The following is a 457,086-nucleotide window of genomic DNA, read 5'->3' on the forward strand; positions in this document are numbered from 1 at the left end:
CGGGGTAAAAAGACGCCGCGAGGGGTAGCTGGAAACACCAAGGAGCTAAACCCACTCCTCCAGGCGTGTATCAAATACGCCGATTTGAGACATGCACCATCAGCGCTCCCTGCTCCTACTGACTAGAGGCGCTAGCTAACCGCATTGACCACCTTTTGGATTGGACCCCCATTCGCATAGCAAATTACGACGTAAACGAAACCTACCCCTCTAACTTTACCCTCAATTTCTCGACAGCCACATACAGAATAATGGCTAAATCCGAGTCCGACCAAGACAATTATGAGCAGCGAATCTCGCGCGCTATTTCTTTTATCCAAAAAGGGTACTCGCAGACCGCTGCCGCTAACCGATACGGCGTACAGCAGTCAACCCTCTCCAGACGACTCCAGACTACTCAATCGCATAAGAACGGCGCCGCCTATTTACAGAGGCTATTGCCAGAGCAAGAGGAGCTTATTGTGAACTGGATCCTACACGCACGAAGAACTATGTGGACGCGCTCCTTCAAAGCGTTATGTGGCCGAATTCGCTAACGAAATAATATACGCCCAAGGAGAGGTTGCGCCAATCGGTACTTCTTGGATTAGAGGGTTTATATCCCGTCATCCCGATATCCAAACCAAGGTTGGCCGCCGTACTGAGGCCTCAAGAGTACGAGCGACGAATTCGACTAAGATTCGCGACTTCTATGACCTCCTCCAGCATATACGTCGCAAATACAATATCGTCCCTAAGAACGAATACAATATGGATGAGACTAGCGTCCAGGAAGGCGAAGATTGTCAAGGCACGGTCATAGGCTCATCGGCTACACGTAGGGCACGCGTAGCTAAGTCTGATACCAACAGTTGGGTCACTGTCCTCGAATACGTCGGCTTGGTCTCTGGCCGCGGCACCCCTGTATGTATATACAATGGTAAGAAGCCCCAGGCGCAGTGGTTTCCCAAGGACAACGTGCCAGAGTGGGAGTATACGGCGGCAGCGAAGGGGTGGTCGAACCGCGTTATCGCAAATCGCTGGTTAGATTAGATATTTACTCCAGAAACCAAGCCTAGGGCCAATCAATGGCGATTATTGATCTTGGATGGCCATACTACGCATATACACGCCGAATTTATGTGGAAGGCATACACTCATAAGGTCGCTATTCTATACTTGCCATCGCATTGTAGTGACGACCTCCAGCCGCTCGATGTCGGCGTCTTCTCGGTCCTAAAGACCTACTACCGACAGGAGCTCCGGGCGTACGCATCATATAAGGCCACAGCACCAATATATAAGCAATGTATGTTGGAAGCCTACCTTTGGGCCTCTGAGAAGGCCTTTACGGACAAGAATATCAAGGGTGGCTGGCGGAGAGCCGGTCTATACCCCTTGAATAGAGAGATAGTTATTGGCAAGGCAGATGGCACTCCAGACCGCATACCAGAGCCCTATATGCCAGACACACCTCCATACAAGCCACCGCCTACGGCTATCGTCACCCCTAAGAAGGCTCAAGACCTTATAGGCCAGTTACATCAGCTTGACAAAGCCTCTTACGGCATTTCTCAAGATATTCATACACTGGTATCTAAAGCAGGTAAAACCATCGCCCAGTACTCGGCCGAAGTCGCCTTTCTCCGTACAGAAAATAACCAATTAAAGACTGAACTCGAGAGGGTAGCCCCTGACGTACGCCAGGCAGTTGAACCAGATCCAAACAAGGTTTTCGCGAACCTTACATCCGTACGTACGGCACAGGAGAAGAGAGAGAAGCGAATACGGCCAATGCGGCCAGATGCGCAATTGGAAATCGAGTCATTTCTTGAAAACCAATCCGAGCCTAATAAGAGAGCTAAGAAAAATGTATCTACAGCTTAAAATATCGAATTTTAGTGTGTTTTGCTATGTAAATTGATACTTGAATACATAGTGTTTTCGGAGTTGACTCTATGCATATGGGGGTCCAATCCAAAAGGTGGTCAATGCGGTTAGTAGCTCGGACAAGAAGCAAGATGACCGCTTTGCCGTTGCGGCCCCACCCGCATGAACGCCAACATTACCGCTGATATGGGACTTCATTTTCTTGCTTTTCTTTCCTTTGGGTGTGACGATACTCCCTGGCTTCCAACCAGGTCCTTCGTCGGATGCTGGAGAACGACACCAACGACCCACGTGCTGCCGCTATTCCAAGACTCGACATTTTTCATCTCAGAGCCCAACCCTCCAATGACCGCTGCTGGCCCCGGCCCTCCCTGTTGCTGCCCAAGGGGGATCGTCCCAGGGCAAAAACAAGCGGGCAAGCACCACGCCCAAAATTTTGTCGTCGCTGCTGCTCCACTGCTCATTTCGCGAGTTTTGTCTTCCGATTCGCTTGAGGGCAGGCGGTCGGAGCTGCCGTTCAGACAGGGAGGATCAGGAAGGGTTGAGCAAATTGTTGAGTTTTGATAGCCATAGTTAAGGGCGGTGAAACGAAGCACGGTCGTCCAGGTTGCCGACGGGAAAGAAAAACAGACTGACTGGCTTGCCTATCTGGGGAACCCGGCTCCGGCGTGGACGGCCGGAGTCCAGTCCGGACACGGACCTGAAGCAGCTCCGGTAGCCGCCCGGAGGGGATTAGGTCAAATTTAGGAGGTACGAGACTATTTTCTTTCTAACCGGCACTGACACCTCATATTCGTACGAATACACACGAGATGTAATAATTATTCACGCTGCCATTTCCTGGGGCTCGAATTCTCATCGCTTCCCTGCTTATTTAGCCGTGCGCACACATGGTAGTTATCACCGCCACCGACAAGTGCATATCGCGTACTGTGGATAATGGACGGAATGTGCCCCAACTGCCAAAAATATTACAATGCCATCCCCCTTTCTTGGATTATGGCAGTTCCTGTAGCCTAGACACCGTGTTTTCGTTGTTGAGTATTCAGACGCATATGCATTTGTCTTCGATCGTGTCGTATTCCGTTACATATCGACGTGAAGACAATAAAGACAAGCAACCCCTCCACCAAAAAGAGAAAAAAAAGAAAAAAAAACTCGGCGACCTGCTCGTGCTTCGGCGAAAGGCGCGGTTGGCAGCTTGACTTCGCCCCCCTTCATTGATGGATACTTAGAAACTGGCCTCCGTTCCCCCTTTCTTACCCAGCGTGCCCTCAAGGTCACGGACAAAGTCCAATATTCCCTCATTATTAGTGACATGGGACATGAGGAACGAGCACTCCGACGCCGATCGCATTTTTCCATCTGTTCGGGCTCGAAACGTATACGCACAGAGCGAAATATCCAAACTACCAAACGCCTTGACAACGCGCACAGGCCATCAGCTTCGTATACATCCTCCTCACCAGCACCGGACCAGCCGAGGTGCCCGATCGTGTCGCAGTCCATCTGTCTCGCCCCATCCAACCACGAGTAACGCGCCGGCTCTCTGGAATTTGTCAACGTCACGATCACTCACGTCAGCTTCGACCGACCCAGTGACCATCCGGTGTCCCCTTGGGTTTATACGAGCGTTGCCGATCTGCAAACGCCGTGTAATCGTCCACGCCGGCCTGCGCCTCCTTCGGAAATCTAGAGTCCTAATCCTGACGCGTATGTCCTCTCACACAGGAACCCACATGGTCCGTCATCGCTAACACCTTCGCTGAATCATGATGATGGCAGAGGCGGCTGAGCTTATCGACCCCTCGCAGACAGATCTCCCTGCCACAAACGTCTCCGTGCGGCGCTCCTTGTGCGACTTGCTCCTGGCATGGCGGGGACTTCGTATACAGATTTCGTCAGTGTACCTTCATTGGCCCCAGAGGCTGCCATTCCATTATGAGCCATAGCACCCAGCGTTTCGCGCATTGGTAGCCCACTGACGTTGTGTACTTATGATCGCGAGTTGCGGATCATGCTCTAAGAAGGGATTCCCAGCCAGCTTGGAGTTGGCATCACCAGAAAACGCAATCAAAGCAACCAGCCACGCCATTTACACCGGGTTACAGACACAGTCGTGGATGCGTAGCCCGGTTCTCAGGATAAGCGAAGTAGTCTCGTTTCGGTCTGCTCACTAGACCGCAGAGTTGGTGTAACACAGGGTGCCATTGATTCGTAGAGTCGACAGGATGATGTTGTATGTATGAGTATAATCTGTGTGTAAGTCTCAGCATCAAGTAACGATATACATGGCTCAGATGGTTCCAACCCGTAAGGAAATGTCTTCTCAAGTTAGGGTCATTATAAATGCGCATTCCACTGTCTAATAAGCTATACCTGACATATTATGTGTGTGTGGGGGGGGGGGGGGTAAATTCGGGTCTGATGCCTTTATAGATGATACTCAGATAGGTGAAAAAGCTTGTACACATCTTCCCCGTGGGCTATCCATGAATGCCGCAATCGCATCGGGTGTGGCCCGCCGGGTATGCAAGGAGAAGCCTGCTGCCATGACCACAATAAAATCTGGCAAAATTTGCTCGAGCCGATACTTGCTTAACTGGAGCAATTAGTGAACGACTGACAGCAATGCGCTAACGTATGTGCCATGGAGCAAAGGTGTAAGGCGCATCAAATGCCTCGAGAAATAACCGAGACCATGGAACCCGTAACTGCCGATCAATAACGCTATATCACCTGCATAATGCGTTCGCGGACATGTGCAGACTCACAGATCTAACCAACCACTGAGATACGAAGCTCAAGAAAGCTTGATGCATATCGGCAGGGGAAAACAAAAGCTTAGTGTGTATATGTACCCCATCTTCGGGATTAAACGGTTGAGATCAATAAGTAGGGTTCCTCCGATATCACATATCATACACATTACGCAATCACGACGCGGGAAATTTTTTTTTTGGGGGGGGGAGGATGTTTAATAACCAGCCGGGCCGGTTGCCTATGGCCGGAACATGTAGCTTAAACCGACCTCTTGAAATATCAGTCTCATGCTTGCTTCATCAATCATGATAGCCGCCTTGACTCCAAGTCCAGTATTCTCGAGAAAATCATCACAACCAACTTTTCAGAACTTTTCGCCAGCACTGCAAGCCACTTTGAAGCGTACTCGGCAGCTCCATCCTGAACAAACCAAACGCGTGCTACAATCTCTTGACCAAGCACTTAGGTAACCGTGTAACCACCGTCGACGCGTAGGTCTGCGCCAGTGACGTACTGCGACGCATCTGAGAGCAAGAAGGTCACGGGACCCATGAGATCCACCGGTTGGCCCATCTTGCCCTGGGGAATGAGGGAAGTCCATTGCTTTTTCAGCTCCGGGTTATCATCGAGGATCTTCTCCGTGCTGTTAATTCAAATGTTAGTGATAGCTACTAATAAGTACATAGACCATGACTTACAGGGCGGTCAACATGTAGCCAGGAGAGATGCAGTTGACTCGGATACCAGCATGGGCCCACTCGACAGCCAGCGAAGCAGCCATGTGGCGAACAGCTGCCTTGGCAGCATTGTAGGGACTGTTGACAATATTGTTAGCCACTGTCGCCGAGTCCGGTTAGGAGCCAAAAAAAAACCAAGTCTGCCCCGACAATAGATGCCGAGGCAGACCATTCTGGAATAGTTTCTGGGAGGGGGAACTTACGCCTGGGGTTGCGGGATGTTGACAATGCTTCCGCTCATGCTTCCAATGAAGACCATACTGCCGGGCGCCTTACGTTCCATGAGATGCTTTGCAACAGTGATAGCAAACAAGTAAGTTCCATCGACGTTGACATTCCACAATTTTCGCATACGGTCAATCGGATAGTTAATAGCATCGAAATTCTCCGTGAACCCAGCGCTGGTGACGAGCGAGTCGATCTTGCCGTGCTCGGCGATAATGCTGCTGATGCAACCTTGGACACTGTCTGCATCACTAACATCGGCATAGTGCGCCGTAACTTTGGGCACACGAGCAGACCCGGGGTTCTCCTTGCGGAAGACCTCAACTAATTCGGCAGCTTGCTTTTCGGCCTCTTCTTCTGTTTAGTGACGGACAGGTGTTAGCTTCCATCCATTATGTGTTGTCGCAGGAGTGTGAAGGGTAGGAGAGAAACGGGGGAGGAGAGGGAAGGGGCCAAGGCAGAAAGGGGCAACGCGGGAGGCGAGGAATGAGACGCTTCATGAAGTGTCTTTTTGAAACGCCCTCGCTCAACTTCTTGGCCAACTGCCCAACCATGCTAACACCAGTACCAGCAGCACCTCAAAGGGAAAAGAAGAAAACACGTACTGTTCATATCGACAATGGCGAGATTAGCACCCGAGATGACCATACCTTGGCCCATGACCAGACCGAGACCGCGTGCACCTCCAGTGACCACACCAACCTTTCCCTCGAGGGAGAATGAGGCCAGCGTGCGCTTCATGTGAAGACCGCCCCGGCCTTGGACCGGTACACTAGACGGCAGCTCATGATCTTCAGGGTACTCAACGGTGATGGAGTCATCCGTACGTGCGAAGGAGCCGGCGGCCAAGGGCGTCTTCTTGTCGTGAGCGTTGGAGAGAATGCGCGTGGTGTGGAGGGCCGATGCAGGTGCCATGCGGGCGGCTTGCGGTCGCAAAAGCACCCTCGACGATGCACGGACAGAGTTGCGGAACAACATTGTGATGTTTGTGGTGATGCAAACGAAACAACAAGGCTGGAGAAAAGAACGTGAATGTGCAAGAATCGCCCAGAGCTCCCGGAGGCTCTTCAGGTAAACGGAAGTCAGGCAAACGGAAGAGTGGAGAAGGGAGATCGTCAACCTGGGATGACGTAGGTGTGTTGTCTTTTCTACAAATTACAGTGAATAAGCTTGCTGGTCGCCAATGAACAACGAACGACGATGGACAATGGACAATGGAAGGAAGAGGTCAGCTGCCAGCGATTGTGGTTGTTGGAGGGGTCATCAGTGGTGCACCAAAGCCAATTAATCAAGGTGAATTTAGGACTAAGGTCAGATCATGGAATATGGAAGAGAGAAAGGGAATTCAAGCCCAGCTCGCAAACATTAAAACGGAAATCTGGTCAAAGAAAACTCACGATGCTCAGCAGGGTCACACATTGAGCAAGCACCTTGAGAAAGAGCACGGTTGCCCCTCCTGCCTTGTTTCTTGGCATAATGCTTGGAGCTTCCCAGTCGGGTAGCTTGCTATGGTGGGGGCACCTGACATCTGGGGCCCCCCAATCTTTGGACCCTCAGGCCTGGTCAGGGGCCAATACCCCTCCCCAGAGCCCAACATGTGGACCTCTCAGTGGCTTCCGGTCCAGCCGTGGCCCACAGTTACAGGCCTTTATAGTGGGATGGCCGCCGTGTGATGGCTGCCGTGGGATGAGGGAGCTAGCCATGTGATGGACACCGCCACGTCCATTGCCGCTGGGCCCTTGAATATGCAGAGGGAAATCGTGGAAATCTAGAAGGTGGGCGGTCTGGCCTGTTGCAACGCCTATTCGCGCAAGAGCCAAGAAAGCTCGAGAGGTCACGATGGTTTCAAAATTTCCTCGTATACCAAGTGCCGATGTCGGGGTGTGCCAGAACAATGGCAAAAATGGTCTGGCCCAGGGACAAGCCTTCGTATTCTGCCCGAGCTGGCCAGCCTGCCACAGACTTGAAAACCCCGGTTGTCGGGGCAAGACCCTGCAACCCCCAATGTTTGGGGTTCGTTGACGAACTTGACTAAGACCGTCACATTCTTGTCACAGTCGAGTATGCACTTTTCTAGCGTTCGCGGAACCTGGGTTCGAGTGCTTAAATCTACTCTATGTGAGTGCCAAACCGAGTAGTACTAGCCGCCACTGGAGTCGATTGGCCCCGTTTCACAACTCGAGCCGGAGTAAGCAAGAAGGCACGCTAGAAGTGTCCTGCTTGAACCTACCTAGTATGCTATTTTGCAGGTTGCCACTAGACTCATAGGGCAGGATGTTGCGATGGTGATGTATCACCTGCGTATATTTATTTTATCTACCTGCTTGCCCATGTTTCTGGGGAGAGTACAGAGCCCCTGTCGCGGCCAGAGTGGCCATTATCAGAAAATCCGACTCCAAAAGGTCCATACCGACAGTATTTTGGTCGCCACTTCGTGTTGTGTACCGTGAGGACTCCATACTCGTGTTGCGCCTGTTAACGAAATTCGTGTCCATGTCCAGATTTGGAGTGCTTTTGGATTCTCCTCTACTAGTTCCCCTAGTCATCTTCGTAGCTTTACGTCCACTATAGCATTACCACCGCCATATTTCTCAACTTATCTAACTGCTGTGATAACTCCTTTCGACCAAAGAAGTCGACCATCAAACACTGCATGAAGAAGGGCTGGGGACCGGGAGTATCTAAGAAGAAAAGAAAATCAGGGAAATAAAAGACAATATATTACCTTCCTCACTCTCGTTTGTGTCGGGTAGTCAAACACGAAGCTCAGCCTAGCACCAAGAAATCTACTGCAATCGTGATTCCTCCGTCCGAATCGTCCAATCGATATACTACAGGCATCATGTTATCAACTTTGCTTCCTGAAACACCCAAACACCAACTCCACGGCTGCTTTTGCTTTTGTACCCCACAGTCAAAAGCTTCTCCAGAACCACACGTATGTGCTGGTAGTATCAATCATAACGCAACGCAAGGCAACGCAATGCAACGCCGTGCCATGCGATGCGCCTCCGTATTTATGCAAGCAACTGAGCCTCGGCTCATAATCATTCAGCATGTACATGTCCTGTCCTATCCTGTAGTCCAACATAAAAAACATTTCGTGCCTGCATCTCGAGTAGAGAAAAAGAGCACAACCCTCTCTCGATGCCACGTGTGTGTGCCATCATAACCATTCATGTCCCATAGCTTTTCTCAGGACATACATAATCTTAACTTTCCAGTTTGAACCTCACGACGGATACCATCGCCACCCCTCTTGCGGGCTCAAATAAAGACGGCCTGCGGTGCTGGATTCGACAAGCCTCGACTCGTTCAAATTGCGTTTGACGAGGATCCGTCCTTTCGGTCGCTGCCCCGTCCGAATTCCTTGAAGACCAACGCCAGAAGAATGGACGTGTGTTTTCCGGTCTGAAGCAGGGATGGGCGCACTCTAATCGTCCAGTCTGAACATTTTTCTCAAGCGCATGAACTTCTTCTTCTTAGGCACTCCCGCATCGCTTTCCCCGGTGTCGGTGGCATCTAGGCCCGTGGTAGCAGGCACATTGAGACTCGTGTTCCTCTGGCTACTGAAGGTCGGCCGTGTGGCATCGACACCGCCATTCGCGAACCCACCAGCCGTGCTAGGTCGTTCTTGATCGGGCTCCGGCAGCGGCCAGCTGCTCCCTCGCGCCATGGGTTTTCGCTTCCGCAACTTGGGGCTGCTAGACTGTGAGTCTCGTCGAATACTACGCAGCTGGCTGTCGTTACGCTCGAGCTTGGTGTCTTGTCGCGCAGCACTCTCCATCAACTCGGACCGCTGAATCTTAGCGTCGTGGTCAGCTTTCTTGTTGCGTCGCAGGATGCTTCCCATGAGTGAGTTTCGGGTTTTACCAGCCGTGATGGCGGGCGTGATAGGCGCCCTCACAAGTGATTCTCGTTCAGACTGCCTTCGCTGAAGTGTCGACGTGCCGATGCCTGAGCTCAACCGCGTAGTAGGACGAAACACTCTCTGAGGACTATGGAGTGGGCTTGGCATCTCATCATCGGAGTCGGGTAATTCAGGTGAGTCTTCTTCCTCTTCAGGCACAGTCGCTGATTTCTTGAAAAAGTTAGCCGCTGCAGTCGAGCTTCTCATGGTGCTCTTCGGAGGCGGAGCAATCGGCATGACACCAATCTCCATGTCTGCATCATCACTACTGGAGTCCTCATAGCGGCTGCGAAATGCTGATGCAGCAGGCTCGTCGTCCTCGCTAGAGTCGCCGAGACGGCTTCCATGATTTGATTGTCTGGAGTCTGATATCTTACTGGAGCGACCAAACGACGAGAACATAGAGGTTCGCCTTCCTTCGGTCCCCCGTTCTCGGCTCGACTCACTGCCGGAGCGGAGAGTACGGCGCATTGACGTCGGAATCGGGGTACTAACCGGAGGTCCACTCTTGACGGTACGCGAAGGGCGGCGGAAAGGAGAACCGCCGGGAGACAAGGAGCGTAAACTAAACCGACGGGTTTCTTGGGTCGCGTCGGGAGATGTCTGGCGCATTGTGCTGCGAAAACCAGAACCCTCGGAGGGACCGGTACGTTTGCGTTTGAAGCTGCTGTCGCTAAGATCAGAACCTCGCAAATCCAGAGCAGGATTCGGGTTGTGAGAAAAGGCATTTCCCGCCGCCAGGGCCACATCAAAATCCGCGTCTCTTCTATGAATTTGCGCATTTTGAAGTCTCGTGTTAGGCTTCGGCGGAGGCGCTGGTTGAGTAGCCAGCGAAGTTACAGGCTGCTTATGTTGATCAACAGCATCGGTTGCTGCATTGGGTCTCATAGACTTGCGCAGATGTACTTCGCCAGGTGCAGCCTTGGCTACTCGTGCAGATTGGCCGGGCTGTTCTTCACGCATCGACGTACGCATGCGTCCACTGGTGGTCGGGCCGACAGGCTCGTGGTTCGCCTTTGCACCAGGCTGGATCATGTAGACTCTATCCTGATTGACTGGCTGCACTGGCTTCGGTATACGCTCAGCACGGGCCTTAGCCGCAACTGCCGTTGCCTGCCTTTCTTCTGCTGTCTTCTTTCGGCTGCTCAATCTTCGCACAGGCACTAGATCCTCGTCTCTATCACCCTCGGTGCCACCCTCATCGAATGCTTCGCGTTCAAGCTGGCGTCTCTTCTCCTGTGAAAGACTGCGCCAGAAGGACTTGATGGTCTCCCATTCTTTCTGTTCAGATGACTCAGACGGCGGAAATTGAGAGTTGTGAGAGGCTTCGGAGGCTTGAGCTTGAGTCTGCAGCGGAGGTTTTGCTTCCGACTCCAACCGTCCAGCCTCTTGCGGTTGGTTCGGAGGCAGTTCAGCAGGCGGTGTTGGGGGTGTTGGCTGTGCTTTATCAGCTGGACTCTCGACCACGGCATTCAACGACATAAAATCATCGCGTTCGGCCTCAACCAGGTCTTCGTAGGCATCGCTGTAAATGCTAGTATTCGAGTCTGTGTCATTTCCTGCCATTTCGCCCACGATCGCCAAGCTGGGAGTCGTAGCCAACGTCGTCTGCGGCAGCGAACTAGCCTGCGAAGGTAAAATCTTGCCCTCTGGCTCAAAAATTGTATTGTCGGTAGGTGGTGCACCACTATCGCCAGTTGTAACCCCCTTTTGCGCCCCACCTGCAGGTGACGGGCTGGCTTCGGACTCGTCCTCTGGAAACCCACCAGGAAGTTCAAAGTACTGGGGCTTCGAGTGTTTGTTTGGTTCCCTAGCATAGTCGTTGACACCGGGACTGGGTTGTACAACCGAAATGGTAGGTACTTCTGTAGGAACCTCATTGGCTGGCAGCTCAATTGCCTTGGGCGGTTGTTCCTTTGTAGGCTTCTCTTCTAGCATCATGGACCCGCTCTGAGAGTTGTCAAGGGTTTCCGGCGGGGTGGATTGAGTGTTGTGCGTACTGAGCATGGCCTCGACGTCACTATCGCCAAGGACACTATCGTAACGCTCCTCATCACTATCGACCGAGCTGAAGGTGTTGTCTGAGACGTAGCCATTACCCTCGAGGGAAGTAACGACAGGTGGCAGTGGTTCTCTAAACCTGGAGATATTAGCCTCGTTGCGCGAAGCCTGATCCTGCGCCAAAACGGACCCTAATACTTGGTCGCTGGATTTCCCCATGGCTGAAATGTCTGTTCGGCTAGGAACGGTAGCCTTGTTAGGGCTGTACGGGGGAGCATTGGGGGAGGGTGCTGCTTGCGGGTGCGAAGGATCATGAGGGCGGACAAGTGGCCTTTCTTCTAGACCTGATTCACGTTTCTTTTCCCGCACACTACCAAAACTAGGCAAAGCCGGGCGAGGCTTCATCACCTCATCATCTTCAAGGGCGAAGTCCTTCTTCTTGTTCCTCCCAATGTTGCTGTACCAAGGGCGTTTGGTGTGCTGTTGAGGACTTGGCGCAGCGGGTGACTCGACGTCCTCACTTTGCGCCGCTTCACCCACAACTACAGTGCTCCGGTCGTCGAAACTAACGCGAACTGACTTTTTGCGTGAAATTGGAGGTTCGACTTCAGAAGATACTTCTCGAAGTTTAGTGTTGTCCGAGCCGTTGTCAGGAGAGGCGGTTCGCGGAGACGGACTGCTCTGCTTCAGCGCCGATTTGATGGGCGAGGCTGACCTTGGAGGAGGCGTATGCCTGACAGCAAGCTTCTCCGATGTCGTTAAGGCGAATCGAGCCGTATGGGCGGGACTGCTAGAAGTCGAACGATAAACACTGCTGTCCTCGTCTCGTGACAATCCAGTCACTGGCTTGTTATCCGCCAGAGCCGGTTTCGTTTCCGGTGAACCCTCTGCCACAGGCTCAGAATGGGCATGGTGCGCATGCCACGCTGGCAGCGGCTGCTTTCGGTGTTGTGCGACGGGGCTTCCGTCTTCGTCGCGTCGCTCTGGAGATTGATTGTATAGATTCTGCCTAGTGGGCACAGCATCAAGAGCATCAAGAATCTCTCTCGAGGGCACGAAAGGTGGCGGAACTTCCTCATCGTCATCATCTTCGGGGTCTTCCCGCACTACGGACGGGCGCTTCCCCAGGGTACTCCTAAATAGAGGGCTGGTATTGCGCTCATTGGCGTCTTGAGCAGCATGCGACGGTGTCCGAACGCTAGTATCCTTGAATCCTTGCGGTAGCTCTTGAGCTGTCATAATATTTCGCTGGTCCTTGGCAGGTGGCGACGCGATCAAAGTCTTGACTGCAGGCTCATCCTTCAAGACTTGCGATTCTTGCTTCGCATGCAGTTGCGTAGTAACAGGTGACTCTCGTCGCGACAATTGTCGCTCTTGCGCCATACCTTCAACGATGGTGCCACTCGATCTTGCGACTGTCCCTCTAGCCAGATCGCTGCCAGATCGCTGCATCCCACCGTGGCTCCTTTTCTTCTTGCTGGGCTGCTTATTGGCAGCCTCTCTGGCCTGGTGTTCAACGATCATTAGATCTGCGCTAGGGACCATCCTCCGCGAGTTTGGATCATATACCATGGCCGCATCTGGTTTCCCCATGATAGATAAAGTCGCTGAGGCTCTGCTCGATCTTAGCGGCGACGCAGGAGTGCGCGGGGGTGGACTGCTCCATTGAGGGTCGTGTCTAGTGGACGGAGAGGCAGGTGGCGATTGGGAGCGCATGCGACTCGGATATGAAAAGTTGACAGATGAGCTTGTGCTTTCAGGTCTCGGAGGGATGGAATTAATGCTTTCAGGTCTCGGCTTCTGAGTGTAGAGTGAATTCATAGGTGCGTCAGATTTTCGAATATTTCTGAGGTCTCCAGTTGGATGGGTGTACCAGGAAGGCAGCCTCTCATCCATTTTTTGAGATGCCGTGCGGAACTTCTGCATGCCCACCGCAGCAGACCCGGTACTGGGTGATTTGCGATGCCCGGCGGGAATGGTCGGAACGGGCGGGTGCTGTTGCGGCTCTTGCCCTGGCTGGCCTCGATGCGGTGACGGACTTCGAAATGTCCTTTCCGTCATGCTACCTGAGCTTCCTCGTCGTTCCAGTCTCAGACCAGTTCTGCCACGACCAGCGGCACTTCCAGTGGACGATACTGATGGACTACGGCGCATCGTGCGTTTTGTCTGGACTTCGGCGACATTGGTGGGCGTCTGGGGACGGGCTCGTAACGCAGCAGCGGCTGCCGCTGAGGACAGGGTCCTGTTCGGATTCTGACTGGAAGCCATGAATGCCGCCGTGGCCGCAGTTGATGCGTGGGGGTTTGCGTTGGCTGAGTTCACAGGCTAAGGGGAAAGTGTCAGTCAATCACTTAGTATCGCAATGCATATGAGACAAGATGCGGCGGGATGGGCCATCGTTATAATGTGTTGGGACGGCTAATCATCGATGTGACAGGCGCTGCTAGTCGCATATGCGACTAGGTAGTAGCCACCCACATGCCGTCAATGTGAATCCTTAACCAGCTGTCATCAAGTTGCACACTCGACAGACACCCATCAAGACAAAGAAGAGCGCAACGTGTCATGCTTGGAGAGTGACAAGACATGACTTGACATACCGCATTGGGCACCCGACGCCTCCGTGAGCCAAACATGCTGGCCGTCTATTCCCTCAGTCTCTCAAGTTTTACTTCACTCATGCAGGCTCGAGCCCCTGCGGGATGGCTATAAACTGATCATGTGGAGGTAAATTTATCAGCAATTGATGTTGAAAGAGGTCGTATGTAAGTGAGGTTTAGTAGAGTACAGAGAGCGCTGAGGCGAAGTAAGTAAACATATCAACCAGGCGAAAAGTCATCGTTGGGCAGCGCAGAGACGAGAGAAGAAAGTCCTAAGCAGTAGAAGTTCAACGTCCACGGGGGTGATGACGCCTGTGGAGACCTCTTCAGAGAATGAGTGGAGGGAAGCCACACCATGCGAAATGCACCTGGGCAATTGCCGCGCACTACGTAAGGTACCTTCGTAGGTACTCAACCTAATCGCTCTAGTCTGGACCCACCAGAGCTTCTTCTGGATGGTCCGTCGGCGATTCTTCGACACTACATAAATTTGGACGGCCTCCATCTCCGTATGTCGTTTCACTGTGTTCCAGTGTATCCTGAGAAACTTTTCTGAAATCCGCTTTCCAAACTGTGTATGTGCAAGTCCTTGCTGAGATCTAGAGTTTGATACAGGCTGGGTCTTTGTCTCGGTTTTACCCGAAGACAAGTCGAAGATGTACACCCTTGTAGCTCCTTGATCCCCAGCCGGGCCTAGCCCCGTAGTCTATTACCACCCATGAAGTACCAAGATTACGAAACACTCAGTTGAGACTTATGAAGTAATCCCATCGACGATTCTCAACCCACGCAGCTAGCACGTCCCAAGCATCCCGTTTGAGTTTGCAATATCTGAAAATCTTCTGCGCCGCTCAGCGTGGCCTGGGTGCGGGAATGCAGTCTCAAAGAACTCAAAATTGGGAATTGATGATGTCACCCATCTGAGCATTGATGTGGTTGAACTGAGAAGTCAGCAGTCAATACGATGTTGTATTCTTATTATTAGGTGGGGTTTCACGGGTAATGAGGGTTGCTTGGAAGAGCTGAAAGCACTAAACAGACAAATCATGATAACCCAATCCAAGCAAAAGCTCCATCTAGATTCTGCTGTCCAGCTTGAGGTATTGTTAATACATTTAATTAACTGGCTTGCGGCTCTGCTGCAGCATGGCCCGTTCCTTGCTGCCACTGGCGTTCCTTTGGACTGGGTTCGTAAAGCGCCAACACAGCTTGGTGGAGTCAATGCTTGCAGAAATCCACCTTGCCGGATACTTTTTTCTTAAGCATGAGGGTACTTAACAACGTTGGCTACTGGTATGAGGTACAGCAACGGTCCTTCCCACCCCTGAATGTGGCTCTTCACTCCCTCCTGAGGCTTTTTGGCTACCACAACATATATATACTAAGCGTGTAGTGATGGATTGTGTGTATTGTTCTATATGATATGGACCCGTGCAGCGTGACGTACATTCATAGAGTTGACGTTGCTCATGCCGCTGCCAAGTATTTTGGACAGTACATGTTTTGTGAGTTCTACTCTACGGGTCGAGTCCATTTTCAGCCATACCATTGTTTTTCTGTAATGATTGAGGTCCAGTTCTGTACCGTTTGCAGTCGATGCGGAGTGAGATCAATCGTCTTGTAAAGAAGCTTCGTAGGAGTCAACTACCAAAAGTAGGGGCGGACAAATTAGGAGCCCAGAGAACCCGATGTTCCCACCAACAGGAGATCTCTGGTGTATTCCATTGTTTATGCAAGCACGACGCCGAATTAGCAGATGAGCGGAGAACAGACGGCAAACGCATGCGACCTAAATGCAGTCAAATTGACCCGTTGTTTAAACCGAAAGGGCGAGAGAGGCTTGGTATCAGCAAGAAACGGCCGAAAACCTAGGACACGGGAATGTAATTGCCCCCGCCGCCTGCTTCTTCCATCCCACTGGCGCCGGTATTTCCACATGTAGTTGTGTGCCTCATGGAATTCTGGACCACCAGGGCTGGGCAGTTCTCTTCATGGACGTCATCTCCATAGCAGTCGTCCTCATCAAACTCTTCACTTTGGGTCTCTTGATTGGGAGCCTGGTGTACAGATGCAGGGGCGGTATTGCGATCTTGAACCGGAGCACTGTTCTTCGCTGGCAGCTTGCTCGCCTTCTTGCCCTTTCTTGATTTCTGTTTTGCCTTCTCCAAAAGTCTGCGGCGTTGCGCATCCTCTCGGCGGCGTTTGCGATCCTTGATCTCGTACTGCCGAATCAGAGCCTCGGGAGGATGGCCAAAGATACGCTCATACTCGCAGAATTCGCAGATCCAGACATCTCCAGGTGCTGGGGGGTGATGGTAGTTCTGTAGCTCTGCCACTTCGCGTCGTTGCTTGGCCTGGCGTAGTAGGCCATTGCCTCGACGCCTTGATTTCTTCGGCGGGGCGTTTATTGCATGGCCCTGCTTTCCTCCAGTTGGCGGGGCTCCAGAAATGGTAGCAGCTGAGCCACCGAGGGATGCTTGACCTGCCTGGTTGCCTTGGGTGTTGCTGTGTGGAGAGCGGAAGTCACTCTGGGCGACAGTTTGCTGATTGTGATTTCCAGTCATCATGTGCGAAGGAGCAGGGTCGGATCCTGGCCAAGATACGGTTCCAGGGACCTGGGAATCAAAGGTGAATGTGAACTGTGCTGAAGTTGTATTGGCCTTAGTCGAAGTTTGCTTGGGCAAAATACTGTTCTCTTGACCCTCGGGCATAAAGTTTTTTCCTGCGCTGGCAATAGCATGCGAAATAATCCCAGTTTCGCCTGAGACAAGTGTTAGATGATTGTTCTTGTACGAATGCGTGGGGCTGCCGACGAATAAGCTAAGCTTACCCACCGTCTGCCATATCAGAAAGCACAAAGGAGCACGTCTGCATCAACCACGACTTACCTGTAGGAGAAGACGGATAGTGGCCACCAGGTCTCAGCTTGCCGTTCCTGCCAGCCCAGCCAGTGTTAAGATCTGGCAATGCTCGTAGAGGACTTCTGCCATTTCGAGCTCGACCATATCTGCCTCTGCCCGGCCCCGAAATGCCCTGACCAACAGTCTGAGTGCCTCCCGATTGGTAGTAGGGTGTTGTCGCCAGATCCCCAGGACCCTCATCGCTTGTCGAAGGAGGAGAGGGGATGCCGAGGATACTCGCATCGGTGAGCACGTGAGCCCCATTGAGGGCTGTCTCTCCTGCCGTCGGGATCTTCCGCTTTTTCTTGTTGTTAGTGTTCTCGAAGGAATCATAGCCATCCGCGGACGACGCTGTAGAAGGGGGCGCTTGTGGGTTGGGATGCCGGCCTGAACCTTGCCTCTGCGAAGTGCGCATGGAGTGGCTGTCGTGGAAAGGCCGTGACAATGCAACTCGCCTGGCTGGGTACATCAGTCCGTCATCGCCAAGCTCGCCACCTAAGTTTCTGCGCAGTCCACCATCCTGAACCATGGCAGGCATGCCCTCGCGATTTCCCACGTTTGAATGGTCGCCTCCAGCTCTTGCTTCGTCCTTCAAGTTGTACGGATAGTAGAACAGGGGAGCTGTGTTGTGGGGTGCCGGAGGGTATTTAATGGCTTCGGCAACATCTGGTGATAGTCGCTCCCGGAGCCGGCGCTTGGGGAGAGGGCGAATCGGCCGCTCAGGAAACAGGGACGCGGATTCTGGAGACATGTTGTCGGTAGAGTCTGCTATGCAGCCGCAATAAAAGCGTGTTAGCCATGATGCTGATCTGCAGAAAGAACTACACCCATGGTGATCAAAATATTTCCCGAGCGGCAACAAGACCAACAAATCCAACAAGTTAGGGCCATTAAGCTCAAGTTAGCAAAGTCTGGGGGGACCAGCATCGTTGGTTACCCGCAACATACGGGGGTTTGAAGATGCCGAGACTTGGACACTGCAATGGTTGTGCGGGCGTGACGAGAGGGCGACTTCGCCGCTGACTTTGCCAATGATTGTCTGTGACGGCAGCTGGGTATTCGAACTGCTGACTGGGGGACTGGGGAACAACATACCCATTACATGTCTAAGCCAACTCTTCCGTCAGACAGCTCACCTGCCCAGGGATTATCCTCTGTTTGTGACGCCTTGTTCCCAGCAAATAATGGTGACCGGCACGGGGGCATAAGAACAACAATGACGATAGGTAGTGATGGAAACTCAGGCCCGGGGAGTCGATTCGATGCGATGGTATTTCTCGATGTCCTAGAGGACCTCCCCTTTTCTAGACGGTGACGAAGGCATTAACAAGTATTCTATGACGAGGGGAGCAGGTGGTCAAGAGCTGGGTATGACCGACAATGACCAGTTCAATGCAAGCAAGCTATTGGCGATGCAGAAAGTACTACTGAGTCTTTGCAGCCGTGGGAGTATTGCTGTCCAGAACTGATGGTGGAAGAAGAAGGGACGTGGTTCACACGTACAAATGACGGGTATTCCAACGCCGAGGAGCTTCGCCGAGGGGCAAGAGACGGAGTCCCTGCCACTTGTTCTTTCAATGTCGAGTTGTCCGGGGCTACTGCGCGAGCATAATATGGGCTTTGTGGAAGGGTCAATCGTCAACAAGCACTTGCTGCAAGTCGGGATATCGATGCAAGTCGCAGCAAGAGCAAATGTCTTGTGTATTCATGCGGGCAGTTCAATCATCAGTCATCAATCAGCAGCGTCGGGGGGGGGATTTGACATAAACTGGGCTGGAGATAATGATGTGTAGCGGGTCCCGAAGGGGGGTATGCCACAGTGCAAGGGCCTCTTTGGCTTGTCAGCGCGCGCGAATATTACGGCAATTACCTTATTAATAACCTGTGGTCTTTTTGGCCAGTGCATGTGCGCTTTTCAATGAGCTTGTTGGCTTGCTGGCTGGTGCCCTTTCTACTCCACATCTCAAGACTGATTCCCCGTCATCGGGCTAACTTACTTATGTGCACTTTATCTACGACGTCCATTCAACCCACAAGTCATTCATTCATTCAGGTCTTGGTATTCTTCTACAGTTGCTACCGCTTCCCTCCTAATGATCCGGTGCAAGACTCTGTCGCGGCGAAAAAAGAATGGACGACGGCTTCGTCCTGCATCATCGAAATGGCGCCCGCGTGCCAAAACCGAGAACGAGCACTGTGCGTTTGCGCAAGCGTTCCGGGGCCGCGATTTGAGGTCCTGGAAGTCACTTGCACTTTAGCAGAGGTCCACAGGTCAGTGGGCGGCCAGCTGGTACCAACTGTCGAACTCTTGGGGTACGGTGCATGCCGCAAAGTGGGAAGCCGTCGGAAAGTCGAGCTCTCCTCTCGGCAAAAAGTCATAGTGGTGTCCTTCGGTGGTTCAGAGTCTGTGGGACCGATCGAGACGAGGGTCTGTCTCCCAAAAACCATCTGGAGTCAGTCCCGTCAGTCGCCTTCACATTGTGCCATTGTCCAGTCTCCCCCTCATCCCACATTTCTGTTCGCCCAACGCAATCCGCCCCAAGCATTGGTTTCAGTCATAGTCATGATAGACTTCAAGATCTCTAGGACCGCTCTGTATCGCCGCTTTCCATCTCACACCTCTTAGCTAGAGAGCTTGTTGCAGGCGCTCCCCTCCAAGCTCCCGTCGCGAGCGCTCACGACCTTTTTCCATCCTGTCGCTCCAACTACCACCTTAACTGGACCACTTTACAATCAAAATCCACGATATTTTAGCCTCCGTCTTCTTTGAAACGCCCTTCAAGCACTCGAGCATTCGACTTCGTACCTCAATCGATCCGAGTCCATCCTTCCGCCTCGTCCACGCTCGCTTTCGCGAGTATGGCCGGCACGTCTCCCACCAGACGGTCTTCCCGGGCGCGAACAACCCAATCACAATCACACCATTCTTCTGCGAATTCTAGCTCATCAGGGCGGGCTGAGCGAACCACCAGAGGCTTTGTAAAGACTGGGTCGCCTCACAAGTCCTCGGGCACTGGTTCGCTCTCGTCTGAACCGCCCGAGGATTCTACCCCAACTACTGCGAGTACTGACGATACTGCCCTCCTCCGCCGACGAAGCACACGCGGCAAAGACGAAGACAGAGATAAACAGCCCAAGATGGAGCAGCTTGACATTGCTATCACGAGCGACGATAACGAGATCCAGGAAGAGGACGAAGCGGTGCGCTGTGTCTGCGGCTTCGACGACTGGCCAGGACCACCACAATTCGATGATGAGCTCAAGGATTTTGCGCTCAAAGACGCAATTGACCTTGAACCTATATACTCAGTTGTCGAAATCACTTCTGACAATGACATGGCCGGCTTCTTCGTCCAGTGCGATATTTGCAAAGTCTGGGAGCACGGCTTATGCGTGGGCATTGTCACCGAGGAGTCCTCGCCGGACGAATACTATTGCGAACTCTGTCGAAAAGACCTACATAAAGTTTTCACAGCAAGCAACGGGTAATTATCACCACTTTTCGCATCGTCGCCATATTTAGCACAGGTGCGACCGCATTGGCTTCATTGGCTGTGCCTCTCAGCCGTGGCGGAGCGCTGACACTGACGGTCGACGCATCGTCGATCGCACGTCTCAAGCGCCAACGTCTACCCTCACAAACCCCCTGCCCCCAACCTTGTAGAGCTTGTTTTCTTCATTGTTTATCTATTATCTTTATATTCAAGAATGCTGATGAGATGGCCCCTCGCAGACAAAAGTATTCCGTTTACCTACCCATCCATCGACCATCACGGAGTACCTCCCGAGCGACGTCGACAGCCAAAGATGGTACACGGTCGCCGAAGAGCACCGATCGCAAGTCGTCGCGCGCATCTGCGGCGGCACAGTCGTCTTCTGCGAAACGACGTTCGACAATGAATAGTCGGGACGCTGCCTATGATGAAGAGGAGCAGCTCCGTCGCGCCATTGAGGCGAGCAAGGAAGACACCATCGTCGAAGAACCAGAGCTACTGACCCGTCGTGCGAAGCGAATCCGGGACGAGGACGAAGAGTGTGTTTTTCATGATTCCTGCAACCGGGCTCGCATTCCGAGTACAACCGCTGACTATAGGCCTTGTAGGCAACTTGTGAACATCAAGCGCCAGCGGACGAATTCCAAATCCCCGTCGCCTCTGGGTGCCCAGGCTCTTCTGGCCAGCCGAGAAGATTCCGACGAGGAGGACGGCGTCCGGAACGGAGCTTTGAAGAAAGCAACCCGCAACGTCGCGCGCACTCACCGAGAAAGAACCGAGCGTGACGAGCGCCGCGAGGAACAGGAACGCAAACGGGCTGAGGCGGCTAGCAAGCGCAAAGGCCGGGCTGAGCGTCGACGAGCTGATGGTATTACCGCAACAACAACAATCGTGGTCAAGGTGTCTGAAGCTGATATGGATGTGGATATAGACTCAGATCCATCAGAAGAAATACCCCTGGCAGCTCGCGTGGCCGCGAACCGGACTACCGAATCGGTACAACCTCCAGATCCCCCGGCCTCGTCACAACCGGTCCCAGACACGCCACCCGCGGAGAAGGTACCAACGAGCTCTCATAAAAGGAAGGCCGCGTCGCAGCACAAGAAGGGCAAGGGTCGAAATCAGTACACCAAGGATCGTGATATGCAGGAGAATGAGGATACGCCCGCGAGATCCATGTCTCGCGAGATCGCGCGCAATGCCGATGAAAACGTCGCAACTCATACGAAGTCTTCACTACATGAAGGGCCCGGTAAACACAGCAGCAGAGCCAAAGGAGGCATGAACTCCAAGATCACCATGAGTGACTTGAAACGACGCGCGAACAACATCTTGGAATTTATTACGAGAACACAAGTTGAACTGGCAAACGAGCCACTATCGGAAAAGAACAGTCCTCGCCACGGTAACACGGATGACGGAAGTACGGGCAAAGTACGAGCGATGCAACCCAATGGTGGAGATGCCAGCAAAGAAAACACACCAGTCGAGAGTGGCACTGCGAATTTAGCATCAACCACCCCTGCCGTGCCCATGAAGGACTTCAAGGAATTGGACTGCGTCGAGATGATGGACGCGCTTACGAGGGACCTGGTGAAATGGCAGCAAGAATTTGTGTCGTGAGCGCAGTCACCGCGCACCTGAGTTTTATAATGACCATTTCTATTTAGTGTGTCCACCACTTGACATTTTGTTACGGCGTAACATGGATGGGCATTGAGTCTCGGTATCAAGCCGGAGCGAATGTGGGGGGCGGATAATCATTTGCATTGCTTGGCGTTTTCTGTTAACATGGCCTGGGGACCACTCCACATGATGCCGCAAACAGGTATTTATAGGCACATCGTTTTCCTTTCTTTTTCAAGGTTGCCGGGAATCGGAAAAGGACACCTCTGGAGTTTTTCAAAATACCACTGAGTTTGAAAATGCCCACTATATTGGGGTCTGGAATCCTGGCTCTGGGAGCGAACAGTACACCTCCTACCCTATTTTGTGGGTCGATGTTTTCGAGAACAATGAAAACTCAGCAGCGGGAGTGACAGTGGTGACTGATGTCGGTTCATTCATGGGACGCGGACGTCATGTTGCATAAGTATATCGTATACCCCCAAGGTGTGAGGTTGGCTGTGATTCGGGTTGTATAATGTACAATGTCTACATGACGCCTCGCGCTCGGTGATTTGATTAGTATTGATTGTGAACTTATCTATGTGCTGGCAATAGAAGTAGAGTGACTCGATTTGTGAGAGCAAGAGGGAGGTGCGCGTGTACAGGATGAGGGTAATTTCATTACTGAATCAAATTGGATGTGGCTGTTGGAAACAACCCACTCTACCGCACTTGGCCGTGGACGAAATCGCTAGCGCAAATTCCAATACATACTTGATTGTGGCTTGGTTGTGGAATATGTATCAGACGCTCTTGGTATAGTTCGTCAGGGAAGGCAAGACGGAAGCAAGAAGGTGAGTGGAACGCTTCAATAGTCATGGCGACATAATGCTTCTCATAAGCTGGGACTATCAGCGATGAAAGTCGAGATGAATAGTTTCTGTACATGTAACGGGGGAAAAGCAGATTCCGAGGAACGATGTATTGAAGTGGGTGTCGACGCTGTCCTTCGTAGGCTAACGGTCAGCCTAAGAGGGCAGATGTTCTTTTCGGGCGCCTTAGCGCCGTATAATCATATGTACATATTGTTTACATTGTACAAGTACAGTACACCTGCGGCCTCTGCCGCGGAATTTGATCGATGTTCCAACGTACGCCGAAGCAATATCGGAGATAAAACGGATGCAACACCTGTCGTGCTGTATCAATACATGAACACGCCGGACGCCCCAAGAGAGATATAAACCCTATGAGGCGATCCTGGTCCAGCTGGGCTTTTCCTGCAAAACCCTTTCATCAATCAAGCTCCCGAGGCTTCCCTTTTCGCTAAATTCCTAGCCTTCCGTACCTCCTTCTCCTTCTTGCGCGCCTGACTCAAACTGGTCTGTTGCTCTCCAACGCCGGCGGCCTGGCCCATCTTGGCCCAGTTCTGTAAGGTTTCTTCGGTAACTTCATCCAGGCTAAAGCGACCCAGGTTTCCCTTGCGCCACTGTTGTATTACCCAATTAGCAGCGAGCTCTTGCGCCGGTGCGCCTCCCTTTTGAAGCTTCCCCGTACGTATGGCGACAGCATCCAAGAACTCGAAGATATTGTTGGTGGGAGGGCAGAACTCCTTGTATAGAGATGGGTCCCGAAGGTTCATGTGGAATAGGAGATAATCCGCAATCGTCTCCGTGCTTACTACGCCGTCCTTAACGCAGCCGACCAAGCTCAGCTTAAGCATGGAATCTAGGTCCCCGACGTAGGGTACAAAGACTCCCGGTGTATCAGTGACGAAGACACCCGAATCGATGCCCGCCGCCGTGTCTTCGGGTATGACTCGGACGGGCGTGGACAATTTTCTCGTCACACCCGGCTCCGCGCCCGTCTTGGCTGCCTTGCCCATCCTCATACCGACCCGGCGCATGGCATTGAGCAGCGTCGATTTCCCCGCGTTGGGCATTCCAACTACGAGAGCGCGCATGCCTGTCAGTGAATCTATGGCGCAGGCGCGATCCTTCATGGCGTCCAGTAGCCGCTGGATCGTCTTGGGCTGGCGTTCATCGGTGAAGACCACTTCGGTAGTGCCGATGCCGCTGGCATCGCCCACCACTCCCACACCCATACCACGACGCTCCATGTGCCATTTCCGCAGCAGCTCCTCTTGTTTCTGCTTGTGTCTTGACCCCGAGGGCGGGAAGCTCAGGTCGGCCTTGGAGTAGACGATGATGCGGTCGCGACCGGCGAGAGCGGATTCGAGGAGAGGGTTCGTTGAGGTCAGAGGGACGCGGCTGTCCCGACACTCGATGATGAGACTGATGTTCGACAGCTTCTGGCGCATCGACGCCAATGCACCTGCGTGATGGCCCAGGAAGTATGATCGTACTATAGAAGATGAGACTTCGAAGGTCGGCCGGGCGACGAAGGAGCTCGAAGCCGAGGTGGCAGCTTGCCTAAACGAAGCGGCCATTATAAGTGAGAGTTATGGAGGTTGGATGGACTGTTTAGATGAGTGAGCGGATGTCATCGTGGATTTGGCTTCATCCTGTCCATACAAAGCCCATGATCAGTCACCCAAGTTACCTATGAAAGGTGTTTGTTATATTCTCGGAAAGATTTCGAGATTCCTTGCGCCGAGGCACTAATGAGGCTCGTCGATAAGATAAGATAAGATTAGAAGATAAGATAAAAATAATTTGGGGCTTGCATACCTTATGACGTATGCGTGCCAAGCTTCCCGCGCTCGAAAGCCAACCAATCATATCTACAGTGTCTTGTGACCTGAGACCTCACAAAGCTTGAGCAAACCCATCATCAAGTCCATCAACGAAATAATTCCCGATGCGTCTTTTTTTCTTGCTATCGAAACGCTCTAACCTCATGAATTAAGTTCTCGGTCTGGCTCTACAATGGTAGTAAGGTTGGTCCTTAGTTCTTTCATATTCACTTACTAGACTGTATCCAGGTCAGGTCAGCGCCGTCTCATCGTCATGTTTTATATTTCCATCTATCTATATTTGGCAGACCTGGTCTGTAGAGACCGTCAAGTCATCTGGATTCTGAAGATGTTCAGTCAGCAGGAGCATTAAAAATGACTCGCCATGCTATACCTTGAAAGAAGCTCTAATGTGTTCCCGGGCTTTTCTCAAGCAAGCAGTCTGTTGCCATTCCTCCAGCTGTAAGGGACGTCATAATGAACCACGTATAGATAAATAATTATTCCTCGTAAGCTCTATCTGGCATCTTCTTCATTCACAGCGCATTACAATGACCGCTTGGGCTTCGCTTACTGCAATTATATACCTCTCTAGGGATCGATACCTTTAGCGTGAGAATTGGCTTGTGTAGAGTTCTGATTTACACATTCAAATTGAATGACAGATCAGGTATCTCAACGCAGCCATTTTCTCTGCGAACAAGGGCCTGCTACCTGGAGAACACCAAAATCAGTAAGACGACCAAGTATTTCAGGGAAAGTAGCACGCTAACGTTATCGATTCCTGGAGAGGTGTACACCTACTTCTGGCGGAGCTGTTCAACTTGGAAAGGCTCGCAAGCTTTGTTAGTGAACCTCAACCTAGCATGGATATAATATCTGATGGAGGAGACGAGAAGCCAGTGAATACACTATGGAGATGAGAACAAGGTACTTAAGGATGAAACCTAAGAGGCAATCCATGCAGCGAGATTCTCGATCCGGTAAAAGTACAAAGGAAAACTGAGCTTCAGCACTTGCCCCAATATAGTATTGGCCTCCAAAGGTCCTGACCTCTATCCTAGTGCTTGCCGCATGCTCGCATGATGGCATACCCCACAATCCGCTGCTGCGGAGGAGCTTTCCCCTCATGGACCCCAAATCATTGACCCCTCGCTACTACCCCTAGTAGCGGAAAGGTACAAGGATTGATTGAAGAATACTACTGAGCCAGATCTACAAGAATATGATACTCCAAATGCACCTTTCTGCATGGATGACCCGGTTACACGAGGTTCAGGTCCTACCGGAACATCCCAGCGTGTCGATCTTGTCTCACATAAACTTGTGTATAATATCTTCCATTTTGCCATCGAGTCGGATCGTTGCTCATGTCCAACTTTCCTGGGCTGTGGGGGCAAGAAACAGGAAGCTTGGACAGGTGTTGAGGTCGATAGTATGAGTATGACTTGACGCCTGCGTCCCAAATAGCCTCTTTTACAGTAGCCGATAAATACGACGTCACAGCTGGAGGCTCAAATAAGCCAGTCATCTATTAAATCACACAGCGCCCACCGTCGTAGCCCCTGCTCAAGCACAGACGCAGACCAGGAATCAACTTCGCCTTCACCCGCCTCCTACTCTCCCACGGCTGCTCAGTCCTCAGTGGTATCGTCTCCCTCCGCCCTGAAGCACAGCAGCTCCTGCAGCTCCTTTCTAGATTTCCACCAAAGACCGAATGTAGCCACACTTAAAAGCGCCCACCTCCTCAAAGTTCTGCCACACGGACAGCTACAAACCCGGACTCTCCCTTATGCGTTGATACAGACGGCGAGCCGGAACGTACAGGGTCCTTGGTGTGAATCTCACTCGTCCGATTCGGTTGAGTCAGTTGGGCATTGGACACTGGACGAGAATAAAGATGTCCGAGTGTCTGGTGTATGTGAGTAGTCTTGCGTACCATGTCGCCGGTTTCGGCACGCCCATGTATCTTGCGAATGAACATCGACTGCAGGGTGGAGTGGGGGTAAGAATTGGGGCTGCGGCGCGGCGCGGTGGGCGGTGAAGGTGAGCCTTACAACTAACCGCATTGACCACCTTTTTGCATACACTCCTATTTTGCAGGGTCTAACTGAATCAGCCTAAATACTTCATCCGTATTTATTATATATAGAATATGTGGGATTGGTGGCCTACGGTCACGTGGGATACGGGCAAGATACTTAAGTGCCTTTGTGCGGCTTGGACCCCCCCACCTGTCCTTCCCTTCTTCACCTTCGTATGTAGCTGGAATACTAGTACTAGTGCGATCCCACAAGTTCTTTATACAGTTGCTTGTTTTCGATACGTAATTTAGTATTCTCGGCGGCCTAGAGTATAAAGGCTTTACCCGCCTTACTTACTAGGGTACGAATTTTACGAGATACCCCGCCCTCGGCTTTCTCTATCGACTATAGTTAGCTAGATAGTTATTACGCTTTCTAAGGAGTAAAAGTAACTAGAGGTAGTAATATATAAGGCGGAGGATCTAGTATATAAGGCTCCGGAGGATTATAAGATACGTCGACTATGTAAGGAAAGAGCCGTCCTGACGGGCCGGTCTCAGCTGACCAGTGTGAAGGTTAACCCTTGTAGGAGCCCCGCCAAGCGTGGACGACTTAGTCGCGCTCCCTCAAACCTAAGTTGTGATCTTCTTTCCTTCGCTCCTTAGAGTAGAAACTTCGTCGATAGCACCTAATCGAGGTCTCTACCAATGCGATGCAACCCAGGTCGTGACAACCAGCTGAGTCGGGAGGGTTTCGCCCCCGATCCGGTAGAACTCCGGAACCGCCCAGCTTAAGAGGAGACCTCGAGACGCTCCCACCTAACTTAGATTCCCTCAAGAATCAGTCTTAACAATATACGTACCTATATACTAGCCTATCCTAGTTGCTCTTTGTACTACCTGACTATTATATCGTGAGACGTGTGGTATCCCCGTTACACTATTAAGAGCTTAGGGCTTTGATGCGAGTGCATATGGGGTGTGAGTTGTTGTATTGGGAAAGGATGGCGCAGGTCAGCTATTCTGGCCTGGCAGAGCTCTTTTATAGCTCTTATCTTATCTTATCTATATTATCTATAGCTACAGGGTAACCCCCATGGGGTCACGTATCACTATCTTATCTATATTATACTCGTTATCGGGTTTAATACGGTACTTCGTACGTAAGCGTTCGAGGGGGTTGTCACGACCTGGGTTGCATCGCATTGGTAAAGACCTCGATTAGGTGCTATCGACGAAGATTCTACTCTAAGGAGCGAAGGAAAGAAGATCACAAACTTAGGTTTGAGGGAGCGCGACTAAGTCGTCCACGCTTGGCGGGGCTCCTGCAGGGGTTATGATTGGCTTCCCATCTGGCACTGCCATGGCAGGTGTTCCAGCTGTAAGTCACCTGGTTGTAGTGAGTCTGCGAGGGTTGACCTTCACAGGGGTGTAGAAGTCTCGGATCTTATTCGAATCGGACGCTCTAACTCGGCTAGTATCTACGACGCGCCTAATTTTAGTACGTATCTATAGATAACGGCTAACGAAGTAATCTACCTAGTATTAGCCGAGTATATTATTATCCCCTTAAGTAAGGATGATTTCGGTAGTAAAGTCGGCCATATAACGCTTACTAGGAGCCCGTCCGCACAGTTCTTCGTGTAGGATCCATTTCACGATAACTGTCGAATATCACGTGTGTCCAATCGAGTAGTCAGAAGTGCATAAGATTGTATATGAATGAGGTGTGTTCTTGTCTGTGTTCTATTCTCGCGAACTCCCGTTGCTCTGCCCTTTATAGATTCTTTCGGAAATGTCGGAGGTGCATTGTTCAGGTGTCTGACCCCGAACTTCGGAGTTACTTTCGGGAAGAGGGGTTCATTTCGCCGTCTGAACTTCAAGTGACACTAGTCTTCTCTAGTGCCATATTATTTCTGAACCTAGGAACCAGGTGTCCTATCTGACAATAACCTCCTCTTGCTCTAGAGTCAACTTTATTACCCGGAGGTCGCGTCGCGACACGAATTACCGTGACGAATGCGGTAGGACAATATAGTCCCCTTAATACCGTACCGATGAGCTGCTGCGGCCTAGGAAGAGCCCTGACGGACAAGCTCTTTAGCGCCTTCGATTCGCTGCTCAAAATTGCCCGGACTATCCTCCACTGGATCAGCCATTTTGTACGTAGTTAGGGAGTGTAAGGAAAGAGCCGTTGTGGCGGGCCGGTCTCAGCTGACAAGCTGAGTCGGGAGGGATTCGCCCCGATCCGGTAAAACCCCGGAACCGCCCAGCTTAAGAGGAGAACTCGAGACGCTCGCACCTAGTTTAGATTCTTCAAGAATCAGTCTTGCAATATACGCACCCATACACTGGCCTACTTCTAGCTACCCTTTGCACTACCTGACTATTATATTGTGAGACGTGTGGTATCCTCGTTACAGGGAGCAATTGCGAGGTAAATTGAGAGACGTCGTGTTGTTGAGGCGTCGTGTGAAGCATGTTCACCAAAGGAGCTAGCATTAAAGAGACTCCGTCCTGGACAGAAGACCCGGGAAAGGCGGCCATGATTCATGACGGAAATAACCCCTTGCTAACGGCTAAAGAGGTGGCCGAGGGCGTGTCAGAGCTACGTGAGAATCCCGAGTTCAAGAATGATATCATCTTGGAGATCGCTATGGGGAAGAATCGAGATTTACCAGTGTACGATGCAGATAAGCCTAGTGCCGAGGGCATGCTCGCGCAGGGATACGTGGATGCCGAAAGGTTGAGTATTTGAACTGCAACATATCAACTAATCCACTGATTAATGACCTTACAACTCTCATCCGTCAGAATGCCCAGTGATCTTCCTAATCACATCCAACACGACCTGCGGCTGACTCAGATACGGCGAGTGCCCAGACGAGCAGTACTATCTCGGAAACTGAACACCCTTTTTCTCGGACACCTTGTCGACAACCATCTTCTGGGCCTGCACTGGGATCGCCTGGTCGTTCTCGGTAAATAGGTATGTCGCCGGATGGTACAGGTAACCCGCGTGCGTGATCGGCACCGAGCCGTTGACGGAATGGCCTTTCATCTCGGCTACCCAGTGGTCTTGCTCATCCTTGGGCAGATCGTTGAAGAGCAGGCGCTCGGGTTCCGACATGTGTGTCCTACCTTGTTCCTACAAGGAAGTTAGATATATAAGCAAGGCATCTTTGGACCCGACCCGATACCAGTCATTGAAACCCAGGCTTCTCTATTTAGTCGATCGACCCACTTACATCAATACTAAGAAACCACGGCAATTTCCCCCCTGACGACGATTGCAATGACTCCCCCGGGGCCATCAAAAAAGTCGCTAAATACAACAATTCTACTACACCACCCCGCTGCCCCTTTTCCTCCCGTCTAGCTTTCGCGAGCTCGACTCTAGCGGCTTCCGTCATCACGTTGCCGCCATAGGAATGCCCCACGATGAGGACATCCCGCGTTTCCTCCTCGACGAACTTCCTGAGCAATTCCCGGATCATTTGGGCGTCTTCTACCATCCCCACGGGCGGCAGGGCGTCAATGCTGGGCAGTAAGGGGCACTCGGTGGGGAAGCCGTGGGATTCGCAGAGGTCGCGCATGCGCTGGAATAAGGACGGGGTGTGCCAGCCGCCGTGGATGAATCGAATGGTAGGTTTGGGTTTGGGTTAGATAGTCATAGTGAAGTGTGTTTTGAACACAGGATTAGTCGAGGAACGACAGCGGGGAAAGGGGGAAAAGGGGTCAGATCGTTCAACGGTATTCAGTTGGCTGGTTGAATGATCGTTATTTGATAGAGACAGTCGTCAATTTTACGAGACCATGATATTGCTTAATAGCTTGATATGAGTGACATCCCGGATCCCACATGGCGACGGCGTTGCGCGATCGGCATGGGCAAGACGACGGCAGACGTAGCGGTACGCTTCGGTATGATGCATGCTTTATCCACGGATGGGTCTCATTAGCAAGGCTGATTTTTCATGTCAGACCTACAATGCGGCACAAGCGTGAATCGTAAGATCCCCTTTAAGCGTTACGTGGGTTGTAGTCTACCGATCTGATGCAGATGTCGATTGAAGTGGCGAAGCGAGATCCCTCAGGTTATCTAAACTGAGGTCCAATCAGGATCCATCAAGCGCGCATGATTGTCAGCCGCTGACCACTGCTGGCCGATGAGTCAATCGGCGGATTTGGGAGGATGAGTTGATTTATCCTAAAACGGCAATGGGGAGTGCAGAATATAGTAGTTGGCGGTGATTGGAGGTAATTTTGTTGATACTTACGTACACTTCGAGCTCGCTACGCGGAGATCAACAAGCTTCATTGCAGGTATTGGGCTGCCAGCACATCAAGTCGACGATACGACCACGTGTGTGACGGTAAGGATAGGTTGGCATCGACCCTAAATCGACCCTAAATACAAGCAAAAAACATGTTGGATATTTCAGTCCTACGCACAAGCAGGAGAATCCAAACTCTGAAGAGTTGCCCATGACAAAAGCAGTAACTTGAACAGCATTTTCAAAACAAAATCAATATACTTCTTAATTGATACATCAGCTGCCCCTAAATCGCTTGAGAAGCGTCTGGAAGTTGCACAGCGGGCTCTCTGGTTGTACGCGCACACACAACAAACCCAAATGATGCGAATACAAGAAGACCAAGTAGTAATTGGAGCGCAACAAAGTCACGGTCCTGTATCGGCTCAAAGATTCCCTCGACCTGCGGCAACGTTAGCATATCTCTCTAGACAATATGTAGAAAGGCACAAAAACTCACAATACGTCCAGCGCCCCTATCCAGCACCTTTGACAACCCCAAGGCCTCGCCATTGGAGCCCAGTGCTACGACCCGCAGAAAATTCCCTACGATGTCTTCAGGAAGGAACTTGGTCTCAAACCCGTTCTTCTTGATGATTTCCACATCGCTAAAGTCACCATCCTGCGCGTCCGCATGCCCAGCGCTCTGCAACTTCCAAGCATCGACCTCCGTAGCGCCGTTCCAGCTTACGTAAACCCCATCATCTCGGCGGGCAATATCAGGCTTCGTGTTGGGCGTCCCGACCCAGTGTCCCCTGAACGCGCGGTACGACTTGATATACCCTGTGTTGAAGTACGCCGAGGCGCCAAAGTGGATATCGCAAAGGACCTTGCCGTCGCGGGAGAACTCGGTGTAGGCGGCGTTGTAACCCCAGCCGACGAAAACATTGCCGTTGTCGAGGAACTGGACGCTACCCTGGGACCCGGACAGGATGTGCATGGGGTTCACATAGGCGACCAGGAGCGTGGTCGTCATGTGGTCGAGGTCGAGCTGGACGTGCAGGCCGCGCGAGTAGTCGGCGGTCCGTTCGTATTTGGAATAGGCGCCGTTGTCGAAGATGGTCAGCGTGTTGTTCTCGTGCCAGCGGACGTGGTGCTGCCACGAGAAATTGGACGCCGCGCCGTCGGACAGGTCAGTGAAGTCACTGTGCTGACCCCCAAGTTTCCAGAGAATCTTGCCTTCAGGGCTGAGGCAAGTGACGGTGTGCATGTACCGCGACGAGATGTAGTAGTTTCCGTCGGCGTCCTTGTCGATACTGTTGATGTGGAAGAAGTCCCAGGCGTGGTCTTGGCTTTTGCCCTTTCCGTTGGGCCGGTCGAATGACTCGTCGACGCGGTAGTACTGGGATGCGCGCCATTCGAAGATCAGCTCGCCCGTCTCGATGTCCATCTCCTGGAAGATTGAGTCATGGATCCACCCTTCTGGGGGACCGCCTACGGTGCTCAGATTGGCGGGTGTGATCTCGTATATCGTCATGAGGGCGGTTCCATCTGCGGTGATGGTAAATTCGTGCAGGTCGCCCTCCAGCCCATTGGCGGGGTTGATGATATACTTGACCTCGTACGAGGAATCAAGCATGTAATAGGACCCGTGACCGTGAGTGCCATCATCTGTTCCCGACCAAAAGGTGAGGTAGGTCTCGCCCTTGTAAACTTGGGGTCTGAAATCCATGGCCTCTCCGAACTTGGCCTCCATGTAAATGAGATCCCCATTGGCTTCGAGAATCATCGGGCCCGGGTCGGACACCGAGTTGCCACGGGGTTCGATAAAGACGTAACTCTGATCGCAGTGGTCACTCGCCTCCAGCACGTGCAACCGCGGTGAAGGGAGGTGGAAGGAGTGATACTCGCGCGATGGATAGGCGCCCAACAGCCCTTGATCATACCAGGATGGGTTTGTCTGGTGGGAAGGAGCGACGGCCCCCAGAAGAAGTGCGAAGGCGCAAGAATACGTCCTCATGCTGACAATGGGCGGCTGTGGCAGGTCAAGCGTGCAGCAACATGGCGAAGGCAGTTGAGAACCGGCCCCAATGCGACTGTGATCGAAATCTTCCAAGTTTCAAAGGTGACGACGCCGGTGTGGGCCGTAGTGGTCCGGTATCGTTGGCATTCCACATAACGGAGACGGGAAAGCCTGGGCCGGTGACTCGCTTGAAGTCACCGGATGGAGGTCCGTGACCACGGAATTTGCATACGTCGTACTTTGCATCTTGGCGGCCAACTGCTTTGTATAAAAAAGCTGGTCTCCATCTGCGATACGAGATCAGCAAGTATCAGACCTACATGTCTCCAAAACTTCATGCCGCAACATCACGGCCGACAAGCACACCTCGGCATCTAGAGGGAGTCTTGGCAGGGGCATAAAGATTGCATTGCTTGTTACGATGGGTTCATCTGAACGGGCTCACTCGCTATTGAGCAAGCATACTCCAAGTTAAATGGCTGATGCGAGGAAGCTCTTGTGCTTGAGAAGATCCACACACAAATTTCAAATGATGCCAAGCGGCAGGCTTTCCACACAGGAGATTTGGGACCATCTTCTCAGACCATTATGAACAGACATACGGCATGTTGGACAACAGTCTCGGTGCATCCATTCCAGGGTTGAAAGTAGCAAGCTGGGAAGCGAAGATGGAACGGCGGCAAAGACGCGGCACAGTGGGTCGACCATTGATGTTAGTGGGGCAGTATTACTATAAACGGTCTGCCGCGGCACGTGGAAGTCCAGGATCTTTCCATCCCTGCCTGCCTGTCTGCTTTGTCTGCTTAAGTGATGAGGAGTCTCGGATACTTCCCGTGGTATTGACCAGGTACGCGTCGTTCTCTGGACGTTCAACCATCGCGTGAACACTCCAAGAGTGATATCCATACCAACTCTGTCCGACGAACGAGAAAATTAACCATTTAGATTCGAGTCAGTCTGTACCCGCAATGACGTCTTTACCACAAGTGACACATCTCGAAAAGGGATCCTGCTATCCACCAAGGCTCCGCTCATGTTGGCAGTCGTTCCCTGCCTCCCGTCTTGGCAACGACCCGAACTCACGATGTGACGAGTTTCTGGCCAGGGGTTGGGCGAGTCGTGGTTTCAGAGCTGCTGCCTTCCCGAAACCAGCCACACACAGCTGAATGAATGTGTATTGCCATTAGACATTGTGATCAAAAATTGTGACCAGGCGCCAGTCCGCTCCCAACGTAATGGCTAACAAGATATAGAAGTCTGTCGGCAGTACGTCGTAGACGAGGGAGAGCGCCCGATGCTCGAGAATACAAGCTACTCCACAAGCAATGATGCCCCCCAATACCCGCGTACATCGCCAGCAACAACACTAGAAACGCAGATCAGAGTGCTGTGAAGATAGCATACCGGCTCATCAATGGCTGGCAATACAGCACCATAAGCCAACCCGCCCAGCAAACAAAAGTGACACGGTCTGCTTGAACCGTTCTTAACACCAGCCCTCGGATCGCAACCACACTTCCCAGTAGCAGAGACATGGCGAACCCCACGGGCCCAAGTCCCCGATAGACCGGACAAGCCACCGACCAGAACCCAACGAAGTATACAGTGATCCAGCGGCCAGGCCCATCTCGAATAATGAGCGGCATTATTCCTCTCCCTCTCAGCGCGTCCCTTCTTGACCCGGCATATCCTGGACCTGTACAGTCGTCATGATAATAGTTACCACGATGGCGCACCAAGTCACCATGCCCGTGACATGATTTCGCACATCTAGTCCCAAGAACTTCAACTTTCCCCTCCCGCCAATAACTCACGACAAGCCCATCCCCCTTTATCATTATGCACCAAGGTAAGCAACAGAAAGTTTACAGCTTCCACCATGCCGGGCAGCCAGACGGAACTGAGCAGCAGCAAAATCGTGATTGCGATGACGATCTAATGTCAGGCCGACTCAGGGGTAAGTCTCCCCGACGGGATCGCCCGCCAGGGCTTGTTGGCTGCGTCCTTGAGGATGGATTTTCCCGAGCGCTGGTTGGTAAAGCCGAATATGAAGACGAGGATCCAGACGTAGGAGAACGTTGCGGGTACGTCTTTAAGACTTCCGCTGTGTTTATTAGGTAGTCAACGTTGTGGCCAGTGGAGGTAGTAGCGATAAGGATGAATGCGAGCCCCGACAGGACACTCAGGAGGGCGAGGGTGACTATGGGGAAGATGAAGATCTTAAGCTCGCTTTTGGTGTCGATGTACATGGTCGTAACTATGTTTAGAAATTGATGGGTGTAGTTCTATGGGTTCTGGCGCAGCTGGTTAGTAGGTAGATTCAGCTCCCAGAGCTTGAATTTTAAGACCGTACGTAGTTTCCCGAGGGATGGGCTGATTTGGCAAGGAGTACTTGAAGTGTGAAAAGCAACGAGATTGTGCCATTGTGGAAGAAGGCATGATGAATGCAGGCGATCCAAAGTTGACCTGACTTGCTTTTATAGACGGTATTATTGTCGTATTTGAGATGGAACGACTGTAATATCAAGTGTTCTTCAGCCGCGTCTTGATATGTAAGGTGATTAAGAGACCCTTTTGGGGAACCCATGTTTTTTATCTTACCTATTGAGGTCCCTCTTTATATATATCATTTCCATCACGACAGCGGCGCACATGTATCATGGTCTATGTGGCAGTCAGACTCCTGAATCATGCACTGAAGCAAGCATGGGTGCAACTGACATAATTCTGGAGAAAACCTCAGCTGAAAACTCATTATTGGTTTATTAAAGTAAAAGCTGAGTATGCCGGCTACATCGATGGACACATCCTCAAACGGCGCATCCTAACGCATTCGGCTAGTGAGTCGTTGCCTCCCTTCCGGACCTTGGACCATTGACTTTGGGAGGAGTGAACTTCATCCGTATAATCCAGCTCATAATTCAAGTAACACAAGCAGCTTCATGTCTACAGGTGGCTAAATGGGTCGGGCCTAGTGATTAAAGCTAGATTTCCATCGCCACGTCAACCATAACCCCCTCAGCCCCTTATGGCAGGAAAGAGCGTTTTACTAGATCTTCATCGATGTAACTCGTGCCATACATCGGCATAGTTCCTCAGACGAGAACGCGCATGCCAAGCAGGGTCTTCCAAGCGCCATTGCCACTTACGCAACAAGATGCAATAATTGTTTTTATGTTTTTAATATCTAAGCCCCGAGATGAGCATACTCCTTGTTAAATGCCCTGCCGATGACCATTTTACGAATTTCCGTTGTCCCTGCACCAATTTCATACAATTTGGCACTGCAGTCATAATTAGTATGGTTCGCAGGAAAATATTGGGGTTGTTGACTTACTCTCTCAGTAACCTCGAAGCAGGCATCTCTTCCACATACCCCATTCCTCCGAGGAGTTGAATGCAGTCTAAGGAGCACTCTGTCGCGCGCTCCGCCGCATACAGGATAGCTCCAGCGCAATCTTGTGTCTTGATCAGACCATCTTCGTCTACTGCTCTAGCTGTGCTGTAGGTGTATGCCTTCGAGGCTTGTAGCTTCGTGTACATGTCAGCAAGTTTGCCTTGTACAAACTGATTATGCGCAATAGGCGTGCCGAATTGCTTCCTCTGGTGCGCAAAGGGCAAGGCAACATCAAGCGCAGCCTGCATGATCCCCAGCGGCCCAGCACTGAGAACAAGCCGCTCAAGGTCTAGTCCTTCCATCAGAACCTTTACGCCTCCGTTGATTTTGCCGAGGACGTTCTCATTAGGTACAAATACGCTCTCAAATACAAGCTCACCGGTGTTGCTACCACGCATGCCCATCTTGTCGAGCTTGCGCGCACAGCTGAACCCCTCAAACTGCTTCTCAACGAGGAAAGCAGTAATCCCCTTGGACGCCTTGTCGGGCTCCGTCTTGGCATACACGACAATGACATCAGCATCCGGCCCATTTGTGATCCACATCTTGGTCCCATTGAGCACATACCCGCCGTCGACCGCCTTGGCCGTGGTCCGCATGCTCACGACATCGCTCCCGGCGCCAGACTCAGACATGGCCAATGCCCCAACCTTGGTCCCCGCGATCAAGTCCGGCAGGAACTTCTGCTTCTGGTCCTCGGACCCGTTGAGCTGGATCTGATTGACGCACAGCTGGGAGTGGGCGGCGTAGCTAAGGCCAATGGAACCGCTCGCGCGCGAGAGTTCTTCGAGCACAACGCAGTGCGCCTGATACCCCATGGCCAGGCCGCCGTAGTCTTCGTCGGCCGTCATGCCCAGGAACCCGGCCTCGCCAAGCTTGGGCCACATCTCGTTGGGAAATGCATTGCTCTTGTCGGTTCGGGACGCGACTTGCTCGCTGATTTCGCGGCGGGTGAATTCCTGCGCCCGCTCGCGCAGCTCGGCTAGGTCGTCTGAAGATGGCGGCTCGAAGCCCTTGGGGTGTTTGGAGTGTTTGGAGTGTTTGGAGGAGGCGTGGCGGACTTGCAGGGCAGGGAGTAGTAATCGGGATGTGCTTGGGAAGGATGATGTTATCTGGCGCGCTGGACGCACTACTGATCTTATTGCCTTCATTTTAAGGAATTGGCTATGTGAATGTGAATAAAGGAGGAAAACGGCTCTGATTCAAGCTGACGTCTGTCACATGAAGTTGAGTTACATGGGAATGTATCATCTAAGTACGAGGTAGTTAAGCCGCGTTGAACCGGGCGGCAATCCTCGGTTCCTCACGAGCTACAGTCAGGCTCCAAAAGTCTGGGGACACTCCACTTTTACTACAGCGCTCTTTAGGGGACTGGGATTTTAATATGGCTATGTCTCTATGAATATATAGGCTACAGGTATTAAAATAGAGTCATTTCGAAGCTTATAACCCGTAGATTAATATTTTGTATACCAGCCGCGGGATTTAATAATAGCGCGGAGCCTATGCTCTAGAGTGTCGTATAGCTTCTTAATCAGCGCTGCCGGTACTGCCTTCCACGCTAACTGCAGCGCAGCTTTAAATTTCTCAATATCCAGCTAGTTTTTTTAGGATAAAGAGTTTAGGGCATTCCCTAGATAGATACCTCTTTAACCAGGCCCATACGTGCTTTATAGGGTTGAGATCTGGGGAATGCGCTGGCCAGTCTATTAGAGAAATAGCGTGCCGGCCGAACCACTCCATAGCTTGCGCCGAGAGGTGTATCTTCGCATTATCTTGCTGAAAATGCTGCCAATCCTTATAAAATGGGAGTAAGCCCTCCCTCAAGGCCTCAAGATAACTCCAGGTATTATAGCCCTTCTGTCTCTTACCCTCCTCCTGGGGGGGGGTCGCTCTATCACGATCAGGTCGCTCTTCTTCCCTACTCCTCCCTCGACGTAGATCCCACCCCAGACCATAACCGAAATATTCGCTTTTACGTGTGCCTTAAGATTCACGAAGTCCTTATTGTACTTCTCGCTCGGAAATCGGAAGACCCAGGCGGTCGGGGATGACGTAGAATTCTGTATAGAGGACTCGTCGGAGAAGATTACCTGTGGACTAGATTAGCGGGGGAACCCTCGATACGCCGGAGGCTATACCGTCATCAATTCCTCCAGATTTTCGAGCTAATAAGTTGCAAATGCAAGGCGATCGGCTGCTAATTCTTTGGTGAGTGGTATGCGCTTAAGCGCACGCCATTTCTTCATATTAACGGCGCATAGGTACCTCCGAAGGGTACTCTTCGAAACCTTGCCACTCATAGATTGCATAAGCTCCTTATAAGTCCAATTTCGATTACGCTTGCATAATTGAACGAGGAAACGCTTACCCCGACGTGAAAATCTAGGGCGACAACCGCTTCGAGCTAGCGAATCGAAGTTATAGCGAGATTTCCAGGACACCAGGGATTTCGTGACGGTCGATCGGTGTACGTTAAAGAGGCTAGCCACGGTAGTCTGCGGGATACCGCACATAACTGCCGTTACCATGGCCGCCCGTTGGACTTGAGTATACTCACAGCCAGGCCGATGATCAGCCATTACTTGCTGCGCAAATTCGGTGAGATTCGGCCTCATTTTGATATAATTGTGGTGGTTAAAATGTTAGAGGGTGTAGGTGCGAAGTGCGCGAATTTTCGCGTTGGCGTAAAGTGTCCCCAGAGTTGTGGAGCCTGACTGTACGTAGCTAGGGGACATTCCGTTTTGTCAGCTTCTAACTTGAGTTAGTCCCCAAGGTCCTCGACAAGCTCAAGTGCTCTACTTATGTAGGCTTCGTCTGAAGAACAAGCTGCTGTAGCAGTGGCAGTCGAACCCAAACATTCACAATGTCGATATCCAGGTCCTCGGGAGAGGTGCTAGGCCTGTCGCGCCAATTGACCCGATCCTGCTATGCCCCGCGCAAGGCATTATCTCGATTCCGCCGCATTCCCACGCGAGCCATCGCATCGTACACGGCCCCCTACCAGGCAAACGCCATATCAGTCATCCAAAGCAATGTGGACTCGACGTCCGACGAGTTCAAAGACAATGAGCGGCTCATGGCGGAGGCCATGGCACGGTTGGACAAGTTGACGCAGACTGCTCAGCAGGGAGGTTCGGCCAAGGCCAGGGAGAAGCACCTTGCAAGGAAGAAGATGTTGCCCAGGGACCGGGTTACAGCGTTGATAGACACGGGGACCACCTTCATGGAGCTGTCTCCTCTAGCTGGCCATGAGCTGTACCCAGAAGCCGAAGTTCCTTCGGCCGGTATTGTTACGGGCGTAGGAGTCGTTGAGGGCGTCACATGCATCATTGTCGCCAACGACAGCACAGTAAAGGGCGGGACGTACTATCCTATTACCGTCAAGAAACACCTTAGGGCCCAGACTGTTGCCCAAGAAAACAAGTTGCCGTAGGTGGTCCGGTATACAACACTGTCTTGAGAAAGCACTAACGACGGGGATAGCTGCATATACCTGGTAGATTCTGGTGGTGCAAACCTCCCCCACCAGTCTGACGTATTTCCAGATCGTGACCACTTTGGTCGTATATTCTACAACCAGGCACGTATGAGCGCCGAGGGCATTCCGCAGATCTCGGTGGTCATGGGTCTTTGTACAGCAGGGGGCGCGTACGTGCCAGCCATGAGTGACGAGAACATAATTGTACAAGAGCAAGGTAACATCTTCCTGGCTGGCCCACCGCTCGTCAAGGCTGCCACTGGCGAGGTAGTATCTGCTGAGGAACTCGGTGGTGGCGCCATGCACACATCCGTGTCTGGCGTGTCCGACTACCTTGCCGTCGATGATGCGCATGCTATTGTGCTGGCCCGAAGGTGTATTAGCAACCTCAACTGGCCCGAGAAGCCGGTGTCGCCTTCAACAGCGTATTCTGAACCCCTGTACCCGGCATCGGAGTTGCTCGGTATCGCCTCCACCAACTTGCGGAAGCCACTTCCGATCCACGAAGTGATTGCTCGGATCGTAGACGGTTCTCACTTCTCCGAGTTCAAACGCGACTACGGTACGACACTAGTCACAGGATTTGGCAGTATATACGGGCACCGCGTAGGCATCGTTGCCAACAACGGCATCCTTTTCGGCACCTCGGCCCAAAAGGGCTCCCACTTCATCGAGCTCTGCTCCCAGCGCGGCATCCCGCTCGTCTTCTTGCAGAATATCAGCGGCTTCATGGTCGGCAAGGAGGCAGAGCACGACGGCATCGCCAAGCACGGTGCCAAACTCGTGACGGCCGTGGCGTGCGCCGACGTGCCCAAGTTCACCGTCGTGGTCGGCGGAAGCTACGGGGCGGGTAATTATGGCATGTGTGGGCGTGCCTACAGTCCTAGGTTTCTCTGGATGTGGCCCAATGCCCGGATAGGCGTCATGGGTGGTGAGCAGCTCGCGAATGTCATGGAGGCCGTGGGACAGAAGGCGGATCCTAAGTTGAAGGAAAGAATTGAGAGCGAGAGCGATGCTGTGTACTCTTCTGCGAGGCTTTGGGTAAGTTGGTCTTGTTTGGAACATTGAGGATACTTGAATGCTAATCAGTTCTAGGATGATGGTGTTATAACGCCACAACACACAAGACAGTACTTGGGATTGGGGCTGCGGGCCGCACTCTCGGGTAAGAATGAGGTCAAGCCTGGGGATACCAAGTTTGGGGTCTTCAGGATGTGAGTCCTGTGCAATCTTGTTATGCTTGCTGCGACCTGTACTGTGAGATATTACCAAGGTAAAAATAGAGAATGCCATTCGGAGCTATGGGGACGAGGTCTGCAAATGCAATGTAGTAGTCCCATCCTGGACTTACACGGAGGTCATCTCCTGCTTATGCCGACGTAGTGAGTGTACTTGGATGTCCAAGTATCGACGTTTCGATTGACAGGGAATTAACCTAGATGGTCCGACACGTCTTCAATTTTGGCACCTGCAGGATCGAAAATACCGCGTGTGTGGGAAATTTGATAGAGCCGGTGGCGGTTGGAGAAATACATCTGGGCCTCAAAGGGTCTTCGATCATACATCTGGTTGCCGGTTCTGATCATGATCAGGCATGATGATGGGATATCGCGCCCAGCCTTCAGGACATTGAGAGACGAAGAAGCACCGTCAAGACCCTGTTCCGTTGCTTCGCCATCATTACTGACGACTAGCTTGCCGATTCCTTCAGCAACGCTATCCGCCGTGCTGGTTTGACCTGGAGAGGGCTTGTGGCACTCGCAGAAATAGGCTTCACTTTCGGCCCGAACAACCAGATGAAGTCCACCTAGCCGGTAGCTCAGTACGCGGTGGTGACTGATGTGGTCCTGTAGCTCCCCTGAGAAACTACAAGTTGCTCTCTCGAACCCGGACTCATACCCCGCACTGGTTTGTCGGCTGGGATCGTCAGCCCAGCGGGTGATGAACAGGGTGCCGGAATGCCACTGCATGTCCAGTCTGTCCGAGTCCAGGTCCTCTGAATCTTCCAGGTATCTGTAGATACGGTGAAGACTTCCTGTGCTACAGATCAAGTTTGCACTCGAAATATCGAACGTGGGCTTCATGACTTCGATGGAAGTGATGAGAGGTTCGAAGGCGGAATTGTGTTTGACATATTCTTTAGGCCTGTTCTGTTCATCATTCTTGACTTCTAGAGGCATTGTGGGAAGTGTAAAGTAGGCAGGCTCGCCTTCGTGCGTCAGTGCCGTGGATTCACAGGGCTTAGAATCGACATACCTGGAATGGCGATTTCGCTTGGATTGACAACACTATAGGTCGAGACTTCAGCGACGTCCTCAATTGAGATGTGCTCCTCAGCAATTGGGTCCATAGGCATGGGCAAATCAATGGTCGACGGTGATCGCAAGGCCGTCTGCATAAGCTGTCGACGCTTTTCCTTGAACTTCATCTCATTTGGGGCGTGGAAATAGAGACACCTATCTTTCTCAAAGGACCAGCATGGCGACGGGCGGTTGCACGGGATCTTTGTCTTTCTTTTAGCAATCCAGGCTCGGATGACAGACTCGCCATGATTTCTCATCAGCTGACACTTATCGTCGTGGCAGTCGTTACCATTGACAAGGTATGGACAGACGAGCTTGGCATTCATGATGGGTCAATGGCTCCTGTGGGTACTTGGGAAAGTTCAAGACGACAGCAAATTTCTGAGCAGATGCGCATGTGGGTGACAGGTTGGCGTGGGAGGCTCAGAAAGACGTCTTTCCACTCGCGGACGAAGGGTTCATATAGCCCTGCATCTGAAAGAGAGTGTATCAAGGCTCGCGACCAGCAAGGCAATGGAGAGCCTCCTGCAGAAGTTGGAGCAGGCCACGACTCAAGCGGCGCGGGCATCAAGCAGGTTGCTTTCCCCAGAGCCAATGAGCTTGGAACACAAAACGTAGACGGGTGGACAGCAAACAGGCTGTCTTTTTGATTTCGAAAGTGGGCAAGAAGACCATTGGGTACTACAACTTTCAACTTGAAATTTCCTCGACACAGCCTTATTCGAGCTTCGTTGATTGTCAGCCGTAACTCAGTAAGGCTGTGTCGAGGAAATTTCAAGTTGAAAGTTATACCGGGCCCATGCAGATTAATTCCGTCACCAAACAAGCGGCCCAGGACAAGCGGTAAGTCCGTAGGATTCAGAAATAGCAGTCAATATGTGTATCAGAACACTATCCCTTGGTGAGAAAGTCTCACCGCATCCACAGGGACCTTATTGCTGAGAGCCCTTGGTCGCCGTACAGTGGGTGAGCCCCATCATAGGGGTTCAGGGGGTTCCAAGAGGTCAATCCGGAGAAGCAACCGAGCTCTTTTCCAGATGGAGGGGTATTCAGGAAAGTAACGAAGGATTTAGAGGGAATGATGAGTTAGCCCCGAGGAACTCAAGCGTTGCCTCTGTCGTTCCGGTTTGCGAAGCGTGTGTGGCGGTGCAGATGCAGGTGATGTAATCGGAGCGTGGACTCAAGGTAACAAGGGCGAGGCTACTGGGTGAGCCTGATGCGCAGGAGCGGACATCATCTTTGCCGGATCGGGTGTCTCACGGCCGACTTGAGGGCGCTGCGGTATACCCCAGTGGAATCAGTGCACTCGAGCCGGGCGCCTTTTTGGACAAGTGCCTTGACACTCATGGGACGCTCGTTCACAAAAGCGTCTACGAGCGGCGTGCCCAGACCCGCCGACTTTGTGACGGCTGGTTGCAGTTTCCCCCACGATGTTCTTTTTGTCCAGTTTGTCGCTCTCGGATTGGACAGGAACGGCCACACACAGATCATTAATGGTGAACTGGCGACCGCGATGGCATATCTGATGGAGGACCTTTTGTGCTGTACTCTTGATTCCGATACCATGACTCTGGCTTAGAACTTAGTTGATCACTCTGTTATAGGTGCCATGAAGCGTAAGTGGCAGTGTGTTCAAGACGCTCCGATGTTCTCAATCGGATAGTTGTTCGCAAAGATATTCCCGATGGCAAGCCACCCAAAACTATACCGGGAGTCAGATGTTGTATAAGCAACTTGGCAAACGGTAGATGAAATACAAGGGCAAAGATGTTGCGGGATAGTGGGAAAAGAGGAAGAGGAAGAGGAAAGGGAAAGGGGAAAACCTTACATTCTATGGGATGTCCTAATGAGAGTCTCGCGGTTATATTTGGTCGAGCGTCGGTTTCATAGTTGCAACTCTGGCTAGATCCGGTCCTCTTGCCATCTCAGTTCCAACGTAAACTTCCAGGTTGTCGATAGAGGCTACAATCTCAATGGATATAAGGACATCAACCAGTACCTTGGATATGGCTTCCTCATCCTACTGAACAAGGCGAGACTAAGCGATTCGGGCTTCTCTGCAACACCGAGTAGTCCGCGTGTTACTTCGTAGCATTCTAGCGGCACGCCACGAGAGTGTCGACGACCATGTACACCTGTTCTTAGCATCCGAAAAACTCGGACAGCAGATTAAACAGTCGGGCCGCATCTGGTTCTTTGGTCAAACCGTGGCTCGGCTGCAGTTCTTGGCATAGCGACCCGTAATAAGTCTGCGTATAATATTATCTTATTCAAGTATATCGACGAGCAATCGTCAGCCTATCAACAAGTTGATCTATCCATGTCAGCAATCACCACCAAACTATTATTGAACAACAGCATATCTCTCTTTCAACAGACTATCATTAATTAAAATTTATAATCAAGCCACTTAATGATTAATGAACCCCATGCCTTCCTTCTCTAAAATGCACTCTCTTTGGAGCTGTATCCTTCGTTGACCTCTCACCCGCAGAACCCGGCCTGATATACTCATACATATCACTGAACCTTCTCCTGGAGAGATTGCTCTGCTGGGATTGCTTTTCAGCACGCGCAAGGTAGCCTCTATGCTCAATATCGTACTGTCCCCAACCATGGCGATTCTCCACGTGCCTCCACAAAGCCCGACTTACGGGAGCCACTGGCTCTGGCTGCCACTGGATAATGCACGTCAGTGTTGTTCTTCCTCTTTGATTTACTTGAGTCCCCAACTATTGATTCTGGGGAAGAATTGTTTCTGTAAGCACATACCGGATCCGCACCCTTCCCTTTTGGACTTTTCACTTTTCGTCGTCTCGACGTGGGGGCCTTACCACTTTCTCAGTGTTCAGTTCACATCTACATTTGGTGCACAGTTCGGGGACTGCTCACTTTGCCCCTATCGGATCGCGAGAGAATACTCGGAGAATGCGGCGGCGTAGGCGAGTATTCAGACGCGATACCATGGATGCTACTTCCTTGAACCCCTCCGTCGGAGACGTAGGGGCTTACGTATGGAGTTCGTGGGCTTGTACGCGCTCGTGGGCGGCGTAGAGCTCCGAAAAGGAGGTTTCTGGGTATCTTGGGCTTCTTCGAAGTGTTTTTCTTCCAAAATTCTTCCTTTTTGTCTTGGAACTTGACATATCGATGGCCTGGCTTCGTGAACCAAGCTGTCGCGAGGTGTCGGCTGGGCTCCAGGAGGTGGCTTCGAACATCTCTCATCCTTTCAGACCAGGGTATATTGATATCCTTCTTCGGTGCCGGTTTGTGACTCTTGGACGGTTTCTTCGCGCTTGCTGGCGGCAACTCCACGACCTCGACTCTCCTAGGTGGACGGCTACCGGATGCGGTTTTCTTGGGTAAAGGATTATCCATCCGCCTAACTTTAGTTGGTTTATTGCCAATGTAGGCCGATGGTATCTGAATATCGGCCTTGGGACGGTATGTGTACGACGAATGATCATGATCCCACTATGACCGTGATATAGTAAGTAGTGGGCATCGGCAATTCGAGGAGACAAATGTACTCACAACATCGTTTGGTGGCACGTACCCCTTAACTTTCCCGTCCCATCCGCCGTCGTAACGAGGTCTCTGCCACCAGCTGCTGGAGTTGCCCAAGTAATTCTTATCGTAGGCCTCGTGGCCTCCGTATCGGCGACCACACTCATGACAGCGATGGGCAATGTGCTCATATTTGGAAGGTTGCGGCGAATAGCTCGTGTAGTACTTGCCCCAGACCCCCGAAATCATTTCGTTCTCCTTTGGTACTCTGTAAAAAGGCATCGGTTTGTGAGATACACAGTGCTCGCTTAGAAGATGATATTGATAACAGTCGGATTCCACAAACGGATTAGAGAGTTCGAAAAGCCATAACTCGAAGAACAACGAGAAAATGAAGACTGCCGACATGTCCTCAAGTTTTTATACGCGCAGTTACGAGGCAATCCTGCCTCATAGCGAGGGAGTGTTTGCCTCATATGAAGACATCAGACGGATTGACATTCCCTAACACACACGTTCAGCACCCATATTGAAAATCATAGCTTGGCACCATGCAAACCTGGACCGTTGCACAACCACCAGTTCTTTCTTTCTCGAACATATTCGGGATGTGGGATGTATCTGGGTGCTCAATGCTAGCTTCCCACCAGGACAACTGATCAGCAGTCAAGAGACTTCAGTCTATCAGTACATCCCATGACTAGTCAGTCAAGGGTAATTTTGCAGCACTGATGAAGTCGAGGACTCTCACATAACGTTGGCGACAGCCCATTTGAAGCCCTGGAAAGCCCCGCCGATATTGATTTTCTTCTGTCGTCCGTCGACTGCGTCTCGATATCGACATCGACATTAAATACCCTTTTCCCAAGTGCTTACTTCTCGTGTCATGCAAACATCCAACATCGCCCTACATAGAGATCCGCAGGAGCTGGAATTTCATCGAAGTATTCATGCCTTCAATTACCACATGTTAAAATACATTATCTACCATGCTGCGACTGATGCATTCAAGAACAAAAACAAGAAGAATCGTATTCAACGCACCACGCATGCCGCCATCGCCCCCATCCCCCGGCTCAGAGAGCGAAGTCTCAACTTCCGGTCCCAGTATCCATGCGCTCCAGTTGCCAATCCAGCGTCCAGTAACTGTTACACTGTAGCCCCAATCCCATTATAAAAGTACAAACGCCGTAATGCTTGTCGTGACACGTCCCCAGACTCGTCCGCCTCACCTCACAAGAAACCCTTTGTGAGGCTCGGAGTTCGCCCGATACTGCTCTTTCGTTTAGGCACCTCAATGCCTGTGCCACCAAAACTGCTGCTTGCGTCATCCCCGTCGGCGCCATTTCTCCATGGGGTGCCAAATCGGTTGCCCATACTTCCGCCGTTGACGCTCCCCTTCTCTATGCGCAGATTCTTCCAGCCTTCCAGCTCCCTCTCCAGCTTCAGGCTCTTCTCCTTTTCCTCTCTCAGCTCCCTTTCGGCCCGGCGTGCGCTCAGTTGATTATTGCTCTCGCTCGCTTGTAGCTCGTCGATTGTCTTAAGGAGGTTGTCAACCTTGTCACGCAGCCGGCTGGCGTCGTCGCTCAGTTGGGCAGCCTGCTTGGCTTTGCGGTCAATTTGAGACTGCAGGTCTTTGACAATGCGATCAACGTTGCGGACCGAGCGCTGCTCCTTCGAACGTTCTGTCTCTTGCGTCTCAACTTGAGATTCGAGCTATATGGAGAGAGTATTGTTAGCAGGAGTACGCTTGGTGAGTTTGCGCAGCAGCGTAGACAAGGGGCGGCTCGAAGATCTTGGGGGCGGCTTTTTGGTAGGACTTGATTCTTGCGAATCTTCGTCGGGCTCATGAGGTGGTGGGGGTGTACTAACCTCCTGAATACGCTTATGCAGAAACTTGATGTCGTTGCTGGCGCTTGAGTAGCCTTTTGTTTCGAGATCGACAAGCCTGAGTTGCACTTCGTTGAGACTCTTTTCTAGTGCAGCTTTTTGTTTAGAAAGTTCAACCCCGATCTCCCGCTCCACAGCCATCTCCTTCTGTATTTCGTTTGCCAAAGCTTCAGCGCGGCGCATCTTTTCCACAGCCGCGGCAGCAATATCTTCCTGTTGTGCTAGGCCAGACTTGAGCTCTAGAATCTCTTTGTCGGTATTGGCTGCTTTCCGCAAGGCAGGGCTCTCGCTCTTGGCCAGATCATCTAATCCGGCCTTGGCTTCCTCGAGTCGAGCTTCAACGCTACGTTTCTCGCGGACCAGAGCATCACGTTCCGCTGTGATGTCATCTACCGAGGTGCGTAGCGTGCGAACCTGGGAAAGCAGCGATACAACCTTGCCCTGAGCTTCGTTATGTGCATTGACCGCCTCATCACGGGATGAGACAACATCCGAGAGGGTAGCCTCGAGGCGCGCTTTCTCCTTTGACCAGGTTGAGCTGTTAAGAACCTCGTCATCCCACTTGGAGCGAAGATCATCGAGTTCCTCTCGCAGACGAGTAATCTCGGATTGCTTGTATAGTTTCTCCTCACGCGCGAGGTCGAGTTCCTTAGTGAGTGTGGCAAACTCAGCCTGGTACTTCTTTCGTGTCTGTTCCAAACTCGATTCCTTGTCCTCGATGTCAATAGCTCTCTGATTCCTGTAGTCCTCAAGCTCGTGCTGAAGCCGCTTCTTTGCTTGCGTGGCCGCTTCAAGATCTGTCGAGAGATCTTCAAGTTTCTCCTCGAAATGCTGGTTTTGCCGTTGCAAGTCTTCCATGCGTCCGTCTGTCTTCTTGCGCTCAGCCATAATCTCAGCACATTGTTCCTCTGCCTCTCTGGCTTGCGTCTTGGCAAACTGCTCAGCCCGAGCAGCTTTGAGCACAGCGATTTCGGCCTGCTCCAGTTTGCTGAAATACTCATCCGCACGGCTCTTGTAAAGGTTCAAGCTCGAGGTGACATCGGCCAACTTGGACGCCTCGGCATCCAGTCGGATCTGGAGATCGGCGAATTCTTGAAGTATTTGACTGCGACTAGCAGCCTCTTGCTCCCTGGAAAGGGTCATCTCCTGGAGGTCAGATTTTGCATCGCGAAGCTCTACTTCCAGCGTGGCGCGATCTCGTCGCATCTTCTCGAAATGCTCCTTGACATCAGTCAACTCAGTCACGGCATCATTATGGCTATGTAGCAGCGATCGTCGAGAGTGCTCCTGGCTATTGAGCAAGTCCAGAATCTCTTCGTGTGACTTGGTCTGAATGTCCCTCAGAGAAAGCTCGCCGCTTCTTATTGACTTCTCCAAGTGAGAAACTTTTTTGGCCGAATCATCCAGCATATCATGCAGACGACTGTTGACTTTCTCCAGTTTCTGCATCCGACGGACAGATGGGCTTTCATCAAATGGAGACATTTCGCCGGTAGGAGTTGATCGCTCGATCTGGCCTTGGAGATGTCGATTTTGCAACTGAGCTAGCTGAAGTTGATTCTGTAACTCCTCGACCTCGGTCTTTAGATCCTGGCGATTGTTGAAGCTCAGAAGGTCCTCGGTCTTGTCTGATTTACCGGAGTCTTGCACAGTATCAGGGTCATGACCCAAGCGGCGGGTAGGAGTTGAAGCATTCGAGTAATGCCGCCCATTAAGCTTAGACCGTTTCTGTGTTGGGGAGCCGTTGAAAGGAGCCTCGTTAGGGTTGATTTCTTCCAACCTCGGCCGCCTAGGTGAATCATCTCTTGAGGCGCGGATTTCGAGTAGTTGAGCTTCTGCGTCAGCACGACCCGCAGTCTGTATCCGCAGGTTTTGTTGCAGCTCTTCAATCTTTCTGATCATCTCAAAGTTCTTGCTCATCAACTTATCATGGCCCCCTTCTGCTGCAGTAAGAATAGAGACCTCAGGGTCGACAGCCTTGAGGACACGCATCATCTGGGCCCGAAGTTCTTCCAATTCCTGGCCACGCGAGTCCAGTGTTGTCTGCATTGTACGGACCGTTGCTTGGGCTTGGTTCCGCAGCTGGCGCTCTGACTCGAGGTTGCGGTTCGCTTCGGCAAGTTGAATACCAGACTGTGAGCTCACCTTCTCTGCATTCCTACTGGATTTGACCTCTCGAGCCACCTCATGATTGAGGTCCTCCAGGTTCAGCTGCAGCTTCTCAAGCTTCTTCTCGAGTCCCGCAATAGTCAGCTGCGAGTCCCCGAGTTGTTTGTTGAGTTTGGTGTTATGCTCCTCAAGCCTTGTCTTCTCACGCTGAAGAGTCATTAACTGCCCCCGAGAAGCTTCACTAACCCTTGAACTGGAGCGCGCAATCTCGAGGCCCTTCTGCTGTAGCTTGTTGAGTAGCGAGCGGTTGTCATTTTCAGAAGCAGTGAGACGACCCTTCACGGTGACTAGTTCTCGCTCAAGTCGTTCTTTGGCTTGATCGTTCTTTAGGCCATATTCCCCGGATGAGATCATGAACTTGTTGAGATCTTCGATCTGATGATTGAGCTTATCGCATTCAATCTCGAACCACTTCAATCGCTCGTGACTTGCGTCCAAATCTCTTTGAAGACTGGCCTCTCGCTCACGGGCAGCACGTGTCGCATTTCGCTCACCGGCCTCTTCGGCAAGCAATCTGGCTTCCTCAGCCTGACTTTTGGCGATCCTTAGTTTTCGGATCTCCTCCCTTGCCTCGTCGCGTTCCTTTTCTGCCGTGGCTCGAGATTCCATGGTTCGTCTCAACGTGTCTTGTTGCAGATAGAGCTCCTTCTCAATCGTAATCTTAAGCTCCTTGAGCTGTTCATGTTCCTCCTGCAAAGTCTGGAACTTGTGTTCGGCAAGCAAGGCAACGTCATCTCGCGATTGGCGTTCTCGGCTGAGATCCATCTGGATCTTGTAGAGCTCATCCTTCAGGTCCTTGATCTGAGATTCAAGCAGCTGACGATTCTGGTTGGCCTGAGAGTCCTCCGTGAGTCTGGCCTCGAGCAGCTGCTTGGCATCTTCGGCTTCACGTTGCAGCTGGAATTGCTGGGATTTCATTGCAACCATTTCAGCCTGAACTTCGCGGAGCCTGTCGGCGGTCTTCTCCTTCTCGGTCGTCAGCGCCCGTCGCTGCTCATCGAAACTTCGCTGCTCCATCTGGAACTTCTTATTGTCTCCTCGAAGGATGGCGAGCTCGCTCTCCTTCTTCCGCACGAGATCTTCATAGTCAGTCGACGTCTTTGATAGTTGAGACAGCTGCTGTTGAACTTCACGATTCTCGCGGGCGAGATGTTGTTCCCGAGACTTCAAGGACTGAAGCTCCTTTTGTGTAGAGGCCAACTTGATGTCGGCATCCTGGTCGATCTTGAGCAGCTTGCCCTCGAGGTCTCGAACTTTTCGGTCTTTGAGGGACAGCTGGCTCTGCAGCATCTTGAGCTCGTCTTCTAGCACGGCCTCCTGTGCACTACGATCTGCGTGCTTTTGAGATATTTCCTGCATTTCAGCCTCAAGGCTCAATATTCGCTCATCAAGATCCTTCTTCTCTTGTTCGAGTCGAGCGATCAACCCTGCACCTTGATCCAGTTGGCTTCGGTATGCCTCAACTTCGTGCTCTGCCCGTTTTTTGGCATCAAGTAGATCGTCAAGCTGATCCTCGAGCCTCTCTTGGTCCTCAATGGCTCCTGCGAGTTTGTCTTCCAGCTCAGCTTCGCGTTGCTGAAGTCTCTTGAAGATCTCGTCTTTATCTAAGGCCAAAGCTCTCTCGCTCTCGAGAGTTTGTTGAATGCGCACTAGCTCAGCGTGACAGTTGCGTCGCTCTTCTTCTAGACGAGAACGGTTCTCGGCTTCTTGCTGCATCTGCTCGTTAAGCTCGCGGATCTTTTCATCTCGCCTCTTGACCTCCGTCGCTGTGCGAGTAGTTCCCAAAAGAGGCTTCATCTTCATAAGAAGTTGCCACCACGGATTCTCACACAAGTCAAGGTATACGTTGAAGTTCCTCTGGATGACCCGAGTCGCCTCGGCACGGTAAAGTCGTTTGAATGCACTGCGTCGCAGGATGTATCCTCGCGCAACCGATTGGAACCGAGCCATTATCTCGCTAATCAGAGCATCGCGCTTCTCTTCCAGCTCTGCGAGCACACCGGCTCGGAAAAAGACTTTGGTAAGGCCGACCCGATACAAGGTCTTGTCGAGTCCGAGTTGATCCAACATCATTGCTGCTGTGGCTTGTCCTTCCACGTATCCTTTGGGCAGATTACTGCAAAGAACCTCGTAACGTTGGCGGAATTCGCTGAAGGGAATGCGATTGGGAAAACCTGTTCGAGCTATGCGGATACCCTCGAGTACACCATTGCATCTTAACTGGTCCAGTACAAGTAGTGCGTTGAACTGCTTTGGCCGTTTCTTGTGGTTAGGAAGTATACAGCGAACGAAGTGCGGATGGGTAGAATGAAGCTGTGCCATCAGACTAGAGAGTTGTTCCTTGTGTCTTTGAGCAACAGTGCGGAATAGTCCTTTTTTGACCCGGCTTCGAGTGGCGACATTATCGTCATCTGCATCAGCACAGTCCGTGAACAAATTCGCGATGTGTTTGTCGGTAGATGCCGCCAGCAAGCGAGTGATATTGTCGTTCAAGGGGTCTTTGTTCTTCTCCAACCAGCCATCTGTTGAGTACTCGACTTCAGCAGCATAATGCGTCAGGATGAAGCCGTGCTTAGGACCCGGACGCGATGGTCGATACTTGTTGGACTTCTTGTCCCATAGGGAATTCAGCTTCTCGGTGAATGATTTGTCAGTGGCTTTGGGCATGACGCTATCCTCATCCAGACAGGAGAAGATACCGATGGGGTTCGACAGTTCGATGAGATCGATAGTGGGTTGCAGATCACGACCGAAGTCAATAAACTTCCATTCGATCTGTTCCCGGGCGTACTCTTCCTGCTCCAAAACGAACATGTGGTGGTTGAAGAACTGCTGGAGCTTTTCATTGGTATAGTTGATGCACAGCTGTTCAAAGCTGTTTCCCTCGAAGATTTCGAAGCCCGCAATATCAAGCACGCCAATGAAATGTGAGTCGTCCATTCCCATGCCCGTCCGATCCAACTGGCGGTTGATCCGTGTTACTAAATCGCCGAATCCTCGTTCATAGATACCCTTGGACAGAGCATCAAGGCCGAGTCGCACTTGATCAGGCGTTTGCTCCTTTGTGACCCATTCACGTCCAGCCTTGACTTTGGGGTGGAGAAGTCCCTGTAGGAAGGGCTCCAGAGGGATGCCAAGCAATTGACACACTCTCGCCGCAACAGCTTTCGCATCAGGTGACAGTCTTGCCTGGTCTGCCATCCGGCTCTCCTTCATAACACTAATGTTGCCAAGGTGCAAAACTGCGGCTACCGTCCGTAAAATTGAAGCTTGCTCCTTGTCGGAAAAGCCCATGACTGCGAAGGCCTCTAGCAGGGAATTCCACTCATCACGATCAGAGACGCCAGTAATTGTGTCATGGCCATCCCGGGTGTAAGCAAAATCCTCCACTTCCATGCCGTCGAGCAGATAGTCCTGCTTCATTCGTCGGTCAGAGCCTTTCAAAAGCTGGTAGAAAATATGGTAATTTCGCTCCTGAGAATTGATATGTACTACTCGAGATTTCTCAAGCAAATACCAATCAATAAAAGCACCAGCGATGGATCCTGTCCGAGTGAACTCGATCCGGATGAATTTACCGAATCGAGACGAATTGTTGTTCCGGACAGTCTGGGCGTTTCCGAAGGCCTCAAGTATAGGGTTGGCTCGCAGGATCTGCTGGGACAGATTGGAATGCTGTCCTCTGCTCTTCACTGGAGATTCCGCATGCGCGACTGCAGCGAGGTATTGGATAACCTTCTTCGTGTTTTCCGTCTTTCCAGCGCCAGATTCGCCGGTGACCAATATGCTCTGATTCTCTCCTTCATCCACGAGATTTCGGAAGGCTTCGTCGGCCATGGCAAAGATGTGAGGCTTCGTGTCTTCTCGATTCCGACCCTTATACATGTTGATATACTCGTTGGTGTATATGGGCAGGGGACAGTACGGGTTGACAGTCACCAAGAACAATCCGGAATACGTGTATATAAGGTCGGCCTGGTACCTCATGTGGAGATTGTGGACGACAGACGGCTCGTTGAGGTGAGTTAGCTCGGCCATGTCGTTGGCCTTGTCGAATTTGGCAGGGTTGACTTTATCCACGCTCTCGATATCGACCTCTCGTTGCTAGAGATGCATTGTCAGCGTTTTCCTAACGCCCTTATATTGCCGAGACGAAAACATACGTTCCCATCGTCACACTGGATTATCATCTTCCCTCCATGTTCCTCGACAATCCAACCCTTGACAAAGGCAGCTTGCGGATCCTTAAGCCACACATATCTCTTGCCGGAGAAGTCGTTCTCTCCTTCAATTCCTCTTGCAACATCTATACTCCGTCTCAGATCCTCGGTCTTGATGAACGATGGGGCGAAGGTAGAGGAATTGGGCGTGCCGCTTTTTGAATCAGCTCGCTGGTGCCGGGGGCCATGACTGGTCACTGGAGCCAGATTGCTCGCTATTGATGCCACAGACTGATTGCGGTTGTGCATCGGAGGTGAAGCCATGCCTGACAGCGGCGATGACGGCGACGAGAAGATTGCGGATTTGGGTCTCCCAGTAAAACCAACAGCACTTGCCCCGGGCGAAGTTGAGCCCGTTCTAGAGAACGGATTGTTACGCCGCTGCGACATGATGTACAAGTAGTTCGTCGAATGGCTGGGGCGTTGCGCAAAGTTCAACGAACGGATGCCAACCACCTTGGCCTGGAATTCTTCATATGTTGTTGCAAACGCGTTCGTGATGCCGTCTCGCGAATCCCAAAATCATGTGCCACAATGTCATTAAACAAACAGAAACGCCAACTTTTCCTTCAGAACACAAGGGTATCAGAAGCCAGAAGCCATGATCGTAAGTAGGTCGTAATAGTCGTTTGCAAGTGCAAGTGTATGTAGAAAGTAGAGTTCAATTCCACCTTCGTGTGGTGCAGCGACTTTCGGTAGGTTTGATGTCACAGCAAGTGCAAGCTGATGTTCCCACACAAAATGTTTGGAGAAGTTGCCGTAGCGACGCGCTCGAGCTGCCCGCCTGCCCCAAGCTGTTCCAAGGTGGCCCCTGCATGTTGAGCGGACGTTCTGGCGAGCAGCACTAATCTTAGCTTGGGTTAGCGTTAGGCACTCGGAAATACCCAACTTCCGGGTCGCTGTTTCCCAACCTGGTGTCGAAATAGAAGTTTGCTAGATTGTCGATCGCTTCAGAAGTCCACCTGATTTCAAGCTTCCCATGCTACCACCATCATCTGCCACAAGTTTGAAGAACGAGTTCAATCTATCACCCTGAATGACAATATTGTTGTCACATTCCCAACTCTTGAATTCGAGGACCGAGTTCGCGTCGTATTGTCGCGTTTTGTCGCACTCCGTCTGCGCTTGCTAGCCGCCAGCCCGCAGCCACGTTCTGACGACGCGATATCTCCCTTACATTTCGCGTATTCGGAGGAGTCAGCAATGCTTGTTCTCCTCAAACCGCAGCTGGAATACTTGCGACTCTGCTTCGAGTTCTATTGATCATTGTAGAAACAAAGGAATCTCCCATCAAATTTGCGACTGCCGCTATGTTGGTAGCGTTGTCGAGATAAGTTTGCTCCATACCGTCCGTCATACGAAGAACTCGCCAGCTTTCGCAACAATTCACGTTGCACCAACAGCCCTGAACATGTCTCAATACAATTATATGTATAGCCCGTATCCGGGCCAGCAGTCCCAACAATCCTTCCAATATGCCTCGGCATCCGTCCAAGCCCCAGGACTCCAAGAGTCTTCCTCCGTCGCCGCGCCTAACAACTTGGCCATGACCAATGCCTCATTTGAGTACAACGGGAATAGGATACCTGGCTTGGGCATGAGTGTTGGTAGCGGTACATCGGCGTTTCCATCTTCCTCGTACGGAGGGGACAATGGAGTCTCGTGGCGCCCACCAATGTCTGGGGGAACCCCAAGCATGGTGCTTTCTACGCTAGACCAAGACCTAGGTAAACGGGGCGGGCACTCACATCAAGAGCCACATGCCTCTCCGCGTTCCTCAAACTTTGGGATTCAGGCTCAAGCCAGCCAAGCAGACGAGGATGCCTTGGAAGGAGAGCTGAGCGAAGGCGGGTTTGAGGATCTCTACGAGCCTAGGGGCCCAGACGAGGTTGAAACCACGGGGAACAAGACGCATCAGGCGTTCCAGCCTTCAACTGCTGCAGAGGACCAATCAGGAAGCACTGGTGATGCGGATGGTTCTTCCATCTATGATACTGGGTCGACGCGCGAGGAAGTTCTTGTCGGTAGTACGTCTGGCTCGTTACCTGCAGTTGAAGAAGAAGAATACTCGCCTGGTGAGTACTACGAGCCCGCATACCAAGGACGGGAACGCTCTGGTTCGTATTCTCCTTATCTTTCCCCTAGGGAGATTCACAAGGAGGCTTCTGTATTAAGGATAAGTCCTCGTGAGGCGAAGAGTAAGTGGTGACCAAGCTCGTAAATATTCATTAAGGCTTTTTCTCTAACTGCAGACAGAATTTGCACCGCTCCCTGAGTCCTCGCATTCGTTTGCAGACCCTGCTACGCTTATTAGGCAGCGGCCCGATAGTGCAGCTCTTCCAAACGGTGGTGGCTCGTTAGGTCACAACACTACCCAGGCCATGAACCCCAATAATATTCAAGCTGCCTCTGATGCTGCTTCACCGTACAAATCGGTGTGGGAGGCGAGGAAAAAGGCACAAGAAGCTATTCTTGGACTTTGGCCATTCAAGGTTCGATATCAGGATTACATCGAAGAAGGTTTCGATGCGAGCCTGGTGAAGCCTCTGTTCACGGGTCTTGGCCTAGATACTTCTTCGTCCAAGGCAAATTCTTCCTCGCTGCCGCAGCGTACAAGTGACATTGACGTCCCTTCTGCTCCTGTTTCCCACATAAGCAGCCCGGCCAAATCAATCCAACCTGCTCCTAAAAGCACTCCTCCGCCAAAATCACAGCAACACCCCGCGAAATCCCCGGCTCCTTCCCAGTTACCACAAGCTAGTGCCCCGCGACCAGACAGCAAAAGCAACGCCAAAATGGCGGACAAAACAGGTACTGAAGATCGCAAAACCAAGATTGCGCGTTTGCTTGCAGAGAAGGAGAAGAAACAGAAGACCACGACTGCTGCTGTCGTGCCCCCAGTGTCTGATGCTACCGCTGCATTGCCTCAGTCTGTCCCTTCAACAAAAGCACCTGAGCCCGCGCAACCTTTGCTTAATCAGGCCAAGGCCAAGACTAGAGCTGAAAAGAATCTGATGCTACAGCAGAAAATTGCTGCGCTGAGGAAGGCGCAGGAAGCAGAGGCAAAGAAGAAGCTAGAGCTAATCAAGCAGACCGAAGTCACTGCCGTTTCAGCTGTCCCTCAGCATCCCGCAAAGACTGCAACTGCTACGCCTCCTGTACAACAGTCCGACATGAATGCACCTCCTGAACAGCGTGATGCGGTTTTTAAAGCAGCGGGTATTCCAGGGCTATTCCTCTCATCTACGCCTCAGCCATTATCTGCAAATCGCATTCCGAAGAGACCGGTGGCTTCCGACTTCGACGCCTATCCTTCTCATAGCGGCTCTCTGAAACGTAGTCGCACTCAGGATAGCTTGATCATAGAGGTCAGTGATGAGGAAGACGTCGAAATGGATATGGGATCTCCGACCGATGTTCCCGAGAGCGCTATCCACAATGGTACCTCGTCGACACGACCAGATTCGAACTCGCTCGGTGCGTTCCCGCCACTGACAAACACAAACACTTGGGTTCAACGTTCGAGTCCCATGTCTTCGGCTGTCCATACTCCTCCCGACCATGCAAACAAGCTTGACTTTCTGCACAAACAGATTGAAGAGCATAAAAGAAAAATTGCCGAGGCCGAAGCCAAGAAGGCTGGGAAGAAATCAAATGGAGCCACAACACCTCTGCCTCAGACACCTTCGGAATCTGGCTCTACGCGGCTACCCAAAGTCTCTGACATGGCTGCTAGAATCGCCAAACACGAGAGACGCGATAGAATCGCAAGCTACGAACTGCCAAATGTTGAAACTGCTCTTAGGGAGAAGCAGGAGAAGCTGAGGCGTCTGCAGTCAGAGGCCGCTCAACTCGAACTTGAGGTCAAAGCGGAAATGGCTGAGCGCGAGAGACTAGCAGCTGAGATGGAGGATATCGGAGACAACATCCAGGCTGAATCGAATGATTCAGACGGCCAGACACACTCGAACTCCGGTAAGTCCTCAGAACCAGCAACGCGCATTGCTAGAACCATCTGCGGGGGACGCTAAAGTCAACCAAAGCCCGACAGTTGACTCATCCCAAGAACCAGCACGCGTAGCCAAAGTACCAGAGTCTACCGCCAACCGCCAGGCTGAGGCGGGATTCGTTACCGAGTTGATAAATAATGTTCAGGAGATATCGGCAGTCGCTGAATGCGACAACCCCGAAATTCAACAAGAAACGGGTTCGGTAGGAGATAAGTCCGAGATGGACATCGACACGCCAAGTTCATCTGGAGCTATTGATGATGTCCATACTATGAGAACTGAAGTCGCCGACCCCAAGTGTCACCGAAGCTCCTCTCAGACTGAACTTGCAGTACAGGTCAAGGCTTCCACGGTAGAAACAAGTTCCAGTTTCAGTAATGGTACCGCATCTGGCGGGGATGCCATCGTGGACTCTGCCCTACCCACGAACGACACTCATGAAACACATCAGACTTCACCTAATATTACAGTCGATACCCCTGCAGATGATGCTGGGGATCAGTCAGGTGATGGAGGAATCGTTGACGCGGGCACGCCTCCTCATACCTCTGGTCTCGAGCTGGACCTCAGCGATGAAGATGCTTACAAACCAATTCCTGCCCAAATTTCCACCACGGACAAGTTCCAAGTCTCAGATGGAGAAGAGGGAGAGGTAATGTTCAACCAACAGTCCACTCATACTTGTCTTACCGGAATGCAGATTGCCGATGAGGATCCGTACGAGCCGAGTCCAGCTCAAGCCCCTGTGTCCACGGCCAACCCGGCTTCGGAGGTAGTGACAGGCGAAGTACATATCCGCTCGCCTGTAGAGCATCCCTTACTGACCGCTGTACAGGCCGAGCCCAAACCGACAATCTCCGCTCAAGACCTGCTGTCTTACAAAAGCCCTCTGCGATACTTCCATGCTTACAGATTCCATCCAAAGTATTTCGATGATGTGCCTGGTGGCCTCAAATCAATGACGTATAGCTCTAGAATTGATGCCAATCGCCCGTTATGCCCTTACAATCTGGTGGGGGATGAATGTCCCGGCGGGTCCCACTGTGAATTTCAGCATCTGGAGAAGATGGTGATATCCGGTGAGTCAACAAGTTTTTAGCCAACGACCGCGCCTGCCTACATGATACTTCTGCGAGCTTAAACCCCCTCTTGGATAGCTGACTTGTTTTGTTTTGGGACTCAGACACGGAGATCATTGCACAACTTGGTTCAACCGATATGTACACTGGAGAGGAAAAGAAGGCTTTTGTGGAAGGTCTCAAAAAGGTACTGAACGATCTGAAGGCCAAAAAAGTCAAAGACTTCGATAGGATCACTCGAGCCATCATCAAGTATCGGGCAGACTTCCTCAAAGACCCTTGCAAAGTCCTGCCACTTCACGGTGTCAAGATTTGACAGCGCCTTCATTCTAACTCAACAGCACACCCATTGTCACCTCCTCCCCTCCTTGTAGAACATTCCTACACGCTGTCTAAGTTCATTTCGTCATGAATGCGCCCTTCAGCAAAATGACGAGTAATACCCCACCTGCCACTTGGCGTACAGCATCATTATGGAAATACGCAGTCCCAACGTTTTGACAGCCTCTCTCTGGACGAATGGAAGTCGTCGGTAGATCTTGGTTATATCGATACCCCTATTATGCTATTGAAGTTTGTGTACGTCAGCTACACTGAGGCTTGGCTCAGGAATATGATACGGCAGTGTCAAGAGGGGAAAGCAGAAACAAAGAAAGATGCCGGCTGGCACACCAAAACAAATGAAGAGGAACAAAAGAAGGCGATGAGAGATGAGGCGTAAAGGAGCGGGATTGCCTTGCAACCACCGGCCAGGACTTAGGCGGCACTACATAAGACATGGGCCTTCCGTGAGCAATGCCCATGAGCGCCATAGTGGCTTTTGAATGCTGGGCTCGATATCTGACAGCAGCCAAGCTGCGGGATAGTAGCCATCCTGGGAAGAGCAGGATGGGTTTCCAGAGGAGGTAGTTAAGTGAATTCGCAATTGCATATGGTATTTTTCTTCGACTGCACATCCATTGACATTAAATCTTTTTATTGGGCTTGTCTATCGAGATTGAGCGGTATCAACCTTGATGACCCACAAATGATTTGCATGCACCTGTCCGTGTCAACCTAACATATCATCGTCTCCTCGTGGTCCTACATGATTTTCCATGCCTCTGGGTTCTCTAATCTTCCATGCAGTCTACTCTTCCGTCCATTATGTCAGAAGTTGTATCAGAAGTAAAAGCTGCTAATCAGTCCGGGAATCAACCTGAGCCGCGAGGCCATGGTGATGCTCTTTTCAGCATACACACCTATGTCACTACTTTTGAGCCTCCCACCAATCATATCCTTGAACCCCAAACTGGGGTGGAAAACGCAAAGTACCAGGCACGCCACCACGATCATAAGCCCCTCCATACCATAGAACATATCCTGCTTGTGCATTAAGGGACCAGTCTAGCCGCCGCTCAGCTCGGCGACACGGAACACGCTCCGCCAGAGGATCAGCAGCGTTGCTAGGGCTAGGGCGGCTAGGCTCCATTTGAATAGGGTGGATTGGCGCAGCTGGATCAGGTAGTGGGTTTGGGACTGCTGCGCGGGGAAGCGCTTGGTGCGTAGGAAGAAGTCGGTGGTCGCGGCGATGAAGCCAAGGGTTATGACGACTTGGAAGGTTAGGCCCGCGATCATGATGTTGTTGCCGGTTGTGGTGGATTTTCTCTCGTTAGACCATGCCACCACCGGTGGCTTGGAGGATGAGGGAGATGAGGTCGCAGGGGATGAACTGGGGACGTGGGTGTTGGTCAGCTGATTATGAATAGGGGCTTAAGCTGAGGACGTACAATACGTGGGTACATCTGCGGTGTGATTCTCAAATTTTCAGGTCCATAGATGAGCACAATCCTCGACAAACAGAAATAGATATCCGCCATCATGAAGGCAGGGCCTATGGTCAGGCAGATGATCTGCATGAGGAATCCGCCTTCGGCCCATTGGTCGTGCCAGCTCATGATACGGCCGGCATAGCCCAGGATCTCTCAGATAATACCGAGTGATAGGGCAATGGCGAAGGAGAGGGCTCGGCGAGTAAAGATGAAGACGGCCAGGTTGCCCAACAGGCTGAGGGAGAATAGGACGAGGTACAAGGCGTTGGGCCACAGATCGAGCCGGTATATGTAATAGCTATGGTCATATGGACATATTGAGGGGTTGCAGTCTTTGAAGTTGGCAATAGTTAGATGTGATGGCACTGTTGGGCTAGATGTGAGTCCTGGAGACCCTGTATCAAGGGAAAAACGAGTAGCTACGTGTCTCGTATGTATGAAAAGATGGAGGAGGGGAAACGAAGAAGCAGTGTGCTCTAGTAGAAGTAAGAGCTGGAACCGGGGAGATGTTCGAGATTATAGACCAGTGCTTACGAGGTAGTGGCAATGCACGAGAGATAGATGGATCTCTTGAGACAAATATAATAAGGGCAAGCCCACGCAATGCCTGGCTCCATGTTCACTGTGTATCTATCATCTCACTTCTCTCTCGGCAGCCATGGATGGATCCTTTGCCGCGCCAGAACATGGCCGAGTGTCCAGTTTGCTATACCTGCACAGCTTGCGGGCTACAAGCTACTGGCTACCATTGGCTGCTTCTAGCCAGATCAGGCCCTTATGCTACGGAGCAATAGCAAGGCCTGCCGGAGAATATAGCACCGACGCCGCCGGCACTCTTGACGTTTACGCGACTCCTCGAAGGGGAAAGTCTACGATGATAAGATGGCTTTCCGTCGTTCTAGCCCCGACTAGAATCCGACATCTCATACCACCCGGCACTCCGACGGCTTGTCCACGGTTCGAGTTGGTGATCACCACTTGCAATGTGACTTGACGATCCCTGAATTGCGGTTGGTTCTGGTGCCTGACCATCATTCCATCCACATGAAATTTGAAATCGTGGTAGCCGTCACAGCCTCCTACTATGTTTGTACTGAGAAATAGGCAGGGATGGCCGGTTGATTCCGCGCGCAAATCTAATTGCTCAAGACGCAAACTTGGATGGATAGAAGCTGGCCGACAGGTTCGCTGTGTGGTCGACAACCGAAACTTTGAAACCGACACTTGGGTGAGTCGTAGTCGTAGTCGCAAGTTGGTGGGGGCTTACATGCTGTTGTAGAGGTACCCGCTGGCCGCGATTGAGACGCTACTTAGTCGTCACGGCTCTTACCTTCTAAGCTGCAGATCTATTTGACCTTAATATATTGCAGCCTGTACCCTTTTCAGATGTGACGAACTGCGGACTTTTTTGCAACATCTCGACGTCGTTGTTATCAGCAGAAGGCTCTGGTAGAAGGCTATGTTCGGGTTCTTTCCTCCATTTCGCGCCAGCCTCTTTGCGGTACCAAAACCGACGTGTCACGAAGCGAAGAACAACAGCGCAGCCCTGCTCGCTGCAACTTCGACTCAGCGTTTTTGACTGAGCCGGACTTGGATTTCTTTTTTGCTGGGGTCATAGAGATGAAGGAGTATTATAAAACCTGTTGAATATCTTGACGGTCAGGAGAAGCTTGTTCAATAGAGAGGAGAATGTATAGTAGATGAGGTACCACAAACATCTGATTTCTAAAGCATTACCGTACCCATCAGCAAACTTTGGAACCGGACCTTCATCGACCACGACAATAAGCGGGTAGACAATGTAGAAGAGCATCGGAGGAGCAAGGGAGAGCAACATTGAATTAGCAACACTAGCTTGTTGTGTGGAAGGTAGCTCAGTTGGCACTCAAAGACATGGGACAGCTATGTTCACAACACGCTATCATAACAGAGACAAGGGCAGAAGATATTATTTCCCTTGTCGGTCGAATAAATTTTCTTCGTCATAACACTGCTCGAGGCAGTGCGTATAGCGAAAAGAAGGGAAAATCAAAAATTCCACCGCTCACGGCCCCTAAGGACAGTGACACATAGATAACTCCACGATGTGCAATGCAGGTTTTCCATGCTACCTCCCCGGGTTTTTGATCTTGGGAAGGCGCCGCAAGGTAAGTATACAGAATCAACTCCTACCAAACGACGGTATGGAGGGTTGAGAAGGAAATATTTATAACTCCGGGAGAGGCGGAGTGCGGCGGCAATTCGGTGCTGAGTTTACAATAGTCCGAGCTGGCAGAACTTACTGTCACCACCAGCTGGCCGTAGCTCAAAGTGAATTTGGCCCACCAAAATTCTGGGCAACAACATTTACCTGAGGGTGCTCATCATGCACCTTCCTAATTATATTGCCATTCAAGTGAGTAATACCTGGATGGGACGGCACAGCCAAGGGCGGCAACTTGCAAGCTAGCCCGGTATTCCTGTGTAGGAAACCGACATAAAACAATGATTTCACCTGGGTGCGCCATTCGACATGCCATCAGGTTGGTACCATTTCAATCAAGATACATTCTGATCTATTCCAAGGCCTCGCAGTCCTCTAGATCTGGATTGTATCCCTTCTAGTTTCTAATTCCAGACGCTGGCTCATCATGTATGTACTGTTGTCAGCAATGGTTTGAGTTTGTTAGGTACTGCATTTGCTATTGCTGGTATCCTGACCTATTCTAGCTACTCTCGGCCCCTGGAACGCGGGGAAGAACTCTATATCAACTGTCCTTATTTATTTATCCACAGGATTGGCAACAACGTCAATCGCAGCATCCGTCCAATTGAACTGCGCTGGTAATTAGAGTCTCACAACTGTTGATGCCGATGGAAAGTATTCGTACACGGAAGATGTGAGATATGTGCCAGACCACATCGCTTATCCCACCAATAGCTCGCCAATCAAACAACCTTTCAACAATGGCGTTCACGACCCAGGCTAGCGCAGGAGCTTGACGGCCTAAGGTCTCATTACAACGTCATCGTCGATGTCCGAGCTTCTCAAAGAGATGCGCACGTAATGTTTGCCTCGACAACAAAACCATCGACATGAATCTTCACCCAATTGTCTCATATTTGGTAGGTATCGAAGATGACGAGCGTATTTTCGTCCTGCTTTGGATGGGCCAAGAACGGCACCGAGGCCGAACACGAACCACTCTTGCCCCAGTATGAGCAAGACACCCACCTACAGCGGCAGCTGTACCGGAAGCTCCACAGCTATCAGATGATCCGCGCTTTCACTAAAGGATATATGCCCAGCACCGAGCAAATCATCGTCAACCTCCGCACACTGCTGGCCAGCGATGTCCTCAACCCGGACAATCCAGATCTGTCGGACAGTGGCTGCCGGTTGGTGCGACTCACCAAGCTATGGCTTCACCAGTTCATCACCCTACTTCAGCACAAGAACGACAAGGACCAGATTCAGGATCTTATTTGGTTCTTGACCAAAAGCAGGATTTCAGTCGATGTTGCCGATCTCCAGGTCCGCGCCCAGAAGTCCAAGGCCAAGGCTGACACCGCTGCTGCATACAAGAGCCTGCAAACTGTGGGGTCGCTGCTGTTCACCAACTCGGATTTCCGCATCTTCCTCAATGATCTCAAAGTAGTAGGCCGCGAGATATTCAAGGACTCTGCTTTTGCCTTGAGTTCCGCTGCTGAGCAAGTCGGCAAGCAGATTGAACCATCTCAGGAGGAGCAGAACAGTGTTGCCAATGGCAAAGCAGACGCCAATGGCAAAGCAGACACCAACGGCAAAGCACCATCTGGGGAGGAGCTGACACAGGAAGTCCAGGATATCAGCAAAATCGTCGCAGAGGGCGGCAGTGAAGTGGCAAGCGCAGCCATAGAGAGTGTACAGGACAAACTCACTGGTGATGAAGGCTCGACATTGCTCAAACGCCTTCAGCAGGTTGTGTTAAACCTCCGCAAGCGCAAGGACTATTCCGACTCCGTCTCTACACTTTCGTTACTTGTCAAGCGATACGCCAAGGTTTATTCACGTGCAGCTGAAGAGATCATCGACGTGGCCCAGGATGATGTGAATGAGAACCCCGAAGCAGATGAAGCTGTTAAAAATCTATGGGCGTTCGTCACTAGTTTCGGCGACCAGAAGTCATGGGACAAATGCGAGGAGCTCTTCAAAAAGGTGATGAGCCATAAGGACAGTGATCCTGAGTTCGAAAATCTCATGTTGGATGTTGGCAATAGTTTCCAGAGCCTGTTGACGGACCCCGAGTTTTTCCACAACGCCGAGGAAAAGCTACGAGAACTTCGAAAGAAGAGCAAGGAGGTCGGCACAGAGAGCAGTCTGCGACACGACGTCGACGAACTCCTTCAGCAACTCTCGGTCACGTTCCAGAGTGTACTGCGGGATGAAGACATACACAACCTCACAACAACCACTTTGCGAGTCTTCGGGGTCCTGTCTCCTACCAGTTCCGCACTCAACACCGACCTCGTCCATGATGCTCTCAACGTATTCGTTCCCCTCGTCATATCCGCCATTCAGTACTTTCCCATTCCCCGCCTCGAAGTTAGCACGCCCGCCATTGATCTACTTCTAGAGAATGTCATCATCGAACCAGGCGTAACGGTCAACCACAGCTCCTTCCTGCCGTACAGACTGAAGGTGGAGATGTACAACGATATTGAAATTCGTAAAGCTCGCTTTGGAACCTCCACAACAAGCAAGAACCTGGCCCTTATCAAGATCGACGGCCTTTCCCTCCGTGCAGAGGAGCTTGGCTTCTGGTTCCGTGCCCACAGCGGCTTGTTCCGCTTAGCCGACGAAGGCATTGCAAGTTTTGCTCTGGACGAGCGTGGAATCGACATCCATCTCGAGGTGGAGATCTGCCGCGAGCGACTGGAGCAGATTTTGACACTTCGCGCCGTCAGGGTACGAGTCCACAGGCTCGACTACCAGCTTCGCAAGAGCAAATTCTCCTGGCTCGGCTGGCTTTTCAAGCCCCTCCTACGCCCCCTTTTCAAGACCACCATGGAGATTCAGCTGGCGACGGCGATTGGCGACATGTTGCGCGCCGCAAACCGTGAATTGCTGTATGCGAGAGAGCGTCTGCGCGCTACGCGGATCGCGGATCCGAATGACTTATTAACATTCATCAAGGCTGTGGCGGCACGGCTGGTGCCGGCGGAGGACCCAGACTTGTATACGAGAGTTGGCGTGGCGCAGCCAGGCGAGGGCGTCTTCAAGGGTGTGTATACGCCGAGCAGCATTGTCAAGATCTGGAATGAAGAGGCTTCTAGAGCAGGCGATCGCGTCGAGGAGTTTGAGGTTGGTGGATGGAGAAACGAAGTTTTCGACACCCATGCGCGAACCTTTATGTGATGTTGTACTTGACGGGGATTTCATTGTATCACAGATTGTAATTTTGGCAACAAAGGATAGGGACAGCGAAAATAAGTAGTTTGGTGTTTATGGTTTGGTCGATTTACAAAATCGGGTATGTCACTCACTGCAGTAATTTTCTTTGCTGGACTCCCAGAATTAGCAGTACTGGGCCTGTATCATATACGACAAAGGCATAGGCAGTGTTTAAACTTTGAGAAAAGTTGGGTGCAGCAGAATTGGGGGTCACATGCCCTGCGGACGATTCAGTACGAAATCTCTTCTCCATGGGACTCGGTGACATACTCGAGAGTGTCTGGATCTGAAAAGTCTACACTTGGTTCTGATAACGATATCGAGCAAACAGAATCTGGTGTTTTACAAAACGTTGTATCAAGAGGGAACATTATCATTACTCACCGTTCGGCAGAGTCAGTCAGACACAAACAGAACCGCCAGGTTCAATTACTAGCAGGCAGATGTCTAATGCAGGCTTCATCCCACCAAGAGTCAAACGCATTGCAATCATTACTGTGCAAGCTTGGGCAATGTACGGTGGTTAGCACACCGTCCTTGCACGATGCATAAGAACAACCCAATCCCTTCCCCAAATTATTTTGCTTTTTTGAAATGCGCGTGTAATCCCGTTAGATTCTTACCTAGATATGTTGTCGAATGTGCCTCGCTGCGAATGAATTTAGCAAACAAACACCGTCAGGGGTGTCCACAAGAGGTACACCAGGTTGAAATCTCCACAAGAAACTCTTTTCACTCTTTGGCCCTCTTCATTTTTGCAGTACGACTGGATCTAGTCATTCGTGTTGTCTCTTCACCGTCATCTGGGTTAAAGCGCGAGAGATATCAATGCCAGCTTCGTTTGTAATGAGGCCCTAGTAAACAGGCGCAGACGACTAAACCTTGGTGAGCGGGTGGGCCAAGGGGCTTTATCAGATATATAGGGTGTTTTGACAATATCCATCCCAACAAATGTGACAGATAGCCTGGTTAACTCAGTGGTAGAGTAGTTGACCTTAAACCCAACAGAATAAGTGATATAGAGTGGTACGTAAGTCTCGGGCTCAATTCCGGGACCGCATACTTCATTCTTTATGTTCTTCCCTTGTCATAACTTAGGAAAGAAGGCAATGGTAGCGCTCACTAGGGGTACATGTACGGAAATGATGAGATAGAACAGTCTCCAAGCTCGTAGGCTGATTCGGTCTGAAACTACAATCCATATGAAGACGACCCTCGCACTTCTAGAAACCGTGGAGCTTGCTTGGTAGCTATGGGTGGCAGGTGTGTGTGGTGTTGGTGGGACGCACGATAGAAACTGGGTAATGGACTTGGACCTCGACTAGGTACGGATCAGTGATCTTCACTGGTTGCCACACCACACTACAAAGATATAAGCACATCAGCGCATCCATCGCTGAACTGAATTAGACAGGTGAGTTGCCAAAAGGGCAGGGTCTATGCTTTGAAATGGACGAGTTTAATCGATCAGATTCATCAACGTTGGTACAGAAGCTATATTGCGTATGAGCGTCGCGAACGAGTCAAATTTGAGCAATCAATCTCCTGGGGTTCATTACCTAACTGAACCCTGTTCATCCCGCCATATACTCAGCTTCGCGACTGGTTTGATAATCAACTTTTCTGCTTTAAGCGGCGCAGGCGTGCTGCCCACAGCAGTCAAAGCCGGACATACAGGTAGACGGTCGTCGTGTGACCATACTACGCAGAGCCTCCGTGGCGCCTCGACCACCAGCAACTCATTTCCAACAATAATACAAATGCTTTCGAAGCATGTGGCTGCGTTGTACACTGGCATTTCCCGACCTTGGAATTCATTTTCCCCTTCATGAAAACAACTCTGCTCAAAGACCTTGCTCTTTTTCCTTTGCGAACCGTTGATGGATTCTCGCAATCTGTTCATCCACATTTACACTCTGCAGGTGATTGACGTGTGCTTGGCTGCGTCCCTCCAAGTTGCCATCGAAGCTGTTCAAGGCGGCTCTCTTCCGGCGTGACGCTTCTTCTTCGTTAATGGGTTGTCCGGTGACACCGTCAAATAGGTCTCCACGTTGGCTGGCAAACCGCTTCAGGTTATTAGCCATGTCGGCATGACTCAGGTTCGTTGTGGCGTATCGAGACTCGGACTTGGCCTTTTGCTCCTTCCACTGAGGATCAAGGAGCTCGATCCGCATGTGCTCCTCCAGCTCGTTCATGGGAATTTGCTCCTTGCAGTTGGGGCAAAGCGCCGTCTGAGTTCCTTGCCTATTCGCTGCGCGCGCGGCGGCTCGCGGGACGTAGTTCTCCTTGATCTTCATCGGCGCAGCCCTTCCCTTGGCTTCGGCCTGGGCTTGCTGCATTCGGGCGCGAGCCTCTTCTCTCTCGCGAATCCGCTGTGATTCCTCATCCTCCTGCATGCCATTTGATCTTGGCGGTGGCGCCATATGATATGCCAGTTGGGGCGGTGGCATTTGTTGGGGCTGATAGGTCGGTTGTACACCTACCATGGGCTGTGGAGGATATGAAGGATGTTGTGGAAGGTTGTAGTTGGCTTGCGCTGCATATCCATTGAAGTTGCTGTCTTCTTCCGAAGGGAAGCCTTCTTCGATGCGGAGGTTGGCACTGACAGAGGACCTGGCTTTCTGCTCGAGAGACGCGTATTGCAGGTCATTTAGAGAAGTCGGTGGTGGGAGATTTGCTTGATCGTCTGCATCGGTAAAGAGCACCGTCTCGACAACGACAAAGTCGTGCCAGTCGATCTGCTGATACGACATCTTCTCCTTCTCGGCTTCCTCTTCCTTTTTCTGTTTCTCGGTCTCTTGATGCTTCAGCCATTCGGCTCGTTGCTTCGCGCGCGCCAGGACGTGAAACTTGTCGTCAATATTTCGCTGTAATTCGGCAACACGCTCCTGCTGTACCTTGCCCCCCTCACCATCGATGCCACCAGCTCGTAATAACATGGAATATTGGTCGATCAGATGCTGGAAGAAATTATGCAAACTATGATTTGGTCGCAGAAAATCAAATTGGTAGTTTCCGGTCTCTCGTTGCGAAAGCGTCGTCATGAACTGCCGGCCATTCTTCGCGACAAAAAGTGCAGTCAGCTTCACCACCTCGAGATCCTGGGCGCTGATGTTGGGCATACGAGCTGAGAATTGGAAGTCGGGAGGTTTGGGAGGACCAGCGGGTTTCGCCTCCACAGGCGCAGCAGCTTCATCTGCGCGGCCAGCTGCGACAGCGGTGCCTCGACCCTCCTTGATCTCGCTGAGTCGCCATAGGTAGAAGGGGTTGTAGGGGTCGGCGTTGCTCAAGAAGCTAAACTTGGGATTGTGTTTCTCTCGCTCGCGAATGCGATCTTCGAAGGTAATACCATTTCGGGCAACAAATCCTGCTGTCTTTTCGAGGATAGCTAGACGCAAGGTTAGCCTCGGTGGTCTCAAGTACACACGGCTGAGAGAGATGGAAAGCTCACTTCTGAATTCTTTTGGGGGGAGGACGACACCCTGAGGTGGTTTAATGTCATCAAGTACGGCAGCTGCATCCCCGTTAGTCGTCGCGGCCATCTTGACGTTGGTAATGCAACCCTCCTTCAAGTGATGTTGATTGTCGCAAATAAGTTGGCTGGGGATGGCGTGGATCGCGACTTCGACGTGCTGTCAGTAGCTCTCGGCGCGATTGAATTTTCCGGGGTTTGACAAGCGCGGAAGAACGATAATCCTCTACTTAAGTGCCCAAAATCCGACGCCAGGGTAAAGGTACATCGATAAAGTCCTCCCGGGTACTCAGACCCAGAAATCGGATAACTCAATCTTGTACTATTGTACTGCCCAATGGCTTAAGAGAAATAGTTTATTTGCATTGTTTAGTTGTAAAGTGTGCTTGCCTACACAGTACGTCTTCAAGTAGAGCAGGTCTACGAACTCACCATAACGAGAGCGAACTTTGATGCAGGGTTCCCCAGGCCAATTGTCCTCTGAAGCCCTCAAGGTGCTGGGTCAGTGACGTACCTTGTCTTGGATTGGAATCATCATGCGTTGAGGCTGGAGCAAAGGACGGGGCCTCTAGGTACAGCTATACAGACCAAGACAGACGAACAAATTCAATCAGAGAAAGATCAAAGGCACAGTCTCTATTGATAATTGCAAATATTTGAAAGATAGGTCCGTTGGGGGAATCAATTTTTACATGTTTAAAAGAAGCATAGGCCAATAAGTGCAAGGCGCTGGCAGCTGAATGATCCCTGCTCATGCATACGCGCCTAGCCTTTTTGGCCCGTCCCAAAATCGGATGAGGCCACTGTTGCTTTCTATCCCGGGCGGAATTTTGAGCTCCAAGGCATTCGCGGTCGTGAATTTATGATTTCCAGGACCCCTTAACCCCTTCGTTCGGACCCCATCGCCGACTTGCGACCCAGGGGCTATTTGTCCAACTCCCTTGAGAAGCTTCGTGTTCTCGGGATTTTACTTCTATGATCTGTTTGTAATGATCTATTCTCCTTCTTGACCCTCGTTAAAACACCCAATTTCTTTCCTCTCCTCACAGAGAATCTGAGGTTGCGCAAAGCTCCTTTTTGACCCGTAGCCTCGTCGGGATCAATTAAGAGGCCACGCACACCTCTTTCACCCTTACACCTCGAAATTCCCATCCATAAACCACCACGGTAGCGCTCGAGAGACACAACCCACCATGGCCAAAGCCGCAGCCATGAAGCCGCCGGCTTCAAAAGGCTCTTTCAACGCGCCCCAGCCCGTCAAGAACCAGATCAAGAAGCACGACGACTACACATCGGACGGTGTCGAAGACAACGATGTCTTCTTACTACCCATTTCCGACTACCAGGTCATGGCCGTGCTGACCGTTCTGGGAGCCATTGTGCGGCTGTTCCGCATCTACCAGCCCACCAGCGTTGTCTTCGATGAGGTGCAGTAAGTACTTTGGACACGGCTTCGTATACATCTTGTGACAAGACAGCTAACGTCACCTTCCTGGCAGCTTCGGTGGATTCGCTTCCAAGTACATCAAGGGCCGCTTTTTTATGGACGTACACCCGCCGTTGGCAAAGATGCTCATCGCCTTGTTCGGATGGCTTGCTGGGTTTAATGGAGACTTTGACTTCAAGGACATCGGCAAGGACTACCTGGAGCCAGGTGTCCCATACGTCGCCATGAGACTCTTTCCTGCAGTCTGTGGTATTCTTCTGGTTCCGGCTATGTTCCTGACGCTGAAGGCGGTCGGATGCCGCACCGCTACGGCCGCTCTGGGTGCTTCCTTGATCATCTTTGGTAGGTCCTAACCGTAACCGCACATCCGTAGGACATAACAATTGCTAATGCTCTCTACAGAGAACGGTCTACTAACCCAAGCCCGATTGATCCTTCTCGACTCGCCCCTTGTTCTTGCAACTGGCTTCACTGCCCTCGCCTTCAGCTCCTTCACGAACCAGCATGAGCTAGGACCTGACAAGGCCTTCTCAGCGAGTTGGTGGTTCTGGCTGGTCATGACTGGCCTGGGATTGGGTATCACTGTCAGCATCAAGTGGGTTGGTTTCTTCACGATTGCTTGGGTCGGACTCCTAACCCTTGTTCAACTCTGGGTCTTGCTCGGCGACACCAAGACTGTCACGATCCGAATATTTGCCAAGCATTTCATGGCGCGTACATTCTGCTTGATCATCATCCCCACTACTTTCTACATGGCCATGTTTGCAATCCATTTTCTGTGCCTTGTCAACCCAGGCGACGGTGACGGATTCATGAGCTCCGAGTTTCAGGCCACACTAAACAACAAGGGCATGCGAGATGTCCCTGTTGATGTTGCCTTTGGGAGCAGAGTCACCATCAGACACGTCAACACCCAAGGTGGTTATCTGCATTCCCATCCTCTGATGTACCCCGGCGGTAGCCAGCAGCAGCAAATCACTCTTTACCCCCACAAGGACGACAACAACATCTGGTTGCTCGAGAATCAGACGCAGCCCCTGGACCATTCTGGCGTGGAGATCAACGGAACGGAAGCCTGGGACAACCTCCCAGAACCTGTTTACATCAAGAATGGCGATGTTATCCGTCTATACCACCAACCCACCGACCGCCGCCTCCACTCTCACGATGTCCGACCCCCCGTGACCGAGGCCGATTGGCAAAACGAGGTCTCGGCCTATGGCTACGAGGGATTCCCTGGCGACGCGAATGATCTGTTCCGCATCGAAATTATCAAAAAGCAATCGATTGGTTCTCTGGGCAAGGAGAGACTCCGGACTATCCAGACCAAGTTCAAGCTCGTCCACATCATGACTGGTTGTGTTCTCTTCTCTCACAAGGTCAAACTTCCTGAGTGGGCTTCGGAGCAACAAGAGGTCACCTGCGCAAAAGGAGGCACCCTCCCGAACAGCGTGTGGTACGTCGAATACAACGAACATCCTCAGCTGGGAGACAATGCCGAGAAGGTCAACTATGTACACCCTGGGTTCTTGGGCAAGTTCTGGGAGTTGCAGAAAGTCATGTGGAGAACTAATGCCGGCTTGGTCGAATCTCACGCTTGGGATTCTCGCCCTGACTCGTGGCCCATTCTTCGACGTGGTATCAACTTTTGGGGCAAGAATCACCGCCAGATCTATCTGATCGGCAACCCTGTGGTCTGGTGGTCCTCGAGTTTGGCAGTCATCGTCTACGTGCTCTTCAAGGGTATTGCTGTTCTTCGGTGGCAGCGCAGCTGCAACGACTACGCCAACCCCACCTTCAAACGATTCGACTACGAGATTGGGTCTTCGGTGCTTGGATGGGCTCTGCACTACTTCCCTTTCTACCTTATGCAACGTCAGCTCTTCCTACATCATTATTTCCCAGCCCTGTTCTTTGCGGTTATGGCATTCTCCCAGATCTACGACTTTGCCACTGCCCGCCTACCTGTCCGAAGCGTTCGCGAGAACCCCATCATCAACAAGTCCGGTGCCGTTGCGATTTTGGCGTTATCAGCCATTGTTTTCGCCCTTTTGTCGCCGCTTTCTTACGGGAACGCCTGGACCAAGGCAGAATGTAATCGTGTTAAGCTGTTCGAAACCTGGGATTGGGATTGCAACAACTTCCTCGAGAGCGTAAGTATTCCTTCCCAGGGCTTGCCTTCCAGAGGGACTTGAAAAAAGGGGTTTTGATCGGCCGGGGATAATACAATATGTTTTCTCAAAGTTTGGATACACATCACATGAGGAAGCTGGCTTGTCACATAGACGGTAGACTAATTTATATGTTGTCTGTAGTACGATGCATACGATAAATTGGGCCAAGGTGCCGCCGCCAAAGTTGCCCAAACCTCACAGCCCGTCGTAAAGAGCAACGCCGCACCACCGCCACCGCCGCCAGCCCAGCAGCAGCAGCAGCAGCAGCCCGTCGGCGAAAACAAGAACCTCCCAAACGGGGACGGGGGCGCCGCGGGAATCTCCGGGGCGCCCAAGTTCGAGCCGCAAGGCCAGAAGGTGCTAGCACGCGAGGAGCGCATCGAATACCGAGATCAAGACGGCAATCTGCTCAACGAGGAGCAGGTCAAGGAACTCGAGGGCAAGGTCGAGTTCCGAACCAAGTACGAAACCCGAACTCGCGTCGTCGACGCAGCCGGCAATAATGTCCCCATGCCCGATGGTGGCTGGGCTGGCCAAGCCGTAGCGCCGCCCCATCCTGATGTCGAGGGTGCTGAGAGCAAGACGGACAGGAAGGAAGCAGTTCAGGCGGAAGAACCCGATCAAGCGCAAGAGAAGGTCGTCAAGTCCCGCGATGGCGAGAAGGAAGCCCAGAAGGACAAGCCCAAGCCCGCGAGTGAGGGCAATGAGGCGACTGCTCAAAAGGTATAGCCAGTACCCGACGCCGAGTCGGAGTTGAGTCTCGTGTGTACACTACCAATTAGTCACGTAATGAGGATCATAGGAAAACTCACGAATGGGGCGATGAGGAGAAAGAGGCGCATCCTCGGGGTGAAAAAGGGCTCATTGCTTACTGCTGAACGCATATTCCGATCAGCTGCATTACTACTATCGGGATTTTTCCTAATCTAAGACTCTACTTTCTAATCCTTCATTCCGCAAAATGTATGCAAGTTGACGGAAGGCGAGGTTCGTGTTAGTAGGCTGAAACTGCTGAGTTGTCAAATTATCTCTTCTCAGTCTACACATGAATATCCGGATTTGAATCCATGTCCGCAGATTGTGTCAACTCAATTGGAGGCTTCTTGACAGTTTAAAGCGACGACTACTTCATAAAATAGACTGAACCTTCAGTTCGAAATATTAGGCCTTTGCTATGAACCGGCCTAGAGCTCTCCGTGATGGCTATTAAACGCAAGGAATTCAGTGCATTATGCTTAGCAACAAGATGCAGTAAACCAATTGAGAACTAGTGATGGGGTTTTCCCTAGTATCTTTAAAACTTATATTCAGGTAGCCAACGGAAACGCAATGAGTGTAGTGGATCGAACCAAACACTTAAACCTCAAGGCCTTTTTTCTGTTCAGGCAATTCAAAGCACTGAGCCTTGCTATTATTTTATCAATGTCCAAAGCCATGTCACGGTCGTAAACTGGGGTTATAGTGATCAGTTTATCTTCGGTGATACCTCTGAAGAAGCCAACGATCCCCTGACGTTCCTTATTCATCCAGCCACTGCAGTTGATAAAGCATCCTTTTAATGTCTCGAAATTGATAACAAGGATCGTTCGGCCTTCGACATGAGCAGCTCTCCCCGATTTGGCTCTCGAATTCTATAGCACCTGGACCATCTCGGCCAGTCCTTATGTCATCTTCGAATCTTTGGACCGCTGTCTGTTTTATGGAGTTGATCTCTTGGAAATCTGGAAATCGGCTTATAGTTATACCCACGACTGTGAATTGCAACATATCACATCAAACATAGACGAGGTTCATGTTAACTGCAGTGCTTTAAATCAGACAAATAAATCGCATCAGGTAATCCAATTCACAAGGCCGCAATTCCTTGTTGCCATAGCATGTGATGATCTGGCATGCAGAGTTTGTTCCTGACAGAAATTCAAAGTGATACCTGCTTGTAGCACGAGACAAAGGAAATTGATCGTAGCCCAAAGTCCCAAGTATATGTACAAGCGTGTTCAAAAGCAAAGTAGCTCGCTGGTTCATTACAACAATGTTGGTGCACCAGTTTTATCATCACCTTAAGGGCGACATGATGCCCAAATCCGGTTCTCATCAACAAGCCAAGACCCAGTTCGCAACTCGACTGGATGCATTTATGTCATGTTTTAAATCCCACAATCTCGCACCTGCCATTTACAAATATACCATCCCCCGAGACAAAAACATCGCCTCTAGATCGTGAGGATATGCTTTGCTAAAATTATTGGATACTTGGATTTTCACTGTGCCAGTTTCCCACAATATATTCCCCCTCGGACCATCTGCCATTGATTGCGCTTCCCCGCTTCCGTAAACAGTGGACTTTGGCCGTCTTACCTAACTTTACTGGCTTCTCCAACTGGAGCTTCATCTTCGCCCACAATACCATCTTCGACCATCGTCAATAATCCCCAAATCGTGCGGTGGCACACTCATTTGGCTTGTGATATCTACTTGATTGTGGGCCAGGACATTGAGCGTAAGTATATAATCCGACTTGAAGTACCATGGTAGTTGACTGTCCGCCAAATAGGAAAGCTTTCGGTCTCACAAGTTCATGAGACTTTCGGCGCTGGCTCGTGGTATCACTAGACGGGACCATCGTTTCCTTGAATACAGATGAGAAAAAAAGAAAAAAGCTGACAATATCTCATTGGATTCTTGGTTTGTTGCCAGCATCTGTTTAGCGGTATTGTGACATTGCCGTCGCTATTCGCTGACTGTCCCAACGCATAAACCTTGGTCATCAAGTCATCTCTTGTAAGGAACAGTCATTTTCTCCTGGAAATGCGATGCTGTTTAAAGCCGTCGCTATCGCTGTATTATCCACAGATACAGCCTATCTGTATCGCCAACCTTAACTGACCGCATCTCATCGTTAGAAGTCAACGAGCCAAACCATGGCCTTGTACTCCATCACATGTCACTGCGGCAACGCCTCCCAGGCTGTGACCATCACACACCTGGGCGACGAGATTGCGCTGTGCCACAAGACGGAAGAGCGCCACATCACGGGCGTTCTCTGCACTTCTTATGAGACCATTGACAAGCCCGAGAAGTACGATCAACTGCGTCAGTTTACTGGCTCCGACGGAACTCGCTACTGGTGTGGAACCTGTGGTTGCCACGTCTTCCTTCACGAGGACAAGGGCGGCGAGAGCGTTTGGCTTGTTCCCACCGGCACCCTGATTGGCTTGGACACTCATGATGAAAAGCGAACTGTTGAGAGGATGGCCAACACATATGCTTGTCACAACGCTGTCAAGTCCACCGTTGATGGAGGGCTGTCTTCTGTGAGTATTGTCCAGAGTAGTCTGTCTCTTTGCCTGACTTATTCGAAGAACAATAAATGCTGCTCTTTCTCTTGATCGCCTGACCCCTGAGAACAACGAAACTAACCCGGATGCTGCAGTGAATTGTGGTTGTGGATGGACGAGAGCTCGAGGTCAGCGATTACACCAACATTCCCAAGGATGTTCTGATACGTGATTACAAGCTTCAGAAACATCTGTTGGACGCGGATCACAACATTCTCGCAACTCTCGTTGAGGGACTTGCGAAGTCCAACGACAAAGGCGCTTTTCGCGCGCAGTTTTGGTCCGAGAGAACCGACGTCCTCAAAGAGTTTGCTTTCAATCCCGGCCTATGGGAGCAAGCTGAGACAGACGGAGCCGGCATCGAGCATCAAGCGCATGGAAGCACCAGCAAGGGAGCCCAAGGTGACGTCTTGCACCTCTCATGTGGTTGCAAGAAGGTCCAGATGCGCATTACGCGACCCAACAATGTCAGCTCTTCGTGCCGAGCCAAATTCCCCGATCTTCTGATGCCTTACCACTCCTCCGATCCACTGGCGGTTCAGAATCAGGGGCACAAGGCGTGGTGGCTCCGCCCCGCAGACAGCAGCAAGCCCAATAAATACCTCGCCGGCACTTGCGCCTGCCTAACATGCCGCCTGACCTCCGGATTTGAGATCCAGAACTGGGCCTTCGTTCCCCGAACCAACACCACTCTCTATTTCGACGGCTCCAAGAAGCCCATCCCCCTGGACTTCAACTCACTCTCGGTCAAGACCTCGCTGGGCACATACCAGAGCTCCAAGGGTGACATCAATGCCTTCCGCCACTTCTGCTTGCAATGTGGTGCTACCCTCTTCTGGCGCGATGCCTACAGAACCGATGTCATCGACGTCAGCGTCGGCCTCATGGATGCCCCCGAGGGCGCCAGAGCCGAGAGGTGGCTCGATTGGTGTACCTACCGTGTTAGCTTCTCCAAGGACGCTGCTCTGGGTCGAACTGGCAAGATTGCGGTCCCAGCTAAATCTCTCATCCAGGGTCTTGAGGAGGGCATAAAGGCTTATCACAAGAATGATGGCGAGGATGATGCGGGTGTTCCGGAGGCTGCAGAGGATGGTGCTTTTGATGATGCACCCAATGAATCTGACGAAATTTCATCGTCTGGTTCTCTCGATAAGTAAACTCCCGAGACTCATCGTATAGTCTGATCTGGTTACTTTGCCTCATACGTCATCGGATGCTCGCACTTCAGTCGTCATTGACGCCGTAAATGCTGCAATTCAACAACTCAAGGGACTCATTAGGTCCATGAAACGCACTGTAAGTACAATCTGACCTTATGGAATCATGGAACTAATGAAGAGCAAACTCCACAATGCTGTATGGCTGGTGTGATGGCGAACTCCCCATAATCACTCACAAAGCCGACTACCTGAATGTGGTCCACTCAACCAACTCCTTTCATTTTGGCAACTTCAAGAAACCAAAAACAAGAAATCCCCCTCTGCAACCACCACAACAACCCCCGTCCTCCTTCCAAAAGAAAAAGGCGCAAATATGGCTGGAGGGCAATACGAAGTTTTCAGAAGCCTGCATGACTTCCTCCAGCGAGATCAAGGCTGCGTACGAAAATGGTTTAACCCTTCATAGGTACCAGGAGTATATTGACACTCCACCAGTGCCCTAAGGTAGATATTAGGTAGTACAGAGGATTTTCTTGGATGATATAGACTGCGCACAGAGGTCTTTAGTTTGGGGCGCAAACACTATTGGCATGCAACGCAGAACTCTATTATGTTCCAGACAATGGCTCTGTTAAACGTATCTAGGCACATTATCTTAGTTAATTAGGACTACCTTTACGAATAATCGATAGTGGAAGCCGCCGGTCCCTAGCGCCTTCTGCTATCGATTCCAAAGCCAGCAAGTTGGTAAAGTATGCCTTCTGTTGGTTCGTTCGCTTGAGGCGATCCCAGCTATGCCTTCCTATGGAACCAATGATTCGATTATGTGTTGCTCGCTCCTTGCATATATAGTTACCAAGAGCCAATGTTGGCTTCTGCTATCATCATCCGACTAACGACTGTCGACCGCAACTAGGGGCACCCTGTTGAAAACCATGCCTTCACCAGCGGGTTCTTTTCTTTGATCAAATTCATGAGGCGTATGACCAGTTTCCGAGCCCATTCCATTACTAGGTGTCTAAAGTGACATTGTCACCTGGACGAGGCGGAAGTTGGATGACCAAAACCCGTTTTTCATCCTCTCGATGCTTCGCTCCCGTGGAAATGTTGGGAAAGTACGGCCAATAGCGACACCTTTGCCTAACTCCCTTAACCGGAGGACTATTTTGAACCAACATATCTGCCGCCTTCTATCCCGCATTAACGGGAGTTATCACTTGATTAAGTGCTTTTCTTCCTCTCGCGGAAAATACCATGGACGTCAGACATATTGCCTTTGGCTTCATTAGTTTCAGAGACATCACTGGCACCTCGGTCGGATCCTGGGTTCATCTGCACTATGTTACGACTAAGAGCGAGGGTGCAATGGCCCTGGGTCGTTCTCCGCCTTACTTCGGTTCCATTAGCTTTAATTGGGATTCAATCTGGGCGCGGGAGGTTAATATACAGCATAATCTCTCGTACGAACTTCTGAGTAGCCACTAGTACCTATTTACAAATAGTGGATTTAGGGTGACAGCGCAGCATGCCATCGTAGAAACATACCAAGATCTGACAGACTCCTCTCAAGCCCTACCCCTCTTGAGAGAAATCTGTAATTAGTTTGATCCGGTGCGCAACTTCTCCTAGGGATCCCATTTTTACCGGGGTAGAGAGATGCAGGCTACGTGTGCTGTCTACTATCAACACTGCTCACAACGGAACTTTGTCTTGCATAGGACAGACAGCTTCAGTCCCCTATTCTGCTCAACATATCGAGATTAACAGTCCAGATTCTGGGAAATTACCCGAGCTGAAGATGTTGAGGGAGAGACAGTGATTCTAGACACGGATAATTGATTAACTGCATAAGGGGTTGTAGTGAAACGGAAAAGAACTTCAAGACAAGATGCTCAAGCGTTCCAAACATTCACCTGCCTTCATCTCCTGCGGAAAATAGGCTACTGAGAAGAAAATGAGATAGCCTGTCTTTAATAGCCACCTACATAACTATCATACTAGCAATTCACTTGTTGACAGAGCCAACGATAGTTTAAGCCGACAACGACCAAAAGGCTTGATCAGAATCCAAGAATAAACAAACCATTGTGAACTTGACTTGACAGATGCCAGCCTCAAGCCACAACATATGTTCCTTGGTCGCTTTCAAGAAGCATGAAGTCGAACTCGAACTGACCAGTCACGCAATCATAAAAAACACATGTTTAGATGAATGGCTGTCGGCCCCCCAGACTAACCATCGTGAACCATCTTTGCTGCGCGACTCCTTTCCCCTCCGCACACGCCTGCCCAGCGAAAATATTGCCGACAAACACCAGGAGCGAGCGGGAGCAGCGAGGCAATTTGGTCGCATGATGATTTTCCTACGCAGGTAATGCAGTGTAACGCCTTGTGTATATCACGCATTTCTACAAGACACCAAGTCTCTCGTTTGTAGACTGAACTCGCAAGCGACTTGTACGAAAACCACGGGCGCGGGATATCCAAACCGGGGGAGGGGGGATGCAGTCATGATAGGATCTACGCAAAACGCCCTCCCTCCCCATGGCATTTCCCCGTTTGGGGCCTACAACTTGGGCAGCAGGCGTGGTAGTACGTAGGGTGAGAGCTGCGGCTCTGCAGTGTGTATCCCACTTCCCTTGTCTCCTTGCTTTACCTTGCCACTCGTTACAACAGGATTGGCGATACGTCCAGACCGACCCCGAAAATGTCGTGTCAAGTGAAAAAGGGATAATTGACACAAAGTGCTGCCTGCTTACCTGCCGCCGGGGCTTACGCTGTGTGCGCAGAACATGACCACGAACACTGCAATAGTTTTCCTCCACGCCCGCGCTCCTTTGATTCCGTTACAGTGCGTAGAACCAGCCCCGAAGGCATTACCACTTCCAAGGCCGAGGGACATATAGTGAAGTCGTTTTGCCCCCCCCCCGGCCATCTCCACGTCACAACAAGCCACTGCTGCGCACTGCTGCGCAGGTTGGTAGATCAGTCGGGGGACGAGGTGAGTTCTAGGTAGTCACCACATGTCTTTGATGGCGATCCCCGTGACGGTAATCCGAATTCCACAACGTCTCGTCAGTCAGCCAAACAGGGCACCGGGGAACCGCAGTTGCATGTTGCGGTATAAAAGAACAGTAAGCGGGCACGAATCAATGGGCTTGGCTCCTGTCATTCCGCATCTAGCACATTACGCAAGGGGTAGGCAATCCCCGATGTCTATCCCCGCTCCCAATCCCATCCAATCTCGATCCTTTCCCCAGGTAATCAGGATCCAAAAGGTGGGGGAAAATAGCCAGGGTAAGCTAAAGTGAAGTTGTCCAACATAATAAGGTAAGATGCATTCGGTGGGTGCATATGCTGGTAAACGAGAACAGCAATATAGGCACACAATAGGGAGAGGGGATTCAGGAAGGGGCCAATTAATGTCCAACCAAATTAAGCAGACGACGGCGGACAGACAGTTCAACAGAACACCCAAGTGGCCGCAAAAGACGGTGAGCACCATGTCGGATACGGTTTGGTCTTGTTGGTACCTCCTGCTACCATTCCCATTTTCAGCGCTGCCCTACCCTCCCTGCCTACTCGGGGAATGCCCAAGCGGCTCGTAAGCAGTCATCTTACCATATCACTGCATGGACCGCCGGCTCGACCTTTGGGACTTGTTTCCGTTGGACGCTGACAAGATGCATCATGCACCTGCGACTGGGCAAAGGCTTATTTTCCATGTGCCGCGTGAGCCATCATTCCTACATGATTCCCGCTAGTCTTTCTACAGTGCCGATCAAAAGAAGGAATTCGTTGAGATCAGTAGAGCAGGTACAAAATTAGTTTAATTATCAATCAAAATAGTCCGACCACAACTTCTGCTCTGGCCTCGGCTCGGCGAATTAATTTACGGAGGGTCCCAAATATCCGGGAATAAATTTCGGCCTCGTCTGTCGTATTAGAAATCAAACCCTGCGACGCAACGCAACGCAACGCATGTCCACTTTCCTTCCAGATGGAAACGAGCGGCGATGAGATGTCATCATCCTGTAGTGGAGAACCAGGCTGTTGGGTGGATGCGTGGGTTTGACCAGCCAAACTGCCGACTTCGCGAGCTGCAAGCGGCGGCGACTCTGTCGGCAACCTGAAATGGCGACATTTGACGCCGATCTTCGGCTCCGGTGCGGTCATCGTATGGGTAATGATCAAAGGTGACAATACGCCGCTGCATCTGCACAGACAACTGAGGTGGTCAGTCATGAGGGTGAAACGTATGTTGTCATTTCGGAGCGTCGGAACCTGTATTGCTCTAGTCTTGGGACCTGACCTCGCTAGCTTTATCGTCACTTTACTCGCTGTGCCGGCATGTTCATTTGAAATGTTTAGTGACCACCAACGAAAGCGAAGTAGATTGCTGAAGCGATCATGAGTCTGGCAGGAGACACGATGGTAGGTATCATCTGTGTTACTGGCGGCAAAGGTGCCAAAAATAAAACTGGTATATCTCCGGATGGGCTACATAATCTACCCAGGTACAACGTCTCATGACTTGTCTTGTTTCTCAACTTCATCTATGAGGCAGGGTTCGAGTGACCGCTGCGCGCTAACCCGAAGTTCTCAACTTTTTTTTTGTTGTTCAACTGAATGCCACGTAAACAAGCCATCTGATGGCCGAGAAACCGCCGGGGTCTTGTTCTTTAGATACAGTCTCGTTGCAATATGCATCTGAGAGATATTATTGGGTATGTGCCATACCAAATGGAACTTTATACGACCCAACCGGCTTCCTCACGGTAGGGTTAGTTTAGGGGGTGGGGAGTGCAAGGAAACAATTCATAATGCTCGCTCGCCGTTCGCCCCGTGGCCACGTTTATCCATGCTGTGCATCCCGTCCTGAACGCCGATGTATGAACAGTCCGCCAAAATATTATAAACGAAACATAGGCGGGTGCCGATGCTGACTTAATTGCAAGTCCTCTGATATCCGAAGCGCTTCAGTAGCCATGCTTGCCAGGCATTGGCGGTAGCCCGTGACCACTGCTCTGAAGCGGTAGATGATTATGGCAGTAAATCTTGCCAGCAGTGGACTTGAGGCAGTTCTTTTTCGACACGTCGATGAATTTGACCGGGTCGTCGTAACTTTCCAGTTGACAACACTCGACATTCTTCATCCACCGGTTGTTGACCACGTCCTTGATGGTAACTCGCTTTGCAGGGTCCGGGTTCAGCATGTTCAACAAAAGGCGGCGCAGCGGGACCGGGTTGACGAAGAAGTTGAAGGCGTCGATATTGGGATATCCATCCTTGTAAGTCTCTGGGTCCTGTACCCTTAATTCGTTGACCTTCTGCCACCCTCGTACCAGCTTATTGTAGGTCTCTGGGCCTTTGGTGGTCACTTCCGCCTTGTCCCAGAGATTCGCACCGAACGTGAGATAAATCATGACAATGGCACAGCTCCACACATCCAAAGGCCGAGGGTCGTACTCGCCGTGCTTGCTGATGACCTCTGGTGCAATGTACGGCATACTCCCGCAAATGCCAGGCTTGCAGAGTCGGATCTCGTCACTCATCCCCTGACCACATTGGCCACCGGCTTCCCGCAGGCCTGGGTGAATGCCGGAGAAGACTTCCGAGACGCCGAAGTCAGTGATCTTGAGTTTGCTGTCCTTCGTGATGAGAAGGTTTTCCAACTTGATATCGCGATGTGCAATGCCGTTCGAATGCAAGTAGTTTACACCTTGAACCAGTTGCTTGAACAGGCAGCACCGGTCGAGCTGGCGCGACTCGTCTTGGAGGTACTTCTTGGACACGAGGCTGTACAAGTCACCCTCGGAACAGAATTCCATCACATGATTCCAGCGACCTTTCTCGGTAGCTAATCGAAATGTCTCAACAATGTTGGGGTGGTGCAAACTCTTGGCGATGCTGTACTCCGACTTGATCTTCTTTTCGTATTCTGCCGTGGTCTCTGAGCTGCCTTTGCTGCGGAACGTCTTTACGGCGTACAACTCGGTTGGTATGCCTTTGCGGTGCATCAAGGCGACATTGGAAGTAGCACCCTTGCCGAAATGCTTGTGGCGACCCAGCAGTTTGCTTTGATACTCAAACTCTTTCGTGAGCTCAGCGATATCAACCGTGAAGTCATCTGGCAGACTCAAACTGAGTCGCCGCGCTTTCATGCCAGTACCTGCATCCGGGGTGAATATCAAGGGATGCTTCGTCAAGTTCTCCGTCAAAGGGTTACCCGACTTCTTCTCCTCGGCGTTGGCGCGGCGTCCACGTTCCAAGCTCCGCGTACGGACCTTTTTGGCTGAATTGGCAAAATTGACTTTGCTTCTGCCTCGCAAATGTAACGAAAAACCAGTCGACGCTCGATTCTTCTGCCTGTCGAAGAAATCGCCAGGTGCAGGTATCGTCGGACGCGTCGTGGTTTCTTTGGAAATGCGCGCCATCTCGAGCGACGATCCTGGCGAAGGTGGGGTGTTGGACCGTGTCGTAACCGAAGATCTGTGGAAGGAGAAGTGCCGACTGCTGTTGGGGGTCACCTTGATAGATGTGGTTTCGTTACTATCGAAGCCGCCGTTGTAGTTGGGCTGTCTAAACTCCAGGGTCGAGTTCTCGGTGACGTTCGAGCTGGTGCGCTTGAAAAGGGACGTCATCTTTCCCCGTATACTCAAGGCGGACGATTTACGTCGCTCGAGAGGAAATGAGGTGTCTGTTATATCCAGTTGACGTGACGACTCAGTGTGGGTTGTGAAGGACTTAGTTAATGGTTCCTGGGGCGTTCCGGGCGTAGGAGGAGTGGCTGCTGTATGGACTAGCAGCGGTGGCCTCGACTCGGTTTTACTAATCGGCGTAATGGAAATATCAGGGTGCCCGGGGATCTCAGAGAAAGCAATGAGTTGAGAATTATTGGCCGTGTCGTGGTGATCAATAGCATGGAAATCCCGCGACTGTCGCCCACTTACTGGTGTGGTCGGCTCATTTGGTGTGTCGCTTTCCGTCTCGTCGCATTCTTCAGGAATTGAGTCTTGCAACTCTGTAGGGTAGCGACGGGGCGAAGACGAAAGGGAACTTTGGGATGAGGCTCTTCGTTGTTGTTGCTGCAAATTGGGGTTGGGGATGGAGATAGGAGCGGGAGCGGGACTATGAGTGTAGGGTAGTTGCGACTGCGACTGCAACTGTGATTGAGGCGTCGAGTTTAATGGAGAAGGTGGTGGTGTCTGCGAGAGCAAAGTGTCGTCTGTCGGTCGAATTATTAGATTTATTGCGAAATCAAGAGGGAGAGGACGTTGAAGAAGACCCAAAATACCTGCTTGCTCAGCCGAGGATGACGATTTGGACGTGTTAGTGGTACGAGGGGTTGCGGCAGCTGTGCTTAAGAGCGAGGTGGATTGGTGAGCATCACTTGCGCAGTGAGATGACAATGCTGGGGCAGCAGCCGATGGAGCAGCTGCGGCGGACACCATCCTGGTTGGAGGGGTGGGAAATTCGTGCCGGTCTTGCGTGCTGAGGCGGTGCGAGTCGTAGTAGCGCCGTAATGTAAAGTACCTGCCTGGCCCTTGTCCCAGTCGCTAGTTCTAGCTAGCTAGGCCAACCCAGCCTGGAGGTTGGAGCGGCGACAGTGGCAGAGCGCTTGAAAAAAATCAGGATTTCATGCAAGTCGGTGTTTCCGGCGGCCGACTCAAAAGAGCGAAGGGCGATGCACCAATCCTGACGGAAATAGCAATCAGTTCTTTCCAGAGGTTGTTATCCACCCCTCCTTTAGAGAGCAGGTAACACAACGTTTTGTGATTATTCCCGGATGAGACTGCCTGGGCAAGCTGGGCGCGGTTGCTTATTATAAGAGGCAGAGTCAGGGAGAAAGGAGGACCCAACCACAATGGCGATGCTGACAGCAACCCACTTCTTGGCCCCTTCTTCGAATGTTCGGTGCAGCGAGCTCGAAGGATGGTTGCGTTTTTGATGTTGTGTAGCCCTGCTTACAGCCTCCAGATCGACGTGCCAAGGCAACAGGAGAAAACGAGAACTAAGGCCGACATCTTGGGGGGGGAGACGCGGTTATAAGGTCGAGAGAGTACCCGGCATGGTGCTTGCAGCAGTAGCTTGTCTAATTTGGGGGATGTTGATCTTGGTCGGCCGTCGTAATGTAGTGCAGGATAGAGGTGCATATACTATTATGTATGTAGTAAGGGATGGCTGTTTGGGGATCGACCCTAGATCGAGGGAACCATGTAAGTCCAGGTGTAGTAGAGTCGAAGTGGACGGGTGGGTTTATCAGGTGGGTTTATCACTGTACAGTTGTCGTCACTCGACTGCGAGTGCGGAGAGGAATCAACGAATCCTATGGATCGAACTGCTGAGATTCATGACAACGTGGAGAAGATGGAGATTTCGGGAAAGAATACTAGGGGGTAAATGGATATGGAGGGAGACGAATTACGGTTGATGGTGGGCGGTGGTCGTCTTCCATAATGATCGTTTGGTTCTCCAGAAAGTTGAAGGTACACCCTCTTGTATTGTGTACTTTGACTAGACCATTTCACAAAGGCGCCATGTGTATTCATGGAATTGTGTAACGAATTACCATGCAACCATTTAGGGACGCCGAGTTGGTGAATACTTGGTACAATTGTAAGTTTGACCGCAGTGGACGGCCATAGCAGATAGAGATGCTCAATATGTATCGATCGACTAAACTATTTGGAACTTAGATCATGACGGCCCAGGTTGTGTTAGTCGGAAAGCCGAGAGGCCGCGAGACAAGCATTTCTGCACCAAATTCAGTCAGTATGCCCAGAACTGCCACTGATTCAACAAATCTTCTTGGAAGGGTGGACACTTTTTTCTCTTGTCTTGAATAAGCTTCTTAATCCCCATTGCGTAACTTTCCCAATGAACAAATGTTGAAGCTTTGACACAATAGGAACTGCAAGTCAAGGTGCTCATTTATCAGAAAAGGTGAAGTATGTACAATACCTAGGTATTACTTCAGGAGTGACCGTGAGAGCTACCAACCCGCCGCTCTGCACTATTTAATCTAAAAGAATCTATTGTTTGGCCGTTGGCTTGGTGCTTGACCGCAGATGTCTATCTATCGACCTCTGATTCTGGTGAGGGATTTTACTGCAACTTCCGCTCTCAGCTGCAGGGCAACCGGACAAGCACGAAGAAATCTCTTACATTGCATTGATGGATCGCAAAAGTCCCGGGTGGTGTGTGGGGTTCGTCTTGTGCAAGTTGTAATTGCAGTGCCCCTCTTTCTTTGACTCTCGGCCTCTCTCAACCAAACATCATGATAACAATACCCAATCCCGTGCACCGATCAAGAACGAGGCAGTACGTCAAGGGGGCTGTCACGATTTGGAAATCAAGGCCAAGTCTTTCTGCATAATTCACTTCGTTCTAGAAGTATTAGCGGTTAATGAGGTATCGCTGGCGTGAACATCCAAGTCTAAAGTTCCCAGTACATCGTGAGGACCCAAAGTTGACTAGAACAACCAGGAATGGACTAATTGGGCCCGTCTTGGCCAATGGTTGATTGATGGTATTCCTAAAAAAAAAAGCATGCCAGCTGAGAGATCATCACGACAATCGTCGTTGCTGAATCGCCGTTCTGGTTTCATCTAGTAATTTCAAGCGCTCATATTACAATCGCCAGTCGAACCGCCGTGGATAAAACAGTGGCAATACCAAGAATCAGACGAGCGCTTGCCAAGCGCTTTGCCTTGGCGTTGCCGCGTCTCGGAATGTACAATATCCAACGTTTAACCTCTGCATTACTCTGTGTTGTTGCGCTTGGCAGGTTTGGTGATTCACACCACTATGTACGTGCCGGTCAATAAAACAAACACGGGATCGGCCGGCTCAAGAACGAATGTCATGTGTCTGCTGTGTGCTATGAGACCGACCTTGGGGTTTCATCTCACAACAAAAGTATCAGCTTCCTCGAGGCGCCTGCAGCGGCCATGGGTGGGCCATCCTCCAGGTCCATCTGCCGGCTCGCGAATAAGAGCATTGAAGATCGACTTCCTCTACGATTTGGAGCTTTGGTTCTATGGCCCGCCTTGGCTGGTTGCCAATCAGGGGCAACCTGGGTCTAGTGCCACCGCGTCATTTGGGGTCATGCATGTAGGCCATCATCTGATGTCTTCACGAACTTCTTACTTGAGATGTTATGTTTGGACGTCCGTCTTATGATACTTGTGCGAAACATCATGCCGAATCTTTCATGTGCTCATACGACTAGGTTGCCTGTAAGTGATCGGTAGCACTTAAATCTCCACCTAAGGTTAGAGTAATCAAGGCCGGCCACCGCGGACAAGCTAAGGAACAGCTCTATTTCGAGGATATTGCATCATTAATGCTATTCATCTTGGCGGATTTCTGTTTTCAAGACAACTTCCATGACTGGTTTTCTTGACTTGCCTTGACTCGCCTTGACTTCTAAGAATAAACAATAGCCGTCATTCAGAGATTTCCCCGAGGGCCGAATTCCTCGCCAGTACTGTCCTGTTTGCTGATGCCTGAGCAATGGAGTTGGATAAAGTAGCTCGAGATACACTTTGGCCATATCCACTGATATGCACGTAGCGCTCGCGTGACAAATGTCAAAATGGAGATTACATCTGGAAATGACAGCCTATCATTCAGTCCACGCCTTGAAGCCTGAGCACGTCAATATGACACTTCTCTGTTGTCGTCAAACACGTTGGTCGCTCGAGGACAGTGCGTCCGTCGATGTTGGTTGCGTATTGCGTATTTGTGGTCCTTGGCGACAGACTGACAGTTGTGGCTTCCAGAGACTTATGCTCTTGGCCTGAAAAACATTTTCTGATGCAAGGATACGGGATCGCACCTTCTCATTGGCAACTTCTAATCCGATAAGTCGCTATAATCTATATTTCTTCGGTTTCGGTTGATCAATGCTTGGCTTTGGAATGTTTCCTTCAATGGAGGGACAAACCGCCGAAAGTTTTTTCACAAGCTCGAAATGCTTTCAATGCTTTATGTCAGAAACCTCGTTTTCCACGATTTTTAGGTTTTTTCAAGAGCACGTTCGCTGACTGTTGCCAAGGGAGCTCACTCAGCCAAGGCCAGAGAGTCAAATACGGATGGCCGGACTGTCCGTTCGACTGCATTTCTTGGCTGAACAACACTGCCATATACACTGCCGCCATTGTGTGCCTTGCGTGCGCAACTCATGACGACTTGCCCGCCTTGGTGTTGTGCAGTATCTTGGGCCCTCTTCAGTCACTTTCGTTATAGGCTGTTTCAAGCTGGTCGGTGAAGCGGGGAGACGTTAACCATGCGGACGCCTCGTCTTTGAAATACGACTATACGAGAACATTACTACGTGCCCTGAACCACCAGCTCGGGTATGTCAGAAAAGGTAACCCGTACGTTAGCATCGCAATGTCTAAATGGAATTGTCCTGTCATTGTCCAGCTGGGGTTACACATGCCCACCATGACCATGACAGCCATCCACGCTTGCCCTTTGCAGCACCGAGACTGGCTCGCCTTCCCACAAATTGCTGCAGCTGTCCCAAAGCATCAAGAGGCCTGCGAGTGGCCACCTGCACCTCGAGTGCAGCAAATCACGCAGCAACCTGTCTCTCGTGACCTGCATTAATTGTTGTCAGAAACTTCTCTGCATCAAGTAATTTCGCCCAGCCAGCCCGCCCGTCTTGGCTTCCATGAGACAAGCTGCTTTCAGTCAGAAAGGATAATCAAAACAGATGGCACAAAAAAGAGCACAGCAATTTAGGGCAGCAGTAACATCTTGGCGAAGCAGTCAGCCTTTTGAGGCTCTTGGCTGAGCACAGGGGTATCGGCAACCATTCTCCTGTGGCTGGCGATCATTCTCAATTGGCTTCATTCCAAGTTGCGCTCAACGTCCAAAGGCGCCACGATGGACGAGGGATTTATCCCGCTCACCCCATACGACAGGTACTGGAGTACTTGAATGAGGTGGACTATATATACCCTGCCACATTTTATTGCAACCCACGGCCAATGGCAAAATCGCGCTTCCAGAAATGAAACAAGTTGTCCACACGCCCGAACCGAGGCCAGGTCTGTTACATAGCGGGCCGTTGTCTCTGTTGAGAACCTGTAGTATGCTATAATTGTGGTGCCATTAACCCACTACCCCAGGATCAAGGAACCTCAGGCAATGAGGACGAGTGGCGGTGAATAGGCCAACAGGAATGGGACGACTGTGGCATAACAGCGGCGAGCAGCAAGCAGCAAGCAGCAAGATGAGATATTTGACGTGAATAATTTTTCCCATCGGTACTGCAGAATCGCTGCATGTCCCCTTCGTCGGGCGGCCGCAGTTCACAAACTTGGCCAATGCACTCGCTTCTCCAGGTTTTCCCCATGCTGCTGCTGACGACCCACCTCTCACCGTCTCTGTTGTCTCGTGCATCTTTACCCCGTTTGATACCCCTATTCAGTTACGCACCAACTATTGCTCATCAGTGTCAAAGTGTCTATCTTTCTTCATGTAGCAACCGACCTCCCCATAGCAATCAGACTTATTACCCATTATAATGAAGTCAATACTCAAGAAACCCCAGAGCGTCAAGCACCCATTCATCCCTAGCGCTACTACACTTCAAGCTTCGAGGCCTGGGGAAAGAATGCTGGACTTCCCCCGTCATCTACCGATTTACTGATGCCATCGATGGCTTTTTGCAGGAGCATTCCGAGGGGGGGTTGGGAGAGCCGTTGAGCATCAGGCGGGAAAGATGCGATGTGTGCCATCCCAAATATATCGGGTACTTGTAGATCATTCGTGGTGATATACTGACGCACCTGCACGTCTTTAACCTCAGGGTGCTGTTGGTCCAATGGCACTTGGCATTCTTGAGATCAAAGACATATATTAGGAGCAACATCTTGGCGACGTAGGTAGGATGTTGAGGAGGCAAATGTCTCCATGTCTTCCTACCCTTCAATTTGCCCAATGGACGCACAATTTCACTGCCATGGCCCTCATCATGATTGATTGGGGCCACGTATCAAGTTTGTCTTGTCTACTGCGAGTTTATTCTGGCAACTGCCGTGGTTCTGTAACTCAGACACTCACTGCCAAGCACGCACAAGGCAGCATCTTTTTGGGCGTTGATGTAACGTGCTCTGGCGATTTGAGTAATACTCCATTGTGGCTGCGGTTTGAGCCATGTCTATCAACTTCTCCTTTGATCGGCAAAAATGTGTACTGGTGACTTACTGTTGATCCTGCTTGCTACGTTGGATCGTCTCGATTACAAATGTTTGATCTTGAATGTGAGTTGCTGCAGTCTGATCATAGGGTGGCTAGTTTTCCGAGAAGGGAATCAAGGGGCACATACATAGGGTAGAGGCACTCGGGTAACATGACCTTGATGGGTTTTGTGAACTGCGCTCGCTAGCCGCTCAGGTTTACTGGTTTATTCTCTTGCCATATTTTCGACGGTTCTGCAAGCTGACGAGGATCATGTCATATCTATTGATCTGTCAGAGATGAGCTTCAAGGGGTACAGCAATCTTTTGGATTCGTTCGCACCAGTATCTGGTGTTAGTTTACTTCAGTGTCGTCGCTTTGGGAGTATCCGTTCGTTAGTATTCACTCAGAATCTGTCGGTAGCTTTGGCAATGTTTGCATGGTTTATGACCAAAATGAAACGTCGGGTATCACTCGGGGGACGGAGACTTGTTGCTGTCACATCTATGCAGATATCCTCGGAGTCAAGACTACGAGTATTTGTTCTTCATTGCCTTGAATCCATATAGTTCTGAGGTGAGCGCAGGCCAGGGGCATTGCCAATCCCTGATCAGCCGTGTCTGCAAAGAGTGACATCATGTCAGAAAGCTCTGCCTCACAGCCTGCCTACTGAGGTGTCCCAAGGCATCCTACTCTACTTGCTCTTTCAGATAATAGAGAAGCCCCTAATCTCCATTTCCTCCAGGACCTCAGCTACGCCCTCCTTTCATTTTGTGAAGCCACAATATCTGCACTTGGGTGAATGTTTGCAGATAATCATTGCTCGGGGCGAGTTTGAGCAACTGGGTATTTGACACTCGAGTAATAGCCTATAATAAATATAATATTAAATACGCCGTAGGTGTTAACCCTCGGTACCTCTACAAGTACTCCCTTAAGGGGCTATAGATGATATAGCGGGCCCTTAAGCCGCGTCGGGCGGTTATACAGGTAAACTTGTAGCCAAACGACTACTAAACCTCCTGTCCCTCCCTAAGTCTGTGCTACAACCCCTGCCTGAACTACCGATAAGTGTGGTAATGTGGCACTTAAATTCGTCCTCAGGGGTGGGATGCTGCTGATGTGCAGAAGATGCTCGACTATTTTTTGTCGCGGCAAGTCGTAGTATCTGCTAATTGGGGTTCTCGTCGAGCGTATACATCTCAACCATACGCTCAAGTGGATAGACCGTAACGTGGTCTAGACGCTCGCAAGAATCGCGGCGAGAGGGGTCCGATAAGGGGTCGGATTAACGATTCGAATTCTGGACCGGCTGTCGAGTTATATTCCGCCGACGTAGTGCTTGACGGTCGACTGGCTAGGATGCTCGTAATCCTAAACTGCACCAATCTCCCTATTATCGCTAGGTAGGCGAAGTCAACAAGGTGGGCAGCGCGCCGTAAGGGTTGACTAAACCCCCTTGTGTGTCAGCTGCGGGATTCGAACCCGCGACTCGTACCCAAGTGGGTGGGGCTCAAATCGGGACTTATCTACCAGCGAAGTGACCAACTACACCAGCCGACAGCCTATAATAAAATTGCTTCTTTGCGTACTAGTCGTTAGGTTCCTGTCGAAAATTCTTTATTTCCTGACTATGCTAACATCGAGAATCTTTAGCAGAGCGCCTATATGATCGACCTGATAGAATACTAGTTTCTTGGGAGACTTTCTTGATTGGAAATATTGTTCTAGTATTTAACAACCTTGTTTAAGCATCCTCCTTTCTCAGTATCATCTAATATAGTTGTTGCCTGACTCTGCTCAATTAACGAAAGTTAGTTAAGACCTACAGTGTTATGATGAACATATGAGTTGGATTCACTTGTTTCTTTCACAAACTTTTAATATGTACGACAGTTCATACCTAGAGCTAAGCCCTTGCTATGATAATACCGAGCTGGTCTCAAAGATAGAGCCTTTATGTAGCAAGTCCTTTGTGGCGATATAAGACTGAAAGAAAGTGACAAACGCGACACATATCGGCCTTCCATTACTTGTCTGTCTCTCATCTGGGAAGAATATGAGCGAGGTTCTGGCCAGTCGCTGCGTTGCACCTTCCTAGGCTCTCAAGAAATCTATTTACTTCAAACTCCCTGATGATCTTCTTCGTCGCCTGAGACGTCCGACGCAGTTTCCCCAACCACGTGAAGACATCAGTCCCTCCCTATACTTTCTATATTCCACAATTATGTAAGGGACGACCACAATAACAAGTGGAATTTGAAACTGTTTCAAGCAACTTAACACAGAAAGAAAGTGGCTACAAACAGTCCATACTCAGTATAAAAACGTTAAGTGACTAGTTATGATATCAAAGGTCTACTGCAGCATGGGAGATTGACCCACGGCGAAGACATCATTCTGAGAATATGAGCAGGACTTGATTACTGTGAAAGAAACTGCGATCATGTTGTATTATAGTAACAGGCAAAGTCTTTGGTTGAAGACAAAGGGCTACAAAGCTCAAGTACTACACAACCGGTGCAGCCCTACCACGCTAGGGTTCGCTTTGAGGATAACTGTATTATAAACTTCAGTTTGAGTAGCTTGTGGATCAGCCTTTATAATGAGAAGTACCCATTGATCGCTGCGCATGCTTCGCCTAATATTCAGACAATTGATATCCATCTTAGCCATACTACTACTCAGCAGGTTCTCCCCGTAGTCCACGCACCAAGCGACTAGACTACTGCTTCATAACCACTGACAGTAGCTTTGATACATCATCTACCTGAGAAGCGATGCAGCGAAAGCAATTTCTTATTGCAGAGATTGACCACCCAGCTTATGGAACTACGATGTTGCATGATGTGATACTGTCACGGCGAGTCGAGATAGCTGATATTTGACGCTGGATGAACAAATCTCCAACGATTTCCGTACAAACTATAGCGGCAACAGAGAAGGCATACTGCCGTACCCAGAGCCAAAAAAACATGAAGATTGTAAATCATCATGCCAAGGTATGCCCAAAACCGGCTTGGTTGTCAATCCAGTAACCAGTCCAGCCCAGTCAGAGTGTCTTCTTGGTGCCTCGAGAGAGATCTTGTCTTCTCCATATTCCGCAACACATGCCGCAATGCATATATGGATGTTGAACTCTAGACTCCTACCAGCTGACAATGCCTGACATGCCTCCAACCAATACGCGACCAGGTTCTTCGCACAAGGTCCCGCATTATGTCAGCGAGTTGGCCTTACTACGGGAGGTGGCAGGCAGTCAAGTCGGCGAAATTACCAGTTACCTATCATGTAACGGATGCGGCAGTTTACAATACTGCTATTTTTGCCCGATTGTCTCGCCTGCCGCTCCGACGGAATTGCCAAGCATTGAGGCCTGATGGCCAGATACATTATTCAGTCTTGCGATGAGCACAACGGATATGTTGGGCTGGGATCTCAGAAGCAATCCGGCATCCCTGGAACGTTGAAGGGCAGGCTTATCAGACTTGGATACTTCGCAGACACATTGTGTAGAGCCAAGGTTGCTTCGGCTTCGCAAAACCCAAACTCGCGATGTGAGTTGGAATGGCATCCATGTGGGGATATTGCAAGTGAACGGGTGACTCCGTAGATCGATGACTGCTCATTCATAATAGTCCGTCCGTCCATTACCAGCCCCCCTACAGCAACAGGAAAACGAGGCCTAACCGCTGCCATCTTTCGGCAGTCTCCCGGTAAGACTTTGAAAAATTGACGTCTGCGGAGCTTTGCCGCCGATAGTCTTCCCATCTAATGACGACTAACGAAAGCGGTGAGAGCACACACCTGGGAATTTCATGATGCGTCAAAGCCTCGATGGCGGGAAACTGTTTTCCCCACTCTATGCAGTTGAAGTGGACTCCACTTTCCAGCCAGGAAAATGGCAATGAAGAGTCACGAAGAGACGGGCCTTTGCACGTTGCTTCGCTGGCTGAGGCGGCAAAGTGATACACCTCACACTCTTAGTTGAGGAACGCGCTGGAGCATTCCAGGGTCTTTGATCTCGACGTGTCGTCGCTGACCGCTCTGGATGCATCGTCTGCACCGCCATGTGGCACGTAGTGGAGATTCCCATTTGGTGTTCCTCCACAGTCCACGCCGGGCAGTTGTCCTTAACAGACGACGAGGTTTCGCCGTCGCTCGACTTCGGTGTGCGACTCGGCATTGTAGCGGCCAAATGCGGGTCAGCCGGGCCTAGATGCAAGAGCAGAGACCATTCAGGTTGTAAGTGAGCGAGGTAGCACCGATAGTCCCGTCCGTAAAGGTGAGAAGCGAAGCCCAGAGATGGCGACCCGTTGGTTTCGGAATGATTTATGAAGTCTTCGCAAAAAGATTTAGACGAGGAACTCGCGCCGATTCAGGGTTTATCCATCCAACAGCTAGAACCATCAGCCCTAGACGCCCATACATCTTTTCAGCGCTTCGGATGAGAATGGAGCGAAAGATAGAAACAAAAAGGTGAAAAAAAGGATGAAAAATGGGGCCATGTGACTCGAAGCGCATGCCCTCTGGATGTCAAGTTTTGCCTTGGAAGGCGTGAATGGACTGCAACGGAGATTCTACTGTGGCTCTCCGATGAGCAGGATAAAGACCCCAAATCACATCGCAATCGGAAACCCCTGTAAATCTGGCTAGGCCTCAAGCCGTTCACACGGAGGACAGAACAAACCAAGCACCCAGGTGGAAGAACTAAGCTATTCCTGGTATGCGGATATTGTTACCTGTGCTTAGCTAGTGAGATTGGGCAACCGCTCCACTGTGGTTGTGAAGAGAATCTAAAATGCATCTTGAATTGCATGTGTCCTGCCTGTCCTAGCAAACGAACGTCTACGGATTTGTGTTGCTTGAGAATTGGAGAAACACCACAGAGTTCGGGAGGGAAAATGCCCCATGGTGGGGGATGTCGAGATAAGCTCACTGAAGACCCTGATTGACGTTCTAGTCCAGCTTCGGCATAGCCGGCAACCACACCGCATCAAAATGGAGGGCTGAGATGCGACTGTGGTTGACAGAAAGGGAAATGCTCACATGTACAGCATGCCAGCTCATCCGGTTGGGAGGCCTGGCAACTGCAAGTTGACAGGACAGAAGCCACCAGGAACAAAGGAGATCGGCTTGGAAGCGGAAAGAGTGAAAAGGTGGCATCAAGGGCGTTCGAAGTTGGAGTAAGAGGGCTTCTGATTGGTGGACTGGGGTTGCTTCAAACTGAGTTCCGCGGCCCGCCCCCTGCATCTCCAGCTTTGTCCTTGCTAGAACTCGTCAACTTGGGTTTTTGGCCACGCTGGCATACTATCATTGGGCAACCGCACAGCTGATGACGGTGAGCGAGCAGCCTGACAGTTGGGCTGGGTTGGGTTGGGTTGGGCTTCTTGGTGTTTGTTCTGTCCTGGTTGGGAGGAAGACGGCTTCGTTCAGTTAAATTAGGGGCTGTTTGGAAAGCGTTGTCCTCAACACATCGCATCTCTATTAGAGACAAACAGTCGCTATAATACATAGTGTGTGTCAATAGTGGCAAGTGAGGCAGGCAGAGCGCACGCGGTTGTTTGACGGCCAGTTGCAAAAAGGTGGATTCCCAGAATGGAACATTTCTAGCCCTCGGGTATTTGGGGTATTTTGCCGTCGATGAAAACCGATGAGGCCCCCATAAATTGTGCCTGGCATGGCGAGAAACGGCAGGGGTCCGTTAACGTAGTGCCGAGTTTGGAGTAGTGAACCAGCTTCAATGGGCAACGACCAACGAAGACGCCCGGTTGTATGGGCCGGGATAATGGACCTTTTCACATTCGAGTGTTCCTACCCACGACCCATGATCCAGGGCGAGGACGACACCGTGAGGGTCCCATCTCAACCCAAGCTTCCCAACCTGGACCAATCCATCATTTGAGTTTCCCATCACTCGTTCTTTCTTTTCCCTCCGTCTCTCTCACGAAAATGTTTCTTGCACAATACACATCCAACTGCCAAACATCCAAAACAGTCTGTCTCGTGGACATGACCTGAATTACTCGATCGAAATAAGTGGATCTGGTACTTTGTGCTTGACTACCGAGAAGCTCCCGCATTCACTTGCATCACGATCACGAGTCTTCAACAAGACAACCAACCTCTCTTATCTGGCGGTTCTTGAGCGCTGCCCAAGCTTCCTGCAGGCTGGAGCATTATCTACCCTTAGATCTGCCAGGTGGTCGCTCACCACAGGTTGATAGCAACGAACCAGGCACTCATACAAGATTCAAGTATTAGCGACTTCCGTCACTGGTGCTTGTCGATAAATCGGAACATTCGCACATGCTCTCTCACACGAATACTTTAAGTTGAAGTAAACAGTCCCTCGTTGCGTCTCTGTTTTGCCCGTGGGAATCACATGAAACCGCCTGGCCATCCCATCGCAACGGATCCAAACTTCTTGCTCTGGTACCTTGAACCTTGAACAACTGCCCCAAACTTTAACCTTGAACGCCTTGGGATCGCACCTTCCTCGCGGCTTGCATCTACTTACTCTCTCATCCTCAACTCTACTTTTCGTCGAAGTTTTTCTTACTCTGAGTAGCCAGCGACCCAGTGTCACAACTGCCCAAATGACGCTCATCATGTCGAGGCCGAACGACTCTTTCTTGCCGTCCGGCGCCATGCTCGACCCACACGAGTGTGGCCTCTCCTTCACATCGGATCTTGTCAACGGCCACCCGAGCTCTTTTATATCTCCATTAGCACTGCCTGTCGCCAACCAAACGCCATACTTTGACGAGTCCCAGCTTAGTTCATTACCGCCTGGAAACCATATGCACCCTTCAAACGTCAAAAACAAAGCACAACGAACACTGCCTCAGTCCCAGCAACACCATCTTGCGCCTCGTCGCAACCCTCCAAACGTCCGCGAACAGCGTGCTGCTAGCCTTTCGCCCTCGCGTTACCAAGAACAGACTCGAACAGCGGGATCTCGTGTGACATCACCCTCACTGCTCCCTGTGAACGGCAACTCCCTCCTCTCGTCGCCGGAGCAGATAAGCAGCCAAGTTATCGCTCTCCAACTCCGTCGTGTCACACTGCAGAATCGGAGGCTGTTGGAGAACTGGGAGGCCGAGCGCGCCCACCTTGAAGCAAATCGAGCCAGAGCCGAGGAGATATACAAGGAGGAGCGGGCCATGATGGATGACGATAGGTTGATTTGGGCCCGCGAGGAGGATCAACTACTAGCGAGGATCAGGCAACTCGAACAGGAGAACACGGAGCTACGGACGAAAGTCGATCAGCTGACACGGGGGTCAGGCGGTGCTGCTCCCTTGGGACGCGGCACCGACGGGGCGTTGGATCCTGCCACTCATGCCGGCGGCGTGGGGTTTGCAGGAAATGCGGCTAGTACGGCGAATGTCCATGTTCCCACAGTTATGTTTCGAAGCCCTCCTGATGGAGTGTCTCCTGGGCCTGGGATGACTGCCCCAGAGTCGCACCCCTTCGTTCCTTTGGATCCGCGCATGCAGTCCGCATCACCTGGCGCCGGGTCTGCAGAAAGCTGTTCACCAGTTCAGGAACGAATCCCCTCAATTGATGTACACGAGCTCATTCCGGAGCTTGAAGGTATTCGAATAAAGGGATCCGCTGTCCAGAAGGTGACCTTCACAGACGGCGCATCGTCGGTTTCGCCTCTGGCGGGATCAAAGAAACCTTCGCCTGTGGGCTCCAACAACGACTCGCCTAGCAGTCGGTCGAAGTCTTCTCCAGCAGAGCTGACCAAAGAGGCCCTCCAAGCACCAGCAAACGATCGGCTCACGATGCACGCTGGGCACACACCCAACCATAGCCTTTCTTGTTTCCCAACTGTAGTCTCTACCGAGGCAAACAACACGGCCGGTAGCTCCGGTACGTCGACGCCTATCCGACAACCGACTAGCAAGGGACTCCAAGTGGGCGATGATGGGGCATCTGCTGCCAACGCTGATGTGAATGGACAGCATGATGGTGGCTCCGAGGATGCGCTACCACCGCTTCGACCCAGTGATGGGGATGCAGAACTGAAGGGTCCGCTCATGATTCGCAACATGCCCCAACACGACGAAATATTCCTTCACAAGCTTGATGAACAACTTCAGACATCCCTGAAGGAGGACAACGCCACACCAACGGTCCTTAAAAACGGCATTGACGAGACACATACCAGACCTTTGGTTCCTCAGCAGTCACTAGTCTCTGGAGCAGACGGCACTGTTGAGAAGGAGTTGAACCAGGAGGAGAACGACATGGCTGAGATTCCTCTTAGGTTCAAATCCAGTAACAATTTCGGTCGGCCCTTGGGAAGTTCGGGAAGTCACCCCCCTAACTAGGAAACCTGAGTCTCTCCAGTCTCCGCAAGTCCGGATCGTATTGGCCAATTGGCAACTGATAGTTGCTCGGACCAGCATGCTCTCATTTCGGCATCACTTGCTATTCGTGTAAATGGCAACCCACCACATTACACTGCGCCGGTTTCTTCTACTGCACATGAAATATTTCCTTTGTATCTTGCTACTTTATCGCTGGATCGGATAAACGTTGGAGGCTGGCTGGTTCACGACACGCAGGATTTTGACGTGGTCTCAACGGCGGATGGACTGCTCAACTTATAACACAGCACTACTTGGAAATACCCCCTTTTGATACCTTTTGCCCCTTTTTCTTCTGTCCTGGGAAGAACTTGATTGTCTCACCATGTTTTGGATGGCCTGTTGTGGTGTTTGGAGGTTATGAAATGAGATAAAAATGGCATGGTACTGGCGCGCACTAGAAAAACATACTTTCATCGCACAAAACGCGACAGCGGAGGCAGCATTGGAGGGGGTTTCTGGTTTGTTTCTTTTTTTTCTTTTTTTTATATTCATCAGAGATTACGTGCAGAACCGGCACATGCTGCATGGCGACACAGCTACCAGGAGTGCGAAATTGCGCTGAGGAATGGTTGCTTTGCACATAAGGAAACAACAACAAAATATATATCCACCGTGAGGAGATGGATCAGGGCTCGGTCTGTATCGTTCGGGCGTTCAGTCAGTTGATGGATGGACGAATGTTGAGAGGTTCCCTCGGAGGCGTTTGGGTTCCCGGTGCGTGGAGGTTATTTATACTAAGAGACTGAGACTGTCCCATTATGTCAATACAGACATCACTCCTTCCCCCCATACTGTTTGCTTGCCTTTGTATTGAAGTGGAATGATGTAGAATCTCCCCGACATGCCTTTCGTCCAACTATCCATGAGAAAGACACGGTCACATGTTAACAATTTTATTGTGTTGGCTGTCGCCAATTCAACCTCAAACCCCGTAACCTGATACATCAAGGGGTGCTCTTCATGTGACATACTCTTAATATTGAATGCAGAGCATAACCCACAAATCATCCCAGTAAAGCCTCAAGATTCTAGCGCTTCCCAGAGAGGAAGTATCCATTCAACCGCTCAAACCTCTCCGCCAACGCCGCCAACTCCTCCGCCGACTGGCCCTCGGTTGCATCACCCTTCACATGCACCCGAAGCACCGCCACCACATCCGCGTACCGCGCATTCGCAACCCCCAAATCTAGTTTCACCTCCCTTATCCCCTCGCTATCATTCCCACTCTCCTCGGCCCCCTGATCAACCTCCTCGACCAAACTGGCCAGCCTCCGCCAAACCATGACCGGATCGCGGCCCTTGCAGGAGAATTTGCTAACCACTATCGGCCCCGACGAACTCTGAGCGTCCTCACCGCTACTGCTCAAGACACTTATCTTGATTTGCAGGTTTCTCCTGATGCCGGCGAGTTCATCGCGGAAACACGGGAGAGAGCAGTACGAACGCTGCGTGTAGATGGCGTCGGGGGAGAAGATGAAGCGCGGGACAGAATTGCAGATCGGCACCGGGGAGCAGGTAGGCACAGGTTGTATACTCGCAGGAATCGGAGTGGATGTAGCGACCGTGGGAAAATTGGGGGCAAGGCGGGGTTAGGCAGGTGGGTTGGCACATTTTTGGGGCAAGCGAAGAGGAGGAGGGATGTCGATTGCTTGGTTGGGCTTGGGGAAGGTATGGGGTTCGGTTCTGGGGGTATGGAGTCAAGACTGTGATGCGTGTGGGGATTGGGGAATCAGTACGCGGGCATACTTTGCGTCCCAGCATATTGGTTAAACACGAAGAAGAATAGTGGAACAACATTGGAACCAGACCAACAATGGTATTAGTGTCGGGAGAAAGCCAGCTTTGTTGTTTGGGCTGGTGATGTTTCGAGAGGCTTCACCGAACAACAAAAAGGGTTGAAGAAGCTACTACCTAGCCTCGTAACCAAGGGATTCGGCTCCTGCGTCATTGAAAGGAACACACAAACAGCAGCCTCGAATGTAAACTAGGTCCTTTTAATCAATTGCAGAAGGGATTTGTTTGTCCGAGTTATCAGACACATGGGACAAATAGGAGATGGTAGGATTGAAAGACTCGAATCATCTAAGGGGTGAATTGATATACACCATGGATGCAATCTAACTTGTCTCTCAAGACCAATCATAACCAACCAACCTAAACCCGAGTGACTCCAGCACGCCTTTCATAGGAATCTCAAGTAGCAGTAGCAAGCAATCAACTCAACTTCTTCTCCATCAAGTCCGCCAACTCATCCAACAACTCCACGGTCTCGGCCGGACTCGCAATCCACGCCGTAGTTCCCACACTCCTAGCCTTGAAGTCATTCGACCCGGCGCTCAAGAATTGATCCCCCACATGCAACGTATTCTCCCCAGGGATCAACTTGCCCTCCCCGCCGCCAAACCACTTCTGACACACGTTGACGCCCCAGCTCTTGTCGCCAATGTCGACGAAGACATCGCGGCCGCCGTTGAAGGCGCAGAATGGCACCACCTTGTTGTCATAGTCACGGCCGCCGACGCTGATCTCGAGCGTCTTCTGGACCACCAGCACCGTTTCCTCGAGAGATTCACGCGGGATCCGGATTTTTGGCGACGTGGGGATGATGCCGACGGCGCGGTCTTTGCGCATCAGCGTCGCGGGCAGGTCGAGCGTTTTAATGCAGTCTCTTAGGGTGTCCTCGGCGATGTCGAGGAGGGCAGTGATGTCTTTGCTTGACCAGGCCGCCATGTCGGGCGTAAGCCATTTTTCTCTTGGGACGGGCGAGAGCAGGTGAGGTGATGACGCGTCGAATTCAAACATGTAGTTTGCCTCGCCGCCCATGATGACAATGTTTTGTCTTTGCTGGGGAGTCAAGATGGTCGATGTGGAGATGGCATCCAGCAGACCGTGGAGTCGGTCATAGTATCTGTCTGCCGTCGTGTAGCCTGCTGCTGTGACGATGCCGATTTTGACATTCTTCCGCATCAGATCCAGCATTCTGGAAATTACGGGACTGGCTGGTTCCAGGCTCTCCCCGTCATCATAAAGCGTCACATCTCCATCAAAGGTGGCCAACTGCAGCGTACCATATGTGGTCACCGCCATGATCTGGGCCGAGTTCAAGATCAACCGTACATCGTTGAACGAGGGAGACACGAAGCGTCTCGACGAGATGAATCGTTTATGGTCCTGGTACTTAAATGCTGCCTCGAGCGGCAGTCTAGTGAAAAAGACCCCTACAGTTGGGACCAGGGTCTTGAGCTTCGAAGGGAACGTGCTGCCATTCACCTGAAGCGAAACTGGGTTCTGGTTAGCCATTGAAGTTGGGCGACATGGCCGATACTCACTGTGATCGTCAAGCATCCCCTCAACATCTCTCATGATCTCTGCATACCGACGGTGTGCTTCTTCTGACATCTGGGTGAAACTCACTCCATGAGACTTGAAGACTCCCGTTGGTTGGGAGTAAAGCACAAACGGGACGGCTAGAAGGCCCTTGATCCATTCTGTACCGAATTAGTAACCTTGTTGAGTCTCATGCTTCTCAGACGTCATGGATTGCAGCGATTTTCCGCCCGGTGGTGGGAGAGGGAGAGGGGGAGAATGCCTCGCAAGAGCCTACTACATCTTTCACGCAGTGGCGCTGTCGTTCAACAATGCCTCCATACACCGAACGCAGTGCAACATCGAAAAGAGCTTTCTATCTTGGAGACAAGCAGTTGAGGATGATGATGTAAAGAATGTCGATAATGATCAGTAAGAAGCTATACCTATGAACTGATCTCTTCTGTGTGTTTTTAGAGCATCTTGATATGACGGGTCAGCTTCCTGATCTTACTTGGGATCGGACGACAGGGGAACTCACATTCGACCCTGTATCGAGTAGTCATCGTGGACGATTTGAGCTTGGAACTCTAGGATGAAGTCAATTGCACTTGGTACTATTCAACAGAGGTATCAACGGCAGTTTGTTTATGAATCTGGCGTTCCACGATACTTTAATTCCCCAAGGTCGGTGTAGCATTCCAACGGGTTCTGTGAGGTCGGCAACCGCCGACTGCCACTGCCATTGTTTTGGGGCTTCGTCATAGCGCCTGCTCTAAAATAGGGTCACGCGGGGAACGACAATGTTTTATCACACTTGGCCCAAGCACAAAAAGAGGTCTAGATTAGAACACTGTGTTTTCTAGAACAGATGCCATCTGACACTATAACACTTCTTAATTTTCGTTCAGCTTACAGTGACTTGCAAAGTCGGTTTCCTTTTTCCGATGGAATGAAGTGTACAGACCAGACCAACCATCTACGACACTTACGCAGTGCGTTTTGAAGCCCTCCATGTACTCTGATGTTCTGAATGCCCAGTCAATGTCAGCAATGTCATGCCTATACCAATAGTTGGGTTATTTTACTGATTATATACGCACTACGGGATTGCATCGGTACTGGCATTCCGGCTACATACAACGGTGAAGAAGGGAAGTACAGGTGGGGGAGGGGGCTTGGGCCAAGCCTCCCAAGGGCCTCAAGTAGCTGCACCTCACTATGAGCTCAGGCCGGCAATTCCGCTGGCACATCACGTGTAATTATAATATTATTGGTAACTATCACCCTATCTCTAGTGAACAGAATAATCCGCTGTTGCTGTCTCGAAGAACTGCAGGCAATTGTGGGGCATACATGCAAGGGCCGTCCTGCAACCCTAGAGCTGCAAAGGTACCGCCGGCCGGCATACAAAAGCCTGCACCTGACCCGATTGAGCAGACAAGACCCAAAGAGATAAGAAACAAACAAATACAGCATCCTTTTTGCTTGAGCTTATCAATCTCCAGCTGCCGCCCTTTGGGCTGAATCCAGGCCACGTGATACCTTGGAAAGAACCGCAAAGTTCTTAATCGATCACTCGCCGGATGGAACTCTCCACACCAGCGGCCGCAAGTTGCTCCTGGCAGACACGTCATAGCGCCAAATCTTGCACTTTGGGTACATTACAGATTCGAAACCGGGTAATCGCAAGTACTATCCGTTGCAGCAGGTAATCCGTCCGAAACATACGGTCAAACCTCGAATGCTTTGGAACCCCACGAGCACCTCCAAACACCGTTGGTCGACGGGGAATCATCATAGCTCCTATGATAAGCGCATTGCTCGAGCATCTCCTTGAGAAACCCGACTTCTGTTCAGATGAGATGGCTATTTTCCTGTATGATAAATTTGACATACTAGTGTCGTGGGCTATGGCCAGAGTATATTCAAGGCCTGCAGCACCACATTATAAGATGCTGGGATCCTCATACCACCTTTCGTACCATTCTCTTTCCCCCTTATCATAGCAATAATACACTCGCTTCAGTATAGAACCCGGATGAGCCATGTCTAGAGTTTCTAGGGTAGTAGCAGATTATGATAACTTGAGTATATTGAGTCGAGTCTTCTATATCGAGTTCTAAAGTAATCTAATCGCCTAGGCCTTTCGATTTATAACCGAGAAGTTTAATAAGAACTGTAGGATAAAGCGCTACAGCTACGTGAAATCCTATATTAAAGCGAATATTGACGTGGGGTTAGGGTTTTTGGGTGCTCGTTTTCGTTTTTTTCGGTTTCAGACGAGTTATGTAAGCGCGTTCTTGAAGGGTATTTAAGACCTTATGTACATAGTCACTCTCTTGAAAAAAAGATAGGAATTCAAGCGGCCTTTTCCACAGTAATCTGAACCAATTTCTCTTTACTTGGACAGGCATTCAATGTCTGACGTACCTGTTGAGGTACTTTTGTTGCCCCTATAGATCTGATTGTGCCTGCTGAGGCCATTGTTCCCACCTTTCCCCTGTTGAGGTGATTGTTCAAGGACCTGTTGAGGTTCCTTTTCTTCCCCAGCCTGCTGAGGCTACAGTTGTTAGTACCTGTTGAGGTACTTGTCGTTCCGATCAGGGCAAGGAGCTCTTGATCATGTCATTTCTTTCCACCTCCCGGATAGTAAGGTCTTGTTGAGGATCTTGTTATTCGTTGCCATAATCTTCACACCTTAAACCTGCGGGTGGTTTCACTGCCCGTCGTCAATATATTTATTATAATATACGCAATAATCTGGTAGAAGCTAGAGATACCAAAAGTCTCCGTATAACGTATATTATATAACTAAGCTAGCGGTTAAATAACTATAACACCTAGAATTATAAAAAGAGATAGAAGAAGGTAGGCCAATATATATTTAAAATTAGATACATTTTGAAAGGATAATATAAAGATATATCTCTCGGCGTGAGCGATAGAGTAGTTTAGTTATGAAGCTGTTTCTATAACTGAATAGCTAGCTTGTAGTGAGCTCAAGCCCGCATTCGAGTACTAGGACCTGGGCATCTGGATACTGATTCCTTACTTTCCAGCTTACGCAGCTAGCGTGTGGCATAGATACAGCACCTGAACAAACGGGTAAGAGCTTTATGTTATCATAATCCTCATTCCGAGTGGATGAGTGAGGAAAAGGAAGTCCCGGCTGCCCTCCTCGGCCACTGGAGGAAGAGATGGCTCACCGGAGCAGAGCATCACAATCGCCAGCGACGCGCTATCGCTGAGGAACCGGAGGGCCCTTCGATGCAGATACCGAAAGGGGGCAAGTATTTCGGCCTGAACCGACTGGAGGCGTCTACGCTGTGCCAGATCAGGACGGAAAAAATAGGACTAGCAGCCTTCTTATTCAAGACAGGGGCTTTTGGCGTGTACTCGCCGCTATGCCGCTGTGGCGACGCCCCTGAGACGGCAGAGCACGTAATCCTCTTTTGCGGGCTGTTGGAAGGACCGAGGGAACGATTACGGGCCGCCATCGCACCACGGCCACTATACTCTCGCAGAGACCTCGCAACGGCAACAGGAGAACCAGTAGTTAGTGGGACTATTGCAAGGTGGCTGCTAGGGACGGGTCGGACAGCTTCAAGGCCCAGATAGCATCGATCTTCTCAGGGGGGACTTTGTTGGTAGGTTGAGAACCAACGTAGTATGGTAGTGAACGCAACGCAGTCGCCAATAGGGCGAACCGACGACGCAGCGTATGTATTTAGTCTAGCCATTAGGGCACGGTTTGACATACGGGAGTACTAGTAGAGGTACCGGGGGCTTCGAGCCTACGGCGTATTTAATAATAATAACATAATCCTCACCTTCGAGGGACTGCGTGGAGGACAAGCTGGTATTCGCTGTGTACTGTAGAATGTATGAATCTGCCGGTACTGTATCTTAGATATGGAAATCCTTTCGAGTATAGCTTGCCCCGTGGAGTAAGCATAGAGGGCATGCTTAAAAACGTATCCTATACTGTGCTAGTAATTGTGGCTACTACACGGCATGTACCGAGAAATCCTGTGCGAATATACACAACAAAGGCCTGTGTTCATAAGGATATTAAATAACCTACGAATGGATCGAGATGCTAGGGACTCGTTGATATTGCGCCTTGTACTACAACTACATCAAGCTCACAGGTGGAAAAGCTAGCAAGATCGGGCGAAAGACCTCGATTGAGAGGACAGCGTAGACATCTCCGTACTATATAGTCATGCAGGGCATTCTACAACGGCAAATTAATAAAGTCTGTGAGGCAATGGTCAACATTGTTATTAGGGTGGGTGATGCGCCTATGTAATCGATGAGATAACCTAACCACTGGTATAACCATGGCATCGCGGGGCACTTCGTAGTCAGAATGTACATTGGAGTACACAGGGAGTGATAACGCACACGGTGTAAGCGCCGTAATGGCTTGCATGGTATGTGCTTTGATACTGGATTCCATCTGAAATGGGAAGCTGATTTTGCAAGTCGCAATATCAGCTAAAGTAAGTTGGCAGTTGCAAACCGACGAATACAGATGGAGTCCTTGCTCTAGCAGCAAACCCCTGCATCCTAGCTCCATCCCCGTCCCATGTCCGCTTATTGAATTAAGCCGTTGTCGTTGTGCAAACTTCAGTGACGGTGGTCGTCCGGGTCATACATCCCGTCGGACAAGCAGTCGGGCAGCCCTGGACGAAGAGCACCGTGCTGGGACCCGCACAGCCGCACGGCACGTCAATCTTCTCCTGCAAAGCGCAAGTAGGAACGGGGCAGCGGATCGGACTGCAGTCGGCGGGCATAGTCGTCTTAGTCACCGTCGGGCATGGCGTCGTCGTTGATGTCGTCTTGGTGGGCTTGGGAAGAGTGACGATGATGGTGGTCACCACGGTTGTGGTGGAGCTCGTGCTGGTTGTTCGGGTCCTCGTCCGAGTCCAATGGGTCGACGACGTCGTGGTTGGACATTTCTCGCTGGTGGACCGGAAGATTGCGCTGCAGCCGGCATAGGGACATTCTCCTCCGCATGGGGCGAGGAGTGTCGCTGTGGGGATTGCTGATGGGCATCCACACGGATTTGACACCGTCGTGACGAACTGACAGTTTTTGTTGCATGCTTGGTTGCACACTGGGTTGACGACAGACTTGATGATGGTCGGGCATCCGACAGCCGTATCGGCGGCTGCGGCGATACTGCCCTTCGTTAGTCATGGTCACTAGCAAGCCGATGGCTGCGTATTGACCCAGCTAGAACAAACTTCACTTCGACTACTGTCAGAAGCCTCGTACCAAGTAACAAGAGGAAAAGAGGCTGCGCTCAAGACAGAAAGAGGATCAACGCTTGGTTATACAGATTGGGCATCCAAGGGCCAGAGCTGTGGTCTCGTTTGCAGACTACAGGTGGGTATATGCACTCAGCTCTTACACCGGTTGTCATTCATCCCACGTTGGAGGCATGTAAGGACTGGACTAGACTCCCTCTCCAGAGGTCCCAGGTTCAGAGTAGAAATTCTCTGTATTCCCGATCCCCCCAATGTTCGGCTCGTCAACGAGAAGCTTACCCGCTCTGGGTTTCGGAAGGTGAGCCTACTCCCCGCTCACCGGAATATCAACAAACACCATCAATATAAGACGTCAAGGGGTCTCTACCCTTCATCTCGGAACATACAAGCTATTTTTGGAATAACCTTACCTTTCAGCCGGGCCTACTTTATTCGGAACCCCTATCCACTGCCTGAGCCAAGTCCCTTTCTTGAATCCAATGGAACGGTGATGGTCCGCTGCTTCCTCGGCTAAGCATACGCTTATCCGAGTTTCTTTGGGGTTTCTCAGAGTTAGCATCAATAGATGCTGGCCTTGTGTCGCACCTCTTTGCCTTCAGTTGGCCCAGTTCAGCTAACCCAACGCATTGCTGGCTACCTTCATGTAGGTGATTCAGTCATTTGCAAAAGCAAGCTCATTTCCAGGTCGAGGCTCCATTGCGAGTGAGAATTCTGGATTGCGGTCTGGGAGATACCTCTTTCTCAGCATTCAAATATATCGATTCCAGACGAGCCAATAGCAACTTGGCTAAGCTGCGAATCAGGATAAACCCAAGGTCGAGACTTGAATCTCTTCATGACATGTGACTCAAAACAGAACAGATCCCACAGCTCAGGTATATATATTCAGCCTCTTTATTAGCCTAAGCATATATCACAAACGAGGTTCATATATACCCATCACAACAGGCCAAGAATAGCTGTTTCCCGCGCCATATACGCGAAATGAGCTCTCAAGAATTGATGAACCAAAGTCAAGCGAAAGGTGACGGTGATGCGACACACGGGCTGCTGGTATTGCTAGATCACGGTGACGAGACGTTGGGGCGGAACCAAGCCGATCGCCAAATTCGTTTACATTTCATAAGGTGCTTCTCTACACCGTCAAGGGAATGACACGGCCACGCACTCGTCTACTAACTCCCAGACGACCAGTTCGACAGCCGCCTGCTCACTTCGGTTATCAGTGTGCATCAAGAGACGAGGATAGTCTGGTACCCTAGCCGCGTTCCTACTCCCTCGCCAAAGCACTGGATTTCCTCCCCTGTCTCCAACTTGATCTCCTCACCATCTATAGCCGCCACGGAATGGGCAACTGCTTCACGCTGACGCAGCTCCTGGAACGCGCTCAGGGATGGAAGGTATTGTGTTTTCGGTGCCCCGACTCGAGAATCTTCATGGAAAACGTCATACGTCTGGCTCCGCCGCCCCAGGGTAATCTCGTCCTTGTCGCGGAGCCGATCAGCGAGGCGAGCCTGGAGCGAATTTTGAGAGGCCGCGATGGTGCCGCCTCCTTGCCCGAGGTGCACACGTGCCAGATTTCCCATGATGTCGTGGATGGGCAGCGAGTTTCGATGCGCCATGATTCCTTGCATCCCTTCGAGAACGGGCGTACGGATGGGTATGGGGAGTCGGTTGCGATTGATATGGAGGGTGTTAAGGAGAAGGGGGCGGATATCACGGCCATAAGAGGAGATAATGTCAACCATAGCGTTGAGCGGGCGACAACGCTGGCAAATGACTTGGTTGCTGGTTGGAACTGGCCTGAGTTCCGGGACCAGTGCTTCGTGTTGGCTGATGATGCGATGGATGGGCCCGTGGAGGTGGATAAGTATAAAGATGGAGAGGAGGAGCACCTGTTCTGGGGATGAAGTCTCATACAAGTGGCCTGTTCTGTTCTGGAGATGGAATTGGGAGTTAATGAGGCGTAGTAAGCAGTAGTTGGTTCAATTGCTGGCTTTCAAGGGCCCATCCAAGAAGACAGTGTACTCAGGTACACATCAAGTACAATACACGATATTGTTGTTTCATCGTCCTGGAATTCGCTTTCACCGTCTTATCAGTGCTTCATCTCCTTATGGCACTGCATCTTTGCGAACCAAGTAAGCACCACCGAACTATTATATCATTACTATGTTTACTATATTTTCCGCCAACGTTCATCTCAAGCGCTCCAAGCCCCCAAAATGAACTCGCTCGCTCTCTCCGCTGCGATCATAATCCCCATCTGCGGATTGACCGTCAGTGGCGGCACAATACTCCCATCGACAACATACAAATTGTCCATGCCCACCACCTTGGCCTCCCCATCCACACAACTCTCCAACCTGCAGCTACTACTCCAATGGTTCACACTGCCCTTCGCATAATCACTCATCGTTGTAACGTAGGCACTAATCTCCTCCACCGTCGCATTTTGGGCGATATTCAACGGGGTCAGCCCCGCTCCTTCCGACCCTTCGGAAGGCAGAGCGTCGAAGAGCTCCCGGATGAAAGCCGCGATGTCGGCCGCGTCTTGCGGGTCGCTGTAATACACATTGTCAGTGGGCTTAGCGATGAAGTTCTCGTCTAGCACCACTCGACCAACGCTTTTCAGGCCGGACGTGCCATAAATGTTCAGAGTGATGGTGTGCTCGTCCGTGAAGTCACTGTAACCCGAACTGTCGATAGTGCCCTGCAGCCCGGTGACAGATCCATCGTCGTGTTGGGCATACCGCCAGAAGACGCTCGTCTGCGAGGCGAAGCTGTAGGGTCCCGAGCGGGTGTCGAGGTAGAGCTGCTTGTCTGCGGCGACGGGGTTGTCGTATGAGTAGGTGTAGCTGGTGACGTTGGGGGACCGCAGCTCGATGAAGGTATTCGGGTTATCGAAGAGGCCTGCGCCAACGGCGGTGTTGTTGATCCAGTCAGAGATCTCCAGATCATCCAGTCTACCGGCCTGGTGCAGGGTGGTGAGGGTTTCCGCGTCGCCGATTCCGCTCGCCATGAGCAACTGGGGACTTGAAAAGGCACCACCGCTGAGCACCACCCTTCCGCCTTTGTTCAAGCTGATAGTGACATCCTCCCCATCCACCGTAGCCACAACCCCCGTCGCGACCCCTTCGTCCTGAGAACTTTCTGCACCCTCGTCCCCGTTCTCAACTCGAAATTCCCCAACTTCAATGCATCCTGCAAATAATGCTTGACCGGCCCGCCCCGTTGCCCTCCATCATAGTCATATATCGGTCTTCCAAACACCAAGTCCTTCTTGTCAGCCTCCTCATTGATGTCCACCTCAGTATACCCCGCACCCTCGACGAGCCACTGCCGCGCCGCCTCGAAACCGCTCTGCAGATACCGCTTCCCATCCGTACTCGGCAAATCGGTACTCGGAATCCGCGCGTTCACACGGGCTATCGCCCCGGCCATATCGGCGCTCTTCCATCCGGCGGGGAAATACGTATCCAAGTCGGCGGCGGGCGGCTGGAAGAACAACCCGGCATTGATAGCCGATGACCCGCCCACGGTACATCCTCCATAGTAATTCGTCTCGTCTTCCGGGCAGGTCAAACTTCTGGGTCCGGTCGAGTTGTCAAAAATCGACTTGTAAAGACCGGGTACGTCGACGCGGCTCATGTTGGTGCCATCTAACCAAGCCGGCCTCTGTTGACCGCCGGTGACGGAGTAGGATGAGCTGCCGCCTTCAAGGAGGAGGGTGGTTTTACCCGCTTCGGCGAGACGGGAGGCGACGATGATACCCGCAGGGCCGGCGCCGACGATGATGGCGTCGTAGGATGGGGATTGGGATGAGTTGGGGAACAGGTTGGTGAGGAGGGGTGAGGAGAGGGCGGGTGTTACTGCTGCTGCGTGCAGCAGCGTGATTATTGAATAACGCATTATGATGAGACAAGGTGTAAATGTCTGAATAAATGAATGGGTATATGACTGAGAATCTTTGACTATTCGGTGCCAAGTGGTCTGGCGAAGATATAATGAGGGTATTCAAGTTGACTCGGCGGCTATACACTACTCATCTCTTGCTTATGTTCATAGTATGACCACAAGGAACAAAAAGCACCAAAGAGATATTGGAGATGAGGCAATCGCGTGCGTGCAACCATCTTCTCTCTGTCTCGGAGCGAAGTCGGCTCCTTATAAGTCGGTCAATCAGCAACCAGCAGTCAGCTCTGTTTATCCCTTCATCTCAACTGGACCCATGCAGAATTCGTATCATAGTATGCTGCACCACCCACCTCCTTAGATCCCAGCTAGAATTTGTCACTAGTCAGTAGCGCCAAGACAACCAAGACAAAAGGGATCAACCAGTCAATCAGAATGAATTTCTTTTTCCAGCTTCTTGCTCAGCCCTACCTGAAATCTCCCGTATCCCTTATGCGGATCGCCGGTAGGCATTGTTCGGCTGTCCCTGGTCCCGCTCACTGCCGAATGCTTTTCTGCCGAAGTGGCCAATGGCCGGCTACTCTAATATTAAAAATGGCCGAGAATAGGTCAACCCTTCCACCGGGCGGGGATTATGTAAACAAGACGATCCACATGCCAATTTAAAGCTAGAACCCACGCAGCCAGCCCCCTTATGAAGCTAGAAGGAATGAGCAAAATACCATACGGAATCCCCACAGCCAGTTGATCGGCACTCTGAATTGATGTCGAGTCATCAGTCAAGGAGACTTGGGAGAAAATTCGTGGGTGGTTGGTCAGCGTGTTAGTTGCATGGCAAATTCGCAAAGGCAAACTCTACCTGGGCAAAGTGTAACGAAGATGTCCCCATTATCATCATGAAGCTCGGCTCCTGCAGGCGAATTCATAAACTTCCATGAATTCTTGCAAGGGGTCATTCGATCCACACTTAGTACTGGGTTGCTTTCACCGCTCTCAGGTGTTTATACATGGTTTCACCTGTTCGTTCGTATATGGCGGTGGGGTGCTAAGAAGGGGCCACAGCTCCTCTCCAGTATCCGCATGTAATAATTCGGTAACGCTGGTGATATTGTTTGCACGTTCTAATAATCTTTTAACACTTCATCGTCAACCGCCCGAAAATGCTTTGCCCAAGCCGTCATCGTGCCGTATCGACGTTTTCGTGGAACTTGTTCCATCCCGCCATTTTGCCCTCAGGCCAGGGCTCTTTCCCAGTAATAAATAACCATACCTTACCTTAAGGGATGCTTGCTAAGTTCGTTCGTTCGTTCGTTCGTTCGTCCGGTCATCTCATATCCATTGCCTCAGTTACCCAGTTCCTCATGACATTCAGTAGATCTACACCCTCCTTTCCTCAAGGGTAAACTATTCTGCTTGTGGTGTGACCGACATCTCCAAGTCAGTCCCACAAAGACCGCTCCCACTGTGACCCCACTACCAAAGCCACTCGCCACGGCGATGGAGAATCAAATCTAACATCCTTGCTGGGAGCTCAGCTGAGACAGTTTCTCCACTAACTCGGCTGCCAATATTTCAGAACTAAGAGGCGGCCTATATTTAGCTGGCACCGCCGTTAGGAGTAATCTGTCCTGCCACTTGTTGCTGTTGTGCCACGGCCGCCTGTTGAGCTAGCACAATGTGAGTCGCGTTAGCTTCCGCCTGGTGAATGACGTTCTGAACGACGGCTTGGTCATCAGCAGAGAGAGGTGTTGTGAGGTTGGTGTAAAGTTGCGGTTGCTCAGTTTGCATTTCTGTTGTCGAGGATTAGTCGTCATCAACTACGTTTGTGTTTTCTAGCCGTTTACTTACTTATTAATGCTGCCCTGAATAGCTGATACGGTTCAATCTTGTCCAATGGCGACTCGAGCAGGACTGAGTCCTCACCCAGCTCGTCATCAGAGTCGTCCGCTTCCTTGTAGGTGTTTTCAAGGCGGCTGAACTTGGAGGCTTCTTCGTTAAGGAACTCGAGATACGCAGTGCTCTCGTCACGAGCATCGGCAGGCTCCTCGGGCTCGTCCTCGGCTTGCCAGTTTGTGTCATCTTCTGCCCACTCATCCTCGTCATCGTACTCGTAGTTGCTGGAGTCAAACTGGAAGTCATCTCTCAGTGCCTCCTCTCGGTTCTTCATGGCGCTGGGCAGCGTCCTGAACAGTACGGTGACTCCATGGAGGAGCCTTGGCCAGCCTTGAATGACGCTTGGCGGTATTTGATCAGCGTTCAAGCTCAGAAGCGAGACGATGGCCACGATGCAAAGCTTTTTGTCGTGGACACGCGTAAAGCTATCCATGCTTCCGAACCACAAGCTGAAGAACTTATTCGTCCAGCCCTTGGCCTCAAGCACGGAGAGCGTAAGAAGCGGGTTGTAGTATATGGCATTGATAACCATCTCTGCCAGGTGGATTCTGTATGATTTGACCTTAACCTCAGGACCGCTGAGGACTGTCATGGCCATGGAGATAAACCCTGTCACACACTGATCGATGTGACCGCGCAGGCTGAGCATCATGGCTTCGGCCAGCTTGCAAGCGCAGATTCGATCAACCCCTCCTACTTTCTGATCCGAGAACATATCTTGAACCATGCCATACAGGGCTTCGACATACTGAGGCGACTGGGTGAGATGACCTGCGCCATACTGAACAAAGTTGTCTAGCGCGGGTAGCATGTCCTCGAGGTAAAGCTCGGCTCCAGACTTGAAGGTAGTGTGAATAAGCTCGAAAGCCTGCCACATGGTGGGCGAGATGTTCTTGGCGGCAAAGGTGCAGCTGTCAATGATTTCAAATACTTCATTGTAGAGGTCTACGAGCAAAGTTAGTCACCCACTCAAAATAGAAGACAATCATAAACGTACCATAAAGCTTGTTCTCCAACGTTATCTGTATCACAGGCATCAGCACCGCTTCGATGTGCAGTAACACGTCAGGGGTGCTCTCCAATGTGAGGATCAGCGTCCCAATGGTTTGGAGTACTCCCAGAGCAGTAATACTTTTGTCATCCAGGTAGTCGCCGTACTCCCCATCGTCATCACGGCCGTTGTCGTTCTTCGCCAGAAGCTCTCGTACTATGCGCATATACGTGTCACGGAGCTGCTCACTAAGCGCAACCGCGAAAGGCGTGAGCTCTGCAGCGAAGACTTCGACGAAATCTTCCATCACATTGGCAAGCGCGTCGATGTCGCACTCGTTGGCAAGTTTGAGCAGTTGCTGCATGATGGTAGGGATACTCTGCTGCATGCTAATCCGAATGGCATCGTGCCGAATCAGGGGCTGCAGAGCGAGCGCGGCAGTGACGCGCACGGGGAGGGCAGGGTCGGCCATGCAGTCTAGGATGTGCCGGTAGATGACGAGGAGGTTGTTTTGATCCTTGAAGTTGAGCATCTCAAACTTCTCGACCGTGTCGCAAGCCCGAGCTCGAAGAAAACCCTGGGAGCTTTTGAAGTCTGGGAAGACAAAGCGGACCAGGAAGTACTCGACTTGATCCGCGATGGGGCTCTTCTTACCCAGAAGCACGGGTGCTAGCGTGCCAATCATTCGGAGCGCACCCTCCTTGCCGATGTGGTTCTTCTCGCCTTCGGGGGCTGCTTCGTACGTATTGACCACCTCGTTGATGAACTTGAGCAGCTCAAACGTTTGCTTCCTCCGAGCCTTGGTCAGGGTGACCAAAAAGTTGGTAGCGGCAACATCCGGAGCCGAAATTTCCTCGTAGAAGTTGAGTTTTCGGTGCAGATACTCCTCGGGCTCATCTTCAAACTTTTCCAGATCTTCCGGCCCAAGACACAAAACAGGAAACACTAGGTGCGTGACGAGATTCGTCACATGCGGTTTGAGGTGGTTCCACATCTCCTTCGGCCGGCAGCACTCGTCGAGGAAGACGAGGGTATATGAAAGGCAGGGCTTGCTCAGCCAAGCGGTCTTGGAAACCCATTTCTCCACCTCCAGTAGATAGTGTTGCAGGATCTCTGGGGCAATAGTCGCGGCGAATTCTTTGGCGTACGCCTTTGCCTCGTCGTCCTTGGTGTCGACAGCCTGGGGGTTGCCATGTCTAATCCACAATCTGTTCAAGTTGAAGTATGCCCACTTCTTAGCCTTCCACCAGTGATGTCGTTCCCTATCCTCGACATCTTCGGGCATGGCCGAGGCGGGAATGGTCTTGGATACGGTATGGAGGAATACGGTGCACCATCCGATGTTGACCGGAGGCTGTCGCAGGAAGCTCGAGAGCTCAAGCTGTGCAATTGTTAGACGTGCGAATCTTGAAAGAAGTGCGGTGGAAATTTACGGGACTCCCTACCCAGGTCGCATGCTTGTAAGCTTTTAGGGCGATGTGAAGCATCTCGCCGGCCTCGTCGCTTTCCTGGTTGACGAGCTCATTGCACACCTCCAACAGCCTGGGAAAGCTTGCCTCGACGATCTTATCAAACTCGGCTCGACTCCCATCCTGGCTGCCTTTGAATCTATAAGTACGGCAGGTGACAAGTAGACATTGCAACCCGGAAAGAACCGAGGCCGGGTCGTTGGCGTGGAGCAGTTGAAGGGTGACGTCCATAAATCTTGGCCACTTGTCGGGGAAATCGAAATGGAGGATACGCTGGATCATTTGTAGCAGCTGCTGGCGAACGGGGCCATTAGAGGAGGCCAGAATGGGAAGTATGCGATCACGGAACCGGTGCTTCTCATCTTCGGCGATCAGGGGCTCGTCAGGGTAGTGGTCACTCTTGGACCAGCCTCGATTTGTTCGATTCTTGAGGTAAATGACGCCTAGAGGAAGAAGAAGAACTGGGGTTAGTCGGCTGAAATGCGAAATATATGGGTGCACGTCCGAGGTTGCCATGCAGCAGTTTAAGGACGGACAGGGCTGGTGTATGTGTGTGGTGGACGAGGACGAAGAAGAAGCACAGGAACGTACTGGAAAGGCGGATAGAATCGTCAGGCTCGTTGGACAGAATATCGAGGAGGACGTCGGTGAATCCTGCATGCGACTCGGCCTGTGCGAAGGGTGTGTGTGAGCAGCCAGTTCCTGCAATGCGGAAACAAAGATAACCAAGAGGGGGCACCTACAGTCTTCAGCTCGATCTCGGCAGCCCGTCGCACATTGGCATCAGGGGAAAGGGTCGCGACGACGCGACTCCTGATGGCATCGACATTCATCGTGGGGGAGCTCGCGGCCGTGACAGTGATATATTTGTGGGTGGATGGAAATGAATAGAGTTCGGTTGAATGCCCGCCGACCGGGTCGATTCACGATGAGAGGTCGAAAGTAAGAGTTGACGTCGGGGTGGTGTCAAGGTCGTTCAGCTTGAAAATTATGTATGGCTACAATGGCATTTGTTTTTCGACCGCCATCAAAAATGGCGGGGCATTCGTCAGAAGCAGCAGCAGGGAAATAGCGGATTTGGGTTAGACAGTCGACTCGACTGACGAATTGTGTGGACTTTCTCGATTTGTGTGCTAATTTAGGCCTCGATCTGGTTGGCGGCACTGGCAACAGTTGTCCGGTTCAGCCCAAAACATCCTGAATTCCCTAGGAGAATCGGCAGTAACCACGAACAGAGACCGCTGACTGGCCAGGGGAAATACCACAGTTGGTTTATATTGGTCTCTCATCACTTCTAAACAGCAAGCTGCGCGTGTTGGCTAAATTATCATTCATGGCCCATGGGACGAAGTTACAGCACTCCAGATCAGATCGTCAACAGCGAGGGGCCTCAAACGTTCAGAGTTCATACACGTGAGGGGGGCCTTCCTGCGAATCCACGTCTTTGCCAAATATACCCAGGTTATTACAGTGAAAAAAGCTCAATCAGTACCAGCCGTCCATTATTCGGCTGAGTAATCTTTTAAAAGCTTCAGGGAGACTGCCTCACGAGAGATTGACGATGTTTATGGCGATATGGAGTACTATGCGCGGTTCCACGTCAAAAAGCCTGTGTGTTCATCATGGTCCCTCTTTTGCCAGGGTTTACTTTATCGCCAATCACCTCCAGAATATACCCCTCGTTGATGGCACGCCTTATCGACATGTCCGCTTCTGTTCGTGGCTTCGAAGCCCACGACGAGGAACACCTTGACAATAGTTCTAACAGTTAGCATAATGTCGCCGGTAACGCAACAGCCACATGCAGTAGTAAGTGGCAATATTTCGGTACCAGCTGAGCAACACCCGAGTTCTCTTCTGCCCTTACATTTCCCAGAAATTTCTTGAGAAAAAAATTCTGAGGGTTCAGCCAGGGGTCCACTTGGGCGGTTACGAGCAGGGACCTCAGGGCAAAGGCGGTGAGGGTTGCGGGCAACCCTCTCCCAATCTCCAGAGATCCTACGGCCCACAAGGGCGGCCATGCCCAACGAACATTGAATTGACAGCGAATTTCATCGTCGTTAAGCGCACTATCCTCTGCGCCACCAACACAGCGGGCAATGAGTATTGGATGAAAGTTTTAGTGAGGACATGCTGGGTAAGGTGTGTAAGTATTCATGCAGTTGAGATGAGGCTCTTCCACATTCCACACGCAGCGGTCTTCATTCGGCTTGTCAGCATAAGGTTTGCTGAGCTGCAGCTGCCATAACGCATATCTGGCGCTGCTGGCTGCTGGCCCTAAAATCTCGAGGCCCTCGTCTACATGGTGTGTTTACGCCTGCCAAGATGTGACACAGTTCTACATTGTTGGAACTCTTCCTTTGCCACCGTGATCAGGTTCCAACAAAGCTTACCACCACTACCAAATGGAGGTTCCGGGCTTGCAAATAGATCCTGTGTAATACTGAGAGGTAGATGTCGGTTCCGGCATCTCCAAAGCGTATATCCGCCAAACAATATGAGTTCCATGCATAATACTCATAAGTGTTTCAAGTTTCAGTATCGTATTTTAAGTTTGCACTGCATGTAAGTAGCCACTCTGACGTACGCCATCGGTAAACAAACCCTCCAGGCCTTCAAGAAAGTAGTTCAGCAGATATTGTAGTCGCAACCGTCTCTTTGGTATGTCTTCTGGGTGCAAAATTTGAGTGTCACTTGCGACATAATACACAATGCATGCCTCATGGAGAAGTTTCATTGTCCAACAACTTCAAATGTCATTTATCTCCACCACAATGTTATGTCGAAGATGTTTGCGTCCTCGACATAATTATAAGATACACGTACAACATGCAAAACAGGACCATGATGACCTCCAAATCCAACCCGCACAACAACCTGTTCAATCCAGCATAGGTAAAACCAAATCTCGGATCCTTTGGCCACCCCCATCTCTGCGTCTTGCCCGCCAGCAAATCGCCAAAACCTTGATCTGCCTGTTTGGTTCGAGTCAGTATTTACGCCCACAGAGCTCCAGCTATCCAGTCAAACCACGGTGAATATAACAGGGAACAGAACAGAAACACAAAGCGACTACTAACAATGGCGCAGATAGAAGGGGTGAGTATCCTTTGTCCATGGAGACAAGTCCTGCTGGGGTAATGTATGTCCGTAGCAAACGGGTAAATCCAGATATCCAAGATCCAGTGATGCATGCTTGTGGGTTCAAGGTCCGTCATGGATTAAACATTGACCTCTGGTGGCTCGCATCATGAAAAGCAGAGTAAGCCGGAATATGGTAAGGTGTTATTGAATGGTGTCTTGTATTTTGTCCGCGAAAGTGGCGAGGTGACAAAACGGTCGTTCAAGAGCAACAAAATACGTCCTTGGGGAGAAGTGACACGCCTGAAGTGCAGAGCCGCAAGCAATGAGAAAGTCTGATCCGGGTATCCTCCGTGTGGGATTGCGCTCACATCTCTGCGGCATTAGTTGAAACCAGTACATTGAATGGCCGATTTGAGCAAAATGCCAGCGGTGATCCGGGAAATTGAGAGAAAGAAATATTGACGTCCAACGCTCCAAGAGCTGTGTATTTGGCTCATCCAGGGAATTATAACGGGGAGACGCTTACCAAGGTCGAGACTTGAATCTCTTCATGACATGTGATATTTTTTGATGCTCAGTAGAGCCGCAAGCCTCTCTCAGGTGGCAGCGTTGATCCAAGGCAGTGATCCGAGATATAATCCATGAAGTTGGCGGACGAATCCTGATTAATGTGCTGTGTACCATTTCTGAATGCGACAATGATGCGCAAATCCATCACATTGAATTCCAATTAAGGTCCGTGGAAGCAGTTCCTGAGTCCATAGGCCTTGATCTCCTAGTGTCCTGAATGGTTTGTCCTATGGGCATCCTGTGGTATCCTATGGTATCCTGTGGGTATCCTGTGGTATCCTGTGGAATAATAGCTGGCATTGGGCTCCTTCGAAGGTGGCTGTAGTCAGTACGTAAAGATCGAAGCTGTTCCAAAGGTCATGACCGGGGAAACAGTAGTGTGTAAATGGAAAATCCTTCACTCAGAGGTTGGCATATATATATACACTCCCTCTAGTGCTCACCTTTGCTGTCCGGATCTCGAGCCCTATTCTATTAGTAACCCCAACAGGTTTGACGCCTCACCATATCCTGCGCCATCCGAGGAAGCCCAAAACCCAGGAAAGTGGAAACAGACAGCCTCCAACCTCGTGGCTAGATCCGGACAGCAAGGTCGCAGGGGAAAATCTTCAGTGTCATCAGTCAATTGAGTGGTCCTCTTTTCCCGTACCACGCCCAGGTCTGGTATAACGTAATGCAGAACAAGCCAAGTTTTGACAAAAGCCAGATGAACAGAAACAGCAATCATCAACCGGCCTGGACCATCCATATGCAAATCGTGCAAATCGTAGCAGTTCCCGTAAGTGCGCCATGTCCATTCTGGTTGAAAAGTCCGTGCGATCCAGGGAGAAATTGTAAATCGGCCATTTCCAGTAGTATGAAAGATGATCCGAAAAGACGACGATCCTGAGATATCATCAAAGAATGCAAACTTGCAACTCTCGAATCTTGTGCGAGCCTCGCATGCAGGTCTATGGTACCTTGATGGAAAAGCGTCTGACCGGAAGTAGACCAATAACGGACCGTAGGGGACTCGAACTCCAGGGACAATGAAAATGAACAAATCATCAGGAATTCACAGGCAAGACGGCAGTCTCACAAATCCACAAGTCCGTTCATAATCCTCTGGACGGCCGCTCAGGGGCGGCTGCTGTGACCATGTCCACTGCGGTGGCTCCGGTGCTGGTGACGGTCACGCTCGCGCTCACGATCCGCGCGTTCCGCGTCACGGCGCGAGGAGGAGGATCCACTAGATGGCATCTGAGCACCGGATGGCGGCGGGGGCACTGAAGTGCGAGTCGCTGGGGCCGTCTCATATTGTGGTGCCTGTGTTGAGCTATACGATTGGGTGCCTGCTGGCGATGCTAAAAAATCAGAAACTACCGAGAGAGGTGGTCATAAGCGTTTCGTACACGTACCGCGTCCGTAAAACGGATCTTGTGGTTGAACTTGAGCGAATTGAGACGTCGGTGCGGATGCACTCGGTGTGTAGTAGCCAGGGCCAGAGGAGCTTGGTGGAAATGCCTGTGGTGGAGGCCCAGAAGTCACATACGTTGGCCTACCCTGTGCCATACTTGAAGCAGGTATTCCTCTTGGGCCGGCCGAGTATGGGTCACTCGTACCATATATCGACGACGGGTCTGCCCCACTGACTCTCATATGCGTGTTGACCTGGGTATATGGCCGTTCCGCATTGGGCTGGTAGTTTCCTGTTCCCGCCATGGCGACGTCTCTTTGGTAGGTCATATCCGCGGTTGACGGTGAAAACTGCGGTGGTTGCGCGGAACCATAGCCCTGTTGAGCACCATACCCACCCTGGTTACCAAAAGACTGGTTTGAATACGAGCCAGCGGCTCCAGTATATCCTGCATTGCCGGTTCCTGGGTATCTCGGAGTGGAATCATGCATGGCATCACGAGAGTCTCCTTGGTAAGCTGCTGGACCTGAGCCCTCTGTCGGGCCATAGTACTGTCGGGACTGATGTGTGTCCGAGTTGCGGTACTGGACTATCGGGGAGTTAGACTTCTTGATAAACAAGCCGTTCGCGTCACTCGCGGCGATAGTACCTCCAACCGGGTTGCGGGCGGTTTGCTGCCGCCGTTCTTGATCCCATCGTGCAGAATCTGCTTTGAGGTCTTCGATCATAGCCTGCGTAGGGGTAATAATTGAGCAACTGTTCGATTGCAGCCGGGGTAACGTGACACTCACTGTGGTTAGGTTTCTGTAGGCCGTAATGAAGTAACCCTGGACGACTTGGCCAGTTTGTGCCTGAGAGGAACAGCTATGGTCAGCGCGATGACGAAGACGAGTTCAGGAAAGAGCGGCGAGTACCTCGTAGACACCCGGCCGGACGAGGGCATCGTTGCCTAGATAGCGACAGATGTCTGCCGTAATCACTTCGCGGTCTATGCCATCCCGAGGTACGAAATACTCGTTTTGCCGGTTAGAGGCTGGCGGCGGAGGGTTGGATCGTCCTACTCTGGAAGACATCTTGATTATTGAAAAGGGGAGAAGATGCCGGCGACAAAGAGGTGAAAGAACGTCGAAGATGGAAGAGAAAATTGGAATAACGAGCAGGTAGGTGGAACGAGATAGCCCAGGTGTTTGAGAAGGCGGGCGGTGGCGGGGAGAAAAGGCCAGACGCTGCCCAGGTCGACTTGGCGGGGTCGCAAAACCAGAAAGGGCCAGCGGCAAGAACTGCTAGCGTGGCCTCCGTATGGTACGGTGGTAGGGTTGGACGACCCGACAAGGCTTAATCGCGTCACGCTGTTGGCTGACAGGGATGACGGCTTGTCTGAGTCCAATCCTGGACGGGTGGCGACAACGACACAACAGGCTAGTGATTGACTGCGGAAGACCTGACCAGACACCAGACCTGACAAAAAGGGGGAGAGGGTGGTGGTACGGTTGGATGTGCACTACTTCCTGCTGGCTGTCACTGAAGTCAAATGAGAATGAGCCAGCTGGAACGCAAGCTCTGGCTGGCTGTCAGGTGCGGTCAGAAATTTCGCCGAAGGAGCAGGAGGCCAATGAATAAGAAGGCCACCAACGCAGTGGAGCAGTATTACTGTGTGATCGGTGGTGCGTGGGTTGGTGTGGTTGGTTGATTGATGTTGGTGCGCAGTTCAGAGGACCGGCGGCCGGCAGAGTCAGGACTCAGCAATGAGCAGCGAGCAGGAGACTGTCGAGGCCGAGCGAGGTAGAGTGGTCCAGAGCCTGCAGAAAACTGACTTTGGAATACGTTGCCAATGCCAAAAAACGAAAAAAAAAAAAACAAAAAAAAACTTATATATGCACGAATATAAAGAGGTGGCAGAGAAAGCCCAACTAGAGGGACCGGGTAGTCAAGATCGTCCTGGAGTCCTGTGAGTGCGAGGCGAGTCGCTAAAGCGGTCGACAGCTGTAAACTCAGAAAGGTGGCTAGTAAGCGGGCCGAAGTTGCAGTAGTCCAGTCTTGCTTGAAGGAGGCGCACTGTGCTTGGAGGGATATTCGGCACGCAATCAGTGCAAATTGGGGCAGAAGTTCCCGATGACCTTTGACCTTCGATTCTTCTGAAAAGTTGTCGAGATCAAGTTGTAATTTTGAATAAAAAGAACTTTGAACGGCTGAAGTCGCAAGGTTCATAATACATCGCCAACGTTGGGCTGGAAACTTGGATGGCGCTGGGGCTTCAGTGGGGCTCTCCTTGTCGTTTTGGCTGACCGTAAAACGACGGCAGCAAACGGTAGTCGGTGAATGAATTGGGCTGAAGAAGAAGACGCAGCGTTGGAAATGGTGGACCTTGTGATGCAACCAGGCGACGGGGCAAACCGCAAACAAGAGCAACATCGTTCAGAAAAATCGTACACGCGGGAAGACACAGCTTGATGTCTCCTATTATACCACCTTGGAAGTCCAGAGCGTCTGGCAGTGTTGTTCCTCGCCGCAGGGCAAAGGGACATTGCTTCGCACACATTATTCTCTCTCCCAACTTCATTGATACCCTACCGACCACGGACTTCCCTGGCCCGCGGCCTCGGAATGGTTGGGCCACGGGCGTCGCTCGCACTCTGGGAGTTTGAGTTGTTTCTGACGAAGTCTCCATGTCTGTCGTCATACAACGAACACGATCTGGAGTGGACTGTATGCAGCGGGACTCGCTGTACAGGACGATAGTGCCTAGTATCATAATGGATCCGGTCCAGCGACGACAACATCCCGACCATGCTGCCAACGTGACGGACGGGCTAAGCTTTGTCGACGTGTTTCCAGAATCGTTCCCTGTGCACTGTGAAGCAGGCCGGGAATGGCCTGCGGCGAACATTCGACGTTGGGTACCAATGCGCTAGAGCCCAATGTAGCTGCAGGTGCCTAATAACTTGCCGAGGCCAATGGTTGGATCGAAAGTACTTCGTGTCACCATGAAGCAGAGACATTATCCAGAAAACAACGTATAGGAGGATCAAAGCAAACTAGGCCGCCTTGTGACGCCAATCGCCCAAATTTTAAATTTGGGCGGTTGTACCTGTTAGCTACATCGACAAACAACCCGTCAACCTGTCTCCCATTCGATTTAGAACTGAACGCCATTTACAGACCCAGGGAATGCTGCGACAGCCCTCGCCATCCTCACCAGGTGAACGCGACAAATGAAACGTTGCGATGCACTCAATAAACTCTGTTGGTTTGTGCCGCGGGACACGAGTAGTAGTCTTGTTTGACTGCTCGTGAGTGCGGCGTCGATATGGAAGCTTACCGCATGACCAGAACTTTCCAGCGCTTTTCGAGAAGCAAACCTGGATCATGGTCGCAATCAAACGGATTCCGGACGCATCTTCAGAGCTCCCGCCAGCCGGCACATTATTCCGCAAGTTCCTCATCAGCCGGCCTGTAGACCGATACTTCCATCGATCCAACCACATCGGGCGCTGATTCCTCAGTATCTGTTGACGACTATGCTTCACTATCTTCCACTATTTAACACCGCTTGTCAAGGTTTTCGTTCATCATTTTGAATTCCCGCCCTGGAAACACGAGACTTTTCATACCAACCTGCTCCATTACGTTGCTGCTGGACATTTGATCTACTGTAGTTAAACAACCACGGGAGGATCCACTTGACACCACTTGATATAACCAAGCGTGCTATTCGCTTCCGTTTGCGCTTTGCGTGTCATCCAAACTTCAGCTTGCTCTGCCCCTGCTCGAGCTTGTTACTACTCCGCGATGTCTTCTTTGAGGAGGATGCAGCAGCCTTCTTCTTTTGATTGTGTGGACCCGATGCTTGACTGGCAAATGCCGGCTTGCCACGTTCTTCCTCGTGGAGGTCTTTGGCAAAATGCCAGTCGAGGTGGCTTTGTAGAGCATTGCAAGTCTCGAGCCTTGCATCACAGCGCGAACATGTGTATTGGGTGATTGGCATCTCGTGGCTGCCGAATGCGCTCATTGAAACGTCCACCGGCCTATCTGAAGTCTGGTCCACGTCCACAACGTGGTGGGACAGTGGTGTCCGGGGAGCGCCACTCGCTTCTGTATCCTCCTCGTCCACTTGGTCAACACTACCAGAAGGGGTGCCCCGTTTGCCAAGGAAATATTGTATGCTACTATTCTCGACACGGCGTTTCTTAAGGGTAGGAGGATCCACATTCGGGTCTCTGGACCTGGCCTTGAGTTCCTTCGCGGCGTCGCCTTTCAGGAGGAAGGCGCTTATGCCCATGTTGCCTGATAAACCGTCTTCGAATCCTCCCACGCTCAGAGATAGATTGGCACAAGGCCATAATTGGCCTTCCAGAATGATCTGATTCATGAGATTCTTAGCAAGAGCGAATAATGTGGTCTCATCAAGAATTTTCCCTTGTGGGATCCCACTTCCGCGTGAGCGTGTTTGTCCACCGTGCCGGTAATGCAAATTGATAGTCTTTGGTCGCCGTTTGTTTTCGTGGACTCCTTCCTCCACCAGGCGTGAGAAAATGTCAGCAACGAAGATTCTCAACCACTTCAGAGCTTGGTCAAGCGTGTTAATGCTTGGACGGAATGACTTCGCCGAGAGCATGGATTTGATTTGTGTTCGACAGTTGACCTCACTGGTGTCTACACCGCGGATGGTGTTGTAGAGCCAGACGCCTGTATCATCGTCCAGTTTGGACTTCAGTTGTTCGACCGACACATGCATCAAGTCCTTGATGTTCTCTGTATTGAAGGTCGACACTAGCTGTTCTCCAAGCTTGCCACCCAGGTTGCGAATTTTGGTAAACTTCATGTCAGACAAGAAGCATTGCACGGCTCGATTACGGATCACTGTCTGTTGGTTGGGCTTCTTATGGCCAGAGCCCAATTTACTCAACATCTTGTTGCTTGCTACTCCCGCAGAGCAGGTATAACCGAGCTTCCTGTGGACTTCGGCTCTGATATCACGAACAATTTCTGAACCAATGAGTATGGCCACATCATCCCAATCTGGGTCATCCGTTTCGGCATCTGCATCGTTGAGATCAACCAAGGCATCGGCCTGCCAGTCAAGGGCGCTGATGGAGGGCAGTGGCAGCTTCTCAGTTGGATCGTCGTACGGCGCGGGATTCGTGAGCTCTGGGAATCTCTCGAGAAGAATCGAGTGGATTTGTGCAGAAAGGTCGATAAAAACTTCATCGATGCTAGCTTTCTCGACTTTCTGCTTGTCATGGGGCAGGCTTTCTTTGATGACTGCTAGAATTCGTCTCGACTGGAGCCTGTAGGGATCCAGGGAGACTTTGTGTGTCCCCATGTGAGCTGCTGCATCATCATGATAGGCCCATTTCTCGTCGCCCTCTTTCCAGGTGGCAACGTGTTGAGAAATGAGCTTAGGGCAAAGCTTTTTGGCATCTGTTGCTAAAATTAGCGCGGCTACGCCTAGAACCGTCCCGAATGGTTCAATAACGTAAGACTTGTTTGGAGTTTCTAGTTTTGTCCAAATGACCTGAGAAGAAAACAAATCCACGCCCATGTACCTTTGATGGTGCAATGTCGCCCGATTCCGTATTCGCGTGCAGGATAGTTGATAGCTATCAAGCCCTGCCTACTGCCAGTCAGCATGGAATTTGCGTGACACCGCGTCAGATGTTCTTCCTACCATTGCTGGACAGCCAATGGTTGGTCTTCAGGGGTTCCAAGACGAACCATTTCACACTGCGCATAAAATGCATCTAGGTCGATGTGTACGATGACTCTCAGAGGACACGAGGTCGAGTAGGATGCCAGCAAGCCAAGCTGACGATACGTAAACTGCGACTTGCGCCGCCCGGTTCCATACCCGGGGGAAGACCCTGCCAAGAAGCGCGAAGACATCGGAAGGGGGGGTTTGATGGATTGAGAAGTCAACAACGGGAAGAGGCTGGTGGCTAGTGATGTGTTCTTCTGATAAGCATACTAGGCATACTAGATAACAGATCCTCGAAGCTTCAGCGAACGCTGCGTCGCAACACTAGTAGACAGTCTAAATGAAGGAATTGAAGTATCGAGGTGAGATTGAGGCTGAAAAGGGACAATTCAATAGAGTGGCCAAGCGCAGCGGACGACTGCACGACGATTTGGGCTTTAACATAAAAGTGGGGAATCAACTACGTAATTGGCAGCGACTACCAGGGCTTCATAATACCACACTCATCTGAACTGCGACATGACTTCAGATCTATCAGATATTTCAATTGCTTTCATCACCAGCAACAACGCACAGGCGGTCATGGAGGTTGACTGGACGCTTCTTATAGCTGCTTCTCAAGCATCCCGTTCAAGCATGCTAATGAACATAACGGGCTTCAAGGTTTTATGTGTTTGTCGACTTCACGTTTGCGACTGCTACAACTTCAAGATGCGATTTCAAGTTTAATAACTCTCGAGGACAAGCTCTACTCTTATCACCAAGTCTCAGCTCGGAATTATTCACTACTCCAGAGTACGATATTATTCAGGAATTAAGTTAATCCGAGGAGTGACAATCGATCTTTGTGTATCGGCGATTGCATCACCTGCAAGCACACACAAACAGTCAAGTCGCTTCCATGCACATGCGCATTCTTTGCATAGATTCACAATGATCCCCCTCCTACATCCAAACTGGCGGGTTGTCGGTCAAGTGATTGATTCTCAATACAACACAATCCAGCAGACTCCTCGTGGTGTTCTGGGAGTGGTGTTGGTAGTTGCGACATGTGGGTTGTTTGAGAAGTCGATTCGTCCATGGTATAATTCTTGAGCCACTTCAAAGTCCCAATTAATGTTATGACAGCTTATTGCTTGTCATCAGTCAATGGCGGCAGGTTTTTGGCCATTGGGCTGTGTGAAAGAAAGCTGGTTGAGCAAGTTTGCTAGCCTGATCCCTCGCCACCTCCTCCCCCTTACCCTTCAAATATACCAACACATGGCCGCAGAAGTGCCATCAGTTCACCCTAGCCAAGAACGACTCGAAGGGTGACCGTCATCGTTCCTATTGTGGGTGTTGTAGTATTTTCGTCGCTGAATTCTGCATAGAACGTGGGACGGTGTGAAATCACTGAAGATTGTGCTTATCCGCCAAAGCTTGCTTGTGTGCCTGAACAAGTAACACAACCCGAGCCTGGTCCTAAATTGGCAGTGACTTTAGCAGCTGTCATCCGATCTGTATGCTAGAAGATCATACACAGGCTACTAGGCATGTCAGGGGCACAACGGCTGCATATGTGCTGCAGGGTAGCATTCTAGGAATAAAACAGCCCTACGAATCCATGGAATGGATATGCACCATGCAATGATTATTGGCCAGATGAATGAGAATCATCTTCCTCTGTCAGATACCCCAAAACCCAAGTCACTCGCAAGTATGCAATTACTTGGGCCAACCCTAGCCAGTGCTCGCTGAGTCCTTCGACATCTCAAGGCCGTCAATTCTTCCCATAATACGAGCCAAGAGCATGAGTTCCTCCTGTGTGACGTCAAAAAACATGGCGGAGTTCCAGTAAACAGCAAGCGCATACTGCTTCTCCAACTTTAGTAAGAAGCACATGGCATTCAAACCTGTCGCAATTAGCTACGCACCCCTAGAACTTGCCTTATCGATGCGCAATATGATAAGACAGAAGGCGATGAAGGTATAGTCTTTCGGATGTTGACTTCGCCTTCGGATTTGCATATTTACGTCAGGTTTGTACAAGCTTGATGAATCCTTCGCCCAGGCAATGAGTTTGCAAATGGATCCGCCCCGAGTATCTGCAGAGCTCAGGTATGTAGCCATAGCAGCTGAACACATACATCCGTAGGATAGTCTGCTGACTACTTTATCGTCAGTATAATTCATCCCATCCGAAAACGTGATATCTCCCACAGAGATATGCGGTCTCCCTATCTTCTATCTGATCGAAGAATAATTGCAGAACAGCACCACTGATTTCCAACGCAAGGCTTGGCTGCAAGATGACGGAGTTGCTAATTCTGCGAGAGCCAAAAGCTGGGCGTCAATTCGACCAATGGTGCCATCATTGATTGCACGATGCCCGAGCCTGACAGATCTAGTGCAACGGAACACATATCGAAACATCCCGACGACCGGTGGGGCCTTAAAACAGATGCTGATGCTAATCCTGCGCCCCCGAGCGGACCGTATCGCCATTATAATTTCATCATGCCGTTGAACGCTGATATATGATAGCTGCTGGTACATGGCGCCCGAAAATCGAACGAAGCTCACGCGGAATGTTCACGTTTGTGCTTCGCCTCCTGCCGTCAGTCAACTAGGACCGATGGCCACTGGAAGCACGCTGAGAGAAAATACGCCTCTGGTTTTCCCTTATTGACTGGCAATAGTTAGGTTTGGAATGACAGTTGCCTTCTTGTATGCCTGGCCCCAGGGACGGCTGAACCGGCCAGGGTTCCTCAGAATCTTCCTAGATATAGTTCTTGAAACATAAGGCAGAGTTCCGGTACCAGCGCTAGAGAATTGTGTAAGTAATGTCGGCACTGGTGGTTCATGACTTACAGAGACCGGGACAATTCTAGTCGGGATTGTCCAAGACTCTGCTCAACTTTCCAGGAGACCCTTTCGAATGAATATATCTGTGTCCTTCCTGGTATGAAAATGCTTATTGGAAGAATAGTCACAGCCTCCGCTCGTTCCATTCGTCACACTACAGCTTGTATTGGTCATCTCTAAATCAACAGAGAATGGTTTACACATACTTCGGCCGCCATATCTAGTGTCCATTAGCAATGCCACCGTGGGCAAGGCCCTCAAGTTCTACGACGAAGAAGGCAACTTATTACCATATAACAAGTCAGCAATGGCCATACGCCTCCCCGAGCTGGGGGCAGCTTGTGACGCCCTGATGTAGGGTCAAGTTGACGCTTCTTTGCCTCTCCGAGATGAGCCTCCCTATCAGCAAAGTCACGGATTGCTCGGATGACAACACGGCCACATCGTTCAGAGTTGCGGCTCTGCTACTTTACAAGTAGATGACAATTTGGAGACATCCTGAAAACCGATATAAAGCGGGTCATGGGTAGAAAAGACGACGCGATGCTTCGCCATCTCTATCAGTATTCCAAACGACTCTGCAGCCAGAAATCCAAATCCATACACGTCACTCTCCTCGACTGAACCAGGATTTCGATATTGTTGATTGGAAACTTTGTCAAGTTGTCCGTACTGGTCTACATCTAAATTCCACCTTCCCCATAGCGGAACTTCGAGCCCATTGCCACTCATCCTCGCCAACTGTCGTCGAAGTTTCCAAGCCCAAAGCCTGTATCCATTGATGAATCAAGCAAGCACAAAACGGTGCCCACTTGCAACAATGTTATACAAACCGAATAATACCGCATAGGTTATGTGTACGCTGACCCCTTTCACAGGTCGGACGAGGACTCCCGAGAAAATGCTCCGTCAGACGCGGAAGAAGAACCCCCAGTTTCTGATATCGAGACTACCTCGGAGAAGTACGAGTGTTGCTACTATGAGGAACAGGCGAACTTCAATTACAACTCCAGGAATGGAGCAGTCGTGTGTCCGAGCTGTGGTCATATGAGAGATATAGACAGTCAATGCTGCGAAGAGGTTGCCTAGATGAGTGGCTGAATATCGAACATGGTAAATTGTGCTCAGATATCTTGTCGGAAAGCCCCCGAAGGAAGAAGCAGGGGGTTAAAGACTAGATACGAGGTCAAGGCAGAAGAGGGGGGGGAGGGTCACTAGATGAGATATGTTCTTGTTCTTTTATGTGGTATTTCATTAGCTGTATGTCAAAAGGTCGTCGAGGGGTCAGAGATCGTAATTTTGGCAAGCAAGTCTCGCATTACCGGGTGTGAAATATTGTCATTCGTTTCAAACATTATAACAAGACGCTGTGCTTTTCACTTGAAAAGCTGAATCCTTGGTGTGAAGTTGTCATCAAGACCAAGAGATCAATTACTCTTGCCTAAAGTATCCCAAAGACATCTTGCAAAACTTGGCGTACATAATGACAAGGTTGCTGCACCGTGATGAAGTCACAATACTCAAGTGAACAAACCATCAACTATATCAATAGTTAGCCGACGACCATGATTTGGACTCCCTCGTGTATTCCCACTTATTGAGTATCACAAGTGCCTACTTACTCAGTATAGTGAATAGACTTATAGTGGGAAGTAAGATGGCAATCTTATCATTTCAGACAAGGTTAGGGTTGCACAAGCTTCCGATCGATAGAAATTATTCAATAATAGTTAAGGCAAGCTCAAGCTACTTAGAAGAAGTTCAGCATCGACCGGAACCTGCGCTCAGGGGAACAATAGACTTGCATTGAAAAGTAGAATGGTAAGTTTCCTATTGCAGAAAGTGGCAAAATGAGGCGATCAGAGTACGTTGGCACGTGGTCGCCCACCAAGACAATCTTAAGAAACAATCCCAAGATTTATTGGACGCAAAATACGGTTCCGGAATTTTGGCTTCGTTTATTTCATCTCATCCTACAGAGCTGAGTTGGCAGTTTCAAGTAATCGCGTGACTGTTACAGACTTGTTATCAAGTCGATGTTACCAGAAATCGGATCACACACTATGAAGTACTTCATCTTTCACGGGGGATGCTTGCTTAGGAGTTACAACTATATCAGATCCAGACTTGATTCATATCATATTTAATTTGGGCATCCATCGCTGCTATGTTTTGGATGTTTGGGCATCATTGCATTAGTACGAAACTAGGGCAGAAAGCTCCCCTTCTCCTTCTGACTGGCTTGTGCTACGCTCCATCAACTTCAGCATGCTGGTGGTACAGGCCATACCTAACTCGGACGTGTTTTCCACAACATCGCCTGCCTGCTACACACGATGTGTCATCGAAGCGGTGACTTAAGCCATCATCATTTGCACACACACTTTGTTGATATGGCGGGCAAAGCCCATAATTGATCTAACTGCGTATTATATCATTGACAAAGGAAAATGTGTTGTGTTCCAGTCGCTATTAAATTATTTAAGACAAAGCATCTATGTGCATCGCAACATCACGCTGATGTGGTTGGTCTGTGGCGTATAATACTGCCTGTATCAAAACCTTCAACCGTAACGCCATGTGTCCAAGGGTATCGTAATATGCTGCTGGTCGTATCCCTTTACCTCGTAGTCTCGCTCATCTGAATCCAGTTTGCTTCATCCCGTGGCATCTCGCCAATGCCATACCTCGCGCGGAGCTCGCTCAATAAAGGCCCCATGCGATAATAGCTTTCTTGGCTATCATGGCACGTGCAAGGTGATCTCCGCAGAGGAAGAAACCAGTCTAGGATATTGTTTCCCATGACGTCTTTCCAATTCTGCCAAAACCCTAAGTCCCAAGGGTTCTCTCCCGGGTCTGTCCTTAGAATTGCATAAGTTCGTTGCGCAAGAGCATCTCTTGCGTTCTGCGGTTCTTTCGGGTGTTCAGATGAGCCATTGATCCCAGTATCGCCATTTTCCGTGCTCGCATCCCCTTGATCTTTCGCTTGCTCATGACCATTGCTGCTGTCACTGTGAGGGCGTTCACTGAGACTACCCATAGCTGCCGTGAGAAAACCAAGCATTTTCGTCGAGCTTTCCGGTCTCGGTAGGGGGTAAGTCACTGTGTTATACGTGTCGGTCGATGGGGTTCCAAGCGGAACCCGAACGGCAAGTTGGTAGACTTTTGACTTGGCTCCAAACATATCAACATTAGTCATATTGATCGAAATGTATCTCCATGACGCGAGTGTCATAGACAAAGTGAAAAGTCCGAAGAAGCCAGCAAGCCCGAGGACACCAATAAAGTGGCTGTCGAATGGTTCCCCAGCGCGAATTTGCTTCTGCAGGCTGGATCCTGCAGCGCCGAGCACTACGCCGCAGTAACACGCTGTGTACATGGTGAATTGCGTGAAGAACTTGAATGCTGCACGTTATCAGTATCATGATGCGCCAAGTGCCGTGATAGGAGCCAAACATACAGTTCTCGCCGACCATGCCACCAACCCAGGGACAATAATGGTCCATCCTAGTCACACAACGGTTGATTTCGCTGCTGTGGTGAGCGCGGTCAGACTTCCAATTGCAACAATCCGAGCACCACTTGGGACGACCATCATTCTCACACACGAAGACATCCTTGGTGTAGAACTGCTCCAGGCCCGGGCTGTCAGGATTGGGGTCAGGGGAGACGTAATACGGCTGGCCCTCAATATCCCCTTCGCGGGACGGGGTTTTCGGGCTCCTCTTCTCTTTCTTTCTTCGCTCAATGGCCAAAGGGCCCAGAGGAACAAGGCCGGGATCGGTATTAATGATGGTGATGGTTCGAACGTACGTTGCAATCATAAGAAGCAGGAGAAGGAAGTAGAAAACGAGGATGGCTGTCGCAGCTCCAACATCGCCGCGCGAGTTGATAAGAAATTTGACTATAGGGTCGAGAACATAGTCAGTAGAGCACGTAACCTCGGGAGCTTCGTCAAGAGAACATAGGGACTCACCACAAACTCGAGCGACAACAACGAATGTCGCATAACCAACAGCGCTGGCCAGTATTACGGGTATACTGCGGGTGACCCACCGCGACGAGGCTCTGACGCTTTCAGTAGGCATCGCCCATGCATCCTGGTGTTCCGACCTTGAATAGAAAAGAAAACATAGAACGAATGGATGGTCAGGAAGCGCGGGAGATGGGCGTGGGAATCAGCTTCGGCGTCGTCGTCGCGGGTTGCATGGAACAGGAAATACCAAGCTTTCCGGAATCTACTTTAAATTGGAAACTGGGAAGGCACGTGCGGCACTAATGCCCACGGTTCTTCCTCAACTGTAATTTGAAACTTGCAACCTTCTTCCAACCTTCCACTTTCCAGCTGTTGCGATTTTACAGCAAGACTCGGCATCCATTGGGTACCGGCCAGCGAGTTATAGTGTCTTCATTCAAGCCGGAAAGATAAGACGAAAAGCAAGCCTCCATCAAAACATGGAACGAACAAATCGTGAATCCACGCAGGAAATTTCCACCCTCCAACCTTGACTTTAGTCTCTCAAAATGTCACGTTTGTTACTTCGTAACAATGCGCTCATTGTTAACGAAATCCTTTGTTTGAAGTGGCACCTAGATGTGGGCACCCAACGGCCAACCTGTGGACTGTGGACGCTTGGACACTGACTTGCTGGCTATTTCGCGCAGAAGGTCCCACAATCACGCAACTTACTATGGTAGCCTAGCGGGGCTGCACCAGCGGTACTTCAGCAGTTCCTTGCTGATAAATACTCGCTGGGCATAACGACTTGATGATTGGCGTGAAAGCATTGGGCAGAAGTGTTGAAAAAGCAGCGTTCGGCTCCATCATTTGAATCATACGCGCTACGTCTAATGGTGGTTGAGACTCGAATCCCCTGACACCCGTTGAGTTGTCCGAGTACATAACTCAAGCCCCTTGATGGCCTGTTGGCCATAACTACGGAGATGCAATCGAGGACACGCCTCTTTCACCAAGAGGGTACCTTGTTCTTCCAGTTTGAGTCACTTTTCATGGCAACGAACCCCTAGAAGATCACTGGAAACCCCTTTTTGGCCATTCTTCTGGTCGGACTGTTGTGATATGCTTGGCTACCACAGAGTGACCTACTTAAGTCCAACAAGCGCCCAGGACCAACGTTAGTAGCAGGCGACTTGCTTTCACAGCTGGTAATACACTAGCTCTATGTTCTGGTGGGTCAATAATGGAAGCATGGAGGAACAAATCAGGGGATGCCACTTTGACAGTTGGTCATTGCGACCCGTAGCCAAGTTGGGTTTACCTGCTGCCAACCTCTCGCTAGGAAAGACTAGCAGCGGAAGCCAGAGTTGTCTATCCTACGGCCCAGTATGCTCTTTTGCCGTTATTCAAAAACATCAACAATCGCCCAGAGTCTTGGCCAACTCATTCGGTCACCCTTTGGGGATGGACCTCGTTGTTCTCCTGCGCCCGAACTCAGAGAAACTACACAGGTATAATTCGGAAAGCCGTCAACTCTGCTACTAACGTCTATCAATTTTCAAATTATACCTTACTCGTGCGGCTCAACTCGTTGAAAATATCCCTGGAATTAGTCTCTCGCCATGGGAAAATACAATTTTGGATGCTTGGAAGCTGCTTGGAACTACACTCGTCACCGGGGCTTTTCAGCTGTGGGAGACTGTTGACGCCGTGCTGATATCAAATTGCATCAAGAGTACAATACACTTTTTTATTCTAGTGCACGAGGCTCTGGGCCTCGTCTACCAAAGCCTGAGTGTTGATCCGACGACGGTGCGCTACTTGAGTCACATCGACCGATTCATATCTCCAACACCTGGTGCGGGCGAGGCCTGAGGGTATATAGACTTCATCCTCATCACTATTAGGGCATCACTGATTAATGATCAAGGCTCTGACTTGTTTGCATTTCATCAAAATCGTATGAAATGGCGAGGCAGACCCCATGAGACCAACCCCGTGAAGAAACAACACTCGATAGACCTGCTGATACCTATCACCTTCATAGTATTGGTTTGTCTTGCGAAAAGCGACCCAGCCTGATCAAGTCTCTGTAGTACAACAAAGTCCGGATTATATAAACTGGCCCAAATGCCATTTTTTCCCGCGCGCACTAGAGCTATGACGGAAACTTATCCTGTTATCCCCATATCTCCGAAAAACGGCGAGTCCTGTGTTAGGACACTGAAAGAGTCGAGTGCCGAGAAAGCACAGCTCCGTGTTTCCAAGGCCGACTTCATGATGGAACACGTTGAATGCCTGCGACGGAAACCACTCTAACGGGTTGCGTGGTTGGTAATTTCCTCAAAGTCTTGACAATATATGCTAGTCTGACGTTTTTGCGCAGGTATTGAGAGATGCCACTGCCCTCGTCGGATTGATACCATTCACAATGGTCATTATTGATAACGCGCAATGTTTTCCATACCAATCCTCATGGAGCAAAACTCGAATCGACGACGGCATGATACTGCGCGTGGTGCAGATGGAAAGCATACGCGCCTTGTCGAATACATGACTAAAATGCATTGCACAACTTTTCCGGCAGGAGCAACACTTGCAAACTCGGTGAACCGATGTCGGCTCAAAATCGACAGGGCAAAAAAAAGCCCATGCGAAAGCCTTCCGAGGAGTTATTATTCCCTCTGGTACAGAACCAGTCGCCATCGAAACGTCAGCTTGTTGAGCATCGCTGGGATTATGCAACGTTGAACAGAGCTGCGCCATTAACCCTGATGTGCTGTGTCAAGAAATTTTTTCAATTCGGTGATGAAATTTGCTGCTAAGGCTCTTGTTGTGTTGCAGGTTCGGTGAGTTGTATGCCGGGGCGAGGATGGGCGATGTTACACAGCCTTGCTCCACTTCTGGGCACAAGAAAGGATGCGCTCAGCCACAGGTTTGTTACCCCCCAGTCTCCGAAGACATGTGATGCGGCTCTGCGCGAGGCTGTGGTTTCAAAGCGTGCCAGAGAGATTATTGGATTCGGCGGTTTAGGCTGGTTTACATGATAACAATAATGTGCTTTCAGCCCATCAAACGTTACTTGAACCGAGGCTTTCGTGGCGACGAACCCGAGCTTGTTTCAATCGTATTCGAGGGTATCTGGCCATGCCATATGTTGCCATGCGTAGAAGATCTAGAGCCCTGTGTGTGCGTGTGAGAGCGCTCGGTATAGTCGACCACTCCACTTTTGCATTGGACAATATACGAGCTAATGACAATGATTAGCAGATACGAACCCTTCACTTTGTCGGTAGTATTATTGACCGCAATCAGGCGTCCTGTGCTGGCGGTATCAATGACCAGCGGGAATCTCTTGCACGGGCAACGGAGGCGGAGCCGACTCATTCGGGGCCTCAACGTCTGCCAAAGTCCAATCATTCTGCAAAGCCCTTTTACCGTAAAATGGGAATGAGGTAGTCGTCGAATTTTCACCGCTATTTACACCGAAATCTATCATCGGCTCAGCATAGGCATTGCACTTCTTTTTGTGGTTATGTCGTCCAAGTGGTATTTTCTGTCTGCAATTCTAAGCCTTGCTGGAGTAACGGTGCCCGGATATACGCCTTGGTTAACGATTGGTATTCTGTGGCATTATGTGAAGATATTGGCCTCATATGGTAATTCCAAGGAGATGTACATTGCAGATTGTATAATATATTCCTTGTCGATGAATCGACATGACTTCTGTATATAAGGGCACCTTTGATCTTCTAGTAGGTCTTCATTTACTCACATCATCAGATCTTCTTTGGTGCACACTACTATATCCTTCAACTCTCTCCATTCACCGATCTCAGACTCCATCAAACGGGTTCTTAGCCTGCCATTTTCCTATACATCATGGGAAATACAATTCATATTTGGTATTGTGTAAGCTAAAACCAACTTGCAACTTGACTCTCCTATGTCTAACCAAAAGAAAGTGCCAATGTGGATCGATGGAAACCATCATTTCCAGTCCGTGTTGCTCCACTGCTCATTGTCAGCATATACGCTGTACCGAATGCCATGTTGAGACATTCACAAAGCCAAAGGGAAACAGATAGTGAGTGGGTTAGAAAATAACAGCAGACGAAAAATACACGTTTCCTAACTATCAAAATAGGACTATCCCATAGGGGACTTGGGGCCTCACTCTCATCAGTCCTCAAGGGATCAAGGGTTTCAACATACCATATGAGCAACATCAACTGTGTTGACGCCGACGTCCCCGTTCCCTGCCTCCTACATCATTCACTTCTCAAAAGGTTTTACTATTAGACATTTCATGTGGCTAGCCGCATATCTCAAAGATCGACGGCTCCCATGTAACGACAGTATTACCTCAAATTTGAAACAGCCAAGCACACGAAGACCGCGAGATAAAGCGCGACTGTTTCATTTCGACTCATTCCGTATAGATGGCCTTAGGATTGCAACAACTTAGATTCGATAAATTCAACCGTGGCAACACTGTCAACTCCTCGTCTTGCATCACGGCATTTTTCTCGTGCGCATTCGGTATGCGATGGCGCGGTATACCACGGTGTTCGAGGCTGGTTCTTGCTGGTAACGGGTCAATGGCTGGGGAATTCAGTTCCGGGGGTTCAGTATGGATCGCTATGGATTTTGCGACGGGTTGTTGTTTGTTCTTTCCATTTCTGGTTCACGTATATTGTCACGACTATCTTTAAATTTGTATTGTTTCATTCAGATCAACTGAACTTCAATATGTCTTGTGTCTCGTGTCTTGATCAATTGGAATTGTGATTATTCAAACTCGTGCAATGACTAGGGTGTCTGTTCAGTTATAGCCTGAAGTTCCCCAGGTGTAATTCTTAAACTTGTAAACTTCTACATTTATCTTGACTTAAGACTTTCGAGTCAGAGAATCAAACTCAAGTAGGCCTTGAACTTTCTGTAATCACAGCAACATCGAGAAAGACAGGAAAATACATTGGCGGTGTCAGGTTCCGATTAACTAAGTAAGATTTATGGGTTTCTTTGACAGGTTCGTTACTTCGTGCATACTTCGTACTTATGCTCTGCTCTGTAACGACACGTCGACAACCCCTGAAATGATTGGAAGTAGGCTATTTGCAATACCGATTCGATTACATCCTTTATATCACTCAAGAGCTCCGTCTCAGATGAGCTAATTTCGCCAATTCGTGGGTAGATCTTAAGATGTCCCGCATTCAGTCGCAAGTTGTAATTTGTAGTTATGGCTTGCAGCATTTGCCAGCTCCGCAACTAGATGGAGCAATCGCAAAAAGACTGTCAAATATGACTTCAAAACATGTCATTAGCTCATGGCTACAGTCAAAGTTGTATGTTATATAGTACGTTAAGATACGCTTTATAAGTAAAAGCGCATCGCTGAAGGCTAATGATTCCCTAAAATGAAAACCACTTATGGATACCCGCGCGAGTCAGCATCCTTAATCCTCGAGCTCTAATCCTAGTCGTGACGTCATGACATAACCAGTCGGTAAGGGTTTATGAAGTCCTGCCATCTCAATTTCCGGTTTCCTAGGGCTGAACGGCACAATTTTAGACCGTCCAACTCTCAAGCCCCTTGAACTAGAGAGAAACAGGTAATTCGGAGATAAAGGTTCGCATTCGTCAAATCAAAAACGAACTGCGACACTAACTCCGTCACATCGGGCCGTGTCTCTGTTGATGAACACCGTTCATACACATATCGGACTCGCAAAGGATTCGATCTGTATCGCATTAAGATCATGACTTGAAATGGCGAGGGCTAGCCATGGGAAAGGGGATTGTAGTTATGGAAAAGTATATAGGCCATGGCCATCGCATACTGGTCTGATCTGTCACTTGCACGTTCCTCGAAAACCAGTTTGAAACATCATATTTTCCAGCTTTTTAGTGGCATCAAGCATAATCACACTTCTTCAAATTCACACCTTCCTTTACCAAAATGCCAGAAAATAGAGCGGACCTTCCTCGAAGGCGCCCAAACCCGCCCCCTCTCCATCAAGCCAGCCCCGTACACCCCACTCGGCCCAGACCAAATCGTCATCCGCAACGGCGCCTTCGCCCTAAACCCCCTCGAGTAAATCAAGCAACAACTAGGAAACTTCGTCTACGGCTGGGTAAAATAACCATTCGTCATGGGCAGCGATGTCGCCAGCACCGTCGTGGAAGTCGGCTCCAACGTTACACGCTTCAAGGTCGGCGACCGCGTTCTGGGCCACGCCCTGGGCATGGAGAAGAAGTACGACATGTCGGCCATGTGCGGATTACAGCTTTACATCGTGCTGTTCGTCAAGATGACTAGCCCAATACCCGATGCGTTGCAGTTTGAGAGGGCGACTGTGTGCCTTTGGGACTGTCGACGGCTAGTTGTAGACTGTTCCAGCAAGGAATTTCGAACTTGTCAAGTCATTAGGAGCCAAGAAGGCTTTCGATCATAAAAGCAAGACGGTCGTGCAGGATATCGTGCGCGAGTGCCAGGGCGTGAAGATGGCAGAGGCGATGTCCATCGGCGACGGCGCGGCGGAGGGCTGTGTCAAAGTGCTCGGACAATGTGAGGGCAATAGTTTTATTTCCCAGGTTCGCTCCCCGACGCCAAAGAATAAGGACGCTGGGGGCCTGGTTCGGGCTTGGTGCTTCATGTCATCCATGGCATTGTTGTGGGTCAAGGGTAAGAGCAACGGTGTGCGGACCAAGTTCGTCTGGGTGGTACGCTGGAAGAGAATGAGGTCGGCAAGCTCATCTATGAGGATTTCTTGCCTCAGGCTCCGGAAAGGGGGGACTTCGTTGCGGCGCCGGAGTCACATATTCCGAAGAAGAATTTGGATGCTATACATAATGGACTTGAAATGTCGGAGAAAGGGGTGTCGGCCAAGAAATTAGTTGTGTCGTTTTGATATAGTACTGAGTATATTCTCCCACTTGTTCTTTTCAATGGCCATGAATTTGAGTCACTATAGGGCAAATTGGATTATCTGCATCCCACATCATCTGTTGGTTGGAGAGTTTGACCGTTTAGAGCATCATAAAACAATGTATGAAAATACATAATCACAACATAAGGGTACTCAATGGGTGATGTGTTGGTTCCCAATGCGCACTATGTAGCGTCTCCTCTAGGTTCAAAAACAATGGACACGTATAATTAAGATTCCCTATCTGCACAATGGTGATCAGCATCCTACCTCATCGAAGCTCAAACCGAGCGAAACATCGTTATACTGAATCCCAATGCGAACTACTTAGGCTCTAGCTAGAGTCTAGGTTTCCAGGCCGTTCTCCCTTTGTCTACGCCCTTGAAGATCCATTATACTCTTTCTTTGGAACACATAACATTCTCTCAGGTAAAGATTCCTTACTTCCCACTTCTTGGTTTAACAGATTGTGAATAAGTACAGGCTGTGCAAGGGCTTTATTACTGAAAAGGTAGCTTGGTCGATTTTCACCTTGCTGGGATATGCCTGTACCGTTGAGACTCTTTCATCCGACTGCCCATGGCTAACACCTGGAGAGAAAGTATAGAGCCTGGTGATATTTCAAAACATTGTTATTGTAGAATATGATATACTGCGCTATTTAAAGTTGCTGCTAATCTGTGTAGCTCACACCAAAAGCAAAGCCATCGAAGACAACACCGCTTCAAGCAAATCACCCGCACTGAACCTACTCAAATACAGCTCATTAGAACTAGAAGATATGGCGACATATAGCCTTTTCGCGCGCTGGGCAATGAAGAAGAACATGAACACGTCTAATCGTAAGCGGAACTCTGAAAACCAGGCGGGCCCTACTAGTCGTGCAAAGCGGTCGAGGAAGACACTACTTCTAGCAGCCTGGAGAGCTTACTCCCATACACGGTCCCAGAATCGGTTCGAGGGTGTTGAAGGGGACGAAGAAGAGGGAAGAGACAGTGTCCGCAATGAGGACCACGATAACAACAGTGTATACCAGACAACGGCTGCTGCCGCAAAATACCCTAGAGAAAAGGAGCCGAGTGCTGTCGCTACTCCCACCTAGGACGGGCTCAATCATAGCATGCGAGATTGGGCGGTCCGAAGCTTATTGCGACCTAGAAACGAACAAGGCCAGGTGTCAGAGCCCAAGTGTGGGGTTATTCACAGCTTTTCAGCCAGATGGTAAACTACGGCGCCCTAGATCACAGGTTGCCCCGCCGTTAGAAGTCACTGGTGAACGGCCGAGCTGCTGACATTCTCCTTTATAGACGTCATTTAGTGAGATGGATTCCTAAAGACGCTATGCGTGTAAAAGTCAGTTGGTTAATGAAAAGATGGACAAGACATAAGTACAGCTGTTCATTGCTGTAGGGTTCTGCAGAGCCCCTAATAAGCAATATAGTCTCTAAACTGTAGATGGCAGGTTCTTGCGTCCGAGATGAAATCTCAGTTGGCGTTTATAAGTTGCGAGTGTGATGATTTGAAGCAGGCAAATTGCTTCATGTTGAGGTGTAGACGAGGTTTGAGTAGAAGGATGCAATTAGGGAGGCTGTAAAGCAATGATTTGATGAAGTTTACCCCGCATTACCGCCCTTGAATACCGAAGCTGATCTCCACTCAACTTTACCCCACAAACCGACTGCGAGAGAGTGACAACGAGCTTCGAAGCCGACCAGTATTTGACGTTGGATTTCCAATGGTTTGCCCGAGCGCCCCTTCACATCTCCCGCTATCTCCTCTTCCTTGGGTTACGTAGGGTAGCATATTGCTCGTGGTACGTGGACAAACCAACATGCATCTCGCCTCCGTTGCATGCCCCGGTATACATCTGCCGGCAAGCGGGTGAAGGATGAACAGGCTACAAAGTACGGATGACCGAGCACTTGGATAATCCCAACTGCAAGAGGGGGTAAATTGTGATTCTTTTTTTCACTCATGCCATAATTGCAGCTCGTTCCCCTCTCAAGTTCGTTGTACTCGGTGCTTTCCATCTACATGCCTCGCAACTATTTGAGTCTGAAGATATCAAGGTAGGAGATCATCGTCGCCATGGCACCTCAAAGAGAGGCCCCAGTCCTTCTGGACCTGACAATCGACAACATCACGCCGAATACCAACCGCATCAATGCACAATGCGACGACCCGCGACTCAGATACTTGATGTCCCGTCTGGTGACGCACCTCCATGATTTCGCCCGTGAGACACGCCTTAGTACCGATGAATGGATGGCGGCTTTGAACTTTTTGGTTGGGTGTGGTCAAATCAGCAGCGACGTGCGCCATGTAAGTTCCCATCCAACAGATACCGCGAATACCCCCTTTTCGAGGACCCAGGTAGGCTCCCTCGCGGTATGAGACCAACCTACCTAACGCACCACCCTTCCAAGGAATTTATTCTGCTATCCGATATCCTCGGCCTCTCCCTCCTCATCGACAGCATCAACCACCCCAAGCCCCCTTTATCAACCGAAGGCTCCGTCCTGGGCCCGTTCCACACCCACGATGCGCCGGTAATGCCGAGCGGCGGCGATATGTCGTCTGACCCCGAGGGCGAGCCACTACTGTGTATCTGCACGGTCAAAGACACACACGGGAAGCCCATCCAGGGCGTGCAGATTGACATTTGGGAGACAGACAGCAGCGGACACTATGATGTTCAGCACGAGGGACGGGATGAAAAAGGACCGAGCGAGCGGTGCGTCATGGAGAGCGATGCAAACGGTCGGTTCTGGTTCAAAGGCATCAAGCCTGTGAGCTATCCGATTCCCCATGATGGCCCAGTTGGGAAATTGCTGGAGAGACTTGGACGGCATTGCTGGAGGCCTGCGCATTTACATTTCATGTTTCGGAAGGAGGGGTTAGACAATTTGATAACGTAGGCTCCCAAAGCACCTCGGTGACTTGATGAAAGGGTCGAAGCTAACACAGATCAGGGCACTCTATCTCAGAGGCGATCCATACGAAACCTCCGATGCCGTGTTTGGCGTCAAGAAAAGCCTAGTCATCCACCTTGACAAAGTGGATAAGGCCACCGCCGAACAGTACGATGCTAAAGAAGGCGCTTGGCTGTTGAAGCACGATTTCGTCTTAGTCACCCAGGAGGATGCTGATAGGTTGAGAGACCAGAATGCGACTAAGGCACTCGAGAAATTAGGGCTGAGGATGAAATTGGTGGATCATCTTCCCATCCCAGATGTCGACTGATTACCCAAGTAGGTACAAAGACGTATGTAGAATTTTTTCTTCAAGCGACTGACCTTTGCGAGTTAATGCCAGTACATCGGTGCGCATTTACGTCTTGATATTGAACAATACATATTTAAGCTTGTAGTTATGTTTTGTTCCAGGCTGGACTTCACTGCAACGGCATTTTCCCTAGAGAATCAGGAAATAGAGAGCCATGCGCCGTTGATATTTGCTGTAAACTCCGGGAGGCGATTCGGTGGGCTGGCTAATCAGGTGGTGACTTTCGAAGACGGGGCGTCATGTATAGACATAATATGGCTAGCGCTGCGACAGCTTGTGACTAAGTCAAATTATTTTGAGGCCGTTGAACTTGCATGAATGCCGGTTTGGATCGTTGCCATGCTTGCTTTCTTCAGAGTTGCGATAGTTAGTGCCTCGGGACTCAAGCTCAGCACTCCATAGCCACTTCCGAGTGCGAATAGAGAGAACTCAGTGGCCTATCTTCCCTCCAGCCTTACCGAAGTACTCACGTCGATGGAATTGTGACGTCAGCAGCTTCACCTAATTTGGTATACACTGACATGGTTATAAGAAATGCCTGCCGGACTATGGCTGATGCTTGGTGCCCAACACGAGGTAGTTATGCAGAGAACTGCTTGACGAAGTTGGGGCGGGCTGAAAGCAAGGTATCGCAATGCAGTCGAGCTTTGTACCCTAGCCTGGACTGGAGCATTACACTGCGGCTGAGCATTGTGCCTGAGCATCTGGAGGCTCTCGTCGTTTTCGGTGTGTGCAAGTACATGTCTTTATCAATCGCCGTCTCTAACAACGAAGGCCAATCCGGAAACGGCAAAGTCAAAGGCACCTGCGGCTGAGCTGGAGCGCCCTCCTCCTCCCATAACATCTGTACCTGCCAAAACGGCAAGAAATAACCCCGTCTAGATCTAATGGACGGCACCGCCGCTTGACACGCCGGTATTCAGAGACTCGAGTTGTGGTACTGCCACGGACGGGGTTGGCAAGAAACAACCTGGAAGTCAATGTCTCCTGGCTTGACCACCAATTATCTGTCATCTTTGATTCCCAACGAGCCGAAGCCCAGTCGGTCGGATATCTTGATGTGGTACGTCAATATCCTTGGCAACGACAACTACGCCGACGAGCAAGAGATACGGGGAATTTGGACCGTCTGGTTAGCTTGCCGCTTTTCAAATACAGTCAGATATGTCCCAAATTGCCGTTGGAGGCGGTTCCTGATGTTTTTGGTTTAGGGTAAGTTGACTTATCCCGCTCCGAGGATCATCACTCGGCATATCAGCTGCACAGGCCGGTATTCATGTCGGCCTTTTCCATATTCTCTACGCTCAAGCTACAATCTCTGACTGATGGCCTTCCGGGACCAGACATCGTGGCTGCTTGTTATCGGTTTGGCCATTGCCGCCAGCGATATTTAAGTTACCATTTTGAGTCTCTTAGTTGTGTATGCATATCCACGGCCTATCCACGAGAAATTAGGCGTTCACAAACGTGAGTTCGCTAACACTTTGAACTGAAATAGGTACTGGAAGATGTCCGACATGAAGCTAGGGGCAACTTTCGCGTATGACATGGACGGGCAAACACCGATTGAGACTTCTGGGCCAGGATTATCTCAAACGCCTGGATCCGGAAGTGCAAGCCAGAGGACGTCAGGATGAGCCTGGAAATAACCCTTACAGCGAGACACGCCTCGCCCTCGACATCTTCTGGTGGCTCTACTGCTTTATCGCTAGCATTGTGCCTGCCAGTTGGCACTTCAAAGTCCACAAGAAGAAAAGCCTTGGGTGTGGTGGAGGAGACCGAGACCATGGCTGCGGATCGTGAACGTCTTGGTTTGTTCGGGCATCATCTGGACGTTTCTGGCCTTGTTCACCAAATACAGGACGTTTGGAAAGTCCAAAGCTGGCCAGACGTGCCTGGACTCTGTATGGATATTTGGCCAGGTCCTCGCTCTGGGGAATTGGGTGTCGTTGCTGGTGGAGCTTGCAGTCATTTATTTTCGTTCGTCTCGTTTCTTTCTGTAATGTATTATTGTTTAGGAGGTAGTTGACTTAGATCTTCTCAGATGGCACCGAACGTGGACTCAGCAGACGATTATCAAAACGGTATACAGTCGTCTCTGTTGAGAATTACGATGCCCGAAAGGCATCGATGAAGTCATACACTTATCTTAATGACAGTGGATATACGGATCGTCCGCAGGAGCCAATGCCCGACGTTCAACTTAATTGAAGTCGTGGGCATTGTCATATTTCATACTCTGCATAGTCAAGGGGCAGGCATAACTTCGGTGATAAGTTAGTGATTGAACGAGTACGCGAGGTTAATGCGGATGGCAATATATTCTGACCTATTACGTATATTTTATGCTGACGAAATCCAAAGGGCCAATGTTGTAAAACAGCATGATGTATGGGAAGAGTGCCAGAACATGTAGGCGAAGAGCATTGTGATCTAGGCACCGCACGGTATTTTGGTATCTGATTGCTGTTGGTGAAGTTGTTCATATATATTTGGCTCTTGATAGGGAGGCGAGAAAGGGATGATCTATACCTTTGACTTAGTCAGCGACTGTCTACAAAGGGCTAGACAAGACGTGGGAATGAGCTAGAGTTACCAGTAATGTAAATACGTAACTAACTATGTTTATTTTTATTTCAGCGTATGTATCCCCTCTTCCATCTCGACTCTCGGTGAATATTGCAAACAGAAAAAAAAAAGAAAAAAAGAACGTTGAACCGCTAGATCTCTCTCGCGCTGTTCATAAAGCACATCTCTACCTCATTCTACCAACAAAGCAGCAGCGCAGCAGCAATACGATTATACTCGACATATAAATACCCTACATAGTTCCGCCGCCGATATTTCTAGGTTAGAGCTATCAAATTCCATCCTTCTCGGTATAGAGCCACTGGACGGTTGCTGGTGCGTCGTCATCTATCCATGTGTGATTGGGTGTTTATTCTATTCTCTTAGTGACTTGAGCTTTCGTATAGACTAGAACGGTTCATGGATGGTAGATGAGTGTTACTGCTCTGCCGCTGTGCAACTCCTCCTCTGGCGGGCGAATCCACTGTAGGCAAGACCTTGGAGTAGAAGTAGTAGGAGTATTGGAACGGAGGCTTACAATCAATGTGCGCCTAGGTAAATCTAATACATTCTTTCTTCATACGAAATAGCCTGCTTGGCATACTGGCATTGATTCTGTCAGATATTGGGCTATTGCAGCAGCAGTCTTATTGATACTTGGAGACTACCCAACCTCGCGAGTGCTGCGAGTCTTCGTACGAAGATGAAAATATTGTACGTTAGAGGCAGAAGTATGTTATGAGTATAACATGAGATATCCAAGCAGATTCATTACCAGAGACATACACGAAGAGACACAAGAAAGGGAGTTTTGCTTAAACGAAGAGTTGAAAACATACAACCAGATCACCAGGTCACTTTTGTCCGATTGTGCAAAATTAAAACTTACTAGGACATTTTCAGCTCCCGCCTCTTGTAGAAACAAGACCTCGTTGTTGGCCATCGTAGTCTGTCGCCGGCTCGCCCCTTATCATCGCCGTCACGTCTCGGCAAGCCATCTTACTGCTTCTATCCGCACTTGGCCAACACTTATTGCCCAAAAGTCCAAGACGTGATGGCGCAATGCATCTTCTCACGATGCTTGGACAATCCCTTTAAACAACCATTCAGTCCACTCTGGTGAGTCCACCAACCTAAGAAACAATGGTTCAAAAACTCCATTCGCTGCTTTGGAAATGATGACAAAAGCTCATGCATACAATTTGTGATGGCAAAAGCTTCGATCGTAGTCAAGGTCTCCTTGATCCAATCTTCAAGACTAGACTTCGGTCTACTGGGTTTATCTGGCCGTAGGCTAATACTTCGTCTCTGACATAGGATTATTTTGGCTATTAAGGCCTAAATTCGGTGATTTGTATAGAGCTTCAAACAATGAGAACGTATTTGTAAATTAGCTGCGCTGTTTTGGCTTGGGATCTTATTTTGTTCATTGGCCTCTCTCCACTATCCCTTCCCAGTATAGGGATTGAAAATAGGCGAAGGGCGTGATACCAAGGGTTAAAGGGGGCTTAAGCTCAAGGGGTCATTTGCCAAGTCAGTCCAGCGGGAGTGGGCATGATGAACAACAATACGCCCAATTGCGTACCGGTGAAAATGGTCAGATTACTCTAGCCCCTTATTTTACCACCCCACTGTTGCAGTTACGGAACTCCAACAAAGAGTCGATATGACCATCCCATACGCAGTATTCACATCACTAAGCATCCTTAAATAACATGTCTTAAATAGAAAAATGCTTAGGTATTCGCAAGCTATTGTCATATGTAACGTCGTCAGAGTTCGCCTACTCTCGAATAAAGAGAACCAAAAACTCCGAAACTATGCAAATGCACTGACGTAGAGCTAACCCCAGTTTGACGAGCAGAGTTGAGAAGAGAAGAAGAAGAAGAAGCACAACAGCTCAAGAAAATTCCTGATTTCCTTTTCCTCATTCCTTCGTGATCTCATGCAGGTGCAATTTCGCTTTGTCTTCCCTTCCAGTCATCTCTCATGGAAGCAACTTGGGCTGTGTGTGTTCTGTGTTCCCATCGTATAGCCTATTGCCTAAAAGATCACCTCAAATCTCTTCATCATCCTCTTCGATAGGAGCTGGCGTCATTCGTTCCTTCCGCCTCTTTGGCCTGCGATGGCGAGAACTACTAATGTTGCTCGCGCTATCGTCGGGCGCTAACTCAACATCATCGCCTCCCCAATCACTCTCACTCGTCTCGTCGTCTCCACTGGCCGCCCAATATGGCCTTTCGTACCCGTTGCCCAAGGAGTTACCGCTGTTCTGAGGCAAGACGTCGATATTATGGCCTGATCGGCGCGCCTGCATGCTCATCATGAGCCCCGCGTTGCGCTGCCGCAGCGCGTTGCGCACCATCTCTGCGCGATGATGTAGCTTTTCAAAAGCGTCTTCCAGGGCTTCCATCCCTTGGTATATCTCGCGTTCTACTTCAGCCAGTGCTGCCATTTCAATTTCTTCGTCGAGCGAGACGGCTTGCTTGTTGTGAGCCCCGGGAGCACCGGGTACCACAGACGAGGAGAGGGAGACGAATGACGCCGGAGTGGTCCCACGACTGTACACATCACTGAAAGGCGTCGTGGTGCGCGACGTACCAAAACCAGAGGTCGGTCGATATCCCATCCCAGAAACGGAAGGACCCCGTGAGGGAGGAGGCGAGAAGAACCCATTGGCTGGTGTGGTACCACGTGCGGGCGAGAAAAAGCCGCCATTAGCAGGTGTAGGTCCACGCGAAAGGGGGTTCTCGGCAGTTGGCGTGATGCCTTCGTCGCCGTCGGCACCAGACCAGAGGAAGCCGTCGAAACGACCTGATGTGAGAATCTCCCATTCTTGAAGGCTAATGTCGCTGATGGTGACCAGAAGATCGTGGTGGAACGGGTTCTTAATGAGGTACATTGCGGTTTCAGCATCACGAGGAACGATGGGCAGGCGGTACAGTCGCTGCAAAGCAAGACCCATTTTCACAATGAAGTCTACTCGGGGTTTGCGCACGTTTGGCGTTGGGGCTCTTACAGTCGCCTGTAACTCTCGAGCACCTGACAGAAGAGCATTGAAGTAAGGGCGCTCTTCATTGTCCAGGTTAGTGAGAATAGCAAATGTTAGGGTCTCATCGTCAACTTCCTGTGGTGGCGGCGCTGGAGCATCGGAGCAAACGTTCAACCACTTATCCACAGCGGACCTGACCTTTTTTGACTGGCGAAGGTAGTGCTCTCTGAACTCTTCGGCGATGTCAGGGTCTAGCTTGACCGGCGAAGAGGGACGAGGTGGCAGGTCTGTGGCTCCTTCGTGCCCCTTGACGCCCAGGTTGGCGAGGTCGAACGGCGGCCATGGTGGCAGATCTATGCGCCCTCCAACTCTCTCCAGCACTTCACCCCAACCCAGACCTCGGTGTTCCCCTGGTGTACTCTCACACATGATGCAGTTGCATCCTTCTTCTGGTAAATCTCTGGAGAATACGTCTTCTAGTCGGTCTAGCAGCCTTCTTGCTACTGACTTGTGACCGGTTGCGACGGCAACTGAACCCTGCTTGTGGATCACGTTTTGGTACTGATCCAGGAGGTTGAAGAAAGGGGCAAAAAGTCGTTCTGCGCCAGCTAGAGGGGGGTTGGATGGCTTATTGCCATTGAACGGTGGTATGACGGCAAGGAAATTTTTCGATACCGGATGTTGAAGACCTCCATTCTGGAGAAGGTAATCCACTCGAGGTATTTCTTGTATGCTCAACGTCGGCGGCGGAGGAGGTGGTGGAGGAGGGGGTCCAAAGTCGGTCATAGGGGTGGCTGCAGGCGTGGGACGATCATTGTCGTCGTATCTGATATGTGGTGCAGAAAATCGCTTCTCTTCGGGGAAGACATGTGGAGGGGGAAACTGTGGCGTCACAGTAGGTGTCTTGGGCGACGAGTCTTGCACGGATTCAGGAGAGTCGTCAATATCAATCGGCGAGGGGGTTCTTCCTTTCTTCCCTGAAGCGGACCGCCTGGGTAGAACCGAGGTAGCTGCAGAGCGAGCACCCGCTGTCTTGCTGGCGTCGCTCAGAATAGAGTCGTCGTCTTCGACGATCTGTACTCCCGCCGGCATCTTGAAGGCTGTGGCCTTGACGAAGGTGGCCTGGCTTGATGCTTTGGATTTCGTAGACAGCTTAGACTTGTCATCGTTCCGCGAGTCCGACCGTGAGATGCCACTAGCTCTCGACCTCGGCCTGCTGTCTGGTGCCGGGCTTTCTCTATCTCGATTGTGTGATGTGGATGTACGACTTCGTCGTCTCTCAGCGGAAAGGTCAGTCTCGGGTGGACTGGGCGGTCGTCTCACAGGTGGACTGGGCGGCCGTTCATCATTCTGATTGCTCGCCCCCCTGCTTTCAACGCCACTCCCATCGCCGCGATTATCCGAGGATCTGGAAGGGTGTTTGTCGGCCCTCGAGCTCAGATCGGTTGTCTCAGGGGTCCAGGGGTCGGCTCTCTGCGCTGCAGACGTTGACGAGATGTCTTCCCGGCTTATGGTGACGCTTTCCTTGCTATGCGCCTTGCTGAAGCTTGGGTACGGCAGACTAACTCTGCTACTGGTAGTTCTACTCAATTCAGGCACCAGATCGCTCATGGAAGAAGTTTTCTTCTCCCGTGCCTGCTCCCTCTCCCGTTCTCTTTCCCGATGCCTCTGCTCCTTCTCCTCCTTCGTTCGGTGACGGCGTCGTGATGTGGACGAGTGCGAGTCAGCATCGCCATCGACTGGCTTGGAACGAGTCGACTTGGACTTGTGTGGCCGAAGTCCATCTCTTTCTCTCTCTCGGTCTCGATCTCGTTCTCTGTCGTGATCTCTGTCGTGATCTCTGTCGCCCTTGACTCGCTCGCTCTTGCTGCGAGGTCGTCGCTCGCGCGGTCGCACCTCATCGCTGGCGCTGGCAACAACGCTGCTTGTGATGTCGACATCGCGCTCCTTGTCCTTTGGCAAGCCCATGATTCAGCAGGCAGTTGAGCCGACGTTGATTGCTCCCGAAAGGGCGGAACCATGTGAGCCCAACGGGACCCGACCGCTACTTAGGCTTCGGCAGGGGGCTGGTTGCGAAAGCTTGCAAAGAAGATGGTGAATTCAGCCTCTCTCTGGGGAGGAAGACGCTTGAAGGAAGTTGCTACTTGGTGTTCGTTGTCGTCGTTTTGGGCAGATGTTGAATGTTGAAAGAAACGCACCATGGGTGCTGGAACGAGCACACCACCTTTCAGGCTACACCACATTTCTCTCGGCGGCTGCTGGGTGTTGACGGGCAACGCTTTCAATTGTGATTCGATTGAGCTCGGACTGCATCACAAGTGGTACCCAAGTACTTTTGCTGCAGGGCTTGGCGTGGGCTGGCTTCGTGTGAAGGCGGGGTAAATTTCATGTGGATTCCGCACTGTGACGGGGAATTTGGATTTGATTTATTTGTCTGACGGGATGAAAACTCAAGAACCTTGTAAAGTGCATTTTCATTTACGGGCAAGACAGTCCATACTGTATCTTGGTGACATCAGTGTATCCGTTGATTAAAAGCCATGGTTGGGTCCTCTCCAAGCTGTTGACTTTTGGCCCAGCTCACTGTTTGACGCTTTGCATTGAACGAACAAGGACAGATGATTTCATCCTTCGAACCCATCAAGTATCCAACCTCCTCCTGAAGGCCAAACTTTCTAACAGGATTAGCGTCATCCTATTGAACTACCACGAGAGTCAGCCATACATGTGATTCAGCTCGTACTATAATCATGTTATCCATGTGTGTGTCTCACTCTAGCACAGTCCGAGCAACACTGTCAGATCTCTCGCAACTTCACTAACCTAGAGCCTTGTTGAATACCGGACCAACTGCAGCGCTCGCGGGGGCCGTTCAATACGTATTTCCTAGAATAGCAAAGTCGTTCGGTACATCCAAGCCACATGTCAATTGCACTGGATACCCGAGTCGTGATACTTATAACGAGGTTTCTTGTTTTCCCTCGTTGGAATGTTAGCCGCGCTGAAAGGTTGCAGTTGGTTCTTTGGGCGTTACGGAGTACGGGATCCCCCAACACGCTTTTGGGAATTGATCGGGAATGCCTACATTACACCCCCCTAGCTGTGTGTTCTAGACCGGACCCGAGCAGCTTTGTACAAGTTTCAGAGGTGGCTATCGTGTAATCTCATCTTCCAGTAAGAGTTGTTATTCGCTTTCTGCTGTTGGCCCGCCTCTTAAAACTATTCCCGACGGCCCGGCACAGCGATTTTCCAACCCGATTTGCTCTGGACGATGCACCCGAGACGCAGTACTCAAAAGTGTCCATTGGACGTGAGGTAAGTGTTTGTGTTGTCTTATATTGCATTGGTCGGTATATCGAGTATCACCGTTCTACCTGGCGAGTTTTAGATCTTCCAAGACCCGCTTTTCTTTCACATGGTCTATGTATAAAATTCGTATTCCTTTTTTTTAAAAAAAAAAATATCCAGCTCATAGGCGGTCCAGGAGACCCTTGCTCTCGAGCAACAGCACGATCTGGTGGACGATCGATCGCACATTCTGCTTCTCGAAGTCAACCACTAAGTCGGCTTTGGCGGGAGCCTCATATGGGTCGTCGACACCCGTGAAACCCTTGATCTCACCAGCACGGGCCGCCTTGTAGATGCCCTTCTTGTCAGTCTTCTCGGCGTACTCGAGCGGGGTGGCGACATGGATGAGGTAGAAGTCACCGTACTTCTCAACGAGTTCTCTGGCACTCTTTCGGTCGGCCTCGTACGGTGCAATAGGGGCGGCAATCACTGCGGCACCTGAGCGAGTCAATTCGCTGGCAACGAACGCGATGCGGCCAATGTTCTTGCTTCGGTCTTCCCGGCTGAAGCCAAGCTCGGAAGAAAGCTCGTGGCGGACGGTCTCGCCCAGGAGCATGGACACAGATCGCCCACCCTGTTGGTTCAGTGTCACCTGAAGAGCGCGAGCGATCTGGTCCTTACCACTGTTCTGGTATCCCGTGAGGAAAACGGTGAAGCCCTGTTGCGATCGTGCGGGGTGGGATTCCCGGAGAACTTTGACGACCTCCGGGTATGAGAACCACTCGGGGATATCACGGCCGCTGCGGAGTCTTGAACGGAGTTCTGTGCCAGAGATGTTGAGGGTGCGCACGCCCTTCTCAATCTCGTCAACGGGCGCATACTCGTCACTGTCCGGAAGGTAGGTCATCATCTGGAAAGGTACGACCTCGATGCCAAGCTCGTTGCGATACTTCTCAACGGCGTATTGGGCATCGTACGGTCCGTAGAAATCAACACCCTTGCTGTTCTTGCCAGGACCGGCGTGGTCACGACCGACAATGAAGTGCGTGGCTCCGTGATTCTTCCGGATAATGGCGTGCCAAATGGCCTCACGGGGCCCACCCATTCTCATGGCTAATGGCAAAAGACCCAACACTGCCATGCCGTTGGGGTATCTTGGCAGAAGCGCCTTGTACACACGCACGCGGGTGAAGTGGTCGATGTCGCCAGGCTTGGTCAGGCCCACCACGGGGTGAATCAACACGTTTGCGTGGTGCGAGCGGGCAGCGCGAACAGTCAGTTCTCGATGGGCCCGGTGCATAGGGTTTCGTGTTTGGAAAGCGACAACTCGGGACCAGCCGAGCTTGTCGAAGTGCAACCGGAGTTCGGCTGGGGTATCTGTATTGAACGTGAGGTTAGTCGGCGCATCTGGTGCAACAAGGTTATCTCTCGTTCTCTTGCTTACATCGGAGATCAACAAAGTCATAGTGCTGCAGGCGGTTTATGGCCTCAACTTTGCCTCCAACATAGAACTCGCGGGCGGTATTGTAGAGGTAGCTGACGGCCGGGTGCTCCTCGTCGCCTCCAAAGACCTCCTTGGCCTCGACTGTCCTGCGAACCCGTGATTAGCGGCTTCGTTGGCGCTCAGCTTGGGGTGGGATAGTACTCACTTGTCCGGCTTGTAAACATCCTCAATGGTGAGGATGGCCAAGTTTCGGTCGTCGCGGAGGTCACGCAGTGTCACCCGCGCTCCCGCCTTGAGACCGACCGCGTTTATAGTCTCTTGCGAAACATCTAGTGTAATTGGCATGCTGAACAGCACGCCGCTGGCCAGTCTGTTTTCCTTTACGACGCTGAGGGTCCCCTAGTTAGCGTCTGTCTTGATCAACCGGGTTTCGGGTTGTTTACATACCCATTGTAATCGGCCTCGGTCATGAAACCTGCAAAACGGATTCATGTCAGCATGTGCATCTTGCCATCATTATTTGTTCGCTGCGGTCGCCAAAACGAGTTCGTCGCATTCTTGACCCGCTGGGGCGCAATTTGATGACGATGGCGGGGTTGTCTGCATCGCCCCACCATGAAAAGACAAGTTGCGACTATCGGAATTGCTGTAATTCACCTTCGAGGGGCGAGAAACCACCGTTGAGAATCAATTCGAGATCACACAGCTGTCTCTCGGTGAGCGTAATAGCGGGAAGCGTCTCAGCTTCAGCAGAGAGCTCATCATGTCTGGGTGCGTCGCGCGCAATGAGATCCTTGAGGATGCCGCCATGGGGAGGGTTCGCCATTTTTTGGATAGTTGTGCCGGAAGTGCACGAGGGAATAACAAGCACAGAAACGTCTGCAGGATTTGCGAGACTAGTCGAGCAACGCGAGACACGGCAGGAGAATAAAAAAATGAGAGCAGAGATATCGAGTTAGCAATCGGAAAGATGATGGCTTCTTCTACAGTCCTTTTAAACACCCCGGCATGGAATTCACCCTGTCCCGTCCTACATGTACGTAACCTGTGCCAGGGTCCATAATCGGACCTCTCTGGGAACGGCCCACTCACTACTGAGCTTTTAAAACTTCCACCAGAGAGCAAATCAAGTAAAGTCCCGATGGCGTGCTTTCTTGTCCTTCTGTCCAGTTGCTTGAATTTCTTATTCTGACAAATGCATATTACGGTGCAGCTCCGAGGACTTGTAAGGCAATAGAATGGTTATACCCAAAAGTTGATACTGGCCTGGCTGAAGACTGACGCCAAATCGGTCCCAGCTAAAGGCTCTGGTTGCACCTATTTTCCAGCGTCGTTGGCAGATCGGTCAAAACGCAATGCAGATCCTTAGCATCCGAGATTATCACATCGGTCGCATCGGCTTCCAGGGACGAGTCAGCTTGAATCCCCACTTCCCGCACTTTGCATCGGGCCATCATCTCAGAGTTGAGAGTTGGACGACGGCAGGATTAAGGGTATGCCCGGGTTTAAACTTTTTAATATGGACCGCTGGAGTCTTGACTCTTGGAGGACTTACAGCTTTCCAGATAAACTAAAACAACTTACATGAGGCGTGAACAGTGAGCCCCAAGTAATACAGTTCTTTAGGATGCCCTAAGCCGACAGGTTTACTGCAACTGATCAACAGCCTTGTCAAGGTTGCACAACCGCAAGTCATCTGAGCAACGGCTTAAAACAACCCAAACAACACCAGTAGCCTCCCGTTGCTACATGTATCTGTTACTGACATCCTCGTTCAGAGGCATAGGAGAAAAGTGCACAGCCTTGGTTTGACGTCGTTGGCTGACGAAAAACATGACGACGCAGTTATTTCGATTATCGTTTCTCAAATGTGGGGATCTTGCTCTCCTACTTCCATGTTGCCAAGGGTTATGCCAACAATTGCAACACGTCTAACCTAGTGGATATCATAAACGTACTATGGTAATGACTCCTTACTGTTGTTCAACCCTCACCCGAAATAGGAATCGACGTGGGACTGTTTGATCGTCCCATTTCTGACGAATAAGCTTTGTATACTACGGCAGCCCAGCGGAGTGGAATGATCCGACATGAGGATTTTCTTCCATTAATTCTCTGATCGGAGTCGGTATGCTTTTCAACTCGAAACTTGGAGGAACTATGACTTTCCGCCGAGACGATCTTCCATCAACACGGTTGACAGGTGACATAGTCTCATGAGCTAAGAACATTTTAGTGCCCTTCCCAGCTCAGAGCAGGCAACAAAAAAAAGGCGCGGCACGAAGTAGTCCATTTGCCAAGTCAACGGCGGCAGAACGTCATTCTCAGCCAACATGAGTACAACAATCCGCTTATGAAGCAATTGTGGCTACTGTGTTTGTAAGCCGAAAACGCTAATGATGAGCCTTGCCGAGGTCTACCAACTATGGCCAGACTCTTTTGAGAGCTTATGCTGAGTATCATCCTATGATCTTGCTATTATAGGCCCCCCGTGCTGTAGACAACATGAACTCAACAGTAGCGTCGCAGTAGCCACTGGCAAAACTGCTTTCCATGGAAAATTATCAGTCCCATATACATATACACCTTAACTCCAACGATTCCCTAGCCTCTTCACCCTCCGTTCCAAGCAAATCCACACTCGAATGCAACGTACCGCCGGCCGTCTTCCCACCCTCCCTCTCAGCATGACTGTCAAACAGCCCTATCACTAACACCTCCTCAGGCCTCTGCTCATCGATCCAGAACCACTTATGCCCCTTGGAGTACCTCGCTACATATGCCTCCACGGCACGAGTCTCCATTACACCAGGCTGCCCCAAACACGGCGTCTTTACCTTGACGGGCACGTAATCCGCAGCCCCGAACGTGTGCCGATCTCCCAGCGCAAGCGGGTCTCTCCGTACCGTCTTCAGCGGCCTCCAGATCGAGAAGAGAGCCCAGCGCGGTCCAGAGCTCTCCCTATAATACTCAGGCAAGCTCTTTCCGCCGGCAAGTAACGCATCTTCGGCATGAATTATTTCCGCTGTTGCAGCCCGCAGTCTAGGGTGATAATCACGGATATGCATGCGTGCGCCGGCGGGCGAGTAATCCAAGTGAATCTTCGGAGTCGGACTGGCGCCTCCCTGGGCGGGATTAAAGCCAATGAACTGCGGAAATCCTGTCTCGAGATCAGACAGTTCCCTTTCCTTGGCTTCTTGATCTGCCCACCTGTTGGCCTGCTCCCGGTGGCCGCCGTGGGTAGCTAGAGCATCGCTCTCGGTCCACAAGGCTGATCTCAGCAACAATGTCTCGGCGATGATCATCTTGCATCCCGTGATCTGCTTCAGCATCTTCGTTTTCTCGGCTATATAAATAATATTAAATACGCCGTAGGTGTTAACCCTCGGTACCTCTACAAGTACTCCCTTAAGGGGCTATAGATGATATAGCGGGCCCTTAAGCCGCGTCGGGCGGTTATACAGGTAAACTTGTAGCCAAATGACTACTAAACCTCCTGTCCCTCCCTAAGTCTGTGCTACAACCCCTGCCTGAACTACCGATAAGTGTGGTAATGTGGCACTTAAATTCGTCCTCAGGGGTGGGATGCTGCTGATGTGCAGAAGATGCTCGACTATTTTTTTGTCGCGACAAGTCGTAGTATCTGCTAATTGGGGTTCTCGTCGAGCGTATACATCTCAACCATACGCTCAAGTGGATAGACCGTAACGTGGTCAGACGCTCGCAAGAATCGCGGCGAGAGGGCGTGCTGCGCGCCTTCTATCGTGAGGGGACGGGTTCGCCGACGAGCGTTATCGGAAAGGCGAGGTCCGATAAGGGGTCGGATTAACGATTCGAATTCTGGACCGGCTGTCGAGTTATATTCCGCCGACGTAGTGCTTGACGGTCGACTGGCTAGGATGCTCGTAATCCTAAACTGCACCAATCTCCCTATTATCGCTAGGTAGGCGAAGTCAACAAGGTGGGCAGCGCGCCGTAAGGGTTGACTAAACCCCCTTGTGTGTCAGCTGCGGGATTCGAACCCGCGACTCGTCACCGACCCAAGTGGGCGAGGCTCAAATCGGGACTTATCTACCAGCGAAGTGACCAACTACACCAGCCGACTCGGCTATATAATGCTCCCTTAAAAACCGGTGGTCCTTCCAGGATGCACGGTTGTAAGGAGGCGAGTGTAGCGTCGTTGGATGATGAACGGCCATGAAACCGTGAGTTGACAACTGAGCATGATTTGTGACCGTAGAAAGTTCCGACACCGTGGGAACGGGCCGCATGCTGTGGAGCGGGAGAAGACGATCATCGCTGAACTCGGACATCGCGGGGAGGTGGAAGTTGTGCGGGCTGACTTCCGGGACGTGGCCGGCGGCGACGTAGCGGAGCTTGCCTCGGATGACCGGCTCCATGTGGTGGTATTTGAAGACATTGTGGCACTTAGGCTGTAAGGGTGACTGATGACGATTTTTTAGCAATGATGGGAAGATGCACCTTAAGTCTTGCATCAAAGTATCTCGGGTCGAGTTTGTGAGTCCGCTGCGCCTGTGGATAGCCGACGGCCCCGCTGGTTGAATAGGGAACTCCAAATCAGATAAGCTCTTCTTATGCCTTCGATGGTCTGAGCCGCAACATTCCGTACACGGTAAATACAGCTAGGCGGCGCGCATTTTCATCTGCATTGCAACTTACTTCCAAGTTCAATACTAACTTAGGGGGTCGGGTGAGTTACACAATAACACACCACATATTCCCCTCCCAAGGCAAGAACGCCCAGGAAGGCTGACAAGCTGACTTAATGATACTCCCCGTACTGATAACTAATCCGCTTTTGGTTGATAGGTCTGGGCACTAAGGCATATTCGTCAAATCTCTTCACACATATCATTTGATTATGATTGGGACCGCATCCGCCCAGTGGCTGCCCCTGAATAACATCACATTGTAAGCCTCTCTCAAAGGGTTGATGATTGATCAGAGAAAATCACATGGAATATACGTGGTGTGGAGTAGAAAATGGGAATACGACAGAACACTCTACGTGCCGCGGATAGAAAGGAGTGAATTGGGAAAGGGGGGGAAAGCCGGTCATCCGCTCATTGCAATATGTAGAATTAAAAAGTCTTCAATGAAGTTTGGACATATATAACCACTTCGCTGTGCATTGAATGTTACCCACACAGGGGCATATACCATCAACGAAATCGAGACGAATCTACGCCTGAAATGTCGTGATTGGTAAGAAAGCATTGAACCACTGACTACCGCAAGAACAATCACGAGCCTTGGACTTGTAGGTTCAATTAGTTGATATCGGGATGCCTGTGACCGTTTCTCTCGTTTTGTTCTGCCGTCGTTTTCAAGATTTAGTTAGAAACCCAGACAGATCCCGGTAAATTGGCACAGATCATGATAATCAGGTAAGTATCACCGACCATAATATATGCTAGAGTAAAGGTAGGCGTGAAGCAGATGGTATATTCTTTCGATTGGGCTAAAGCGTATAAATCGGAATTATCGCCTAAAAAGCCATGGGCATGTCAATGATATCAAATACTGATGTTGGCAATACTTTGAAGGGAACAGGGTCTACAAAACTATTTCATCTAAGTAAGGTTGCTCAAATATGTGAAAACGCCGGATGGCTGGCTGGTCGTACAAGAGCTCAAGACGATGAGAGAAATGGCTCGGCACGAGCGGCACGAGGAATTTACCAATTCTTTTTTCCTTGTTCACTAAGATAGCATGCTGCAGGACGTAGTTGAGCCCTGAAGGGTTGACTTTCCGTCTTAGCCAACTAGTAACTAGTCAATGCTCGTAGTTACACTTTCGTGACTTACGGGGCTTAGCTAAGTGTCAGAAGACCAGCACCTTGCCTTCATACTATGACAGTGTGATCTGTAAGGGCCAACGAGAGATTAAGCTGTGCGTAGCGTTGAGCAGACCCTTCTATCCCTTTTTAGTCTCTAGATCCTGATCTATGGAAAAGCTGCGCAAGAGGCCGGGCTTCGACCATGTCTCGCTCCTCAGTCTAAACAAAGCCTCGTGTTAGGTGCACACGTATCATGAACCACTGGGTCAGCAGGTTCAGTATAACGTTTGCCCTTGCAGCTGCCTCTAACATCAAGATTAAACCCCACGGTATGACGTGCCTACTGCGTATCAACTTTCCGAGTATGAATGCCTAGTTTGATTCGCTGATTGAAATATCATATTACAAAATTCTAAATCCGATGTTGGGTTTCCTGGTCTGCAAACTGCAGCGTTTCACATTGACCCTTCCCATGTACCCTTTATTAAGCGGGAGCTAAGACGTGCAAAGTTATGGAGGCATCAACGCCCTCGAGGTATTTTGAGACTCTTGCCGAGCAAAACGCAAGAGATATCAACAGGTGCCTTAACCCGGCAAATCTGCCCGTTTCCTCGTGGGAAGTATCTGCGAAGGCATCTGCAAAATGCTGCAGTTGACCACAAAAGAATTGGGCTGCAGGACTGCCCTTTGGTTAGCATTGAGCGCAAGCAAGGCGCTCCTGGAGAATCTGCGGGAGGCTTGTGTCTTGGCGCAGATTCGAGAATGAGACAGTCGCGTCATGCAAGTAGTGCCCCAAAAAGGACTCCAGAAAGCTTTGAATCATTCCTACTGATGCTGCAACCTCATAGGTAAGATTCGAAAGCATAAGCTCTGAAATAGTTTCGGTCTGTAGCCTAATGCGTACAAAAAGACATAGCTTTCCATCTTCATACATTGACACCGGGGGGTAGCCATTTGGGAGTCACCGCTTGACTGACTTGAAGCTCCTTGTGGGGAATGCGGTAGATGCGTTGTCACTATCAAGTTTTCGGTTGATCGGCCGGGAGATCATACGTGGAATCTTGACAGTTTGCGGCCCCAAACTGCCGCACCATGGCTTTCTGGAGATGGACGTCCGAGCGCAGCGAGTTGGTCGAAGTGCAGTAAAAATCATCAAGAGAAAGGGCGCTGTATGATAGAAATGCTGGTTGCCACGTTTGGTAGTCATGATCGCCATCACACCGTACTTATCAGCAATTTAGGCTCGGGGTATCAGGGGGTGTGTATACCGGCCTCACTCCCGAGATAATCAATGCAAATTGTCCGTACATGTAGCACGCCTTGGGTGCAAAAGGTTTGTGCTTTCCGCAGTTGCCGAACATTGAAGGTGCGACGCGACACTCCCGCAACCCAGACTTTTAAAGTTGTCCGCCATTTTCATGCAATTGGATACCGACATTCGGAATTTATTATAGTGTTATGGGGCAAGTCTGTCGCCTCTCGACCTCTCAAACTGCGTGGCAGCTCGATCTTATAAAGTACACTGAACGATACTTGAGGGATCCACCTGCGATACCACCAACCTGGGCGAAGCGCCGTGAAACCTGGCCATACGGACCTTGTTTGGACTCGAACTTTTAGGGTAGTCGCGATGTCGCTCAAGACCGACTGTTTTTAGGTGCCGATCAGCGAAAGAAGAGTACCGAATCCTCTATCTTCTATATTCTTCCACGAATATGTTGTCACTGGGTCACGTTCGAATTTTTATGTACTTCGCAGGACTAATCTTTCCGTACCTGGCCCCCCGGGTGAGTCGGCCAATAAACGCCCTTGTGCTACCACTTCGACGTCGAGATCTCGACATCGGTCGTGGCCAAGCACTATAATCCCTGCACGAGGTTGGGATGCGCTCGCCGCTTTCAACCAGTGTTGCAACAACTCATCTGCTCCATCCGGGCCATCCCTGACCTTTCGCCGTTCGCGACTTGAAGTTAAGTCGGCCATTGCGACCCGCCGAAGCTATATTTACTACACCGTACATCTACTTTGCTCGTCACCTCATTTTCTGACGGTCTGTTCATGACATTGAAGATATTCACTCGCTGGACCCCAGGTTGCGCAGTCAGTCGCCTTCAAGTACAAGCCTAAAACATATGCACGATTACCTCTCTCTTCTCTCGTTGTGTCTCACCACCGACCACGCTAGCAACTGCATCCCCTTCTATTCTTGTGCACGCAAATACGTCAAGCACTCTGTCCGCAGCATCCATCAGTAGCCAAGACTATCGAACGCCATCTCGAATCCCTCTCGACGATTGATTGCGACTGCCCCCACACACGGGCTACCTGATCTAATAGAGTTCAAGCTCCCGCTGGAGCACCAACGCGGTCACCATACAAGCACTACCCTGCCCGCCGGGCCGACGCCGTCAATAATTAGCCCCCTGCCCGACGACCAGAGTACTGGGCTAGAAACATAATGACCATGTCCATACTGTTCGCAGGTCCAGATTCGTCGTAGATCCACAACGTCATTGTCATTTGGGTTGTCGGTCTGGTAGATAAGAGCACCCATGTCCAGTCGACTTTTCAGCAACTTGGGATTCTTCGAGGATTTCTGCACCGCACCCTGGGAGGTGGCGTGAGCGGCGGCGACGACTACTTTGGGGACCACCAGATTGCTACCTGAAGGCAACTTAGCCGCAATCATGGCGTCTCTTCGGCGGTTGAGCGCACTGCTTGCCGCGCTCGGGACTTTCAGTCAGATACCAACAACGTATGCGGCCGACACAGTTTACATTTCTGGTACCGGACTGGACGGCGTTACCAGACAACTAGCGGTTGATCGGGCGCCAGCATTATACACGGGAGACTTTGGCGACTGTTTGGGTGGAGAGTCCTTAATGAATATCACCAAGTTCGATGCCGGCTTTTATTATGACAATTCTACCGTTCTCTTTCATTTGGAGGGCGCCACAAACCTCCAGAACGATTCATTAATGCGTAAGTAGCTCTGAACTACGAATCAATTTACCTCTGAACCGGAACTAAGCCGAATGGCAGTGTACATATCAGTGGAAGCATATGGCCAAAACAGATTTAGCATGACTGTTGACCCCTGCTTCATGAATGTTGACAGGTATGTCCACCTATACACCTCCCATTATCCGGCTAGATCCTCATGTTTTCTTCTAGCCTGTGTCCGTTGAACGCTAGCATCCCCATTACGGCATATGCTCTCTTCCATATCGGAGAGCAACAAGTCTCTGGCATTCCTCAAATTGCCTTTGAGATACCCGATTTCGAAGGCTTCGCCAGAATCCAGATATTCTCAAACGCGAGCCAAACAGAAATCGGGTGCTTCCAAGCCGTCATGAGAAACGGCAACACCTTCTCACAACCAGCAGCAATTGGCCCGGTGTTGGGTGTCTTCACCATAGCCGCCATCGTAGCATCCTTCGCGACCGCAGCCTATGGGGTATCCATCCCGCACATGAGGACGCATTACGCCCACTCGCTGTCTGTCCTCGCCATATTCGAGACATATCAGTCCATATTTTTCTCTGGCGCACTTTCAGTCAACTGGCCCAGTGTGTTACCGGCCTGGTGGTCCAATTTTGCCTGGTCAGCTGGCTTAATTCCTGCGTTAAGCATAGTACATTCGGTCGACTCTTTCGCCGGTGTCAGCGGCAATGCCAGTCAAGTAGGCGGCGCTGGCTCGACAATCATCAACAACCAAGGGGGTCTACTGCAGCAGATCTACGGACGATCGTTGTCTACTGACGTGCCCGACATATACGGGCGCTCTGTGGCTACTGATATGCCCAACAGTGAAACGAAGGGGGCTCTTGATTTGGCGAGGAGGAGCGTAATCTTGGCTAAACGACAACCGTACAATGCGAATAATCCTTACGACTACAACTGGAATGGCGATCCAGTGACGCCAGGGATGCCGATACCAGGCGACTGGAGCGGCTTTGCAGGAGACCTATCGGAGCTCGGCATCCCGGCACCGGATGCCTTCACCATCGCACTGATATGGCTATTGATTGTATTGGCTCTGGTCGCTTTCCTCGTTGTGTCCTTCAAGTTTGTGCTCGAGGGACTCGTCAAGTTGAAGTGGATCAATCAGGACCGACTTCAGTTCTTTCGATCTCACTGGAGGGGCTACACCTGTATGGTCCTACTGAGGACACTCTTCATCGCCTTCTTTTCCATGATGGTCTTGGCCATGTTCCAGATCTCCCACCATGGACGAGCTGGCCCCACTGCGTTAGCCGCCATCATCTTCGTTTTCTTCATGCTTGGCGTTGGAGGTCTAGCCATATACGCTCTGAACTTCCGACTACGGTTTGGAAAGTTCGCTTCCGAGCCCGATCGCATTCTCGTGCAGCGCAAGACGGTCTGGAAATTCCTCCCGTGGCTGGTCCCAGTTCGACATAGCCAATTGAAAGAGAAGGAATCCGTACAGAAGCCCATCTTCTCACTGCCTTTCGTCCATTGGCACTTCATGGACAATGACAAGGACCGGACCAAGGTCCATCAAGATGAGCCTTACTTAAAGCGCTTCGGCTGGCTCTCAGCCCGCTACCGACTGTCGAGATGGTGGTATTTCATCGTCTGGCTGGGATACCAGCTGATTCGTGCTTGCTTTATTGGTGGTGCCACGAGCAGCCCACTCGCACAGATATACGGCCTTTTCGTTGTCGACGTATTGTCACTCATCATAATAGCAGCCTTTAGACCATACGAAGGCCAACGCAACACCGCCCTGGCTGTTTGGCTGTTGGGTCTCACCAAGATCGCGACTACAGGGCTCTCCATTGCCTTCCTACCTCGCTTCGGCATTGATCGGATCCTCGCTACCGTCATTGGTGTTGTCATCATCGTCATGCAGGCCCTATTGACAATCGCCGTCTTGATTTTGATCATCCTTGGTAGCATAAGTTCGTGGATGTCACTGACGCGCAATCGCGAATACTTCCCCTCTCAGAGGCTGGAGGGTGTTCGCATCAAGTATTTTGAGCATTTAGAACGTAGGGCTTTGGACAAAGAAGCACCGAAGAAGGAGAAGCCGACAGCAAAACTCAACCCACCCGAACCAGAAGATAAGCTGCCGGACCTGCCCAAGGAACCCTATTTCAGTGTCAACTCGGTTCGCCGAATTTCCAAGATTGAGGACGAGGACGATGATTTCATCGCAGAGATGGAACCAGTCAACGCAAGTGGTCCATCAACGACGCCGCACCCGCTGAACCGAACACGACGCGTTGATAGTGTCAGTTCGCGGCATTCAGTCAGCAGCCTGCCCCGCGGTGCGCGCGTACACCGGGTATCGTGGAGTTCGAGGGACTTCAACTCGTGGCAGACAACAGAGTTGGACCGTCCGGGTACCACGCTCGCAAAGCGTTTGAGCGGTCACGCACCGAGCCTGTCGGAAACTAACATTACCGGTGTGCTAAAGAACCAGGCGTCAGAAAGCAGTTTTCGGGCTTACGGTACGGTGGTTGCAGGCAGCCGTCCCATGTCCCCCACCCTTGAGCAAGAAGAAAGGGTCATCAACAAGGAGATCTCCTCCTAGGGAACGGAGGACTCCGAGGACAGCAAGTTGGCGCTTATCACGAAATAACGAAGATATGAAATTCTGCGCATTGAGCACAGTGCAGACTCTATTACTACTACTATATTAATACCTTAGAACCACTCTTGGACACTTTGCTCGCGCAGGCCTTGCAGCACTCATTATCTTGCAACTATCAGCAACGGGGCATTTACAACACGCATCCACAAACTTGGGTGGTGGTCGCGGCGTTTTTGGATACCCATTGCAGCGAAAAAGGCCGTGGTTTCACATCATTAAATCTTTTTTTCCCCGGAGCCTGTACAGAATAAGACTAAATTAATCGTTCGCTGGAGAATTATGGTACATATGGATGTGGTTGCTTCCAGGCAATCGACTTGTTTCTGGAGTGGCGAGGAGTAGTCGTAACTAATCAAACCCTCAAGCTGAATTAACTCACATCGTATTTACTTCCATCGTATGTCGGACTCGGTGCATGAACTCAGTGCATATACAATATTGGCTCACTTTAACATGCAAAGTAACAACAACTGGGAGTGAGCGAGCCTCTCATTACCGGATTACATAAGTGTAGCTTGTGTCCATTGCCTTCAAAAACTGCTAAGAGCTCGCAAGATGGCAATGGGAAGCAAAACTGGACCTCTTCATGGCTATTCGACATACAATGTTGAAATCTTGAGCGAAAGTCCATCGAAATGTCCTTCATATTCTTGGACATTACATTCTCTCAAGCCGCATTTTGGGAGAAGCATGCTGCCATGGCAATATCTTAGATGTTGTTTCCCTTGTTTCCATCATCGTCATATAAATTCTTCTTCTCGTTGTTGCTCACACTCGAGATCAATTGGTGCATATACTCGAGCCATCCAGACTGGGAGCCAGGGAGCCGCAGGCTGTCTCCGTGAACTGTATCACCCAGTCCCAAGTTTCGCCTCAACTTCGCCGAGCCATCATTCCCGTGGCCGTGATGATGATCGGAGTCTGGCATTGGAGTAGGCGATTGGTCCGCTGGGAAAGTTGTTGAAGTCGACAGTGATGAGAATGTAAAGTCGATGCTGGACGTGTTGGACAGGGTCCCAGCCTCAGAAGTAGTGGTAGATGTTCTAAAGGTCGTTGGGAAGCCACTACTTTCAGTTGTTACATTACCTGGAATAAAGTTAGTTCATGCTTAGTCTATATGAACGCCATCTCACTCACTTAGTCCAGTCTCTGAGCTTGGCGATGTGATGACGCTTTCGTTGCACGAGCTAGTCGGATAAAGGGGGGCGGAGGTGGTACCACTTGTTACAGTGGCACCCGCACTTCCTGTCACTGCATCCGCAGAGGAAGCTGTAGTCCCGATCATTGATGTTATATACTCAGTGCTGGAAGCGGATGAGAGGCTTGTAGTTTCGCTGCAAGTAGTTTCACCAATCCAGGGCGTCGATGAGTTTGATATGGGATACGGCACGGACAACGACTCTGTGGGTGTTTCTTGCGCAGTCATCGAGGTTGTATCCTCATTGCAAGTCGAGGAGTTGCTTGGGCTGTATGGCGCAGAAGTTGGCGACACGGTGAAAGATGAAGTTTGACCGGGGCTAGCAGTGATACTCTGCCCACCCGGTCCACCAGCTTCGCTTGAAGTACTTGATGTGATAGACGTTGGCGATGTACCAGTCGGGCCCTCCGTTGCCGTATTGTTTGACGTTGGGAATGGCGCTGAGGTTGAAGCACTGGATGAGATGGATACAGTTCCGCTTGGTGCAGCAGATGACGAAAGCTCACTCCCGCTTGATGAAGTTAAGGAGACTCCAGTAGACAGAGGAACACTACTTCTTTCGCCTGTAGGTGCCGTAGTGGCAGTCGAATTGGACACCGGGAATGGAGCAGAACTCGATCCGGTTTCAGCCAGCGTACCTGATGATCCTGTAGTTTCCAATGCAGATGACACAGTTCTTGAAAGTTGTGACAGGCTGGCCGTGGGACCTGTAGGCCAGGGTAAACTCGTGCTGTTAGAAAGAGGGAATGGTACGGTAGTTGACGACAGACCGGTTGAAACACCAGACTTGCCGGTGCTAAGAGCCGAGCTCTGGGAAATTCCACTCGTCGAAATCGATGTGCCAGCGCTGATCGTAGAGCTTGTCTCCATGGGTGACTCGCTACCGCTTGGTGTTACTGAAGACGCGCCAGCTGAAGCTGTTGGACCACCAGTCGAGGTCAAATTTGTGACTGGGAACGGAGCCGTTGATTCTGAAATCTCCGACGTGGGAATCGAAGTGCCCCCATTCATCGTTGTTGTCCCACTACCGCTGGGTGCTCCTGTACCCTGACCAGATGGCCCACCTGAAGCTGTCGGACCAACTTTGGATGATGAGTTGGTAACAGGGAAAGGTTTTACGGTTCCTGAACTTCCAGATATGGGCAGAGATGTGCCGCCGCTGATGGTAGGCAACTCGCTGCCGCTTGACGTGGTGTTATTAGCGCCGGAGGATGGACTTGGCTTTGGCTCTATAGAATTAGGTATGGTCGTTGAGTTCGTCCCAGGGAATGGCTGCACCGTAGTTGACACCCCTGACGTCGGCGTGGTAGAATTAGTGCCTCGACTGCTAGTAGGGAATGTGGCCTCTCCTGAAGCACTGCGGCTTGGCTGAGTGGGGCTCGGAACAGTTGTAGCATTAGACAAGGGGAATGGCGCTGTCGAACCTGTAATGCTCATCGGCAATGATGAAATACCAGTACCTGATGTTGGAACAGCTGAACCTGATTCGGCGGCAGATGCCGACGTCGCTTGTCCAGAGGGGTTATCGGATGTTTGAGTGGGATTTGGAACCATTGTCGAATTCGATGCAGGTAAAGGTGGTAAACTCAATGATGGTGAAGCCGATTCGCCTCCCGACGGACTAGTGGTGATTCCACTGGTCAGAAGTGAGCCTGAAGAACCACTAATTGGTGCCGTAGGACCACCTGATGAAGTAGAGTTAGAAGCAGGGAATGGTGGCGTAGTTGATGATGCTGTCGTCACCGTAGGGAGTGTACCAGTGCCTCCGCTTTGAATCGAACTTGGAACTGACTGCCCCGAGGGCCCGCTGGTGGGTGCAGTTGGCCCAGACGGTCCAGTTGAGTTCGACAATGGGAATGGAGGCACTGTAGTTGGAGACTCAGCAGGTGAACCGCTGAGCGCTGTGCCGATAGTTGAGCCGGTCGGGAATATTGAACTAGCCGTGGAATTTGTTCCTGGCACACTCTGGCCTCCAGGACCAGGAAGCGATGTTGAGGGCCCTGTAGAAATCGACGGACTTGGCAGAGTTACGGTTCCACTGGGGCCAGTTGGGCCGTTAGTCGAAAGCGTCGAATTTGTCAATGGGAATGGTACAGTGGATGATCCAACAGGTGTTGAAGGTGTGATGCTTTCTGTTCCCGAGCTTACTGTAGAAGCACCAACCGGCCCCGCAGATTGTCCACTAGGGAGATCTGTGGAATTCGAAGTTGGAAAAGGTGGCTGACCAGAGGTTGAGGTTAGGCTGATGGGACCAGGTGCAGTGGTGGGGAGACTTTCTGTTGGCCCAAGGGGCGAGATAGTACTATTCGACGCGGGGAATGGGGGCAGTGACGTTTGGCTAATTGGACCAGGTGCCGTGGTTGGAAGACTCTCTGTCGGCCCAGCTGTCGGTCCACTGCTGTTGGACAATGGGAAAGGGGTTAATGTCTCGGAGATAATTGACAGCGACGATGAGCCTAAAATACCAGAGCCTGTTGGTCCATTCGTGGGCAAAGTCGAGTTCGAAACAGGGAAAGGTGCAATAGAACTAGTTGCCGGCGGCGTTGAAGACGTCACATTTTGACCGGTTGGATTACTGCTGGGAATGACACTTGGAGCCTCACTGGAGAGCATGCTACTTCCAGATGGTAAGGTCTGAGTCGAACTCGGATTCCCGGTGCCGACGGTATTTCCAGTGGGACCAGCCACAGATGAAGAGTTGGAAAGTGGGAATGGTGCTGATTCTGCTGGTGAAATTGAACTGCTGAAGCCACCGCTTGCCGTTGGAATGCCACTGCTGGGTGGTACTGTCGCAGTCGGCCCTTCCGATGAAGATGCAGGTGTCAACGAGCCGGTAGTTTCGGTTCCAGACGATGATAGAGTAGACAGACTTCCAGGGTTCCCTGATCCACCCGTTTGACCACTTGGACCACTCGTAGAATTTGAAACCGGAAATGGCGGCGGAGAACTTGAAATAGCGCCCGGTGCTGGAGTTGTCGAAGTACCGTACACAGTACTCGAAGCCGTGGTAGTGTTGCCAGGGCCTTCGGTACCTGTATCCGATGCCTGTCCAGTGGGTGACCCAGACGGTGTACTGGTAACGGTCTCTGTGCTTGGGGCCGACACTCCAGTCCCGGTCGGACCAACTGATGAGGATATCGTTCCGTTCGTGACGGGGAAAGGGGCCAGAGAACTAGTAGATCCACGAATTATTGTTCCAGATACACTGGGCCCTGTTGTAAGTGGCGGCGTCAAGGACCCAGACGACTCTGTTGGTACAGAGGACGAATTTGTAATTGTTGTTTCTGTACTTGGTGATCCAGTCAGACTGACTGTTGGTCCGGTGGCGGCGATCGAGGAGTTACTTAACGGGAAGGGTACTGAGCTGGAAACAGATATAGAGGTATATCCAGTGCTCTGTGGAACGGTACCTGTAATGTTTGGCGAGGAAGCCGAGGGGCCTGGGGTTTCTGTACCCGTTTGAGACTGGCCTGTAGGACCGGATTCCGAGGACGAAGTCGCACTCAATGGTTGCGTTGTCTGGCCGCTTCCAGTGGGACCATTGGTCAACGTAGAGTTTGATACTGGGAATGGGGGCGAGGCAGTTCCAGATTGGGCTCCTGTACCAGAAATTTCTCCCGTTCCACTTATAGTCAAGCTGGCTGCAGTTCTTGTCGTTGGGGACTCTGATCCAACTCCGCTGCCAGAACTTAGCGACGTCGAAGCTGTTCCTTGAGGAGCAGCAGTGGTGGTGAAATTGGTCACGGGGAACGGTGTTGTAGAAGAAAGCCCCTGACCACCAGGCCCAGGAGGCGGCGTTTCCGACTGTGTGAATAATCCAGAAGAACTTCCTCCTTGACCCCCACTACCAGTGCCTGATGCAGAGCCTGTTGGCCCGTTTGTGGCTGTGGAGTTTGAGACTGGAAAGGGTGGGGTTGATGACTCCGGTCCGCTTGGATTCAACGAAGTCAAGGCCGTAGAGCCTGTTGCAGATTGCCCGGTTGGTAAAGTTCCAGACCCTGAAGGTTGGTTACTGCTAGTCATGCTTGGGCCGGATGTTGGTCCACTTGGCACAGTAATGTTCGACATTGTGAATGGAGGTGTTTCCGAAGCACCGTCGCTGCCCGTTCCAGACATTGGAGAAGTCGCTGAAGCTCCACTAGGCCCAGATGTCAGATTTGGAAATGTGACGGTGAACGAACCAGCCGTGTTAGTGACGGAAATCGTGCTCGATTCACTATTGCCTACAGAAGTGCTGTTGGGGAGTATCGAAATAGTTCCATTGAAAGACGACGAGGTAAAAGAACTAGTTGAAGTTAAACTACCCGAGGCAGGGAGGCTGGTGTCCGTAATATTTGGAATTCCGGATTCAGTCGAAGACATAGGACTACTCGGTAGGTGAGAGGTAATAGTACCGCTTGCACTTACACCTGAAGGACCAGGTTGGGATCCAGTTGGCCCCCTGGGCATTGTTGTATTAGAGACTGGGAAAGGCGGTACACCTGATGAAGTTGGTGGGGGGGTGGCATTTGCAGAAGCACTTGCTTTGTTTGTAACTGATCCAGATGATACGCCACTGATAGTAGGATTTCCTGTGCTCAAGGGCGTAGAGGTAATGCTTTGGCCACCAGGAGTTCCCGTCGGCCCCGAAGCGGATGTAGTGTTTCCCGAGTATGGTGCGCTAGTAGAGCTGCGTCCAGTCTCGGTAGGGTTGGTCGTACTGTTTCCTCCTGAAGTAGAAATCGCACTTTCAGTGGGTGAAGTCATTGCAGAAGATTCCGTGATGGTAGGATTTCCTATGCTTGTAGGAGCAGAGGTAATGCTTTGGCCGCCTAGACTTCCCGTTGACCTCGCTATGGACGTGGTGTTTCCCAATGAGAACGGAGCACTGGTAGAGATGCGACCAGTCTCAGTAGGGCCCATCGTGCTGTTTATCCTCGAAGAAGCTGTTGTAGTTAACTCTGTTCCCGAAGTAGGAATAGAGCTTCCCGCGGATGTAATAGTTCCAGAAGTCTCACCCGTGACGGTAGAGCTTTCTGTATTCCCGGAAGAAGGAGTGATGCTTTGACCACCTGGGCCACCTGTTGGTCCTGAATGAGATGTGGCATTTCCTGAGGGGAGCGAAGTACTGGTAGAGCTGCTTTCCGCTCCAGTAGGATTCGTCGTACTATCCCCTACCGAAGATGTTGCGATTGACGCAGTCCTAGAATTAGGGGTGGCACTCTCGGAGAGACTTTGTGACTGTGAGCCTGTCGGACCTACCGGGAACGAGCTGTTGGATAGTGAGAACGGCGCCGACGGAGACAATGTAGATGAGCTGGGGAATATTGTAATTTCTGACTGGCTTCCAATTGACCCGGTGTTTGTGGTGGTGATTGTGTTCGTTGTTAACTGGGATACAGTTACAGATCCTGTCGAAGGCAAAGTGCTGCCTTGCGATGTGGTGGCGTCAGTTGGTCCAGCCAGCGTAGTTGAATTGCTTGTAGGGAACGGGGCCGATGTCTCAGTCCCCCGCGTCGACTCCTTCGTCGTATACCCACTTGAAGATGAACTTGAAGTGCTCTCTGTGCCCGAGTAAGCCGTGAAAGAGACCGATATGGTTGCACTACCGGTACTGGTTGCGCTCATGACAGACGGTGCACTGATAGACCCCGATAGTGTGGAATTAGGGAACGCTGACGATGACTCAGTGCCGCTAACCGGGACAGTGCTGCTTTGCGGCCCTATGGTTCCAGTGACTGGGCCTGTGCGAGAAGTCGCGATCGTGGTGCCGTCAGTGGTGATCATGCTTCCAGTAACAGCATCAGTGCGAGAAGTCGCAGCCGTAGTGCCGTTGGTGGTGATTGTGGCCGTAATTGATATTCCGGAAGAGACGGTGACTAACGTGGTAGTCTGTAGTTCCGTGTTTGATCCACTCGCGGTAGGCGAAGTACCTGTCGGTGAAGTGCCAGTAGAAGTAGATACAGGGGGGACGCTCTGTCCGCCAGGACCGCCCTCTCCAGTAGAAGTGGCGGATGCCGAAATGATCGAAGAGCCGTTGAGTGAGGCAGAGACTCTCGATGATATTCCACTGGTTGACTAGGCTGGAATCAGAGATACTTATCTAACGGATATAGAACTTTGCTCAAACTGAGAGGTAGACTGGGAAGCCCATAAGGCATGAATGGCTAAAAAGCCATAAACAGACTCACCAACGAAGATTCGGACGGGAAGCTTGAACCGCTAGCACTCGGTCCACTGCCAGAGACGGTGATTGACTCTGTACCGGTGTTCAGTGCACTTGAACTCGTCGAGGAACCATATCCAGTCGTCTGAAAGCTTGTGGTACCAGAACGTCCCGCAGCCTCAGTTGAAGAAGTGCCATTTGATGGGACTGAATTAGTGGTTGGAAGCGAACTGGTAAGCGAAAGAGACGAAGTCGAAGATGCTATTTGCGTAGCACTCTGTCCTTCGGCGCCTGATCCAGACCCAGAAGACCCTGAATCCGAATTAGAGATTGTATGAGATTGCAATTTTTTAATGACATACCTGTCGACGTGATGGATTTACTGCCAGAACCTGAAGAAATACTGATGCTAGATGAAACAGACGGAGTGGCCGATGAGGTCGAAGATTGGCCCTCAACCGAACTAGATGAAGATGAAGTGCTGGTCAAATGCGGTCCATATGGACCATAGGACTGGTATTCATATCCTATATCATCGGGTGGGGGTCCACCATATGCGTCATACTCAGGAACATCGACGTTGCGAGGTTGGCCACCAAGGTCGCCATCACTGCCCGTTCGCTTACGAAAACCAGGCATTGCAATGATGCTCGGAAGACATCCCAGCAGCAATAATGCCGACACGAGGTCGACAGCGAGAGTAGAGGCTCTCATGCTGGGCGTACAGGTGACGACCTGCTGCTATGGTGTGTGGGCTGCGTCAAAATGGATGCTGACAACACGCGCTGGTACTAGATTCGACACGGCGTAGTTGGAGTTAATAAGAGGAAATAATGAACGAAGAGATGCCTTGCTTGAGGCAGGATGTAAGAACGAATAGAATGGGATAAGATGGATGGAGGATGGAGGATTGTTAGAGAGATGAGCGGATGAAATGGAAATCTCACATGCGAACTCGATACCGGGCAAGAGGTCACGAATATTTTAGTGCACCCAATCTTCTCAGAGGGATCACAAGAATTAATCAGGAAGGCGCTTCCATGAGCGTGGGGTCAACTTCCAACGACTCACCGGTGCCTGGGCGTGTGTAAATCGACAAGATGGGAAGGCACGCCTTAGTAACCTCACTTTGCACCCACCTCGGAGGCAAATTAGATGTTCGAACCACTGCGGAAGGTGACTAACCCCGCTTTTTCTTGACATTGAGGTTGCTCAAGATGCTGCTTCTTTCCTTGCTTGTTCTGCATTATTGTGTAGCCCTGGAAGCAACCTCCAGTTTATTGTTGGCACTTATTCTGGGCGTCAGGGCCTCTTCGTCTGCTATATGTAACAGCGTTTAGTATTAATATCGGAGAGAAAATCTTTCGCATGTAGCTCCTCTAGGAAATTTCATCTGCCGAGTGCCGTATGTGTCCTATGACAATAGGAAACTGGGTGAGACTTTCTACGAATCGAGGCATCTTCGTGTTCGGGAAAGAAATCACATCTAGAAACTTTTTCGATGGAAGCTATTTAGCTAGAGTATTTCCTGCCCTAGTGTCTTCAGAATATTTGATCCATATTTAACATAAATCAACATGATTTATTTACCCGAGAAATTTCTTCTAGTATTCAATAAATGGGTTAAAGAAACGACTTCTTTAACATAGCACGAAGTGGTTGAGGCTTACAACAAAACCAGATCCATGACTGCTCCCCAGTATTACGGGTATTATCTGCAACTCAGTACGATCTGAAGGGAAGCTCATAGTTCTCATCAAAATATGAATAATCTTGAAATGCGCGATATACCCAAGGCATCAAGACGCTGTCAATTCTCGGTTCCCATTGTGCCAAACCCAGTGGTTCTAGATTCTGCAGAGTGTTTTGATTCTGGTTCAATTGAGTTACTATTCTCAATCATTTCGATAAAAACCTTCCCAATGAGAGGATGCCCATATCTATCGTCATTGGTATGTTGCAGGCTAGAAAGTCATCATGAACGTCTTAGTGGGAGTGCAGATCATTTGCCTCGAGTGATACGACATCAGGGGCAGTAGACGTTGAGGCTGTATGCATCGACCTGCAAGCAGCCTACCAAAGTGAAAGATGTTACCTGCAGTCACCCGTTTATATTGCTAGGTTTCCCCGAGTTCTTGCCACACCACCCGTGCGATGACATTAGCCGTACTACATAAATGACAACGTCCAACATGAAGCCTGCTAGCACTCTCTCTGCCGATGTTCAGCAATGATTCTGCCCTGTAACGAGTCTGAATCGAGGTCTTTAGCATGTATCATAGCAGAAAGCAGGCTTGATCGTCGGCAGCAGATGAATGCAGTGTATGTTTGAGACCTGAATCGTCTGGTATTGTCCAACGCTTGACCCGACAAGTCGTACCTGAGAAACGGCATCTCGCGGACTAGAATAGATACGACCATGCCGTTGCGTCTGACAAAACGGTCCGTTTGTAGAAACACCCTCGCGTGCCGCCGGATTTCTGGTAAAGGAGCAATTCCACCGACATAAGCTTGGAAATAAAACCTCAATGCTTTCCACGCCGATTCGTATGAGACATGAGCTTGAGGTTGGTAAACACGTGCAAGTTCCCTGTGGCAGATTGAGACAGCCATGTTAATTTGAGCATACTTGTAGCTAAGCAAAGTACGCAGATATCTTTCATAAGCCTAGACCTCATTTACAGGATTTGGCGTCCGAGTAACATGATTCCAACCGCATTTCACAAAAGGTTCCAAGCGAATTAGTGTTGGTATGACACAAGGTTTTAGTTGTTACCCATTCGCGGGGCATGTCTTTGCACTGGCGGTCACCCTTGACCAAAACCGGAAGCTGGCGCACATCGTCAATTTGATCTATTTCGTATACCGTTACTATGATGCTGTAAGTAGCATTCCACCTGTGGCGCGTCAGGTTAACGCCACCTCGAAGGGGCCGAAGCCTCATGCAGATGCGGCCCGTTTTCTGCATGACGTGCATGATCTTCGATCATGTAATTTCGGAGATATCGGCTTGATTCGTAGGCTGTGTGCCCTACTCAGCTTTCTTCGCCGCCTCTCGCAGATTTGGTGCGGTGCTCTGCTCCATCTGGGTGTTCTGATCCTCGATATCGGCGGCCCAGAGCGCCGCACCAACTGCAACAACATATGTCAATTTCTGCATTGTTGATCCGAAGGACAGAGGACCCACCCGCATTTGTGAAGGAAAAAAACATAGAAGCAAACGGTATCATTTCGAGAACCGTTGCGATGGTACCGAAGCTGTGACCATATCTCAGCTTATTGCCTATGAGTGTTCTTCAAGGCTTCATAAGGTTTATCCTCCTTAGATAAGGCATCTGCAGCCGAGACAGCGCGGTGTTTCTCCCCAAGGGGAATTCGACGCAGTCGGTTTGACATATTGTCTCGTCGTTGTGGAAGATTTGCAGATGATTGCAGTACTTACGCGGTGTAGGCTCCAGTGTGTTGCTTTAGCCATTCCGATCTCCGAGATGTGGACCATTCTTTCAGCTGGAAGTACTAGATCTACTGTTAGAATCAGAGACACTCTGCGGGGACGTGGAGCACTGACTCGATCGTGGGAAGATTGGCCTCTTGTTCGACCTACGCGTCATGTCAGCAACACATGCAACTGGATCCTGGGTGACTTGTACACACCCTGAATGAAGATGAAGATGATCGTTCCAACAACTGATTCGCAGACTCAGATTAACAAGAATCACCCAAGGTCATGTCGGCTAGTAGCTCACCAGGGATGAAGTTCAGTGGGAGATACATGACGTATCGAATGAGTGCCTTCGGGCTGAACTTCTCGAACGGGCTCTTCAAGATTTTGCCGAGCTTGTCAATCGGGTCGCTGCCAGACTTGACCTGTCTTCCCTCCTTCACAATCTCAGTCTCATTTCGCGTGATCAAGGTGCCGTCGAACGTATCCAATAGAGCCTCCTGGATAAGGAAGTTGCGAGACAAGATCGATATGAGGGTGGAGCTTTCGTTGAGAACCAGCAAAATAGTGGTGAAGGCAGCAAGAGGGCCATTCACGAAGACCAAGATGGCCAGTTGGGGCAGGTACGTGAAGAAGAACATCCCAGCTATGACACCGGCGGACAAACCCAGAGTAGGAAGAACACGTGACGAGAAGGGCTTCCATAACGCGCGATGCGTTAGGAAGTAGACGATGCCCCTAGGATGCGACATCAGCACGTGAACTCACACAGTCGGCAATGCGAAGGGAAAAAAGCATCTTACTTGAATGGGTAGAGATAGGCATGACTCTTGGCCGCATCCTCGAGAAGGATTCGGGCTTTATCGTAGTCTTCCTTCGCGATCTCTCGGGCTCTTGCCTGGATGCTGCTTGCAACTCCGGACGACGACATGATGCTGGCGAGATTGCGCGTTCGTTTCTGTTGCTGTGGCCGATGAAGATAAAGAAGAGAGAGAGCCTAGGGAAGGTAATAGGTTCGTGGAATTATTTTGACGACTGCAATGTCTTTTGTTTGTAGACTGGCTTCGTGCCTTGTTTGTTTGTTTCACGTAAGCAATCTGGTGATGAGGTAGGAGGTTGTTAATCATGTCGTCATGTTGTGGCTTGCTTGCGGCTCACTTTCCCAATCCCGCAGTTTCAGTGGCTTTCTACACAGGTGTGGGGTAGCCCTGACAATTTGACAGGTCAAATCCTTTTGAACTAGTGATTGTCCCGGCCTAATCCCTGCAAATACTCTCTGCCTTATACGAAGTAAGTTGAAGTAAAGTCAAACTACTTTTACACTAACTCGAAAATTCGGGCGACCCTCTATAATCACCACACAGCTTCATTCTTCAACAAACGTATCAATGTAGACGCAAATTAGACCCAATTTGTCGCAGATTTGATAGACTGTCATACAATAACCACTAAGCTTAGCCCTGTTTAACGCGCGGCCCTAATTGCCACTTGGAAGCTACGAAGAAGTTCACGTATCGTCGCGTTGGGTTTTAACGGTTACCGATCTGTTATTGCTATTCCGCAGTAAGCATTTCGTTTTGAGATTAAATAATAAAATAATAATTATGTCTATAATAAGCCAATCAATAGCTTAGGATTAAACATGAGTAAATATACTATTGACACGAACCTGCTAAGCGTCGGCACCGATCCAGTGTCAGGGTACGGCTAGGCCGAAGGCAATAGTACAGAGTGATGGGGAGTAACGGGCGTCCCTCCTACGTAGCACCGGGTGGTCACTGGCGGTCTCAGGTAGGGGTGCCCACGGTGATGCATTGATCTCTGCTCCTTCCCTATCCTACTTCGAGATGGTCCTTATATAGATAGCTAGGCCGCCGCTTGGACCCGGCATAACAGCAGGGTCGGCGATGCCAAGGATCTTGACTCTCGTCATCCCAAAGCTTCACATAGATTGTAATCATGACTCGGGAGTCTTTTGTCCGAAACACCCCTCCGGCGCCCCACCGGTGTCTTGCGTTCAGTGTCCTGACACCCACTGGTGCCTATGGCATTCTGTTCTCTGACATCCAGACACGACCTGCCGCCGGTTGGAGAGCGCATGGGCTACGTGTCAGCGGTGGGCAGTGAGGCACGGGATGGAGTTCGCTCCTGACAAGAGTGAGCTAATGCACTTTACTAGGGCCCGAGAGCCCTTGCCGCAAAGTATTCGCCTTGGGGACGCCACAGTGTCGCCGGTAGTCTCAGCGAGGTTCCTAGGAGTCTGGTTCGACCGCAAACTGACGTAGCACGCCCATGTTGAGCGTGTTAAAACAAAAATGGCAACTCAAAAGCTAGCCCTGACAAAGCTAGTCAATATGTCGTGGGGCTGCGATCTTATACGGGCGAGGCTGTTATATACGGTGGTTATCCGTAGCGCGATCGCCTTCGGGGCGACTGCGTGGCATACTATAAGTGAGGAACCGGCAGGGCCAGCTAAGAGCCTGATGGGGATACAGAACGAGTGCCTCCGGGTAGTCTGTGGCGCCCACAAAGCGACGCCGGTTCGCCACCTGGAAGCAGAAGCAGCAATCCCGCCACTAGACCTCTATCTTAGTGCCCGGGCTGCTAAGTTTGAAGAACGGCTACGGCTTAGCGGGAAGAGAAATCTGCTTCGCAGCGCGAGCGCTAAAGCGTCACATATACTCCGGCAGGATAGACTGGCGAAGAGGAAGCAGGCGTCGCAGCTACTCCGACCGGCAGGGTACACTATGGAGAAGGAGGCCCGGGGCTCCGAGTGGATGAGTGAGGAAAAGGAGGTCCCGGCTGCCCTCCTCGGCCACTGGAGGAAGAGATGGCTCACCGGAGCAGAGTATTACGATCGCCAGCGACGCGCCATCGCTGAGGAACCGGAGGGCCCTTCGATGCAGATACCGAAAGGGGGCAAGTATTTCGGCCTGAACCGACTGGAAGCGTCTACGCTGTGCCAGATCAGGACGGAAAAAATAGGACTAGCAGCCTTCTTATTCAAGACAGGGGCTTTTGGCGTGTACTCGCCGCTATGCCGCTGTGGCGACGCCCCTGAGACGGCAGAGCACGTAATCCTCTTTTGCGGGCTGTTGGAAGGACCGAGGGAACGATCACGGGCCGCTATCGCACCACGGCCACTATACTCTCGCAGAGACCTCGCAACGGCAACAGGAGAACCAGTAGTTAGTGGGACTATTGTAAGGTGGCTGCTAGGGACGGGTCGGACAGCTTCAAGGCCCAGATAGCATCGATCTTCTCAGGGGGACTTTGTTGGTAGGTTGAGAACCAACGTAGTATGGTAGTGAACGCAATGCAGTCGCCAATAGGGCGAACCGACGACGCAGCGTATGTATTTAGTCCAGCCATTAGGGCACGGTTTGACATACGGGAGTACTAGCAGAGGTACCGTATGTCAAACCGTGCCCTAATGGCTGGACTAAATACATACGCTGCGTCGTCGGTTCGCCCTATTGGCGACTGCGTTACGTCCACCACAATACTATGTTAGTTCTCACCCTACTAACAAAGTCCCCCTGAGAAGATCGATATTATCCGGGCCTAAGCGCTATCCGGCCAGTCCTGAGTAGCCACCTTGTGATAGTCCCGCTGACTACTGGTTTCCCCGTCGCCGTTGCCAGGTCTCTACGTGTATGCAGCGGCCATGGACTAAATAATAATAATAAATAGCTAGCTTATAATCTAGATATTAACCCTATTAGTTATATATAGGCCTACCTAAAGAGGTATCGTAGTATATAATGCCCTAAAAATTCAAATTGAAAATAAAATAAGCTCGATGTTGAAGAGTTAAGGCTGCAATATAAAGGGCTTGAGTAGTGGTGCCGGGCGATCTAATTAGACGGCTGACACTAAACTAAAGCGCTAGCTTCGTGCGGTGAAAAGGGCCCGCGGTTAGTATATACAACACCAATCTCTACACACGAAACTTCGTTTTCACTCTATCTTATGTGTATATCGCTTATATTCATGGAGAATTGGCCAAGTGGCAGCTGTAGTGCCCTGTATCAATTTGATGTTCTAGCGGGGCGGTCCTCGGACTTTTGGAACGTGACTGTAATGGCCATTCCACGGCCGATTATATCACGTCCCTTGTCTATTCCAATTATATCATGAATCGTATTTCGACCCTACCACCAAGTTCGGGATCCTGACTATTAACTTGGTTCAGTTCCTTCCATCTTTATGTCGGTAGCCTTTTCACACTACATCATTGGGTCGATCAACTTCAGGATGCATTCGGCCCCGTGTTGTACCGAGCCAGCAATTATTCGACCCTTTGAGTCTTGATGCCTTATATGTGACACAGTTAGCGCTGACTTCGGAGTTTTCAGTGCATATGTGCCCACAAGTTACATATGTACATGTTTTTAAGCTTGAAATACATCATCTCTTGGGTTGCTTAGTTTTTATGAGCATCAGTGGACCAGCTGCAAGTGAAGCGAATAATGTCCGGTGCATTTTCCTGTCAAAACCTGTATTGTCTTTGCTGATTGCTACACCAGAGGCATTATCTCTGATAAATTGGATAAAATCTGAAAACGTCGGCCATGACAATCCCTGAACGAGAGAGAAAGGTTAAGTAGTTGGTCAAAAATTGATTTCCAAATGGAAACTGTGACCTAGTTCCCCATGTTGACACACTGGTGAGCCTCGTCCATAAGATCACGATGGTTACGTTCTGTATTGTACTTTGGCTGGTGACCAGAAGAACGAGTTATCGGATAATGAAAACCCCTAACTCGCACTGTAATAATTCTCATAAATCATATAGGCTCAAAACCTTAGTAGATAGGCCGTTACTGCTAGAAAGTCCTATTGCGATCAAAACGGTCAGTTGTCTAGGCGAGCTAGCGATAGTCACAGGTATTTGATTCTGGTTCTATGGAGGTTCCGGCAAGAAGCACAGCATAGAGTGGGAGAAGTTATATAAAATGCTTAAATACTTTACGTCGAAGTGTCTAACAATAGAGTAAACGAAATTTCCTAGCTGAAGCTTTACGGTTTCGTTTGTTAGGGCAGCTTTCAGACAGTACATAAAGAAGAAAACAGAGAATACTTATTAATTAATTGAGATAGGGTTGCCGTGGAATGATAAACCTACTTGGGTAAGCTCACAGGAAGCATCTTATGTTGGGGTATCTAGATTTGTTGACTTGATAATGGCGGTGGAAACCATAGGTGCGTCTCAACTTAGAGAAATTAACCAGCATAGACTGTCACTTATCACAGACATGAACCTACAATACTTAGTCTTGATCTTATTTTTGAAGTTGGATTTGAGTTGTTAACATTGAAGTAGAGCGTTGCGTGATATAAATCCATACTGAGAAGCATACTGCATATCTACTTGAGTAATCTACTTCGGCCACTACATGTAGATCTCCTAAGTTTATTTAACTGCTGCTTTCCATAAGATCAAGTTAAAACATCCAACACACGCTTCGGGGGTTTAAAATGTTTCGCTTGTTAAAAGCATCATGATGTTTCCATTAGCCGACACCAGAGGCCACCGTCGTCAAGCCGGTTAGGACTAGCCCTGAATCTGACACGAACTGTACAGCTCTCAGCGCTTTCCACACAAGTCCAACTACTTTTAGGAGGTCCTGAATGTTTGCCCCATAGTATGCCACAGCGGCCCATATTATTCGTTAAGATATGTTAGACGTTGTTGCAGTTTACAATAAGTAAAACTACCGGAAACGGAATCCGGTCTAGATACTCTTGCCGATCTTACGTCGACACAGCTGACCAAAATTGACCGCGTTGTCAATGGAGTTGATTCATTAATCAGCACAGCCCATACACCCGGAAGTTACAGTGAAACTATATAGTCTTAATGCTCTCGCGGTGTACCAAATTACATTGTGGCTAAAGACTAATGAGACGGTCTAGCGTCCCTAGTTATATTCTCGGTGACATGCAAATACTGTATGCAGATTCGGTGACAGATTTCAGACATTGTTGACTAGGTCAAAAACTTAATGCCTGTCGCAGCCATGCACGTGCATCACGTCCGCCACTAACTAGTTTCAGGTATTTTTTGCGACCTCTTCTTGTTGACACATCAATCTTGACGAGTCACTCTAAGACCAGGATTATTCTTGAGACAGCAAGAAGATTATATGACAATCAGCCTTGAAACGGTATGTGGTAAATTGACCAAAGTATCATATGATATCATCTGCAACACGTGACATTTCTGGAGCTTAAGAACGCGCACATAGGACGAAAAAGAGCAGCTACAAGGTTAGCAGTGTTGTTGATCACGTAGTAGGCCTGTATATGTAGCTCGGGTCAGACCATGCCAGGCAATACTTCATCTTATCTTTGGCATTTGTTTCACGGAGTTGAAGCTCATGAAGGTCTGCAAACCTTCTTTTCTAGAAAGAAATAGGGCAGGTATGTGAAGGGATCAGATTTGTAAATATGAGCTGCTTACTAGGAAAGCACTTAAAGCACCAAAGCAAGCCCATTTTACGCTCACCTTAACGTCTCTTGCGTATGTATGGAATCGTCATTGATGCAGCCAAGCTCTTGACCTAACATGTTCGCAAGCGCTTCGAGATGCATACCTCTAACCTTTTCGATATTTATTAGCTACTGGATGTGAACTACGGCAGACCTATGGTAGGCCTATACCGCATTCACTTGTTGACCGGGTTAGCCGTTGCAATCTTCAGGGACGTCTGTGGCAGTTAGTCACCCCCCTTGTAGCTCATGAAGAGGCTCCATTTTGTAGTGAGATGGTGGGATAGATCCTTGCGAAAATCAATGACTTGTTGTTGCCCGTGTGCCGCCAAGCCGAATGTCAACCCCGCCAACGGCCGCCTTGCCGCTAAAACATCCAAGCGAACAGGGCGTCGAAACGACTTTCGTGACAAGTCACTGGGGTTTGGATGTAAATCTGGGAGACGAATGATGGCCAAATAGCGTTTGCGACAAGTGGAGATGGGAAAGTGGCATCCCGGGATGATATCATTGTCTACTGTAAGGTGTTGAAGCAACCATACTCGTGGGCAATTCATCAGTGAACAATCAGGCGCCTATGGGAAGATAAACTTTGTGATTCTAAGGCTACCTTGCCCTTGCCTGGGCCTACAGGTATTGCACTAACTAGATATTTCAAGAACTCCCGATCATACGGGTCTGGTGACAAGTTCATCAGGCATTATTCAAATGCGATGGCCTTGATGTGTCTCAGTTTGAGTTCAACAAGTTGCTAAGGAAACAGGGGCATGTGATCAATAGTTGAATGCAAATTGCTTGATGTTAGTAGGTTGGATACAACAACCAAAGAGTTAAAGTTAGTGTGCTCAAAAGAGCAAGATGCTAAACTATTATGTGCAACAAAGAGTTGAAATCAGAGAACCCAGAACCTAGGGGCAATCAAGCTGGAAGTGTTGAGTTACTGTACATATCGTAGCTGTAGAGTTGGTGGCTCCAGTCCGTGACAAAAGTCGCTGAATAAAGTGCTTGCAAGACACAGGCTAACCTCCTTGAGCACTTTAGAGCCGTGCATCCCTCCATTGCAACATGCAACTACTGCCATGAACTTTAGAAGTGAACGGGTCCCTGCCGCCTGGCCTCATTCGTCCACGAGTTGTCTCACTCTGGCTGTGTCGCATCACTTGTTAGTGGCACCAGTGCACCACTGCAACCCGAAAGTCACAATCTAGATTGAGCATCATCCATTCCAACAACTCCGCTGCAGAATCACCTGAGCACCTTCCGTACCTACCCTGCCGTGTCGTTCTTCCTTTCGCTTCCGCTTCATCCTCTTTCGACTTTGAGGATTCTCTTTGACTTCTTCTCCGCCCTGAAGACTCTCTTGTGTATATTTCCACAATTCACTTTGGTCGCAAGCTCTGTTAACGCCCGATTACGAATGGTGGCGCCCCAAATTGACAGGCTGAATCGCCAGTACCCGTACATTGAAATAACGTTAGAACTCGGAACTCGACAGCAGAGCATCGATTCCGCAACACCCTCGTTCCCGAACATTCACGAACCGACGCAAACATGCGTCCCCCGAGGATCGCTATCCTCGTCCTCTTCTTCGCCGCCTGCCTGTTCCTCCTTTGCCGCTCCATTACTTCAGTTGGGCAAGCCGGTCCCACTGCAACCGTCCCAGCAGCCAGCCAGCAGCAGTCAGGCTTCCGATCCTTCTTTTCCTTCTCAGCGCCCTTCACGCTTTTCCCACCAAATGCCATCATAACAATTGCCAACGACAACAGTACGTCTTTCGCCGCGCGACCCGCTGCCTTTGGACCCCCGCTTCCGACGAAAGGTCTCGATGGTCAATTATGGATAGGCAGTGGTTTCACCGAGGAGTCACTGCAGGATGGCGAAGGCGAAGGGGAGCTCGGCTGTAGTGATGTGCCCGGATGGGACGATGGAACCAATAATGCAGCCTTGAAGACGGCATCCAAGGAAGTCAAGTCCAAGTCCAAGTCCCCGTCAGGTACTGCTGCGAGCAAGACCAAAAGCCTCAAGCGCGACGATGACTCCAAGAGTCCTATGGTAGATCGAACCGCCGCGTCCGATTCGAAATCGAAGACCAAGGAAAAATCAGTAGACGACGGCACCGACGACTATTTACAAGACGGTCTAGAAACGTCACAGAAATCCCAGACCGATGCTAATAGCCTATCAGGCTCTGGCCATGCCGATATTCAATCTATCCAGGAGGGGGCCGAGATTGCCGGCAAGATTGTGCTTCTGAGTCGCGGCGGCTGCGGATTCTTGGAGAAGGTCAAGTGGGCACAAAGACGAGGTGCTGTGGGCTTGATCGTGGGTGACAACCAGCGAGGCGGTCCGCTCATACAGATGTTCGCCCGTGGTGACACATCAAATGTGACCATACCCTCCATTTTCACATCTCGTACTACGGCATATCTGCTCTCTTTGATGATGCAGCCTGGAAGCTATATTGAGGACATAATTGATGAGAACGGAAAGCCCTCGCTGCAAGTTCAACACTCGGATAAGGCCCGTAAGAACAAAAAGACTACAGCCACGGCCGTCGTTCCTAAGGCTACTGCTACGCCCAAAGCCAAGGCTTCAGCGGCGAAGAACGCTCCCTCAACGACTGGTGACCCTGCCGGATCAGAACCTCGCAGCCAAAGCTGGTTCGCTCAAATATTTAGCTGGCATTCGAGCTCTGACTCTGCTGATAGGAGCCGGCCGCCTAACAGTGGTCAGCACGACTGGGTCCTGGTAGAGGATTTTTCTGACGAAAAGGACAAGATTATCAGAAACAGCCTCGAGAAGGCATCAAAGTCCGAAACGGAAAAGGATTCAAAATCAAGCTCCAAACAATCAAATGGCGATGGATTCCAGATTGGTGTCGAAGACTGGCGGGATCCGGACTTAGTAGGATCCCAGGGCCCTTCCAAGGGCAGCAATAAGCCTTCAGAGAAGTCCGGTCAAAGCACTACGAGCAAACAGGATATCAAGAGTTCCAAAGACCCTAACGGTCCAAAAGGTGGCAGCATTACGCCAGGGAGCGGAGAGTATTCTGCTGACAGCTCAGACAAAGATAAAAGCATCACAAAGACCAAGTCTGACAAGACCGACTCCAAATCCAGCGGTCATGGCGGGCTTCTTGCCAAACTTTTTGGTGATGACGATGGTGCAGACTTTTCCCAGACCGAGCTGCACCCTCCTCCCATCAACACACCCATTATTGAGAAGCCGGCACCTGGCGAGAATGGCCCTTCTCCCCCTGAGGAACGCGAAGGCCTTTGGGTTATTATCACGCCTTCGAGTGGCGCTAGCCCCTTCTTTGATACGCTCTTAGTTTTGGTTATCAGCCCACTGATTACCTTGACTGTGGTATATGCGCTCCTCATTCTGCGAGCGCGTATTCGCCGTCGGAGATGGAGGGCTCCCAAATCCGTTGTGGAGAGACTTCCGGTTCGAACGTACCATACTGTGGCGTCCACCCCGAGCCCTTCTCCCAGATTGCAGTCTCCCTCGCCTCCATCCCCGACGACACCATTATTACAGAGTCAACATGGTCCTTCGAGGCCTAGACCGCGCTCCAGGACGACTACAGGTGTTCCGTCAGCGGGAGACTTGCTACAGGTCAACTCCAGTCTACAGATACCGAGGTCGCCCACACGAGGGGAGCACGAGAAGACCATATCAAGCGAGTGGAAGAAGTACATGGGCCGACAGGTCGAATGTGTTGTGTGTCTTGAGGAATATGTGGATGGCGTTAGCCAGGTTATGAGTCTACCTTGTGGCCACGAATTCCACGTAGATTGCATGTAAGTGAACTTGCCATCACAGTATGCACGGAGATAAGGTCGCTAATGATGTCTTCAGCACCCCATGGTTAACAACCCGGCGACGTACCTGCCCCATCTGCAAAGGTGACGTGGTAAGGTCTTTGGCTCGAGGTTCAACGTCGAGCCCACGATATGAGCCGTATCGCGATGACAGTGATGACGACTTCCTGGCCCAAGGATCAAGCTCGTCAGCTAATCTGTCGCCCCGTTCAGCTTCGCGGCAAGATGATGGATCAGACGTGGAGCAAGGCATCTTGTCACCTGCACCCCGTAGGGCGCACCGGCAGGTCCCCCAAGAAGGCTGGCTGGGCATACTCTCGAACGGTTTTCGAAATGCGACGTCGTCGCGTCCACGGTCTAGTGGTGAATCGGAAGAGGACCGGGCCAGATGACATGGAGTCCGACGGTGTTAGACGCATCACATATGACTATTTGCGATACCACATACATTTACAAACGGCGTTCGACTAGTGCCATGTCTTCATCTTCTCATTGTGGCACCCATGGTATGGATGGATACACCAGGAGGAACACGGCACTTGGTGGTGGCGGCGGCGCATCATAAGACCCACTCGTTTACTCTTTGATACCACTCTTCATTGTTTCTCTTACTTTGTTAGGCGGTGACGATTTGTCTGCTGTATTTTCTTTTCCACTGCCCTCCTTTCCACTTGGAAGACTTGCATGCACGGGAAGTCAAGCAAGGAAGGCATGGGTCGGTGCTGTGTACGACTCCCAGGCGTGCACACCTTTTTCTTGCATGGACGACGTTGTGTAGGAACTGCTTTGTGAAGCTAAGGCCATCGTTGCTTGGTCTCTCAAGGTGGACAAAATGGACATGGAAATAAGTAGTGTTAATACCCGGTGCGAGCATACATGCAAGGATAAACCCACGGCAGATCGGCTGGGAGTTAGGTTGACATGCTCCTCATCAATCTACGTTTTGGAGGATGCGTGTTCCCGCATCTGTGGGTCGCCTCCATCACCTACTCCTATTTGTCTGAACATGCTATGGACCAACAAGAGCTGTATTGTGTATGAATTGCTCCACAGTTCTGCTCCTTGTATAGCTTCAAGTACTTGAGCACACTAGCAGCTAGTGGCTGGCTTGAAGCATCCTGTCCCCTGGACCAAGAAATGAATCACTGTTCATCCTGGGCCTTTCTTCACACTTTTGCTTCATGATCTCGTCCAGCGAAAGCAATGAGACGATGTTGTGTTATAGTTATGCCAGTTGATAAGTAATTTAAAACACTAGATCATCCATCGAACTGGTGTGCCCATCCCGTTTTGCCAGCTTTTTTCTTCTTCGGCAGGTCATCATAAATCTGGTATGTCGTAAGCCGATGGAACTTATTCCTTTTTCTGACCGAAAAAAACCTAATAAAACCTTACGGGTTGTGCTTTACCTTTGCACCTCCACCAAAAACTCCTAGGAATCTTCATTTCGACCAACAGTCCCGGGGAGCGTGGTTTTCTCTGCTACGTTCTCGGTCCGGACCAGAGACTCTCGGCTCGCCGGGTTGCTCACATTGTCTCGGAGCTCCATATCGGACTGATCAATCGTTTCAGACTTACCCAGTTTCTCATCCAGCGGAGTACTGTAATTTAGTGAATAGTGCTTCTTTTCAAGCATCTCGAAGAAGCTGGCCAATAGCGTGCCGTCAGTGGTAAAGTACGTTTTCATCTCCTCACACAGCTCGCTCGTAGATCTAACTCCCCTATATGATTGACTGCCACAAACTAATCTGCGTAGCTCCGCATCCGGACTATGATGCCGGAATAACGACTACGAAGCCCCCGTGTGATGGGCGACCAGGGGTCATTTTGGGGGACGTGGTGATTTTTCCAGTGTCGAGCTGAGAAGGACTGTGCTCTTCAGAATCCCTATCGTCTGCTAAGTTGGAAATATTCTCTCCTTTAACTGTTCCTTCGCGTTGCAAGTCCTCTTTCACATGTCGTACTCGGAGATTTTTATTTCCACCCACTCGTGGGAAGACTTGCGGGCACCGAGGACTTAACCAGCAGTGCACCAATATTATGGCATGCTCTTTTGACAACTTTTTGGACTAACCCAAGCTCAGCCTCAAGCGACTCAATCTTGTGATGGTCTATTGAGAACACCTCCGGTTCATCTGCGTGAGTTTTGTAGCAAACAGGGCGAGGGTCGGTGTTGTGGCATACTTCAGCTGAACCACATGCCGTCCACGCCCCTCTGCCACACGTCACAGCATGTGCCGCCGTATTGTGAGTCCACCTGTATTGTCATCGATTCATCAGAGCTATGGAACCTTCAAATACTTCCCTGAATTACATAGAATCTTCCCATATCCATATTGGGTCCTGTATAGGGAGGAAGTGCAACATGGTGAGGTCCCGAGTTGAGGAGATATGTATTTGCTCTCGCTTGTAGCAGTCTCCTAGCTGTTGCTGGAAACATATTTGTGGCCGCCCATTGCAAGGCTGTGGTCTGTAGACACCTGCTTAGTCAACACAAGCCCCCAACCGCCCCCAACCGAGTAAGCGTGTCAACAACAGTAAGATATCCATCTGTTGCCGCCTAGATCAATCAAATGCGACATGATTGGCCATCCGTGCCGACACCGACAGCCATATTGTGTTTATCATTTCGACACTCCCATACTTTGCCGCGAAGCTCATCGATTCATGCCCATCAAGATAGACTGTGTGGCTCAAACCTGAGAATTTGAAGATGCCGTAGCAGCGTGAAGAGGAGCCCGGCACGGGGCTTGTCTTTCCTGCGCATCTGCACCGCGCCGAAGAAGTAAGTTGGCTGTTTCTGTGTGGTCTCGAATGACTGCCTAACAAAATGCCGTCTCGCGAAGTTAGCCTCCATTTGTGGCATCGATATCAGCGATGTGATCAAGCTGGTGTTCATCGTTTCGGTACCTCCTCGCTGGGCCGCAACATGGTTGACTGTGTTTCTACTGGTGTGAGCCTCATTAGTCTTCTCTGAAGTTCGCAGCAACTTGATACAGTTAAGATGTCCGTCTTTGAGGGCGGTGTATGATGGTAAATTACCGGCTTTGTCCTAACATTATGTGCTAGGCCACTACAGGCCAAGACAAATCGAAACATATCACCAGGGCCATTTTCAAGATGTAGAATGAAGCGCTGTTTGACCCCATTTATTGCTTCGGTCAAAGATGAGTTCAGGAACTTGGTTGAACAGGTGCTTTGCGAAATGGACACTGTTCTAGGCCATTACATATTGGAGTGCTGTGAAACCATCCCGATCCTGTGCATCTGCGATGCGTTATCGCTTGAGGCAAACATAGGTCTCTGCCAGAAAAGGCAGCCAAGTGTAGCGTTACATCGCCTCAGATTCTGATCCGGGATCCGTTGACTCCGTACAAGTCAATGAGCAGCTTGCTGACATGATTTGACCATGTATTATAGATACGTGCAGTGATGAGTAACCCGAAGTGTTCAGGATGCAATTGGTTCCATGATTATTGAGCATCAGTCGTATGCAGTCGATGCTGCCATAAATTGCGGCGCTGTGCAAAGCCGTATTTCCGTTACAGTCTTGACAGTCGATCAACTCGCGGCAGAAGCTGCTTGAAGGAACATCTCCTGCGATATCAACACTAACAGCTACTGTTGCGTGAATGACGAAAGCCAGTGGAGAATTCCATGTCTCCGTCACTTTGTTTTATTGCCATCTGGCCGAGAACGAGCTGCGCAACTCTGTCGAACACGTCAATATGCGTGGCCAGACTCTTCTCCAAGTGTCCTAAGTCCTGCTGAAGTAGCTTCCACTGAGACTTCAGAGACACAAGTTCCATGTTTTTGAAGTGGCCCTTGCCATCCAGGAATGACCTCGTTGCTTGGGCGCAGAATGTCAAAATGTCCCCGTTCACGTCGATAAGGGCGATTTGTAACTCTGGAGTTTCCGGAAACACAGAATTGTGCTTGCTCACAACTTGAAGATCCTTCATCCTGGTAGTGAGATACTGTCCAAGGATTCCTGGTACTCAACGAATCTCTTCGTCAGGATCAGCGCTAGAGTTGTTCCTCTTCGTTGAGCTTGGTCTTACCTTGTATGCCCGGCTGAGTTCTCAGTCATCTGATGTGGCTTGCGCCTTGCTCCTGTCTGCAAATGCAATAATATCCATTCTAATGAGTCCCCTGTAGTACCCCAACACCTTGTCAGACTTTAGAGTATTGGACCCCTTACACAGAATTGATCACTCACGCAAGTGGCTGGAAAGAAATGGTCCAACAAAGGAAGGCTTACTGTGGGGTCTATAGACGATATTCTTATGTATCTTGGCAGAGTTATTCCTGTCGGACACAGTATTTATTATGTCCAGTCCCTTGTCTTGCCTGGTACGGATATGGAAATTAATTCGTCACAAGAGACGGAAGAGGCCGTCGCTATCGAACATTCGGGTTTGAACAAGCCTTCGGCTAATACCCGCGCTCGCCTATCGGCAACCATAGGCCAGGCTCAGAGGGATATTCCCAGTACTTGAGCCCCATATTGTTTCCACAGACCCCAGGTTACCCCAGCCCTTCTCCAAGTTTCACCCCAGTCCTCCTCCATTCGTTGCCGACGCTACTGTCGGGTAATCCACGATGCTGGGGTAAAGATTTCCGACGACGACGATCTTCGGCGAAATGCGGTGCGGTACAGGTAGACGAGGTTGCAGTGAAGATGCAACACAGAAAGGACTGTCGAATGCACTCGAGCGGTCTTTCCCCGGAAATGATCGGAACAGGCGGGGAAATACTCGACGGCACTTGAACATACGACTATCTCCCTCCCTCTCTCTTTCTCTCTCATCTCTCTCTTGGGATAGATCTATCTAGTTGCACAAGTTGAACAACCCGAGACCCAGGAGATGGCGGAATGGTATACCATAGGTATCGCGCTGTTCGCGGCGATAGGAACATTCCTATTCGTACGTTACACCGGTTCAAAGACAATGATTGGACACATCTGCTAAGTCTTACCTCGCAGGGCTTCGACACGGGCATAGCCACGACCAGTACGATGCCAATTTCTCTTAATGCCCCCTTCCCGATGTCCATCGTAATTATGATCGACTAATGAAGTGTAAACAGCTATCGCCCATCAAAGCTGGGTCGATTACATGCAACACCCCTCCAATGCCATGACGGGCGCAGTCGTCGCCGTTTACATCGCAGGCGAGGCCGCCGGTGCCCTGACTCAGACTTTGATCGGTGACCGGCTTGGCCGGATTCGTTTCATGCAGATAATGTGTATTGTTGTCACCGTCGGCACCGTGATCCAGACGGCAAGCGCCAATATTGGCATGTTCTACGCCGGCCGTGTACTTGCGGGCTTTGCTGTCGGTGGTATGGTGGCCACCGTGCCTATCTACCTGTCCGAGATCGCGGGCCCGCACCAGCGCGGTCTCATCACTGGAATATCCGGCTGCGGCATATCCTTCGGAACTATGATGTCAAACTGGATCGGATTTGCTTGTGGATATGCCCCCTACGGCCCAGCGCAATGGCGACTTCCACTTGGAATCCAGATCCCCTGGGGCGTTATTATGTTTGTCGGGCTTGCTACCTTCATGCCCAACTCGCCGCGCCAGCTGCTGAGAACAGGCAAGGTTGAAGAAGCAAAACGGGAGTTCGTAAAAATCCGCAGGGATCTGCAGTCGTACGAGGTGCAAGAGGAATTCGCTTTGATGCACGCCCAGATCGAGTACGAGATGTCCCGCGATATCCTCTCCTATAAGGAAGCGTTCATGCTCTACCGCCGCCGCGTACTAGTCTCCATCGTCGTGCAAACCATGACAAGTCTCACCGGTGTGAACGTGATACAGTACTACCAAACCATCCTATACAAATCACTTGGTATCGACGCTCACACCGTCCTCGCCTTAGCCGCCATTTACGGCACCATCGCCTTCCTCTCCAACTGCATCACGACGCGCTACCTGACGGACCAATGGGGCCGCCGCAAGATGATCCTCGCGGGCCTGTCGGGCATCATCGTCGTCGAGATCTACGCTGCCGTCATGCAGCGCGTCTTCCAGAACACAGACAACCGCGTCGGCAAGGGCTTTGCCATTCTGGGCATTTACCTTTTCGTTGTCATCTACTACGGCATGCTCAACTCGACCACCTGGCTCTACGGAGCTGAGGTCCTCCCTGTCGCCCTCAGGAACAAGATTATGGGCGTCGCCGCCGCGAGTCACTTCATCGTCAATGTTGCCATCACCGAAGCCGGGCCTAGTGCCTTTGCGAATATACATGAGAATTACTACTACGTCTTTGTCGGCTGTACGGGTTTCTTCTTGTTTGCGGCATATCTCTGTTTCCCAGAGACTCGGAGAAAGACCTTGGAGGAGATCGCGAGTGCGTTTGGCGACAAGGTGGTTGACGTGGATGCGGCTCAGGTGGCGAGGGAGCGGTTGGGGTTGCAGAAGGATAATGTTGAGGATGGGAGGGCTGAACAGGTCGAGAGTAATTCGTCTAGGCCTTCGCCGAATGAGTGAGAGCCTCACAGCCGCGCCGTTGTCCCCGTTTCCTCTACGCTTCAACAAGTTCTAACAATTCAACGATGAATCACGGCAGCTGTAGTCTCCAGGAAATAGGGGTCGGCAGTGCCAGCTTTCAGATAGTTCCAGTACACTGTACCTATATGGCTCTATATGGCTTCACTTTATTTTATCATTAGACTGTCCATTCCACGGAGTAACGGTGTACCTGCCATTACCAAGTTACACGCTCAAGCGTTCATTTTCTTCATGAGAAAACCAATATGCTACTTTTAGATTCATGATACATATTCCCTCACTTCCGAACAGCAATTCGGCAACTCATTCAGACACTCAAAATCACGAGATCGATGATAAAGAAGCAGTAATCCATTGACAAGCCTGCTGCCTCCTTACGCTACAATCACCAAAAAAAAAAATCATATCCAATTTGCACCCCAGTGTACAAATGCTGTGTCTTTATAGCTGCTGTACATCAGGTGCTTATTTTCGCAGTTCCAGTCGCGGACGATTCTACACTGTTGGACCATCGTCTTCGGGGTATGTAAGAAGAGGAAAGAAAAAAAAGAACGTGACAAGATACATTGCAGAATATGCAATCTACACGAGCAATTGACAACAACCCTAGATGGTAGGTACTGCAGCATCCATCTTGTGAGTTTCGATGATATGTGAGAGAAGTGAAAATGGTTTTAGTGCTGTGTTATGGGGGAAGGCGAGAAGCGAGTTGCGATCTATGCTCTGTGGCACTTCTCATAGCTCGAATTCCCCAAACTCGCCGTATCCATAGGGATTCCACTCCTGACCCGGGTAGCTCGTGGCGCTCATGATAGGGTTATCGTCGTCCACGTTCATGGCCGCGAGTTCGACGGGTTGATCAACCAAAATTTTCTCCTCGGGCTCCACAGGGGGAAGGTAGACATTGGCGTTGTGCTGTGCTGTAACGTCCGAGAAGTAGCTGTTCGCTTCCCCAGAACTTCCAGGTGTCACCACTGCGCCGGCAGCCGCACCGGCTGTGGCACCAACGAGGCCACCCGCAACAGCACCGCCAGTGTAGTTACCCATGCTCTTCTCCTCGCAAGCATAGGCAGAATGAACATCTTGGTTCGGTGGCTGGGATTGAGGTTGGTGAATAAATGACGCGGTATTAATTTGTGAAGTCGGGGAGGAAAAGCTGGGCTTCCGAGGCGTGGCGTCGTAGATGTCCTCATTATCAGAGGACTGATTGTTGGCTCTGCCCACGCTGACGTCGAGGCTGGAGTTGGGAGTTTGATGTTTAGGACCACTGGGACTATGTCCCGGAGGCTCAGGACTCACGCTGAAGGTTCTCTGGGGTGCGACATCCGGACTGAGTGAGCTGTTTCTCGGAGGTTCTTCCATAACGAAACCTCTATTTCCAATATGATGCTGCGCCGAAAATACAGGCGGCCTTGTCGGAGGTGATGAGGTATGGCTTATATCACTAACCGTAACTTGATTATGGTCGACAGATTGATGTTGCGGCTTAACCATTTCGGGTGGAGGTAGCGGTGGATTGGGCAGCCGGACCGCAGCCGAGATGACAGGCAAGGGATAAGTTTGAGGGGATCCGGATTGCTGTATACGAGGCTGAGGCTGTCCATGCTGCATGTTCACCGCTGTAACCATGTTGTGGGGTTGTGATTTCTGCGCATCATCTCGTTCAGGCGGCGAGAAACTTCTCACTTGTGATATAGGGCCAGGGAGCGAATCGTCGGCACCTTTGTTTGGCTGGGAAGGCTCATTGTGCCCACGGCCCTCATCAGCTTCAGCTTGAGCTTCAGTATGCGCTTGTACAGAAAAGTTTTGAGTCGCTGGAGGCTGAACAATCTTGTCTTGTTGTGGCACCAGGCTCTGAACTGCAGACTGAACAACTGGCTGTTGTTGTTGTTGTGGTGGTGGTGGTGGTGTTGCCAGATTATGAATTTGCTGATGAAGCTGGGGTTGCTGGCTGTGAGCGTGAGGAGACTGAACAGGGGGACTCTGAGCTTGTTGGGCGAACCCGCCTTGCTGACCTCGCTGAGGCAGCATTTGCCACTGTCCGTTAGGAGGTGTAGCCTGTTGAGGTGGCATTATACGAGGATCCCACTGCTGAGGTGGGCTTCCTGATAGCTGCGTTGTTGGCTGGTATTGCTGCTGCCCATACGGCGAAGCACTGATATCTGAAGGACCCCCATAACCGCGAACGGGCTGATAACACATCGGAATAGGCACTTGATCGTATTGAGGCTCGGGACTATTTGTCCCCTGCATCATAGGAGGCATACCGCGTCCGTTTTGCATCTGGGATGGCGGTACACCAAGACCTATTTGCGGGCCTTGCGGATGCCCAGGTGCAGGACTAGGACCAAACGAACCCAATGGACCTTGGGGCATTGGCTGGCCGGGTATCATTCCACGCCCATTCTGTGTCATGTGGGAAGGCATCTGGCCACGGTCTTGAATTAAGTGTGGAGGCAGCTGTTGACCTGATGACGTTCGGCGCTGTGGTCGGTTAGCATCAGGTTGTTTGGAGCTCCGTTTGAAGGCACCCAGTAGTTTGGACGAAGTGCTTTCTTTGGGAGGTGCCGATGGATTGGAATTAGAAGGCTGCGGGGAGCTCGACTCTCGCCTCTTGCCACCGCCAAAGAATCTGGATACCGAACTCTTTTGCTCATGTAACGAGGCTGGCTGCGGTCGCCATTGTACGGATGTCTGTTCTTGACCCTGTGGTCCAGACATGTTTGTATCTGTTGGGACAGGCCAAGGTTGTTGGGCGTTCGGACCCGATTGCAGTAACTGTCCTGGTGCCATTTCTGGCTGACCAGGACCGCCTGGCGTTTGCTGACCAACTTGCAAAGGCCCCTGAGCAGGGCCTATTGCTTGGCCTGCTAGCTGGCGATCAGTTAGGCCAAAGCCGCCTGCGGCAGGCGGCAGCGGGCTTATCTGTGTTCCAAGGGGATGTAGTGATTGCTGATGGGGTGATAAAGGAGAAAGTCGTTGTAATTCTGGCCTTGGGGAAGAGCCATGGGGTGCTGGCGATGGCGACGGAGTTGGTAGTGAAGGCTGGCGCATGTGGCCATTGTTGACGTTATCAGGTGAACCCAACTGAGAACTTGTCCGGATGGGCGGCGCTTGCGTCGATAGCTGTTGCTCATTTCCATCTGGTTCAGCTTTTCGTCCTGCTTCTTCGGACAATTGATATTTATTCTTGGGGCCAGCAGCCGGTGCACTTGATACCATAGCCAACGAGATCGATGCTTGTCTAGCAGAACCAGAACCCACTGGTTTCCGGCTGGGAGACACACGCGGACCAATTGATGACCCTGCTATGCTCAATCTTTCTTGGGACGAGTTCTGCGACAGATGGGGAGATGTGGCTGGTGCTGCTGCCACTGCCGGCGTTGCCTGAGAGTTTACTGGATTAGAGCTTAGAGGGTGTCGGAGTTCATGCTCGTCCGGTCGCATGGTTGTTTGGGAACCTTGCTGAGATGGCATTATGGGTCGCTCATTAGGAGAAGCCTGAGGTTGCAGATGCATTGGAACATTGGTCTGCGAGGGGCGTCTAATTGCCACCATGCCTCCTTGAGCTCCTTGTCCAGGCGGTCCGAGCTGTCCGGGCTGCCCAGGCTGTTGTGCTGGCGGAAATTGCTGTATTTGGCCTTGAGAGACTTGCGAGCCCGCCATCATGGGACCTTGGCCTGGAGGCACATGTCCGTTTGGAAATCCATACATTATCCGCGGCGCAAAGTTTTGCGTCGGCTGGCCAGGTCCTGGATGGAATTGCTGCCCCGGTTGCATAGGAAACTGGCCTCGTGGCAACATTTGCTGGCTATATTGAGGTTGAGGTTGAGGTTGAGACTCTTTGGCCTGTGACTCGGGTCTCTTGCCGAATAATCCGCTCAGAAAACCACCGCCGCCAGATTTCCGGCCTTCTCCGGCCTTCTGGGATTCTGCAATGCTAGATGCCCCTATCAAGGACGGTTGTCCAGAGCCCTGAGTTTCACTTCGTTGACGTGTGACGTGAGGCCCCAATTGCCCAGGGTGTCCTTGGTATGGTGGCTGTCCCGACTGTCCTAGACGAAGGATACCGGTAGGTTGGGGTTGAGTTTGTCCCGGATAAACAGCTTGTCCAGCAGAAGGGGGACCCATCATGTGTGCGTGTGGCGGGCCTGATTGTCCCAGAAATCCGGGATTTGTTCCAAACCTAGGTCCCGTCATGTTCGGCTTAGGCGGACCTTGTTCTTGGAACACGGGCTGTCCAGGATGCGTTCCCGCGCGCGAGGTCATCTTCAGCTGAAGTTGGCCTCCACCTTGCGCCGGGTAATCATGAGGTCCGGGACGAGAAGCGCCCTGCATTGGCTGCCCCCCCTGCACGCTTCCTGGCGCTATTGGTTGTTGAAGAAGCTGCGTGGGTTGCTGAGTGATAGTTTTCACTGGTTGGTGGTCATCCTTGGTACTACTGCCCTTGAACAAACCCTTTAGCTCAGAAAGTCGCTTTTTCATAGGCGCCGGCGCGGAACCAGCAAAGGTGCTCTGGCTCGAATTATTTGGTTCATTGACCATACCGGACGTCTCAGACTGGCCCAAGGCAATATTAGACTTCTGCTTTGAGAGAACTCCCGCGCCAAAGAAAGACTTCTTTTTCTCCGGTTGGCCGAATTGCGGTGCCCCGGCTGGCTTTGCGGGTAGGTCAAACGAATCGCGGTCTTGTCGGGCACCGCTGTTTCCTAGTGCGTTCTCCAGCCCAAACGAAAATCCACGCTTCCTCGTCTCATGCAGATCTTCTGCGGCGACGCTCGTGTCGGACACATCGTCGGAATGAACCACTCCTGGTTTGTCCGATATAGAGTCTCTGCTACGCTGCATACTGAGTCTCCCCCCAGTCTCTTTGAATAGGCCCGAGTTGTGACGCTCGTTCTTGTTGTCGATTTCATGTGACGATGTCTTGGAACTACCCATACTATCCTGTCGTGACACCTCTGGCTGTATTTGGTCTTCCTGGGGGATGCGGGGCTGATTGGCCGCCTCAGCTGGGAAGGGACTGGGGAAACGCTCGGCAGATACGGGGGGTGTGCTTTTGTTATTCTTCATTTGGCGTGGTAAGGGTAGGGGTAGGTTTGAGGGTTGGGAGGATGACCCAGCGGATACCGGAGACTGAACTTCGGTTTCTTTGTCGTAAGCATAGTAAACAGGCTGCTGAGCGGGTGGGCTGCCGGTCGAGGAGCGGTTTCTCGAGGCGGCGAGTGGCTCCGATAGATGCGACTCTTTCAGCTTCCATTGCCCTTGCGGAGGGAACCGATGGATAGGATTCCCGGCCGCTTGAGGCGAGTCCATGCCGGGCTGTTCTCTCGTTTCAGATGCATTAAACTGCTGCCCCTGCATTGGTGGCGAGCCGGTATGGCCGTGCGGTTGATTGTATGGAGATTGTGGACCACCCGGAGCGGGCCCACTGCGGCCCGTCGTTTGATGTCCCGTCTGCCCCGACTGTTCTGGTGCCTGTGCGGTTCCGTGAGAGTACCCATTCATGAAGCCATTAGGTGCTGGCTGCATTGGCGGCCCATACCCATTGTTCCCGTTGGTCTGCTGGAGGTGCCCAATACTCTGGGATGAGGGCTGTGCAGACTCTTGAGGCGATTGAACAGCGTCCATCGGAGTCGGACCAGTTAATTGGCGCCCGTTTGTATTTGCGCCTCGGTATTCCGCTGGCATGGAAGGCATGGGCGGTGCTTCGTCCTCAGAAGACACCACAGGCGACGGCATCAGGTTGTAGTCGTCGCCTTGACCCGTTTCCCGTCCACTCAGAGCAAACGTCGAGGTACGCCGAATAGGCGGTAAACCGATAAACGAAGGTTGTCGGGCTGGCACTGAAGAATCCTCCTCCTCATGCTGCTGCATGTACTGTTCGGCCATGGGCACATTTGGCCCCTCAGGTGCCATATGGGCCAGCATCTGCGAGTGCGGCTCGGGGAATGCAGGCGTAGGGTTGGGTGGTGCTATAGGTTTCGGGGCTATAACTTCGACCCAGCCGTCCGATCTGTAGTCGGTAGTCAAACGGGGCACATGATGCGCCGTGGGCGACGTGGCTGCAGAGCGTAGAGGTAAAGGTGCCGGCCGGTGCACCGTGACAGGCGGGTCAAAATCGAAACCTTCTTCCTCGACCAGTGGAGTCCAGGTGAAGCGGTCCCCAGTGGGCTGGCGCTTGCCGATGGGTGCGGAAATCTGCAATTGCGAATCCGCCGCCGATTGACGATGATGTGGCTCTAGGTCGCGGTTGGGTGGGCGATGGGTGGGAGCGGGAGGTGAGGAAGTGGTGGTTGTCTCGGAGATGGGCGACACCAATTCAGGCTGCAGTGGATAACGAAGAGCAGAAAGTACGTTGCCAGTGTGACTACGATTATAAGTATAATTATTACTGTTCTCAGGTAGCCGCGGGGCTCGCGGCGGCAGCCAAGGCGATGAGTGATCGTGCTCAAAGGGTGAAATGGCGGATGGATGGGGAAGCTGGGGAAGGTTGGCGGTGGAATTGGTTTCGGACTTGGATTTGTGTGACGCGTTATGTTCAGCTTGCTTAGGGTGAGCTCTGCTGCGAATTGAAAGCCAGGGTACTGATGAAGGGTGACCGCGGCCGCCTAGCGACAGCGACGACGAATGGCCTGGTCGGCATTGTGGACCTCTAAAGGCACTAACTATTGTGCCCCATCTCGAGCGCCGCTCATTTCTCAAATGCTCCAAACCATTTCGGGTCTTCAAATTTGCGGCCTGTGACGCACGTGGTGGGGACGCCGCCCTGCCGGGCTGTTCCTAGATCAAAGACAGTTCTATTAATAACCACTTTCACTAGACGAGATACTGGGGCAGCATTTTAGACTTGTTTCGACAGAGGTGGAGAGGAAGTATGTAGTAACTTTTTTTTTCAAATACTTTCAGGCCACTTGGACAAATCGTATACGCTTGTGGTGGAGTGAGCAACTTGGTGTAGTAGCCTGCCTGCTGAGTTCGGATCAGAAGCGCCAAGAATATGGATTCAGTCCCGTTATATTCATACAGTACAGTAAAACGACCCCGCTCGATGAATGGAGCTCTTCAATTGGTTGTGGTGCGAGAGGTCATAGATGATTGAATTACTGCAGCCGAGCGAACAAGCAGCGGCACGGCGCAGAAAACCGCAAATGCCCCAATATGCTCCTGACTGACGCTGCGATTAAGGAAAAAAAAGGAGGAACAGCCCGAAACAGAGCCAAAGTAAAGCGTCCTCAAATGCTGCCCCCTTCTGAAGAGAAGAACATTAGGAAAATACCTTATCACCCGTTGACCGGAGCTTGCTTTTGCCCTTGGCGAACAACTTCATCCCCGACTTGGTTGCCTTGTTTCCAAACATGCCCGCCGCGTGAAGTAACTCCTTGCTCTTAGTTCCACCACCAAATCCACTTGACGAAGCCTGCCCCTGGTTCAGGTTTCCGGTGGACGCTCGTGCTGGTGGTGGAGGTGCAGCAATGTTGGGGTTGCTTGCATTGAGATACTGTTGATAATACGGCTGCTGTGTCGATGATTGCCCCCCGGTTGGCGACGGCTGAGCCTGCATGTGGGACGCTATGCCCGGTTCCTGGAAGCCCGGAGTGACGGGTGCGTCCGCATGTTCTGGTTGGCTCTTCATGTGCAGTATCCAATTGACTAGGCCCGAATCCATAGAGGCGAACTGCACCCTAGCGTCTTCAAACCTCTCAATTCGCAGCTCAGGCGAGGGAATGCTGAGAATGTCTTTCCAACTCATGACCTTGGCTTGTTGGGAGGCGCTAGCCGCTGGCATCGCAGTCGGCGTCGGTGTCTCCGGCGATAATTCCCCTGGCGAATTCGAGAACGCTAAGAGCTCGTTTTGGGGTGGGCTAGGGGACACGGATTGTGACGACGCTTGAATAAGTGCCTTCTCATCAGCGACAGACAGCCGACGACCCCCGTTTTCGAGGGCTTGGTTGGCAAGCTTGGGGCTTTTCTCCGCTGACATGACCGAGATTGGCGATGGCGGTTCAAAGCCCGTAGTGCCCAAACCTTCAGTTGCGCGGCTACTAACCTGCGATACCTGGTGGGACATGGTTCCGGCACCATCTGGCTCGACATAAAGTTCTGGGCCTGTGGTCTGACCTGGTCGGCTATCAACAGCTGACGCCATGGAGACGGGAGATTTCGCGTCAGCTCTGGGAGGTTGAGATCCAAAGAAAGAACCCTTAGGTTCATCGACAGGGCTCAAGGAAACGTCCTCGGGCCCTTGCTCCCATGAAAACCGTCTAGGACGGTTGGTTGACGCTGGTTCTGGGCCCTTTTCCAGTTGTGATGGAGCAATTACAAAATCGGAAGTTTGCTCCCCTGTGTTATGTTGGCTGGGAGCGGAGCCTGAAATTTGATGGTTGGCCTTCTGAGGTTCGTCCTTGCGCGCTTGGCTCGTCTCTCGGAGCGATTTCTCCTCGGTAGGTCCCAAGTAGTCGTCATAGACACCTGAAAGATATCGACTCTCTCTAGTCATTTCATTTGGACCGGATTTGTTGCTGGCAAGGCCAAGAAGGCTGCCGGCACTGACCATATCGGGACCATCCACTGGGCTAAGGGATTTCATGATGTCCTCTCGCAATCGGTCACTCTCGTTAGCTGGAGAGGCTGTGTCGATAGAGCTCATGGTTGGGTTGCGCGGGATGATTCCAGGCGCTGTGAATTCAGAGGCACCAGTCTCGCTTCGCCGAGGCTGTAAAGGTGCAGTTGGCGTGAAGTCTGATGCGGTGGGAGTGCGAGTTTTCGCAGAGTAGATTGTAGGTGAGTCTTCGTACGAGACAGGTGGCGATCTCACTTCACTCGTGCTAGGTGCAGCACCTTCCCTTGTCGACGGCTGGCCAGCTACCGCCAACGTGGTTTCCGTTTGTAGAGTTGGCAGGTTGTAATGTGTGGGATGTTGTCCTGGCTCGCCTGAAGTAACTTCGTCGGCAATATCTTGGTCATGCTTGCCTGCAGCCTCTCCAAAACCTTCTGAGCAGGCCTCATGCTTAGCCTGAACCTTTGAGATGATCTCGTGGCCAATATCCAATGATTGAGCATGTTTCACTGTCGTCGTGGGCTCCATGTCGTAAGAACCACCATCAGTGTCGGTAACGGGAGACACCTCGGTGTCATGCACCGGAGACAACACCATTGATTTTATTTCTGATCTTTCCATCGGAGTGGGAGCCTCTGATCCAATTTTAGTGGTCTCTGACACCCAACCACCGGGTATAGAAGGTCTGTTTCTTTCATGCTGGACCTGTTGATGTTTAGGCGAAGATGAAGATCGCGCACCAGACGTAGCCGACGTGGAAAAGGCATCCGTCGCGCTGTCGTGTGAACAAGTTTCAGGTTGCACTGGACACCGTAATGGCTCTGTGGGCTGTGTCAGGGCCCCTCCAGAAGTTTGAACCGTAGCCTCCGTACCTCGAGCCAAGGGAGTTGCCGATGGGCCTCGAAAAACTGCACCCGAGTCTTGTGGTTCGACGTAGTAATGAGACTGCGTTTCCAATTCGGTTGCTAGCCCTTGGATATTTTGAGCGTCGTTCACAAGGCCAGATGAAGAGAAGAAATCATCACCAAAGCCAGACATGCGAGCCACGTCAGGTAATTTCAGGCTCGTGGAAGCGGATCGTCCGTCATACTTGCCGGGCACTGTAGTGGCCGTCGTTTGCATTGCACCTCCTGCAGGTCTTGATGCCGTCTCCAGGTTTCTAGTTTGCGACTCGTCTATCAAACGCTCAACACCGTATTCGCTGTGTCTCTCCGCCACTGGAGGTAGCGTGGGTTTCAAGCTACGAGCTGTGTCTGAGCCATCATCTTTGTCCAAACTCGGGCGACGTCGCTGTTCAATTGGTGATCTAAGGTTGTTATCACGGTCCGCTCCAGGCATGCTGTCCATACTCGCCCGGCTTGACTCCATGGACCGACGCTCCTTCTCCCTTTCTTCGTCCATTCGCCGGTAGATGTCAGCTGGCCGGATGAAGTGTGGTGATTTTGCCACCGCCCCAGAAGCGGCAGACTGGCCCGGTGAGTTAGACCTCTGCCCCATCCAAGGGCGAGTGCTTGAGCTGGAGCCCGGGCGAGACCCAGATCTGGAACCGGGCTGATCTTGCTGGCTCATGCTGCTTTTACGAGGGGGGAATCGTGACGACCCCGCGCCGGCGCTTTGTGGTTGATATTCTGGTTGAACCAAAGGAATTGCCTCTGGCGGCGCAAATGGGCGCATATCTGCTGACTGCCACGACACGAGTTGTTCAGGCGCGCCGCGCTCAGAAGCGCTCCCCAATGACGAAGGGTCGGAAACAGTAGCTGACTCTGCCTCTACGGTTCCAAACTTGGTGATAGTCGCAAACGCGGTCGTTTGTGCGGGCGCATGCACAGGCGTGGACTGTTGGGTTTGGAGATGTAAAGCCGGCGGGCCACTTGGACTTCGTGAGTCAGTCGATTCGATTCTGCCGCGGGCCGTTGAAGCAGCCGGTTGAGAGAAGGTTCGCGCGCTGGCCGAGTTCACGTTTTGACCCGGTTGGTATGGACGGGTATTATTTAACGGCGGTGGAGGCGGTTCGTCGGGGTCGTTAGGTTTGTCATCATCGTACTCGTTTCCCCAGTCATCTCCATCGTAGCTCTGCACCTTTGCTTCGACCCATTTCCTCGTCTTGGTCCTGTTGATGTTGGGCTGGTATGCACTGCTCGGTGTGCTTGGGGTCCTTTGAGGCATGACGATGCAAGTCAGTGGCAATACTTCTAGGTCTGCGGTGAGTTGGTGTTCGAGGGACAAGCTTACATGGGAGAGCCTCCCCGATAGATATTTTGGTAGGTACCATCCGCCATTGCGTGAGGGTGCTCTATTGCGACATGCTTGGAGCCAATGTAAATATGGTAAAGATTTTGGTCGACTCAATCCGGAGTGGTTGGCGGCAAAGGCTGTGCTTATCGAGCTACCTGTTCTGTAGTCGTACGCTTGTCACGAAAATGCAGCGATTAACCGGCCAGGCCGCAGTAAACCACCGTTGAACAATCAATCCATGAAACAGGACAAGGGATGGAACGGAAGGCAATAATCTACGGGTAGATTGTTGGCATATCAATACACGATGCTGGAATGTTGATTTGGCGTCTCAAAAGTATGTCGCGCTTGAGGGTAAAATGGTAGGAAGATGAGTAGAGTAGAGTTAAAGGTCAGTCGCCCGCAGAGCAATGTGGCCCAGCAAGTATGGAGTATGGGATGACGATGCAGCGTTCAGCAATTTTCAATTTCGCAAAACGGGCTGGGGGGTCATTGGCCGCCACATAGATCGGCGCAGCTAGAGGTCTACTCCGACTCGCAACCAAACTTGCCGACCTCTCACGCTGAAGATGTCGCTTTGCCGTCTTTTATAGACCACTGACACCGCGTTTGCTCTATTGGGGAAAAGGCGAATCATGGTGGCGCTGGCTGCAGTTGGTAACGTCTTAAGCGCCACTCACACGACGACAACCTTTGGGATCTTAGACTTGGAGGCAATCTCTGGTGTATGCTGCTGTCTCGCGAACCACTTAACGCGCTTGACGGAACGATGATAATTCAAGTACCCCATAATCTCCATTCCTATTCTATCGACTATCACCTATCATGCCACGAACGCTAAGGCTGTGCTGAGGTCACGGCCCAACACTATGTGCGCACAGAGGATCGCGGATTGATCCATACGATAAGGAGGAATTGAACGGCCAAGACAAGTTTCCAAACTGACGATGGATTGATGGGGGGAGAGGGGGTTGTGTCAGTCACTCATCAAGCCTGGTGCTTCACTATCAAGTACATAGCGCCACTATTCCTTTGATTGTGTTCGATACTTTCCATGACTTGTTGCTTCAGAGTTGCAATCACAACCGTTACACACCGAACCGGATATTTTTATCGACCTAACTTCACATTATGAGGCGTCGCTGCCAGCAGGTTGCCAGATACATACATTGAGAGAGAATCGAAGGCTTGTGAAATACAGCAGTAGCTTTTATCACCTCCATGTTCTCGACCACGTTAACGTGGACTTCGTATCCTCGTGATGCCTGCCGAACGGCTACAACTAACTTTCCAAGCATGCAGTTGGGCATGAGCCATTCTCGTGGCGATGTATGTTTGCTAATAGTGCTCAGTTGCACTTCGTTCGATGATGCAGTTTAAAATAAGGTCCTACTCCGCACGAAGTAGAGTGCTTGGAGTAGGAGTGTACTTTGTAGACAATTGACACTTCAACAATCGGAACGCCTCCAGAGCTGCAAAGTTGGCAGCACAGCCACTCTTCCCTCCCGAAATTGGCTTAGTACCACCCAGAATCCCCAATTCCAGGCCGGTTGGGTCCGCTTCTACTCGCAACTACCCAAAGAAACACGTAACGCTGGATCCAGGCCAATTTAACAGTTTGAATTCCGGCTGACAACCAGTCCTTCATTGACGACGGCATCCAGGAAACACCCTACCCAAGTTTCGCGCCAATTCTTCATCTCCATTACCAGGCGACATATTTTCCTGGCTCAAACAATCCAAATTTTACTGGTGATACCACGTGGGTTCTCCGGTTCTCAGGCAACCAAAACGCGCTCGCTCCTTGTCCGACGACTTGTCGAGTCCGATTCTGCCGCGATCCTTTATTCACTGACACCTCTCAACGACGCCGATAGCACCCACGACTTCCCACAAGAACTACAATTTGACACGCTTGATACAGCGCCGGATGCCAAAACATATACCGACCATCGCAATAATTGCTGGAGGATTCCAAGGCCGGAGTGGACAGACCCTTGAGAGCAGCCAACAATGGCCGTCACATCCATCCAAGACCGGACCGCCGAGTTCAAGTCGGTCTTGACGCAAGTCCAAAAACGACAGGCGCAGTCCAAAGTTGGCGCCCAACGACGCTCCCTTCTTACAGATTCGGAAAAGGACGCAGCAAATGGCGACGCGACGAGGCCGCGGCGATCCGATTTCGCCAGAAAGGCAGCCGAGGTTGGACGAGGAATCGCTGGGACGATGGGAAAACTGGAGAAGCTAGCGCAACTTGCGAGGCGGAAGACGCTGTTTGACGACCGGCCCGTTGAGATCAATGAGCTCACATTCATCATCAAGCAAGATCTATCCTCCCTCAACCAACAGATCACTGGGCTGCAACAGCTAGCGCGGCAACAGCACCCCAAAGGCGACCAGGAAGGGGAACATAACAAGAATGTCGTATTCATGCTGCAAGGCAAGCTGACGGACGTATCTGCCAATTTCAAAGATGTGCTCGAGGTCCGGACCAAGAACATACAGGCGTCGAGATCGCGGACGGAGAACTTCGTCTCGTCTGTTTCGCAACACGCACAGCCGGCGATACAACAGTCAGCATCCCCTTTATATGGTACACCAAGCCGAGGAACGCCATCTCCAGGAGGTGACACCCTTTCCCTCAACCCAGTCGGCGATCAGCAACTGCTTCTGATGGAGGAAGCACAACCACAAAATACTTATATCCAACAACGAGGGCAGGCCATCGAGGCAATAGAGCAAACCATCTCTGAGTTGGGTTCTATCTTTGGCCAATTAGCACAGATGGTATCGGAGCAGGGCGAGATGATTCAGCGCATAGACGCCAATACCGAGGATGTGGTAGACAATGTCCAAGGCGCCCAAAGAGAGTTGCTCAAATACTGGTCTCGAGTGTCAAGCAACCGATGGCTCATTGCCAAGATGTTTGGAGTTTTGATGATATTCTTTTTGTAAGTCACCCTTTCCCAACCTTCCCCATAGATAGTACTGAAGTGCTGACCACTTTTGACAGACTATGGGTTTTGATCGCCGGATAGAAAGACTGCATGAGCAGGGAGCTGGTGTAATTGCGTTCTGCACAGTACTTGTCTGCATGCATGGCGACTAAAGGGGCCAGCATTTTTTTCGATAGACCCTTATAATAGGCGTAGACGGCCAACTTGTCGGATGCGCACGGCAGGAATACAACCTCTGATTCTGCGATGAAGTCAACTTTCAACAAATGTTACTCTTTGAAATACGGTATGCACCTATCGTTTTTCGCAGGCGTACCGTCGAGCTAGACGCAACAGGTACAGATGCTATTCTTAACTGTCGATATTTTGATAACGTATCATTTTGCTATAAACAAATTCAGGGTATTGCCAAGACGACGATGTAGGCCAAAATTTGGGCTCGGCTCAAGACGACCCGAGTTTGAAAACCCCACCAGTCCATCATCGGCCAGAATTTCCACAAACAGCAGCGAGTCACCCGAGTAAAGACGCCGACACAAACCTGATATCGTGTTTGCAGACAAATACTGTGAATCTGCCTAGTTAGAACCCCTGTTTCCGACGATGATATTTCTTTGAACGCTAGATTTCCCAGTTTATTAAAAAATCTGAAAACCACATAGGCCATCCACGATATCTACATAGGTTGAAAGCCCTGTAGTCAAGGGTTGACTATGGAGTCATGCCTTGTACTCGGGTTCCCTAATCCGAATTACTTACGTCACGGCATGTGGCCCCAAGTCTCGGCGCAGATGCCTCGATTTTTGCCTGATGTACGGAGTATGAATGCTCCATTTCGCCGCAAATATGGAGGCGGGGCATAATTATCCAACGTTGCAAGACTTTAAAGCTTATAGATACCCCATTGACATGATGGGCCAAACTTATCCATTGTCTCTGATACAGCCAATTCAGTTAACGACTGTATATTAAGAATAATACTTTACAAATGGCTCCCACATCATTCAAGCTTAACACGGGGCAGGAGATGCCCGCAGTGGGATTTGGTAAGACATCACTCCATCACCCCACTTCACGAATGCGAGGCAGACGACATTGAAGTATACATCGCAAATTTCGTGACAGCGAACCGTGACAATCCAAACAAAAACACACTGACAAACAAACAAAATAGGAACATGGCAAGCCGCACCCGGCGAAGTGGCCAAGGCCGTAGAAACAGCACTCAAGTCGGGCTACAAGCTCATCGATGCAGCCTACTGCTACGGTAACGAAGACGAAGTAGGCGCGGGGCTGAAAGCGGCCTTCGCCTCGGGCATCAAGCGCGAGGATATATTCATTATGACCAAATTATGGAACACATACTCGACACGCGTGTCGCTTGGGCTGGAGAAGTCGCTCAAGGCCCTGGGACTTGACTACGTCGACCTATATCTGGTGCACTGGCCCGTGGGCATGAACCCTAACGGCAACGACGACCGATTTCCGAAGCTGCCTAACGGCGAGCGCGACATGCTCTGGGACCACGACCACATCCAGACGTGGAAGGACATGGAGAAGCTGGTTGAGGGCGGCAAGGCCAAGGCCATTGGCGTCTGTAATTATAGCAAGGTGTACCTGGAGAATTTGCTCAAGCAGGCAAAGATCGTGCCGGCTATCAACCAGATCGAGAACCACCCAGCGCTGCCTCAAGATGAGATCGTGGGTTATTGTAAGGAAAAGGGGATCCATGTAGTGGCATACTCACCCCTGGGCAGCACGGGGGGTCCGGTCATGAAAGCGGAGCCGGTGGTTAAGATTGCAGAGAAGAAGGGGGTTAACACGGGAACGGTGTTGTTGAGTTACCATGGTGAGTTTGTCAATTTTCGTTTCATGGATTTCTGCTGATAACATGTTTAGTCGCAAGAGGCAGCACAGTGCTGGCCAAGTCGGTCACTGAGTCACGAATCGTCGAGAACCTCAAGATCGTCGATCTGGACGACAAAGAAATGAAGGCATTGGCCGAGTTGAATAAGGATAATGTCACGAGATATGTCTACCCGCCCTTTGGTATCAATTTTGGCTTCCCCGACAAGGCGTCTGGAAAGGTCATGCCAAATGGAGTACCAGCATGACTGCAGCTCTCGTCGTGCTGATATCAAATGGCCATGTGTACAACGCAGTTTATCTGCAAGTAATGTTGGGTGCTGCAGACCATAGTACATTATTGTAGTGAATACTGAAGGCTTTACCTAAGTATTTAGGAGGCTGTGGCCAGAGCAAAATTATAGACTTGGCCATATAGATGAAATAGACGTCATGCATGATCCAAAGATTATGGCACATGTAACTCCTTCAATCATGAAGGACAAGTCATCGTGCCGATTGCCACGCCAAATTTCCTGAAATAACTCCTGTAACCAAATGTTCTAACCGCATTGACCACCTTTTTGCATGCACCCCCATTTTGCAGGGTCTAACTGAATCAACCTAAATACTTCGTCCATATTATTTATATACAGAACATACTTAATTTAAGTGTCTGAGGAACCGGAGGGCCCTTCGATGCAGATACCGAAAGGGGGCAAGTATTTCGGCCTGAACCGACTGGAGGCGTCTACGCTGTGCCAGATCAGGACGGAAAAAATAGGACTAGCAGCCTTCTTATTCAAGACAGGGGCTTTTGGCGTGTACTCGCCGCTATGCCGCTGTGGCGACGCCCCTGAGACGGCAGAGCACGTAATCCTCTTTTGCGGGCTGTTGGAAGGACCGAGGGAACGATTACGGGCCGCTATCGCACCACGGCCACTATACTCTCGCAGAGACCTCGCAACGGCAACAGGAGAACCAGTAGTTAGTGGGACTATTGTAAGGTGGCTGCTAGGGACGGGTCGGACAGCTTCAAGGCCCAGATAGCATCGATCTTCTCAGGGGGGACTTTGTTGGTAGGTTGAGAACCAACGTAGTATGGTAGTGAACGCAACGCAGTCGCCAATAGGGCGAACCGACGACGCAGCGTATGTATTTAGTCCAGCCATTAGGGCACGGTTTGACATGCGGGAGTACTAGTAGAGGTACCGGGGGCTTCGAGCCTACGGCGTATTTAATAATAATAATAATTTAAGTGTCCGAAGACTTAGATATATTCTTTCGAGCCCTCTTTTTAGGAGGGACCCTTCCTTCGAGAAAAGTATCAATTTCTAACTGCTTATCCGGTAAAATAGGCCGTATTCGCTTATTTCGCTTGTCCTGGGCTGTTCGGATCGCTGATAAGTTAACGAATACTTTATTCGGGTCTGGCTCGACGGGCTGGCGTATATCTGGAGCGTATTTATCGAGTTCTTTATATAGTTGCTAGTTTTCGATACGTAATTTGGTATTCTCGGCGGCCTGGAGTGTAAGGGCCTTGCCCGCCTTGCCTACTAGGGTACGAATATTACGAGATACCCCGCCCTCGGCTTTCTCTATCGACTGTAGTTGGCTAGATAGTTGCTGCGCTTTCTGAGGAGTAAAAGCAACTAAAGGTGGTGATATATGAGGCGGAGGATCTGGTGTATGAGGCTCCAGAGGATCACAAGATACGTCGACTAGTCCTTCGGAGCCTAGGGGCCATATACCAGTCTTCCGCCAGCCAGAAAGTCTCGGATCTTGGTCGAATCGGACGCTCTAACTCGGCTAGCATCTACGACGCGCCCAATTTTGGTACGTATCTGTGGATGGCGGCTAACGAAGTGATCCACCCAGTGTTGGCCGAGTGTATTGTTATCCCCTTGAGCAAGGAGGATTTCGGCAGCGAAGTCGGCCACATAACGCTTTCTAGGAGCCTGTCCACACACTTCTTCGTGTAGGATCCAGTTCACGATAACCTCCTCTTGCTCTGGAGTCAACTTTTGTTGCCTGGAGGCGGCGTCGCGATGCGAATTACCGTGACGAATACGGTAGGACAGTGTAGTCCCCTTGATACCGTACCGATGAGCTGCTACGGCCTGGGAAGAGCCCTGACGGACAAGCTCTTTAGCGCGTTCGATTCGCTGCTCAAAATCGTCCAGACTATTCTCCATTGGATTAGCCATTTTGTACGTAGATAGGGAGCAATTGCGAGGTAAATTGAGAGACGTCGTGTTGTTGAGGCGTAGAAATTCCCTGCAAAATGGGGGTGCATGCAAAAAGGTGGTCAATGCGGTTAGAACTTTGTGGCACTGTAACATCAGATGGTAGCACGATATTTCCCTCGACGTCTGTTCAGCAATTCCAACTAATTTTGGTGGCGTCTGCGACCGCTGGAATCTCTTTGCCAGCCTTAAATGATGACACACTCCTTTATTTTTCAATCTGACATTGTCTTTATTAGGCAATGGTGGGTAAATGTGGTTACCGGCTACGTCCCATTATTTCTGTTCCGCTCTAGTTCTCTCAGCATATAAACTCACCCTAGTTCTCTCAGCATATAAACTAACCCTAATTCGCTCAGCATATAAACTCACCTGCCCAATGCTGATACATTTCCCTTGGCGTATTCAAAAGTGTGTCGAGCCACCACCATATTTAGGTGTTGTATCTTTGAAGAAGGTGAATATATTCAATACTTTGGGGATAGGCGACGACACTTGTGAATAAGATAGAGGCATTCGTGCAATCACATTAACACCAAAAGCGATGAAAACCTCCATGATCTTGTGACACTAGTGCAGACCCGTGACTCCCACTTTGCGTGAAATCTTATATAACTCCCATCAAAGTCAACGACCAACCCAAGAACTTGGATCATACAGCTTTTGCATCAAACGTCTCGTTTGGATCACACTGTTTGTCATCCAGATAATACGTATGTGGCGTGGTGAACGTATATGCTAGGTGAAGTTACAGACGATCGCATGTGATAGTAAAGGATTGCTCCTGGGTTTATCCTTTGGCCTTGTTTTAAGAAAGCTCGCCCATACGTGTTGTTCGATATGGCATGTAGTCCGAGAGGTTCTTGGTAATGGCGAAAGACGCGAAGTTTTCCTACCAAATTTTAGATCTATCGGCTTTTGCCAAGTCGTAACATCTTGACCAATGCGGGGTGAAGTCTTCGCCTTTCATGCGGAAGGAATTAGTAGGAAGCTCATTGACTCTTTTGGTGAGCTCTTGGGGGTCGTCGTAATTCGTTGGTACGTCTGGCAATGATTCAACGAGGAGGTGTATCCAGAGAAAGGCACCTATAGATTCCACAATGTGACCCACTAGTTGTTTTGAGCGCAACACCTCTCGCTGAAACAGAATCTACATCGAATAAAATTTTCCTATTATCTCCTGGATGTAATGGCGGATGTATTTATTGGGTGGCTCATGCGTGCGAGAACTTGGCAGATCACAAATTTCGCCTCAAACGCTGCCTTAGGACGGCTCGACAATGAAACCTCGATTTTGGAGAAACCTAAGACCATCCCAATAAGAGCAAGCAAACCGGAAATGTTACTTGTTCAGACCTTGGTACCTCATTCATCAAGACCATCAACGGGGGAAAGGACATGACGTCTAGGCAAAGACAGGACGGATCCCTCAGAGCTCACTTGGCCTCCGGGTGACCAGGTATAGCGCGTTATTGGATTTTCCCCGAAACTCTATCGGTATGAAACCTTGCCTAATATCTAGAATTGGGTGTAATAGAGAGAGTTAAGACGACCATGCTCGGTTTACTCTTCATCTGAACCATGGTAAAATGAGTAGAAGGGGCCGGACACGGTGCTTTTTCCCGAAACCCAAATCTTGAGGCATTCTTCTGTTCTAGGTTCTTCTCTCAAACATTTATGACGATACTCCTGCCAGACCCAGATTTTTCGGTGATACAATACGTCTTCTCCTTCGGGGAAACCGACTAGGTTAGTCTATCACAAGGTTTCCGATATCCTCTAAGGTCTCAATATAGCCATTGCAGGGTTTACCCGTAGATACATGATAAGCTATCGTCATGTTCATGCATACCCTGTTATATCTTGATTCTCATCTCCTTCTTGTCAGAAAATGGGTGAGTTGATATATTTTGCAGCTTGTTTAACTAACACGAAATACTGTCGAACCGGTGACTACTCCAACCAAATGTGGCATTTTTCCTTGTATCTAATCTACATGGCTCTGATTCTCATGGCTTCTCAGGACATATCAACCAAGACCTTCAATACTAGATTTCCCTTCTCATCTTTCACCTTCGCAGCCATATTGAAAGCCTCGGGGATCTTGTCAAGGCCCTTATACCGTTGAGTGATGATTTTACCTACATCAGGCAACGCCTCATTTTTGCTTGCAAGCATGTTAATAACCTGCGGATACGTATTTGCGTATCTGAATACACCGACAAGATCAACTTCCTTAAGTGATGCTGCCGAAATCGGCAGCGTCTGGATTGGGGTTCCCATGCCGATGATCATGATTCTACCACCCGGTTTCGTCGACTGATTCGGTTAATAGCTGCGACCAAGCTCAATAAAAGGGGTAGCCTACATAAATTGCGGTATGCATGCAAGATTCCACACCAGTACACTCGAAAGTGACAGTAACCTCACCAACTGCCTCGCCTTTCACGGTGGATGCCAAGACCTTTTCTGCGAGATCCTTGGCAAATGCCAATTTATCCTCAATAGTCTGAGGTCTCGCCATGGGCACTACCAATGCCGCATCAGCAAAGCCATTCTCCACGGCGAAGTTGACACGGTCTGCTTGGATATCTGCGATGATGACTGATTTCGCCCCTGAGACTTTGCTCGCAGCCGCACACAGGAGGCCAACCGCGCCCGCACCGAGGACAAGGACTGTAGACCCGGGCTTCAAGTTTGCGCGGTCTCTTGCATGCATCGCCACCGACAATGGCTCGACTAGAGCTCCGTATTCCAACGAGACACTCGCCGGTAACCTGATCGGCGTCAGCTCTACTCAGCCACAACCATATACGCTGAATTGGGAATGTGGATAAGCAACCACGCACTTATGACACCATTTAGCCGGATGATTAACCATCTCCTGCAACGTGCCCTGAGAATGCGGGAACGCTTTAGCCGAGCTGCGGAAATTCATTCCCTTGCAGATGTTGTACCTGCCCTGTTTGCAGAGCTCGCACTCCTCGCACGGCAGGCCAACCTCGAGGGCAACCCGGTCGCCGACACTCAGGCTGCTCACTTCGGAGCCTGTAGCCATCACCACGCCAGCCGACTCGTGGCCCAAAGTCATAGGCTCTCGCACCAGAATGTCGCCGTTACGGTAGTGGCTGAAGTAGTGCAGGTCCGAGCCACAGAGGCCGGTGGCCTGCACGGCAACTTGGACTTCATTGGCTGCTGGGGCCGGGAGACTCCGGGTTTCCTGGGTATTGGGTAAGAAGAGTGCGGACAGAGGCCGAGAAGAATGGATCGAACTTACTACGCGGAGATCTTTCGCCCCGTGTAGAACTGAGGCTTTGACCTCTATGCTGGAGGGCATGATGATCGGCGAAATTCAGGTGTTGACTAGTAGTAACTTCAAATTTGAATGGCAGTGCCGTATGGAACTGGGGAGCAGAGTTGAAAGATAAATCACACGACACAACAGAAAAGAGTTGGTAAATACAATCATTGGATGGAGATCATGCAACTTTGAGGAAGTCAAGAGACAGTTTCACGATAGGCCCCTCATGTTCAAACTGACTATGACCCGGACAAGTCTCCATGATCCAATCACTTATCCAATCCCTCCGATATCGATTCTACGTCGGAAACCACTGGTGATGACAGGGTGCTTTCTCCCCTCAACTTGGATTCAAACCGGATCCGCCGATGCGGGCAGATGGAGCTTGTCCGCGGTCACTAATCGTCGACCGAATTTGCGCCGGCTTAAGCGAATTGAGAACGGCAGAACATTTTGCTGTTTTGGTGAAAATCGTCGTTAATGACCACAAAGCACAGTTGACTTACCCCGACTTATGAAGTCCGCATCAGCTCCTTACCCCACGTTTCGAGATAACTGAAAACAATTTTACTTCGTACCCCGGAGTGGAGTCCCGGGATAAGCTGTCATGACTCGTGGGTGAGATCGAAACGACCAACTAAATATAACGTACCCCACAAGCAAGTTGGCCACTTTTTCTTGGCACCGTATGAATAACTTCAATAACTTAACTAAACTAAAAAATAATAATTCAAACTAGTCGGAATCCTCTTCTTCGTACGTATGTTTATCATTCTCACAAGTACGAGCATTATGTCCGGGCTCTCCGCAGATCCTACAGCGCCGTCGGCGTGGTTCGGCCGGTCTCGTACGATGACGACTTACACGTATATCATCCTGTAGCTGCTGTTCAATATCCCGTTGAGACTGTAAGTCCTGAGCGTCTCGTAAACTAAGAGATCCTCCATCTTGTAGCTGTCGATTTTTAGTCCTTCGACGACGGCTTAGCTCTTGATTAGCCTTCCGAAGTGTAGTAACCTCATCCTCAAGTAAAACTAACCGATGCATAACAGCCGTCGCACCACGTGAAAATTGGTCAATAGCCGTAAGTATTGTCGTCGGGGAGCCATTCTGATGCTGTACGATTCTGTTTTTAACGTATTCAGACTGGGATTGCGCCTCGGTTGGGTTATTTGGAGTCTTTGATTCCCAGATTAAGGGGGCGCCAGACGAGCTCCCAGGAGGTGTAGGCGTATGTAGCTTAATATTCAGCTGTGAAATCACATATTCCGGGTCGTACGGAATAAGTCCTGTCCCCCCGAAACCTGCCTGGATATTCGACTTAGTTATAGTCGTACGATACTCCCTATAGAATGCCGAAAATAAAATAATATTAAATACGCCGTAGGTGTTAACCCTCGGTACCTCTACAAGTACTCCCTTAAGGGGCTATAGATGATATAGCGGGCCCTTAAGCCGCGTCGGGCGGTTATACAGGTAAACTTGTAGCCAAACGACTACTAAACCTCCTGTCCCTCCCTAAGTCTGTGCTACAACCCCTGCCTGAACTACCGATAAGCGTGGTAATGTGGCACTTAAATTCGTCCTCAGGGGTGGGATGCTGCTGATGTGCAGAAGATGCTCGACTATTTTTTTTTGTCGCGACAAGTCGTAGTATCTGCTAATTGGGGTTCTCGTCGAGCGTATACATCTCAACCATACGCTCAAGTGGATAGACCGTAACGTGGTCTAGACGCTCGCAAGAATCGCGGCGAGGGGGCGTGCTGCGCGCCTTCTATCGTGAGGGGACGGGTTCGCCGACGAGCGTTATCGGATAGGCGAGGTCCGATAAGGGGTCGGATTAACGATTCGAATTCTGGACCGGCTGTCGAGTTATATTCCGCCGACGTAGTGCTTGACGGTCGACTGGCTAGGATGCTCGTAATCCTAAACTGCACCAATCTCCCTATTATCGCTAGGTAGGCGAAGTCAACAAGGTGGGCAGCGCGCCGTAAGGGTTGACTAAACCCCCTTGTGTGTCAGCTGCGGGATTCGAACCCGCGACTCGTCACCAACCCAAGTGGGCGAGGCTCAAATCGGGACTTATCTACCAGCGAAGTGACCAACTACACCAGCCGACAAGCCGAAAATAAATCCTCCTTCGAGATATGGATTATATGCGCCCGTATTAGGTCTTCAGTTTCTTGACTAGATTGTCGAGTATCGCGTCGAGATAGTAGTCCGCGTTTTCGGTTAGCTAGAGTTGTACGAGGGACATTGTAGAGTTGGGCAGCGCGTCGGATGCTTAATTCGGGTTTCGATTGAAGCGCCTGACACGCTAGAATCATGTCGCTTTCTTTCCAATTTGATCCCATCTTGGTATGTGTAAAGATGTTAATTAAAAGGTTGTTCGTACGGTGCCAGGAAAAAGTGGCCAACTTGCTTGTGGGGTACGTTATCTGAAGCTCATAATACATTGACTAGGGGTGGATACTGCTGCGTTCTCTGGCTGCATCATTGAGTCAAGAATCTGCAAAAATCCTCTTGTCAACCCTACCTCACAAAGTGTGAGAGTTGGTTGCATACAAGTTTCAGCAAGTCTCATCGCAACACTTAAAAACTCTAAAATCCGAGGCGTCAATATTTTGTGTCTCGTATGTTCTATTCAGTGTGAGGGATTTAGAGTCTTCACTTCACCAACACACTGGAGGGCTTGATAAACATATCTTCTTTCAGATGGCCCTGTAATATAGCTTTTACAATTACCGTATTTGTTGGGAGAATGGCGTCAACTTATATGCGTTAATGGGGTCAATCATTGAATACAAACCCGACACCAACATGATACGAGAAGATGCTTTTTAAAAGTTGAACAGAAAGTCAAGATTCGACAGCAAAAGTTTCGAATCAGTATCCACAGCTCCAACTCCCATATGTACGAACTAAATGTCTTCAACATCTTCACCACGTACCTACAGAGGGGGTTTGCGCCTGTCGCCAGATTCGCTATGAATTTTCCAAACGACCCATCTACGTGCACTGCTGCCACTGCCGATACTGTCAACGCGAAACGGGCGCACCATTCGCCCTGAACGCCATGTACGAGGCCGATTCGGTCAAACTCACCAATCCCGACATGAAACCCGAGATCATCTGCACCCCGACCGCGAGCGGCAACCCGCAGTCGATCGCCCGTTGTCCAAGCTGCAAAGTCGCCGTTTGGAGCCACTACGGTTCACATGGCGGTGATCTGATCAGTTTTGTGAGAATCGGTACGTTGGACGAGCCGGATCTATTCCCGCCAGATATGCATATTTACACGGCGAGCCAGCAGCTGTGGGTGAAGCTGGGAGATGAGGTGTTGGCGGTGGACAAGTTTTATGATCGAACGGAGTATTGGCCGAAAGAGAAGTTGGAAAGGTTTGCGAAGGTGTCTGAGAAGGGTGAGAAGACAGAATGAAGGAGTATGTTGCTTGAGATATTTGTTACAAGGGCTTCGATGTGAACTACGGAGAGCCGGTTACTCAGAGGAGGCCTTTTACCTCTGAGCTATGTATCGTTCATCCATTTGCGGTCTTGAAAAGAACATGATTCTACCCCATTTGCTCATCAACACCAGCTCATGTCGTCGGATAGTTTCATAGTGTAATAGGATAAAATGATGATTGAAACTGGTGAATGGTGAGCTTATCTCAATGGTAAGAAACGCTGACTGCCGAATTATGGTAAATTCTCTCACGAGTCGTCCTTGTCAAGGTTCGGGAGTCTCTTTGAGGACAGGGCCCAATATTGAATAAATATCGTGAAAATCGCCGATTTTGGCCATAAGAGGATTCGAGTTTGTGGGGTGACGGCTACAGCCGAGTATGGTACCAAAACGGGACCATGATCACCTGTCAGAAAAATAGAACGTCATGCCTCTAGTCAAGCGAGTTTGCATGACAATTAACGTCTTGTGACTGGTGAAGGTTGAGAATACGCAGCATAAGTTGTGATCAGCGGCATCGGAGACCGATTCGGCATCCAATCTCTGTGGGTCCGCCTCGGCATCTTTCCTACCATAGTTCCCTCCAAATGCGGTATATTCCCAGGGGACTTAAAACTCCTTGGGAAAGTGCTCTTGGTTCGAAGTGTCTCCAGATACTTATGTCACACAGCCGTGGTGATATAACTGGAAACGAAGATATCAAAATGGCTAGCCTATTCTCACTCGAGGGAGAAACGGCTCTGATCACCGGTGGCACTAGAGGCATCGGACAAGCCGTGGCAGTTGCTTTAGCCGAAGCTGGAGCTGATATTCTGTTAGTTCAGGTATGTGTCATTGAAACATGCCACGATACATTTCGAAAGACTCAAGCTAACGCTTCAACAGGGCAAGACACCAGCAACAGAAACTCAAAAGGCCGTTGAATCATTGGGTCGCAAAGTCTCTGTATATACCTTGAATCTAAGCTCAGCAGAGGACGTATCAAAGCTAGTACCTAAAATTCTAGCCGACGGCCACACGATCCGGATCCTCATCAACTGCGCAGGTATCCAGATCCGCCACCCCCCCGAGGTCTTTCCTGATAGCGATTTCAACCAGGCAAGTCTTACTAAGTTTCGTTTCGCGAAGTAATCTAACATCGATGGTATCAAGTATTGTTAACATTGATGAGAGCAGGTCATGCAAGTAAACCTCAACTCTGTCTTCACCATCTGCCGCGACGTCGGCGCCCACATGCTCAAGCTGGACCCCTCTTCCGTGACGGGCCGACGGGGCAGTATCATCAACTTCGGCTCTCTGCTCACCTTCCAAGGCGGGCTAAATGTGCCCGCCTACGCGGCTTCCAAGGGCGCCGTGGGCCAGCTGACCAAGAGTTTTGCCAATGGCTGGTCCGACAAGGGCGTCACGGTGAACTGCATTGCGCCTGGGTATATTGAGACAGACATGAATACGGCTTTGCTCAACGACAAAGAAAGGTTGGCGAGTATCAGTGCGAGGATTCCCGCCGGAAGGTGGGGTGCGCCGGATGACTTTAAAGGGTCGGTCGTGTTTCTTGCTAGTAAGGCGAGTGCATATGTCACCGGACATACGCTTGTGGTTGATGGCGGCTGGATGGGCCGGTAGACAATGCCAATAAGCAATTAAAATAAATATGTCGACTTTGAAGAGGAATATCGTATTGATGCTTTCAGAACTGAGATGTGCCAGAAACAAATACATTGGATGAGACTATTCAAGTAGTGGACTTTTCCAATGTTCTCACATCCTTCAAGGTTCCCATTACCGATTCCATCCAGGGGTATACCGACGCATTGGCCATCGGATATCCCATGTGTAGAGCGTTCGAGTAAAATCTGGCTTCCTTTGGGGAGCCGTACTCGAAAAGCATCGTAGAGTCCTCAATTGGCATCAGCCCATCATGAGTACCCTGCTGAGCGTCAGAAAAAGTCAGATTTTTAACAGACTGTCAACTTACGTTAATCAACAGAAGTCTGCACGAAGGCTTCTGGATAATCCCCCCCTCAAGTAGGGAGAACTTTGCCTGCGCGCCATCCATATACTCCTCGACGCTCTTGTACCCGTGCTTCATCGCCAAAGCCGGCGTGAGCTGGAAGGGGTACTCGTGTCCATCAGCTTTCTCCAACCACTGACGGTCGAAGAAGTAATGACACCCAGCTCCGTGAGCAACACAGCCACGAAGCCGGTCCTTATGAGTATGGGCGATGCGTATTGCGTAATAACCTCCGGAGCTGAGACCCCAGCACATCAAATGAGACATGTCGAAACGACCGTCCTTGCCCATCCACTCAAAAACGCTGTCCCACAGTCTGTCTGGACTTTCCGGGTCCGCCGGATCCGCCGGGCAGTCGGCCGTCCCCGGAATCTCCGCTATGACGGCTGCCCAGCCCCGGGCGAGAAACTCTTCACAGCGGAGGGTGTTGTCTGGGCGATAACCGTCCAGCCCAGTCAGAAGTAGAACAGCCGGACATTTCTTCCCATTCATCTTCTCCGGCACACGAACATAAACAGGGATTGAATCTCGGTCTGCCCCCTTTTTGTGGGCATGGGGTATATCCACCTCCTGTAGCGGCGACGTCCACCACTTCCCCGCCTTAGCATAAACCTGCTTCTGAAACTCCCAAGCCTTCCATTTCTCAGAACAGCTGATTTCAGGAAACGAAGTGATGTACGGAAACCTGGCAATACGCAAGATGCACGCTGCCCGCAAATACAAGTCACTGGCTTTTTCCTTTTCTCCATCCTTTGTAGCCTCATCACCCTTCGTATCGAGCGCCTGGGCTACGGGCATAAACGCCCGCGTGTACTCGATGGATGTGCCATCATTGATATCCTTTTCAATTAGATGATTGAAAATAGGCTCGAAATCCTCAAATTGACCGTCGTGGAAGGGATACACGGACTTGGTGCACGGAAACTTCCACTTGGTTTCCCATAAGGCCTTGATACCGTCATGATGCGGCATACGGCGCGAGAACGCCTCAGCGCCCATGCTCCAATGGCGCGACAGCGGAGAGGACGAGGATGAAGGGGCGGCAGCTTCTTCGGCAGAGCCGCCATCGACCTTGTGGGGCGACATGGTGAGGAGTCTAAGGGATTACGAGGAATCCGCTGTCTGCGGCGTAATTTCTAGCGGTGCCGAGGCGTGTCACGACGACTTTGCCCGACTTCTTGCGAATCACGACACGAGGGCTGTTATACCAGTTGCTTCTCTCGCGAACTCTGCTGAGTTGTTAGCCATTGACCAATATCTTCGTAGCTGGAAGACGCCGTTGTGAAATGTACGTGTTCACGCTTGGAGGGTATGTAGGTCTTTCAGTGAATCACTTACTCTCGTTGTGTTATAGCAATATTTGTTCGAATCAAAGCGTTGCGAATCCACTTATCGTTCGAAGCGCCCATGTTTGGAACGGGCTGTGGTTATCGACTTTTATATAAGAATGCTACTCAACGGGATAATTGTTGTGCGACAGACCCCGAGACTTAGTTGGGGATATCCGAAGTCCGAAGTAGTGATGGCCGAGTGTTTGTCGTCAAACCAGGGCGGCAGGGTGAAGTAGGTATTATGAGGACATCCGTAACAATTGTCGCACTCAAGCCTGCATCCTTGAAATGGAGCGAGGAAGACGATTAAATAGACAAGAGGAAAGTGAAAACGTGGCTTCGGCTTCTGACCTGTTTGAGTTTCCTGAGCGACCCAGGCCTGCAGGTTGCGCAGCATGTGTCTGTACTATGAGAACTGTCAGTCAGCCCCAGCCGCGAACAAAACCCAAGCGCCTCCCACACTCCCGTCGCGGCCACTCCATAGATGACAATAGCTGGCCACAATGGGTGTTTGCATAAGATAATTGCGTCAAGGGCGTAGCACGTTTCCGGCTTTGAACGGATTCTCAAACTAATAGCCGCATGCCAGTGGTTGTATAGTTAAGTTTCGGAGAGGTCACGAGCCTGAGTCGCCGTCTGTGCGGGGAGCCACTGGTGCATTTGCACATGCAAAACGGGCTGTAAAAACTGCAAAGTTGGTTGCATTGGGTTCGGTTTTTTGCATACCTCGCGTCGGTCGACCACATTATATCCCCTACTATTCGGATCTATCCCTTTTCCATGATTCGTATATACCAAAAATGCAACCCGAACTCCCATCTATAGCTTTAGCTCTAGCCGGCCTGTGATCAGCCGACATTCTCAGAGCCTCCCATTCTACTTCATGCTCTTGCGGCGGAAGTGGCACTAAATGTTGATATGGGGAGCATCACTGGGCCTTACTTTTGTCTCCGTCGTAATAATGTGCCATTTCGAGGCCAGCACGTCTGAAGCCGCACTTGACATAGAAACCTTCGTTTGCTTCGCTACAGTCCAGAATTGTCTTGTAGCAGCCGACCTTCTCGGCGATAAAGTCGAGCGCCTGGATCAGGCGCAGGCCCAGCTTCTTTCCTTGCTGATCTTTGGCCACGGCAATGTCTTCGATGTGGCCGACGAGACCGAGGCTATGGATGCTGAAGGGAAACAAAGAGGTTAGCGACGGTTGCACATGTGCTTGCCCTGTTCTTCCAAATGGCTCAATTGTGCTCCAACCCTTGAAAAGGCATGCCGTGACTCGAACTCAATCGTGGGAAGAGAACCCAGGCTTGTGTGTGGGAATTGGGTGGTCTGATTCTTACAACTTGCGCTCCACGATCAAAGCCCCGGTTCCAACGATGGTGGGCTTGCCGTCACGAACCTCCTCAATCACCAGCACGTAGTATCCGTCATGACCCGTCATCCATTGGTACCTTTCGTTGAACTGAGCCTTGCTAATCTCCCCAACCGTGGTCAAGACCCGCAGACAGTCAAGGAATCCAATATCGTAATCGGATTGACTAAGAGCGCGGAGGGTATAGTTCTCGGGGAGCGCTGAGGCGACGGAGGGGGACACGAGGTCGGACGAGAAAAGTCCCTGATCGGCCATGTTGACCGAGAGTGGCGGATAGTGAAGTTATTCAAGAGCGAATATATGTCGTGGTTTTTATTTGAAAGGAGTGTGGGAAACGATTGAGAAAACGATCAGACTTCGTAGAGGTTTGGCGCGGGAATAAGAGCGAGGAAACAAAGAGACGTTATTTTGATAGACAGGTTGAACGAAGCAACGCTCGACTTTTCTTTTCACTAGGGCTGAAAGTAAATTCCTTCCGAAAGATGGAAGATGTACATCATATTCTAGGTTAGGAAGGGGATACAGCTTGTCACCAAGACCCCTGAATGGATCGCTTTACGGGGTAACCTGGAGCTCAGCCTCACATGGACCCAATGACAGAGAGCTGTGCAGCAAGGAAACCCACCGAATGCCGCTAATAATAGCACGTATAGAGTGGGAACCCCTGCAAGCACCGTGGGCCGTGGCTGCTGATGTCAATACCGAATTAATTTCTATCAAACACATGGAACAAACATTGAACGCGACTAGAAGTCGCTCAAGTGAGGTGCTCAAGCGATGCAAACGAGATTTAATGTTAAGAAAGTTTATCCCGAGATTACAAGCTGATCGGCTTCTGGCGGCTCACGAGTTGGTTAGTTCCTCCTCATTTCCCCGGTTTCGACCACGCGGTTTGATCTCTAGCTCGCGAGACGAATAGCCTGCGACATCGAATCACGATGTTGAGATCGCACCCGGTAGCCGGCAGGAATTATGGAGTAGTTCGTATGCCATGCATTGTTCAAGTTCCACAGCTTGTTGGCTTCCCCGTCTGATCGCTCCGGCTCGCTCTCATTGTTCTGCTCATTCTCGGCCTGCCATTCCCTCGGTATGAGACCCTCTCTTCCCTGCAAGCACGAGGACCTGCATGTCTGCCAGGGGGATTGTCAGGGGCATCGTAGCCGACATGGACGACACGACGAGTTGTTGGGAATGCTCCCAGGACAGCACATCCCATTGCATAACTGTGACCCCCCCGCTGCCCACTACTTATGATAGCGCTAAAGCCAGCCCCATCAAGATCCTTTGGGGCATATTTTAAAGTTCCTGGCGGCCGAACTGGTACTCAAATGCTCACCAACAAGCCTAACCAAGCCTGCCCCGCACACCGTCACATGCGCTCAGTGACGAAACCACCCAACGTTGGGTCGAAGTCTGGACGAAACATTCCGCGTCTGTCGCCACCAATTTGGCTGGTATTGTCGCGCTGCGCTACCTTGCGCGTGTTGAAATGAAATGTCAATATCAAATTATCTTCATCATGTAACTTGAGCCGTCGACGTGGGGAGACTGAACCATCGTTTTTCACTCCCTTCCAACGCAAGTCTATGTAGCTCGTCAAACTTCCTGCCACCGCCACCATGGACCCTGACGACTCTGCAGACGATGTTGGCGACGAGCTCATCCCTTTCGACGATACCAATTTCCACGACCGCGATCTCATCCCCGCTTCGCCTGGTCGGACCCTGCTTCCCAGCCCAATCGCCAGCGCAGTAAGCTTTGCGACTCGATCGACGTCATTGGCCCTCCGTGTGGGCACCTTCATCGGTGGATACAGCTTGAGCGCGGCCAAATTTACAACACTTTCGAGTCTTGAGCTGGGTCGCGGCATCCTCGAGGGCATACTCAGCAGAGCTGGACGAGATGTTATCGTTAGATCTCGGTCTGAGCTGGGCAGGGACAATGCCGAGACCATACTGGAAAGAAGTTTGGAAAACCTCCATCAGACTATGACACAAATTGTCTTTTGGACCACAACAGGGTTTCACATCACTGGTACAACCGTCTCAACGGTATCACAGATATCACATCTGTTTTTATCGGTGCTTGATCAGTTCTTTGGTTCCACCGATTCCTCGAAAGCCATTGCAAGCATCATCACCCTTATTCGTCGCGAATTTCAAAACCCCGCGACTGGTGTCCAGGGAGAAAGAGTTGGAGTTGTCGACTTGATATTGGGATTGTGTGGACTTGCATATTTACAGAACTGGTGTCGGCGAATGATACAGGAGGAGACTCGCCGCCTGGGTCATGAAGAAGTCATTTGGGACGTCGTGGTCCTCAACGATGGCGAGAGGGTTGATGTTCATGAGGACAGTCTGTATGGTGTGCACAAGGGGCGATACGGTCAAGCCAGTGCCATGAATAACAGCGACGGCATCATCGAGGCCATTGAACAGCACGGAGCACAAGATAGTGGCTCTGAGGATGAGCTGCCCGAAATCCATCTTAAGAGACAGATCATGGGCTCGTTACCTAAAGATGCAAGTGTGTCCATCTCGACGGCCACAAACACCACCAAGACCATCACCGTCGAAATCAAGGGCACTCCCGATGTCCCTCTGTTGGCTCCGCCGGGAGCTGATGTCATTGAAAGCGAAATCACCACTCCAGATGTTCTACCAAGCGGCATGCGGGATTCAACCCCGACGTACCGAGTTGTATATCGCATTAGTCGAAATAAAATGAGGAGCACCGCCATGCAGCGAAGAAACGACGAAGACACGCCTCGTGTCGAGGTTATCTCGGATTCCGATGAGAAGTCCGTTGAATCTCCGCCTCCACGCGACTATTCTTACCAAGATCCTCCCCCAGTACCGCCGAAACCGATGAGATCCACAACTGTCCCCGTCTTCTCAAAGGAGGATAGTGCTGCACCAGATAGACCTTCGCGCCAACACCGCTCGGTTTCCTCAACTGGCTCCGCTTGCAGCTCGATGACTTCGCCTAAGGACCGGACCTCTCAAATCCCAGTACCAAAGCCTACGCCTGAAAATGCTGCGAATCAGAAACGAATTCGACAACCACTTGGTGGCCCTAAACGCGCCGAAGAAGCACCTGCTATGACAAGGGTTGCGAGTAAAGCATCGTCCAAACCACCCAAAGACGCCGAGGCAGCGGCGTCTATGAAGGTACCTGAGAAAAGGGGTGGCCTTCGGAACGTATGGAAGAAAGGCTCTGTCCAAGGCATTGCCAATTTGCTGAACAAGGACTCGAGCAGCGAGAATGTTTCAACGGTAGGAAAACAGAAGCAAGGTGGAATCAAGCCGCCGTGGGGCAGCTACAAGCCATCTCAGAACAAGAGCGTCGTCAGTCAAAGTCGAGTTGCTGTACCAGAACGAAACGCCAGCATGCTTCCTGCACGCGAACCACCACGTCCTCCGCAGCGAGGGAATCCGAACTTCTTCTCATCTAGAGACCTAGGCCATTTCGAAGACGGTTCTCCAGTCAAGAGAAGCCAGTCGCGCTCGAGTTATGTTGCCGTGCATGAGCGTCGGCGGAATTCGACCGTATCTCAAACAGACACATTTTCGATACATTCATTTGAAAGCCGACCGACTTCCCCCACCTATTATAGAACAGAGTATAGGTCAAGCAACATGTCCAAGTCCAAGTCTGGAAACGACATCGTTGACTTGGCTCCACCTTCACCTCCCAAACACCATCATAGGGCTAGATCCCAGGTTGGCAGTATGTACTCTCCAAGTATATACACCTTGAAGACGGGCGGCTCGCAGACGTCGTTGGTTCTGTCGTCATATCATCAGAAGAGTGCGTATAGCGACTCGGAAGCAGTGGATACGCTAAGAAGAACCGGAATGGTCGATGGCATGTTCCCAAGTTTCCACATTCTCAGGAATATCACTCGCTACAGTCGCTACGCTTCGGCTGCCTACGGATCCAATTTTCTCAAAATGATGGGTATTGCGAAAGAGATGCCGGTGTTGAAAGCACTTGACGAAATGCATCAAGATGTTCGCTCTTTCGCTCAACACACCGAGCTGCCACCGGACAGCATTCTGTTGTCGTCTTTCGTTGATCCTCAGGGCGGATCGGACTCCACCGGCTCTACTGACACCGGTGTGCCTCTCGTTCACACCGTTTCTTTGGATGAGGAATCGAAGGCTGTGGTTCTTGCTTGTCGAGGGACCTTGGGATTCGAGGATGTCCTTGCCGATATGATGTGCGAATATGATGATCTGCTCTGGCGTGGCAAAACCTATAAGGTGCACAAGGGCATACATGCATCTGCCCGCCGGCTGCTTTACGGTGGCGACGGAAGGGTTCTTGTTACTCTGAAGGAAGCTCTCGAGGAGTTCCCAGATTATGGGTTGATTTTGTGCGGCCATTCTCTTGGAGGCGCTGTGACAGCACTACTTGGAGTCATGCTGGCAGAACCTGCTACGATGGGTACTGCCTTTGTTACCTCCGCCCAACAATACAAACGACTTCTGACCGATGGTCACACCTCTGCAGCTGATACTAGCCACATTTGCTTGCCATCGGGGAGGCCGATACACGTCTACGCGTACGGCCCTCCTGCAACCATGTCCCCGTCGCTTCAGAAGGCGACCAGGGGCTTGATCACCAGCACTGTTCACGGAAACGACTTAGTTCCCTATTTGTCCTTGGGGGTTTTGCACGATTTTCAGGCTCTCGCACTCGCGTTTAAGACAGACAACAGCGATGCCAAAGCCGAAGTTCGCCGCCGTATATGGGAAGGTCTGCAGTCTGGCTTGGCGGACAGGTGGTATAACAACGCACCCAAATCCTCCAATGGTGAAGAAGACAAATGGGCTTATGCAGCGCTCAAGACGCTGCGTGCTACGATGATGAGTTCAAAACTACTGCCACCAGGAGAGGTGTTTGCGGTAGAGAGCACTCCGGCTCTGCGAAGAGACGCATTCCTACAAGCAGGAGAAGAGCAGATTGGGCGGCCAGCCACGCGAATTGTGCTCAAATACGTCCGGGATGTTGAAGTTCGGTTCCGCGAGGTGCGATTTGGCTCGAGCATGTTGACGGATCACAGCCCAGGAAGGTATGAAGATACTCTTAGACGCTTGACCTTGGGCGTTGTGGATTCATAATCTGTACCGGATTAAAATATATGGGCTAGAATGACGCTGGCGTTCGCATGTGCATACCCTTATTCCGTTATAGTAGACTAGGATTGGGTATTTGGGCGGCTCACATCAGATTGACGCAATTTGCATATGAGGAAATTGGATTACAGGAGCACAACTGGACGAGTCAACTTTTTCTTAATAACGTTATACACATGTATCTGTATACTGCATCAACAGGTTCAATAATATGGTCGGTCGTTGAATCACTCATTCGGGCTTCTCGATCATTATCTTGCCCTCCTTGTCATAAAAGATTTCCTTGACCTTGATGCACCGAAGATGGTCCACTCCTTTGCTCAACTCACAATCATGGTGGAACAGGAACCATCTGCCTTGAAATTCAACAATGGAGTGGTGCGTCGTCCATCCAAGAACAGGCTCCAAAATCCTCCCAGCATAAGTGAACGGCCCTGACGGACTCGTTGACGTCGCATAAACCAGGTAATGCGAGTCTCCCGTCGAGTAGCTGAAATAATACAGCCCATCCTTCTTGTGCATCCACGCCGCCTCAAAAAAGCGGCGGTCATGGTCGTCCGCATTGATAGGCTCGCCCGTCTCAGGCGCCAGGATAACCAGATCCTGTACCTCTCCGTCAAAACTGCGCATTTCATCGGATAGTTTGGCCACCTTGGGAAATAAGGCCTTCTTTCCCACTCCCGCCGGCTCCTGGGGTCCCAGCCATTTCTCATCAAACCTGTCGTACCCTCCTTGATAGCACTGCAGCTGCCCACCCCACAACCCCCCGAAATATAAGTACGCCTGCCCATCCGCCTCATCCACGAAACTCGCCGGGTCAATACTAAAACTCCCCTTAATCGGCTCCGGATCCGGCTTAAAAGGGCCCTCGGGCTGATCCCCCACAGCGACACCGATGCGAAACACGCCCGCCTTGTCGCGAGCTGGAAAATACAAGTAGTATTTCCCGTTCTTGGCGGCGGCGTCCGGGGCCCAGAGCTGCTTGCCGACCCAGGGCACGTCCTCGGTGCGTAGGACGACGCCGTGATCCACGACGTCGGTGTAGGGCGCGTCGAGCGACGACATACTGAAGACGTGGTAGTCGGCCATGTCGTACTGGTCGCCGTTGTCGTTGAAGGCGATGTCCGTCTCGCGATCATGGGACGGGTAGACATACACCCGGTTGTTGAAGACGTGGGCTGAGGGGTCGGCGGTATAGAGGTGGGTTATTAGAGGGGGAGACATCTTGGCGCGGGAGTGGGAGGGTGTTGGAGGGAGATGAAATTTGGAAGACTGTGGGGTATGTACTGTTCACGATGCTTGATCTTGGTGGTGTATATCGAGTCCATTTGCTACTGGGAAGAGTGTAAAAGTGGTTACAATCCGGCAATTGGACAACTTGCAGTCCCGAGGCTGACAATTGCAGATACAGGATGCCAGCTTAGTCCTTTATACTTGACGTTGCTTGGCGATGGGGTCTTGGTGCTCATCGGCGGAATGGGTGGGATGTTACATTTATCCCTATTTAGCCGCCTTTATCCATTGATGCGCCGCATCGTGGGTCCCTAACCACCGGAAGCTTGGCGATGGTAGGGTCCGACATATTAGCGATTCTTTTCTATCCGCGAATCGTGTTCACATTCTACTTTAGTCATCTTAACACTGTTGTAGGACCGAACTATTTGGTTTGATGTAATGACTATGTATATGCGCAGTGAGCGATGTTTCCTACATCGTAGGAACTTTTGAATTACTATTTGAGGATATGGGTATATCCATAAGATGAGCTTCCATTATCCCATCATATTAATGTGTGATCTGACTTATATGAGCACTGCTTAGGAGTGTTTGCGTTCGAGAAATCTGAAAACGAGAAGAAAAGGGTGAGATACTTGTGCCGTTGTGATCCTTCACCTTACACCATTAGTGTCATAAAGTGAGATTGCCCCTTACAAAGTGACCATATGATCTTAGGCCTGAAATAGGAAGGTAGTTATGTGAAATTCTGACATTTTACATTTCACGTACTCTTGCCATTCTTCGGGATGTCTGGCCATGCAGAGGACCTCATACAAGATGACCATGAGTCATCATATAACGGAATTCATAGTACGTCAACATTTAAGTGCTAGGAACTGATCAAAATTGCATGCAGGCCGCTATAGCGTGAAGGTTCTCCCGTTTTTAGTTGTGACAGGATTTAGGAGTGTATGCAATTGCAAGGCTAACGACATGAGGCTCCGACTTTGTTGCTCACAACTACGACATTCAAGACATAATTCTGGACAGGATTAAATAATTTTTATCGACCGAGATTCCTCCTAGGTTGAGGCCACCAATGCCTTTAGTACAAACATGTTATCATGTCCAGTCATACGGACTGGGCTTGGTAGCCAATACGGTCTTTATACAGTGAAGTAAAACTCCCCAAACACTTGAATCGGTCGGTGGTATTATGCCCGATCTTACTCAAAGCCACAAGAACTCAATAAGTGTCTGCGAAATTATGACATGTAGTGCCATGCAATCATTCAACACCGGACATCGACTTAAATTAGCATCGCCATTATTTAGTGCCGTTCTCTGCTATGATCATCGGTGGGGTCATACGAAACGTAAGATTTAGATATTGCCGGACATGGGTACTGGGACCAAATATCTATCAAGTATATAGTCTCTGCTTACTAGGAACCGAAGCAACTAACCCATTCATCATACTTCACGGCTTAAAAGTGCAAGCAATGCGACTACTATTTTGTCCCCAAGATTTGTCAATTGAACAAGAGGAAGCCCTCATAGAACCTACAAACACATGCTGAATCTCCCAGTTTCGGACCGAGTGGCTGCTTACGATGGTTAGTAAGCTCCAGGATTTTGATTAAATCAAGTTCAGCTAAGCTAACTACTGGCAACACGACCTGCGGCCTTACCTATTACAGAAGGCCGTAACTGCGCCTGTAGCCCCTGTTATTTGAACATCGTAGGAACATTCGACTTGACGCACACGCTGCACTTTTATAAGATGAGGTCAACGCTCTTCTCTGCGACGAAACTTTACCTAGGAAATTTGGATCTTAGAACCACACGCTCACTTATTTCCAGACGTTGCGAAAGGGTCTTTCAAAATGCAATTGTTTTGGCTACTCGCAGTGACTGGCGTCAGCGCCTGGATGCCACCATACAAAATTCGGGGTGTCAACCTCGGGGGCTGGATGATCTCCGAGCCGTGGATGATGGACAGCGAGTGGCGAACGATGGGCTGCTACAACGGCAATCAAAAAATGTGTTCCGAGTTTGACTGCGTTGCGTTTCTCGGTCAAGCCACGGCGGATACCAGCTTCAACGCCCACTACGCGCGATGGATCACTGTTGATGATATTCAGCGCATCCACGATGTTGGTCTGAATACCATCCGCATCCCACTAGGCTACTGGACATACCGCGACATTGTATACGAAGACAACGAGCATTTCCCGCATGTGGATTTGAAATATCTCGATAATATCATCGCCAAGGCCGCTAGTCTCGGTATGTTTGTCGTCATTGACTTACACGGTGCTCCTTTTGCACAGAAAGCTAGTGATGCTTTCACAGGACAGGTACGAATATGCATTCTATACACATGGATGAGTTGAGATCTTAGGCTAATATCTCGGTAGTGTCTCCCCTCCTCGGCCTTCCCGGCTTTCTTCCAGCAGTCCCAGTATGATCGGGCTTCACAGTGGCTGTCGTGGATGACAGAGCGTATCCACAACACACCATCTTACAAAGCCACCATCGGCATTATTGAGGTTGTCAACGAGCCCCAGACTGACCGGGACTCGGGCGGCATGCCCCAGGCTGAGAGGGATACTCTTACCCAAGTCTACTACCCGCAGGCACTGCAGGCCGTCCGCAGCAAGGAGGCATCTTTGAACGTCTTGGCCAGCCAGCAGCTGCACGTGCAGTTTATGGACCAGCTTTGGGGTGCGGGAAACCCGAAGTCCAACCTACCCTCTCTAACATCGGTAGCCTTCGACGACCACAACTACGTGGGTGGTGCTATCCCGCAAGGGACCGGCGCCAAACAGGCCGACTACATGTGGTACACTTGCTACGACGACAATCGCCTCTCAGACGGAAACACGCCTAAGGTCGTTCAGGAATTCAGCCTGACGGTGCTGGGGGATATCGAGTGGAATTCTGAATTTGACCCCTTTGCCAGCCAGAACCAGGCATTCTACCAGCAGTGGTGGATCGCGCAGCAACGATTGTACGAGAAGACGAATGGGTGGATTTTCTGGACTTGGAAGACCCAGCTAGGCAATCCGCGCTGGGACTACTCGGCTGCTGTGACTCAGGGGTTCATTCCTGGGAGTCAGGCGGGGTTGGATCAGGCGGCTAGTCGTGATGTATGCAGCGAGTACTTTGGGAACTGAGTATGGCTGTGCAGATACTCTTAGAGATGTGCTGAATATTGCGACAGATGGAAGGATTGGGATGATGTTATGGATGTAACGATTATCTTGAGCACAGAGTAAACAATACTTCTCCAATCTCAACACCTCAATCCCCTAATGAAACCCTATGTTCGAAGAGTAAAATGACGTATCACAACGGGATCGAATACCCGAGCCATGCGTTTCATTTGAACGCATACCTCTCGTATAGTTGGGCTCCTTTCACACCATTTAGTTCAAGGTTGGTTACAATAGAGAATGCGATATCCTCTCTAGTATCATATGATTTACATTTACATGTAACCTTGATGATGTAGTAGGCTTAAACCATTAATCAATCGCCTGTAGCGTTCGTGAGTCTTGCGATAACGTATTTCACCCCCATTCCGACACCCCTGTAAACCCCAACAATAACCACACCGCTATTTACATTATCCTTTTATTTCTCAACCACTTTTGCTTCAATTGACTTTATTCCAAGTATTCGATCTGATCTGCTATCAATGCCTTCATATACGGAAGAAGACCTCGCTGCCGCCGTTCTAGACGTCGCAAATGGTAAATCTGTGCGACGCGCTGGCCTGGATTGGGGTATACCAAGGACTACACTTATCGACAGACTTCAAGGCGCTGAATCAAGAAAAACACTTAGCAGACTGGGTTTTGGTCCAGGAAGCCCTTGGACTAGCCGCAACGCACGCGCAAATCAAGGAGCTCGCGCAGCGCGTCCTAGCCCTCAAAGGTGACCACCAACTACTCGGCAAGAATTGGCTGGAAGCCTTTCTAAAGCGTCACCCAGCACTAAGACTAAAAAGCAACGCCCTATCGACTCTCAGCGTATCGATGGCGCGTCTACCGAGGTAATCCAAGCCTGGTTTGCTTCAAAATTACGTATTCCTGCAATTCAAGCGATTAAGCCGCAATGCAGGTATAATATGGATGAGCATGGCCTTATGGAGGGTCAACGGGGCTCTGGGCTAGTTGTCGGGAGCGCTACCTTACGCCCAATACACCAGAAACAGCCTGGTTCGAGGGCGTGGACGTCAATTTTGGAATGTGTGGATGCCCTCGGCAATACCTTTTCCCCCCTGGTTATTTTCAAGGGCAAGGACGTCCAAGAGCAGTGGTTCCCTGATAAAAATCTTCAGGACTTCAAGGACTGGCGCTTCAAGGCATCCCCCAAGGGCTGGACAGACGATACGATAGCTATCAAATGGCTTGAAGACGTTTTTATACCCCTTACGCTTCCTCAGGACCCTTCAGACACTCGTTTACTTATTTTGGATGGTCACGGTAGTCACAAAACTGATACTTTTATGTCTCTTTGCTATCAAAACAACATATACTTATTATTTTTACCCCCACACTCATCTCATGTCCTTCAGCCCCTCGATGTTGGGGTGTTCTCAGCTATGAAAACGGCATATCGCAAGGAGGTCGGGTTTTTAACCCTATTAACTGATTCAGCACCTATTGGCAAGCGGAATTTTATGCGCTGTTACGCCAGAGCACGCCGGAGGGCCCTAACGGCTCAAAATATCAAGTCTGGTTGGCGTACAAGTGGTCTATGGCCCCTAAATGTCGCTAGGTCCCTTACTAGCCCTCTTCTGCTTGAAAATGCAATCGCACACGTCACCAAGGTCCAGACATTCTTATTACAACCCAGAAAGTCCAGAAAATGCTCCAGACGCCTTCAGAGGGCAATGTTGTATGGTCAACGCCAAAGAAGAGCGTAGATATAGAGCGCCAGTTTAGGGAGTTCAATCGACTCCAACAAACTAACATGACTACACAACGCCAGCTATTTAGAAAGATGAAAAAAGGGTTTGATGAGAAGGATTATCTATTAGTAAGCGCAGAATTACAAATTGAGGGCTTGAAACAGCGATTAGAGCTTATGAAGCCACGGAAAAAAAGAAGGTGCAAATAAGTCCAAACGCGAAATTCGCAAGGATTGAGGACGTACGGCGGATAAGGGAAGTATCTAATGAAGCTCTTGTTGATGATTCGGGTTCAGAAATATCTAATGTATCTACTGTCGAAAGCGATTGTATAGTTGTTCAGAATTGAATTTGTGGTGGTTGTTTGAAATTGCAGTGTTATTCGTGGTGTTTTGTTTTATAGGGTGTCGGAATGGGGGTGAAATACGTTATCAAAGGTTACTGCCAATTAAGCCCCATTTACGCCGCTATCAAGATCATTGCAACCCACTCTGCCTCATCATCATGATTGAAACAGTTGAAAAGCCTACGGAAGCATGGGTATCCGCGGCCGTTTCCCATGCAAAAGGTATGGCAGGATGACGGTGAAGGTTTTACAATAGCGAGCAAATACACCAGAATTCAATGGAAGCTATGACCGAAACCGACGCCGAACATATGAATGCCGAAGAAATGACAGGTCGGCGACACATACGTGCAAGCCGACGCAAACATCAAGCCTATATTCTACCGGACAATGCGCTCGGCGCCACAACAGACATTCGTCTAATTCAGTTCAAAAATCCTCTCTACCTCGACTAAGACTACCCTGAAAGGTGGGCCGTCGACGCCAGCAACGCCAACACCGTGCCCTGGTTCGGCTGGAGAACAGCCGATAAAGTCGCCAACGCCTTGAATGTGAATAACACGGATGATATACAGACTTATGTCGGCAGGCTCACAGCTCAAAAGGGTCTTAAGTTCCCCCAATCGGAGAAGGGGCTAAATCCGGCGGTTCTGAATAACACACCGCGGGTGTCATTCGTTTTACCTCTTGTTGGGCAGTCCAGGGTTGCGACTTTCATTACGTTTGCATACAACTTTGCAAACAGCATCTGGCTTGGCGTTTTCAGGTAGGGCTATATATTGAAGGGCCCGGGGCAGCAGGCTGGAGCGCCGTCGATAGAAAGGTTGCCACTGAGGTTGAAGACTAAGGCTGCACCGCCCGCAGAGGAAAAGGAGGCAGCTACTCAGTGGAGTTCTTGGCCGCGGTTTCAGCAGCATGTGCCAAGGATTCCTCGACTGCAGAGTTTACTGAGAAATTACAACGATTTTGTACCACGTTGATTCCGAAGCGGTGGGTTAGGCGAATACGAGTGTTAAGGATAAAGTTTAGTAAGACGAGACCATATATGAAGGACTTCATATGATGTTGACCTATCCCAGTAGTTTCATAGCCCAAAGCTCAACTCTGCCAACCATCTTCAAAACTCCGTATCATGTTCGAAATACTTATGGGTATTCCTCTTGCGTCTATGAACTTCCGTATCGACAAAATTATCTGTGGTCTCACCAGAGTCCTCAGTTCCCAAGTCTTTCTGCGTATATTAGAGTTCCACCAAGGGCATGTTAGACCTCGAACGATGAGGCGCCGCGAGTTTGTATCAACTCCAACCCTGTCTGTAAATTGGCGTCATCCAGGTAAATCGAGCGGTACTCGTGCGAAATTATTGTAAAATCTTCTGTCCTTGGGACTCTCAGGCTCAATCGGACGTCTTACTGGATGAATTGGCGTTGAGAAATCGATCAGCATAGCGATATGCAGTCCGGATTCATGGCAATCGTGTTCATCTTGCAGTTTGGTCATGAAAGATGGGAAACGCGTCACTGCGTAATGAGCATAGTCCGGATTCCACTTTCCACCGGGTGAATCATCACTGCGAAGCAGTAGGATGTCGATTCAAGTGGATGCCTTTCCTTGCAAGCCTACACTTATGGTTTAACTCTGGGTAGAAGCGCAAAACGAGACGGCCGAAGAGGGCAGTCTGTAGTGCGGACAGGGACAGTAAGAGGAGAATTATTGTGTCTAGGTTATCCATGTTGGGCTTGGTTTCATGGTAACAAATGATTGAGTAACACTGAGTGTTGGCAATATTGGCAACAGGGTTGTATTGGAGATGATGATGATAGGGCTAAGTCCCAAAGGCTGCAGCTACGGAACGGCTAAGCAATTGGCCCAAGCGCTGCACCCAGGCACGCACGCAACATTAAGACATATATTATTATTATTAGTCGGCTGGTGTAGTTGGTCACTTCGCTGGTAGATAAGTCCCGATTTGAGCCTCGCCCACTTGGGTTGGTGACGAGTCGCGGGTTCGAATCCCGCAGCTGACACACAAGGGGGTTTAGTCAACCCTTACGGCGCGCTGCCCACCTTGTTGACTTCGCCTACCTAGCGATAATAGGGAGATTGGTGCAGTTTAGGATTACGAGCATCCTAGCCAGTCGACCGTCAAGCACTACGTCGGCGGAATATAACTCGACAGCCGGTCCAGAATTCGAATCGTTAATCCGACCCCTTATCGGACCTCGCCTATCCGATAACGCTCGTCGGCGAACCCGTCCCCTCACGATAGAAGGCGCGCAGCACGCCCCCTCGCCGCGATTCTTGCGAGCGTCTAGACCACGTTACGGTCTATCCACTTGAGCGTATGGTTGAGATGTATACGCTCGACGAGAACCCCAATTAGCAGATACTACGACTTGTCGCGACAAAAAAATAGTCGAGCATCTTCTGCACATCAGCAGCATCCCACCCCTGAGGACGAATTTAAGTGCCACATTACCACGCTTATCGGTAGTTCAGGCAGGGGTTGTAGCACAGACTTAGGGAGGGACAGGAGGTTTAGTAGTCGTTTGGCTACAAGTTTACCTGTATAACCGCCCGACGCGGCTTAAGGGCCCGCTATATCATCTATAGCCCCTTAAGGGAGTACTTGTAGAGGTACCGAGGGTTAACACCTACGGCGTATTTAATATTATTATTATTATTATTATTAAATACGCCGTAGGCTCGAAGCCCCCGGTACCTCTACTAGTACTCCCGTATGTCAAACCGTGCCCTAATGGCTGGACTAAATACATACGCTGCGTCGTCGGTTCGCCCTATTAGCGACTGCGTTGCGTTCACTACCATACTACGTTGGTTCTCAACCTACCAACAAAGTCCCCCCTGAGAAGATCGATGCTATCTGGGCCTTGAAGCTGTCCGACCCGTCCCTAGCAGCCACCTTACAATAGTCCCACTAACTACTGGTTCTCCTGTTGCCGTTGCGAGGTCTCTGCGAGAGTATAGTGGCCGTGGTGCGATAGCGGCCCGTAATCGTTCCCTCGGTCCTTCCAACAGCCCGCAAAAGAGGATTACGTGCTCTGCCGTCTCAGGGGCGTCGCCACAGCGGCATAGCGGCGAGTACACGCCAAAAGCCCCTGTCTTGAATAAGAAGGCTGCTAGTCCTATTTTTTCCGTCCTGATCTGGCACAGCGTAGACGCTTCCAGTCGGTTCAGGCCGAAATACTTGCCCCCTTTCGGTATCTGCATCGAAGGGCCCTCCGGTTCCTCAGCGATGGCGCGTCGCTGGCGATCGTGATACTCTGCTCCGGTAAGCCATCTCTTCCTCCAGTGGCCGAGGAGGGCAGCCGGGACCTCCTTTCCCTCACTCATCCACTCGGAGCCCCGGGCCTCCTTCTCCATAGTGTACCCTGCCGGTCGGAGTAGCTGCGACGCCTGCTTCCTCTTCGCCGGCCTATCCTGCCGGAGTATATGTGACGCTTTAGCGCTCGCGCTGCGAAGCAGATTTCTCTTCCCGCTAAGCCGTAGCCGTTCTTCAAACTTAGCAGCCCGGGCACTAAGATAGAGGTCTAGTGGCGGGATTGCTGCTTCTGCTTCCAGGTGGCGAACCGGCGTCGCTTTGTGGGCGCCACAGCTCAAAAAGAATCTCAATTACTCCTTGCAACTCAGGCTATCAGAAATGGCTCAACACTTAGTATCCGACGTGCTGCAACAATCTGCAAAGTCTCGAATACTACTCTCCAGGCGCGTCTTCAAAAACGTCAATCACGTCGCAATATCGAAGCCAACGGTCGGAATTTAACAAAACTAGAAGAAAATACGATTATTCAAAGGACAATTGAGCTAGATTCGCAAGCATTTCCTCCCCGGCTAAGTGCTGTTGAAGATATGACAAACCGACTGCTATGTGACCGCGACGCGTTACGCGTCGGCAAGAACTGGGCCTCCAACTTCGTTAAGCGACAACCACAGCTCAAGACGGTATTTAGCCGTAAATACGACTATTCTCGGGCCTTATGCGAAGATCCAGAGCTTATTCAAGGCTGGTTTGACCTTGTGCGCAATACAATTGCGAAATATGGGATCGCCGATACCGACATCTACAATTTCGACGAGACCGGCTTTATGATAGGTCAGATTACCGCATCGATGGTTGTTACGAGCTCTGAAAGGAAAGGCAAGCCTAAGCTAGCCCAGCCTGGCAATCGGGAATGGGCTACGGTGATCCAGGGCGTCAATTCCCAAGGCTGGACGGTCCCGCCATACATCATTGTCAAGGGCCAATACCACCTCTCTTCCTGGTACGAAAACGACGCGTTGCCGACGGACTGGAGGATCGCCGTGAGCCCAAATGGTTGGAATACGAACGAATTGACCGCAGATTGGCTAAAACACTTTGACAAATACACCAAAGGCCGGAAATCGGGTGTATATCGCCTTCTTATCCTGGAAGGCACTTGGATTTTATGTTCCCGTTGAAGGAGCAAAAGGAGGGCACATATGCCTAACCTGTATGTATTGTAGCTAACTCTGGTCCTCTCTTCGAGGGTCTATGTATGGAAACAAAAGGGTTCTTATATAGTCAATGAATGGTAGACTTGCTGATTAATTCAGACAAGTTGTAGAAGCATATAGATAAGTAGGGAATGTTCTATCCTCGCCACATTTCTCGTAATAGAGGTATGTGGGGATGGTCGCCGTTCTAGGTGGCGATAGTGGCAAGTATAGGACCCACATGGCCCACAGGGCCCATATTGTCCAACTAAGGCCACGAAAGCCACCATTCCGACGCCTTTGAGCAATATTGCAAAGAGAACAAGATTATTACACTTTGTATGCCTGCCCACTCTTCTCATATCCTCCAGCCACTAGATGTGGCATGTTTTGCGCCGTTTAAAAAGGCCTACGGCTCGCAAATTGAGAAGCTCGTCCGAGCCCGGATTTCGCATATCACAAAGGAGGACTTTCTTCGGCATTTTGCGACGCGTTCAAGAAGAGCCTGACCGAAAGCAATATTCGTGCAGGCTTTCAAGGGGCTGGGCTTGTGCCTTTAAGCCCAGATATTGTTATTGAGAAGCTGGATGTGAAATTACAGACTCCAACGTCCTCCCGGCCCCCTGCGCGGGAAACCCTTCCTTGGGCTTCTCGGACGCCAAACAACCCAACCGAGGCTACTTCGCAATCCGAATTTATTAAATCTCGAATTGCCAGGCATCAAAATAGCTCCCCGACGTCAATTTACGATGCTATCGATCAGTTTTCGAAAGGAGCGCGGAGTATTATGCATAAGATGGCTTTACTGCAAGCTGAGGTCGCCGAACTTCGAGAGGCAAATTGTTACGAACCACGTTCCTAACCAACACAGAATAGGCCCGTTGGCAGGCCTGAGGTGGATACCTGTAGGAAAGGACCGGAAACCAGGATAGAAGCTAGGAGCGGAGAAAGGATGGACCGACTAGGAGGTCACGTGACGGATCACTGGATCACTCGGTGAGCCAGTGAGCCACCCCAGCAGGATCACAACGGATAAGAGTGATCCAACGAGATCAGTGAAGGAGAGATGGATATATAAGGGACAGGACTCCCAGGCATTTCATAGATAGACAGTCTCTACTTCAGTAATCAATCTAAGCATCAATCTAACCCATTGGTGAGGCAAACTGCCTTAACGACTCTATTCCCGATTGCCCTACTTGAATACTTCAGTTACCCAAAGCACTCTACTCCATACGTCAAACCCCGATATTATTGCTTGAGGACTCCGCAGCAGGACTTACTTACTAGCACAAACCCTTACAGACTCTTTAGTGGTTTACGCAGCTAGACTATTAGAGGTTTCGTTACATATGACGAGGGCCGACACCCGTACACCGTTAACACTGACATGATTGTCACAAGAGGAGGACCAAGCCCCTAGGCCAATAGACCAAAAGATCTAGAAATGTCAGTGTTACTGACATTTGGTCCCACTAACTGCTATATACAGCACTATGTGGCTCTGTAATCGCCAGCGCTGTGACAATATTATATAAGGGAGTTCTCGACGGAATCGGTCCCCGGGGCTTTATTTTGCTTTATCTACTTCCTTGGGAGCTAGTAGAGGCTATTACTAGGTGGCGTTATTAGTAAGTGTAGTTAAGGGGTTATCCTTACTAGACGATCTAGTCGCCGTCGGGGGATAGTTGTGAAGGTCAACCCTCGCAGACTCACTACAACCAGGTGACTTACAGCTGGAACACCTGCCGTGGCAGTGTCAGATGGGAAGCCAATCATAACCCTTGTAGGAGCCCCGCCAAGCGTGGATGACTTAGTCGCGCTCCCTCAAACCTAAGTTGTCATCTTCTTTCCTTCGCTCCTTAGAGTAGAATCTTGGTCGATAGCACCTAATCGAGGTCTCTACGAATGCGATGCAACCCAGGTCGTGACAATAGTCCTCTTTTCTTCCTACGATAAGTGTCCTTTAGGGCGTAATAGTAGTAGTACTACTAGTAGTAGATAAGGGCTGGAAAAGGACCTATAGGAGGGCCTCTGAGTTTTCCTCGAAGGCATTAGCCTAGATCTCTTTACCTTCGAGGTTATATTTTAGGCTAGGTATAACTTAGGCGTATCTTACCTGAATATCTTTATACGCGTTCTATGCGTTATTTTCTTATAAAAAAGTTTTCTAACACTACTTCAAAACATACATCGCTGGATTGGAAATATTCAGCAATCGAGAAGATACGAAATACTGAGAGACGGCAACAGGAAAACCCCTGACAGCTCCCCATCAAAAGAAATTAACATGTACCCAAGTATATACTACAGATGGTGGGGGCCGTATTCGTTGAGGGGTCTCTCTTTTGACTTTCCCTTCCCACCCTAAGCAAATGGCAGATCCTGTGGCTTGCCCCAAACATTGCAAGGCAAGAACCTCCAAGCTCCAGCGTACTTTGGTGACAGCTTATCCTCCACAGCATGCAAAGCCATTATAGACAACCGCGGCCAGTCGTTGCCGCCTTCATATGTCGTGTCATGCAATCTCACCACCATCGGTGGCACAACGAAGCGGTCGACGCCATTGCTCGCTTCTGCTTCACAACCAAGGAACACCTGAAGAAGCTTGCTCCCACGTTCTTCCGATGACACGCTGTTTGCAGGACCGCACATTTGTTGGAGGGAAATCAACAGCGGAACCTCAGCAGCTAGGTGCTCCCGAAAAAGGCGTGCGAGCTCTTCGACCAGCCTATACAAGACCTCTCCATTGTAGGATTGCGGTTGCGCGGAAACTTCCTCGGCATAGATTAGTACCTGTTGCAGTGCAGGTAAAAAGTAAAGTTTCCTCTCCAAGTTCGTCGTTGGTGATGTGCCTGGATTTTTGAGAATTTCTGCGAAGGCTGGGAACATCTGCGTTGACTTCATGAGGTGGTAGTCCATGACCCACACACTCCAGCAGCGTGTAAAAAACAGGAAGTCTGCAATGTCCCTCATTTCCCTGATGTGAGGTGCTTGGAGTTGTATCGCGTTCATGCCACGCAACATGGCATTGTGCATATGTGCTGTTTCGTTGGCTATTTGCAAGGCTGGGTGGTTAATCTTTGTGTGTTTAGTCAGTGAAAAATGACGAAACCATGAGTGGAGTTGCAAAAGGAAACAAGAAAGATAGCTATACAGTGTGCGTTCTCAACGGGGTCTCGATCAGTGGCCAGGGGCTGTCAGCCCAGGGTTTCCCAGCGCTTTGGTCGGGATTCTTGACTAGTGGCCGTAGGGGTGATGCATTATCCCAGGTTCCAGACGTTGCCATTGAATGTTGCCGGGATTGAATTTTCCCAAGACAGTGCTTACGAAGCTGGCGAGTTGGAAATGCCCGGAAACCAGCGCAGGCCTCGAGGTCAGGCCAGTCATATATCCGTATGGGATCATACCTTCAGGCTGTTTTGAGGAACCGTCTCAGTTAACTAACTCTACCTGGTTGCTGTCGAGCTGGCCCATGCAGGTCACCTGCATTTAATTAACATTAATGGGTGAATACATATTTCCCATGCCTACAATACCCAAGTAATAGGTACTGATGGAGATCCCGGGTGGTTTATCCAGATTGTTAGAGTCACATCGCTTAAGCTTATTGATTCTAAAGGCTGCAGTCCAATTTCCTGATCGTTTTTCCTACCATACACGCTGCAAAGGATATTTTCGACAGTGGGATTCAAAGCAGCCAAGGACAATAAACATGGGCAGCGTCGATAGTCGCCCAGGTTGTTGCATGACTCCAAATTAATTGTCCTGTCGGCCGATTGGCCCACTCAAATCGCTCTAATAGGCAACTGATTAACACTGCATATCGGTGAGGACTGCCCCAGTAGGGTCATTGATGCAGACCGGTCTATTTATCCTAATGCTCATCCTAGGAGCCGCAAAACATGCTTTGTGACATTTCAGCGCTCTGCTGTTGGACCTCTTTACTTTCGCTTGCACGGAAAGCGGCTTGTTCTGCATTAATTTTATTGATTGTCTTGACAGACTCGGATCAGCAAATTGCAGGTACTTAAACATGAAGATAAGGAGGGCTGGAGGAGAGACTCTGCAGCTTTAGCATACTTAGTTGTACATGTCCAACTAAGTTTTATTTGTACTATCAAGTTCTATGGTTATTGCGCCCATTGTTGCCTTTGACTAGGTCTCAACTTCTCAGAAGTTCCCGCCAGGTGGGAGAGCGTACGTCTTAAATAGCTGGGGTGCATCCTGAAATGGCTGGTACGGACAAAGCTATATCGGTTCATTGAGATACACATAAAAGCCCAGGAATTCATATTCAATTAGGTGCAAACAACTTTCTTGCCGACATTAATCTGAGCTGGTATGTTGTAACTCATTTGTTTACAACTTGCGATAAATGAGCAAGTGAACAACCTGCCATATCCACTGAACTGTATATGTGCTGACGTCTCCTTCAATGAGAGAAGCACCTATCAATGACCTCTATGTGCCTATGGGCATATTTACGTGATAGCTTGAAGTCTGTTCTCAAGCGGGGTTTAAACAATAGCTGCCCACCAAGATCTGCGGTTTGTATCAATGGTCCTGATGTTAGGGGAACGGCCCATGCCCCCGGCTCAGCGCTCTGCCACTCCTCGCCTGATTGCCTGATTGTTCCGGGGTTCTACACAGTGCTTGATGCACGTCACCCAATTTGACTAACCTCATAGAGCGTTGCCAAGCTTTGGGTCCCCATAGTTTCCAGGATATCGATTTATGGTTTGATACTGAATCACAGTTCAGACTACCGGTTGTGTTTTCCAATCCGCTCGGACATGCCTACACAAGCTAGCATGCTGCTAGTAAGCGAGGCACCAATTTCGGTCGCCAGACCTTTGTAGAACCTCGTTGGAGAAGTGCCCATGATCATGGATCAGTCTTCCCGGTTATCAGTCTGTTTGCTTTTCGAAACTATGTCCTTGACATTCTCTGTTAATTGTAATCGCAAACCTGCGCCCCTTTGTACAGCATTGATGAGGTGAGTTCTTGCTTACCCACGAGCCACACTAGCCAAGCAGCGTGGCTGATGTGGTGAGACTGACCAAATTAGCAAGCTTATTTATCTAGGTGATTGAAAATCACGGAAGTCCCTACTCATCACGATGGACACGATCTGACAGGTCCGCGTGTGCTTTGAAGCTCCGTGCTTTCCCAGAAGACACGCTACAGGCAGCCCTTTGCCCCTTAATGCTGGGTAATAGCGGAGAGAAGAGGCGCACCGGTCCGTTGACCAGCATAGGGGCTTAGCCAATTCCCAGTTATATAGCAGTTCAGGTTTGTTCACGTCTCCATGATTGTTCATATCGTAATTGTCCCTGTCAACTGGTTGTTGTCTGTGTTGACACGAGACCATGTTAATCCCACCACTTGATGTCCTGGCCAGCTGGCCCAAGGCGAACTATACTGATCCTGTGACAAGGAGTCAAGCTGGTGTCGTCGTGGAAATCATATTTTGTTTCTTGGCAACAGCTATCTTGGCCATCCGTGTCTACACTCGAACATATCTGTCAAAAGCATTTGGCATTGATGATATCCTGATACTGGCTGCTTATGTACGGGTTTAACCCTTATAGTCTCAATGCCGCAAGCTAATACCAGGCAGGTTCCCGCTTTAATATTTGGCATATGTTGCCTTTACGGCGAGTTTCATCTGGGCTGGGATAGACACGCGTGGGACCTCACACACGCGACAATCTCCAACAGTCTAAAGATGGGGTACGCATATATTATCTCTACCGTAAGGTTTACCGGGAATACCGATACTAAATAAGGGGCTAGCATGACTGTATATGTCCTCTTCGAAGTGGCCACGACCGTTGTGAAGCTATCCATTCTGGCCACAACACTTCGGCTACTCGGAACTGCTGATAAGACCAAGACCAAGGCAATCATATATTTATCTGGTGCCTTCATTATATTACAAGGCGCTGCGTTTGCCTTGGTCACAATATTTCAGTGCAGGCAAGAAAAAGTGATGCAAAACACCCCCTAATTGGACACAGACTAACCATGTGGGTTAGACCCGTCTCCGATTACTGGACGTTGTCCTTCAATCATCAAAATTGCGTCAACGAAACAGCTCACTTTCTGACTGGTGGTATCCTAAACACCGTTACTGACTTTCTTGTGGTGATCCTTCCCATCCAGACGGTAATGGGGTTGAATATACCGAGTAAGCAACTGTACATCGTCATCAGTCTGTTCTGTGCCGCATTCATGGCCTGCATTGCTGGTGCCGTAAGGACGTACTACACATATCGCTTCACAACCTTTTACGATCGTACTTGGGAGGCTTATCCAGTATGGATCAGCAGTAGTGTAGAGCTTTATACAGGCATAGTCAGTAACCTTGTGGCTTCAGAGGAAATTACTAACGCTGAGAATAGATATGTGCCTCCGTTCCAGTCACCAAACGATTTTTCTCTACCAGAGCTGACGGTTCATCACGAATAGCCGAGGCAAATACGCAAAGTTTATCTGCGTCTCCCCATCGGCCATCATGGCCCAGCCTGCACATAAAACAATCGTTCCGTGACTTAAAATCCGGCTTATATCGTGACGGATATGTGGGGGATAACCCGTCACTCGCCTACCGCCTCGGCGCTCTCAAATCTCCTTGGTATGGTGAGAGGCAGCAACTCGGGGAGAAACTGAGTCGATGGACCAACATTTTGCTGCCCGCCAGAAATGCAATATCACGGGGCACATGTGTGCCTCGGGAAAACAACTCAAGACAGCAGCTACGGCCTCAAGAGGAAACTTTGGCACCTCGAGAGGCCGTGGCTGTCGATCTGCCGGATTACCCCAGGGCGTCGCTGCCGTCGGGCTTTTATTATGGCCATACAGTCTCGGAGCAGAAGAGTGCAAAATATCCAAGAACGAGTGGGTGAACATATCAATGGCAGAAGGATGAACTTTGATATTTTATGACGAAATATGATGTGTACAGGAGTTGGCAAAGTGTATTTGTTTTGAGTGGCCGGTCCACTTTGAAGCGGCCGTGCCCTGAGGACGCTCCTACAAACGAGATATGAATCCTGCAAGGGCTACGAGTCCATGTGCTCAGGATTATATGAACTGCGATCCTGGCCATGTTCATTGCTTGCCATTTGTGAATATATTATTATTATTATTAAATACGCCGTAGGCTCGAAGCCCCCGGTACCTCTACTAGTACTCCCGTATGTCAAACCGTGCCCTAATGGCTGGACTAAATACATACGCTGCGTCGTCGGTTCGCCCTATTAGCGACTGCGTTGCGTTCACTACCATACTACGTTGGTTCTCAACCTACCAACAAAGTCCCCCCTGAGAAGATCGATGCTATCTGGGCCTTGAAGCTGTCCGACCCGTCCCTAGCAGCCACCTTACAATAGTCCCACTAACTACTGGTTCTCCTGTTGCCGTTGCGAGGTCTCTGCGAGAGTATAGTGGCCGTGGTGCGATAGCGGCCCGTAATCGTTCCCTCGGTCCTTCCAACAGCCCGCAAAAGAGGATTACGTGCTCTGCCGTCTCAGGGGCGTCGCCACAGCGGCATAGCGGCGAGTACACGCCAAAAGCCCCTGTCTTGAATAAGAAGGCTGCTAGTCCTATTTTTTCCGTCCTGATCTGGCACAGCGTAGACGCTTCCAGTCGGTTCAGGCCGAAATACTTGCCCCCTTTCGGTATCTGCATCGAAGGGCCCTCCGGTTCCTCAGCGATGGCGCGTCGCTGGCGATCGTGATACTCTGCTCCGGTAAGCCATCTCTTCCTCCAGTGGCCGAGGAGGGCAGCCGGGACCTCCTTTCCCTCACTCATCCACTCGGAGCCCCGGGCCTCCTTCTCCATAGTGTACCCTGCCGGTCGGAGTAGCTGCGACGCCTGCTTCCTCTTCGCCGGCCTATCCTGCCGGAGTATATGTGACGCTTTAGCGCTCGCGCTGCGAAGCAGATTTCTCTTCCCGCTAAGCCGTAGCCGTTCTTCAAACTTAGCAGCCCGGGCACTAAGATAGAGGTCTAGTGGCGGGATTGCTGCTTCTGCTTCCAGGTGGCGAACCGGCGTCGCTTTGTGGGCGCCACAGACTACCCGGAGGCACTCGTTCTGTATCCCCATCAGGCTCTTAGCTGGCCCTGCCGGTTCCTCACTTATAGTATGCCACGCAGTCGCCCCGAAGGCGATCGCGCTACGGATAACCACCGTATATAACAGCCTCGCCCGTATAAGATCGCAGCCCCACGACATATTGACTAGCTTTGTCAGGGCTAGCTTTTGAGTTGCCATTTTTGTTTTAACACGCTAAACATGGGCGTGCCACGTCAGTTTGCGGTCGAACCAGACTCCTAGGAACCTGGCTGAGACTACCGGCGACACTGTGGCGTCCCCAAGGCGAATACTTTGCGGCAAGGGCTCTCGGGCCCTAGTAAAGTGCATTAGCTCACTCTTGTCAGGAGCGAACTCCATCCCGTGCCTCACTGCCCACCGCTGACACGTAGCCCATGCGCTCTCCAATCGGCGGCAGGTCGTGTCTGGATCGGTGCCGACGCTTAGCAGGTTCGTGTCGTCCGCGAACCCGACTACTAAAAGTAGTGAGTGCTGCTCCGCTAGCTCCTCGTACAGCGTTGAAATGTATAATATAAACAGTATCGGGGATAGCGGTGACCCCTGGGGGACGCCAGCTCGTAGGGGGATTGGCTCTGACTCCTTGCCATCGAACCGGAGGCGTACCGTCCTATCCTCCACGAAGCTGCGTACCCACTCCTGAACCCACTCCGGGTAGCCTTTCCGGGCTAATATGGAAATCAGCCGTCTGTAATTGACCGTATCGAATGCCCCCTTGATATCTAGCTGTAGCAGCGAGGCGATGCCCCCGCGTCTCCACGCCGTATAGACCACGTCCTCAACTATACGTATTGCCAGTTCGGTGGACCTCCCAGCGCGGTTACCCATTTGGCCGTTTGGTAGTAGGCCGGCCGCCTCAGCTACTTTGGTGATACGCTGGCTTATCGCCGTCTCTATTACCTTCCCTACCGTGCTAAGCATGGCAATGGGGCGCCAGCCGCCAGAGGTCTGCTTCTGAGCTGTCGTTTTATTAGGCTTAGGGATAACAACCACCCTCGCTGAGCGGAAGCGCTCCGGGTAGTACCCCAGCCTAAAGCTAGCTGTTGCCAGATCCGCTAGGATCTCCCATAGGGGTTCACCGCAGGCCTTTAGCAGGCCAGTGGGGATCAGGTCGTCGCCGGGAGCCTTCCGAGCAGCCGTTCCTTTGATGATAGACTCGATATCCATTGTGGTCACCTCCCTAAGGACGTTCAGCTCTGGTCTCGTCTGTAATAGGCCGCGATCGAGGTCCGATAGATCTATACACGGGTCTGGGAAGAACCTCTCAGCTAGTAATTTTGCCTTCTCATCATGTGTACGTGCCGTAAGCGTGTCGCCGGCGTCTCTCCGGAGATCTGGCAAGCCGTGGGCCTCAGGGGGGCCCAGCTCCGTAGCCTAGCCCACCTCTGCAGTGCCCACAGGCTTTTGTGATCCTTCGCCGTCCCCTCGAGCTTCTCGTGCCAGCTACGCGTCTGCGCTTCGCTGATTTCGAGCCGTTGTTTTTGGCCGGCTCTTGTATATTCGTCCCAGTTGGTCTGCGACCTTGCCTGGAGGTAGTCCCGCCGTCGTCTCTTCGTCTCAGCGCAAGCCTTGCTAACCTGCGGGCACCACCACGGGACCCCAGCGCCTCGGCCAACGGTGCGTCTCGGGACCGCCACGTCGGCGATCTCTTGGAGGTTCCGGATAACCCAGTCAACAGCCTGGTCCAACTCCGTTATCGTCTCAACCGGCAAATAATTCATAAATCTCTGGCTTGATTCGGCTGCGATGAGCCACTTATCCGCCATCGCCCAGTTCCACCCTTCGACACTGCGGCGGCCCTCCTTGACTGCTTCCCCGTTGGATATTACCCTAATCACTTGCGCTCTGTGGTCTGAGCCCTCTAGGCCCGGGTCCCCATCGTAATCAATCCTAGCCCCTTTCGTCACCCAGGCTAGGTCGATAGTTGAGTCTCGTTGTTTGTGCCTTTGCCGTGTGATTTCCCCGAACGGCGTAACGAGCTCTAATCGCCAGCGTCGCGCAAACTCCACTACGTTGTCGCTGCCCCGTGACGACCGTCCGTGGACGTCCCACAGCGGGTGATGTGTATTGAAGTCCCCTACGAGGACCTGTGTCCCCTCCGGCGCCCCATTAGGGAGGTCTTGGAGCGGGCTGACCCAGCGGCTCCCGGTCTGGTTTGGTGAATAGATAGACCAGATTGTAAGGGCGTCCGGGCCTGCCCCGAACGTAATACTGCTCCAGTCCATCCCGTTACGGGGTCGCAACGTAGCCACGTCGTATCGTTTATGGACGTATAGCGCAGCTCTGCCGCTGCTGTACACTGCTTCGTACCTGGACGACTTCGGGCAATAAATCGCCTTCGTCCGCCGGTTGATCCATGGCTCTTGAACCGCTATTATATCATAGTCACCCCCCTTATCCAGCGCTAGCGTTGCGTTCGCCTTTGAATCTGCGATATTCCAGTAGAGAATAGAGACTACCATTAAGCTGTCGATGGTATATCTTCGTTCGTACGTCCCTTAGTGAGGAAGCTACGCATTGCTGACGCAGACCGTTCGGTTCGCTCCTGCTCCACTCGCGATCCGCCCAGGGGGCGACCCCGGGGTCGTACAACTGTAAACCCGTCGCTGGTCAATGAGCTAGGTGGTGTGAGCCTGCCCTCACTAGATAACCCGTCCGAGTAGCTGCGGACCTCAAATGGTCGGGGGCGGTGAGCGTACGCCTCGCGTACGCGTAGCCGCTGCTGTTCTGCCGTAGGGCAGTCCCTGTCCCACGCCGTGTGCTTCCCTTTGCAGTTCACACAACGTTTTTTGCCGCTAGGTGCCTTCTCGGGGCAGTCTTTTTCACCCCCTGGGTGTGCCGTTGCAGCGCAGACGCCGCAACGCGCCGTCTTCTTGCAGTGTTTCGCGATATGGCCGTATTCGTAGCACTGGTAGCACTGCCGAACCCGAAGATTGCCGTCGTACGGCTCGCAATCGAATATCTGGGCCTCCCAAATAAGCCCTTTGGAGCATAGTTCCATCGCCGCCTCCACGCTATCCACGTGTAGTATCAGGGCCGCATACGGTGCTTGCGGCGCCCGGGGGAGGTTTCTTTTAGCCTTAGAGAGGTGCTTTGTATTGTCCCGTCGTGGACCTCTCGCAGCCGTTTCGCAGGCAGCCCCTTCGCGATCACTGCAACTTCTCTGCGGTTGAGAAGTGCCTTATCGCCGAAAGCACTACGCACCCACCTGCTGTCCGTGGTCGCCGCTGAGGCCGACTGCTTAAACGTCATTACGGTATCGCCACTGCGCAGCCTGCGGGCCGCCACTGCATCGGTGCTGCCGCGTGCACTGTTCACCGCTTTTACGACCTCAGCCGCCGATCTGTTCTTCATATTAGGGTCCTCTGTCCCCCGGATCACTACCTCTCTCTCCCTTCGCTGGGGCACTACAACCCGCTGCTGCCACACTGGGGCTTCACCGGGTCCCCGTCCCTGGGCCGATCCTGAGGCGATTGAGGCCCAGGATCGAGTTGTAGGCAAGGCCACGTTCTTCACCGTATCCTGCATGGTCTTCTCAACCATCGTCTGGATCGCCGCAGGAATTTCGCCAAGGGCCAGAGTCACTGCCAGTACGTCGGCATGTGTGGCGGGTCTGTCGCCCCCCTCCTCCAGCGTCCTGCCGGCTAGTTTCAACCCCAGCCAACGCTCCATCAAACCCCCCATGACCTCAATCTTCTCACGTGGGACCAAGTCGGCAATCTCTTGTTTTACCTTTTGTAGTTCTCTTCCGATCCCTTCCCTCTCTGCGTTCTTTCTGCTGGTGCGCTCCACGTTCGGTGCGTGGGCACTTTCGTTGGCGTGGGGGTGGTGAAAATTCTGTTCGAGTCCCGCCCGTCCCCCGTCGATCACCATCGGCGCCGCCATCGCTTGCGTCCTCGCTTCGCGTGCGATGCGAGGTCACTGTCCGACGTAAACGGTCGTTAGGAATCGAATGCCGCAATCGGTTTGATGATTTGACGCTGTTCGAAGAAGTTATCGATGAAAGTCAGAAATCTCCCTTTCCGCTGAGCTTTCCTAGTTATATAAACTTTCTTCCTATAAGTCCTTCTTTCTATTCTAATTATTATTATTATATCTAGTCGTATCGTTAAGTCTCGTTCTCAGGTTAAGAAAATAGAGTAGCGAGATTCTCTTCTTTCGGTAATTCTTTAATATACCGTTATTATACCTTCCTATTCTTACTACGAGGGTCGCGGTCTAACTTTCTACTTAGTTTCTTTGTCGGACTCCGCTTATTATATTAAATACGTTTGTACGAATTAGTTATGTTATAATATTTGAGGCCTATCTTCTTCTTAATTACTGAGGATTAGTATTACTTACTTAAAACTAGAGGAGGAGCTTAATTATACAGAGGAAGAATTAGAGAATGCCGCAATCGGTTTGATGATTTGACGCTGTTCGAAGAAGTTATCGATGAAAGTCAGAAATCTCCCAGGTTTAAGGGCTACGAGTCCATGTGCTCAGGATTATATGAACTGCGATCCTGGCCATGTTCATTGCTTGCCATTTGTGAATATATTATTATTATTAAATACGCCGTAGGCTCGAAGCCCCCGGTACCTCTACAAGTGCTCCCGTATGTCAAACCGTGCCCTAATGGCTGGACTAAATACATACGCTGCTACGTAGGTTCGCTCTATTAGCGACTGCGTTACGTCCACCACAATACTATGTTAGTTCTCACCCTACTAACAAAGTCCCCCTGAGAAGATCGATATTATCCGGGCCTAAGCGCTATCCGGCCAGTCCTGAGTAGCCACCTTGTGATAGTCCCGCTGACTACTGGTTTCCCCGTCGCCGTTGCCAGGTCTCTACGTGTATGCGGCGGCCATGGTGCGATAGTGTCCCGTAGGCGCTCTCTCGGTTCTTCCAGCAGGCCGCAAAAGAGGATTACGTGCTCTGCCGTCTCGGGGGCCTCTCCACAGCGGCATAACGGCGAGTACACACCGAAGGCTCCTATCTTAAATAAGAAAGCTGATAGTCCTATTTTTCCGGTCCTGATCTGGCATAGGGTAGACGCCTCCGGTCGGTTTAGGTCTGAGTACTTGCCCTGTTTCGGCATTCGCATCGAGGGGCCCTCCGGCTCCTCGGCGATAGCGCGTCGCTGGCGGTCGTGTTGTGCTGCCCCGGAGAGCCATCTCTTCTCCCAGTGGTCTAGGAGGGCGGCCGGGACTTCCTTCGCCTTGCCTATCCACTCGGAGCCCCTAGCCTCCTTCTCTATCGTGTACCCCGCTGGTCTGAGCGATTGTGACGTCCGCTTCCGTCTCGCCGGCGTGTCCTGTCGGAGTATGTGTGACGCTCTCGCGCTCGCGCTCCGAAGCAGGCTCCTTTTGCCGTTATTCCGTAGCCGTTCTTCAAATTTCGCCGCCCGGGCACTGAGATATAGGTCTAGTAGCAAGATAGCTACCTCTATTTCTAGATATCAGACCGGTGTCACTTTATAGGCACCACAGACTATTCAGAGGCACTCATTCTGTATCCCGACTAGGCTCTTAGCCGGTCCCGCTGGTTCCTCGCTTATAGTGTGCCACGCAGCCGCCCCGAAGGCGATCGCGCTGCGAATAACCGACGTGTACAGTAGTCTCGCCCGTATGAGATCGCAGCCCCACGCCATGTTCACTAGCTTTGTTAGGGCTAGCTTCTGAGTCGCCATTTTTGACTAACCCGTTCGGTATGGGCGTGCCACGTTAATTTGCGGTCAAACCAGACCCCTAGGAACCTTGCCGAGACCTTCGGCGTTGCTGTAGCGTTTCCAAGACGGATACTCTGCGGGGAGGGGTCTCGGGTTCTAGTGAAGTGCATCAGCTCACTCTTGTCCGGAGCGAACTCCATCCCGTGCCTGGCGGCCCACCGTTGGCACGTAGCCCAAGCGTCCTCTAGTCGGCGGCAGGTCGTGCCCGTGTCTGTGCTCACGCTGAGTAGGTTCGTATCGTCCGCGAACCCTACGACTAAGAGTAGGGGGTGTTTCTCCGCTAGTTCCTCATATAGCGTCGAGATATATAGGATAAATAGTATCGGGGAGAGTGGCGACCCCTGGGGGACGCCAGCTCGTAGAGGGATCAGCTCTGACTCCTTACCGTCGAACCGGAGGCGTACTGTCCTATCCTCTACGAAGCTGTGTACCCATTCCTGAACCCACTCCGGGTAGCCCTTCCGGGCTAGTATAGAAATCAAACGCCTGTGGTTAACTGTGTCGAACGCCCCCTTAATATCAAGTTGTAGTAGTGTGGCGATCCCTCCGCGCCTCCAAGCTGTATAGGTTACGTCCTCGACTATACGTATCGCTAATTCGGTGGATCGCCCCTTTCGGTTACCCATTTGGCCGTTTGGTAGCAGACCGGCCGTCTCCGCGACGGTAGTGATTGTGAATATATATTTAGCACTGAATACTTCTCAAGTCGAGACTGGCCTTTTGGTCAGACAAGTTTCTTGATAGCAAAAGTAGTTATTTATAAGGCTGTGCATGGTTTGTAAAGAAATTCAACTTTTTGTTAACAAATCATCCAGTTTAAATTGTTACAATTCTCGCTACAAGGCTAAATGTAAGTAACTACCTTGCCTTGAGGTGGCCAATAGCGTCAACATAAGGTATCTGGTAACATAACAGCAAGCACTTCCTGTAAACGAGAACATCATCTCATAAAGTCCCAATTGAACATTCAAATTACCTAATGGTTCTCAGTGTTCTCAAAAACTACACTCAAACTCATCCTAACGTCTATTTCGTCCAGCTGCGTCACGAAGCACCAAACTCCCGCAGTCTCATCTCCAACACCAACATCCAGAACACATGGCTCCTGCACTACCACGGCGCATTCCCCTACTCAGCCACTGCATCCACCATTTATTCCCACCTCACCTCAACTCAGGCGGCATCGTGGATCCACATTGGCGGTACGCCATGCACAGCACAACACACTTCCACAGCATCAGCTATGAGGAGTTGAGCATCTCGCACACCTCTGCAAGTCTTTGCTTTGGCGGTGAAGACAATCTGGACATGTTGGAGACGTGGGTGGAAAAGGGGGGTGTGGTGATTGTACCAGTAGGCGTTGGACATCGGCTATTGAATGATGTTGACGGCGCATTCGAGATGGTTGGGTCGTGTGCGAAGGATTGACACTGCAACATTTGCTATGGAAAGAAGGGAAGGGAGGCCAAGATCCAATTGATTGCGAAGTTCTTCTGGTTCGATCAAGATCCCGTATCTGGCGATGACGAGCCGGCTTTGCACGTATAGGCTTATTATCCGACGTACACGTTGTCACCCTTCACCGGTCGACTATATCAATATTTCATCATTCGAGGAAGGCGTTCAAAGACGGGTAAGATAGTTAAAAGTGGACATATGCGTAGTCAGTTCACTCGTTTAAAATTACTTGCCGTTTACGCCAAGTCATGATCAAAGGAATCATAGTTTATATGAAAGACTGGTAGCTTGGTGCGAGGGATTGCAGTGAATTCATTCTAACACTGCCCTGCTGTTGAGTGACACACTGTATTCATGAGATTACAAGAGCAGGAGGAAGAGCCCCCGCCAACCAATATATGCTGAGCGTCCTGCTAATACCGGAGTACAGGGCGTTGTAGACCTTTCTTAATATCCCTCGCACCAAACAAGTATTTGACAACGAAATATCTTGCGAAATTTTTCTATCCGATTCTTCACCCCTTGAAGATTTCGACACCGAGCATGTGCTCTCAAGTATCAGATTGGAAATGCGGCTACTACAGCCGCATAGTCCCATGCAAGAAGGAGTGTGGCAAAGTTCTCAAGTTCGTTCGACTTTGGACTGAGTACTGCCGTACTCGTAGGGTATTTGAGGGGGCTCTTGAACGGGAACATTGGATAGTCCCATTTGGCCGTGAATGATTGGGCTCTTCCCTAGATATTATTAGGGGCGACTTAGCTGCAGATGTCAAAAAGGGTGCCCATTGGACCTGGGACTAGGAATATGGTCACTGTGAGCATTTTGTTCATGGTTAAAACAGATAATATTGGTCGGCTCACTTGCTAAATAAATAACCAGGTCATTAGTCCACACATTTCCACCTTTTGTTCAACCCTTGAGCCAAATCATAATAACTATTTTGACTACTATGAACCGTATTGTTATCACTCTCCATCCATATACATGATCAAGTGTTAGACCATACTGACCACCACGAGCTATAGAAAATTGTGAATGAACAAGAGCTGAGCAGTCCTTCTGTAATTGCAACTTTCAAATCCTCTTTGTATCCTTAGCAACCAGATTATCAACCTCAACCGCAGTTCTCAATTTTATGGGCCGTCCAAGACCATCAATGACGTCCTGATAGACCTCGACAATGCGCTGAAATGTGATATGCGGTCTATGGGAGCCTCTGTCACATCCTGTCCCTGCATCGAACGGCACAAAACCATAGTCGTCTCTCGGCATTTGCTTCCACTCGTCCTCCGATTCAGGAAATGGTTTGACCACAAAGACCAGCTCCATCAGGGACCCGAATTGCTTCAGTGTTTCTTCTGCCGACTTGGATGCGAGATTTCGGTCGTCCTTGCCGCAATCCAACTGGTATCCGAGATGCTTGATGCTGGATCTTCCTAAGTGCAGGGCAAGGTGCTGGATCCTGGGGGACCAGGACTGATTGGCGACGAGTGAGAAAGGGTCGAAGACTTTGGATACGTCTAGATAGGCTAGTTCTGTATTCCAGTTAACCAGGACCGGCTGCAGGTTAACTTCGAGATCTGGCATGGTGGCTAAGATGTGTTCGAACGATCCTTGGTTCTTCAGGTATCGAGCCATGACGTCCCTTGCCAGATCAAACGGTCGACGGGTCTTCTCAAAGGCATCAACCGCTGCCTTGGAATGTTTATTCGCGAAGGAGACGTCCAGAGGCGTAAAGGTTGCGTTCTCGCAGAATAGGATGATAGTTCGTCCAGCACGGTCGCAGATCTCTAAAGGGCCCTGGGTTGACTGGATGAGGTGAACGTCAGGGGATTGGAAGTGAAACTCCTACAACAGGCGCCTTAATTCAGCAGGCAGTCGACTGAATTTTTGGAACAAGCCTTGTATCTGCATGTCGGAATCCTCCAAGGCCGATCATGACGATAATCGGACTTCAAAGACGTCAAGGACGGAGGGTTTTTTCTGGTAGAGAGGATTGTGTTCTTCGCGGAAACAGTGTACAGGATTATTGGAAGGGCCCGGAAATTTCGAGAAAATATTATATCCTATAGACTAAGGAAAAGCGTATGGTGGACGTTTCAATGTTCTCGCGGGGTGCCGTTCTCAATGGGTAGGCGGGTTGCCGCCATTCGGAAAGGTGCTGGGTGGTCGCCGCTTCCGCAATTATGCAGTCTAGCCTCAGGAGCTTGAAAATAAATTGGGACCATACGCAAAACATTTATCGAAGTATAGACTTGACATTCTTCGCTTCCCAAGGTTGTCGCGGCGTATGGGAAGTATTACATGGCAGTGGGGGAGAGGGGTCGCCGAGCAGGTTTGAGACGGCGTCTTCTTTTCAACCTTCAACTTTCAGTGGTGAGCAGTAGCGGTGGGCATGTAGATGACAGCACAAAACATCATTGTCTGACGTTTGTTGCATCATCAAAGGTTGTTTTCCAGTTGGTCGTTGGCGGAGCTGATCAACATGGCTCGCGTTTTCCACAGGGTTGGAAGAAAGTAAATGCCGATTAAGAAACTGCATGATGAGTTGAAATAAGACACCAATATTCGCTGAGTAGAAGTGGTCGTTTACGAACATATATAGGCAGGCGTCAGTAGAATAAGGGAAACAATCCGAGTTCGCTATCGTGGGTAAATGGAAGCAGATCGCAACAGACAATTCTATTGGGATGTCTGATTGTGAGCAACGGCCTTGCGTTGCTTTGATGAGGTTGAATCAAACATAAATTGGGTCTTGGGATATCAATTTCCAACAGTGCAGCTCTGTTAAAGCATCACAAGTAATCGTCCATACTGAAATAAAGATGAACCCATTCCGTCATCTCATAGCCAGTTGCCAACTCTGTACTCCAAACACCATGTCATATAGAACCGCACTCTGTCAACCCTCAATCTGTAGCATCTGCTTTAGTCCAGCTTCCGCGGCCCTAAGCCAGCGCCCCCTTTCCTCCAGGTCATCCTCAACACCACCCACTGCGTCCTCCTTCCGTCTCCTTGCTTCCCTTGCCGTCGCAGTGCTGTTCTGTCTCTTTGTTTCCAATGGCTGAAGTTCGGCCTGCAGTCTCTCCAACTCCTTCTTCTTCCGCGGCATCTGGTTCTGCAACTGCTCTAGCTGCCGGTCGAGGTTATCCCGCTGTCGCTTCTTTGCCTCGACAAGGTCCGCCGTCTTGGCAAGTGGGAGATTCAATTCTGGATTTTGGCTCCCTCCATCCACGTCACTCTTCTTCAACTCGGTAATCGCATTCTCCAGCCCCGAGATATTCGCAGGCAGTTCCTCTAGCCGAGCTGTCTCTATCTGGACTTGTTCGTACCGCTTCGACAACTCCCGTCCCCTCTTCTCAAGTTCCGTGACCATGTCCGCCACCTCTGTTTTCAACGCCTTGAGCTCCGCTTTTGCCGCCACATTCTGCTTCTCCAGGTCGAAGTTTTCCTGTGGGCTGACGATTAAGGGCGGGTCGCCAACGATGGCGCGTATGAACTTCTCCTTAGTCACCTGTTCGACGTAGCTGAAGCGCAGTTTGGAGAAGAGTTCGCGGTAGTGCGTCAGGTCTGCTTCGAGCGAGGCGGGTGTCGGCGCGTCGAGCGAGGAGTTGGACACATCGGAGGTACGTTGATTGGGGTCTTGCGATGCAGATGCGTTGGTAGAGATTGGTTCGGAGAGTTTGAGGATGGAGATCTCTTGGTTGGCAGCCAGAGATCTTAATACTGACTGAACAGACTCTGAAGAGGCTGTTTTGGACTGCATCGGGGGTATGTCGCAATTTGACTCTGGTATATGAGGATATCTTTGTTATCCGCTGAACGATGCGCCTGAGTAAATTGAAGGTGGTAAAATGGCAGAATGCTCCAGCAGGAACCTCGAACACGGGCGATCCACGTTATAGCTGATGTGAGTTGTCAAGTGCTCCAGGTCTCAAATTGAGGAGCTCTCTTAGTCTAATGTCACACATCCGGTAAAGTCGCAACCGCGAGACTATTTACTTTCTCCCCAAAGAGGATAAGCGTGTCAAAGGTGGGATGCTCGGATGCTTATCGTGGCGGTGTTGAGGGGCACAATCGAATCATCTGTTACCAAACGTTCGACCCCACCTTTCCGGCCACCCACCTTTCTGGCCACATATTACAATCCAATTGAAGGTATTTGAAACAGTGTATTCAACGTACCATTATAGCTATTCACATACAACCAGCTCTAATAGAAAGCTGTGCTCCAGGGCTTCCTGAGGTATAGATCTGATAGATTCTGACGCCTTAGCTGGGTCCAGTATTACCTGATTCCGACGTTGTACCTGGTCTCGTTGCCGTTCTACTTCAAGGGCTCGATCCATCGCTTCCTTAATCTGTACAATGTTACCAAATCGTTCATTAGGCCCTAATCGTACCTTCTTACGTGGTTTGGGGCGTAACGAAGTTATCTCGGCTTCTAATGCATGTACTGTCAGATAGGACACCTGGTTCCTAGGTTCAGAAATAATATGGCACTAGAGAAGACTAGTGTCACTTGAAGTTCAGACGGCGAAATGAACCCCTCTTCCCGAAAGTAACTCCGAAGTTCGGGGTCAGACACCTGAACAATGCACCTCCGACATTTCCGAAAGAATCTATAAAGGGCAGAGCAACGGGAGTTCGCGAGAATAGAACACAGACAACAGCACACCTCATTCATAATACAATCTGATGCACTTCTGACTACTCGATTGGACACACGTGATATTCGACATGTACACGTTGGGTCAAAGTAGCGACCTCGACGCTCTGTACATCTAGCCGACGAGTCAGCTTCCGAAACAATAGCCGTTGCGACGATCGCAATGGCGTAATCGCTGCCAGACTATCCCTAGCTACTAAGCTAGTCACTGGTGTCGCCATTATTGTCGGATCAAGCCAATTACCAGCTGTTGTTGGTGTAATTGGTCGTTCTGATAGGGGGGCTATCGTCGGCTGAGGTCGCGATGGATCTAATGGGTATATTCTGTCAGATAGGGCACCTGGTTCCTAGGTTCAGAAATAATATGGCACTAGAGAAGACTAGTGTCACTTAGAGTTCAGACGGCGAAATGAACCCCTCTTCCCGAAAGAAACTCCAAAGTTACGGTCCACTTAGGGGTCAGACACCTGAACAATGTACCTCCGACATTTTCCAAAGAATCTATAAAAGGCAGAGCAACGGGAGTTCGCGAGAATAGAACACAGAGAACAATACACCTCATTCATATACAATCTTACGCACTGCTGACTACTCGATTGGACACACGTGATATTCGACATATTCCAGTTGCAGAGAAGCCTGATTGTATATTATTGATCGTGAACGACTTCGTATATGCCTCGATATATAGCGAGAGGAACGTCGACTTTTTAAATGGAACAGAACAGTACTCGATCGAGAGAGATGTCGCTAGCGAGCGATAGTACCGCTTTAATGGAGCAAATACGGCGACGTCGAGAGGTTGGAGCCCGTGAGAACAGTGTGCTGGTAAAAATAGTAACGAGATCTTGTTACAAAAGGCTAACCACATGAACTCGACGTTATCGTGAGCGATATAACCATCTAATATCAAGAGCCGCTGCTCGTCGGGATCAACTGGTTGTGTACGAGGTATAAAGATATCACGAAGCCATCGAACGGCGATATCTGTACTGATCCAACCGTTGGACGAATAAGTATATTGCCAATCAGGTATATCGTCGCAATCGTTAAACCATTAGGCTTGGAGGCTCTTGCCAGTGTATATTACTGCTGGGGTCAACGAATTACCCATCGCCGATATGGCATGTAATATAGTAACCCATTCGCGGCTTTCGTCACTCCGAACGAATGTTGTCCGTTTCTCTGACGATCCGTACACTGTACCCTCGATCCCTTTGCCAATCGCGATGCCTGTTTCGTCCATATTCCAGACGTTGTGTGGAAAGTAGTCGTGAGCTAACATCAAGGCTTCGTACGTCTCGAAGAAATCGTCGATATTCTGCGTCGATAGGCCATCAAATCGCTGACGGTCGAGGCGTCGAGATTGGATACTTCCGACCTCTGGATGGCGTTGAATAAAGCGATGAACCCAATGGCGACCGAGGCCCTCTGATCGACGATCCTGAGGCAACAGAATTAACGCCATCTTAGCGATGAATAGCGCCGACGGGCTACGACCCTCGCGATCCATCTCGAGGACCCATCCAATCAGCGCGTCTTCCTGATCCCTAGATAGCTTCATCGACGCGATTGACGCGTCAGAATGGCTGAGGCCATCCCCGAGTCGTAATTGGAGGGTAGAGCGTGGAACGCCCCATCGGAGGGAAGCCTGGCGCTGGGATATCCCTTGATTGATATCGTTGAGAGCGCCTTGAATCGAATTTTCTGAATATAGAGGCATTGTATAATAATAGCCAATACCGACGATAATCTGTTGTGCCGAAGGTTGTTGTAGTTAGCAGATTAGGTGGCCAGAAAGGTGGGTGGCCGGAAAGGTGGGGTCGTACGTAATATGCCTGCCCACTTTGAACTACTTCACAGTATATTTAAGAGAAGCGCAATTGATTTCGTGGTCAAAGCTCAAACGGCGCTTTCATCAACCCCTCCCTTCTTGATCTTCTGGTTGCTTTGAATCAATTGGGTGCGTTCTGAAATCTCCTTTAATACAATGCCTCCCCCAGACGACCTGCTCACTGATGACTATGTCGCTGAATTACTTGCCAAAGAAGCTTCGGACTGCTCACTCAAGTATTCAGCCATGGGTCTTGATGCTTACAACCAGTCGGCCAAGTGAGTATTCCATACTGTTTCCAATGCGCTACGCCTTGGGAGCTCCGCTGCGCATCGTGCATCGCTGTCGTCTCGTCTCCAGTTTCCAGGGCGAAATCGAAGTCGAGGTTGAGTCTCAGAAGCTAACTGAATGACGCAGGCGCCCGGCGAATCAACCCAAACCCAACACGCGCTTTCTAAATCACATCATCCGCGACACCAACCATCACAATCGTACCCTGCTCGCTAGAGAGAGCGCCGAGTCGAAAGCCCGACTACGAGACCTCGAGAATGCAGAGGAGAAGAAGCAGCGGGCCGAACAAGAACGACTCAAAAAGAAGCGACCTGGTCCTGGCGACACTCGCAAGCGCATGTTAGGTGACATCGCCGCTATCATCGGCGGATCGTCTAAGAAGCGTAAAGTTGATGATCGGCCAGACGACGAGTCGACGCTCCAGGTGAGGGCTGGGAAGGTTAGTGCGAAGATTCCGCGCGACGAGGAACATACGAAGGGCAAAGAAAAGAGCCGTGATGCATCACCTTCGAGGAGCAGGAACGCTAGGAAGGAACTGTTCACGGAGCGTGATGGAAGGCGGTCACACATATACAGGAGGCGCGACAACGACGAGAGATCCAGATCGAGGTCTACATCAAGAGAGCGTTCTCGCCATCATGACCACAACCACAAAAGCTCTCTCCAGGTTCCGAGGTCCGACCGGGATGCGGACAACGACACAGATCATCGTCGACACTCTTCTGTCGCGGGCGTTGATCAAAGAAAGTCCGGTGCTCGGCGAAGGTGCAGCGACCTGTTTGACGGTCGGCCTAGTCGCTCTGCCAATATGCGACTATACCGGGCGGAGCGCGCCCCTCATGAAGCGTCATCAGACTCAGATCCGCTGGAAGACATCATTGGCCCTAAGCCACCTAAGCCTGCCCCCGTAGTTAGGAGAAGGGGCCGTGGCGTAACGGCAGACACTTCAGGTATTAACAGTCGCTTTGCATCTGACTACGACCCCAAGACCGATGTCTCACTAGACGATGATGATGACTGGGGCAGCTCGCTGGAGGCGCTTCGCGACCGCCAAATGTGGAAACAGCAGGGTGCGGATAAGCTGCGAGCCGCTGGGTTCACAGACAAGGAGATTAAGAAGTGGGAGAAGGGCGGCAAACGGGACGAGGCAGACGTGCGCTGGAGCAAACTAGGCGAGCAGAGGGAGTGGGACCGCGGCAAGGCTCCAGTCCCTGGGCCTACGTGGAAATGAGGCATGGAAAAAGATCAAAGAGTACGGAGGACTATGATGTTGGTTTTCTCACGGGATTGATGACACGGAAGACGAGTTCGGTACGATAACAGGCGATGGAGCTCGGCGTTGACGGTTCGGTTCGGTGCCATTGATGTCGCGTAGCATTTGGTTTTGCATTTGCGGCATAGCATGTTGCATTGAGAGGCGTTTTGCATTACTTTATGTCCGACAATAGACACACAACTGTTTTGTCAATATCGTTGCCTTGCCCTGAAATAATTCGATCTCTAGAGCTCACAGGCTTCGGGAATAAGCCAACTTTGAAGAGATCAAGTTTGTCATATCCACTAGAACTTGGCTAGAGCTGCCTCCATTTTTCATGGCTCAATTTATGTACGTATGGGTCTCCTGTGCTTATTCTAACTGATTGAATCCACCTTCGCACCACCTTTTTGCATGCACCCCCATTTTGCAGGGAATTTCTACGCCTCAACAACACGACGTCTCTCAATTTACCTCGCAATTGCTCCCTATCTACGTACAAAATGGCTAATCCAGTGGAGAATAGTCTGGACGATTTTGAGTAGCGAATCGAACGCGCTAAAGAGCTTGTCCGTCAGGGCTCTTCCCAGGCCGTAGCAGCTCATCGGTACGGTATCAAGGGGACTACACTGCCCTACCGTATTCGTCACGGTAATTCGCATCGCGACGCGGCCTCCAGGCAACAAAAGTTGACTCCAGAGCAAGAGGAGGTTATCGTGAACTGGATCCTACACGAAGAAGTGTGTGGACAGGCTCCTAGCAAGCGTTATGTGGCCGACTTCGCTGCCGAAATCCTCCTTGCTCAAGGGGATAACAATACACTCGGCCAACACTGGGTGGATCACTTCGTTAGCCGCCATCCACAGATATGTACCAAAATTGGGCGCGTCGTAGATGCTAGCCGAGTTAGAGCCTCCGATTCGAACAAGATCCGAGACTTCTACACCCTCCTCGAACGCTTACGTACGAAGTATTGTATCAAACCCGACAACGAGTATAATATGGATGAGACAGGTGTCCAAGAGGGGGAATCTGGGCATGGTACGGTCATTGGGACGTCTAATTCACGCCGGGTACGCGTATCAAAGTCGGACGCTTCGTCGTGGTGCTCCTGGTTAGAGTACATTTCGCATACCCAACGGGGTACACCTGTCTGCGTATTTTCCGGCAAGAGAGTCCAAGTACAGTGGTTCCCAGACCAAAATATCCCTGAGTGGGGATACACCGCGACGAGTAAGGGCTGGAGTAATAAAGTTATCGCAAATAGGTGGTTAGATCAGGTTTTTCTCCCCGAGACGAAGCCTAGGGGTACCGAATGGCGAATCCTTATCCTCGACGGCCACCAGACACATATTCATGCCGAATTTATGTGGAAAGCCTACTCGAATAGAGTCGCCGTGCTGTATTTACCCTCACACTGCAGTGACGGTCTCCAGCCGTGCGATGTCGGGCCGTTCTCACCTTTGAAGACCTACTACCGCCAAGAGCTCAGGGCTTACGCTTCCTACAAGGCTACAGCCCCAATTTACAAGCAACGTATGCTAGAAGCATATCTACGTGCCTCGGAGAGAGCCTTTACTACGGAAAATATTAAATCTGGCTGGCGGAAGATGTCAGATAGGGCACCTGGTTCCTAGGTTCAGAAATAATATGGCACTAGAGAAGACTATTGTCACTTAAAGTTCAGAAGGCGAAAGAAACCCCTCTTCTCAAAAGTAACACCAAAGTTACCGACATGTTCTAAAGCATCTATAAAAGGCAGAGCAACGGGAGTTCGCGAGAACAGAAGTGTCAGAGCCACAAGTGTCATCCGAGGCGGGCCGGCTTCCACCAGGAAGGAAGTCGTTTGTGGCGGCTAGAGAGCCGCTTGTGGCGAATGAGAGCTGTTGAAGCCGTTTGCAGCGGATAGGGAATCGCTTGGTTGCAGATAAAGAGCCGCTATCCAAGATGTTGGCCGAAGTCGGAGGAACACAGACATGCGGAAGCAAACATCCAGAATCCAACAGAGAACCTCGGCTGGCTATAAGTAAGGAGTCGAGACGGAGGAAGATAGAGAGGGGAGAGATCAATAAACTACTGTGGACACCCCTACCTGCCATCACCAAGTGACCACCAGTGAACACCAGGTGACCACCAGGGGGACACGCCTATTTCTCCCCTTCACTCTGTACTATCGCCTTCGGTCCAGGCCGTACCCTGACAAGAAGACAGACAGACAAGAACACACCTCATTTATATACAATCTTACGCACTGCTGACTACTCGATTGGACACACGTGATATTCGACAGAAGACTGGTATATGGCCCCTAGGCTCCGAAGGACTAGTCGACGTATCTTGTGATCCTCCGGAGCCTCATACACCAGATCCTCCGCCTCATATATCACCACCTTTAGTTGCTTTTACTACAGTCGATAGAGAAAGCCGAGGGCGGGGTATCTCGTAATATTCGTACCCTAGTAGGCAAGGCGGGCAAGGCCCTTACACTCCAGGCCGCCGAGAATACCACATTACGTATCGAAAACGAGCAACTATATAAAGAACTCGATAAATACGCTCCAGATATACGCCAGCCCATCGAGCCAGACCCGAATAAAGTATTTGTTAACTTATCAGCGATCCGAACAGCCCAGGACAAGCGAAATAAGCGAATACGGCCTATTTTACCGGATAAGCAGTTAGAAATTGATACTTTTCTCGAAGGAAGGGTCCCTCCTAAAAAGAGGGCTTGAAAGAATATATCTAAGTCTTCGGACACTTAAATTAAGTATGTTCTGTATATAAATAATATGGACGAAGTATTTAGGTTGATTCAGTTAGACCCTGCAAAATGGGGGTGCATGCAAAAAGGTGGTCAATGCGGTTAGGTCCTCTTTCATCGGGGCTCGCTAAAGTGTGCCTCTAGCAACCCTGACCACAAAGCGAAGCATCTGTATATGATCCAGTTTTGGGCTTACGTGAAGCCCAGAGAAGAATGTGTAAATCGAAGTGTCTTTTAGTCTCCCCAATAAATAACTGAGTTTACAGACGCCAGATGACTAGTGACTTGACCAACCTGTGGTGTCTCAGGGACTCATTGCCGAAGTGACAACGATCTGGAGTGCCTGTGATCTATGCGAGGCAAATCCCTGGAGTTATGTGGGTAAGAGGCCGAGCTTGATGCTCTCCGTGAGGCTCCCGACCTTGGCGCCAACCCATGTGCTGCACCTTGGGGCAAGTGACTATAGGCGCTGCGGGCACGGCGCGTACTTGAAACTAGGGCCCGAAGGAACAGGTGAGAGTACTGGCCAGGCGGAAGACCGCATCGTAGTATTATGTTTTTTCCGGGCTTCGGATTGATAGGATTGAGTGGATCTAGGTAGGGGACTGGTGATGAGAGGGCCAACGTGAAGAGCCTGTTGCTGCAGAATCCTGGTGTTTCGAAAAGTTTATAATGTGGCTTCTCTGTGATGTTGGCAACCCCTGAGAGTAGTACGTTCTGTTTGGGTACAAAGTATTTTCAGTGGTGTGGTCGTTGTTGCGGCGTGGGGAGTGATGAGTCAAGGAATGCAGGGGCTGTTCTGGTGCTTCTGGATTCCGCTTACGCGGTGGACGCTTTCGGAATACAAGGCCATATAAGTGAACGCGCAAACTATTACTGTTAAAATAACAACAGAAATAACAATAGCAGTTATAGCGCCCGGAGATAAAGTAGTGTTGGGCACTTCTGTCCGTGGGGTGAGGGTTTGGGGAAAGGGGTTAGGCACTTGGCAAGGCAGAAGTGGAAGTCCAAATTAAATTCGAGATTTAGCTGAAAATGACAAATGAGCCTATTGGGTAAAGTGCGTTTGTCTCGTTTACTTGGACACTGTCTTTATATGCGGGGATCGCTGTCAATAAAACCATAGTCTGTGTTTCTGGCCTATGAATTTATTTGAGAGGTGGTATCTGCTTGAGCAAAACTCCCCAGTGTAGTTCAGCATAAGCTTTCAAGATGAGGTCCACAAGGGAGTGGACTTATGCTTAAGTAGTTTCAGTGTACTCCAATATAAACAGTGGTAGCTGGGTCAAAAATTTGCTAAAGGTATCTCACCCTGCTCGAGGATTGAGACACCATCTAAGAGGTCGAAAAACAACGGGCATCAACATTTTCTATAGCGGAGGAAGATCTTCATTTCCCTGAGCCATAATAGCCAGCTCATTTTCAACCGTGGCAGCGTAACATAGGGATTTATGGTGGGGCTCATACTCGAATTGTTCCATTCAAACACATGTCGCTCCCACTGAATAATTCAACTTTGACCAATCTGACTGTCCACATATATCGATCAGTTGGATTTCGAGACCATCTGCCGGATAATCCCAACGAACTAGAAAACTGGCTTTCACGATCAGCTAAACTCTATATATGCAGTGACTGGAGAAGCTACTTAAATCGTATCATCGCAGTTGCCTCTCTAAAGAAAGAAACCGAGGACTGGAAAGCGACGTTGCCACGGCATTCAGGCCCTGGGGTTTTCTTTGACCCATCCTCTTTCAATCTCCTAGAAATTATACCATGGGAAAGGTAAAGTCCCAACTCCAATTAAATCCAATCCGAGCACAGAAAAGTCTGTAATTTTTATGACAGACCGCCAAACTCTTTGGACTGATGATCCAGAATAAATGAGCATCATCGTCGTACGTGTGTTGTGCTAGCTCGCTGATTCGCCATCCATCTCGGATTCAGGGGTCTCGCCCTATAGTCTGGCACGACAGGTGGGGGAATGCTCTGCCACTGTGGCCATCGAGTTGGTCGAGGTAACGGGGGTCCGTCAACATCTGAGATGTACGAAGACATAAAACTATCGTGGCTGCTGGATGTGGAGGAAGTAGCGTAGGCACGATGGCGGCCGAACGCACAACAGAACCAGATGACTAATATCAGGACCAAAACCCCGAGACAGCACCCTAGGATTATACCGATCTGCTGTTGCGTCAAACCACCAGATGAAGAACCTGCGCCGGTGGATGGACGGGGGGTATCAGTGGCGGTATCGTCATTGTCGCCGTTGCCGAGTGTTACGACTGTTGTCAACGTGGACTGGGCATATGTGATCGTTTGTGTAATGATGACCTGACGTCGGGCAACATCCGGTTGCGCCGTAACAGCGGGCCGAAGCACCAGCGTCAGCGCAAGCATGTCGAATGGCAGTACCGCACGAAATTGTTACCTAATGCAAAGTTGAAGAGAACAAAAATCGGAACAGACGATCAAGGGGTTTCCCTGAGATCCACGGGATCTTATTGCTTTAAGAGTGCAAATGCTGCCTTATGACTTTGATTCATCCCCGCTCGCGCGGCACCTTATCCTAGATCCAAGCTCTAGCCGGATTGCGTGCATCATGAAACCCATCCTGCTAGCTGCATGAGGCCCAGGGTGGCTTGTCGTCTGATGAGTGGTCGGCGTCGGACCAGGTGACCTCTTTGGACGGCCACCGGAACGAGGTCGGGGCCCACGACAGTAGCAGGCCTTATAGATCCGTGGACCAAGGGCGGCCTATCCCATAACCGTACGGTGGCATAATGTCCCTTTGACGGGTTGTACGGCGCGACGCTAATGCGCGATATACCCGAACATGCAAGTCTAGCGTGTTGTCGATAAGTAAGCGCCTCCCAGAGTATTGGAAATATGTTACGCTAGTGCTGGGTTTTACACAGTGGTGATTGGTGGACAGAAGGGTTGATAGGTAGAAGTGGTTGGAAACTCCAATAAAAGAAAAGCTTGGGTTTCCCGTCCGTCTCGTGTTCTGACCAATGTCCGGTCGGCAAAGAATCACGGCCAAGTCATTTTCGACCGAATATCGAATAATTGGCAAACCGTTTCATTCGTCAAGTGTAAAATAGTGATTTGACGATAGAGACCAAAACGCCGTACGATCGACATATGGGACGTGAGATCTTGATAAGACGGGCTAGCGCATACAAATGAGTGAGTATGCATGCAGGACAGCCCAAGAATACCGAGAAACAATCGTAAGCACAAGATCCTAGACTGTAAATCGTATTCGTCTTCCACGAAGTGACTTGGCAGTCAGTGGAATAGTTGGACATTTACTGTGGAAGTCCGACGACAGCTATTTATATTATTATTAAATGCGCCGTAGGCTCGAAGCCCCCGGTACCTCTACAAGTGCTCCCGTATGTCAAACCGTGCCCTAATGGCTGGACTAAATACATACGCTGCTACGTAGGTTCGCTCTATTAGCGACTGCGTTACGTCCACCACAATACTATGTTAGTTCTCACCCTACTAACAATGTCCCCCTTTATTTATATTAAAACCCCCATCTGAACGTTCGCAGCAACACAGTGGAAAAGAAGACATCCTTCTCGGTTACCAATATGCTATAATGAAATATAGCGCCTTTCTCAGATACTTACCTCTTCGAATTGATACGAGATACCGATCTTTCTCTGATTACCACAAACTTGATAGCAAAATAGCTGTCTAGTCTTCGCGAATAATAAAACTTTCCTTTTACAATATATCTACACCGCATATTTGGAAAACAAACATATTAGCCCAGCATTTTAGAAATATCTCAGGTTACAGCTATGGCCTTATTGTAACGAAACCTCTAATATCCTACAAGGCTAGGAATAGCTTCACAGGTAGAGAGGTCTAGTACTTGACCTAAGACAAGAGGGCGTGTACAATTAGGGGCCTAAGGTCACGTGGGATAAGGGCAAGATACTTAAATACCTGTGTGCGGCTTAGACGTCCCAACCTATACTTCCCTTCTTCACCTTCGTATGTAGCCGGAATGCCAATACCAGTGCGATCCCACAGTATATACTTGTTTAATTAGCTCGCTGCTTACCCTCAGGCTCATTACCCTGGCGTGAAGAGAATATTCAAGCCGCGACACAACTTCCATCAGCAAATATGTGGATGTCACTTGCTTTACTTGTGGGCTCTGCTATTCCCGCCACAGCATGCGAAATTCTTATATTTTATCGTATTAAGTAAATTTTATCTTCGCTTCGAAAGTTTAGTTGTTTAATCCTTTTCTTATTAGCGTAACCCACCTATAAGCGGGCTACACCTATTAGCGGGCCACCTATTTCGGCTCTGTCGAATTAGCTTAACTTAATAATAATAACGTAGTCCACCGTCCAATTGCACACTTTGGCAGACCTTATACGACAATGTATAAGTTAATCCAACCGCAACGCCTATCATCAATTGAAACTACTCAGAATCGTTATCTTCAGACGTCTCTACATCATTTCCACAAATGCGCGCATTATGTCCGGGCTCGCCGCAGATTCTACAGCGCCGTACACGCGCAATTCGCCGCCTCGTACAACCACCAATTTGACGAAATTCGTCATGTAACTGCCCATCAACCTCTCGTTGAGACTGTAGGTCCTGTCCAGCTTGTATACGAAGTGACCCTCTTCTCTGTAGCTGTTTTTTCTTCGCACGGCGACGTCGACTTAAGGTCTCATTTGCCTTTCGAAGTGATTCGACCTCGCCTTCTAAAAGGGCAAGCCGATGCATAACCTTCGTTGTACCTCACGCAATCTGATCTATTCCAGCAAAAATTGACGTTGGTGAGCTATTTTGATGTCGTACAATCCTATTTTTCACATAATCGCTTTGTGATTGGGCTTCAGTTGGGTTGTTCCGAGTCTTTGATTCCCAAGGGACGGGAAGACCAGCCGAGCTACCCGGAGGTGTTGGCGTATATAATTTCACATCGAGCTGTGATATGACATAATCTGCATCGTACGGAACTATTCCTACCCCTCAGAAACCTCCTTGGATATTTGAAACCATGAAAATTGCGTTGTACGCGTTTAAAAACGCCGGTAAAAAGTCTTCTTTCGAGATATGACTTATATGTGCTCGCATGAGATCTTCGAATTCTTTTCCGTACGCTCTTTTTAACCCGCGAAAACAACCAACATCAATAGGCTGGAGCTTATGCGACGAATGAGGAGGCATACAAAGCGTGACGATATTGTTAGCTTTGCAATATACCTCGAAATCGGTCGGTGATGGCTTTCGTGACCGTCGAGGATCAATAGGCGATGAGTACCTTTCGTACGAAACTTGGTGTGATGATCGAAGTGCTTTATCCAATCTTCGCCTCTCTCGTTCGTAATCCAGCCATTTTTAGTAACTGCTATAACCCAATCAGGCGGTAATGGGCTGTTTTCGTACCATGACGAGAGGTGGGGTTTGCCGGCGAAAATGATGTACGGAGGGAGGGTATAACCGGACGAACCAACGCCTTGAATAACTGTAACCCATTCCCGATTTTCTTGCTGGGCTGCTCTAGGCCTTCCGCGCCGATCAGAAGTCGTCACGACCATTTCGGACGAGATTTGGCCCATCACAAAACCGGTCTCGTCGAAGTTGTAGATATCCTCCTCCTGGATCGCGTATTTCGCAATTGTATTCCGTACCAGGTCAAACCACGCGCGATACGGGTCAGGGTCTTTGCAGAGGACTCTCTGATAGTCGATCCTTCGATTTAAACGCGTCCGGAGGTCTGGTTGTCGTCTTACAAAGCTCGAGGCCCAGTTGACGCCGACGCGTCCTGCGTCGCGACTTCGAAGTAATCGGTTGGCCATATCTTCAACACCACTCAATCGGGGAGGAAATGCTCGCGAATCTAGGTCGGTTATATGTCGTACGATTGTCTCTTCTTCGGAAGGAGTCAACTTTTGCGTTGGCGATCGCGTAATCGCTCGAGCGGTTTTACCGCCGCGTTGATACGCAAGGGTTCTAAAAGGTACATTATAGATCTCACCAGCGCGATGTATACTTAATTTTGGATCAGATTGAAGCGCATGTAGTGCTAGAATCATATTAATTTCATTCCAAGAACTAACCATAGTTATGTGGTGAAAAACCGCAGGTCAAAGTGGTAGCGTACGAGAATCTGCCGAAGTGTGCAATTGGACCGTGGACTATGTTATATCTTTATTCTTTCGTTAAATAGATCAAGAAGACTAGATTAAGAAAGCTATCACGTCTATTCGTTCTAGGGAAGTCCCTAGTATACGTAAAGTAGCCGAACTCTTTAGGGTCCCTAGAATAACCCTCTAAGCCCGAATTTAAGGCTGCTAGAGCTGGACTACTGCCTACTAATACTGATAGTGATTATTACCTGCCGAAGAAGCTATGATCGAATGAGCCTTACTTTAGTTAGCTACGTAAGGATAGCCCTTAACTATTGAAATAGTAGAAGGGCTAGTAGTAAATCTACTAGAAGCTAAAGAGGATATAGACCCCCTAGTGGTTAATTAGTATACTAGCTTTCTAGACCGCTACCCTAAGATAAAGACCTATAAGGTTCGTAGTCTAGATCAGGATCGAAAGGATAGTATTACGTGTCAGATAGGGCACCTGGTTCCTAGGTTCAAAAATAATATGGCACTAGAGAAGAATATTGTCACTTCAAGTTCAGAAGGCGAAAGGAACCCCTCTTCTCAAAAGTAACACCAAAGTTACCGACATGTTCTAAAGAATCTATAAAAGGCAGAGCAACGGGAGTTCGCGAGAACAGAAGACAGAGAACAAGACACCTCATTCATATACAATCTTATGCACTTCTGACTACTCGATTGGACACACGTGATATTCGACATTACGTACGGTATCCTAACGGAATAGTTCGACCTCTACCGATAAGTTAAAGAATAATACGCTATTACGCACGATAATACCTATAATATAGACGAGAAGGGGATCAGTAAAGGGATCGGTAATAACCCTAAAGTTATTATCTCTCGAGAGGACGATTAGGCCTTTATTAACTAGCCTAGTAACCGTGAATAGGTCTCTATTATCGAATATATAGGAATTAATGGCTAATCCCTACCGCCTTTTATTATATTCGAGGGTAAGAGGATTCTACCGTCTTAGATAAACGAGAGGATCGATCTAAGGACTATTATTTAGGTTAGCCTAAATAGCCAGACCGATCGATAAATTACCTTAACCTAGTTCCGCTATTTTAATACGTATATACGTTAGTAGTATCGTAGTTAATACCGCCTTCTTATTCTAGATAGCTATATAAGCTACGTATCCCTTAAATTCGTCGAATACTACGAGGTAAATCAAATTATTTCTCTCTACCTACGAGCTTCAACCGCTTAATAAGGGTATCTTCGGCCCTCTAGTAAACGTACTAATTATAAGGAAAGTATTATATTGAGTTATTTCCAAGGTTTGAAGTTTTCTTCCTCGTTTATTACTAGCATAGCTTATATACTCTTGACGATCTCTTCTTTAGAATCAGATTTTTAGCTAAGACTATTCTCGCCAATGGTTCTAACTTACATGCAAAGGCCGATAGCAGGCCTAGTGGATATCCCTAGTGGATAACAAGAGCAGGGACAACTTGGAAACAACCCTACTCTGGAGGAACAAAGCACCGATAGATCACGTGACCTAATAGGAACAGACCAAGGTGGATAGTTGGATAGCTAATATATCTAAACTATCTAGGATAACTTAGATAACTAATCTATCTAATACATCTAAAAAGGATAACGTCACGCACAGGTCATTGCCCCACACGGTGTGACGACTGACACACTAGCACGGTGTGACACACGGATCTTTGCCCAACTTTTCAACAAATCTTGACTTTCCATCTTTACTTATACAATTCTTCCCTTCCACAACATGGCACGAAAATCTAGTGAAGCTAATCTTCAATTAGCCATCCAAACTAAACGACGCGATCCTCACCTAAGTTGGCACAAGCTTGGTAAAATCTTCAAAGTCGACCATAAGACATTGAAATGTCGAATATCACGTGTGTCCAATCGAGTAGTCAGAAGTGCGTAAGATTGTATATGAATGAGGTGTATTGTTCCCTGTGTTCTCTGTTCTCGCGAACTCCCGTTGCTCTGCCTTTTATAGATTCTTTAGAACATGTCGGAGGTACATTGTTCAGGTGTCTGACCCCTAAGTGGACCGTAACTTTGGTGTTACTTTTGGGAAAAGGGGTTCCTTTAGGTTGGGAGGTCGTGAAAAGTTGGGCAAAGACCCGTGTGGGGCATTGACCTGTGGGTGACGTTAACCGCTTTCTCTAATTCTTCCTCTGTATAATTAAGCTCCTCCTCTAGTTTTAAGTAAGTAATACTAATCCTCAGTAATTAAGAAGAAGATAGGCCTCAAATATTATAACATAACTAATTCGTACAAACGTATTTAATATAATAAGCGGAGTCCGACAAAGAAACTAAGTAGAAAGTTAGACCGCGACCCTCGTAGTAAGAATAGGAAGGTATAATAACGGTATATTAAAGAATTACCGAAAGAAGAGAATCTCGCTACTCTATTTTCTTAACCTGAGAACGAGACTTAACGATACGACTAGATATAATAATAATAATTAGAATAGAAAGAAGGACTTATAGGAAGAAAGTTTATATAACTAGGAAAGCTCAGCGGAAAGGGAGATTTCTGACTTTCATCGATAACTTCTTCGAACAGCGTCAAATCATCAAACCGATTGCGGCATTCGATTCCTAACGACCGTTTACGTCGGACAGTGACCTCGCATCGCACGCGAAGCGAGGACGCAAGCGATGGCGGCGCCGATGGTGATCGACGGGGGACGGGCGGGACTCGAACAGAATTTTCACCACCCCCACGCCAACGAAAGTGCCCACGCACCGAACGTGGAGCGCACCAGCAGAAAGAACGCAGAGAGGGAAGGGATCGGAAGAGAACTACAAAAGGTAAAACAAGAGATTGCCGACTTGGTCCCACGTGAGAAGATTGAGGTCATGGGGGGTTTGATGGAGCGTTGGCTGGGGTTGAAACTAGCCGGCAGGACGCTGGAGGAGGGGGGCGACAGACCCGCCACACATGCCGACGTACTGGCAGTGACTCTGGCCCTTGGCGAAATTCCTGCGGCGATCCAGACGATGGTTGAGAAGACCATGCAGGATACGGTGAAGAACGTGGCCTTGCCTACAACTCGATCCTGGGCCTCAATCGCCTCAGGATCGGCCCAGGGACGGGGACCCGGTGAAGCCCCAGTGTGGCAGCAGCGGGTTGTAGTGCCCCAGCGAAGGGAGAGAGAGGTAGTGATCCGGGGGACAGAGGACCCTAATATGAAGAACAGATCGGCGGCTGAGGTCGTAAAAGCGGTGAACAGTGCACGCGGCAGCACCGATGCAGTGGCGGCCCGCAGGCTGCGCAGTGGCGATACCGTAATGACGTTTAAGCAGTCGGCCTCAGCGGCGACCACGGACAGCAGGTGGGTGCGTAGTGCTTTCGGCGATAAGGCACTTCTCAACCGCAGAGAAGTTGCAGTGATCGCGAAGGGGCTGCCTGCGAAACGGCTGCGAGAGGTCCACGACGGGACAATACAAAGCACCTCTCTAAGGCTAAAAGAAACCTCCCCCGGGCGCCGCAAGCACCGTATGCGGCCCTGATACTACACGTGGATAGCGTGGAGGCGGCGATGGAACTATGCTCCAAAGGGCTTATTTGGGAGGCCCAGATATTCGATTGCGAGCCGTACGACGGCAATCTTCGGGTTCGGCAGTGCTACCAGTGCTACGAATACGGCCATATCGCGAAACACTGCAAGAAGACGGCGCGTTGCGGCGTCTGCGCTGCAACGGCACACCCAGGGGGTGAAAAAGACTGCCCCGAGAAGGCACCTAGCGGCAAAAAACGTTGTGTGAACTGCAAAGGGAAGCACACGGCGTGGGACAGGGACTGCCCTACGGCAGAACAGCAGCGGCTACGCGTACGCGAGGCGTACGCTCACCGCCCCCGACCATTTGAGGTCCGCAGCTACTCGGACGGGTTATCTAGTGAGGGCAGGCTCACACCACCTAGCTCATTGACCAGCGACGGGTTTACAGTTGTACGACCCCGGGGTCGCCCCCTGGGCGGATCGCGAGTGGAGCAGGAGCGAACCGAACGGTCTGCGTCAGCAATGCGTAGCTTCCTCACTAAGGGACGTACGAACGAAGATATACCATCGACAGCTTAATGGTAGTCTCTATTCTCTACTGGAATATCGCAGATTCAAAGGCGAACGCAACGCTAGCGCTGGATAAGGGGGGTGACTATGATATAATAGCGGTTCAAGAGCCATGGATCAACCGGCGGACGAAGGCGATTTATTGCCCGAAGTCGTCCAGGTACGAAGCAGTGTACAGCAGCGGCAGAGCTGCGCTATACGTCCATAAACGATACGACGTGGCTACGTTGCGACCCCGTAACGGGATGGACTGGAGCAGTATTACGTTCGGGGCAGGCCCGGACGCCCTTACAATCTGGTCTATCTATTCACCAAACCAGACCGGGAGCCGCTGGGTCAGCCCGCTCCAAGACCTCCCTAATGGGGCGCCGGAGGGGACACAGGTCCTCGTAGGGGACTTCAATACACATCACCCGCTGTGGGACGTCCACGGACGGTCGTCACGGGGCAGCGACAACGTAGTGGAGTTTGCGCGACGCTGGCGATTAGAGCTCGTTACGCCGTTCGGGGAAATCACACGGCAAAGGCACAAACAACGAGACTCAACTATCGACCTAGCCTGGGTGACGAAAGGGGCTAGGATTGATTACGATGGGGACCCGGGCCTAGAGGGCTCAGACCACAGAGCGCAAGTGATTAGGGTAATATCCAACGGGGAAGCAGTCAAGGAGGGCCGCCGCAGTGTCGAAGGGTGGAACTGGGCGATGGCGGATAAGTGGCTCATCGCAGCCGAATCAAGCCAGAGATTTATGAATTATTTGCCGGTTGAGACGATAACGGAGTTGGACCAGGCTGTTGACTGGGTTATCCGGAACCTCCAAGAGATCGCCGACGTGGCGGTCCCGAGACGCACCGTTGGCCGAGGCGCTGGGGTCCCGTCGTGGTGCCCGCAGGTTAGCAAGGCTTGCGCTGAGACGAAGAGACGACGGCGGGACTACCTCCAGGCAAGGTCGCAGACCAACTGGGACGAATATACAAGAGCCGGCCAAAAACAACGGCTCGAAATCAGCGAAGCGCAGACGCGTAGCTGGCACGAGAAGCTCGAGGGGACGGCGAAGGATCACAAAAGCCTGTGGGCACTGCAGAGGTGGGCTAGGCTACGGAGCTGGGCCCCCCCTGAGGCCCACGGCTTGCCAGATCTCCGGAGAGACGCCGGCGACACGCTTACGGCACGTACACATGATGAGAAGGCAAAATTACTAGCTGAGAGGTTCTTCCCAGACCCGTGTATAGATCTATCGGACCTCGATCGCGGCCTATTACAGACGAGACCAGAGCTGAACGTCCTTAGGGAGGTGACCACAATGGATATCGAGTCTATCATCAAAGGAACGGCTGCTCGGAAGGCTCCCGGCGACGACCTGATCCCCACTGGCCTGCTAAAGGCCTGCGGTGAACCCCTATGGGAGATCCTAGCGGATCTGGCAACAGCTAGCTTTAGGCTGGGGTACTACCCGGAGCGCTTCCGCTCAGCGAGGGTGGTTGTTATCCCTAAGCCTAATAAAACGACAGCTCAGAAGCAGACCTCTGGCGGCTGGCGCCCCATTGCCATGCTTAGCACGGTAGGGAAGGTAATAGAGACGGCGATAAGCCAGCGTATCACCAAAGTAGCTGAGGCGGCCGGCCTACTACCAAACGGCCAAATGGGTAACCGCGCTGGGAGGTCCACCGAACTGGCAATACGTATAGTTGAGGACGTGGTCTATACGGCGTGGAGACGCGGGGGCATCGCCTCGCTGCTACAGCTAGATATCAAGGGGGCATTCGATACGGTCAATTACAGACGGCTGATTTCCATATTAGCCCGGAAAGGCTACCCGGAGTGGGTTCAGGAGTGGGTACGCAGCTTCGTGGAGGATAGGACGGTACGCCTCCGGTTCGATGGCAAGGAGTCAGAGCCAATCCCCCTACGAGCTGGCGTCCCCCAGGGGTCACCGCTATCCCCGATACTGTTTATATTATACATTTCAACGCTGTACGAGGAGCTAGCGGAGCAGCACTCACTACTTTTAGTAGTCGGGTTCGCGGACGACACGAACCTGCTAAGCGTCGGCACCGATCCAGACACGACCTGCCGCCGATTGGAGAGCGCATGGGCTACGTGTCAGCGGTGGGCAGTGAGGCACGGGATGGAGTTCGCTCCTGACAAGAGTGAGCTAATGCACTTTACTAGGGCCCGAGAGCCCTTGCCGCAAAGTATTCGCCTTGGGGACGCCACAGTGTCGCCGGTAGTCTCAGCCAGGTTCCTAGGAGTCTGGTTCGACCGCAAACTGACGTGGCACGCCCATGTTTAGCGTGTTAAAACAAAAATGGCAACTCAAAAGCTAGCCCTGACAAAGCTAGTCAATATGTCGTGGGGCTGCGATCTTATACGGGCGAGGCTGTTATATACGGTGGTTATCCGTAGCGCGATCGCCTTCGGGGCGACTGCGTGGCATACTATAAGTGAGGAACCGGCAGGGCCAGCTAAGAGCCTGATGGGGATACAGAACGAGTGCCTCCGGGTAGTCTGTGGCGCCCACAAAGCGACGCCGGTTCGCCACCTGGAAGCAGAAGCAGCAATCCCGCCACTAGACCTCTATCTTAGTGCCCGGGCTGCTAAGTTTGAAGAACGGCTACGGCTTAGCGGGAAGAGAAATCTGCTTCGCAGCGCGAGCGCTAAAGCGTCACATACTCCGGCAGGATAGGCCGGCGAAGAGGAAGCAGGTGTCGCAGCTACTCCGACCGGCAGGGTACACTATGGAGAAGGAGGCCCGGGGCTCCGAGTGGATGAGCGAGGAAAAGGAGGTCCCGGCTGCCCTCCTCGGCCACTGGAGGAAGAGATGGCTCACCGGAGCAGAGTATCACGATCGCCAGCGACGCGCCATCGCTGAGGAACCGGAGGGCCCTTCGATGCAGATACCGAAAGGGGGCAGGTATTTCGGCCTGAACCGACTGGAGGCGTCTACGCTGTGCCAGATCAGGACGGAAAAAATAGGACTAGCAGCCTTCTTATTCAAGACAGGGGCTTTTGGCGTGTACTCGCCGCTATGCCGCTGTGGCGACGCCCCTGAGACGGCAGAGCACGTAATCCTCTTTTGCGGGCTGATGGAAGGACCGAGGGAACGATTACGGGCCGCCATCGCACCACGGCCACTATACTCTCGCAGAGACCTCGCAACGGCAACAGGAGAACCAGTAGTTAGTGGAACTATTGTAAGGTGGCTGCTAGGGACGGGTCGGACAGCTTCAAGGCCCAGATAGCATCGATCTTCTCAGGGGTGACTTTGTTGGTAGGTTGAGAACCAACGTAGTATGGTAGTGAACGCAACGCAGTCGCCAATAGGGCGAACCGACGACGCAGCGTATGTATTTAGTCCAGCCATTAGGGCACGGTTTGACATACGGGAGTACTAGTAGAGGTACCGGGGGCTTCGAGCCTACGGCGTATTTAATAATAATAATAATATAAATAATAATATTAAATACACCGTAGGTGTTAACCCTCGGTACCTCTACAAGTACTCCCTTAAGGGGCTATAGATGATATAGCGGGCCCTGAAGCCGCGGCGGGCGGTTATACAGGTAAACTTGTAGCCAAACGACTACTAAACCTCCTGTCCCTCGCTAAGTCTGTGCTACAACCCCTGCCTGAACTACCGATAAGTGTGGTAATGTGGCAATTAAATTCGTCCTCAGGGGTGGGATGCTGCTGATGTGCAGAAGATGCTCGACTATTTTTTGTCGCGACAAGTCGTAGTATCTGCTAATTGGGGTTCTCGTCGAGCGTATACATCTCAACCATACGCTCAAGTGGATAGACCGTAACGTGGTCTAGACGCTCGCAAGAATCACGGCGAGAGGGCGTGCTGCGCGCCTTCTATCGTGAGGGGACGGGTTCGCCGACGAGCGTTATCGAATAGGCGAGGTCCGATAAGGGGTCAGATTAACGATTCGAATTCTGGACCGGCTGTCGAGTTATATTCCGCCGACGTAGTGCTTGACGGTCGACTGGCTAGGATGCTCGTAATCCTAAACTGCACCAATCTCCCTATTATCGCTAGGTAGGCGAAGTCAACAAGGTGGGCAGCGCGCCGTAAGGGTTGACTAAACCCCCTTGTGTGTCAGCTGCGGGATTCGAACCCGCGACTCATCACCGACCCAAGTGGGCGAGGCTCAAATCGGGACTTATCTACCAGCGAAGTGACCAACTACACCAGCCGACTAATAATAATAATAATAATATTAAAGGAGCGTTCGATATAATTAACTATAAGTGATTAATTTTTATATTACCCTGGAAGGGCTACCCGGAGTAGGTTTAGGAATAGGTACATAGCTTTGTAGAGGATAAAATAGTACGCTTCCGGTTCGATAATAAGGAGTTAAAGCTAATCTTTCTACAAGTTAGGGTCCCCTAGGGGTTACTACTCTCCCTTAATCGCTAGAGCCGCGTTTATTTTTAAATCTATAATATGGTGATAGAGAATAAAGACTACTATTACGCTATCGGTAATATTTCTTTATTCGTATATCCCTTAGTAAGGAAGCTTCGTATTATTAACGCTAAGCGCTTAGTTTATACTTATTCCGCTCTCGATCCGCCTAGAGGGTAACCCTAGGGTTATACGATCGTAAATCTATCGTTAGTTAATAAGCTAGGTAGAGTAAGCTTCCCTTCGCTAGATAGCCTATCCGAATAGCTACGGACCTTAAACTACTAGGGGTCGTAGGTATATACTTCGCGTATATATAATCGCTATTATTCTACTATTAGGTAACCCCTATCCTACGTTACTTATTTCCTATTATAGTTTATATAGCGTTTTTTACCGCTTAGTACCTTCTTAAGGTAGTCTTTTTCACCCCTTAGGTATATCGTTATAGTATATATATTATAATATTTCGTCTTATAATATTTTATTATATAGTTATATTTATAGTACTAATAGTACTACTAGACCTAGAGATTACTATTATATAGCTTATAGTCGAATATCTAAGCCTCCTATATAAGTCCCTTAGAGTATAGTTTTATCGTTACTTCGATACTATCTACGTATAGTATTTGAGCTATATATAATACCCAAGATACCTAGGGGAGGTTCCTTTTAGCCCTAGAGAGGTACTTCGTATTATCTCGCTTTAGGTCCTTAAATAATTAGTTCTTATTATAGATCTCTCGTAGATATTTCGTAGGTAGCCCTTTTATAATAATTATAACCTCCCTACGGTTAAGAAGTACCTTATCGCTAAAGGCGCTATATATCTACTAACTATCCGCAGTTATTACCGAGGCTGATTACTTAAATATTACTACGATATCGCTACTCTATAGCCTACGGGCTATTATAGCGTCGGTACTACCGCGTACCTTATTTACTACTTTAATAACGTCGGCCGCTATTCTATTCTTTATACTAGGGTCTTCCATCCCTCGGATTACTATTTCTCTTTCCTTTCGCTAAAGGATAACGACCGTTACTACTATACTAGAGCTCTGATGGGTTCCTTCCCTTAGGCTACTACCGAGGCGACTAAAGCCTAGGACCTAGTTGTAAGTATAGCTACGCTCTTTACGGTATCTTATATCGTCTTCTATACCGTAGCCATAATCCCCGTAGTAAGTACTCGGATCGCTACTAGTACATCAGCTTATGTAGCGGATCGTTCTTCGCCCTATTCTAGCGCCTTACTAGCTAGCTTTGACTCTAGCTAGCGCTCTATTAAGCCCCTTATAATCTCTATCTTCTCGGGTAGTACCAAGTCAGTAATCTTGTATTCGACGCTCGCCCGTTCGCTATCGATTATTCTGAACCTAGGAACCAGGTGCCCTATCTGACATGAAGCGCCGTTACGAAGGCGTACAACCATTACACATTACTAACATGTCCAAACGGAAAATAACCGAAACCGAAGAGAATACGATTACCCGACGCGTAATTGAGCTAGATTCGCGAACTTTTCCTCACCGGCTTCGATACGTTGAAGAAATGGCGAATATCCTCCGACGCGACCGCGACGCGTCACCCGTCGGCAAGAACTGGGCCTCGAGCTTCGTACGGCGACAACCAGACCTCCGGACGCGTTTAAATCGTCGAATCGATTACCAGCGGGCGTTCTGCGAAGATCCTGTCGCGTATCGCGGTTATTTTAAGCGTGTTGCGGACACAATAGCGAAGCACGGCATCCAGCCGGAGGATATCTACAACTTTGACGAGACGGGCTTTTTAATAGGCATGATCTCAACCGGCATGGTCGTTACGAGTACCGAAAGACGTGGAAGGCCTAGACAAGCCCAGCAAGGCAATAGGGAATGGGTTACTGTCATTCAGGCGGCCAATTCCCAAGGCTGGGCGGTGCCGCCGTACATCATCTTCGCGGCCAAAGTTCACCTCGCTTCATGGTATCGCGACACCACATTACCGGGCAATTGGGTCGTTGATCTATCCCACAACTGATGGACAACGAATGATATTGGTCTCAGCTGGGCAGCTCACTTCGATCTGCACACACGCGATCGTACGAAGGGTGTCAAACGCCTCCTGATCCTTGACGGTCACGAAAACCATCACTCGATGGATTTCGAACAATACTGCAAGGACCATGGCATCATTACCCTTCCTATGCCTGCCCATTCGTCCCATAAGCTCCAGCCTCTCGACTTGGTGCCGTTTAGTGTTTTGAAACGGGCGTACGGTGTGTTTGTTGAGGGTTTGATGCGACGGCATCATACCCACGTTGCGAAGGAGGATTTCCTTGCCGGGTTTTTGGAGGGGTTTGGCGCTGCTTTTACTGAACAAAACATCAGATCTGGTTTCGAAGCAGCTGGAATTGGCCCTTTTGACCCCGACAGGGTTATATCTGCCCTGGATGTCGCAGAAGTCGCGCGTACACCCTCTGCCGACCCAGAACTCCTACCCCCTATGTGGACTTCTAAGACGCCTACTACCACCCTTGAAGCTGAATCGCAGTCAACGTTGATTAAGAATAGCGTTCAGAGGCATCAAGACAGCTCTCCGATGCATATTCTTCATTCAATTGACTCGATTGCAAAGGCTACGCATGCAATGATGCAAGAGAATGTTATCTTGCGTCGCGAGAACGAAGAGCTTCGTGAGACTAGCCATGTGCTAAGCAAACGTCGGAGAACCAAAAACAAGCAAATCCAGGATGGTGGGCTACTTAATATAGAAGATGCACAAGTTCTACGGGCTATTAGGGGTGATATGGGTTTGGAAAGTGAGGAAGAGGGTGAAAGTAGTCGTCCTACAAGAAGCAACGGGTGCTAGGCGCTGTGGCATTTGCGGAGGAACTGGACATAATGCGCGAACTTGTCAGGCAGATGTAGAAACAGATAATGAAAAGAATACTGATTAATTTCTTGGATGAATAGGGGTTGTTGTTGATCTAAGATTAAAGGTTGGGAGGTCGTGAAAAGTTGGGCAAAGACCCGTGTGGGGCATTGACCTGTGGGTGACGTTCTATCTTAACGCTATATAAGGAACTAACGGAGAAATACCCCCTACTCTTAGTCGTAGGGTTCGCGGATAATACGAACCTCCTTAATATTAATATAGATATAGGTACGGCCTATTACTAGCTAGAGGACGCCTACGTTTTATACTAATAGTAAGCCGCTAGATATAGGATAAAGTTCGCTCTAGATAGGAGTAAGCTAATATATTTGATTAGAACCCGAGATCCCTCTCTATAGAGTATCCGTCTTAGGCATACTATAGTAATAACGTAGTCCACAAGCGAACGGGTCACCCAACCGAACGGGTCACGCCAACTAGCAAAACATGGAATTCAACACGATTTCGCAACCACAACCAATTCCTCTCCTAAAACTTCTTTTATATCAGGATAAAGGAATATTTTTTCCTCAGCTCCTACAGTCACCGTCAACTTTCTAGTTTTCTCGTCCCAATTGACATATCGAAATTGATACTTAAGATTTTCCAAAATACATTTATCCAGATCTTTTAAGTAGTGGGAATCTGAATATATTGTAATATAAACTTTCCTTAAAGTATCAATCATAAATTCAATGTTATTTATAGGCATAGCAAAACAAACATATATTGTGTAGACATTTTTTACATTCAATTCTGAATTATTAAAATATTTATGTAACAGCAGCATTAGTGATGTCGCATCTAAATAATTAATTAAATCAGGCATAAAGGCTCTAGTTTGTCTAGCTAAATCGGATTTTTGTACATAAACCGATAATTTTATTTTTGAATTGGAATAACTAAGCAAAAGGTTTGATATTAACAGATTTTTCTGTTAAATAACTTTGTCTCACTTCCAACTCTATAGGTAATAATCAAGGAATGTGGAACTCCAATTCAGTACAAATATGAGCTATTTGTCCAAGATATTTTTTCAACTTACACACGATTTCGCAACCACAACGCCGTAAATCAATTAAAACTACTCAGAATACTCTTGCACAGATGATTCTATCTCTACCTGACAGGTTCACGCATTATGCCCGCTCTTCCCGCATATGCCACAGCGCCGTTGCCGTGGCTGGCCACGATTTGATTCAGCGCTATTTCCACGCATTTCCTGCTACTTGCTGCGCAACGTCCTTTTGATCTTGAAGATCTTGTACGTCTTGTGAAGTAAGTGATCCTCCAAGCCGTACTCGTGTTTTTTGGGCCCTGCGCCGCTTGCTAATTAGAGCATTTGCCTCTCGAAGTTCGGCGACCTCAGCTTGGAGTAAAGCCATCTTATGCATAATACTCCGCGCTCCTTTCGAAAACTGTTCGATAGCATCGTAAATTGACGTCGGGGAGCTATTTTGATGCCTGGCAATTAGATATTTAATAAATTCGGACTGCAAAGTAGCCTCGGTTGGGTTGTTTGGCGTCTGAGAAGCCCAAGGAAGGGTTTCCCGCGTGGGGGGCCGGGAGGACGTTGGAGTCTGTAATTTCACATCCAGCTTCTCAATAACAATATCTGGGCTTAAAGGCACAAGCCCAGCCCCTTGAAAGCCTGCACGAATATTGCTTTCGGTCAGGCTCTTCTTGAACGCGTCGCAAAATGCCGGAAGAAAGTCCTCCTTTGTGATAAGCGAAATCCGGGCTCGGACGAGCTTCTCAATTTGCGAGCCGTAGGCCATTTTTAACGGCGCAAAACATGCCACATCTAGTGGCTGGAGGATATGAGAAAAGTGGGAGGGCATACAAAGTGTAATAATCTTGTTCTCTTTGCAATATTGCTCAAAGGCGTCGGAATGGTGGCTTTCGTGGCCTTCCAGGATAAGAAGGCGACATACACCCGATTTCCGGCCTTTGGTGTATTTGTCAAAGTGTTTTAGCCAATCTGCGGTCAATTCGTTCGTAGTCCAACCATTTGGGCTCACGGCGATCCTCCAGTCCTTCGGCAACGCGTCGTTTTCGTACCAGGAAGAGAGGTGGTATTGGCCCTTGACAATGATGTATGGCGGGACCGTCCAGCCTTGGGAATTGACGCCCTGGATCACCGTAGCCCATTCCCGATTGCCAGGCTGGGCCACCTTAGGCTTGCCTTTCCTTTCAGAGCTCGTAACAACCATCGATGCGGTAATCTGACCTATCATAAAGCCGGTCTCGTCGAAATTGTAGATGTCGGTATCGGCGATCCCATATTTCGCAATTGTATTGCGCACAAGGACAAACCAGCCTTGAATAAGCTCTGGATCTTCGCATAAGGCCCGAGAATAGTCGTATTTACGGCTGAATACCGTCTTGAGCTGTGGTTGTCGCTTAACGAAGTTGGAGGCCCAGTTCTTGCCGACGTAACGCGTCGCGGTCGCGTAGCAGTCGGTTTGCCATATCTTCAACAGCACTTAGACGTGGAGGAAATGCTATCCTCGGAAAGCTCTAGAATCTTATAGCTTCTTTATCCTTTTAGGACGTCTTCTTTTAAGGAGTCGTGTTCGCTCGTTTCGAGTTCTATCGGAAGCTACGTCCCTAATACGATTTATCGTTCCGAGTCCTCGATTAGTCCTTACTTCTATACCTTTGTTATTCCTCCGCTGTATCGAGTTATAGCGAGGGGTTCAGTAATTCCGGGTCGTAGAGGGTACTATTACCCGCTACCTTTTTCGGTTAGGTAGATCGGGTAGTTACTATCGGAGTAGACCGTCTAGTATAAACCAGTGTAATTTTCTTTAAGAGGGCTAGTTTCTTCCTCATTATAGCGTACACCGGGTATAGTATAGGTATATGGTATATATATCCTTCGTCGCGGGCTATTAGGCTGATCTAACGCTTTCCCTTGGGTACTAGTCGCTATTATTTCTTTTACTTATATTCTCGTACGAAGTATCCTTCCTTACTATAATTAAAGTAACCCTTTCCTTCAGGCTCACTTTTATCGTATTTAGTAGCGTCGATATCTATAGGTCTAGAGTAAGCGCTAGTATATGGAGTAACGTACCCCACGGTCCAATTGAACACTTTCGCGCATTTCCGTACAACCTAGGTTTTATCCCTTATTTTCCACCTTCTACAATGGCACGTAATTGGGAAGAAAGCGATATTCGATTAGCGCTTCAAGCGCTTCAAAATAACCCCAAACTAAGCGTACGATCCGTAGCACAGATCTATAATATCCCTCATACAACCGTACGTCACCGATATCGCGGCGGTACTTCACGACAGAATATACGATCACCAACGCAAAAGCTTACGTATTCCGAAGAAGACGCGTTCGTACGCTACATAGTCAACCTAAATTCACGATCATTTCCTCCTCGAATAAGTGGTGTTGAAGATATGACGAATCGACTACTCCACCAACGCGACGCAGGACGCGTCGGTATTAACTGGGCTTCGAACTTCGTACGACGACAACCAGACCTCCGGACGCGTTTTAATCGAAGTATCAACTACCAGAGAGTCCTCTGCGAAGATCCCGACGCGTACCGCGCGTGGTTTCATCTCGTACGGAATACAATTAATAAGTATGGAATTCAAGAGGAGGATATCTATATTTTTGACGACAATGGGTTTCTTATGGGTCAAATCCCATCCGAGATAGTTGTAAAGACCTCTGATCGATGTGGAAGACCTAGAGCAGTACAGCAAGGGAATAGGGAATGGGTTACAGTTATCCAGGGCGTCGGATCGGACGGCTATACTATCCCTCCGTATATCATCTTTGCTGGTAAAACTCACCTATCTTCGTGGTACGAAAATAGCCTACTACCAAAGGCTTGGGTTATCGCGGTTACGAAAAATGGCTGGACTACAAATGAAAGAGGCGAGGACTGGATTCGACATTTCGATCAACATACAAAGCTTCGTACGAAAGGTGTTTATCGCCTCTTAATTCTCGACGGCCACGAGAGCCACCACTCGACCGCTTTCGAGCTCTACTGTAAAGAGAACTCTATTATCACACTCTGTATGCCTGCTCATTCGTCGCATAAGCTCCAACCTCTCGATATCGGCTGTTTTCGTGCACTGAAAAGAGCGTACGGTAAAGAAATTGAGGATCTTATGCGGGCACATATTACCCATATCTCGAAGGATGACTTCCTCTCCGCGTTCTTAAAAGCGTTCCAGGCAACTTTTACGATATCAAACATCCAGGGAGGTTTCCGAGGGGCAGGACTCGTACCGTACGATCCGGAATATGTGATTTCGCAGTTAGATGTGAAGTTACATACTCCAACACCTCCGGGTACCTCGTCTAGCCTTCCTATTATCTGGAAGTTGAAGACCCCAAATAACCCAATTGAGGCACAATCCCAGACTGAATACGTGAAAACCCGAGTTATACGACAACAAAATAGCTCTCCCTTAAGAAGTGTTCAATTGGATCGTGGGGTACGTTAACGGTTATAGTTTCGCTATACCTTTCTACCTATATTAGGTCATACTTACCTAGTAGGTTAACCTCTTCGTTCTATACGTCCTCGTATAATCGGTTATCGATACGTACGACTAAGTCTATATAGTCTATAAAATCTTCTCGTCAATCTATACGCGTAACCTGGTCTTTAACTTCCTCCTTAAATCCTTAGCAGAACTACGCCTTTAGGGCGTCTTCGTCCTAATCTAGGTATAACGATACCTATCAGAAAATAAGGGCGTAATAAGCGGCCAAGGTAGTCTATCGAAGACCTAGGAGCTATCTCTTAGCGGTCCTAAACTTATTAGGATTACCGAATATAGCTCTAAGCTATTGTTAAAATTCTTCGTAGTCGCTGAAATCGTACGAGTATCCTAGTCTCGCTCTATATAGTTATCGTTATCTAAATAGTCCCTTATCGTAGGTCCGAACTAAGTAAGTACCGATCCGGTTAGAAAGCTTACCGCGTAGAGCACTTTGTAAGCTTCGGAGTCAATCTGTCACGCCGCGCCAGGGGTTGCAATCCTTGCCACTACGCCACCGTACCAGGTGTCTTCACCAAAAGAGACCAATACCAAAGTCCCTGACTTTGGTATCTGCAACTACTTATCAATGTGTTCAGACGAGTGTGGGTCAATCACGTGACAACCGTCACACTATCGAGGTTTCGTAGTATCGAAGATAAGCTTTAATTTAAGTTAGAAATCCTTAAACGTTACTATTTATATTATCGTAGGTCCTTATGGTTAGGGGCTCGTATCGAGTAATATTAGTAGGGTAAGTAATAGGCTAGGCCTCTAGTTATTAGGTACGGGTGTAGAGCTAATTAATTATAGCCTATATCTAAGTAGGGTTAATCGTAGGGGTAGTACTTCTTGTAGTACTTCCGGTTACGGTCTAAGATACTATAGTATCGAGAGTAATATTACTTAAAGCGTCCGTAGGATAACTAACTTAAGTAAGAGTAACTAAAATATAATAAAACCTCTAATTGTCTAGCTACATAACCTACTAAAGAGTTTATAAGGGTTTATACTAGTAACTAAGTGCTACTACGGAGTCCTTAAGTACTAATATCGGGGTCTAATATATAGAGTATAATACTTTAGGTGACAGAAGTATTTAAGTAGGGTAATTAGGGATAGAGTTGTTGAGGCGGTTTACCTTACTAATAGGTTAGATTAATACCTAGATTAATTACTAAAGTAGAGACTATCTATCTATAAAATACGGAGTCCTATCCCTTATATATTTATTATTATTATTATTAAATACGCCGTAGGCTCGAAGCCCCCGGTACCTCTACTAGTACTCCCGTATGTCAAACCGTGCCCTAATGGCTGGACTAAATACATACGCTGCGTCGTCGGTTCGCCCTATTGGCGACTGCGTTACGTCCACTACCATACTACGTTGGTTCTCAACCTACCAACAAAGTCCCCCCTGAGAAGATCGATGCTATCTGGGCCTTGAAGCTGTCCGACCCGTCCCTAGCAGCCACCTTACAATAGTCCCACTAACTACTGGTTCTCCTGTTGCCGTTGCGAGGTCTCTGCGAGAGTATAGTGGCCGTGGTGCGATAGCGGCCCGTAATCGTTCCCTCGGTCCTTCCAACAGCCCGCAAAAGAGGATTACGTGCTCTGCCGTCTCAGGGGCGTCGCCACAGCGGCATAGCGGCGAGTACACGCCAAAAGCCCCTGTCTTGAATAAGAAGGCTGCTAGTCCTATTTTTTCCGTCCTGATCTGGCACAACGTAGACGCCTCCAGTCGGTTCAGGCCGAAATACCTGCCCCCTTCCGGTATCTGCATCGAAGGGCCCTCCGGTTCCTCAGCGATAGCGCGTCGCTGGCGATCGTGATGCTCTGCTCCGGTGAGCCATCTCTTCCTCCAGTGGCCGAGGAGGGCAGCCGGGACCTCCTTTTCCTCACTCATCCACTCGGAGCCCCGGGCCTCCTTCTCCATAGTGTACCCTGCCGGTCGGAGTAGCTGCGACGCCTGCTTCCTCTTCGCCGGCCTATCCTGCCGGAGTATATGTGACGCTTTAGCGCTCGCGCTGCGAAGCAGATTTCTCTTGCCGCTAAGCCGTAGCCGTTGTTCAAACTTAGCAGCCCGGGCACTAAGATAGAGGTCTAGTGGCGGGATTGCTGCTTCTGCTTCCAGGTGGCGAACCGGCGTCGCTTTGTGGGCGCCACAGACTACCTGGAGGCACTCGTTCTGTATCCCCATCAGGCTCTTAGCTGGCCCTGCCGGTTCCTCACTTATAGTATGCCACGCAGTCGCCCCGAAGACGATCGCGCTACGGATAACCACCGTATATAATAGCCTCGCCCGTATAAGATCGCAGCCCCACGACATATTGACTAGCTTTGTCAGGGCTAGCTTTTGAGTTGCCATTTTTGTTTTAACACGCTCAACATGGGCGTGCCACGTCAGTTTGCGGTCGAACCAGACTCCTAGGAACCTCGCTGAGACTACCGGCGACACTGTGGCGTCCCCAAGGCGAATACTTTGCGGCAAGGGCTCTCGGGCCCTAGTAAAGTGCATTAGCTCACTCTTGTCAGGAGCGAACTCCATCCCGTGCCTCACTGCCCACCGCTGACACGTAGCCCATGCGCTCTCCAACCGGCGGCAGGTCGTGTCTGGATCGGTGCCGATATATATTTATATCTTCTTCACTAATCCTACTTAGATATATCCTATTAGTTAGATATATTAAATATATAGCGATCTATATTTCTACCCCTGTTAGTTATATGACCTGTCGGTATTTCCCTTTCTCTAATACGGGGTCCCGTGATCCTCGTACGTGTATCCACCTAGCCTGCTAACGGGCCTGTAACATTGGTCTAGGGCCAACTGTTCGTAACAATAGGCTTTATCGATGAAAATAGTATTATAATATCCATAGTAAACTAGTATATATAATCTCTAATTAAACGTATATATTATTCTGAAAGCGTGTTTATCCTATTATCATAATTGAACGCGTATATTCGCAGCTGGCCAAACTATTCAAGTTCATTAATTCTTACGGACTACTCGTTTTAGAGTTATAGTAATATCTAGCTAGGAGGGAGAGAACGTAACGAGGATAATTAAACTGTAAGGTATTATGCTATCTGGAATAGATAACGTACCCCACAAGCAAGTTGGCCACTTTTCCTTGGCACCGTACGAACAACCTTTTAATTAACATCTTTACACATACCAAGATGGGATCGAACTGGAAAGAAAGCGACATCATTCCAGCGTGTCAGGCCCTTCAATCGAAACCCGAATTAAGCATCCGACGCGCTGCCCAACTCTACAATGTCCCTTGTACAACTCTAGCTAACCGAAAACGCGGACTACTATCTTGACGCGATACTCGACAATCTAGTCATAAGCTTACGGAATCAGAAGAATTAGCGGTCGTACAATACATACTTGACCTAGATTCGCGATCATTTCCTCCCCGGCTCCATGGTGTTGAAGGTATGGCTAACCGACTGCTCCGTGACCGTGGCGCTGGATGCGTCGGCGTCAACTGGGCCTCGAACTTCGTACGACGACAACCAGACCTTCGGACGCGGTTTAATCGAAGAATCGACTACCAACGAGCCTATTGCGAAGATCCTGACGCGTATCGCGCGTGGTTTACGCTCGTACGAAATACAATTGCGAAATATGGTATGCAAGAGGCAAATATCTATAACTTCGACCAGACAGGGTTCTTGATGGGCTTAATCTCATCCGAGATGGTAGTTACAAGTGCCGAACAACGCGGAAGGCCTCGTACAGTCCAACAAGGCAATCGAGAATGGGTTATAGTAATCCAGGGTATTAATTCGTCCGGCTGGGCTATCCCGCCGTATATTATTATCGCGGATCAAAACCACCTCTTATCCTGGTACGAGAAAAGCTTATTCCCGTCCGATTAGGTAATCGCTGTAACCAAAAACGGTTGGACAACAAATGAGCGAGGCGTAGACTAGATTCAGCACTTTGATCGCTATACGAAGGATCGTACGAAGGGTGTTTATCGTCTTCTTATCCTCGACGGGCATGAGAGCCACCACTCGACTGACTTCGAGCTATATTGCAAAGAGCATACTATTATTACACTTAGTATGCCTGCTAATTCGTCACATAAGCTCCAGCCTCTCGATGTAGGCTGTTTTAGGGCTTTGAAAAGGTCGTACGGCAAAGAAATTGAAGACCTAATACGGGCGCATATAACCCATATCTCGAAGGGGGATTTCTTTTCGGCATTCTATAGGGAGTATCGTACGACTATAACTAAGTCGAATATCCAGGCAGGTTTCAGGGGGACAGGACTTATTCCGTACGACCCGGAATATGTGATTTCACAGCTGGATATTAAGCTACATACGCCTACACCTCCTGGGAGCTCGTCTGGCGCCCCCTTAATCTGGGAAACAAAGACTCCAAATAACCCAACCGAGGCACAATCCCAGTCTGAATACGTTAAAAACAGAATCGTACAGCATCGGAATAGCTCCCTGACGACATTACTTACGGCTATTTACCAATTTTCACGTGGTGCGACGGCTGTTATGCATCGGTTAGTTTTACTTGAGGATGAGGTTAGTACATTCGGAAGGCCAATCAAGAGCTAAGCCATCGTCGAAGGACTAAAAATTGACAGCTACAAGATGGAGGGGCTGAACCACGCCGACGGCGCTGTAGGATCTGCGGAGAGCCCGGACATAATGCTCGTACTTGTGAGAATGATAAAGATACGTACGAGGAAGAGGATTCCGATTAGTTTGAATTATTATTCTTTAGTTTAGTTACGTTATTGAAGTTATTCATACGGTGCCAAGAAAAAGTGGCCAACTTGCTTGTGGGGTACTTTATGTATTCTTTTCCTAATATAATTCTTCTCCAATCCTTAATTTTATTAAGATAGCTAATTAAACTAATACTCGCTACTCTAAAAGATTAGTAGAAAAGACTCCGAGTAAGGAGGGTTTGAGAAGTGACCTCTAAAGCGTACTTAGACTAGTTAAGGTGTTAAAAAGTAGCCTTAGAAGTATGATAGTTCCCCTCTCCCCTCTTTATCGAGATAATAGTTAGAGTTAGGCCTATCTTTCACTTCGACTAGATTAAGGTTAGGCGACTTCGTTAGCTCTAATATATTCGTTACTAAATAGAGAGTATGGTCTAGAGACTCCCCTTAGTCTTCTTACTCGCTATAATAAAAATAAAATAAATATTAAATACGCCGTAGGTGTTAACCCTCGGTACCTCTACAAGTACTCCCTTAAGGGGCTATAGATGATATAGCGGGCCCTTAAGCCGCGGCGGGTGGTTATACAGGTGAACTTGTAGCCAAACGACTACTAAACCTCCTGTCCCTCGCTAAGTCTGTGCTACAACCCCTGCCTGAACTACCGATAAGTGTGGTAATGTGGCACTTAAATTCGTCCTCAGGGGTGGGATGCTGCTGATGTGCAGAAGATGCTCGACTATTTTTTGTCGCGACAAGTCGTAGTATCTGCTAATTGGGGTTCTCGTCGAGCGTATACATCTCAACCATACGCTCAAGTGGATAGACCGTAACGTGGTCTAGACGCTCGCAAGAATCACGGCGAGAGGGCGTGCTGCGCGCCTTCTATCGTGAGGGGACGGGTTCGCCGACGAGCGTTATCGGATAGGCGAGGTCCGATAAGGGGTCGGATTAACGATTCGAATTCTGGACCGGCTGTCGAGTTATATTCCGCCGACGTTGTGCTTGACGGTCGACTGGCTAGGATGCTCGTAATCCTAAACTGCACCAATCTCCCTATTATCGCTAGGTAGGCGAAGTTAACAAGGTTGGCGCGCGCCGTAAGGGTTGACTAAACCCCCTTGTGTGTCAGCTGCGGGATTCGAACCCGCGACTCGTCACCGACCCAAGTGGGCGAGGCTCAAATCGGGACTTATCTACCAGCAAAGTGACCAACTACACCAGCCGACTCGCTAAAATAAGATATTTAGGAGAAATTCCGAGGATAGGGCGTTCCTCGTAGCGAGAGCCTAAGATATACCTAGTCGAGATCTAAGGCGTAGGGACGTTTCTATAAACCCTATTTTCGAGGGATAGTTTATCGATATAGCCGGATAAAAGTTAGTATTTATTTAGAAGGCTAAAGATCTATGTTTGTCGCCCTAGGTTAGACCCCGACTAACTATTAAGTTAAATACTTAACTGACGTAACTATCTCGTATTAATTAGCCTAATAGAAACCCTATTACTATATTCCCTCCTATACTATTATATAAGACAATTTAGTTGAATATCCTCGCAGAAACTACGTACTAGTACTATAGTATAAGCATTGTTAGATAACGACCTGTTGGGCCGTGGCCTAAAGGCCATTACTACGCCTCCGGTAGCCTAAGAGATAACCGTCAAGCCCTAGATAGAGACTTCACCGAACTAGTACTACCCTTCAAGTACGTACCTTATAGGTAGTACTAGTCTACGTTAGCCCTAAATATATAGAACCTTAATAAGCTTATTGAAAATTTCGAACAGAATATTAATTCTACTCCTCTCGCTTTAATAGCCTATATCCTAAAGTATCTCGAGGAGTAAACCTATATTATACCGATTTACCTATAAGTAACTAAGACTAGTGATATATTCTCTTCTTTGATTAATCGCTGTATCTAGGTAACGTGTCGCTATCGCCGCTTTATTATTATTATTAAATACGCCGTAGGCTCGAAGCCCCCGGTACCTCTACAAGTGCTCCCGTATGTCAAACCGTGCCCTAATGGCTGGACTAAATACATACGCTGCTACGTAGGTTCGCTCTAGTAGCGACTGCGTTACGTCCACCACAATACTATGTTAGTTCTCACCCTACTAACAAAGTCCCCCTGAGAAGATCGATATTATCCGGGCCTAAGCGCTATCCGGCCAGTTCTGAGTAGCCACCTTGTGATAGTCCCGCTGACTACTGATTTCCCCGTCGCCGTTGCCAGGTCTCTACGTGTATGCAGCGGCCATGGTGCGATAGTGGCCCGCAGGCGCTCTCTCGATTCTTCCAGCAGGCCGCAAAAGAGGATTACGTGCTCTGCCGTCTCGGGGGCGTCGCCACAGCGGCATAGCGGCGAGTACACGCCAAAAGCCCCTGTCTTGAATAAGAAGGCTGCTAGTCCTATTTCTTCCGTCCTGATCTGGCATAGGGTAGACGCTTCCAGTCGGTTCAGGCCGAAACGACATATTGACTAGCTTTGTGAGGGCTAGCTTTTGAGTTGCCATTTTTGTTTTAACACGCTCAACATGGGCAGACTCCTAGGAACCTCGCTGAGACTACCGTCGACACTGTGGCGTCCCCAAGGCGAATACTTTGCGGCAAGGGCTCTCGGGCCCTAGTAAAGTGCATTAGCTCACTCTTGTCAGGGGCGAACTCCATCCCGTGCCTCACTGCCCACCGCTGACACGTAGCCCATGCGTCCTCCAACCGGCGGCAGGTCGTGTCTGGATCGGTGCCGACGCTTAGCAGGTTCGTGTCGTCCGCGAACCCGACTACTAAAAGTAGTGGGTGCTGCTCCGCTAGCTCCTCGTACAGCGTTGAAATGTATAATATAAACAGTATCGGGGATAGCGGTGACCCCTGGGGGACGCCAGCTCGTAGGGGGATTGGCTCTGACTCCTTGCCATCGAACCGGAGGCGTACCGTCCTATCCTCCACGAAGCATGGCAATGGGGCGCCAGCCGCCAGAGGTCTGCTTCTGAGCTGTCGTTTTATTAGGCTTAGGGATAACAACCACCCTCGCTGAGCGGAAGCGCTCCGGGTAGTACCCCAGCCTAAAGCTAGCTGTTGCCAGATCCGCTAGGATCTCCCATAGGGGTTCACCGCAGGCCTTTAGCAGGCCAGTGGGGATCAGGTCGTCGCCGGGAGCCTTCCGAGCAGCCGTTCCTTTGATGATAGACTCGATATCCATTGTGGTCACCTCCCTAGGGACGTTCAGCTCTGGTCTCGTCTGTAATAGGCCGCGATCGAGGTCCGATAGATCTATACACGGGTCTGGGAAGAACCTCTCAGCTAGTAATTTTGCCTTCTCATCATGTGTACGTGCCGTAAGCGTGTCGCCGGCGTCTCTCCGGAGATCTGGCAAGCCGTGGGCCTCAGGGGGGGCCCAGCTCCGTAGCCTAGCCCACCTCTGCAGTGCCCACAGGCTTTTGTGATCCTTCGCCGTCCCCTCGAGCTTCTCGTGCCAGCTACGCGTCTGCGCTTCGCTGATTTCGAGCCGTTGTTTTTGGCCGGCTCTTGTATATTCGTCCCAGTTGGTCTGCGACCTTGCCTGGAGGTAGTCCCGCCGTCGTCTCTTCGTCTCAGCGCAAGCCTTGCTAACCTGCGGGCACCACCACGGGACCCCAGCGCCTCGGCCAACGGTGCGTCTCGGGACCGCCACGTCGGCGATCTCTTGGAGGTTCCGGATAACCCAGTCAACAGCCTGGTCCAACTCCGTTATCGTCTCAACCGGCAAATAATTCATAAATCTCTGGCTTGATTCGGCTGCGATGAGCCACTTATCCGCCATCGCCCAGTTCCACCCTTCGACACTGCGGCGGCCCTCCTTGACTGCTTCCCCGTTGGATATTACCCTAATCACTTGCGCTCTGTGGTCTGAGCCCTCTAGGCCCGGGTCCCCATCGTAATCAATCCTAGCCCCTTTCGTCACCCAGGCTAGGTCGATAGTTGAGTCTCGTTGTTTGTGCCTTTGCCGTGTGATTTCCCCGAACGGCGTAACGAGCTCTAATCGCCAGCGTCGCGCAAACTCCACTACGTTGTCGCTGCCCCGTGACGACCGTCCGTGGACGTCCCACAGCGGGTGATGTGTATTGAAGTCCCCTACGAGGACCTGTGTCCCCTCCGGCGCCCCATTAGGGAGGTCTTGGAGCGGGCTGACCCAGCGGCTCCCGGTCTGGTTTGGTGAATAGATAGACCAGATCGTAAGGGCGTCCGGGCCTGCCCCGAACGTAATACTGCTCCAGTCCATCCCGTTACGGGGTCGCAACGTAGCCACGTCGTATCGTTTATGGACGTATAGCGCAGCTCTGCCGCTGCTGTACACTACTTCGTACCTGGACGACTTCGGGCAATAAATCGCCTTCGTCCGCCGGTTGATCCATGGCTCTTGAGCCGCTATTATATCATAGTCACCCCCCTTATCCAGCGCTAGCGTTGCGTTCGCCTTTGAATCTGCGATATTCCAGTAGAGAATAGAGACTACCATTAAGCTGTCGATGGTATATCTTCGTTCGTACGTCCCTTAGTGAGGAAGCTACGCATTGCTGACGCAGACCGTTCGGTTCGCTCCTGCTCCACTCGCGATCCGCCTAGGGGGCGGCCCCGGGGTCGTACAACTGTAAACCCGTCGCTGGTCAATGAGCTCGGTGGTGTTAAGAATAGAACAATTAGAGATATGAATACTATATATATAGTGTAATAGGAGTAAGGTGTGGTAGAATCGTACCACTATTAAGTAATAAAGAAGCTATATTTATAGGAATTAGACCCTAGAGCCTATAGCAGCGAGAGGGAGTGTAGGATTAAGCGCTACCATTATACCCTAAGCCGAAGGTAGTATAGCGGTAATTATAGTCTAGTAGGGTTAGACCCTTCCCCGTAGATAAAATAGTAATGTACATAGCTAAAAGAATAGTAGAGAGATATTCTAATTAAGATAGGATCTACGTGGATTTAATCCTCTATTACGCAGATTTAATAATAAGGGATTTAATTAGGTAATAGAGACTTTAGGACGGGGTTTTTGAGATTCATCGATAACTTCATCGAACAGCGTTAAATCATCAAACAGATTACGGCAATCGATTCTTCATAGGCGCTTACATCGGATAGTGACCTCACATTGCTTGCGAATTGAGGGCGCAAAGCCATGGAGATGCCGATGGTAATTTACGGGGGGCGGGCGGGACTCCAACAGAGTGTTCACCACCCCCAAGCGAACGAAAGCGCCCACGCGCCGAGCGTGGAGCGTAGTGGCGACGAAAACGCAACGAAGAAGCAAATCGACAGCGAACGAGCGAGCGTCGAACAAAAGATTACCGACTTAGTACCTCCCGAGAAGATCGAGGTTATGGGAGGCTTAATGGAACGCTGGCATGAGCTAAAGCTAGCCGGCAAGGCGCTGGAACAGGGCGAAGACCGATCCGCTACACCAGCCGACGTACTAGCAGCGATCCGAGCACTTACCGAGGGGATTACAACTACAGTACAAAAGACGATATAAGACACCGTGAAAAGCGTAGCTATGCCTACGACCAGGTCCTGGGCCTCAGTCGCCTCGGGAACGGCCCAAGGGAGGGAACCCGTCGGAGCTCCGGTGTGGCAGCAACGGGTCGTTGTACCCCAGCGAAGGGAAAGAGAAATAGTGATCCGAGGGACGGAAGACCCCAGTATGAAGAACAGGACGGCGGCTGAAGTCGTCAAAGCAGTGAATAAGGCACGCGGTAGCACCGACGCCGTAGCGGCCCGCAGGCTACACAGTGGCGACACCGTGGTAACGTTCAAACAATCGGCCTCGGCGGCCTCGGCGGCCTCGGCGGCGACCACGGATAGCCGGTGGGTACGCAGCGCCTTCGGCGATAAGGCACTTCTCAACCGCAGGGAGGTTGCAGTTATCGCAAAAGGCCTACCTGCGAAACGTTTACGAGAGGTCCATGATGAGAACCAACTACTCAAGGACCTAAAGCGAGATAATACGAAGCACCTCTCTAGGGCTAAAAGAAACCTCCCCCGGGCGCCTCAGGCACCATACGCGGCTCTGATACTACACCTGGACAGCGTCGAGGCGGCGATGGAGCTGTGCTCTGACGGACTTATTTGGAAGGCCCAGATATTCGACTGTGAGCCGTACGACGGCAATCTCCGGGTCCGACAGTGCTACCAGTGCTACGAATATGGCCACATAGCGAAGCACTGTAAAAAGACGAGACGTTGCGGTATATGCACCGCGACGGCACACCCAGGGGGCGAAAAAGACTGCCCCAGGAAGGCCTCAAGCGGCAGAAAGCGCTGCGTAAACTGTAATGGGAAACACGCAGCGTGGGACAGAGTCTGTCCGACGGCGGAACAACAGCGACTACGCGTACGCGAAGCGTACGCCCACCGCCCCCGGCAGTTTGAGGTCCGTAGCTACTCGGACGGGCTGTCTAGCGAAGGCAGGCCCAATCCACCTAGCTCGTTAACTAGCGATGGGTTTACGATCGTACGACCCCGGGGCCGCCCTCCAGGCGGATCACGGGCGGAGCAAGTGCGGACCGAGCGCTCAGCGTCAGCAATGCGAAGCTTCCTTACTAAGGGATGCACGAACGAAGAAATACCACCGGCAGCGTAATGGTAGTCTCCATTCTCTACTGGAATATTGCGGATTCAAAACCGAACGCAGCGCTAGCGATTGAGAAGGGAGGCGATCACGGTATAATAGCGGTACAAGAGCCATGGATTAATCGACAGATGAAGTCAATCTACTGCCCAAGGTCATCTAGATACGAGGCAGTCTATAGTAGCGGCCGAGCCGCGCTATACATCCATAAACGCTACGATGTAGCCTCGCTACGACCCCGAACGGGTACCGACTGGAGCAGTATCACATTCGGAACAGGCCCGGATGCCCTTACTATCTGGTCTATCTATTCACCAAACCAGTCCGGAAGCCGCTGGATTAGCCCGCTCCGGGACCTCCCTAGTGAGGCCCCGGAAGGGAAGCAGGTCCTCGTAGGGGACTTCAATACACATCACCCGCTGTGGGACGTCCACGGACGGTCGTCACGGGGCAGCGACAACGTAGTGGAGTTTGCGCGACGCTGGCGATTAGAGCTCGTTACGCCGTTCGGGGAAATCACACGGCAAAGGCACAAACAACGAGACTCAACTATCGACCTAGCCTGGGTGACGAAAGGGGCTAGGATTGATTACGATGGGGACCCGGGCCTAGAGGGCTCAGACCACAGAGCGCAAGTAATCAGGGTAATATCTAACGAGGAGGCAGCGAATGAAGGCCGCCATAACACCGAGGGGTGGAATTGGACGATGGCAGATAAGTGGCTAATCGTAGCCGAGTCGGGCCAGAGATTCATGAACTATTTGCCGGTTGAGATGAGAACAGAGCTAGACCAGGCGGTCGATTGGGTCATCCAAAACCTCCAAGAGATCGCCGACGTAGCGGCCCCTAGGCGTACTGTTGGTAGAGGCGCCGGGACCCCGTGGTGGTGCCCCCAGGTCAGCAAGGCTTGCGCTGAGACGAAGAGGCGACGACGAGATTACCTCCACGCGAGGTCGCAGACTAACTGGGACGAATACTTAAGAGCTAACCAAAAACAACGGCTCGAAATCAGCGAGGCACAGGCGCGGAGCTGGCATGAAAAACTCGAGAGGACGGCGAAGGATCATAAAAGCCTTTGGGCACTACAGAGATGGGCTAGGCTGCGGAGCTGGACACCCCCTGACACCCATGGGATGCCGGATCTTCGACGGAACGCAAGCGATGCACCCACAGCGCGCACTCACGACGAGAAGTCAAAGCTACTAGCTGAGAGGTTCTTCCCAGACCCGGATATAGACCTGTCGGATCTCGATCACAACCCGCCACGGACGAGACCAGACCTGGACGTCCCTAAGGAGGTAAACGCGAAGGACATCGAGGCTGTTATCAAGAAGACAGCGGCTTGGAAGGCCCCCAGCGATGACCAGATCCCTACGGGCCTGCTGAAAATCTGTGGTAAACCCCTATGGGAGATCCTAGCGGATATAGCGACCGTAAGCTTTAAGCTAGGATACTACCCGGAGCGCCTCCGCTCGGCAAAGGTAGTCGTTATCCCTAAGCCGAACAAAACGACAGCCCAAAAGCAGACCCCTAGCGGCTGGCGACCGATAGCGCTGCTTAGTACGATAGGGAAGGTGATAGAGGCGGTGATATGCCAGCGTATCACTACCGTCGCGGAGACGGCCGGTCTGCTACCAAACGGCCAAATGGGTAACCGAAAGGGGCGGTCCACCGAATTAGCGATACGTATAGTCGAGGACGTAGCCTATACAGCTTGGAGGCGCGGAGGGATCGCCACACTACTACAACTTGATATTAAGGGGGCGTTCGACACAGTTAACCACAGGCGTTTGATTTCTATACTAGCCCGGAAGGGCTACCCGGAGTGGGTTCAGGAATGGGTACACAGCTTCGTAGAGGATAGGACAGTACGCCTCCGGTTCGACGGTAAGGAGTCAGAGCTGATCCCTCTACGAGCTGGCGTCCCCCAGGGGTCGCCACTCTCCCCGATACTATTTATCCTATATATCTCGACGCTATATGAGGAACTAGCGGAGAAACACCCCCTACTCTTAGTCGTAGGGTTCGCGGACGATACGAACCTACTCAGCGTGAGCACAGACACGGGCACGACCTGCCGCCGACTAGAGGACGCTTGGGCTACGTGCCAACGGTGGGCCGCCAGGCACGGGATGGAGTTCGCTCCGGACAAGAGTGAGCTGATGCACTTCACTAGAACCCGAGACCCCTCCCCGCAGAGTATCCGTCTTGGAAACGCTACAGCAACGCCGAAGGTCTCGGCAAGGTTCCTAGGGGTCTGGTTTGACCGCAAATTAACGTGGCACGCCCATACCGAACGGGTTAGTCAAAAATGGCGACTCAGAAGCTAGCCCTAACAAAGCTAGTGAACATGGCGTGGGGCTGCGATCTCATACGGGCGAGACTACTGTACACGTCGGTTATTCGCAGCGCGATCGCCTTCGGGGCGGCTGCGTGGCACACTATAAGCGAGGAACCAGCGGGACCGGCTAAGAGCCTAGTCGGGATACAGAATGAGTGCCTCTGAATAGTCTGTGGTGCCTATAAAGTGACACCGGTCTGATATCTAGAAATAGAGGTAGCTATCTTGCTACTAGACCTATATCTCAGTGCCCGGGCGGCGAAATTTGAAGAACGGCTACGGAATAACGGCAAAAGGAGCCTGCTTCGGAGCGCGAGCGCGAGAGCGTCACACATACTCCGACAGGACACGCCGGCGAGACGGAAGCGGACGTCACAATCGCTCAGACCAGCGGAGTACACGATAGAGAAGGAGGCTAGGGGCTCCGAGTGGATAGGCAAGGCGAAGGAAGTCCCGGCCGCCCTCCTAGACCACTGGGAGAAGAGATGGCTCTCCGGGGCAGCACAACACGACCGCCAGCGACGCGCTATCGCCGAGGAGCCGGAGGGCCCCTCGATGCGAATGCCGAAACAGGGCAAGTACTCAGACCTAAACCGACCGGAGGCGTCTACCCTATGCCAGATCAGGACCGGAAAAATAGGACTATCAGCTTTCTTATTTAAGATAGGAGCCTTCGGTGTGTACTCGCCGTTATGCCGCTGTGGAGAGGCCCCCGAGACGGCAGAGCACGTAATCCTCTTTTGCGGCCTGCTGGAAGAACCGAGAGAGCGCCTACGGGACACTATCGCACCATGGCCGCCGCATACACGTAGAGACCTGGCAACGGCGACGGGGAAACCAGTAGTCAGCGGGACTATCACAAGGTGGCTACTCAGGACTGGCCGGATAGCGCTTAGGCCCGGATAATATCGATCTTCTCAGGGGGACTTTGTTAGTAGGGTGAGAACTAACATAGTATTGTGGTGGACGTAACGCAGTCGCTACTAGAGCGAACCTACGTAGCAGCGTATGTATTTAGTCCAGCCATTAGGGCACGGTTTGACATACGGGAGCACTTGTAGAGGTACCGGGGGCTTCGAGCCTACGGCGTATTTAATAATAATAGGTAATAGATAATTTTATTATTCAGCACCGTCCCGATTTAGCTAGAACTGATCAGTGTCGAATATCACGTGTGTCCAATCGAGTAGTCAGAAGTGCGTAAGATTGTATATGAATGAGGTGTGTTGTTCTCTGTGTTCTCTGTTCTCGCAAACTCCCGTTGCTCTGTCTTTTATAGATTATTTAGAACATGTCAGAGGTACATTGTTCAGGTGTCTGACCCCTAAGTGGACAGTAACTTTGGTGTTACTTTTGGGAAAGGGGTTCCTTTCGCCTTCTGAACTTTAAGTGACAATAGTCTTCTTCAGTGCCATATCATTTCTGAACCTAGGAACCAGGTGCCCTATCTGACAATCAGCTGGTCTAGGCCTATTAGAGAATCAAATCATCAATTTGTGCCTACGAAAACTAGTTTAGAACTCCTAATTTCATAATTCAACAAGTTAAGGTTCTTTTGTCCGGGTAAAAATGATGGAGACGTTGAATTATATATTAGGTTAAAAGGAAGCACTAGGTAGAACTAAAAGTTCCTTGCAATATCAACCTTAACATCTCATGGCACTTAGGTCTTCAGATCAATAAAATCGACGTTAAGAAACGGTATTGAAAATTACCAGAATTCTTCTACCTATTCACAAATGCCTCTCTGCAGCAACCACGCTCAAGGCTATCGGCATAGGCCAGTCCTCGTAGAAACGCCCGAAGGCCTACGGGCTTCCTGTATCAACTTTTTAATTAGTTACACACTTTTGTGTGCCACACTTATATCTAGAAGTGTCAATGCATTTGTGGGAATCATGTAATAAGGATTATGGTTCGATTAAGGGGACTAGAAATTGAGTTATCAGTTTGAACGATCAGATTTGGGTTAATCCATATACAAGACCAATAGCACATGAAGTTGAAATGGTTTGATTATAATCCCATACACTGCTTTTGTGTGTGTAATGGCATTAGGGAAAAACTTGTAAAGACGCACCTGTAACTTCCGTTGCTACGAGAAACGAACGTATAATAATCTAGTATTCAACCTGGGTTACAGAATGTGCATCTCCCACACCAAATACAAAACATATTGTTAACGTGCTATCGCTGAGGAACCGGAGGGCCCTTCGATGCAGATACCGAAAGGGGGCAGGTATTTCGGCCTGAACCGACTGGAGGCGTCTACGCTGTGCCAGATCAGGACGGAAAAAATAGGACTAGCAGCCTTCTTATTCAAGACAGGGGCTTTTGGCGTGTACTCGCCGCTATGCCGCTGTGGCGACGCCCCTGAGACGGCAGAGCACGTAATCCTCTTTTGCGGGCTGTTGGAAGGACCGAGGGAACGATTACGGGCCGCCATCGCACCACGGCCACTATACTCTCGCAGAGACCTCGCAACGGCAACAGGAGAACCAGTAGTTAGTGGGACTATTGTAAGGTGGCTGCTAGGGACGGGTCGGACAGCTTCAAGGCCCAGATAGCATCGATCTTCTCAGGGGGGACTTTGTTGGTAGGTTGAGAACCAACGTAGTATGGTAGTGGACGCAACGCAGTCGCCAATAGGGCGAACCGACGACGCAGCGTATGTATTTAGTCCAGCCATTAGGGCACGGTTTGACATACGGGAGTACTAGCAGAGGTACCGGGGGCTTCGAGCCTACGGCGTATTTAATAATAATAATAATAATGTTAACGTGCACAAATCCTGCTACTACGAAAATATATTCAATAGATTATATGCCACAAAAGCTTTTTGGAAGCAGCTATTTACCAGGCGGCTAAAACGTAACAGTTAAGCACTATACCTCTCGATATACTCAATATTAGAATAGGCTGAGAATACAATATTTTCAACAAAGTATTTCCTATTAGTATCAATTGTCAAAACAACCTGTATCTGTCCCGGCCATCAGGGTGTTAACTGCATGAGAAACACAACGTGCAATATCTAACGCATATATACATCCCGATCAAAATTGAGATAGACAAGTTGTGTTAATGAGAAAACTAATATTTCTTCAGTGTTGAGATATTCACTTAAAGGCAGGCTAGCTTACACTAAATGTAGTATTATTATTAAGCTGAAGGGTTTGACGAGAACGTAGAGTCAAAAGCCAATTATCGCTTTTTTCAGACTACATTTCATCGATGCGCATGGCCTCCCGCGGCTTCTCGAGTATCCAACCCTTGTAATGCCTTGAACGACTCCTGAACCAATTTGATCTATCCAATGATTAGCCACAGTTCATACCCAGAGGAGTTTGATGATGAAAAATACTCACGGTCTTTCAATAAATCGATTTCGAAATCGGTGATACCTAGATGATGCACCTTGTGGCTTGGATTCCCTCGGTTTTGCAAAGGCGACCACTGCCTGAAAGTCCCACATTGACCGACTTTCAATATCGTCCCACCCAATCTGCCGTCGCCACTGCAGTCCTGTAGTAGCGTCCTGTAGTTGAATATCGAAGCGAAGCTCGAGCAAGACCTGGCGCAATATTGGCATAGTTTCGTCATTATCCATGTTGAACGCATCGCGGACGTCGCAGTAGTATCCCAAGTAAGCGCCGTTGGCATGGACGTTTCGAAAAGGCTGGGTTACAGAGCTGTGTTCACAGTACAGCTCTTCAATACCCAGTCTCAGCGCCTGGTATAAGGCATACCTGACGTCCTTGGTATAATCCGGTACCACCCTTTCCCTACTGCGTTCGTTTAGAATTCCAAGGAATCCATACAATTTGTCCCTGGGATCGGAGCATTCTAGCTTGCCGAACTTGCGAATGACATGGTACAAAAGATCAGGAGTCCTTGCCTGATAGGTTTCGACGGCCATCGTAGGTTTTATCAGGTTTGCCGTCATTTCTTCTAAAGTTCCTACACAGGTCCCCTCAGCCAGCGGGTCTCTGATAGGCCGTAGGACTTGACGGAGTCTGTCATTGACGATGGTCTCTGCCGGGCTGATCAAGCGCGAAGTAACATTCGCAGTCGTTGCTGTTATCCCACAAGAGTTAAATGTTGTCTTGAGATTTTGCGAACTTGATGACCCTGCGAAAAGGCTCAGAGGAAATGTGAACGCGCCACACCAAACGGTCATCTTCTTTGCAAGCAGAACCTCTTGCACTATCCACACCCGAGTCCAAAAAGCGTGGTAGCTAATATATCGGAAGCCCCTCCATTGTCTAGGCGTCCAAAGGGTGCATTCTCTGTCTTTGGTGTGGCTCAGAGCTTGCACGTTCTCGAGCTGAGCCTCATCTAGGAATCCGAGCCATGCTATTACCTCATGGGCGTTACAGAAGATGCGGGCCATGTGTTCTACTTGACGGTTTCGCTCTTCGTCGTCGACCTGGCAAATGCAGATGGCGTCAATGAAGATGAGCCCTTGATGACCTCTCTTCGCAGCCGCAGTCAAGAATTCGCAAAGATTTCGGCGCACAAAAAATGACTGGCCGTCGATCCAAATCTCTCGGACATCATCTAGGATGTGCGCGCAGCCCCAGGTATATGAGAGCGCTTTGTATTGTATGCGAGACAAGTCCGCGATGGGGAACGCCTCCAAACCATAGCTGATTGTGTTCCGCACCTTGTCGTACTGGATGCGCAGTAATCGAATTTGGTTTGTTGCATCAATGTGACAATGCTGGAAATTTCCGGCTCCGTTCAGCGTCTTGTCAATTTCTTCGTCCATGATAGCGGTCTCATCTTCCAAGTAGTTTCCAAGTCGTCTGCGAGGCTGTTCGCACAATGCAGAACGAAGCTTCTACCAACGGGAGATTGCCTTTAAGTTGTAATTATAACGGTCATTTGCATTCAATTGCACTGCAGAATCGATGGGGATTTGCTGCTGAGGTAGACATCCATTAGCCTGAAGGATTCTAACCAAAACCCTTTCTTCTGACTTCTCCGTGCGGTTAGTCGCATTACGTAGATTATACTACGAGTTTAACTCTCCCATTTTCTATCAGATGCAATGATATGACGAGTCACGAATAAAATTTTAGCGGGCATCAAATGGACTTTTGCCACTTCCAACAGGATGCAGCCTACACCCAAATTACTAGGTGCAGTATCGGTAGGAGAGAACTTACATCTTGTCAGAATAGTTTATATACTTTCGACCCTAACATAATCTTATGGGGTACTCGTCAAGCCTTAAACCGCGGTAAAGCCCATTAATTGACCCGCTGCATGCAGCGGGTCAATTAATATGTTAAGTGTAACGAAACCTCTAATAGTCTAGCTGCGTAAACCACTAAAGAGTCTGTAAGGGTTTGTGCTAGTAAGTAAGTCCTGCTGCGGAGTCCTTTAGCAATAATATCGGGGTCTGACGTATGAAGTATAGTGCTTTGGGGTAACTGAAGTATTCAAGTAGGGTAACTGGGAATAGAGTCGTCAAGGCAGTTTGCCTCACCAATGGGTTAGATTGATGCTTAGATTGATCACTGAAGTAGAGACTGTCTATCTATGAAATGCCTGGGAGTCCTGTCCCTTATATATCCATTCCCTCCTTCACTGATAACTGGGGCCATTAGATCCTTCATGGATACTATTGGTCCTAACTGGATATGTTGGATCATTCCATATCCAAATGATCCACCCTTGTAAGTCACGTGACTTGTGGTCCTTGCACTAGCTGGCTCCTCCTGCAGCTAGCCACTCCTGTGTGACTTTTGTCGAATATCACGTGTGTCCAATCGAGTAGTCAGCAGTGCGTAAGATTGTATATAAATGAGGTGTGTTCTTGTCTGTCTGTCTTCTTGTCAGGGTTAGGGTTAGGTCCAATTGAACACTTCTTAAGACCTCGTACAATAAGACATAAGTTAATTCAACTATAACATAAAAAAATAATTAAAACTACTCGGAACTATCTTCTTCAGATATCTCTTTACTATTCTGACAAGTACGCATATTATGACCGGGCTCTCCGCACGTCCTACAGCGTTGCTGAAGTATCTCTGGCCTCCTCGTACGACTACGACTCCAGCGCGATTTATTATCTAACTCTCCGTTAACTAGCTTCTGAGACTGTAAATCTTCTCCAGATACGAAGTGATCCTCCATACTGTAAACGTTTTTTTCTCGTATAACGCCGCCGGCTAAGTGTCTCATTTGCCTTTCGAAGCGCGGCGTTCTCACCCTCTAAAAGAGCAAGCCGGTGCATAACCTGCGTCGTACCCTTCGCAAACTGGTCAAGTGCAGTAAGTGTAGCTGTCGGAGAGCTATTTTGATGCCGTATAACTCGGTTTTTCACGTATTCGGTCTGGGATTGTGCCTCAATTGGGTTATTTGGGGTCTTCGACTCCCAGATAATAGGAAGGCCAGACGAGGTACCCGGAGGTGTTGGAGTATGTAACTTCACATCTAACTGTGAAATCACATATTCCGGATCGTACGGTACGAGTCCTGCCCCTCGGAAACCTCCTTGGATATTTGATATCGTAAAAGTTGCCTGGAACGCTTTTAAGAACGCGGAGAGGAAGTCCTCCTTCGAGATATGGGTAATATGTGCTCGCATAAGATCCTCAATTTCTTTACCGTACGCTCTTTTCAGTGCACGAAAACAGCCGATATCGAGAGGTTGGAGCTTATGCGACGAATGAGCAGGCATACAGAGTGTGATAATAGAGTTCTCTTTACAGTAGAGCTCGAAAGCGGTCGAGTGGTGGCTCTCGTGGCCGTCGAGAATTAAGAGGCGATAAACACCTTTCGTACGAAGCTTTGTATGTTGATCGAAATGTCGAATCCAGTCCTCGCCTCTTTCATTTGTAGTCCAGCCATTTTTCGTAACCGCGATAACCCAATCCTTTGGTAGTAGGCTATTTTCGTACCACGAAGATAGGTGAGTTTTACCAGCAAAGATGATATACGGAGGGATAGTATAGCCGTCCGATCCGACGCCCTGGATAACTGTAACCCATTCCCTATTCCCTTGCTGTACTGCTCTAGGTCTTCCACGTCGATCAGAGGTCGTTACAACTATCTCGGATGGGATTTGACCCATAAGAAACCCAGTCTCGTCAAAATTATAGATATCCTCCTCTTGAATTCCATACTTATTAATTGTATTCCATACGAGATAAAACCACGCGCGGTACGCGTCGGGATCTTCGCAGAGGACTCTCTGGTAGTCGATTCTTCGATTAAAACGCGTCCGGAGGTCTGGTTGTCGTCGTACGAAGCTCGAAGCCCAGTTAATACCGACGCGTCCTGCGTCGCGTTGGTGGAGTAGTCGATTTGCCATATCTTCAACACCACTTATTCGAGGAGGAAATGATCGTGAATCTAGGTCAACTATGTAGCGTACGATCGGGTCTTCTTCGGAATAGGTAAGCTTTTGCGTTGGTGATCGTATATCCTGTCGTGAAGTACCGCCGCGATATCGGTGACGTAAGGTTGTATGAGGGATATTATAGATCCGTGCTACGGATCGTACGCTTAGTTTGGGGTTATTTTGAAGCGCTTGAAGCGCTAATTGAATATCGCTTTCTTCCCAATTACGTGCCATTGTAGAAGGTGGAAAATAAGGGATAAAACCTAGGTTGTACGGAAATGCGCGAAAGTGTTCAATTGGACCGTGGGGTACGTTAGCCCTTTTGCGATAACTGCAACCTCCCTGCGGTTGAGAAGTGCCTTATCGCCGAAGGCGCTGCGTACCCACCGGCTATCCGTGGTCGCCGCCGAGGCCGCCGAGGCCGCCGAGGCCGATTGTTTGAACGTTACCACGGTGTCGCCACTGTGTAGCCTGCGGGCCGCTACGGCGTCGGTGCTACCGCGTGCCTTATTCACTGCTTTGACGACTTCAGCCGCCGTCCTGTTCTTCATACTGGGGTCTTCCGTCCCTCGGATCACTATTTCTCTTTCCCTTCGCTGGGGTACAACGACCCGTTGCTGCCACACCGGAGCTCCGACGGGTTCCCTCCCTTGGGCCGTTCCCGAGGCGACTGAGGCCCAGGACCTGGTCGTAGGCATAGCTACGCTTTTCACGGTGTCTTATATCGTCTTTTGTACTGTAGTTGTAATCCCCTCGGTAAGTGCTCGGATCGCTGCTAGTACGTCGGCTGGTGTAGCGGATCGGTCTTCGCCCTGTTCCAGCGCCTTGCCGGCTAGCTTTAGCTCATGCCAGCGTTCCATTAAGCCTCCCATAACCTCGATCTTCTCGGGAGGTACTAAGTCGGTAATCTTCTGTTCGACGCTCGCCCATTCGCTGTCGATTTGCTTCTTCGTTGCGTTTTCGCCACCACTACGCTCCACGCTCGGCGCGTGGGCGCTTTCGTTCGCTTGGGGGTGGTGAAAACTTTATTGAAGTCCCGCCCGTCCCCCGTCAATTACCATCGGCGTCTCCATGGCTTTGCGCCCTCGATTCGCAAGCGATGCGAGGTCACTGTCCGATGTAAGCGCCTATGAAGAATCGATTGCCGTAATCTGTTTGATGATTTAACGCTGTTCGATGAAGTTATCGATGAATCTCAAAAACCTCCTTCCTGCAACCAAACAATAATAAAATACAATATCTCCTTTGCTTGAGCCTATCAATTTATCATGATGCTCAAATGGCGCTGAACTTGCTCATGGCGTCATTTAGGCTGGCACCCTTCCCATTATATACAAACACGTCATGAAATAAATGTCCTTACCTCTTCACTTCATTAAACCACCTCCGGTCTCATCTCATCTAGAAAAGAGAACCATCTCTTATCATCATTTAACATGTCGCTTGCAGCATTCAGGAAAACACCCGAGCACGAGGACTTCGCCAAGTTGGCAGACGATCACATCAAGCACGACCTGAACGATTCGGACCGCGACGTTCTCCAGGAGGCCGCATCCAAGGCCTCTCTCCTGGCCATCCTTGGTACTGTCGTTGGTCTGGGTCTCGGTGCCTATGCCGCTTTCAGACTACGTAAGATGCGCACAGGCATGTTCCAGGCGTTTCGCGCGACTGAGAAACCCATACGCGTAGTCTTCTCTGGCGGCAGGACTGGTAAGTATCCCTGTTATTCTCATTTCCTTGTACTAGTATGCTGATAAAACTACAGAGTCTATCCCTGATATCACCCCATACCTGCGACCTTCTCGCTTTGGTGATATCGCCACGTACTTCTTCTTCAGTCTAGGCGGAATCGTTCTTGGGGGTGAGCTTGGTTTCTGGCTGGGTACTTGGTCAGCTGCGAGGGCCATTGCGAAGGACCCACAGAGGAAGAAGCGTATCGAAACGGCCTACCGGAAGTTTAAGGCCGATTATCTTCGTTATGAAGCCCAGCGACTTGATCAAGGTGGTCCTGTGTTTTAAGGGGTTCCAGAGCCAAGAATACGGCAGGTTTCAAACGATTGTTACAGCTATATCTTTTGAGACGACTCGATTTCACCCATACAAGATAATAAATGTGTCTAGGTGCCGGTGTGTAGTCCGAGATCTGACAAATATGACTAAGGCAATTTGAGCCCAACCTGGTAGAGGATGTTGAAAAACAGTACGCCGGGTAGCAAATCTTACGAGCCTTTCTTCATGTACCTAAGTATATTGCAAACAGTGCATTGATGTTATATCTCTATATCATGATGGGTCGACAGTGTTTGTGTTGGTTGTGAATTGATTACGAAATACTGCGGTCCGGCAACTGCCAGTATCACACTATAGGTCATCTCGATAATTGTCGAGCCGCACCCAAATTTACATGAATTACATAGATGTTTGAATGGCCTTTGAAGCCTTCCACGAGCGAAGCGCCTGGTCGAGCATCTACTCTTCCGTTTTCGGAATGATAAGTAGCTGTTGGTTGCTTCACGTCCCGTGCTGCAAGACCTTCATGCGGTTGGTTCCCAACGCTGCCAATACCAAAATACAAGATCGGAGCATTGGTCATTTCCGCATAAATTGATAATAAGGTTGGCTATAGGAAATTGCTCTAATACATCACAAATACCTAGGGAGGACTCAAAAGTGTATGAGGCTGGTTCGCCTCGTAAAACCTACCGTCTGAAATAGGTCAGCACCTAGGTAGGCAAGGCCATTTGGGTTTGTGGATTAAACAATATTATAACAGCTCTCGAAAACTGTCACATAATTAAAACCAGAGCTCGGGTCATAGATACCATGGAATCTAGCGCGTGCGATTGAGCTGCCCTTTTCCCGTATGTCTTGTCCTCAACCTAGCGACGCTCTTTGTTTTGAAATTGCCAAATAGCATCAGAAGATACAAGATGGTCGGGGGATTCCACGTTGGCGTCAACAGATAATTTTTATCAGGTCCAGTTGGAGTCCCTGGGTCGTTAGTTGAGTTACCAGTGTGCCAATGTCCGCTTCGCTAATGGTCACCATGGAGCATCCATCCGTGCGCCGCCAACTCTTGACGGACCTTAGAAGTCTTTGTTACGGAATCACGGAAGAGTCCGCAACGACGACAATCTAGGTATTTACTGAAGCTCTCATCCACAGCTAGGGGATCCCATACCGTCTTTCTATCACTTCAACGATTTATTTTTAACCGAATATTGAAGAATATTCTATACTGGAAAATGTCCTTGGACCGCGTAACGAAGACGCAGGGCACATGCAGGGTATGCGCTCGTACTCAAGGCCCAGGAACACCAACGTGTCGCGCGCCGACATAGGAGCCTCGGGGGCTAACAGGGCACCTCAAGAAGCCAAAATTACTCAGCTATAATTCTCGGTAGACGAACCGGCTTCCAATGAAAATGGAAATAGTTCAAACTCGCACTTCATTGGAAACAAGTGTATGACGATCAGAGTCAAATAGATAAGGAAACATGCAAATTTACTTCGATCTGGTCAACATAAATCCGCAAGGGGAGACTCCAGGGATGAGACAAGATATGATGCCGACAGTTGCGAGTCAGAAGGAATGATGGCTAACAGAAGGAGACGAGTGAGATGACAGTCACATGTTGGGATAATGAGAGGTTTCTCTGTAGTCCGTGTCCGGGGAGCAGGGCGTAACGATGAGGAGCAATGATACCCGTTATTGAAGCTATGGAAATTTACCGCAAGGAAAGAATCTAGGGAAATGAAGCTCCTGAAAGGGGGAAAAAGAGAAAAAGACGAAAAGACGAAGGAGACATGTGCATTCAGAAATGGCTGCTTGTGTTTCAATGGAATGGAAGTCGCAGTCTTACTGGTCTTGTTGGCTGTTGACGCAAGAGTAAGCCCCTACGAGATCCAAGGATCATGTGATGTGCGAATCTCTGCTGTTGCCTGGGGGAGGGGGGTCGGAGTTGCTGCAAGAATCCAGGTAGTGTATTATTGTCCTTGAACCAAATATAGAGAAACACTTTTAACCCTGGATAAAGCACCGCAGAGCGTTCTAAACCCTAGAAGCCGTGTGTTATATTACTCGCAGGCAAGGGAGGCAGCCAAAGTTGTGGAACAGATGTCAAGCAAGTACACACTGCTAGCAACCATTCACCACTGAAGTGCTCATATATTTCAGCATGAGGTGGCCGAGAAAGACCAAAGGTTCTTCCCAATACCATAGATATAAAGTTCCATCTCGTAGATAACATGTGCATGCAATGTAAAATGACGAGATGATTCCGTCCGCAGCATACGGGGTACTCTTCGGTGAGTAGAAAGCTGGCCATTCAATCACTATGATCTGGGTTAGGATTCTGCTTGCAAATACTTCGAATTTGGAATTGAGTCAACTAATCACGAAGGCGGGGTTATCTTCATCAGAACTACCAATCCGTTGCTCGTTGAGGATGACGACTCTGAAAAAGGGTTTGCAGAAAGCTCAAACTAAGGCCGGCCATTACAGTGACAGCGACACAACGTTCGCGATCGCCTGTTTGATGTCACGGCAAATGATAAGTAAGAGCGGGTCACTGGGCAGCTTCGCTGAGCTTCGCTGAAGCCCGAACGTAAACATATTGATATTGTCGTTTCTCCCCGGCCACACTCTCGGTTGTCGGTTTTCAGGCGCCATCACTTGCTTTTGAGGATGCATGACTGGAGCCGGTTCTCGCAAAATGAACCAGCTACCAAGGTTGAAGGGTGCCTCTGAAGGATCTGATGTCCTTATCTCATCGGAGTTCCAAATTGGCAGCGTGGAATAATCTTGGTGACCACGGCCAAAGTTGCGGCCAAAGGTAAAGTCGAGAAAGTAAACATTTATTCCATGTGGAGTTTTGGAAACCAGAAAGCCACCAGGCCAAAAGCCACGAGGCTAGAGGCCAGTTTGACTACTTGGTGGCTCAAGCGTTTCTAGCGAGCCACCTCTTAACAGAGGTGGGGGAAATAATCTGGGACAGACGCGCTTGGACAATATGCGAAAATACGCGTTTTACCACCAAAATACCATATTTCCAAGTGCCTTCAACACCTGTATTTTTCCTACTAGTAAACCAATAACCTGAAATGTTTGCAGATGGGCAATTAACGCCCCCTAAGGGGCTTAATAGCGCCAGAATGCACTTGATTCGCGAGCAGCGAGTCGGTGCACTACGTAATAGTAGTACTACCACTACTACTGCCACCACAACTTCCAGTAATACTACTCCTACACCAATTAGCCATTCCGTACGCGCCCTCGCCGCCAGGGCAAAGGATGGCGCCAGCAAGTCATCTATCCATCGCCAACTTCAGGCCCTTCGCCATGGCCTTCCTTACTATGGCTTACAACGGGCGCGCGGCCGGCCCCGCGCCCTTACGGATGAAGAAGATCGCGCCCTCGTCGATTACTGCTTAATTCTTCAGCGTGGCGCCTTCCCTGCTATCAAGTCTATGGTTAAGGCCGCTGCCGATGAACTCCGATCGCATCGAACGCCGCCGATGCCGCCGCTATCACCGAAAACGATGGTCGCGTGGTGGAGGGATCACCCAGAGCTCACTTAACAAAACCGAGGCGAAGGACCTCAAGCGGCTAAATGCCGAAGAGCAGTATGAATACATTGAAGAGTTCTTCCATCTCCGGCAGCGTACTATGTTAGAGCATAAGATATCTCCATCAGATGACTGGAATGCTGACGAGACCGGTATCCGAATCGGCTGCGTTGCCGGCAATACGGAAGTAGTTGAAGTCAAGTACGTTGTTCAAGAGAGGCTGGTTATCGCTGACTTCGCCAACCGCGAATCTGGTACTGTTATTGGCGGCGGATCGGCCATGGGCGAGATTATTCCACCCTACTGCATCTTCAAGACTTGGCCACTTATGGACTGGGCCGCAGCACCTGGCGATGGCCACACTCGGTTCACAAGGTCAGAAAACGGCTTTTCTAGCAAAGAAATACAGCTTGACTACCTACGGCACTTCAATCAGCACTCGTTTCGCAGCTCCCCGACCTTCCAAGCCACCGGATTCACTCTACAGAAGTGGTTTGGCTGTAACGAGTGCGGCGAGACCCCCGATGGCAGATTTAGTGATCCCGAACGCGAAGGGGGCATGAGGACTATGGGAAACAACTTACGGAAGTATCGGCTACTCTCACTCGACGGCTTTACGGGCCATATCTCACTCGAGGCCGGTGCATATTGCCTACAATTCGACATCATTCTACTCTTCATGCCATCTCACTCGACTCACTTCCTACAGCCCTGCGATGTGGCCGTATTCAGCGTTATGAAGTGGAAGCACCAAGAAATTCTACAACAACACATCCGGCAAGGCGGTCTACGGTTCAACCGTACAGACTTCGTCTACAACCTTCATAAGATCTACTATGGCGCCTTTACGCGCCACAACATGATGAAGGGCTTCGAAAAGAGCGGGTGCTACCCTCACAATCCACATATTGTACTAGATGAACTCAAGAGACGCGCCCACCAAACGCGGCCAATTGCTTCATCCGTCGCTACTTCCGCCAGCCAACCGCTACAGCAGGGCCAAGGAAGCTTCTCAGTACTTGATGAACCGCCACATCAAGGTCCCTAACCTACTACTAAGCTCGCCCTCACGTGAAGCCATAAGACTGGTTGCCGATATGACTGATGAAGCCATGGTATTGAAAAGGGCTAACGATCAACAACAGAAGCGTCAACTCGATCAGAAAGAGCGATACAATAACCGTGGCAAGCGCGTATTCGTCAAGCCGGCCGGTCTCGTCTATACCAGTGTAACCCACGCCGAACTACAAGAATATGCTGACGAACTCACACGTACGGAAGCCAACAAGGTTGTACACAAAGAGAAGGCACAAATGCGGAAGATAATACGTGAAGAGGAAGCGCAGTTGAAGGCCAAATGGCGCGCAGAAGTAAAGGGCACCATGAAATGGAAGGACTGGCTACAGTACATCGGCCGCGCGGATGACTTGATCCCCTTCAGCAGCAGTCACCCACTATGTACCGAGCCCAAACAGCCCCCTACGGCTACCTTCACAGTTGACACATCACGGCAGAACATAGGCCCTTGGCTAAAGCGGCCGCTTCGAGATTACAGGCCCCTAGGCGGCAGCGACAGCGAGGTTGATGGCAATTCCAGTACAGAATCGTTGGACATTGTATGCGGTCGTACACCGGCCAGTCCACTACAGAAGAGGGGCAAGCGGAAGCGGCCGGTTAGCGATATAGGGGATGAGTTCGACTCTGACCCTAAAGAGGAGGATAACGAGGTATCAAACGGCAGTGACGACACTGAGGAGGTACCAAGCAGCCCTCCGTTGCCGAGTGCTGTAAGATTTATTAGCCAATATGGCGACCAGGCGGCCTTGACGCCTTGGAACCCACTGCCGAGGGGGTATGGTGGTGCGACAGCGAGCCAAGGAGGTAGTTAGCAAGGAGGTGAATATGTTGTATTTTTAGCTATAGCGGTCTCATCAAATACAGCAATTTGTAAACCTTAGCGATTTCGACCATTTTTGTCCAAAGTCCATACTTGATTGCGGGTATACAGTATAGTTGTAGCAAACGCCCTGAGGTTGACGGCTCATCTAGTCGTTGATTTACTGTAGAGAAATCAAGCCGCACGGACCCCTCTGTCCCAGATTATTTCCCCCACCTCTGTTAAGAGGTGGCTCGCTAGAAACGCTTGAGCCACCAAGTACCTCTTTTTATGATATTACATTATTGCATATCTGTGGAGTAGCTGTGGACCCTTGTCAAGATAAGGCGCCCCACGACCTCGGGATCCACTGGAGCCGAGGCCGATAGTCTTGGAATTTACTTGCACATAATTGGCACACGATAAATCGCGGAGAAGAACGACTGACCGTGTAGTAGTTGCAACCCCCAGTCAAGTCAGTGGTCAGGATGTTGGTGCGGTTGATCCCGCCTACTAGCGATTAATCTGAAGGTCATGCGCGACTCGTGTTCATCTTCCAACATCGCCATGAATCTTCATCAAATCGACGGAGTCCTTATTTCAGGCCCCTCCTAATCCCATGCTCTTGCTATGAAATACCTTACTTGAAGATATCTCACAAAACCAGTCATCATGGTTTTGATCGGTATCAGACGATCACTATTGTCCAAGACGTTGCCAATCATCATGGACGAGAAGATGGCGCCCCCGCAGCCAGCTGCCATCAGCAGCAGATATTCGCGCATTAGACCTTCCAAGATGACGACTGCCTTCTGCTTGGGGCTCTTGATGGTCGTTCTGCTGAGCTGTAAGAGCTTCATCAAACTGGAACGTCCTAGACTTCATGCACCGTTCAACGAAAAAGACGCTCATGAGACCCCCAAGAAGTGGACGTGGAGCGACGTCGAACCAAGCAGGCAGCTCAAATGGGAGCGTTGCTACGACGATGGGTTCGACTGCGCCCGACTCGATGTGCCCATGGACTGGCTCAACCCCTCCGACGATGAACGTGTGGTCCTGGCCATGATGCGCCTTCGCGCCACCGAGCAACACCACTACAAGGGTCCGGTCTTCTTCAACCCTGGCGGCCCAGGAGGAAGTGGCATCTATGCTCTGAAGGATCACGGGAAGCTCCTGCAGACAGTCGTTGGCTTGAACCACGACATCATCTCGTGGGATCCTCGCGGCATTGGGGCATCGGTGTCAAGAGTCGACTGTTGGGACTCCCCGGAAAAGGGGCGACTGTGGGCTTTGCAGGATGTTGGAGTCGTCGGTTCGCATCCTGGAGTTCTGTATGACGCATTCGCCAGGGCAACGGCTTTCTCGCAGGGTTGCGAGCGAACCATGAACGCTTCTAATTTGTTGTCGCACATCGGTACTCCTTCTCACGCACGCGACTTGCTCGAGATGGTTGATCAAACTGAGAACGATAAGTTGAAATTCTGGGGCTTCAGCTACGGCACTCTGTTAGGCGGCACATTTGCTGCCATGTATCCTAACAAGGTCGAGCGCCTTGTGAGTGATGGTAGGATTGCCCCACACGCCTTCCCCTCCCCCCTCCCCCGGGGGAAAAATAGCCATAGTACATTGTTACTCATAGGATTATCGCAGGCAATGTGGACTATCGAGAATGGTATCACCAAACCCACATTAACTTCCTACGCGATACCGACAAAGTCAGTATGTAACTTCGAGATCTGTTTATTCCCCTTTTTGGTCTATATCCAAAGCAAAATTTGTCCCATAGAGTTGTCTAAGATGCTTTTGCTCTTGTTATATGACTTAACAGTCCCGAATTACCGCTTGGATGCCCCTAAGTAAATACTGACTCACGTTGTTCTAGTGGAGGCTTTTTACCGCTTTTGCCACGCTGCTGGACCACTCAGCTGTGCCTTCTATGCTGAGACTCCCGCAGCCATTGAGAAACGCCTTCAGGACTTGCTGCAATCCATCCGCGAGCACCCGATCATCGTTTCCGTCTTCGATGGTGGCCCGGATATGCCCCAGCTAATCACCTGGTCTCACGTCAAGCGCTTGATTTCCGCGGCGCTTTATCGCCCTATCTTCATGTTCAAGAAGTTTGCCGAGGTTCTCAAGAGTCTAGAAGACCGCGATGGCGTTCCCTTTTATGCCCTGATGCACAGCGAAAGCTCGACGCCCCCTATCTGCTCCATCGAAGCTATCCCACCAAATGTGCCTGCCGTCGAGGAAGATACAGGCGACGCTTTCCCGGCCATCATGTGCGCTGACCTCCCCCTGATGAACCAGACGGTCGAGGAGTTTGGCGAGTTCGCCCGCTATCTCGAGGAGATCAGCTCAGCTGCTGGCGCCGTTAACACACTATTCCGACTCGCGTGTATTGGTCGCACTGTGCGACCCAACTGGAAGTTCGATGGTACATTTTGTTTGGCATTTGATCTAGATACTGTGCATGGCTGACTCGCCATAGGACCATTCGAGGGCAACACGAGTCATCCCATTCTCTACGTTGCCAACATTGCCGACAATGTTTCACCGCTTGTCAGTGCGAGGAACAACTCTCTAGGGTTTCCCGGATCGGTGGTGCTCGTCCAAAACTCATATGGAGTGAGTAGCCTTGTTTCCATGTCACGATTGTATATACTGATATGACCGCATTTTAAAGCACACTACACTGTCTGCCGCATCGAAATGCACGGCAGGCCACATCCGTGCGTATTTCCAAGAAGGTTTGATGCCAGATGTCGGAACTTTATGTGAGCCAGACTACTATCCGTTTCAGGAGGCCAAGCCGGATGCAGGGGACGAGCTGTCCATTGCTTTGCATGGGCTTTCGAAGGCGAATTGGGGATTCAGGAACGAATTTCACTTTTGAGCTTGTGGGTATTAGAATGATAGAATTATAAGTCATGAGTAAAAAGAACAGCAGTAGAAAATTATTCGTATCATCGCAGGACGGCCTTCATTTCTGTTGCGTGCCCCAGGTACACCGGTTAGGTGCTGAGTGCAACGCTTGGGCCAACTGCCCGTAGAAAGCACTTCCATAGTCTCATCATAATCATCAATACCATTACAAACACAGCTCTCTTTTTGTATTATCCATAACTTCCCACTCGACGCGAACATCACAACTGGATTCTGAAATAATTGCATCATGTCCGAAACGGTTTAAACCACCAACATCGACTCGCACACGCGTTCTACTCCTCAACCAAATTATTTTTCTCACTACACGATTGTTAGTTTTAATGCTCCACCGAACTGAAGGACAAGCTTACGGGAGCACAAAGTTGGGCAACAACAGGGCGAACCCGAGCCCAATCACGGACGCCCCGAGGGCAGCATAAGTCGTGTATCTCATGACATCAGAGAACTGCAAACCACGTTAGCGACGAATCAGACAGGATACCTCAAGCCAACTTACCGCCAAAGCAATGGCCGTCCTCTCAAATGTGCCCCAGTCAGGCACAACTCCTGTAATCGAGTTGGCCAGAGCATTGATAGCAGCTGCTTGAGTCCCGTCAGGCATGTATCGCCACAGTGCCGGGACGAGAGTGTTTGTGTAAATGCCACCAGCAATGCAAGCACCGATGCTGCCACCGACAAATGAGAAGCAGATGACCAAGGCGGTGACCTGGGGCATCTCGGCATGGATTACGACGATCTGTGCGGGTACCAAAAGACAAGTCTGGATCATTCCCGATCCAAGACCCTGAATCAGCTGAACCACGTAGATCTCACCGGTCGAGTTTTCAGCGCCGCGCAGACGTAACATGACGCCGTAGCCGACCAGCCGTACAACGCTACCGACGACGGCTATCCACTTGTATCGCCGCAGTTGGCCCATGAGCAAGCCGGCGAGGATTCCGGTAAGACACTGCATAACGCCGTTGGTATAAGTGAAGAAGGTGGCGTCGCGGGCGGCGAACCCCTTGGCGACGGTGACCCAGACATAGAGGTAGGTGTGCGTGCAGGCGAAGCCCAATGAGTCAACGGCGATGAGGATAAGGCAGCAAACAATGGTCCTGTTTAAGAAGTAACGCACAGGGACGATGGGGTGCTTGGCCATGAACTTCTCGTAGAAGGGCAAAGCGATCAGGAGCACACAGCCTATGCCGATCAAGGCATCTAGGTAGGGCGTTTTCCACCGAGCCGATGTCGTTGCAGCCAGGGTCAGGGGTACCAAAATCATAGCCAACCCTCCACTGAAGAGTATGATGCCACCCAGGTCGATCTGGGAGCAGAACTCGACGATGCCTATCTTGACGCGCGGGGCTAGGTCCTCCTTCTTGGCCTTGGCTTGATAGTAGAGCAGGGTGGTGATGATGAAGCTGGCGCAGAAGGGCATGAGTATGGCGAACATGCCGATACCCCATCTCCAACCGATGCCCGTAGGCGACACCACACTGGCCACTATGAAGCCGGCGATCCACGGCGTTACCAGGAACGGCGTGAAGGTGAGACCGATGGCGAAGGGACGCCACCGTGCTGTCGTGATATCCGAAATGACAATGTCGTTCATGATGTTGGTGCCGCTCTGACCCACAGAATAGAATATGGTACCCGCGGCATACGTATTAAATGTCGTTGCCGACGCCATCAAGATATACGCCAGGATGTAAAAAGAGATGGTGAGTAGATATGTCTGCCCTCGGCCGATGACATTGCTGACTTTCGCAATGGGCGGCTTGACAATGGCGAAAATGATGGAGCCCGCTGCACTGAGAGACGCCAACTTGGAAAGCGCTCCAAATGATGAAGTTGAGTAGTTGTTGTAGATGTACACGGTTGAGTTGTCGATTTCGTAGATGGTCATGACGAGCCCAAGACCGGCGATGATGAGCCACCGACCATGCCTGCCCCACAGTGCTTTAGCAGCTTCAATCGTCTGTACACCTGGATCTACGGGTGCAGACACCTGTCCCTTCTCATCATCATGGTCGTGGCCATGGTCCTCTGCCCGACTCTTAGGCCGTATGGCAGCCTCCTGGACCGCAGACACGGGTGCTGCTGAATGCAAACGTTTCTTCAAACGTTTCTTGAGGCTGTCGAGCACCGCCATGGTCGCTGTGTCTTTGTTGTCAAGTCCTGGGACAGTAGATGTTAAATGGACGATTGAGGGTGAGGTTACGCAGGGAATCGGCCGAACCTCCAACTGTCAACAACTAAAACTCAGAACGATTGACTCAAGACAGGAACCCCGACAACTCTGTCGTTAGTCCCGAGAGATTATCACAATCTCGCAGCTGAATTCGCCGTAGCAGTTGCTTCGCATTTGCTGCTCTCGGGGAGCGTGCTCTACCGTACGGCATCGAGTCCAATAAGCGACAAGCCCGGAAGTTCCGAGTCACTATCATCGTCCCAAACGGGAAAGTATAACAAGCTGCCCAATGGCGACACCCTTAATTCGCTGTATGTGGGCACGCGTCACTGGAAGGACCTTCGTAGGTTGTTCTTATCGTGAAATAATGAGGGGGAGACCTGGGGTGAATAAGTGGAGTTGGGTCAGTCTGGAGGGAAGACCCCTGAACCGGACTAGTCTTATCTTTCCGCGGATTCGGCACCACTTGTAGTTGTTGCGGGCCCATCCTATCACGACGTTGCATACCCTTCAAAGCGGAATATTAGTTTAAAGGCAATGTATCTACTCCTCGCTTGGGTTAAACGGAGTAGGCTATTCAAACCACGGGGCTGGCCAGTGAGACATACAGGTCAACCCTGATTGGCTGACCCTCTGATAACAGCTGCATGAACAAAGCCTTCCCAGGCTTCAATGGCTAGACTACCTCCATCAGGATGAGGGCCTACCTGCTCTAGGTTTCGATAATATGCTGATGGGTTGGTTTGGCCTGTCTGGACATGGTATTGAAACAGTACATGGACCTTTCCATCGCAATAGATGCATGGCGCTCCCTTTGGACATCAATATTATCTTTCTCATCTTCATCTTCAGCTTTCGCTGTAAGTATGGGCTTCCCAACCGCTGGCTCCTCTTTCGAAGAGTAGTCCCCAGCCAGTCATGCCTCGACAAGCTGCAACCCGTCGAAGAACCGTGATACCTCCTCAAGCTTAGGGCCCTTGGTCTCGGGGAAGCACAAATACATGATAATCCCGACGAGTACGTTCCACGAGGCGTTGATGAGATAATTTTTCAACCAGCATCCGTCATGGCGTAGTTCATGGCGAAAGAACAGAGAAAACTGTAGCCAGCGTTAGCATCAAGTTCACTAGGGAGACCCCCAATGCTTGAGAAAGTAAGAGAGAAAGTGTTGACCCGAATCCGTATTTGACGAAACGGAGAATAGCCATACCCGCAGTGCGCAATTTGTACTGCGAGATCTCGGTAGGGTACAAACTCGTCATCGGCGTGACGACGAAAGAGTAGAAGCCCTGGAAGAGAAAGATGAATGCTTAGTTCCGTAGATGCCAGATTGGTTGTCAATTGTGCCATACACTACTGACGGATTAGCAAAGTAGAAGAAGCCATGCTTTTGAAGATTCCACCTACCCTTGATGACCCCTCCAACCATACACAAACTCGCGTTCATAGCTCCAATGCTCAGCATGGTCTGCCATCGTCGACCAAGTACACCTAGCAGAAAGCTTCACATGAGAGTGACGACCAAATATAATTAGTTCAGCACCACATTGATATGAGTCTGGGTCTTGGTGTTGGAAATACCCGCCTGGTCGAGGATGTTGTTAAGGTAAAAAGACACTAGGAAGTTACCATAATTATGGATCGTGCAACTAAAGGCCACGATGACAAATAACCTCTTCCGGTTCCCAGGTGTGGAGACATACTCTAATAGTAATACATAATTACATGGATATTCCTCCCATTCGTCATAATTGTCGTGATCTAGTACGTTTCCTCGGCCGCCTTGTTGAAATTGTTGACCCCGGTTCCCTGCATGATCGCCAGGACCTCTTGGGCGTAAGCATCATGGCCCTTGGCGATCAGATCGGGTAGACTAGGGGACGAATGGAAGCAGCCAAATGGACAAGACGCTGGGCACAACTTGCATCAGCTCAGGGAGCCGCCAAACCCAAGTTGATGCGATATTCTGGCTTCCGTAGTCGACGATACTGGGGATCAGGCTGCCCACATAAAGGCAGGAAAAGAGCACGCCGAGAACCTGGCCACGGATTCTGGACGGTAGAGTCTCTCCGACCAACGTCGGGGCGGTAGGCAAGGATGGCTGCCGGAACAATAATGGCCCTTTTCCGACCCAATCCATCAGCGACAGCCTGCACAAAGAAAGAGCGGATCATCGCACCGATCCATGTACCAGCAGTGCTGAAACTCGTAGTCAGCCATGATTTAAAAGTATTCCGTGTATGACAGTACGATAAGACTGTTTAACACATATCGCGAAGGAGGATTTCTTTCCTATCTTCAAAGACGCCTTCTTTGCAGTTTTCGGCGAAAAAAACGTTCAAGCTGGCTTTCGAAGGGCAGGACTTGTTCCATTCAATCCAGAAAGTGTGATTTCAAAGCTGGACGTACGATTACGGACCCCGACGCCTGTTGGCTCCCCAGACATCGCAACCCGACCGTGGGTATCAAAGACGCCACAGAACCCGATAGAGGCTCATGCACAGTCTACTTTTTTGAAAAAGCGCATCTCAGAGCATCAGAATAGCTCTCCGACGAATATTTTCTCAGCTGTCGACCAGTTTGCGAAGGGAGCAAAAATGATAATGCACGAGCTCGCCCTCGTACGGGCCGAGTGCGCTGAGCTTCGAGAGGCAAATAAGATGCTAAGCCGGCGCCGGAGGACTAAAAAAATGCAATTACGGGAAGGAGAATCACTTATTTTCCAAGAAGGACAGGACCTACGGGACTCTAGGGAGTTGGCGACGCAGATACAGCAAGAAGAGCGCCGAAATGGTGGTCGCGCAAAGCGTGTTGAAACGCGCCCGAGGCGCTGTGGTATTTGCAACGGGACTGGGCATAATGCGCGAACTTGTAAGATCGCATTGCCATCTTCTGGAGAGGAAGATTCAGAGTAGTTTCAATTGATTTACGGCGTTGTGGTTTTACTATCGTAAAATTTCTATGCGAGGTTATGTAAGGGTGTCGTGGCCAGCTCGGTGTACATTCACGTTATCGCGATTAAAAAATACTTTAATTTTGTAAAGGTATGGTAGTTTAGAGATAAATTAGTCGAGAAATTAGCTAAATCGGTGTCCCGGCCAAATCGGTGTCTAGCATTAACTTATGTTAGTGAGCTCAAGCGAGTCCGAAATAAGTGGGGTGTGGCACGGGTAGCACTCACTTCTAGCAACCAACGCAGCACAACGCGTAGTGCAATTAATACAGGATCCACACGGAGTCATCAATAGAGGACTAAATCCCTCACTTGCAGTACAATTTCTTACATGAAACTTGTTATCTCACGGAGGTTATGAATACCCTTTAGTATTATTTGTGAAAGAGCTGAAATAACGCGAGAGCTAGGATAGTTTATCCGACCTAGGCCGAATTGCTGACAAGGGTCAGTGGTATTCATCGGATCTCATCGAAAACGTCTGCCACACTTTGAAACCAAGCGGTTAGGAGTAGTCTGCAGGATGGATCAGAACCTCATTTTCCACGGCACAGTGATTCACTCACGCAATCCTGCGGAAATCTCCATATTTAAGAACACACTGTTGATCATTTCTACAGATGGCAGAATCAGCACGTTGAGGAAGGACACCAATAAATCATTGGTCCCTACTATCTTGGCGGGTTTGAAGGCATCTGGCGAACCGACATATCTTGACCGCGGCCATTTCATCATACCAGGCTTCATCGATACGCACAACCATGCTCCGCAGTGGGCGCAGCGGGGTTTGGGGCAGAGCATGCATATCCTCGACTGGCTCGACGAAGTTACCTTCCCTAACGAGGCTCGGTTCCGTGATCCCGACTACGCAAGGCGCATCTACTCGAGCTGCATCGAAGGCTTCCTCAAGCAAGGGATCACCACTGCATCCTACTATGGATCTATGCACGCCGAGGCGACCAGAATCCTCGCTGACTTGTGTCTGGAAAAGGGCCAGCGTGCCTTCGTTGGAAAGTGCAACATGAGTCGCAATTCCCCCGACTACTACCGTGATGCGACGGTTCAGTCGTCCCTGCAGGATACAAGAGATTGTATTGATCACATTCGAAATATCGACCCTGAGAGCACTCTGTTGAAACACGTTTTGACTCCTCGGTTCGCTATTGCCTGCGAGGCAGAACTACTAAGGGGACTAGGGGACATTGCGAACGAAAATCCAGACCTGCCCATTCAAACGCACTTCAACGAAGCAGAGCAGGAGATTAACCTGACCAAGACGCTGTTCTCGCAATTCGAGAATGAGGCAGACTTGTACGAACACTATGGATTACTGACACGCCGCTCGATCCTAGCACACTGCTGCTTCATGACCGAGTATGAGATGGGCCGTCTCAAAGAGCTGGATTGTGGCGTTTCTCATTGTCCTATCTCCAATATGACCGTTGGAGGTGGGTTCATGGCATCCCCGATAAGAGACTTCCTTCGACGGGGTATCAAGGTTGGACTCGGGACCGACAGTGGTGGCGGCTTTTCGAGTAGCATCCTGGATGCAATGAGACAGGCACTTATTGCTTCGAATGCACGAGAGGTCATGAGTAAAGGCAAGGACAAAGGCTTGAGCATTGCAGAGGTCTTCTATCTTGCTACTCTTGGTGGTGCACGAGTGTGTTGTCTGGATGACAAGATTGGAAGTTTCGAAGAAGGGAAAGAGTTTGATGCCTTGGTCATCAACACTGCCTCGTCTGGCATCATGACCATGGTTGAGGATGATGATCCGATCAGGACTATCTTTGACAAGTTCATAATGACTGGTGATGATCGCAATATTGAGAAAGTCTACGTACGGGGACGGTCAGTCAAATCTTAGGGGAAATCAATCAATTATTTGTGTACCTCAACGCGTTGCCCTACCCGGATAGGCCATGCTAAACTTGTTTCCCAGTGTCTAAGACCGGCATTACTGAAGTATCGCCTGTGATCCTCAACGAACTGCAAGATGGCTCCCAGAGGCACTCCTCTACTCATGACGGCTTCTTCATGCCACGAACAGTGGAGTCTATCCAATTTTCCCGTCTTCAAGGTAAGTAATGGCGCCACTATGACCCTAGTACATCCAGCAGGACATTGCTCTCCCAAGTCGACGGTGCAGTGAGGGTTTGATTGCGTATGATGGAAAGTGGAGCTCATAGGCACACTATGCCCTTGAGTATCCCAATTCCAGAACGAACATCGTTATTTCATGAATCAACTGGCTGCGTGGGCGACTCTTGACGATCTCGACCTATTGTGGCTTGCTATCTACTTAGGCAAAATAATGGATTATTGAAAGCTACGCCCGAATATATATATATAATAAATAAGCTTAAGATTAACGAACTAACTAAAAAAACGAAGATTAAAAAGAAGATAATGATAATAAGGGATAATTAAGGAGAAAGTAGTCGTGAGTCCCTGTGTACATCTTGAAGCGAAGAATTGTCAGATAGGACACCTGGTTCCTAGGTTCAGAAATAATATGGCACTAGAGAAGACTAGTGTCACTTGAAGTTCAGACGGCGAAATGAACCCCTCTTCCCGAAAGTAACTCCGAAGTTCGGGGTCAGACACCTGAACAATGCACCTCCGACATTTCCGAAAGAATCTATAAAGGGCAGAGCAACGGGAGTTCGCGAGAATAGAACACAGACAAGAACACACCTCATTCATATACAATCTTATGCACTTCTGACTACTCGATTGGACACACGTGATATTCGACAAGAATAGGGAGTCCTCCCTGCCCCTGTTACCAATTTTCCCTAGTGTCCGGCCTAGCCCCAGTATTACTAGGTTAGGCAGTACTACCTACTATACTTCTACTTAGTATTTAGGGTATTATAGTATCGAGACGGTATTACCAAAAGGTCCGTAGGATACTTCACTTAAGTAAGAGTAATTAAAATATAACGAAACCTCTAACGTATCCCACAAGCAAGTTGGCCACTTTTTCTTGGCACCGTATGAATAACTTCAATAACTTAACTAAACTAAAAAATAATAATTCAAACTAATCGGAATCCTCTTCCTCGTATGTATCTTTATCATTCTCACAAGTATGAGCATTATGTCCGGGCTCTCCGCAGATCCTACAGCGCCGTCGGCGTGGTTCGGCCGGTCTCGTACGACGACGACTTACACGTATATCATCCTGTAGCTGCTGTTCAATATCCCGTTGAGACTGGAAGTCCTGAGCGTCTCGTAAACTAAGAGATCCTCCATCTTGTAGCTGTCGATTTTGAGTCCTTCGACGACGGCTTAGCTCTTGATTGGCCTTCCGAAGTGTAGTAACCTCATCCTCAAGTAAAACTAACCGATGCATAACAGCCGTCGCACCACGTGAAAATTGGTCAATAGCCGTAAGTATTGTCGTCGGGGAGCTATTCTGATGCTGTACGATTCTGTTTTTAACGTATTCAGACTGGGATTGCGCCTCGGTTGGGTTATTTGGAGTCTTTGATTCCCAGATTAAGGGGGCGCCAGACGAGCTCCCAGGAGGTGTAGGCGTATGTAGCTTAATATCCAGCTGTGAAATCACATATTCCGGGTCGTACGGAATAAGTCCTGTCCCCCTGAAACCTGCCTGGATATTCGACTTAGTTATAGTCGTACGATACTCCCTATAGAATGCCGAAAAGAAATCCTCCTTCGAGATATGGGTTATATGCGCCCGTATTAGGTCTTCAATTTCTTTGCCGTACGACCTTTTCAAAGCCCTAAAACAGCCTACATCGAGAGGCTGGAGCTTATGTGACGAATGAGCAGGCATACTAAGTGTAATAATAGTATGCTCTTTGCAATATAGCTCGAAGTCAGTCGAGTGGTGGCTCTCATGCCCGTCGAGGATAAGAAGACGATAAACACCCTTCGTACGATCCTTCGTATAGCGATCAAAGTGCTGAATCTAGTCTACGCCTCGCTCATTTGTTGTCCAACCTTTTTTGGTTACAGCGATTACCTAATCGGACGGGAATGGGCTATTCTCGTACCAGGATAAGAGGTGGTTTTGACCCGCGATAATAATATACGGCGGGATAGCCCAGCCGGACGAATTAATACCCTGGATTACTGTAGCCCATTCTCGATTGCCTTGTTGGACTGTACGAGGCCTTCCGCGTCGTTCGGCACTTGTAACTACCATCTCGGATGAGATTAAGCCTATCGCGAACCCTGTCTCGTTGAAGTTATAGATATCTGTCAGATATGACACCTGGTTCCTAGGTTCAGAAATAATATGGCACTAGAGAAGACTAGTGTCACTTGAAGTTCAGACGGCGAAATGAACCCCTCTTCCCGAAAGTAACTCCGAAGTTCGGGGTCAGACACCTGAACAATGCACCTCCGACATTTCCGAAAGAATCTATAAAGAGCAGAGCAACGGGAGTTCGCGAGAACAGAACACAGACAAGAACACACCTCATTCATAATACAATCTTATGCACTTCTGACTACTCGATTGGACACACGTGATATTCGACAATATCCGCCTCTTGGATACCATATTTCGCAATTGTATTTCGTACGAGCGTAAACCACGCGCGATACGCGTCAGGATCTTCGCAATAGGCCCGTTGGTAGTCGATTCTTCGATTAAAACGCGTCCGAAGGTCTGGTTGTGTTACGAACCGTTGGCCCTGAACCAACATTACAGGCCCGTCGGCAGGCCAGGTGGATACAGACGCTAGGATCACGGGACCCCGCATCGGAGGAAGGAAAGGACCGATAGGTCACGTGACCTACAGGGGTGGATATGTTGGACAACCAACATATCCAAGTGGGGATCAGTGAAGGAGAGATGGAGATATTATTATTATTATTAAATACGCCGTAGGCTCGAAGCCCCCGGTACCTCTACTAGTACTCCCGTATGTCAAACCGTGCCCTAATGGCTGGACTAAATACATACGCTGCGTCGTCGGTTCGCCCTATTGGCGACTGCGTTACGTCCACTACCATACTACGTTGGTTCTCAACCTACCAACAAAGTCCCCCCTGAGAAGATCGATGCTATCTGGGCCTTGAAGCTGTCCGACCCGTCCCTAGCAGCCACCTTACAATAGTCCCACTAACTACTGGTTCTCCTGTTGCCGTTGCGAGGTCTCTGCGAGAGTATAGTGGCCGTGGTGCGATGGCGGCCCGTAATCGTTCCCTCGGTCCTTCCAACAGCCCGCAAAAGAGGATTACGTGCTCTGCCGTCTCAGGGGCATCGCCACAGCGGCATAGCGGCGAGTACACGCCAAAAGCCCCTGTCTTGAATAAGAAGGCTGCTAGTCCTATTTTTTCCGTCCTGATCTGGCACAGCGTAGACGCCTCCAGTCGGTTCAGGCCGAAATACTTGCCCCCTTTCGGTATCTGCATCGAAGGGCCCTCCGGTTCCTCAGCGATAGCGCGTCGCTGGCGATCGTGATGCTCTGCTCCGGTGAGCCATCTCTTCCTCCAGTGGCCGAGGAGGGCAGCCGGGACCTCCTTTTCCTCACTCATCCACTCGGAGCCCCGGGCCTCCTTCTCCATAGTGTACCCTGCCGGTCGGAGTAGCTGCGACGCCTGCTTCCTCTTCGCCGGCCTATCCTGCCGGAGTATATGTGACGCTTTAGCGCTCGCGCTGCGAAGCAGATTTCTCTTCCCGCTAAGCCGTAGCCGTTCTTCAAACTTAGCAGCCCGGGCACTAAGATAGAGGTCTAGTGGCGGGATTGCTGCTTCTGCTTCCAGGTGGCGAACCGGCGTCGCTTTGTGGGCGCCACAGACTACCCGGAGGCACTCGTTCTGTATCCCCATCAGGCTCTTAGCTGGCCCTGTCGGTTCCTCACTTATAGTATGCCACGCAGTCGCCCCGAAGGCGCAGATGGATATATAAGGGACAGGACTCCCAGGCATTTCATAGATAGACAGTCTCTACTTCAGTGATCAATCTAAGCATCAATCTAACCCATTGGTGAGGCAAACTGCCTTGACGACTCTATTCCCAGTTGCCCTACTTGAATACTTCAGTTACCCAGAGCCCTATACTCCATACGTCAAACCCCGATATTATTGCTTGAGGACTCCGCAGCAGGACTTACTTACTAGCACAAACCCTTACAGACTCTTTAGTGGTTTACGCAGCTAGACTATTAGAGTTTCGTTACAGGTTGTCGTCGTACGAAGTTTGAGGCCCAGTTGACGCCGACGCCTCCAGCGCCACGGTCACGGAGCAGTCGGTTAGCCATAGCTTCAACACCATGGAGCCGGGGAGGAAATAATCGCGAATCTAGGTCAAGTATGTATTATACGACCGCTAACTCTTCTGATTCCGTAAGCTTATGACTAGATTGTCGAGTATTGTCGAATATCACGTGTGTCCAATCGAGTAGTCAGAAGTGCGTAAGATTGTATATGAATGAGGTGTGTTGTTCTCTGTGTTCTCTGAACTCTCGTTGCTCTGTCTTTTATAGATTCTTTAGAACATGTCGGAGGTACATTGTTCAGGTGTCTGACCCCTAAGTGGACAGTAACTTTGGTGTTACTTTTGGGAAAAGGGGTTCCTTTCGCCTTCTGAACTTTAAGTGACAATAGTCTTCTCTAGTGCCATATTATTTCTGAACCTAGGAACCAGGTGCCCTATCTGACATGAAGCGCCGTTACGAAGGCGTACAACCATTACACATTACTAACATGTCCAAACGGAAAATAACCGAAACCGAAGAGAATACGATTACCCGACGCGTAATTGAGCTAGATTCGCGAACTTTTCCTCACCGGCTTCGATACGTTGAAGAAATGGCGAATATCCTCCGACGCGACCGCGACGCGTCACCCGTCGGCAAGAACTGGGCCTCGAGCTTCGTACGGCGACAACCAGACCTCCGGACGCGTTTAAATCGTCGAATCGATTACCAGCGGGCGTTCTGCGAAGATCCTGTCGCGTATCGCGGTTATTTTAAGCGTGTTGTGGACACAATAGCGAAGCACGGCATCCAGCCGGAGGATATCTACAACTTTGACGAGACGGGCTTTTTAATGGGCATGATCTCAACCGGCATGGTCGTTACGAATACCGAAAGACGTGGAAGGCTTAGGCAAGCCCAGCAAGGCAATAGGGAATGGGTTACTGTCATTCAGGCGGCCAATTCCCAAGGCTGGGCGGTGCCGCCGTACATCATCTTCGCGGCCAAAGTTCACCTCGCTTCGTGGTATCGCGACACCACATTACCGGGCAATTGGGTCGTTGATCTATCCCACAACGGATGGACAACGAATGATATTGGTCTCATCTGGGCAGCTCACTTCGATCTGCACACACGCGATCGTACGAAGGGTGTCAAACGCCTCCTGATCTGACGGTCACGAAAACCATCACTCGATGGATTTCGAACAATACTGCAAGGACCATGGCATCATTACCCTTCCTATGCCTGCCCATTCGTCCCATAAGCTCCAGCCTCTCGACTTGGTGCCTTTTAGTGTTTTGAAACGGGCGTACGGTGTGTTTGTTGAGGGTTTGATGCGACGGCATCATACCCACGTTGCGAAGGAGGATTTCCTTGCCGGTTTTTTGGAGGGGTTTGGCGCTGCTTTTACTGAACAAAACATCAGATCTGGTTTCGAAGCAGCTGGAATTGGCCCTTTTGACCCCGACAGGGTTATATCTGCCCTGGATGTCGCAGAAGTCGCGCGTGGACCCTCTGCCGACCCAGAACTCCTACCCCCTATTTGGACTTCTAAGACACCTACCACCACCCTTGAAGCCGAATCGCAGTCAACGTTGATTAAGAATAGCGTTCAGAGGCATCAAGACAGCTCTCCGACGCATATTCTTCATTCAATTGACTCGATTGCAAAGGCTACGCATGCAATGATGCAAGAGAATGTTATCTTGCGTCGCGAGAACGAAGAGCTTCGTGAGACTAACCATGTGCTAAGCAAACGTCGCAGAACCAAAAACAAGCAAATCCAGTATGGTGGGCCACTTAATATAGAAGATGCACAAGTTCTACGGGCTATTAGGGGTGATACGGGTTTGGAAAGTGAGGAACAGGGTGAAAGTAGTCCTACAAGGAGGAGGGCAACGGGTGCTAGGCGCTGTGGCATTTGCGGAGGAACTGGACATAATGCGCGAACTTGTCAGGCAGATGTAGAAACAGATAATGAAAAGAATCCTGATTGATTTCTTGGATGAATACGGGTTGTTGTTGATCTATCTAAGATTAAAGGTTGGGAGGTCGTGAAAAGTTGGGCAAAGACCCGTGTGGGGCATTGACCTGTGGGTGACGTTACGTCTATCCTATTACTAGTTCCGTCCTAGCCATAATTATAAGACTCGTATAATACTATACGATTTAGCCGCTTTCATATTGAATTACCCGATTCTACTGCTTCCTTCGCCTTCTAGAGGTTATCTTCCCCTATCGCAATCTTCTACACGAAAAGCCAAAGCGTGGGTTGTGATTATTTTGATAGGTATTTGAAAGTAGGGCTGTCCCACTACCCCTGATATCTGACTTCCGCAGGAAACACTCTAGTATTTAGACGATAGCTATTAGTTAACTTGAGCTATACCGGAACGGCCAGAATGCTTACATGGACGGCGGTAGACTTTGAACATAGATCTGCCACCTCATAAAAACTAGCAATCTAGTTATGGACTCCCCGGGTAAATAAGGCCAAGGCCACACTTATCCTGTGAAGCCCTTGGACTCTCTTGACTGTAAAATTAACAAACAAGGAGCCAGCAACATCAGCAAGGCAATGAGTAAACTGGGAAACCCTTCTTGGAAATGGACCGCTGACTCAGGGTTGAGTAATTACTCATGGTATCATTACATTATAAAATCGTACACGCCCGCCGATCTATATATAGACCCGAGAACCAACCCTGACAATCGTACACGTCCTGAAACCCTTTTTTCTTTTCCAGATTCACTGCCTTCCGTTAAATGTTCCTAAATCGTCCCAGCTAACTGGAAAACCCTGTGACTGAGCTGTCATGGCCGGGTCGTCGATGACCGTGGTCGTAAAGCTCTGCCAATCGTCCATCATGTCGGGCGCCTTCAACATCTGGTCAGGATGTGGTTGTGGACTGTTATCATACATATTGAAATCCATGTCCATTGGCGATGGTAATAGCGGAGCAGGAGGAAGCTCCTTGTCCAAAGACAATCTCGGGACCTGCACTTGTTGTATTTGCATAGGCTCTGGTTGCATATGTTGCGACGGTACAGGTTGAGGAGGGAGAAAGCCCTGGTAGGGGTTGTTTTGTGGAATCGGAGACGTCACCGGCGTCACCTCGATGGAGGGTGTTTGCTCGAAAAAGTCATTCGATGACACTCGACGGCTGGGTTGCCTGCTAATCGGCATCAAAGAGGTCGAGGACGTCCTCCGCAGCCCTTGGCTTTGCGATGTGATGGAGACCTGGTGATGGTAGTCAGGATGCGGCGGAGCGGTGATGGTCTCCTGTGACGATGACGCTTCGCCCGCTGCCGATTTTGGTTTCAGGACAACGTGGCAGTAGCCCCACGCGCAGCGAGCTATCTTTTCGGCCGACTCCTTGGTTCCATCGAAGAATTCCAGAAAGTCCTGGAGTTGCCCTGGACTTTCATTCTCCACATATCCCTGAGCCCTCCCGGTATTGTCAGGGCTCCAGCTGAACATGGGCTGGTGTCCATTGAATTTGTGTTCTTTCCTCGAGACCAGATCCCTCCATGCTTCTAAAATGGAAGGCTGGTGCAGAAGGCCATATATCACGTTGGAATGCAGCCAGTCAGACTTGGCACAGCCTTGTTCAAAATGGGATGCGACATGCTCATAGTGTTTTTCCAACTTTCCGTGCATGGCGGCGCAAAACCCGCAACCCCATGCCTTCCTCTTTCTCATATACTTGACCACGTTATCGGAGTGCGGACACGTCCGGCAGCCGTGGGCGGATTTGTGGTGTTGGTTGAAAGTGTTTGGGCCCCAGAAGCTCTGGTTGCAATTCGGGCAGGGATATTTGCGCCATCGCTCGTGGAACTCTTCCTCGTGCCGCTTCCAGTCGAACTTGCGCTTGAACGTCTTGTCGCATGCCGTGCACCAGTACTTGGCCTCGGAAGTTGTTGACGTAGTTGATTTGCTGCCTGTGGTGCCTATCGTTCCCGCCGAGGAAGCCGAACTGCGCCCCGTTCCCGTGGATAGTATACTTTCTCGCCCTGAGCTGTTTGAGGCCGTCGAGGACACTGAGGACCGCGCTTGATGGGATGGATTGAAGCTGAAGCTGGGTACAGGCAGACCCAGAGCTGGAGGGTACTTAGCGATCCCTTTCGTAGAGGCTAGATGGTTTCCCCTACCTTCGATGCCACCGTGTGGATGTTGTGGATGTTGTGGATGTTGTGGTGGTTGGGCTTGCTGGCCCTGTTGTTGGGGATTTTGGTGTGGTATTTGTTGCTGCGACTGCTGCTGTTGCTGCTGTTGGTTGTCCTCCTCTAGCAGTGCCAGCAGCGTTTCGCGGGAAAGTCCTGACTGCTTGAGTGCCTCGAGGTGGCGCCGTGCCTGCTCCAGTATTCTCGAAGGGTCTTGTGCCGTATCCATATTTGCAGGCGACTTGGCTTATGTCTCTGGCTCGCTCGGAGCGAGGCCCAGAGTGAGGTGTGATCGGGGCAGGTGGCAGGTGAAGGGAAGAAACGGTGAGGCGGCCGGATCGAGGTCTTGTCGGGGTGTCGATGGATGGATGATCGTGGAGACGTGGGAGGAATCGATGGAGCAGCAGACTGACAGCAAACCATTTCCAGATTTTTCCGCGCGCGTAGCGATGGGCGTCTCGTCGATAATATTGCTGGCCGAGTGCCACCCCCGTCTGGCCGCATCGACCGCTGCACACGAGCAGCAAAGGTCAGAGTGCTGTTGTGCTGCCCCCCAAGGCCCCCAGTCCCGCCGTACCAATTTGCGAATAGGCGGCCCCTGGTCTGCCCTGGTGCAAATCGTGGATCAATTGGAATGTCGTCTGAAGTCTTGTACGCTTGTTCCCATACAGGGATGGAATGGCGGGCTTGGATGCTTGGTCCTTGACCAACCTGAAACGGTTGGGGCCTGGGCCTGAGTCTGCTTCGAGTGGCCTTTTGCTGTGCCATGAGCCGTTTCCAACGAAAAACCCGCCGTTCCTCCATGCTGGACAAGCGTTTCGAAACACGACACGGCGCCCGACTTGTGGGATGAAGCAGCCAATGGCGGCGTGTCGTTGTGGATGATCCCTGTCACCTAATCTGTTTCCTCGCCTGTGCTTGGTTCGTAGATTGAGCTGTTGCAGGAAACATGTTCTCCAGCGACTGGATCCTCGAGCGATCCGGGCACTGATCCTTGCCACATTGGTCGCTGCCAATGCAACGCGAGCCGATGTGATAAACTGTTTGTCTTGTTGGCTCCTGGCGGGTTTGTGGTTGGCTTGTTGGATCCTTCCTCCCCCTTCTGTCATCCTGCTGCGGGCTTGTTGGCTGACTCGAGCGACGTCGACACGCAATCCTGGCTGGTTTCAAGGCTCCCAAGGCCCCGGGGTACAGCTGTTTGATGTTTGGTGCCTTGTCCAATGTCCATCGGGGGTGCGACAATCTCATGGTCCAGTGGTCAGTGTCATCCGTTGTGAGCCAACGCGTCGGATGCTTTCCATGCCATCTAATGATCTATGAGCTCGCGACGCTACCAGGTGGACAACCGACTGAGCCCAAGGGCCGTGCTACGCCATGGTGAAGTTGTGGCGTCATCTTCGCTAGCTAGACGGCAGCCGCCTTTACTTGAAATGTTCAATTGAGTTCCAACGCTCAACGCCGGCCGCGTAACTAATTTTGTCCAGCTCGATCCTGCAATAGATCTTGGTTTCTGGGACGGGATTGATTAGTTATAACTTTCCCTTCTAGCTCTTTTCTGTCTCAACGGGTCGCGCCAGCTCGTGCTCCAGACTCCTGCTGCAGCGCGCTGTCGGCTTCTGAAGTTGGGGTCGTCTATTTTGCTCAACCCTTCCCCCTCCCCCTTGCCCCTCTTTCAAACCGAAATGCAAGTTTGATGAATGCCAAGCGACGCAGAGCACTTTCAAGTCCCTCGAGACCCTTAAATCAAATCACCTTGAGCGCACTCAAGGTTTCATTACAGCACGATCCTCTCCTGGTTGCGCACCCATCAACGTCAACACCATGTCGTTAAACCCGTCATGTGCTCCTTGAAGTGTCGCTGGCCTTACTAGCAGCCAGTGCTGTGTGTCATATAGAGTTTTTCTTGTCCTTCCCGAGGTTTCCTTTTGAGCTGCCATGCCTGTTCGTCTCCACCCCAGCACCCACGAACTCGGAACGACGCTTGGGATGATGCAAATCCCGACTCTATCCCGACTATCCGTTGCACCTTACTTGAATTCAGTCTCTGGGACAACAAGTTTAACGAAGTAGACGGTTGCCTAGATCTCGACAAGTAGTTTGTTTAATCACAACCTTATGAAGGCATAGGGGGCTGATAAAATATTCGATTACCATGGCTCAAGTCTCTTCTCCAGTTCAATAATCACGGCCTGCTGTCCCGCTCCTGCTATCTCAGCATCATAGTCCCTTCATTTGCGAGCTTAATCCGAATCTCAACTCTTGTCCTTTCGATTTGCCGATATCTCCGGCTAATGCATTCATTGGAACTTCTCCTGCCTTGCAACTTGCGAGCCAAGCCATGCCCGCTCGACTGACCTCGAACCGCCTACTCGGACGACTAATGCTTTGGAAATTCACAATTACACTTGTATGGGTCCCCCGGTAGAACCAGTCTTCACCCGAAACAACTTTGCGGAATACAGCTGTCCCTCATTTTCGGCTCACGCAGCTGGGATGCGCTGCGCGGCCTCGGCATATGGTAATGCACTATCTCCTCTATCTACAGGGGTCGAGGATGCTAGTGTCCTAAAGGCTTGAGGAACCACAAAACTGCGGCCGAGACACCGTGGCCAATCAACAACTGACCGGCAGCCCATTTTGGCCGTCAAGTGGATGATCCGGACACCGCTCCGAATCGCCACTACCGGTTCCATGCATCCATATTTCTCCGTCATTATTTCCATGTACCCCATTCCATCAACCTTATTCCAATGCGTGCAACAGTTAGTGGTGCTTTATCTAATGTCGTGACGTTCAGCATTCTGCGAGGACAGCTCTCTTCGTGCACCCCTCTTCGTGCACCCGAGGAAGCGTTCGTAAAGTCGGGGTTCCTGCCAAGAGAGAGTTATCGGTCCCAACGGAGGCTGTCAATCACTTGACATCTTCGTTGTGGGTGTTATGCTCAAACACTCTTCTAAGGTATCGATGTGGCCATACGAACGGGCATACGAAATACACATGAATTCGCAGACAGCTAAAGAGCCTGCAGCCTTTTTTCAAGGCGATGGCATAAGGGTACCCCGTGGAGCTGAGCTCCCGCTTCTTGCGATGTTGTTGTCTTTGTCGATTCCGATTTGCTTAAATCGCTGGCTCTGACAGCAACAAAGGTCCATGCACGTCATGACTGCGCCGACAACCTGGCTCCTGAGTGTCCTTTGTATTTTATCTGCACAACCTGAGCGGGTCGCAAAGCTGTTGGTCTATCTTGCATTTCTTTCAAGCCTGGCTACATATTCCTGCTTTCCCGTCATCACTTCTCAATAAATTGCGACGACGATCAGTCAAGTTCGGAACGAGCATCCGAACCTCGACTTTGCCGTGCACACTGACATTCACGATCCGAACCTGGGCTATGGAAGAAAATGCTGCTCATTGCAACGCAGAAGATCAGCATAGTTACCCACCAATCCGAGGCATCTACAGGGCTCACATATGTTAAGCAGGGATATGAATGGAACGGTGCCATTGGGAATTTGGAGTCCAACGGGTTAGTGGTCATTGAAGTTACGCCTTGGTATGCCCGTGAGACCCCTGCGTTTCCTATAATGCTGGCTCAGGTGAACACAAATGGGCATCGTGGGAATTGGACGGTATCTACAGGAAGGAAGCATCTCAATTTAGCACGAGGTATCGGCTTGTCCCTGGTATGACCCCCTTGCTTTATTGGAAGGCGTCGCTTTATTTCAAGAAGGTTATCAAAGTATCGTTGGGTTGGAGACTATTTTGCTCAATAAATCCATCGTTGTTGTTGTTAACGAAGCAGCACAGCCCGAACCTGTCGTTCCAGCCCAAGAATGCGATATTGGCTCAAGTGAATAATTACTTGATGGGTGGTGTGAAACTGGCAAATGGGTGCACTCATAGGAGTCGTCGCCCTTTGATCTCTGAATCGCATCGAATGAGCAAGTGTTGGCAGCGTGTACTTGCATCTATGATGGGTTCACCCCGGCATTGCGTGTGATGCGAACCAGCCAATATGTACACCTCTCATTGGGTACGAAGTAGCAATTCTACTTCTACGGTGGCGCTTTGGCCTGCGGGCTGGTTCACCCACTTGCGTTGCATCCCTGCGATGCTGGGTATTGTCATCACATTTGCACACTGACCTACTGTTCATTGCTAAAATTTCATTGTAGCGTAGTTATTGACCGGACCAGAGGGAGAGTGTCTCATAGAACGAAGACCCCTCCGACCTCTTCTCTTCGACCACATTGAAAGCCACTCTGTACTTATGTACTGTGAAAGAAGCAGCTCTCTGCGAACATGAACTACCTCAATAAAACTGACCACCCCTGACGCCTACGAGTAACATGACGATAGAACCAGCTGCCTCGCCATGCCCCGTCCAACTTCTGGTCCCCCTTACATATCAGTCAGTGTAGACAGAAGCGGGGTGGAAATACTATGGGCTTGTGAGTTCTGACCGGCTCATCTGCTCATTTGAAGTTGCAGCGCAAGTGGACCTATTAGATAATGTGATAGCCTTCAAGGCGTACGAGATGTCGCCAAATGTTTGGCCATCAAGATGCCGCAAGGGCTGGCCGTAGTGGAGTTCGAAAATAGCGGGTAGTACCCCTATTCGATGATTGGATGCTCTGCTCGACGTATCGGGCTGTAGATTGAGGAGAGCGAGCTATGGCATATACAACCCAGAAACAGGCTTGTTTCTCATTATGTACCTTTTTTATCTAGCAGTATGAGTCGAATTTCTTCAAATGCCTCAGCCAGGACTGAATGCAGCAATCTATGATGTACCCAAGCATTCAAGTATCAAATCTTTTCCCTCAGACCCTCAACATCAAGCCGGGGTGCTCAATTGGGCAGACCAACTTCAGCCTGGTTCTTGGCCTCCATCCTGGCAGGTTCAACCGTTGTATTGTGCTATTTGTGACACTCGCTAATTACACGTCTATGAGGATCTTGTAAATATATTTGCTCTACTCTTGTTCTATCCTGCAAACGTTTTGGTCTCTTGAGTAGCAGTCTTCACGGGCAGTTAATACTACAAACGGTATGGTGATTATTGCAGTCCTAATCAATAGATACCAAGCTCTATGGAATAAGTTTACAAGAGCGTATTATGATAGCTAAACTGAAAGTGGGCAAGTGGCAAGTGTAATAATAAGAACTGTGTAGACAGGGTACCTCGATATTATCAAGGAAGACAACTATCCTGAAGAGTCTGATTTATAGAAGCGAAATTTAGGCAAGTAGGCGACAGAATAAACGGCTCTACTAGTGGAATAGTCGACGTACTAGCAGCGATCCGAGCACTTACCGAGGGGATTACGACTACAGTACAAAAGACGATACAAGACACCGTGAAAAGCACAGCTATGCCTACGATCAGGTCCTGGGCCTCAGTCGCCTCGGGAACGGCCCAAGGGAGGGAACCCGTCGGAGCTCCGGTGCGGCAGCAACGGGTCGTTGTACCCCAGCGAAGGGAAAGAGAAATAGTGATCCGAGGGACGGAAGACCCCAGTATGAAGAACAGGACGGCGGCTGAAGTCGTCAAAGCAGTGAATAAGGCACGCGGTAGCACCGACGCCGTAGCGGCCCGCAGGCTACGTAGTGGCGATACCGTGGTAACGTTTAATGTAACGAGGATACCACACGTCTCACAATATAATAGTCAGGTAGTGCAAAGGGTAGCTAAAAGTAGGCCAGTGTATGGGTGCGTATATTGCAAGACTGATTCTTGAAGAATCTAAACTAGGTGCGAGCGTCTCGAGTTCTCCTCTTAAGCTGGGCGGTCCCGGGGTTTTACCGGATCGGGGCGAATCCCTCCCGACTCAGCTTGTCAGCTGAGACCGGCCCGCCACAACGGCTCTTTCCTTACAGAGAATGTGGTAGAGTTTGCGCAACGGTGGCAATTAGAACTGGCGTACGCATTTTATTTTTTAAATTTTCTCTTTATAACTATATATTTTACCGTTGTGAGAGTTTCCTTTTTCAATTAAACTTTTTGCCACACCAGTAAGGGAAATTACACGGCAAAGGCACAGACAAAGGGACTCAACTATTGACCTTGCATGGGCGACGAAGGGGACCGTAATAGACTACGAAGGGGACCCGGGCCTAGAAGGATCGGACCATAGGGCGCAAGTAATCAGGGTAATATCTAACGAGGAGGCAGCGAATGAAGGCCGCCGTAACACCGAGGGGTGGAATTGGACGATGGCAGATAAGTGGCTAATCGTAGCCGAGTCGGGCCAGAGATTCATGAACTATTTACCGGTTGAGACGAGAACAGAGCTAGACCAGGCGATCGATTGGGTCATCCAAAACCTCCAAGAGATCGCCGACGTAGCGGCCCCTAGGCGTACTGTTGGTAGAGGCGCCGGGACCCCGTGGTGATGCCCCCAGGTCAGCAAGGCTTGCGCTGAGACGAAGAGGCGACGACGAGATTACCTCCACGCGAGGTCGCAGACTAACTGGGACGAATACTTAAGAGCTAACCAAAAACAACGGCTCGAAATCAGCGAGGCACAGGCGCGGAGCTAGCATGAGAAGCTCGAGAGGACGGCGAAGGATCATAAAAGCCTTTGGGCACTACAGAGGTGGGATAGGCTGCGGAGCTGGACACCCCCTGACACCCATGGAATGCCGGATCTTCGACGGAACGCAAGCGGTGCACCCACGGCGCGCACCCACGATGAGAAGTCAAAGCTACTAGCTGAGAGGTTCTTCCCAGACCCGGATATAGACCTGTCGGACCTCGATCACAACCCGCCACGGACGAAATCAGACCTGGACGTCCCTAAGGAGGTAAACGCGGAGGACATCGAGGCTATTATCAAGAAGACAGCGGCTTGGAAGGCCCCCGGCGATGACCAGATCCCTACGGGCCTGCTGAAAATCTGTGGTGGACCCCTATGGGAGATTCTAGCGGATATAGCGACCGCAAGCTTTAGGCTAGGATACTACCCGGAGCGCCTCCGCTCGGCAAAGGTAGTCGTTATCCCTAAGCCGAACAAAACGACAGCCCAAAAGCAGACCCCTAGCGGTTGGCGACCGATAGCGCTGCTTAGTACGATAGGGAAGGTGATAGAGGCGGTGATGTGCCAGCGCATCACTACCGTCGCGGAGACGGCCGGTCTGCTACCAAACGGTCAAATGGGTAACCGAAAAGGGCGGTCCACCGAATTAGCGATACGCATAGTTGAGGACGTAACCCATACAGCGTGGAGGCGCGGAGGGATCGCCTCACTACTACAACTTGATATTAAGGGGGCGTTCGACACAGTCAACTACAGGCGTTTGATTTCCATACTAGCCCGGAAGGGCTACCCGGAGTGGGTTCAGGAATGGGTACACAGCTTCGTAGAGGATAGGACAGTACGCCTCCGGTTCGACGGTAAGGAGTCAGAGCTAATCCCTCTACGAGCTGGCGTCCCCCAGGGGTCGCCACTCTCCCCGATACTATTTATCCTATATATCTCGACGCTATATGAGGAACTAGCGGAGAAACACCCCCTACTCTTAGTCGTGGGGTTCGCGGACGATACGAACCTACTTAGCGTTAGCACAGACACGGGCACGACCTGCCGCCGACTAGAGGACGCTTGGGCTACGTGCCAACGGTGGGCCGCCAGGCACGGGATGGAGTTCGCTCCGGATAAGAGTGAGCTGATGCACTTCACTAGAACCCGAGACCCCTCCCCGCAGAGTATTGAAACGGGGTCAGGCGGTCGGTAGGATGTACCTATCACCTAACACACTGAACAGACGGCTCCAGTACCAATAGATCACATCTGTTGGTCTGATCAGACGAAGATCATGGTGCTGGCCGTAAGAGCGAAGCTCTTATAAGTCGTGTGCGCAAGTTGGTCGGATGTGCCTCTGAGACTCGTGTCGGGATAATTCTCAGAATAGGACGTCTGGCTCCTAGGAGTCGAATTGAAGCTGTCTCTAGTACTGGATTGCTCTGATCAGAGCAAGACACAATGTCTCATAGTTGTCAAGGCTAAAATGGAAAGGATAGATGGATTCTTAGAAGCTATCCCCTGAACGTGTAAGTGAATCATGAACTGAAGCTTCTGAATTGCATGCATTGAAAAGAGTGCGATAATGGCCAACCATTGCTTGTCGAATCGAAAAGATGAAGAAGTCATTAAAAAGGGTCCGTCCTCGAAAAGAAAGTTGCAGCCACAAGCCTCCTTCATCAAAGCAAAAGATCCTCCCCATTCCGTCACCTATTTTCCCTGGCGTCCGGCCTTACCCCGCTACATTCCTCCCCAGGTTCGTCTCTCTGTCCTCAAAGACAATCGAACCTGTATGACTACAAAAATTCCCCTTCTCCCAGCGATCGCAGTGTTGGACTTCGTACTCTCTTTACTGCTGTCACTGCTCGTTTGTCCACCTGGGATTGTGATGCCCCCTTTGCAGCTCGCTCGTTGTCAGTCAACTGGGCCTCATACGCGTCCCAGCCTTGCCATTGGTTCGGGAAGCAAGGCAAAGGCCTGCCCCCAACTGTGACAGCGGTGTCGTCCTTCCACCGTACATACGTATTCCACCGCCCTGCAATCAAGCTGTCCTTGCGCTGCGTCCCCACAGGCGGCCTTGCAATGTCACTCGTATCGAGGACAGCCGGTTCTCTTCGTTGGCCGACGAGCTCTTTGATTTTCCAGAAGGCATCTTGCTTGAAGTTGTCGTGTTGTTCGATGGAGTTGTAGAATAGGTCTGTTGGAAGTAGAAGCAGAAAATCTTCTCTGGTCGCTTCTGCCTGTGTAGTCGCTCCTTCCATTTCCGATCGTAACGTCGATAACCGCTTTGCTGCCTAAAATGGTCTTGCCAACTGACAACAAGAAGTCTTCGTAAGTGAAGTCATTCCCATCTTTTTCTTGACCAATCGTCAACTATTATTGGTATTTTCTTCCCACCATCACTTCCAACCATTCATAGACTTCAGAACCAGTCTGATCAGATCAATATCATCATTATAATCATGCCGAAAACACCATCCAAGCAGCGCAGAGGTTCGTTGCGTCCATGTGGGCATCCGGAATGCAGTCACTTTGTCTGTCTGCGCACGCCGTCCACAAGAGGGAACGTGGGCTCCTCCCCAGTAACTCCTGGTGGTCGTTTCATTACGAGCCCCAAAAGCTCACCTCCTCCCTTCTCATCCACTTCCTCTTTGGGCCATACAGGCCGAGTAACTCGCAGCATGTCTGGTCGACAGCAGTTGCTTCTTCCTCCTCCACCAGTGGTCACTGATACCAACGAAGAAGACACCACTGTACTCCCAGATCTTCCTTCCGACGGGTTGACCAATGAAAGGCGATCTCAGATTCCGGTCTTCCCTTCGTCCCTGAAGGATGTGAAGCGTCTCTGGGTTCGCCAGAATGCTCTGGCAACCAACCCCTGGTGAGAAGCTCAAGAAGGTCCGTATTCGTCTGATCAGAAAGATCTCTTTTGATTAACTTTGTCGCACAGGTCCTCACACTCTTAACCATCCATATTGTCACGGGTGCGGCCAAGGATTGCTATGTCCGTTGGGAGATCACAGACCAAAAATTCTGGTCAGTCCTCCAGCTGCAAGACCCTGCTACCTCTGCCTTGGCGTCCGCTCTGGCAAAGAGGATCAAGGACGTGTTCGTGGAAATCACCTGCGGAGGTCCCTTCGACACCTTCTTGGTCCGGCTGTCAAACGATCGCAGGCGAGCCACCGGACTCTTCGTCCAGCTCTACGGCGACGAGAACGAGGTTCCTTGCCGGTCTTGTTCCAAACGTCTGATCAGTTCAGAAACTGGCGATCATCGTGGCATGTGGCCCATGTTTGGCTGCCGATCGATTCCCGGGGCCTTCGGCCATGCCTGTGGTAACTGTCTCGCCATGGTGGAGGGCGAAAAATGCACCTTTCGCGATGACAAGTACGATCACCTTCGTGCTTCATCAAAGAGGGATCCTCCCCTTGTGAGTGACCTCTCTTCATCAAACTCTCCCGCGGCCATCAGCTTTGGCCTGAACGCACTTAGGCGCCTCTATGCCCAATACAAGGAACACAGCTCCCAGGCTGTCAGAAGCAACGAGGGGGCTCAGGGAGCCAAAGGAAGTCCCAGTGGTCAAGGCAAGGGATTCTGGGGCTGAAATGAAGCAATAGCCAACCGTTGTGCACTTGCAGTACTGAATCAATCACGCATATCAACATATCTCCTCCCCATTACCCACATAATTGCAGAAGCACAAAAACTCCGTAACTGTTAAAGAGGTGGTTTTAACCCGCGACAATAATATACAGCGGGATAGCCCAGCCGGACGAATTAATACCCTGGATTACTGTAACCCATTCTCGATTACCTTGTTGGACTGTACGAGGCCTTCGGCGTCGTTCAGCACTTGTAACTACCATCTCGGATAAGATTAAGCCCATCGCGAACCCTATCTCGTCGAAGTTATAGATATCCGCCTCTTGGATACCATATTTCGCAACAACTCCAATGTTTGTGTCGGCTGGTGTAGTTGGTCACTTCGCTGGTAGATAAGTCCCGATTTGAGCCTCGCCCACTTGGGTTGGTGACGAGTCGCGGGTTCGAATCCCGCAGCTGACACACAAGGGGGTTTAGCAACCCTTACGGCGCGCTGCCCACCTTGTTGACTTCGCCTACCTAGCGATAATAGGGAGATTGGTGCAGTTTAGGATTACGAGCATCCTAGCCAGTCGACCGTCAAGCACTACGTCGGCGGAATATAACTCGACAGCCGGTCCAGAATTCGAATCGTTAATCCGGCCCCTTATCGGACCTCGCCTATCCGATAACGCTCGTCGGCGAACCCGTCCCCTCACGATAGAAGGCGCGCAGCACGCCCTCTCGCCGCGATTCTTGCGAGCGTCTAGACCACGTTACGGTCTATCCACTTGAGCGTATGGTTGAGATGTATACGCTCGACGAGAACCCCAATTAGCAGATACTACGACTTGTCGCGACAAAAAAAATAGTCGAGCATCTTCTGCACATCAGCAGCATCCCACCCCTGAGGACGAATTTAAGTGCCACATTACCACACTTATCGGTAGTTCAGGCAGGGGTTGTAGCACAGACTTAGGGAGGGACAGGAGGTTTAGTAGTCGTTTGGCTACAAGTTTACCTGTATAACCACCCGCCGCGGCTTAAGGGCCCGCTATATCATCTATAGCCCCTTAAGGGAGTACTTGTAGAGGTACCGAGGGTTAACACCTACGGCGTATTTAATATTATTATTAAAATAGAGTCATTTCGAAGCTTATAACCCGTAGGTTAATATTTTGTATACCAGCCGCGGGATTTAATAATAGCGCGGAGCCTATGCTCTAGAGTGTCGTATAGCTTCTTAATCAGCGCTGCCGGTACTGCCTTCCACGCTAACTGCAGCGCAGCTTTAAATTTCTCAATATCCAGCTAGTTTTTTTAGGATAAAGAGTTCAGGGCATTCCCTAGATAGATACCTCTTTAACCAGGCCTATACTGTAACGGGATAAGACCGGACATCAGGGAAATAGGTTACGGGGCTAGGAGAAAGTTTATTTTCTCTTCTCTAAGAGGCACAGAGGCAGAGTAGGACACGAGTCCCTCATCTTCACGCATCATCATCCTCATCTTCATATCATCATCTCCTTCTTATCTATATCTTCACCTTCGCTTTTCAGTCAGTTATTTAGTTATTTTAGTTATTCAGCTTATCTTTACGTTCGAATCCTATTATCACGATACGAGTCTCAGAGGCACATCCGACCAACTCGCGCACCAGACGTGTAAGAGCTTCACTCTTATAACCAGTACCACGATCTTCGTCTGATAAGATCAACAGATGGGATCTGTTGGTACTGGAGCCGTCTGTTCAGTGTGTTAGGTGGTAGGTATATCCTACTGACCGCCTGACCCCGTTTCAATACGTGCTCTATAGGGTTGAGATCTGGGGAATGCGCTGGCCAGTCTATTAGAGAAATAGCGTGCCGGCCGAACCACTCCATAGCTTGCGCCGAGAGGTGTATCTTCGCATTATCTTGCTGAAAATGCTGCCAATCCTTATAAAATGGGAGTAAGCCCTCCCTCAAGGCCTTAAGATAACTCCAGGTATTGTAGTCCTTCTGTCTCTTACCCTCCTCCTGGGGGGGGGGTCGCTCCATCACGATCAGGTCGCTCTTCTTCCCTACTCCTCCCTCGACGTAGATCCCACCCCAGACCATAACCGAAATATTCGCTTTTACGTGTGCCTTAAGATTCACGAAGTCCTTATTATACTTCTCGCTCGGAAATCGGAAGACCCAGGCGGTCGGGGATGACGTAGAATTCTGTATAGAGGACTCGTCGGAGAAGATTACCTGTGGACTGTGAAGGTCAACCCTCGCAGACTCACTACAACCAGGTGACTTACAGCTGGAACACCTGCCGTGGCAGTGTCAGATGGGAAGCCAATCATAACCCTTGTAGGAGCCCCGCCAAGCGTGGATAACTTAGTCGCGCTCCCTCAAACCTAAGTTGTCATCTTCTTTCCTTCGCTCCTTAGAGTAGAATCTTGGTCGATAGCACCTAATCGAGGTCTCTACCAATGCGATGCAACCCAGGTCGTGACATGGACTAGATTAGCGGGGGAACCCTCGATACGCCGGAGGCTGTACCGTCATCAATTCCTCCAGATTTTCGAGCCAATAAGTTGCAAATGCAAGGCGATCGGCTGCTAATTCTTTGGTGAGTGGTATGCGCTTAAGCGCGCGCCATTTCTTCATATTAACGGCGCGTAGGTACCTCCGAAGGGTACTCTTCGAAACCTTGCCACTCATAGATTGCATAAGCTCCTTATAAGTCCAATTTCGATTACGCTTGCATAATTGAACGAGGAAACGCTTACCCCGACGTGAAAATCTAGGGCGACAACCGCTTCGAGCTAGCGAATCGAAGTTATAGCGAGATTTCCAGGACACCAGGGATTTCGTGACGGTCGATCGGTGTACGTTAAAGAGGCTAGCCACGGTAGTCTGCGGGATACCGCACATAACTGCCGTTACCATGGCCGCCCGTTGGACTTGAGTATACTCACAGCCAGGCCGATGATCAGCCATTACTTGCTGCGCAAATTCGGTGAGATTCGGCCTCATTTTGATATAATTGTGGTGGTTAAAATGTTAGAGGGTGTAGGTGCGAAGTGCGCGAATTTTCGCGTTGGCGTAAAGTGTCCCCAGAGTTGTGGAGCCTGACTGTAGTTCAGAGGTCAAAGCTCAAACATACATTGGATTACAGGCTCCCTTCCTTGTTTGGTCAACTTCAGAAGCGAAGCATGTAACGCAGGAGCGGATATGGCACTAAACTGTTACGGATAGGTTTGCGATTTTTTTTTGGATGGCAAACATTGTTTGCATTGCTGCATGGAGAGAGTTACTGACTGTTGAGTGGCTTGGACGAGGATTCATCAAGCTTAGAGTGGTGGGTGGTTAATGTGATACTTACGACTTAAGCAGGTCAGAGGGATTAGCTCCCCATTATGCAAGGTCCCGCGAAGCATTGGTACATAACTTAGTTGCTGTCCTTGTCATAATCCGGTCTAATTGAGTAGACGGTCTCTAACTTTGGGATGAAATAGTTCCCAAGATTGACGAGGTCGACCTGTCACATTGTGGGGTATTCGAGAAAAGAACATCCTTGCCCAGTCTGCTGAATTTATCACGCTAAACCATCGCGCTAGGGATATGCCAGGATCGAATGCCACCTCCAATTTAGATCTAATATCGCCCGAGAAATGATGCAACCTTCATAAAGAATTCCAATGTATTCACGACCCGCTGGATTCTTTCAACGACATTCCTCTAATGTCTGTAAAGCTCGCCCGCGGTTCGCCGCGATCAATTAGGTATGGACTTGCGTCTAAATAGCGAGCCTGGGAATGCAATGTTGTGCTGCAACGTCATATCAAGAAACAGCGTTAACTTCTCAATTGGATGTATTGTTCTGTATGCCTGAGTACATTTGACAAGTCCTATGGTTTTGAAGATGAGCAGCAAACATCGTTCTCATGTTCCTAACCCTTGAAACTGGCATTAGTGGAACGACAAGGGGCCGGCTCCCAGGGCCTGGAGCCGGAGTTCCATCCGTACTTGTCTTCGCTATTCGCTGGATTCTCCCCGCTGAAATCGTTGCAGCCAGGATGAAATATGCAGGGGGGAGCATGAGATAACAACCTCGATTCCCTCTATTGTGCCAGTATGCTTGTAAGATCTGGCGTAGCCCGCGGAGAGATCCAACACGACAATCATCGCAGCGCATGCTCACAAGGGAACCCGAACAGTTTTCCTCATTAGACAGACGCCATGTCTGACAAGTCTAATCTCCTCGCTCTCCTGGGATCCTACGATAATCTCAACGAGACTGAACCCCCATGGAATCGTGGCTCGACCGTCGTCCCAGTCTCCATCATATTTTTGGTACGAATGTCCGTCTGCAGCCAACCTGCCGACCTCAGCTGACTGGCTAACCTAGGTAATACTCTGGATATGTGTCATCTTTCGGATATACACTCGGTTGATCATCGTTCGTTCGCCTGGGTGGGATGATGTCTTTGTGGTCCTTGTCACGGTTTGTCGTCTCGACTTGATGCAGTGATGAGACCCCTACTAAAATTTTCGTCTTGCAGCTGTCTTCCACCTGCGGCTCAATATGTATTTGCCTAGGTAAGAGTGATGATATGAATTTTCATGCACAGTCGAACTATTAGCTAACCGTTATCCAGCTGTGACTCACGGATTGGGCAAGCATTTCATCCTGCTGCCATATTCAGAAACAATGGCATACCTCGAGGTATTTGGCATTACTAACAAGGGGTGAGAATGAAGGCTAAACTGCATCATACAGCTCTTCTACATCGCCAATGGTACATATTCCATGTCGACAGCGTTTGTCAAACTGTCTTTGCTACTCCAATACATGCGCATCTTCCAGGAGGAGAGGAGCATGCGTCTTATCTGCATTATAGTTCTCGTGTTTACAGGTCTTTGGGGTTGCGCTTATTCGATTATGGCGTGGTTCCCATGTTTTCCTGTTCATGGGTATTGGACGTGGACGGTTCCATCGACTTGCTATGGCTTTGGTTCCCTGGATTCAGCGACCTTCTTCGGCACATATGCTAGCTCGTCTGGAATTAATATGGTGCTCGATATCATCGTTCTCATCATACCCTTTCCACTGTACTTCCGGAAGAACACACCGAACCGGACGAAGATGGGCCTTCTTGCATTGCTGTTCCTGGGTGGATGGTAAGCCGACCTTTTCAGTCTTTTCCAGAGGCAGCGATCAGAGGCAGCGGGAATTCCTCAGCTAACAAAGGCAGCATCAACTTTTTATCAATATGGAGACTAGCGACCATCGTTGAACACAAGGCTGGGACGAAGCCCACCTTCGACCCTACCTTTTACGGACCGATAAGCATCCTGCTCGCAGTGCTTGAAACGGATGTGGCAGGCATTTGCGCGTCGATCCCGGTGTTCTGGCCTGTCCTCACAGCCGAACTCGATCGCATCTTCGTGACGCAAGAAATCAAGATCGAAAGAGCGCACCGCTTCTCGAATATGGGGGATGCCGAAGAGTACGAACTGCAACGAGGAACCACAGCGGAGTTGCAGCACACAGAGCGCAGTCTGCACAGCAGGACTACAAGCGAGGAGAGTCTCAATCAGAACCCAGACTCGAAACAGGCCCGAGTGAAGGAGTCGCATTACATGGACGAATATGTTGCTGCCCAAGTCGACCCGTTGAATGTGACGCATGGGGTCGAATCGCACATCACTTCTCAGGGGATGGTCAAGAAGAAGTGGAAGGTTGCTTTCTGATTGTACAGAGTACATTCAATCGCGTTGGGTTGGAAACCTTCAAGTCGGCTCGTACTTGTGAAATAATGCTTTTATCTGAGCGATGCATACAATTCGCTGTGAGATTCGATGTTATTTATCAACTTTGTGAAGCTTTTGGCAGGTTTGAGCCAATATGGTACTGAAGTTCGCTGGAGGCTTTCGGGTTATCATAGCTGGGATGGCATACCAAATTCCCGCATCTGACCCGATTGAATAACGTACGCCACAAGCAAGTTGGCCACTTTTTCTTGGCACCGTACGAACAACCTTTTAATTAACATCTTTACACATACCAAGATAGTATCGAATTGGAAAGAAAGCGACATGATTCTAGCGTGTCAGGCGCTTTAATCGAAACCCGAATTAAGCATCCGACGCGCTGCCCAACTCTACAATGTCCCTCGTACAACTCTAGCTAACCGAAAACGCGGACTACTATCTCGACGCGATACTCGACAATCTAGTCATAAGCTTACGGAATCAGAAGAGTTAGCGGTCGTACAATACATACTTGACCTAGATTCGCGATCATTTCTTCCCCGGCTCCATGGTGTTGAAGCTATGGCTAACCGACTGCTCCGTGACCGTGGCGCTGGACGCGTCGGCGTCAACTGGGCCTCGAACTTCGTACGACGACAACCAGACCTTCGGACGCGTTTTAATCGAAGAATCGACTACCAACGAGCCTATTGCGAAGATCCTGACGCGTATCGCGCGTGGTTTACGCTCGTACGAAATACAATTGCGAAATATGGTATCCAAGAGGCGGATATCTATAACTTCGACGAGATAGGGTTCGCGATGGGCTTAATCTTATCCGAGATGGTAGTTACAAGTTGATGCGTGCACCTAGGGGGGAGGATGCTATAATGCAGCAGTGCGCAACGTTATAGTATCTAATTGAATGGGATTCACCTAACCAGTGGGTCCCCTTACCTTTTCGTATCACAAGTGCTGAACGACGCGGAAGGCCTCGTACAGTCCAACAAGATAATCGAGAATGGGCTACAGTAATCCAGGGTATTAATTCGTCCGGCTGGGCTATCCCGCCGTATATTATTGTCGCGGGTCAAAACCACCTCTTATCCTGGTACGAGAATAGCCTATTCCCGTCCGATTGGGTAATCGCTGTAACCAAAAAAGGTTGGACAACAAATGAGCGAGGCGTAGACTAGATTCAGCACTTTGATCGCTATACGAAGGATCGTACGAAGGGTGTTTATCGTCTTCTTATCCTCGACGGGCATGAGAGCCACCACTCGACTGACTTCGAGCTATATTGCAAAGAGCATACTATTATTACACTTAGTATGCCTGCTCATTCGTCACATAAGCTCCAGCCTCTCGATGTAGGCTGTTTTAGGGCTTTGAAAAGGTCGTACGGCAAAGAAATTGAAGACCTAATACGGGCGCATATAACCCATATCTCGAAGGAGGATTTCTTTTCGGCATTCTATAGGGAGTATCGTACGACTATAACTAAGTCGAATATCCAGGCAGGTTTCAGGGGGACAGGACTTATTCCGTACGACCCGGAATATGTGATTTCACAGCTGGATATTAAGCTACATACGCCTACACCTCCTGGGAGCTCGTCTGGCGCCCCCTTAATCTGGGAATCAAAGACTCCAAATAACCCAACCGAGGCGCAATCCCAGTCTGAATACGTTAAAAACAGAATCGTACAGCATCAGAATAGCTCCCCGACGACAATACTTACGGCTATTGACCAATTTTCACGTGGTGCGACGGCTGTTATGCATCGGTTAGTTTTACTTGAGGATGAGGTTACTACACTTCGGAAGGCCAATCAAGAGCTAAGCCGTCGTCGAAGGACTCAAAATCGACAGCTACAAGATGGAGGATCTCTTAGTTTACGAGACGCTCAGGACTTCCAGTCTCAACGGGATATTGAACAGCAGCTACAGGATGATATACGTGTAAGTCGTCGTCGTACGAGACCGGCCGAACCACGCCGACGGCGCTGTAGGATCTGCGGAGAGCCCGGACATAATGCTCATACTTGTGAGAATGATAAAGATACATACGAGGAAGAGGATTCCGATTAGTTTGAATTATTATTTTTTAGTTTAGTTAAGTTATTGAAGTTATTCATACGGTGCCAAGAAAAAGTGGCCAACTTGCTTGTGGGGTACGTTACACTACTTGCAGATTAATGGAAGAGTAAAATTTGTCTTGTCATTGGGGGAAAGTCTGTCGTGTCAACATTGAATTAGTTCCCTCATTTCCGAAACCCTTGCGAGCTGCTCTTTATTTCCAGTTTGGAAATGTGTCGCCAAGGCGCTCAAGTTGTGTTCCGTACTAACCATAGGTTCCTGATCCCTGCTTGAGGAACTTGCAATGAGGTATTGCTCTGGGGCTTTGCTCCTCATCAACCTAGCGCTCCAGCCGAGCTCCAGTAGCTGACGAAACGCTTTTTTGTGCACCTGACCAAGCCGACAAGCCGGACAGACCATAAAGCTGCCCAAAGCACGAGCGCGTACAGGACGGAGAGCAGCTCCTACCCTGGAATGTTCCGTAAGTGACTTTTAGCTTCAGGCTGGAAGTGCGCAAAGCAGGCTCACTCAGCTGGAAAGGAGGCACGTGCGCCCAAATGTCAAATGTCGTCACAGTACTTCGTACGCTGTCAAGTACTGTTGTAGACTTTGAGTGATCTAGATCAAATGTCTTTGCCTACTGGCTCCTAAAGGCGACTTCTGAACAAAGTGCTCCCTTTGTTACATTTCCTGAAAAGGGCTTCGTCCCACAACTTGCGAACAGGCCCCGCAGCCACATCTTCAACGCGCTGGACATTTTCCATTTCCCTTCTCCCCTACAATGATCTTCTCCTGGCAATAGCTTCACCTTCGAGACACACAGACGAGCATGGTGTCCTTCTGGCCATGGGGGGTAAGATGCTCTCTCCCCGCGCACTTGCCTCACGTCACTTTGACTCACTGACAACCGCCCACAGAGCAACGACTCCTCCCCGGCCTCATTCGAGAAGACTCTCTCCACTCTATCCAAGAAAATCGCAGCGACCCAACTGCAGCTCGATAAAGTGCGCTCCAACTCGCGCCGCGTTAAAGTCTTGTGGACACTCTACCTTTCCTTTGTTTACCTGGTTTACGCCATCGTGTTGATGCTTGTCGTCGGATGGCAAAATCTGGGACCATGGGAGTGGACTGGAACCGCAGGTGGCCCTGTCCTCATCTACCTGATTCGCACTATTACCGCCACTTACTTCACCACACGAATTGACAGCCTTGAGAGCCGTCTCAAGGACCAACATTCCGAACGCGCCGCTACCATCCAGAAGCTCAAAGATGCTACAAGATACGACTCTACACAGGAACTTCTCGAGAAGTACGGCGGCGAGAAGCCCAAAGGCAAGAAGAAAATGTCACATGACGATGACGATAGCTCCCACGAGAACAAGGACAGAAAAGGCAGCCAACAGAACGCGGGGCCTGGCGCTAGTCCAGGCGGTCGTACGAACCTTCCTCCTCCACCGACGGCAAACATCCAACGCCCAGGCTCTGCTGCTGGCACGCCGCACAATCAACATCAGCAACAGCACCCGCATTATGGACCGTTCTCCCCACCGCCTCACAAAGCTCCCTCGCCCTCGCCCTCTCATCAGTATTCCACCGCCGAGTTCGCACCTAACGCCAGCAAAGAGCTGCCCGCGTCCTACGCGCAATTCGACTACACTCCTGGTCCGCCAAGGTGGTATGACCGCGTTCTCGACTTGATGCTGGGTGAAGACGAGACAGCACCCAAGAACCGTATTGTTCTCATCTGCGGTAAATGTCGCCTTGTAAACGGTCAAGCGCCACCGGGCACTAGATGTCTAGCGGATATGGGTCGATGGAAGTGCATGAGTTGTGGCGCTATGAACGGGGAGATGGACGAGGGGCAGAAGATTGTACGCGAGGTACTAGGTGATGCTAGATCCGATGGCGCGGGCGAGAGGAATAGCGAAGGCAGCAATTATGCTGTAAATGTCGAAAGACCTAGTAATGAGGATGAAGATGGCTTCGGAAGTGAAGATGAAGCTGTACCGGTGGTTGAGGAGTCGAAACTGAAGCAACAAGCGGGTAGGTTGGGGAGCAACAAGTCGCAAATGTTTTTTTGATCATGCGCATCAACATCACTTTGACCATCTTTAGTTTAGCCACTGGCAATTGTAGATGTATAGCAATATCATACCAAGTACGCTGCCATGGTCATATCTTTCCTACAGGTAAAGGAAGTTGTATTCTGCCGAATCCAGCGCTTCTTAAGTTTGCCCGATATTAGTCAAGTTTCCCCAAAGAGTCGAACTGTTCGCTCTCCTGGATTTAGGGTTATGTATGATGTTAGGTAGTCGTTCTTCGACGATCCAGTCCACCCCTCTCAAAGTTCCTTGAGCGTGACAGCCCACGAAGCTTGTAGCTGCATATGTGGGATTGAGATCCCAGCAAAGCAACATCTTTGGTATGAATACTAATTCATCGGCAGCATCATGAGTGTGAATGCCCCATATTCACCCTAGATAAATGGGTTGGTGTTCAATACTGACAGGAGATGGATATATTCGCCGGTGGCCTCCCTGCCGCTGGGGCTGTTAGATTCGAATCTTGTCAATATATACTGCCCGTCGAGTAGTCCTTTTTCAGTGGTCAAGATGGCAGCCAAGACCGATATACTGGAGTGTCGTTCTGGCTCGCCTTCCGAACATGATCGACTGGACAGCGTATCCAACTGATTACTATGCACGAGTCTTGCGATGCTACTCTGACGTTGCTGATGCTGCGCCAAGAGTTACCCCATAGGCGGTGCAATCATTGCAGAGGCCAACCTGCCCAGCCGGCGTGAGCCTTTCTATTGTATCCTTCTGCGAATGGTTGGGCCGTATAACGTACAACCCCACCTTTCCGGCCACATATTGCAATCCAATTGAAGGTATTCGAAACAGTGTATTCAACGTACTATTATAGCTATTCAGGTACAACCAGCTCTAATAGAAAGCTGTGCTCTAGGGCTTCCTGAGGTATAGATGTGATAGATTCTGACGCCTTAGCTAGGTCCAGTATTACCTGATTCCGACGTTGTACCTGGTCTCGTTGCCGTTCTACTCCAAGGGCTCGATCCATCGCTTCCTTAATCTGTACAATGTTACCAAATCGTTCATTAGGCCCTAATCGTACCTTCTTACGTGGTTTGGGGCGTAACGAATTTATCTCGGCTTCTAATGCGTGTACACGTTAGGTCAAAGTAGCGACCTCGACGCTCTGTACATCTAGCCGACGAGTCAGCTTCCGAAACAATAGCCGTTGCGACGATCGCAATGGCGTAATCGCTGCCAGACTCTCCCTAGCTACTAAGCTAATCACTGGCGCCGCTATTATTGTCGGATCAAGCCAATTGCCAGCTGTTGGTGGTGTAGTTGGTCGTTCTGATAGGGGGGCTATCGTCGGCTGAGGCCGCGATGGATCTAATGGGTATATTCCAGTTGCAGAGAAGCCTGATTGTATAGTACTGATCGTGAACAACTTCGTATATGCCTCGATGTATAGCGAGAGGAACGTCGACTTTTTAAATGGAATAGAACAGTACTCGATCGAGAGAGAGGTCGCTAACGAGCGATAGTACCACTTTAATGGAGCAAATACGGCGACGTCGAGAGGTTGGAGCCCGTGAGAACAGTGTGCTGGCAAAAATAGTAACGAGATCTTGTTACAATAGGCTAACCACATAAACTCGACGTTGTCGTGAGCAATATGACCATCTAATATCAAGAGCCGCTGCTCGTCGGGATCAACTAGTTGTGTACGAGGTATAAAGATATCACGAAGCCATCGAACGGCGATATCTGTACTGATCCAACCGTTAGACGAATAAGTATATTGCCAATCAGGTATATCGTCGCAATCGTTAAACCATTGGGCTTGGAGGCTCTTGCCAGTATATATTACTGCTGGGGTCAACGAGTTACCCATCGCCGATATAGCATGTAATATAGTGACCTATTCGCGGCTTTCGTCACTCCGAACGAATGTTGTATGTTTCTCTGACGATCCGTACACTATACCCTCGATCCCTTCGCCAATCGCGATGCCTGTTTCGTCCATATTCCAGACGTTATGTGGAAAGTAGTCGTGAGCTGATATCAAGGCTTCGTACGTCTCGAAGAAATCGTCGATATTCTGCGTCGATAGGCCATCAAATCGCTGATGGTCGAGGCGTCGAGATTGGATACTTCCGACCTCTGGATGGCGTTGAATAAAGCGATGAACCCAATGGCGACCGAGGCCCTCTGATCGACGATCCTGAGGTAACAGAATCAACGCCATCTTAGCGATGAATAGCGCCGACGGGCTACGACCCTCGCGATCCATTTCGAGGATCCATCCAATCAGCGCGTCTTCCTGATCCCTAGATAGCTTCATCGACGCGATTGACGGTCAGAATGGCTGAGGCCATCGCCGAGTCGTAATTGGAGGGTAGAGCATGGAACGCCCCATCGGAGGGAAGCCTGGCGCTGGGATATCCCTTGATTGATGTCGTTGAGAGCGCCTTGAATCGAATTTTTTGAATATCGAGGCATTGTATAATAATAGCCAATACCGACGATAATCTGTTGTGCCGAAGGTTGTTGTAGTTGGCAGATTAGGTGGCCGGAAAGGTGGGGTTGGACGTTAGCCTTTCTTAGTTAGGCCAAGAAATCGCCTCAGCCACAAGTGGGCCTCTCCGCATAGGAAAGCTGAGCTTAACTCCATGGACTTGAGTGTATCCTGTGTGTTTTATGCGCCTAATTTGGCCTATGCCCAAATGAGACTAATTTTGGCCCAGTTGATCTGGAATGTTGAAATGCGTATTGCCGATGATGGCAGGGGATGGATGAAGGGATAGCAGAACTTCATTCTCTGTTGTAAGTCACCCTTGAAAAACTACCTCACCCCGGTTTCAAGGTGAAGGAGGCCTATGTAGAGACAAAGGTCGTGATGCCCAGGCTACGTTGGCAATTGGCCCATTGGATTGTATTGAACCTAGGCTGCTCCCGAATTACAGACTCAGGGTCAGAGCAATGTTGGATGGTACAACAGCAATCACGAGGCATGGGCTAAGACATTAAGTCGGGGTGGAGCCCAGAGTGCAGATCATTAAATTGGACATGTAATATCGTGTTGTCAATGCATTGATGCTTGTTGGACGCGATTGGTCATTTGGTGGTTCCTTACTTTATTTAATGTCCAGCACGAGGACACGTACTTGCATAGTTCGGCCATGAAGTGAGCATCCCAACAAAACATCACATGGCCTTGTCGAACATCTTAATCTGTGACAGTGAAACTCCTATCTACCATGGTCATATGGTCGGGTATGTTTTCTTCTTGACAAGGGAACATGTAAGCCATCGTGACCTGATATATCCACCCCCAGAGAATGTCTGAGAAGCCAAAGGACGTCTCCCTCCTCTTTCTTTGTCAATGCTGGATGCCTTGTTTACAATTCCTCTATACCTTAGCCATGTACATCAGTCGGCCCATTGCTGTTTGGTATGCAATTTGCATAGTGTTCTTTGTTCCAAACGTAGCGAAAGTACCAAAACATATTTCCGACTAGAGTACACATAGCCATTAAAAATCAAACATGCATATACGAAGCCTTTGATTCCATATGTACAAGGTCCCGTCAACTATTCACTGACTCGTTGACCAACTCGATGGGATATCTGATTACACTACTCTCTGGCCCCATTGAACAAAACTCGAAAGTGCTCCTCCATCGCTCGTGTCCATGCCTGTCTAGATAGGTAATTGTCTATTCCAGTGCTGAATTAATGTCAATTCATCTATCTAACACCGGCATTTCTGTCTGGCCCAAAAGCCAGGTCATATTCCACCCGAGTCTCTGGCTTAAAGCTTTAAGTGTGCCTGGTTTTAAGCCATCACTTCGCCTTGACCAAATACCACCAGCTCACGGTGTTCAGCCACTGGCACCCACACACTTTGTGCAATCTTTAATTCCTAATCATCAAGTCTAGTTATATCAGCGCCGTCCTGGTGTGCTCTTTTCTCGTCTACTACAGTTCGCCCTAGTGTCGAATATATCACAAGACACTTCCCAAGTCCAAAGCCCTGGTGCACCAGACGCCTGAATGGCATAGGCCACCTTTCATTTGATAAACCCGATCATTCATTATGGTGCCAAATAATGAAACTAATGGCAGCTATCGCGGTGGTGGTGCAGGCACCGTCGAGATCTTTCCGGAAGTCACCGCCACAGTTGCCAAGGTCACCTGTTCAGCCCATCAGCGCAAGGTGTGTCACGATTGCCGGTTCAACATTGAAGCTGAAGACTTGGACAACAGTGTACTCGACATTAATTGTTTCCACGAGCAAGACGGCTTGCAATACGGGGTTTTTGATGAAAGAACCCTGACAGTCACCACAAATGGTATGAAATACTACATCAGACGTTCCGAAGTACCCGACGACACCCAGCCAATTGGAGGCGCATTCATCTTCCAGGAGCATATCCAGACGCGATTCCAGGAAAAGCTCCAGCAGAAGAAGCCTTGCCCCGATGGAGATGAGCAAGATGATGCAGGCTACCTGCAAGCTGAGACATATGAGATTGACTGGCAAGCCCTCGCAATAGAGAAGAAAATGGCCCTTCACAATCGCCTTATCCCGCAGTGGGACGAGCAAATCCACGGTACTGACGTGCAATACAACCTCAACGAGATGCCTCTCTACCAGGCCATCAATACTGAGTACTGCGAGGATTGCCAGCTCACTTGGCTTGTTGGTCGGGATACGCACGACATCGCCCCTCAACCTCACCCCTACCATAACACCCTCTTCCCCGTTCTGGCCATTAACCACTGCATTGACCAACGATCACTTGTCGTCCACATCGGTACGACTGTTGACAAGAAGTACAAGGGAAAGACAGATGGTAACAAGGCAACGGTTGTGGGCTTTGGAGTTTACTTTGGGGAGCGCTCCAAGTACAATCACGTGGATGTCGCCTACTTGGTCAATCAGGCCGATCACTCAGACATTGGCGAGCTCTATGCTGCCTCTGCAGCCTTGCGCCTTGTAAGAAAATCTATCCTTACGGACTGGAAGGCTCTCATCGAGAAAGACGGCACTGCTGTCAATGACGATGACCCTTCCTTCTGGGACATCATCAATCAGCCCGCAGCATCTGACGATAATCCTGCCTCGAAAGTCCCTTCTTCCATGGATTCAGGCGAGGAATTCATTCATACCCCTTCCAAGCTGAGTCCTTTGTCATCCGAGGATGAGCAAGGTGGCAAGGCGACTACGGTCAAGGTAACAGCTCCCGAGCCCACGATCAAGAAAAGCACAAAGAAGGAAAAGAAAAAGGGCGACAAAGGAAAAGAGAAGGCTAAGAAAAAGACCAAGAACAAGTCGGATAAGGAGTCAGTTGGTACAATGCCGACGACCAAGTCCGAGTATGGCAGCGACCTACGTCTTATAATAGCCACCGATTCAACCTCCCTCTATGACATTGTCACTGACCGCCTGGGCAAGTGGAAGTACGACGGGGCGACTCGTCAGTTCAAGACAACTAAATCTAGAAAGCCACCCAAGAACAACGACCTCATTGTCGATCTGAAGGACGAGCGCGACGCACTGATGACCCTGGAATATGACCAAGGCATTGAGGTTGCGTGGTACAAGATCCCCCAGAAGAAGAATACTGCTGCTCGGGCTCTTGCTCAGCTGGCAATCGATGCGTTCAAGGAGGGATAAGGGGCCTGATCGAATACGTTTACAGATCGTTTTTTATCGCAGGGCGTCTACAGTGGTGTCATGATGTCCTCTAGAGAGGTGGATTGATGTATTTAATAAACTGCTGAGGAACCGGCAGGGCCAGCTAAGAGCCTGATGGGGATACAGAACGAGTGCCTCCGGGTAGTCTGTGGCGCCCACAAAGCGACGCCGGTTCGCCACCTGGAAGCAGAAGCAGCAATCCCGCCACTAGACCTCTATCTTAGTGCCCGGGCTGCTAAGTTTGAAGAACGGCTACGGCTTAGCGGGAAGAGAAATCTGCTTCGCAGCGCGAGCGCTAAAGCGTCACATATACTCCGGCAGGATAGGCCGGCGAAGAGGAAGCAGGCGTCGCAGCTACTCCGACCGGCAGGGTACACTATGGAGAAGGAGGCCCGGGGCTCCGAGTGGATGAGTGAGGAAAAGGAGGTCCCGGCTGCCCTCCTCGGCCACTGGAGGAAGAGATGGCTCACCGGAGCAGAGCATCACGATCGCCAGCGACGCGCTATCCCTGAGGAACCGGAGGGCCCTTCGATGCAGATACCGAAAGGGGGCAGGTATTTCGGCCTGAACCGACTGGAGGCGTCTACGCTGTGCCAGATCAGGACGGAAAAAATAGGACTAGCAGCCTTCTTATTCAAGACAGGGGCTTTTGGCGTGTACTCGCCGCTATGCCGCTGTGGCGACGCCCCTGAGACGGCAGAGCACGTAATCCTCTTTTGCGGGCTGTTGGAAGGACCGAGGGAACGATTACGGGCCGCCATCGCACCACGGCCACTATACTCTCGCAGAGACCTCGCAACGGCAACAGGAGAACCAGTAGTTAGTGGGACTATTGTAAGGTGGCTGCTAGGGACGGGTCGGACAGCTTCAAGGCCCAGATAGCATCGATCTTCTCAGGGGGGACTTTGTTGGTAGGTTGAGAACCAACGTAGTATGGTAGTGGACGTAACGCAGTCGCCAATAGGGCGAACCGACGACGCAGCGTATGTATTTAGTCCAGCCATTAGGGCACGGTTTGACATACGGGAGTACTAGTAGAGGTACTGGGGGCTTCGAGCCTACGGCGTATTTAATAATAATAATAATAATAATAAACTGCTCGTCACGCCTAATGGAGCTTATGCAGGTAGGGTATGCTCATTTTTTCTTAAACTAATGCGTCGTATATTCCATATTGATTGCATCAGTTCAATTTCTTTTGCTTCCACTTGTGACTTTACGTCTTATGCATGGCATGCGGAGATTATAAATTTCAACTAGGGCATAACCGAGTGTGCTCGACCATCATACTACGAGATGTTCGTTTCTAGCTATACCAAAAGAAACATATATTGCATAGAACATTATTTCGTAGTGTGGCTATCCCAAACTAGCTAGTACACCAGTTTCCGATTCTCTGAATGCATCGCCTTTGTGGTTAATGAACAACTTGTAGTACCTATTCCAACCGTAGCGCATGCACTTTGCTGTGAATACTGGAGCATGGACATAGTCCAATACCGCACCATGGCCTCATAATATCGTTTCCCAACCTTGATAGTTCCGTTCCCACAAGCAACATCACAACAGAATATCAGATGTGACACTCCCAAATAACAATATTAACTTTCAGTATGAGACACCATTGCATAAGTGGTACATATCTCAACAGATTCACAGACTTATCCCACCAATACTACCAAGGCTGTAACATAGAACAAAGCACAAAATCCGTCCGTTGCTTAGTTATAAACCCAGTTTTGACCTCATGAAACCGACAGCAGTGTCAACGCTGCCAGTATAATCGAAATGAGCACTCGTGATGATCAATGTCCCCTCGCAGACCTGGTCACCCTCATTACACAAAATCAGAGTCTTGCTAGTGTCAAAGCTGAGGATACGGGCTCCATCCTGCTCCTTCTGTGTATCACCATACGTTACATCCGCATAAATCCGTGCCTTGACGGCTGTGCTGAGTTGCTCGACAGACCTGTGGACCATAGCAGCACCCTGGCTATATCCAGATACCACGATCTTAGCAGATGGGCATTGAGTCGCCGCCTGAGTAATTAGTGCTGCCATGTCTGCCGCATCATCTGGGTCACATCCTCCTGTTTTCAGGTTGGACAGGAGACCAGCTGGGTATGTAACGCCCTGCGCAGCAACGACCGACGATCCCAAGGCAGACTTGAGCGCGTTGGCTGTTTGCGGTCCTGGCTGTTCCCCCTGTAAAGTCATAGTGAGCCGAGGAATCCTAAGGGGAGTTACTGCGAGTATAAGCACGAACCATGTTGCCAGCCTGGGTGGACCCTCTTGCATAGATCAAGATGACACTGCGACAGCCACCGCTGGTGAACTCATCAGCACTCGGTCCAATCGTCTGACGAGGTTCGAGCGAAGCGACCTGGACTCCGCGAGCTTCGATCTTGGTTATATCATTTGCCGCAACGTCGAGAACGATCGGGCTGGCATTGGCGATAGCTAGCAGCAACGCGGTAAAGATGGGAAGCGACAGATGCATCTTGACAGCCTAGAGAGGAGTACTAATGAGGACGTATACGGCCAGCTATGAAATCTCGGTTCTGAAATTATAATTGCACATGCCACTCTCGAAATTGAGAAGCCCTGGGCTTTATATATCAACATTTCATTCAACCTCGAAGGCTGCCGAGGACAAAGCTTGAGTGGCTGCAGCGTAACCACTGCCCCCGAGTACGGAGTACTTCCCGTACCTGCAACATGCCACCAATTCTTGAGGCCAACTATCCACCAATTGCTGCTATGCCGGGGCTGGTGCAGCATCGTCGTGACATGCTTAGTAGCCGAAATCGACTTTCCTAGACAATACGTTTCTCCGTTAAGATAAGGTCCAGGCTTCGAGCTTATGGTGACATGGGATGTTTCCAACAAATATAACACACAGCCGAGTATCGATGGCTTCCCCAAGACTGCGGAGCTGCGGTCTCCTGCCCAAAGAAAGAAATTGAGCCGGGCCTATAAAACCGCCGATACCTTGGCGGCAGATCATGTGGTGCAACCGGGGAGTCAATACTTTTTTAAATGCCGTTGTATCATGCATCTCCAGCATCGATAGTCTCATCCCAGGAACGTACCATACCTACATCCAGCAAGACACGTGAAAGTTTGGGAGTTTCTGCAATCAGCCCGGCGGTCGTCCTTATAGTCGACTTGGCTGTTTGTTTTCCCCCTCACCTTATTCTTCCCAAAAGGGAAACTCGTCAGATCCTGGGCGTGCCTATGTCACCGACAACGGCATGGGTTACGTGTCGGACCGCGCCAGCCTTCGACCTCCAACGACTTGTTTTTTCCAGTTTTCAAGCCACTTGACTGATGATGGATGAACCCTGAACCCTAAACCCTTGGCAACAGCCAACTGTTAGAACGTCAGGAGCGAAACCTCTGATGTATCAAGCAACTGACTGAAGGATGTAGCCAAAAGGCACATATTTCTGTACTTAAGGCCACTGTGGCTACCATCACTCAATGCGGCATAGGGAGATCAAGGACATGTCAAATTCCATGCTTTGTTGTGACTTGAACAGGGAACCGACTGATCCACACTTGCGATAAGTCTGATAGTGTGTACGTATCTGCAAAATGGTCATTCATCCCTATGCCAAGCTATTGCGGAATGCGGGGATGAACAATAAAGTACCTCGGACGCTCCTACTTAACTTAGATTCCTTGAGACTTATTCTTATAGTATACGCACCTATAATATTAGCGTACTACTAGCTGCTCTTTACACTACCTAACTATTATCGTGAGAAGTGTGGTATCCTCGTTATAGTTCGCCTTTAAATCTACTACTTTCTAGTAGAGAATAGAGACTACTATTAAGTTATCGATTAGTATCTCTCTATCCGTATATTTCTAAGTGAGAACGCTACGTAATATAAAGCGCTCGGTCCGCGCCTACTCAACTTGCGATCCACGTAAGGAGCGGTCCGGGGTTACATAATGACGACGAGTACTAGGTTTTCGGTATATAGTCTTGGAATATATCTGCCTTCGCCCTGAGTCCCCCCTGTTAGAAAACACGGTGATGACTTCCATAGTGAATAGCTCCGGTAGGACGTTATTGCTATTTTTAAGAGAGAGTGCACGACGCAGTCGTGACGGGAAGACTTATCTGGAGTCTAACGTTAAGACTCTAACTTCACTTAAAATAAATCTTTAGTAGAACTCTTTTTAAACTTACTACTTATTTATATTAGCTTCTATTTAATTAGACTTCAGTGCTTTAATCGGCCCGGTATTACTTCTATGCTAGCTATACTACCCATATTTCTAATGTTTTATAAACCGGATAGCTCGATACCTTACGGTTTAACTATTCTCGCTAGGGCCATCTCGTTCTAACATTATAGCGATGTCTAGCTAGGAGGGAGAGAACGTAATGATTACTGGAATAGAACGGTGTAAGCGGCTACGTACGTACGCGTTCTATTACGAAGATAAGGCAAATACGTTTTAAGGACGCTATATAAGATCATGGTTTACTGTCAGTACATCGGGATATCATCCGGCTTCCTCTTCCGTATTGTACTCCTCTTCGTTCCCGGGGGAGAGGCCAACGCGGAGACCATCGAAACCAGCACGGTCGGGCCTCTACTCGAAATATTGTACCGGGCTACTTCCAGCCGAGTCGGCGCTATCTGCCTTTTGATGTTTCCCCTGCTGTGTTTCATGTTTGCATGCTGGGCGGCGTTGACAACCTCGTCGCGCATGACGTTCGCCTTCATACGCGATGGTGGCCTCCCCATTTCGAGAATCTTGTGGGAAAGCCATCCCGACCTCAGCGTGCCCTTCAACGCACTCTATCTCAATGTGGATATTGTGGGTATATTCGGATGCATTTCCTTGGGTCCAGCGCTGCTTTCAACGTGATCACGGCCTCATCGGTTGTTGCCTTGGGGTTAAGCTACGCCATATACGTGGCCGCCAACATAGTTCGGGGTAGACGTAAATTACCGGAACGTGCTTTCACTCTGCCAGGTTGGCTGGGGTGGACGGTCATCATAGGCCTGGTGTACACCACTATGACGACGGTTCTGGTTTTATTCCCACCGACACTACCCGTGGACGGAACAAGTATGAACTATTGTGTTGTGTTATTTGCTACAATCCTCCTCATATCCGTTATACGGTGGTTTGCGGACGATAGACACAATTTCAGAGATCCTAGGGTTACTATCAACGCCGAAACCCACACCAAACTCACACAGGAGCAGGATTATGTTTAGGGCGAGGGCTAGCCATGATGTGTTCTTGTTTATTTTCATCGATCTAATACCTTAGAGAGCTGCTGACAAGCCACCTAAGACAATAAACGGCTAGAAGTTCTGCGCTGGGCGTGATCTAGCTTGTCACCTTTGCTCAGCGCTGACTTGTATTGACCTGGACATGCAAGGCCATCTGCATGTCCAATGGGGCCTATTGTAATAGTGGATGAAAATAAATATGTGCATCTCTATATCAACAGCCCCTATCCCTTTATGGATGTACACGCCAACCTAACAAGCAGCATGACAAATTGGTTCAACCATGATGGATGTCCCCTCAACCAAGGCTGGAAAACAACTACATGTCACTTATGATGGCACTTGGGTCAACATTGACAACGGCCTCATCTACACTACCGGCAAGCTAGCCGTTCCCCCCAAGTGAACGAGAACCTGCCAAGTCCTGCTGCTGAGTCCTACTGTCGAGATCGAGCGACGGCGTGCCGCAGATTATCTACTACCAGCGTGGCCTCGGCAGTCAAAACAACTGGTACTCGTACCTCTTTGGTGACTACTTGAGTGATGGAATCAGCGATAATATCCGAGGAGCCTACGCCGTCCTCTGGGACGTGAGTGTCATGTTTCCCTCTCCCGCTGCTCATGACTTAACTTTTTTTGCTGACGATAACAGAACAACTATGAGTATGGCGAAAACATGTTCTTGATCGGTTTCTCGTTGGGCACCTTCGTTGCTAGAAGCATTGGCGGGCTAATTACAACCAGGAGTCTCGGGGGTTTCTACCCATCTTCAAGGACAGCAAGAACCAGCTTACAACAACCTACAAACCCTAGGACGACTCGGTTGTCTGGCCTAGAGAAGGCGGCCCTACGTTTTCCAGCAAGGACACGAGGTACCTAGACAAAATTGTTGCCGATGAACTGACACGACGCTCAATCCCTATGAAAGTTATTGGCGCCTGGGATGCTCTGGGCTCCCTGGTGGTTCCGACGCCGAAGATCTAATGTCTGGAATTGCTCTCCACACTCAGACAACCAAGGAGTGCTCCTTAACCAATACTGATGTTACACCCAAGGTCGCGTACGCATACCAAGCTCTTGCCCTGTAAGAGCGCCGGGCCCCGTTCGCACAATTGTGTGAGAGTCCTCAAGTCAGGGTTCAAAACAGCCCTCAAGAAGCTGAAGCAGAGGTGGTTCCCTGGTGTATACTTCGGTGTGTGATGGCCACGCTGAGACATACATTAGCGACAAAACGTCCCGCACGGCGAAAACAGCGACCTGACCTCCCAGAAATGGGCCCTGGGTCTGATCAAGCGATCCGATCTTGGTATCGCCGCTGCCACGATGGGACGCACCGATCGAACCCCAGGTGTCTATAACCGAGCGCAGGCCTCGACAGATTCGACATACGAGGGGCTTTTCCGGACTGGTGAGTTCATCCAGCCATCCGTCCTCTGAAGGTGATAAAATGCACATAGTGCAGGTCTCGCCGAAAACAAAATAGACCTCGTCAAAAAGGGCTTGTACCATCCTGCCGCCATGGAGAGTTCCAAGTTTTATAAGCCCAGTCGGGTGGATGAGATGGAATATGACAAGCAACCCGAGCTGTAAAAAGTGGCGAGACTAAGGCATTTGGATCAAACAGGGCGACGAGGGCAATTGAAATTTCATCGTGGAAAAGCACCTACGACATGGGTCAACCGAAGATCGAAGATAGGTTGCTGAATGCATGACCCGGCGTTAGGAGTCAGCTGGTCTAGGTAGTTGCGTTTGCCCAGCTCCATTGGATTTTAAAATCTAAACAATCAGTCATAGTGTTCCCATAGATAATACCTGTAATTTCCCAAGTGCATAATTAAGTAATCTTTGAAAGGTGGCAAGGTATCATACGACCAACGGAGGAAAGTCATGCAAATTTGACAAGTGCGACCAATGGGGCATTTTGCAGCCCGTTCGTGCAAGGGACAGATGATTCCTGCAAGAATCTGTGTGCTCATCAGGCAGGTCAACTAGAAAGAAGACTGGTGCCGAAATTGGTTAAGAAAACCCGACTCACGCATCTAGTCACCCCGGCTGACCTTTGCGCGCATCGGCTTGTGCTGATACGATTCGCCAACTTCTCAAGAGATCGGAATGCTGACTGTGACCGGTATGAGAAAGAGACCGATTTATCAAAATGGCGAGCTCACCTTGCTACTAGTCTAACACCTAATTGCCGGATCCGGGGGCTATGGATTTATCGATGCAGCCATCAGATCAAATGTGACATCACGTATATCCCGTCGCGCATGCAGCTTGGATGATGTCTGACTTTCTATAATCTGCGATCCATATATAAGGTAGCTAAGAAAGACGTAGCACTTTTGTGCAATTTCCATACCTGGTTGAGTAAATTGGCGTTACCTATATTCTATACTTTCTACATACTTTGTACTCGTTGCATACTCGTCCAGCCCCACCATGTCCATACTAATCGTCCGATAATAAGCTCCCGGCCTTGCATCCTGTCCATCCCCAACCCGTATCTTCCAAACATCAGACGTAAACATTCTGGAAGCCCTCCCGAAAAGCAATCATATACAAACCATCACATTTATCTGTACACCGGCCACATGTGGAACATAGCTATCTCTTCGACGATACATATTACCATGGCGAGCTCAGTGGGTGTTACCCGCACGACTTTTGATATCCATATCACATACTAACATTCTTTGTTGTCAGCAGCCGCAGCAACAGCAACAGCTACAACAACAACAACAACAACAACAATCTGGGCTTCCCTATAGTCTACCAATGGCCCAGATGGGAGGTCTCCCCCTCGTCGTCCCAGATATACCCATCTCGGCGACCCTCCTGTTCTTTTTTACCCTATTGGCCGCAACTCATATGGCCATCTTCCAGATCAACCGTAGGCGGGAACACAATTTTGTCTTCTCGGCCCTCCTGTTCGCCTTAAGCATGGCCCGTATTGCCACCCTTACCATGCGCATCGTATGGGCGACTCAACCAACAAACGTGCAAATCGCCATTTCCGCCGCCATTCTTACACAGGCCGGGGTCATCATCGTCTTCGTTGTCAATCTCTTCTTCACCGAAAGAATTATTCTTGCCTACCATTCCCGCCTCCGGCAGTACTTGTTCGTCAAGCTGGCCTTGCGCATCCTCGTTGCCCTAATTATCACTATGATCATCATGGCCATCATTGCCACCGTGCATTCCATGTACACCTTGAGCCAAACCGCAAAACGCAAAGATCGGGACGTCCAGCTTTTCGCCGCCACCTTCCTTGCCGTGCTCGCCTTTCTGCCTATTCCAATCCTCATAATCTCCGCGCTTGTCCCAAGTAGCAACGAAAAGGAGAAGTTCGGCACTGGCCAGCTACGGACTAAAGTTTTCTTGCTGCTATTTACCGCTTCCCTACTCACTCTGGGGGCTGGTTTTCGGATTGGGAGTAATTATGCTGCGCCCCTGATCAATGATCCGCAATGGTTTGACCACAAGGCGGTGTTTTACACTGTCACCTTCGGAATTGAGTTAATTATCAGCTTTACATATGCTGTGGCCAGATTTGACAAGCGCTTTCATGTCCCCGATAAGACGAAGGGAGCTAGTACCGGGCAAGAGACCACAGCGGACGAAATTGAGAGTGGTGCTTTCAATACAGTGGTACAGACTGAGACAGCTTCAGTTGGCCTGGGTCAGAGTGAACCTGACTCGGCCGTAAAAGTTGATAAGGAGAACAGCAGGGCTCTCGACGTGGAGAAGGGGCGCAGTGTCTAAAACCTCCCTAGCGCCTTCATATTGTAAGGATAATTCAGAAATGATTACTAGACCAGCTAGATACTACAGGCGATGAATATGGTGAGGATTACTTTGCTGGTGCTTGCCTATGACATATGCGAACCGTCCGGTTGAAATGTTTGAACAGTGCTGGGGTCCGGCCAGGTGGCGAATTAGGACTATCAATTCAACCAACTTAAGTACACATGTTATGACTCTTTAGACACTGTGAACTGTAATTGACATTCCCTCCCTCGGTGCGACTTATTGCGGCGACGTGAGTGGGGTAGATTCAGAGATAATACGGGATTTCTTGCCACTATACCTAACCACAAATACGACGTTTACGCTCTCTTTTATTGTGTGGTCATGTCTAAGATGCTCCATTAAGAACCAGCATGGGAGAAATGTTATCATAACGTACCCCACAAGCAAGTTGGCCACTTTTTCTTGGCACCGTATGAATAACTTCAATAACTTAACTAAACTAAAAAATAATAATTCAAACTAATCGGAATCCTCTTCCTCGTATGTATCTTTATCATTCTCACAAGTATGAGCATTATGTCCGGGCTCTCCGCAGATCCTACAGCGCCGTCGGCGTGGTTCGGCCGGTCTCGTACGACGACGACTTACACGTATATCATCCTGTAGCTGCTGTTCAATATCCCGTTGAGACTGGAAGTCCTGAGCGTCTCGTAAACTAAGAGATCCTCCATCTTGTAGCTGTCGATTTTGAGTCCTTCGACGACGGCTTAGCTCTTGATTGGCCTTCCGAAGTGTAGTAACCTCATCCTCAAGTAAAACTAACCGATGCATAACAGCCGTCGCACCACGTGAAAATTGGTCAATAGCCGTAAGTATTGTCGTCGGGGAGCTATTCTGATGCTGTACGATTCTGTTTTTAACGTATTCAGACTGGGATTGCGCCTCGGTTGGGTTATTTGGAGTCTTTGATTCCCAGATTAAGGGGGCGCCAGACGAGCTCCCAGGAGGTGTAGGCGTATGTAGCTTAATATCCAGCTGTGAAATCACATATTCCGGGTCGTACGGAATAAGTCCTGTCCCCCTGAAACCTGCCTGGATATTCGACTTAGTTATAGTCGTACGATACTCCCTATAGAATGCCGAAAAGAAATCCTCCTTCGAGATATGGGTTATATGCGCCCGTATTAGGTCTTCAATTTCTTTGCCGTACGACCTTTTCAAAGCCCTAAAACAGCCTACATCGAGAGGCTGGAGCTTATGTGACGAATGAGCAGGCATACTAAGTGTAATAATAGTATGCTCTTTGCAATATAGCTCGAAGTCAGTCGAGTGGTGGCTCTCATGCCCGTCGAGGATAAGAAGACGATAAACACCCTTCGTACGATCCTTCGTATAGCGATCAAAGTGCTGAATCTAGTCTACGCCTCGCTCATTTGTTGTCCAACCTTTTTTGGTTACAGCGATTACCCAATCGGACGGGAATAGGCTATTCTCGTACCAGGATAAGAGGTGGTTTTGACCCGCGACAATAATATACGGCGGGATAGCCCAGCCGGACGAATTAATACCCTGGATTACTGTAGCCCATTCTCGATTATCTTGTTGGACTGTACGAGGCCTTCCGCGTCGTTCAGCACTTGTGATACGAAAAGGTAAGGGGACCCACTGGTTAGGTGAATCCCATTCAATTAGATACTATAACGTTGCGCACTGCTGCATTATAGCATCCTCCCCCCTAGGTGCACGCATCAACTTGTAACTACCATCTCGGATAAGATTAAGCCCATCGCGAACCCTATCTCGTCGAAGTTATAGATATCCGCCTCTTGGATACCATATTTCGCAATTGTATTTCGTACGAGCGTAAACCACGCGCGATACGCGTCAGGATCTTCGCAATAGGCTCGTTGGTAGTCGATTCTTCGATTAAAACGCGTCCGAAGGTCTGGTTGTCGTCGTACGAAGTTCGAGGCCCAGTTGACGCCGACGCGTCCAGCGCCACGGTCACGGAGCAGTCGGTTAGCCATAGCTTCAACACCATGGAGCCGGGGAGGAAATGATCGCGAATCTAGGTCAAGTATGTATTGTACGACCGCTAACTCTTCTGATTCCGTAAGCTTATGACTAGATTGTCGAGTATCGCGTCGAGATAGTAGTCCGCGTTTTCGGTTAGCTAGAGTTGTACGAGGGACATTGTAGAGTTGGGCAGCGCGTCGGATGCTTAATTCGGGTTTCGATTAAAGCGCCTGACACGCTAGAATTATGTCGCTTTCTTTCCAATTCGATCCCATCTTGGTATGTGTAAAGATGTTAATTAAAAGGTTGTTCGTACGGTGCCAAGAAAAAGTGGCCAACTTGCTTGTGGGGTACGTTAGTCAGATCGTTTTAATGTGGAGTGCAGTGTTTCGTAAGGTAGCTGGCAACAGCTAGAGGAAACAACGATCCCGGAACTGTCGAACTGTCGTCTTGACAGCTGTTCTCTAATCCACCTCGTACATCTTTGCTGTGGTACGAAACATCATAGTCAAGTTGCTTTTGAACAGAGCGCTGCCATTGTGCGGTTATTGAGCTAGCAAGCACGGCACATGGCCACAATCAACTTTCTCCGGACCAGTGGGATTGCGCAGCTGCACATAGATACCATTACCCGAGCCTGGTAGCAAACCCCAGGTCGAAGCGCCATCATCACCCGCAACCATGTTTCAGCGATTCAAGAACGCCCTCGACCAGTCCATTGCGCAAGAGCAGGCTCGTCACAAGGCCCTATCCGAACAGCGGGCTTCCTCTCCTTCGGGCAGCTCCACTCCGAACCGTCGCTCCGGCTCTGTCTCGCGGACTAACAGCTCCAAGGACTCATCGGCGCGGCGCAAGACGAAGAAGTCCAGTCAGGATATCTCGAATGGCGACAATGGCCTCAACCCCGATCCCGCCGTTTTTGAGGCTGCATTCGCCATTGGTGACGACGAAACCGACACGCGCGCAAGTACACCGAAACCACCAGTCCCCGACAAAGATGTGACGGAAGACAAGGAGGCGTCAGCAGCTGCCGGCGACAGAAGTGAGGATACCAAGGAGGCTTTGGAAGGCGAGAACAAGGGATTCACCCCAACCGTGACCGTTACAGACTCAAATGGCAACGATGCAGCATCCGCACCCGCATCCACGCCTGCTGATCTGCCTCCTGAAGTCAAGGCGAAGCTGAGGAAGCTTGACAAGCTCGAGAAGACATATCCGGGTACGCTTCTTCGGACGCATGTCTGTTTTCTGGTTTCTTCGACGTGGACATACTAACCATCCCCGTGCGACAGAACTTCTTCGTTCATACCGCATAGCCCATGGTCGCGCCACCTCAATTGAGCCCTTCGAGAAAGCTCTTCGCGAGAGCACGCCCCTTACCTCCATCAAAGACCCAAATGCCCTGGTCGAGTACTTGAATCAGCTGAATCTAAAGGGCGACATGGTCATGGACGAGTTCAAGCGCGTGTCTGCCGAAAAAGATATATTGAAGAAAAAGTTTGAAGATACTGATAAGGAACTTGTCGCCCTGAGGGAGGAGGTTGCTGCCATGAAGGCCGCCAAGGCCCAAGGGACGCTGGCCGAAACTGGCGCAAAGACGGATGAAGATGCGGAAGGAAAGAAAGACAACGAGGAGCTCAAGCGCGCTGCCTCTCCTTCCACCAGCAAATCGCCCGTCTCGTCCATCTTGGGCGTCTTCTCCCCGAACCAGAAGCCACAATCTACCGACGAGAGTAAGGATGTTAGCGAGGACATGTTTTCGTATGACGAAGAGATACCTCAACTCCAAGCCGAAGTTGCATCTAAGTCGGAAGAGATAACCAAACTACGATCTGAAGTGGGCACACTGAAAGATGAACTGGTCGTCGTTAAGGAGTATAGTAAAGGCTTGCTTGAGAGCCTTGAAAAAGCAACGCGGGAAGTCAGCAAGTCGAGGGACGCAACTGCTGTGCAAGACTCGCTGCAGACACAATTGGACGCGCGCAATACCGAGATCAAATCGCTTACGGAGAAGCTCGAGAAGACCCAGACACAGCTACGGGACGTTGAAGCAAATTTGCAAAAGGAGAAAAGTGCTGCGGCTGCAGCTTCTAAAGAGCTGGAGACCAAATTGGATGATAGGGACAAAGATAATGTCCATCTAGGCTCCCAGTTGAAGAGCTCGGCTGAGGCTAAGTCTGCCTTGGAGAACAAGATCAAGAACTTGGCGGCTGAGATCGCTACATTGAAGAAGTATAAGGTGGAGACCGAGGAAAGGATAGAGAAGCTCAACAAGCAAATCCAAGACAACGCTCAACCTGCACCTACTGCCACACCGTCTGACAAGTCACTAGAAGTCCCCGCTGTTTCTTGCGCACCTGGGGGTTCTAAGAAGAGGAACAAGAAAAAGAAGAAGGGCGGCGCAACAACCGCGACTGTCGAACCGACGCCGAGTCAAAACTCTGAACAAACACCAACCTCGCCGGTGGTAGAGAGCGTTGACACGTTATGTCTCTATGAAGAGATAGGCAAGCTTAAAGACGAGATCGCCCACAAAGATACCCAGATCGAGAGGTTGTCAAAACAGCGCAAGACGGAGGAAGATCTTCACGAGGAGCTCGAAAACATGCAGGAGAACCTTTTATCGATTGGTCAAGATCACGTGGAAGCCAAGCAGAATATCAAGGAGCTCGAGGTTGACAAGAGCAACCTCCAATCACGCATTGCCGAGTTAGAGAAGGAGATTGCGTCCGATGCCTTGCAGGCCAAGTCGAACTCCGCCCTTCAGACCGAGTTGGATTTACTCAGGAATGAGTACGATGAATTAAAGATAAAGTCATCGATCCTGGCATCGGATCTTGGCGCAGCACAGCAGTTGGCGCAGAGCAGGTACAAGGATCTAACCGATCTGCGCGATGTACTATCCAAGGCACAACCGGAGCTGAAACTGTTACGCCAGGATGCGGCCACCCTTAAGACAACAAAGGATGAGCTAGCATCGAAACTAACCGAGCTCCGTGGTTTAGAGAAGCGAGAGAAGGATTTGAAGGTGGAGGTAGCCCGCGTGCAGCGCATCGCCACCGACCGTGAGGCTGAGATGCGCAATTTGAACGACCGATTGGCCGTCGAGGCCAAGATGCGTGCCCGGCTCGAGGACGAGAAACGAGTGGCAGGCCGCGACTATCGTCGCTCAGAAGCAGAAAGGGTGGAGCTGTCGGCCAAGGCCGAAAAAATAGCCCGAGAAATCGAGCCATTGCAGGCCGAACTGTCCTCCATCCGGCCCAAGATCAGCTCCCTCGAATCGCAGATCTCCAACTTGCAGAAAGAAAAAGATGCTCTAAAGGAAGATGCTGATCTCAAGGCGGCGCAGTACAACTCAGTGCAGGGTCTCTTGTCTTCAATGCGGGATCAAACTGCCGAGTTGTCGGTCCAACTCAAGGAGGCTCAGTCCCAGGCCGAATCGCTCGAGGAAGAACTCGCAGAGGCGCAAAAGCACCTACAAGAACGTACTCGCGAGGGAGAGACAATGCGTCGTATGATTGCTGAAGTGGACGAGAAAGCGGACCAGAAGGTGCGCGAGATGAGGTCAAGGTTGGAAGCGACCGTTGAAGAAAGAGACCGTATCGAAGATGAGTCATCCACCCTTGCGCGGCGGCGCGCTAGGGAATCTGAGGAGTTGCGACAGAAGGTGAGGGAGCTAGAAAGGGAAATGAAGACGCTCGCAGCCGAAAAAGACGATCTCGAGTTGAGAGAAAGAGAATGGAGGAAAAGGAGAGAAGAACTCGAGCGAACCGAGGAGAAGACGTCTGCCGAGGCCGAGGACATGCGGCAAGCCGTGGCCAATCTACGATCCGCCCTGGACAACTCGGAGAGCTCGGTTAGGGAGGCCGAAAAGCAGCGCGCCGACATGCGCAAAGTACTCGACGAGTCCCGAGCCAGGTACGAGAAACTCGCCAAAGAGCTCAAGATGGCTCAGGCGAGGATTGCGGGGGCGCCTGTCGCTAGCAGCGGGCGAAGTAGCATCGATAGCAACAGGAGCGGTACACCTAGTCACGGCGCAAGCACTGGCGGTGGGCAAGCAGTAGGAGTTGATACCTTGTACTTGAAGACCATCCTGCTGCAATTCCTCGAAGTCAAGGACGAGAAGGTGCGCGGCCAGTTAGTGCCTGTGCTGGGAAAACTGTTAAGGTTCGATAGGTGAGTTCTGTGACCAACCACTTTGCAATCGCACACGCTAATGATGGAATAGGAACGACGAGCAGAAGTGGTTGAATGCTGTGCAACATCTGTCGAAGTCAGGGCGGTAGTTAAAGTAGCTTTGTAGGCCACTTGGTCAATTAAAAGGACAGAGGTGCGTTCAAGAGCGGTCTGCGAGCATGGTTCTGCGCAACAGCAGTGTCTACTCAACCCATGGCTATTCTACAGACTACCTCAACAAGTAAGTTAACCACTGTGTAGTGCACGTCTGGGTCAATTGTCGAGATCGTCCGCATGAAGTTTTCCAACGGTTGCTTTTTGACCTGGCTGTCTAACGCTACACAACCCAAGTCCTCCCTCGCGACACCATGACGAAATCGAGTCGGGTTGGAGGTGACGGAGGAATAAGAGATGAATGAGAATAGCTCGCTTTCCTGACGGCATCGACCAAATTTCGGGTTTCATGATGAACATATGGCTCGACCGTGTTTGTCTACGTGCGAGGACAGCTGCGGAATGTAGTGTATGTTCTTGGTTTGTTTAGATCTGTGTGGACTTGCAGGGGTCAGGCCTATGGACAAGGGGGGCATGGACGCACCGATCCAGGCCCAAACATGTCAAAGGCATCGAATCAACAATTTTTCCTCTGTACCAAGACATTGTTTTTGAAGCTGTGATGTACTGAACTCAGGGTTTCCAATGTTCCGTTTGACAAGAATAACTATTCACCAATCCGCCATTATTTACGCTTAAGCTTGGACCGGATCGTTAGGGTGGGATGAGATCGAAGCCAATCTGGGTTCGTACGCATTGATTAACATTACTCTAGTGGTTGTCAGGTGCAAGTTGCTACGGATCGTTATACAATGGCTGCGTTTCATGCGCCTTGGCCCCGCGGCTACAATCTCTCCATACCCACCGTCTCCTGGCCGCCACAAAAGCCACAACCAGGGCACGTATTGACGATCTTCTGAATGCGCGAGCGACAGCCGGACGGAAATACAGGGCAAGGGCAATGGTGATGCCCAGTAAAATACCAATCTTTACAAAAGCATCGTGAAGCGCCGTTGACGGTGCGTTTCCCACGTCGCGATTCACAATTTCGGTGTGCCCGAGCGCGTGGCCGTCCTCGTCGACAGCAACAACGCGCAAATAGGTGTGCATCTGGTCGGTCATCTGAAAGGTTACTTCGAACCCGTCCTTTTCTTGCTCGTCGAGGTCGTTCCACTCGTCATCGTGTATGCCCTGCCACTCGGCACCCTGCAGAATCCATCGGTCGACCTCAGTGGCGCCATGCCAACTGGCATATAGCCTGGCCTCGGATGGGCGTAGGAAAATACTGGGGGGATAAATTGGTCTACCGACCCAGCTCGTGGTCTTGAAAGTGCGGTACGAAGTCACCATGCCGGCCTGGAAGACGAGCCTGGGCGCGATGCGTGCATGGCACAGGACGCGGCCATCGGGCGAAAACTCAGTAAATGTGGGCAGGAAGCCGTAGCTCACGAGCATGTTGCCTGTGTCTGGCATGACCTGAGCAGAGCCCTGTGATTGCGCGATGATGCCATCGTTGGCATATTCCTGGACCAGGCTGGCCGTCATGCGTTCCGTATCAAGTTGGATCAGCATGCCGCGGCTATAGCTCCCAACATAGCGATCGCCCGTCGTCTCGGACTTGGCGTTGTCAAAGATGCTGAGCGTGTTGTTGTCGTGCATGCGCGCGTGGTGCTGCCAGGTGAAGTCGGTCCCTCGGCCGTCGGATAAGTCTTGGAACATGTTGTCCTTGCCGCCTAGGATCCAGATGCTATCGCCTGTTGGGCGTATGCACATGACGGTATGTGTATGGCGGCCTGAGATAACAAAGTTGCCCTGTTGATCCTTGTCGACGCTGTTGATATGGAAATAATCAAATGCGGACTGAGGACTGCCACCGAGATCCCCACCGGCGAAGACTCGCATCGTCTCGTTGACGGAGACATGCTCGGATGCTCTCCACTCGAACAAGAGAGAGCCAGTTTCGATGTCGACCTCTTGGAAGATGCTGTCGAGGATCCAACCGTCTACAGGGCCACCGATAGACGACAAATCGGCCGGCACCGAGAAATAAACTGTCATCAAAGCTGTTCCCTCATCGGAGATCTTGAACTCATGGAGATCGCTTCTCAAGCCCTCACCGACAGGTTCAATGGTCTTGAAGACGGAGTAGGTCTCATCGAGCTGGGAAGTCATCAGTAAGTCACATCCAAAACGGCACGGCGGCTATCCTACCATGTAATGTGTGCCCATGCCATAGCGATGTGTCACACCCTCCGGACTAGACCAGAAGGTCAGATACTGCTTGCCATTGTACGTCTGGACCTTGACGTCCGTCGTCTCGCCGAATCGGTCGTCAGTCCACACCAGATTGCCTCGAGCATCGACGATGACCGGCCCAGGCTTGGACACAATGGTGCCGCGGGGCGAGAGGAGATAGAAGCCGCCATCATCGCACTGGTCATCCCACTGCAGGAAGTTGAGCAACGGCGCACCGCGGCTGTAGGTCTTGTACCATATTCGTGGGAATAGCCCATAGAATCCCCAGTCGTACAAGACCGGGGAGTTGAAAACGTTACTTGCCAGGCATGTCTTCGGGAGACCGACTAGCGCAACTGAAAAGATCAGTTTCAAGGCCAACAAGACGCGCAACATTACTAGAACGGACGGGACAGTAAACAACCGGCGTCGTGTGAGGTTTGCGGTCGTTCACCTTTGACGTTGAAGGGGGACCTTGCAGTGAAAAGGCATTCAACAAGCTCGCGTGCCAAGGATTGATTCATGAGTGCCAAGCCGCACTGTGGTGGATACAGCCCAGTATAAGACGGGACCCGACGCGCGTCTTTCTTTTCAGAATCCCGAGTGCTTGGTGCCAGTTGACAACCAGTATTCCTTATCTCGACACACATGCAAATATGGCCTGATGGTCGATGGGAATTGGTGAATCGTCAGAATTTTGCCAGCAGAGAACCCAAGTCTCTATGTCGAACTATGTAATGTGCCAAGCGAGCATTAAGCACCTCCTTAACGAGTCGGAGATCGAGCCCCAGCATATGTTCACCACTTCTCCATAGTGACGCAACAGTGTAAATTGCGATCGTCTCAGATTTAAGATAAACAGATTTCAAAGTTCATGCCCAATACCCGCCGAATCGTCGAATTTAGTAGACTACTCGACCTACTATGTAGTACTATGTAGTAGGAAGTAATAGACGAGATGCTTTATGCGCTAGATGGCACTTATACTCGTTCGTCAATATTGTAGGATAATTCACGAAATGCCGAGAGGAGGGTATGAAAAATGTAAAGCCAGAAAAGCGTCGCTATGCGCACCACTACCAAGGACCATTGTACCGGAAGTTTACAGCTTGAGAACCACCGGAAGCCCCAAAATTTGGAAGTCAATAGAGTCTTCCTCCTCGTTTGAGCAATTATTGGTAGGATCTATGTTGGTATGTCAAGCAAGTGGATGGTTTTCATGGTGTACCGGCTTGGGGGTTAGTGACAAGTCGCAGCTTGTTACTGTCAACTTGATAAGATAGGCCCGACGCAGATTATTTGCCTGAGCTCGTAGTGAAAAATCGCCATCACCAAGAGCATGGCATGAAGTCCTTGCTCACGGGAAATAATTCCCAGCTTGCTTATATTGCATCCGACTAGTGATCTCCTGTCACAAATACGAGCGATTCTCTTTATCTACCGGTAGGACGATAACGTTATAGCGTTCTGGCCTTAACGCTAACCTTTTAGGTATATACTAGATACTACGAAGTTAGTATAGGGCCAGCTTAGTAAGCCTAGGGGACCCTCTGTTAGGGGCTATAGCGGCTGAGACGGCTATGCAAATATACTAGCTAAGTGAACCGGATACGCCTGTAGAGGAGGCCTCTAATGAAGCTGCCGGCATGCTAGTAGGGTATAGCGCTGGCGAGTTTAACAATGAATTTATTTCCGGCTAGCTACAGTAAGTACCTCAGCAACCAGTTAACTTAACCTAATGTGGATAGCCGGTTAATCAACCTAACGAAAGGGGATGGTGAGGTTGATTAGGTTAACTCGAGGCTTGATTCCGTTGGATTGGACTGCAGCATTGGTGTGGACCAGCAAGTGAGTGTGGATGGGTACGGTCGTCGTAGTGGCCGGGAAGATGGTATCGAACTGCGCTACACTATCGTGGTCGGTGAGCTCGATGCCACGGAGGAAAGTGGTGTTCAGGCCTCCCTGGCCCGACTCAACACTCGAGTAGTATCCGGTGGCGTTGCAGTTCCAGATGTCGACGGCCACTAAGGGCAGGGCCTCGCACTTGTTGACGTCAATGTACTAGACCTCGGGGAAGACGTCGATGCCGTCACAGAAATGTGGCTCTTTGACGTTGCTGCGCAAGTACTCTCCCACAATGTAGAAGGGGCCGTCGTTGACGTAGGGTGCGAGGATGCAAGACGTCTCGGCGCTGACAACATCCTCGATGGCGGTTAACATGTCGTTGGACACGGCGCCCGTCATATTATGGTTGATGGCTTCCCAATGCCTGCAGATCCTCGAGCGTACGCTTGCCCTTCTTGGCGGCTGTGGGTACATGTCGGAATCGTTTTTGTTCTTGTTGAGGACTTGCTTGTGAGGTCAACTTACAAGCCTTGATACCACACTTCTCGCGGATCGATTTGACCGACTCGATACGGCGCTTGACAGAGCGGGCTTTGAGGGCCTGGGCGCTGGCCGAGTTGGAGCAACCGCCGATATAGCGGGCGCCGTTGGCGGCATGGTGATCGCGGACGACTAACTCTTTCTTCATGTAAGCGGAGCTCTTAGGGACGGGGTGAGCGGCAGCATAGCCGGCCAGAAGGGTGACGGCGCGCGTGAGCTTAGTGAATGCAACCATGTTGACGACCAAAAGCAAGAGCAAGAATGTGTATGATAATGAACGACTGAATAGACTGGACTGAACTGGACTAGACTAGAAGAACCGAGTCGTTGCTGGTTGGCAGTGAGGGACTAAGTGAATGACTGGATGAGTGAGTAGGATGATACAAGAACCTCGAAAGAATTCGAGGAAGCTGAGTGACATTGTAATAACCAGAACTTCGGGACTCGTCGTACACGTCTAAATGCTTGGTATCTTCAAGGCCTAGCCATTGCCCGAGTATGAAGGGGCTTCTCGTGATGTTCGCCGTCTTTGTCGCCCACTCTGATGCATAGTATAACCAAGCACTCCGCTGAAAAGTGGGTGCTCGCCATTGTGGGCTTCGTCTTGGACGGCTCGCAGTGACCGGACGGGGAAAGCAGTCAAAAGGGCCCAGGCCAAGGTGGGCGTGATGTCGAGAAAAAGCCGCCACTTAGATTGGAAAGCGGTGCTGCCAATAGACGACATGGCCGACGTGAACCAATACACGCCGAGTCATTTCAAAGTGTGTCGTCGATAGTGACACGGGATGTGGGCGGCCAGACTTGCCTAAAGGCAGTTCATCCCATGTTGCTTGCTAATAAGTGGGCAGCAGCAGCAAGCTTCATCTTGGGATCGTTGACGAGACCTATCCACAGCGGCCCAAGCTCAACCACTTCTAACAAGCGTGCTCTTGAGCCACCTGGGGCATTATTGCCAGTAAAAAAAGGAAAGGAAGGAACAAGTGGATCTCGAAAATTAACCTTCCCGTTGCCATGAACCATTATGTGGGCATTAATGAACACCATTCAACTCGCCAAGTCACTTGGAGGGAGGTGAATCGCATCTTGCAACTGTGCTAAGCGATGGGCGAATGGCATCGTCGCAATTCAACGGCTTGCGTTTGATTGACCGGGTATCATGACGTATCTTCAAATGACTTGTTTGAAAATCATGGACGTTGACATATCGAATGCCGTACAGCGGATGAGCGCGCCTTTGTAGAGCCATTATTATTGGGTTGCGTACTGCATAGCCGCCGCATTCAACGAAACTCACAACTCACCTCCACTGTGGAGACGGTGCTGCAGAGTTTTGAGTATCACCGCATCACCATGCGCTTACAATTGCACAGATATTTAGCATCTGCGCCAAGTAATTCGTTTGACCAGAGCACCTGAAATAAGGACCAAAGTAGGTGGTGTTGCTCTATGTTATTCGTTCTGTCTATTATCTAAACAAACCGGATTGCCTGGTGTCCTTCATCAATCCTCAATGCACCCTGTTGTATAGTGCACAAACAGACATCTCACAGTTTGGCCCCCATCTTCCTTTGCTGAAAATTTTCGTTCTCTTTTTGTAGCGATCTCGCTTCGTGTCCAATTTGGCCTGGACCGTGGTCTTGGGGCGCCTGGGCAACATCGCTCTTCTTCGGTGCGCTTCTGTATCCGCCCTCCGTGTTCTCATCGTTGACTACCTTGCCGCTGGCATCTCGCCTTATGCCAAGCTCCAGCAACTTGGCAAACACTCTCGAGAAGTGATCAAAAAACAAGTCCTTGTCTTCGGCGTATCTTTCTACCCAAATTTTGAATTTAGGGTCAGAGAGAAGAGAAATGTCTGTAGGGAGCATCATGAGCTCTTCGGGCTCTTCGTTGTCTTCCAGCTCAACCTCTTCGTCTACATAGACGAACTGCTCCAGGCCATTGTCGAGCTTCTTCTTCTTCCAGTCGTTGACGAGCAAGAGTTTGAAGTATTGATTGGAAAATCGAGTCGGCTGGTTCACCCATTTCCCCTATCCAAGCATTGAGAGTCAGCCTATTTGGTATTATCAAAGGATAACCGGAGACCGGCTGCTTACCTCAAAACCGGAATTCTCGCTGTGACATCGCCCCAGGTTGTGCGCTCCTGACAGAGCGACAATTTCCTGGTCGTTGAACCCCATGCGATAGAATATGAAGCGTAAATGGTCTGCACCCTGTGCTGCATCGGGAAGCCTTCCTCGCGGTGGTATCTTGCTTTCGTCTGTAAAGTCGGTCCGTCCCCCTGACCAGGTCACCTCTGGACCTCCCATCTCCTTGATTGCCACGGTGGCGGCCAAGGTCCAAAGATCGGCATATGTGATCCACGGAAACCTTTTCTTAATGGGCTCGAGGAAGGCTCTTGCATGCTGTAAGCCGGCGTTTGCTGGGTCGCCGCCTTCTTGTTCGTATCTCATGCCGGCTCCGTTAGATCCGCCCGTGTTCGTTGTCGCGCAGCTACAGAACAAAATTTAGCATGCGGTGACCAAGTCTGGACTGTCATGGACCACGTACTATGTGCCAGCCGAATGCCATGCCAGTCTGACGAGAATCGGGCCAGCAGACCCATCATCATAGTCGGGTTGGTGCAGAAGCGCGCGGACGGCTTCTTTCACTTGATCGAGTTGCGCATCGCTTGGCGCTGACGGTGGGTTTGGTACCATGTCGACGGCTGACTCGCACGATGAATGTTATGCTGTCGGGAACTGGTGGTATCTCCGGGGTTGACAATGGAATCCTTGGCGACAACGAGCTTTTCGGAACAGGTGCTCCTGTGACGCATGCAGCAAAAGACCACATGACAATAAGAATCAGAACGCGAAACGGCCCAGTTACGAAATGCGTAGATCAACCTCGGCCCGAGCCCTTTTACGAGCAATCATGTGTTTCTTATCGTCATCACGACCAGTTTAGAAGCGGGTCCGGGGAAGTTTTTGTGGCGGGTCCGTATGGGTCCGAACCCCCCCGGCCTTGTACCGGAAAGAGGGCCGTTGCAACCGCGGAGAAACCTGGTGCCTCTAGATGGTCAGTAACCAACGACTTGAGGGTGGATCGTAAATTTTCTCCAAGGGTAAGTCGATCAATCGTTTATTGCTGTTGGTATCTACCATAAACTGTTACTCATATACAGTAAGGCCAATCAGTGGACGGTCCTTGGAATCCTTAGTGTGTTGTTTCAGTGAAAAATCGCCATGTTGTCCAAGAATTTTTGAGAATTATAGGCTCATCTTCACTATTGCAGGGTAGTAAGTCTTTTATTATATTCTATCCCACATCCCTCTTACATACGGGCCATTAGGGAGACTCGTCCAACCGTTGCAATAGCTAGCGAATGCTCCTCAGGATACGGAGGCTCTAGAGCATTGTCGTGTTTCTTTATGCCATAACAACCTTTGGTCAAAGTCTCACATATATCGAGTGAGGCTATTATGTGTTATATAGTCATCTTACTCCATCTGAGCGAACAAAACAATTGCGCCATCTCCCTAGACGAAATGAGCCCGATGGTGAGTGAAAAACCTACTTAACCCAGAGAACCGAAATCGTCCATCCACTTGTGAAACCTGAAAGCGTGACGCTGATGAAAATATCAATCCCCACTCTGTATTACTCCGATCTGTTTCTGACTTAGTCGTTGTACATACATAAGTGGCTGGCGTGTATTAGTGCGTGGAATCGACAACCTATCCCCGACGAGAACGCGTGCATCGCGTTTCTTGTTGACATTCTGGAACTGAATAATGGTCTGAATAAGACACCACAGGGTGTTATAGATAATGAGGATTATCGGCGATTTTTATCACGGAGGTAACTCCGTTGAGCCTGTGGAGGTTCCAATGCGACACGGACAAGATGGGCAATACCAAGCATAACAAATGCCCCATGGGGCTCTCTGTCTCGCTTCTCAACACCAAAATAGTCGATTTTACAGTCTATTAACCTAGTTCTGCAAATTAATAGCCCTGATATAAAGTGTAGTCGCGGTTACTATAATCAAAATACTGCCCCCTTAATCCTCTACTGTAAACTAAATAGTCGGGCAAGAGATGTCCTTAGGGCAGATCTTAAGGCCCTACCACTCTCTTTATAAACTCTCTTTGATACTACGCTAGGTAGAAAAGGCTTCTTAACTACCTAGCTAGTACGACAATAGCTACACGAGGAATTGGTACTTGTACTAATGATGGCCAGACTGCGAGGGAAAGGCGTTTTATTTGCGGATGTAAAAGCAGGACAGAAGTAATAGGGGCATAAGCCCCTATTACCCTTTCACACACTACAGCTAGGCTACTTCAATGCCTTCATAAGCCGTAGGCTTCTACAATGCAGTATGATGAACGATATTAAAAGGAGGGGGGGGGGGGGGGGGGGTGGAATTGGTTCTGCAATTAGAACGGGAAATTTGCAGACTTCCAAAGCGTCCAGGCCAAGCTCAATGTAACGAAACCTCTAATAGTCTAGCTACGTAAACCACTAAAGAGTCTGTAAGGGTTTGTGCTAGTAAGTAAGTCCTGCTGCGGAGTTCTCAAGCAATAATGTCGGGGTCTGACGTATGGAGTATAGTGCTTTGGGTAAGTGAAGTATTCAAGTAGGGTAATCGGGAATAGAGTCGTCAAGGCAGTTTGCCTCACCAATGGGTTAGATTGATGCTTAGATTGATCACTGAAGTAGAGGCTGTCTATCTATGAAATGCCTGGGAGTCCTGTCCCTTATATATCCATCTCTCCTTCACTGATCTCGTTGGATCACTTGGATCACGTGACCTCTTCCTTGAGTCGGGGGCCTAGTTGTTCCTTTCCGTCCTTATGGGGCTTTGTTCCTGCGGGGTTCCGTCATGGCCTATTGTAGGGCCTGTCGGGTTGGTTTTGGCTAGGTTAGAACCAACGGTTCGTAACATTACCTCCCTTCCCCCTAATCTTTGTCCTCAAAGATTCTAGTGTATAAGTATCCTGGTCGTGTGGAGTTTTCCTAGGTAGGCTTCCTTCCTTTTTGTTTTTGTTTCCCTAATGGCTTCGCGATGTCGGGTCGTATAGAGAATTCGCGTGTTCGTAAAACCCGGGAACGTTCTTCTTTGGCTGATCTTATTGCGGATCAAGGCGCCGACGCGGATATGCCGTGTTCTTTTTGTTTCCAGCGAAAGCTGTCGTGTCGTATGATTGAGAAGTCGACTCGTTGTCAAAAGTGTGTTCGCCGTGGGCGTTCTTGTGATGGTGTCTTGGTAGCGTCTTCCTGTATATTTTGGTTTTCTTGGTTATGCTTTTTTTTAACTCCTTTTTAGTAGAGCGGATGCTTTCTCAGCAAAAGAAGTTGGACGACGAGGAGGAGGAGGCGAGCGAAAACTTGCTGGCCCTCCATTCTCGTCTTGCTGAGATTCAGTCCGAGTTAGCCCTTGCGGCTGGTCGTTTGTCTCGGATTCGGAAGATTCGGAAACGGGTGAAGAACAAGAGTTCTGAATTGTTTGAACGGGGTATTGCTGAGTTGGACAAGGAAGATGATATTCTTCCTGCTTTGGATAGCCATGAGAGATGTTAGGTTGAAGACATGAGGTCTATGGGTGTCCCTGAAGACGTGGACTGGTCCTCGTTTGGTTTGGGTGCAGATTTTTCTGATCTGGGTTCCTTGATTCCTCTGGATGCTGCCGGTGGTACTGCGCAAGCTTCTGGCGACAATGCGCCAAATGCGTCTTAGGTTCCCATGAGTTGTCTGATGGTGGGTAATCTTTCCATTTGACTAGGTATTCCTGTTGTCCTTGATTCTGACGTGTGTCTAGAATTTCCTCGACCTCGTATTCGTTTTGGTCGGTTTCTGCTTCGAGCTGTGTTTCGAGTGGGGCGTTCTTTGGGGCTGGTTCGAGTAAGGAAATATGAAATACGGGATGTATCTTCATAGTGTCTGGTAATGATAGTCGATAGTTGGTTTCTGAAATTGCTTCATCGATTTCGAATGGTCCAACCTTTTTGAAATCGAGTTTGTCGCTTGGTCGTTTTGTTTTTATGTTTCGTCGTATAAGGTAGACCTTGTCTCCCCTCCGTAAGATTGGTCCTCCAATCCTTTTCTTGTCGTAGTAGTGCTTCATTCTGTCTTGAATGATTACTAAATCTTGTCTGAGGCTTGCTTGTAGTCCTTTTAGCTTGTCGACCTGTGTGATAGCTCTAGGTGCTGTTCCTTGTTCTGAGCCTTCTCGGAGTATATCTGGGTTGAATCCGTAATTTGCATAGAATGGTGTCGTGTTGATTGCTTCGGTGTGTGAGCTGTTGTAGGCGAACTGTGCTACTGGTAGTAGTTGTACCCAATTGTTCTGCTCGTAGTTGACGTAACACCGTAAGTATTGTTCGAGAGTCTGGTTCATTCTTTCGGTCTGTCCATCCGTCTGAGGATGATAAGCTGTGGATAGCTTATGTTTTGTGCCGAGCTGCTTCATTAAAGACGTCCAAAACTTGGATGTGAAGAGCTTGTCTCGATCAGATACGATTGTCTCTGGTAACCCGTGCTGACTGGTGATAACTCGCAGGAATGTGTAGGCTAGGTCCTCTGCTGTGCTGGCTTCCTTATAGGGTAGGAAGTAGGCGTACTTCGTAAGTCGTTCGGTGATTACGAGGATGCTGTCATAGGTAGTCCTAGTTAAAGGCTCCTTAGATTTGGGTAGCTTGACTATAAAGTCCATAGCTATTGATTTCCATGCTCTGTCGGGTGGTGCGATATGTTGTAGTTGTCCATATGGTTTATGTCGAGAGGCTTTGCTCTTATGACATAAGTCGCATTCCTTGATAGTTTCTGTGACTATCTGTCGTAGTCCTGGGAAGTCGTAGGCTTCCTGTATTCGTTTTGTTGTTTTGTACGTTCCTTGATGTCCGTGTACTGGGTGCTCGTGATAGTCTTTGACTAATTCTTTTCGTAGTTTTTCTGGTACTTCGATTCTTCCGTTATATTCCTGGTTTTCTGGTTGTATTTCTTGTATCCGGGTTTTCCATTGCTGTAGTGGTTGTAAGGAAAATGTTGCGTTGAGCTGTCTTGAAGGTTCTAAATTTCCTTCTTCGTCGAGTTGTAGAATAGTTTGTGTATTCTTCGGGATTTCTTGTTCGTGGTCGGGTCTTCGGCTAAGAGCGTCTGCTCTTCCGTTTTCGCTGCCTTTGCAGTAGATTATTTTAAAGTTGAATTCCGTTAGGAATTCTGCCCATCTGATTTGTCGTTTATTCAGGTCTTTCGTAGTTGTGAATGCCGTAAGGTTCTTGTGATCGGTGTAGACTTGTACTTGGTAAGTCGTGCCACTGAGGCAGTGCTTCCATTCTTTGAATGCTTCGATAATAGCCATTAGTTCCTTGTCGTGGATCTGGTAGTTGAGTTCTGGTCCGTTGAGTTTCTTCGAGAAGAATGCTACAGGGTGTAGCTTGCCGTTTTCGTCTCGTTGTCCTAGTTGTCCGCCGATAGCGTAGTCTGAGGCGTCTGTTTCGATTTCGAACTGCTTGTCGGGGTCTGCCATAGGTAGTACCGGTTCTTGTATGATCCATTGCTTGATTTTATCAAAAGCTTCTTGCTCTCTGGGCGTCCATTGGAATGGTTTATCCTTCCGAGTCAGGTCCGTTAAAGGTCGGGTGTCGTTACCGTAACCTTTGAGGAACATGCGATAAAAATTCGCAAAGCCGAGGAATCCTCTGACTTCCTTAATACAGGTTGGTATTGGCCATTCTTTAACTGCTGATATCTTGGAGGCTTGCATTCGAATTTGCCCTGGGGATATCGTATATCCCACAAAGTCGACTTCCTTTTGGTGGAACTTGCTTTTCTCAGAGTTCACTACTAGCTTTGCTTGCTGTAGTTTCTGTAGAACTTGGTGGACGTGCTGGCGGTGTTCTTCGAGGGTCCTTGAGTAGATAAGGATGTCGTCCAGGTATACCACAACGAAGTGGTCGAGGTGTTCTCGTAAAACGTGGTTGATCATAGCTTGAAAGCTAGCGGGTGCGTTTGTAAGGCCGAAGGGCATTACTAAGTATTCGAAGTGTCCGTATCTGGTCCTGAAGGCGGTCTTCCATTCTTCGCCTTTCTTGATTCGAATCAGATCATAGCCATCCTTTAGATCTAAAATAGTGAACCACAAGGCTCCGTGGAGTCTGTCGCGTAGTTCCTTGATCAAGGGTAGGGGGTATCGATTCTTGATCGTGATGTCGTTCAGTTGTCTGTATTCCACACAGAATCGTAGTTCTCCGTTTTTCTTTGGTACGAACAGGATAGGGTATCCTGCTGGAGATGTCGAGGGTCGTATATAGCCTTTTGCTATGAGCGTCTAGACCACGTTACGGTCTATCCACTTGAGCGTATGGTTGAGATGTATACGCTCGACGAGAACCCCAATTAGCAGATACTACGACTTGTCGCGACAAAAAATAGTCGAGCATCTTCTGCACATCAGCAGTATCCCACCCCTGAGGATGAATCTAAGTGCCACATTACCACACTTATCGGTAGTTCAGGCAGGGGTTGTGGCACAGACTTAGGGAGGGACAGGAGGTTTAGTAGTCGTTTGGCTACAAGTTTACCTGTATAACCGCCCGCCGCGGCTTAAGTGCCCGCTATATCATCTATAGCCCCTTAAGGGAGTACTTGTAGAGGTACCGAGGGTTAACACCTACGGCGTATTTAATATTATTATTTTATTAAAATAAAATTTAATATAAACCGAAGAGAATACGATTACCCGATATATAAATAATAATATTAAATACGCCGTAGGTGTTAACCCTCGGTACCTCTACAAGTACTCCCTTAAGGGGCTATAGATGATATAGCGGGCCCTTAAGCCGCGTCGGGCGGTTATACAGGTAAACTTGTAGCCAAACGACTACTAAACCTCCTGTCCCTCCCTAAGTCTGTGCTACAACCCCTGCCTGAACTACCGATAAGTGTGGTAATGTGGCACTTAAATTCGTCCTCAGGGGTGGGATGCTGCTGATGTGCAGAAGATGCTCGACTATTTTTTTTGTCGCGACAAGTCGTAGTATCTGCTAATTGGGGTTCTCGTCGAGCGTATACATCTCAACCATACGCTCAAGTGGATAGACCGTAACGTGGTCTAGACGCTCGCAAGAATCGCGGCGAGAGGGCGTGCTGCGCGCCTTCTATCGTGAGGGGACGGGTTCGCCGACGAGCGTTATCGGATAGGCGAGGTCCGATAAGGGGCCGGATTAACGATTCGAATTCTGGACCGGCTGTCGAGTTATATTCCGCCGACGTAGTGCTTGACGGTCGACTGGCTAGGATGCTCGTAATCCTAAACTGCACCAATCTCCCTATTATCGCTAGGTAGGCGAAGTCAACAAGGTGGGCAGCGCGCCATAAGGGTTGACTAAACCCCCTTGTGTGTCAGCTGCAGGATTCGAACCCGCGACTCGTCACCGACCCAAGTGGGCGAGGCTGAAATCGGGACTTATCTACCAGCGAAGTGACCAACTACACCAGCCGACCCCGATATATAATTAAGCTAAATACGCGAGTACTTCCTCCTTAACTTCGATATATTAAAGAAATAGCGAATATCCTATAACGCGTAACGTACCCCACAAGCAAGTTAGCCACTTTTTCTTGGCACCGTATGAATAACTTCAATAACTTAACTAAACTAAAAAATAATAATTCAAACTAATCGGAATCCTCTTCCTCGTATGTATCTTTATCTGTCAGAGCCACAAGTGTCATCCGAGGCGGGCCGGCTTCCACCAGGTAGGAAGCCGTTTGTGGCGGCTAGAGAGCCGCTTGTGGCGAATGAGAGCCGTTGAAGCCGTTTGCAGCGGATAGGGAATCGCTTGGTTGCAGATAAGGAGCCGCTGTCCAAGATATTGGCCGAAGTCGGAGGAACACAGACATACGGAAGCAAACATCCAGAATCCAAGAGAGAACCTCGGCTGGCTATAAGTAAGGAGTCGAGACGGAGGAAGATAGAGAGGGCAGAGATCAATGCATCACCGTGGGCACCCCTACCTGAGACCGCCAGTGACCACCCGGTGCTACGTAGGAGGGACGCCCGTTACTCCCCATCACTCTGTACTATTGCCTTCGGCCTAGCCGTACCCTGACACCCTTAAGGGAGTACTTGTAGAGGTACCGAGGGTTAACACCTACGGCGTATTTAATATTATTTATTATTTTATTATTTCCTCTCAATTCCTTAGGGGAGGGGGGGTATCTCTGCGATATAGACCCTTATAATGATAGGCGACGGAAAAGGCAAAGTAGCTGGTAAGCATGATTTCTGGTATCGAGAAGCTCTCACGATCTGATTCCTGTAGTACTGCAGCGACGTGTGCGTTATAGCGGCTCTGTCGAGTGCGACGGCCCTCTCCAGGGAGGATTGATCCTGGATCCACGGCCGGTAGCCGGAGGGATACGTACATTGGCCTGAATGGTCGGCGGTTGAGGGGTCTGTTCTGGTGTAATTGGGCCCCACTGGACGTCTTTTCCAGAGAGACTGGGTGTTGATGCCGGCTGAGGTGGAATTTCGGCCTCTGGGGTCGTTGCCACGATAATTCCGTTCAGGATGACTTCATCCTCTTCTTCAGGCCCTTCTCTCACCCCCTCAGCGAAGCCGGTTACAGGCTCTGGAATCTATAGCCCTTGAATGAGCTGGCCCATGGATATAGCCTGTGTGATGGGTACTAGCGCATCATGTGGCTTGTAAAAGACGTCCTCATCGAATTTGACGTCTCTAGTCGTTATGACCTTGTCAAGGAAGGGTACCCACACCTTGTAGATTTTGGATATGACGTAGCCAACAAGGTAGCCAACTTATCGGTCCAGGGGTGCTGTTTCAGACGCCGAGTCCGTAGAGCAAGATAGTATGGTGGTTCAGACCGAGATGCTGGACCTAGTTTCTCGGTGCTTGCTGACGTGAAATATCGTGTAGATGCCACTGGAATGGCACAACTCAGGTAAATCGGACGACGACGACGCCGATGTATGCTAGATCGAACATCTGGGCTTTAGTACTGTTTCAGATCATGTCCAGACCCCTAGAGAGAGTGCACGTTAACTGTTCCTATAGTAAGACATTATATATAGAGAGATATATATGCATCCGTACGTCGTTATGGTAGATATGTGTAGTAGCGCACGATTTATTAGTTTGATTGGCGATGACTAAGTCGATCAGCCATGGTTCACCTTTTGCAACACGCCTTATGTAAAATCATGGTAGCACCCTACTTGAGTATCTACTTACAAACAACACTATGCTTAGACTAATATGTGGGGCTTCCATACCTCAACTTTGGCAGGGATTCAACGTCTTCATGGCAATCCACCCTCGTGCTTAAGCGAGCTGTGGCATGGTGCCATATTCGAAAAGTCGGTCAATAAGCCGACTTTCCTTTGAACATACTTCTCAACCCTTCATAATTTACCCCGGAAGTTCGCCATGGCTCCCAAGAAATCCGCCACTGAAGATGTCCAAAACAATGTTGTCGCTTTCGGAAGGGTTCGCAAGAATCTGAAGATGGGATGCGTCGGTCTGCCCAACGTGGGAAAGTCCAGCCTGTTCAACCTCTTGACGGAGCAGAGTGCCGCGGCGGAAAACTACCCCTTTTGTACTATCGAGCCCAACGAGGCGAGATGTGCTGTCCCCGACGCTCGATACGTAAGTCTCAAGGCAACTGCAAAATTTGCCGCTTGTTGGGTTGATGACAGAGACTGAGCTACAAACTTAGGATTTCTTGTGTGATCTATGGAAGCCGCCATCCATGTACCCAGCTTACCTGCAAGTAACGGACATTGCCGGGCTCATCAAGGGTGCTTCGCAAGGAGAAGGACTCGGAAATGCTTTCCTTTCCCACATTCAGGCTGTGGATGGCATGTTTCACATTGTCAGGTATGAGGCTCCTGGTAAAGAAAACCCCTGGATCTCTACGTCTGCTGACTCTACGGTAGAGCATTTGACAACGACGAGGTGTTGCACGTTGACGACTCGATCGATCCTGTTCGGGACCTGAGTTAGTTGGTCTCAGCCCTACGGCAATCACATAAATTAATAGGTGTCTCCCTATCAGATACCATTCAAAGCGAACTTTGCTTGAAGGATCTCGGTTAGTTTCTCTCCTGATTCCCTCTCCCTCTCCCGCTTCAACTTGCACTCACACAATTATAGACATTCTGCAGAAAACTATAGTTGCCGAGGAAGCAATTGTTAGGAAGGCCGGCGGAAAGTACAAGATGCTACCACTCTTCACCGAGACAACAAGCAAGATCAAGGCGGTGAGTTCCTAACGATTTCTCTTCCTAACGGTATAACCAAACTTACCCAGGGATGAAATAGATGCTGGAACAAGGCAAGCCAGTCCGAGATGGAAGCTGGACCTCGGCAGAGATTGCACTCATAAACGAAAAGATCCAGCTCATCACGACGAAGCCAACCATCTACCTTGTCAACTTAACTATGAAGGACTACCTCCGACAGAAAAGCAAGTATCTACCTGCCATCGCCAAGTGGGTGACGGAGCACGGTGGTCTTCCTCGGGACATCATTCCTTTCTCCGTTGAATTCGAAGAAAAGCTGCATAGTATGAAGGATGACCCAGCCAAGCAGGCTGAGTTTCTCAAAGAAAGCAAGGTCAAGTCCAAATTGGATAAGATCATTACCGAAGGCTTCACCAAACTCGGCTTGCAATACTATTTCACCGGTTTGCCGCCCACACCTTACAGCTATGGAATTTTGTGATTGCTGACTGGGGGTAGCTGGTGAGAAGGAAATTAGATGCTGGACTATCCAAAGAGGCTGCCTCGCACCGCAGGCTGCTGGAGCAATCCATGGTGACTTTGAGAAGGGTTTTATCAAGGCCGAAGTGGTGGCGTACCAAGACTTCCACGACCTTTGCGAAGGTGGCAAGTCCATGGGCCCAATCAAGGCTGCTGGAAAGTACCGTCAGGAAGGAAAGACTTATGTATGTTTTCGTTGTCCCTTGCGCATTTGTCCACCTCTCATTAGCTGACTTCCCATCCTCTCCAGGTTGTGCAAGATGGAGACATCATACACTTTCAGTTCAGTAAGTTGTCGATTTTTACCTATACCATAACTTGATGGTTACCCTTCTATGCCGGATCCAAGAACTAATGGCATGTCATTAGACGTTACGAACAAGAAATAGCCGGTCTGGAGAATCTATTGCCTTGAATGTATAATGTCATTTACCCCTGGCTACATGGTAAACCCAAACGGTTTCCTGTGAAATCGAGCGCTAAGCCGACTAATGACTACATGCCCCGAAGCAGAAGAACAGAAGCTCCTAGTGCCATTCGCAGCAGCCTGAAACTCGGGGGCGATTGCTATGAAAGTTATTACAACCATTCGGGAACGGCAGGAATAATGGAGGTTTTTGCAAGGCGTACGTAGGATTCATAACATGGTACTAAGTAACCTGAGCTGCTCAGTACTGATAACTATGTACTGGGGCATCGATGGTCTTATAAAGATGGTGGTGCAGTCTACACGCGCAGCATGTGCGTGTTGGAAATGGAGCGTATCTCGAACATATAAGGACAATGAAGACCGTGCGAAACGAAATGTGTTGCGCACCGAGTGATGGCTACTATGTTATTGACTCGGGTGAGGCCGCTCGCGAGGTTCACAATAGTAAGCAAGTACATTAAAGATCTGGGCGTTGAAGATATCGAAGCCCGGGATATTGGTATCAAGATAATTACCCAAAACGCGCTCTTTCCACTGTTGTACACATGGAAACCACCACACGGCATTAATATGCAAACCACATCACCAGGGGTATATTAAATGGTCCATCATTATGACTCCCTTATAAGAGTTGGGCTCTTGTCAGGGATAGAGTGTTGAAGCTACAAGTCGGTCGTTCGTCTACAGACCCGAGTCGATCTGATTGGGAGTGACGCGGTTGGTAAAGGCGTTCCAGTCAGTGCAGAGCGTTGGACCGAGTTAGGGATGTCGAAGCTGTCGATCTCGTCGGGGTTGAAGACCATCTGGCTGAAGAAGCGAACCGAGGCGTGCCAGGCCACGTGGCAGTGAAAGGGCCACACGCCTGTGTTCACCGTTTCCATCTGAACGACGATGTGGCCTTTGGGGATCACCATCTGCACGTCACGGCGCTTGGAATTCTCTGGATTGACGATGGTAGTGCCATCGTAATCGCCAGAACCCTGAGAGAGGATGTACATGTTGACACCAAGGGCGTGTATAGGGTGAGGACTGTGTGGGTCTGTATGGGGATTAATGGCAAGCCTTATGTGACATAGTGGAGATGAATGTGAATGAATGTAGACAGGCGCGGATGAATAAGACGACTGTAACTCACGCAAGGGTGGGGTTGCTGACAATAATGCGGACCGAAGAGTTGCCACCAAAACTGTGAACGTTCATAATGTCATCCCAAGTGAAATTGCCATCGTTGGCCTGGACGAGGGTAGGGTTGTTGTAACCGACACGGGCTGCAACACCGCTCAAAGTCCAAAGGATACTTGGGCACGGTGAGGCTGAGGTCGCCATTGGCGCAGGTTCCAGGGTCTGGTGCATTCCAGGCAGTGCTGGTGGGAATGGAGTTTTCATCAGCATTCTCGTAGAAGACTGTGGCCCGCGCAAAGGGCTGGATGGTACTGGAGCACGACGTCAGGTTAGTGCGAAGCCAGAAGGCGTCGTTGGGCTTGCCGGCATCCGCCGTGACGACGACATCGACACGCTGCCCTACACCGATGGTGACAACATTGTCTCGTACGGCTCGATCTCGACGAAGTCGTTGGCGATAATGGTCATATTGTGCCCATCAATTGATGTACGCTCAACACCCCCGGACCCCGAATTGTTCAATCGCAGCAGGTGCTTCTTGCCGGACTGGAACTGAAACTTGGCCAAACCGGTATTGTCGGTGCAAGGCGTCTCATCACCCTCTACCGTCGAGCAGTTGAGATTCATCTTTCCGTTGATCAAGTTGTTCGAAAAGATGCGACCAGTGAAACCACAGGAGCCATGATCTCCTCCATCACCTTGAAGTACTCCTCGTGTCACCAGTCTGCATCGTGTTAGTTTTCATCTCATCATTCTTATCCAACGACGAGTGAGCTCTTACTGTTGACCAAAATGGGACCAATATCAACGTCAAAGTCTTCATTGTTGGCACCGTGGACAACAATAGGACCGAAGAGACCACCAGAGTATTGCGCAGAGTAATGGCTGATACCAAGAAGTTCCGCACAGATAAGCCCGTATCTTGTAAGTAAAGCTCTTCTCCGGTGAAATAGGACACTGCGAGACACCCGGAACACCATCCACCCAAGGCGTGCCATTCTGAGTGAAGCCGTGCCAGTGAATGGCTGTTCCTTCATCGACTTCGTCGATCAGATTGGTCACCTTGACCACGATGTAGTCGCCCAGTTGGCCTCGACAAGGAGCCCGGGGAATTCGCCGTTGATCAAAATCACGTTCTTCGCGTATCCATCAGGTCCAATCGTCCCTCGTGTGATGTTCCAGTCGTATGTTCTGGTGATGCCCGTGCCGGGACAGTCAGTGTATGAATTATTTCCATCCGGTGTCGTGTCGCCCCAGGGGCAGCTGGCGTCGTCGCCATGGTTGATCCACAGCGGCAGACGAGGATAAGCAGTTGTGCCCAGGAGGGATTTTCTTTTCAAGCACTTTGTCAGTCCGCCTTCTGTTCCCCCCGAACAAGTGAGAGTAGAGAGCCCCTACCCGTTTGTAATTTCGAAGTCAACGCGCCAAGTAGGCCGTCGCAAGGATTGAAGAGACTCAGTGTTGAAGGAAAGAGTGGAACGGCTCTCAGGAGCCTAGGAATTAATATGAGAAAGAGAATGAACGAGCGAGTAGTATTCCAATAGCCCTACAGATAGAAATCGACAGGAGGGAGAACAAATGGAAAGGGGATTCTCTTATACTACATCCTCACCCTCACCATGACCCTACGATTGGCAGTGAGCTGAGCTGTCTAACGAACCGGGCGTCAGCCACTTGAGCGGGCCTACGTCGTCGAGGCAGTTGATGACGATGGACCAGGCGCTTCTGGAGATTGGCTAGGGGACAACTACCTTGTGAATCACAAGAAAATGCTTTGCACATGAAAACCATGTCTCGTTGCAACGTGCCCGATTCGATCTGCTTGTCAGAGTTGTCAGTGCGCTCCGGGAATGGTATACGTGACTATTTGGACGCCCCTGCCAGATGACGTCTGATAATACTGGAGTTGATATACCTATCACGACAATTGCCCCATCCGAGCATTTTTTCTGCCTTCATGAAGAGGATGCTTGAATCCAACCAAATATTTTGACCTCCACGCCCCAAAGCGCGACATTGGGCTCACCGGTGGAGAGGCATTCCTCCCAGGCTTAAACGCGCTGGATATGTACATTCAACCGAACGCTTATCGTACAAAACATGTCGGGTTGGTCCCTAGCCCTGGTGGCGTATCTTTGCTTCACTCCGGTGGTATCTCTCGACGCGTGTTCGGGATTCATTAGTTTAGCGGTAGATACGCTCGCTGGGCGGCCGTGATATATGGCTGTCTTTGCGCGCGTAGGAATGCCTCGTTGGCTATTGGCGATACGTCGGATCGGATTACGCTGCCAATTCCCATAAAGAAACTGCGACGAGGAAGGCTTGATTAGTGTCGGTTCCATGACGGACGAAATATAGACGCGCGTACCCGAATGTTGCGCCGGATCCAGCCATGTACTGGCCCAAAGTTCTCATAATACCATTTGCTCCGGCGCCGTATCGAAAAATGTTGACCGTTCCTAAAACTCGGGTCAGGTGCCAAGTTCGGACAGAAGAGAAAGAGAAGAGGGGGGCTGTAATGTGTAGCGCATACCAAAAATAAAGCCGATGATGACGCCCACAGCTATAAGCATGCTGGTTAGCAAATGCCCTATACCTCAAAGCGCATTTCCATGGCTCTTTGGGAACGTACTGCCTCCCATCATGGCGCCCATCTTGACTGTACACTGCGTTAGCGGATGGCATACAACTGGTAAAACTTGAAGGAGCCAAACGAACGCTTGTCCATATTAGACGGCCCGACAGGACCGCGGTTGACTGGTACAGGCATTCTGGGTAGGTGCTAATCCAGAGTTCCTTCTATTGGGTTGTATGTCGATCGAGAATATGGAGTGACGGTGTCTCGATGGTCTGTTCTACAATAGCCGTCGATCAACCTCGACAAAGCCTCAAACCAAAGCTCTCGAGCTCCGTAAATGTGGTGCGGCAGCTCGAGCGACTGCCTTACAGGTGCCGACTGTTGACAGCGGTTGCCAAAGCTCAAAGCACGAGTCATAATGCAAACCGTGCACACTTCTGGATCTGTTGCATTTACTTAACGAGTGATCCTCAGTCGCGCCTGCCGGCGAAAACTTCGGACTTGTTACTTATGGTAACCAGTCCCTTGAGCTGAATCAACCATTTCAAAACGCCTCGTCTGAACAGAGTCCGAGTCCATCACGTGAGCAGAGCATGTCGCTCATTTCCACAAGACCCTGCGTGGTCTTGACACGTGTGGAGAATTGGCAGATTGCTTTACTGTGGTTTCCTGGGTTGTAGAGAAAAGAAGGAGTAGAGGCAAGAAAAAACACAAATTTAAAACCATGTTCAGTATGTTTGAGCTGATTGAGTACCTGTATTAAAATACAAATGCATGCTACAAATATTCTTTTTACTGCAGCTCGTAGGTGGTCAACTGTTCTTGGTTGGTGTGATTGCTTGCCCGTTCACCCATCTCACTCTCTGGCGCTAAGCGCTTAGCGAGAACGGGGGCGACCCTTCGTTGCAGCAGCAGCCCAGAGCCAAACTCAACGTCCAGTGTCATCATCATACCCACGCAACAGCACGATACACTTATAACCGCCTTCGAGATACCCAGTGTCAATTGCATGGTGCGTCTTCCTGTCACCCGAAATTCATCACCGCCTGCCTTGCGGCGCCCTTGTCCCTATTGGCATCCCCCTTTCGTTGGCCACCACCCCGACCGGCCTCGAAAGACCCGACCCTTCCAACTGACAAAATTCAATCACTGCAGACGACGTCTGCAAAATCCACCGCTGAATTATATCCATATCCACATTCTCTGTTTCTGCAACCTCGCCAAACGCACAGTAGACATCGTTACGTCCTCATCGCGTTCATGGTGCAAGTGGATGACCGATAGACAAACCGTCCTTAGCCACGCTCCCATCATCATTGAGACACGTCGCCCGTATTAAACCACTTTTCCCCATCAACCACCGCACTCGCCCCTTCAACACCATAGGTATCCTTCCTCATGACCGCCGTAGCGAGCCCCCCTACCTTCCAGCAACACAACCGGCCGGCATGGGGCATTAACGGCAGTCACACTGGCCAGAGTTTGAACCCGATGAACCCTGAAGAACTGAACCGAATGTTCATGCCACGCAAGAGCCTGCAGCGCAACAACTCATCCTCTTCGATATCCTCGACTTCCTCGGCTTCGTCCACCGCCACCGTCGCTTCCTCCCCGAACCCGCATCCTCAGCCAAATGGCGTCCCCATGCCAGCAGGTGGCGATCTAAGCTCGTGGCAGAATGGTAACCGGAAACGACCCCAAGGCAAGGCTCCGTGGCCCTCCCCGAAACCAGACCAGCAGCCCGATTTCGGCAGGATGGCGGCTGGACGACCCCAGATGATCGGAGGGCTGAATGGATCCGGCGTCATACACCAAGGCCCCGCGCCCATACTGCAGTCTCAGGTACAAATAACGAGTCAGCAGGGCATGCCTCGCCCCATGCCCGAGTCCTTACCTCCGGGCGGCCAACCAGTTCTTTATCTGTTGTCCCTCAACAGCACCTTCGAGCGCAAGACGATATCTGTTCCCTTCTCTCCTGACACCCTTAGGATCGGTCGTCAGACGAATGCAAAAACAGTACCCACTCCCATCAATGGCTTCTTCGACTCCAAGGTCCTGTCGCGTCAACACGCCGAGATCTGGGCTGATAGGCAGGGCAAGATATGGATACGAGACGTCAAGTCCTCCAATGGAACCTTTGTTAACGGCACGCGCCTATCCCAGGAGAACCGCGAGTCGGAGCCTCACGAGTTGCAAACAGGCGACCATCTGGAGCTTGGCATTGACATTGTCAGCGAGGATCAGAAGACCGTAGTTCACCACAAGGTAGCAGCCAAGGTGGAACATGCCGGATTTCTCAATAACTCGGGAAACTTGCTCGACATGAACTTTGGTGATCTAGACCCGTCCAATGGGTCGATGATGATGCCACCGCCGGGAGGTATACCGTATAGAGGGCGAAATGGCAGCAACGCGTCCATGGCAAGCAATGGGGGACGAATGATGACTGGCGGCGGCATGATGGGTGCACAAGCAAACATCATGGTTCACCAAAGAGGATTCTTCTTCTCACCTATCAGCACTGAACAGATCGTGAAGAAACTTCAGGTAAGTGTTCGAGGACTGTTCAACGCATATATAAGAGCCCCCCTCTAACTGATTACCTCACTGTAGAGCGAGATGCGCACCGCCCATTTACAGTCGCAAGATCTCAGTCGGACTGGGCAATTCATTGGGGCCCTTTTGTCCAAGGATGACATCAAAGACATGGAAAAGCCTGAACCACTTGCCGAGCCACCGAAACCTCAGTTAGCGAATGGCAATGGAGTTTCTTTCAGAACGGACAGCAAGACACGATTCTCTGACCCTCCTGCACCTCCGCCCCAGCAACCTCTCCCTGAGAAGCCTGACGTCCCCTCTCTAAAGCGTGGGATAACAGAGCGACCCAAGTCGCACCCCCTGAATTTGAACGTGTCCCCGATTCGTCAGGACGGAAATGTCAGTCAAATATTGCAACTAACCGAGGCCCTGAACAGCGCGAAGAAGGAAATAGAGACACAGACATCTCGTATGCGAGATCTGGAAGATATGTTACAGAAGGAGCGCCATGCTAGAGAGCTTGCCGAGGAGCAAGCGAAAAGATTGGAGGATGCGGCTGCGTCACAGTTGAATGGTATCGCGGCCACATCGGAAGGAGAAGGCTTGGCCTTGGTGGAGGCTTTCAAGCCACCGACAGACAGCCCTACATCTCCTGAAGATGACACACCAACGAGTGATGTTGGCAAGGGCCCCCCACCTCCGTCACCGCCACCGCAATTCGAGAACATCGAAGCGTCAGCAACCACCTTGCACTCGCAACTGGAGTCGATGGTCCTGGAGATCAAGGATCTGAAACAACAGCTAGAAGGGTTCAAGCAACACGCACAAACTTTCCAGCAACGCGCAGAAACCGCAGAGGCCGAGAGAGATGCAGACCGCAAAACTTTGGCGGATATGGCGCTGCAAATTCGCAAGGATGCCGAGGCTAGAGATGCTCTTATAGCCGCAGCGCATGGGAAGTCAGGCTCCCGATCCAACTCTCTTGCATTTCGGACACTGGGTGATGCGAGCGAAACATCGGAAGAACCTGCGACATCTGTGGGAACTCCGTCCACGAGTTCCAGCGGCGGACGAGTGTCGCCGGGAGTGTCGAATGATGATGCGCCGACGCTGTCAAGGGCCAACACGATAACGCCGCAATCCGGTCCGTCGGCCATGACAGACAAGTTTGCACGGGACCAAGCCCTGGCTCATGGGGTACCATACGCTTCAATTCTTGGCGTGGTATTGATCGGCATGGGATTGATGGCGTACATCAATGGCTGGCAACCGCAACCTGCGCGCATGGATCTGTGAGCAACCGGCACAGCTGCCTGTGTCGGCCTCGGTGAGGTGTGCAACGGATAGTGTCAGCCATGAAAAGGAGGGAAACAGCTATCACTTTTTGCATGCTCTTTTCGCAAAATAGGTATGGAACAGTGACAGGTCTTCCCGTCCATTTCTGGAGCATGTATGTGTGAGAGGATGACGCTATACCTGGGTCTTTTTTACTCTTCTTCTATAATATTACGCATCAAGGTCGGTATTCCTCTGGATGGAAATCGAGTCGGATTCTTGGCCTTGTCTCCCAACGTCGGTTTCTTTTGTACTCACTTTATACGACACTATCCACCCGGATGGTATGACACTACATCCGATTGTATCATGAAACATCATTGATTTCGAGCAGGCGTTGGTTGCAGCAGGTGGGTTTTATGGTGGGAGACAGCGGCATGGGCTTGCGCAGAGGAATGGCGCACACCTCCATTAAAGAGCATTGGGGGGTACGGGGGGCCGCAGGCTGAGCCACTGACGGGGGTTTTATGGCATGATGTTGGTATTGAGAGAACAGGCCGTCAAAATAAAATGTCGTTTGGCTGCCTACGCTTCACCATATTGTATAGCGTACTTACGTGTGGTGTGGTGTGATGTTGTCCTGTAGGGTGAGTAACGATTAAAGTTCTAACATTAAAATGTTAATAGCTTAGATTGGCAACTGTACGTGACTAACAAGATCTTGGTAGACAAAGCGTGGCCGTCCCGTTGTCGGTCGGGGAGGATTCCTACAGATTTCATGTGAATAGAGTATGTATGTAGGTGGTTGCACAAAGAGAGCATGCGTGCACACCAGTTTGAGTGATGAGAAGTATTAGGCTTATAAGTTATAGCCTATGTGGTAGCATAGTCAGACAGTGAATGTCATTGAGGTGTAACAGGCAAGCATGTGGAACGTCGGGGTTGTACTGTGTGGTTATTGGGTCACCGCATTCAGCAAAACACTGCAACCTTGATCTATGAAGATGAACGCATCGCTGGTCCAAAGCTACTCTAATATGTACACCCAAGGTATATCGCAACGAGAGTGAGTGACAAACAGGTATTACATTAGATGTGCTTCCAAACAGGTACATTAGATACAGGGCTAGGCATATATATATCTCATGACCATCTCCATGTTTACAGGGCAAAGACGGCTGCGATGGCAGCCAAGGACATCCAGCCAACAACGGCCTTGCCGGCACCTGACGTGGCGTTAGTGCTGGTGCTGCTACTGCTACTGCCGGTGGCGGTGGAGGAACCAGTGGCAGCGTTGGAGCCGGTAGCGGTGCCGGTAGCAGTGCCGGTAGCGGTGGAATCGCTGGTGCCAGTGGCGGTGGAGTCGCTGGCGTCGGTGCCGGTTGCGGTAGCAGTGGCGGTGGTTACGCCAGTGGCCGTGCTCTTGGTGGTGGCGGCGGTGGTAGTGGTGGCATCAGAAGCTGAGGAGCTGGAGCTGCCCTCAGTGATGTTGAACTGAGAGGACTGGGCGTAGATCTGCTCCGTCTTGGTACCGTTGGTGAAGTTGATCTGCCAGCTGTTGCCGGTGATGAGCTTGCTGCCGTCAACCTCGAGGCTGCCATCGGACGACGAGATGTCAGAGGCAAGGAGGATGGTCTGGGTCGGGTAGCTGGCGAAGTTGGACAGGTAGACGTTAAAGCTATCCTGGTCCGACGAGACCGTGTCCCACTGGACGGTCTGCGACTCGCCCGCCTTCCAGACTGTGTCCTTGCTGGGCGAGGTAATTTGGAGCGCGAGCACCGACGAGAAGAGCGCCGAGGCGAATACCAGAGTGGACAGCATCTTGTATTATTGTTTGTTTACTTGTTTGTTGGACTGGGATGTTCGAAAGCGAGTGACGATGGTGACTTGAGTCTGGGGGTTTGGCAGCTTGATTTTTAACGAATGTGGGTGGGTTGCTAGTAAATGAGAGATGTCGACTGGGGAGGCAAAATAGGAGCCAAACAAATGGTTCACATCCTCCACGCCCGTCCATTAAGTAGGAAATCGACAGAGCCCATAACAGGGTTCATGGGCTAGCCCGTTGCAGCGAGTCATGCCGGAATGACGGGGTTTGGGACGGGTACCTGACAGAGTGACAGCCTAGCATGTTCATGCAATCTAATTTGTACGAGATCTCCATTCTTATTCCCTACCTTATTCGCGACTCGCGCCAGTGGCCTCTCAAGGTGCTGGGCTCCACGAATTGCTCATCTGATCAAGTTCACTCAAAATTCGACTGGACATTTGGGATTTGGGAGCAAAAGGACACATAGTTGTATTCGCATTTGACTTTTTTTTCCAACCCTTCAAGTCTGTCCTAAATACGACTGAAGAATTCAACAGAGCTGTCGCTGTTGTGTAACATGCTGTTCGCAACTTGTGCTAAAGACGGTTATGGTTACATACCCATGCTTGATGAAGGGGTAGGAGTTACAGACCTCGTATGCAGACTTTTTTTTAGCTTGACCCCTGCTCTAGAACTGAACCATTCTGGACCCCTTGTCCAAATCGCACATCGCGATAACAACACGAAATAACGATAGACCATAACGCTACTCCGTACATCATGCAACGCGACCAGCGTGACAGGCGCTTCTTTTCTTCAGTGGTTTTCTCCGATGCTAAATGCAGAGAATAGGGGTGCCCTGTTCGGCAAACATCGGAACTGTCAGTCAGCTTTCTACAACAGGAAATGGCCCCACTCCCCATTATTACTTCGTGTCTTTTGATCTCCAGAGAGTCGGAACATAGAGCCCATAGAACAAACGTTGATCGGGAGCCTCCCGATAGAAGCCCCGTCAAATAGTCGACAGTCCCGTCATGGGGAACCACGTGAGAGGATTTTGTTTTCTTGCCACGAGCTTTTTTGTCTTATCCACTCAAGGTGATCGTTGTTAAATGTTATATACGACTCATCAATTGGACATTCGTCCAGTCAGTGCGTGTCATGGTGTGTTTGTTCTTATATCATTGTCCTGCCCACCTGATCCAAGATCCGACATGATGCACTTTATCACTTTGTGTTTAGTCTATTAAAATCAATCAATGTACTGGGCCCATTCACTATGTGGCTAAATGACCACTTACTCCCTTTGGCGTTGGATCCTCAATTCGTGTTTCAACTCCACAAGTCAACAGCAGTCGCCTCTCTGGGACTCAGAACCTCGTATCCAAGTTCCTCTTGCAAATCTTTAAAAGCCACTACCATTTTAGGTCTATAGACACTAGCGGGTTGGCCCGCCAATCAAGGCCGACAATCGACCGTACGACCCTCCCCTGAGTGTCTTTCTTCGCCCAGATATATACGATATCCAATATGTCACTGGATTCATCTTTGAGGCTGGGCAATCCAGTACTAGAGACAGCTTCAATTCGACTCCTAGGAGCCAGACGTCCTATTCTGAGAATTATCCCGACACGAGTCTCAGAGGCACATCCGACCAACTTGCGCACAAGACTTATAAGAGCTTCGCTCTTACGGCCAGCACCATGATCTTCGTCTGATCAGACCAACAGATGTGATCTATTGGTACTGGAGCCGTCTGTTCAGTTTGTTAGGTGATAGGTACATCCTACCGACCGCCTGACCCCGTTTCAGTACCCACCGGCCATCCGTGGTCGCTGCGGAGGCCGATTGCTTAAACGTTACCACGGTATCGCCACTACGTAGCCTGCGGGCCGCTACGGCGTCGGTGCTACCGCGTGCCTTATTCACTGCTTTGACGACTTCAGCCGCCGTCCTGTTCTTCATACTGGGGTCTTCCGTCCCTCGGATCACTATTTCTCTTTCCCTTCGCTGGGGTACAACGACCCGTTGCTGCCACACCGGAGCTCCGACGGGTTCCCTCCCTTGGGCCGTTCCCGAGGCGACTGAGGCCCAGGACCTGGTCGTAGGCATAGCTACGCTTTTCACGGTGTCTCGTATCGTCTTTTGTACTGTAGTCGTAATCCCCTCGGTAAGTGCTCGGATCGCTGCTAGTACGTCGGCTGGTGTAGCGGATCGGTCTTCGCCCTGTTCCAGCGCCTTGCCGGCTAGCTTTAGCTCATGCCAGCGTTCCATTAAGCCTCCCATAACCTCGATCTTCTCGGGAGGTACTAAGTCGGTAACCTTCTGTTCGACGCTCGCCCGTTCGCTGTCGATTTGCTTCTTCGTTGCGTTTTCGCCGCCACTACGCTCCACGCTCGGCGCGTAGGCGCTTTCGTTCGCTTGGGGGTGGTGAAAACTTTGTTGAAGTCCCGCCCGTCCCCCGTCAATTACCATCGGCGTCTCCATGGCTTTGCGCCCTCGATTCGCAAGCGATGCGAGGTCACTGTCCGATGTAAGCGCCTATGAAGAATCGATTGCCGTAATCTGTTTGATGATTTAACGCTGTTCGATGGAGTTATCGATGAATCTTAAAAACCTCCCCTCTTCTGGCTTATTGGATTTATTATAGTCATCGACTTTCTTTGTGCATGCGGAATGGTGCTTGAGTTTCTCTGTTGTGGGTTATACGTATTTAGTCTGTACAATCCCTCGCTGCGGTCGACTGTTGGTCGCTCCCTGAGAGCATATCTTGACCAAAAAGTCCTCTGCCAAAAAGGACTCTAACGCTACATTCCAATAACTCCTCTGTTGGCCCTAACTCCAACTCCTATTGAATGAAATGGTCGATGAAACCGGCACCGACCCAGGCTTCCTCGTAATGCTGTCTCGGCAGCTTGCTGAAAACGTCCTCCACGACCGGGCTTTCCATCGGTGTTGATATAGACATAGGCCCCCTGTTACATGAAATAGGATGATCATCTCATCGACCCTGTTGGACATCTCAAACATGTGGATATCGCCACTGGACTCTTAGGACTAGCCCCGCTCCTCGGCGCGCCAGTCGTGCTTGAGATAACGTCATCGGCTCTTGAGGTCACGGCATGCACCGGGCCGGTATGTCGGTACCGCGAAAGAACACCAAACCCCGGACTCATAGGAGATTTTCAAAATTAGCCCTGTAGGGCTAACAAGATAAGGGGACGGAAGTCAATCGCCAGTGCCTCGGATACCCAGAGCAGCTCGTCGACGTACATGGCCGAAAAGAACGGCTTTGGCGCTGTGATAATGCCTGGCAGAGTGAGATCGCCCACCACGTTTGGTAGCGGGTCGCCTCTATAGGGAACAGCTTTGAATGACGGTTGATGTTTTGAAGATGCCTTGCCTAAAGCAGCCATGGTGGCAGGCTTGGTTCCAGTTGACGTTGGTTTGAAGCAGAGTCTTGCTGTTTTGAGGAGTGTTGAGAGGAGTTGGTGGCTTATCCGTGTGCTCCCCGTTGTAACGCGCGGCGTACTGTTGGGTTTGCCCCCAGCGGCCAGTAGTTGTTATTCTTGGCCGTCTGGACCATGCGTATAGTGGCTCTCCAGCTCCGAGTCTGGTGTCCCGAATATGCCAACATGGTTTCAAGTATCTTAGAGATAGATCAGCCGGTTCCCGGCTGCTTTGGTCATCGTGGATGGACTACACACTTACAACACTAAGAGGGTATGTGAGCAGATGCTAGTATTCGTCAACATCATTTCAGTTCATCCTCATAGCCGTATTCTTGGGTGTTGGTAATCAGATCCCGGTGGAAGCTAGACACCTTGTCGAACTCCCATGACGAACTCTAAAAGAAAACGTTAATAGGATTGGACCGCTTATCGCTCTTCACCCAAAGCCCTGATGGCTACCTTCATTTGTTGAACCTTGTAGAGGTCCTCAGAGACTACTTCAAATAGGTGGCTTTTTCTTTTGGTATAGTTGAAGTCCAATAAGTCTTCACTACCCCGCATGTATAGTCCTATAGGACCCTAGCCCTGCAAGGTCATTTCAGGTGTCGCGAATTGGTTATTTGAATAAGTCAGCATAGTCTAGCGTGTTTCTACTCGGTATAGTGTTGCCGCATTTGGTGCCGCTACATTGGGTAGTTGTTGGACCTTCAAGGCTACTACACTAAAACTGCCAGTCTTGGAAGGACATATGGCCACGCACCGTATGTTATAGGCCAATATGACCACTACCCATCGAACCACACAAGTTCTGCCTGTGGGACAGACATTATTGATTCCTGTCTATATAAGGCCCTTGTGGCCGCCGTTCACCTCATTCAGGACTCTCCGGAGATCATAACACTTTCAATACAAGACCATTTTCCCACAATCCAATAGTAGTTCCTACTTAGTATGTAGCCGGTGGTCCTTTAGCTCTCTCCATCTCATCGCGGGCGTCCGTTTCAGACTGAAATCATTGTATTCTGAATCCTTAATTATGTCCACTGTCTATGAACTCTTGTGGTAACTACTTTGAAAGTTGGTATCATCTGCAAGAGGCCGCCCTTGGAAGCTGAGTACGCCGGGACCAAACACATGCCGATGGAAGAAATCATCGAGGCGATGTTGACTATCTTACCAGAACTCCGGAGATGGAGAATCCGCGTGGCAAACTCTGGAGAGGCTGTGAAGCTTGCTCATAATTTTACCGCGAAGATCTTGACATTTCGGTGTAGATCAATCTCATCGCATACGAGTGAAAAATGGACATCACCTAACGCATCAATATCCTTATTTGTTAGCTGGTCAAACACTCTTCGCTTTTTGATACCGGCGATGTTGAGCAAGATATCAGGCGTAATTCCGGACGCCCATATATTATCGAAGCAGGTTTGAAGAGCTTTTGCGTCGGCAACATCGGAGTCGAAGCTCGAAAGTCGCGGTCGAGCTTCCGGTCTATGTTCTCGAGTTCAGGCACGGCAGCGTCTCCTGCGAGCCGTACTAATGCGATGGTTGCGCTGGCTTCTGCTAGCATTGTACACATTTCCTTGCCCAACCCCTCTATGATATCTGTACATATTGCCGTCATTCCTTCAATGGAGAACAGCCGACTTAATGGTACGTTGTCTGATGGATCATATTGTGCTCCAGAATCTGTCGGCGGTCGAAATATGTTTTATGCAAACGCCGCATTGATATGGGCTGGGCTGTGGATGGAACAGCCGGTGTGATATTAAACTAGTCCACGGATGTGGTCTATATAGACCCACAAGAGCCCACATGTAAGCTTCTGTTCTCATACTGTTGATTATGGGGGTTTTCGGGATGGCTGAGGAAAATATTGTATGAGAAATCTAGAAGAGTTATTTTTAAAGCTCATGTAGTCTTTCTCGACCAACAACGAAATTGAAAATCGATCCAAGTTCATGGAAGTTAAGATGTGGAGCTGTCCTGGCTTTGCACGTAGACGTTGTTCACCAGGTAGGGTATGCAAGGATTGGCGAATCGGATGTTCAACATGCCACAGTTTGAATCAGGTTTTATCACATGCTGTAAGAACACAGCTAGCTAAGCTTGGATAGGTCGATCTTGCCTCGGCGTGACGTTCGAGGAGTTCTCATCACTTTGCCCCTGAGCGTGCCTAAAATTACACGAGTTTTGAGGCACACGGCGGTCATTGCAGAATGAGATACAGTTTGGCGGAAAATATCTAAGACTACGCAAATTTGATTATAGACTGTAGTAAGTGAAATATCAACTTCATAGGTCGTAGCATGGAAGAAACAAATCGAATACAAGGGTCGGACCAACCTCACCATCCTCACTACCCCCCTCCCCCGGGCCAACATAGGGCGACGGGTACCCGTCGCTCTTCCTAAATAGGTAAAGCCCTTCCGCTATCGGAAACGCATCAACTTCGAGACATTCTCTGCGTTTCTATACTTGTAAATAACGTCTTTTGCTTTTTTAAGTAGTTATTCCAAGTTCAAACAAAAATATCTGCCATACTATATCGAAGAAGTCGGATACGTTAAGACAACTTGGCTCGATCTATATAAAGAGAAGCTTGTAAAGGCTTGGGTCGATCAACATCCTCATTTCGACAACGTTGTGACTTCACGAGTCGAAGGCATTCACGGGCTACTTAAAAGCCACCTTAAAAGATCTACGTTAGATCTATTCGAAGCCTGGAGAGCTATCAAACAAGCACTATTAAACCAACTTACAGAGTTAAAATCTAACCAAGCGAAACAACAAATTCGGATACCCATCAAACTCTCTGGAGTACTATACAGTATAGTACGTGGTTGGGTATCGCACGAAGCTTTAAGAAAGGTCGAAGAACAACGGAAGCTATTAACGAAAACTTGTTTACCTTATTCGCCAAACTGCACGGGCTCCTTTTCTCGGTCCCAAGGGCTACCGTGTATTCACAAACTCGAAGTTTTACTAGCAGAAGACCAGGCTCTACAACTTAAAGACTTCCACCCACATTGGCACCTAATCCGAAATGGTACTCCGCAGGTACTTCTAGAGCCTCGTCAGTGTATCGATCCGATAGTTACGACCTCATCTTTGCCACGGTCGAGTATCAGGCGAGAGCCAAGCGGGTTCGAAATAGTTGAAGCGGCAACAGTATTAAGAGCACCGCCAACATGCAGCAAATGCCATATGCCAGGTCATACAAGGAGCTCGAAAGACTGTCCTTTGAGATACTCGGAACTTAGAGCACGGCCAGCTACCGCTTTAGAACAGTTACAGGTACCATCAGCTATCACTTCAGATCCGGCCCCTCAAGCAGCCACAGACATAGAACCACCAATCCAGCCACCTATTCAGCCTCCTACCGAAGCTATTCCTTCGTCGCCTTTGCCAAATTCAAGTTCATCTCAGCCTGTAAAATACGATAGTCCAAGGGCGATATACCAGAGATATATCACAGCAAGAGAGTCTTGGTATAAAGCACAACCTCTTGGAACCTATGTGAACAATCAACGATACCGAAAAGCGATGGGTTTACCATTACGATATGACAAGACAAGCTACGAATGGTGTCTTAATTATAACCGAATGACCAAACGTTGTACTACTTCAACAGGCTCAAGAGACTGGACAAAAGAAGAAATGATGGCCTATTTGGACTGGGATAAGTCAGAAAATGATCGTATTGACGCTCAAGTATCTCGAGAATTCGGAAATGGTCTATCAAACAGGAGAGGTACAGGTGAAATTTGGAGAAGGATTGAGCAGGATATGGAAGAACAGGAAACTTTGTATTCAAAATAAGAAGAGGATTATACTGTAGTTGATTTATGTAACAACAGAATCACGATAGCAGTTGAGGCCAGGCACAGTCAGGTAATTAGAATGCTAGGGCAGATATGTGCAGAGAAGGAAACTTGGCCCCTCACCTGTCCTCTGAGCTTCAGCTCCCCTTGTAGGGCGGACAGATCTGAAACTAATGATACGTCATAGATTCGTTCGCTGCCCGCCGAGCGTGGCCAAGCTCCCCGAGTGTGACGGGCTCACTGTGAAACTATGCAGCTCAACATGGCCAAATACTGTTAATTATCTAACTGAGGAGGAAAATAAAATATGCGAGCTCTCCCGGGAACACGGACTATGTTTTGTATGCCCTCGATGGTTCCTTTGGTGGATCCGGACGCACGGTCCTTGCAGCTCCGGATCCCATATCAGGCACAGCCTGTCACACCGAGCCTAATTCTTGTGACAATTTATAGTATTATATTCTCCTAGTAAGGTAGCTAGTTATTCCCTAATTCATCCTATCTACGCCTGAAGAAAAAATAAAATAAAAACTCTCCAAGTCTCGAAGTTGATGCGTTTCCGATAGCGGAAGGGCTTTACCTATTTAGGAAGAGCGACGGGTACCCGTCGCCCTATGTGGCCCCCCGTCCCCCCCTTAGTTAGTTAGTAATCAAATTAGTAAGCAAAACGCTGGTGATTTTGACCAACCAGAGATCCTAGTAAATTTAGGTGAGGTTAGCAACTTTTTAGTTATATTTACTGTTAAGATATGAAGCTATCGCTAACCTCGCCGGCATCAAATACGCGTCAAAAGCACAGTTCGCACTTCGCATTGATTCACCCTTCTTAAACACAAGCGAAAGCTCTGTCTAGAACAGAGGGCAGAACGCGATATCGCCTAGAGTGACCAACCAGGAGTTCAGATCGGCCATCTGCCAACTCTTCCAGAAGATAGAGGAGGATGCAGACAGGGACAGCATGCCAAAGATCTTCAAAGCGATTGAGGCGTGGTTTATGTCGGCCATCGAATAACACATCCAGAGGGCAGAGCAACATGCCACCAAGAAGATTCCAACGACGACTGGACTCGAAATCCAGAGAGCCATCAAAGAAGCCATCAGCAAGGCGCAAGCGCGCAACGCCGCAAGGAAAGTGATAAGCGAGCCCGGTATAAACTTGGAAGCGTTCCTAGAGGCTATTGATCTGGCCAGCCGATAAACCGCAGAACTTGCTGCTAAAATTCGGACGACTTAGCGTCATCTAGGTGTAAGACGTCCTCAGTCGCAAACAGGAACCTAGGAAAGAAGGAGTGGTAGCGCAATCATGGGATTATGTATCATGTGGGTAAGAGGCAACTCGAAGCGAGGTAAGCATTAAACATGTATGTTAGCTATGAATAAAACCTGGCTAGTTCTCCACATGCAGTGCTTCATATTCATCCAATCAATAGGTCTGCCTGTGAATTCTAATGCGCAGATTAGTAGTGAAACCCAAACCACCGTGTCCCTCAGTCAGTGCCAATCTGACTCAGCTTGCGAGTCAGGCAATACAAATCACGGTTATCTGAGAACAACAGCCTGAATATTCTATAGTAAGATTCATCATCGTTATGATATTTGAACTGACACGCGTCAAGCTATGTATCCCGAGGCCTGCAATCTAATCTCACGGATGCTAACTTCATATCCACTTGTAGCGATGAGCAGTAGTCAAGAATATGCTCACGCTATTCTCGAAACTAAAAACCCTTCAATAGAAACAAATAAAACGGGTATAAGTAGACTCGGTACAAAATTCCAGCGCCAACCATATACGCACACAAACCTCAATCTAATAGTGTGTTAACAGCTCCGTGATATGCTAACCGTGATCATGTATCATCATTAGCATTAGCTCCGTTCATGAAGGCATAACTATATAAAATTCTTGAAGTCGCGACCCAAGACGGGCGGTTTCCGCAACGTGTAATCCACGGGCGGCCGGGGAAGCGGGACCAGAGGACTGCGTACAGGGTCCCGCGGGGTACTCATTGTGGTGATTTCCGTCGTTTTGACGGGTGTGCCTGGTCGGTTGGTTGGCGTCCACGGCCGACTGAAAGACGGTATGGAAAATGGTGACTCTGAGCGCTGTGCCGGCAGCCGTGGTGAATCCAGGGTGCCCAAGGGCTCAGGTGCAAATGGCGAAGGCGCCACTGGTAAAGGAAGAGGCCAGGCATAAGAGTCGAGTGGTGGTGATGGCTGGTTCAACATAACACTCGGCGGAGACGGAACATAGCCGTTCAATGCGGACCAGTCGGGGAAGCGAAATTTGGTATCAAGTTCCTTGGCGGGGGTTGAGAGTTTGTGCAATTCAGGTGGCGCAAGACGGGGACTAGAGAGCGGGCCGCTGATGGGCATGACAGGGCTGTCAAGGGGAGAATCGGAGCTGTAGATGGAAGCATCCGAGTCTCGTCTCACAAGCTCTCGGTAGTCTTCGGCCGTAGGTCTCGGGGCAGTGGCCATGGTCGTGTCTACTCGTGGTCTAATCGGGCGCCCGTGCGCCCCCACGGCCGCAGCTGGCGGCCCAGTCCGAACCGGTCTATTGTCAACTGCCGCATGTTGACATTGATTTGCAGCAAACGGACTCTGTCTACCGGGCCAAGGTGATGTCGATCCCGACGACGACGGGTTCAAAGGGGCCGGATACAGGGACGGTGAGGGTAATGGTTGCCGTTCTAGGCCGGCCGACGTCCTTGGACGCTGATGGCTACAAGCCGGTATTGACGGCTTTTCCCACGCTTTCACCCGTAGTTCGAGGCTCGACCTCTTGGTGGTGCTGGTGGGCGTAGCTTGGTGCATTGCTTGGACGTTCTGGATAACTGGCTGGCCCCACTGATTCACAGACGCACGATGACTTGTCTCGTCGCTTGCCCGGGGGATGGACAAGGGCGGCGAAGGCAAAGCCGTGATCAGCTGAGGAACGTCTGCCAGCCCAGATGGTGCGTTCCTGAGATTCCTACTTGACCAAGGCCGCGCGCTAGCATTGCCCGGAAACACGGGCTTGTCGAGGACTGGCCGGTGATCTGCCGAATCGGTCGTGTCGATGGATCGAGGAGGGGATGGAGGACACCTGAGGTCCATTGCTGGGGTCTGTTGTTGCTGCTGCTGCTGCTTACTCCGCAGTGGTGAAGGCGCTTGGCTGTTGGGCGAGACAGGCACGCTACCGCCGCACGTAGTCATGTCAGTCAGAGGCACTACAAGTGTCGGGGGCTTGTTGAAATGAATATCCAAGGGATTGACCCAGGGTTTCTGCTTGGTCGTGGCAGTAGCTGGGCGTGGTACCGGTGTTGGACCCAGGTTACTGGCTTGTTCCCGTAGATTGGGGTTTGATGAGGCCGGCTTCAAAGGCGGCATCTTGGACTCCTGACTGGGCTTCGGCACGGAAAGATCAAACATGCTAACGGCCGCTAAATTATGCGTATCGGATGCGTAGACGCCCTGCTTCTTACGAGAGCTTGAGGTGACTTTGTACGAGTGGGGCGAAGCCGGCCGTGATGTTGAGTATATGCTGGCTGTGTAACCATGTGTGCCTGGTTGTCTGCCAAAAAACTGGCCTTCCCCCAGCATATTCTGATCGATCCTCTTTCCAAGTTGCGAGCCCGACTTTCCAGGGGGCTGTTCGGGCTTTCTAGTGCAGTCAGACCAACCGTTACATCAGCAGGGAAGGGGGGCATTGTAATACTCACTTCTTCTTATCGCCCCCGAGCTTCAACCCAAAAAATGAGACCATGGTTGATGGACACGGTGCTTCTGGCAAGGGTAGACGTTGAGGCGCCGCACTTTTTTTTCCTTCTTGAAGAAAATCGATTTGGCGACAAAACAAACACACGTACTTCGTAGGTAGGTAGGACTCAACGCTGCTGCTACCACCACTGTCTGTACAATACCAAGGCTGGCTTCCCAATTAGACAAGCATTCGGCGATGTCGATGACGGGGGACGCACGGGGAAGAAGGTTGACAATACAGCCTCGAGAGCCCCCAACCAAGTGTGTGCTAGCAAATCTGTGCCGATGGTAATAGCAGCCCTAGCAGCCCAAGTCGTCCGAAAGCCCTCACACAAATGGGAAGATGGTTAGATGGAATGCTTTCAGGAAAGTCTGTTGACCTTCTGTTGACCAGCGATAAGATGAAAGCGCGGTTATTGTTGGATCAAGGATGGTACTGAGCGTCGTCCGGAAGTTGACCGTCTTCAAGTTGTGCTGAACAATACAAGATCTGTTTTTCATTCCTCCAAGCCCTCTATCCCAAAGTCCTCAGAGCGCCGGCAAGGAGACGTCTTGAAGGTTGCCTACTTCCAAAGCTGATTTATTGAAAGCCGCAACAATTCTGACATGCAACTATAGTAGAAAGAGCAGAGAAGCTGTGGAGAACAATATTGGAACATCCCCAACACATCATACCTAAAAACACGACGGCGAGGACAGGCATTAATAAAGTACATTAAAGTAGGCGCCGGGGGAGTGTAAAAGGAGATTACGCAATGCCCAATTTGGCGTCCTGGTCCAGGCAGGGGTCCGAACGACGAAGGGTTAAACCGGATGGACCCGAGAGAACAAGGCAAAGCGCTAATGCCTGTGGTTAAGGTAAACTTTCGAAAAGTATATGGAAGTATCGTAGATGAGCCAGTGGCACCATGGCAAGAAACTGAAGAAGTTCAATCGTGGAGGCTTTTAGCCGCATCCTTGAAAGTGGATGAGAGCACTTTGGCCGTGTCGCGCATAAAGAATCTGCGCGGCATTAGCGCATCATGGTTGGGCGAGACCAAGGTGTCAACATGCATCTAGTCCTCTGGAATCAATGGTGGAACTAGAATCTTCAGATACACAGAAAGGGGCTCGCACGCAGTGAGGCTTTGCGGCTGATCTGCTCTACATGTTACCATGAGGTATTGCGCCAATACTGGGTAGCCAGCCACTTGTGACTAGCGGATACCTCCCGAGTCAGCTAAGAACTTCAGAAGGGGTTTGTAAAGTATTCCTGGGACTGTACACATAAATGGGCCATAGGCAACCAGGTGTACGCTGGCTGCCGTTTGAATGGGAACTGGAGCCATTCAAAGAAGACGAAACTGATATGAGAGACGTCAGGAATAATTTGATGCTGATTCGATCCAGCGGGCTGGAGGTGTTTCGATAGCTTGCCAGTTCGGCTGATCACTAGCTTTGGACGAGCGAAGTAGCTAACTCTGAACCCTGTACGCTATCCCTGTAGCTTCTACCCCTGCTCCGCAGCTACCCTGCTGCCGCTTTCCGCTTGCAGCTTCCAGTTGCCGTTGCTGCATGAAACGCTCAGTCCATCGCAAATTTGCCCTCCACTCATGATCTCTGTCAGTGACTGACAACGACGAACAAAATGAGAGGTCAAATGTTCCTAAAGTTGCTGAAGTCGAAGCGAGTTTACACATACAAAGTGCCGAAAGTGAGCTATCAAGTGTCTCGGGTGGGTTGACAGCTCTGAGCCGACAACTCTGGGTCTTCATAAAACTGCTGTTTGAGTCGGCGTGTCCATGTCTCGACGCTCGGGCGGAGGCCCCACACACTATCGGCCGCGATCCGGCCGGCTACAAGCGAGATATTCCAAGCTCGGGTCCGTCTCGGCCTACTTGTTTTAGCGCGTCGCGCCGCCCAAGGCTTAAAGGTCACCATCGAAGGCTGCCCATGGGCTGTAAGTCTTGCTGCACATCTCGATGGTCCAGAATAACGCCTCTGCAGGCCGAGACGTCTGCGCTCACAGCCAAGGCCAATTGTGTATCTGATGGCACCCTTATTGGTCGGCACTTATATCTGCCAGCTTTGCCTGTGACACCGTTAGGATACATCTTACTCGCATCATACCAATTTTAGCATCTTCAGTTCCCCCGCTCGACAGGTAAATTCTGACACCATGGGACATATTGACTTTGCCTCGGGAATTAAGGAGGTATAAATTTTAGATAACGGTATTGAGATGTGCTGTAATTTCTTCGGATGCGTGACAGCTGCCACTGTAGTTGTGACAGATGCCTTGAAGGCTTCCCAACGGTGCGTAAGTTGTTCTGGGTAATGAACTGCGTCGGAACCACAATATCCATCTAATCCATTCTCAAAGCCTAGCAGAGTTCGTGAAGACTCAGGTCAAGGTATGGAAGCTCGCTCTACTAATTCTAGGGGCCTGGAACAGAAGTGAAGCTAGTAGGAGCATATTCGAATAATTGAGCATCCGGTGTTGCCTCAGTTGGCTCTATGGTAGGTCTGCAAGGGATCGCTGTCTTTGGTATTGTATAGAATAATGTTATTTCGTGTCCAGCATTGAAGTATTTCGCATGGCCCTGACTGCTAGTCCCTGAACGATTATATTTTATGGGGTGAAACCCGTCCCCGGTCCCCCTTTGTTCCCCTGTTGGGCGTGGATTCTCGGATTTCGTTGACTTCATGTATACTCCCATCTCCTATGACAATTTTAACATGAATTCAGCTCCGAGTTGTTGGTATCGGAAACACCTTCAATCCCAGTATTGTCTCTAACTCGGGGTCCAAAGATATACTCTGGGACTGGCGACCCGCTACACTACTGGTTTTGGACCTGGCCACATGCTCAAGGGCTTATTACCTAGCCGCATCAATATCCGCGGCGAAGCCGAGCTTTTCAGGCAGTGACCACCCCGTTCGCGCGTAGAGTTTCGTGTATATGTTTGCTGCCTTGAAGAACCTGCGAAAGTCAGCGACAGATTCTTCGGCAACTTCGGGGACTGGAGGGTCTTTCACGTTTGTGGAGGTTGGGACAACAAATAGCAGATGGCGATCAATAGCGTACCAAGGAAATACTAGTTATTGCAATTTGAGGACGTGCCTGTTGGTTAGGATTGCTTCTTTCCACCATGCGGCGTAGTCGGCACATAACTTGCCTGTGTAGTTCATGTTTGGGTTGGCAGATGCATGTGTGGAACCGTAGCAGAGGCGGCTTTTCATCCACAACCTGATTGTGATCTAGAAAACACCTCCTTGATAAGGTATATCAAGTGAACCTTTGATACTGGCCAGAATTGTGTCGAGTGAATTCCCGACAGGCTTTGCTGGTTGACGTGGGCGCTAAGCCTCTCCACAATAGCCAAGAAAACTTACAGTCGCCGTGTTTGAAGGCCTTCAAGACGTGACCAAATTCAATGTCTCTGCGCGAGGCCATTGGTCTCGCCCTTTTTGTGAACTCCGTATCAGCAGAGCGGTCATCCAGCGTTTGGTGCTGAGGCACGTCGTCAAGGTTATGGGCTGCTGTTTTCGTTTCGAGTTTTGTGCCCATTGTATCTACCCCCTCGTGACCTTATCACAAGTAAAGTTGCCCCTGAAGTCCACTTTTCGGGGGAGTCGGAGAGTTCGTCCTCGATATTGAAATCTCGGAGAAAAACTGTAGCTGCGCTGTAAGGGCTGTGTGCTAGGAAGTCTTACCCGGCAATGTAAACCGCAAACTTGCTGTGTCGGAGATGACTCTGGGTGCCTGATATTCTGATTCTGGCGCTGCATCCATGGTCTTCTGCAGCAGACGGGGACTCGGTAGTGGGGAGTGATTTGACCTCCTCCACCAGCATGCTGCACTGTCTATCGAACATAAAATAATATTAAATACGCCGTAGGTGTTAACCCTCGGTACCTCTACAAGTACTCCCTTAAGGGGCTATAGATGATATAGCGGGCCCTTAAGCCGCGTCGGGCGGTTATACAGGTAAACTTGTAGCCAAACGACTACTAAACCTCCTGTCCCTCCCTAAGTCTGTGCTACAACCCCTGCCTGAACTACCGATAAGTGTGGTAATGTGGCACTTAAATTCGTCCTCAGGGGTGGGATGCTGCTGATGTGCAGAAGATGCTCGATTATTTTTTTTGTCGCGACAAGCCGTAGTATCTGATAATTGGGGTTCTCGTCGAGCGTATACATCTCAACCATACGCTCAAGTGGATAGACCGTAACGTGGTCTAGACGCTCGCAAGAATCGCGGCGAGAGGGCGTGCTGCGCGCCTTCTATCGTGAGGGGACGGGTTCGCCGACGAGCGTTATCGGATAGGCGAGGTCCGATAAGGGGTCGGATTAACGATTCGAATTCTGGACCGGCTGTCGAGTTATATTCCGCCGACGTAGTGCTTGATGGTCGACTGGCTAGGATGCTCGTAATCCTAAACTGCACCAATCTCCCTATTATCGCTAGGTAGGCGAAGTCAACAAGGTGGGCAGCGCGCCGTAAGGGTTGACTAAACCCCCTTGTGTGTCAGCTGCGGGATTCGAACCCGCGACTCGTCACCGACCCAAGTGGGCGAGGCTCAAATCGGGACTTATCTACCAGCGAAGTGACCAACTACACCAGCCGACTCTATCGAACATACTTAAGGCGTTGGTCATGCTCTCAAGAGCGTCGATCAGCTGCAGGATTTTTTCGATCAAGTCTCGGAACTGAGCATAGTCGTTAAAATACCGGTGTATTACCTGCGAAACTGACTTCTTTTTTTTGTTCTGTTTTTTGCGACTCTTAAACCTCTTGACTTAAGACGAGATAGGCTCAGAGGAATCCAGTAGCGCGAAACGCTACGCGATTTTATCGGTCTTAGCTAGAAAACTGCATGGTCGATCTAGAGCGGATTCGACAGCTGTCCGCATGTCAGACCTGTCCACTATCCAGCTGTATGTGTTTCTCTCGCTGGACCCTGGAACTAAATGAAGGGCCTCTCCCCAAATCAGGAGGCGAATCCGCTCAAGGAAGAGTGCAAAGGGGACAAATGTTGAACCCGGCACAGCCAATATGGGGACCTTCACACTGTACCTGGCCAAAAGATGCTTCAATTCTCTGTCAAATGTTTGTGTTTCTTTCAGAAGACCTATGCAGTCCTTCTGATCAAGGTAAAGTCAAAGTCCCTATGGCCTAGCGCCATAGTGGCCGACAGGCAGTGGCTGTGTACATGATTAACTAGCTATTCCGGGGTATACAAATATAGCGCCCCCGCTAATTGTGCTCAGAGCTCAAGTGGTTGCTAAGACACATGAAAATTATTATAACCGTCATGGCCCTAGAACTGGCTTGTCGGATGATAGATTTGCCGACTCTTTAGGCCCTTATATACGGACATGTAAATAGCTGGAGAGTTAGATAGGACCTTTCACCCCCTTCTTTACGGTATTATATTGTGACAATAGTACTATTATTAAATACGCTGTAGTCTCGAAGCCCCCAGTACCTCTACTAGTAATCCCATATGTCAAACCGTGCCCTAATAGCTGGAATATATATATACGCTGCTTAGTCTATTCGCCCTATTGGCAGCTACGTTACGTTTGCTACTATACTGCGTTGGTTCTCAACCTACTAGCAAAGTCCTCCCTGAGAAGATCGATACTATCTGGGTCTTGAAGTCGTCCGACCCGTCCCTAGCAGCCACCTTACAATAGTACTACTGAAACGGGGTCAGACGTACCCACTACCTAACATATTGAATAGACGGCTCTAGTACTAACAGATGAGATCTGTTGGTCTGATCAGAGCAAGATGAAGGCTCCTGTAGTCGTTAAGGCTAAGATAAAAGCAGAATAATAGATTCGTAAAAACTAGTGTCTAAATACATATAAAGATAAACTGAATAACTAACTGACTACCTAGGAAAAACGAAGGTGAAGAAAATAATTAAGGATGATAAATAAGACAAAAATGAAAAAATATGAATAAGAAAGATGAAGATGAAGGATTCGTGTCCTGCTCTGCCTCTATACTTCTTAAAGAAGAGAAAATAAACTTCCTCCCCGCTCCGTAACCTATTTTCCTAATGTCCGGCCTTACCTGTAACGAAACCTCTAATAGTCTAGCTGCGTAAATTACTAAAGAGTCTGTAAGGGGTTTATACTAGTAAGTAAGTCCTGCTACGGAGTCCTTAAGTAATATTATAAGGGTCTAACGTATAGAGTATAACGTAGTCCACAAGCGAACGGGTCACCCAACCGAACGGGTCACGCCCATAGCAAAAGATAGAACTAAGCTTCCTAACTTTACCACGCAACTAATTCTCGATGGATTCTGCTCAAAAAGAATCTCAATTACTCCTTGCAACTCAGGTTATCAGAAATGACTCAACACTTAGTATCCGACGTGCTGCAACAATCTACAAAGTCTCGAATACTACTCTCTAGGCGCGTCTTCAAAAACGTCAATCACGTCGCAATATCGAAGCCAACGGTCGGGATTTAACAAAACTAGAAGAAAATACGATTATTCAAAGGATAATTGAGCTAGATTCGCAAGCAGTTCCTCCCCGGCTAAGTGCTGTTGAAGATATGGCAAACCGACTGCTACGCGACTCGCATATCACAAAGGAGGACTTTCTTCCGGCATTTTGCGACGCGTTCAAGAAGAGCCTGACCGAAAGCAATATTCGTGCAGGCTTTCAAGGGGCTGAGCTTGTGCCTTTAAGCCCAGATATTGTTATTGAGAAGCTGGATGTGAAATTACAGACTCCAACGTCCTCCCGGCCCCCTACGCGGGAAACCCTTCCTTGGGCTTCTCGGACGCCAAACAGCCCAACCGAGGCTACTTCGCAATCCGAATTTATTAAATCTCGAATTTCCAGGCATCAAAATAGCTCCCCGACGTCAATTTACGATGCTATCGATCAGTTTTAGAAAGGAGCGCGGAGTATTATGCATAAGATGGCTTTACTCCAAGCTGAGGTCGCCGAACTGCGAGAGGCAAATGCTCTAATTAGCAAGCGGCGCAGGGCCAAAAAACACGAGTACGGCTTGGAGGATCACTTAATTCACAAGACGTACAAAATCTTCAAGATCAAAAGGACGTTGCGCAGCCAGTACAGCAGGAAATGCGTGGAAATAGCGCTGGATCAAATCGTGGCCAGCCACGGCAACGGCGCTGTGGCGTATGCGGGAAGACCGGGCATAATGCGCGAACCTGTCAGGTAGAGATAGAATCATCTGGGCAAGAGTATTCTGAGTAGTTTTAATTGATTTACGTCGTTGTGGTTGCGAAATCGTGTTGAATTCCATGTTTTGCTAGTTGGCGTGACCCGTTCGGTTGGGTGACCCGTTCGCTTGTGGACTACGTTACTTGGTGAAGCGTTTTCCTACTTCTAACCATGCAGCTGTCTAAATCCATAACTTGTATACGACTTAAATTTTAACATGTTGCCCCTCTAGGAGCTTATCGTAATAAAACAACAGTTACTCACGCCGGTTATAAGACATAGGCGAGGATATCTTATGCAGAGCATACAGTACCGAAAGCATTCACGCTTGGGATGCTTAGGGGCTCGAGCTCGAGTAGTGCAACACAAGATCGTACTATTGCAAGCTGATCTCGTACCGTGAATGCGCATTTTCCGTCCCAATCCAGACCAGACCCTAGGTGCTGATGACGATCTGGCGTTCCTTGGCATCCAGCTTGACGGGTTTAGTGAAAACCAGGAGACTAGATTGGGCTCACATGTTCAGGCTGGTGACCATTCAGATTGGACCATGGAATAAGACTGGTCCATCCTTAAGAACTGCTTTTTCCGCGCTCTGTGCAATCATTCGCCAGCACGTGCTGACGACGGCCAATTTGCTGTTCGTAGTCGGACATGGGAATTGTTTTCAACATTTTGTCGTCGACCTGGTTGACAGGGATGGAAGCTGCAGAGTGCCCCGCGCTAGGCGGTGTGACAGTCCAATGGCGGCGGCCGAGTGTAGCAAACCCTTGCCAGCTACCGGCGATAACCAGGCAAATGCGGCAATTACGAGCCTAGCTTGTGGCCATTTTACTATCGTCCGAGCTCCACAGGCTGTTTGAACAAACGCTAGCTTCATTCGCCCCGCTTCGTAAGAAACCGCAAATTCAACGACAAGCGATCCAGACCGGTGGAATAGGCACTTTTTCTTTTTCGTTTCTGGTGTCGCCGCGTTTCCCCGCCCCGTTTGAAATGAGGTTACTCGAAGTACAAGAAGCGGCAGACCCCGTCATCCGACAACCAAGCATTCAGTCCGATAACATAGTTTCCGCTATTGTTTATCGTGACCGACGTCTCTCACCTCATGCGCGTCCTTCTCTCAATATCCTTCTCTTTAACTACTATTGGGCGCACCATTTGATGTGCCCTCGCGCACCGCGATAAACCATCAGCAAGCGACTTCCAAGTCTTTGCGCTTGCTTCAGGAGACGACAGAAAGACTTAACGACGATATAGCAAATATCGTGTTATACCCAATTGAGAGCGACTGACGACACCGCTCAGTCCCGCAATCCAGACGACTCAAGCGAGAATCTCAAGGTATGGCTCTTTTCTATTCCCTTTTGGATCGCCTTTACAGATTAACACTATTCTCAGTTTGATTACACAAGAAACCCCTACACCCGAGAACCCATTCAACTTGATCAGTCCTCCGTCGAAATGGACCAAATCGACAAATTGTACAACGGCCCCAATACGACCGTAGAGGTCACTGGCGGCAGCAGCCCCAGTTCGGCCGCTGAAAACAGCGCCACTAATGAAGTCATTGGAACTGGTCTGCACGATATCGAGGCCAAGAAGGTCCACTGGTACTCGTACCTGGCCACGCCTGACTTCTGGATCGTCCTGGCCCTGGGCCAGGTCCTCGCCCTCTGCATCACCGCCACCAACACCTTCTCGACTCTGCTTGTGAACGAGGGGACCTCGATCCCGGCTTTCCAGACCATCTTCAATTATGTCCTGCTGTCTCTGATCTACTTGACCTATACGCTGTATAAATATGGCCCCAAGAAGTACGGGAAGATCATCCTGAAGGACGGTTGGAAGTACTTCATCCTCAGCTTTATGGACGTCGAAGGCAATTACTTCACCGTGCTTGCGTATCGATACACGAACCTGCTATCAGCACAATTGCTCAACTTTTGGTCTATTGTTTGTGTTGTCATCGTGTCATTTTTGTTTCTGCACGTGCGCTACAAGTTGGCCCAGATTGCTGGTATCCTCATCTGCTGCGGCGGAATGGGTATCTTGCTGGCCAGCGATCATATCCAGGGTATCAACGGCGGTGTGGGCGAGAACATGGTCAAGGGCGACCTGTTTGGCTTGCTCGGCGCCACCCTTTACGGACTCAGCAACGTGTTCGAGGAGTGGTTCGTCAGCAAGCGTCCCATGTATGAGGTTCTGTCGTTCCTGGGGCTCTGGGGCACGATTATCAACGGTGTGCAGGCGGCCATCTTCGACCGCCAGAGCTTCCAGGGCGCCAACTGGAACGATGCCGTCGCCGGGTACATTGTGGGTTACACCCTGGCGCTCTGCATCTTCTACAGTCTTGCCCCGTTCATATTGCGTATGGGCTCGGCTGCTTTCTTCGACATTTCGCTGTTGACAGGCAATTTCTGGGGCACCTGCATTGGAATCACCGTTTTTGGGTACAGTATCTACTTCCTGTACCCCATTGCATTCGTTCTCATCATTGTCGGTCTGATCGTCTATTTCCTGGCTGGAAGTATGCTGGGAGATTCCAAGAAGCCCTGGCTTGGCGATAACCAAGAGAATGGTGTTGCAGGGCTTGGCACGGCGAAGCTCAAGGCGCTCAACGTCGCCAGGAGGAAAGGCCTAGCTGCGGCCGAAGGAGACCGAGTCTGAGCGTGATGATCAATTGCATCCGAGATCATGGGGAGTGCAAGGTTTCACGCGTCGGATCGAAGGAGTTCAAGAGACGTCGGAAACTTGGCTTGTCTCGGTTAGTTGAAAACATGATACCAGGCGTTGGAAAAATCTATAGTTGAAATCATGATGCAGTCTTTTCCTTTCACCGAAACCATCTCCCGTGTTGACCTCAGCAATGCACACCTCTTTTTCATATGAGCCACATGGAAGAAATTTAGGACTGCACCAACATAATATATGTATATACTGCAAGTTCATTAGCCGAGACTCACGGTATGACAGATAAAATGCGGACGTGGACATATTTGGCAACCCGCAACGTGGATCTATGATTAGGTTTCTACGAAAGATGCAGTGTCTGGGCTTGGTGTAGACTAATCACCAAATGAACGGACTGAGCACCCCAAAGCAAGGTTTCAGCGACACGGTGACAACATATTGAGCTGGTATGACGCGATTGACTTGCCTGCAGTCGATCTCGACAGTCTCCAGCTCCGGCAACTCAGAGATCGGGAGGAAGGGGGACAAGGGCGGTTTGACAACAAGACTACATCGAAGAACTCAAGACTGTTCAAATATGGCCTTTATACAGCCTACCCTGAATTCCAGTCGAACACCCTCTATACCCTTTCGAATAAACAAGTAGTTGAGGGGAGAAAAATCAGCCCGGCTACTAACTTGCAAAGACTTCCCAAATACGATGCCTCCAACAATTGGTTATATACCCACCACTTCTTTGGCCGTACGGCAACGGCCGCACAACAGAAGCCATGATTTGCCATGAACAGATATCAAAGTCCTAAATTTTCTACCTTCGACTCATCGGGCGGGAAACAGGTGCTGGCCGATGGTTGCGTGAAGCCGTATGTTCGCCGCGTCCGCAGCTGCGTATTCAACGTACTATGACAGGTTTACAAACCCGGCTTCTTTAGTATAACTGGTACAGGGTTCTCGGAAGCCGAAGTCCGGCGACAGTATGACATAGCGTACGGCTTCTTCCCCCTGCCGCTCAAGAAGAAAGGCGAGCTACAGTATAAGTGCAATTTTGCCAGTGGTAAATACTTTGGCTGCCGGGAGATATAGGAGAAGTCCATCATGGGGGTCGATATGAAGGACAACATGGAACTGTACAATCATGCCAAATTTACCCCTAACCATGAAGGAGAGGCACAATATCCGTTCTTCAGGGCGTATCAAGCGGAGATAGAGGATTCTCCAGGGTGAGTATATTCTTACTGGAAACTTAAGAAGTTATGGGCATAGGGGTAAAACAGCGATATATTGACGCCTCCCAAGAAAGCACTTGAGCTAGCGGCTAAACTCTTCACGCTCTTCGCTTTTGTTCTCGAGCTGCCGGAGGATTACTTCTCACCTAAGCATCGGTACGAGGACGCGAGTGGCAACGACGTGTGGTACATGAGCTGCCGTCCACGATCCGCAGCCGAGGGTGCCAAAGTGGCTGAAACTTGGCCGAGAGCGTACACTGACTTAGGCTCGCTAACGCTACTCTGGAGCCAGAACGCAGTGGTACGTGCCGCCCGTGGCCGATGGCATCATTTGTAAGGTTGGCGATACGCTCGACGTCTGGTCGGCGTCATACCTCAAATCCACGACGCACCGGGGCGTGCAGCCGCTGCCCGATCAGTTCGATGGCAACCGGCTCGACTTTCTCAACTTTGTGCGTCCAGAGAACATGTCTCCATCAAGCCGGCACCGTCGCGCTTGCTGATGCGGCTGGGTTTGGTGGATAAGAGATACGATGACGCCGAGCCGGTCAAGGGTTTGAAGTATGTGCACCAGAAGGCTAAGAACTATCACAATCATGTCGTCTTTCTGACCGCAAGGAACAGCTTTTAAGGGTAGGCAATCTGCGGATTGTCGACGAGGTGACGTAGGCCTGGTTGGCTCGTCTCATAGTTCCCTAATCCATACATGCATTGCATACCCGAATACCAACACCAAATAGATATAGAAAAGCCGCTGTGCAGGATCGGATGGGCCTCTCAAATCACATCGCTCAGCGCGAACCGGTCATGCAACTTGACTGCCGTAGCCCCGAGTAGACAATTTGAACTCGGGAATTCCATTACCGATGCAGCTTGTATGCGGCCGTCAACGCGTGCCCCCAAGATAGGTGGGTCACCGCGTTGGAGTGGGATGTCATGTATGCATGACTTTCAGCCCGTCCTCCCTTTCATATAGTTTGCCGTGTTGCAGGGCGTTAGCTAGATAGAAATCTCTACTAGATGAACAGGCAGGTTGATGATACAATGCCGTCACCTCTGCCATGACAAAGATAGGTCGAGGCATCAAATGGAAAGTCCGGTTGATTCAGTGCCACTCTCAACTCAACTCGAAAAATGGCTATTGTAGCAAAAAGTTGGCGAGAAATCCCCAATGGGGCATTTCCGGTCAAATTCTGACCTCTTCCACAAACAAGACCGGACCCCACCTAAGGCCCTGCCATGGCAGGGAAGCCCATTTGCTGGAATGGGTGACCGGCAGGAAGGGAAGCAAACCACATCATGTGGAGGGGGTATCATTTCTGATAATGGAGTGTCGTTGCAAGAAAAAAATACCAGCTGTGGAGGTGCGAAGTTGCTCGTGGGTGGACGGACGATGAGCCTTTAGGCGCTCCTGCACGTCAGATGCATGCGAGAACAATTGCAGTATGCAGGCAAGAAGCAACCATCCCTCTGCAGCTATGAATAGCGCAGATTCGATTTTGGGATGATGAGATGGCATGGGATGGGCCGGTGAGAGGTGACAAGGTAACGATACTTCCCAATGTCTTCGTCAGCATGCGAACGACAGGTTACCTCTCCTGGTCTCTTGGTCGCCCCCGAGTTTCCCGCTAAATGCGACTTGAAAGTCATTAGTCCAGTTCACGGGAGGCACAGCTGTCTGGCGGTATTCACCGTAATTGCGCATAGCTCATAGCTAATTGCATTGAAGTTCCAGTGTACTTACTTGACTAAGTGTCCAGCTGTACCCATTGATCGTGCAGGAAAAAAATTTAACAGAAAGAACATGAAAAACATACGTTAACGTCTCTGGTTCTTCGGCCTAGTCAAAATATGGGTAAAGTAGCCCTATGGCTATTGACAAGTCCCAGTACAAGCATTATGCTTCAAGATGCCGCCGGGTGACAAGCCCGAACCGGCTTGAGAAGTATCTGACGGGTCAAAGACATTGTGTAACGGCGACAAGAGACCGTCCAAAACAGCCATGCTAGATGTCCATCCGCTGCAGTGCTTCCGGGCCACCGATGCTGACTCTTGGAGGTATACCAAGGCGGTGAAGATGGACTGTAGATGGATTGTGAAAGTGCCGTTTCGAAATAGTGAAGCAGTGAAATAGTTCATTGCGATCCTCGCAAGCTTCTCAAGGAATCTGTATGTGGGTGACCTGACCAAATGGAAAGAACTTTCGCGGTCGGTATGATCTTCCAGACAACCATCCAATTAACAGCAGGGTGGGATCGATACTGAAGCAGGAGTAGGTTACCGCTTCAGGAAGGTTGGAGAGCGGTTCAACGGCGAGACCGTCAATGTTCCACCGAAGCCATTCCTTGGCCGCATCCTTTACCCGTTAAGCACCATTGACATCAGTGAGATTATCCAAGCTCCAAATGCCACTTTCCTCAGTGCTGGATGATAATTGACCATGATTCGGCATGGTCGAATGAAAAGCGAGCTGATGACATGTATCAAACACTCCACATTCCGCACACTAGTAAAATGCCGCCAAAAGCGCGAGTGAGCGGCAAACATTTCTATGATGTGACTAAAGCGTCGAGCTGGAGAGAAGACTTTGCGTCAGCTTGCACCCAGAATTCCAGTGCTGGCAGAATCCCGGAGATGTGGAAAGGTTATGCAATAATTAGCAATTCGATTTGCGTTTCTGAACAAGATAGCTTATTATTCGATGCCACTCAATCTTTCGGGATTGAAGCCGACAACTGTTCGGTTGCTTCTCTGCATACCATGGCAAATGCATGGTGGAGTTTCCTGGTGGAGTTGCAAAAACGTGTTGAAGTCTGAGCGAGAGAGCGACCACTGGAGAGAGAGACACTGGGGCCCGGCCACACACAGCAGAGAAGTTGGACCTAATGCTCTGCGTGGCTCGCTATGGCTCGCTATGGCGGGGCGAGACGACTGCACAATTATACCAAGGTCATGTTTGATGCTTTGGAAACAACGGAAGTGTTTTTTTTGTTTTTTTGTTTTTGATATTCCGGGTTGAAGTTGAAAGAAAGACGTACCTAGTCATCGTTACTTAGTTCCAAGCTGCCAAGCACGAGGATTGGACGTCTCTAACGCAGTGGCCTTACAGTAGTTTGTCTCTTTGAGACTCCACAATCTAGCAACCGTCCCCGACAGACTACCCTTGGGCCTCTGCTGGGATCCACCATGGGAGTTTTGTTCCAGCGCAGTTTCAAGCTGGCTGGAAATGATATGATGTCGTTTTTCTGGGCCCTGTCTCTTAGCCGAGCCGGTTGGCGGTAACCATCTTCGACCCGTTGTATCCGGTACATGCACTCTCAACGTACTACCCCCAAGGTAGTAGTTAGGTACATGGTATCATCGATGTTAGGGACAATGCTCGTGGGGAAGGGCAACGACGAGTCATCGATTCTGCTGTGGCTGCTACAGCTTAATGACAAGAACGAGGCTGAAGAAGGTATGTCCCGAGTGTGAGTGTAGGTCAGTTGATCTGGTTATATCCAACTCAAAATCTGTTGCCAAGATTGGTCAATCCCGTCGAGGCTAAATATCGACGATATCTTTGGTGCAGCTGGAGAGAAAGAACAACCCTTGCTGCGTTGGGCCCCCCACGATTCATGTGCGCATACATCATCAGTCGTGTGCAACATTGCATGTGTCGGCCTTATCTCGCCAAAAACTTCCGACTAATCTCGGAGTCTCATCAACGGGAAGTATATAAAGTTGATGATGGAACCGTATTACGTGCAGCTGTACCCACGTGTTGCACAGCGAGGCTAAGGGAATTGTGCTGCCGCACCGTGGACGCTGACATGTGGTTCTTGTGTCGAGTCGGGTACTTCGTGGTCGTGAGCGAGTTCAGCTCATGATGAGACATGGGGGGCGGGCCGGAGATAGCATGAGTAATGAATGCGAGAGCTGGCCTATTGAATGGCTCAGGCCCAACCTCGGCCAGGGCCCAGAGCAGCCGAGTTGTATTACTTCTGCAAGGGCTTCCCAGCGATGCTCGCATGCACATATGGGGTGGGAAAACGGCACTGACATATGCAGAACTACGGAAAATGTCCGTACCAAAAGGACTGGCTGTAATCAATTCGAATCCCTAAAAATAAATGACGAGGTTGAAACCTAGGCGTATTTTGAGTTCTGCCGCACAGCAAACTGCTGATTCGGATATGTCAAGGGATTCCGACGTTTGTGGAAAACGGTTGAGGTTGCAAATAAGTCGCCGCTAGAAGCTGCTGCGAAGAAGGGGTATGCCTACTATTACGCTAATGACAATATCGCGGCAAGGGCCCGAAGCACTTCTGCACTCTCCGGGGTATTTGGGTTTCTCCTCGTCGTCTTGTCGTAAGAGGCTGGATGAGCAGCACCACAAGGAGGCCGCCTTCGGGCCTGTGTATACTCGCCCTTCCACAGATTACTTACATTTTGCAGATGATGACGCTTGCAATCAGTTCAAGAACTTTGTCGAACAGCTCTGAAGTTGTTGCTGTCGAGCATGTTAACAAGGATACGGAGTACGAATAATCGGAGACCTGTCGCGCGACGTGGAGGTGGCCAAGACACGTTCAATCTCCAGGAAAACCGTGGTGCGCTACCATGGATGATGCTACGGATCACCGGTCCATTTCCGATCCCATCCCCAAAGGTGACTGGCAGGCTAATCACGCAGTCGCCGCTATTTCCGTTGATACGGTTGATACGGAGTAGATCGTAGAAACACGGAGAAAAAAATACGTCAGCTACTTAGGGGCCATGGTTAGCGCTCAAGTGACATGCACGAAAGAGCCCTCTACTTAACAAGGCACTGGACGATGCGATAACTCTCGTAGATTACATATCTGAAGAGACACAATGCCTTTTCTCATGTCGGACAATCACAAGATCTTTGATCGGTGGTAAGAATAACGGACTTGGTCAGAGCTCAAAAAGATGAGGTAAGGAAAAAAATACTCCATCGGCAAGTAAGTACTTGTAATCCTGGTTGGTACTTTGTGCACTAAAGCTTTTCAGGTAATAACTACTGCATCAAAGAAACGGCTGTAACAAAGAGGCTGCGGAGCCGCCCGCGCAGGCGGTCTTGCCAATTCATCAATGAGAAAGAAGCTCCGACCAAGTCTGGGGACTGTAGCCAGCCTTGTACGGAGTAGCGCAAGTAACCTCCGGAGATACTAATGTACACGGATTGGATGTGAAGCATCATCATCGTTACTGTCACTAGTGGGCAGACAGTGCACTTGCTGCAAACCACACCTCCAGGAAACGAGTATCTGATACCACGTGAGTGCCAGCTGCTGAATACCACCCTCTTTGACATCAGGGTCATTGATCCAAAAACTCCGGGGAATCAACCACACAGTACCTCGATTATTAGCAGTAAGGAGCCGTTACTTAAAGTCAATGCCGCCGGCGGCTAGTCTTCATTAGATTTTAAAATTATCCCCATTCAGATTATATTAACAGGTGCTGCCATGGATGGGCCATAGGTGTCTTCTCTCAGGACCAGTTGCAGTGCTAGTAATTGCATTCTAAGTACTGTCTACTTGACTTACTTCTCCACAAGTAACTCCCACCCACCTTCTCTTCCTCGTCAATGATCTCCACCTCGCGACCTCCTGCTGGGAAATTTCCCAATGAGAAAAAAAAACTGAGGGAGCTTTGTCATTTGATTGAAGGAGTCCACCACCATAATCACGACCAGCTACTTTTTTGTTGTTGTTCCCGCACAGCGTTGCGTCGCCGCCAGGGCCACCACTCCTCCCGTACGGATACTTCATACCCCATTTGGCCGGCTTGGTAGATCTACAAGGCCGCCGACTGCTGCTGCCACTCCGATAATTCCCTTTACTCGCAAATCTCAAATTTTTTACCCTCTCTCTTCCCTCCCGGTTTCCCCGTTGTCGCCTCCCTCCCCTCAAAAGGCTCACACACTTCCTCCCAAGTCACGGCCCGTCTTTTCCTGGCGCGTTGTGTGCTGCCGTCCCTTCTTTTCTTTTTTCCTGCCGTAGAAAGTGGGCTATTTTCCCGTCGCCAAACCCGTGTCTGAAACTATTTTGGTCTGAAGATTGTAATTCTTCTGGGCTTTGCTGGTAAGTCGCAACCGAGAGACAAAATTTCCAGTTTAAATTTTTTGCGTCTATTCCCCCAAAATCGCCTAGGCAAATCTGTATATCGCGCGTGCGCCCTTGACTCCAGAGAAAAGCGTGTGCGGGAGGACCGTTTTTTCTCGGCTTCTTGGATCTATCCAAGAAAACACAATTTCTGCAAAGCATAGAGAAGCACGCCTCGTACCAGCCAGTATTTGTGCCTTGACTCGCTTCTCCACTGATTTCCGTCCATCCGCCCAAATCGGCCATCCCGCATTTGCTGCACCTCAAGATCTTCCTCACATGTTCTTATCACCACATCCCGAGCACGGCTAACATTCCATTCGATGCAAAAGGGGTCCGAACTAGACGGCAAATAGGACTCCTCCACCACGCGGAGATCCTTCCTCACGATCACGTCCCAGTCGGCGGTACGCGTCGTGACTGCAACTTGAGCCACCCAAGTTCACCTCGCGTCGAACGATCAAGGACAGCAAATAGGACACGATGTCGCAATACTATGGAGAATCGCAATGGCCCGGCGCTGGTGCTGGTCAGCCCACCTGGGACCACCAAACTCCTCCACCTGCCCGGTCTGGTGAGTCGAGGAACTCTTGTTCGTGTAGTAGAGATGAAGAATCCATCAATTGACTTCAAGTGCGCAGGCGCCAGCTCGGCCATTCCTCGCGAGGAGCCGGCTGCTTTCACACAACAAATAGAGGGTACGTTCCCTCCCAGGGCCGTCTCGTGTGCACGAACTCGACCTGGGAAAGGATATTATGGGAACCAGTAGGCTAACACAAGACTTGCAGAGGTCGATCGCGCCATAGACAACCTGGTTAAGAGCGGCAAGATGTTTGGCATGTCCGGGCGCCGTGAGTTGCCCCCCTTCCAGCACCGACGGGCGACTCCTTCGATGGGACGACGAAACCACAATGGAGGAGGACGCGCGCGTCTGTATTAGGAGTGTAGTCATGGCTTGGCTAACGGGAAATGCAGACGGCCGAGCCCCTTCAGGACCGCCCGCCCCGCGATCTCACTCTGTGACCGAGTTCGGTGATGCGCGCGTTGGTCACCAAGGCGGACCTGGCCCTGGACCTGGACCTGCGTCTGGACCAGGTCTGCAGAACTTCTATGCGAACCAACGACACCAGACGTCGCGCGGATCCAACGAGGCGGAGCAGATGATGCAGGCGAAGCGGAGAATGGCAGCTCAGCGGGAGCGAGAGCTGCGAAACTACCATCAAGAGCAGCAATACAACCGAAGTAGGCCGCCCTCTTCTGTATAGCACCAGACTCCTATCACAAATGAAAAAATTGGAGCCAACATGTCCCATATCTGTCCACTCGGGCTCTACATGTCTGGCATTGCCTTTTCCGTTGAACTCGCGTAAACCACCTGGGGCCCATGCTACCTATCTTACCCATCTACCTAGCACACGAACACCCATGCACACATATACACAAACACGGCCACTTCCTATACTCTGGGCGAGTACAAACACCTGGCTAACATTGACTATAGCCGTCCTCGCTGAGATGTCCTACCCCGGTACAAAGCCCGACCGCGCTCTGAGTCCCGGCAGCATGTCTGAGGATGATCGCCGCGACCTGATTGCGCGTCAGCGCAGCGCATTGTACGGCGACACCTCTTCTGGGGAGAACGGCGGCTTCGGCGATGAAAACGGCGCTCCTCGCTCCGGTGCGCCCGGACTCTCCACGGGACCGTCCAGCCATCGAGGCCACTCACCTCTTGCGTACGACTACTCGCGAGGAGCACCGGAGGGTGTTGCGCCGGCTCGCGACGGCCAAGGATCACGTGCTGGCAGCAATGCGAGCCCCCAGTCTAACCCGTCCAACAGCAAAGGTCCCTTTGATAATACAATCCAGCAAGCTAGCTGCACCAGTAACTCGTCGCCTAGCGGCTCCCCTCCTCGACAGGGCAATGCTTCTAACCAGACAGGTAACAACACTGTTGCACCGATCGGTACTCGTCCTGCCGGCGCGGCCCAGCCTACAAATCCTGCTCTGAACAAACGATCGACTACGCCTCTGCCTTCTCCGCTGAGCCACGGCTACACTGCTTCGGGCAATGGTACCGGCAACGTAGAAGAGAACAACCCGGCTCCTGGCGCCCCGCCAAACCCGTCTAGTGCCACTCCCGACGGCTACAACGGTTGGGGTAACCGCCCTGGCGTGTGGGGCAAGCAGACGTCCGGATTGGGAGTCCAGGCCAGTGTTTGGGGTTAACATATTAACGAACACACCGGAAGTGAGCCCGCTTTTGAGTACGAAAGCCAAGAGAACATTGGGGAGATGAGGACCGCTTCAGATTAGATGTCAGCGGAAACAGAGGTTTATAGGTTGGTGGCCTCTAAGCGGCCAGGGAATGCGTATCCAGCATCAGCATGAGGTGTTTGGGGCCTTTTACGACACGGAAACACGGAAACACGGATTGGGCTAGGTTGGGTGAAATGTTCGTTGTTTTGGAGTTTTTGTTTTCAACCGATTGTGCACCTTCACGTCATCTCAATCTCGGTCACACTTCTCGCAAAATTGATATATAAGAGCTTGCAAGTTCGGAAAAAAACAAGACAAAGCAGGTAGGGATGATGAAAAAGGGCCAATACTTTCTCAGTTGGGTTCAGTACGGCAAGGGCATCAGGGAGGGTGTTTGCACCGTGGTTTGTCGGTTTGGTTGGGTATCGTGCGGAATGGAGTTGTGCATTATAATGCACTGCAAAAAAGGGAGTTTTGTTGTTAGTAATGCAATAGGGGGTTATGTGTGAGCACAGCATATGGTGTGGGGAGTATTCGCATTTGGAGTTGGTCAGTGGGCTTTTGACAAATTGGAAGTCTTCCTTTTCCCGATGTATTGGTGTGACTGTGTCAACGAAGATAAACGAGCTAGGCGCTGAGCAGGCAAGTTGTGACCGGGTCTCATTTATTCTCGGGATGTTTTGGGTTGTCGGTTTACCTGACGATGGACATTCGTCTTCCAGAAGATCCAGCAATCTGTTCAATACGCTACCTCGACGCTGAAGCCCAGTTGCCCTTTCTTACTTGCTCCAATACATATGCCTATATCTATGTGCATCGGTATGTTCCTGTTAGAACTAATGTATTAGTTAAATCTAGGCACCATGCGATGCCCCCAAGTGATTGGGGCTTGCCTAAATGCATCTATCATCATGCGAGACTACCATGATGATTTCTTTTAACCTTGCAAGTCATAAGAACTTATAAGTCGTTTGTTGCCTTAAATAAGCTTAGTTAGGAACCAGTGCGCACTGCGCTACCCGTTTCATGGGCCTCGACTATTTATTATGCTAGGCACCCAGAATCGTGAGTGATGACTCGGGCTGAATTATGCTAGATGGATAGCCAAGAATCAGTACTACATATACCCCGCGCAGATATTGATTGTCCTTAGTTAATACAAGTGGCAGTGACTCGCAGCTTGGCCCCTCTATTCACATTACTCTACGTCAGCTTTTTACATAAGTCCTTACTTGCGAATGCCTCCCCTCTGTGGCGAGCGAAGGCCGGGGCTAATCAACCATACGCTTCTGTTCCGTGACTTACTTGATACCGTCTTGTGATATACCTATGTATCTTCGTCCATAAAGAGCCAATCTACTTAGTACCTGCACAGGCCTACCAAGTTCTAGGACACCTGATGCATACCACAGAAATGCATCAATGGTCCATTTGCGAACTAGCGAGGTGTCTCCCATCCTGCTACCCGAATGACTTTTACGCCACTCTTCCGTTTGCCTGAGGACGTAATATCCGTATATAGTACGTTAGGAATACTTGCACATATATGCGCCAACCAAACTGTCCCAGCGGCTTCAAGTTTGGTGAGGAGACAACATCTAGTGAGCTTGTTGCCTTGTTGAATATACTAAATAATAAGTCCAAGCCATTTGGGTCTTCTGCACCGACGTTTGAGCTCCAGAAATCGAAGAGATACACAGAGATGAACAGTGTATTTGTATATCTAGCGCTCTCGAGTGATCAAACCATGTATAGGCAGTGCTCGAGAGCCTTTTTTCTAGCAATGGAGAGAGAAAGAGAAAAGACAAAAACCGGACACCAATACTTCGCACAAACGTATTTGCGTTCGTGTTCCAATATGATATTAGGTACCTCAGCTTTTCATTCCCGCTACGACAAGCTGGTTGAACAAACTGACTACCCTATGAACGAAACCGGAGAAAGACTCGGGTTGTCCCTTTCCAGACTCCAAGTAACATTTCCTGACATACGAGAGTTGCGGTAGAGGAGAACAGGGTTTAGGGGCATCTCATATAAGGCTGAGATGACTCTCGGGACTCAAGAAATTCCAACTGTTACCCGAGAAATAATATTTTACAGCACATAGTCATGAATGTCCGATGGCGGGATATTACTTATGTTACGTCTCCAATGTTACTCTTGCACTTCCCATCCTACGACCAGCTTCTGAGAGGTCTTCAAATATATGCCCAAAGGCTAGTGTGAAGCTGCGTGCTGCACAGAAGAGGGACGCTTCTGTTCGTCTTCAGTGGAATACCTCCTAGCATGGAATAGGCTGCATGTTTTGCCCCTTAGTAGCCCTAAACGATGCCTTGGTGGGCTAACTAGCTATATCGCCTCATTGAACGAGAAAATATGGAACAGCCACACCAGGCTAGAGATGAGACGGGAATACAATAAGTAATATGTTGCAAGAATCACTGGCTTCAAGCTTAGATATGGTGCTTAGTACTAACAATATCGGGTCGCAACACTACATAGAACAATGAAGCAGGGAACACAGTAAATACATCTAGCGTGTATTCAAATACTCATATATCCAGATGATGGACTCGGCATGAAGCCAAGTCAATCCTCACGCAAATATCAACGAGAAAACATTGCTAATCAACCAAAAATACCTCACATAAGTGCTAGAATGCTGTACAGTGCAGCCAATCATTATTTACCGGAGACCTAAGGCGGTAGCGGCAGCATCCAAATCCATGACATCGTCAGCCCGTAGTGCTTTGGTAGCCAACAAGACAGTTCCTCGTCCGTCAACGGCAAACAAACCAGCCTGCTGCCACTTATTCCCCATGACTGTACTAGGACCATCAGTTGACTCTGCCGGGCCAACGACGGCGCCCTTGCCAGCTTGCGAAGGTGGCACCACGGGACTGAAACTGCCGGTCCTCTGTATGGAATCAGCCACCTTTATGCCCAACCAACCCTTCTCCTTCCAACCCTGCACTTGAGTCGTAGGGTTGAACATGGACCAGACGGTACCGAGCCCCAGGCCCCAGGCAGCGTAGATAACGCGGTCTTCATCGATAACGACCTCGACGTTCCACGCACCCCCCAGCAGATCCATCCACTTGCGCGTCGCCTCCTTAGAAGAGTGGGATACAGCGATACACGTCACCTTTCCCTGATGACGGTTGGCGAGCGTTCGAAGGGCGAGAAAGGTCTTTTGGGCAACTAAGGGCTCACGACCGAGTCAGTGGAGATTTGGTAGAGCACAGCATAGGAGGGGAGAGCATAACTCACAAGCACAGCCGACGCAGCGGAGGAAAACCACAATGACAGGCTTTCCATTGCCGAATGACAGTTGCCGGTCCCGGTCGAGAGGTGCCAGATCCCCGACCTTGGGGCATTCGGCGATTGGTATCGGGGGTGGTGGTGGCGAAAGCCATGCTTGTGCCGTCAATGGTAGCTTCTTTGTGCTTATCCATGCGGGCCATCCCACTGAGGACTCCTGCTCATCAAGACCAGCTTTGGTGCCCTTGGGTGGCTTTGCCTCTGAAGAGAAGTCAAATGTGTCGCTCTTGATGCCAGCCTTCCGCAGTGCGAGCTTTGTTGTCAGACTCGAGAACATATTGGGTGTTTGCCTAACCTGGATACAATATCGCAACAAGTTGGCTAGCGAGCAGCAGGCTTTAGGTAGTAGATGGGCCTTTGAGCTGTCTAAAAGGAACGTCAATACACATGGGGAAAGACTAAGTCTCGAATTGCGGAACTGCCAAACACAAAAGTGAGCCGACGCAGAAGTACATACTGGAAACATAAGTCGATCATGATGGGAAACGCCGACAAACCCATGTAGCGCGAGGCTGCGGGAGCTCCTTGACACAGGGGTTGTCGCGAAGTACTCCGTTCTCCGTAGCTCGGATCCCGGGGCTCATTCCTGCGTGGGACCCCTGATGACAAGGGGTTCTAGACGGCGAGGCTGATGATGCCAAGCATGAACTACCTTCATAGAGCTAGCCTACCGATTGGCCAATAAAAACTAAGGGTCTTTTTGCGGGGTGGCCAATATTTCAGCCCCGCGTTGGGGACATGTATTTGATTCTGTTCCTTTGAAGACTAGACATGATCCATCTGCCTCCACGCTAAATGTCCTAATGACGATAGGCAAGAATCGCATCAGCTGGTTCCCCGCCCTTTCCCCAAGCATGTCGAATGACTTCTGCATGCACTAGAGGACAGTATGGCTTCCGGTCGAAAACCATTTCCTGTGAGACCAACAGCCCAGAAATGAGATGGAGCAGATGCTAACCTTGCCAACGTAAATGAGCCATTGGGCCTTAGGCAGTACCAATAATTCCCTCGAAGCAAGTTGAGAGAAGGTGAAGTAAATGGGAAGATCGGGCTTGGAGTCCAATTTCCGGCACTGTCTTCGATTAGGACGACGAGGAGGACGCATTTGTAGTACTCGATACTGTAACCAACGAGCTAACAAAGCCGCGGTCAACTGAGCTAGACCGAGCCGAAAGCTAGCAATCAACAAGCGCCGCAGAAGCCTTTCCATCGAGCAAGGATGCCCCAGGTGTTTAATATGGAGGCTCGGGAGCCGTCTTCTCGATTGGATGTTTGTCGGTATTGCCCAGAATGAACTGTACGAAGCTGGGCAACATGGGGAGACGCAACGTGTACATGCTAGTGGACGAAGACTTACTAGTGTGTAGGGGGCTTTGAGTGAATGGCCGGTGATGAGTATGCCAGTTAGTCATGCTTAACCGTTGGCAATATATCCTCTATGCCATAGTTTCGTCATGAATACCACTACCCGCCGCATCAATGACTTCTCACAGAGAATGCAGCGCAGCAGAATTAGGGCCACCTATGTTGACTTTGAACAACAGAAGTGGCGTGTTTATTACTGGTGCCTTCACTGAAACTGTTTTATTGTTGAACCATTCTACAGTCAGCCGGCTAATGCAGAAATCTTCCACAGCTACCCACCTGGTTTTTGGTCCATGTATTGTAACAATCTTCTTGAGGTATGGCTTAGCTTGAAGACTGCAGTATGACCCTGTGGTACGCGGCTCTGCAAGCATTCAAATTTGAATATATTTGCCAGTGCCCTGGGTCTGTTTTGGTAGTTTGCCTGCTTGGCAATCAGATGGTTGTGCAACATGGGATTGAGAAGAGCTGATCCAGAACGTTGACAGGAAACACGATCCATGCCCACGTTCGGTCTAGTATCAACCGCGGCTAGGTGGTTGTGCCCAGAGTCTTGCATAGCACTATCCATGACTTCGCCTCAACAAGGAGCAGAGTTGCTCTATTTCTTGGCCTCGAAGTCAGCCTGTTTTTGAGGGAGTCAAATCTTGCTGCTGACAATGTTCGCATTTGTCACTTGAGAGGGATTTTAACTGAATATGTCATGTCAAGGCTATGTCTTAGCGGACAAAGTAGCTGCCTTTGATCGCCAATAAGATTCGGCATCTCGGCCTCACGGTAGGCTACACGACGAGTGAAGGGTAGGGTGCAGCTGTCGTTTCGATACGACCCGCTAAGCTGGAAACTCTTCCAGTGGTGTAGGCGAAGAGACAACTTCTGTGGTAGCGTTAGATTGCTTAGGTGTGCTGAATCTTACTGTCTTACAGGACGTGGGGACGCATCAATTCGGACCTTGCTTATTCTCGATAGATCCAGGCAGCTGAAAAATCAATCGGCCAACAATATCAGTATTTCCGCAATCTCGCTCTCGAGTTTCTTGGAATCCTATTTATTGTTCGAAGCTAATACGAGTAAGTTGGTGAGACTGACTATGATGTGTCAAGGCTAGTAGACCAGGAGGATGTGTACCACAACGAAGCGGCATGGGGTGAATATCCTGGCCCTAAATAGAAGTCGGGATCTGCAGGTCATGCTCACATATCTGACGCGCCTTCAGCCTTGCCCAAACTTCGGAATGCAGATGAACGAGTGATATCAACATTGACCCATGATTCTATGATTAGTTGCGAGTGTTGGTTCGTCCAACGACTAATACTGGTATTTGAGGCTGGTTGGTTCGAAAGCCTATCGGTTCGGCGCCGCTATACAGATCTGTTGTCTGCAGGTTCAAATTTCGTACCATGGTGCATCAACAGGCAAGGCAGGCTATTTGACGGTGCCGGAAGTGGTCTGTCTCGTTACGGCTGCCCGCCGCGGTACCAAAGTCGCCCCAAACCCGCCCCAAACCAGCCAGGTAGACTCGATGCCATTGTGGCACTTCCAGTTGATCTGCGTCCGATCAAGGTTGGCTGCATTAAGGGCGGCCTCAGCATGATGAATCTAGACAGTACCTACCTGAGTAGGTAAAGAAAATGAGTGCAGTGCGTGTGTAATCAATATACGTCTTACACCTCGGGTACGTACCCGTTTGGTAGTGAACAGCAAGTACTCTAAGCATGTAGGCAAGCGAGTACTTTTAGAGCGAAGCGACTTAAACATTGGAGTGACAGAGAGACATCAACGAGTGAAGCATTCATATTGCGCTCAACCTCAAGCATCTAGATGAGGGCAACGTTGATTGAAACAAAACAGCCAACTGCCCTGGCAGCCTGGGGTACCTTGGCCTCCCGGCACTGTAGTGCGAACATTGGATGCCGCAAAGTCCAGGAACCTTTCGGGCAAGCGCGGGCTGGCCAATCGCTCCTCCTTTTCCATTTCCTTGTTGAAACATTACCGTCGGATTCTTTCAACATCTCGTGATGAGCTCATAGCATGGTGCCTCCTCTAATAAGCAGTTGGCAAGCCTGGAATTGTGCAGATTGGTTCTAGTCCCTGAAGCCGCCCTCAAGGGTGAGATGTCAGTTGAAACTAAGTTTCCGACCCTGTTTTGTGGCGTACTCGTAACTCCAGGGCTTCGGGAGACTGTGCTCAATAAGAAGGCACGAGCTACTTTGAGCGACAAAAAGGACGGGCAAGGACGGGGCAGACCATGGTGGTGGCAGCGAGGCGCTCTATGTCAATACTTGGAGAAATTTAGAATGCTTAAAAATCCTGCTCCTGTGAGACTCTGCATTGCAGTCGGAACCTCAGGCTTGCAAGTTGTGGTGTTGGAATCGCCATGTGTCCCTCAGGAAATAGTGCACAAACATACCTGAGTAGTATGGGTAATTAACAACTGTGGCCTAATTTGCATAACCTGCGGGTGAGGAGTACTGGTTACTGTTCAATCTACCAAGTAAAATGGGGTGGGGTCGCCCTTATACAGTGTACATGGAGTCGTTTCCAAATATCCTCATTGACTCAACAATGGGCTCCTTCACCTTTTTGGGTTTAGGTCCTTCATCTGTCACAGTGCCAAAGTCGTTCGATTTGCACGGGCTTAATGCGGGCTTGCAGTGCGAACACTACCCACTACTACCAGACACGCCTGTATGGGGTAGTCTGGCTGGCGGTTTGCCTTGAAAGCGAAGCAGGAGGGAAGTACGAGACGCTTGACCCTTCAATCACTTTTTGCCAATCTTTATCTAGAACTTGACTCGACCTCAGAACGCCGCACCTTCTCACTCAGCCGACGACTGCTGTCTCTTGCATTTCCATACCCAGCTCAGCTTCCTCAACTTGCGATACCCGGCTATATTCACACGTCGACCCGTGTGATTTTGTTCAATCGTTTCCCCTCTCTCTACTCTATTCGTTCCCTTTCTTCTTGTCTTTTGCCCAGCTGCAACACTAGCCTGTCCCTGATGCAGCTGGTTTGAGTCTGACGCTCTCTGTAGTTCGCCTCCCGTGACAGAGACATTCCATACCTTTCTATATCGATACACGCTGTGTTCGTGTGTGTGTATGTGTGTTTGCGCGAGCGCGAGAAAGAGACAAAGCTGCCCAGTTCAGTCGCGTCTAGTTAGAGTTGGTACCTCTGCGACTCCTCCACCGTGCCGATTTCTCTGACGATCACTAGCACTCCGGTTTCCATTGTCCACCCGCTCACTCGATTACCAACGACAGAAACCACGACTCCGCACAATTACCACCACTTTGCTGCCTCGGGCCCAACAACAGCACTTCGCCAGCCCCAACACACTCTTGTCCGCTTTGTTCAGAAGACACTGGGATCACGAGCTGACAATTGCTTGCTGATTGACCTTCGCGTATCTCCTTTTGTGGTCGGCCATATTTCATGGACGCCAGGCCAACTGCAGCCGACTCAAAACATCATTACCACCCACCACTCTGGAGCCGCTCGACATCAAGTCCAGCAGTTCCACGACTGAGCATCACTGCAGTGTCTGCCAAAGCCGAGCCCTCGCATTCGCCGTTTCCTACACGCATCGATCTAGTTCCTATACTGTTCCCACAGCAGTCCTCCCTGTACCAGGCTCAGCTCCTCCAGTACAACAAGCTCATTGCGCCGGGACGAGGACGCGGTGGGGTTTTGCAAACTACTCCATTGCCGCCGCTGTTGACAACCCCGAACGTCCACACTGGACTGCGATCCCGCTCGTCGCCAAAGGTGTCGAACAAGGACTCTTCACGTGCTAAGCCTGGCACTCAGAATTGCCATGGGAATAGAGGCACTCAGAACACCAACAAAGCCGATCGTGCGCTTATAACAGGAGCTGGAAAGGAACCCGCCTCCTCTTCTAAGATGCCGCCCAAGATGCCGATTTCGAAGAAGACAGCAATGGACCTCCCGCATCCGTTGCCCTCGAGACCAGCGGCAGTCACGATGTCACCTGCAAATCTCACGGCAATTCCTCCCCAAACCCATTCGAATTCTGTCCCTTCAACGCCACACCAACGCGCCAGGAAATTCTCTTTTGAATCGAGAGAGCCTTCGCCGAACGCGAACCAAAGCCACTCACCCCGGTCCGCATATTCCGAGACAAACAGCAACCTGCCGTCTTTGAGGCCACTCCCACCTAGGAATGGCGGTTGCCAATTTGAGACGGTGCCCGAGCGGTCGCGCCGCAGGATGCCGTACAGTTTGGGAAGCGACCGACTGGAGAAGTTAGATCTGACCAAGATAAAGAGCAAGCTGTCAGATGACGACGAGAGGAACCTCACTGCAGACATGCGCGAGCTGTATGATCGACTGAAGCCCACCAATGCGGTTGAAGCGAATCGCCAGAGGCTAGTCCAAAAGCTTGAGAAACTCCTGAACGATACTTGGCCGGGTCATGACATATGTGTTCACTTATTTGGGTCGTCGGGAAACCTACTCTGCTCAGACGACTCGGATGGTTCGTTGCTACCACCGGACGCTCTTAAAACCATATAGCTAACTACAAGCAGTTGATATATGTATCACAACTCCATGGAAGGAACTTGAGGGCGTCTGCATGCTCGCAGACCTCTTAGCCAAGCGTATGCCCACCCCACCACCAACGCCCCTCAACGCCCGTCGCTGATTCGATGTGCTGACACAATTTACTAGATGGCATGGAGAAGGTTGTATGCGTCTCATCCGCGAAAGTTCCCATTGTCAAGATATGGGATCCTGAGCTGGGCTTGGCATGCGACATGAATGTCAACAACACCCTGGCGTTGGAGAATACGCGTATGATACGGACATATGTGGAGATTGATGAGAGAGTAAGGCCGTTGGCAATGATCATCAAATACTGGACTCGGAGGCGAATTGTCAATGACGCGGGTAAGTTGCTTCTTAGATATCGATTTCGGGCAAGTCTAATATCCATCTCTAGCCTTCGGCGGTACTTTGAGCTCGTACACGTGGATCTGCATGATCATCGCATTTCTTCAGCTACGACAGCCCCCAATTGTGCCAGCTCTGCACCAACGACCTCATCAAAAGACGACCAAGAAGGACGAAGGTATCACTGCTTTTGCTGATGACATAACCAAACTAAGGGGATTTGGCGAGAAGAACACGTCTACACTGGGAGAATTGCTTTTCCAGTTCTTCCGCTTCTACGCACATGAGTTTGACTATGCCGAGGCCGCTTTGTCTATCCGTTTAGGCAAGCTCATGAAGAAGACGGAGAGGAGGCATTGGCACCTGGCTATTAACAACCAGCTCTGTGTTGAGGAGCCATTCAACACGATGCGAAATCTTGGAAACACAGTTGACGACACGTCTTTCCGGGGCATTCACCTGGAATTACGCCGTGCATTCGAGCTCATATCGGAAGGCAAACTTGCAGACTGCTGTGAGCAATACGTGTTTCCCAAGGAGGAAGAAAGGATATGGCAGAAACCAGCACAAGCACCTCGACCAGCCCTGATACGAAGCGCGTCGCAGCAACACAATCGTGGCGGTCGAGGTGCCAATCTTAGGGGAGGCAACCGGCAGCAGGGCCAGTATCGAAACAGCAATCACGGCAACAACCGGAGAGCATCATCTAGTACGAACTATGAGCCTAACCCAAGCTCAAACAACGCCATGTATTTCCAGGGATACCCATTCATGACATCGCAGGATGGTATTTACATGCAGCCGGAAGTGGTGGCACAGACACTATCTGCGCTACAGCTTCAAGAGAACAACCTAAGGTTTTTGCAGTACACGCAAAATCAAGCTCTCGCGCAACAACAAGCTCTCGCGCATGCGCAGAGGATGCAGGGGACCGCTTCTCAAGCGCACTCGTCAACCGAGCGCTCTAGGACAAACTCGTTCGACAACCCGCCTCTGACGGCACCTCTCCGGCCAGATATGTTCTACTACCCATTGCAGTATCACCAGAACCAGGCATATTATACTCATCCTGGGCTTACCACGTATCCCTCGTCGCCGTCAAGCCAACAAGCTGCGGATCAACGTCGCAGTTCCCATCGGTCTACAACCATCAGCGACGTCAGCGCTGTGCTGTCTGGAAGTTCCTTGAGGTCTCAGTCGCAACCTGCTTCTCGGCCCATCCCGGTAATGCAACCTAATGGCACTTTCTCCGAAGCGGACCATCGAATAAACGGCGTGGCAAACATCCCTGCGCGGCATGTCAATGGCATCCCAATCCCCAGTTTCATTCCTGATGAAGGCAACGACAGTGAGCATGAGCCAACCGCGACGCACACACCACCATCGGAGGAGAGGTATCCTGGCTCTTATCTGGATGCGTACAGCCCCGGACGACGTGCTCGCGCAGCGGTGAACGGACTACCTGCTTTTGGGGACATAGGGCCACAAGGTTCAGGTCAGGGCAGACGTCGCCTATCTTCGGATCAGTTTCCCCAGTCGGTGCTTGATAGAATCAAACGGACATCACGCTCTCCGTCTCCCTTGGGTCACAACAGGGCTTACTCGGTAGGCACCAATTCGGCACCCCTGGCATCAGCTCCCTTCCCTCCCGCGGGGGATCGGCCGGTGCAGGACATGAAGCCCCTTGTCGTGAATGGATCAGTCTCCAAGCCCTCCAATGCAAGCTCGGCCCGTCATTCCTTGGCAAGCGAAGAATCGGCAACAGAGGAATTAGTTTACGACAACCCGCTTCGTATCAGCCAGCGACCGAATGCCTACGGTTCTCGAGTCGATGCCCTGCCAACCTACTCCCCTGCGCCCGCGCAGCCGGAGTACAACATGAGCCCCGACCGGCCATTGGTCGTGAACGGTACCACAAGCACTCATGCCCATGCGCCATCTCAACCTGGCCCCCAATTCACGAATGACGTTATTACCATGACCCCCAATGGGAATCTCAGCGTCTCACATTTCTCACCGTTGACTCCTGAATCTGCCGCACAATTTTCACCGGCCATGTTCTCAGGATTCATTGCACGTCAATCGCAAAGCCCGCTGATCGCTCAACTCGACCTTGCCATGGGTGATCGGGTGCAAACCAATGATCTGCAACACCTGTCACCTGTATATGAGACACGAACACCTTCACCAACTGCGACACGAAAATTTGAGCTGCCCATGAATCAAAATCGGATGCAACCCAACGTGCCTGGACAAGGTAAAGATGCGAAGGAGAGTTCTCCGAAGACAAAACAAAAGTCACCGGTGGATACACCTTCTCCCAGGAATGAAGCCGCATCTCTACCTCTCAGCAATCCACGACTCAACGGACTTAGTCGAGAAAATGGCCACGTCAAGGGCACGAAGAACGAGAGCGAACATGCTAGTGGGTGGCAGAAGATACCCAAAGGTCGAAAGAAAGGGCCAGACGGGAAAGGGAAGAATGATGCGTATTCGCAAGGCGAGTCGATGCCAAAGAACGACCTCGAGAGGAAAGGAGGTTAGAGACCAAGCGATGGCGTCTTTCTTCTTCGACTACTTCGATCACGTTCAAGCGTGTCTGGCACCGTGTTTCCCGCCGAAGGACTCGAACATCGACCTAATTAACAAATATGGTTGCCGACAGCATCCAACATTCAACACAAGGGCGGGCTTTGATCCTTCGAGGGTCGCTTCCATTTCTTGGATATGACCCTACGGACAAGCTTGACAGTTCTCTCGGTTGAAATCTCGTATTGGGCATTTCCTTTGCAATATTGGACAATCGTTGGAAGGCCCTGGTTACTTTTGATGCAATGCACCACAATTGTTGAGAGGCGTGGGGCTGTGAAACACGCAAATGGATGGTTAAGTTTATCGAAAAAGGGGCCATTTTCGGACGAAAGTGAGCTACGGCAGTCAAGTACAATTCGGTGTCATCGCCAGCACATGCCCAGAAAAGATCTACGTGGTATAACTACGGCTCGGGATGTTGCTGCTGCATGTCTGCTATTCCCAAACCGAATCAGGGCGGCAATGGTGACCAGATATCCTATAAACGGGATACCATACTACAGTCGGGCGCAAGCTATGGCAAAAGGGTCGGATTGGCATTTATGGTTATGCACTGGGAAAAGGTTTCAACACTAATTGGCACGAGGCAGTCGTAACGAGTTTCGAATATGTATGAAAGATGGCGTGCTGAGTTCCGCTTAAGGTGTTGGTGCGTTGGGTTTGCCCAAAGGAGTTAAGAGAAGACAGCAAGGGGTCATGAATGAAGTTGCATGGCTTATATACATATATATATGTCATATCATGGAGTGTCTAGGTCCCCAAACCGCGGCATATCCACAGGGAAAAGATGGCGACGCAGGAAGGCAAAGTCATCCTTTTGTGGATAGATGGTCTCCAGTGATGAGTCCGTTGGAGATTTGGACGGCTACTAGAGAGTCCTGGGACGCTGGGAGGTACCTTAGATAACACAGGCATAGGCATGGGCATAGACAGGATCATGGAACGTAAAAAGAAGAAATAAAAGGCAAAAAAAATACCAAACTGGAGCCTCAACCTGACGGCTGTATCCGGTATCCGGGTTGTGGATGTGTGCGGGATACGAGATCCATATTTGAACGTGTGCCATCGTTGTGCTCCCAAGCTGACGTTTTGCACATTGTGCGGAACACGACGTTAGAGCTGATCCTCCGCCTTTGCTTAGCCCGGGTACTTGGTTGGTTAAAGCAACGATCTATGTCTGGTGCATCGCAACACGTGCTGGCAGACGCTACAAGGAGTATTCACGCTAGGTATGGGCTGTTTGGAACGACGGAGCAGATGACTTTGGAACGTTCTGTGGCAATCGCTCATGCCACAGACGACCCGTTTGGGACAGTACAAGCGCTGTTGGGGCACACAGATAGAAAGAAGTGTGTTGTATTCAGGTAAGCTAGGCTAGTGCTGGTGGGCTGGAACCAAGTAGTAGTGGTGGATACGCACGGATCACTTCTGACAAACGCTGAACGGGAGAGAAAGAAGCTGGTGAGAATCGTGCGGTAACATAAGTTCTTCTACGACTACAAACCACGTTGACAACGTAGTATCACCATGGGTGATAGGGCGGGCTGCTGGATACAACGAATCAAACGCTCTGCCATATAGTGCCTGTCAATTCTCAGAGGGGCGGTGCATCTCATGGTGATCTGGGGGTGAGACAAGGCGTCCTTGCTCGAACTTGTACACACATCAGCATTTCGAGTCGGCATCCCGACCAACATCTAGGCGACCAAAGCAGCCAATAGCGGCTGAAGTTGATCAAGGTCGGTATTCTCCACCACACTAGCTCGGCGGTGTCTTGGCATATAAGCTAGCCTATGATGGGCTTAGTCTAATCTGCCAAATTCCGGCTGGACCCGTACGACTCCGCTTTCCCGCCGTTGTGAGGACAAGCTCAGCCCGGTGGTGGTTTTAGCTGAGCGAGTTGGTGTGGCGCAAGGGGTGGGCGCCAGCCCTATGCAACTATATCCTGCGGAGTACGAAGAGCATTGGAACAGTCGCTAGAAGCAGGGCGAGCAAAACGCCCGGTCCTGGGTGTAAGTGAGAACTACGGAGGTACTATTTCTGGCCCCCAACTGATTCCTTATTTAAGGCAGCACCACATTTCTTTTGTTCCGTTCTTGTTTCCTATTTCCCCGCCTCGAATCCTCAACGACACTATCCGACAAAAGTCTTTACTCCAATACGAGGCAACCTTGCTGGAACAGATTACTGGGATCTACTCGACTGGGATAGATCGATGACCATGACAGGCTATAGTTTGGGTTACGATCGACCCTGCCGACGATAGTCATTATGTCGCTTTTACAGCAGAAGACCAATTCAAGCACCAGCACCTCTGGCACGGGAGAAACATCGGGCACCGGGGCACATCGATCGCCATCGGAAGGCAGTAATGCCTCTTCGCCTCGGAAATGGGCGTTTGGTGCTGGATGGAAATCATCAAGGCGCAGTCACGACAAAAACAGCTCTGTTCGTCCCTCATCCAGACTTGTATATTTTTCTTGCCCAACTTAGCGACGGCTAACCAACCACTGGCCCCGTCGTAGAAACAACCGAGCCTTACTCTCGAGCCGCGAGACTTTCCCGGTAGCCTGTCCTCGCCAGACCTCAATCCAGCCTCGTCGAGCGAGGCGAACTACCAGACCTTGCGCGAATGTGTGCAGAAGCTGAGGTCCGCGCCCGCGGGTGCTAGCCACGTCGACGCTGCATTCAAGGAATACTCCAAAATCAAGCACAGACCTACCGTCCTATGCAAGGCCTTGTTGCGCCCAAGATCGCGTGGCCGAGAATCTTCGGTTCTCTTGAGTCCTTTATCCAACCCGGACAGCGCACGGGAGTCTTCCTTCGACACTCCCAGCCTGAATGCCTGCGATACAAGGGCATCCTTCAGCTCGAGGAGCCTGACCGAACTGGGAGTTGTCTCGTCGCATGTCCCCGAACAATACCTGGCCGCCGTGAGGGACTGGAGGCACTGCCTCGAGTCCCTCCTCGAGTCCCTCAAAACGTCACTACTCGAGACTTACAAGGAATACGAGCCCAATCTCACTCCGACCATGATTGAGCAGCTCTTCAATGACAAATCTTTCCGAAAAGTCGCCATTCAGCAGATGCGAAATGCTAGCATATTCAAATTGCTGTCGGCACATCCCGACTTCTTTTTGAAGTATGATATCCGCTTCCGCAACTATGATAAGATCAAACTTGAATTGGTTGAGATTCGCCACCTGCTTCAGGCGGGAGAATCTGGCATTTCACCTGACAGGACCATTGAGGAAATCGCCATATCTCCCAGAGGCGATGTCATTCTGGAGTTTGCAAACTCTGTCTCCGAGAGCTACCCGGTCTTTCGTTTTCGCGTGTTATCTCATATGCTCGCAGAAACGGGTTCACCCTATTTCGTTCGAATGTTCAATGACTCAAGAAATCCTTCGACAGAAATTTTGCCAGGTGGTTTGCCCCCCCAGCCTTCTCGATACATATGCCGTGACGGTTCCGAGGTGAAGCTGTATCGGATGCCTCAGCTCGAACTGAACACCGAGAAGAGCATCGAAATCTTGATGCATGCTGCGCACAACCACCATCGACACGAGGAGGTCCCTCGGGAGATCGAGTTCAGCAAATTTGTGGCTATCGCCGAGGTCTGCATGCGTTATCAATGCACATCCCCCTTGGAATTGGTTGTGGAACACTGCTGGCTGCCGCAATGGATACACAAGGCATCTGACGGCATGCCGGACGGTCTACTCCTCATCAGCTACGCGTTTGGCCTACGGCGCCTCTTCACACGCTTGTCCAAGTCAGCCATCCTAAACATAGCCGATGAGAAAGACCTGCAATCCAAGTTATGGCCACAAAAAATCAAGGACACGATATGGGCGGTTCGGCAAGCCAAGATTGAACAAGTCACAGCCTGTTGTAGCAGTATGCTTCAAGAGTACCTACACCCGCCTTCGCCTACCACCACTCAGTCTACATCCGGCAGCGAGGCATCCTTCGTTGCCGGTGTCGTACCCACAGCTGCCCCTCGCTGCCCCAAGGGTAGCCATTTCTGCGACGCTGCCAGCCTAGGTTGGTTGATGATGGTGTTCGCCGAATTGCAGCTGCTCCCACACATTATGCACTCGGTGGCGACGTCGCATCTGCCACCTCTGCCACAGCGTAGCCTGAACCAGGTCGTCGACTGTCTGCGGGTTGTCGCATCCCCTCCGCATCCTCAAGCGCACCGAGGAGTTTGTGATTTTGCCCCCGCGTTTCGCGGCGCCATCAATGACATATACAACAGCGTAGTAGGCTTAACACTCTTCGACGTCTCTGGGAAGCACGGATGGGCCCTCAGCATGCACAAAATAGAGCTTCCACAGCCGGTCCCTAAGACCGATGCCCTGGTACCTGATCAGGGGGCGGCGAGACGGGGGAAAGAGGAAGTCGCGCTGCGAATTATGTGCGAACTAGACACTCTGGAAGATTTGCAAACAGCTTCGATGATAGACAAGTGCTTTCACGAGACATATCAGAGGAACCAGGTTGCTCTGATGAAGGCTTTGTTAAGGAGAACAAGCAACACGGAGCCGAGAGCTTGGGCGGCTGTTCGTGGGGACACGTACCGAACGGCTGCGGACGCCGAGCGCATCCTTTGGCCAGAGGGTGAGGCATCCTCGTCAACGCCGCCTGCCCATACAAGCACCTCTCCAAATGGCACAGCGGTGAATAGGGTGCCGACAGAAAAATTTCGTGCCACGGACGTGTCTTTGCAGAAGACAGTAGAAGACAAGAGTCTCCTCAGTGCAGAAAATAAGCACCTGAGGGAGACCTACGAGCGCAAGATTGGACACTTGGCGCAGCAAGATGAGCATGATCACCCATGACGCTTTGTTGTATCTCACCAAAAGCGTATACACGTCGATACGTCGCTTCTTATGCAGAATTAATCTATAGGATTGTAGGTGAGACTCGAACGTGGAAATCATATGGGTTATATACATATATATACGGTGAAGGAAACGGAGTTGGGACTGGGTGGAGCATTGGCGTATTATATATACCCTCGTGGTTTAATGTCTTGAAATGTCTTTTGGATCGTGAAGATCGTGTGTAGAGTGGATGAGCTGTGGAATTACTGACGTTCTCGATTTGGGTAAGCGATGTACAGTATGTGATCGTCACCCACCTCTTTTGAATCCTAGCTAATTCCAAATGATACAGACTCATATCGCGTATTACATGAAATGGGCAGTTACACTTGGTCAAATTCTTGAATCCCTGGAGTTTCATGTAGCATTAGATACACGCTCGTCTGCTTCTCGATGCTGTGATCGGAAGCCAGCACGGCAAGTGGTAGATTGAAGTCGGTCCGTGGCAAACGTGGGAAAATATTCAAATGCTATCGTCCGCATCACCGTATAGGTTATAGCAAACACCTAGATAGTTAACGATACCACTTAGGTATCGCCAACCAAGTATGCACGATTCCGACACCAACCATACAGCATATATGACGGCTATCACGGTAACTTCCAAGTTCTTGAGAAATTGTGATTATACTTCCACTTTTAGCATTGCTGCCGTCCCTTGCTTTTGAGGTATATCAGACGCCAGCATCTCGTTTTCACCTGCCTTCATCCGGCCTTATACTCTCACTCATCTTAGAAACTGCTGCAAGAGTTCCTACACCCACATCCACTCTAATCCAACCCAAGATTCTACTCTAAGAAAATTTTATAAAGCCACTGCCTTCGCCGAAGCCCACGCCAAGCTCTCTGGCTTGGAGGCAACATCACGGGGCTTTACATCTCAGCCGGCCTTCCCGCCTTCTAGGTAAACTTCTTCTTCCGTCTGCTTTCGAGTGAGGACTAGTTCGTTGGTGGGCACCCAGCGGCGGGTATAGATGGTAATTCAGAGATGTTGCATAGGGCCTTTGTCAGGTTTAGCATCGCCCACATTGCCATTCATAAGAGAAGGCAACGAGACTCAGATGCGGGCTATGTGTGGCCATATTGATGCGGTGATTTTTAGTTTTTCTTTTTTTCTTTCATGATAGCGAGAAGTTATAAACTAGATCACAAATCCAGGAGAGAGCTGATAAGTGGTCAAGTCCTGTAACCCCGTGTCGAGGCCAGGGGTACGATGGGGAGTATAACATCATCGAGCCGGATCCGATACTTTGGCGGGTTGATAGAATCAACTTGCCGCCTCATGGAAGCGAGGCAGAGAAACGGTGGATCGAGCAAGGGTTCCTATCCTACGCCCTAGGAATTGCATACATTGAGCCAACAGGTTGAGAACTAGGATATCATGACACGAATACGGGAATGCAATTGTTTAAAACAGACTCGCAATATCATGATGCTTGTGTTATTTTTCCAACAATGGTTGATCCATGATCGGGAACGATTTATAGCAATGGATAAACAAAGATGCATTATCATGATGGTATATTTATAGTTAAGGGAAGTTATCCTGATTGGTCATATGATAACACAATCTTAGGAGGGCAAATGACCTGTCGTGGATGTGATTGATGACCAATCGATCAGTCTGTTAACTATTAATTACTTCCATAAGAACGTGTAATGTATGCTCAACAGCTACAGGGGAAGCATGAGGAGATAGTCAGTCTGCTAGGATAGAAAGGTAGTTACGATTCTCAACCTTCAGGACTTAGGATCAATAGAGCCAGAAGCCGTTTAATTCGAGAATCACCGAAATCCTACTTCTCCTTCCGTCGTGAAAATTTCTGAAGGGTTCTTGGCAGTGACCAAGTACATATGTAATGCGAACATGGTAACTCCGCGTCGCTAAACTTGTGCACGGATTATTTCTTGATATAACGTGATCCACAAGTCATTTTCGCACACAAGTCACTTTCGCACTTTTTCAAATATTTCAACCTCTTAACTTAGCTTACGGTGGTTATCCGTAGCGCGATCGCCTTCGGGGCGACTGCGTGGCATACTATAAGTGAGGAACCGGCAGGGCCAGCTAAGAGCCTGATGGGGATACAGAACGAGTGCCTCCGGGTAGTCTGTGGCGCCCACAAAGCGACGCCGGTTCGCCACCTGGAAGCAGAAGCAGCAATCCCGCCACTAGACCTCTATCTTAGTGCCCGGGCTGCTAAGTTTGAAGAACGGCTACGGCTTAGCGGGAAGAGAAATCTGCTTCGCAGCGCGAGCGCTAAAGCGTCACATATACTCCGGCAGGATAGGCCGGCGAAGAGGAAGCAGGCGTCGCAGCTACTCCGACCGGCAGGATACACTATGGAGAAGGAGGCCCGGGGCTCCGAGTGGATGAGTGAGGAAAAGGAGGTCCCGGCTGCCCTCCTCGGCCACTGGACGAAGAGATGGCTCACCGGAGCAGAGCATCACGATCGCCAGCGACGCGCTATCGCTGAGGAACCGGAGGGCCCTTCGATGCAGATACCGAAAGGGGGCAAGTATTTCGGCCTGAACCGACTGGAGGCGTCTACGCTGTGCCAGATCAGGACGGAAAAATTAGGACTAGCAGCCTTCTTATTCAAGACAGGGGCTTTTGGCGTGTACTCGCCGCTATGCCGCTGTGGCGACGCCCCTGAGACGGCAGAGCACGTAATCCTCTTTTGCGGGCTGTTGGAAGGACCGAGGGAACTATTACGGGCCGCTATCGCACCACGGCCACTATACTCTCGCAGAGACCTCGCAACGGCAACAGGAGAACCAGTAGTTAGTGGGACTATTGTAAGGTGGCTGCTAGGGACGGGTCGGACAGCTTCAAGGCCCAGATAGCATCGATCTTCTCAGGGGGGACTTTGTTGGTAGATTGAGAACCAACGTAGTATGGTAGTGAACGCAACGCAGTCGCCAATAGGGCGAACCGACGACGCAGCGTATGTATTTAGTCCAGCCATTAGGGCACGGTTTGACATACGGGAGTACTGGTAGAGGTACCGGGGGCTTCGAGCCTACGGCGTATTTAATAATAATAACTTAGCTTGCACTTTTCTTCCCTCCCACAACATGCCTCGTAAATACAAAGAAGCCGATCTTCAGCTAGCTATCCAAGCTAAAAAGCCCAACCCTGAAATTTCATGGCGTAAGCTTGGCCGTATCTACAAGGTTTGCGACCGTACACTAAAGAATCGATTCGACGGCGACCAAACGCGACACGAAGCTAATATGTTAAAACGAAATCTAACTCAAACCGAAGAGGATACGATTGCCCGACGTATAATTGAGCTAGATGCGCGAGCATTTCCTCCTCGGCTTCGATACGTTGAAGAAATGGCGAATATCCTACGACGCGTACACGACGCGCCCCCCGTCGGCAAGAACTGGACCACGAACTTCGTTAACCGCCGACAAGACCTCCGAACGCGTTTAAATCGTCGAATTGATTACCAGAGGGTATTTAGCGAAGATACTATCGCGTATTACGCGTGGTTTGAGCTTGTTAGGGACACAATCGCTAAATACGGTATCCTACCGGAGGATATCTACAACTTTGACGAGACGGGCTTCCTAATGGGCATAATCACAACCGGTATGGTTGTAACGAGTGCAGAAAGACACGGACGGCCTAGACAGGCTACACAAGGAGGTCGGGAATGGGTTACGGTGATCCAGGCTATTAATTCGCAAGGTTGGGCGGTACCGCCGCACATCATCTTCGCGGGCAAGGTTCATCTTGCTTCGTGGTATCGCGGTAACGACCTACCGGCCAACTGGAAGGTCGACCTTTCCCATAACGGTTGGACTACTAATAATATTGGTGTGGAATGGGCAAAACACTTTGTTCAACATATTATTAGCCGTCGGAAGGGTGCGAAAAGTCTCTTAATATTGGATGGTCACGAGAGCCACCACTCGATGGATTTTGAGACTTACCTCGCGGCGCACGGCGTAATTACATTGTGTATGCCTTCCCACTCATCCCACAAGCTCCAGCCTTTGGATTTGGTACCTTTTAGTGTGTTGAAACGGCTGTACGGTGCGTTCGTGGAGGGTTTAATGCGAAGGCATCAAACCCATATTGAGAAGCAGAATTTCTTAGCTGGGTTTTTAGAAGCTTTCATTGGTGCTTTTCACGAAAAGAACATCAGATCAGGATTCGAAGCAGCTGGACTTGTTCCTTTTAACCCGGATAGGGTCATATCTACGTTGGATATCGGAAAAGTAGTACGAACACCGACACCCGACCCCCAATTGCCTCCCTCCGTCTGGGTTTCTAAGACGCCTACCAACACCCTCGAAGCCGAATCGCAGTCAACTTTGATTAAAAGTAGCGTCCAGAGGCATCAAGACAGCTCGCCGACGCATATTTTGAACTCAATTAACTCGATTACGAAGGCTACGCATGCAATGATGCATGAGAATGCATTATTACGTCGGGAGAACGAAGAGCTTCGTGAGACGAACCATATACTAAATAAGCGTCGTAGGACGACAAATAAGCAAATCCAATATAGAGGAGCACTTAGTATAGGTGATGCACAAGTTTTACGGGCCTTGAGGGGTGATATCAAGGTTATAGAGGAGGAAGAAGGGGAAAGCAGTCGTCCTGTAAAGCGCCGGCAGACCGGTATAAGGCGCTGTGGTATTTGCGGAGGGACTGGACATAATGCAAGGACTTGTTCAATAGAAGTAGAAACTGATAATAAAGAAGATTTTGAGTAATTTAAAGGATAAAATGCGGGTTAACGTGAATGTACACCGAGCTGGCCATGACACCGAGCTGGCCATGACACCGAGCTGGCCACCCTTACATAACCTCGCATAGAAATCTTACGATAGTAAAACCACAACGCCGTAAATCAATTGAAACTACTCTGAATCTTCCTCTCCAGAAGATGGCAATGCGATCTTACAAGTTCGCGCATTATGCCCAGTCCCGTTGCAAATACCACAGCGCCTCGGGCGCGTTTCAACACGCTTTGCGCGACCACCATTTCGGCGCTCTTCTTGCTGTATCTGCGTCGCCAACTCCCTAGAGTCCGTAGGTCCTGTCCTTCTTGGAAAATAAGTGATTCTCCTTCCCGTAATTGCATTTTTTTAGTCCTCCGGCGCCGGCTTAGCATCTTATTTGCCTCTCGAAGCTCAGCGCACTCGGCCCGTACGAGGGCGAGCCGCCGTTTTTATGCGTTTGGAGGGTGCTTCGGGGGACTTGGTACGTTTTTGCCGCTTGTCGGAGACTAAGTTTTTGGTCATTTTTGAGAGCTTGAAGGGCTAGCATTAAGCCTGCTTCGTTATATGACTTTGCCATAATTGGTTGTTGAGAAAATCAAAGATTAAGTTGGCCGGCCGCGTTGGCGCATGAAAGTGGCCAGCTCGGTGTACATTCACGTTATGCATAGGATATTACTGAATTACTTGAAGGTGCCAAGAAAAGTGCGAAAGTCACTTGTGTGCGAAAATGACTTGTGGATCACGTTAGATCATATCACGACCGAATACCCCAAGGTACCGCTGACAGCTGGAACGGGTCAAACTCAAGGACCCGGCTCTGCCTAGGAAGTTTTCCATGCAGAAGCAGGTTTTTCTGGAATGCATCGCCCACCGGTATAGCGTTCCCGCACCCCGTAACTTGGTTCATCTAATCTCAATGGGTCCACATGCTAGACCAGCTCCTCTTCTTATCGCCCAAACAACAGGTGTGGGATTGACAGGGACAATTGACTATAACTAGTTCAGCGAGATCTCCTTCGCTCAGATGGCTGATGGACTTGCTTCAGAAGCGCCTCTCAAACGCTCGACCATCGAAAACGTCACTCGAGTCAGTTACTACCAATTGTTCGGGCCATGCCCTCGTAACACATTCGTATGTAAGATTGCCCAAGACGCCCAGAAGCCCACAAATATTGGACTCTCGTTACACCTACCTGAACTGGAACCGAGTATGCCGCTTGCAGGTGCTTGCGGCGTTCTAACAGCGACGCCACAATGTGGATAACTTATATCATCAGCTGGTTCATGATGCTTGGCGGCGACGCGGTTTCTCGAAAAAGCATAGCATGATGCTGGTGAGGCTTGGAAAAAATCAGGCCAACGGACCGATCGGCCGGTCGATTTAATTATAGAGTGTCGGTGACGAGTCGCGGGTTCGAATCCCGCAGCTGACACACAAGGGGGTTTAGTCAACCCTTACGGCGCGCTGCCCACCTTGTTGACTTCGCCTACCTAGCGATAATAGGGAGATTGGTGCAGTTTAGGATTACGAGCATCCTAGCCAGTCGACCGTCAAGCACTACGTCGGCGGAATATAACTCGACAGCCGGTCCAGAATTCGAATCGTTAATCCGACCCCTTATCGGACCTCGCCTTTCCGATAACGCTCGTCGGCGAACCCGTCCCCTCACGATAGAAGGCGCGCAGCACGCCCTCTCGCCGCGATTCTTGCGAGCGTCTGACCACGTTACGGTCTATCCACTTGAGCGTATGGTTGAGATGTATACGCTCGACGAGAACCCCAATTAGCAGATACTACGACTTGTCGCGACAAAAAAAATAGTCGAGCATCTTCTGCACATCAGCAGCATCCCACCCCTGAGGACGAATTTAAGTGCCACATTACCACACTTATCGGTAGTTCAGGCAGGGGTTGTAGCACAGACTTAGGGAGGGACAGGAGGTTTAGTAGTCGTTTGGCTACAAGTTTACCTGTATAACCGCCCGACGCGGCTTAAGGGCCCGCTATATCATCTATAGCCCCTTAAGGGAGTACTTGTAGAGGTACCGAGGGTTAACACCTACGGCGTATTTAATATTTTTTTTTATTTCACAGCCATCAAGGTTATTGTAGGAACCTTTGTGGTTGCCGAGCCACATGTATGGGACGAGAGTCATGTGAAAGTCCCTCCGAAATGCCTCGCGCATGTTTCCTACCACCTGCCGGAGCAGCTTCCCTGCCCCGGAGTCCTACGAATATCTGCTGAACAGACAAGTTTGGGGATCCAAATTTGTCTCCTATACTAACCGTAAAGGCAAGGTCCCAAGGTCCACATAATACTATGTCTAAGTTCCGCACATTGGTTGATAATCCCTATTTCAGTTGCGCCGGCTCCCGGAGAAAAGGGGTCGCCCAGGTAGCTCCTGGATGTACCTTATCGAAGACTCCTCGTCTATGACAATATTTGAAACAGGAATATACTATGCTTACTGCTCTCAAATTCCAGCTCGTGCTTATGTCAGACCACTGCGTCAGGGCATCTACGGTGGACTAGACAAGAGATCAATCGCGGCATGAGCTTAAGGGAGGACTGCGATGTCAACTATTCGGAGGATGTAATGTGACTACAACGTCATTTGTTCAGGATTCACAAGAGGTATATGCATATGATTGACTAATCTCCTACTTCAATTATTCTACTTGCTCAGTG

The 457,086-nt window shown here is 50.2% G+C and overlaps 106 protein-coding genes and 8 non-coding genes across 114 annotated transcripts; 50 read left to right on the plus strand and 64 right to left on the minus strand.

The window, feature by feature from the left end:
• Positions 1–4,799: 4,799 nt before the first annotated feature.
• BCR38DRAFT_441672 (uncharacterized protein) lies at positions 4,800–7,484 on the minus strand. The gene is made up of 5 exons (XM_040860779.1): positions 6,992–7,484; positions 6,200–6,742; positions 5,573–5,951; positions 5,331–5,447; positions 4,800–5,275 (listed from the first exon to the last, which is right to left on the minus strand). The coding sequence occupies exons 1-5, from the start codon at positions 7,011–7,013 to the stop codon at positions 5,095–5,097; spliced, it is 1,242 nt and encodes a 413-aa protein (XP_040712828.1). The 5' UTR covers positions 7,014–7,484; the 3' UTR covers positions 4,800–5,094.
• A 1,412-nt stretch (positions 7,485–8,896) lies between these two features.
• Positions 8,897–13,890, minus strand: BCR38DRAFT_42688 (uncharacterized protein). The gene has a single exon (XM_040859797.1). The coding sequence runs from the start codon at positions 13,771–13,773 to the stop codon at positions 9,028–9,030; it is 4,746 nt and encodes a 1,581-aa protein (XP_040712829.1). The 5' UTR covers positions 13,774–13,890; the 3' UTR covers positions 8,897–9,027.
• Positions 13,891–15,973: 2,083 nt separating this feature from the next.
• Positions 15,974–17,756, minus strand: BCR38DRAFT_487662 (uncharacterized protein; the record flags this gene model as incomplete). Its single annotated transcript, XM_040864181.1, has 2 exons — positions 15,974–16,866; positions 16,994–17,756. 2 exons carry the CDS (start codon positions 17,754–17,756, stop codon positions 15,974–15,976), a joined length of 1,656 nt encoding a protein of 551 aa, XP_040712830.1.
• A 551-nt stretch (positions 17,757–18,307) lies between these two features.
• Positions 18,308–18,862, plus strand: BCR38DRAFT_42757 (uncharacterized protein). The gene has a single exon (XM_040859840.1). The coding sequence runs from the start codon at positions 18,511–18,513 to the stop codon at positions 18,796–18,798; it is 288 nt and encodes a 95-aa protein (XP_040712831.1). The 5' UTR covers positions 18,308–18,510; the 3' UTR covers positions 18,799–18,862.
• An 87-nt stretch (positions 18,863–18,949) lies between these two features.
• On the plus strand, positions 18,950–19,748 carry BCR38DRAFT_42783 (uncharacterized protein). Its single transcript, XM_040859857.1, has one exon. It carries the CDS (start codon positions 19,005–19,007, stop codon positions 19,629–19,631), a length of 627 nt encoding a protein of 208 aa, XP_040712832.1. The 5' UTR covers positions 18,950–19,004; the 3' UTR covers positions 19,632–19,748.
• A 116-nt stretch (positions 19,749–19,864) lies between these two features.
• BCR38DRAFT_459648 (uncharacterized protein) lies at positions 19,865–22,122 on the plus strand (the record flags this gene model as incomplete). Its single annotated transcript, XM_040862315.1, has 2 exons — positions 19,865–20,490; positions 20,739–22,122. The coding sequence occupies 2 exons, from the start codon at positions 19,865–19,867 to the stop codon at positions 22,120–22,122; spliced, it is 2,010 nt and encodes a 669-aa protein (XP_040712833.1).
• An 874-nt stretch (positions 22,123–22,996) lies between these two features.
• BCR38DRAFT_441689 (P-loop containing nucleoside triphosphate hydrolase protein) lies at positions 22,997–24,687 on the minus strand. The gene has a single exon (XM_040860780.1). It carries the CDS (start codon positions 24,554–24,556, stop codon positions 23,408–23,410), a length of 1,149 nt encoding a protein of 382 aa, XP_040712834.1. The 5' UTR covers positions 24,557–24,687; the 3' UTR covers positions 22,997–23,407.
• Positions 24,688–29,628: 4,941 nt separating this feature from the next.
• On the minus strand, positions 29,629–30,478 carry BCR38DRAFT_349142 (alpha beta-hydrolase; the record flags this gene model as incomplete). Its single annotated transcript, XM_040856466.1, is given in 3 exon segments — positions 29,629–29,718; positions 29,737–29,973; positions 30,074–30,478. Coding segments are annotated over 3 exon segments (732 nt in total), but the record flags the coding sequence as incomplete, so codon positions are not given.
• Positions 30,479–31,388: 910 nt separating this feature from the next.
• BCR38DRAFT_411749 (ASST-domain-containing protein) lies at positions 31,389–33,101 on the minus strand (the record flags this gene model as incomplete). Its single annotated transcript, XM_040858607.1, has 2 exons — positions 31,389–31,544; positions 31,602–33,101. 2 exons carry the CDS (start codon positions 33,099–33,101, stop codon positions 31,389–31,391), a joined length of 1,656 nt encoding a protein of 551 aa, XP_040712836.1.
• Positions 33,102–34,479: 1,378 nt separating this feature from the next.
• On the minus strand, positions 34,480–35,051 carry BCR38DRAFT_495995 (uncharacterized protein). The gene has a single exon (XM_040864747.1). The coding sequence runs from the start codon at positions 34,940–34,942 to the stop codon at positions 34,484–34,486; it is 459 nt and encodes a 152-aa protein (XP_040712837.1). The 5' UTR covers positions 34,943–35,051; the 3' UTR covers positions 34,480–34,483.
• BCR38DRAFT_411750 (uncharacterized protein) lies at positions 34,944–35,371 on the plus strand (the record flags this gene model as incomplete). The annotated part of the gene is made up of 2 exons (XM_040858608.1): positions 34,944–35,171; positions 35,222–35,371. The coding sequence occupies 2 exons, from the start codon at positions 34,944–34,946 to the stop codon at positions 35,369–35,371; spliced, it is 378 nt and encodes a 125-aa protein (XP_040712838.1).
• A 473-nt stretch (positions 35,372–35,844) lies between these two features.
• Positions 35,845–37,745, minus strand: BCR38DRAFT_397189 (isovaleryl-CoA dehydrogenase). The gene is made up of 2 exons (XM_040857663.1): positions 36,442–37,745; positions 35,845–36,388 (listed from the first exon to the last, which is right to left on the minus strand). The coding sequence occupies exons 1-2, from the start codon at positions 37,650–37,652 to the stop codon at positions 36,292–36,294; spliced, it is 1,308 nt and encodes a 435-aa protein (XP_040712839.1). The 5' UTR covers positions 37,653–37,745; the 3' UTR covers positions 35,845–36,291.
• A 1,474-nt stretch (positions 37,746–39,219) lies between these two features.
• BCR38DRAFT_42887 (carboxyl transferase) lies at positions 39,220–41,306 on the plus strand. The gene is made up of 4 exons (XM_040859924.1): position 39,220; positions 39,270–39,933; positions 39,988–41,023; positions 41,078–41,306. The coding sequence occupies exons 2-4, from the start codon at positions 39,368–39,370 to the stop codon at positions 41,198–41,200; spliced, it is 1,725 nt and encodes a 574-aa protein (XP_040712840.1). The 5' UTR covers position 39,220; positions 39,270–39,367; the 3' UTR covers positions 41,201–41,306.
• On the minus strand, positions 41,307–42,346 carry BCR38DRAFT_42888 (uncharacterized protein). The gene has a single exon (XM_040859926.1). The coding sequence runs from the start codon at positions 42,160–42,162 to the stop codon at positions 41,413–41,415; it is 750 nt and encodes a 249-aa protein (XP_040712841.1). The 5' UTR covers positions 42,163–42,346; the 3' UTR covers positions 41,307–41,412.
• A 1,172-nt stretch (positions 42,347–43,518) lies between these two features.
• On the minus strand, positions 43,519–43,851 carry BCR38DRAFT_411754 (uncharacterized protein; the record flags this gene model as incomplete). The annotated part of the gene is made up of 1 exon (XM_040858609.1): positions 43,519–43,851. One exon carries the CDS (start codon positions 43,849–43,851, stop codon positions 43,519–43,521), a length of 333 nt encoding a protein of 110 aa, XP_040712842.1.
• Positions 43,852–44,695: 844 nt separating this feature from the next.
• BCR38DRAFT_441715 (uncharacterized protein) lies at positions 44,696–45,614 on the minus strand. Its single transcript, XM_040860781.1, has 3 exons — positions 45,178–45,614; positions 45,058–45,114; positions 44,696–44,963 (listed from the first exon to the last, which is right to left on the minus strand). The coding sequence occupies exons 1-3, from the start codon at positions 45,505–45,507 to the stop codon at positions 44,703–44,705; spliced, it is 648 nt and encodes a 215-aa protein (XP_040712843.1). The 5' UTR covers positions 45,508–45,614; the 3' UTR covers positions 44,696–44,702.
• A 9,678-nt stretch (positions 45,615–55,292) lies between these two features.
• On the plus strand, positions 55,293–58,277 carry BCR38DRAFT_42971 (uncharacterized protein). The gene is made up of 2 exons (XM_040859982.1): positions 55,293–56,266; positions 56,325–58,277. Exons 1-2 carry the CDS (start codon positions 55,480–55,482, stop codon positions 58,097–58,099), a joined length of 2,562 nt encoding a protein of 853 aa, XP_040712844.1. The 5' UTR covers positions 55,293–55,479; the 3' UTR covers positions 58,100–58,277.
• Positions 58,278–59,296: 1,019 nt separating this feature from the next.
• Positions 59,297–59,473, plus strand: BCR38DRAFT_349886 (uncharacterized protein; the record flags this gene model as incomplete). Its single annotated transcript, XM_040856526.1, has 1 exon — positions 59,297–59,473. The coding sequence occupies one exon, from the start codon at positions 59,297–59,299 to the stop codon at positions 59,471–59,473; it is 177 nt and encodes a 58-aa protein (XP_040712845.1).
• A 665-nt stretch (positions 59,474–60,138) lies between these two features.
• Positions 60,139–61,094, minus strand: BCR38DRAFT_526213 (uncharacterized protein; the record flags this gene model as incomplete). Its single annotated transcript, XM_040865346.1, has 2 exons — positions 60,139–60,868; positions 60,940–61,094. 2 exons carry the CDS (start codon positions 61,092–61,094, stop codon positions 60,544–60,546), a joined length of 480 nt encoding a protein of 159 aa, XP_040712846.1. The 3' UTR covers positions 60,139–60,543.
• A 2,992-nt stretch (positions 61,095–64,086) lies between these two features.
• BCR38DRAFT_459657 (uncharacterized protein) lies at positions 64,087–66,345 on the plus strand (the record flags this gene model as incomplete). The annotated part of the gene is made up of 4 exons (XM_040862316.1): positions 64,087–65,532; positions 65,566–65,841; positions 65,872–65,895; positions 65,932–66,345. The coding sequence occupies 4 exons, from the start codon at positions 64,087–64,089 to the stop codon at positions 66,343–66,345; spliced, it is 2,160 nt and encodes a 719-aa protein (XP_040712847.1).
• A 1,880-nt stretch (positions 66,346–68,225) lies between these two features.
• BCR38DRAFT_411760 (Pre-mRNA splicing factor PRP21 like protein-domain-containing protein) lies at positions 68,226–69,923 on the minus strand (the record flags this gene model as incomplete). The annotated part of the gene is made up of 2 exons (XM_040858610.1): positions 68,226–69,769; positions 69,833–69,923. The coding sequence occupies 2 exons, from the start codon at positions 69,921–69,923 to the stop codon at positions 68,226–68,228; spliced, it is 1,635 nt and encodes a 544-aa protein (XP_040712848.1).
• Positions 69,924–70,680: 757 nt separating this feature from the next.
• BCR38DRAFT_441733 (glycosyltransferase family 39 protein) lies at positions 70,681–74,639 on the plus strand. The gene is made up of 4 exons (XM_040860782.1): positions 70,681–71,285; positions 71,353–71,642; positions 71,703–73,453; positions 73,616–74,639. Exons 1-4 carry the CDS (start codon positions 71,047–71,049, stop codon positions 74,201–74,203), a joined length of 2,868 nt encoding a protein of 955 aa, XP_040712849.1. The 5' UTR covers positions 70,681–71,046; the 3' UTR covers positions 74,204–74,639.
• Positions 74,640–76,401: 1,762 nt separating this feature from the next.
• BCR38DRAFT_306178 (uncharacterized protein) lies at positions 76,402–77,846 on the plus strand (the record flags this gene model as incomplete). Its single annotated transcript, XM_040854615.1, has 2 exons — positions 76,402–76,807; positions 77,185–77,846. Coding segments are annotated over 2 exons (1,068 nt in total), but the record flags the coding sequence as incomplete, so codon positions are not given.
• A 5,105-nt stretch (positions 77,847–82,951) lies between these two features.
• Positions 82,952–85,426, minus strand: BCR38DRAFT_487679 (kinase-like domain-containing protein; the record flags this gene model as incomplete). Its single annotated transcript, XM_040864182.1, has 2 exons — positions 82,952–85,200; positions 85,270–85,426. The coding sequence occupies 2 exons, from the start codon at positions 85,424–85,426 to the stop codon at positions 82,952–82,954; spliced, it is 2,406 nt and encodes an 801-aa protein (XP_040712851.1).
• A 7,207-nt stretch (positions 85,427–92,633) lies between these two features.
• On the minus strand, positions 92,634–92,731 carry BCR38DRAFT_t272. Its single transcript has one exon. It is a non-coding gene; the product is annotated as a tRNA-Thr (tRNA).
• Positions 92,732–97,819: 5,088 nt separating this feature from the next.
• BCR38DRAFT_349544 (uncharacterized protein) lies at positions 97,820–99,511 on the plus strand (the record flags this gene model as incomplete). Its single annotated transcript, XM_040856499.1, has 1 exon — positions 97,820–99,511. The coding sequence occupies one exon, from the start codon at positions 97,820–97,822 to the stop codon at positions 99,509–99,511; it is 1,692 nt and encodes a 563-aa protein (XP_040712852.1).
• A 1,070-nt stretch (positions 99,512–100,581) lies between these two features.
• On the minus strand, positions 100,582–101,164 carry BCR38DRAFT_487682 (uncharacterized protein; the record flags this gene model as incomplete). The annotated part of the gene is made up of 2 exons (XM_040864183.1): positions 100,582–100,948; positions 100,998–101,164. The coding sequence occupies 2 exons, from the start codon at positions 101,162–101,164 to the stop codon at positions 100,582–100,584; spliced, it is 534 nt and encodes a 177-aa protein (XP_040712853.1).
• A 415-nt stretch (positions 101,165–101,579) lies between these two features.
• BCR38DRAFT_397219 (IMP-specific 5-nucleotidase) lies at positions 101,580–103,689 on the minus strand. Its single transcript, XM_040857664.1, has 4 exons — positions 103,401–103,689; positions 103,306–103,341; positions 102,883–103,041; positions 101,580–102,834 (listed from the first exon to the last, which is right to left on the minus strand). The coding sequence occupies exons 1-4, from the start codon at positions 103,423–103,425 to the stop codon at positions 101,768–101,770; spliced, it is 1,287 nt and encodes a 428-aa protein (XP_040712854.1). The 5' UTR covers positions 103,426–103,689; the 3' UTR covers positions 101,580–101,767.
• A 5,795-nt stretch (positions 103,690–109,484) lies between these two features.
• On the plus strand, positions 109,485–110,048 carry BCR38DRAFT_487685 (uncharacterized protein; the record flags this gene model as incomplete). The annotated part of the gene is made up of 1 exon (XM_040864184.1): positions 109,485–110,048. The coding sequence occupies one exon, from the start codon at positions 109,485–109,487 to the stop codon at positions 110,046–110,048; it is 564 nt and encodes a 187-aa protein (XP_040712855.1).
• Positions 110,049–110,287: 239 nt separating this feature from the next.
• BCR38DRAFT_441756 (uncharacterized protein) lies at positions 110,288–111,204 on the minus strand. Its single transcript, XM_040860783.1, has one exon. The coding sequence runs from the start codon at positions 111,158–111,160 to the stop codon at positions 110,342–110,344; it is 819 nt and encodes a 272-aa protein (XP_040712856.1). The 5' UTR covers positions 111,161–111,204; the 3' UTR covers positions 110,288–110,341.
• A 2,445-nt stretch (positions 111,205–113,649) lies between these two features.
• BCR38DRAFT_349412 (importin-beta domain-containing protein) lies at positions 113,650–117,239 on the minus strand (the record flags this gene model as incomplete). Its single annotated transcript, XM_040856491.1, has 6 exons — positions 113,650–113,843; positions 113,902–114,891; positions 114,944–116,318; positions 116,383–116,849; positions 116,998–117,076; positions 117,150–117,239. The coding sequence occupies 6 exons, from the start codon at positions 117,237–117,239 to the stop codon at positions 113,650–113,652; spliced, it is 3,195 nt and encodes a 1,064-aa protein (XP_040712857.1).
• Positions 117,240–121,270: 4,031 nt separating this feature from the next.
• Positions 121,271–122,675, minus strand: BCR38DRAFT_43366 (uncharacterized protein). Its single transcript, XM_040860266.1, has 3 exons — positions 122,371–122,675; positions 122,248–122,307; positions 121,271–122,187 (listed from the first exon to the last, which is right to left on the minus strand). The coding sequence occupies exons 1-3, from the start codon at positions 122,527–122,529 to the stop codon at positions 121,435–121,437; spliced, it is 972 nt and encodes a 323-aa protein (XP_040712858.1). The 5' UTR covers positions 122,530–122,675; the 3' UTR covers positions 121,271–121,434.
• An 884-nt stretch (positions 122,676–123,559) lies between these two features.
• Positions 123,560–124,512, minus strand: BCR38DRAFT_43462 (uncharacterized protein). Its single transcript, XM_040860310.1, has one exon. It carries the CDS (start codon positions 124,341–124,343, stop codon positions 123,711–123,713), a length of 633 nt encoding a protein of 210 aa, XP_040712859.1. The 5' UTR covers positions 124,344–124,512; the 3' UTR covers positions 123,560–123,710.
• A 680-nt stretch (positions 124,513–125,192) lies between these two features.
• On the minus strand, positions 125,193–127,339 carry BCR38DRAFT_459665 (uncharacterized protein; the record flags this gene model as incomplete). The annotated part of the gene is made up of 3 exons (XM_040862317.1): positions 125,193–126,877; positions 127,003–127,070; positions 127,125–127,339. 3 exons carry the CDS (start codon positions 127,337–127,339, stop codon positions 125,193–125,195), a joined length of 1,968 nt encoding a protein of 655 aa, XP_040712860.1.
• A 5,276-nt stretch (positions 127,340–132,615) lies between these two features.
• On the minus strand, positions 132,616–134,083 carry BCR38DRAFT_459666 (palmitoyltransferase PFA5; the record flags this gene model as incomplete). The annotated part of the gene is made up of 3 exons (XM_040862318.1): positions 132,616–133,400; positions 133,456–133,899; positions 133,972–134,083. 3 exons carry the CDS (start codon positions 134,081–134,083, stop codon positions 132,616–132,618), a joined length of 1,341 nt encoding a protein of 446 aa, XP_040712861.1.
• Positions 134,084–139,637: 5,554 nt separating this feature from the next.
• On the plus strand, positions 139,638–141,990 carry BCR38DRAFT_476559 (uncharacterized protein; the record flags this gene model as incomplete). The annotated part of the gene is made up of 4 exons (XM_040863042.1): positions 139,638–140,315; positions 140,350–140,682; positions 141,227–141,317; positions 141,575–141,990. The coding sequence occupies exons 1-4, from the start codon at positions 140,112–140,114 to the stop codon at positions 141,988–141,990; spliced, it is 1,044 nt and encodes a 347-aa protein (XP_040712862.1). The 5' UTR covers positions 139,638–140,111.
• A 986-nt stretch (positions 141,991–142,976) lies between these two features.
• On the plus strand, positions 142,977–144,131 carry BCR38DRAFT_459667 (dioxygenase; the record flags this gene model as incomplete). The annotated part of the gene is made up of 3 exons (XM_040862319.1): positions 142,977–143,210; positions 143,315–143,802; positions 143,861–144,131. 3 exons carry the CDS (start codon positions 142,977–142,979, stop codon positions 144,129–144,131), a joined length of 993 nt encoding a protein of 330 aa, XP_040712863.1.
• A 4,666-nt stretch (positions 144,132–148,797) lies between these two features.
• BCR38DRAFT_349350 (uncharacterized protein) lies at positions 148,798–151,701 on the minus strand (the record flags this gene model as incomplete). Its single annotated transcript, XM_040856489.1, has 2 exons — positions 148,798–150,765; positions 150,805–151,701. The coding sequence occupies 2 exons, from the start codon at positions 151,699–151,701 to the stop codon at positions 148,798–148,800; spliced, it is 2,865 nt and encodes a 954-aa protein (XP_040712864.1).
• Positions 151,702–153,031: 1,330 nt separating this feature from the next.
• BCR38DRAFT_441790 (uncharacterized protein) lies at positions 153,032–155,447 on the minus strand. Its single transcript, XM_040860784.1, has 5 exons — positions 155,123–155,447; positions 154,913–154,940; positions 154,671–154,853; positions 154,466–154,611; positions 153,032–154,398 (listed from the first exon to the last, which is right to left on the minus strand). Exons 1-5 carry the CDS (start codon positions 155,289–155,291, stop codon positions 153,203–153,205), a joined length of 1,722 nt encoding a protein of 573 aa, XP_040712865.1. The 5' UTR covers positions 155,292–155,447; the 3' UTR covers positions 153,032–153,202.
• A 1,415-nt stretch (positions 155,448–156,862) lies between these two features.
• BCR38DRAFT_43683 (uncharacterized protein) lies at positions 156,863–157,958 on the minus strand. The gene has a single exon (XM_040860483.1). It carries the CDS (start codon positions 157,795–157,797, stop codon positions 157,030–157,032), a length of 768 nt encoding a protein of 255 aa, XP_040712866.1. The 5' UTR covers positions 157,798–157,958; the 3' UTR covers positions 156,863–157,029.
• Positions 157,959–158,466: 508 nt separating this feature from the next.
• BCR38DRAFT_t271 lies at positions 158,467–158,569 on the minus strand. Its single transcript has one exon. It is a non-coding gene; the product is annotated as a tRNA-Thr (tRNA).
• Positions 158,533–158,865, minus strand: BCR38DRAFT_487696 (uncharacterized protein; the record flags this gene model as incomplete). The annotated part of the gene is made up of 1 exon (XM_040864185.1): positions 158,533–158,865. The coding sequence occupies one exon, from the start codon at positions 158,863–158,865 to the stop codon at positions 158,533–158,535; it is 333 nt and encodes a 110-aa protein (XP_040712867.1).
• A 2,340-nt stretch (positions 158,866–161,205) lies between these two features.
• On the minus strand, positions 161,206–161,572 carry BCR38DRAFT_441793 (uncharacterized protein). The gene has a single exon (XM_040860785.1). It carries the CDS (start codon positions 161,479–161,481, stop codon positions 161,227–161,229), a length of 255 nt encoding a protein of 84 aa, XP_040712868.1. The 5' UTR covers positions 161,482–161,572; the 3' UTR covers positions 161,206–161,226.
• A 1,380-nt stretch (positions 161,573–162,952) lies between these two features.
• BCR38DRAFT_487697 (uncharacterized protein) lies at positions 162,953–165,825 on the plus strand (the record flags this gene model as incomplete). The annotated part of the gene is made up of 3 exons (XM_040864186.1): positions 162,953–163,247; positions 163,308–163,383; positions 163,440–165,825. The coding sequence occupies 3 exons, from the start codon at positions 162,953–162,955 to the stop codon at positions 165,823–165,825; spliced, it is 2,757 nt and encodes a 918-aa protein (XP_040712869.1).
• Positions 165,826–176,052: 10,227 nt separating this feature from the next.
• On the minus strand, positions 176,053–177,817 carry BCR38DRAFT_43711 (uncharacterized protein). The gene is made up of 7 exons (XM_040860510.1): positions 177,474–177,817; positions 176,975–177,408; positions 176,883–176,915; positions 176,797–176,828; positions 176,671–176,744; positions 176,416–176,486; positions 176,053–176,360 (listed from the first exon to the last, which is right to left on the minus strand). The coding sequence occupies exons 1-7, from the start codon at positions 177,599–177,601 to the stop codon at positions 176,260–176,262; spliced, it is 873 nt and encodes a 290-aa protein (XP_040712870.1). The 5' UTR covers positions 177,602–177,817; the 3' UTR covers positions 176,053–176,259.
• A 6,488-nt stretch (positions 177,818–184,305) lies between these two features.
• Positions 184,306–187,493, plus strand: BCR38DRAFT_43759 (uncharacterized protein). The gene is made up of 3 exons (XM_040860527.1): positions 184,306–186,181; positions 186,236–186,968; positions 187,027–187,493. The coding sequence occupies exons 1-3, from the start codon at positions 184,717–184,719 to the stop codon at positions 187,379–187,381; spliced, it is 2,553 nt and encodes an 850-aa protein (XP_040712871.1). The 5' UTR covers positions 184,306–184,716; the 3' UTR covers positions 187,382–187,493.
• Positions 187,494–191,857: 4,364 nt separating this feature from the next.
• On the plus strand, positions 191,858–193,489 carry BCR38DRAFT_349459 (general substrate transporter; the record flags this gene model as incomplete). Its single annotated transcript, XM_040856494.1, has 3 exons — positions 191,858–191,917; positions 191,977–192,004; positions 192,081–193,489. The coding sequence occupies 3 exons, from the start codon at positions 191,858–191,860 to the stop codon at positions 193,487–193,489; spliced, it is 1,497 nt and encodes a 498-aa protein (XP_040712872.1).
• Positions 193,490–195,283: 1,794 nt separating this feature from the next.
• BCR38DRAFT_43771 (uncharacterized protein) lies at positions 195,284–204,523 on the minus strand. The gene is made up of 4 exons (XM_040860539.1): positions 204,303–204,523; positions 200,790–204,225; positions 195,526–200,293; positions 195,284–195,457 (listed from the first exon to the last, which is right to left on the minus strand). Exons 1-4 carry the CDS (start codon positions 204,347–204,349, stop codon positions 195,429–195,431), a joined length of 8,280 nt encoding a protein of 2,759 aa, XP_040712873.1. The 5' UTR covers positions 204,350–204,523; the 3' UTR covers positions 195,284–195,428.
• A 1,795-nt stretch (positions 204,524–206,318) lies between these two features.
• BCR38DRAFT_487704 (t-SNARE) lies at positions 206,319–207,343 on the plus strand (the record flags this gene model as incomplete). Its single annotated transcript, XM_040864187.1, has 2 exons — positions 206,319–207,256; positions 207,319–207,343. The coding sequence occupies 2 exons, from the start codon at positions 206,319–206,321 to the stop codon at positions 207,341–207,343; spliced, it is 963 nt and encodes a 320-aa protein (XP_040712874.1).
• Positions 207,344–208,121: 778 nt separating this feature from the next.
• BCR38DRAFT_467709 (NADP-dependent oxidoreductase domain-containing protein) lies at positions 208,122–209,571 on the plus strand. Its single transcript, XM_040862753.1, has 3 exons — positions 208,122–208,308; positions 208,437–209,111; positions 209,162–209,571. The coding sequence occupies exons 1-3, from the start codon at positions 208,251–208,253 to the stop codon at positions 209,374–209,376; spliced, it is 948 nt and encodes a 315-aa protein (XP_040712875.1). The 5' UTR covers positions 208,122–208,250; the 3' UTR covers positions 209,377–209,571.
• A 1,938-nt stretch (positions 209,572–211,509) lies between these two features.
• BCR38DRAFT_441842 (uncharacterized protein) lies at positions 211,510–211,865 on the plus strand. The gene has a single exon (XM_040860786.1). It carries the CDS (start codon positions 211,607–211,609, stop codon positions 211,856–211,858), a length of 252 nt encoding a protein of 83 aa, XP_040712876.1. The 5' UTR covers positions 211,510–211,606; the 3' UTR covers positions 211,859–211,865.
• Positions 211,866–213,372: 1,507 nt separating this feature from the next.
• BCR38DRAFT_459677 (sorbitol dehydrogenase) lies at positions 213,373–214,690 on the minus strand (the record flags this gene model as incomplete). The annotated part of the gene is made up of 4 exons (XM_040862320.1): positions 213,373–213,672; positions 213,722–214,130; positions 214,203–214,573; positions 214,631–214,690. The coding sequence occupies 4 exons, from the start codon at positions 214,688–214,690 to the stop codon at positions 213,373–213,375; spliced, it is 1,140 nt and encodes a 379-aa protein (XP_040712877.1).
• A 1,980-nt stretch (positions 214,691–216,670) lies between these two features.
• BCR38DRAFT_t270 lies at positions 216,671–216,773 on the minus strand. Its single transcript has one exon. It is a non-coding gene; the product is annotated as a tRNA-Thr (tRNA).
• Positions 216,774–216,979: 206 nt separating this feature from the next.
• BCR38DRAFT_467711 (glutathione-dependent formaldehyde-activating protein) lies at positions 216,980–218,491 on the plus strand (the record flags this gene model as incomplete). The annotated part of the gene is made up of 2 exons (XM_040862754.1): positions 216,980–217,012; positions 217,614–218,491. 2 exons carry the CDS (start codon positions 216,980–216,982, stop codon positions 218,091–218,093), a joined length of 513 nt encoding a protein of 170 aa, XP_040712878.1. The 3' UTR covers positions 218,094–218,491.
• A 333-nt stretch (positions 218,492–218,824) lies between these two features.
• On the plus strand, positions 218,825–220,047 carry BCR38DRAFT_496063 (uncharacterized protein; the record flags this gene model as incomplete). The annotated part of the gene is made up of 3 exons (XM_040864748.1): positions 218,825–218,944; positions 219,006–219,222; positions 219,292–220,047. 3 exons carry the CDS (start codon positions 218,825–218,827, stop codon positions 219,741–219,743), a joined length of 789 nt encoding a protein of 262 aa, XP_040712879.1. The 3' UTR covers positions 219,744–220,047.
• Positions 219,798–221,641, minus strand: BCR38DRAFT_43889 (Alpha/Beta hydrolase protein). Its single transcript, XM_040860597.1, has 3 exons — positions 221,470–221,641; positions 220,096–221,360; positions 219,798–220,047 (listed from the first exon to the last, which is right to left on the minus strand). The coding sequence occupies exons 2-3, from the start codon at positions 221,215–221,217 to the stop codon at positions 219,853–219,855; spliced, it is 1,317 nt and encodes a 438-aa protein (XP_040712880.1). The 5' UTR covers positions 221,218–221,360; positions 221,470–221,641; the 3' UTR covers positions 219,798–219,852.
• Positions 221,642–222,390: 749 nt separating this feature from the next.
• Positions 222,391–223,086, minus strand: BCR38DRAFT_411792 (acetyltransferase; the record flags this gene model as incomplete). The annotated part of the gene is made up of 2 exons (XM_040858611.1): positions 222,391–222,634; positions 222,800–223,086. The coding sequence occupies 2 exons, from the start codon at positions 223,084–223,086 to the stop codon at positions 222,391–222,393; spliced, it is 531 nt and encodes a 176-aa protein (XP_040712881.1).
• A 960-nt stretch (positions 223,087–224,046) lies between these two features.
• Positions 224,047–228,149, plus strand: BCR38DRAFT_441851 (lipase). The gene has a single exon (XM_040860787.1). The coding sequence runs from the start codon at positions 224,451–224,453 to the stop codon at positions 227,955–227,957; it is 3,507 nt and encodes a 1,168-aa protein (XP_040712882.1). The 5' UTR covers positions 224,047–224,450; the 3' UTR covers positions 227,958–228,149.
• Positions 228,150–229,625, minus strand: BCR38DRAFT_441853 (glycosyl hydrolase). Its single transcript, XM_040860788.1, has one exon. It carries the CDS (start codon positions 229,194–229,196, stop codon positions 228,204–228,206), a length of 993 nt encoding a protein of 330 aa, XP_040712883.1. The 5' UTR covers positions 229,197–229,625; the 3' UTR covers positions 228,150–228,203.
• A 1,496-nt stretch (positions 229,626–231,121) lies between these two features.
• On the plus strand, positions 231,122–232,369 carry BCR38DRAFT_349796 (glycoside hydrolase superfamily; the record flags this gene model as incomplete). The annotated part of the gene is made up of 2 exons (XM_040856516.1): positions 231,122–231,550; positions 231,611–232,369. The coding sequence occupies 2 exons, from the start codon at positions 231,122–231,124 to the stop codon at positions 232,367–232,369; spliced, it is 1,188 nt and encodes a 395-aa protein (XP_040712884.1).
• Positions 232,370–234,615: 2,246 nt separating this feature from the next.
• Positions 234,616–235,227, plus strand: BCR38DRAFT_411796 (uncharacterized protein; the record flags this gene model as incomplete). Its single annotated transcript, XM_040858612.1, has 2 exons — positions 234,616–234,679; positions 234,914–235,227. 2 exons carry the CDS (start codon positions 234,616–234,618, stop codon positions 235,225–235,227), a joined length of 378 nt encoding a protein of 125 aa, XP_040712885.1.
• Positions 235,228–236,381: 1,154 nt separating this feature from the next.
• Positions 236,382–236,484, plus strand: BCR38DRAFT_t253. Its single transcript has one exon. It is a non-coding gene; the product is annotated as a tRNA-Thr (tRNA).
• A 4,525-nt stretch (positions 236,485–241,009) lies between these two features.
• On the minus strand, positions 241,010–242,273 carry BCR38DRAFT_441874 (uncharacterized protein). The gene is made up of 2 exons (XM_040860789.1): positions 242,091–242,273; positions 241,010–242,014 (listed from the first exon to the last, which is right to left on the minus strand). Exons 1-2 carry the CDS (start codon positions 242,220–242,222, stop codon positions 241,301–241,303), a joined length of 846 nt encoding a protein of 281 aa, XP_040712886.1. The 5' UTR covers positions 242,223–242,273; the 3' UTR covers positions 241,010–241,300.
• A 1,828-nt stretch (positions 242,274–244,101) lies between these two features.
• Positions 244,102–246,061, plus strand: BCR38DRAFT_44073 (uncharacterized protein). The gene is made up of 5 exons (XM_040860726.1): positions 244,102–244,506; positions 244,557–244,669; positions 244,733–244,915; positions 244,975–245,293; positions 245,341–246,061. Exons 1-5 carry the CDS (start codon positions 244,306–244,308, stop codon positions 245,842–245,844), a joined length of 1,320 nt encoding a protein of 439 aa, XP_040712887.1. The 5' UTR covers positions 244,102–244,305; the 3' UTR covers positions 245,845–246,061.
• Positions 246,062–253,814: 7,753 nt separating this feature from the next.
• On the plus strand, positions 253,815–254,315 carry BCR38DRAFT_467718 (uncharacterized protein; the record flags this gene model as incomplete). The annotated part of the gene is made up of 2 exons (XM_040862755.1): positions 253,815–254,179; positions 254,228–254,315. The coding sequence occupies exons 1-2, from the start codon at positions 253,866–253,868 to the stop codon at positions 254,313–254,315; spliced, it is 402 nt and encodes a 133-aa protein (XP_040712888.1). The 5' UTR covers positions 253,815–253,865.
• Positions 254,316–255,300: 985 nt separating this feature from the next.
• On the minus strand, positions 255,301–255,864 carry BCR38DRAFT_487721 (uncharacterized protein; the record flags this gene model as incomplete). Its single annotated transcript, XM_040864188.1, has 1 exon — positions 255,301–255,864. One exon carries the CDS (start codon positions 255,862–255,864, stop codon positions 255,301–255,303), a length of 564 nt encoding a protein of 187 aa, XP_040712889.1.
• A 967-nt stretch (positions 255,865–256,831) lies between these two features.
• On the minus strand, positions 256,832–258,359 carry BCR38DRAFT_441895 (uncharacterized protein). The gene has a single exon (XM_040860790.1). It carries the CDS (start codon positions 257,990–257,992, stop codon positions 257,129–257,131), a length of 864 nt encoding a protein of 287 aa, XP_040712890.1. The 5' UTR covers positions 257,993–258,359; the 3' UTR covers positions 256,832–257,128.
• A 2,526-nt stretch (positions 258,360–260,885) lies between these two features.
• Positions 260,886–262,251, plus strand: BCR38DRAFT_411801 (uncharacterized protein; the record flags this gene model as incomplete). The annotated part of the gene is made up of 2 exons (XM_040858613.1): positions 260,886–261,007; positions 261,147–262,251. The coding sequence occupies 2 exons, from the start codon at positions 260,886–260,888 to the stop codon at positions 262,249–262,251; spliced, it is 1,227 nt and encodes a 408-aa protein (XP_040712891.1).
• Positions 262,252–266,875: 4,624 nt separating this feature from the next.
• On the minus strand, positions 266,876–267,712 carry BCR38DRAFT_44210 (uncharacterized protein). The gene has a single exon (XM_040860792.1). It carries the CDS (start codon positions 267,434–267,436, stop codon positions 266,927–266,929), a length of 510 nt encoding a protein of 169 aa, XP_040712892.1. The 5' UTR covers positions 267,437–267,712; the 3' UTR covers positions 266,876–266,926.
• An 11,659-nt stretch (positions 267,713–279,371) lies between these two features.
• On the minus strand, positions 279,372–279,474 carry BCR38DRAFT_t269. Its single transcript has one exon. It is a non-coding gene; the product is annotated as a tRNA-Thr (tRNA).
• Positions 279,475–292,963: 13,489 nt separating this feature from the next.
• On the minus strand, positions 292,964–293,066 carry BCR38DRAFT_t268. Its single transcript has one exon. It is a non-coding gene; the product is annotated as a tRNA-Thr (tRNA).
• A 10,950-nt stretch (positions 293,067–304,016) lies between these two features.
• BCR38DRAFT_459689 (heterokaryon incompatibility protein-domain-containing protein) lies at positions 304,017–305,566 on the minus strand (the record flags this gene model as incomplete). Its single annotated transcript, XM_040862321.1, has 2 exons — positions 304,017–304,104; positions 304,200–305,566. 2 exons carry the CDS (start codon positions 305,564–305,566, stop codon positions 304,017–304,019), a joined length of 1,455 nt encoding a protein of 484 aa, XP_040712893.1.
• A 3,895-nt stretch (positions 305,567–309,461) lies between these two features.
• On the plus strand, positions 309,462–310,232 carry BCR38DRAFT_526254 (uncharacterized protein). Its single transcript, XM_040865347.1, has 2 exons — positions 309,462–309,859; positions 309,915–310,232. The coding sequence occupies exons 1-2, from the start codon at positions 309,586–309,588 to the stop codon at positions 310,166–310,168; spliced, it is 528 nt and encodes a 175-aa protein (XP_040712894.1). The 5' UTR covers positions 309,462–309,585; the 3' UTR covers positions 310,169–310,232.
• A 6,189-nt stretch (positions 310,233–316,421) lies between these two features.
• On the plus strand, positions 316,422–318,486 carry BCR38DRAFT_349747 (uncharacterized protein; the record flags this gene model as incomplete). The annotated part of the gene is made up of 5 exons (XM_040856509.1): positions 316,422–317,157; positions 317,244–317,312; positions 317,476–318,027; positions 318,082–318,218; positions 318,277–318,486. The coding sequence occupies 5 exons, from the start codon at positions 316,422–316,424 to the stop codon at positions 318,484–318,486; spliced, it is 1,704 nt and encodes a 567-aa protein (XP_040712895.1).
• Positions 318,487–318,664: 178 nt separating this feature from the next.
• BCR38DRAFT_44326 (major facilitator superfamily domain-containing protein) lies at positions 318,665–320,843 on the minus strand. The gene is made up of 3 exons (XM_040860864.1): positions 319,036–320,843; positions 318,890–318,984; positions 318,665–318,839 (listed from the first exon to the last, which is right to left on the minus strand). Exons 1-3 carry the CDS (start codon positions 320,671–320,673, stop codon positions 318,812–318,814), a joined length of 1,761 nt encoding a protein of 586 aa, XP_040712896.1. The 5' UTR covers positions 320,674–320,843; the 3' UTR covers positions 318,665–318,811.
• Positions 320,844–321,422: 579 nt separating this feature from the next.
• On the minus strand, positions 321,423–322,444 carry BCR38DRAFT_44364 (uncharacterized protein). Its single transcript, XM_040860893.1, has 4 exons — positions 322,342–322,444; positions 322,120–322,214; positions 321,886–322,001; positions 321,423–321,811 (listed from the first exon to the last, which is right to left on the minus strand). The coding sequence occupies exons 2-4, from the start codon at positions 322,175–322,177 to the stop codon at positions 321,629–321,631; spliced, it is 357 nt and encodes a 118-aa protein (XP_040712897.1). The 5' UTR covers positions 322,178–322,214; positions 322,342–322,444; the 3' UTR covers positions 321,423–321,628.
• Positions 322,445–323,951: 1,507 nt separating this feature from the next.
• BCR38DRAFT_442048 (uncharacterized protein) lies at positions 323,952–325,571 on the plus strand. Its single transcript, XM_040860791.1, has one exon. It carries the CDS (start codon positions 324,189–324,191, stop codon positions 325,530–325,532), a length of 1,344 nt encoding a protein of 447 aa, XP_040712898.1. The 5' UTR covers positions 323,952–324,188; the 3' UTR covers positions 325,533–325,571.
• A 7,094-nt stretch (positions 325,572–332,665) lies between these two features.
• Positions 332,666–334,222, minus strand: BCR38DRAFT_317055 (uncharacterized protein; the record flags this gene model as incomplete). The annotated part of the gene is made up of 2 exons (XM_040854716.1): positions 332,666–333,900; positions 334,000–334,222. Coding segments are annotated over 2 exons (1,458 nt in total), but the record flags the coding sequence as incomplete, so codon positions are not given.
• Positions 334,223–334,391: 169 nt separating this feature from the next.
• On the minus strand, positions 334,392–335,224 carry BCR38DRAFT_44437 (uncharacterized protein). Its single transcript, XM_040860935.1, has one exon. The coding sequence runs from the start codon at positions 335,118–335,120 to the stop codon at positions 334,542–334,544; it is 579 nt and encodes a 192-aa protein (XP_040712900.1). The 5' UTR covers positions 335,121–335,224; the 3' UTR covers positions 334,392–334,541.
• Positions 335,225–343,216: 7,992 nt separating this feature from the next.
• BCR38DRAFT_487744 (uncharacterized protein) lies at positions 343,217–344,139 on the plus strand (the record flags this gene model as incomplete). The annotated part of the gene is made up of 2 exons (XM_040864189.1): positions 343,217–343,384; positions 343,486–344,139. 2 exons carry the CDS (start codon positions 343,217–343,219, stop codon positions 344,137–344,139), a joined length of 822 nt encoding a protein of 273 aa, XP_040712901.1.
• Positions 344,140–344,497: 358 nt separating this feature from the next.
• On the plus strand, positions 344,498–344,600 carry BCR38DRAFT_t254. Its single transcript has one exon. It is a non-coding gene; the product is annotated as a tRNA-Thr (tRNA).
• Positions 344,601–348,331: 3,731 nt separating this feature from the next.
• Positions 348,332–350,000, plus strand: BCR38DRAFT_467728 (uncharacterized protein; the record flags this gene model as incomplete). Its single annotated transcript, XM_040862756.1, has 6 exons — positions 348,332–348,445; positions 348,501–348,596; positions 348,655–348,691; positions 348,751–348,818; positions 348,873–349,273; positions 349,348–350,000. 6 exons carry the CDS (start codon positions 348,332–348,334, stop codon positions 349,844–349,846), a joined length of 1,215 nt encoding a protein of 404 aa, XP_040712902.1. The 3' UTR covers positions 349,847–350,000.
• Positions 350,001–352,753: 2,753 nt separating this feature from the next.
• Positions 352,754–354,005, plus strand: BCR38DRAFT_459697 (uncharacterized protein; the record flags this gene model as incomplete). Its single annotated transcript, XM_040862322.1, has 2 exons — positions 352,754–352,777; positions 352,842–354,005. 2 exons carry the CDS (start codon positions 352,754–352,756, stop codon positions 354,003–354,005), a joined length of 1,188 nt encoding a protein of 395 aa, XP_040712903.1.
• A 3,174-nt stretch (positions 354,006–357,179) lies between these two features.
• BCR38DRAFT_442130 (uncharacterized protein) lies at positions 357,180–357,520 on the plus strand. Its single transcript, XM_040860793.1, has one exon. The coding sequence runs from the start codon at positions 357,299–357,301 to the stop codon at positions 357,476–357,478; it is 180 nt and encodes a 59-aa protein (XP_040712904.1). The 5' UTR covers positions 357,180–357,298; the 3' UTR covers positions 357,479–357,520.
• A 1,078-nt stretch (positions 357,521–358,598) lies between these two features.
• Positions 358,599–359,759, plus strand: BCR38DRAFT_442131 (uncharacterized protein). Its single transcript, XM_040860794.1, has one exon. The coding sequence runs from the start codon at positions 358,603–358,605 to the stop codon at positions 359,638–359,640; it is 1,038 nt and encodes a 345-aa protein (XP_040712905.1). The 5' UTR covers positions 358,599–358,602; the 3' UTR covers positions 359,641–359,759.
• Positions 359,760–361,386: 1,627 nt separating this feature from the next.
• BCR38DRAFT_349315 (cutinase) lies at positions 361,387–362,161 on the minus strand (the record flags this gene model as incomplete). The annotated part of the gene is made up of 2 exons (XM_040856485.1): positions 361,387–361,866; positions 361,928–362,161. The coding sequence occupies 2 exons, from the start codon at positions 362,159–362,161 to the stop codon at positions 361,387–361,389; spliced, it is 714 nt and encodes a 237-aa protein (XP_040712906.1).
• A 1,994-nt stretch (positions 362,162–364,155) lies between these two features.
• Positions 364,156–365,050, plus strand: BCR38DRAFT_496287 (uncharacterized protein; the record flags this gene model as incomplete). The annotated part of the gene is made up of 3 exons (XM_040864749.1): positions 364,156–364,439; positions 364,535–364,850; positions 365,027–365,050. The coding sequence occupies 3 exons, from the start codon at positions 364,156–364,158 to the stop codon at positions 365,048–365,050; spliced, it is 624 nt and encodes a 207-aa protein (XP_040712907.1).
• An 829-nt stretch (positions 365,051–365,879) lies between these two features.
• On the minus strand, positions 365,880–366,850 carry BCR38DRAFT_44551 (uncharacterized protein). The gene is made up of 3 exons (XM_040861020.1): positions 366,593–366,850; positions 366,315–366,509; positions 365,880–366,133 (listed from the first exon to the last, which is right to left on the minus strand). Exons 1-3 carry the CDS (start codon positions 366,686–366,688, stop codon positions 365,954–365,956), a joined length of 471 nt encoding a protein of 156 aa, XP_040712908.1. The 5' UTR covers positions 366,689–366,850; the 3' UTR covers positions 365,880–365,953.
• Positions 366,851–367,555: 705 nt separating this feature from the next.
• On the plus strand, positions 367,556–368,687 carry BCR38DRAFT_487752 (uncharacterized protein; the record flags this gene model as incomplete). Its single annotated transcript, XM_040864190.1, has 2 exons — positions 367,556–367,567; positions 367,629–368,687. The coding sequence occupies 2 exons, from the start codon at positions 367,556–367,558 to the stop codon at positions 368,685–368,687; spliced, it is 1,071 nt and encodes a 356-aa protein (XP_040712909.1).
• A 2,353-nt stretch (positions 368,688–371,040) lies between these two features.
• BCR38DRAFT_442147 (uncharacterized protein) lies at positions 371,041–372,005 on the plus strand. Its single transcript, XM_040860795.1, has one exon. The coding sequence runs from the start codon at positions 371,373–371,375 to the stop codon at positions 371,964–371,966; it is 594 nt and encodes a 197-aa protein (XP_040712910.1). The 5' UTR covers positions 371,041–371,372; the 3' UTR covers positions 371,967–372,005.
• Positions 372,006–374,070: 2,065 nt separating this feature from the next.
• BCR38DRAFT_349245 (viral A-type inclusion protein repeat protein) lies at positions 374,071–374,977 on the plus strand (the record flags this gene model as incomplete). Its single annotated transcript, XM_040856477.1, has 2 exons — positions 374,071–374,867; positions 374,920–374,977. 2 exons carry the CDS (start codon positions 374,071–374,073, stop codon positions 374,975–374,977), a joined length of 855 nt encoding a protein of 284 aa, XP_040712911.1.
• Positions 374,978–375,716: 739 nt separating this feature from the next.
• BCR38DRAFT_526267 (ASST-domain-containing protein) lies at positions 375,717–377,954 on the minus strand (the record flags this gene model as incomplete). Its single annotated transcript, XM_040865348.1, has 2 exons — positions 377,133–377,954; positions 375,717–377,081 (listed from the first exon to the last, which is right to left on the minus strand). The coding sequence occupies exons 1-2, from the start codon at positions 377,550–377,552 to the stop codon at positions 375,717–375,719; spliced, it is 1,785 nt and encodes a 594-aa protein (XP_040712912.1). The 5' UTR covers positions 377,553–377,954.
• Positions 377,955–378,848: 894 nt separating this feature from the next.
• On the minus strand, positions 378,849–379,454 carry BCR38DRAFT_442154 (uncharacterized protein). Its single transcript, XM_040860796.1, has one exon. The coding sequence runs from the start codon at positions 379,398–379,400 to the stop codon at positions 379,218–379,220; it is 183 nt and encodes a 60-aa protein (XP_040712913.1). The 5' UTR covers positions 379,401–379,454; the 3' UTR covers positions 378,849–379,217.
• BCR38DRAFT_487756 (uncharacterized protein) lies at positions 379,402–379,776 on the minus strand (the record flags this gene model as incomplete). Its single annotated transcript, XM_040864191.1, has 2 exons — positions 379,402–379,463; positions 379,527–379,776. The coding sequence occupies 2 exons, from the start codon at positions 379,774–379,776 to the stop codon at positions 379,402–379,404; spliced, it is 312 nt and encodes a 103-aa protein (XP_040712914.1).
• A 78-nt stretch (positions 379,777–379,854) lies between these two features.
• BCR38DRAFT_442155 (uncharacterized protein) lies at positions 379,855–380,496 on the minus strand. Its single transcript, XM_040860797.1, has one exon. It carries the CDS (start codon positions 380,263–380,265, stop codon positions 380,023–380,025), a length of 243 nt encoding a protein of 80 aa, XP_040712915.1. The 5' UTR covers positions 380,266–380,496; the 3' UTR covers positions 379,855–380,022.
• A 440-nt stretch (positions 380,497–380,936) lies between these two features.
• On the minus strand, positions 380,937–382,492 carry BCR38DRAFT_476597 (peroxiredoxin). Its single transcript, XM_040863043.1, has 3 exons — positions 382,089–382,492; positions 381,635–382,031; positions 380,937–381,568 (listed from the first exon to the last, which is right to left on the minus strand). The coding sequence occupies exons 1-3, from the start codon at positions 382,235–382,237 to the stop codon at positions 381,086–381,088; spliced, it is 1,029 nt and encodes a 342-aa protein (XP_040712916.1). The 5' UTR covers positions 382,238–382,492; the 3' UTR covers positions 380,937–381,085.
• A 2,192-nt stretch (positions 382,493–384,684) lies between these two features.
• On the plus strand, positions 384,685–385,262 carry BCR38DRAFT_349772 (uncharacterized protein; the record flags this gene model as incomplete). Its single annotated transcript, XM_040856515.1, is given in 3 exon segments — positions 384,685–384,805; positions 384,853–385,101; positions 385,114–385,262. 3 exon segments carry the CDS (start codon positions 384,685–384,687, stop codon positions 385,260–385,262), a joined length of 519 nt encoding a protein of 172 aa, XP_040712917.1.
• A 5,716-nt stretch (positions 385,263–390,978) lies between these two features.
• BCR38DRAFT_487759 (GTP-binding protein YchF) lies at positions 390,979–392,701 on the plus strand (the record flags this gene model as incomplete). Its single annotated transcript, XM_040864192.1, has 9 exons — positions 390,979–391,197; positions 391,268–391,428; positions 391,488–391,549; positions 391,607–391,642; positions 391,705–391,811; positions 391,873–392,236; positions 392,292–392,497; positions 392,563–392,599; positions 392,682–392,701. The coding sequence occupies 9 exons, from the start codon at positions 390,979–390,981 to the stop codon at positions 392,699–392,701; spliced, it is 1,212 nt and encodes a 403-aa protein (XP_040712918.1).
• A 703-nt stretch (positions 392,702–393,404) lies between these two features.
• On the minus strand, positions 393,405–395,655 carry BCR38DRAFT_459707 (multicopper oxidase-domain-containing protein; the record flags this gene model as incomplete). The annotated part of the gene is made up of 8 exons (XM_040862323.1): positions 393,405–393,771; positions 393,878–393,975; positions 394,049–394,258; positions 394,309–394,562; positions 394,646–394,749; positions 394,823–394,926; positions 394,962–395,127; positions 395,525–395,655. The coding sequence occupies 8 exons, from the start codon at positions 395,653–395,655 to the stop codon at positions 393,405–393,407; spliced, it is 1,434 nt and encodes a 477-aa protein (XP_040712919.1).
• A 278-nt stretch (positions 395,656–395,933) lies between these two features.
• BCR38DRAFT_44645 (mitochondrial genome maintenance protein) lies at positions 395,934–396,950 on the minus strand. The gene is made up of 5 exons (XM_040861092.1): positions 396,583–396,950; positions 396,497–396,523; positions 396,398–396,427; positions 396,233–396,323; positions 395,934–396,170 (listed from the first exon to the last, which is right to left on the minus strand). The coding sequence occupies exons 1-5, from the start codon at positions 396,632–396,634 to the stop codon at positions 396,044–396,046; spliced, it is 327 nt and encodes a 108-aa protein (XP_040712920.1). The 5' UTR covers positions 396,635–396,950; the 3' UTR covers positions 395,934–396,043.
• Positions 396,951–397,840: 890 nt separating this feature from the next.
• On the plus strand, positions 397,841–400,276 carry BCR38DRAFT_348917 (uncharacterized protein; the record flags this gene model as incomplete). Its single annotated transcript, XM_040856454.1, has 2 exons — positions 397,841–398,989; positions 399,056–400,276. 2 exons carry the CDS (start codon positions 397,841–397,843, stop codon positions 400,274–400,276), a joined length of 2,370 nt encoding a protein of 789 aa, XP_040712921.1.
• Positions 400,277–401,416: 1,140 nt separating this feature from the next.
• On the minus strand, positions 401,417–402,076 carry BCR38DRAFT_487763 (Ser-Thr-rich glycosyl-phosphatidyl-inositol-anchored membrane family-domain-containing protein; the record flags this gene model as incomplete). The annotated part of the gene is made up of 1 exon (XM_040864193.1): positions 401,417–402,076. The coding sequence occupies one exon, from the start codon at positions 402,074–402,076 to the stop codon at positions 401,417–401,419; it is 660 nt and encodes a 219-aa protein (XP_040712922.1).
• Positions 402,077–404,913: 2,837 nt separating this feature from the next.
• On the minus strand, positions 404,914–405,616 carry BCR38DRAFT_496352 (uncharacterized protein; the record flags this gene model as incomplete). The annotated part of the gene is made up of 1 exon (XM_040864750.1): positions 404,914–405,616. A coding segment is annotated over one exon (363 nt), but the record flags the coding sequence as incomplete, so codon positions are not given.
• A 5,618-nt stretch (positions 405,617–411,234) lies between these two features.
• Positions 411,235–413,089, minus strand: BCR38DRAFT_476600 (uncharacterized protein; the record flags this gene model as incomplete). The annotated part of the gene is made up of 2 exons (XM_040863044.1): positions 411,235–412,987; positions 413,046–413,089. The coding sequence occupies 2 exons, from the start codon at positions 413,087–413,089 to the stop codon at positions 411,235–411,237; spliced, it is 1,797 nt and encodes a 598-aa protein (XP_040712924.1).
• Positions 413,090–416,256: 3,167 nt separating this feature from the next.
• Positions 416,257–416,679, minus strand: BCR38DRAFT_442228 (uncharacterized protein). The gene is made up of 2 exons (XM_040860798.1): positions 416,461–416,679; positions 416,257–416,411 (listed from the first exon to the last, which is right to left on the minus strand). The coding sequence occupies exons 1-2, from the start codon at positions 416,633–416,635 to the stop codon at positions 416,326–416,328; spliced, it is 261 nt and encodes an 86-aa protein (XP_040712925.1). The 5' UTR covers positions 416,636–416,679; the 3' UTR covers positions 416,257–416,325.
• Positions 416,680–417,594: 915 nt separating this feature from the next.
• On the minus strand, positions 417,595–417,697 carry BCR38DRAFT_t267. Its single transcript has one exon. It is a non-coding gene; the product is annotated as a tRNA-Thr (tRNA).
• A 3,883-nt stretch (positions 417,698–421,580) lies between these two features.
• BCR38DRAFT_44894 (uncharacterized protein) lies at positions 421,581–422,985 on the plus strand. Its single transcript, XM_040861255.1, has 2 exons — positions 421,581–421,626; positions 421,684–422,985. The coding sequence occupies exon 2, from the start codon at positions 421,747–421,749 to the stop codon at positions 422,950–422,952; it is 1,206 nt and encodes a 401-aa protein (XP_040712926.1). The 5' UTR covers positions 421,581–421,626; positions 421,684–421,746; the 3' UTR covers positions 422,953–422,985.
• A 771-nt stretch (positions 422,986–423,756) lies between these two features.
• On the plus strand, positions 423,757–424,833 carry BCR38DRAFT_459712 (uncharacterized protein; the record flags this gene model as incomplete). The annotated part of the gene is made up of 6 exons (XM_040862324.1): positions 423,757–423,839; positions 423,909–424,030; positions 424,139–424,196; positions 424,251–424,503; positions 424,541–424,654; positions 424,684–424,833. 6 exons carry the CDS (start codon positions 423,757–423,759, stop codon positions 424,831–424,833), a joined length of 780 nt encoding a protein of 259 aa, XP_040712927.1.
• Positions 424,834–427,881: 3,048 nt separating this feature from the next.
• Positions 427,882–428,218, minus strand: BCR38DRAFT_442239 (uncharacterized protein). Its single transcript, XM_040860799.1, has one exon. The coding sequence runs from the start codon at positions 428,212–428,214 to the stop codon at positions 427,906–427,908; it is 309 nt and encodes a 102-aa protein (XP_040712928.1). The 5' UTR covers positions 428,215–428,218; the 3' UTR covers positions 427,882–427,905.
• A 2,462-nt stretch (positions 428,219–430,680) lies between these two features.
• On the plus strand, positions 430,681–432,676 carry BCR38DRAFT_44961 (uncharacterized protein). Its single transcript, XM_040861299.1, has 5 exons — positions 430,681–430,889; positions 430,957–431,013; positions 431,104–431,166; positions 431,291–431,557; positions 431,817–432,676. Exons 1-5 carry the CDS (start codon positions 430,799–430,801, stop codon positions 432,539–432,541), a joined length of 1,203 nt encoding a protein of 400 aa, XP_040712929.1. The 5' UTR covers positions 430,681–430,798; the 3' UTR covers positions 432,542–432,676.
• A 2,411-nt stretch (positions 432,677–435,087) lies between these two features.
• On the minus strand, positions 435,088–436,642 carry BCR38DRAFT_442245 (uncharacterized protein). The gene is made up of 3 exons (XM_040860800.1): positions 436,350–436,642; positions 435,842–436,258; positions 435,088–435,772 (listed from the first exon to the last, which is right to left on the minus strand). Exons 2-3 carry the CDS (start codon positions 436,167–436,169, stop codon positions 435,258–435,260), a joined length of 843 nt encoding a protein of 280 aa, XP_040712930.1. The 5' UTR covers positions 436,170–436,258; positions 436,350–436,642; the 3' UTR covers positions 435,088–435,257.
• On the minus strand, positions 436,621–437,515 carry BCR38DRAFT_442249 (uncharacterized protein). Its single transcript, XM_040860801.1, has 2 exons — positions 436,869–437,515; positions 436,621–436,808 (listed from the first exon to the last, which is right to left on the minus strand). Exons 1-2 carry the CDS (start codon positions 437,100–437,102, stop codon positions 436,770–436,772), a joined length of 273 nt encoding a protein of 90 aa, XP_040712931.1. The 5' UTR covers positions 437,103–437,515; the 3' UTR covers positions 436,621–436,769.
• Positions 437,516–440,693: 3,178 nt separating this feature from the next.
• BCR38DRAFT_459715 (uncharacterized protein) lies at positions 440,694–444,716 on the plus strand (the record flags this gene model as incomplete). The annotated part of the gene is made up of 4 exons (XM_040862325.1): positions 440,694–441,756; positions 441,809–441,880; positions 441,951–442,169; positions 442,222–444,716. The coding sequence occupies 4 exons, from the start codon at positions 440,694–440,696 to the stop codon at positions 444,714–444,716; spliced, it is 3,849 nt and encodes a 1,282-aa protein (XP_040712932.1).
• Positions 444,717–447,035: 2,319 nt separating this feature from the next.
• BCR38DRAFT_487771 (uncharacterized protein) lies at positions 447,036–449,608 on the plus strand (the record flags this gene model as incomplete). The annotated part of the gene is made up of 2 exons (XM_040864194.1): positions 447,036–447,212; positions 447,290–449,608. 2 exons carry the CDS (start codon positions 447,036–447,038, stop codon positions 449,606–449,608), a joined length of 2,496 nt encoding a protein of 831 aa, XP_040712933.1.
• Between the last annotated feature and the right edge of the window lie 7,478 nt (positions 449,609–457,086).

This window comes from Pseudomassariella vexata (genome assembly GCF_002105095.1).
Source record: "Pseudomassariella vexata strain CBS 129021 chromosome Unknown BCR38scaffold_11, whole genome shotgun sequence".
Taxonomy (NCBI): Eukaryota; Fungi; Ascomycota; class Sordariomycetes; order Amphisphaeriales; family Pseudomassariaceae; genus Pseudomassariella; species Pseudomassariella vexata.

Coding starts and splice junctions, on each gene's coding strand:
- BCR38DRAFT_441672 (XM_040860779.1), bottom strand. CDS start 7,013: ATGTGTGACCCTGCTGAGCATC. Junction 6,743..6,991: donor GTGTGACCCTGCTGAGCATC/GTGAGTTTTCTT, acceptor TGTAATTTGTAG/AAAAGACAACACACCTACGT. Junction 5,952..6,199: donor CGCCATTGTCGATATGAACA/GTACGTGTTTTC, acceptor GTCACTAAACAG/AAGAAGAGGCCGAAAAGCAA.
- BCR38DRAFT_42688 (XM_040859797.1), bottom strand. CDS start 13,773: ATGGCTTCCAGTCAGAATCCGAACAGGACCCTGTCCTCAGCGGCAGCC.
- BCR38DRAFT_42757 (XM_040859840.1), top strand. CDS start 18,511: ATGACGGGTATTCCAACGCCGAGGAGCTTCGCCGAGGGGCAAGAGACG.
- BCR38DRAFT_42783 (XM_040859857.1), top strand. CDS start 19,005: ATGTGCACTTTATCTACGACGTCCATTCAACCCACAAGTCATTCATTC.
- BCR38DRAFT_441689 (XM_040860780.1), bottom strand. CDS start 24,556: ATGGCCGCTTCGTTTAGGCAAGCTGCCACCTCGGCTTCGAGCTCCTTC.
- BCR38DRAFT_495995 (XM_040864747.1), bottom strand. CDS start 34,942: ATGATAAAGGGGGATGGGCTTGTCGTGAGTTATTGGCGGGAGGGGAAA.
- BCR38DRAFT_397189 (XM_040857663.1), bottom strand. CDS start 37,652: ATGAAGGCAATAAGATCAGTAGTGCGTCCAGCGCGCCAGATAACATCA. Junction 36,389..36,441: donor GCTTCGAGGTTACTGAGAGA/GTAAGTCAACAA, acceptor TTATGACTGCAG/TGCCAAATTGTATGAAATTG.
- BCR38DRAFT_42887 (XM_040859924.1), top strand. CDS start 39,368: ATGTCGATATCCAGGTCCTCGGGAGAGGTGCTAGGCCTGTCGCGCCAA. Junction 39,934..39,987: donor GCCCAAGAAAACAAGTTGCC/GTAGGTGGTCCG, acceptor CGACGGGGATAG/CTGCATATACCTGGTAGATT. Junction 41,024..41,077: donor ACTCTTCTGCGAGGCTTTGG/GTAAGTTGGTCT, acceptor AATCAGTTCTAG/GATGATGGTGTTATAACGCC.
- BCR38DRAFT_42888 (XM_040859926.1), bottom strand. CDS start 42,162: ATGCCTCTAGAAGTCAAGAATGATGAACAGAACAGGCCTAAAGAATAT.
- BCR38DRAFT_441715 (XM_040860781.1), bottom strand. CDS start 45,507: ATGAGAGATGTTCGAAGCCACCTCCTGGAGCCCAGCCGACACCTCGCG. Junction 45,115..45,177: donor CGCGATCCGATAGGGGCAAA/GTGAGCAGTCCC, acceptor GAAAGTGGTAAG/GCCCCCACGTCGAGACGACG. Junction 44,964..45,057: donor AAGGGAAGGGTGCGGATCCG/GTATGTGCTTAC, acceptor TGCATTATCCAG/TGGCAGCCAGAGCCAGTGGC.
- BCR38DRAFT_42971 (XM_040859982.1), top strand. CDS start 55,480: ATGTCTCAATACAATTATATGTATAGCCCGTATCCGGGCCAGCAGTCC. Junction 56,267..56,324: donor AAGTCCTCGTGAGGCGAAGA/GTAAGTGGTGAC, acceptor AACTGCAGACAG/AATTTGCACCGCTCCCTGAG.
- BCR38DRAFT_441733 (XM_040860782.1), top strand. CDS start 71,047: ATGGCCAAAGCCGCAGCCATGAAGCCGCCGGCTTCAAAAGGCTCTTTC. Junction 71,643..71,702: donor TGCTTCCTTGATCATCTTTG/GTAGGTCCTAAC, acceptor TGCTCTCTACAG/AGAACGGTCTACTAACCCAA. Junction 73,454..73,615: donor GCAACAACTTCCTCGAGAGC/GTAAGTATTCCT, acceptor TGTTGTCTGTAG/TACGATGCATACGATAAATT.
- BCR38DRAFT_397219 (XM_040857664.1), bottom strand. CDS start 103,425: ATGACTACTCGATACAGGGTCGAAT. Junction 103,342..103,400: donor TACTCGATACAGGGTCGAAT/GTGAGTTCCCCT, acceptor CGTCATATCAAG/ATGCTCTAAAAACACACAGA. Junction 103,042..103,305: donor CAGAAGAGATCAGTTCATAG/GTATAGCTTCTT, acceptor AATTCGGTACAG/AATGGATCAAGGGCCTTCTA.
- BCR38DRAFT_441756 (XM_040860783.1), bottom strand. CDS start 111,160: ATGGCGAGCGGAATCGGCGACGCGGAAACCCTCACCACCCTGCACCAG.
- BCR38DRAFT_43366 (XM_040860266.1), bottom strand. CDS start 122,529: ATGTCTTCCAGAGTAGGACGATCCAACCCTCCGCCGCCAGCCTCTAAC. Junction 122,308..122,370: donor TCCGGCCGGGTGTCTACGAG/GTACTCGCCGCT, acceptor TGTTCCTCTCAG/GCACAAACTGGCCAAGTCGT. Junction 122,188..122,247: donor CCTACAGAAACCTAACCACA/GTGAGTGTCACG, acceptor ACCCCTACGCAG/GCTATGATCGAAGACCTCAA.
- BCR38DRAFT_43462 (XM_040860310.1), bottom strand. CDS start 124,343: ATGTTCGCCGCAGGCCATTCCCGGCCTGCTTCACAGTGCACAGGGAAC.
- BCR38DRAFT_441790 (XM_040860784.1), bottom strand. CDS start 155,291: ATGGCGAACCCTCCCCATGGCGGCATCCTCAAGGATCTCATTGCGCGC. Junction 154,854..154,912: donor ACCGAGGCCGATTACAATGG/GTATGTAAACAA, acceptor GGGGACCCTCAG/CGTCGTAAAGGAAAACAGAC. Junction 154,399..154,465: donor TGACTTTGTTGATCTCCGAT/GTAAGCAAGAGA, acceptor CGTTCAATACAG/ATACCCCAGCCGAACTCCGG.
- BCR38DRAFT_43683 (XM_040860483.1), bottom strand. CDS start 157,797: ATGCTGAAGCAGATCACGGGATGCAAGATGATCATCGCCGAGACATTG.
- BCR38DRAFT_441793 (XM_040860785.1), bottom strand. CDS start 161,481: ATGGCGATCATGACTACCAAACGTGGCAACCAGCATTTCTATCATACA.
- BCR38DRAFT_43711 (XM_040860510.1), bottom strand. CDS start 177,601: ATGTCGTCGTCCGGAGTTGCAAGCAGCATCCAGGCAAGAGCCCGAGAG. Junction 177,409..177,473: donor GCCTATCTCTACCCATTCAA/GTAAGATGCTTT, acceptor GTCGCATCCTAG/GGGCATCGTCTACTTCCTAA. Junction 176,916..176,974: donor CCCACTGAACTTCATCCCTG/GTGAGCTACTAG, acceptor TCTGCGAATCAG/TTGTTGGAACGATCATCTTC.
- BCR38DRAFT_43759 (XM_040860527.1), top strand. CDS start 184,717: ATGCGTCCCCCGAGGATCGCTATCCTCGTCCTCTTCTTCGCCGCCTGC. Junction 186,182..186,235: donor AGACCCTAACGGTCCAAAAG/GTGGCAGCATTA, acceptor GCTCAGACAAAG/ATAAAAGCATCACAAAGACC. Junction 186,969..187,026: donor GAATTCCACGTAGATTGCAT/GTAAGTGAACTT, acceptor TGATGTCTTCAG/CACCCCATGGTTAACAACCC.
- BCR38DRAFT_43771 (XM_040860539.1), bottom strand. CDS start 204,349: ATGGCGGATGGTACCTACCAAAATATCTATCGGGGAGGCTCTCCCAT. Junction 200,294..200,789: donor TCCGGTCAACGGGTGATAAG/GTATTTTCCTAA, acceptor TCTTTGATCTAG/GAACAGCCCGGCAGGGCGGC. Junction 195,458..195,525: donor GCAAATGCTGCCTCAGCGAG/GTCAGCAAGGCG, acceptor GCTCACAGCCAG/CAACCCCAGCTTCATCAGCA.
- BCR38DRAFT_467709 (XM_040862753.1), top strand. CDS start 208,251: ATGGCTCCCACATCATTCAAGCTTAACACGGGGCAGGAGATGCCCGCA. Junction 208,309..208,436: donor GATGCCCGCAGTGGGATTTG/GTAAGACATCAC, acceptor CAAACAAAATAG/GAACATGGCAAGCCGCACCC. Junction 209,112..209,161: donor GGTGTTGTTGAGTTACCATG/GTGAGTTTGTCA, acceptor TAACATGTTTAG/TCGCAAGAGGCAGCACAGTG.
- BCR38DRAFT_441842 (XM_040860786.1), top strand. CDS start 211,607: ATGTGGTTACCGGCTACGTCCCATTATTTCTGTTCCGCTCTAGTTCTC.
- BCR38DRAFT_43889 (XM_040860597.1), bottom strand. CDS start 221,217: ATGTCGCCCCACAAGGTCGATGGCGGCTCTGCCGAAGAAGCTGCCGCC. Junction 220,048..220,095: donor GCAGACTTCTGTTGATTAAC/GTAAGTTGACAG, acceptor GACGCTCAGCAG/GGTACTCATGATGGGCTGAT.
- BCR38DRAFT_441851 (XM_040860787.1), top strand. CDS start 224,451: ATGGACCCTGACGACTCTGCAGACGATGTTGGCGACGAGCTCATCCCT.
- BCR38DRAFT_441853 (XM_040860788.1), bottom strand. CDS start 229,196: ATGTCTCCCCCTCTAATAACCCACCTCTATACCGCCGACCCCTCAGCC.
- BCR38DRAFT_441874 (XM_040860789.1), bottom strand. CDS start 242,222: ATGGCAACGTCTGGAACCTGGGATAATGCATCACCCCTACGGCCACTA. Junction 242,015..242,090: donor CCCCGTTGAGAACGCACACT/GTATAGCTATCT, acceptor AAACACACAAAG/ATTAACCACCCAGCCTTGCA.
- BCR38DRAFT_44073 (XM_040860726.1), top strand. CDS start 244,306: ATGTTAATCCCACCACTTGATGTCCTGGCCAGCTGGCCCAAGGCGAAC. Junction 244,916..244,974: donor GTCACAATATTTCAGTGCAG/GCAAGAAAAAGT, acceptor CATGTGGGTTAG/ACCCGTCTCCGATTACTGGA. Junction 245,294..245,340: donor TAGAGCTTTATACAGGCATA/GTCAGTAACCTT, acceptor CGCTGAGAATAG/ATATGTGCCTCCGTTCCAGT.
- BCR38DRAFT_441895 (XM_040860790.1), bottom strand. CDS start 257,992: ATGCAGTCCAAAACAGCCTCTTCAGAGTCTGTTCAGTCAGTATTAAGA.
- BCR38DRAFT_44210 (XM_040860792.1), bottom strand. CDS start 267,436: ATGCTTGCGCTGACGCTGGTGCTTCGGCCCGCTGTTACGGCGCAACCG.
- BCR38DRAFT_526254 (XM_040865347.1), top strand. CDS start 309,586: ATGTCGCTTGCAGCATTCAGGAAAACACCCGAGCACGAGGACTTCGCC. Junction 309,860..309,914: donor CTTCTCTGGCGGCAGGACTG/GTAAGTATCCCT, acceptor ATAAAACTACAG/AGTCTATCCCTGATATCACC.
- BCR38DRAFT_44326 (XM_040860864.1), bottom strand. CDS start 320,673: ATGGCGGTGCTCGACAGCCTCAAGAAACGTTTGAAGAAACGTTTGCAT. Junction 318,985..319,035: donor GGACGGCCATTGCTTTGGCG/GTAAGTTGGCTT, acceptor CGTGGTTTGCAG/TTCTCTGATGTCATGAGATA. Junction 318,840..318,889: donor TTGCCCAACTTTGTGCTCCC/GTAAGCTTGTCC, acceptor ACAATCGTGTAG/TGAGAAAAATAATTTGGTTG.
- BCR38DRAFT_44364 (XM_040860893.1), bottom strand. CDS start 322,177: ATGCTGAGCATTGGAGCTATGAACGCGAGTTTGTGTATGGTTGGAGGG. Junction 322,002..322,119: donor GGTTGGAGGGGTCATCAAGG/GTAGGTGGAATC, acceptor TTTCTCTTCCAG/GGCTTCTACTCTTTCGTCGT. Junction 321,812..321,885: donor TTCGTCAAATACGGATTCGG/GTCAACACTTTC, acceptor CGCTGGCTACAG/TTTTCTCTGTTCTTTCGCCA.
- BCR38DRAFT_442048 (XM_040860791.1), top strand. CDS start 324,189: ATGGATCAGAACCTCATTTTCCACGGCACAGTGATTCACTCACGCAAT.
- BCR38DRAFT_44437 (XM_040860935.1), bottom strand. CDS start 335,120: ATGACAGAAGGGGGAGGAAGGATCCAACAAGCCAACCACAAACCCGCC.
- BCR38DRAFT_442130 (XM_040860793.1), top strand. CDS start 357,299: ATGTCTGAGAAGCCAAAGGACGTCTCCCTCCTCTTTCTTTGTCAATGC.
- BCR38DRAFT_442131 (XM_040860794.1), top strand. CDS start 358,603: ATGCCTCTCTACCAGGCCATCAATACTGAGTACTGCGAGGATTGCCAG.
- BCR38DRAFT_44551 (XM_040861020.1), bottom strand. CDS start 366,688: ATGGAGCTGGGCAAACGCAACTACCTAGACCAGCTGACTCCTAACGCC. Junction 366,510..366,592: donor ATCTTCGGTTGACCCATGTC/GTAGGTGCTTTT, acceptor CACTTTTTACAG/CTCGGGTTGCTTGTCATATT. Junction 366,134..366,314: donor CCAGTCCGGAAAAGCCCCTC/GTATGTCGAATC, acceptor TGTATGTCTCAG/CGTGGCCATCACACACCGAA.
- BCR38DRAFT_442147 (XM_040860795.1), top strand. CDS start 371,373: ATGTTTCAGCGATTCAAGAACGCCCTCGACCAGTCCATTGCGCAAGAG.
- BCR38DRAFT_442154 (XM_040860796.1), bottom strand. CDS start 379,400: ATGACGGGCGCCGTGTCCAACGACATGTTAACCGCCATCGAGGATGTT.
- BCR38DRAFT_442155 (XM_040860797.1), bottom strand. CDS start 380,265: ATGTCGTCTATTGGCAGCACCGCTTTCCAATCTAAGTGGCGGCTTTTT.
- BCR38DRAFT_476597 (XM_040863043.1), bottom strand. CDS start 382,237: ATGGTACCAAACCCACCGTCAGCGCCAAGCGATGCGCAACTCGATCAA. Junction 382,032..382,088: donor TGGCATTCGGCTGGCACATA/GTACGTGGTCCA, acceptor TTTGTTCTGTAG/CTGCGCGACAACGAACACGG. Junction 381,569..381,634: donor GCGAGAATTCCGGTTTTGAG/GTAAGCAGCCGG, acceptor ATGCTTGGATAG/GGGAAATGGGTGAACCAGCC.
- BCR38DRAFT_44645 (XM_040861092.1), bottom strand. CDS start 396,634: ATGCCTGTACCAGTCAACCGCGGTCCTGTCGGGCCGTCTAATATGGAC. Junction 396,428..396,496: donor GGGCGCCATGATGGGAGGCA/GTACGTTCCCAA, acceptor GCATGCTTATAG/CTGTGGGCGTCATCATCGGC. Junction 396,324..396,397: donor CATCATCGGCTTTATTTTTG/GTATGCGCTACA, acceptor CCCGAGTTTTAG/GAACGGTCAACATTTTTCGA.
- BCR38DRAFT_442228 (XM_040860798.1), bottom strand. CDS start 416,635: ATGGGCACAAAACTCGAAACGAAAACAGCAGCCCATAACCTTGACGAC. Junction 416,412..416,460: donor GGCCTTCAAACACGGCGACT/GTAAGTTTTCTT, acceptor CACGTCAACCAG/CAAAGCCTGTCGGGAATTCA.
- BCR38DRAFT_44894 (XM_040861255.1), top strand. CDS start 421,747: ATGGACCAAATCGACAAATTGTACAACGGCCCCAATACGACCGTAGAG.
- BCR38DRAFT_442239 (XM_040860799.1), bottom strand. CDS start 428,214: ATGCGAGCATCGCTGGGAAGCCCTTGCAGAAGTAATACAACTCGGCTG.
- BCR38DRAFT_44961 (XM_040861299.1), top strand. CDS start 430,799: ATGTCGCAATACTATGGAGAATCGCAATGGCCCGGCGCTGGTGCTGGT. Junction 431,014..431,103: donor TTTCACACAACAAATAGAGG/GTACGTTCCCTC, acceptor CAAGACTTGCAG/AGGTCGATCGCGCCATAGAC. Junction 431,167..431,290: donor GTTTGGCATGTCCGGGCGCC/GTGAGTTGCCCC, acceptor CGGGAAATGCAG/ACGGCCGAGCCCCTTCAGGA.
- BCR38DRAFT_442245 (XM_040860800.1), bottom strand. CDS start 436,169: ATGTTCTCGAGTCTGACAACAAAGCTCGCACTGCGGAAGGCTGGCATC. Junction 435,773..435,841: donor CCGCTGCGTCGGCTGTGCTT/GTGAGTTATGCT, acceptor GTGAGCCCTTAG/TTGCCCAAAAGACCTTTCTC.
- BCR38DRAFT_442249 (XM_040860801.1), bottom strand. CDS start 437,102: ATGGAAAGGCTTCTGCGGCGCTTGTTGATTGCTAGCTTTCGGCTCGGT. Junction 436,809..436,868: donor TACTGCCTAAGGCCCAATGG/CTCATTTACGTT, acceptor TGTTGGTCTCAC/AGGAAATGGTTTTCGACCGG.